General features: G+C 40.8%; 48 protein-coding genes and 2 long non-coding RNA genes across 96 annotated transcripts; 21 read left to right on the top strand and 29 right to left on the bottom strand.

The window, feature by feature from the left end:
- Positions 1-6139: 6139 nt before the first annotated feature.
- On the bottom strand, positions 6140-7683 carry LOC128261276 (uridine diphosphate glucose pyrophosphatase NUDT14). Its single transcript, XM_052994892.1, has 2 exons — positions 7219-7683; positions 6140-6646 (listed from the first exon to the last, which is right to left on the bottom strand). The coding sequence occupies exons 1-2, from the start codon at positions 7620-7622 to the stop codon at positions 6412-6414; spliced, it is 639 nt and encodes a 212-aa protein (XP_052850852.1). The 5' UTR covers positions 7623-7683; the 3' UTR covers positions 6140-6411.
- Positions 7684-8168: 485 nt separating this feature from the next.
- On the bottom strand, positions 8169-8954 carry LOC128261286 (uridine diphosphate glucose pyrophosphatase NUDT14). The gene has a single exon (XM_052994905.1). It carries the CDS (start codon positions 8889-8891, stop codon positions 8178-8180), a length of 714 nt encoding a protein of 237 aa, XP_052850865.1. The 5' UTR covers positions 8892-8954; the 3' UTR covers positions 8169-8177.
- Positions 8955-9213: 259 nt separating this feature from the next.
- Positions 9214-13128, top strand: LOC128261267 (pyruvate dehydrogenase E1 component subunit beta, mitochondrial). 2 transcript variants are annotated; one of them, XM_052994870.1, is made up of 6 exons: positions 9214-9330; positions 9402-9642; positions 10475-10636; positions 11613-12024; positions 12095-12214; positions 12661-13128. In XM_052994870.1, exons 2-6 carry the CDS (start codon positions 9451-9453, stop codon positions 12870-12872), a joined length of 1098 nt encoding a protein of 365 aa, XP_052850830.1. In that variant the 5' UTR covers positions 9214-9330; positions 9402-9450; the 3' UTR covers positions 12873-13128. The 2 variants fall into 2 exon arrangements, with proteins under 2 accessions (XP_052850830.1, XP_052850840.1); XM_052994880.1 differs by lacking the exons at positions 11613-12024; positions 12095-12214; positions 12661-13128 and adding an exon at positions 10908-11434.
- Positions 13129-13400: 272 nt separating this feature from the next.
- Positions 13401-15620, top strand: LOC128254345 (beclin 1-associated autophagy-related key regulator). Its single transcript, XM_052983393.1, has 3 exons — positions 13401-13820; positions 13892-14943; positions 15169-15620. The coding sequence occupies exons 1-3, from the start codon at positions 13510-13512 to the stop codon at positions 15321-15323; spliced, it is 1518 nt and encodes a 505-aa protein (XP_052839353.1). The 5' UTR covers positions 13401-13509; the 3' UTR covers positions 15324-15620.
- LOC128254338 (yemanuclein) lies at positions 15535-20414 on the bottom strand. Its single transcript, XM_052983380.1, has 6 exons — positions 19433-20414; positions 19158-19379; positions 18056-18902; positions 17774-17921; positions 17476-17715; positions 15535-17417 (listed from the first exon to the last, which is right to left on the bottom strand). The coding sequence occupies exons 1-6, from the start codon at positions 19673-19675 to the stop codon at positions 16088-16090; spliced, it is 3030 nt and encodes a 1009-aa protein (XP_052839340.1). The 5' UTR covers positions 19676-20414; the 3' UTR covers positions 15535-16087.
- A 1001-nt stretch (positions 20415-21415) lies between these two features.
- LOC128261969 (choline transporter-like 2) lies at positions 21416-26891 on the top strand. The gene is made up of 4 exons (XM_052995963.1): positions 21416-21525; positions 21795-22098; positions 23886-24218; positions 24411-26891. Exons 3-4 carry the CDS (start codon positions 23895-23897, stop codon positions 26481-26483), a joined length of 2397 nt encoding a protein of 798 aa, XP_052851923.1. The 5' UTR covers positions 21416-21525; positions 21795-22098; positions 23886-23894; the 3' UTR covers positions 26484-26891.
- A 1381-nt stretch (positions 26892-28272) lies between these two features.
- Positions 28273-30786, bottom strand: LOC128266259 (augmin complex subunit dgt6). Of its 2 annotated transcripts, none has more exons than XM_053002653.1 (4): positions 29836-30786; positions 29340-29774; positions 28760-29280; positions 28273-28563 (listed from the first exon to the last, which is right to left on the bottom strand). In XM_053002653.1, the coding sequence occupies exons 1-4, from the start codon at positions 30683-30685 to the stop codon at positions 28423-28425; spliced, it is 1947 nt and encodes a 648-aa protein (XP_052858613.1). In that variant the 5' UTR covers positions 30686-30786; the 3' UTR covers positions 28273-28422. The 2 variants fall into 2 exon arrangements, with proteins under 2 accessions (XP_052858613.1, XP_052858614.1); XM_053002654.1 differs by having other exon boundaries at positions 28273-28560.
- A 223-nt stretch (positions 30787-31009) lies between these two features.
- Positions 31010-38238, top strand: LOC128252723 (V-type proton ATPase 116 kDa subunit a 1). Of its 4 annotated transcripts, XM_052980680.1 has the most exons (12): positions 31010-31109; positions 31524-31663; positions 32093-32269; positions 32443-32571; positions 33976-34076; positions 34767-34808; positions 35268-35394; positions 35647-36802; positions 36862-37079; positions 37490-37700; positions 37763-37934; positions 37993-38238. In XM_052980680.1, the coding sequence occupies exons 2-12, from the start codon at positions 31547-31549 to the stop codon at positions 38093-38095; spliced, it is 2553 nt and encodes an 850-aa protein (XP_052836640.1). In that variant the 5' UTR covers positions 31010-31109; positions 31524-31546; the 3' UTR covers positions 38096-38238. The 4 variants fall into 4 exon arrangements, with proteins under 4 accessions (XP_052836640.1, XP_052836641.1, XP_052836642.1 ...); XM_052980681.1 differs by lacking the exon at positions 34767-34808; XM_052980682.1 differs by lacking the exons at positions 33976-34076; positions 34767-34808 and adding an exon at positions 33478-33569.
- A 68-nt stretch (positions 38239-38306) lies between these two features.
- On the bottom strand, positions 38307-39018 carry LOC128252725 (UDP-N-acetylglucosamine transferase subunit ALG13 homolog). Its single transcript, XM_052980685.1, has one exon. It carries the CDS (start codon positions 38943-38945, stop codon positions 38430-38432), a length of 516 nt encoding a protein of 171 aa, XP_052836645.1. The 5' UTR covers positions 38946-39018; the 3' UTR covers positions 38307-38429.
- Positions 39019-39057: 39 nt separating this feature from the next.
- Positions 39058-46112, top strand: LOC128252722 (aminopeptidase N). Of its 3 annotated transcripts, none has more exons than XM_052980677.1 (8): positions 39058-39195; positions 42485-43181; positions 43249-43404; positions 43465-44181; positions 44238-44901; positions 44962-45167; positions 45230-45538; positions 45597-46112. In XM_052980677.1, exons 1-8 carry the CDS (start codon positions 39174-39176, stop codon positions 45820-45822), a joined length of 2997 nt encoding a protein of 998 aa, XP_052836637.1. In that variant the 5' UTR covers positions 39058-39173; the 3' UTR covers positions 45823-46112. The 3 variants fall into 3 exon arrangements, with proteins under 3 accessions (XP_052836637.1, XP_052836636.1, XP_052836638.1); XM_052980676.1 differs by having other exon boundaries at positions 39062-39103; XM_052980678.1 differs by lacking the exon at positions 39058-39195 and adding an exon at positions 39279-39557.
- Positions 45983-47227, bottom strand: LOC128252724 (UDP-xylose and UDP-N-acetylglucosamine transporter). The gene has a single exon (XM_052980684.1). It carries the CDS (start codon positions 47112-47114, stop codon positions 46125-46127), a length of 990 nt encoding a protein of 329 aa, XP_052836644.1. The 5' UTR covers positions 47115-47227; the 3' UTR covers positions 45983-46124.
- A 165-nt stretch (positions 47228-47392) lies between these two features.
- Positions 47393-48489, bottom strand: LOC128259432 (uncharacterized). Its single transcript, XM_052991791.1, has 2 exons — positions 48267-48489; positions 47393-48196 (listed from the first exon to the last, which is right to left on the bottom strand). Exons 1-2 carry the CDS (start codon positions 48368-48370, stop codon positions 47515-47517), a joined length of 786 nt encoding a protein of 261 aa, XP_052847751.1. The 5' UTR covers positions 48371-48489; the 3' UTR covers positions 47393-47514.
- A 313-nt stretch (positions 48490-48802) lies between these two features.
- On the top strand, positions 48803-50812 carry LOC128259436 (phosphoglycerate mutase 2). Its single transcript, XM_052991806.1, has 3 exons — positions 48803-49025; positions 49577-50074; positions 50477-50812. Exons 1-3 carry the CDS (start codon positions 48923-48925, stop codon positions 50641-50643), a joined length of 768 nt encoding a protein of 255 aa, XP_052847766.1. The 5' UTR covers positions 48803-48922; the 3' UTR covers positions 50644-50812.
- On the bottom strand, positions 50780-52724 carry LOC128259420 (eukaryotic translation initiation factor 2D). The gene is made up of 2 exons (XM_052991780.1): positions 52199-52724; positions 50780-52140 (listed from the first exon to the last, which is right to left on the bottom strand). Exons 1-2 carry the CDS (start codon positions 52596-52598, stop codon positions 50843-50845), a joined length of 1698 nt encoding a protein of 565 aa, XP_052847740.1. The 5' UTR covers positions 52599-52724; the 3' UTR covers positions 50780-50842.
- Positions 52725-53056: 332 nt separating this feature from the next.
- On the bottom strand, positions 53057-54481 carry LOC128255362 (histone RNA hairpin-binding protein). Its single transcript, XM_052984919.1, has 2 exons — positions 53993-54481; positions 53057-53928 (listed from the first exon to the last, which is right to left on the bottom strand). Exons 1-2 carry the CDS (start codon positions 54395-54397, stop codon positions 53248-53250), a joined length of 1086 nt encoding a protein of 361 aa, XP_052840879.1. The 5' UTR covers positions 54398-54481; the 3' UTR covers positions 53057-53247.
- Positions 54482-54950: 469 nt separating this feature from the next.
- On the top strand, positions 54951-58840 carry LOC128255355 (26S proteasome non-ATPase regulatory subunit 1). The gene is made up of 4 exons (XM_052984906.1): positions 54951-55056; positions 55144-56121; positions 56184-57491; positions 57863-58840. Exons 2-4 carry the CDS (start codon positions 55179-55181, stop codon positions 58684-58686), a joined length of 3075 nt encoding a protein of 1024 aa, XP_052840866.1. The 5' UTR covers positions 54951-55056; positions 55144-55178; the 3' UTR covers positions 58687-58840.
- A 1077-nt stretch (positions 58841-59917) lies between these two features.
- Positions 59918-66933, top strand: LOC128257903 (ATP-binding cassette sub-family C member 4). 2 transcript variants are annotated; one of them, XM_052989154.1, is made up of 7 exons: positions 59918-60131; positions 60278-60474; positions 62051-62281; positions 62341-64326; positions 64391-64944; positions 65172-66120; positions 66183-66933. In XM_052989154.1, exons 2-7 carry the CDS (start codon positions 60395-60397, stop codon positions 66505-66507), a joined length of 4125 nt encoding a protein of 1374 aa, XP_052845114.1. In that variant the 5' UTR covers positions 59918-60131; positions 60278-60394; the 3' UTR covers positions 66508-66933. The 2 variants fall into 2 exon arrangements, with proteins under 2 accessions (XP_052845114.1, XP_052845123.1); XM_052989163.1 differs by having other exon boundaries at positions 59918-60474.
- Positions 66934-67438: 505 nt separating this feature from the next.
- On the top strand, positions 67439-73767 carry LOC128257590 (probable multidrug resistance-associated protein lethal(2)03659). Its single transcript, XM_052988665.1, has 6 exons — positions 67439-67839; positions 68172-68402; positions 68910-70820; positions 71329-71795; positions 71851-72805; positions 73443-73767. Exons 1-6 carry the CDS (start codon positions 67766-67768, stop codon positions 73765-73767), a joined length of 3963 nt encoding a protein of 1320 aa, XP_052844625.1. The 5' UTR covers positions 67439-67765.
- A 2105-nt stretch (positions 73768-75872) lies between these two features.
- On the bottom strand, positions 75873-98751 carry LOC128257705 (uncharacterized). Of its 9 annotated transcripts, none has more exons than XM_052988843.1 (8): positions 98611-98751; positions 85069-85848; positions 82289-82441; positions 80816-80956; positions 80608-80722; positions 79700-79896; positions 77866-78360; positions 76432-76570 (listed from the first exon to the last, which is right to left on the bottom strand). In XM_052988843.1, exons 2-7 carry the CDS (start codon positions 85706-85708, stop codon positions 77975-77977), a joined length of 1632 nt encoding a protein of 543 aa, XP_052844803.1. In that variant the 5' UTR covers positions 85709-85848; positions 98611-98751; the 3' UTR covers positions 76432-76570; positions 77866-77974. The 9 variants fall into 9 exon arrangements, with proteins under 9 accessions (XP_052844830.1, XP_052844839.1, XP_052844803.1 ...); XM_052988862.1 differs by having other exon boundaries at positions 79709-79896; XM_052988853.1 differs by lacking the exon at positions 98611-98751 and adding an exon at positions 95234-95730.
- A 2869-nt stretch (positions 98752-101620) lies between these two features.
- Positions 101621-103789, top strand: LOC128257806 (putative defense protein 3). Its single transcript, XM_052989008.1, has 2 exons — positions 101621-102151; positions 103648-103789. The coding sequence occupies exons 1-2, from the start codon at positions 101718-101720 to the stop codon at positions 103718-103720; spliced, it is 507 nt and encodes a 168-aa protein (XP_052844968.1). The 5' UTR covers positions 101621-101717; the 3' UTR covers positions 103721-103789.
- Positions 103790-104783: 994 nt separating this feature from the next.
- Positions 104784-106124, bottom strand: LOC128257843 (uncharacterized). The gene is made up of 3 exons (XR_008267913.1): positions 105964-106124; positions 104927-105563; positions 104784-104867 (listed from the first exon to the last, which is right to left on the bottom strand). It is a non-coding gene; the product is annotated as an uncharacterized LOC128257843 (long non-coding RNA).
- Positions 105375-107154, top strand: LOC128257776 (probable phosphoserine aminotransferase). Its single transcript, XM_052988974.1, has 3 exons — positions 105375-105506; positions 106032-106708; positions 106766-107154. Exons 1-3 carry the CDS (start codon positions 105462-105464, stop codon positions 107136-107138), a joined length of 1095 nt encoding a protein of 364 aa, XP_052844934.1. The 5' UTR covers positions 105375-105461; the 3' UTR covers positions 107139-107154.
- On the bottom strand, positions 107136-107910 carry LOC128257795 (guanosine-3',5'-bis(diphosphate) 3'-pyrophosphohydrolase MESH1). Its single transcript, XM_052988999.1, has 3 exons — positions 107751-107910; positions 107345-107689; positions 107136-107288 (listed from the first exon to the last, which is right to left on the bottom strand). The coding sequence occupies exons 1-3, from the start codon at positions 107826-107828 to the stop codon at positions 107172-107174; spliced, it is 540 nt and encodes a 179-aa protein (XP_052844959.1). The 5' UTR covers positions 107829-107910; the 3' UTR covers positions 107136-107171.
- Positions 107911-108013: 103 nt separating this feature from the next.
- Positions 108014-109467, bottom strand: LOC128257786 (cytochrome c1, heme protein, mitochondrial). The gene is made up of 2 exons (XM_052988986.1): positions 109353-109467; positions 108014-109246 (listed from the first exon to the last, which is right to left on the bottom strand). The coding sequence occupies exon 2, from the start codon at positions 109091-109093 to the stop codon at positions 108062-108064; it is 1032 nt and encodes a 343-aa protein (XP_052844946.1). The 5' UTR covers positions 109094-109246; positions 109353-109467; the 3' UTR covers positions 108014-108061.
- Positions 109468-118020: 8553 nt separating this feature from the next.
- LOC128257851 (uncharacterized) lies at positions 118021-119043 on the bottom strand. The gene is made up of 3 exons (XR_008267914.1): positions 118909-119043; positions 118450-118540; positions 118021-118385 (listed from the first exon to the last, which is right to left on the bottom strand). It is a non-coding gene; the product is annotated as an uncharacterized LOC128257851 (long non-coding RNA).
- Positions 119044-127482: 8439 nt separating this feature from the next.
- LOC128257750 (elongation factor 1-gamma) lies at positions 127483-129391 on the top strand. Its single transcript, XM_052988940.1, has 3 exons — positions 127483-127609; positions 127742-127891; positions 127961-129391. Exons 1-3 carry the CDS (start codon positions 127598-127600, stop codon positions 129098-129100), a joined length of 1302 nt encoding a protein of 433 aa, XP_052844900.1. The 5' UTR covers positions 127483-127597; the 3' UTR covers positions 129101-129391.
- Positions 129392-129763: 372 nt separating this feature from the next.
- LOC128257827 (CDGSH iron-sulfur domain-containing protein 2 homolog) lies at positions 129764-131578 on the bottom strand. The gene is made up of 3 exons (XM_052989040.1): positions 131399-131578; positions 130681-130898; positions 129764-130057 (listed from the first exon to the last, which is right to left on the bottom strand). Exons 1-3 carry the CDS (start codon positions 131493-131495, stop codon positions 129977-129979), a joined length of 396 nt encoding a protein of 131 aa, XP_052845000.1. The 5' UTR covers positions 131496-131578; the 3' UTR covers positions 129764-129976.
- A 95-nt stretch (positions 131579-131673) lies between these two features.
- LOC128257687 (bromodomain-containing protein 8) lies at positions 131674-134702 on the top strand. Its single transcript, XM_052988808.1, has 2 exons — positions 131674-134503; positions 134566-134702. The coding sequence occupies exon 1, from the start codon at positions 131757-131759 to the stop codon at positions 134433-134435; it is 2679 nt and encodes an 892-aa protein (XP_052844768.1). The 5' UTR covers positions 131674-131756; the 3' UTR covers positions 134436-134503; positions 134566-134702.
- On the bottom strand, positions 134608-136733 carry LOC128257768 (uncharacterized). Its single transcript, XM_052988963.1, has 2 exons — positions 135835-136733; positions 134608-135277 (listed from the first exon to the last, which is right to left on the bottom strand). The coding sequence occupies exons 1-2, from the start codon at positions 136284-136286 to the stop codon at positions 134608-134610; spliced, it is 1122 nt and encodes a 373-aa protein (XP_052844923.1). The 5' UTR covers positions 136287-136733.
- A 1324-nt stretch (positions 136734-138057) lies between these two features.
- LOC128257600 (ubiquitin carboxyl-terminal hydrolase 1) lies at positions 138058-144440 on the top strand. 2 transcript variants are annotated; one of them, XM_052988684.1, is made up of 5 exons: positions 138058-138235; positions 139204-139785; positions 140210-141230; positions 141295-141946; positions 142007-144440. In XM_052988684.1, the coding sequence occupies exons 2-5, from the start codon at positions 139215-139217 to the stop codon at positions 143111-143113; spliced, it is 3351 nt and encodes a 1116-aa protein (XP_052844644.1). In that variant the 5' UTR covers positions 138058-138235; positions 139204-139214; the 3' UTR covers positions 143114-144440. The 2 variants fall into 2 exon arrangements, with proteins under 2 accessions (XP_052844644.1, XP_052844637.1); XM_052988677.1 differs by having other exon boundaries at positions 138058-138448.
- Positions 144441-144725: 285 nt separating this feature from the next.
- Positions 144726-148295, bottom strand: LOC128257638 (aminopeptidase Ey-like). The gene is made up of 7 exons (XM_052988733.1): positions 148194-148295; positions 147347-147817; positions 147137-147292; positions 146220-147077; positions 145611-146160; positions 145036-145556; positions 144726-144972 (listed from the first exon to the last, which is right to left on the bottom strand). The coding sequence occupies exons 2-7, from the start codon at positions 147808-147810 to the stop codon at positions 144726-144728; spliced, it is 2796 nt and encodes a 931-aa protein (XP_052844693.1). The 5' UTR covers positions 147811-147817; positions 148194-148295.
- Positions 148296-148759: 464 nt separating this feature from the next.
- LOC128257676 (aminopeptidase Ey-like) lies at positions 148760-152853 on the bottom strand. The gene is made up of 7 exons (XM_052988797.1): positions 152536-152853; positions 151491-151957; positions 151274-151429; positions 150357-151214; positions 149749-150298; positions 149178-149698; positions 148760-149121 (listed from the first exon to the last, which is right to left on the bottom strand). The coding sequence occupies exons 2-7, from the start codon at positions 151952-151954 to the stop codon at positions 148893-148895; spliced, it is 2778 nt and encodes a 925-aa protein (XP_052844757.1). The 5' UTR covers positions 151955-151957; positions 152536-152853; the 3' UTR covers positions 148760-148892.
- A 344-nt stretch (positions 152854-153197) lies between these two features.
- On the bottom strand, positions 153198-156979 carry LOC128257658 (aminopeptidase N-like). Of its 4 annotated transcripts, none has more exons than XM_052988757.1 (7): positions 156899-156979; positions 155959-156430; positions 155742-155897; positions 154824-155681; positions 154215-154764; positions 153635-154155; positions 153198-153562 (listed from the first exon to the last, which is right to left on the bottom strand). In XM_052988757.1, the coding sequence occupies exons 2-7, from the start codon at positions 156420-156422 to the stop codon at positions 153334-153336; spliced, it is 2778 nt and encodes a 925-aa protein (XP_052844717.1). In that variant the 5' UTR covers positions 156423-156430; positions 156899-156979; the 3' UTR covers positions 153198-153333. The 4 variants fall into 4 exon arrangements, with proteins under 4 accessions (XP_052844717.1, XP_052844746.1, XP_052844725.1 ...); XM_052988786.1 differs by having other exon boundaries at positions 156923-156950; XM_052988765.1 differs by having other exon boundaries at positions 156895-156942.
- Positions 156980-157333: 354 nt separating this feature from the next.
- LOC128257617 (aminopeptidase Ey-like) lies at positions 157334-161659 on the bottom strand. 4 transcript variants are annotated; one of them, XM_052988695.1, is made up of 7 exons: positions 161422-161659; positions 160062-160527; positions 159846-160001; positions 158933-159790; positions 158317-158866; positions 157738-158258; positions 157334-157680 (listed from the first exon to the last, which is right to left on the bottom strand). In XM_052988695.1, exons 1-7 carry the CDS (start codon positions 161516-161518, stop codon positions 157452-157454), a joined length of 2877 nt encoding a protein of 958 aa, XP_052844655.1. In that variant the 5' UTR covers positions 161519-161659; the 3' UTR covers positions 157334-157451. The 4 variants fall into 4 exon arrangements, with proteins under 4 accessions (XP_052844655.1, XP_052844681.1, XP_052844672.1 ...); XM_052988721.1 differs by lacking the exon at positions 161422-161659 and adding an exon at positions 161247-161363; XM_052988712.1 differs by lacking the exon at positions 161422-161659 and adding an exon at positions 161145-161261.
- A 143-nt stretch (positions 161660-161802) lies between these two features.
- Positions 161803-308988, bottom strand: LOC128257648 (aminopeptidase Ey-like). The gene is made up of 8 exons (XM_052988746.1): positions 308985-308988; positions 167712-167766; positions 165017-165494; positions 164800-164955; positions 163838-164695; positions 163228-163777; positions 162225-162745; positions 161803-162158 (listed from the first exon to the last, which is right to left on the bottom strand). The coding sequence occupies exons 3-8, from the start codon at positions 165484-165486 to the stop codon at positions 161930-161932; spliced, it is 2784 nt and encodes a 927-aa protein (XP_052844706.1). The 5' UTR covers positions 165487-165494; positions 167712-167766; positions 308985-308988; the 3' UTR covers positions 161803-161929.
- On the bottom strand, positions 169526-173225 carry LOC128257742 (M-phase inducer phosphatase). The gene is made up of 2 exons (XM_052988927.1): positions 172360-173225; positions 169526-171502 (listed from the first exon to the last, which is right to left on the bottom strand). Exons 1-2 carry the CDS (start codon positions 172413-172415, stop codon positions 170104-170106), a joined length of 1455 nt encoding a protein of 484 aa, XP_052844887.1. The 5' UTR covers positions 172416-173225; the 3' UTR covers positions 169526-170103.
- On the top strand, positions 174204-174422 carry LOC128257835 (uncharacterized). The gene has a single exon (XM_052989053.1). The coding sequence runs from the start codon at positions 174204-174206 to the stop codon at positions 174420-174422; it is 219 nt and encodes a 72-aa protein (XP_052845013.1).
- On the bottom strand, positions 214570-219481 carry LOC128257759 (uncharacterized). The gene is made up of 5 exons (XM_052988952.1): positions 219242-219481; positions 217505-219180; positions 216624-217420; positions 216082-216561; positions 214570-214962 (listed from the first exon to the last, which is right to left on the bottom strand). The coding sequence occupies exons 1-2, from the start codon at positions 219441-219443 to the stop codon at positions 218141-218143; spliced, it is 1242 nt and encodes a 413-aa protein (XP_052844912.1). The 5' UTR covers positions 219444-219481; the 3' UTR covers positions 214570-214962; positions 216082-216561; positions 216624-217420; positions 217505-218140.
- On the bottom strand, positions 240041-244768 carry LOC128257696 (calnexin). 2 transcript variants are annotated; one of them, XM_052988832.1, is made up of 9 exons: positions 244386-244768; positions 243105-243443; positions 242922-242993; positions 242682-242815; positions 241673-242261; positions 241473-241613; positions 241258-241383; positions 240679-240906; positions 240041-240607 (listed from the first exon to the last, which is right to left on the bottom strand). In XM_052988832.1, exons 1-9 carry the CDS (start codon positions 244527-244529, stop codon positions 240563-240565), a joined length of 1818 nt encoding a protein of 605 aa, XP_052844792.1. In that variant the 5' UTR covers positions 244530-244768; the 3' UTR covers positions 240041-240562. The 2 variants fall into 2 exon arrangements, with proteins under 2 accessions (XP_052844792.1, XP_052844782.1); XM_052988822.1 differs by lacking the exon at positions 241258-241383 and adding an exon at positions 240983-241111.
- On the top strand, positions 300903-304541 carry LOC128257814 (uncharacterized). Of its 2 annotated transcripts, none has more exons than XM_052989020.1 (3): positions 300903-301212; positions 303918-304073; positions 304135-304541. In XM_052989020.1, the coding sequence occupies exons 1-3, from the start codon at positions 300909-300911 to the stop codon at positions 304164-304166; spliced, it is 492 nt and encodes a 163-aa protein (XP_052844980.1). In that variant the 5' UTR covers positions 300903-300908; the 3' UTR covers positions 304167-304541. The 2 variants fall into 2 exon arrangements, with proteins under 2 accessions (XP_052844980.1, XP_052844989.1); XM_052989029.1 differs by having other exon boundaries at positions 303918-304081.
- A 1433-nt stretch (positions 308989-310421) lies between the features above and the next one.
- Positions 310422-426517, top strand: LOC128252486 (tyrosine-protein phosphatase 99A). Of its 7 annotated transcripts, none has more exons than XM_052980246.1 (19): positions 310422-310558; positions 315677-316092; positions 349682-349851; positions 352432-352558; positions 353113-353236; positions 357949-358130; positions 360692-360879; positions 365518-365632; positions 410692-410895; positions 412553-412833; positions 414317-414433; positions 416173-416312; positions 421949-422238; positions 422362-422702; positions 422767-422933; positions 423093-423648; positions 423805-424073; positions 424381-424655; positions 425358-426517. In XM_052980246.1, exons 2-19 carry the CDS (start codon positions 315978-315980, stop codon positions 425393-425395), a joined length of 3699 nt encoding a protein of 1232 aa, XP_052836206.1. In that variant the 5' UTR covers positions 310422-310558; positions 315677-315977; the 3' UTR covers positions 425396-426517. The 7 variants fall into 7 exon arrangements, with proteins under 7 accessions (XP_052836206.1, XP_052836204.1, XP_052836203.1 ...); XM_052980244.1 differs by having other exon boundaries at positions 424866-426517; XM_052980243.1 differs by having other exon boundaries at positions 424381-426517.
- LOC128252488 (uncharacterized) lies at positions 387051-430267 on the bottom strand. Of its 3 annotated transcripts, XM_052980250.1 has the most exons (5): positions 429314-430267; positions 428621-429253; positions 428234-428563; positions 428064-428175; positions 426629-427231 (listed from the first exon to the last, which is right to left on the bottom strand). In XM_052980250.1, the coding sequence occupies exons 1-4, from the start codon at positions 430181-430183 to the stop codon at positions 428065-428067; spliced, it is 1944 nt and encodes a 647-aa protein (XP_052836210.1). In that variant the 5' UTR covers positions 430184-430267; the 3' UTR covers positions 426629-427231; position 428064. The 3 variants fall into 3 exon arrangements, with proteins under 3 accessions (XP_052836212.1, XP_052836210.1, XP_052836211.1); XM_052980252.1 differs by lacking the exons at positions 426629-427231; positions 428064-428175 and adding an exon at positions 387051-387395; XM_052980251.1 differs by lacking the exon at positions 428064-428175.
- Positions 430268-430766: 499 nt separating this feature from the next.
- LOC128266502 (tRNA-uridine aminocarboxypropyltransferase 1) lies at positions 430767-431887 on the top strand. Its single transcript, XM_053003073.1, has one exon. It carries the CDS (start codon positions 430855-430857, stop codon positions 431830-431832), a length of 978 nt encoding a protein of 325 aa, XP_052859033.1. The 5' UTR covers positions 430767-430854; the 3' UTR covers positions 431833-431887.
- Positions 431828-432411, bottom strand: LOC128266503 (signal peptidase complex subunit 1). The gene is made up of 3 exons (XM_053003074.1): positions 432271-432411; positions 432070-432216; positions 431828-432012 (listed from the first exon to the last, which is right to left on the bottom strand). Exons 1-3 carry the CDS (start codon positions 432292-432294, stop codon positions 431890-431892), a joined length of 294 nt encoding a protein of 97 aa, XP_052859034.1. The 5' UTR covers positions 432295-432411; the 3' UTR covers positions 431828-431889.
- Positions 432412-432994: 583 nt separating this feature from the next.
- LOC128266426 (uncharacterized) lies at positions 432995-435819 on the bottom strand. Of its 7 annotated transcripts, none has more exons than XM_053002931.1 (4): positions 435753-435819; positions 434276-434633; positions 433658-433725; positions 432995-433596 (listed from the first exon to the last, which is right to left on the bottom strand). In XM_053002931.1, exons 2-4 carry the CDS (start codon positions 434599-434601, stop codon positions 433235-433237), a joined length of 756 nt encoding a protein of 251 aa, XP_052858891.1. In that variant the 5' UTR covers positions 434602-434633; positions 435753-435819; the 3' UTR covers positions 432995-433234. The 7 variants fall into 7 exon arrangements, with proteins under 7 accessions (XP_052858891.1, XP_052858888.1, XP_052858892.1 ...); XM_053002928.1 differs by having other exon boundaries at positions 435679-435818; XM_053002932.1 differs by having other exon boundaries at positions 435722-435818.
- Positions 435820-436942: 1123 nt separating this feature from the next.
- LOC128252897 (F-box/LRR-repeat protein fbxl-1) lies at positions 436943-441954 on the top strand. Of its 5 annotated transcripts, XM_052981100.1 has the most exons (8): positions 436994-437083; positions 437212-437416; positions 437912-438174; positions 439978-440302; positions 440365-440983; positions 441045-441212; positions 441282-441485; positions 441545-441954. In XM_052981100.1, the coding sequence occupies exons 3-8, from the start codon at positions 438091-438093 to the stop codon at positions 441678-441680; spliced, it is 1536 nt and encodes a 511-aa protein (XP_052837060.1). In that variant the 5' UTR covers positions 436994-437083; positions 437212-437416; positions 437912-438090; the 3' UTR covers positions 441681-441954. The 5 variants fall into 5 exon arrangements, with proteins under 5 accessions (XP_052837079.1, XP_052837060.1, XP_052837051.1 ...); XM_052981119.1 differs by lacking the exon at positions 437212-437416 and having other exon boundaries at positions 436943-437083; positions 437957-438174; XM_052981091.1 differs by lacking the exon at positions 437212-437416 and having other exon boundaries at positions 436998-437083.
- LOC128252887 (protein TRC8 homolog) lies at positions 441893-448138 on the bottom strand. Of its 2 annotated transcripts, none has more exons than XM_052981060.1 (7): positions 447086-448138; positions 445739-446309; positions 445011-445551; positions 444218-444392; positions 443813-444009; positions 443539-443739; positions 441893-442976 (listed from the first exon to the last, which is right to left on the bottom strand). In XM_052981060.1, exons 1-7 carry the CDS (start codon positions 447519-447521, stop codon positions 442638-442640), a joined length of 2460 nt encoding a protein of 819 aa, XP_052837020.1. In that variant the 5' UTR covers positions 447522-448138; the 3' UTR covers positions 441893-442637. The 2 variants fall into 2 exon arrangements, with proteins under 2 accessions (XP_052837020.1, XP_052837029.1); XM_052981069.1 differs by having other exon boundaries at positions 443813-443994.
- A 482-nt stretch (positions 448139-448620) lies between these two features.
- LOC128262404 (uncharacterized) lies at positions 448621-449851 on the top strand. 3 transcript variants are annotated; one of them, XM_052996654.1, is made up of 3 exons: positions 448621-448879; positions 448936-449114; positions 449167-449851. In XM_052996654.1, exons 1-3 carry the CDS (start codon positions 448824-448826, stop codon positions 449706-449708), a joined length of 777 nt encoding a protein of 258 aa, XP_052852614.1. In that variant the 5' UTR covers positions 448621-448823; the 3' UTR covers positions 449709-449851. The 3 variants fall into 3 exon arrangements, with proteins under 3 accessions (XP_052852614.1, XP_052852623.1, XP_052852606.1); XM_052996663.1 differs by having other exon boundaries at positions 448932-449114; XM_052996646.1 differs by having other exon boundaries at positions 448621-449114.
- A 5749-nt stretch (positions 449852-455600) lies between these two features.
- On the bottom strand, positions 455601-456639 carry LOC128263797 (fibrinogen-like protein 1). Its single transcript, XM_052999036.1, has 2 exons — positions 455923-456639; positions 455601-455861 (listed from the first exon to the last, which is right to left on the bottom strand). The coding sequence occupies exons 1-2, from the start codon at positions 456627-456629 to the stop codon at positions 455720-455722; spliced, it is 849 nt and encodes a 282-aa protein (XP_052854996.1). The 5' UTR covers positions 456630-456639; the 3' UTR covers positions 455601-455719.
- A 9548-nt stretch (positions 456640-466187) lies between these two features.
- LOC128257558 (NADH-quinone oxidoreductase subunit B 2) lies at positions 466188-467054 on the top strand. Its single transcript, XM_052988621.1, has 2 exons — positions 466188-466286; positions 466353-467054. Exon 2 carries the CDS (start codon positions 466354-466356, stop codon positions 466990-466992), a length of 639 nt encoding a protein of 212 aa, XP_052844581.1. The 5' UTR covers positions 466188-466286; position 466353; the 3' UTR covers positions 466993-467054.
- The last annotated feature ends 1834 nt before the right edge of the window (positions 467055-468888 follow it).

The following is a 468888-nucleotide window of genomic DNA, read 5'->3' as shown; positions in this document are numbered from 1 at the left end:
CCTTGTTAATTTAAACCCACTCATTGTTGATTAACTCTCCCATTTTGGACCACACAGGAGGCTGTTCAATGAGTCACATCTTCCACGGGCAGTTTACCTTAAATGTACTAATTAAACCCCAATGGCAAAGTAAATTCGTATCGCCCCATTTTGGCACTTTCTTTGTGGATTTCTAGCGGTCTGTGGTTTGTGCTTTGTGGTTTCTCGATTTCCGCTCCAAGGGGGCGGAGCACACATATCTATGTCGGCTCTAACGAGTGCTTAAGAGAGGGCCGCCGGCGAAAGAGATGTTCAGTTTAAGAGCAGGAAAAGAGAAACCGAGAAAATTGAACTCCAAAGTGAAGAGAATTCCAATTGGGAGTCCGAAATGTGCGCGTAATTAAAGCGAGTGCAGCCAAAGGCAAAAGCCCGCAAATCAATCAGTTGGGCAGGTGCAGCAGTTTGGGAGCCACTGGACGACGGGTTTCCTTCCACGGAGGTTGTTCGTGCTATGTTGTGCGCTATGTTGTGTGCTATGTGCTATGTCGGGCTGTCATAAATCAAGGCAAAGAGTGTGAAATTTTTTCGCCATCTGGCCCGACTTGGCCCGGCTTCATTAGTATTTGCTAGCCATGTCCAATGTGCCGCGCTTGGTCGGCATTTTTAGCCATTTATGACTTAATTTCAATTATACGCATTTGGCCAAAAATATTTGTTGCCACTTTGCAGGCAATTAAAATGGCAACACGTGCAAAACAGTTAACAGCATTGCCGAACTTTTCCGATACCCGATGATATGGAGTCTGGGAAATGGATCAATATTTAAAGGTTAATGGCCAATGTATTGGTTTCAGGGTTAAGCTTTTGTTAAACAATAAAATTTATAACCAATTAAGAAATAAAAATTAGCAAATTTTTGTAAAGCTGAATTTAAAAACCCCTTAACAATAAAAAAAATTAATTTTCAAATCACAGTCTTCATCTAAAATTTATAAATAGTATGATATATGTTTAATCAAAAGACTTAGAACACAAACTTACCCTGCTTGTATACAGCTAAAACTTTAAAGCCAAGCAATTAAAGTTTGTAATTTATTTCAATGTTAATTATAAAATTGCTTTTTGTTCGATGAACAAAATACTTACCACTCTAACTTAGATTGCCTAACCTATTTATTGGCTAATTTTACGACCAAATTCAAATAGCAAACTGCGCCTTCCCAACTGCTGTGCAAACTGAGTTTGATTAATTACATATTCTAAACTGAATCGTGGCTAATAACCATAATTATGTCCGCTCGCTGTTGCCATTGTATGGCCACTTGACACACATTTATGACCGTTCTTGTGCCCAATCTGTCGGATGGATGCCACACCTTGCGGAGCACATATCTCCGGATCGGAGCCCCAGACAGCAAGGTGCAGGAACAACGCCCCAAGAAGCCCTCGACCCCGAAGTCGGTGGCATCGATTTTAGAAAGTCCGTCGACTCGAGTCGCGTCGAGCATTAAAACGGTAAAGCCGCAGTCAAAGCCTTTTCCTTTTGGCCAGTGCCGCGTCAGGAGCGGAAAAGCAAAAACCCCAGACCGAAATCCCAAATCCGAAATCCGAAATCCGAAGCCTATATATAACTCGATGGCAAAGGCAGCCGCATAAATTTCATTGCAGACATTTGGCCTTTTATTAATTGTTTGACGGCGCCCGTGCCCATGAAGCGGGACATCCCCTCCTCCAGCACTTTGAAGGCCTCCACAAATGCCTCCTGCCCACCTCCCACCTCCCACCGACCACCTGCCTCCCGAATCGAGGACCAACCCAAGTGAAGCGGCAGCTTCGGGAGCACTGCAGCCACTGCAACTGCATTTTCCTCTCTCTGGGCGTGATGAGAAATTTAATATTGGCAAACGGATAAAACCGCCAGATAATTATACATTTTGAGTGGCCAAAGCAGCGGACTTGGACTGCAGTTCGGAGTCTTTGGTTTTGGTTTTGGCTTTAGCTTCGGCTTCAGCTTCAGCTTCAGCTTCAGCTTCAGCTTCAGCTTCAGCTTCAGCTTCAGCTTCAGCTGCGGCTTTACAGTTCATGCGCCTCATGATAGTATAAGATTTCATTTCATTAAAGTGCATCACGACGGACAACGGCCAATGGACGGCAGGCGGAATCAATGAGCAGCGGCTACATAGTTCCCCTCCAAATCTTCGCGGACTTCCAACCCAATACCATTCCCTGCTAGGCAGCTACCAGCAAGAAACACTGCAAGAAAATGGTAGGTTCTTGCTTGACTGTTTAGCTTCTTGAGTAAAAGGGAACTGCCATTTGATAGGATATAACAAGAACATGTTAAAAACTTTAAGATTATTAAATCTGAATCAAAATTAGAGGATAAATATTGACTGATGAAAAGAAACCTGGTGCAATGTATAATTCCAATTAATAAAGAATTTTTATTTTAGGTACATTTGGGTACAAACAAAAATTCTATAATTCTCCGATAATATTTTTCTGGTTCTTTATTGTTTTTATTTCATAAAAGAATAATAATAATTTACTGATAACAATATCTTACGAACTCTGTTCATTAATTAAATAATATTTGAATAAAACAAACAAATTAAATGTCAATACTGGCCTTAAAATCCTTAGCAATATTAAAAAACTGGTCAGTTTTGATATGTTTTTCAAGTTTAAAAGAAATGTATGCAAAATAAGATGTTTCACAAAGAGAAAATTAAATTGGGTGTGCAAAAATTAATTTTAAAACACATGACTTTTTTAAGATATAAGTTTTTTACCATAAAAAATTTGTAAATAATATTTATTATTATTGAATAAAAGTGAAAAAAGCTACTTCAACTTTTTCCCAGTGCACCTACCTCGCTTACTTTTCTTCTTATTGGCAGATTACGACGGCGGGGTGGCCGGGACGTAGCCCGGGCAACTTATAATCAAATCCGATAAAAAATTTCATTATTGCTCCACAGCAGCAGCAACAACAAAACCATAACTGTTTTACAGGTAATTTTGCTGTTGTTGTTATGATTGTTGCTGGCTGCACTTAATTTTCGCATGCGCACTGGAAACCGAGCTCATGATCGCGATTTCTTGATCTTCCGTCTTCCCATCCCAGAATTGGAAACTCCCCCCAGCCGCAGATCCAACTAGCCCCCGATCTCGGACAGAAACTTTTCGCTCCCGTTCGTGTGCGGACGCCATTTTGCGATTGGGATTGGATTCTCAGAGGCCAGAGCTCGGAGTTATAGCCACTGAGCCACAGAGCCACTGAGCCACAGAGCCACGGAGCCATTGAGCCACTGGAGGTCAGTTGGGTCCGCAGGAATAGAAAGAAGCTTTGATTCGAAATGGCAATCTCTGGCCTATCGCCGCCGCCGCCGCTGCTCCGGCAGCACATAAATTGGGACGTGATTATGAAATAATTGCAATTCTGTACTTTGGACTTGCGCAACTGAGCCAAGCCAAAAGGTAAAGCCACACGGCAAAGAACTGCGATGAATTCGAACAAAACAAACTTATAATTTATTTAAAAAAGGAATCATTTTGGTCATCTGCGTTGAAAGCAACATTTTTGTAGTGTAAAAAAACACATGATAAATGGCAGGTATATATTTTGCTATTATATTTTATGGAGGCACTCCTTGAGACAATATATTTTTGAGATCCTGACCTTAGGCAAAACAAAATATATTGGAAAAAATATTTAGTTTACAGCACTTAGTTTTAAAATGTTTACCAGAAATGTACCATTAATGTTGAATGTTCTGCTCTCAAATATAATTTTTGTAAAACTCTAAATGGCTTAAATATACTTTAGAAATCGAAATAAAATGGATATAATTTCTCTGTGTGGAAAGGCAAAAAGGCAATCAGTTGGCTTCGTTGGATTCGATTTGCACCTTGGGGAGCAACAGCCACCACTTCAAATGGGAGCAGGTGACAGGCGACAGATGGGTTTCAGTGTGATGAGGAAGCAACTCCAACTGCAATTGCTGCTGCGAAACTGTCGCCACACAAATCAAAAGAAATCGCTCTGGAATACTCAACTGTCATTAAATTAACGCAAAAGCAAACCGCTTTCATTCATTAGAGGTTTCAAGGGAACTGTAACCACAATCAATTCATGTTTTTCACAGTTGGCTTGCTAAAATATCTTCTTGACTTCAGATTAGAAAGTCATAAGGAACATACAGCAACACAACATAAGAATGATATTAAAATTGCCCATTGTTATGCATCGGTAAGCAAAATGAAGTTCCAAAAAAGTTATACAAAAGTTATTTTGTATAAACTTATTGATTGATAGTTTCGACAACCCAATCTTTTTAATATTATAAATTAAAAAAGTTCAATTTTCCCTTCCCAAAACGCTTATTTTCAAAGCTTGTTATTATAGACCTATGGAAAATAAAAAAAAGTAAAAATCTACAAATTAAAAATGATAATGTAAAATCAAAATCGCATAATAATTATGGAATATTGTGAATTAACAAGCTTAAGTTTAAGTTTAAAAACTTTGTTTTAAAAACATTTTTACATTTAAGACAATTATCTTATGTATTTTAAACATATTACGCATTGTTCAAGTGATTATAAAAAGGGAAATGTATTATTTCCATAACGTTATGCCTTGAATAGCATTTTTTTTTGTTTTCATAGTCCTACCATAACCATTTAGAAAACTACTGAGAGCCACTGTTTCCGTGACAAATCCCTCTTGTCGACATTACACCTGATCCACGTGGAACTCCCCCAACTCATTTGCATCCTTGAGTCCCTCAAGGGGGGCCTTCTGGACAGCCTACTCAGTCCGCTCAGACGTCCGCCAACATATGCAAATTAAATATAATTTCAACACTCGCATTTTTGTTGACTCTGCTGCCGACGGCTCCTCCGCCTCGGGTCCATAATTTACATGAGGTTAACACGCAAGCGAACAGCAGACAACAACAAAGAACCGGCCTTGATTATCAGCGGCAAATCGAATGCACGCACATGCGAAGGATGCGGGGTTGGATCTGGAAGAGGGGGGATTTTGGGAGCAGGAGCAGGAGCAGGAGCAGGGGCATTCGCCGAAAAGGAAGTCAAGTTTGAAAAGGCTGAAAGAAATTCTATTACAATGTTGAAATATTGCCAAATCATGGCTTTGGGGTAAATAAATTTCCACGCCACCACTCGCCATGACCGCTGAACCTGGATGGATGGCAATGGAGGATGGATCGGAAAACTAGAGGATGGATAGAGATGCAGGTACACGGAAAATAATTTCATGATATATAACAAATTTAGTTTACCAATTTTCGCAGCTAGATTATACCATTATAGTACAAAATTAAAAATAAAACCATACAAGAAATTTTATGTTATTAAAACATTGACTTTTAAAGATGTTTTCGAAAGAATTTATAGATATATGTTTTTTTTTATAAGTATCGGCATGGATTGCAAATATGTCTTTGTTATTAAGAGTTAACTTAATATTAGTTCTAATCTGATAGATTTTCTTTTGATAATTATAAAACGATGTTTTACACATAGTGTTAAACCAAAATGGACTATACAGCTGCAATTTTTATAAAAGATTTCAAATAGTATATATTATCAATTATTTATTGAAATAAAATTAAAACCAGTTGGAAATGGTAAGCGTAATATGTGGTCTTATTAAAATTGCAATTTACAATTTAAAAAGGCTAGAGAATAAAATATAGAATTAACATATGTTGGTATGACCCCAAAAATGATATTTCTTTCTCTGTGATCGGGCGGACCAGGAGCGGGCATGGAAGCTAAAGTCCCTGGCCGTGTATAAATAAGTAACCTGATCCCAGCAACACGCTGCCTGACAGGGGCCCAAAAACGGCACACAGCCTCGGTTTGGATGGTTCGGGAATTGGGATGGGATGGGATGCAATGGGGTCCCAAGTCCCAGGTCCCATCGCATCGCATCGGATGGGATGGGATGGGATGGGATGGGATCGGATCGGAGAAAAGCGGAACCCGTTTGGAGCTTCTGCAGCAGCAGCGTCTTGCGGCATTTTGATTTATAGGCGATTTATGCACTTGGCTGCCGCGGTGGGAGTGGAAATGGAAATGGAAGTGGAGTGTAGTGGCCGTTAAAGTGGAAGTGGGAGACGTCTTGACCGAATTCATGAGCGGACAGCTGGCCAGGGTTTATTACATATTACATAGTGCATATCATTTCATATCATATCATATCATAAGGTAAGCCTCGACAGGCACGGGAATTTCGGTATTATCGTATGCGCTGGGCGCACTCACATTGTTCTCGGTTGGAAAGCATTTGAATTCTTGTTTGGCGAATACGAGTTAGTAAGGCACCGCTCATTTTATCATCTTATCATCTTATCACGGCCGCCGCTTATCTCAGTATCTCTGAATCACCGGCAGCGATTACCACTATGTGCTGGCACTGGGTGCCCTGTTGGCGAAGAACCACATCAGGCCCATGAGGCAGCTGGGCGGGCTGTTGTTCACCGCTCCCTGCTGGATCATCCGCTTCGCCTCCTCCAGGGACAGCTCCACCACCTCGATGATCTCGTCCTCCACGCCGCCGCCACTGGTGGCCTTGTCCGCATCGGTCACCTCGCAGTAGTACATGATTTGCTTGGCACCCGATGAGCCAACGCCAGATCTGTAAGGAATGATTGGTAATAATATAGAGTTATTAGGGGATAAGATATAGATACGTGTATATATAGCATAGCGATAACATAATAAAGCCTACATTAAGTAAATAGTTATATGTCACCCTTTTTTATTGTTAGCCTACCTAATCTTGCTGTAATGCTGATGGGTGCTATTTTAAATTAAACTTATTTTCAATTAACCATTTATTTAAGTAACTTCTTCGATAGTATAGCAAATTAAGTGTTTTAATAATAAATTATAGGTTTCTTAAACCAACGAATTTTTACCTAACTTACAATTTATTAGCGTATAAAAAAGCTGTTTGGTCTGTTGTTAAGAAGGTAGTGGAAAAATCAATTAACTAGCTGCAAAGAATTCACTGCTAAGGCTTTATTACTAAAGAGTTAAAAGTGATATAGAATTTTAATATTTTACAGCCTTAAATAATAAAACCTTGTAAAAGAAAAAAAAACAAAAATTGGCTAACAACAACAGACTTGGTATAATGCTATCATAGTTTTTTTTTTTAAGTTTTTTAATTCTCGAACGTATGGTAACCAATCTGAACCCACTCACCGGTAGACCATGACCTCCTCGATGCGTTCCACTGGGACGTCGTAGCCACACTCCTCAACCACCTCCTCGCGGGCGATCTCCACCCAGCTCTTGGACTTGTCCACGATCCCGGCACACAGCTCCAAGGTGATCCCGATGGCGGGCGGGAACTCTTCGAGGTTCACCTTATCGAAGTTGCCCTGTGCACTGGAGATGATCCCGTGGTAGACGGCGGGTCGGAACTGGCGGACCAGCACCAGCTTCTGGCGCGACGTGTTGTACAGTATGATGGCTACGCTGTCGTGGACCTTCAGCAGATCCCAGTTCTTCTCAACGCCATTCTGGACGTAGTACAGCCGGAATGGCTTCACATAGGGCGAGTCCGCGGGCAGGGGTCCCAGCCAGATCTTGGATACGTTTTCCATGCTGAAAAGTCGTCGTGGGGCACTGACAACAGCTGACTGGGAAAGCTCCAGCCGGCGATGGGGAAGCAGAATCAGATGGTAGCTTTTGTTGTCAATGAAGCTTTTTCGACGTTTATAGCCATTCAGCCAACGGGCACACATTTCGAATTCGAAAAAGTTCGTTATAAGTTACTATTGACAAGCTCATGAAATCAGTATTTTTTTAATTCCTTTTACATAAATGATTTCTTTTAATAGAAGCCAAATTAGAAACAATCAAAAATTGTATATGTTCTGAGGTCCGCAATAACAGTTTTACTTTGGCTAAAAATCCGATAATTAAATTGAAATGGATATACAGTTTGTCCAAACAACTACGCCTTGTGGGTCGCTACACTTTCTTTTATATTTCAAACTGATTGTTTTGCTGAAAAAAAAAATTGAAATGTTTATTATTATACAATGCTGATGTACTTAGGCAAATATAATATTTAATCCATATTTATTTTTAATTATTTTATTATAAATTCGTAAAAACATTGAATAAAATAATCACAATAGAAGAAACCACTAAGTTTAAGTACTGGGAGCCTTGTTAAGAAAAAACCAGAGTAATCCCATCAGACAGGAGGGTCCGCCGTTTGAGATGGCTCCTGCCTGGACCAGCTGCCTTGACTCCTCCACAGACAGCTCCACCACCTGGATTTCCTCGCCTTCCACGCCACCTCCTTCCGAGACTTTCAGACCATCGCATACCTCGCAGTAAAACAAAGTCATGGCATTGCTAGAGGTTCCAATACCCGACCTGTAATCTAATACGCGCTCCAGGGATTCCGTAGGCACCTCATAGCCACACTCCTCCAGCACTTCCTCTTTGGCTATTTCCGCCACACTTTTGTCCTTATCAACGGCACCACCGCAAAGTTCCAGAGTAACTCCTATTTCAGGGGGAAACTTCTCCAGATCAGCCTCTCCCTTGGACATTTCTAAATTTCGACCAGAATAAATTCCCTGGTAAACCGCTCCCCTGAACTGGCGCACAAATATCAGTTTGTCCCGGGATTGGTTAAACAATATCACTACCACACCATCGATAGTCTTTATAATGTCCGTATGTTTTTGAACATCATTTTCAATGTAGTGTAGGCGTCCTGGTTTAATCCAATTAGAGTCCTTGGGTAGAGGCCCAAACCAAATCCGCGATATACAGCTCGGGGTGTTCATAAAACCCATTTTGGTAGTCGAACTCGAACTCCAGAAACGACCCAGGCCGCCAAGGATTTTAAACATGTTTTGTGGTTCTGAAAAACATTTTGAAAATATTTTAGATCGATATTTCAAGGGTATGTGTAATTTTTCTTTTAAAAGTTGCGCGAAATTTTCTTTTTCCACATTTTTACAATTAACAATTTTAAACAACGTAAGTTGGTTCTTAAATCAATAAAATATTTGTATAAATTTTGTTTCTTAGTCTATTCTTCTTTCATGGAAATTACATTTTATACAAATGATTTTTTTTTAAGTTTAAATTTTAATTTAACATTTTAGCTTCTGGTTGTAAAGGTTATAAATATATATATTTTAATCAATTATTTTTAAAAAGTATAAATTTTTTCCAGTGTGACCACAGCTAGATTGGTATATTAAAGAGCTGAACGACTGTATATTTTTATCGCGCCAAACTGGTCACACCACACATTTTCACATCAAAATTTCGGGACGGAAGTCGGTGCGTAAAGCCATAATAGCCCATTTAAGTTAGATAATAGCTCTTAAAGCCCCGCAATCCCGCATCTGCAGCTGGATACGAAACCGACAGCCCCCTAGGAAAGCGAATTACGAGACAACGATGCTCCGATCCCGACTCATCCAGGCGGCCAGCTCCGCCCAGCGAGCGTTCTCCACCAGCCAGAAGGCGCTGGCGGCCAAGCAGATGACCGTGCGGGATGCATTGAACAGTGCCCTGGACGAGGAGTTGGCCCGCGACGACCGGGTCTTCATCCTGGGCGAGGAGGTGGCCCAGTACGACGGTGCCTACAAGGTGAGACTAAGCGGCGGTACCATTTTTCCCGTCCCCTGATTACGTAAACACCAGCAGGCGGTTGTCTGCGATGACAGCTGATGCAGGAGGATAGAATGAGGGGGAAATCGGGGGTGTGCGGCGATATATGCGTGCTATATGTAACTACTGATAATGATTCCGAATAGGATAGTGTATGAATTGTGAATGCGTGATCGAAACTGACAAGGTCACGTAGAATGTGTGTGACTGTCCGCTGATTACACGGGAATTGTCCCATAAAATCACGATTTGTTTACCCTTATGTAGGCGGTTTAGGTGCCGGTAGATACATTTTAGCAACAATATGAAAGCTATTCGTGTTTAATTGTCTTAATCTTATTAAATTTGGATCTATACATAGTTAGGGTTATACATTCATCAGCTATTTTGAAATTTAATATTGATTTTAATTATTTGTTTTATATCAATTCAATTGGTATATTAGGGACTTAAATACAATTTTAATGGCGACAATAATACAAGAGGTGTGTGGCGCATTTTTAAATTGTATTTGTATCTGAAAATATTTAAATTTATATAACTGTAATGTTCTCAAAAAACGTTTGTTATGTTTCACTTATTTAATCTGTAATACAATCCTGTAAAATATATTCCTGTATACATGTAATACAAAAGACCTTTTATTAATCATGAGTTGTCAAAATAGTTCTTACATCCTTAATGACATTACCATTTATAATTAACAAAAGAGGGAAAGATACAGCTCACATCCACCTCCATGGTCCATTCAAGCTGATATAAAAACCATATCATTCAACACCGAATTTAATTTGCTCCCTTTCCGTTTCAGATCTCCCGCGGTCTGTGGAAGAAGTACGGCGACAAGCGCGTCATCGACACGCCAATCACAGAGATGGGCTTCGCCGGCATCGCCGTTGGAGCCGCGATGGCCGGTCTGCGTCCAGTGTGCGAGTTCATGACCTGGAACTTTTCCATGCAGGCCATCGATCACGTGAGTGCCTTCATCCTCTTCCTCAGAACCACTTCCCGCACTCCAGCAGTAGGCTTACCACTCATATTATCTCATTGCCAAAGAAAAAAGTGAGAAATTACACGAATATCCAATCCAAATGCCCCGAAACTCCACTAGCTAGTTAATAGACCAATTCAAGTGCAAGATCGGATCGCGGCGCTTAATGGGATAATATGGGTGGATTAGCTGCTGCCCCCAGACATAGATCGGACCTCACTAATCCCCACCCATATTATCCGATTATGTGCAGGCAAAGATCCTTAATAGTGTTAGACCGCCGGTCGGGGATCGCCCGCTGCCCCTGAGCCACATTATCGAGAGTCCTCGTTCCACCTGGCTCAACGAGATCAACGACATCCTGCACAGAGACCGTGTGGGCGAGGTGATTGCCCCGCCGCTGGACAAGAGCAAGCCGGACAAGATGGAGGCGGCTCGCCTCATCGTCATCCGGCGGCGCAAGATGAAGAAGCACAAGCTGAAGAAGCTGCGCCGCAAGATGAAGTTCGAGTGGGCCAAGGTGCGCCAACGCCGCGAGATGCGCAAGGAGAAGGCCTTCCAGGGCAAGCTGATGGCCCAGATCAAGCAGGCGGAGTCGTTCAGCGCAGAGCAGCACGTGGCCGAGATCCTGAGGCAGGCCAATGAGACACCATTGCCGCGGTTCTGGAAAGGACGACGCCTGCCAGCATTTATCATTAAGCAGAAACTAGGCATTAAGTGAAGATCGAGACGGAAGAAGAGCGGAGATAAAAAATAAAGTGCGACTTGTATTAACTTGAATTGCGGAATTGACTTGAACTAGCAGGAACTAACTTACCAGATCTGTTACTGACTTTAGGAAAAAGATAAGATCATTTTTATCTTCATAGCAATGACACATCATTTATTAACAAGATCATTTACTTATAATTTTTATCTTCATAACAATGAAACTTTATTTTATTATCCCCGAAATTAGATCATCAACTCGGCAGCCAAGACATTCTACATGTCCGCCGGTGCCGTGAACGTGCCCATTGTGTTTCGTGGTCCCAATGGAGCTGCATCCGGAGTGGCCGCCCAGCACTCGCAGTGCTTCGCCGCCTGGTACGCCCACTGCCCCGGCCTGAAGGTCATCTCGCCCTACGACTCCGAGGATGCCCGTGGCCTGCTGAAGGCCGCCATCCGTGATCCCGACCCGGTGGTGTTCCTGGAGAACGAGCTGGTCTACGGCACCGCTTTCCCCGTAGCCGACAACGTGGCCGACAAGGACTTCGTGGTGCCCATCGGCAAGGCGAAGATCATGCGGCCGGGCAAGGACATCACCCTTGTGGCGCATTCCAAGGCGGTGGAGACATCGCTGCTGGCAGCGGCCGAGCTGGCCAAGAAGGGTAGGATTTCCTGTTGCTTTAAATGACTTTGAAAGCTAATCTTTTGTTTTGTTATTTTTTAACCAATCAGGCATCGAAGCCGAGGTGATCAACCTGCGCTCCATTCGTCCCCTGGACGTCGCGACCATCTTCGCTTCCGTTCGAAAGACCCACCACCTGGTCACCGTGGAGAACGGCTGGCCCCAGCATGGTAAGTGATCAGAAAATATCAATTGAAATGTTGGTCATAAAAATGATAAGTTATAAGGTTGTCAAAGACATTTTTACTTAAAATCACTTTGGGATTAATTCTTGGTATCTCCCATTGACTATTGTTTTTGAATAAAGTTGTTATCCCAAAATTTGCGCTATATTTTAAAATAATCCAGAAATTCTTGTTAAATTTTCTAACTTTTACGGAATTTTAATTATGCTATAAATATTTTTTTTTTATAATTATGGTTGTTTAAATTATGTTGTATTTCCAAATTGTGATAAATTTTTTTTTTAATCCAAGTAATAATTATTGTTTATTTACTAAAGATTTTTATAATCGTTATGTTTTTATTTCGCTGTTGTTCTGAATTTGTTAATTATTTCTGTTACTTATTATAAATATATTTATTATAACATCATTTAATTTTGTTTTACTTATAGGTGTTGGAGCTGAGATCTGTGCCCGCATTATGGAGGACCAGACCTTCTTTGAGCTGGACGCCCCCGTCTGGCGCTGTGCCGGTGTGGATGTGCCCATGCCCTACGCCAAGACGCTGGAGGCGCACGCCCTGCCCCGCGTGCAGGATGTGGTGGATGCGACCCTTAAGGTTCTGGGCGGAAAGGCGGGCAAGGCCGTGGCCGCCGCCAAGTAGGGATCCTCGTCCGGCCGCACGATCAGTACCCCAAGCTAATTAAATTTATTGTCCTCGTCGAACCGCTGCCTCTGGTCTAACCGAGCTGCCCCCCCCAAATTAGTGCACCGCACTGGAATCCGAAAACCGGAAATTGAATGTTTTGGAAATTAAACGGCACCGATAATGGGTTTTGTTTCTTTTTCGAACGTTCTAGTTTAATTATTTGGTTATAGAAATCTCTTGTGAAAATAAACGAAAACATTTAAATACGCTAGTCATTTGTTTCAACTATTTTATTACAGTTCAAAACGGAAGAAATTTATATTGACTTACAAATATGTATATAGCAATTTAATTTTGATATATTTTAAAAATTATGTTATTTTCTGTTAATAACTGATCATCAAACTTTAATTTGATTTAAAATAACACTTTCTAAATCTTTGGTTAGAAAGCTTAAGCTCTTATCTTTTGTGTTTCAACTTTGAAATTTGCGCGCACTGCTGGTGCAGCCCTGGAAACCCCCGCTATCCAGCACTGCCCCTCACCCACACTCCTCCGAGCGCTGCCCAACACTGACGACATCTACGCAGAGGAAAAAGTGGAAATCTGGGAAAACAATAACAATAGATATAAACGCAATGCTCTGTCTGTAATGGCCAGTAGCTCCAGCTCCGATGAAAGCTGCAAGGCGCCCGATAACTTCCGCATCTCGACTGCCTTCACGAACGGCGAGGACGAGGAGGCCAGCGATGACGCAGGATACACAACAAAGCGCAGGCCATTGGCCAAGGAGCTGCTGCTTCTGAAGGATGCGAGCGCCAAGGATGCAGGCGCCACCGCGGGACTGGGTGTTCATCATATGCGGTGCCCGCTGTGCCACAGCTGCAGCGCCAGCCGATTCCACTGTCGCAATTGCGTCAGAAACGGAAACATTACTCACAGTCAGGCGGAAAGGCCCGAAAGGTTTGCTAACAACCACCGACCACCTTATCGGAAAAACACATGTAATCTGGATCGATCTTTCTGCATTTCAGTCTGACGGAGAAGCAGCAGCGCTATATCAACCTGCAGGCGGGGCTGAAAACCTTCAGCACGCGCTATGAACGCCTCATCGAGCAGCACCGCTCCAACGAGGATCGCCTGATGGCCATCAAGGCCAAGCGGAAGCAGCTGGAGCTGCTGCAGCAACTAATCACAGGTTCGGGCCAGAGATTGCGCGTCCTGGGCGAACGGCGCGATGAACTGCGTCGGGCCAATGCCGAGAAGAGAAAGAACCTGCCCAAATACCCGGACAAGGTTAAAATGCTCGAGGATTACGTACTGGACAGAGTGGAGAAGATAGAGAAACTAAAAGAAACCCATCTGGGATTGCTGGACAGCATCAAACAGGCAGCGCGGCGAGGCATTCAGCAACTGGTCACCTTTGTGTTCCCCATTGCCGAGGTGGTCCTCAAGGAGGAACAGCAGCGCAGGGCCAGCGTGGAGCGCAGCGAGGAGGCGGAAACCATAGCGGCACTTGCCGATGCCAAGAACACCTCGTACATACGCGGCAAATGGGTTTTCCATGGCAGTGGGATCAGTGAGGTCCAGTACAGGATAGTGGGTCCTTCGCTTCCCGCCAACGGCGACTATACCGCCTACCTAGACTGGCTGGCAGACAACAAGGACGACGTTCCGAAGGCGACGGCCAACGAGATTACGCCCAGTAGATTCGAGGCCTACCGCATCGTGGGCGCTCTCACCTACACGGCGCAGCTGACGCAGTTGCTCAGTTTCTACCTGAATGTGCGGCTGCCGCATAAGATAGCCTACGGAGACTTCTGTCGCAAGCTGCTCAACGAGGAACAGTTCCGGCGCAAAATCTCGCGGCTGAACTCCAACATCATGTATCTGGCCTACACGCAGCAGGTCAAGTTGCGCGCCCTCAACGAGCATCATACACTGGAGAACTTGCTGGCCATCCTGGATCTGGAGCGCAGTGATTTGGGCCGCTTCGGACATCTGGACGTCACGAATGCCCCGCTCATGAAGTCCGTGGATTCCCTACTAATCGGCATCGAAACGGCCACGGAATCAGAGTCAGAGGGTGAGTTGGTCCAACCATAAACATAAACCTTATCTATTAAAATCAAGGTTAAGCCTTAAACTTAAATCCCTGATGGTTAGCTAAAGCTAAAATTTGACTTATAATATAATAATATGCTTATCGTTTAACTTCAGTTAAGTGACATTTAATATATAGCTTAATCGATCGATTAAATATTTGATAAGGTGCACTACGATCTAACAACCTCCTCTCATGCTTTTCCAGATGAGAACTCCCTGCGCATGGACTGGGAAGCGGTGCCCAGTCTCACTCCGCAGCCGGAGCTGGCGGATCCCAGCCTGATGCCAGCGGCCAACCAGCAGTCCACCATCGCCTTCGTGCGCATGGCGGCCACGTCGGTTCTGCGCTGGATCAAGTGAGTCCCAGCTCAATCCCCCGATCCTCCGGCGATATCATTATCAGGCACGTGTGTTATCTTTTACAAATTAGGCTAAGCTATCGTTTCTGTGACAGCGTGCCGGAGTTTGTCGGCAGTCGCTGATTTTAGCGTTATCTTTTGGTTTACAGAACTAATTTTGTATCGATTCTATATACATTTATCTGCTGTGTGTAAAGAAGGAGCGCCTCTGATTTACTTTTATTACATAACTTATTCGCCTTTATTTAATAAACATGGTTCTCTATAAATAAATATATATAAAAATTTGCTTTATTAATGTTTGCAAAGTACACTGACTTAGTAGGTAAACGACTCAATGAGAAAACAAAAATGAAACTGGTGCAAAATGATTGGAAGGCAGACACAGCTGCGAATGAAACCTACCTAGAACCAGCCCTAAAATCTTAGATTAGAATCGCAGGGGAGCGAGCTGAGTGACCCTAGCTAAATGAACTTTGTGGGCAGTTGTTGCGTGGGCGGGTGAGCAGCTCCAGCAGTGGTGGTCATTAGCTCGTCGGCAGCGCTGGGTTGCGGCAGGCTGGGCTTAACAAATACTTGTGGCAGTGTGTTGGCAGGAGCTCCCACCTGGGCGGCCGACACGGACACGGATCCGTTTGCCAGCAGGTCGTAGCGCGGCGAGGCGTGGCTCATCGTCGAGAGAACTATGGCGGCGGCCATCGCCTCTGGGTTGTAGAAGGCCGTCACAGCAGCCGGCAGGGGCTGCTGTGCGACCGGACCCGATTGTCATTGGCGCGAGGGCGTACTCGGTGCGGAGGATCCCATTCCGCCGCTTGATCCCTTGACGGCGCTGGGCGAGAAGGCCGAATGAATCTGCTTCTCGAACTCCTTCAGATTCTTCATTATGTGCGCTTTGGAGGTGAGATCATACACGGGTCCCATGGATCTGGAGTTGTTGTAGATGTACATGTTATTGGCGTTAAAGCCCAGGGATCCATTGACCTGTCCCACGGCTCCCAACGAGGATCTTCCTTTGTTTTGAGTCTTGTTCTTGGGTTTCGGCAGGACTTTCCGTTGGGGCTTTGAGGCAGGGAAAACGCCCACGATCTCCACGCCATCCGACTCGCTGCTGCTCTCCCTGGCAACCGGCGTAGTCTGGGCGGCCTTGGAGGTGGATGTGATGACGGATGTGGTGGCAGCCAGCTGCTTGGACGTCTGTAGTATTTCGCTGGTACATTGGTAGTCATCCAAGTTGATTACATGCGGCGAGGGGCGCGCTCCCACGATCACCTTGGCCTGGCAGTCATTGGGATGTGGACTGGGGTTCCCGCTGGCCGCCAGGGTGGCCGCTGTTATCAGATTATAGAAGTTGCTACTGCTGTTAAGGTCCATTTTTCGGCTGGGCGATGCCAGGTCAAGAACTGTACTGGCGGCTGCCACGGCAGCAGCATTCAGGGCTGCTGCCTGGGCCGAGGTGCTTGGCATGGAGAGCAGTGTATCCAGGTGGGGCAGGTGGTTGTGGTTGTTGTTGTTGTTGTTGTTGTTGCTAATGGCTGGCACACTGACCGCCGCCGTGGCAGCCGGTGCCAGCTGGAATTGCGGCTGTTGTGGTAACTGCTTGGCCACCTTCTTCTTTGGCGGCTTGTTGCTCTGCTTAGGCACATCCGCAAGCTTGCGCTTCAGACTGTTGGATGAGGCACTTGTAGCTGAATCCGTGTCAGAGTTGCCCCGAGATCGAGGCTCCTCCACTGGCTTCAGGTAGCCGCTTGCCTGAGGCATTTGCTCGGGGGCAGGAACAGGTGCAACAGACTTCGGCGATGCAGACACTGTCGGCGCCTTTGACTTCTCCTTGGCCTTGAGTCTGGCGTTCTTATATCGCGTTATTTCCCGCTGCAGCTCATCCAGGCGCATCCAGCCGGACGGCCAGATATCCACCACCTTTTCCTTGAGATATACGTTGATGAACTCCTCCAGCGAGTCTTTGCGCTTCGCCAAAAAGGGGAAGGATGTCCAGCGCGCCTGGTAAACATCGTACAGCGCCTGGCGCAAGTCACTGGTCCACTGGAATTTCTTGCGTGGCATCTTCGGTGGCAATTCCGCATTCACGTCCGCCGCTCTGAAAAGGTTAAGAATGGATAAATTAAAATATACACTTATTTCATTCTATGTCTTACGCCTGTTCCGCAAAAGTGCGCAGTTCCGTCTCATAGTTGGCTATCGCTTTGGGCATGACCACAGCTACAGCTCGCCGCAGTTTCTCCACCATAATGGTGGACTTGTTCTTCTCCTCCTTGGCGCGCACTTGCTTTCCCTTGCGCAGCATGTAGTACTTGGGCAGTTGCAACTGGTACTCGATGTGGGAAAATACCATGTTGCGCTCGTTGCGATCAGTGCACAGCACCGCCTCGTAGACCCTGGTTGAGATTAAGGGATTACAGGTCTATCAATTTATAATAACTGAGGGAAACTCACCGGAGCAGCAGGGGCGTGAGCTTGGCATCCAGGTGGAACTTCTTGCCGCACATGTCTCGACTCCTAACATCTTCTTTGAAGTTGCTTACTGCGGTCATAATATCCGCATCCAGCGTGGTGGGCAGCACAGTGTCAGCGGTACGTAGATCTTAAAGATAGAATCGTTAAATATAATAAATGTTGAGCCTTGAAAATATAATCAAATGGAAGTGACTAGTCTTCTACTATATATTCTGAATAAATATCCAAAATAGTTAATTAATTTTCTTATTAGTAACTCACTTTCCTGTGCCTCCTTGCCTTGTTGGCCGCCCAGTTTGTCTATCCTGCCCTGCTCCGTGGCCGATTCCATGTCGCTGCTGTCGGTGCTGGACATGTCCGTGGAGATGCACTTCAGCTCGCCGTTGACGACGCCCTTGACAGCTGCCGTGCCGCTTTGCGACTTGAGGAAGCTGTCCCGCTTGGCTTTCAGCATGTCCTTAACCGTAGTTGTTTTAACCACCTTCTTCAAGGCTTGAGCCTGGGCCTGAGCTTGAGTCTGGGGCTGGGGCAGGGCTGGAAACTGGTTTTGTGGCTGAATCTGAATCTGGGACTGCACCGGGCCTGGCCGTTCTTCCGTATCTGAAATCTCCACAATAGAAGGCCGTGGCGAATTCGAGGATGAGGAGGTGGTGATCGGCTTAACCGGTGGCTTCTTGCCGCCTGCCGTAGAACTGGAGCTTGGCTTGGACTTGCTCGTAACGATGACTTTTGGCCGCTTGGCCAGATGATTGTCTTTGTACTTGCTGCTGGATTTTGCCGTGGCAGCAGAGTCCTCGTCCTCAAGGCTTTCGCTTTCGGAATCGTCCTCGGAATCGCTTTCGTCCTCCTCGTCATCGTCCTCCGAATCGCTTTCCTCCTCTTCTTCGTTGTTGTCATCATCGTTTTCATCGTCATCGTCGGATGACGAAGATGAGCTATCCGAGCTGGTCGAGACCAAGCGCTTGCGCGATCGCTCCGGCATTTTGATAATGGCATCCGTTCGTGTGGTGTAGGACTTCTTGGCGAGGTTCTTGAACTCTAGGGCGCCGCAGTTGATGTAGAAGCCGCCCTCAAGGGTCTCCGCCTCCTCCGGGATGATCTCGTCGTACTAAAAAGGAGAGACGAGTCAAAAGTAGAAGGTAAATTATCTAAATTTATTTATATTGTCTTAGTGCACATAGTGAGCATGAGACAACATCTGCAGTTGTATACTTATAGTAGAAATCAATATCGTAAATATTGATTTTAATTTAAATTTTCACATTTAAATTTTAATTGCCTATCTATTAGAATTAGGTCAGCACCGCGAAAACTATCATTAATTTTAGATCAGAAAATAATAGTAAATACGAATTATACTAACAGCATCCGTGTTGTCGATGAAGGAGTCGGATTCATCGTATCCCATTCCAATGTCCCGGTAGTCGTCCTTTTTGCTCTTGCCCCTGCCAGTGGCATAGGAGTTGCCATACTTTGCCTCCAGCTCCTTGACGATCCGTGCCACATCGTCATCGTTGTCGGCAAAGGGATCTGCGCCGGCGGAACCGTTGCATGTGGTCACCTGCTTAAGCTTTTTGGCCTTTTTCTGTGGGTTTGGGTAGTTAAGATCGAGTTTCCTCTTCGGATTCAATAACTCACCTTCTCCAAGTACACAAGCCGGGTGTAATTAAACTCGGGGTACTTGTTCGAATCAGTCTCGAAAAGATCAAGCTTGATGCGGATGCACTTGGCGGGTTTGCTTGGGGGTTTGGCGGTGTTAGTGGATCCGGCGGATAGAGGGACATCAGGCTCCAGGATGTTGCTACCAAAACGCGAGAAACCCGCATCGCCCTGGATGATCGAGGTGAGGGTGACACGCTTGTGCTCGCCCACCCTCGACATTTCCGGCGGGCAGAGTTACGGATTATTATTGGGTTTATTCGAACCAAAGGGCCTTCCCGCCCTTTTTTTATAAAGAGCCGCGTGTTCTGCTTTGCTCTCTCCCTCCGTCTCTCTCTTGCTGCCAAACAAAAACAACAGAGAAGTCGACGTCGGTGCTCCTCCTCCTCCTCCTGCCAACTCTTCTTCTTCTTCTGGGGATGTCTGTTTTAGGTTTTCTGCACGTACACCAAGCAACCACCTAATAACCGTGGCAATTTCACTTTTAACTGCACTTAGTTGGCCCACAAATAATGTTTATCAACATAAACAAATAGAGGACCTGCGCCGATTGCACTTAATTTCGTCACTCTTTATCTGCCCGCTTTGCAGCTGCATCCGCCTACCACGGCCACGAATAATTGTCACTTTTCTGGGGGAAAGAAAAAGTGGAAACTTTTTTTGGGGGGGTTTCCGAATTGCTGAGCTCTGCCGGCACGAAAACAACACAATCTTTATCGGCAGGACACAGGGGACTTCACACACTCGATCGACGCGATCAACGAGGACATTTGGACAATTAGGCGCTTGGCTTTTCGCACGGCCAAAAGCGCGATTCTTAAATTGTTTCTTATTAAAATCCGTCCTCAACGCTACATTCTCTCCGCTCCACCCCTCTCACCCGATCCGACCCTGCTTTTGGCTTTCGCAGCCACGTTGCCTAGCACTGGTCGCGGTTTTCGCAAATTATATGGAGACGTTCACACTATGCGCAGTAAAAGAAGTCACTTGGTGCTGTCTGCTGCAACAATTCAATAACAACAATGCAACAAAAACAAAATTTTTATTTTATGTCTCCATACTCTGCGGAAATTCTCTGAAGTGGAATTCTTACCGTTCAATAAACGTGTCTAATATACCAAAATAGTATTTAACACCAAACTTGTAAATTAAATAAAAACTAAATTGTTTAACTCACTCTGGATGTTGCTTTGAACTCTCATAAGAGAATAACTGTTCTACCAAGTTGTAGGATAAGTCTTACAACGAAGTCCTTGTTAATATGATCGTGAATTAATTTATGAAATGAGCTTTAAATAAAATTTGGAACTTAGAAATTTGTATTTGAATCATGTTCAAATTTATTTTATTTATCATATTAATAGTACTATTTATAAGGTGGTTAGATGTCTACACAGCAGTCGTAAGTAAATATGCATAACAAGAATTCATGCAAAACAAAGTGTTATTAAATTCAAAATTGAAATCAAATAAAGAACAGTCTGCAACTGTAAAAATAAGTAGGACAATATAGAAATCCAATAATATTGTTTTTTTTATTTTTATAGCCGCGAAACTGTATTTACAGCTTAACCCTATGCCCACAAGAAATTGATATAAAGGTTTGAGAAAATTTGAGAAAGTTTGAAGTACTGTATTTCAATCAAAATTAAGGTTTCAAATTAAGGTTTTAGATTTTGTACTTGATTTTGCTGTCACAATTTTAAAAACTATTTCTACCTTGTATAGCTGCTTCTTTTATATAAATTTGTTTTTGGTTTATGCACTGGTGTTTCGACAGTGCAAACGCCATATAATTTGCAGAAATCTGCAAACTTTCCAAAAACTAGCCATATCTAGCTCGAAAGTCGCCAACAATCAGCACCAGCTGCAATGCATCCCTGTGCAGTGCGCATACATTTTAGGTTTGTTTTGACCAAATCGCGACTCTGTGCAACACTGTTCGGCACAGCTGCTCGGTATTTGGGGGCCGCGGTGGGGGGGCTATTATTTTTGGGGCGATTCAGTATTATTTCGTTTGTGGAGCTGTTTACTTCTCTGCGGGGAAATCGAGTGCCCGCCGTTTAATTAACGTAAGTGCAAGTGAGTCGGAGTACGTGAGCTGGGGGGTGCTATGCGCCTGCCTGGCCCAGCAAAAAAAAGAGTTTGCATGCACAGAAATTCGGTCGAAACTGCAAGCTGTTATTATAACGGGAATGGCCAGTGCTCGTTATCGGGTGAAAACGATTAGGATTGTGCAATTAACAAAAGTGTGCCGTGCTTCTCTTTTCTTTTTTTACAATCCAATCCCCAAGTGGTGCACACTCATACAGTAACACTTATGCTGCTTTTATGATTACAGCCCCCACTTTAAGGTTTTATATATATATATATGTATATATTTATCCAATCCATCGAGTGCAAGTGACCGACGTCCGAAGAGCAACGTACGGAGCTCAGACAAAGGCTTCCGCTTTTAGTGGTCCGGTGACTTTCGCCGGAGAAGCAACTCCGTCCCAGGAATCGAGCTCAACAAAAGACCCCCACCCACACGAAAAGGGTCATGAGACAATAAAGGAACATAAAGAAATAAAATTGCAAGCGAAGAGAAGAGTGGAGCTCCTTTGTCGCATCTCTGGAAGAATCGCTTTGCTCTGAAAGCGCAGGTGAGTAATACCCATTTCCCATTAGTTTATTACTGGTGCCTTGTAGCTCGAAAACTACAAGGGGAAATCGTTCAAATAAGATACAAGAGACTACCATTATGCGATAAGAACTGGTAGTGCTTTCTTTTATCTAAGGTGACGTAGCCCAAGGCAACTACAGTGCACACTTTATACAGTGACAGCCTTAGGGTGTTTAAAATATAAATAGATAATGAGAATTCAAATTTTTTATTACTGAGGTTACAAAACTATTATATTTATTGATAGAAAAATGACCTCAACTTAAATTGACGATTTAACAATAACAAAAAATATGTATTAATTATTATTAAGGAAGAACATATACCCCTCGTATTCATCATTATTTATAACAAAGCAGGGTTTAGGCTTTTCTATATTAGATTAATATAAAGAATGTTTATGTAAGAGAGGGATCACACTTCAGAGCGCTCACTGTATGAATGGTGAAATGATAAACTCCCAGACATTGAAATTCCCAAAACCTCATACCGAAATGGAGTTACGACAATCGACCTTGAAACATGTGGCCCGAACTGCCTTGCCAGCCAAAATTGGTTTTCAATTTTCCTATGAAAGGCAGTGTTTTTTTTTTTTTTGGAAACACATCCATTAAAGGCGGCAGCGGGTTTTCCATTTGAATTGAACAGAAGCCGCAAACAAAAATACAGCGATACACATAAACAAACAAATGGCAGCAACAAGTGAGCGTACAAAATTTAATTTGCTTTTAATGCGTCATTATTGCCAATTTGTGACATGCTCGAGCTGCTTTTCTGCTACGGTTTTTGCTCTTTTTTCGCATCCCCAACAGATTCGCACTGTTCACGATCGTTATCAGAGATCGGAGACAGGAAAGCTATTAAACTGATATTCATTTATATACACTTTTATAAGCGATAACCTTTTTATGGCAAGTGAGTTTATTTCTCATTTTTTTTTCATGACATCAATTCCTCATTACCTCAAGTAAATTAAATAAATAAATATAAAGTTTAAACACAAGTATTATTCCAATTTGAAAAGCAATGGGGCTACATACATACATATGTAGATAAACAAAGTAGTCACTGCAATGGGTTTTCAGTTAATTGGGAAACACACTTTTAAAGATTATACATTTCTTTAGAATTGATTCATCCGCTTTTGAACAGTTTCGTCTCTTAGTTCATGATCGTAATAACCTAAGCTATTTATTTATTATCTTTCTTCAGACAATAGACACAAAATAATTGACATAATATATACATATAAGCCAAAAACAATGTGTGCACGTACATCCGTACATACAATTCACTTCTGAAAGGTCTACGAATTGTTGAGCTACGAACATTGTCTGAATTATATAAATGATGAATGCATTTGTTATACTCGTGTTCGCTAAAAATGTTTTCGACAAGAAAAGACAAAAAAAAGGACAAACTTATTTTGAAATTTCCCAATGACGAATTTTGATAAGAATAAGGAGATCATTGGCTGCACTTAGATAAGATTAAACCACATTTTATGACTGACATATTCATTTTCCAAAAATGTGTATTTTCCCCTTTTAAAAATCGAGTACAAAAAGTTGTGCTGGTAGTTGCCCTTACCACCAACACGACCACCCAACAATACCTATATATTTGTGGTTCGTTTTTAAAACAATGACGCATCTACGGAAATAAATTACATGAACTATGCCTGACAGCACAGACTCTTTCCCTCGAGACGACAACCATCGATATCAGTGTTATATAAATCATTCGATTCTTCTTTGATTTTTTCAGTAAAGAGCGATGACGGAAAGTGTGGAGCTGATGAACAAGTACGGCGAACCACTGCGTTACGACCGGAACTTTACGGGACCGCGGCAGCGGGATCGCAGCTGCACGGATGTACCTTGCCTGCTGCTCTTCGTCCTCTTCCTGGCGGGATGGGGCTTTATTGCCCATTACGCCATCAAGACAGGCGATCTCAACAAACTTTTGGTGCCGACGGACTCCTTCAACCGGAAATGCGGCATGGATTCCGGAGTGCTGAACAAGGAGAACCTGTTCTTCTTCGACCTGAATCAGTGCATAGATCCAATCGTACCCCTCACTGGATGTCCCACCCCGCAGGTAAATCAGAAATTCAGATCATAAACATTTTTTTTAATTTAAAAACGCTTTACTCACTTTATTGCTTTTGAAAAAATTGGTTTAATTTCAAATTTAAAAAACAGATACAGAAAATCATACGGATCATACACATAGTCTAACAATTATGTTACATTTTTCATGTGTTTTTAATACTACAAACTATTTCAACAGGTGTGTGTGGAGACCTGTCCAAGACAGACGTTTGTCTGGGACACGATGAAAGACAAACTCAGCTTCGCCGAGCTGCACAATCTCCTCATCTGCCTTACTGAAGAGCACAAGGCTCAGATTCGCACCAAAGCGGACATCGAGAATGCCATTAAGCAGAACAAATGTGCCCGCTGGTACATCAAGAGTGCTCCATTCCTAAAACGCTGCCTCTTCGAGTTTTCGCAGGGAGTATGTGATTACATTCCTTCGTTCCTGCTGCAAGGTGGAAGATCACGACGGGAGCTTCAACTGCTCCCAGGGAATGCCACCTCGGAAGCCCAACTCCAGGCCCAGGTGTTGGCCATTAGCATGGCGCAGGCCCAGGCTCTAGTTGTGCCACAGGCCAATAACAAACAGGTGCCGGTGGAGGAGGAACCGATCATACAGTGCAAACGCAGACTCAACGAGGCCGTCATCAAGGAGAAAATGATGCAGACGGACACGCGGCTAGCCAAGCTGGTGGGCAACATGGTGGCCCACTTCTACAATGGAACCCACGACGCCCAGCGTTTAGGGGAGGAAATAGTCGAGGACCTGATCAACTCCTGGTCGATCGTCCTGGTGGCCTGCTTCTGCACACTGGTCGCCTCACTGATTTACATAGCTCTGATGCGCTGGCTCTCAGCTCCGATTTTGTGGTTCTCCATCTTCGGCGTACTGATCGGCCTCCTGGCGGCCATCTACTATACCGTGAAACAGTACATATTCTGGGAGAAGACTCCGACGGTGCCGATTCACGGCTTGAACCTGCATTCTACGGTTAAGAACGTGCTGCAGAACCAGAACACATGGCTCTATCTGTCCATCTTCGTGGGCGTGTGCTTCGTGGTTATCCTGCTGCTGGTGATTGTGCTGAGGAAGCGCATCCGGATAGCGATTGCCCTAACCAAGGAGGGAAGCAAGGCGGTGAGCAGTGTGATAAGCACCGTGTTCTTTCCAATCTTCTCCTGGATACTCTTCATAGCCGCTATTGCGTTTGCTATTGGCGTGGGATTGTATCTGGGCTCGATCGGAGATGACTCGTTTAGAATGGTGCGTCAGTTGACGGAAAACGGAGAAGTGACCACCGAGGACTGCTTCTGCGAGGGACCAGCCATCAACTACACAGTTGGTGGAGCCTGTGTTCCGAAAGTGTTTCAGCAGAATTGCTTCGTTCGTCAGACAGTGTTTTTCCAGCCATCACAGCGCGTGGGCTGCTCGCAAACCACCTGCAGCTTTGACACGATTAACAACCCGCCTCTGATTAAGTGGGCCATCTTTTACAACGTCTTCGGATTCCTTTGGCTGAGCTTCTTCATCTCAGCCTTCAGCTACATGGTGCTGGCTTCCACGTTCGCCCGCTGGTACTGGACCTTTAAAAAGCGTGATGTTCCATACTTCACCCTTACGAGGGCGTTCTGCCAAACCGCTTTCTACCACTTGGGAACCATTGCCTTCGGTTCGCTAATCCTTGCCATCGTCCGGCTGATCCGTCTGGTGCTCGAGTACATCCATGAGAAGCTGAAGAAGTATGACAATGCGGTGACACGGGCTATTCTGTGCTGCATGCGCTGCTTTTTCTGGCTGCTGGAGACCTTCCTTAAGTTCCTCAATCGGAATGCTTACATCATGTGCGCCATTCACGGCAAGAACTTCTGCAGCAGTGCCGCGGACTCGTTTAACCTGATTATGAGGAACTTTCTGCGCGTGGTGACGCTAGACCAGGTCACGGACTTTTTGTTCTTTTTGTCGAAACTGCTGCTGACCGCGGGAGCGGGGGTGTCCACCTACTACTTCCTGGCTAATAATCCGGCCATTATTCAGCTACATTACAATGCGGTGCCCACCACGGTGGTAGTAATTGCCGCCTTCCTCATATCGAGCGTGTTCTTTGGTGTCTACTCGACGGCCGTGGACACACTGTTCCTGTGCTTCCTGGAGGACTGCGAGCGAAACGACGGCTCGCCGGAAAAGCCCTTCTTCATGTCCAAGCAGCTGATGAAGATCCTCGGCAAGAAGAACAACCTTCCACCGCGTCAGCGTCGCGGGAAGTAGGAGATTGCGACGGGAAACGGCAGTGCAAATTATCAATTAACTACTTACAAAATATATATATGTTTGTATTTAATCTAACCCGAAATTGAAAGGGTTGTGAGCGATTGCTCAACCGGCTGCAATAGGGTGTGCATAAAATGCAGACTTCTTTGCCAATACTCTTAATCTTTAATCTAATGTATATAATACGCCAGTATCCATATGTAAAAGTTTTTTGTGCGGCAAGACGTGCGATCGGACATGTGATAGGCGCGGACCATAAAGACCAAAAGCAATACAAAACAATACAATAATATGTATACAGACACACAAACGAACATATCTCACATTCATACAGCTTAGGTTAACGATAAAATTATATCAGTTTGATTATAATTTTCGAATTTAATAAAAATGAATTTCATTGAATCATATTTTCCTCTTTTTGATTTTAATTATATTTTACTTTCATCATTCAGCATTCTGAATTTCAAAAGTATTCATCAGTATAGTCATTTCGAGTGAAGTTCTTTTAATTACAGTTTTCATTTTCAACTATTGTTGTACTTTAAATTAAGCAATGCTCAAGACATTCATTTCAGAAAGTCTAATAATGCAAGAGAGTAAAGACCGGAGAAGCCGTAATAATGAACAGTAGCTATATCATTTTATGACTTTAAAAAAAAGTGTGTAATAAAAATTAATACTGCCTAAAAGGTTGTTTATTTAAATACATACATTCGTCCCAACTAAGAGTAACTCTTTAGTTAAAAGCGACGGTGTAAGCTTGTCTACTTTTAGCTGTTTTCTTATATAAGCATACTTATGGGCCGAACATAGCAATACCACCACTTAACCTTAATCTTTAATCTGAACTGCGTTTTAAATGTTCACTTTTAAGAGCAAACAGTTGTGTTTTGGATATTACACTTCTAGTTTAAGTTAAAAAATCTAAAATCTTAGATACAATGTAAGTATTTTACAGAAATTAAAATTTTTAAAAGTTTGCAGTTAGGATCTCCGATCCTTCTTCTTTGGTTTTAGTAATTTGTAAAAAATTACATTTGAAACTAAAGGGTTTTTTTCGAACTAATCTCATTGCCTTCAAATTGGGTTAAAAAAATTTGTTTAATCTTATAATTTTGAACTTTTGTTTAAAAAATATTTGCGGTGGAAATAATCGTAGACAGTGTACAGTCCCAAATTACAGACGTTTTACCTTTAGACATTATCTTTATTGTTGTTTAAACAAAAAAAAGGGGTAAAATTTGAAATAGGTTCATATTTTTAAAATTTTGTTTATTCGATTTCTGTGAATAAGACCAAATACTACTTACAGCAAACAAGCTAGTTTCCAAAGTCTGCTTCAGTCAGTATCTTATTAAAAACACTTTACTTTTCTTGGAACTCATGAATCGTTAAGAGTATATTTTAAAAACAACAAATAGTAAGGTTTCATGCTTTTTTCTTAACATATAAAGCCAATTAGTAACTTAAAGGGAGTTTAATCTAAAAAATGAATTTATTTACTTGAAACACTGATAAAATTTATTCAAGCGCGATTATGGCAAGGCATTCCGCTACGACCGGAGTTTTAAGGGACCACGATGTGCTTTCTGCTTCCTGGCGAGATAGGGGCTTCATCGCCTCAGCAAGCTTCTTTCTGGCCTATAATTCAAACCTTATTCAACTGCGTCACAATGGTAGCACTTGCCGTTTTTCTCATGTCCAAACAGTTAAAAAAGATCCTCCAGGGCAAGAGATGGGTACTTCCTACCCAAAATCTTTGCCAATAAGATTATCTTTACTATGATGTTGTGAAGAAAATTTTTAAAATTTTATTCGGTGCTTAGCTATTTATCTCAATTCAGATTTTGCAAGGGGATATTTAGCGGAGAAGCTGCAATATAAAATAATATATTTGACTTTACCAATTTTGGCGATCTTTGTTTGCCTTCGACTAGAAGATAATATCTTTAAGCACACTATCGCTGATGTTTTGCAGGTCATCATCATCACCTCCGATCTGATCGAAATCGAACTTATGCGAGACGTTTAGTGCATTCCGGTTGTTTTCCGTATTCAACAACAGTGAGTCCTGCTAAAGAAATGGTCAAATATTTTCTTAATGCAGAGTTCTAGATCAAACTTTTGCAGATGAATTTATCAAGTTAGCACGCATAAGCGAAAAGTTTTAAACTATTTAAATTGAATTGCTCAAATTGTCTTAAGCCAAATAAATTTGGGGGAAACAAAAATGCCGAATAACTAAGATATATGGTTACAATCTCACTTACATTAATGGTTCTGTCGTTAAGCTGAAATCTAGGCGTATCCCCCTGGTGGGTGTCGGTGGAAGGTAACAAGGCGTCCAACCGTCCGGATGGCGAGGTGCTAAGGTTGAGGACATTCCGAGAGACCTCCATAACCTTCATCACCGCTGCGTTCATGGCGACCTGCGAGCTGTTGTTTTCGGAAGTGCGGGGAATACGTTCGATGCGTGTGCAATCGCTGACGCTTAAGGGCGTGAAAGGATCGCTGGGATCAGCGGGTGAAGCCAGCGGGGAAATCACATTTGTTCCCGGCACTGGTGCCTCATCAAAACCGAAAGAGGCCTGCATTTCCTTCCACTTGCTGCCCAGAGCAGAAAGATTTGGCTGCGGCGCCGAATTCTTGACCTTGGACGTGTTCTTGTGGATGGTGCGCAACATTTGCATGGGATCGTTGATCTTGGATCGGTTTAAGGTGCCATTGAGATCAGCTCCCGCCGACTGGTCGATGATTTTTAGCTTGCGAGCCGATCGTGGCGGGGCAGGTGCTGAAAAGGGAAGAGCATTAGGTTGGGGATTAGCAAAAATATCAACCACTTATCCTTACCAAGTAAACTGTTGCTTAAAGCATCGAGCTGCTTGCCATTAAAGTCGTCCTGGAGAGCAAGACGCACTGGCGCGTTGCGGCCACTGCCGCCCGCCAAATCGATCTTAATGGGAGGAGTGGACACAAACTTGGAGGTGATGAGAGATTCAAAGCGAGGCGTGGCCGGCTCATTTAGCTGTCCTTGAGCGGAGGCACTTCCGTTGGCACTTCCCTTTTCCTTCTTGGACGGCTCATTTAGTTTCTTTAGCAAATCCTTGAGCTGGACTTCGGATTGAGTCAGTTCGTCGCGCATGGCCCGCAAATCAGTGGTGACGAACGCGGTGGACTCATTGTAGTGGTCGTTGGCATCCAGTTGCTCCGCAATTGTGCCGCTCACGTGATTGAAGGCGTCTACGAGGGCTTCCAACTTTGAGCCGCCCAGCTGGTCCAAGAAACCTGGGGAGAAATGAAAATAATTATAGGGACACAAAGTGCAAGAGAAGCGAAGGTATCCCACCATCTTCTGTGATTGGATCGCAGTCGAGTAACACTCGCATGCCCCGCAAAGCCTTGTCCACGGCCTCTTTGTTTTGATTGTGCTCCGCCTGCTTGGACTGGAACAGTTCTATGACCTCTTTGAGGCCGCACAGCGATTCCTCCAGATCTAATCTCCTTTCGGTGGGCTGAGTGAACACCCGCTCGACGCCTGATGAGACGTGGGCTTCGAATATGTCCAAAAAGTTATCGTCCACCAGTTGCTCCACGGGCACTCCCATATCCGCAGATAGATTAGCCATTAGGTGATTGATCTTCTGGGTTTTGTGACGCAGCAGGGCAGTATTCTCCTCCAGATTGACAATGTACGCTGAGGCATACTCCTTCATCACGGCATTTTGTCGGGACATGACCTTAGCACTTACATCCGGTGTTCCACCGTCCTGTTTGCGCTGTTTGATCAGCTCCTGGATGACAAAGCTCACGAATTCCAGCATGAAGTTGATGAACCTCATGCCACCGGGCATGACCACCAGATAGGATGTGATGTTGGCCCAGTGCAACTGGTGTTTCTCGTTGAGATACTTCAGATACTCCACTGTGCTTGATCGGAAGTTGGCCTCCGACTTCTTGTCCGTAATGGGCCAAAAGAAGCGGCGCTTAAATTCGGCCGGATCCAGCATGCGGAAGAGGTAGTGCATCACGTGGACAAAGGCCACCTGGTTGGGTTTGAGAAACATGTCCCAGGCGATCAGTTTTCGCAACTCATCCGGCATAGGATGCACCAGGGCCAGTCCCTGCAACTTCCTGTGCAGCTTCTCGCTCTGCTCCTTTTCCTCGGCCTTCCTGGGCGCGATGGTTGTGCGATCCATATTTACAGTTCAATAAATATTAAATTCATTAAATTAAAGCAATGAGAAAGATGGCGGTTTTGTTTCAATTTTTTTCCCTCGGCGTTTTTGATTGGTGCTGCGCAGTGTTACCAGGTGCTCAAAGTAAGTTCACACCAAAAAACATTTCTAAAATAAGCCACCCTTAATACGTATTAATATCAACATATTTTCTTTAAATAAAGGTTCTGCTAGTTTTTTTCGAAAACAATAAACAATTCACAAAAAATTGTAGAATATATGAAAAATATTAATAATAAAACAAAAAGGAAACTTTTTTTTGAGTGTACCAAGTGGTATATTTCAGTCGAAGAGCCACGGTCACACTTCATAGTTTTCTTTTGTCGGGAATTCGTCGGGTTTCTGGAATATATTGGACGAATTTATATTTATTTTTAAGCAATTGGTAATTAATTATTCAGTGCTAATAGCGAAAAGAACCTTTGACCAACTTAAGGAGTTCGTCATAAAGCAAAACACCAGTGATTTGTTGACCTTTTAAAAGCCATAAACCTTGACATCCGGGTCCAACGCAGCACTTTCTTTTCGTCTGCAGCGGAGAAAAATCAATATATGTATGGGGTATAGAAATCGAATCTCCGCATATAGTATAGATTACAGATATCGCGGCGAGGACAAGTGGACGCCCACCAAACGATAATCAAATCAGCGTGAAAATATGTATACGACTGAGCCGCCAATCTTTCAAAGAAACGCAGATTGCAGTCGCGGTATTGTGACCGTGAATCATTCAATTGAACGGGGAGCTGTATAATGGGAATACATATGTTCTGATTCAGTGTACCGTCTGTATTCGCAGATATCGGGGACCAGGCTGCCACAATGGGTTCCCTGTTCCGGAGCGAGGAGATGGCGCTATGCCAGCTCTTCCTGCAGAGTGAAGCGGCGTACGCCTGCGTATCTGAGTTGGGCGAACTGGGATTGGTCCAGTTCCGAGATGTGAGTGGATGGATTACATAAAACTGCGGTCCAAATAATAGCACATGGAATAGGTTACCTAAGACCCCCACCTCAAAACCTCCAAAATTAGATTCTCTATATAGATTTAACATTCCGTCATTCGTTTCCTCTTAATGTAAAATATTGTTTATTTTAAGACTTACTTGTGGGTGGTGTCCCACAAAACATTAAAATCTCGTAAAATTATCTACATTCATGCAAATGTAAAATTTAATTGGAGGTACTAAAATGTAGTATGCAAATTTAAAATGATTCATATAGTATACGGTGCTTTAAAATAAACACGACATAATAAACAATATATAAAAAGTACTTAAAGAACTCAAATTCCAGTGCTATTATTTAGCCTCAATAAGTGCAATATACTCAGAAATTCCTAATATTCAAGAATTTTTCCCAATTCCGCAGCTCAATCCTGATGTGAACGCATTCCAGAGGAAGTTCGTCAATGAGGTGCGTCGCTGCGATGAAATGGAACGCAAGTTGCGTTACTTGGAGAAGGAGATCAAGAAGGATGGCATTCCCATGTTGGACACCGGTGAAAGTCCCGAGGCCCCACAGCCCCGTGAGATGATTGACTTGGAAGTGAGTGCAAATGCAGAGAAAATTGTTAAAATATTTAAATTATTAAACAGTATTGAATTGACTAAAATTTGATAAAAGTGTACTGCCAATATGCATCTCATATTGTTTTTTTTGTTGTCTCCCATTTTGCTAACCGCTGATTAACCTGCATGGCTTTTTTTCATGCCGTTTAGGCTACCTTCGAGAAACTGGAGAACGAGCTTAGGGAGGTGAATCAGAATGCCGAGGCACTGAAGCGCAACTTTCTGGAGCTGACAGAGCTGAAGCACATTCTTCGCAAAACTCAGGTGTTCTTCGACGAGGTAAGCAGCTGCATGGGCAACAACTAATGGGTATCAGCTTACAAATAACGATCGGTAACCGATTTCCAATTAACATAAGCCGACCGGAGAAACGGTCGATAACTAACCAACTTTTCTAAGCAATAACCAATTTCCCAACCGACAACACAAGTGTGGCAGCCACGGCTTCTAGTTACATAAGCAATCTCTCCCAGAATCACACACTAAAATGATTTAACCCGACCACCCTGCACGAATCTCCACTTCCTCCTTCTCCGTTTCCAAAGGCAAACGATGTGTGCTTTACCCCTCAGTTTGAGTTTGTACAAATTCCCTAATTGTGCGTTTGATATCAGTTGATGGTTATTGTTTCTAGCAGATGTGTTCCTGAGTACTCCACAAATCTTAAGGCCTCAGTTGGCTTAATTGGCTATATAATTATATATTATTTCCAAACAAGAAAAAACAACTTTTTTGGGCTAAAAATGATTTTGATGATGTAAATATTATTTTATAGCCATCTAAAGAGTTTTCAGAACACATATGTACATATGTATATTACTTTTTCAATTGCTTTGTTTTTTCCACACTATTTTTATATATACCTACATAGATGTTTGTACCAGCTTATTGTTTAGTATTAATTATTAGAAATTTTCGGTTATTTTATTATTCGTTTTCTACATTTTGTTTTTCCATATCAATCAATACACAATCAAACAATCAATCAACCAAACACTCCCCGACCAAAAATCAAAAACCGAAAAAAATACACAAAACCGCACACACCACGAACACAACGCCCAATCAAAAAAAAACACCACCCAATGCCACGCCCACTGCCGGTTGTGCTGCCAAAAGTCGGTGCCCACGGTGTATAAGTCGAGTGGCGCATACTCATCCAGCAAATATCGGCGCTATCCGCAGATGGCCGACAACCAGAACGAGGACGAGCAGGCGCAGCTGCTGGGCGAGGAGGGTGTCCGGGCCAGCCAGCCGGGCCAGAATTTGAAGCTTGGGTAAATATTGATGCGGATCTGGGACAACGGACAGGGGAAAACTAAACTCAGGCCAAGACCCACTCGCTCTCGCCCTCCTGCTCCTCTCACTTTATGCTGTTGTGTTATACGCGTCCATATGTCCCATGTACAATTGATGAGTGTTCCATGTTCCCCGTGATAGGCTGTCGAATTGATTTCAAACATAAAGCACATACTCTACTTGTTTCCTCTGGTGTCGGTTTCCAAACTCTATATCCAATCCAAACCAATCCAATCCAATCCAATACCATAAGCCACAACCAAACCCCAAAAACCAATTGATTCGGAGGCGGTTTTACTAACCTTTCCCTAAGTGTTAACCCCAAGCTAACCGCATAAGTAAGTCGAGTCGAAATGATCTTTGCCCACCATTCACAATTTTTAGCAAGAAGGCGGCGTAAACCAAACGACCGAGTCGATGACCCGCGCCTTGATCACGGACGAGGCGCGCACTACCGGTGCCTCCATGGGTCCCGTACAGCTCGGGTACGTATCCAGCAACAAGCATCTAAGATTGGGCAGGCGCACACTCGGTCAAGGAAATTGCTCCTTAGACAGCAAAATATTCCTTGGACAAAGAAATTGCATACTTAAAATTATATTTCATTTAACGGATATGTCATGTTCAAGTCTTCTATAATAATGCAATTTAACTGTTTTATATGATAACAAATTAAGTCTTACCTGTAAACTACAATGAAATCTGTTATTTCTGTGTTTAGGAACACCTCATAGGGATTTTACTTATTTTTTTTTGGGTTATACGATGATGATAAAAGTTTCATTTAAGTTTTTAATATTTAATTCGAATTGTTTACTTATTATTTGTTTAAACTATTAAGCTTAGACCGCTCTTTCCGCCCAAGGAAACTTTTGCTGTACCTAATCTTTTTTAGCTCTTAACCAACGAAATGCCACACAAAATTATTGCTTATTGCCGCCAACGCCAAACTAACCAAAAGTCAAAGCAGCTGCGCCGCCAATGATAAAGAATAACCGAACCATGACCATTCATTTCGACCAGCTTGGAGTCTCGGAGTTTCGAGCAATAATTTTCTGTGAAAGATCCCACATCAAAAAAAAAACAACTAAATTAAACGTCGTTCTCTTCTTATGCTCCTATCTTTCCCGCTCAAAAAATTTCCAACCGTATAAAATAATGTTAAAAATATTTAGTTACATGGAGAAATCGAACGAACGTGAGGATTATCTTCCATGGTTGGTACCCTGCCCCTTCAAAAACACAAGACTAGACCAAACAATCAGTCAAACTCGAATCCATTTGCCAACGAACTACTGCGCTCATCAATCGTATTTGTATCCGTATTCGTATTCGTATTCGTATCGATCGGTCAATCAGCTGTATATAGAGACATGTCATTAGCTTCGCTCGCCTCGCCTCGCCTTGCCCCCCAACAGCGCCCCGCATCCCATCCAGATTTCAGAGTGCCACCTAGAGTGCTAACCTCTCACCTGCCCATTCCCACCCATCTAAGCGATCCACCCACCCAGTCAGTGTCTCATTCATCCCGATCCCTGCTCTCGCCTCGCGCGTCCATTGGTAACTTGTGCTTGAGAGTTTAGTTTTCCTTGTTTGTCGTAAATAACCGGAATGACTCTGTTGGATAGCCCATAGCGAAAACGTGCCACTAATCGCTGGTTCCCAATCTCCTCTAGCTTCGTGGCTGGCGTCATTCTTAGGGAGCGGCTGCCGGCCTTCGAGCGGATGCTGTGGCGCGCCTGCAGGGGCAACGTCTTTCTGCGCCAGGCGATGATCGAGACGCCGCTGGAGGATCCCACCAATGTAAGTCCTAAGCAGAAAATTAAACTTAAGTATCCATATTTTAATACTTTGCTTTGGAGTAACAGTTTAATAAATCATATAGTCTTCAAACTTTGTTGTCCAAAAATTACTAATTTAATCAACACTTTCAGTTATGCGAGTTTATTCAATGATTCAATTTGGAACCTCTCTTCGTTAAAAAGAGAATTGTATCTTTATTAATACCTAATTACTTGCTCAGTAACCTAATCCTCGTGTCCATCTAATTTCCAGGGCGATCAGGTGCACAAGTCGGTGTTCATCATCTTCTTCCAGGGCGACCAGCTGAAGACGCGCGTCAAGAAGATCTGTGAGGGCTTCCGTGCTACGCTCTATCCCTGCCCGGAGGCTCCTGCCGACCGCCGCGAGATGGCCATGGGTGTAATGACCCGCATCGAGGATCTGAACACCGTGCTCGGCCAGACGCAGGACCATCGCCATCGGGTCCTTGTGGCTGCGGCTAAGAACCTGAAGAACTGGTTCGTCAAGGTGCGCAAAATCAAGGCCATCTATCACACGTTGAATCTCTTCAATCTGGACGTGACCCAAAAGTGTCTGATCGCCGAGTGCTGGGTGCCGCTTCTGGACTTCGAAACCATCCAGCTGGCCTTGCGCCGCGGAACTGAGAGATCGGGCTCGTCGGTGCCGCCGATTCTCAACCGGATGCAGACGTTCGAGAATCCGCCCACCTACAACCGAACAAACAAGTTCACCAAGGCCTTCCAGGCGCTGATCGATGCCTATGGCGTGGCCAGCTACCGGGAGATGAATCCGGCTCCCTACACCATCATCACCTTCCCCTTCCTGTTTGCCGTGATGTTTGGCGATTTGGGCCATGGCGCCATCATGGCCCTCTTTGGTCTGTGGATGATTCGAAAGGAGAAAGGACTGGCGGCTCAGAAAACGGACAACGAGATCTGGAACATTTTCTTCGGCGGACGGTACATCATATTCCTCATGGGCGTCTTTTCCATGTACACTGGCCTCATATACAATGACATATTCTCCAAGTCTCTGAATATCTTTGGATCCCACTGGCACATGTCGTACAACAAGTCGACGGTGATGGATAACAAGTTTCTGCAGTTAAGCCCCAAAGTCGACTACGAGGGAGCTCCGTATCCGTTTGGCATGGATCCCATTTGGCAAGTGGCTTCGGCCAACAAGATCATCTTCCACAACGCCTATAAAATGAAGATCTCGATTATTTTCGGAGTAATCCACATGATCTTCGGCGTGGTGATGAGCTGGCACAACCACACGTATTTCCGCAATAGGATATCCCTGATCTACGAGTTTATCCCCCAGCTGGTCTTCCTGCTGCTGCTGTTCTTCTACATGGTATTGCTAATGTTCATCAAGTGGATTAAGTTCGCGGCCACCAATAACAGTGAGTACAATTGAAGCACTTCCTGAACTTAGCTAATTGCACATATGTCTGGTTTTTAGAGCCCTACTCCGAAGCCTGTGCTCCTTCCATTCTGATCACCTTTATTGACATGGTGTTGTTCAACACGCCCAAACCACCGCCAGAAAATTGTGAGACCTACATGTTCTTTGGCCAGCACTACATCCAGGTGCTCTTCGTGCTGGTGGCCGTCGGCTGCATTCCCGTGATGCTTCTGGCCAAGCCGCTGCTCATCATGCAGGCTCGCAAACAAGCTAATGTAAGTAGTATCTCGATCCATGCACTCCATCACTATCCATAGAAAAGCCGTCCATCCACATCACAACATATCAACGCACATCGCACTCCCAGCTCTCCACATTATACTAACTGCTTCTCGTTTGTTTGTGTTCCCAATTAACAAAACTAAAACCCCCCAAACCAAATCCACACCGAAAAAACTAAAACACTCCAACCACAACCCATAGGAAGAGGTTAGTCGTGTCGTTTTGTGTTCCATGTTTAGTCGAACTTTTCTAATTCGAAATTATCCCATTTTTTTATTTTTATTTACCTGGAACATAAGTGTACTTTAAGGTTTATTTGATGGGATTTTCTTTAGAGAAGTTCGACTTTAGTTCCCCTGGAGATACCTCTTTTAAGTCAGTCACTAAGCCAGATTGTTTTCAGGTTCAGCCCATTGCCGGGGCCACTTCGGATGCGGAAACTGGCGGCGTGTCCAATGGCGGATCTCATGGTGGTGGCGGTGGACATGAGGAGGAAGAGGAGCTTTCGGAGATCTTCATTCACCAGAGCATCCACACCATCGAGTATGTGCTGGGTTCGGTTTCTCACACCGCTTCGTATCTCCGATTGTGGGCGCTTTCCCTAGCGCATGCCCGTAAGTGATCAAATGAATAATAATTACTAGACACTCTAATTCAAACTAATCTTCTCTGGCAGAGCTAGCTGAGGTGCTATGGACCATGGTCCTCTCGATTGGCCTAAAGCAGGAGGGCCCCGTGGGCGGCATTGTGTTGACCTGCGTGTTTGCCTTCTGGGCCATTCTCACAGTTGGCATTCTGGTGCTCATGGAGGGCTTGTCCGCCTTCCTGCACACACTGCGTCTTCATTGGTGAGTCACTAGTACCTATAATTACCTTGAATCCTCTCTAAAAACCTGTCTTTTATAGGGTTGAGTTCCAGAGCAAGTTTTACAAGGGTCAGGGATACGCTTTCCAACCCTTCTCGTTCGATGCCATCATAGAAAATGGAGCAGCCGCCGCTGAGGAGTAAATGGAGCGGGATTTGACGAGGGGCTAGGGGAGCTACAACCAAAGCATGTAGAGAGTCTCATTGCGTTATATGAAATTAACTATCCAAACAAGTGGAATTTACCAGTTACAGTAACAAATAAATATTAACGCTTTAATGTTCAATTGTGAATTTATCTATATATATATGTCATATAGCCCATGCAAGAGTTAGATTGCTAATAATATTAATGTTCTTTGTAGACGTTCTCGTGTTTATTAACTATACTTGTAAAATCATAAATAAATAGCAAAAGCTAGCCCTACTGGGGGTTGGCTAGAAAAAATGGTATGTTTTTCTGGGAGTTTTTATTTGTTTAGTGGGACATCAGTTCATTAATGGCAGAAACGAATTTTTTAAGATTTTCTGGTTGGGGCTCGTAAGGTTTCAGGGCTTTAAAGTCCAGAGAGCCGATTTGGGCATCCAAATCCTTAACTTTGCAGTAGTACAGATAGTTCTCGGAAGCCAATTGTTTGGCCAATTCCATTTGATGGTTATCCATTAGTGTATCATTTATAACAATAAGTCCATGTTTTTGGTTATTTAGGATGTCCATACATGTGCCGGCTCCTGCATGTCCAATAATTAGGTCCGCAGATTTGATATCCTCTATGTTTGGCCGGAATTTGTATTGTTCTATCTGGATTCCGTAGATTTGTCTTATCAGTTGGCAATCGCCTTCCGTCAAAGGTTGGGAGTTTCCGTGTTGTATGACGAGTTTAGTGCATTTTCGATTCTGCAGAGCCTTAAGAGTTGCTTCCGAAGTTACAGCTAATATGAGGGCATCGAATTTGGTTGTGCCCACGGTAATATAAACATTGTTTAAATGCATTATTTATTGTTAAGAAATTAAAACACAAGTCACAGCTGTTTTAAGTCCTGCTTCTTCTTCACTTTTGCCATTCAGTCTGCTTCAGTAAACGCCTTTCAGTTAAATGCCAGCCCTGAAAGCTCAAAACGCCGGCAATAACCGTTACTTTTGCAACAAATGTGAGTGTAAAGTGCTGAAATAAATTATAATCTTAAGGAAACATCAATTAATATTTTTGCTTTAAGCAAAATGCTTAACTTTAATTTTAAATGTGAGTATTCCTCCCGCCTTATTTCTCTCGCGCCGCAAGAGAATGCAAATAATTTCTCAGCCCGATCTCTGCTCTCGCCATTTCGCTCATTATGCTTCCGCAACTTGTTTGTAACGGTTGTGCGCGCTTCTCGTCGGAAAAATAAATAAAAACTGTGTGCGCCGTTTAGTGATAGTCCCTTGGCAAATTGTATTTTGATTAGTTTGACAACTTTAGTACATTTCATTTGTTTACATTTAATTAAATTAATTTGGCGCCTGCAAAGCCCCCACTGTGTTTGTGTGGCTGACCGCAATTTGGTGTCGTAGCCAGCGTAAGGTGTGAAAGAGTCCGACAAACGGTTCCAGGACGGAGGTGAAACGGTAAATTAAATTATTCCCACGTTTTTAAGTCTACGCGTGTGTGGGTGACTTGGGCGTGTGCGTCCACTCAAAAAAAAAAATATATAGATTTCGACCACATAGCTAAATCAAAATTAAATATGTAACATATTTTAATAAAATTTACATTTTTTGAATTGTTTTACCAAAAGGTAAAAAATATACAACATCCCTTTTGTTTTCACAAAACGAATGCCCTACGCTATCATCCCATATTATGAAAAATGTAAATGTCTACTTAAGCTGCACGTTTTGATTTGATATTTTTTTTTTACTGTGTGGGGGTGCCGGCTGCTGTTGATAATTGTTGGTAATTGACTAATCAACACTTCATTTAATTTCGTTTTTATTTCTGCACCCTCGCCGTTTGTTTATTTTGCAAACAGTTTTCAAGTTTGCCTGGCATCTGCTTTCGATTAAAATACAAAAAAACAAACAGTTTTCCAACACGAAATGCTTTATATTATGGGAAGCTCACGCAGGACCCATAAATATTTGCTGGTCTGAAACTTTCCTCCCCTTATGATCGTCAATTTATTATGGTTATCTCTCGCTTATTTACTATCCAAATTTGTAGAAATCATCTGGTACTGCCCCAAAATTCAATTAGAGCAGCCGTGCAAATTATCTGGAGCCCCCACCGATCGTTTATATTATTTTTTTTTTTATCGGAAAAAGTATACGCACCCACACTCGCACACACGGGCCATCACTCAACGGTCAATAAATTGCCGCTCTCTTGTTTCTTTGACGGGAGAGCAAAAAGCAGACGATTAAAATTTAATGTCTTAATCGTGGATGTGTGAAGAGCCAATATTTACATGTCTACTCCCCCTCGCATTTTGTCCAATGATTTGTCAATATTCGCTTTCTCACTAGCAGACACCAATGTCCTTGCCTTTATTAGTTGTTTACACTTAAAGAAAAATTGGGGAAATTAATTTTAAAATTTGATCGTAGACTATATATTGTAGATTATAAAATTATATTATAAAATGCGTGGTTTGAAGTGTACAAACTTTGTCCATTGCCATATGCTGACACATTGCCAGCGGTTTACACGCAGTTTATCAATGAAATATGGCTATAAATTGGATCCCCAACGAGCGACCCAGGGACCCCCAGGGGGAGGAGGGGGCGGATGGTGGCATCGTATCATTTGCAGCCATATTTTAATGAAGGTCATCGTGCCAGCGTCGGGGTTGACTTCTATACATAGTTGTCGGCGTTTAATTGCAGCAATTTGCAAAAACAGCAGCAGCCGAAGGAGAAAGAGGTGGGAGCACCAACTGGAGGCTATGGCAGAAACTGATCAAATTAATGTCATAACTCAATTAGCCGGCGGACGTATTTGCATGTACATATATATATAAGTTGATTTACGACAATGTTGTTGCCCGCTCAATTTGCGCTTAAACTTTTGCCAATTGATAATAACGCTGCTCTATGGAGACCCACAGTCGGTCTTTACAGTTGAGCTTCTCTCTGGCAGACTCTGGTAAAAGAAATTAACTTTTAGTAGAGCTAGTAGAACGGGTCCCCAGGCCATTGACATTTTGATAAGAACATCTTCAATGAAACACAAGCGGTGAAAATAATTGTAGGTATAGAATTCAAGGGTCTCTAAATGAATGGATTACATTCTAATAACTCTGATTTTAGTTATTGTATTCACACCATTATTACTATCCCAACTAATTAGCATGTATTTCTTTAACTCTGGTATAATTCTTTAGTTATAATGTTTAAAAAATAGTTTTCATTCGAGTTCCTTTCAAGTAGTAGAACACAAAGCATATGCGAAACCATTATTATTGTGACCGCTTTTGTGATCGTGTTTAAATTCATAGTATAAAGCCTCGCCTTACTTTGATTTGATGGCATCGAATAACCGACGCAGTCTTCGGCAACCAGATACTGGCTCCGAACACAACTTTTAAATGGGAAATATAGCGAATTTAAATACATTATTTTCGATGACACTGAGTCTGTGGGAAACACCCCTTCCCATTAAACCAGATGCAAGTATATCTCCAATGAAGCTTTAAAAAAACCCGCCAGGTGACTTAAGCGTGCTTTACAAAAGCTAGTTATCAAGTTAACGCGTAAATCAGCCATTAATTAGTTCCCGTCTCTATGCCCATCAATTTTTTTAGGTACATTTCCATTGTGGCAGTGTATGTATCAAAGATTAGTAAATAAATTACACAAAAATACAATTTAGATTGATTTAAAAGAGGAGCCTCTAAATTTTTGTAGCTTTACATACTAAAACGAAACGATTTGAAAGAGTGTAGCAATGTCTTCATTGGAAAATATTACTAACACCTAATATCGTAATGGATAATATGTCATTTTGGTCATTACGTGAACAATAATTTTTTGCTGCTCGCTGTTAGCCATACATTACTTTTTTCTACATATGATGAGCTAATGTCTACGTTCTTGACGACCCCTTAATTAGTAAACTAAACGATTTCCCTCTTGAAAACTCTTTTCGCAAACCCCTTCCTGTGGCTTCCCCAGACAATCGCAAGGACATGGCTCATGCACAATTTACGCAATTTAATCGGAACACAAGGCAACCAAAGGGGTTGGCTCCGTGGCCAGAGAAACCACTTAAGTGGAGACCCGAGATTGCAAACTGAGCAACCTGCAGTTGGGTATCATATTACTGAGCTTTATATTATATGCATATGCCATTGCGGAAGTGGATGTGGAAGTGGTGTGCTCAGATCCTTGGTTAACCGATAACTGCTTCCTGTTTGAAGGATCGGTTTTACATTTAAGAAAAAACAATTACCCTGATAGGCAATGATTTTAAGTTCCTTTTGTATTATAGGTTCCGGTTTTTTTGACTTATAGTTACTATTTTTTAAAAATTACATTTTTTTTTTATTAATCTGCAGCCATGGTCGTCAAAGAGATTCCACTCCATGAGAATCTAAACATGGAGAACCGTCCCAGCAACGCTGCAACGCCGACGACAACCACCACGTTCTCGCGAGTTGGGCGACGCTATAGTCTGTCCCTGACCACTGCCATCCTACTGGCCTCCTTCTTCGCCTGCACCCTGCTGGCGGTGGGCTTCATCGTCTACAACTTTGCCACGTGTGCTGAACTGGAACCGTCACCCGACGAGGATATCGTCTGCACCAGTGTTCATCTAAGAAAGCTTAAGGCTGGACAGGATGGACCACCCAAATATGATCGAGATGTCCGTTTGCCACGCTCTATACGTCCGCTTAAGTATAATATAACGCTAGAGCCGCAGCTCAGTGGCAACTTCTCCTTCGCGGGCACTGTCCAGATCCGGATACGGGTGCTGGAGGATTGCTATAACATCACCATGCATGCTGAGGAGCTAAACATCTCACGCAGCGACGCCACTGTCCGCCGGGTGCTGCCGGGTGGTGAACTGGATGGAGATAGTTTGCGGATTCACAAACAGTATCTGGTGGGAGCCAAACAGTTTTTTGTAATTGAGCTGTACGACAAGCTGCTTAAGGGCGTTGAGTATGTGGTGCATTTGAGATTTGACGGGATTATTGAGGACTATCTGCAGGGATTTTATCGAAGCTCCTACGAGGTGCACAATGAGACCAGGTTAGTTATACCTTTTAAAACTAACTAACTAAAAAAACCTACTTTAATTTAATAAATTGTCTTTCAGGTGGGTAGCTTCTACTCAATTCCAAGCCACAGATGCGCGACGCGCTTTTCCCTGCTTCGATGAGCCTGCTTTGAAGGCCAATTTCACCCTGCACATTGCTCGTCCGCGCAACATGACCACAATCTCCAACATGCCTATTGTGTCCAGCAACGACCAGTGAGTATTCCACTTGATCTGCCAAATCATCTGCCCTAAGCACTATTCTTAAACTTTTAGCGCCACCATTCCCAGCTATGTGTGGGATCATTTTGCTGAATCGCTCCCTATGTCCACCTACTTGGTGGCCTATGCCATATCCGACTTCACGCACATCTCATCCGGCAACTTCTCCGTGTGGGCTCGAGCAGATGCCATCAAATCAGCCGAGTATGCACTGTCTGTCGGTCCCAGGATTCTGACCTTCCTGCAAGACTTCTTCAATGTGACGTTTCCCTTGCCGAAAATCGATATGATTGCTTTGCCAGAGTTTCAAGCGGGTGCCATGGAGAACTGGGGTCTCATTACATTCAGGGAGACCGCAATGCTCTACGATCCTGGAGTAGCCACTGCCAACAATAAACAACGTGTGGCATCTGTTGTGGGCCACGAGTTGGCCCATCAGTGGTTTGGCAACCTGGTGACGCCCAGTTGGTGGTCGGATATATGGCTGAACGAGGGATTCGCCAGCTACATGGAGTACCTGACAGCCGATGCAGTTGCGCCGGAGTGGAAACAGTTGGACCAGTTCGTTGTCAATGAGCTGCAAACAGTGTTCCAGCTGGACGCCCTGTCCACGTCTCACAAGATCTCCCACGAAGTGTTCAATCCTCAGGAGATTACCGAGATCTTTGATAGAATTTCCTATGCCAAGGGATCTACCATTATTCGCATGATGGCCCACTTCCTCACGAATGCAGTGTTCCGCCGGGGTCTCAGCAAATACTTGCAGGAGATGTAAGTTCTTAATTTCTTTGTGATTTATGTATATATTTTAATAAATTTATTTATAGGGCTTATAATTCCGCAACGCAGGACGATTTGTGGCGTTTCCTAACGAACGAGGCAAAGTCCTCTGGATTGCTGGACCACAGCAGAAGTGTCAAGGAGATCATGGATACGTGGACACTGCAAACGGGCTACCCGGTGGTCAAGGTATCGAGGCACCCAAACTCGAATGTGATTCGCCTGGAGCAGGTTCGCTTTGTCTACGCCAACACCACCAGAGAGGATGAAAGTCTGCTCTGGTGGATACCCATTACTTTTACCACTGCTTCGGAGTTGAACTTTGCCAACACACGACCTACTACATGGATGCCTCGCACTAAGCTGTATGAGCTGGAGAACAGAGAACTCACCACGGCCAAGTGGTTTATCTTCAATGTCCAACAGACGGGCTACTATCGGGTGAACTATGATCTGGATAACTGGCGGGCAATCACGGGGCATCTGATGGATGTCCAGCACTTTGAGGATATTGCTCCGGCGAATCGTGCCCAATTGATCGATGATGTGATGAATCTGGCCAGGGGATCCTATCTCTCCTACGAAACTGCCATGAACCTGACCCGCTATCTGGGTCATGAATTAGGTCATGTGCCATGGAAGGCGGCCAGCAGCAACTTTATTTTCATCGATTCTATGTTCGTCAACTCCGGCGACTATGATCTCCTAAAGGTTTGTCTTGAGTTACTCTGAAATTTTTCCAGTTAGTCCCAATTTAATCGTTCCTTACAGAACTATCTGCTAAAGAAGCTGCAGAAGGTATACGAACAGGTCGGATTCGAGGACTCGCAGGGTGAGTCCGGGGATATCCTGCTAAAGTTAAAGCGTGCCGATGTCCTAGGCATGGTCTGCCATTTGGGTCACCAGGAGTGCATCTCCGAGGCCAGTCGCCACTTTCAGAACTGGGTTCAGACCCCAAATCCTGATTCAAACAATCCGTAAGAAAACCGTGTAATTTAAAATTAAATTTAGATTTGATCAAGGAATTTTTTCAAAACAGTATTGTACCCAATCTCCGCGGGGTCGTATACTGCTCGGCGATACAATACGGCACTGAGTACGAATGGGACTTTGCCTTCGAGCGTTACCTGAAGACGAATGTGCCTGGCGAGAAGGACCTGCTGCTGAGCGCCCTCGGCTGCTCCAAGGAGCCTTGGTTGCTCTATCGCTACTTGCGTCGCAGCATTGCCGGCCAACATATACGTAAACAGGATTTGTTCCGGGTATTCGCAGCCGTTTCCAGCACAGTAATCGGTCAACAGATATCCTTTGATTTCCTACGGAACAATTGGCAAGAGATCAAGACCTAGTAAGTCGCAATCTAACACGCTTGGTCCAGCAAAACTTTAATACTATATTACTTTCAGTATGGGCTCGCAGATGTCAAACATTCACACGCTGTTCAAGTTTGCCACAAAGCGCTTTAACTCAAAATTCCAGTTGGGCGAATTCGAGAACTTTGTGAAGGACGCCCACTGGGACTACGACAGGCCCGTCCAGCAGATCGTGGAACAGATCGAGACCAGCGTCGACTGGATGAACAAGAACTACAAGTCTATCGTCAAGTGGCTGCAGAACGAGGCGCGGGCGTAAGGAAAGGACCCTGCGGCTTGGCTGGATCAAGGCTGCAGCAGTATTAGATTCCGAAGCTGCAACTGCATCGGTTGGGCCACCAATGCATTTATGTCTAGTATTTATGTCGCGTGTTTTACCGATTGTGTGTCGCCAAAGAGAAAAAGCCCTTGGCAGATCGTCCAGAGCATCAAGTTTTTTATTACCTTAAATGTATGCCTTCTTTTCATAACAATTATGAGAGTCTTGTAATTTTAATTTGTACTTAAATGTAAATGTAAATGGAATTAAAACATTGTTCGTCACAAAAAGTCTTATAAAGTCTAATCCTGTTTCACAATCCGAGTTCTGGGAACTCTGATCACATCTGCAAACATTAAGGTGCCCACAAAGACCAACACTGTGCCCAGCCAGTGGTACAAAGTGAACGGATTTTGGAAGTAAATGATGGAAAAGACCAGCGAGATGAACTTCCGAAGCGTTAGAATCAGAGTTACCGTCAGCGAGCTGCATTCCGTGGTGAGAGTGTAAACGGAGTTGATGCACAGATGTTGGGCCAGCACGTTGCCCAATAAATAAAGCACGATCAGGGGCACTGCCACGCCCAAAAGAGGCAACTGGTATGACTCGCCCGTGAAGGCCAGGAGCCAGTGCGTCCGTATGTTATCCTGCATCAGGAGAAAGGCGGGCAGTGGCAACAGGTGGGTGTAGTACAAAGCTTCCCTCGCACACTTGCCATGACGTCGGTACAGCAACTCCTGGGTGATGCCCATGTAGGAGGAGACAAAGAGAGCCAGCACCAGGAGCAGAACGCCCACCAGCCACCAGAAAATATCCGCCTCGGTGGTACCACCAAGATTCTCCTTCTTACCCCCGAAATCCCGACTGGAGAAGTAGGTGCATATGAAAATCCCCACGCTGATCATGACCACCGAGATGTACTGACTCGCCCGGTAGCTCCTCTTTAGAATCCAAGTGCCCAGGCACATATTCGATATGAGGGAACCGCCGCGTATGATCATGTGCAGCGTCATCGGTACATTGAACTCGAACACGTAGTTGTTGCACACGCTGGTCAAGAAGAACATGGCCACCAGGAGCGCATAGTCCCGCAGGCTGATCACCCGCTGGGCCAAACCAAACCGCGAGGTAAAGATGAAGCCCTCCAAGGCAATAAAGACAAACTGGGCTGCGGTTATTAAGTTGCCAGCGCCTGGATCCAGTTTTACGAGCAGCTCCAGGAAAAACACGCCACTGCAGCAGCCCAAAAAGACGCCGCCAATGGCCAAAACAGATCGGGTGGATAAATTCATGGGCTTGGATAGCGAATAGCCACGATTTCCACCAACTTTAACCTGTGATCTGGCCCATGACGAGCTTTCAGGCCAACTTTCTTTTTGGCCATGCAAAACGTAAACAAAGCCAACAGGTGGTTATCGATAAGTGTAATCGCCAGCACAGCAGATTGCGGCCTATCGAAAGAGATGGGTATTCAAATGTAAGCAAATACATTTGAAGATAAATAAAAGAATAACGAAGTATTTAAAAACAATGTATTTAATTAAATTTACAAAACATTCGAAAACAAAACTTAAAGAACAAATTTCGTATAATCACATTCGAAACAGTCGCACCAGCAGTCTTTTGGAACAATTACAAATTACAATGATGAATGATACATTTTATATTTAAGTGAGAACATTTTTCGAATTATTATTTCTGTTTTTCAAGCAGAGCGATTATTTTGTCAAGTTTTTCCGTCTGTTGCGCCTCAAAATTGTCCAGTCTCTTGGCCACTAATTGAGTAAGCTTTTCGAATCTCATGTCTATGTGCTCTTTGAGAATTGAGACATCGGTGATAGGATCAGTTTCCTGGGACTTAACCGCCATCTGCGGGGAACAACCCTTCATCAGGGACATGAACTGCTGGAACTTCGCATCCTGCTCCTCTTTTTTGGATAGATTGCTTCCACCCTTTTGCAGCAGTTCCTGGATTCTTTCCAAATCCATTGGTCTTGGCAGCTGGGTAGTTATGCCATTGGGATTCGGGGCTGTCTGCAGCATGGCTCCGTAAACACAGATTTCGGTGGCCGATGTGAGCATCTTGAGATTAATATCATTTATTCCGGAACGGTCTATTTCCATGTCGTAGCGATAGGGTCGCACCGGAACCTCGCCATCCTCCTCTTCAATGCACACCCCGTAGACGGTTTCGCAGTACTCCTGGGAGGGCCCAATAAAAAGCTCCACCTTAGGGGCACTGCAAACCAGGGTGAGGGCTGCGATTTTAAAGCGGGTCGGGATCTGAAATCTGAGCTCACAGGGCGGCGGGGGATTTTCCGTATTTGCAAACAGCACAGCGCGTTCTTCGTTTACAACATCGTCCAAATCGGGCCTGCATACAAAAGAGATTGTGAAATAACTTGATAAAAACGAGTTTCAGGGCGTGGAATCCTTTGTCTCACTTCACAAATACGTCTTCGTCGGACAAACAGGTGGCCACTAGCTGACCCAACTCGTTACCCCCGATTTGGGGCCAATTACAGCGGGCGGTGACCTTTTCGCACATGTTTTAATTGACAAAGAAGCTGAATTTTGTAGAGTTAATTTAAAAAAGATTTCGTGCAACAGAACAGCAAAAATCAAAACACACAACTAGTGATGGCAAAAGCGAGCGATAACAGCTGCGAGGAATGCTAACCTGTTGCAATTGTGGGAGGATGCAAACCTATCGAAAATCAAATCTATCAGACAAAAAATCTGATAAGTTTTATTGTTTAATGTACCAATAAAGCTAATACGCTACATTTATTTTAAAAGCACCATGACAGAAGACGTTTAACGACCAATTTTTTTATTTTTTTTTTTGCTTAAATAGAAGTATTACTGCACTAAGCCAAAGTCCGCCAACCCAGCTACTTGCTATTAGTAGATTCTAATAAGACCATATAGTGTGCCTGTATTTTATTTTCCGCCGGAATGGCAATATCGCGAATTGACAGCTGCGACCTTGGACAGCTCCCTTGTAGGTCAAATTTCAGCAGAATTTCCCACATATCGCAGTTAAAGGCGGTCGGCTAAAGAGTACACAATTCTTCGCAAACTAATTAATTCAACTAACATGGGCGGCAAGTACAAGATTGTTATGGTGCGCCACGGCGAGTCCGAGTGGAACCAGAAGAATCAGTTCTGTGGATGGTACGACGCCAATCTCAGCGAGAAAGGTGAGGTGATTACATCAATTACAGTCCCACCTCTGTAATTTGTACTATCTTTGGTGAAAAATCTTATCTCAGCATCTTACATTTTATTTATTTTCTTATCACAAACTTTAAATTCTCTTTAAACTTCTTTAAAAAAGTTGTTTGGCAAGCAACAATTTTTAAGACAAAAAAAAACAACAAAATATTTAAAAGATAATACATTTTGGAAAATCAATAAAATGATCAAAATACAACAACTTTTCACATTCAAAATTGTCTTATCGCAAATTTCTCTATAGTTCAAAGAAAGCTTATAAACCACAACGAAATTAATTTTAAAGGTCATTGATTACTTTAAACCGAAAAGAAAGTTGTTATTTAATAAATATTTGTTGAAAAATGTAAATTTTAAAGATAACAATAATTTTCTAAGAACTTAAAATAATAACCCACAAAAACTTAAAAAAAAATTTAAACTAGGTTAAAACTTGTTAAAATCAATTTGATCTATAGAAGTCCAACTGTAATTATCCAACAAGCCGTATACTTAATGCAATATATTTTTTCAACAGGCCAAGAGGAGGCTCTAGCCGCCGGCAAGGCCGTCAAAGAAGCCGGTCTGGAGTTCGATGTGGCCCACACCTCGGTGCTGACCCGCGCCCAGGTGACTCTGGCTAGCATCCTGAAGGCCAGTGGCCACAAGGAGATCCCCATCCAGAAGACCTGGCGCCTGAACGAGCGCCACTACGGTGGACTGACTGGCCTGAACAAGGCTGAGACCGCCGCCAAGTACGGCGAGGAGCAGGTTCAGATCTGGCGTCGCAGCTTCGACACCCCACCGCCACCAATGGAGCCCGGCCATCCCTACTACGACAACATCGTCAAGGATGCCCGCTACGCCGACGGTCCCAAGCCCGAGGAGTTCCCCCAGTTCGAGTCTCTCAAGCTGACCATTGCGCGCACACTGCCGTACTGGAACGATGTGATTATTCCCCAGATGAAGGAGGGCAAGCGCATCCTGATCGCCGCCCACGGCAACAGCCTCCGCGGCATCGTCAAGCATTTAGACAGTGAGTACTCTGGATTAGGAATATTAAAAAAAATCTTAGAAAAAGTATAAAAGTATATAATGAAGATCTAAACTGTTTCCGATCACTTTGGTCAGTGAATAATATAGTACCCATTTAATTGCAGCTATTTGTATATAGATTTGGAATTTATAGAAGCTGCATAACATTTTAAATTCTTAAACTTTTTCATGTTGGTCTTAAAATAATTTTGTCTTGGCCTACAGACATGTTATAGATATTTTAATATATATGATTTCAAATAGATCTACACAAAATAGAAATAGAAATGAATTCGGGTACTCATAAGTTTTAAAAAGCAAATGATTTTTTTTTGTTTTAAAAAGAGAAGGCGTACATTTTAGCTTTAATTTTAAATTTACTATAACCGCCTTTCCTTTGCAGATCTCTCTGAGGACGCCATCATGGCCCTGAACCTGCCCACTGGCATTCCGTTCGTCTATGAGCTGGACGAGAACTTCAAGCCGGTGGTGTCCATGCAGTTCCTCGGCGACGAGGAGACCGTGAAGAAGGCCATCGAGGCTGTGGCTGCCCAGGGCAAAGCCAAGTAAACAAAGAGGCTGGCTCAAATGAGAGTCCCACACAAATCCGGCACAAATCAGAACACTCTGATTACGCTTCTGTTCAAGAAATAGCCAATCCCATTCGTTGTTGTTGTTCGCGTAGCAGTAATTGGTTCATCCCCACTACAGTTATTAAATAATTTATTATTACACTCGAGGACAGGCATTGATTTGTTTATTATGTGGTTTATTTTTTCTTGTTCTTCTTGCCGTCCTTGGCCAGTTCCAGGCCGAGGATGCACTTGGGCGGCACCTTGTAGGTCTCCGTCAGCAGGGTGTGGACGAACCTCACTTGGTTGCCTTGGATCTGCAGCTGCTCGTGCTTCTGGTGGGGCAGTTTGACCACACTGGTGCTGGCGGCGGCTCCCTGCTTGCACAGCTTGATGAACTCGGCCAAGATGATGCCGTACGCCTCGATATTGCTCACCAGCGTCACCTTTTTATTACCGGAGCGGGTGGCGAGCGACATTTGGATGAGGGGCTTGCCGCTCGTGTCCTTCCCGCTGCACATCTGGTAGGAGTGCTCCATCTTGCTGGTGATCAGGGAGCACATCTCGCTCAGCGAGGCCTCCCTGTTGCCGTACAGCTCGATCAGCGTTTCATCCGGGCGGACCAGCTTGGTCAGCGGATGCAGCAGGCCATGCTTGCTCACATACTCCCGCACAATCTTCTTGATCTGACCCGCCGGGATTCCCTCGCCGCGCTTAAAGTTCAGCTTGGTAAAAAAGGCCGCCGTCACATCGGTCACTATGTACATCTCCTTCAGCTCGGAGTGGAAGAGAGGCGTCTCGGACGCCGCTCCATTCGCCTCGTTTGCCTTGACATCGGTTATGAAGTTCACCACTTCGGGGTGCTCCAGATCCACCGATATGATCTTATCCACTCCCTTGCTCTCCTCCCGCACCACTATGAATCCCTGATCCACCATCTCGGCCAGGAAGTTGGAGAGCTTCTTGTAGCGGGTCTTCTTCAGGTCAATTTGCTCTGTGGCTTCGGTGACCACATAGAGCCTGTAAAAATTGCTGGTCAGGAGTGGCAGAGGCAGCTTTTTTCCATTGTTTTTCAAGGCGGAAAGGAAGGCGTTCTTGAGAATCACTTCCGGTGAGGCTTCCCCCCCACCTTCTTCTTCGGATTCGGGGCTTTCCTGGTTCTCTAAAGTAAGGGCAGCAGTTTCTGTTTCCAGTTCCTCTGTTTGAGCCACAGAAGCGAAGGTTACAGGAGCTGGAGCTAGAGCTGCTGGATTGGCTGCCTTCCTCCTTTCCGTCTCAGATCCCAGGGCAGGAAAATCATCGCCAGACAAAGCCTTGGGTTTGACCAGCGGAATCTGCTGCACCAGACTGGGTTCATGGGACCAGAGCTTGTCGCCGAAGAGGTGGAGCATCTTGATGGCCACGCCGTGACCGCCACACATGTACAAATCATCGCTGGAGCGAGCCAACTGTCCCAAACCCACCGCTGATTTGTTGTTTGTGAGGTTCACAGCCACTAAAAGAGATTATGGGTTGTTAATTTCGCTCTCAAGCCATCCAAACTAGATACTTACTCAACTGCCCCTTCTTGTAGTGCCCGTACATGTTCAATCCCACGCCCAAGGGCACCACTCCCGGCAGCATGAGATCTGCCCCGTTCGTCAGCTTGGGCAGCACGCCCTCGTGGGTGGTGAAATAGGGCAGGATGTCCGGAACGGACCACAGGGTGTACAGTGTGGGTACCAGCTGGCCTCCATCCAGTTCGAAGAACAGGGGCAGCTTGTCCACGCAGTAGACCATGCTCTGGACGCCGCCGTGGGTGAGGATCTTCACCTGGGTCACCGCCGCCTTCGCCGGCACCAGCTGATCCACGGACACATGGGGAAACGCCGCCTCCACGCGCTGCCGGAACTTCTTGCTATCGGATCCCTTCAGGGCAGCACTGCTTTTCGGTCTGTACGGTTTGAGAAACATCGGTCCGCCGTTCCGGTTTTGTGTTCTTAAGAAAATAGAAAATTAAAAAACAATGTTTTTTGATTGGCACATGCCACAGTGGAAACAAACAACTGGAAAGTGGAGGTGCCTGTTTGGCTATTTTCCAGCCAGTTTTGGCTACGTGCAAATATTGATGGGATTCCGTTAGGAACAATGATAGCAGTTCATTGTAGTGAATACTGTGAACATTTTTCTAGAAATAACTTAACCATATCTTCTCTCATAGAAATCTGATGCAAAAAGGCACACATTTAACCACACAGTTTTAGCAATAGTGCGTGTCTTTGAATTTAAATTACCTCTTCCCAACCCATATTTGGAAATTTATAGATCCACGCAACAAGCGCATTGACAACGCTGTGGAATTTTCGCCGGTTTTTTCCTCTCCGAAATGCAAGAGGGCCTTTTCAGGTAGCAAAAGGTAGGAAACCCAAGGATCTTGTAAGACGCCATTTTATTCAACAAAACATCTGTGGTAACAATTCTCTGCATGACCTTGTAACTTGGAAATGCGTTTTCTTCATTGTTATAGTTAGCTCAAATTTGTACTTGGACTGATAATAAGTTGGTAAAGTAAACCCCCTAATTTAGATAATTGAAAAACGTAGCCCGGCCCGATGACAATATTCTAATCCGAATCCGTGTCGGTATTGCTGTCGTTAGCGGTGGCGTTAGCCTGAGTGGGTGGGTCGTAGAAGTGAAGGCTCTTGCGCCAGATCTTGACGAGACCATCGAAGGCCCGGCGGCTGTACTTTCCGTACTTATTCGGGGTGCGTGGATGCTCGCGGGCCCGCTCAGTCTTTGGCACCATTTCCACGTAACGCTCGTAGGCAGCCGTGTTCTTGCCATAATCGATTTGCTTTTGACGACGGGATAGGACGGCGGGATCGGCTTCGGTGTAGGAAGAGGAGGACGAGGTGGAGGATGTGTAGCTGTTGTGGCGCACCCGCTTCTCCTCCTTGTGGCCACGGAAGCTGGTGGATTTGTTGTGGTTCCTTACGGAACGGGGATTGTTGCCACTCCTGGTGGCAGATGCATCCCCGTTGGCCGAGGAGTTGCTGCTGTTTGGGCTGTTCGAGCGACTGTTCTCGTTGCTGGGCGGTGTATGCGAATGACGACGCTTGTATGGCGTCTTAAGCTTCTCCTCCTTCACCAATCGCTCGAATTTCTCCTCGTTGACGTTGTCCAGAAACTCAAAGGCCATCTCTCGACCCGTCTCGTCATCAATGGGCTCCAGCTTAATTTCCTCCGGTTCCTTTTTGACCAGAGAAGCGCAGCTAGCGGCGCTGCTATTAAGCGAACTGGAGGCCTATACACAAGAGTAATGTGTTTAATAGGGTTAACACTGGTAGCACTGACCATTCCCCACTTACCTCATCACTCTGCCCCAACTCCGCCCGGACCTCCTGGGCCCAGCTCTGCATCGTGGGCTTCACATCAATCGATATGGAAGATGCCGAGGAATTTAGGCTGCCGGAGCCCTTCTGCGGGGTGTTGTCCACGGACATGTGTTGATCCTCGAAGAGCATGTTTGTGCGCTTGTGTTTCGAGTGTTTGCTGTGGTGCGAAGGATGCGTTCCGTTGCTGGCGAGGATGTTACCACGGCGATGTTTTGGCTTTTCTGCCCGACAACCTTCGCGCGTTTTTTGTTGTGATGCTCGCGAATCTGCGCAATGTGCCCAGGTGAAGAGTGGGTAAATTACCAGCACAACTACAAGCAATATTAAATACGCGATTTGGTCACTTAAAAAGTTTTGAAATTTGTTTATTGTTATCATTAGATCTTTTGGAGTAAGTTATAAGTTTTCTATACAAATATTTTTAATATTCAGAAATAAATATGGTTCAGTAGTAGTTCCAGTTCTTCGCCAAGTTTATTGACAGGAAAGAAGACTGACATTTTATTCATGGCCTTTTTTCTCATTTATCATACCACTTTAAAAATGACACATACTTCCCGGAGGAAGTTAATACGTAATAAGCGCTTTATAATGATCTTAAAAGCCTAACCTTTAACCTTTATTTCGATTCCGCCAGCATCAAAATCTTTATTGTTTGGAAACATGACTGGTCACAAGATCTCAGTTTTGCAAATAAATTATATTCTGTGTAGCATTAAGAGTGTAATCGCAGCGTTAAATAAATTGTTTTTAAATTTAAAAAAATAATTGTAAAATAGAAACAAACAAAAATATTTAATATTAAGTTAAATATTAAAAACTTCTTGGTAAGCTTATGATATAGACAAATTTAGCTATTAAAAGTTTTCAATCTAGCTATCTGTAACGTACCTAACCTGTTGGTCCATCACTTTTCAACACTACTCCCAAGGTATTTCAGTGCTTCGCCAGCAAGGTCACACTGTCTGCTTATTCGAGTGATTTAGCATTTTTTTCGGCCACAAAGAAAATTGAAAATTGAATCGGTGCTATTGGTGGTTAGTACGCAGAATATTTATTTATTTTCGCTACATTTAAAAAGCTTTTCAACCCGAGTAAAACATATGTCAATTTCAAATTCGTAGAACATACATTTGACTGGAAACAACGCAGCTGAAAAATGAGTCTTACGTCCGCCGCGGGGATAATTTCCCTACTCGATGAGCCGATGCCGGATCTCAAAGTGTTCGCCCTCAAGAAACTGGACAACATCGTGGACGAGTTCTGGCCGGAGATCTCGGAGTCCATCGAGAAGATCGAGATGCTGCACGAGGACCGCAGCTTCCCCGAAAACAAGCTGGCTGGCATGGTGGCCTCCAAGGTGTTCTATCACCTGGGATCCTTCGAGGACGCCCTCACCTACGCTCTGGGCGCAGGCGATCTCTTTGACGTGAATGCCCGGAACGAGTACACGGAGACCATTATTGCCAAGTGCATCGATTTCTACATTGCCCAGCGGGTGGAGTTCATCGAGAATCCCAAGGAAGCGAGCACCGTGGACGAGCGGCTGGAGGGGATTGTGAATAGGATGATCCAGCGCTGTCTGGACGACAACCAGTTCCGCCAGGCCTTGGGCATTGCCCTGGAGACCCGACGAATGGACATCTTTGAGGCGGCCATTATGAAGTCGGACGATGTGCGTGGCATGCTTGCCTACGCTTACAACGTGACCATGTCGCTGATTCAGAACCGCGGATTCCGCAACCAGGTGCTGCGCTGCCTGGTGGGTCTGTATCGGGATCTCGGTGTGCCCGACTACGTCAACATGTGCCAGTGCCTGATCTTCCTCGAGGATCCGTTCGCCGTGGCCGAGATGCTGGACACCCTCACACGCTCCTCTGTGGAGACAAACAATCTGATGGCCTATCAGATTGCTTTTGATTTGTACGAGTCGGCCACGCAGGAGTTCCTGGGCAATGTGCTGCAGGCCCTGAAAAACACCGCTCCCATTCCGACCGCCCTGCCAAGCACATTTAAGCCACAGGGCACAAGTTCCGAGGATGGGGCCAAGTCGGAGGGGGAAAAATCTAAATCGGACGAAGATATTCCAGAGGAAAAGCAAGGTAAGCTGCATTTTGTAACCCAATCTTTGAGAAAACGTTTTAATCATGTAATAATCCTCTAGCTGATGCTAAAGTAGAGCGAACAATCGATTCGCTTAACGAAGTTGAAAAGCTGCATCAGAAGAACATTGAAAAGCTTATATCGATCCTCTCCGGCGAGGTTTCCATCGATCTGCAGCTTCAGTTCCTCATCCGCAGCAACCACGCTGACTTGCAGGTTTTGCGAGGCACAAAGGAAGCGGTCCGAGTTTCGATCTGCCACACAGCCACTGTCATTGCCAACGCCTTCATGCACAGCGGCACCACCTCCGACCAGTTCCTGCGCGACAACCTCGACTGGCTGGCCAGGGCAACGAATTGGGCCAAGCTGACGGCAACCGCCTCGCTTGGCGTCATCCATCGAGGCCATGAGAAGGACTCACTGGCGCTTATGCAGAGTTACCTACCGAAGGAGGCTGGTCCGAGTTCTGGTTACTCAGAGGGTGGTGCCCTGTACGCGTTGGGCTTGATCCACGCAAATCATGGAGCCAACATAATAGACTACCTGCTGCAACAGCTGAAGGATGCCCAGAACGAGAATGTGCGTCATGGTGGCTGTCTGGGATTGGGTCTCGCTGGCATGGGCACCCATCGGCAGGACCTGTACGAGCAGCTGAAGTTCAATCTGTACCAGGACGACGCGGTTACCGGGGAGGCGGCGGGAATCGCCATGGGCATGGTTATGCTGGGCTCCAAGAACGCTCAGGCCATCGAGGACATGGTGTCGTATGCGCAGGAAACGCAGCACGAGAAGATCCTTCGCGGCCTGGCCGTGGGCATCTCCCTTACAATGTTCTCGCGGTTGGAGGAGGCTGATCCTTTGGTGACCAGCCTGTCCACCGATAAGGACCCCGTCTTGCGTCGCTCGGGAATGTATACCATCGCCATGGCCTACAATGGAACTGGTAGCAACAAGGCTATCCGTAAGCTGCTCCACGTGGCCGTTTCCGACGTGAATGATGATGTACGACGCGCTGCCGTCACCGCCATCGGTTTCATCCTGTTCCGCACGCCGGAGCAGTGTCCCTCGGTGGTGAGTCTGCTTGCCGAGTCCTACAACCCACACGTTCGTTACGGAGCCGCGATGGCGCTTGGTATCGCCTGTGCCGGCACAGGATTGCGCGAGGCCATCGCCCTGCTGGAACCGATGGTGAAGTTTGATCCGGTCAACTTTGTGCGCCAGGGAGCTCTGATCGCCTCGGCCATGATCTTGATTCAGCACACCGACCAGAGCTGTCCCAAGTCGACTTTCTTCCGCCAGCTGTATGCCGAGGTCATTAGCAACAAACACGAAGATGTGATGGCCAAGTATGGCGCTATTCTGGCTCAGGGTAAGCACCAAGAAAATTATTGTATTATTTTGAAAACAATTTCCCTAAATCATTTTAAAACCCCACATATAAAAATAATTCAGTTAGACACTGCGTCATTACTTTCATTACCTAATTTTTTTTTTTTTGACTACAAATATATACATTTTAAATTAATGTAAGCCTTAAGTAAAGAAAACAGCCCCTTTTGCACAAAACTTTGCGAATTTTATGTTGTTTTACAGGTGTGACGTGTTACCGCTTAAATTTATGATAATACACATTATTATTGAGAATCCCTAACCATTAGTATTTTTAACAAAGAGTCGAATCAATAAGAATATTGCCCTTATATAAATAACCATTAAATCAAACGCAACATTTTTTTGTAGGAATTATTGATGCTGGTGGTCGGAATGCCACTCTGTCCCTGCAGTCTCGCACTGGACACACCAACCTGCAGGCGGTGGTGGGCATGTTGGCCTTTACCCAGTACTGGTACTGGTTCCCCCTGGCCCACACACTGTCGCTGGCCTTCACGCCCACCTGCGTAATTGGCCTGAACTCCGACCTGAAGATGCCCAAGATGGAGTACAAGTCGGCGGCCAAGCCCTCGCTGTATGCCTATCCTGCTCCTTTAGAGGAGAAGAAGAGCGAGGAGCGCGAAAAGGTGGCCACCGCAGTCTTATCGATTGCCGCCCGCCAGAAGAGACGCGAAAATGCGGACAAAAAGGAGGACGAGAAGATGGATGTGGATGAGGACAGCAAGGAGGGCGCTGCGGTCAAGAAGGAGGAGGAAGCCAAGACCGAGGAGAAGCCAGCGACGGAGGAGAAGCCCAAAAAGAAGGAGGAGAAGGAAAAGAAGAAGGAGGAGGACAAGGACAAGGAGGTGGCTGGCACGAGCAGCGACAAGGATAAGGAAAAGGAGAAGGAAAAAGAAAAGGAAAAGAAGGAGAAGAAGGAGCCAGAGCCCACATCCGAAATCCTGCAGAATCCCGCCCGCGTGCTCCGCCAGCAACTGAAAGTCCTTAGCGTTATCGATGGGCAATCGTATGAGCCCCTGAAGGATGTCACCATCGGCGGAATCATTGTGTTCCAGCACACTGGCAAAGCGGAGGACCAGGAGCTTGTGGAACCAGTAGCTGCCTTTGGGCCCATGAACGACGAGGAAAAGGAGCCGGAGCCACCAGAGCCCTTCGAGTACATCGAGGACTAAATGGGCATGCTGTTTGTCATTATCTAAGTAAACCTGTTCGATTTTCAGCCTTGCATACTTTTTACGAGAGAGGTACTAATCATCAAAAAAAAAAACACGAAATGCTAATCCCTAATTATAACACAATAAAAATGTTCATCGTATAAGATGTAAATTTTGTGTGCTTTGCTATATGGATCCCCCAATCTGTATGATTACCTGTGAAGCTTCTGCGGCAGGCGCCAATCTCAGTGTAATCTTTCAAGAGCTTTCGATCAGTAAGATGGTTTCGCCACCCGTTGAAAGCATCTCCTCGCAAACATACATAAATAATTAAGCGATTTCACAACGCAAGGCAATTGTTCGTTCTCAAATTAGTATTATGTTTTGTTCTCAGAGTTTCTTTCAATTTGTAGTTTCGCTCTTTTGACAAGGGCGTAGTAATGGGGAGAAGGGGAGCTTTTGGGCCCAAAAGTAAACAATTTATATTGTTTTGATTTAAAAAGGCTTACGAGTTTTATAGTTGAACGAATTCGGTAGCTAAAGTCATAACATTAGCATGAAATGTACAAATATTACAATTATTTTTCTGTTAAATTGTATTTTAACAAAAAATCAAGACTTAAAAATTATTTGTAGTCCCCTTTTGTCACGCCCTTGTTTGTTGCCATGGAGCTCGATGCTTGAAAATACTCATTCAACAAGTAAAATATCATACATGCTTACTTCTTTGTGACTGCTTTCTTATAATTATATTGCTCATGTTACCGGAGGATTTTAAAAACAAACAATAATTTAACATTAAAGTTATTCGCCCTGGGCAAACAATAACAGAAATGACCCTTATACCCTCTGGCGCCGACTTTGGGATACCCAGTAATAATTGTATTCCACAACTGAATAAAATCGATTGCTGGGTTGGCCTCATAACTGGGTTGCTTTAATATGGAGCTGTCTTTTTTAGGATAGTCTGATTTAAAACATTTATGGTTTTAAATATGTAGGTTTATGAACTTACTATCTTCTATCTTTTTATATTTTAGAGTATTGTAGAATCTGAGATCCTTAAGCTTAAGCGAAAATGCTTTGATCGACTCGACTCAAGAATGTGTATATTTTACGAGTAAATATCCCTGTTACAAACATTATAGGAGGTATGGTATACCCTACACCAAAAAAATTACAGGGTATAAAAATGCGACTGGGTGGCAACGTTCGACTTCTCTCGAGTATAAATGCTGAGCGACTTCTCTCTCCCAGCTCAGTAGGTTTTTTTTTGTTATTCCGTGCGGGTGCTCTATCCGCGTAATATTAGTGTAAATTCCCTTAGCCCCCTAGTGTTGACAAAATTGTGAATATTGTGCCAGACGACTGTTAATTAGAATATAGAACACTTACCAAATACTTTAACCAAAAATCCGACGCAGTTGCCAGTTCTTTGTTACGGCTGCTGGCGCAAACCAACGGTAAATGTGGATAACGGTGGATAAATCACTGCTGACCTCGACCTAGACAACATATACATACTTGTATTCGTTGTATAAAACGAAATCGACCGACCGATTTATTGTTACCGGCTATGCATTATTGATTTTCACTACCATTTTGGCAGAGAAAAGAGAGGAGCGGAGGAAGGAGAAAACGAACGCCCCTCGCCCGCGTGCGAGAGAATCACTGTCGTAACGGTAAACCCCGGGCCCCAGAAAACCCCGAAACCAATCCCAAAGTTATGAACCGCACCAGAAGGAAGGTCGTGCGTCCAAAGAATCCCTACACCAAAGCCAACTTTTTCTCACAATGGAGCTTCTGGTAAGTTAAACCCGATTAAAGAGGAATTATAGGAATTCGAATGGCCAGACATTAGTCAATTTTTACGGTAAATTATAAGTTTGTGCGTTCCAAATAGCACGTGTTCTGACCATATTGTAGTATCAAGTTTTAATACCTATCGTATAATTAGTTTAGTTGTATTAGCTTGTTTGGGGCGATAAGTTCGGTGGACAAGATAAGGCCGGGTCCAATGTAATGAAAAATAGAATGAACATGCATTAAATTGGATGGCAAAGTTTTATTAAATGTCATTGTTGGACACAAGGTTACATCTTTATCTGGCGTACACAATGAACGCTTGCCAATTGCAACCAGATGGGCCTGGCACCCGCAATTATTACGATTCCCTCTAATAAACTATGAACGTCATAGTTGAGCTGATAACGTAAAAACTTGAATGCATATTTTCTACAATGTCACATTTACCACAAAGATTCGTATGCCTCCCATCGGCAGACAGTTATGAAAACAATAAGGCTGAATTGTAATTTACAGGCGGCTCTCTCACATGAGCACGATTTTAATTTAAGATCGCTGAGTTCTGTTACTAGATTTCTCATGAATTTACAGTAGGCACTTGGAAGAAGGAATTTCTATGGAATTAAACGAACTGTGTATACCCGTTTATTGTTTCTTCAATGTTCAATGATCAAGTATTGTCTCAAGATATTTGATTCGGATTTAATAATTTTTACGACATCCCCTTTACTCTCGGCTTGCCAGAAGTTTGAATCAGTGTTAAGTTTATTCAAATAGAAAAATCGTTTAATTATCCATTCTATTATCACCAATCAATTAACGCTTATTTGATTAACTATTTAGCAACTTTTATGTTTTATAAAAATTAAAATATAATTTGACGTTATGAAAAACTAATACTTTTTAGTGTTTATAACATAATTTGACTTTTGAATGTATATGCCATTTAACCAGTATTTTTTTTATTTTTAATTTTAACCAGTATTTACTGTATATGCAAGTGAACAGCCAACTACAATTGTTTGATTAATACATAATCAAACAACGTCTGGGGTGTTTTGCAGATGTCGAAATTGGCAGTAATATTTCTTTGTTTGCAATTCTTGTCTGTCTATGTTCCACAAGAGAGTTTCTTATATCAACAAACAATGCCCACGATATCTTAATTGAAGTCATCATTACTTAGACTTTGCTTAATTAAATACTAATAAAACGAAGGAAACCATATAAAATCTTTACAACAAAAATCTAACCTTGTCTCCCTCACAATCAGCACATTTAAAGGTCTTCAGTGAAACTATTATAGTGGAATCGTAAACCATTACGTATTAAGGAGCTCTAGTTGTATTGCAAATTAGAAAAACAACATTTATTTCGTATGGGAACTCGTAGAAATAATTAAATTCACCGAAATTGCTAATGATTAGCAGACACTCACAAATATAAGTTAAGTGGATTTTTGTGATTCAAGAGAGGTAACCAAGTGAAAAGTTGTAGATATATCTTTTGACTTAAAGTTTTAAGGTTTGATTACCTTGGGTTTGAATCTTTGACGTAATTCCTATTTATTTTTTAGGTGGATGCGGGATCTGTTCAAGCGAGGGCTTCAGGGTCCGCTGACGGACGAAGAGCTGTATCAGCACAGAAAGACTCTAGATAGTGAACGGGTTACGAATAAGTTCGCAGAGCTATGGGACGATGAGCTCAAGCGAAGTGATCCCAGCGTGGTGAGGATGATTCTTCGGGCGTACGGCAAGATTTTCCTGCCCATGGGTCTGGCCTTCTCCATAAGCGAAACGGTTTGCAAGTAGGTAGAGCCTTTTTTGGGTGCAACGGCTTAGCTAATCCTATTAACTTCCCTTTCAGATCTCTAATGCCACTTTTTCTGGGTGGCTTGGTCGGTTATTTCGCCACCAACCAGACGGATATCAGTGAGCAAACAGCTTATCTGTACGCCATGGGCATTGTGATTTGCATGCTGATACCTGTGATAACATTCCACCCCTTCATCTTCTACATCTTCCAAGTGGGCACCAAGCTGCGGCTGGCCCTCTCGGGACTCATCTACCGCAAATGTCTGCAGGTCTCGAAGAGCAGCAGCAACGATGGCCTCCGAGGGAGAGCCATCAATATTATGTCCAACGATCTCGGTCGTTTTGATGTGGCGCTGTGTTTCCTCCACGACACGTGGAAGGGTCCGATGGAGTCGATACTGATTGGCTTCCTCATGTACCGCGAGATTGGAATATCTGCTGTGATCGGTGTATCCTTCATGCTCAGCTTTATCCCACTGCAAGCGTGGGCGGCCAAGAAAGCAGCCTACTATCGCCAAATGACGGCAGAGCGAACGGATATGCGTGTAAAGCTTATGAACGAGATCATTCAGGGCATCCAGGTGATCAAGATGTATGCGTGGGAGAAAAGCTTTGCCCGGGTCATTGCCGAGGTTCGCCTTAAGGAGGTGAAGGCCATCCGGGGCACTGCCTACATTCATGCTGCCCTCGGTTGCACCTCCATGATATCGCCGCTATCGGTATTCCTCGCCCTGTGCTCCTACGTTTACCTGGGTGATCCCCTTACTGCCCAAAAGGTGTACACAGTGTCATCCTATTTCAACATGCTCAACGATTCAATGGTAACTTTCTGGCCCATGTCGATTACCTTTATTGCCGAGGCTATGGTTTCGGCAAAACGTTGTAAGGATTTCCTGCTAGACGGCGACAGAGCCGAGGTGCCCATTAACCTGGAGGCCAATCAGCAAGCGGGCAAGAATAAACGCAAAATCACCAAGGAGGACAAACAGAAAAACGTGGAATTGAACGGCTCACTGCTGTCCAACGGTCACTTGCAGCACAATCGTCTGAGAGATTACGATCCAGAAGCAAAGAAAAAGTGTGTGGTGCTCAAAAATGTATCTGCCTCGTGGGACGCCAGTGATGGCCATGCGAACTCTGCCATCGAGGACTTTAGCACAGATATACAGGATAATACCCTGGCCGCTGTCGTTGGACCTGTGGGTGCTGGCAAGTCCAGCTTCCTGAATGTCCTGCTGGGCGAAGTGGGCATCGACAAGGGCGAGGCCATGGTTCACGGCAAGATTTCATATGCCTCCCAAGAATGCTGGGTCTTCGAGGGAACGATTCGCGATAACATCGTCTTTGTGGAGGATTACAACGAGAGGCGGTACAAGAAGGTTGTGAAGGCCTGTGGCTTGGAGCGAGATATGGAGCTGCTGCCTCGGGGCGATTTGACAGTGGTTGGAGAGCGCGGTGTGAGTCTCAGTGGTGGGCAGAAGGCCCGAGTGAGTTTAGCTCGTGCTGTCTACCGCAAGGCGGATATATACCTTCTCGACGACCCTCTTTCTGCTGTGGACACCCACGTGGGCAAGCACATCTTCGACCGCTGCATACGCGACTTTCTGTCCAATAAGATACGAATTCTGGTCACACATCAGGTGCAATATCTGTTCGATGTCGAGCACCTGCTGCTGATGGGCTCTGGAAAGATTATGGCCCAGGGCAGCTACCAGGACCTCCAGCGCTCTCGCCAGTTCCAGTTCCTAGAGCAGACGCAGCACGACGAGAGTGGCATCGACACCCACAGTGTGAGCAGCTTTTTGTCGCGCAGTGACTCCGAGAAGAGCATGGACCACCAGCACAACCAGCTCCTTCGGCCGGGCGAGCAGGTGGAGGAGCTCAACCAGGAGCAGCAGACGGTGGGCGCCATCAAGATGCACGTCTACGCCTCGTACATCAAGGCTTTGGACAGCACCTTCTTGCTTTGCATAATTATCTCCTTGTTCGTCTGCGCCAGGGTCATGCTCACTGGAGTGGATTACTTCTTGTCCAGATGGTAAAACATTTTCTTATCAATATTATTACAGAATACTAATAATACTAATTATATATATGTTTAGGGTTATTTGGGAAGAGCAAATATCAGCTAATAGCACTACCACCCTGCTAAAGGAAAATGATGCGATGCCCGTCAATGACACGCTGCCTCTTAATGCCACGGAAACCTCTATCGAGCCTTTAATGGCTGGCGACACTCAGGCAGGCATCCGTCAGGAGCTTGTCCTCTTCTATGCCACCATACTGGGCGCCACGCTGATTGTCTATCTCATTCGAACTTTTGGCTTTTTTAAAATGTGCCTGCGCATCTCGCTGCACCTGCACGACCGACTTTTCAGGGGAATCACCCGGGCCAGCATGTACTTCTTCAACACGAACTCCTCTGGCCGAATTTTGAATCGCTTCTCCAAGGATATACGCACAGTGGACACGGATCTGCCGCACACGCTGCTGGATTGCCTGGCTTTCATCATCGATGTCTCTGGCGTAGTGATTATCGTGGCCATTGCTAACTATTGGCTCCTGGTTCCCGCTGCTATCATCGGTGTGATTCTGGGCATGATACGTTACCTCTATGTCAATACCAGTCGCAGCATCAAGCGATTGGAGTCCATATGTAAGTACAAATAATGAGTGACTAATATCAGTCCAAGGGTCTTAAACAAAAGTCCCACACATATTGTGTTTTTTATCGAGATTTTTTGAACGTGACTTTCACACAATTTCATTATTTACCAGCCATCGCCATGTTTACAAAATCACTAGAGCTAAATGTTAGTCAGAAGTAGAAACGTGTTTCAAGAATATATTTATATTTATTTTTAAATGTCTCTCTTTTTGCAGCTCGAAGTCCAGTTTTCTCGCTGACCAACCAAACCTTCCAGGGTCTCACCACCATTCGCGCTTTGCAGGCCCAAAGCGCCCTGGAGCAGGAGTTCCATGAGTACCAGAACACCAACACCTCCGCCTGGTTCCTCTTTCTGTCCTGCACTCGTGCCTTTGCCCTCTGGTCGGACGTGCTGTGCATCGTCTACATGACGGCAGTGACCTTCAGTTTCCTACTTCTTAAGAATGAGTTCGATAGCGGCGATGTCGGATTGGCCATCCTACACTCGACCACGATGACGGGCATGTGTCAGTGGGGCATGAGGCAGACGGCTGAGTTGGAGAATCAAATGACCAGTGTGGAACGAGTGCTGGAGTACACGGAACAGCCGTCAGAGGCTCCACTGGAGACGCCGGAGAAGTTCAAGCCAAAGACCGAGTGGCCCAGCAAGGGACGCATCGAGTTCATCAACTTTAAGCTGCGCTACTCGCCCAAAGAAGCACCTGTGCTAAGGGATCTCAACTTCACCATCGAGTCGCGCGAGAAGATTGGCATTGTGGGCCGCACAGGCGCCGGTAAATCGTCCATTATTCAGTCCATCTTCAGACTGGCCTGCAACGAGGGCATGATCCGCATCGATGATGTGGACATTGAGCATATTGGGTTGCACGATCTGCGCAGTCAGGTTTCTATTATACCTCAGGATCCGGTTCTGTTTTCTGGTACTTTGCGTTACAATCTGGATCCCATGGACGAGCGTTCGGATGAGGAGATGTGGAAGGCTCTGGGCGATGTGGAGCTCCGCTCCTATGTGTCAACTTTAATTGGTGGACTCAATTGCCGCATGTACGATGGCGGGTCCAACTTTAGTGTGGGCCAAAGACAGCTCGTGTGCCTGGCGAGGGCCATTCTGAGGCACAATAAGATACTGATCATGGACGAGGCCACCGCCAACGTGGATCCAGAGTAAGTTCGATAATTACCCACTGTTAACTTCACATATTAACACAGAACTAAATGTATTTCAGAACCGACAAGCTTATACAGCAAACCATCCGCACAAAGTTTGCACACTGCACTGTTTTGACAATAGCCCATCGTTTGCACACCGTAATGGACAGTGACCGGGTGCTGGTCATGGATGCCGGCGAGGTTCGCGAGCTGGGACATCCTTACGAGCTGCTGCAGCGATCCGGCGGATACCTGCGCCAACTGGTGGACAACACGGGAGCGGCCACCTCATTTGCCCTGCAGCAGGCGGCGGAGCAGAGCTACAGCAAACAGGTTCTGGGTGATGACACGGCCGCCGAGGATCTGAACATTACATTAGCCATGGAGGAAAGGGCCCAGTGATGGAGACGGCACAACAACACACCTACTTCTAAACTTGCTTAAGGGTTAGATCATAAGAACTAAAAGTATTATGTACATAGCAGAGTTGTACTTAGAGCAACGAATAACCTATTGCCTTGTACTTACGAAATATTTGTAAGCTTGTTTACCGCCACGAATTTATGTATGTATATGTTCCATAGTGTACCGAGTACTGTTCGTATCACCTATGTTTTGTACGTCATGTGTTCAATTGGCCAACCAATCGAAAGCAATTCGCAAACGCAGTGCACAAATCAGAGCAAGTTCAATCAAACGAAGACAAATAGTTTATTTAGGTACTTTTTTAAAATATGTAGCTAATGTAGGATTACAACATCGTACTTATAGATACGTACAATCTCAATAAAGTGCCTGAGAATTATTACTTACAAATGAAAAAAATGCCTTTGATCTTCAATAAGTGATAATCGTTGCATTAACCCTTTTATGACTATCGGTAAGCTGAACTGGCTTTGTAATTATATTGTTCAATTCCAAAAAAGAGTAAAGGTATTTAATTTTGTTTTTATTTTGTTAACGACAAAACCTTTACACTATTTGTATGATATAATTTACATTTTTTAAAGTAGTTGTTTAAACACACTTAATGTTCAAAAGAAAGAAACAATTTTATTTAAGTACAGAATATTCAATGCCTTCTTAGTATCTTGGCCGTGACTGTCAAGATCCGTGTGAATCATATGTGGATCGATAAGGATGAACCTTTCGGAGTTCCAATTAAAATTGTCAATTGCTGAAAAGTGTAATCAAAGTAAGTCAACACGGTAGCTGTGATTCCGATAAGATACTGAGGGCCCGGAGAGGTGTCCAGTGCGGCCCACTGCTAGCCGGGATGCCCCGTCCGCGGGCCGAAACTCTCGCAAACAACAGCGAAACCCAGCGAAAAGCCGAAATATCGTGGCCCGGAGTTGCTGCAGCGTCTGCTCCGATGTCGGCTGATGGGTGGCTGTCAGCGGGCATTAAGATAAAACTGGGCTGCCGCTGGCCGATAGGGCGGATCATTGATTTATAGCGATGATTCCCGACCACGGCGCTGTGGCTAGTGGTTAGTTAAAATTGAAATGCCCAGGTGGCTAGCAGTCAGTGGCGAGTGGATCGGCGCAAGAATCGCACGCGAGTTCCTTGAATCGTGTCAAGGATCTAACATATATGTGATATTTATTCGCGATATTGCTAACTCCAACTACATATTTATGGTGTTAAAGTGTATAAAATAATGAGTGCGGTCCATGAGCAGCGCAAGCCGAATCCGGTGACAAAGGCCAATTTCCTTTCAAAATGGTTCTTTATGTGAGTGAAAAAACGTGTGCCAGCCCTGCGTATACGTAATATTCAAAGCGTATACGTAATGTTGCTAAAACTACGAACTCTTGAGAAGTGCTCCATTCGATTCAAGCAACTCTTGAAGTCCTGCTGATAAGATAGAGCTGTCCAGCTGACGAACTGCCCACCCTCAGATTTATGGCCTCAGCACCATGGCCGTCACTCGGAACTTACGGCGCGAGTTTCAATTCGTTTGATTCCTTAAAAGCGCGATAAAAGAATCCGCGACAGCCCGGCGACACCAGTCATGTCCGTCAATAACCCGAACAACTGCCCCTGGGCTATCTCTATCCTTCCAGCTGGACGCGCGAGATTATCGTCAAGGGAATGCGCCGGAGTCTGGATCCGTCGGATCTCTACGCCCCCGAGCCGAGTCTCGAGAGCACCAAGGTGTCCGCCTTCCTGCTCGGCCACTGGGAGCAGGAGCTGAAGCGCCCCAAGCCCAACGTCCTGCGCATGATATTCAAAGCCTACGGCTGGAGTTTTGTGCCCGCGAGCATAGTCTACTCCATCATGGCCATAGCAGTGCAGTAAGTGCTTTATGGCTGGCAAACTTAGCTTAATTCGAAATAAAACCGGTACATTTAAAAATTTAGTTTGTATAAATACTGAAAACTAAATGAAACTTTTTTGTTAATTTAACCCTTTGTCCGCTAACCCTTTGCTAATTTTTAATAACACAGGCATGTTTGAATTAAATTTTTAGTAAACAACAAACAACAAAATGCCGACGGATAAATTCTTTCACAAAAATCAAACTCTTGTGTTGTTTTATTTTTGTAAAGAAATTATTTGGTTTAAGCTAAATTTGTTAATTATCCTAAAGTATATATGATTTTAATATTAAACATTGATTTTTGATAGGTTTAACAAGAACAGTGAACAAACAAATTACGACAAATAAATACTTTCAGACAAAATCGAATTTTTTAGCTGTTGAATAATTATAAAGAAATTATTAATATATAAATCAACTATTAATATTTAAATATACATACTTATTTCGCTAATCCCTAACTTTTTTAATCATCCAACAGCACAACGCAGCCTTTGATGCTGGGCGGCTTAGTGTCCTTTTTCTCGGAGAGCACTGGAAATATCACGAAACACTCGGCCTACCTCTACGCCATGGGAGTGGTTCTCTGCTCCCTGATCTCGGGACTCTCCTTCCATCCGTTCATGAAGTACCTGTTCCGAGTGGGCTCCCGCGTCCGGCTGGCCTGTGCCGGCCTGGTCTACCGCAAGTTCCTGCGGGTCTCGGTGGCGGCGGACAACAGTGGAGTGAGTGGCTATGCCATATCCTTGATGGCCACCGATCTACCCACCTTCAACGAGTCCTTCTACTGTTTCCACGAGCTGTGGCGGGGACCGCTGGAGGGAGCGGTCTTTGTCTACATCATATACCAACTGATTGGCTGGCCGGCGCTTGTGGGTTTGGGCAGCATCTTGGCCTTTATACCGCTCCAAGCTTGGGCGGCACGGGCCATAGCCCGATACAAAAGGAGCTCTGCGGATGTGGGAGACGAGAGAGTGAAGCTGATGAACGAGATCATCGCCGCCATGCAGCTAATCAAGATGTATGCCTGGGAGAAGTCCTTTGCCAAGCTGATTGGCAAGGTGAGAAGGGAGGAGATGGACTCCATAAAGGGTTCCACCTACATCTACGCGGGATTGCAGTGCACGGGCATGATCTCCAAGCTCTCCCTGTTCCTCTCCCTGGTGACCTATGTCTTCACTGGTGACATTGTCACCTCGCAGAAGGTGTTTATTGTTGCCAGCTACTATGATCACCTAAACGATTCTCTGTTGCACTCCTGGCCCCTGGCCATTAACATGTGGGTGGAGACCTTCGTGGTGGCCAACCGCGTGAAGGAGTTCCTCTTCCAACACGAGAATCCTGCTGACGGTGGAGTGCACAACTTCAAGGAGGCGGAGGACAATCCAGAACATGGCAATTTCTTTGGTCGCACTCACAGACCCAAGGCCGAGGTCAAGAGTATTACGGTCCACAAGCTCACCGCCAGTTGGGATCAGGCCAAGCAGGAGAAGCGTCATCGCCACATCGAGGATGTGAGTTTCCAGGCCACGGACCAGCAGTTCGTGGGCATCGTGGGAACAGTGGGTGCTGGCAAGAGCACGCTACTTCAGGTGATCCTGGGCGAACTGGACATCATTGGTGGCAGTGTAGACCTCAATGGAGTGCTGAGCTACGCTCCCCAGGAACCCTGGCTACTCCGGGGTACCCTGCGCGAGAACATCCTCTTTACGGAACCCTACGATGAGCAACGCTATCTGGAGGTCCTGCGTGTTTGTCACCTGGACATGGATGTGGAACAGCTGCCATCTGGTGATAATACTCGAGTGGGTGAGGGTGGTGCCAGTCTGAGTGGCGGACAAAAAGCCAGGGTTAGCTTGGCCCGGGCTGTCTACCGGAAAGCGGATATCTACCTCCTGGACGATCCACTATCCGCCGTTGACTCCCATGTGAGCAAAATGCTACTGGATCGCTGTCTCAACGAGTTTCTGTCCAAAAAAATCCGTATCCTGGTCACACATCGTGTGCAGCTGCTCAGACATGTGGATCATTTGGTCCTGCTGGAAGGTGGACGCATCTCTGTCCAGGGACACTACGATAACCTAAAGAAGCTCATCAGATTCAGGATGTCGGTGGCCAACGATGTCGAGGTGGCCAAGTTGCGGGCCATGCGAACGGACAGTGTTTACGAGGAACCAGAGCCACGGAAATCTCTGTCCCAGGAGGAGCACCTCGATCGGGACCAGATCGAGCAGCAGTTCAAGGAGCAACAGCAGCGGGGATCCGTGAAACTGAATACCTACAAGGAGTACTTCAAAGTTCTGGGCCATCCTCTGGTTGTGGTCCTGATCCTGCTGATGTTCGTTGTAGCCCGTGCCTCGGAGGCCACCATGGATATCTTTCTTTCCAAGTGGTGAGTGAAATAAATTAGTTAGTATAATTACTAACAATACAAATTGCCAAAAAATATATCAAGAGAATTTAAATTTTTATACTCAAGATAACAACCCTTTGGATGTTTCCCAAAAAAATCCAAAGTCATTTCAGTTTTTTTAGGCTTTAAGTGACTAGCCTCGAACTAAGATGAGTCAGTTTGATTTATAGATTGCGACATGTTTATTAACACAACCTATTGATAAAAACATGTTCCAGTTGTTGATTGCAATAAATATTGCCCGCATTTCCGGACAGATGGATCAGATTTGCTATCTCGACGCCACATGTTTTATGGGTGTTCCAGTATCAGAAGGTCAAAATAGAAAGTCATGGGCGTACAATATAGTACAAATTGATTTCGTTGTTAAGTGTTATTTGATTAGGTGAAAAAAATAATTGAATTTTTAATTTCACACTTCACTCTTTAGTTATTAAAATGTCATAAAATCTTATTAATGTCTTTTTTTTATTTATTTTTTTTTCAGGGCAACTTGGGAGGAGACGGAACCCAACCAACACGAACCCATTCCGGAGTATCACCGAACGCGCTTGCGTATGATGATCCTATACACATTCCTCATCCTGTGCACCCTCATCTTCTATGTGCTCCGCACTTTTGGCTTCTTTATGATGACTCTACGGATATCGCTGCGCATCCATAACCAACTTTTCCAAGGGGTTATCCGAGCCTTCATGCACTTCTTTACCCTGGCCACCTCTGGTCGGATTTTGAATCGTTTTTCCAGCGATATCCTGGCCATAGATGTGAATCTGCCCCAGGCACTGATGGACTCCATTGAGTTTGTTGTGAATGCCTTGGCTGTGCTGGCGGTGGTCAGTACGGCCAACACCTGGCTGCTTCTGCCGGCCATCGTGGTGGTGGCTTTACTGTACGGCTGTCGGTGTCTTTATATAGGAGCCAGTCGGAGCCTCAAGCGCATCGAAACCATATGTGAGTGGGTTGTTTATTTAATACACGTACAAAGTGTTAATCCCATATCCTCCAGCTCGCAGTCCCATTTACTCCCACACGAATGACACTTTCAAGGGCCTGGCCACCATCCGTGCTCTGAATGGCACCAAGCACATGGAGCGGGACTTCCATTACTACCAGAACGAGAACACCTCGGCCCTGTTCCTGCACGTGAGCATAAACCGGGCCTTCGCCTTCTGGACCGATCTCATCTGCGTGCTGTACATCCTGGCAGTGACGTTCAGCTTCCTGCTCTTCGACCGCCATCGCGGATACTACAGCGGGGATGTGGGTCTGGCCATCACGCAGTCCATGAAACTGGTGCTGATGTGCCAGGCGGGGATGCGGCAAACAGTGGAGCTGGAGAACATGATGACCAGCGTGGAGCGGGTGATGGAGTATGTGAATATACCATCGGAGCCTGCCTACGAAACGAAGGAGTCGGTCAATCTGCCCCAGCATTGGCCCACTGGAGGGCAGCTGGACTTCCGGGATCTCCGCCTGCGCTACAGTGATCACGGCCCGTATATCCTCAAGGGTCTCAACTTTACGATACGTGGCGAGGAGAAGATCGGCATAGTGGGTCACACGGCGGCGGGGAAGTCCTCCATTGTCCAGGCCCTCTTTCGGTTGGCTCACATCGACGGACACATAGCCATCGATGGCTTCGAGACATCCGACTTAGGGCTGCACGATCTGAGGCGCAGGATCTCAATCATTCCGCAGGATCCGGTGCTCTTCTCCGGCTCTCTCCGCTTCAACCTCGATCCCTTCGAGGAGAAGACGGATGAGGAACTGTGGATGGCCTTGGAGGCCGTCAAGCTCAAGGAGTTCGTGTCCAACCTGAAGGAGGGCATCTGCTGTCGCCTCCATGACTGCGGGTCCAACTTCAGCATGGGCCAGAGGCAGCTGGTCTGCCTGGCCAGAGCCATCCTGCGCCAGAACAAAATACTCATCATGGACGAGGCCACGGCCAACGTGGATCCCGAGTGAGTTTGTGTTTAGAAATGTTATGGTGGAAGTTCTTCTAAGGGGAAAATCTTTTCCCCAAAAAAATATAGTAAATCTAAATCCCAGACAAACCAAAGTGCTCAAAAGAGCTCAAAATCAGCTGTCTGACAAAAGAAATTTAGTTAAAACTCAATCAAAAAAATTGATTGATTTAATAATGCCCTGGGTTTGTTTAGGTTTGACAAGAAAAATCAAAAGAATCACTTTGGCTTAGAAATCAGCTGATGTTGATCATTATAATTTGTCAATGAATTCTACAATTTACTTCGAACAATGGCTAGGAAATTATCAAACTTTTCCTATTATATTATTCTTGAGGGTTACAAACGTGAAAATAAATTATATGCTGCTTAAAGTAATACAAATAAGGTAACATTTTGATTGTATTATAGGACTTATCTTAAATAATTATATACAATGAAAAAAAAAAAACGTCCAAACTTAAATACTTTTCTTAAACAAGTTTTATATGAATTGAGTAGCTATTAAGCATTCTGATAAATACCTTTTAAACAGCAGATAACAAGTAACAGTGATGAACATCTTTCAATAGCTGTAGCTCTTTTTATTTTATCCAAATTATGTCTTAAATAATGTCTTGTTCTATCCCCACAGGACCGACAATCTCATCCAGGAGGCGATCCACACCAAGTTCGCCCACTGCACCGTCCTGACCATCGCCCACCGCCTGCACACCGTGATGGACAACGACCGGGTGATGGTGGTGGACATGGGCCGCGTGGTGGAGCTGGGGCATCCGCACGAGCTGCTGCACAATAGGCACGGGTATCTGCACCGGTTCGTGGAGAAGACGGGCGTGGGCACCGCCCAGCACCTGAGGCACCTGGCGGAGCAGAGCTACCGCAAGAGGGTGCTGGGCAGGAGGTCAGAGGATCAAGGATCGGTGCTCGAGCTGGGGTACAAGAGCACGACCCTGTGAAAGACTGCGGGGGGTATTTGTATTCATTGAGACAATCAATTGTTCTGTTAGGTATGGTAATATAGACTTTATTATAGTGAACTGATCTTTAAATATAATTATATATGTATATATATTATATGTACTTCATTATATACTCGTACTTAGTTGTTTCAACTCGACCGTTTGCCTTCTTGAATTTGAAAAAAGCAATTTATCTTGTAGGTTACCATCGTCTATATTTTGCTACTCGTACTGTCTGGCTTTGATTCGCTCTCTATAACTACGATCCACTCTAGTTTCATTTTGGTTTTTGTGGTTTTGGTTTTTGGGTTCTTTGTAGTTACAAGTCACATGAAAAATCGAAATGTCGAACTCTATAAGTTGTTTCTCCCCTAGGCTTAAAGATTTAGGTTTGTCTCTTCATTACGTTAGTTTTTTTTTGTTCAGTTTTGTATGGCTTAGATGTGCGATAATGGCATTTGATTCTAGATGTATAATATTAGCATTACAAGATTTTGCTTCGTATATAAAATTGTTGTTTTCTTTAGGTAGAGTGTAAATGAATTTATCGCATTCGGTTTGGTAGCAGTTATTCACGAAACTTTAATACAAGTTCATATAATAGTTGTATGTAGTTGTTGTGTATAATGTAAATATTAAAGTAAATAAAGCATATTCATGTATGTATATAATTGGTTTTAAAATATTCTCTTCTTATGCTGATCATTGGTTTAGCTTATTTAAAATTCGCTTAAAGTCTGCCTTCAACAATATTTGATGTAAATAGAAAAATCAGTGATTCATTTATTTGTATTCTCTTTTATAATTAGTTGTAATATACTCTTAATCTTTGGTGCTTAGATGTAAGTGTCTTGCGGTTGTTAAAAAACAAAGTTAAACCTTGAAATTCTTCCCCAAATTCCAAAGTCTAAATTGTTTTATTGAATGCCCTTTTGAATGTAAATAAGTGACTAGATTTGGTTGTCCTAGAAATAAGATTGTTTGTTTGCTCATATTGTTTTTAAGAAAAATTCGATGCTTTAATAAAATTGTTTTCGTTTTCGTTTTGGTTTTTTTTTGTTTTTTGCTTTTGTTTTTTTTTTTTGTTTTCTGGTTGATGTTATTCTAATTGTAATTTTTTAGCTAGAAGTTCTCAAGCAACTTTAAGATTTTTTCGCTCTACGTTTATTTGTATCATGTATTCATTGGTAATCTCACAGTTAAGCTTCTTTGATTGAGCACAAAAGCAAATGAGAATCGTCTGTTTTGGGGGCAACAACTAAACCTTATCAATATCGATTTATATTTCTACTATGGCTATAAGTTGGAGACCCGTTGCCCGAGTTCGATTCGAGCCTCGCATTGGACAGATCCGGAAATCTTCCCCTATTCCCGACTAGCCCAATACACTGTCCGAAAATAGTCGGCCCGATCCGCGGTGTGCTGTGTGTGAGATTGTAAAGGCTGTCGAACGCAAAAATCAGCATAAAGTATAGGGTTATTCGAACTGAAGTCAAACGGTATCATTCAACTGGAAGTCAATATAGATTTTGGACTCTTGGCGAGCTTGTTTAATCATTATCCTTAATATCATGTTGTGAGTGTTCCCTAATATTTGCTCAGCTAGTTGTTAAAAATCTAGGTACTCCTTTTCCGTATCCCCTACACCCGAACCTACATCTGTTCGAGAACGAAAAGCAAATACCAAAACGAGAATAATGTGAACGTGCGTGCTTCGCAATGAAACGCATATTTTGATTATAAAATATGGTCCCGAGGTTGTTAAATATTTCTTCAACTTGGTTTGTCATCGATTCTGGGTTATAACATCCATATGTGGGAGCTAGAGCGGCAATTGGATCTATAATATAGGTATAGATAAGGCGTTGTGTCAGCGGTTTGCATTTGGTTTCTGCCAATTTATCGCATCCTTGGCCACGATGCAGTGCCTCCAATGGCTGGCTACAGAACACTAAGATTGAGATCATGCTCTAGGTTTCCTCTACGCTGTGTTTTTTTTTTTTGTTCTCGTTTGTTTATCCTTAAAGCCTTTAACCCAAAGCTTAGTTATTTAACTGCATTACAATATGTTATTTAAATTAATAAAGTTTTCCGCCTTCGGCTTTATCATTTTTTTTTTTTTTTGGTTGAAAAAAAGAGTAGTATGAATTTGTTATGCAAGGTTTTTTTTTCAATTATTTTTTACGGTGTAGTCGTACGTAAGTAATTCATTTAGCATTGTTTTGGGTGTATGTGTGTGTGAGTTTTCTTTATATGCTCCGTATTTATATAATAAGTATATAATTGGTTTGGTTAAAAAATTTCCATTAATTGCAAAAATTGTCTTTGTCAAAAAGAGTCGAACAATGGCCTCATGTTTTTGTTTTTTTTTTTGTTCTTTGTGTGTTGGTTGCCGGGGCCACGCCCCTTTTGCGAGCGGGCCCGCCTTATTATCGCGTGCATATATCGTGACTATATGTTTCGTATTACGTGTCCAGTGTTCGTGTGTCAGAGAGTTAGCCAGTTAATCTTGCCTATACCATTTTTCGTATTATACCTTAAATCCCAATCTACTTTTGTCCCGGTTCGATGATCTCCACGGTGACGCTCTCGGCCACCGGATTGGTGGTGATGTTGGTGATCAGCGACTGATCCTGCGGCGACTGCGGCTGCTCCTTCGGATGTGGGTGGCCATGTGGGTGGTGCTGGCGATGGGCGGATCCGTGGCGCTCGTGGTGGACAACCTTGCCGGGAGCCACCGAATTACTGCGATTGGAGCGCACCGAGGCGGCCGATGCATTGCTGCCATGCGACTCGGAACCTGAGGAGGAGATGTTCAGCCAAATCCGGGATTAGTATGTGGGGGCCAAGTGTCTCAGCTAATCTCTACGGATAACCGGTTGAAGGGCAGTTATCGTTGGCATCACAGGACAACAGCAATGTGGTCAACGGGAACCCGACTTCGAGTCCCTTTTTCTACGTGGATTATTCTATGTACAGTAGCCGATCAAAGGAGTTATGGAAAACTTACTAATTATTATTACGAGTTTCAGAGATCATCACTTTCAACTTTAATTTCAATATCCTTAGATCGCTTATTGTACTACAAAATTATATGTCTGAACGAAGCCAGATAAAGAAACTATATATAGGTAGCCGTGCTAGAAAGGAAAGAAACTAAAGCGGTTAAAGGAACTCAAAAAGGATGCTGCAATGGATCAGAGTAGGATAGAAAATTAGAGAGAGAGCGAGAGAGATATATATATCGATGTGGTTTTGTGGTAAGAGTATCTACGTTCGTATATCTTTGTATCTGTGGTCTGCATCTGTGTCTGAATTTGTATCTTTGGGTGTTTTCTAGGGAGCTTAATAGTGGCAGTGGCAGGAGTAGTGGAAGTTGGAGTAGTATTATTACGTACAGGTTTAACCGCAACTCTCGACTACAGCTTAAGACTAGGGTAACAACACTTCGAGCCAACAAGAACAACAACGAGAACAACGACTACAAGTACACTGGGGAAAAGGCGTTCTCAAATCAGGTAAATGTTTCCGAAATTTAAGGCCCTCTTAACTAACTTCGAACTTATTTTAGATCAGTATAATGAAAAAAGATTTTGTAGAAGAGAATGAAGTTATATTCTTTATTTTTTATTTAATTTTGTTTAAAATTAATTTTATACCTATGTATACTTAGTATAAGTATAAATATGTTTGCTAGTTTTTAAAAAAAATTATAAGTCTTTTAACATAAACGTTATTTGAATTTCGTTGATAATAAATAATTTTTAAATTATTAGATATTTAAAAATATAAAAACTGCACTTTATTTAGATAAAAAATACGAGGGACTTTAAAAGTGTTTTGTCAACCAAAATATATTAATTTGAACAACCATTAAAGTACTTTCAAACTTATTTTCGATTGAACACAATTTCTGATTTAAGCTTACGCAATTTCTCCGAGTGTGCGAATACGGATACGGGTACGAGTACAATTGTTTGGGCAAAACTTTCGCTAGACGAGACAACAACTTTACGAGTACACTACGCAGACTGTCAACGATTTTTGGGTTGGGCTTTTTGGGAGTGGGTTGCGTTTGCTTTCAGGTCTGCCTACCTCTTTGGGCCCTGATATGGATGCGTTTGTCTTTTGCGTTTGAGTGTGATACGTTTGCGGACACATATATGTATGTATCTAGATCTTTGTGATCTAGAGCTCTAGAGCTCTAGAACTTGTTGGTCCGACCACAGGCTGGTGCCGCCCCCGCTGGGGACACATAGGTGGTGGTGGTGGTGGTGGTGGTGGTGGTGTTGGTGCTGGTGGCATTGGCGGTATTGGTGATGCTACTGGCATTGCCCGGTGGCTGAAGACCCGCCGAGAGCGGGGGCGTGGGCGTTGGCGAGGGCGTGGCCGAGGCAGCGTACGTTGCAGTGACATTGGTGGCCGTAAATGTGCTGGCCGTGGTCGTTGGCACGTAGGGCAGGAAGTGGCTATGGACCAGGTTGTGCTGACTGGCGGCACTCGGATGCTCCAGCAATCTCGAGCAGGTGGACACATCGCTGACCCGCGAATCACTCGACCGTGTATTGCTCTTCGACCGTGTCATTCGTCCTTTTTTCGGTGTTCGTGGTTCGTGGTTCGGTTTTTGGGTTTATTTGTGTTTTCGGTTTCAGTTGTTTGTTGTTCGAGTTTTGTTGTTTTGGGTGTTTGGTTTTTATGTTGTTGTTATTGTTGTGAAGGGAATGAGCGGTTGGATACGTTTAATATTTCGCCTTTAGCTGAGCACGCGACATCGAGTCGGTGGGTTTTATTGGTCGCTTTTGGGTTGATTTGGGGGGAGTGGTGGCACAAACTCAAATAAGAATATAAATAACCCAAAAAAAGGTAATTTCAAACAACTGTCCGCTGGGCTTAGCACACCAACAATTATCGCCGTAATGGCGTTGAGTAAAACGGTTCTTAAACTGTCAGTCAAATTGATTGAGCCCCCCAAAGAGTTGTTGTTCCTGTTTTGCCGGTCTTTAGCGTACCGCCATCGAAGTCGGGATAAGGTGGCGAATATGGCCAGATAGTCGTCACTATGCTGCCCAGCGCACTAGTTGCGGGTCAAAACAAAAAAAAAATCAATGGGTACTAAAGTCAGTTATGTTTTTTTTCCGAAAATATACATCAATAAATATAGGGTGCAAGTGGCTCAATTAATATTATTATTTATTTAAATATAATCTTTATCATGATATATTTTGTAAGCCGAAAAAGAAATATATATTTTAATTTTGAAATTCAAAAAAATATAATTAAATGGTTTTAAGTAATGACCGATTTGTATAGTGACTCATGAAATGCTTACTGTATGACATATCTTAAACTGTTTATGGAATAAAATGATTGGAACCATTGCTGACTTGAAAAGGACTTAAAGTTTAAAATTTTTTTGTAAGAGCAATATTGCAAGACTCTCGAACATTTAATTTTGTAGTCCTTTATAGCTATTTTTCATATCCATAGACTAATCATATGTATATTACTGTACTCCGTAATGGCTAGTTACACTTGCTATAATATTGAATATCATTTGGGCTTTGCCTCTCTTCATTTGGGTACTTCCACACCCCAGAGTTTAGTTTACTTGGGTGATTTTGTAGGTTTTTAGTTTGGTGACTGATTGATCAATTGGCAAACGTTGACTGACTGACTGACTGACTGACTGACTGACTGACTGGTTGATTGATTGGGTAAGTATTGAGGGGTTTCTCACTCTGTTCGTATAGTTTTGGGCTGTAAAAAGAAAGTTCTGCAAGTTGTTGAGACGAGACAAACAAAACAAAAGCAAAAACGGGAAGAAGGAATGGTATAACAGGAACCAAAAATGCAATCGCGGAAGACGAGGGACCAGAAAACCAGAGACTGGAGGAGGTGGACCATCGACTGGGGGGCATGGAATACAAACCTGTCTTACCTAGCGACGGATTGGGGGAGTGGGGTCTCAGGGAGGCCATGCTGGGCTGCCGGGAGGGGGCCCGCACCGACATCCTGGATCCCCGGCGCTCCTGGCCATGGAGCAACTTGCTGTCCCGCAGCAGCGAGACGTTCATCAGACGCGGATTCGGCGTATTGAAGATGGTCCGGTTATCATGCCAGCGGGCTCTGAAAATTACGGCCAAGAATTAGTAACATTTCGTGGCTCGACGGGTTGGAAAACAAGCGGGCGTGTGGTTGTGGACAGATATTGGGGGCCATGGTTACTCTGACTTAATGCCAATTAATGCAGAAATGCTGTTAATTAGACTGGAAATTAATTGGTGCTCGAATTATGTACCACAAATTAATGGAGTTCCATCAAAGCATCGACAGCCCAATTGACCCAGTTTATTGGCAAGCTAACGGATGAGCTGGTTGAACTTAAGATTAAGGCTCTTTGATGTGCACTGAAAAAATGGCTTATAAGTAGTCAAATTATGAAATGTATGTTATATAACAAAATAATACAAAAGAAAATATAATGCACACGTGTTTTACAGGTTTCACAAAATCATTTCAAAGGGCAAATGCTTAAATAGAAAATTCATATTCTTAATGAAAGTAAAGAATTTATAATAAATTTAATAATGTAACCGTTTGTTTATCAATGGCTTACTTTTAAAAAGTCATCAATAAACCATTAATAAACGGACCAAGAAAAATTTTGCTCTTTACTATTCTCTATAACATTTCCAAATAAATAATATAAATCCATTATGTGTGCAGTCAAGCGATAGTATATGTTAAATGGTTTGTGAGTGTTAGCCTAGATTTAATGCTTAAACTATTTGCATGGGCGTGGGGGCGATGAAGATGTTTGCATTGCAATTTACTCACTGGCTAAACAATCGCAGGACGACACAAATAATAATAAACATCAATGCCATTCCTACCAGCACGCCAATCATGGCCGGATCGATGTAGGTCTCGGGTCCCCTCTTGTCCTGGCGCCCTGCAAACAGCAAACAGCCAAACGGCAAACAACACAGCCCCATTAACCATAAGCAGTGCCAGCTTAACGTCTACTATGCTCCTGACCACCGACCTTTGCACTCCACGGATCCGTCCTTGGCCCAAATGGGCGACATCTCGAACCGGCAGATGCACCGCCCGTCCCGGCACTCCGTCTGGAAGTATCGCATCTCGCACTGCTCGTTGAAGAAGCAGGACTCGTTCACGGAGGCCTCTGTGGGTGGATTAAGGGACACAGAAAAACGGTGAGAAAGGACACAAAAAGGAATCAGTTGAGCTGACAAAATGGTTGTTATTCATACAGAGAAGAAAAATAATCAATGAACATTCAGTTCAGAACTAATGAATTTATAAAACAGATTTTTTTTTATGGTGTAGCTTTGTTATTATAGTTTATGTATATTAAATAAAATTGCTTTTTAGGTTCATTTTTTTTATTTAATTTTATCTCCGAAACTGCTTTTTAAGTGGAGTAAGAAAAAGAATTAATTAACACTCAGCTAAGAACTAATTTATTTATAAAACAGATTTGAGATTTACAATTGGTGGGTGGTTTTTTTAATTGTAGCTTTATTATTATAGTTCATGTATATTAAATAAGGTATATATATTATACTTCATTTAATCTTCAAAAATCCTTTTTATGTGGAATATACAACTAGCAGCATTGTAGACTGCATAAAAAAATTGAATAGGAATTTATTTTTAGGAATCAATGTTATGTTAAGAATATTTTTTAAAAACAATAGATTCTTTAGTAGGAGTTGCAAATTTCTAAGTGCTTTTAAAATTTTAGTGAGTATCTTTGTTTGAATTCAATAACAATAGTTTTTCATTGAACCAGGAATTTGTCATTATTACATAATAATCAAATTTAAAACCATTTTCAGATAGTAGATTCATGTTAAAACCCTTTTTTCCAGTGCACTGTAAGCAAGCAACAACAGGCGAGGGCCCATATCAAGAAAAATATTTCCCGGCTGTCGTGGCAGGTTGCGGATTGATTTAATGGCTGATTGAAGTGCGATATGGCTGGGGCGGATTGACTTTCCACTCCGGTGACAAATACTATCGTGGAACGACTACGGCCCCTACCGGTCGTAGGGGATTACGTCCGTTATGCGGGAGGCAGATACTTGGCCAAGGAGCCGAGACATCTGACTGACTGGCTGTCAGCCACGTCGATGATCAATGGCTGGGAGATAATTGGCCGGGAATTGTTAATTAAGTCACACCCATAGAAATAGATCTTCGCCTGTCAGCGACTTTTGTCCCACTCCCCAGCCATAAATACGCATTCAGAATACAGCACCGCCCGTGTGCCACGGAGGAATATCTATTATAATTATGTCAATTCTGCATTAGTTGCATTTTCTACCCTCCTACTGCGGCTGCCAAGTTTCTATTTTAATTTACACAACTTGTGGCTACGCCCCGCAATCAGGACCATCGGGCTTGGGGGATTTCACTTTGCTGCCAGTGCAGCTTTCTTGACTCTTATTTAATGAAAACTTGGCAGGGTGACAGCGCCCGGTAATGGCCTTACCTTTGCCACATTTGTCAATGTGGTTGGTGACGGGCAGATCCTCGGTGCACTGGCAGGACTTCTTCTTGGGATCGCAGATGGAGCCGGGGAAACCGCATTCCAGGGTATTATCGCACTTGTCCCCGAACTTCTTCTGCCCACGGCTGGCATAATCTGTGGTGGAGGAAGGTATAAGGGATTAGGTTGTGCTTGTGACGTCAACGTGACTAATCCCAGGCGTAAAATTTGTAATGAAACCGCCACAAAACTTTCGATTCACCACTGTGCATATCAATAAAAAATAAAAGCTGGCAAGCAACTTTTTTGCGAAATGTTTTCCAAATCCCCCAACGACTTCGGGGCAGATTAAAATGTAAATTCTTTAGCAGCCTTCGAGGTGTTTGTGTGTGCTACTGGGTGTTTTTTTCCCATTTTTTCTTTTTTCTTTTTCCTTTTTTGATTTTTTTTTTGTTTTTCACTCGTTTAAAAGGGGCAATGTGTGTTTTTGTTTTTTCCCCGAGCATTCTACTGTGCACTTGAGCTGGCCCGGCTAGAAATCCTTCATTAACTTTGAATGGAATGAAAACACTCGAGTCGGCAGTGAGTTGCGTTTGCGGCCCTTCACATCTTAATTAAGCTCTTGGGAGCAACTCTCCGGCCCGTGAATTCCGGGGATTCCCCGCCTAGCAATGTGTGTAAAATCTCAGCCAATGGTTGAGCCGCCATATTCCACCTCTAATTCTGTTTATACTTTGGCCATAATTACCGGGGCCAAGAGGCAAGCTAAAACCAAAGCCAAGACCAAGACCATAAACCAGCGGATGCGCCGACATTTAAGCCAACGGAAGCGAAAAGACAAAACAAAATGGCTGCTCATGCACAAACGGGTGCGCCATTTTCCAGCTCATGCGAGTATTAGTGGGTTCTTATGTACGAGGTCTATTTGCTAGCGGTTTATTTTTAAATGCACCGCCTGGCTATGAATAGGCTTCTAGCTGGCAAGGGTCGGCGAAAAATGAATGCTAATACGAATAATGGTGGCCAGAATGCTAAACTGCCGCATACCAAACTATAAATAGTCAACTTTATTTGAGAGCATATATGGCTATAATTACATCTGATTTTTTATAGGCCTGCAACCTTGTTGGTTGGCTTAAAAGAAAACTATGAGAATCATCTAATATTTGGCAACGAAAATCTTCTTCTTTTAATTACAATCGAAATAGTCAAATTAAATCAATAGTTTAAAATATTAAACTAAAAATGGTATATATTATTATATACATTATTTTTTGTATGTATAAGGTGTTTTACTAATCATTGTTAAATATATACTCAGTGTAGGAAATTTACTTTTTGCTATTAATTTAATGAAGAAAGTAAGTGTAGGAAACTAAAAGAAATAGTGATTTCGTTCAATAGCTATAATTTGAATATATGCATTTTATTTTTATTGGTGTTATTTACTTCCTGTCTTTCAATAAAATGTTATTAGGAAATCAAATAAAAAGACTATCAGAAAAATTGATTATTGGCCAAAATGTTATTCGATTTATTCTATGTAAATATTAAATGCTTCTCCCCTTTCATGTTTCCTTTGGAATTCAAGTACTTAAGCTTGAGATGGTCAAATAAATTGCGAACGGTGGCTATCACTTATGCATTTAAAGCGAACCCACATCAATCCACCCAGTCGTACCCTCGACTTGCAATTTGCAAAAAGGAAACCCAGCTGCCGCAGCATCAGCAGTCCACAAAGCTTTGCTTACATTTTTCCACAGCTGAGTTTTATTTGGTTTTGGTTTCCGGTGCGCTACTGCAGTGGCGAGGAAATTCTGTGAAAGTGTTGACAAAGTGGCTGCCTGGGGGCTCTGCTGTGGACCATGTCCGTGACCCGAGGCCAACCTTTGATAGCCTCACCAAAAAGCGATTACCCAACGGCCAGACCTGGGCCATATTTCACCCGAAGAACGGGCCTAAGATCGGACTACAAATTGCACATGTCAAGCGAGCCGAGAGCCCACATTAAACAGGCAGAGCTGCAACAGAGCCGGCATTTATAATTAACCGAACTGGGCCGAGCCATTAAAGCCAACTTTGCTTATTTCGGCACTATCATTAGGCCTCCCCGACATACTGGGGAAAAAAAAAAAAAAAAAACAAAGCGGGTACATGGAAAACTTTTCACATTCTGACTAGAACACATTGCAGACAGGCCATTTAAGTTTCGGATGAGAAAACTACTCTAATTTTGGGAGGTATGAGAACGTATAACGAAACCATGCACTGTGGCTTAAAAGCTTTCAGCAAATGAGCTACACAAAGGCAAAGAAATCGTATGAAGAAAACCATCAAAGCAGTATGAAAATTACTTTAGAGAAGGTTTGTTAAAGTCGTACAGAATACAAAAAATAAAAGGAACTTTTAAAAATTAAATTTTAACAAACAGTAAATATCTTTAATAAATAGAACATATTATAGGTAAAAGTTCAACGATTTATCTAGTTCAAAAAATTATTTGAAGATGTGCGTACGTATCTTTCTATACAGAAAGTTCGGAATAATGTAAACTTTAACTTGAAGGAGAAAAAAGGCAATGAAATTTAATGTCCCTGTAGAACTAATGCAATTGCAGTGGAATTTCCGCCAGCCAAGAGGACAAAAGACTGTCAAGGCAGCCGCATATACATATGACACCTCGATGACGCCATTGCGGAGCTTTTGCATTCTTAAATAGGACTAAGCCGGTGGTAATCTCACTGCCTGATGCAGCATTCTTATCTGTGCCATGAACTACTTACCAAACTCTGGCGTTGTCGTCTCCGGACCCGCACTAAAGGCATTCACGGCAAAGAAATTATCACCGTCATCGCCGAGCGTCAAAGGCGGCAGCAGGGCAATAACGGAAATCAGGCACAGGACCAGGCCGTTAAAGCGCTCCCATCCGCCCGCGCCCATCATCATCCTTTTGCCACTCTTCATCGGAAGTCGGAGGCCAAGGCTTTTCCGCTGATGTCCCACGTTGGGCGCCATTAATAGCCCCACGTTGGGCGCCATTAATAATGGCCTGGTATGCGTTTTCAGGGCGATGGCTACCAGGTTGCCTTTGCCTCCAGTTGTTTTCCTGGGCGTGGGTATTGCTGGTGCTGTTGTTGTTCTGGCTGAAAAAACACCCTCTGGTTTGAATACCAAGTTGGCTTGGCAATTGTTGCTGCTGCTACTTCTACTGCTGCTGCTGCTGCTTCTGCTGCTGCTGCTGCGGTTGGTGGTCAAACGCTCAGCGTCTGTGGCCTCGTCGTCTTCGTCAGCTGACTGCTGCTGCTGCTGTTGCTGCTGCTGTGTCTCACATGGTTCGCGGGTCTCGCGCCTCAGGGGCTGGCGGCCCATGAATGTGACAGCTCCGTGACGGGGCCGGGGCTCTACAGCCCCATCTAATCTCATATTATTCGATCGTCGTCGTGCTCCTCATCCATGCTGCTCCGACTATATCAATTTGCACACTATTGCCCTGTCACCTTTGTTTCCCTTGGTTCCTTCGATAGCGTTCGCCCCTTGTTTCCGGTTCACATCAAAGTCTGTCGCTGCAAGAAGAAGAAACGGAAAATGGTTTTTGGGTTAGTTTGGTGCTCGGTCTTTTGCTTTTTTGGATTCAATCAGGTGGATAAAAGCTGGGCTAATCACTTTGCGGCGTGTGAAATTACAAACCGTTGTTGAAACAATTTCCGAAAGTGCCACCAAAATTCTGTAACTGAAACCGAATTGACACATAGTTGGCCCCACCCTTGCCGCCCATTTTGGGCCAGCACGAAATTGTCACAGCTGTGGGTGGCGTTTTGGCCTTTTGGCACTGCACAACCAAATTGAGTGACGGCCAATTTGTGTGTCTATGACAGTTAATTGGATTAGGCGCACCCACAGTCGCCACCGATGGACGGATGTGGCCGGTCTAAATCCATTGTTAAGCCAAAATTATTACAGCATTTAATTAAAATCCATTTTTCATTATTTTATTTAATGGCATGACAATGTTTTGTCTGCTACAACTGCCCAGGACATGGCTGACGGATAAATAAATCATGCAGCTTAGAACATGCAACGCATGTTGGGCGACAAGTGGTGCTTGTTTAGTCGGCGATTATAAGCCATGTCAGGGTTTGTGGCCAAATGGTTGGCGTTCGTCTGCATATCTGGTCGAAACATGCACTCCAGGCTGGATAATCAGGTGAAGTAAGCTGGGAGCTACACAATTTATTGGACAAAATAAACATAGCTCTTCATCTTTTGTAGCAATCAAGTTCAGGCGAAGCATAAGTATAAAACTAGTTAATTCATAGTGAAATATGAATGTTTTATAAGTTGTAAATATATTATTATTTCTTTACCTTATTATGGTTAAATAAAAAACTGCTGCCTGGATAAAAAAATTTTAAAATTCGAGACCGAAACCACACACTGGCCTAAATAAGCACTGCTACTGAACATTTGTAACCATCAAATTAAATTGAAACTCGACCGCTTTTAAAGTCTTAAAATGTCCACACATCTATTTGTAAAGATTTGTCAAAAGAACGAAAGCCGCAAGTATTTTTAGAAATGTGTCTACGTAAAAAATACTTCCTTGTCCTTGACAAGGAAAATGTATTGTCTTGCGCAATTTATATATACTATGTAGTAGTGTTTGGTTTTATTAAAGAATCTCCAAATTGTTGTTGTCTAACCTCTTAAAAGCCTCATCGTTCTATTTTAAGGATAAAGCATGCTTAAATTGAAACCTTGGACGTACAAAAAGTACAAAAATAACCGCAGGACTATTTATAAAGATTTTCCAAAAGTAAGGGCTAATCGCAATTGTTTATGGAAACCTACACATATAGGAGCTGTCCTTGACAGGCAAATGCCTTTGTTTTTGGGCCTTGGTTACAATCCAAACGAGCCTGCTTAGGTGCTGATTTGAGAATAAAAGCTTTGGGGCATCCAAGAGAGACGTTGCCAGGATTTTCCAGCCAGGCAGACAGTGTAAATCCGCATTCGCTTGTAATTTATACTTGCTCGCATCGAAATTGTAACACGAGTTCATCGGTTTAAGCCTGTTTTGGCCTCGGCTTGGTGTTTCTGTTACGATTACGATTACGAATATATCCTGCGAGGAGAAACTCGTAAACGCGTGACGCGGTGAGGCGCAAATGATGTACGGGAAACATGTTGCATATTTATGCCAACATATCTCTGTGCATATGTTGTATGCCCGATCCGCACTCGGAAAACCCATGAATTGTTTTTCGTTTTTCATAAATTCATGCGTTGTCAATTGGACGATGAGTATTCATTACACGGCGTATACGCAATATATTCCATGTGACTGCCTTCAGTGGCCCAAACTGTGGGCAGCGGGACTTGGGGGCTTAAGAGGATGACAAAAGAGATTTTGGGGTTCTGGTATGGTGGTGATGTTAATGTTGATGGGACAAATGCCTGACACATGAAAGGCCACCACGAACAGGGAAATTACAACCATAATATCAGCCACAACAGCATCTACAGCAACGGATGTCGGCTCAACTTTGTCGGTACAGTGAAACTTCGCACATGGAGCACAAAAATCCCGCCAAGTTGTTCCGCTGCCACGAACACAAGTTCAATTTGCTCACTAATTACTAATTACTGGAGTAATGAAATCAAATTGGAGTTCATTCCATGGCACTTCTTTGTTCTATTGCCTCCTTTGTTCCGCGGTCGTTAGTCGTTAGTCGTTGGTCGTGGGTCGGTGGCAGTCACAAGCAGTTCACTGTACTCACAATACAAAGGGAAGTCAGACTCACAAACTATTTAAGAAATTAAATTAAATATTTTTTATTACTAAACAATTAAATTTGAGGACTTTATTTGGTTTTATTATAGCCCTAATGGGCTTTTTAAACAGTATTTAGACAGTATTAATAAATGACTTATTAAATTGTCGGTTAAATTGTTTTTCGGTGGAGCACTCAAACAAATAAATATTATATAAATTTTGATATAATAATCAATTTAAATTTGTATTCAAATATCTTTTGATAGGCTTAAATAAGTACAATTTATGCAACCTTTCCAAATTAATAAACCAGCATGGATAGCAAGCTTAATGTAATTCAGTTCGCAACTTAATTTCCGCTTCCTGTAATATCGAGTTTTGGCGTAAATAAGCATTCACTGTAGCACGTGCGCCGTGTTCGTTTAGCCGGCGGCTGTACCGAATATTTTCACATGCGACAACGTGTCGTATGCGCAACGAAGAGGCCCACAGCGGAGGAGCTAACCCTAATCAGGCCGAGATCGTGCTAATTAACATGACACAGGCATAAATCATAAGGCAGGTGGGCTGACCGACCCATCCGTCGCTCTTCAAGATGTGCGGCAACTGGTCCAATAAATTCTCGGAGCCCGAAATGGCCATTGTTTTAGCATAAGCATCAAGGACACGCGCTTAGGGGTGTAAAAATAAGAAAATAAAACTACAAACAGTCGCAAAGAGCCAATTCAGAAATTCGTGCAATAAATTCGGCAAACAATGGCAAAGGACACACATGTGCCCCTACGCCCAACGCCCACGTGTGCGAGTGTGCGTGTGTTCTGTGTTCGAGTATTTGCAGTAACAACAATGCATGGCCAAACATGGCAAAGCCAAACAATGGGCCTTTGCACATGGAAAAAACCGGCGGAGCGAGGGCAAACAGCGCCAGTCCAAGTGGGCTTGAGCTCCACAGACGCCGCCAAAACGAAACGCACTCTGGCTAAGCGCCAGCCGGGTGGATACTCGGCTGAGATACAGATACAGATACAGATATTTAAATGCCGATATAGATACAGGAGAAGTTCTTTATATAGAATCAAAGAAAAATTGTATGGTAAAAGCCGTTTTCGCCTTAATAATACAGTGTTTTGGCCATATAAATGCAATAAACAAACTAAATATTGAGTGCCTTAAATTATTAAACTGATGATAAAATTTGACCCATTATTTCCTAATGAAAACAGAATTTGGAAAATTTGGGATATTTTTTAAATCAGCCTAAAAATGATAATTTTTAATTAATAATTAAATTTTTAATTATGGAGAACCTTTTAAATAATAAATAAATTAAATCACAATTTTTAAAGAAAAGTGTTTCTTCGCCAAAAGTCTTAATCCACCCAAAAATTATGAATTATGTATGGTAAACACAACGTTACAAATGGTATTTAAAACTATTCGCATTAAGGAGGCCCAACTGTTCATGGTGCACGCTAAACTTTTATTGATTTCTGTTGGGAACAATCTAAGCGGAGAATCTAAAAAGCAGAGCCAAAATGCAGTTCAGTTCGCATATTTTAAGCGGCCCTCCATCGATTGAGGCCAGAATCTTTGCGAATGCGTGCCATTACAGCAATTATTTGCCAAGATTTATGTGCTCGGAGCAAATTGCTTGGCATTTGGCACACAACCAACGGCACCAAGAGACAAGAGGCAGTCTGTGACTCGAACAAAGGACCAAAGGACGAAGACGGATAACCACACCATTGCTCTTGGCCAACCAGAAAGACACCCACACAATGGCGCCTCAATGCGCCATTTAATGTGCCCCATACTAATGGAATCTGTTCTTATTTTATTTGATGAGCACACACTCGCATCACCAAAATAAATCCAGCTTGCGGCTACAATTCAATGATTAAATCAATATTTCAGTGTCCGAAATGAAGTCGAATCGATTTAGGACAATGAATTTTTTCTTGATAATATCGTGCAGATCAAATATATAGCATCAGTTTGGATAAAATCCTAGGACTCAATAATTAATTTACTCTTCAAAAAAAATTTATGGCATATAATCATCTCCTTAAGCTAGTATTTGCAATATTGTTAAGGCCATTAGATAATTTTACAATATAATGAAATATAACTTAATCTTTACAGATACAAAAAATAGGAACTCAATTATATTAGATTAGAATGGTATTTATGCATCATATAATATAATAGTTTTGACATTTAGAATTCGTATTTTAATTCCATTAAATCAACCAAGTAATTTTAATACCCATGCCGAAACAAATATACATAATGTCGTTTGGAGCAACAGCCACCCATTTAAACCAGTCCAAGCTTAAGCCTCAATAATTAAATCAATGTTCTACCTTCCAACGAGACCTCAATTTCAGGTCAGTGATTGAATTAAAATTTTAAAAATTAATTAAACCAAGTCAGATATGAAAATATGACGCCGAAGGGAAAAATGCTGAGAGCAATGAAATTTGCTAATTGGATTGCCCTCGACTCTTGCAAATTTCTGAGTGGCAAATTGAATGCGTTTGGGTACCGCGGGGAATCGCTCTGAATTTTCTTGCGAAAATTAAACCCAAATGAAATGGGCGGTTGAGCAATCAGCAGGGCGAGTACATCGATTCGAGTCGATTACAGGTCATCGGATGCCTTTCCTTTGTCCCGGTTTTCAAGTCTACAAGCGCTGATGCATTTTTGTGGCCACGCTCCATGAATCAGACCCCCGAGGTTAACTTCCCGTCGAGGTGGAGTAATAAAATTGAAAATAATGAACAATTTCCTGCCACTTTAATTGTTTTATGTCCCAAACCAGCAACCTTAGAGCTCTGTTATTTCTATTAAAAACTTGTTTGCCAGGCGAATTACATTTTAAATTAGTTTGCACGCTCCTTTGAGCTTCCTAATAGAATTACTAACAACGACAAAAAGTGTATGCATATTAATACAAATTCGCTTGTTAATTCGTGACTCATTCCATTTGGCTTCCCACCTAAAATCCGATCCATTTACCTTCGCTTACTTGGTGGCAGAGTGTGGGTAATGCTTATCGCATTCATGGCTAAATTACGTTACATTTAGTTTTATATTTCAAATGTTCCCTGTGTGTGTGTGTGTGTGTGTGTGAGTAAGTATATTAAAACTCAATTAAATATCGCATGTTGTCAAATGGGCCCATCGCAGTATGCAACAAAAAACAAACAACAAATACAAAGCTGGAAAAATTTCTAGCTGCTGTTGCTTCGCTGCGCCTCATTATGAATTAATTTGGGTTCGCATTTCATTTGGGCGGCGGGAAAGGCCCGGATTACTAAGTGGATTTACGAATGCCAGGCCAAATATGAATGAATTATGATCGCTGGAACGAGGCGAAACTGTTGAACTTCGAGGCACTTTTCGCAGACGCAGGTGGATGGAGGCTTCGCAGAATTTTTGGGACTCTTTTTGAGTCGCCCTGGTTCGCTTTTCGGTTGCCATGTGAAGGGCAATAAATAAAATGGCGAAAAATGCGAAATACAATAAAGTATTGCCAGCAACCAAACAAACAAAGGTTACAGAGTCACACTGAGGCAATGAAGATATCGAAAGGAAGTGCAGAGCTCTTGTTTGGGAAGCTAAGATGGGTGTTAAATATTTAAAACTAATTTAATTAGCAACTGTTTTATAAAGGAAAATAATCAAATTATTTTTCAAAGTTTACCAATTAAAAATTAATAGATTAGAAGTGATAAATAAGAGCTTATTATTGCTTTAGGGCATGTATTTCATAGGTTTAAAATAATTAAAGTCTTTTAAAGTATAGCGTCAAGCTGATTATACTTTATAAATTTTCTATATATTTTCATTAAATAAAATTGGGTTGTTTTACCATGTATTGAATTTAAGATTGTAACCTGAACTTAATTATTCAAAGCCCATTAAAATGTTATAAATAAACTTGTTCCTAAAAAAAAAACATGTATAAAAAAGCAAACAAAATTTGTATTACATTTGTAGAAGACAACTTTACAAAATAAAATATTTTCTGCACTTTCTCTTTAGGTTTTTTTTTCGAGTGCAGTGTGACGACGACAGCAAGGCGACTGGCGAGCGGAAATGGCGTGAGCTGTACACGTTGTTGGGGGGCGTGTGCCGGGGGCTTCCCCCGACTCTCTACTGCCATTCCCCCTCCCCATTTCATACTTCATCGTTGGGCCCCCCAAAAGCAAACGCATTGAATCAAAGGAAATCACGAAACATGGCGTGGCAAGCGGCGGTTCCTGCACACTGCCTTTGACTCCATACAAACAGGGTAGCTGGCCTGGAAACTTCGATGCCGACCCTTCGCCCCGCCCAATTAGCCCACCGGAGGCACGAGGGTCGTGTCTTAAATACTGAAAACCGTATAAAGCGCTGGCCAAGATCTGCTGCAGCTCGTCTTGCAAGTCGGATGTTCGTCCCATAACCTTTGATAATAAATAAACTCGGGCCTTTGTCGCCGGGCGGCGCTTGCCTTTTGCCGTTGTGCATTTCCGTTTCCGCTGGCAGAGGGCGGGGAAATGGGAAAACAGGGGAAAACGAGGGAAAAAGGAAGTGGATGTGGGGGCGAGTTCAATGTAAACGGATTTCCATCGAGTTGCCATTGCAATTGATTCCAGTGGCCGGAGCTGGCAGTCGATGGGCAACTTTTAACCTTTGCCGTTTGACACATTATAAATAAATGGTTTGACTTTGCGCTTGCAGCTGTCATTTATTTATATTTTGCAGTGCAAATGCCACATAACAATTGTTTGCAATATCACCCATACGCCCAGTGTGCAACGAACCAAAAACGAACTAAATTTGAGCCCTGTTAATGAGTTTCTAATGCACGCAACGAAACATTCAGGTGGCGATTGTACAAAACCAGATATGTCAGCATGTCACACACCATGGTAATACAATTTGTGATTCATCTGGCGCCCTTTGTCTTTGTGTCAAATTCGATGGGGAAATGAACGGATATCACACTGCGTTCGATCAATTGCGGCCCAGTTCTATTCTGGCTGCGTTGATTTGCGGGGGCAATTTGAACTCAATTTCCCGAACAAAAGAAATTTTAGCCATTAAATTCGCTTGCCATGCAAAAAGCCATCAACAATGCATCCAAAGTCGCATTTACGAAAAATGTTGCAGTTTCAACCACATTATAGTGTCAGCCAGACAGACAGATGGCTTAAGTCAAGGCTGGGTCTTAAATTCAAAGATACCTATTAAGATACCCATGAGTTATTTCGATGAATGGAAGTAACTTTTGTAGTTTTTTTTGGTCGAACTATTTTAGCTACAATTGTTAACATACCATTAAAAAAAGCAAACAAGTTTGCTTAAAAATGTTTAAACATTTACCTATTGATTAAAATTGTTTAATAATGTTGTATCCCCACTTTTAGTTTACATTCAAGATAAAAAACCAGGCCTTTGAGTGTGATGCATATTTTAACGGAATATACGTTTAAAGTTTCAGTACCTAAGTTATAGGCCCTCATATAAGAAATTCTGCAATTGAAATAAGTTTCTTAACTACATTTATATAGTAAAGCTGATTTGCACTTGAATCCTAATTAATGATATATTTAATCAATTAGGACTAATTCATGATCCATTAACCAACAGAACGTAGACCATAAATCTGGATATACCCACTAATACCCATCGATTGCTGAGCCCGGCGTGCATATCTTCCGCATTTTGCCCTAGTTCGCCGGATGCGATTGCGGATGTGGCAGTGCTGGGATGGCGCTTCCAGAAATCGCATGAAAGTGCTGCAATATTTAACGTCTGCGTCGTGTGCAGGACACGTGCGAAAAGTGGCAGTGGCAAAGTGGATGAGTGAGTGGGGCGTGTGCATATGGAAATAGGCTTTGCCCACATCCACTCACGTCGCTAATGCGATTTTCCCAGCCCAGCCCGGAGATCCAAAAGCACTGGAATTCATTTTGGGGGAGCGTGAAGTGGCGCTAAGCGGCTGCCGTTAGCTGGCCCTCGGTCACTTTAATTGCGCATAAAATAGCTGGAACGCACACTCAATTGATCACGCACGGAAAATATGTAGTATATGTGTATTATATTTAGAACACGGTCAAAAACAAAAGCAGTAAATAGAAAGGAAACACTCAGAGAAATAATTAAAATTATCATATAAAAAAAACATAAAATATATCTAAAAATAAAATGATAAGACCAAATATCTTTGAAACCTGAAAAAGATAGGTTTGTTTTAACTTAGTATCCGCACAAATATTATGCGAAAATAAAAAAAATGTTGTGCTTTACATTTTTATTAACGTATGCTTTTTGTAAAAATGTCTCTTTTTGAATTCTGGAGAGCCTCTCCTCTTGACTGCTCCGTTTCTCAAGAGTTGCATTTAAGATCGCAGATTGGATAGTTAACTGCTCCTGGAGCGTAGCCAGGTGATCAAAAAGGGGATGCAGTGCCGCATGACAAAATGACCCGCACTGTTGGGGGGCATCCTTAAGAATACAAACTGAATTTGTGTTATCCTCGGACATTGTTACGACAAACAGATTGCAGGTGACAAAGGCATATGTTAAATATGTTTTTGTGTTCAACATTTTGAAAGCGTAGAACCGGTAGAGTCGAAAGTTTCCAACGATCTAATGCCGGGGTTTCGAGGAACGTTGATAAGAGCGGAATACAAATTAACCTGAATTGTATATCCAAATGTCCACTGTTTTTTCTAGTGTAAGATTCTTCAATCGAAAAGCAAAAAGACGGGGGTGATAGACTGGCATATGCACTTGCCATGACATGGTTAATGTGACAACGACTGTTTGCACAGTTTGCTTAATATTCCACACGTGCAGTCCGGACATATATATACGTATATATATATATATATATATTGTACACACATGTACTGGGGTCATAATGAGGGGCACTTGGCGGTGTCAGAAGTTCAGCCGCTGGACTCCTCGGGTCTGTGTCATCAGCAAAACGGGGCCAGGCGACCGCTGGCAATTGTATTATTTATCCTGGAGGTGGGTCACACACACACACACCACACACACACACACCCGCCCCAGAGATGGTCACCCACACAAGCAGGCAGTTAGTTATCCTTTAGCTACTTATGCGACACACAAGGTCTAAATGACGGAAGGAGGCTGAACGCCATTTACAGACTCACCTCAGCCAAATTAATTAGTGCAATCAAGCTAACCGAGCCTGTGGGAGGAGCTGTCAACTGGCCTTAAGTATTTGTCCAAAAAATTAAGTATACGCAGTGGAAGCCATACTTTTCCACTTCACTGCCATTCATGCTGACCCACTACAGCAGCCATTTGCGAAGGGAAAATCCAGCCAAAACTTTCCAGCCCAAAGGATTCAAATGTCGAAGCAAAACGATTTTCCAGCCAGCGGCGGGCACAGACAATTTATCTTCACAGCCAAGGAGCTGGCCTATAAAAATGGCAATCATTATTATAGTCATGTACCAGGCAATGGGGCGTTACGGCAATCAACGCCATCGTCCCTAGCACAGCTCCATAAATAAGCGCACAATTTCAATTTTCAACAATGCCCCAAAGGAGCACACACTCAAGCCACAGCTCCAATTCAAAGTTGGGCCTAGAACCCACGAACCGGAGACAGACGCAGGCCGCATCACAGATTATATGGTGTATGGGGTATATTTAAATGCATATTTTAATAGCCATAAAGCGGCCAGCTCCTTGGGCAAAGCGCGAGAACCCCGAAATGCCATGGGCTCAGATACATCCGCATATACGGAGTCGAATTCGGATACGGATATGGATACGGATACTTGGCCAAGACAAGGCCAAATGCGCAACTAAAACAAGAGAAGGAATGTAATATATAAATTATAAACGCAAACTGTGCGACAAGGATTTCTAGTTGGTATTTCGGGTTTTCTATATTATTTGTCTTATTTATTTTTTATTTTCTGGTATTATTTCAACCGGTCGACATGCGATTTCGATGGCAAATGATTTTGCAGTTGCACGAAAAAGGGGGGCATGGGGAATTTCGGGCGACGGCAAATCGAAGCATAAGCGGGCACATGGCACATGGTGCAAGTCGAAGGTCAAGGGTCATGCCGGCAGTCGAATCTGCTCGAAATTTACTGCAACACTTGACGAAGCCGCCGCCGCCTCAAGGCATCTTTGTACAAAACGCTTTTACTATATTTATAGGCTGGATAGAAATTGATGACGTTTCCATCGAGCCATTAGCTGCCACGCCCCTCGCCTCCAATCGATGTCCTTAGCTCCTCGATGTCATGCCGCATGCAGATTGTCGTGCAGCAGTAAGCGAAGTAACTGCAACTGCTGACAATGCACTGAGAAATTAATCGTCCTGCATTGAGCTTGATAAAACTTTAAAATTTCGTTTTAAATTATAAATAATGAAAAAGGATTTTTGTCACAGCAATTTCATATAGTAGCTCCTTTATCTAGATTTTACACAACCTCTTAATTTTTTATAACAACTTTTAAAAACTTATTAATTTGTAGTATATATTTTTTGAAGATACATTTTGTTAGATGGAGTTTGGCCCTATTTTCCCTCAGTGTATGCGATGGCCACTGCCGCAAAGTCTGTGTTACCCGGAATCGATCCGAAGGAGGAGCAGCGGAACTCGAGTCCTTATAACTTCACCCCACTGTGCATGTGCACATTTGCGAATGTGTGTGTGTGTAGTAGTAGTAGTGAGTGTATTAGTGGAGGCCAGACCATGTCCTCTTGCCTATGGCGTATCCTTACGCCTATGAATATGCCACGCGATGTGATTGTGAGTGCGAAAATGTGGCGACGGCAAAGTAAAGTTTGAAGGAAGGCCCGGGGTTTCAGCTCAGCTCAGCTCAGTTCGCTTTGGTTTGGCTCGGTTTGGTTTGGTTTGGTTTGGCTGCTGGCATCAAAGCTTCTGGGCCAGGATGACGTAGTCCTCCGGCTAAAGTGTGTTAGTATGCCTGCCCTTCCGACTTGGGGTTGCACACTCACACTCACACCCAAACTCACACTCAAACACACACACAGGCGCACCGAGGGTGCGAAGGGGCATTAAATGGTTCGTGTTTTTCTTTTTCCTTTTTCTTTTTTTATATTTTTTTTTTATTTCTGCCTCATCTTGCTCGTTTGTCGCTCATATTGGGGTCGCCTGACGGTTCATACTTTAAAAGCGCCATTTAGTCCACAGCCAGCTGAATTATTAAAAGCAAATCCAACACAAGCACACAGTCAGTTCATTAAATTCAATGTATGCTAAATAGCGGCAACAAATGCGGCAAAAGGCAATCTCAAGCCACCCCGCCACCCACACTACCATCCAGCTGTTGTCATTTTAGAGGTACCAGCCCAAAAAAAAAAAAAATTTGGCAAGACAAGCTCATCATAATCATATGCTTCCTATGTGCACAGAGAAAAAAAAACAATCGAAAGCTGTCTAAAAATATAAGATTAATTGGTAATAGACAATATATTTCACGGTTGGCCTCGTAGAACGAGTATAGCAATACAATTTGTTATTTCGCCACAACTGCACAGTATTTCAGCTACCATATTTTTGAACATTCGATTCTTTTCTTTTAATACATATAACAAACTCAAAGTTATAGTTCTGCAAATCTATTTAAGATTCACTGCTATTAAAAGTAATCATGTTATATTTTTAACATATTTCTTGAAAATAATCATTATGTCTGAGCTATATATTCGTTTTTTATAAAACATGTTTTTTCGCTCAAAGTCCAATATATTTTATTTAACAAATTTTTATAACCACACGTTTTGTGATTTCATCATAATTTTACTAATACAAAATTCGTTGCCTATTTTCAGATATTTTTTTTATGCATTCAAATGTTAAACTTGGGAGTGTTTAGATTATATAGAACTGTAAATAAGAAATGTATTTTTAACAAATCCACCCACAGTAAGAAACTCGTACATATATTGTGTTTTTTCCTGTGTAGCAACTTTGCTGCGCAAATATGTTTCGCCAACTTCAATTTGTGCTCCAGGTAGTAAGCTTACAAGTGTGTGTGTGTGTGTTTAACGGGGCATGCCGCGTCCCTGTGTGTATGTGTGTGTGTGCGTTGGTTTTTTATGCGTCACGTGAGAATTTCCTTTATTATTATTTGACTTGGCTGGCTCTGTACATATCACGTATACGCAACGTATAGTTCGGCAGAAAAGGCATTGATTTTTTTGATTTGCTTTCGATTTCGCCAACCCCCTTCATTTATTACATTGATTGCTTTTCACTTTTTTTTTTTAGGCATGGATACTTTCTGTAGTTTGTGCTTTTCTTTGCCCTGCTCAAGCAGAAAAATATTTGCTCGCCAGCTATTTTTTTTTTTGTGTTTTCATTTTTTGTTTGTGCTTGTCACTTTTTGGCATTTCTTTTTTCTTGTTGCACGCTGTTCATCATCACAGTCACACACTCGCACTCACACTCACACTCAGACAGAGTAGAACGCACACACACTCACGAATACAGACGCGCGCGTAAAGAAATATACTACTAAAATAAAAATTGCTCACAATTTCCTTTGCTCTAGTTAGTTGTTGTTGTTGTTGTTGCTGCTGCTGCTGCTGCCTCGCACTGTTTGTTTTTGCTTTGATTTTTTCTCGGAAAATTTCACGACCACGCGCTACAACGTCTGACCACGTTCTGAATTGGATTTTCCTCAGCCTTGATGGAAAATGCGAATATCGTTGGTGAAAAGTCTTGGGTTCACCAGCAGGCGGCAGCCGTTTTTCCGCTCACAGGACCTGCGCATTCGGGACCTGCAGGTGACACACTTTTCCGCGCCAACCGTCGCCGATGAAGTGAATTTTCCGACTCGTTCTTCGTCCTGCATTCCCTTCGTCCACAAACTTTACTATTTACATGCTACATCGGTTTAAGGCGGCAGGCAATTTTCCTTCGTTTCCCTACTCTTTTTAGCACTTTAGTTTGGAGTGAATTTCGCATGCATTGCCCGAAGGATGAGTACATGGAAAAAAATTAAACCATTTAGCTATGGTTTGTTGTAGTAAAGCAGGAAAATAATTTAAAAGATGTGGTTTGATTTATATTATATTTTATATTATTTATTCATTCCTTTTCATAACATTTCTGTTTAATTCAAAATGTTACAATAATATGATTCGTGCTGTCGAAAAATTATTTTTAAATAATCCACTAATCTATTATATGTATATTTAACTAAAAATATACTTAAGGCTTTTATATTAATACATATTTTTATGGCCTTGCTTATAATATATTGTGAAGAAGAAAATATTTTCTTAAAACAATTAAAAAGAAATATAAAAAAGTAAAGGTACTAGTAAATTATTTTTAGATAAATATTAAATGAGCGAAAACGTAATAATATAAGGTTAATTAATTAATAATTTCTCATTTCTCTTTGTGTTTTTTTTTTACAGGACCTGGCCTGATGTGGCGCAAATGTCATTTTCAATGGCCGAATATTTTCGGGACGCTGCTGCCCAGTCCAGGGAGTCGAAAGTTCGCATTCGCCGCATCCATAATGAATGACATGTCCTTTCGGCCAGCCCCGTCTTTCGGTTAAGCTCCTCGAGTTAACTGACCTTTTGCAGTGCGGCTTACAAGAGATGCAAATAAAAGGCAATACCCAATTGTAGAGTTCAGCACTCTTTGTACTCTGGCAATCTGCAATCTAAAATTATATTTACCGCAGTTTTGAGCAAACACTTTTCCTAAAAAGTAAACAATTTAACTTTGCGCACACAAAAGTTGCTGATTTTGGCATTTTCAATTTAAATATTTAACCGAACATTTTAATTAATGAAACGAGTTGTAAATTGTGTTTGCTCAAAGTGTGTTTGCGTGTTTTCGAGGGGCAATATCTAAGCAATAATACCGTGTTTTGGCCAGAAACGGTTTTGGTTTATTTTTACAAATATAAAATTAAAATTTTGTATGCCATTTGGTAAGCTGTTTGAAGTGCATAAACAGGTAGGTAAACAAAAAACTTATTAAAGTGATAAGAAACGAATTGGTCTCTTTATCAAATATGTTGTTTAGTCTTCAAGCAGTATTAACGCTTATTGTTTGCTTAGTTATTTAAATTATAGATTATTATTATAGATTATTATAGATATTATTGATTATAGATAAGCAATTTAATTAGAATCAAACTTTATTTAATATAATACTATTATTTAAGCAACAAAAAATTATTTATTGCCAGTGTTAATATAAAATTGGTTTCATTTTCCTATTATTATATATTAATTGTTAAGTTGTAAGTCAAATTTATACGATAAAGATACATAACAAATAAAATGTAGATTATTCTAAAAACATTTCGCATTTTGTTTTGTCAAATAAATGATTTATGAATATTATCTAACCAGCTAAAAATAAATTAAGTCTGAAAAAAAAATAAGGAAAACCATTTTCCAGCGAGAAACAGCGTTGGTGGAGCCCAGAAAGGAAACCACCGCCTGCAACTGCGAAATGCGAAACGCAGCGGAATCAAAAGAGGAAAACGCAAGCCCCCAGAAACAAAAAACTGAGAAATAAACCCCAACGAAAACCAACTCAATTCAGCGAAATCAACGCCAACGGCGGCTGCCTGTCAATTAAAACATTAAAACGCGCTGAAAAATGCACTGAAAAGGCGCAAAATAAACAAACGACGAAACAGCACAACACAGGCAACATTTTCAGCGATTAGAAGCATAGAATTTCGCAATGGAGCACTTAGAGCTAGAGCTAAGGCTAGAGCTAGACTTCAACACCGAATCCGAATCGGCGACTCAGGGGAGGGACTAATGTGTGACCCAGTTTGGATCACGGTGCAGGAAAGGAACTATGTTTTGGCTATTTGCTTTTTGATCATTAAAAACTGGTTGCCCACAACTAGCTGAGCGCCGATGAACGTTTGCGGTTAGTTTAATAGCAGCAGCAGAACTGACCATAAATTAGTCGAAATAAATCATTAATGATTCACGACTTACGACCCACTAGCTAGCCAGCCATAGAGTAACTGCCATTGATGTATCTTCTTCATATATTTATTCTTTAAAAATAAACACACAAAAATGAGGAGTTTTAATTAAAGTAGATTGCAATTATATTCAACGATTTGTGCCCATAAAAAAATCAAAGATTCCATTCAACCCGGTTGTTTAATTAAATTAACTAAAGCCAAGGTTCAAAATTATTATTATTATTATTATTTTTATAATCAAAATAGTTGGGCTGGACTCAAGCTCAAAAATATTTTAACTAATCTTGATAACCATAAAAATTTTTTTTGGAAAGTATAAGAAACTTGTTTTTTCGAGGAGATGGTAGGCTAAAAAAAAGTTATAAGATTATATTCTTTCTTTTAAATTTAAATGAACACAAATTAAATTTATAAATAATACAATAAATTGTTTACTTTTGGTTAAATATATTTTTATCATTAGAAAGCTATTATTCTGTCCTCAACTGTGTTTATCTCTCAGTTTTGAACGCCCATGTCCATGTCTTTGGCGGCAGCGAAGCATTTGGCATTGCGGCGTGGCTTTATAAACGGCCGGCGATGGCGGCCGCGAGCCGAGTTTTGCCGTTAGATTAGCCGAGCGCGCGCGTATTTTCCCACGATCAGCAAATCGAAATTGCAGTCATGAAGGATCAATTGATGTGGATACCCCTACAGCTGCTCCTCCTGATGGGCACTGCCTGTGCCTTTCCGGATGGCGCTCCGGCGGACACGTGTGTGAAACAGAGGGCCAATCAACCGAACCATGGCAAGGCCAGGAGTCAGCCGGCTCACTCCAATCCCTTCGAGGTGGTGGCCGACACCCAGACATATCACCCCGGTCAGCAGATATCGGTTGTGATATATCCGCACTCGCACCAGAGCACCGTCTTCCGGGGATTCTTCCTGCAGGCACGGGATTCCAACTCGAACGAGTGGATCGGGGAGTGGGTGCAGAGCGAGAATACCAAGACCATTCCGGAGTGCTCGGCCATCACGCACTCGGACAATCGGGACAAGCTGGGCGCCAAGCTGATCTGGAAGGCTCCGCAGAACAAGAGGGGCAATGTATACTTCACGTAAGTCTAGAATTGAAAATAAAATGAAAACTAAAGCTTAAGTGTGGAAACTAAGCTACACCCTCTCTGTCAGCCATAAAAAGAGCTAAATTCTTTATTTGAAAGACCAAGTGTTGACCCAAAAAAAAGTATATTTGTTCATAATTTAATAAGGCTATTAAAATACTTTTTATTAACCCGCTCGTAGAATACCATGGTAATTTCTAATTTGCTTCATTTTATTAAAAATGTAAATCAAAAAAGGCTTAAAAACAATATTTAAAAAACTAATTAAGTTTCCTAGTTTAAATAAGTAATAACATATAATTCAAGAGTTGATTAATGTCCGCCTTAAAGCCATGTGAACTTCATCAAAACTCAAGGTACATTTTCAAGAGTAAGTTAATTTAATAAAATGGTGTTTAACACCCATTTTTTGGCAGTTTCAATGAAACACTTTATCAAAACTGGCTTCGTACAAATACAGTACGTGTCTTCTATCGCCCGTCACCATCATAATAACAATCATCATTATCATCAGAAGCGGCAGTAGAAGTAGTATAAGCCGTACTCCCATCACCGTGGGTCGTGAAGGGATTCATTAATCATACGCCACGTTGACCCACATAATGTAATGTGCGCATAATTGTCAGGCCGACAAAAACTTGCCGGATAATCGCACAAAAAAGGCATTATGTAATTGATTATTTGGAAAGAGCCAGGCGAAAAGAGTCTCCCAATCATTCGTCCACAAAAAAAGGCATCAAACAGCAAAAGACGCCACGCACTGACAACGTCAAAGAGTCGAAGAAAAGTTGTCAATGCTTTTTGTGCGGCAACAGCAACATTGTCAGCAGTTAACACTGGCCAACAAAAAGGAGTGCCAACTGTGAATTAAGCCACACAGAAGTTTCAGTTCGGACACTTGTACCATTTATCATTTTACCAAACGAAAGTATGCAAATATGAGAATTAATCAAAAACAGACAATGAAAGTTGGGAAACTTATTTTGCATAAACTTTAGTTCCTGAACATAAATCAATATTTTTCTTAAGGAAAGTCAGACTATGTTAAACACTTTAAAGGAATTATAGTTGGTAATTAAAAATAGAAATTTTAACTGTGAAAATTGTTAAGCAAGGGTTTAGCATACATAAATTAACGTATTTTTAAAAATGTAATAGTATTGTCTTGCTAATCGTAAATAAAAAGTTCAGTTGAAGGAACCTAACGAATAAAATTATTACTCAAATATCTAAACAACTTTTTTATGTGGAAAATTCAAATTACTGTCATAAAAACACTTCTTTTTGAAATCCCCTCAATCAACATTTAACTTATGCAGTCCAGTGTTGTCTTACCTAAAATATCATCTCCTGAAATTGCCGAATCATTAATTATTACCTATTTATAGCCGCAGCTACACATCGCATGCAATCTTGCCGTATAAATTAAAAACAATCATGACTTGCCTAATGGCGGATTTTACATTTACATTTTCATTTTTCTTTTGCAGGGGCACTGTGCTACAGGAGTACGGAACCTTTTGGAGCGACATCGTTAACAAAGTGCAGGCGGAGCCGCAATAACAGAAATTATGTACTTATTTATAAGGCAGCTGTACCCAACGCCGGGCAAATAAATCTTAAAAACCCTAATTAGTCAAAACGAAATTGTTGTTTGAAGATTTCTCAAATAGCATTCGGACGTCTTGGAGCCGAAAGCGCCCCATTGAGCTGTGCAATCAACATTACAGGGCAAAATTATTGACTTTTTGGCTTAACGTTTATGAATGACCAGCCCACATCCGAGCAAGCGAACCAGTTCCCACCGCCCAGCGTTATACTCAGTACCCCACAAACACCCACAAGCATCTAAAACACACACAAAAACCCACCAACACCCACCAACACCCACTTACACCCCGGCAACACCCACAACCGCCCACTCTTAGACCAAAATCAAACGCACGAGCCGAGCACGTTTGGGTTTCCAGACACGTTGTCCAGCTTCTCATTGGAAATTCGTTTTGGGCGTTCGAGTAAATTGGAAACTTTAAGCACCTTTCATGCCGGCTGTGCAAGGCAGCGGAAGCGGCGGTGGTTATAAAGTAATTAGACGGTCACCGAATTTGGCCAAGACGTAGGCCAAGATAAGAATTCGTAGCATAGGTCTGAGCACTTCTGATTGCCCTGTTACAATCGCTTCTAATCGGACGAAGGGGATAAGGAATCAAAAGCAGATATGGGCAGTTATAAATGTGTTCTCAGAATTCTAGATTGGTAGAGGTTTTGGATTTAAGACAATATTTTCCAGTTGTGAAAACTTGTTTGAGAGCCGCAACAGAAATTTAAATTTAGGGATAATTATAGAAGTTTTTTTTTTGTTACCCAGTCAAACCAAAAAAATATTAGAACTATTATTGAATTTTATGAAATTAATCGAAAATAATATTTTTTTAAAGAAAATTGAATATAGATGAGGACTAAAAACTTGTCCACTTTTTATATTAAGAGTTTAGAATGATAATTTTTAAAAATTGTACATTAAACATATTATTGACTTTTATGTTTTTTGAAGTCTAAAAATATTTTGGGAACATAAATAACTTATTATTTATTTTGTTATATATTTTAATATAGACATCCTAACATTCTTACCAAATATAAGTTATTTCCACAAATGCTTGTTGATAAGTTGATAAGTGTAATGTTAGGCCAAAACTTCTCTTGAAATCTGAAAAAAAAAAGAAAATTTTAGCACATGTTGGGGCTTGACTGTACAAATGCACTCACATATTTTGCTTGAAGCTTGTTTACTCGGTCGTCAACTCAGTCGTTCGGTTGTTATTGTCATGCCATCGAAAAGTGCATGGCAACCCACGCAGATTGGGGAAAAAGGGGTAAAACGGGGGGCTTGGGTAGCATTTTGTTTTCGTGCGTATATGTACATAAGTACATTTGTATATTTGCGAATATAGTCGCCCTGCGGTTTGCCGACTTGTTTTGATCGAATTCGCCGCACCGCCGGTCTTTGTCTGGCTTCGTTGGTGGTTCAGGAGCGGATTCCACAGTCGGGGGCTTGAGGTGAGATGCCCTCTTTGGGAGTCTTCCGCTCCTGAGCGAAGCAAGTTCGTTGTCCAGTCGGGCGAGTTTCAGTATGTTTTTCAGCATGCGTTTTGTTTACCGCCCAGCGACTTGTTGCTGTTCTTTCCGCTGCCTTCGTCTCGTTTATCAGCGATTGCGAATACACTGGCTGCTCAACACTTTAGTTAACACTTAGCGGCTTCCCGGAGAGGTTCACAGATCGCAGACGCTCCACAACATCAACATGGTTATCAATTTCGCCGCCGGTCCAGCCAAGTTGCCCGAAGAGGTCAGTAAAATTAGTTGGATTACTGCAACACTTTGAATTAACACGTGACGTGCCCATCTGTAATATTAGAATACATTTTTATTAATTATTCTGAATAATAGAAGGTTATTACAGTAACTTGTTCGCTATTATATGTACATGCACAATTTTCAATTGCTTGCATATTGCTTTTATTTTAATGAGAGAGCTTTTGGGACAACATAAAATATACAAATTTGATCACCATGCATCCATTGTCGAGATATCAACGATACAAAAGTTAATGCTTACTATTTTTATAAATGTGCAAAATAAATACTTTTTACTTTTGTCCCTGTTTTAATCACTATATATTGCAAAGGCAATAACATCCTTATACAAAAATCTTACTTTTACAATTATAATCGAAGTGCTGATCAAATATTTGTCTATTTTTTTTTAAAGCCTGTATATAGAGCTATTATTTCAGATCTATTACCTTAGTTCTATAGTTGATTGACCCTCTATATAATATGTACTCATGTTAACCATCTCCAACATTTGCAGGTCCTTAAAGAAGTGCAGGATAACCTGCTCAATTGCAATGGCAGCGGCATCTCGGTCATGGAGATGTCCCATCGTTCCAGCAACTATGCCAAAATCCAGGAGGCGGCCATCAACGATCTTCGAGACCTCCTGAACGTGCCCAGCAACTACAAGATCCTGCTGATGCAAGGCGGTGGCACAGGACAGTTTGCAGCGGTGGCAATGAATTTAATTGGGAAAACTGGCACTGCCGATTATGTAATCACCGGTTCCTGGTCCTCCAAGGCGGCCAAGGAGGCGGCTCAGTATGGCAATGTGAACACTGTGTTCCCAAAGCTGGCCAAATATACATCCGTTCCGCGTCAGGACACTTGGAAACTGGATCCCAAGGCCTCGTATGTCTACTATTGCGACAATGAAACCGTAGAGGGTGTGGAGTTTGACTTTGTGCCCGAGGTCCCAGCGGGTGTTCCACTGGTGGCTGATATGTCCTCCAATTTCCTGTCGCGACCCGTGGATGTCTCCAAGTTTGGCGTGATCTATGCGGGAGCCCAGAAGAATGTTGGACCAGCCGGCGTCACGGTGATCATTGTCAGGGAGGACTTGATAGGCAAACATCTCAAGATCACGCCCTCCATCCTGAACTTTGAGCTGATGGACAAGAACAGCTCGCTGCTGAACACTCCGCCGACTTTTGGGTGGGTACAAATAGCTTCGAATTTTGAAAAACCCTTGTTAAATGTTCTTTCCTGCAGCATCTATGTAATGGGCTTGGTCTTCAAGTGGATCAAGCGAAATGGAGGCGTCGCTGGCATGGCCAAGCTGGCTGCGGCCAAGTCAAAGCTTATTTACGATACCATTGAGCAGTCAAATGGTTTCTTCTACTGCCCATTGACTGCAAATGTGCGTTCGAGGATGAATGTGCCCTTTCGGATTGGCAGTGCCAGCGGGGATGATGCGCTGGAGAAGGAGTTCCTGACCAAGGCCGAGGCGGAGGGCATGATTCAGTTGAAGGGTCATCGCTCGGTTGGCGGCATTCGTGCATCCCTCTACAATGCGGTTACGCTGGAGGAGACCCAGCAGTTGGCCAATCTCATGCTGGCCTTTTACAAAAACAATAAAAACTAAGATTGTTCCTTTGTAATTGGTTGGGTTTTGAGTTTACAAGAGACCTCGCTGGCGGAATATGTCGTCTAGATTAAGTTCCAAATTAGCATTCGTACCGCGCAGATTGTCCACCACCTGTTTGGCCCAAATGAAGTACTGCTCGCGACGTTCCTGAAAAGAAGGGGGATAGGTTTTAGAGAAGACTTTTAAGCGGTATGTCAACCCACCTCTGTCCATCCTGTTGGCGTGTTGATCTGCAGATCCCTCAGGTTATCTAGCTTGTCGGCCAGTTTTATTAGTTTTGCCCTGCAGCTGCTTGTAGCCGCTTTAACTATTTGTAGACGCTTGCGTTCCTGTTTCTCCAATGACTTATCGTCGGTAATCTCGCGAACTAAGCCACAAACATCCGGTCCAAATAGTTTCTCCACATCCTCAAACGTTGCATCCGTATCCTCGACCACATCGTGCAGAAGGGCAGCCATAAGAATTGCCTCATCCGTGATGCCGGCCTCCACGGAAAGAATAGTGCTCACATTTATCACATGATTTACATAGGGGGTTTCCTTGGGATCCTTAAAAAAAAGGAAACCAATCAGATAGTTTTGCCTTTTAATTGGGTAAAATTGGGCTTACCTTGCGTCGCTGTTCGCGGTGTTTAAAAGCCGCATACTGCAGACACTCCATAAATTTCCGTGATGGACAAGTTGCCATTACAAACAAGCTAAATAATTAATTATTTGTAATTTACGCCGCGTTAACTTTGTTTACGCATTTAATAGAACAGCTGTTTTTACATAACAGACCGGCAATAACAGAACATATGTTATTTGTTTATAGTACTGCTACTGCAGCTCTGAACCACATATCGATAACATAACGATAACAATAGAGCGCGATTAATTTGTAAATTCAAAAGCCTTTATTTGGGTCTACACCAAAGATTATTACTTCTTTTCGTTCTGGTTCTCGCACTTGTTGCACTCCTGCTCCTTGGCCTTGGACAAGGCTTCGGCGGCCTGCTCCGCTTCCTTCTTGGCCTGAGCCTCCAGTTCGGGAATAAAGAAGATCTTGCGAGACTTTAGCGAGGACCACTTGAAACGCTTGATGTAGTAGGAAATGCCGATCAAGAAGGCCGAAATGAGCGTAACCTTGATGAGCAGCAGGCGGCGTTCATCCGACTCCGGTTCCGAAGTCCACTTGAGGAAGACGCACACATCCTTGGCGATCTGGGCAGCCGAGGCCGGCACATCGGCATCCTCGAAGGTGATCACCTCATTGTCCACCGCTTTGGCCATGGCAATGGCTCCGCCGGAGAAGTACGGATTGAAGTACAGCCCCTCGCGCAGAGCAAAGCCCGCCGGAGGATCACAATATCCGGTGAGCAGGGCAAACACATAATCCTCGCCACCCTTGCGAGCCGACACTATATAGCTGAGATCCGGCGGATAGGAGCCATTGTTGGCCGAACGGGCTGCCTCCTCGTTGGCATAGGGAGCCGGAAAATGATCGGATAGCTTGCCCGGACGATCGAAGTACTCGCCCTCATCATTCGGCCCATCTCGCACGGTTATGGCCTCCGCCTCCGCCTTGGCCTCCGATTCCGTCATACAGACGCCGACCAGATTGCGATAGGCCATGTACTGCAAGGAATGACAGGAGGCGCACACCTCCTTGTACACAAAGTATCCGCGACGCACGCTCTCCTTGTCCAAGGCGGCCAGCAGGCCAGTGTGGTTCCAGTGCTGATGCGGCGGATGCACACAGTCCGAGGAGGCATCCACACTGCTCTCCAGGGCGTAAATCAAGAGTCCAGCAGCTCCAGTTAGGGCTCCCAGGGCCCCCAGCCACTTGGAAGAATGTCGACCGGAAAAGCCGCCGCCCGGAAAACTCATCCGCGGACGCACCGATGTCCGGTTGAAGCTGCCATGGGCCAGCTGGAACAGTTTGCCGCTCAGATTCCGGAATTTATTAGCCATTTCGGTCGGATATTTCTCTAAGCTTTTTTTTTTCCAAATGACAAGTATCACTTTCCTATGAAAATGTCAGCGTAATCAGTGTTGCAAAAGTTCAATGACCAGGGTTGTCACCACGTGGCGTATATACTGGCGAAATTACATAAATACAATTACCTGAAATAAATAATAACAAAAATAGATGTAGAATACAGCATAGAATTGTAATAAAAACAAAGATGGACTACGGCTGCGAAAAGTCCACAGAACCATTGCTACTCACTTATGGCAAAACAGTTGACTTGGTCTTTTGATGGTGAAAAATCATCATTTCGGGAAAAATATGTAAATGTTAGGGAAATATTGAAATGTGTAAAAGATTTTTAAGTGACATATTCTACAAAGTATACCAGAGCAAAAATCAATCTTACAAAAAATAATTAATAATTAGATTGTGCATTTAAGGTGCCTTTTGGAATAAGTATTGCTTTAGAAGACAAAAATCGTCGTTCGGATCTTAATAGCTAGTTTTACAATCTTAGAAATAAATCACTGGCATAAGAACTACATACGTTGGCCGGAGTTCAAAGCGCCCAGGATGCCTTTAAATCTTAAGCCCGACTTTCTTCCACGTTAAGACCAGATCAGTCAGTTCCTTATCTACCATCTTTCCCCATAAAGCATATGTAAACCAAAACCCACCCAAAATGCTGTTATTCTTTACAGCTAAAAGGTTGAGTCAACGTTTTTCTTTCTATTGTTGTAACCATCGCCTCCTTCTTGGTTTTTTTTTTCCTGCCCAACGAGCGGAGCAACTGAAAAAAAAACCGAAAAAAAAAATCAAATGCCAGGGCACTTTCATTTGTTATCTGGCGCAGTAATCTGTAAATCTGTAACAGCCCACCAAACAACGGTGCATACAATATTTCCTAGCCATTCTTCACACTGTGTGACCACGAAATCGTCAAAGTCAGGCCCAAGCCAGCTTTTCCATAGCCAAGAAACATGGGCGTGAACTTCGTAGTATTTCAAGGGGATCACAAAACATGGTAAATAATGGTAATAGAAAATTATACCTTTAATTACATCTTTTTATTGCACAAATTATGTTTATAATGCGCACAGCCCTAAAAGATACTCTATACTTTGATTACCTCTGATTAGTTTAGAGTTCTAACTGATATATTAAAAAAAAAAAAAAACTAAATTTAAACTAGATATAAGATTCTAATGTTATTTTATATTTTATATATTAATAGAATTTGGTAGAAATAAATCTTTTTTTTATAAAAACTTTGTTAAATATATCTGGTTGGCTAAAGTGCGTAAAAGTTGAATAGATCTGTTTAATGTAACTTATAGCTAGAACATATATAGTAAATCCCCCTCTGTACGCCCATGGCAACCAATAATGATAATGCAACGGCCGACGTCGGCAGAGTAGGCGATGTAAACTTTTTTTTTCTGTTTTTGGTGAAAATTTGTACCTGATTTTATATTTCCCTTTTTTGTTACAATGTTTTCTGCTGCTGCTGCTATTGCTGTTGCTTTTTTTCAGTTATTACGTATTTCCATGTTTACCATATTTTACACGCGCTTACAGACACACAGATACAGATACAAATACAGATACAAAAATACAAAAATACCCTCGGATTTTTTCCTATGTGCGTTTTTAGAGTTCTGCTTCTGCGCAGCGATGCATAATTCCCACTTTTGAAATTTGTGTGCGGCTGTTGTTGCTTTAGTTGTTAGTTGATGTTGTTGTTGCTTATGTTGTTGTTGTTGTTGCTTATGTTGTTGTTGTCTTCTGCGGTGGTGGCTGATGTTGTTTTTGTTGTTCCAGTTGCCGCTGCGCAATTAATAATTCTTTTCGACTGGCGTGAAATTTTCATAAGCAAGAAAAAGCAGCAACAGCCAACCGCACCAACTTTCCATGAAAATCTCCGGCCATTAGTAGCAATCGCAGCGCTTTTCACCGTGGAAAACCGCAGAGATTGTGCTGTGCTGCGACCCCATAGAAATGGGCTCACGTCATGAATTTTATTCAAATTACAAACTCATTAATAAATGGCGTTGTTTACATTTAAGTAGAAAACAAACCAGCGATGATTGCTCAATTTCTGTAGTGTTAAAAAGCCTGGACAGGAAAATGATTAAAAAACATATAAATGTCCATAAACAATTTCACATTATTACTTTTGGGTACATATCAATTTTTCAAAGACGGCTCTTATTAAATTGAATACAATTTTTAAAAGTCCAAAAAAAAAAGGAGGCTTATATTCTTGCAGAGTTGTTATAATCCAAGATTAATATTATTTTCAAATTGCTATCTAAACGATAGTGTCAAATTTTTGCATGCATAATATAAAATATTTGATAATATGGATGGAACAAAAGTTAACTTTTGTATTATATTTTTATGTATACTGAAAGGTATCTAAAATACATATTTTCGACTTCAGCGTTAAATACAAAGCCAAAGCCCATCTTTGTCTAAATCAGATGAAAAATGCAAGAGATATGACTTATCATCAACTGAATAATTATTCGTGAAAAAGATGGGCCTGCAAATAAAAATACCTGAATACGGCACAAAAAAAGTGTGCATAATTTAGCAATAAATGTAAATATTACTGGTCCGCTTCCTTTGGGAGACAAAGCGCCATGCTGCTGCAGTTTCCTGTGGCCTCTTCTACCAGTAAAGATGATGATGATGATGATGATGATGGTGATGCCAGAGGATCGTAATAACGATGAGGCTGTGCTGTGCTTTGCTGTGCTGTGCTGTGCTGGCCATGTCCCACTCCTTATCTTGGCAGCACGAAAACCAGAAACAAGAATTATAGACCAAAAGCCAGTTGCAACGCGAATGCATCTTGCATCTTTGCCACCGATGCCACGTAGGTGTGTGTTGCATTTGTGTGTGTGTGTGTGAGTGCGGGGGCACTGCATCGGTGTGTGTGTTGGCCATAGTATCTGTGTGAGTTGCGCCTTTTGACCAGAAGTGAATGCAATTGCAGTTGCATCTGCCGCAGTGCTGGTCAACGCTCGTGAGGCCTGGCTTAGATTTAGCAAACGGAAACGATTATGCGAGTTATGTATGCTACAATTAAAATAATTTAAGTTCAATATAATTTAATTTAAGTTCAATATAACCGTAATAAAAGCGTCTTGTAGATCCACGAAATGAAAAAATACACAGCTTAAAACAAATATTTTTCTAAAAATAAAACAATAAATAAAAACTTAACATTTACATCGTCGAGGTTGTAGACAGGAGTAAAGATTGTTATTAAAAGCATAGATTGAGGCGCTAAAAATGTCTCCTTTTTTTACCAAGTCTGCTATCGAATAAACCTTACGCTGCTTCATTAAGTTAAAAAAAATAATCTGATATTCAACAGACGAGTGCATTGAATGACCGAATCTCTTTGTTCATGATGAACATCTTTATTTTATGACGTATCTGAAAGATCGTTTTAACGCGTGCGCAGCTACCGTTGAACGCATACAAAAATCGCATGCGAGAGAGGAAGTCCCAGTCTCTCTCTCCGAGTCTATCAGGTTCTCATTCTCGCTGCCCATTTACCACTCAATTTTGCAAAAACAAAAAAAAAAAGCTATGCTCCCCTTATATACAACAACATCACGATTCGTGAGCGTGTATGGGTAAGGTGTATCTGTGTGTGCGGTCATGTTGTGTTTATGTGTAGCATGCGGTTTTGTTGTGGATTTTGTAAACTTTTTCGCAGTCGTCAGTCACCAAGAGTAAAGGCATGGGGAAAGATACAGATAGCTGGTGGGTATATGGGGAGAAAGACAAGGGGAGTGAGGAGATGCCAACATCATTATGAGGTTGTAACTGTCTTTTCAATTTCTCGTTCTGCCCGATTCGCTTTGCCAAATGGAGCCTAGAAGATGGATCCCTGTCTCCTCTCGGTTCTCCTCTTGATTCTTCTTCTCATACCTTCTCCTTCTCCCCCCTTGTCTTTGCCTTTCTTCTCTCCCCAAACCCACATACACACAATCGCGTCAATTGACGGCTTTGCGTGTGTGTGCCCGTTGATGTTGATGAGTTTTGTTTTAATTCTGCTTCTTGACTTCAATTTCTTATAAAGACTGTTTATGTGCACGTAATACAGTGGAGCCCCCTTAAGTCGGACTCTAAAAACTAGAGCTCCTTAAGGGGTTTAAAATACTTTGTAAATATTTTTTTAAATTCGTTCTTTTAAATTTGTCACTAAAGTGAGCCTAATTTTGGAATTAATTTTGAACTTCAAAAATTATCCATCCTTAATGTACTCATTAATAAATTCATCTAAGGAACACATTATTTTAAAGTAAGATATTAGACATGCTAGTGTAATTGTATCCACAGAGGAATAACCATTTTTTTGGTAGGCAAAGAATTAGTTTACATCCAAAATTTGGAGCTAAGTAATACAAGACACAAAGTTCAGTCAGTAAAAATTTTTAAAAAATATTTAAGCTTTTAAGTTTTACACGAGATTAAAAAAAAACTACTAAAATCCCCAGTAAAGAAACGCCCCTTAGAATCTGTAGTGCAGATAATGTATTCGAATCTGTGCGATGGAGGCCACACTGTCTTTGTTGTTGCTGTGATTTGGTGAATCGCGCGTAGCCGATTGTAATTATTGTAATCGAGTCTCGAACCGATCCAATCCGATACGATACGATCGCAATAGCACACAGCCATCGCCATCGTTGTTCGGTAAGATCAGTCCGCTATAGCTAAAGCCATCGTCTTGGTCTTTGCCTGGTTTGATTCTGTTATAGCTGCTTTGCTGCTTTGATCATTTCGTAATAGTTTTCTCAGTGCTCTGCTTAAATCATCTTGGTCAAGACCGATCTGACCGATCTTACCCATCCAATACCAACCAATCCGCGGCTCGTGATCGTTTCGCTTGAGCCGAGCCCGCGCTTTTCTCTTTGAAGCCAACGTCATCGTCATCGACAGTCCCAGTCATAAGCGCACAACTACAGCACTACAGCACTACAGCTACAGCACCAGTCATCATTGTTGTTGCCATAGTTGTCTTGGCCGGTGCTGTTTACTAAAAGTTGATTGACTGTCTGTTCATTTAGCCGCTTGTCCATGGCTCGCTCCGTTTGTTGGCTTTGTATGCTCTCTGTGCTACATAGAGAAAAACTATAAATCTGAATAATAAATTGAATTTTTATAGTTCAAAGTAATGGTCTCTTTTGGATTATTTTTATACTTGTATTAACGTCTGAGACCTTACAATAAAGGGGGTAAATTGTACTCATATGAGGACATAAACCACTTTTTTCATAAAACGCATTAGGTAACAAAATTCAATACATATAATGCTCATGTATTAACCATGTTTATGACCAATAAAACTGAAATTGACTTAGAGAAACGGTGACTTGGGACATCGATCATACATAGCGCATATATAATAATACATAACATATGTTATTTATAACTGTGCCCCAAGGACAATTTTGTAAATTAAAGTTGATTCCGAAATTGGCTTTAAATCGGAGCAAGCCTAAAAAAAAATTTTAATTACAAAAATTTAAAAATCTTAAGTTACTTCACGTTAATAATACTAATTCTTAATATTTAAATTATTTATGAATTTATTTAAACTTGTAATATAATGATTATATCAGTTTATTTAAATACTTATTTATACATATTGCACTTATTTCTCCCAGTGCATTTTCGTTACCCCCTACCCGTTCCAAGCTTCGGTTGCGGCTTCTCTTGCACATTTCGTTGTAGGCCATTATAGTTTTGAACATGTTCAAGTGCCATTCTCACGATTGTTTATAGTCTTTTAATTTCAGCCGGAGCACAAGAAATAAACAGTGAAATTTAGCAGCAGGCGATTTGAGTTGTTCGTAGGCCTAATGTTCTGGAAACGAAACGAAACCAAGTCAACGCGAAGTCGAATCTCGGTTTCGGGTGCAGTTTCGGTTTACAGCTGAGGATTGGGCTTGGGTTTGGATTTGTGTTTGGGTTTCGGTTTATGCTCCATCTGGAGAAATAGCCGAATCGCCAGCAGAATGGCCCAACTCCAGCTGGCAGCGGTGAAAGGCCTCAAGTGGTCAATAAGTACCAGGGAGCTCGATGCTCCACGGAACTCGAGTACTCCGAAATGTTTGCCTATTAAACAGTCATCAATGATTGTTACATTCTACAAATAGAAAATGGTGGAGCCATCAAGCTGGCAGGGCAGAGAATGTTTTTTGAGCGCTGAAAGAGATCAGGCCGGCGATCGTTTACCAGATTTATGAGTCATGATCCGCAGAATGGCTTAAGCGATCAAAAAGATATTTGGAAAACTAGCGCAAACTATTATTGAGAGATAATTCTAGTGTGTTGGGCTCTTAACGATCACATCGTGAAGTACTTGGCCATCAACAAGGTATTGATCTTTAAGCTAACGATCTGTTTTTACAACACTAATTTAAGATAGGTGTGACCTAAATTAGAGAAGATCATAAAATAAATGGTCAAATGATTTAATGAGTGCTAGTTTTAAATAGTTATAAATAAATTAAACTAGTACAGCTATCAAAGAAATAAATATTTAAAAAAAGTTTTTAAAATAATAGGCAACATATTATTATTGATTCGTTAAAAGTAAAATATAAAGACACACACTATCAAGAAATGCAAAATATTATATATGTGGCATCGCAGGCGAACCCATGTATTTTTGTGCACTCGAAATGCCATCAATTAAGCAACCGTCGATCGCTGAAAAATCATTCCCAAACAAGCATCTCGATCGGTCGATCGTTAATTAACTCCCATCGAACTGCCACCAAATTGACATTCCCAGTCCAAAAGTTTACCATTTCCACGGCGGACGTTAACGTGGAACGTGGACGTCCCAGCGCTTTTGTCCATCGAATTGGGCCCCAGATCGTGGGTATCACGATCATCTTGGGCAATTTTCGCGCATGGAACTTTCAACTCCAAAACGGACTGACAATTGATTTGTGCCATAGCCATAGCTTAAGCCAGAGCAGAGTGCAAGCGAAAAGGAAAAACGAAAAACGAAAACAAAACAAAGCCAGGCTGCAATTTAAATTAAAAGCGCAATTGAACTGGAAAATTCGTCTAAATTGTTTTCACAATTACCCATACACACACGGGGAAGGGGGAAAACCTGAGGAGATCAGGGTGACAGCCGGGGAAAAGCGAATGCGAATGCGAATGCGAATGAGTTCAAGAGTTTTTTTTCCACCATTTCCACCATGGTCACAATCAAATCCAATCCTCGGCAATGGCTGCCTCTAACAACATGCAATAGAGCCGGGTCCACAATACATACAAATTTCAAAACTAATGATGCTGAGGAGGAGAGCCAGGATAGAAAAAAAAAAATAAAAAAATAGACAAAAAAAAAAAGCAGACCAGTGGAGCTGCTTTCGTTCACAATTTATGCATGAGAAGAAAGATCTTTGGCAGAAGAAATGGTCCGCTTTGTTTTTTTTTTGTTTTTGTGGGAGTTCTGCGGCGCACTCTTTTTGGCCTGGCTTTATTTTTTTGCGCTCTGAGCTGCGCGACACGATAAAGATCGGAAAAGCCCGAAGTTTAGAAAGGCAATAGCAAGAGCAGCATCCGAGCTGAGTATCTATGTATCTGCAATACATAAATTGTATGTATCTATACGGTCTACAATGTATCTCTTTGGGCTGCAGAGTGACCATGTGTGTGTGTGTGTGTGTGGCTGTGTGTGTATCTATGTAATGAGCATGTAACTAAACTTCTGTGTAGCCAAAACTCCTACAACAGAGACACAAAAACAAAAAGCACCAGTACTCTATGGCTCTGTAAACTCTGCAACTCCCTCAATACCAATACCCGTTTGCCTTTGCCTTCGTTTTGCCTTCACTTTGCTTTGCCTTAACTTACCACAACTTCAATTCAAGTGAACTGTACTGGCTGCTCTTCGGGCTCTCCACTTTTCAGTTTTCAGTTTTCAGTTTTTCTGGCCATGCTCTATCTGATGATGGCCGTTAACGTTAAAGTTAAGGCCTGAAGAGCGCCCGACCCGACCTGCTGCCCTGGCTTCCCTGGCTTCCCCTTAAGACCCCCATTCCCCATTCTCCATTCTCCAATCCCGACTCCCAATTCTTCTGCCAGTGACTCGTAAAAATGAGCTACGTTCTTGCCCCATTCCCCCTGCTTTCGGCCGGGTTTTGTCTTTTCCCCCGCCGCGACTTGACTTCATTTGTTTGGCTTTTTTGGGAGACAAAACTGGTTATTGCTCTCGTCTTTTCTTCGGCTCGCTTACTCCGCTGTTTTGTATTTTTTTTTTTTTTAATTTTTTTCTTTGGCTTTTTCGGTTAGGTGAGCGGTGGTCTCCGCTCCGTTCTTCGTATATTTCGGGGGCCCCAGTGGCGTACATGTATGCAAAGGGGCTTGTTGGCCACGTAGAGGCGCACCAGAGGTCCCGGCGACCACGTCGCTGCACAAGCCACGCAGCTTCCACAGCCTCCTAGGCTCCTAGCCAGCAGCTACCACATACAGGGGGTGATGCTTAAACGGGATCCCCAAAAAGTGGCAACACCCAATTACCAATATCCACGTAAATAGATCATCCAAAACAAGAAATCACCTAAATTAAGACACTTAATGTCGCTTAAGCAAGTATTTTAAAGATTTGCATGCTTGAACAAAATTCAGATTTAAAATGATCTCAATCTGGCCTAAATAAGTTCATAGCTTCCGATTTTAATTTAGGAATTAATAAGCGAAAACCAAAATATAAGACTTTTTTGGCAACTGAATAATACTATTTTGAATCACTTTATTGGTTTGGTGTTTTAAAAAAGTTCTTAAAACTTAAAAACAATATTTCCAATAATATATTTATTAACATAATTTTTTATTGTAAATCAAAATGTTAATATTTTTTTTGAGAACATGTGTCCTGCTTTTCAAATATACCTTAGTTAAAACAAGATAAGATATATAAATATGTGCTATTCTTTGTAGTCAATAGCCACTGTAGTCAGCTTGGCAAGCGATTGAAGCGGGGCACGGGCACCAAACGACAACCAAATCTCGGTGGTGCAGCTTCTAAGTGGAGGCTTCGTCGGCATGGGCAGCGTGCAGCCACAAGTAGGAAGTGGGCGCTAGGCATAGGCTTGGCCTGGACTTGGTCTAAAACCGAGATCGAGACTGGCCACCTCCTCCTCCTCCTCCTCCTTCTCCTCCTCCTCCTTCTCCTCCTCATCCTTCTCCACCGCCCGTTGGGCAACTTTTTTCCGCGCAACTCCTTTGTTACATTTTGCGAGCGAGCTAGCGAGGTAAACGATCGTTAGAAAGGTTTTATATGAAGCCATGGCTTCAGATTTGCGCTCACGTCTATTTATTGGAGTTGCAGTTGCCGGAGCCAAACTGAAGCTGTAGCCATAGCTGAATCTGAAGTTGGGCTGGATCTGTGTGTGCTTGAGCTATCGTTTGTTGCACAGCAGAAAATTTGATCAATTTTATAAAAATAAATAATAAATTATGTGGCATTACTTGTGGAGGTAATTGGATCTTAACAGTTTTAAACCTCCTGTCATTACTGTTTCCGTTCAAAACTCAGTTTAAATTAGTCTTTCAAGTTTTAAAAACTTTCTACTAAATTATTTTATTTACTTATTTAACTAAATGGCTTTTGTGAATAGTGAAAAGATTTTACTGGCAAAATAAAAATGATTTTAAATAATACTTTACAGTTTTTTGATAGCCTATACAAATTTTATGATAACTATTTTTCTACTCATGTTATCCTATTTAATTTTAAGCCATTTTTTTGGGTGTATGGTCATGTTACCACCGCCTGTCGTTTAAGATGGCTCTTGGCTTGCTGTTTGTTTTGTTTTGGCCTGCACAGTTTTTTATCCATTTTGGTGGCCTGTCCTCTATCCTCCATCCTCCATCCTGCATCCTCCAAGCTTGAAGATCTTCGAGCTCCCGACTCCCAAACACCCAACGCCGAACTACCAAACTCCCTGCTCCATCCTCAATAGTCCATCCAGCCTCAACTTCAATGGAAGTGGAAGTGGCATGAAATGCTGTTAACCTCGTTTGAACTTTGCCATTTGTTTGAGCCATTGGATAGGCCGATCTTTCTTCTTGGCAATGTTTTATTTTTTTTTTTTTATTTTTACGTATTTCTTTCAGCGCTCCTCTCTCTGTTTTTGGACTGTTTAGACAGGCCGGCCAAGCAATTTAAATATATTGCAAACAAAAGGAGTGTATGTAATTTAATGTGAGTGGACGTTGGACATCGGACATCGGACGTGGATGGGGCCTAGAAATGGGATTGGAATTGTTTTGGCTTTGGTTTTCGTTTTGGGCTAGCATGGGGGTTGGATGATGGGAATGGAAATGAAGATGGGGATGGGGATGGGGACCATGGACCATGCACCGTAGCAGTTGGGCAATGGCTAAAAAACACAACTGACATTTACAATGCGAGAGATACGGGTCCGAGCACCAGCTGGAGATTGCCCGGGTCAGCCACAGTCACAGCCACAGTCACAGCCAATCCTCATCCGCACCTCTTCGTCGATAAGTTCCTCGAGAGCCCCCCTTGAAACCCCCCTTCGAAAACCCCTCAAACACCTCTGTCAATGCTGCTCCTGCCTACACACCTCGAAATTTTCGCAATGACAAGTAGCCCAGGCGTGTGTGATTTTTTTGTAATCTACCCAAGAGCTGGTGTTGCTCCAATCTTGCTTCAAGCTGGTCTTCCACTAAGGCTGGGCTTTGAACTGGGTTAGACCAACTGTGGGAAGAACCGAGCGTTTAATTGGGCCAGCGAAAAATTGGGGGAGGGAGTCTCTATACACAGTTAGAAATCTAAGAGTTCAAAACTTATTTGCTTCTATAGTTTAGCCTTATAATTGATATAAGCTGATAAATAGCCTTAAGAACCTTAAATCATTAAAAATGTTTAAGAGTTCAAAAATATTATAATGATGAATTTAGTTGTCATAAGAGTTCTATGGAGCTGGATAAATTACTATGGCTATAACTTATATATTGAAGCCTAAAATTAAATTCTCAGAAGTATTATAATAACAAAAAAGACTGATATACATCGATATAATGACAAATACTTGTAACAAACGTAAATAATACAAAATTATTTGTTTATTTTTTCTTAGATTCTAACTTATATTTATTTCAAAGTGTTTTCAGCTGTAAACATTATTAGTTTTAGAAGTTACCATCTCCCAATTTCCATTCTGGCTTCTTTAAGGCCCAGTTTTTCCCAGTGCACAGTGAGTATTCAAGAGCAGCGACCATAAAGACGTTCTAGTCTGTCAGATGAACCGAGATTAGTTTATGTTTTTGGGGGAAGAACGGTGGCGAACAAACGGTAGCGTATGACCTGATCCAAGACCATTATTGTGGCCCGTTTTAGCCCGCTTCCAAGACCAACCAATTAGCACTATCTTAAGTGGAGTGCTGAGCAGGGTTTTCATTGGGACTTTTTATGGGAACTGGGGGACACTTTATGCCCCCCACAGAAGATATTCCCGGGAGATATTTGCATTTACATATATGTACATACATACGCCCACGCAGTGGACAATTAAAGACACGTCGCCGAATTTCAATTACAGGAAGCGGAAAATGAATGAAAATACGCGTATGCAAAATGCAACTTCTGCCAATTTCATTGAGAACGCAGAAAACTGTGTCACCTTGACTGAAAAAGCATAACACGATCGCAAGACAACAAAAAATAAGGTAAAATATAAGGAACTTCTTCAAGCTACTACATATATAATGAAGAAGAAGAAAAGAGGGAGCAACAGCTGCACAGGCGCTTTATAAAGAGGGTGGTAAACGTAAGGGAGGGGAAAGCCAAGACAGACAACAACCCTTCTTAGTTTTTGGCAAAGCCATTGACATACCAAAATAAAGGGAAACAAAACAAATTCCGCATGTATGAGTTGCTGTACACTATTTACTGCACAGAAAAAAAAAACGAATTGAAAAAATAAACTACTACTGGAAACTAGAGCATCTTTTAATTTTATCATATACCTGCGACTTATACATTTTTATCTGGCAAAGTGTTATAAAACGATCATAATACCATGACTTTAAAATATCCAAATGAAACTTATCAAATCGATTATCATATCAGTTTAATTTCAGTGCACCCGAAAGACATTTGATTGTCTGGAAAACCTTTCCACTTCCACTCCACTTCCAATCCTCAAGAAACCACCCCAAGAAGAGGGAAAAAACCAAAAAGGTGCGATCGCTCTCTCGCTCTCTCCGCTGTCGAAGAGTCGACGGCCGTTGTAATTATTTTAATAATTTTTTTCACTGCGTCATCATTATTTTTCTCTGCCTTTGATATATAATTCTTCTTTGTATCATTTGCACACACGATTGCACACATACAAAGGGCGGGAGAGGGGGAGAGAAATTCACGCTCAGCAATAAAAGTGTGTATGTGAGCAGAGTTCAATTACCAGGGCTTAAGGGTTGTCAACACAACAGAATAGAAATTAATGATACGAAATATATGATTAAATTATTTAATAAATTAACAAATTACTAAAAAGCCAAATTGGTATTAATGAACCATCCTGTTAATTTAACCCATAAAAAACATGCTTTAGCAGTGACCAGGATACGAGAGCCTTGGCAACCCTACGATCGTGGCGAGAGAGCGGCTTTGCTCTCCCGCTGCTCAAAACGAGCCGTTCGAACGCGCCGTGAGCCATATAAAAGGAAGAGCGTCGCTCGCGAGCAATTGTTGTTTCTGGCCCGGCTTCCACTCCACTTCCAATCCTTGCGCACTATTGACCGCCACACAAAACACTCACAGCGCTGCCAGATCGCCGTTGCGCCCGCGATTCGCGCTCCTTCTGAGATTTAAAAAAAACAAAGCCAGAACTTTGAAGAAAATTGCATAAACAAATAGTAAACTTAAAGAAACGCGTTTTTTCAGTGTGTGTGTGTCCCGTTTCAAACTTAAATTGCCGATGATTACAAGCCGAGCTCACCCACACACACGCACGCTCGAGACTTTGCCGATAAAAAATAAGCCAATGAGCGGATGCACGCAGCATTTACAGTTGAGTTCAAATGTGCCGTCTAATTAGAAATGATTTAATTTCAAAGCGATTTGATAAAAACGAATTTGCGAATAGAAACGACGCCGCGTGTGTATTTTGTATGTACATATATATTTGTGCATGTGCCTGTGTGTAATTCGCCATACTTCTTCAATTCAAAGAACAGACAGAAGAAGAACACAACAACAAGAGGGCAAGACATACTTGAAAAATAAAAAGGCAACAACAACTATTGCTATCTCTTTTTTCGCTCTCTCCCGCTCTTTACTGTTGCTGTGCGCGTGTGTAAGCTTCGCTTTGTTTGTGTGTATAGGTATGTATACAAGCGAGCGAAAAAAAAACCTATATATTACTCTCAATTTTCCCTATATTTTTTGCGCCTGCCAATAAGCGGTTCTTTGGTGGAGTTGCCACACCGCAGCGTCGATCGTGGAATTTTTAATTGGAATTGTGAAAGATCGTTGCGTACACTCACACATATGAATAAGTGTGTTTGTGTGTAGAACTGATAAGGCGCAGAGAAAGCAGAAAAAAAGAGACGCCGCTTATCAACGCCTCAAAAAAAGACTACAGAAATAAACGAACTAAATGGGTCGGCCACATTGTCATGTATTGTTTTTTGCACTATCGCTTAATAATTGAAATTAAAAAAGAGGCGAGGGAACCGGAGAACGCAAAAATCCCATTATAATGGAACGGAGAATGGAAATGGAATTCATACTACTGTTTTTAGTGGGTGGGGGTCCAGTGTTTCACATTGATTTTCTTAGCATTTGTGACTAGATCCACACTCATTAATAACGGTAGTTCAGTCATCAAGCACGTGTTTTCTGGATAGTATTCGTTTCCTCCGAAAAGAAAAGGGACAAACAGGTGGTGTTTAAATATAAAAGGCTAGGTAATTAGTCAACGTCTCTCACGCACACATCGTCATTCGGACGGAAAAGAGCACCTGTTCGAGTGCCCAAAAGAGAGTAAAAGAGAGGGCGAAGGAAGAGGAAGAGGGACTTAAAATTAATGCTAATTTAGGCCATTTTCGGGCAATGAAAAAGGCCCAGAAAACGATCCCCCAAATTCAAAATTAATTGTAGTCAACATGGGTAGAACTGGGAACATTGTTAGCCTAACAACAAAGGTTAAAAGTTCAACAACGATTGCCAGCTGAGTCACAGTGTCTCAGTGTGTGTACAGTTGCGGTCGGAATAATAGTGTTTTCTTGAAAAACAATGAAAGGAAAGAACAAGAAACTTTACAAAATTACTGCATTTCTAATTAATTTTTAATCATAGGAAGAAGTCAAATAAGATACAACAACATATAAACCAATAACAATCTTTAAAATTATTTGAACACGACTTGAAGTGAAAATCTACAACAAAAAAGGTAAAACAAAGTAATGTAATACTTATTTAACCAAAAAAATTTTGAACAAAAGGAAATATGCTTAAATTTTTTTAAATTGCCTTTTAAAATGTATTTTTTGGAAAATAGTTAGATTCATCTTTACTATTACATACGCCGCAACTGTGTGTTTTTCAGAATTTCTGTAGTTCCGCCTCTCTAACTACCTTTGACTTGTTCTTCTCTGGTTTCTACCGGAACAAATTGCTGAAAAACTAAATTCTGAGAAGACACTACTGTCGCATAGTTCAGATTAATAGCTATGTATGTATATACACCCCCGACTTGACAAACAAACAATAATTTCCGCCGAATCATGTGGTTGTTGTCACTATGTGTATCGGATTTTATCCAACTTTTGTTCTTCGTTTTTGTGCGCCGATCAGCAGAAACTGAAACTGCAACGACGCCACAATTCTTAAACAATTCTCAAAGACGACGACGTTGATTCTGTCGGCTTTTCGTCAGAGAAGAACTGGATGGGAAGAGAGCGCGGGGGCTGATATATATACATATATTATTGTATAAATCAGCAGAAAAAACAGCAAACAACGGACAGGCGAACAAAAAATAATAAACCTTAATTCGAAGCTTGGAGCTTGATTCATTCATATTACCCGGGGGATCAGAAAAGGGGGCGATACGCGGGAAACTGAAACTGACAGAGACTGCTGACGCTGACTGACCACCCAATTGAGCTATGAAAACCGATCAAACCAAACCGATCCCAATTGTTGCCAGGCACGAGAGCAATGACATGGCATGCAAAGCCGCCACCAGGAAAACTAAGCCCCAAAACGAAAACCAAACCAAACCAAACCCAATCACCAATCACAAAAATGCCACAGAAAGTCGTGCAGGGGCAATAATCATCATCCGCGAAAGGAAAAAAACTATAAGAAAAGCTGGTAAGGATGCTCTTTTCTGACTCTATTTTGTCGGCGAACATGGATCTAGTGCACGGTGGTTCATGATTAAGTTCGTGACTAGATTTCATGCTCGTCTATTAAGTTGGGTCAGCACAACGAAGAGAGTTTTCCCCGGGGGCCAGTTTTTCCACCACCCACCCCACCCCTCTTCCCTTCTCCGACTGAGTGGCCAATTAGCAGACGCATTAATTATGGGAAATGTATATTTGCCTGATTGACCCGTGACCCACATAGAGTGGCACACGCCCCGCAGAAATAACTCCAAAATGAGGGCGTGTTACAAATAAAAATAAATAAAAGAAAACAAAAAAAAAAAAAAAAAAAAAAAGAGTCAATGGCCTGCTGTCCCGCATGCTGTATATTGCTTACTCAAAAAGCAGTAGCCTTGCCGATTTGTGCGCCTTTATCTGCCAAATGGAGTGAGTAGTGAGTAGTGAGTGCCCTGCCAACAGTCGCAGAGTGTGGAAAACCAAAACCCGTGACAGCCACCACGGCCCACCAATTTATGGGTTGGTGACACGCGATTAAAAATCGAATTCAAACAGGCCCGTACGACCAGAAGACCAACCAGAAGGCACCGAAACCCATGCAACTGCAACTGCAATAGATTTCCGTGTGAAAAACTCTGCGAGGGTTGTTGTTTTTGCCACTACCGTGGCGCCTGCGGGTAAGTAACGGCTTTTTACCCGCCTTTTGTCACATGGTGAGAAAAAAAAAAACAAACTATTGGTTGGTTAATGTCCTCTAAAAGTTTACATGTCATATAAACGAGCTAGGTATCGGCTTACACAGCTGGAGTCTCGAAAATTTTTTTAATGTTTTTGAAATCAGTTATACAAAAGGAATTTGCAAAGTTTTTGGTCACCTAAGTATATATTTGCTCGTTTGTTACTGAAGAACGAACCACTAATACTCAGAGGTAATAAATCGGTAAGGTTGTCTTCCTGTACTTATCATTTAAAAAAAGTGTTTTACAATCATCTAAATTAAGTTGATCATTGCTAGTGATATTTTTCTCTGTGCACTTTGTTGCCAACGACAACAACGACAGACTGTTGCGTGGGCGTTTGAGTGTAACTGTAACACCTGCTGCCGCTATTAACACAACATTTCTCTGCTCTCCAATTTTAGTTTCAGCCCAAAGGAATGAAGCCGGAACACCTTTCAACCCTGCGAGCCATTGTTATACTATTATTGCTACCGTACCATAGGCGGGTACTATGGCTACTCCTCCTACACGATCGCATTCGCATTTGCTTCACGCTCATTTAAATGCCAACGCACCGGGGGAAAAGAGTGCACGGCGAACTAACAAAACATTGCCTGCTTATTTACATATTTTCTATATGAATGTGGCTACGAGTTTGCAACCCCGGCGGTGGCAAAGCCAAGAAGCGCATTCAGTTGCAACGGCGGCAGCTGCTGCTGTTGCTGTTGGCTTTCCCTGCACTGGATTTCTACTTCCTCCCGGTCGAAGTGGCAGCAACAGCAGCAAAATCAGCAATCAGGAACAACAGCAGCAACAAGAAGCCGTCGTCAAACGCCGCAACTAATTGATATAATAGTTAAAATAACAAACTAACGAGAAAAGAGGTTGTCGGCGAATGCGCTGCCGCGTTGGTGAAGTGCAAAACCTTTCCAATTTGAAAATAGTTTTCCTGCTATGTGTGCTCGTTCCCACAAGCAGCAGCAGCAATACCGCCACTAGATGAAGCAGCAACATTGGCAGCAACTGCAGCAACATCGGTTCAGAACAAGCACAAAACAGCATAGCCTGCACTTTGCCAAGAGGTGATTGGGAAAAGGGGCTGTAGCTGGAATTGGAGTTGGAGCTGGAGAAGATGACAATGCAGCGATTAGAGCAATGCAGAACTTGAACTCTACAACTCGACGGCATCATCATTATCATCATCTTCATTGGCGGCAGCTGGAAAAATGTTTGCCCCAATCCTCAGTCGAAGTCGCAGTCCCAATGCGCGGCATTTCCGTTTGGAAAAGAGGATGAAGCCGAAGCGGGATCGATTCGTTACTGATGCACTTTGCAAGAGGGGAAATAGTAATCACATTTATTAAATCTAAATAAAATATGTCTAGTGTTATTTATTTAAACGCTGCTGTCTTTGACTTTTTGGTTTGGGAAGGGTTTCAAGATTGCCATCTGAGATTTCTAGGAAATAACGCTTAGATAGGGGATATTTTTTGTCAAGTTGGAATAAAAATTAATAAACAAATCGTATGATCTTTCAAAACGCAAAAGAACTACATTTTTAAACTGAGCTTTTAAATTAAAATCTTTAAAACTTATAGAAAGGTTAGCATTGGAAATTAAATATCATAAGTAAACAGGCTTTTAGCTCTAAATATACAATATATTAATTTAATTTAACTTACAGCGCCTTTGTAACAGAATCCACAGCTGTTAGACACAACAGGGGCTGTTATGCGCAAATCGACTGCTTTACAACACTACCAATACTGAAGATCATTCGATAACAGGGCTATACAAAATAGTTCCATTCGATAGGACAATAACAAAGAATATAATAGACAACAGCAAATAAATAGCCAAATTGAAAGAACAATATTTTAGCCATGTAAATGCATCTCTTAAATCCGATTTTAGCAAGTAAAGACAGTGCAAAATAAAATAAATTTTAGTCCCATCTTGAAATGAAATTTATTTAAAAATCAAAGCACAAATTTTAAATGGGATTGCAAAATACACCATCGATTCAATTTGAAAATTAAAAATGTAACGGAATCTAGCTTGTGGTGGAAGATCTTGCGCTTTACAGCACGCTTGTATCGTAAACGCATTAATTTCGGACACAAACGAATCAAAAAAGAATAGTTATATTATTATTTTGATCACCAAAATATGATAATTAAGACATCGATATCAGAAATGACTTCCAAAAAAATCGACTTATCGATGTAGTATCGATGATTGCTGCAGCCCTGTTTCCGTCCCTTCTCTTCTTCGTTTCCGGTGAGTGCGTGTGCTCCGCGTTTTTTCACTGATTTTGCAAATATATTACACTTAATATTATATTTGTAGGCAGACGATTTAAACGGCGAAACCACCATGGTGCAAGGAGTACGTAAATGAAAGCGGTGTGCAAATTCGCCGAAAACAGCTGCTCGAGGCCATGTGAATTGGCGAATTTGCAAATGCCGGTTAGGAGGTGCCACGACATATACTAATTCAGATTGACTTGATTGTTTGCAGACTCTGTACACTTATCCCGAGAACTTCCGCGCGTACAAAGCGCTCATCGCGGCCCAGTACTCCGGAGCCCAGGTGAAAGTGGCCGATAACTTCAAGTTTGGCGAGACCAACAAGTCGGCTGAGTTCCTCAAGAAGTTCCCCAGTGGCAAGGTGAGTGGTGGTGGTGGAGTGGGGTGTGGTCATAATGCCATGTCATCATACATACTATATACCTTGTAGGTGCCCGCATTCGAGACCGCTGAGGGCCAGTACCTGAGCGAGTCCAATGCCATTGCCTATCTGCTGGCAAACGAGCAGCTGCGCGGTGGCAAGTGCCCCTTCGTCCAGGCCCAGGTCCAGCAGTGGATCTCGTTCGCCGACAATGAGATCGTTCCCGCCTCGTGTGCCTGGGTCTTCCCCCTGCTGGGCATCCTGCCGCAGCAGAAGAACAGCAATGCCAAGCAGGAGGCCGAGGCTGTGCTGCAGCAGCTCAACCAGAAGCTGCAGGACGCCACCTTCCTGGCCGGCGAGAGGATCACCCTGGCCGATATCGTCGTGTTCAGCAGCCTGCTGCATCTGTACGAATACGTTCTGGAGCCCAGTGTGCGCAGTGCCTACGGCAATGTGAACCGCTGGTTCGTCACCATCCTCAACCAGAAGCAGGTGCAGGCCGTCGTCAAGGACTACAAGCTGTGCGAGAAGGCTCTGGTCTTTGATCCCAAGAAGTACGCCGAATTCCAGGCCAAATCGGGTGCCGGCAAGCCCCAGCAGCAGGCTCAGCAGCAGCAGAAGCAGGAGAAGAAGCCCAAGGAGAAGAAGGAACCGGCGCCCAAGAAGGCTGCCGAGCCCGCCGAGGAGTTGGATGCCGCCGACGAAGCCCTGGCCGCCGAGCCCAAGTCCAAGGATCCCTTCGATTTGCTGCCCAAGGGCACCTTCAACTTCGATGACTTCAAGCGCGTGTACTCCAACGAGGAGGAGGCCAAGTCGATTCCCTACTTCTTCGAGAAGTTCGATGCCGAGAACTACTCGATCTGGATTGGCGAGTACAAGTACAACGAGGAGCTGTCCAAGGTGTTCATGTCGTGCAATCTCATCACCGGCATGTTCCAGCGCCTGGACAAGATGCGCAAGGCGGCCTTCGCTTCCGTGTGCCTGTTCGGCGAGGACGGCAACAGCACCATCTCCGGCATCTGGGTGTGGCGCGGACAGGATCTGGCCTTCACTCTGTCGCCCGATTGGCAGATCGACTACGAGGTCTACGACTGGAAGAAGCTCGACGCCAAGAGCGAGGAGACCAAGAAGCTGGTCACCCAGTACTTCTCCTGGACCGGCACCGATAAGGATGGTCGCAAGTTCAACCAGGGCAAGATCTTCAAGTAAACAGCTCAGCTCAATAACAACAACAACAACAGCAGTAACAATAAAGTTTGAGATTTGATATGCAGGATGCAAGCATGATGCCTTTATCTTAAGTTCCAACTGATAGTATCCTAAGGATATCCAATATCTGTTTTGCTGCCTCGAAGGTTTGGTATTGTGCGTTTTGCCTTCTGCATTTTCGTAACTGGAGAATTTCATTGTAACCGCCTACTACACCATGATATTGTCAACGGAACAGCCGCCTGCAGCCAGAACATAATTTATAAAAAATAAAAGGTTTTCTATTAATAACACCATGTTATACAATTTGTTGGGTTTAATAGGATGCTTTGAAAGTTCGATTTATAAACTTTTAGTTTGTGAACTTTTCAAACGATAAAGGGGGTCTCCTTTAAAATTTTTAATAGCTTTTCAAGAGTATGATAATTTTTATAATCAGACTTAATTTCAACCCAGATACTATATAAATAATAAACGTAATCTTAATTGATTACTATTATTAACTATGATTAAATAACAATTTCAATAGATTGCGGTAATGAAATGTATAAGGCTGTTTAAACTGATTCGAAAAATTTAACTACGTATTTAAGTTTATTTAATTAATATTAACAAGCAACTGATAGGCACTTGCATATGTGATAACTAAACCAAGCAAAGTGATTTCAATGTTTTTTGGGCAATTTTATTGGCTTCTTTAACTTAATCCATCAATATCATCAATTATTGCTTATGTTTACAAGGGGCTCTGACAGCGTAGAATTATTTCGAAGAAGTTCAACCATTTAACTTGGTTTTAAAGGCAAACAGAAAGTTCCAAGTGAATTTGAACAAGGAAATGCTAGAGGAGTTTCAATATCGATGCACGGCTGGAATTTACTTCTTTACCACAACTGGTCCAACATTGTCGCCAGTCAACTTGTTGTGCTCGCCATGGCTGCCATCGCAATAGGGCCACTGAAAAAGAGGATAAGATTGGGTTAAGATTGGCTGATTAGTTTAATCATTACCATTGTTAAAGCATTCCTAAAAATCCAATTATTAGAAATCCTGAGAAAACCTAATTCGTTACTTATTAAATTTATGTTTATAAGCTGATACCTTGACTCACAAAGTTTACAAATTGTAAGCTGATTATCATCTCAAATTTGAATTTTGATCGATACTCAATTTCAAATTGAAGAAGCTTTGGATACAAGGAATTTAAAAAGATATCAAGTTAATTCTTGTTGTCGTTTTAAATTCTTGTAATCTAATACTTGCTTAGTTTTGTAATCATATATATATTGGAAAGACATAATGATATGCTCCTTGTGATCAAAACAAAGTTTCAAATTGATCAAGAATTTTTTGACATAGTTATCATATCATCATAGTTATTTTTGTCATTTAAAATTACATTATAGAAATACTCTATTGAAATTGTGAACTATATTCAATACAAGAGATTAAAAGAAGCGGGATGACAGAGCTTAAATGATTGCTTGTTTAGTTTTGTAAACGAAATTATAGGTTTAAAACCATCATTTCCAACTAGAAGGGATTAACAAGGAAATCAAATTGAAATGAAGTCCACTCACGTTCTTGGTCTTCCAGCACCGGCAGAAGGCCGCCTTCTCCGCAATGTCCTCCACATCGATCATGTCCACCACCTTGGGCTCATGTTTCCGGATTTGGTTGTTGCAGCGTCCGTTGCTTTTGGCCTGGCACTTGGCCGCCGGACAGAAGGCCAGATATCCGGTGTAACCCAGTCCGGCCACCACAACGGTGGGTGGGATCAAGGCCAGCCAGTCCTTGACTGAAAATTAAGATGCGATTTAGCAGTTGTATTTTAAGGCACAAAACTAGATCTTTTAGCCAATCAGCCGCAACCGGCACAAGGTCGTTTTCTATATTCAGATTAGGTTATAAACGCACTAAGGGACCCGTATATAAGTGTATATATGTGGCCAATGAAGCGTCTACGCAAAATAGGTTTATCTAGTTCCCTATCACTTTGCAAGATAAACTGGCTCCAATTTATACATTTCTTGGCGGGCTCAACAAATGTTGCATAATCGCTGCAATTTCACTTTTACTTGTGTGCCTGGAAGTGCAGGCACTGCACTTATATTAAGTACATTTGTATTAAAACTAGATCACGCCATATTTTCGTCTAAACAGTTTCCTAAAATTATGGCACTAGATGCTGCTGTGTCATTATCGTAGCTTTTTAGGTTTACGTTTGTGGGTCGCCCTTTCGTAGGCAAACTCAAATTCCAACCATGACCACTTTTATGTCTATTCATATAAACTTACAGGAAAGCTTAAACCAGCCGCCGATGCTGTCCGGAATCGGTAGATTTGATAGATAATTGGGTAGAGTTGACTTTACTAATTGTGATATACCCTCCATTTCAAAACTTTTTGTATTTTACTGGGTTCAAAAGCGAGTCTGAAAAACCTGTTTTTGTTGTTGCTATCGGTTGGAGATGGCAATACATCGATGACTGGCTTCTATCGATATTGCCGGTTTTGCATTTTTATCGAGTGCCGCCACACCAATTTTATAAAAATACTAAGTACTGCAATCACGTGTCATCTCTAGCGGGCAGTGCCATCTCTAGCCTATTTCAGCATTGTTGCGATTTGTTTGCAATATCAATTGCATTTTATAATGTCTGCTGGAGTACAAGAGCGCCTGCAACTGAGCCGGACTCCGCTGGACACCTGGTCGAAGCGCGAGCAGCTCATCCTGGCGTCGGCGGTGTCCTGCAGCGGCGACCAGAACTGGATCTCGGTGAGTCGCACGCTGAGGGCAATTTGCGGCAATGGAAACGGCGGCGGCGGTCCCAGCAGCAACAACAACAGCAGCAATCGACCGGCGGATTGGTTCTCCCAGAAGAACTGTGCCGTCCAGTATGGCAATCTTCTGGAGAGCGTGGAGGCCACCAAGCGCAAGAAACGCAGCAGTGAGAGCAGCGCCGGAGTGTCCTCGCCGGCCACCGTGGAAACCCCCACAGAATTGCTGCTCCGCCGGCTGACGGAGGAGCGTCAGGCGGAGATCAAGGCGCAGATGCGCCACGATCAGGAGACCTACCGACGCATCCAGCGCGAGATCGATTCCCTGCAATCGGATGCAGTCACAGAGCAGGAACTGCAGGACATGTGGCTGGAGATCGAGAAGGAGCAGGAGACGCGGCGCATCGAGGAGATGAAGATGGAGAACCGCATGCGAGAGCGGGAGCAGCGCAAGAAGGACCTGGCGGGCAACTGGCGGAACAGCAGTCCCGCTGCAAGGCGCTCCAACCAAGCCACAGACACCACATCCGTGGACATGGACGTGGAGGATATCAATGGCAGTGGCAATGTCAACAAGCAGCAGGCTGCCGCTCCTTCGCCTCTTCTCACATCCCTGCTGAAATCCCCCACAGGCAATGCTCCTGTCACACCAATTAGTGGCGGTGGAGGAGCAGCTGCATCAGCAACTGGCAGCGTGGCCAGGGCTACGGCACCCACCATTACATCCTTGCTGACCAGCGGCCCCAGTTCGACCGTTTCTAATCAGCCAGCCATCACCATGAAGAGTCCCACGGACGCTGCCTTCATGTCGCGACCCATTAGTGGCCCTCCAGCCAGTGAGGCACTTGCGCCGAATACGCCCGCGTTGGAACGTCCGTCGCAGGCGGCACCTACGCTATCCATGCTGCTGGAGAAGAACAAGGCAGCTGCCAGGGCCAACGAAGGCGGAAGCTTAATAAAAACCGAGGGTGCGGAAGGCCAGGAGCAGACAGTTGTAAATGACACCACATCGGCGGCCACTGGAACAGCAGATTCCGATGAGGCTGATGCCAACGACGATCAGTTGCTGGAGGTATTTCCAAACATTGACGAAATAATCGATGACATCGACATAGACATGGCCAGTGTCATCGATGATGAGATCCTAAAAGATGTGGACGATGTGGTGGCCTCGCCTTCGAACGATAAAGCCGAAGTCATTGACTTCGAGGACAAATTGGATGCACTGAAGCGGGAGCAGAGTAAGAGTTCACCAGCCAGCGATAAACCGAAGTCTGTGGAATTGGTGATTGGTTCCAGTGACGACTCAAATGACAATATTCCCTTGGCTGCTGTGGCCTCGCAGGAGAGCAAAGATCGTGGCCAATCGGGAGGTGAATCTACTCGGGGCACAGATGATGCCGAGTCGGAACCTTTGACCAGCGAGGTGGCCGTGGAAGAGATTGGTGAGACCATAACCATCATCAGCACTTCCAGTGAGGACACTGCTGGATCGCCACCAACCAAAGTTGATGAGGAATTGGCCATAGATTCTCTTGCAAAGAAGGAGGAAGCCAAGGAGGAGCAATCCGAACAAGACATAAACTCGGAAAGCAAAGAAAAGGCTGGAGATGGAGCTCTAGAACCGAAAGCTATGGACCACCAAGCCACAGCAGAAGCACAAAGCAAAGCCAACAAGGAGAATGCTGAGAAACCTTTCACAAGCGAGGAGAAGGTTGCCACTCCCTCAACACCTGTATCCGCTCCTGTTCCCGGATCGCTACACGATACGGATGAGGAGTCTTCTTCGTTAACAGACAGCGGCAGGCAGGAGGAACAATCGAGGAGTGCAAAAGCTAAGCAGATAACAGCGAAGTCGGCTCCAGATGAATCCAAGTCGGAACTGGAGTTGAGTGGAACACCTCAACCTCCCTCAGCGCCAGCTCGTACTCCACTGCTACGCAAGCTTCCACATCGAGATCGTTCGGAAAGTCCAATGGTAGATGATGATGCCACTACGGCCAGCGATCATTCCACAGCAAGATCCACCCGTCGCAGATGTTCCTCCACGCCCGTAATCGACAGCATACCCAACTCACCCGCCTCCAGCGAACACACGGATGATCGGCGAGAAACGCGAGCCGCCTCCAAGAAGCTCTTTCTGTCTATTTATGCCATGTTGCAGGATAGTAAGCATGCAGCTCCATTTAAGCGTCCCTTTCATGACGAGCACGCCCAGCGGCACGCGGATCTTTGCCTGCGACCCATGGATTTCCCGACCATCAAGCGAAACATCGACTCCGGATTTATTCGCAGCTTAAGCGAGCTACACAGGGATGTCCTGCTAATGGCGCACAATGTTCTGGTGGCCTACAAACCCCACACAAATCAGCACAAGACGGCGCGTTTATTCGTGCAGGACTGTCAGGCGATCAAGGAATTCTCACAAATCCCAGACACGCAGGTGGTAGGAATCACAGCCACGCCGACGAGCAATGCTGGAAGCTCCCGAGCGGAGAAGTCAAGCGGAAGCAAGGCTAGGAGTGGTTCACGAAAGAGCCAAAGGCATCACTAGACTTAAGATCAAGTAACTTGATAAACTTAAAGGTTACAAGATTCCTCTAACCGCAGCACAATTTATAAGTATTTGTATATTTAATTGACTTATTCACAGGGTTTTCTACTAGCAAAAACATTTCATTTAGGTACTTTGTAACTAACTCACAAACTATCATCAACAATAAACATCAATCGAAGAATATGAGGTTCTGTAAGCGTCGAGATCTGGACGAGTGGCAGATGGAGCGTCGCTGGGGGCAGTAAAATTTCTTCAGGCACCTGGACAGTCGCAGGTCGCATTGGCAGAGGCGGGCGGCACACGAATCGGGGCCACCGAACTCACCATGGTCCACGGCACACAGCGGCTTACCCCGGTAGCATTTCCAGATGTAAGGCACAAAGTATTCCAGATAGGAGATGCAGTTGCTCTGGCCGTAACACTTGTCGTGGACACGACAACAGCGATCGATGCCATCGGCGGGAACTCCGTGGCCACCGAATCCACAATAACAGCCGTAGCCCTTGTAGATCAACGGATCGCAGCCCGTGGAGCACTTGATCATGGAGTAAAGCCGAGTGACATCCCTCTTCCCGCGATCGCCCTCTGGCTGCAGTTCCTGCTCCCGACTGCTGTCGTTGTTGAAGCTCCACTTCATGGAATAACCGAACGGATCGTTTACCCTTGCTATGTACACATTTTGACCATTCATCAGGTCCTCCACTTCCGCCGGTCTACCAGTTGTGGATGTTATCACGCGAATGTCCGTCACCCGGCCATCGAAATGGTGCTTCTTAAAGTCCAGATTTATTTCATCGCGTGGATACGAGTTCTGCCAACTGATCGGCGGGGGAGAGTCCCTGCGAATTAACTTAAAGCGTAAGCGTTATGTTGTTTTTCCTTGGATGGGTTTGTTAAGCATGAGTAACAAATTCGTATTAACATTAATATTTCAGGTAAATAAGCGCTCTTTACAGTAATTTTGAATTTCCAAAAAAAAATGAATTTAAATAAACAAATTTTAATCAAAAACCTAATTTTCAAAATTTTTGTATATATACTTGCTAAAGTGCAGCTTTTGAATTTATGATATTTTTACTAAGACTTTTACAAAAAAAAGACCATAAAATATTTACAAACATGTGTTCTTAATTTTATTTGCAGCTGTTTTTTTTTTTAAATAGCCAAGCAGTAAAAAATCTCAACTTTTGAGTTAATGATGCAGAAAGCCTAACGTGACTTTTTTAATGTACACAAGTGAAAATAATTGATTAAATCATGAAATAGAAGCGATATTTACCTAATTAATTAAGTTGATATATTTGTAGATGATGATTTTTAATTACAGATTTGCAAATTTATTTGGGTCAACATCTAGACCTAATTTTGTACCAAACACCATGGATGTCTTACGCACTTGTGGTTCTGCTCCAGCCAGGGAACTGGAGGCTTCAGCTCCCCCGTCCAACCATCCAGACCCATCTGCTGCCAGTCCAGTTGCGGTGAGATAGCCAGACTGGTCTTCACGCTCGTTTCCGGTGAAATTGTCGTGGGTGAATCAATGGCCGTGGCCAGTTGGCTGATATTGGGAAAGATTGGTTCCACGAAATCGGATCGCTGCATTGTTAACAGCTCGAAATTAGCCTCACCGACGATCGATTGTCTGGGCATTTTGAAGACAAACGAGGGATTCGCACTGCGCATGCTCGCCCCGTACATTTCCGGTATTATGTGATTCAGTAGCTCCGTGTCGTTGGTGACGCCTCTGAAGGCGCTCCTAATGTCTTCAATCACCGTGACATTTGCCACAGCATTGGCCTGGCCATCGAGCCGCATGGCGGCCATCACCAGCCCCATTATCCACAACATGTTGGAGTTTGAATCCAGGAACTGATGTTGCGTTACTTGGTCACCACTCCGCTCACACCACCGATCCCAACCGCTCGCCTCGAGTGGCTATCGAAAATTGAAGCTGGCATGACTTGGCTTGGCTTGGCTCCGCTCGGCTTGGGGAAATGCGGTAGTTGGAATTGGCCTGGACGGCCGACAGCGCCAAGTACACCGGTATAAATGGCTCAAAAGCGTGTTAATAGCAAAATAGCCGCTCAAAACGAACAGTAAGAGCAGCGAAAACAGCAACAATAACAATGACCAGGCAAGACAATTTTGGCAGAATTGGTGCAAATACACAAAGAACAATTATATTGCAAATATGTTAGGAATTATTTCAAGTTCAAATTTAGTTTAGAATTCTAGCTAGTAAAATAGCTTTTTAAAAAATATTTATAAGTAATTTTCTCACCCAAAAAATTGTTCTAACGTTTATTGTTATTTTGAAAGAGATTTCGCTAGCCTGATTTTAGAGTTGATTTTACAATTTTCACATTTTTTCATACAACATTGAAATAAATTTGGCTTTTTGTAAAATATTGAGCATGTTAAATTTGATGTTTTATTATTACTTTATAAATTGTTACAAACATTATTTTTAAATAAACTTAAACAAATAAGACAAACTACATATTATTTTAAATGTATTTATCATATTTGTTGAAAAATGTAGGTAGCATTTTCTTTGAGTGTCCTATTCCCAAAAATAAATCAATTAAGGTGGTACGGGGCTGGTGGGTGGTCAAACGGTGGCACAAATTCGATGCCACTTGAAGCGTGGTCATTTACCCATTTTGTAGACCGAGAGTTAAGGCGAAGGTCGAGCCCTAGAAGCCGTCGAATCCGGTGCAGTCGTAAGCAGTTCATGGTCAACTTTTAGGTAGCTTTAATTGTAACAATTTAGACTGCGTCTGCGTGACTTGACTGCTTTCCCACCTGCAAAATTGTGTGTGCAAAACAAAACCGACAATGTGGATAAAATATATCCACTCGTGTGCATGGAGATTGTATGGTCATGCGAAGTAACTAAGCCAACTAAACCACTGCCGACTGGCAATTGCACATCCACATGGGTAATTTATAGTGCCCGTACCCGCCTTCTTGTTACGTTGGCCCCACTGGGTGGTTTTCGGTGGTCCAGTGGCTCAGTGGTTCAGTGGGGCTCAGTGCGCGCGAAAGGAAAAGCCAAAGCAAACAAGTCAATTGCAGTTGTAAGCACTTGGAGCACATTTAGCGTTTAATTAATGCTGCCATTGTGGGTGAATTTAGGCACTCTAATCGCAGGCCCACGCAATTGCTCATTCATATTTATGAGTGGGCACTACTAATTATCACTTTTCTACTCTCGATAGAAGTGCATAATATTTAAATTATACATTTGCATATGCCCAATGTGGAGCCACGCCCATCTATGCCCTTATTTACGTTAACAGACATTACGGTACTGTATAATTATAATTATTTCAGATATGCATTGTAAAGCTTGTAAAAATAAAATTCAAAAGGCCTTTTTCTAAATTACATTTATTTTATTAAAAGTTATACCAAGAAATTCTACAAAAGCCCATCAGTGTCTTTATTTTGGATGCTCTGGAAATACAAATTTGATAGCTAATAAATATTAAAGCCCTTGTTTGGACTGTTATTTTTGGCCAAAAATGTATTTAAAAATGTACTCGATTTAATTCGTCGACCTTATTCGATTGGTGCTCGTTGGCAACTATCGATAGCGGAACCATCACTAGCACGACCGCCATCGATTATTTCTTTTGCATCCCTAGTCGTCCGCTCCAATATAATTTCACTCGACTTGTTAAATGAAAAAAACCACCTTAAGTTGGGACTAATTGGACAAGGAGAAGGCGCAAATTGGCCTAAAATACGGGCCAAAAGATAAAAACCGATAAATGGCTGAAAACCTGGCAGCTGTGCGTGGAAAAAAGTGAAAAGTGCTGCTAGCGAGTACCGTTTGTGTGTGTGTGCGTGCGTATGTGTGTGCGTGTCTTACGTTGCAAACAAAATTTCTTTACAATTTTTTTTGCATTTGATCGGCGGCTCAAGCGGCGTTCTATAACTTTTCCCCCGATCCGTGGCAGCATTGTAAAGCGCAGCATTGCCTACAAATGTTGCTCCCCCGATATGTGAGTGTTTTTTTTTTATCCGGGGGTCCAGACCCTAGAAATCAGCAAACTAATTAACCGACTTTAACCCACGGCCGTGCATAAATTTTCGACACATTTATAACTGTTTACCTAGTGCGACTTTCGGGGTCACCGATTTTAAAAATCTGTCATCCGTAATTCCCAGTGACCTTCATCCGAGCAGCAACAAAATCAATAATAATATAGTTTACTTTGCATTTGGGCTACCCACCACCCACCATCCACCACCCCCTTTGCGTTTTTACATAATTATGACCAAGTTCACGGGTTCATGTCTATATCAATTCAATTGGTTTTTGATTGGCTGCAGCAACGAGCTTGGGATTATGACATAAATAGTAACTTGGTTGATTGGATGACACCGCATGTGATCGGGCGAAAGGTGCTCCCCACGTATCGAAAAAAATCAGAGAAAACAGCTGACCGAGGCTGAATTGAAAAGCTTTTTGGGGGCAAGCTTTGAAAGTTATTAGCTGGAGAAGATGGCACAGATACTACTGATACTAAATCCCCCCTTGAACTTCGGTATTTACCTGGCTATGAATCACTACTTGGGCTCCCACATGTGTAGATTAGTAATTGATTCCTATCAATTGCGGGCCCCTTATCGCCGGGAACCTGTTCTGATTGTGGCCAGTTGCCTATGAGTGCTCAACTCGATTGTTTCAACACCTCCATATATGTAGTATCTCTACCAACATGTCTAATGTTATTGGCATATTTTTCCTTTGTAGGATAATGAAAGATGCACGAATATGACGTAAATGAGCGCAAAGAGGAACCAGCCAGTCTTCCACCAAATCAAAACGTCACCAGCAACGGCGAGGATAACCGGCAAGATCTGCAGGATTCACCCAGCAAGAACAGCCAACTCCTACAGAATCAGCCAAACCAGGAGCTGGAGCTACCAACTTCGCAACAGGAAAATAAAGAGCAACCAAATCGCCAGCAGGAGGTGCATCAGCAGGGTTCACACTGCCAGCCCCTTCAGGATCCGGCTGCAACTCAGCAACAGGATCAGCCAAACCAACAGCAGGAGGAGCACCTCCATCCACTGGTAGTTTTCAATCAGGTGCCTACCAGCCAGCCTATTCTAATTGAGGACTCGCCAAAGAGTTCGCCAGTAAAGAAGCGACAGCGTCGCGTTTATGTCGCCGACTCCTCGCGCTGCTCCAGTCTACGTTCTCGTCGAGAATCCACGACCAAGGATCCCGTCGAAGTTGTTGACCTGAAGCAACCGGAAGTCGTTCCAGCACCTGCGCCGGTTCAGGCGCCTTCGCCCACACCCACAGAGACCACTGAATACATACCACTAGGTAGGAATAAATAGTAGAACCAACTGAGAATCGCCAGACAGGTTCCACTTTGACCATGCCAGAGATCAGCACATGTTAACTACAAGTAATGTGATAAGTGAGGCTATTAAATTATATAACTCCACTGTGGTTACGTTTGCACAGATAACTCTTTTCATTATCAGAAAACTGATTAAACTAATCTGTTTTATGAACGCCACGATTTTCAATTCCAGTCTTTTTCTTGGAATTTAATTTGATAACATTTTTCTTTTTTAAATAACATACAAAATGTACAACTAAAATAACTTTGTTAAATTTTGTAAAATGTGTAATTTTAAATACAATTTAGCGTATAGTTATTTTATTTTACACCAACGATTCTCAGGTGTTTAAAATTAAACATATTGTGAGCCTTGCTAATAAAAAACATTCTTTCTTGCAGACCAATTTAAGGCGGAGTTTTGGAACTGTATTGAGGAGGTACTGGAGACAAAGCCCGCTGGCAGGAAGCGACGCGTCGCCGGAGGACCCAAACGGACGCGCGGTAACAAGCTCCTGAGAGAGATCGAGATCCAATCACCGGAAACGGCGGCCGCAATTGCGGCAGCGCAGGCTGAACTCAACGCCGTCGGAAAGTCGGGAGCAGCAGAATCGCGGGTCAGCCGCAAAAGAACCAACACGATGTCGCTGTACGATCGACGATTCCAGACGACCACTGATGAGCGTCGCGTTGCGAACGGATACGGTGGAAATGGTGGGCGATCGGGCTCCGGTTCCGCAACCAACGAGATCGAGTCCCAGGACCTGCAGAGCCACCAGTACTATGGGCCCAACGGAGGCAGCAATGCGACGGGATCGGGAGCGGGCATAAACGGCAGCGCGGCGGCCCTTAATCAGACCCCATCGATGGGCACGCTCTGCAACATTGGGAACAGCTGCTATCTGAATTCCGTGGTATACACCCTACGTTTTGCTCCGCACTTTTTGCACAGCCTGCACCATTTGATCCAGGACTTGAATGTGGTGCAGCAGACCATTGTGCGTCAGCAGACGGCTAGGTCAGCATCTTTGGGTCGAAATGTGAGCGCCGCCCAGTTGGAGCATGCGCGCAGCTGGAGCAGCAAGGATCTGGCCACTAGTGCGGATCAGTACAGTGGCTTGAACGGCGGAGTCAGTAGCGGAAGTGGCAGTGGCAGCACTTCCAGCAAGACGACGCATCAGTCGGTGACGGAGAAACTCCACGAGCTGTATAACAACCTGCACGGCAACGAGATGGCCGACTCTACGGAGCCCTACCATGCGGACACGCTGCTGCACGCCATCCAGGACGTGAATGCCACCTTTGAGGGAAACCAACAGCAAGACGCACACGAGTTCCTCATGTGCGTGCTGAACTGCATCCGCGAAACGAACCAGTCGCTGATCAAGGCCATTGGCGAGTGTCCCGAGGTCATTGCAAATGGGTGAGTGTCTCATTTGGAGTCCTGTTTTCTGAAATAAATGAAAATATTTTCTCTATCTCTACAGCTACATAGCCAATCCAGACGATGTTGAAACCGGGGAGGCCCAGGATCGAACCGATTCCGCTGCGTCACAAAACCTGAGCTCTGGCAATGGATCGCTGGCATCTAGTCAAATAACCACGACCAAAACGTCGTTCTTCTCTCGCAAATCAAAAAGAAAAGACGAGGTCAAGTCATCCAAATCGACGCGCGTTCAGTCGCCCCTGAAGGACAATAGTCCCACGGCGGGCGGGATATCCGGAGCGGGCACGGCCCACGCCACCGCCAACAGCCTGTTCTACCTGAACACAGTTGATCTCAGCGGCGCCAGCAGTAGCACCAGCGTAAGCGGAAGTGTCAGTGGCAGTGGTATTATACCCACCAGCGTTGCATTGCCAACTTTACCGGCGCCGCAGGCTACAAAGTACTCCAGCGACGACGAGATGAACTCCGCCACCATGCTGAAGGACAAGATGCGACTGGAGGAGCGGATACGTGAGCTGAACCTGAACTTCTTCAGCTCCGACTTCGAGGGCATTGTGGTGCTGACCACCAAGTGTCTTAGCTGCGAGACGATCACGCGGCAAAAGCAGGGCATGCTCGACATTTCTGTGCCGGTGCCGATCTCAGGGTACGACAATGCCGATCTGCAGGACAAACCCAGCACCTACATACAAGTGAGTTGGCTCAAAAAAACGAGTATGAAGCGACTTAACTCATTAACCTTGGAATTTCAGAACTCGTGCATCACCAAGGAGTATTTTCGCGGCGAGAACAAGTACAGCTGCAACCAGTGCACCGGCTACACCGAGGCCATTCGATCCATCTCGTACGAGGTGCTGCCCCGGCTGCTGGTCATCCAGCTGAATCGCTTTTCGGGTGGCATGGAGAAGGTGAGTACGTACGTGCCCACCACCTTCACCCTGCCCTGCTTCTGCGCCACCTGCTGTGAGCTAAGCGAGGGCAACAAACTGCACGTCTACAAGCTGTACAGCGTGATCACCCATGTGGGAGCCACCCTAACGGTGGGACACTACATCGCCTACACGTGCTTCTTGGATTTGGCCAGCGACTATGTGAATTGTCCGAAGGACAGGAGAAACACGATGACCAATTCGCAAACGATGGCTTCGCAGGCGGTGGCCTCAAATGAGAATGCAGCTCCAAACAACGGAAGCAGTTCCGTGGCCAGCACTCCAGTCATTGCAGCCGCCTCGGCATTGGCTTCGTCGGGAAACATTTTGATGAAGAAGATGAAGTTCGGACGCAGCAAGGCCTCTAGCAGCGGGGATATGAGCAAGAACGTTAAGCAGGTGAATGGGACCAGCAGCAAGAACATCACCAATGGGATCGGAAAGCTGAGCATGAACACCACCTGTCAGGGGGTGAACTGCTGTGCCATGAGGCTCTGCTGTAGCCAGCAGACGAGCAGCAGCAGCAACTCGGCCAGTTGCAGTGATTTTAGCGAGGAGTCCCTGCAAAACGGCAGCAACAGCAATCTCAGCTTTGGCGGATCGGGCAGCACCTCCTATCCCACGGGTTACGGGAGCACGGGACGCGGTGGTGTCAGAGCAAACTACGCGCACGGCGGCACAGATCCCATTTGGTACATGTGCGACGATGACAAGATCAAGGCCATGACCCAGCGGGAATTCGAGGAGCTGCTGTCTCCCACTCGGAAGATAACAATAACACCCTACTTGCTCTTCTACGCACGCTTCGATCTTCAGCCGCCGAAGGCCACGCCGCCGAAGCCGGGAACATCCTCAACCCCCCCGCCACCATCGTCGGCACAGAGCTCCTGGTCGAATGACAACGTGCCCAGCAGTTCGCACAAGATTTGAGGTTGTCCCAAGTCGCAGAGATGCAGTGGCAAACGAGGCAAGTGAAATTAGTTGACGGAAAGGTACTCTTGTCTGTCAATCCTCACTTCCCTCGCCTTTTATCGGCGTACTGATCGAATTGGAGATGTCTCTAGCCTAGCATAATAAGCAAAATAAGAAGTCTGTTTGTTAAACAATGTAATCGTAAGTGTATTTAAGACCGAAAGTAATGCAAAAATTGAATGCCAAGATCAAATGCATCGATTGGGCTCACTGTTCAACAGACTGTTTGATCGATGCAAATGATTTTGGCATTTAATTATTGTATTCTTGTCGTTATTAAATAAGGGCCAACTCCCTTTGGCTCCCTTTTTCCCATATTCGAAGATCATACATTTTTTTGTTTGTTTTAATTAGTAGCAATCAGTACAGTCTGTTTAATCGATGCATTTGATTTTGGCATTCAATAATTGTATCCTTATCGTTATTAAATAAACTTACCGGAAGCGTCACATTGAAAACACGAATTTAAAACGTTGAGATTGTTTGCTCCATTGAATGTAACTGACATCTATCCCGCATAACGTTTTCGATATACTCGTACATAAATTTAAAGCGAAAGCAATAAAATTAACAAATCTTTGATTCGAAATAGTCGAGTGCATGGCAGAGCAAGCGAGTGTTGTAATAATAGTTATTATTATTATTATTATTAGTAATGAATAATCACAAATATTCTCATAGGACATACAATCCCAGTTACAGTGGCAGTAGCGGTTGAAAATCTGTAATAATTACAGCAAATTACATCCGATATACAAATAGTAACTGGAATGGTTTATTGTAAACAATGAGCTATACCCACGCAAACACACAAATATATACGAAGTGTTGAATAGTTGTTAAACTCATGACACACCTCAAAAGTGAAATGTAATTGATTGAATCGAAAGTGGCGGACAACACACACTTCAAGCGAACAACTGAGAATTGTTATGAAATTGATTGCATAGTTTATAGAAACGTTTTCATATGACAAGCTGCGACATAACTTCATTCACTCACAAACACACACGATCGTAATGTAATATTGATAAATAATATCTGTAATAAAATTAAAATATCTGTAACAATTGTAATAGCACACAACTTACGCAATATTTTTTAGTGGATTAGCCTGAGTTTATCCATGCATTACTGACTCTAGTTAAGTTCTGTTCGATTTATTTTCCAAGAGCGCTGCTATAGTGATATTAACATTTACAGAGCAAAGATTTGTGTACATTGTAATGTGTAAAGTTTACATTTAACAATTAAAAATAACATTAACACTGAGCAACATAAAAACCGCAGTGCAGCAGTTCAATGCGACACATAAATTTGATTATGAAGCGGCTCCATCGAAGCGAGAACCGTTTGATTCCAATTATATTTATGTTTATTATTGATTAGCATTATAGAACATGCTTATCTAAATATACGATATATACAACATACACACATTCATATTGTAAACCTTAATCTAAACTGGCTGGCTCATATAGCTGGGGTATGTTTGACTACGAAATGGTTTGAACATGGCTGTATAAGATAATGATTATTTATCAAACCTTTCCTATATACAAAAATTTGTTTACTGACGAACAGGAACTTTTAATATTTGTTTGATGGCACCTGTGAATGAATGATAGTTTCGTTCCTTCCACTGCACATTGGTGAGCATTATCTCCAGGGTCTGTTGGATAGCCTGATCCATTCCCTTCAGTGACTCCTGCGAACTGGCAACAAAGTCCTTGAACTCATTGTATTCTCTGCGATTGGAGACCTGTTCGTAGAGTGGCGGCAAAAGTCGCGACATGGTCTTGGATAAAGGATAATAGCTGAAAAAAACATTAAAAATAAAAGTTAAAAACTCATTTCTAATCTTTTTAACCATTACTCACAACTTGTAGATAGTGTCGACGTTGTCCATGAAGTACTTCTTGGCCAGCAGGAAGCCTACCTCGTTGTAGGCCACCGACTGGAATGCCCACGCCGAATCGTGCTTCCGAACGTCCGCCCTTGGGTCGAAGACCATCTCCAGAGATCGCTGCAGCAGCCACACCTCCCGCGAACAAGCCAGAGCATCCATAATGGTCAGCTTTTCGGAAGCCACATTCGACTTCAGGTACCGCTCATACAGAAACTCCCAATCCCCATCGGATCCATGTTTAATTGCGGCGCAATAAACAGGGCTTCGAACATCAATGGGCACCGGGTTTTTCTCGTCAGGATTGGCCTCCGATCGCCAGTTGCGGAAGTAGGCCAAAGCCTGGGCCACACAATCGGACACATGGTAGCTGCATGCCCAAGTCGCCACCGTCGTCTTCAGCAGAATGTCATCCTGCTTTTGGATCGATGTATATGTGTCGTTAATGCCGTTCATATCCTCGTAAATCGGGGCGATCAGTTTCTTTATGAAGCGCTGCAGGCAAGGGAATTTTATAATTTTACAATTCTAATGCAAGAAATATTTCACCTTGAAAAACTGAAAGTTAGGTGTTGGCCGAATAATGCGACCCAAATGCGTTAAATGGTCGAAGGCCGATCTCCAAGGTAGGAGCTGCCTCTCTCCTTGCAGATAGTTGATCACTCGCAACGCGATCTCGTAATCCTGCTCACCAGTCCAGGCGAAATACAGGACATCGTCTACAAGCTGGGCCCTATTGACCACATGGATGCTCTGGAACTGCTCGCTGTTCAAAGTCTCTATCAAAAGCTTCCAGTTCTGGGCATCGTAGTTGACCTTGTAAGGCGACGATAGCTGGTTGTTAAAGATCACCCAATGATTGGGATCAGGCAGATCCTGAATAGTCGTCGGAAGGCTTTCGCCCGACTGGCTGCACTCCATCCACGCCTTGGGAAACGTGTTGTTGAAATCCTTCTCCTGCTGGGTGGTGTAGCTCAGTGGCACCCACCAACATCCGCCGCGGTGTACCCTAGAAATATCAGTATTGAGGAGGTAGCGCTCCTGACTAAGATTCGCCGTCCTGGTCGTATAGTCACGCGTTACAGTGATCACTGGGTAGCTGCAATATTAAAAGGTTGCTATCCTTGAAATTATATTGCTTTAGAAACTATAATTTACCCGGTTTGCAGAGTCCACGAGTCCATGATGGTCTTGATGTCAAAGTTCTTTGGCAGAGCTCCATTTTTGTGGGCATCTTGGGTAAGTGACTCCCACAGATTATCCTGTTCGGCGTTCTTATAAGCATACCTTTCTAGATAGGATTTCAAACCGGAGCGGAAAGATTCCTCCCCCAGGAACAAGTGCATCATGCGAAGCACAGATGATCCTTTCTCATAAGAAATTGCATCAAAGCTCTCAAATACCTGTGAAACCATTTCTATTGGTCTCGAAATGGGATGACTGCTTTCCAAGGAGTCCTTTCGAAAAATAGTTAGCAGGTTGGACAACGACTCTAGCTGCATGGAACGCCACTCTGAATGAATGTTTTCCACGCCCAGGCTGGCCACATAAGTGGCGAATCCCTCGTTCAGCCAGAGATCAGTCCACCACTTCATAGTCACTAAGTTGCCAAACCACTGGTGTGCCAACTCATGAGCTACTACGTTGGATAGGTGTTGTTTGTCCTCCAGCGAGGAAACCGCATCGGAGTACAGGAGTGCAGTCTCTCTGTACGTTACCAGACCCCAATTCTCCATAGCACCAGCGTTAAAGTCTGGAACTGCTATCTGATCGACCTTAGGAAGCGGAAACCTAATGCCGAACAACTGTTCGTAATATTGAAGTACTTTGGGTCCAAACTCTGCGGCATAGTCACACTGATCGATGGCATTGGGCCTAGCCCAGGTCCTGAAAACAGGGCCATTTGGCAGAGTAGAAGGCTTGTGGGAGAAATCGTTAACGGAATATGCAACCAGGTAAGTGGGCATTGGCAATGACTCTTGGAATTCCGTCCAAATGTATTCCGTCAGGTATTCACTATTAGATATTAGATTAAAGTTACGATAGTATAAGAGTTATAAAACTTTTTTACTTACTGTGGCTTTGTTTCCTTGGCGGGCATATTGCTGAGACCTGTGAACTTCTTGTGATATCCCAATGTGATCACGAATGGTGCCTTATAGCCGGGCTCATCGAAGCAGGGGAATGCCAATCGAGCCGAAGCTGGTTCAAATTGGGTAATGGAAATCCATCTAAAAGAGATCACAGTAAAAAAAAGGATACATTTCTTTATAAAATCTACCCACCTCGTCTCATTTGCTTCAGGATCCAAGTAGGAGCTTCTGTAATATCCCTCCAGTTGTCGGTTTAGTTTGGCGGAAAAGATCAAATTCAGCTCATAGGCATGGCCAGCTAAGAGTTCTTGGCAGGTGTTGAGAATATAGAAGTCGTGGGTGGGATTCACCTCGGTGGAGTTCACACAGTTATCAGAGTTTCTCTCTCCGCTGAGTTGACGAAGAGTTATCTGGGACTCATCGATCGCCAGATCCCTCGAGTGAAGTGTTATATTCTTGGTGTTCTGCAGGGCTTTAATTACGATTCTCACACTGCCACTGAATCGGAGATCCTTTGGATTTTCCAGACGCGTTAAGATGCTTAAGTCATACTTCTGGGGTCGAAGGGCAGTTGGCAGGCGATAATGGTTATAGTTGGAGCTAGCCTTTGCTAAACCTATGCCAAGGGTTACCAAAAACAACAGAAACCACTTCATGGTTTATCTGTGAAAAGAAAAAAAAAACTATATTCTAAAGAGGTGGGTTTTGAAAAGCCAAAGAAAAGTAATTCTTGATAAAGTAATTTAATATTTTATATGCAACCAAAAAATGTTTATCTTTATTTGACACTTTTTGTAAGTTATAATTCGAATTCCATATTGATTTAATTAAATTTGAGTGAGAATTGAATATTTAATTTATTTTATAAAACAAGTTTGTCTTAAGTTACCAAAAACTTTAAGAACACGAATATCATTAAACACGGGGGTGCGGTCACTGAACTTAACGGTTAGTATCTAAGGAAAATAAAAATTCTCAAAAACATGATCATTTAAATAAAGCTAGTCACTAAATGTAGATGATAATATTATGAACTTACAAAGTATCACAGTTTTATGATTAATACGATTTGTTATTTTTTTAAACAATTATTTAAGTATACCATACGTCTGAACTCAACGGAGGACGAAGTCCGAATGCAGCAAGTTCGACGATCAATGCGAGATTAATATTTTCTGAGAGCGTGGCTTGAAGAGAGAAAAAATAGATTAGCTCACAGTGAATCACAGCCCGGCACAGCACAGGTTCTCTGAATTAATTATAGGGATTACTTGGCGTATGCGTAATTTTTATTCTCTGCTTTAAGTATTAACACACATACAATTTAGGAAAAAGCTTTTATAAAACTAAATAAAATTACGCGAATATAATTAACGAATATTATTTTATACAATAATTTGGACTCATTTTTCTAAATCGCCATTTTAATAATTTCGATTAAATACAAAGTTGGCTACATTAAAATCTTAGTTTTAAGATTAATTTTAATTCCACCTCTGATTACCTAATACGTTAAGTTCAACGACCTCTTTGATAACCTAAATGTTAATAATTTTGCACATAACACGAACAAGTTTTTGCTATTCACCCAAGTCATATTTAAAAGCTACGATAAGTATGTAATTATTTTTTACATTTACGTTGATATGTATTTTATTCGAACTATTAAGTTTTGTAATCCATAAATACTAAAAGATACTCTTTTGTAAGACTCTGACCAATAGGTAGACTAGAAAATCTACAGAACTTGCTGAAGAGCACTGGTGAACTGGTCATAGTTTCGCTCCTTCCATTGCACATTGGTCAGCATTATTTCCAAGTTCTGATGGATTGCCTGATCCATATTCTTAAACTGTTCCTGTGAATTGGCGATAAAGCTCTTAAACTCATTGTAGTCTTTCCGGGAAAAGACTTGATCGGAAAGCGGCGGTAGAAGTTCAGACATAGTCTCAACCTGGGGATGATAGCTGGAAAAAAAATATATATTTACTAAAATTAATGATAAAACTAAACTTGAACTTACAATTTGGAGATGAAGTCCACGTTGTCCATAAGGTACTTCTTGGCCAGTAGAAAGCCTACCGGATTGGAGGCAATTGACTGGAAAACAGAAGCCGAATCCTGCTTTCGAATGTCTCCTTTAGAGTCGAATATCTTCTCCAGATAACGCTGCAGCACCCACACCTCCTGCGAACAGGCCAGAGCATCCATAATGGTCTGCTTTTCGGCCGCCACATTCGACTTCAGGTACCGCGCCCACAGAAACTCCCAGTCCTCATCGCTGCCATGTTCAATGGAAGTGCTGTACACAATGCTACGAACGCCAAGGGGAACTGGGTTGTCCTCATCGGGATTAGCCACAGATCGCCAGTTGCGGAAGTATGCCAAGGCCTGGGGTACACAGTCGGAAACCTCAAACCAGCAAGCCCAGTTTGCCACTGTCGTCTTTAGGAGAATATCATCCTGCTTTTGGTTTTGGCAATCTGTATTATTGATGCCCCTCAGTTGCTCATATACTGGGGTGATCAGCTTTGCTATCAAGGTCTGGAAATAAATGGTTTCATTTGAGTGAAAACACAATTTAATCAAATTACCTTAAAGAACTTAAAGTTCGAAGTCTGACGATAAATGACACTTAGAATCTGTAGATGCTCTAGGGCTGACCTCCAAGGCAGAAGCTCCCGCTCTCTCTGCAAATAGTTCATCATTTGCAGTGCAACGTGGTAGTTCTGATCTCCAGTCCATGCGAAGAACATGACATCGTCTAAAAGTTGAGCCCTATTGACCACGTGAATGGTCTGGAACTCTTCACTATTCAGAGTCTGAATGAGAAGTTTCCAGTTCTGGGCATCGTAGTTGACCTTATACGGTGATGACAGCTGGTTGTTGAAGATTACCCACTGATCGGGTCCTGGAAGGCCATGAATAGTCTTGGGCAGGCTTTCCCCATTGTCTCCGCACTCCATCCACGCCTTCGGGCTTGTGTTGTTAAAGTCCTTTTCCGCCTGGTTGGTATAGCTCAGTGGAACCCACCAACACTCACCGAGGTCAGCTCTGGATATATTGGTATTCAGGAGGTAGCGCTTTTGGCTGAGTTTCGCTGTCTTTGCCTCATAGTCACGGGTCACATTGATCACAGGATAGCTGAAAGATCAACAGTTGCTTAAATCGTAATTCTATTTCTATTGAAATTTTGACTTACCCGGTTTGCAGAGTCCACGAGTCCATTATAATCTTGATGTCGTAGTTCTTGGGCAAAGCATTATTTTTGTGGGCAGCTTGCGTAAGTGACTCCCAAAGATTATCCTGTTCGGCGTTCTTATAAGCATACATTTCTAGGTACGATTTCAGGCCAGAGCGGAATGAATCGTCTCCCAGGAACAAGTGCATCATGCGCAGCACTGAGGAGCCTTTCTCGTATGATATCTCATCGAAGCTTTCAGAAATCTGCGAAACCATTTCAATGGGTCTTGAAATAGGGTGACTGCTATACAGGGAGTCCTTTCGAAAAATCGTCAAAAGGTTGGAATGTGAATCCTTCTCTATTGAGCGCCACTCCGGATAAATGCTTTCCACGCCCAGGCTGGCCACATAAGTGGCGAATCCCTCGTTCAGCCAGAGATCAGTCCACCACTTCATAGTCACTAAGTTGCCAAACCACTGGTGTGCCAACTCATGAGCAACCACATTGGCGATTTCCTGTTTGTCCTCCAGCGCGGAGTAGTTAGCGGAATACAGAAGGGCACTCTCCGTGTAAACCACCAGACCCCAGTTCTCCATGGCACTCGCAATGAAGTCGGGCACAGCGATTTGATCGACCTTTAGAAGCGGGAACCTAATGCCAAACAACTGCTCATAGTACTTGAGTACTTTGGGTCCAAACTCTGCGGCATAGTCACACTGATCGATGGCATTGGGTCGTGCCCAAGTCCGGAAAAGAGTGCTGTTTTGCAGAGTAGAGGGTTTGTGGGAGAAATCGTTAACGGAAAATGCCACCAGGTAGGTGGACATTGGCAATGACTCTTGGAACTCGGTCCATACGTAATCAGCCAGATATTCACTATAGGAAATTACAGTAAAGTAATGATAGTATATATTTTTATATTCGCTTTTACTCACTGCGGCTTTGTTTCCTTGGCGGGCGTATTGCTGATACCTGTGAACATCTTGTGATATCCCAATGTGATCACGAATGGTGCCTTATAGCCGGGCTCATCGAAGCACGGGAAGGCCAAACGAGCCGAAGCTGGTTCAAAATGTGTAATGGAGATCCATCTGCATAAGGAAAACACTTCAAATAAACCACTGAACATTTTTTTAGGCGCATTTAGCCTACCTTGTCTCATTTGCCAGGGGATTCACGTAGGAGCTCAAATAGTAACCTTCAAGTTGGTCTGTTAACTTGGCGGAAAAGGTCAAATCCAGCTCATAGACTTGGCCAGCTAAGAGCTCTTCACAGGTGCTGAGAATATAAAAGTCGTGGGTGGTATTCAACTCCGTGGAGTTCACACAGTTATTAGACTTGCGATCACCGCTAATTTGTCGCAGAGTGATTTGAGTCTCATTGATCGTAAGTTTCTTCGAGTGAAGAGTTATGTTCTTCGTGTTCTGCTGAGCTTCAATTACGATTTTTACATGGCCGCTAAAGCGAAGATCATCGGGATTTTCCAGATGCGTTAAGATGCGCAAGTCGTACTTCTGTGGACGCAGAGCAGTCGGCAGTCGAAAATAGTCGTAGCTGGAACCGACCGATGTTAATCCTAGGCCAAGTGCCACCACAAATAACAGAAGCCTGTTCATTTCCTAATCCGGTTTTAAGATAATATGTTAATTACTTATTTAAATACAAATTTGTTTTAATTAGTAGAAATTTATCATCAATCCACTAAATGTTACCGTCAAACCTTTCTTTAGCTTAAAAAAAAGTAGCCTACAATCTTGGTGAAATAGAACATTAATATAAGCTGAGTTCAATAGAACTAGACGATAAGGCTAAGAAATGGATTCGAAGTGTTAAAAACTAAAGATTCCCTTTTATTTTAGCTTGCACTACATCATATAATTTCAAATTATTCTTATCACAAAGTAAACTTTAAAAATTGACAATTTGAGTGAAGTCAAATTAAATATTATAATGGCCATATAATTAGCATTTATTTTATTTCAATGAACTATGTCATTTAGTAAAAAATTAATTGTCTATCTCAGTTACTATAATAAATATAAATTATATAAATTATGTGGTAACATTTTTTACACCAAACACTTTTCTACAGAAATAGTTATAACTGCTTAACTCTGCTATTCACAAGCCAATTATTTTGTATTCCATGATGTTTTTTTTCCATATATTACAGCTCTAAAAAGTGTATTTCTCTTACCTCTAAACACTACGGAGAACGAAGACCGTATGCGGCAAAGTCGTCAATCGAACTGAATATAAAAGTGTTCTGAGCACGTCGTTTTTAGAGAGGAAAACACGAATGGAGATCAATTCAGAGTTTAGCGATTATTAAACAGCACCGAACCACTCGCCGACTGTCTGTCTACTTTGCGTATGCGCAATATTTAATCATCAATGAGGTGGTCAAAACATACTAATTATTTGGTGTTGCTGTAGAAATTAATTTAGATTGAAAAACAACACTCTATAAGTAAATTGAGCTCGTATTCTCTGAAATGGATTAAATACGTGCGTTGCTTAGAATAATCAACTGATAATATTCAGTTCCGTTTTACTCCCTAATAACTATATGAGTTCATAAGTTCAGCAACTTTGCTGATTGATAAGCTAAGTATTATTTGACATGATTTTGAACATAACGCATAAAAAATATATATTTTTATGGCTTTAAAATGCTGTTAGATGTTGTTTTAGTGATATTTCTTTTTAAGCAATTTATTTCACATTGGTAAGCATTACCTCCAGAGTCTGATTGTTAACCTGCTCCAAACCCTTCAAAAATTCTTGGTATAAATATAAAAAGATTGCAAATTTAGTTCAGAAACTTAAAATTTTATTGTATTATTGTATTGCATTTTTTAATATTTTTTCCTTTGTCCAAGCCCAACGTAGAATTACAAAAGAAACACAAAAATAATGTTTTCTGTTAAAAATTTAGATAGTCTGAGCTTGCACTTATTATTAAAAAGTCTTAAAAGATATTTAACTTTGTGTGTTATAGGATTCGTTTAATGGCACGGGTGAACTGTTCATAGTTTCGCTCCATCCACTGGACATTTGTCAACATAATCTCCAGGGTCTGTTGGATTGCCTCCTCCGAACCCTTAAAGGACTCTTTTGAATTCACAACAAATTCCTTGAACTCATTGTAATCTTTACGGACAAAGACCTGCAATCGAAGTGGCTCTAGGAGAGGAGCCATGCTTTTAGTAAGCTGATGGTAGCTACATAACAACAAATACAGGAAAATAGCAATCAATTAAGTTAAAAAATTATTCCTAATCCGGTGCACTTACAACTTGTAGATGAAGTCAACGTTGTCCATAAAGTACTTCTTGGCCAGCAGGAAGCCCACCTCGGTTTTGGCCACCGCCTGGAATGCCCACTTTGAGTCCTGCTTGCGAATATCCTCTTTGGGGTCAAAGATTAGCTCCAGGTAACGCTGCAGCAGCCACACCTCCTTGGAGCAACCTAAGGCAGTCAAAATGGTACGCTTTTCGGCCGCCACATTCGACTTCTTGTACCGCGTCCACAGGAACTCCCAATCGGCATCGGATCCATGGCTGATCGAGGTGCAATAGACCGTGTTGCGCACATTTATGGGCACTGGGTTGTTTTCGTCGGGATTGGCCTCCGATCTCCAGTTGCGGTAGTAAGCCAAAGCCTGAGGCACACAATCCGCCACCTGGTATTGGCAGGCCCATAAGACCACCATCGTTTTTAATAGAACTTGATCCTGCTGTTGAATCGATTTAAATGTGTCGTTGATGCCGTTCAGGTGCTCATAGATAGGTGTGATGAGTTTTTTCACGTAGCTCTGCAATTAACAAGATACAATATGTATGCAAATCCTTTAAGAATAAGTGTTTAGTCTACCTTAAAGAACTCGAAGCTGGGTGTCTGTCGCACAATGCGATTCAACAGCTTTAGATTGTCGAACGCCGATTTCCAAGGAAGAAGCTCTGTTTCTCTCTGTAGATAATTAATGACTTGTAGTGCGGTCTCGTAGTCCTGCTCTCCAGTCCAGGCGAAGTACAAGACATCATCTATAAGTTGAGCCCTATTGATCACGTGGATTGTTTGGTAATCCTCGCTGTTCAATGTCTCAATCAGAAGTTTCCAGTTCTGGGCATCGTAGTTGACCTTGTAGGGCGTGGACAACTGGTTGTTGAAGATTACCCACTGATCGGCACCAGGCAAATCCTGTATAGTTTTGTTAAGACTGTCGCCATTCGGCCTGCACTCCATCCATGCCTTGGGGGTCGTGTTGTTAAAGTCCCTTTCCGCTTGGGTGGTGTAGCTCAGTGGAATCCACCAACATCCACCGCTGTTCATCCTAGAAATATCAGTATTCAGGAGATAGCGCTCCTGACTGAGTTTCGCTGTCCTCGCTTTGTAATCACGGGTTACATCAAGTACGGGATAACTATAAAATCAGAAGACTATTAACATTAAAATTCTTTTTCATTCTAAAGTTTAACGAACCCAGTTTGCAAAGTCCACGAGTCCATGATTGTCTTGATATCATAGCTCTTTGGCAGAGCTCCATTTTTGTGGGCAGCTTGGGTAAGTGACTCCCACAGATTATCCTGTTCGGCGTTCTTATACGCATAGCTTTCTAGATAGGATTTCAGACCAGAGCGGAATGATTCCTCCCCCAGGAACAAGTGCATCATGCGCAGCACTGATGATCCTTTCTCGTACGAGATCTCGTCAAAGCTTTCGATAATCTGGGAAACCATTCCAATAGGCCTCGAAATGGGATGACTGCTCTCCAGGGAGTCCTTTCGAAAAATGGCTAGCAGGTTGGACAACGACTCCAGCTCCATGGAACGCCACTCCGGATGGATGTACTCCACGCCCAAGGTAGCCACATAGGTGGCAAAGCCCTCCTTAAGCCAGAGATCAGTCCACCATTGCATTGTGACCAGATTGCCGAACCACTGGTGGGCCAACTCATGAGCCACGATGTTGGAGAGTTCTTGTTTGTCCTTCAGCGAGGAAAACTCAGGGGAGTATAGCAGTGCAGTTTCTCTATAAGTGACAAGACCCCAGTTTTCCATGGCACCAATATTGAAGTCGGGCAATGCGATCTGATCGACCTTCGCCAGCGGCAACTTTACTCCGAATAACTGCTCATAGTATTGGATTACTTTTGGTCCAAACTCTGCGGCATAGTCACACTGATCGACGGCATTGGGCCTTGCCCAAGTCCGGAAAAGAGCTCCATTGGGCAGATTTGAAGGCTTGTGGGAGAAATCATTAACTGAATAGGCCACCAGGTAGGTGGACATTGGCAATGACTCTTGGAATTCGGTCCAAATGTAGTCGGGAAGAGTCTCACTAATGAAATGAAATGCTTTTAAAATAAATATTTTAAGTGGATTATAAATTAAGACTTACTGTGGCTTAGTTTCCTTGACGGGCATATTGCTGAGACCTGTGAATTTCTTGTGATAACCCAATGTGATCACAAAGGGTGCCTTATAGCCGGGCTCATCGAAGCAGGGAAAGGCCTTTCGAGCCGAAGCTGGTTCAAAATGGGTAATAGAGATCCATCTAGAAGAATAAAACTTTAGCCTAAAATTGCTTACCAAATGGATTAACTACATTTGTTTACCTTGTCTCGTTTGCCACACGATCGACGTATGAACTACGGTAGTACCCCTCCAGTTGGCGGTTCAACTCGGCCGAAAATGGCAAATTCAGCTCATAGACATGGCCAGAAATCAATTCTTGACAGGTGTTGAGAACATAAAAGTCGTGGGCAGGATTCACAGTCGTGGAAGTTACGCAGTTGTCCGTCTTCCCTTCACCACTTATTTGGCGAAGAGTGATTTGAGGCTCATCTATGATCAGATCTTTCGAGTGAAGCGTTATGTTCTTAGTGTTCTGCAGGGCTTCAATCACGATTTTCACATTGCCGCTAAAACGAAGATCTTCCGGGTTTTCCAGCTGCGTTAGGATGCGCAAGTGATACTTTTGGGGTCGCAGGGCCGTCGGCAGGCGATAATGGGTATAGCTGGAATCGGCCGTTGCCAAACCTATTCCAACGGTCACCACAAGCAATAAAAACCACTTCATCTTTGTTTCTGTATGTACAAAATTTTAAAATTATTAAATTTATATTTTAATTTAAGTTTTCAATCATTATCTCTAAAGTTCAAGAATGGTTTAACATTAATCTTACTATTAAATTCAGCAAAAACTTTAAATCCAATAAAAATTTGCAATTAAATTTATACTTTTTGTTGTTTATTTTTTTTAAATTGTATTATTTTCCAGAAATATCTGTATGTAAATTTGTTGTGTAGGTAAAGTGATAAACAGAATAACCACAAAATTCAATGAAACTGTTTGATTATATATGTGGGTAAATATGTATGTATGTGTATATTAAAAACGATGTGCGTTGCTGCTCTACACGTTTTATAATTCATTTTTTTTGCAATAAACAAATAGTTTTACTAAATGGTGAATTTTACAATGACGATTTTTTTTGCTCTAAGTTTTATTGCTTATTTTTATATTATCAAAACAAAATTAAAAATCGTACTAACCGCACTTTAAGCAGTTTGTCACACCACCGAACACAACGGAGTTCGAAGACCGAATGCGGTTTATTCGACAATCGAGACGAATATTTTGTCACTGTTTCTGAGCGAGTCGACTTCAAAGAGAAAAGAGAGAGATTTAAATAGAGAATTTAAAATCAATTTCCCAGAGCACTAAACAAAATGACGCCCATGTTAATCATGCGGTTAATCTTCTGTTTACCTTTTTGATAAGCAATTTAAAACTTTCAAAACTAGAAAATATTTTGTTTTAATGTTTTTGAAAAACGTTGGCTCAAATATGTATTGTGTTTAAGCAAAACAGGTATTCGACTTGGTTAATGTCTAGCTTATCCAAATGTTTTTTTAATTTTCCGGAAGGGATGGAAAACTATATTTATGCCTAAATACCACCAACAGAGAATATTAATTATGTATTTGAATCTACTTATATAATACTGTGGTATTATGTTATGTATTTATTTATTTTTTTAATTTTCTTTTTTCATTTTTTTTAGTATACTGAACAATCTACAGAATTGGATGTGAACTGAAAGAACTACAAATGCCGCTGGATTGCGCGCGAAAACTGGTGATTGTTTCGTTCCATCCACTGCACGTTGGTCAGCATTATCTCCAAAGACTGTTGAACCGCCTGATGAACGCTTCTCAGGAACTGTCTTGAATTTTCAACAAAAGCCTTGAATTCATTCAAATCGGTCGTGGTAATGACCTGCTCGGAAATCGCCGGCAAAAGTCGGGACATGATCTTGGTCTGGGGATAGAAGCTGAAAAGCAGGTAGTCATTTAAATCTGATTCCCTCTCGAAGAATATTTGAACTTACTACTTATGGATTAGTTCCACATTGTCTATCAGGTACTTCTTGGCCAGCAGGAAGCCAACCTGTCCGGATGCAACAGCTTGGAAACTTAGCATGGAATCCTGCTTGCGAATGAGACCCTTGGGATCGAAGGCTTTCTCCAGATATCGTTGCAAGATCCAAACTTTTTTCGAACAACCCATGGTACTCAGTATGGCCTGTTTCTCGGAGCCCACATTCGAATGCTTGTACCGCGACCACAGGAACTCCCAGTCCTCATCCGTGCCGTATAATATTCCGGCACAGTACACGGTGGTGCGGATGTTAAGTGGAACCGGATTGTTCTCGTCGGGATTAGGCTCGGATCTCCACCTGCGGAAATAGGCCTGTGCACGAGGTACACAATCCGCCACCTGGTACTGGCACGCCCAATTAGCCATCATGGTCTTCAAAAGGATCTCATCCTGGTCCTGCATCGAACTGAAAGTGTCGTTCATACCGTCCAGATACTTGTAGATCGGGGTGAGTAGATTTTGCATATAGCGCTGGAAATAAAGGATTACATTAGAGATCTAGTTCTTCATAAGAAGACACAAAACCTACTTTAAAGAACCCAAAGTTCGGCGTTTGTCGAAGAATGCGGTTCAACTGCTTTAGATTGTTAAAGGCCGATTTCCAAGGAAGGAGCTCTCGCTCCCTCTGCAGATAATTGGTGACTTGTAGTGCGGTCTCGTAGTCCTGATCTCCAGTCCAGGCGAAGTACAAGACATCATCTATGAGTTGAGCCCTATTGATCACGTGAATGGTCTGGTAGTCATCGCTGTTCAATGTCTCAATCAGAAGTTTCCAGTTCTGGGCATCGTAGTTGACCTTGTACGGCGATGCCAGCTGGACGTTGAAGATCACCCACTTATCGGAGTTAGGTAGATCCGATATAGTCTTGGAAGAACTCTCGCCAGTACTGCTGCACTCCATCCAGGCCTTGGGGGCCGTGTTCCTAAACTCCAATTCCTCCTGGGTGGTGTAACTCAACGGCAACCACCAACATCTTTCGCGAAAAGCTCGGGATATCTGGGTGTTGCGAAGGTAACGTTCCTGGCCGAGCTTTGCGGTGTTTGTCGTATAGTCACGGGTCACGTTGAGCACCGGATAACTGAAAGAAGAAAACAAGTAATTAAAAACGCTGCTAAAAGGACAAAGATCATAAGGATGCGCATACCCGGTTTGTAAAGTCCACGAGTCCATGATGGTCTTAATGTCGTAGTTCTTGGGCAGGGCACCATTTTTGTGGGCAGCTTGGGTAAGTGACTCCCACAGATTATCCTGTTCGGCATTCTTATAAGCGTACCGTTCTAGATACGATTTAAGACCGGAACGGAAGGCATCTTGGCCCATGAAAAAATGCATCATTCGCAGCACTGAAGATCCCTTCTGGTAGGAGATTGCATCAAAGTTTTCTTCGATCTCCGACACCATTTGGATGGGCCTTGAAATGGGATGACTGCTCACCAGAGCATCCAGGCGGAAGGAGGTCAACAGAGAGGACAACGATTCCCTGTCCTTCGAGTTCCACTCCGGATGGATGTCATACACACCCAAACTGGCCACATAAGTGGCGAATCCCTCGTTGAGCCAGAGGTCAGTCCACCATTTCATGGTCACCAGATTGCCAAACCACTGGTGGGCAAGCTCATGGGCTATTACTTCCGCCAGGTACTGTTTGTCGTTCAATGAAGCGTGACTGGCCGAGTAGAGAAGTGTGGACTCTCTGTAGACCACCAGACCCCAGTTCTCCATGGCACCAGCACTGAAATCGGGCACCGCAATCTGGTCAATCTTTGGAAGCGGGAACTTAATACCGAAGAACTTCTCGTAGTACTGGAGTACTTTGGGACCAAACTCCGCCGCATAATCACACTGATCGATGGCATTGGGCCTGGCCCAAGTACGGAAAAGGGCGCCATTCGGCAAAGTTGATGGCTTGTTGGAGAAATCGTTTACGGAATAGGCCACCAGGTAGGTGGACATGGGCACCGACTCTTGGAACTCGCACCAGACGTAATTGGGAAGGGTCTCACTGCAAACACGAAGTGCCTAATAGTTATTTCTTTACTCAAGTGAGAATAACATACTGTGGCTTGGTTAACTTTACGGGCATATTGCTGAGAGCGTTGTAGTTTTTATGGTAACCCAGAGTGACCACAAAGGAGGCTTTATAACCAGGCTCATCGAAGCAGGGAAAAGCCTTCCGAGCCGAAGCTGGTTCAAATTGGGTGGTAGACAGCCATCTGAAACAAGGTCAATGGTATTACAACGACGTAGATTTACACTTGAGGATCAGAACCCACCGCGTCACATTATCCACAGGATTCTTATAGGAGCTGCGATAGTAGCCTTTCAAAGGTCGACTTAATTCGGCGGCAAACGGCAGGCTAAGTTTGTAGACATTGCCGGCCACCAGTTCATCGCATGTGTTTAGGATATAAAAGTCATGGGTGGGATTGAGCGACGTCGAGGACACGCAGTTATCCTTCTTCCCCTCACCGCTAATTTGGCGAAGCCTAATCTGGGACTCATCGATGGTCAGATTCTTCGAGTGCAGCGTTATGTTCTGGGTGTTCTGCAGGACTTCAATCACGATTTGCACAGTGCCGGCAAAGCGAAGATCCTCCGGATTTTCCAGCAGTGTCAGGATACGCAAGTAATACTTTTGCGGTCGCAGAGCAGTGGGCAGTCGATAGTAGTTATAGTTGGCAGTGGCTAAGCCCAGGCCAATTGCCAACACGAAGAACAGAAAAATCTTCATAACCAAATCTGAGGAAAAAGGTAGATAACAATTATAGTTCAAGCATGCCGAATGATGTCATTACAATTATTTACTTTTGCAAATTATTTGCAGTTAATTTTGCCTGGAGACAACTGTTAACTGTTCATATTTTTTTTATAAATATCAAATATTAAACCGAACACCGAAAATATATAAGGGTTCAGTGATTATCTTGTAGGTGTTGGATATATATATAGTTTATGTAAAATGTTTAAATTTGAAATGGTCAATACATTTAATTAACTTGTCATTTTCTTTACTACATTTTTCATTCATTGCCTAATCAAATGAACCCTATCACAAACTAAAATCTGAACTCATAATCTTAAGCTCAAACCAGATTTGGTTAATGTTAGTCTGAACTTAATGTTATTGCTTCTTCGAAATGTAAATAAACGGGAATAACAAAACAAAAAGTGTAGAGTAAGGAGCATTACTGATGTTTGTTTTTGCTTTTTTTTCAGCCACTTTAACCGACATTTTCAACAGTTCGCACCAAACTGTGATATGGCAATGATTTAGATCAAAGTTCAGAAACGGCTACAGATCACACTAAACGAGTTTCTCCAAATGCACTTGATTCACTTTAAATGTTTGAGCTTACTTTTGAAACGTGTTTTTTGTGCATTGGTTAAACTCTAAGATTTCACGACTTATTTAGTTTTTTTTTAGAACACAACACCAAAAAAAAGTCGACTAAACTCACCAGCGGATGGTGACCGAATGTGGCTAGTTCGACGATCGAGCCGAGATTGAAATATTATGAGAGAATTGTTTTAGAGAGGCCGAGAATCGAGACTAGCTCGTAAAATTGAGAGATTGACTTTGGCAGCAACGTGAAGAATATTTATGTGCAGTAATAAAATAGAAGAAGGGCTTACCAGGCGTATACGCAATATTTCTTCTGCATAATGTTATTAAAATCAAAAAACGGTATGTAAAAATTAATGGAAATATATATAAAGCAGATAGTATCATAGTTTTGATTATTATTAGTTTATATATTTTATATAGTGAAATACTTTTAAATGCACACTGGGTTAGTCTTAACGATTAATACTTAAGTGCAACAAATGTAGTTATGGCAATTTCAATATTGGAAATTGTTTTTTTACGGTACATGAGCCAATGAAACTTGATTAGAAAACCATTTATTTTTATTTATTTATATTTTAGTGGATACTAGTTATATTTTCTTAAAAGTAAAACATTTTAAATTTTACAATTTCCCTCTCCCACTGAGAAATAAAAATTCATTGATCTTGAGAGACACGAATAATACTAGAGCATTAAATAGTTTATTTGAGGGACTTTAAACATTCATAATATTCCTGCTGAAATCAAGAGATTCATTTCTTAATGGGCTGATGAGAGACTGGACTGGGTAATCTAGAGAAGCTGCTGTATGGAGCGGGACATCTGGTGATAGTTTCGCTCCTTCCACTGCACATTGGTGAGCATGATCTCCAGGGTCTGTTGGATGGCCTGCTCCAGACCCTTGAGCGACTGCCTGGAGTTGTTGACGAAGTCCTTGAACTCATTGAAGTCGCTCAGTGTGATGACCTGTTCGGAAAGTGGTGACAGTAGCCGCGACATGTCCTTGGTGAGGGGATGGTAGCTGAAATGTAAGTATTCATACTCTCTGTAAATATTTCCTTAATAAATGGTGAATCTACAAACTTACAACTTGTAGATGAAGTCAACGTTGTCCATAAAGTACTTCTTGGCCAGCAGGAAGCCCACCTCGTTGAAGGCCACCGCCTGGAAGGCCCACATCGAGTCCTGCTTGCGAATGGCCTCCTTGGGGTCAAAGGTCAGCTCCAGATAACGCTGCAACAGCCACACCTCCCTCGAGCAACCCAGTGCCGTCAAAATGGTACGCTTTTCGGCCGCCACATTCGACTTCTTGTACCGCGTCCACAGGAACTCCCAATCGGCATCGGATCCATGTTTTATCGAGGTGCAGTAGACAGTGCTGCGCACATTGATGGGCACCGGGTTCTTCTCGTCGGGATTTGGCTCCGATCTCCAGTTGCGGTAGTAAGCCAAAGCCTGTGGCACACAATCCGCCACCTGGTATTGGCAGGCCCAATTGACCACCATTGTCTTCAAAAGGACTTGATCCTGCTGCTGGATCGAGCTAAATGTGTCGTTGATGCCGTTCAGGTGCTCGTAGATCGGGAAAATCAGCTTCTTCATGTAGCGCTGTGGGTAATGTATAAATAGAGTAACGTTAAAAATATCATTAAGACCTTTTAAAATATATTTATGTACAAATTAGAATAAGCTTATATACCCGGCACTCATCAATTATTATTAGAAAATAGGTTGCTTGATAAATTGATCTACTGGAACACATGAAAATTTTGATCATTATATGATCACTCTCTGATTTTGAATAGTTTTTTGTGCTATAAATAACAACAGATTCAGATGAATCAAAGTGCTGGGTATCTTAAAGTCGGTGGGCCCGACCATATCATTCTTACTGGTTTTTTACGACACTCTCAGACTTACGACAAAGAACAACTTTTCGTTGGTTACCCATGGCAAGTGTAGTGAATGGATGTGAGCAATTTTGAAAGGTTCGTTTCGAAATACAAATCAGAATGAGGTTATACCAAGGGTCAAATTGTATAAGTAAGTTTTTGGCACTTTTTTTTTTTAAAAAACACCAGGGGACCCACCTTGAAGAACTCAAAATCGGGCGTCTGACGGACAATGCGTCCCACTCGCTTCAGATTCTCGAAGGCCGACTTCCAGGGCAGATACTCCCGCTCCCGCTGCAGATACTCAATCAACCTCATGGCAATCTCGTAGTCCTGTTCCCCGGTCCAGGCCAAATACAAGGCATCATCGATCAGCTGCGCCCTGTTGATCACGTGGATGCGTTCGAAATCGCCATTGGTCAGAGTCTCGATCAGCAGCTTCCAGTTCTGGGCATCATAGTTAACCTTGTAGAGCGTCGACAGTTGGGTGTTGAAGATCACCCACTGATCGGGTCCTGGTAGGTCCTGAACGCTCTTGGGCAGACTCTCGCCATTCTTGCCGCACTCCATCCAGGCCTTGGGGGTGGTATTATTGAAGTCTTGGACCGCCTGAGTGGTGTAACTGAGCGGAACCCACCAGCAGCCACCACGATGAGCCCTGGATATCTGGGTATTCAGGAGGTAGCGCTCCTGGGTGAGTTTCGCAGTCCTGGCGGCATAATCTCGCGTAACATTGATCACGGGGTAGCTGTAATAAAGCACATGATCATAAGTTATTTGTCGTATTTGTATTATTTGTTTAACTTACCCAGTCTGCAGTGTCCACGAGTCCATGATGCTCTTAATGTCATAGCTCTTGGGCAGAGCGCGATATTTGTGTGCTGCCTGGGTAAGCGACTCCCAAAGATTATCCTGTTCGGCATTCTTGTAGGAGTACTGCTGCAAATACGACTGCAGTCCAGACCGGAAGGACTCTTCGCCCAGGAACAGGTGCATCATGCGCAGCACTGTTGAGCCCTTCTGGTAGGAGATCTGATCGAAACTCTCCGAAATCTCCGACACCATTTGAATGGGTCTCGAGATGGGATGACTGCTCTCCAAAGCGTCCCGACGGAAAATGGTCAGCAGATTGGACAGCGACTCCTGTTCCATCGAACGCCACTCCGGATTGATGTTCTCCACCCCCAAACTGGCCACGTACGTGGCGAATCCCTCGTTGAGCCACAGGTCAGTCCACCACTTCATGGTCACCAGATTGCCGAACCATTGGTGGGCCAACTCATGCGCCACCACACTGGCCACCCGTTGCTTATCCGCCAACGAGGAATGCGCCGCCGAGTAGAGAAGAGCGATCTCCCTGTAGGTCACCAGACCCCAGTTCTCCATGGCACCGGCACTGAAATCGGGCACAGCGATCTGGTCGATCTTCGGCAGTGGGAACTTGATGCCAAAGAACTGCTCGTAGTATTGCAACACTTTGGGTCCAAACTCCGCGGCATAGTCACACTGATCGATGGCATTGGGCCTGGCCCAAGTACGGAAAAGAGCGCTGTTTGGCAGAGTCGAGGGCTTGTGTGAGAAATCATTCACGGAATAGGCAATCAGGTAGGTGGACATCGGCACCGACTCCTGGAACTCGCACCATATGTAGTCGGCCAGGGTCTCACTGAAAGGGAAATGTAGTTGTAATGAAAATCCTAATGAGGGTTTCCCTTGTTCTGGATTCTCCGATCCTAAGATATTTTTATGTTATCTTAAGGTATAACTCACTGTGGCATGGTTTCCTTCACGGGCATGTTGCTAAGACCCGTGTACTTCTTGTGATAGCCCAAGGTAACCACGAATGGTGCCTTAAAGTCTGGCTCATCAAAGCAGGGGAAGGCCAATCGAGCCGAAGCCGGTTCGAACTGGGTAACAGACATCCATCTGAAACAAGATGTTACCGTCAGTTTCCTTCTGTTTTAATATGAATTGGATTAAGTTGTACTTTGTAGCATTGGCCACTGGATCCTTGTAGGAGCTGCGGTAATAACCCTCCAGCTGTCGGTTCAAATCGGCGGTAAAGGGCATAGACAGCTCGTAGACATTGCCGGCCACCAGCTCCTGACAGGTATTAAGGATGTAGAAGTCGTGGGTGGGATTAACCAGCGTCGAGGACACGCAGTTATCCTTCTTCCCCTCGCCGCTGACTTGGCGAAGAGTGATCTGCGACTCATCGATGGTCAGATTCTTCGAGTGCAGCGTTATGTTCCTCGTGTTTTCCAGGGCCTCAATCAGGATCTTAACAGAACCGATAAAGCGGAGGTCCTCCGGATTTTCCAGCAGTGTCAGGATGCGTAGGTGGTACTTTTGGGGGCGCAACGAAGTCGGCAAGCGATAGTAGTTATAGCTGGTTTCGGACTCGGCCGTGGCTAATCCCAGGCCAAGGGCCACCACGAACAACAAAAACCACTTCATGACCGATTCTGTGGAGAAGAAAAAAAACCATTAAGCAAAGCCAACTGAAGCAATTAAACGAATCACTTTAGCAAATCAATAAACAATGAAAATCGCTTAATAGTTACACAGTAAAATAAATCTAAATTAAATGGTGTATTAAATAAGTGAAATTCGACACACAAATACATTAAATAAAATGTATTTACAGATGAATAAGTGTACTTTCTCTTACGCAGTTAATAATTAACATATAATTTTTTTTACAAAAAATAACTAAAATCAATTATAAAGACAACAATGAGGGGGTGTAATGGTTGACTGATGTCTACTGTATAAATCAAAGCGAATTTTTTTGCTGTTTATGAGGTTTCTCTGATTTACTTCAAATTAATGCAAACTGTTTTATTTGTTATGTTTTCTTTGCCAGTGTTTATTTTTTGGCTCGTTATGCCGCGCACGTATTAAGGTCTGGGCCAATGAAACCCGATTGAGACTCTCCTCACAATTGGCATTATGCGCCGGCTACCTGATGTAGTTGAATATACCCTTGCCAGGAGTACTAAAAAATATAAGTTAATTATATGGACTGTTCTTTATAGTAGGAAGTTATACATATAATTATCTTTTTAAGTACTTACTTGACAAAAGTCTTTACAGCAAACATTTAATTTTCCCAAACAGCTTTTACTAGCATTTAACTGACATTTAATAATGTAGCTGTCATTACAAAAATAGCTTATCCCACCTATCAGTCAAATGCCCACGACTTCAGTTTTTTTTTATACATTAATTTTTAACGATGTGTGTTGAAATATTCTAATTTTCAAACTTTAAATAGGTAAGTTTTGAGTTATTTTAATTGGTTTTGTGTAAAGCAACAAACAAAGCAGCAAAATGAAGACACCATGTAGCATTCAAGTTGCTTGCAAAAGGAACCATAACCATAAATAAAAGTACTAGACTAGATCAAGACCTACCAGAACATCCCAAGAAAATAAAAAAAGAAAACTTGCATACATATTTTTTATACTGGACAAACCAGATTGCAACGCCCTACTAGTTTATTTTTTCTGCGCTTCTCTTTGTTTATGGTTTAATTATGCAAAAGTTGTTCTTTTGGTTCGGCTCCCTGAGTTCTTAGGTTGCATATGAATAAATGTAAATGCGGGGGAGGCCAATGAACTTCAAAGATTAGCATATAGGTATGATAACCGAATATTGATTGGGAATAGAAAATGGAGAAATTTTAGAAATTAACATTAATTACTTTCAAAGTTAACGGTTGTTAAACTTGGAATTCGTAAGTATATTGGTATTAAAATTACTTAATTAATAAAATAACATTTTGTTAAGCACAAATCGCTGCATTAATTAAAAATTGGAGTCAGGAAATTACTTTAAAAATGTGCAAATAAATTTCCTCATTGAATAACAATAAACGTGTCTCGTCGAAATTCAATTTAAAGCAGTTAATTACTTGTTATGATTTGTCTTAAATATCAAACACGTGCTGCTCTGACATTGACTTATCAATTGAACCCTTCGAAGCCAACTGGGAGTACTATACACACAATAGCGGTCAAAAGAATAGCACCTATGAATAGAGACCGGAATTGGATTATTAAGAAAAAAAATTCTTTTATTGCATTACTTTTAATTGGTGAACTGAGAAAGAATTAATAAGTTCGGAAGACAAATTTATAGCAATTAATAAAATCAATACATTTTATTTATCTTTGCTTTAATAAAAAAAAAGGTTGTTTGAAAAGTTTTTTTTGTTGACATCCATTGTAAAATTAAATATTTACTCTTTCCAATGGATTGTTTTTATCACTTTAATTTTGCTTTCTACACTGATTTTAGAAATACATTTATATTTTCGGTTTACAGAATTTGTTCTTGTTTATCCAAACAATAACTTGTGATTGCTGTGATTGGGTTTATCGTACTGCATTTGGAAAAAGTACATTTACATAATTAAAATTCGTTTACACCAAATCGTTTTGCCAAGTGATAATTTATGGTTCAGCACTTAGAACTTGTTTTCTCTTAATTTCAGTTATTTTTTTTGTTGGCGCTGTGTTCTTAACACACTTGTGTCACTTTATTCTTTTTCGGGTACGTGTTTTGTGTGTGTTGTTACTGTCTCGTGATTTCGGTGTTTTTTGGTTTTCGGTTTTTGTCTGATTCTTTTCAAGTTGCACTCTCGAGGTGCTTGACATAGAAAGATTCTAAAAACAAACCGTCTATGGAGCGCCAGAAAAGCAGGAATGCACACAGGAGGACGAGGACGAGGACGAGGACCGAATGCGACCTGTTCGACGGTCGACGCGAATCTAAAGTTTCCTGAGCGCGGCGCTTTTATCTTATAGCCCGTGGTTACACCGCTCACACATACAAGTGGAGGAAAAAACCGGAGAGAACTGAAACGTCGACGGCTTAGAGATTGAATCGCTGCTTTGGCGTCGGCGCATAGAATCCGAGATTCTTTTTTTATACCATCGAGCATAGAAAAAAGGAAGGTATGGCAAAATCAAAAAAAGAAATAAATAGCACCACACGAAAAAAACAGCGGGAGATTGCAATGAAATAATGGCAGGGATTACCCGGCGTATGCGCAATTTTGATTCACATTGCACACTCACACACACACACACACACACACACACATCGCAAAGAGATGTCACTACGTGTTTTTGACCTTAATTGCGCTGATTAACCCATTTCTTTCTATTTCGTATGCCAGCAGCACTTTAGCCACTCGACCCTAGAGTTCACCCACCCACTCAGCCACCCACCCACCGACCCCTCGTTTTGGGGAACCACCCGCTGCGGAAGCTCTGCAGATAAGGGGACACACAAACAGGCAAAAACAAACCATAACAAACCAAAGTGCAGACAGACAGGCACAGCGTGCTGGCTCACAGGAGGGGGCTTCAGGGGGTTAACCCTTTAAGCATTCAGTTCTGGACGCTATCTTAAAGTGCTTATGTCCTTGGTGATCAGAAAAAACACACATCTATTTAATTTAACAGTATTGAAATTGTTGTTGTTCCTCCACTACGCTTTTTCTTTTAATTTAAAAAAAAAAAAATATTAAACTTATATTGAAGATCAAACAAGAGTTCTTTAATAATGTTCTATGGTTAAGAGTCGATATTTATGGGGTTAAGTTGGCATGGAAATTGGTCTAAGCCCGAATATATTTTCATGACAAGGCGTTGCCTTTGGCTAATTGCCAGAAACCGCGCTTGGCTTTTATTTTCACTTTTTTTTGGGATTAATGCTCTAGTAGTTTTAAGAAGAAGAAGAGAAAGCTAATTGGGTGTGGACGCGAATCGAATATAGGAAAAAAAACAGAACATAATCAGCTTATTGGAATTAATAAATGGCAAAAGTGGGAAGGAAATCATCATAAGAGGATTACGAGAAAGTTTTAAAGCCTTTCATTAAAAAGAAAATATGTCATTAATTTTGAAAGTAACTTTTTAAAAATAAAAGCTTAAACAAAAGTTCAAGGAACTTAAGAAATTAAAATAATTAGAAAGAAATGCCCAAAAAAAAATTATTTATTAAGTCAAATTAATTTAAACAACATATTTGACATAATTTTAATAATGCACATTTATTTGAATTTATGTGCCTTTTAAATTTGTTCACGCGCTCATCTCTAATTTAAGCCAAACAAAAGTAAAAGACAACATGTTTGTATAACAGTCAGGCCAGAATTCGCCTCTGTTATACTCACTTTTTTACAGACAACAGCGCCCTCTGCCTCTCATAAAATTCAACTGACCGCTTTGAGCGCCAAATTCAAAGTCGAAATTCCGGGAAAACAATTTGACTCCCAAAATCCCGCCAATCTTGCGCTTTTTGCGCCCTTTGGAAGATAAAAATGCCAATAATTTCAGTTCGTTTAAGTCGTGTATTAAGTAAATTTAAAATTGATGGTCTTTGTTCAATAATATTGCCTTTTTTGATGCAAAAATAAGCTTTGCTTAAATAATAATCATTACATGGTAAAATATTTGTTTTTCTTGTATGCATTTGCGTTTCGGGTGCGTGTTCGGTTACGGATTACATAAAAATAAACAAATAATAAGCGTAAATTGTACCTATCAGAAGTTTTTAACTTTCAACTCTTAAATGATAGTTCTTAAACATATAAATGTGGATGTAATTGATGATGAGTGTGTTTTTGATATTTTTTGTGTTTTTTTTTAGCCATTTTGTTCTGCTTATCATCTACAAATGATTAAGGGGTCTGTTCGGGATCGGCCTCTTAAATTTTAATGACAGTGTTCCTCACGTTTTTAGATTATAATGCACATTTTTCATTTGCTTGTTCGATGGTTATCTTTAAAATTTGAACTAGAGTGCTTAAATAATTTAACTAAAGCCGAATCCATAAAAAACAATAATAACTAAACAAAAGCGTTAATTCCAAATGAAATTGTCTGTTTTGTATGAATGAGAGAGAGTGTTGGGTGTGTCAGCGAGTGCGAGAAACTTAGTCTACGGATTAACAAATGAAAATCAACAAAAATCAACTTAAAAGCAGCGTGAAATAAATACCCCTATACGTCTATATATACAATACGATAACACCCAAAATTTAGATAACGAACTGTTGGCCTACAGCATCAGTCGGGAGCGCGACTTCTTGAGCCGCCCGGTGGCACCGCCCAAGCCATCGCCGTTCCAGGACTTGGACTTGGCCCGGAAGTGGCGGTAGGCCTCGTTGTAGGCGGGGTCCAACATGGTGCGGTAGGCATGTGGCTCGCACAGCTCCACATGCGACTCGAAGAAGTCCTTGTAGCCGTTGTGCAGCAGATAGATCTCGGGATAGTGCAGCGCCGGGTAGGCATTGGTGTTCCTCTCCCGATCCAAGTTCCTCAGGAAGCGGGACATTTTCGGTCCACGCTCCGAGGAGAACTCGCAGTGGAAAATGATGATGTTGCGCTTCGGTCCCGACTCGGTGTTCTGTTGCTGCTGCAGCTCAGTCTGTTGGACGGTGAGGAACTCCTCGAGGATCTGCTCGGTGGTGTACAGATTCTTGGCGCCCTCGATGTGACCACCCTCGAACTCGTAGGGATAGCGGCAATCGATGATCCGGTAGCTGGCCACCTGATCGTTAAATTCACCCTTAAGCAGGCGGGCCACTGTTTGGCTGGAGATGCTCTTCAGATCCCGATGACGTCCCTCCATCAAGGGCAGGGCATAGGCTTTGCTGAAGTCGCCGATCAACTCGGGCTCGTTGCGGTTCTCGGAGCGGGCCAGGGCGGTCATGATCTCGGCGTCGTTCAGAGACATGCACTTCCTCAGCGGTGGGGGATGGCTGGTGGTCACCTGGGTAATTTGGCTGGGTGCAGGGCAGTTCTCCTTCTCAATGGCGGCGCAGCGGTGGCGTTTGCTCTGGATGGGCGAGCAGTTGGCCGATGCTGGCGGTTCCGGGCGCTTGAAGCAATCTCGGGCAGTCTCTGGGGTCTTTGGTGGTGGGGTGGTGGTGCTGGTATTGCTGGTATTGCTCTCCGTCATGCTGAGGCATCGCCTCACCGATGGACGGCGCATGGACAGGCCCGCTGGCGACTTGGCCGCTGGCTGCTCCTTGATCTGTCCACTGATCAGCGAGTTCAGGCCACTGGGGAAGCCCAGGGCGCTCTGTTGGCTCTGCGACTCCATCTCGAACAGCTCCATGTACTCATCGTCCATGGAGGACTCCATGGAGCAGGTGGAGGATAGGCTGTTGAAGATGCGGAAGCTGCGGGCCGGTGTGTGCGATGCGACATCGTTGCTGGCTCCTCCAACCGCTGGCAGGATCTTTGGCTGGCGGACGATCTGGAAGCGCTGGGGTGAACCCTCCGGCGAGAGCAGACCCATCAGTTCCGGACTGGCCGACCGCTGTTGATCCTGGGGCGCGGAGTCGTCGTCGTAGAACGACAGCTCCTCCTGGTCCATGCTCATCAGTTCCAGGGAACGGCGAGCACGACGAGATCCACTAATTTTGTTGATATTGCTAGAACTGCTGGTGTTACTGAAAGAGCAAATGAAGAGAGGGGGAGGATTAGTCAACTGTTTGGAAATGAGAAAGAGAGCTGCTTCTTGCTTCCCTAAACTCTCGAAAGAGCGGGTCATTAAACCCAGCTAAAAATACTGGCAGAGTGGTGGTGGTGGTGGCGGCGTTGGTGGTGTAAAAACAACAAGAATAACCGAAAAAAAATATACAGAGGGGTTGTTGTAAATGGGTGAAGGAAAATAAATTTAACAAGAATTGTGAAAATCAATTTGGGAGCTGTGTTTGTAAGTCCTATTTTGGAAATTACAAAGCTAGCTAGGTTTTTAAAGTGCTGCTACACACATTTAACTCTGAAGAATTACTAATTAGAGTCTGGGAACCCTATGCTTCTTAAAATTAGCGGTACTCTAAACGGAATTCCCTTTCGATGCATCTGCTTTTCAGCTTGACTTTTGGGTCACACGTCACGCAAGCGCAGCGATATTAAAAAAAAAAACAGCACAAAGAACCGCAAAGAACACGAGGGGAAAATAAGAAAAATACGAAAAGTGACTGACTGACGGACAAAACATTTTTGTGGGGCCTTTTGTATTTTTTTTTTTGTGGAGCCTCGCGGAAGCCGGTTTAATGAATGAAAAACGGCAAGCGAACAACAACAACAGCTGAGCGCCAACAAAAATCGGGCAAAAAGTAAACGTGCGGAACGTGATAAAAAAAATAAGAGCGTAAAAAACTCTTACTTTTGTTCGGCCACAACTTTTGTTTTTTTGTTTTGCTGTTGTTCTTGAACTTGCACTTTTCATCGCGTATAGTTAACTGGTATTCCTGGTGCAAAATAGTTTTTTGCTAATCCTTGGGCGGTTTGGTGTAATTACCTGATATTGCAATCCATGCTGCAGTTGGTCTCCTCCACAATTGTTTCCCACAGCATTTTGTTTAATATTTGTTCTGTGTTTTGGGGGGTTGTCGAAAAACTGAAGATTTTTGATTTCGTTTGCGAGTTTTTTGTTGTAGCCGAAAAATTGCTAAAACACAATATTTTCTTGGTCACACTTCACTCATTTACAGTTGTTTAGTTAAGAATTTTGGATGGTAGTGGTAGTCCTTTTGGTTTTTGGCTAATATTGCATTTTAGATGTTGATGGTTTTTTTTTGTTAATGTGTCCGTTTCAGCATGTTTTTTTTTTTTAGTTTGGTGTGTGGTTGTGCGAGGGTTTGTATGATGTTAATAACTGTGAACCGCACAAACTCAGGTCACCGAACGAGAAACCGAAAGGTAGAACAAGAAGAGCTGTTGACTCGACGACGAACTGAGAACGAATGTGGCTGCTCTCTCGCCACAGCTGGTTTTTATAACTGCAGCCCCGCCGAGGATCGTGGCAGAGAGAGCGGGAGAGCGGGCGCACAGCTGATGAAGCGAGAGAGAAATTAGTTAGTTCTTAGTTCCTTTTCGGTTCTTTGATTCCATATTCCTTCCCAAGAAATAGAAGTGAGAACGAGATGGGGCGAAAACCCAACACATAACGGCGAGTAAAACCCATGTGCCAAAGGAGGAGGGAAATCGGAAAACATAGGAAAACCGGGATAATAGGGTTTCGGAATCTCTGCCTTTTGGAGCGTTCTCTGCAACAGGTAGAATCCCAGCCCAAAAATCCTTTCCCCTACATTTCCCCTCGCTACGCAGCGAAAGAAAGCAAAGAATATCCCGAGAATCCAGAAAAGAAACAGGCGCCTTGGTGGTCACCAGTCCTATTGAGGCATCTGATTTTGGCGCGCGAGCTTTTATACTCAGACGCTTAGCTCCCGAAGTGGAGCCGAAGTCCCCAGAAGTGGAGCCGAAGCCCCGAACACATGTGCAGAAATAGTGGAGCCCTCCGAAGAAGAAGAGAGCGGGAACCGAAGAATCTCGGCGAATCTTTAAGCAGAATTCAAGGCGGCATCGATTGTGTCGTTTGCAGGTAATAATGTGAGATCCACGCATTCCTGGTGTGTCCCCCGTAACCCCCTGGCATGCTTCCCCACCTCCTTGCAAAAAAAATCAGCAGGTAGTGGCCGCAGTCATATGATCGCCGCATCGGCGGGATGGGGCGGCTGTGGACTGGGGGCGTGGCTCCTTTGTGTTCTGCAGACGTAGACGCCAATGTCGTTAAATGAGCAAAGCTTCCAGCCACGGATCCATTTACAGGGGAGACTAATTAAGATGAACGGATGAATGTAGTAATTGGGGTGCTGACAAAACTGAGTTTTTCTAAGAATTTTATTTTTGTCGCCGCAATGCTAATATGAAAATAATATTGTTTTAGAACTAGTCTAGGAAAAAATTTGTGTTTGTACAGTTTGGCGCACTATTCGTATAGGCAAGTAACACGTGCGTTTTAATATACATACATATGTACATATGTAATTCTCTTGACTACAAAGAATCAAAGCTCTCTTAAAGAAGTTCGTCTGTAGCTTTGTGTTTGTGTGGAATCGCGGCAAAGTTAAAGCAGAAATCGAGTTACATATGCGCCGAAGCCCTGCGGGAGTCATTTTGGTGGATCCAAGGGGCTCGTGAGGGGGACGAACACCCATGGGCTGCAGTCCGAGTGTGTTTTTGTAAAATCTTCAGCAAACAAATAAAACACAGACAAGGAAGACCAGCTGATATCATTCGCATTATCTCAAACTAAGCAATAAGCGAATGATTTTTTTTGAGAACCTTAGCCGAAACCTCCAAATGAGCTACGGTTTCATTCCACTGAATTCCTTTGGTGAGCTTTTGTTGTTGCTGCTGCAGGAAGAGCCGAGAGGATCATCTTTATGGAAAACAACCAACAAGGAGGGCAGCAAAAAACAACAAAAAGGACGCAGAAATCATAAAGTGGTTTTGAACAAGTTAAAAAAGCGCATAGGGGAAAAAAGAAATGAAAAAGCTCAGACTCAATCTCATTCATAGTAAGCGGTGCGAATACAGTGGTTCGAAATTCGTATTTTTGGCTAAAAACCAGATCCCACTGTAAGATAATGAATAATTTTATGACTGAAAACTGTGTGCTATCGTAATACCAATTTGGGAAATAACACTTATTTATTTTCTATTTAGGCTATATATCTGAATGCCACGTGCTTTATGTTTTGGTAGCGGAAGCAGATGGTATTCAAACTTATTTACCAGATCCGACTTTAAGTGTCAATTTAAAACCGAATGAGAAAGTGCCCAATGAGCAAATGTATTTCCATTCAGTTCTTATCTAGCAATTTACCCAGCTTTATAGTAGTTTTATAATTATTTCAGATACCACCGTGCTATCGGCAGCCTCCAGAATCGGAGAGCAGAAGAAAAGGGCAAAACGAAAAAATCAAAAACGTATGCAAAAAGCACACTCGCACACCACATATGTGTGTGGGTAAATTTGATAAAGAATGAGAATAGGCTGCAGAGAAAGAAATTGCAGCAACTATTTGAATGGGACTGGAGCACAACAATAGCGGGGGGACCTACAAAACATAAAAAAAATCAAGACAGGACCAACAAAATGTGAAGAGCTAAATTGTAAATCGAAATTCCAAGAAGTGGGTTTTGAGCATCGGTTTTTTTTTGCGGCTCGGTTCGTCTGTGTATTAAAAAGCCTGTGAAGTGTGCGAAAAAAAGCGTTTGAGATACTTTTACGCGCGCGCGCATTTCGCAAATTGCTGACGAAAAGGGTTAAGGGTGGGGCGGTGGGCAGGAATGGGTTAAAGGCTGGGCGGTCCCAGTTTGCCAATGTGTGTGTGTGGCAGATAATGCAATGCAATTAGAAGAAGGCGCAAAGAGGAGCCCAACAATTGGACGTCTAGGTGAGATAAATATGTATTGGTAACTTTTTAAAATCTAATTTTTTTAAAATTCTTTTTAAATAATATATGTACGTCGGAACCTACTATAAATAATATGTTTGCAAATAATACAATAGCATCATAATTCGTGCAATGGGCTTAACCACAATAAAAAGAATAAAATAATTTATTCTTTTAACTAAATACGAATATGGAAAAATGGTCCACATTCCTAAATACTTAAGTCTGTAGTTAATTTCTTAACCATGAAACCAATTATAATATCATTTTTTGCATTCCTCGGAATTGCCCCAAAAATTCTTTCTAGTTACATATTACCGCTAACCCAACAAATCTCAGGGGTAAAGGTGTGGACAGGGGAAATCTCTTAGTACATAAGGTGAGAAGAGACGAGTAGAACCGCACACAGATACTGATTAGAACAAATACCCATGGACACAGTACGAAGAAACAGTTAGACAGGGATAGCGGTGCCCTCTCTCATATGTTCGACCAGCTGATCAGCTAAGGTCCAGGACCGAAGGATATGAACAGCAGGGAGACCGAAATTGGTCTTGCTGCGTGAGTGTGAGTGAAGGGGAAAGGGAAGGGGGAAGGATAAGAAGGAGCGGACACAACGTGCGCGCGCAAATTCCTTAACACGAGCTGAGAAAAAGAGAGAGAGAGAGAGAGAAGGAAGGAGAGAAAATCGAGGGGGTGGGGGCAGGAGGAAGGACGAAGGAGGCGCGGCGCTGCGCAGAGATTTCTCGGGAGAAAGAGAAGTGCAGCGCTGGCGAGGAAGTAGGTGAAGAGCAGGGAATTGCCTTGGTTTTTTTTTTGCGCCAAAACCTTTTTGTGTGTTCGTGTGCAGGACTCGTTTCAGTGGGAAAGGGAGGGGGCGAAAGAGGAGTTCGATCTGTATTCTGTTTATCTTTCGCTGCCTTCTCCTTTGGCCGTGATTTCTTGCAGTCTTTGTCGCTCCTTGTTGTCTTTTTGCCTTTTTGTTATATTTATGTATTTTTTTAGTCGCGTTCTGTTCGTTTTTCTTCGTCTACAAACTGATTGTGAGAAATATTGTATCTTCGAGATACATTTCGTTACTTGACTTTCCGCTTCGTGTCGCGTTCTTCTTTCATTTTTCACTTCGCCTTTAGTGGTCTTGCCCCACTAATTGATTCTCTGCATAAATTTTATTTAAAGCTTTAATAAATGTCAAAATAAGCAATTCATTTCGATGTTAGAGAACGCACACCCATATACTATATGCTCACGTTGCGGTCCATTGTCCGTGGAATGAAGCTCTCTCCGGGACAATCAATTGCCGGGTTCAGAGTTTAAATGTGGAAGAAAGCTGAGAAAGAGGAAATCAATTGTCCATTAGTGCTGAATGGGCCGGGATCTCCATGGGTGGGTGTTGTGTCATCATGTGATTTGTGGGAAAGGAAGTTACCGTAATCAACAGGAAGACCTGTTGCCGTTCAAGCTTTGTATACATAGTAGAAGTATAGTCGCATTATTTGATGGGATAGCCATAAGCCCTGTATAAAAGAAAGCCCTTAAAGATCCATCATCTTTGTAACTCTATAAAAATAATGACAGCCTATTTATTCTTTTGAACTTCAACATTTTTGCAGACAAATCTGGCACATTAAATAATAGATCTGTTTAATTTCAAGTAAGAGTATCCAAGGAACATATGTAAGTTATGATCAACATAAAAAAGTTTGCCTTAAAAGTTTTGGGGATATGCCCGCCCTACACTGGTTTTCTGATAGGCTGAGTTTAAGTTTTTCCCCTGGCACCGCAAGTTCCGAGTGTTGCAGTTGTTTGTTGGCAGGGCACTATGCAAATGTTTGTTTTTTTTATAGCTTTGTCGAATGATATGGAAATACAGGCGCTCATATCTGAACTATACAGCAGCCTCAGGAAGTACTAATCAACGTTATTCCTCTGTGCGTACTCTCTGTTCCGTCACTCTTCAAACATATTTTTAACGGCCGGGAGGTACAACAAAAGTTTGTGTTGTGTGGCAACATGGGGAAGTGGGGGAATGCGGAGAGTTCCATATGTAGATCAACATACAGACGCAGTTCGCGCTCCTCTAATAAGCGAACAATGTTCTTGACACGCTTAGATATGGCACATGAATTCTTATTAACACTCTCGAGGGGTATTATAATTTCATAGTTTTTTTGAACTTTTATTTATAAAAAAAGTATTCAAATGTAACAGTAAATGGATGCTAAATCTCAACATATATGATCTAATTTGATCAAATACAAAAAAAAAACTGTTTTGAATAACTTTTTCTTAACCACACTTATATATTTCTAACATTATTCTAAGAATTAAAAGATTTAGAGGGTACATGTATAAATCAAATATAAATTAAAAAGGAAATTTTCCAACCTTTTTATTTTCTTGCATTTATGTTTTTTTTTTAGCCCAAGGGTATCCAAGCTTCGATCCCCAAAAGCATCCATACTTTTATGTTTATTTAAATATTTTTATGAGTTGTGCGCATTTCTATTCGATTTTGATATGCCTGTCGCACATATCGGGGTTTCCAGGCCAGTTCGGGGTGATGCGAAAATAAAGATTAGATTGGAATCCGAACAGGGCTCATCTGCCTGCCACATTGCTGCCAGGCGATAGAAAAGCGATGCGATGAGACCCCATCAAAGAGCACACGCTGAGTGCCACTTGAGTTTCCCAGGCCTTTTTGGTCTATAACTCCAATGTGATCGGTTTTGGATTGGCAAGGTTTCCCACAGCACCCCCCCCCGACTTGGGACAGTTCGATAGCTCCGCACTGTATTGGCAAACACAATTAGTTTGTGTTTTACTGGCAATTTTCTATATAATTTGAATAGTAGCAGCGGCCGGTCCTTTGTCCCGGTCAAGTGGATGGTCATTTATTCAGGACTCGGCACATGGTCGTTCCTTTCTTGCGACTCCGCACGGTTTTGTTTTCGCCAAATAGCAATTTGGGTCACAATGTGTGCAACAACACAACTAAAACAAGTGGCACACACAATGAAACAGTCTTGATCTCCTTTCCGTCCGTCCAATGTCTTCCGAAAACTGTCCGGCGGTCAGTGCAAAAATACTGTTGTTCTTGTCACATGCAATCGGACCGATTTGGTTCCCACACAGCAGGCAGTTGGAATCTTTCCTTTTTTTCGGTTTTTTACGAGCCTTGGATGACTTCTCAAGTGGTTCGACTTTTTGGCGCGCAAATCTTCGGCTGTGTGGCCCAGATTATATAGGGGTTCTTAAAATAGCATCCACAATAACCTTGTCGCCAAGCGGCAAGATAAGATATTTTAATAAATTATTATTGCCTTGAGGGAGCAGTGATGCAATCTTAATGTGTTTTTTGTTAAAATCAGGTTCCATTTGTAGGATTTATGCTAACTGTTGCCTGTGTTGTAGAAACAAAAATAGTGAAATAATTTTTAAAGTTTAAAAAAATAAATAAATGATATATTGACAATAAGCCCCTCTCCTTGATTTTTTGATTTTGAAATCCCTTGGTAGAACAATAAACCCACTGCGTGTGATCCATTGCTCACCCCTTTGATGATGGTCAATATTTTATTTGTATATTAATATCAGCCACGCGACTGGCCCACGAACTGACCAGTGGTCAAGCTAATTTCCCGGACCAAGCCAATTTCCCGGATGGCCTGGGGAAATGTCGGAAATTAATCAAGCAAAAGAAAAGAGGCAACCCTTCTATGGTGGCGAATCCTTTTTCCTTGATCCCTACATGTATGCACAGCATGTAATTAATTGATTAACGTTCTTAGGGATAACATTATATTCCCTAGATTGATGTGAGCCGATCTTATCGCGTTACAAACTCGAAAGCGGCGCAGTCTTCAACACATTTGGCCCAACCCTTTCATCGGCGATTTGTTTTCTTTTTTTTTTTTTGGCCTGTCCAGATCTGGGACAATGAATATGGGATAAGATGATGAGGGAGGGTTGGAGAAGTTCGGGCATCTCTGGACCCACTCTAGAAAGCTGATCTTGATCTTCATCTTCATGTTGCCTAATGCGCAGTTCTTGTGGTTCTCAGAAATAGTCGGACTTTTGACAAATTCCCCATGACACGAGGGGAAATCAGTCAAAAAATCATCTTAAGCATGTCCTGGTCCAGTGATTTTTCAATGTCTGGCCGAATTACACAGCACATTAGACGACTTAGATGTTGCATAATCAGAAAGCGTTATTTTCCTCAGGCAGCTGCACCCATTTCGCACCATTTCCATTCCCATTTTCATTCCCAGACAGGATAGTTTAGGATGGGTTGGGATAGGAGAGGTCCTGGGATCAGGACGAGCTCGTTCGCCTTGGAAGGGGCAAGAAGGCAAAAAAGCAGGAATGCCGGAGAGGAAGTCTCAGCGGCAGGACGGCCAATTGCATTGTTTTACTAACAACATCAAAGTTATGACAAGATTTTGTCTATCACGTCGTTCCCCACCCCAAAAATTCAGGCGGAGGGAGGGTTTCGAGATGCCAGCGATCGACGGACTGTCTGAGTTCCTGAATTTCCTTTCTCCGACTGACTGACAGCACCTTTCCCTTCCTCACCTTCAGATGCATTACGATTCGAATTTCAAATTTAATCGCATATACAAATTTTATTTATGTGACATGGGTGCATTTTACCCCGCTGCCGTGGGATGAGTTTCGGAAAACTTAAAGATCCCTGATCGCCCCGAAGACATCAGCAAATGGTCCATGTCAATTTGCAATTGCCTCCTGTCCCTATGCAGTTTCCAGTGGTTTTCGGGTTGGGTGGTGGTGCTGGGTTCGGTGAGGGGGTTGCATAAGAAAGTTGATCTTCTGGGAAGGAAAAGAGATCAATAGGGATTCTCCACTTTGGCTAGAGGTTCCGATTTTGGCCTGCTTTTCAAGGAGTCGATGGGAAAAGTACCCGAATCGATTAGGGGTCATTTTTCACCGGAGCTAAATTTTATAAGCAAAAAAAAATGAAATGATATATTTCCCACCATTTATATCAATATTTTGAGAGGGGCTATAAGTTTAACAAATCAAAATAATTTTCCGTAAAATTAAAACCATTCTTAAAGCTCTGGTTCTAGACTTCATACCAATTATTTGTTCAATGCTGATGTCTTGTCAACATTTTTGAACTAAAAATGTAATTTTCTTCTATCTTTAAGCAATCTGAATACAGAGTATAATTATGGTATACAATTGAATGAAATTGTAGTTATTCCATATACCTGAAACATTGTACAGAAATGTATCTCTTATTACAAATCGCCCATTATGAAGATAGATTCTTAACAGCTAATAACTAATGTATCTATTTAAAGATTTTGGAAAAACAGAAGATATTGATTGATCAATAACTGATATGGGAAATACCTTCCTTGAACCTCAGGATTATCCGCAGAGTGGGCAATCATATCTCAAAACGAAAACCGCCAGCATTACCACTGTGAATATCCATCCAGAATTGGAAGGCGTTACAAGTGCAATCACATGCTCATCGCATGGGTTGTTGGACTTCAATCTTTTGCCAGAATATCAGTAATTGCACACATTCAGCACATTGTGGCCCAGACAATGGGCACATGACGTTTATGAATTCTTCGACAAGTACACTCCATCGATCCATCAACTGATCCTAACCATCCTCGCCATATGTGTGCAATATTAATCTGCAAAACAGAAATTTGGGAGTTCGTCTTGTCATCTTTCTTTCTCTTTTTTTTTTAATACTTGTCAGCGCCTGCCGTTTGGCACACAAATGAAGTCATTGTCAGCAGTTGTCAATGCAGCCACGCCCAGGGCCGCCCCCCGCCCACGCACTATGTCGATGAAAATTCGAAAAATTTTTAAAAATAATTCCCAAATTATGGTTAAAAATGCTTGTGGCGGCAAAACAATCTGAGCTGCCACTGAGAGCGGGAAAAGGTTTTTTTTTTGTTTTTGAGGGCTTACAATCTTCTCAAAAGGAGTGTCCGCCGATCCAGCCCATAATTAACTATTCAAACAATGGGCACGCACAAAGGGATCAGCAATCAAATACACATACACACACTCGCTTTCGGAACTTGGTATTTCGAGTCACGTTTGCTGACACAAATCCTTCTTAGGAAAGGCAATATTTCCTAGTCATTGCCGATGATCAACTCAAACATCATCATCATCAGCAGCAACCTGAGCCACCTGAAGATGCGCACAGTGCTGTCAGGATGTGATTTTAAAAACTAGCCGATTCGAGCTGAATATAAATATTGAAAAAAAGGTGATTCAAAAATGGTTTTAATAGTTTTGATTAAACTTGTTCTTAGTTTTTGATAATAATTGTTGTAGTTTATAAATTAAATAGCTTTTCAATTTCAAATATTTCAACATTTTTTTGAAATATTTTTCATATTGAAAATTTGTTTTAGTAAAAGTTTTCACGAGCTATAAAATTTAAATCTATTAAATGTAGTATTTAATATCAGTGATAACTAAATCGAAATATATAGAAAAAAGGAAAGACCATTCAGATTTGGCTATAAAATACCCAAATTGGCATATCTGGATGGAAAACCTTATTGACTGGTCCCCCGGTCTGTGCATACCAAAGCAGATTGCGCAGATTTCAAAAATGTTAGAAACGAGAAGACAGCCACAATAACACCGCTGATTTTGGGTACGTGAGTTTGTCTACCTATTGTTCGGATCCCAGGGAACCGAGCTGCAACCTGTTCCGTGCATTCGGCGTAAGGTGTTCCCTTCCTCCCGCGATCACACCTATGTATACCCTATAGCCCGTTCTCGGATCCGATTCAATCGGATCCCAGCCGAGTTCCCAGCGTGTGTGTGTCGCTTGCCAAGCATCAGACCAAGTCAAGTCCAAGTCCAAGTCCACATAGCCTTGACAGCCCTGGCTCATAATTCACTCACTGCAGGTTTGAATTTCTACAAAAATAACTTCGTTTGCATGGCATGTCTGGGACTGAGACCCGCCTTTGGGCATGTCTTTGGCATCCGATATATAATATATTTTCACTTTGTATCTATAATCTGCAAAGAGTCATGTGTGCATAGTTTTGTGTCTTGATTGCTGGAGCGAAGGCTTTGGTGGGTATCGTATTTGAAAGGGTATATATGGGGTCTTAACTTGCTTGAGATGGCTACTAAAAAATGGATCTCTCAAAAATATAAACAAATTAAATTATCAATTAAAAACAAATATAAAATATAATTGTGTATTTACATTTGTTGCATTTCATTATGCCACACCCATGAAATCATTACTCAGCGTTTTCTTTTCTTTTTATATATTCATCGCAGTGTGCCTTAATGAGATTTTCTTGTAGGCACTTGAATTTCATTATTTTCTTTTATAAGGATAACATTTTATTTGATTGTTGCTATTTTTTATATTTGTTAGAATTAGAATTAAATACAAAGTGTTTGTTATTTATTTCTAAAATGGATTATTACGCTTTTTTTTCATTATTGAATCTTAATTAATAAATCTTCTTCCTTCCTATTTTGCCCGCTTAAAATGTCTCAATTTAAATACGTAATTTGCCACGTCTCGCCTCACGCCCACAAAAGTAAACAAACCCGTACAACGTGATCTGCATTTTCGTAGAATCCTTTCAATTTGGCACGTGTGCCGGATACAATTTTCATCGAAATTGCCATGGAAATCGGTGGGCACGTTCTACGCTGCATTTTCCTATGCAAGTCGTACTCTTCTGTTCGTCCCGCATGAAATGTATTTATTCTCGACAAAATATATTATTGTTAATATGCATCGCTCACAATAAGGTTTCTATTGTGAGCGAGGAGCGAAAGGATGTGCGATTGTATTTGCATTAAAGTGGCATTGTTAGAGGGCCGGCATCAGGATATCAAACTCAGAATGTGTAGAGGGTGTGTATGCGCCAGCAGATCCTTTTGTCAGCTGAAAATGCGCGAAAGTGTGGCGCAGGCGCAGCAGGATCTGGATTTGGATCAGCTTCAGATTCGGATTCAGCTTCAGAATCGAAATCAGGACCTAGCGCACGTGCGTTGGAAATGGGAAGCGTTCACCCCCGGGCTGGAAAATGAAAACAAGTGAACGCCATTTCCGCACGGCTCGAGTCCTTTAATTGATCCTGCATGGTGGTGGTGGCAATGCTAATGCTAATGGTGGTGCTGGTGGTACGGGTGGCAGTGATACTGCTGGTGGTGGTAGTGGTGGTGGTGGTGGTGGTGGTGGTGGTGGCGTCGTCGTTATCCTGGTACAGTGCGCAGGACCAGCGCCAGGATAATGCGCGTGTGAATCCAACGGCTGAGACTGCGCGAGAGGGTGGCAGGCGGTTCACTGAACGAAAAATCTTCTCAAAATCTCAACAGAGACATCTCGGAATTTCCTTTAAAAATTTAATATCTGACAATATACGATTTTAAGTGAGTTTAAATAGGCCTATTACTCTTTTTCTTAAAACATAAAAAAACTAAAATCACGTTTTCCAAAGGATAACTATACCATTTTTTATTAGATAGATTAAGTAGAAATGTACCCTGTCTAGGTATTTTGTGTCCAGCAACAATGGTTTTTCTAGAAGAGTTACTAAAATTTGTCTAAAAAAAGTAATGAATCTAAATTCATTGTAGAAAAACATTAAATAACTCATCAGATCGCATACAAAATTTCTTTCAGAGATTTTGTTGTTTAGAATCTCTAGGCTTTTGCACCAGATTTTCGGTTCAGTGTGCAATTGGTGGTGATGTTGCTTTTTGGGGTGGTTGCCAACCCCCAGGATATGGCACGTTCCCGTTGTAAGTTGTAAACAGGCAGGTGCAGTCTCATGCTGGCGGCAGTTGATGATAGTCCCGTAGTCCTGTTGTCCTGTTGTCCTGGCTCTGATTTCGATGAGCCATTTCACTCCACCGCTGGTGATGCTGCTCCTACGGGTGGCAGCTGCACTCGAGTCCTTGCGGAGTCAACGACCGTGTGCAGCTTAATCAGTGCGGTGATTACATGGGTGACATAAATCAGGGCGGTACATCAACGAAATTAGAGGCAGCTGCAAAAGCTCTCTAAAAAATCCCCTTCTATGCAAACTCAATATCGCAGCTGGGTACAGTCTGCGCTTTATGTAACTCAAGGCTGAGGATAATAGTCAGCTTTGTAAAAGCCACCGACCACAGATCAAGAGAAAAAGATAATCTATTAAATAAATATGTAACACTTGGGGACTTAATAAGCTTAATTTTTAGATAACTTTTTTTAAGACCTTATTACTATTTCGAAATTTTACATTAAGGCCAGATCCAAACAGATTTTTTACAGATAGTTAATAGTAAGGGTCATACAATTTAATAGTAATGAATAATTACTTATATAACCGAATAGATTCTTTCTTTTGTGTCGATATATTTAAGACCAACATTATTTTTCACTTCTTTGGTTAAAAATGAATTTCAAATTGAAACAATTACTTGAGCCCCAATAATAAAACCTTCAAAATATGTAAAAATATAATTGAGAAGTACTCATTTCCATCAAAATTGATCGGGACCCTCTTTTAAATATCGACAGCTGCAAAAGCTCTGTGGCCCCGTCCAAACAATCTTGAAATCGCAGCTGGGTAGAGTCCACTCTTTTCGGCATTCGCTGTGCCGGACAATAGTCAAATTTGTGCAATAGAACGGCAAGCGACTGACCACAGAAACGCAGGACATTGTCGGGCACACCGGGCCATCTATCCGTCTATCCACAAAAATAATCGGCACGAGGCAAGGAAACACTCTGGCGCAGCCTGCTGCCTCCGAAAATCATATAAATTACTGGCAGGACATTAGCTGCGCACAACGGTAATCATTGCGCAATGTCACCAAGAGCGGCTGTGTGTGCAAAAATCTTTTTGAGGAAGAAATGGAATCAAGAAATCAACAATGCATCGCACAATGGCCAGCCAAGGAAAATCAGTGCAGCACCGGGCTCCTGGCGCACATCTTGCAGTTCCCTTTCCGCCAGGACAAAAGGACCCAATGTTTATGCCATTATTCTTCCGGCGCACATCGGCCCATTGTGCGTTGGATATTCCTCGCATTCCCCGATTCTGCTTCTGCTTCTGCCGGGCAGCAGCTTCCATCCCCGAATCGCCGGCTTCTTCCGTCTCCAAAATGCAATCATTGTAATCGATTTTGCACAATTTCCAATGCTCAAGACAGTCGTCAAGACGTCACAGGGGTGGGTAGTGGTGCACTGAGAAAAAAGGGGGGAATATCTAAAATAGGTTAATGAAATGGAGGAAAAATTAAAAGAGAATAATTTATTACATCGCTGTTGGCTTTCAGTTTAGTAAGCAAAATAACTTTAATTTTAAAAATATATATATACATTTTAAATAATATAGTTAACAATGTAGAACATTTTATTATTTTTATTAAAATACTATTTTTAAAATACTCTGTTTAAAAATTATTATTTATCCCCTCCTTAAACTCTTAGCGGGTGAAAAAGGCTAATTTTAAAACTGAGCTTTGTTATTATTAATTAAATTTTTATTAACTAATAAAAACAGCATACAAAAATGAAACAGTAGTAAAGCCAAATAGTAGGAAAAGATATATAAATATATAAAAGCATTGGGAATTAAAGGTTCATTTCATAATGAAGATCCTACTGAGGTTTTTTTTTTATTCCTTAGAAAACAGGGTTTTCATTTTGGTTCAGTGTAGCTGGTCCTTGGCAGGACGAAGCTAGACGCCGCCACCTGGAGGAACGCAGCGTTTCATCCCCCTGAAGTCCACAGCTGATCGTAGCTCGTGCCAAAGTGCGCGGGGTTTTCGTCTTGAAGGAGGAGGCCAAACTGTAACACGGCCGGCCGAGCCAAGCGGATCGGGCAAATGCAGCGAATAATGAGGTCCTGGCAGCCGGCTTTGCCGCTCCTTCTTCCGACCACTCACCCTCACGACTCCTTCGATCCCACTCCTACTCCTTAGCGTCAGAGTCAGTCCGACACCTTCAATTTGTGTTTTCCTCGGCGCAAGCCATGAACCTTTCGGTTACCAAACATCTGTCCCATATTTTGTGCGGTTTTAATGTGCGGACTGATGTTTTCTAGGTGCCAGCGACCTTATCGCATGGCGACAAATTCGGTAAGTGATCCCTAGCTAAAAGGGGTCTCCAAAGTAATTCCAGCCAAGTATCCCCCCAGAAAATGCCTTAATGACCTACCAATGCTCCTCGGTTCTTGCTGCGCTTTGCTGGCTAATGAGTTCGATTGGGGGGTAGTATTGTATGCCAGAACTGGAATCGAAAACATCCACAGGGGTTGGATCCCCGCCAATTGAACTCTAGTTTAGCATAATTGTGCTTAATTTGGAATTATTGATCTGCTCCCCATGGCCCGATCCATTTTCATAAACAGTTAATGGACACAAGGTGAAAATAATGTTATCCTATGCAAATATGGGGCTTGCAGCAGCTTGCAGTTGGATTTTCCGTTAAGGAGCATAACCATAAATAAACATCTTACTTAAGCCCTGAAATTATCTACAATTACCTTGGGGATACCAAAGTTATAGGTTTGGAATTGTCTGAATAACTTTATGTATTATTTTCCCCTAATTCCCATATTGCCTGAACAACTTGATATGAATTGATATATGCATAAATATTTGTTTAATTTCTCTAAAAATATGTCGAAAATGTATTAGAGCTAAGAACCCACAAACAAAACCAAGTCTTTAATTCTTTTTTACCAATGGGCCACACAAAAAAGCGACATTTTTCTCGTCCGCACAAAAATGTAACAACGCAAACATTTACAAGATCCCCACCTAAAAAAATATTGCGGTCTATTAACCATTTCTTTGTACTGCTCCCCTTCCGTGGGATATCACAATCTAAATATAGTTCGGCATAGTATGACTAATCCTCTATTGCTTATCACGTGTAATAGATTTCTGGGAAGTTTGTGTCTGTTTTTTATATCGTCTATAGATAGGGGGTGTAAATGGCACGCTCTAAGGAAGTTCAACGAACTGTTTGCTTTGTAGTCCCTAACCTAAGACATTTGCAAGATAAGTGCCCCACATATGCGCTGCTCGGAATAATTACATTCCATTTCCACCCCGACTTCTCCGATCCACAACCACCCCCACTTCTCCCCGCGGAATTCTTCGCTCTAACGGAACCGCTGCATTTTCAGCAGCATATTAATTACATTTGGGGTCATTGTCACGCCGGCAGTTTCATTTATTTATGTAGCAGAGTCAACGCATAAATGTCGGCAACTGTTTTCTCCCCTCCGGTACTCCTCACCCACTACAATTTTTGGGACAACTGCACCATTTCAGTAGGTCTCCTCACCCACAAAATGCATAGTTTTGTTTTGGGTGAAAGCGACAAAGCAGAGAAAAAAATGTTTAAGAACCAAGGAAGTCTATGCTGACGAAAATAACATTAACATCAGATAAAAATGTTTATTAAACTAATTTAATATATAGGTTAAAATATTCATGGTGCAATTATAATGCCATGAAAGTATGAGCTTTTTGGTCCAAGTCTGTATAAAAATGTTAGCCTTAATACATATGAAAAAAACCTTTCAAATATTTTACATCCTATCAACATTTTTGGACAGCTCAAAGTTTATAGAGTACCACTATTTACAATACGGTGGTAAAAAAGCCTTTGTCTGAGGAGGATTACCATGAATAGCTAATTATGTCTCGGAAGACACTCATAGTCAAAGATTCCCTTTTGGACAGTCAGCCTCATCAATATTCCTGGGATTCCAGGGAAGTCTAGTCGATCGATTGGGTGGTTAAAGTAGTGGTGGTGGTGGTGCTGTGGCTGGTAGTTACTGGTACTGGTACTCGTACTGCTACTGGTACTGGTGGTGCTTTGCTGCTAATACGAGTACGAGTTCAAGACGAATCCCAGAATCAAGTTGAACCCTCCGCCCTGGCAAGGAACTGCCTTTGAGCAGCTGCTCCTTGTGGCTCTGACTTGGAGAGTTTTCCCTAAGACTGAGACTGGGACCGAGGCTGTTGCTGAGTCCCTGCTTTTGGCCCCTTGCCACGATTCATTAAATTTTTGCTTCATTTCAAATGCGATTGCATGGCCCTGTCTGTGTGCCCGTGTGTCCTTGCGACTGGCGTTGTGTGAGTGCAAGGAGCAGGATTACCGATGGGCGATCGAGGTGGCATATGCGTTTTCTTGGCGCGAGCTATGTGGCAAATGCACACGCAAGGAAGCGAGCACAGCCAGCCGAGCGAAGCGAGGAAGCAAAGGAGCCAGTAAGGAAGGAAGCAGAAAAGCAGGATGCACTGAAACAAAATTATACCTAATCTATTGGTTCCTGGAATCACAATTATTAATTTTAAGTTCCTTGCCAGCCTATTAATATTTTATGCAGTCTATTTATATTTTATGCAGGCCACTATTTAGTGGTATTTTAAATTTTTAGCATCCTGAAGTAGGAACTTCAAAAATGTAATTTTAACAATATTTTCTTCATGAAATACAATTTTGATTTAAATTCTACTCCTAATGTTGTTTAGAGTACTCGAAGAAAATTAAGTGGCCAATGTAAATACCTTGTAAATACAAATGAATATATTTAATAACTATTTCTATTAACTTCTTTTAAAATATTTAACCATTTGATGAATATTTTGAAAAAAGTTTTTAAGACGTACATTTCTGTTGTTAGGTTTTCCTCAGTGTTTATTTCGAAGGGCGGCAGTGAGGCACTCACGAAACTAGGGAGAAGGAGAAATGGCATAATGAAAAGTTTTGCCCATGGGGTGACGACGGCTTCTCCGCCTCCTGTTTCTGCTTTTTCCAGGAGCAGGAGCAGCAGCAGCAGCAGGAGCAGGACCTAAAGGATCAGTAGCAACGGCAAACGCAGCCGGTGGTGCTTTTTGTTCTTACAGTTTTTTTTTTGGTGTAGAAATGCGCGCAAAATGCAAAAATCTCAGACACATAAAAAAACCCAATCAAAAGTGCAAGGAATCCGAGTGTGTGAAAATATATGCAAAAATAATGCGCTTGATATAAACACAAGAAAACAAGCACACACACACACAACTTGGGACACAAATGAGTGAAACATTTCCCCCCCCCCCCCCAGACAATCGAGATCCTTGATTGCTCGAGGTCCTTGGCACTGCAGCTGCTGTGGATGTGGCTGCTAAATGTGAGGAAAATGAAATGAAAATGATGAAGCTGCAACAATGCTGGATGCCGGCTGGCTGTCACTTGGATAATCTAGAGGAATCCCCGACCGTTTGTCCCGTGCCAAGACATTCGCTCCTTTTCCCTGCAGTTCTGCCGGTTCCTCCAAGTTGGCCGACTTTCTTTTGGAGATTTATTTGCCAGCAGGCAGCGGGGCCGAGCATCCAATGGAGGGGCGTGTGTGGACATATTGTGACGTGTCACGCCCAGGGAGTTCGATTCCGGCATTATCAATAGGAGCTAATTATTTTGGCATTGTTCCATCGGGGGGTTTTCTTCCTTTTTTTTTTTTTTTTTTTGGCAAGCTGGGGGTTTCCTTTGTTGTGATCCTTTGAGGAAGTGGTCGCTCTGGCGGGAGATCCCAATTAAGAGAAAGTGTCAAGTCAGTTGAAAAATTGGTAGCCTGCTTCATTAGCAGGTTCTTACAAAAGTTTTCAGCTTGCCTCCTCTATTTATCAAAAGAAAGCCCACCCGCCAACTTCTCAACACCTTTAATGCAACAAAGAAATGCCTCTCATTTGCCTAATCAATGTTCAGAGAAAATAAAAACTCCCCTATGCAAATCTTATTTCGAAATGTGTGTAAAACTTCAAACCAATTAACTTGCTACCCGAAAAGAAAGCAACTTAAAACGCCTTGCGGCCAATTCGAGCACGACAGGATTTTCCATGAATTTAAATGTGAATGGAGGATCCCCTGGGGGGGGAAAATTTTGAAAATCGAAACTAAAGCTGGCACACGCACCTTTCAGCGCCAACGAAACGGAAAATTCCTGCCAAAGCCAAAGCTGGTGCAAAATGCAAATCGGGCTTTTCCTCTATGGGCTCATTAGGGTTTATTGATCCCAATCAAAATCACATTTCGCAACATTAACATGACAAAGCACTTTAGGCAGCCACTGGGATGTGCATTCGAGCGTTTCTAACCGATCGACCGATCGATCGTCGTTCGTTGATCGCTGACTGCATCGATCCTTTGGCAACTCCTCGGGAGTCCTTCGTCCCAAGCCAGCTGAAAATTCGTAAAAATCTTAGCGCGCGCGCGCTTAAAAAATGCAATTAAATCCCCTCACAGTCTGTCTAGTTTTTTTTTTTTTTTTTCGCCTACCCCTTCCCAGAGAAATTTGTAGCAAACGTCTTTGGTTTTTCGGTTTTTGGTTTTTAGCCGTTGCCATATCCATGTACCCCATTTCGCAACCCTTCCGGCTTTCTTACCCTTCTGCCTTTGTTCGCTTTTTCGGGAATCTCAGGGAGTGGCAAGGTGAGGCAAGGTAGGTCGAGTCGGGTACTTGCAAGGTGAAAGGAGTAGGGTTTGGTTTAAGGTAGGGTTTCCTCCTCTCGACAGCGCAATGTGTCATGGGGTTTTGTTTGTGTTTTTTTCGCAATTGATTTGCGGAGAAAGCATCGATTGTAGGGCAATTGTGCAAAAATTGGGAAAAGTCACAGGAGACATACGAGTTGGGAAATGTCAAATGGGGAGGATTCATCGAACACGTGATAAATCGAAGCTTGTGATGCATATGTGCAGCATTCGGAAATATAGATTTACTAAAAAACAAGTACAAGAACTTTATTCCTTTGAAATTTTGCCAATAGAACAATACAAATATTATTTCTAAGCATTTAGAAAAAGATTGATGTATATATAAATCCATTGTTTTAGATAATAAAAAAAGTTTTTCATTAAAATACAAGTCACATAAATAATTTAGTGTTAAAACAAGTATTGTAATTAATTAATACTTTTCGCTAACAACATGAAGTACATATTTTATAGCATTATCAATACAGTAACTATTTGGTAACCTTTCTTAGAAAAATGTTCTTATCCAACAGCTGTCTTATGGAAGCGTTGTCGATCAAAATAATATACAATCTATAACACTTTCACTTGAGGGTGGAATTAATAAAAACATTCATGTTGATCCACATAATGGAGCAATTGAAGGCTCAACTCGTTAAGATAAGACATGAAAACCAGCTCGTGTATTCTAATATGTTAAGTCCCAAGTCTATTTATCCTGCGCTACCCTAGCAACTGACCCAGTTACGCCTCAAATAACTTTCCCATCGCCATCGAAGAAATCCCACGACAAACCCGAGGAAAGTGAAATTGTGGCAGTCTATTGGGCATTGCTCAACCCTCTGCCCGAGGATCGACCCTTGGATTGATCAAAGCTGCACAGCTGCTATTTATTTAATTACCAAATATTTATTGAACATACATTACGGTTAATATCGTGCTGCTAGAGCCTCACTCCACAGTTCGCCTCTTGGGAAAGGGATTGCGATTTGGGTGCGTCTCGCATTTTCGCAATTTGCAAGGACTCAACAAGGATCCCTTTGCATTCTCAGCCCTTGCCCAAGATTAGGTAAACAGGGTGGCGAATGGGGTCTCGAGGGTGCCGATTCCCATCGATCGAAATTCGAATCGATCCGTGCAGAGTTCAATGAAGTTTTCAATATGCACTGCCAGGGATTTTCGTTTTTTTTCTTCCGTTTTATTCTTTTGCGAATAATTTATTGCGTTTCTTGAAATTGCCATTTTTGCAATTTGAATTTAAGGCGTTTGGGAGGGTTTGATCTGGGATTGTCTGAAAAGGGATAATTAGAAATTTCCACGGCAGATGGCAAATTTATTTCACTGATTTCCCTGCTACGCATTAAACCTTAATTAATATTTATTGCAAAAAAAAAAAAAAAAACCCGGAAAACTGTATTAAATTGAGTGTCATAAGCTCTTTCAGCCTTTGGCACTTTTGTTTACGTTTATTACACAAAAAACATGTAAAAAAATGTCCTTTATTGTACTTTTTTTGTGGATATTTTTTTCCCTTTTGAGACTTCTTGCGCCCGAACACGCTTCGGCCTGGCAAATAAAGCATTTTGTTAAGCTAATTTTTATCCCATTTCGAACAAAACATTTTCCCAAATTGAAAACGCTTTTTTCGTGTCTTTTTTTGTGCAATCCCTTCCCCTTGTCATGTAAAAGAAAGCACCGCCCCAGGTCCTGCCATTGATATGTCTTGGAAAAAGTATAACAAAAAACAGTCAAAATTATGTTATAAATTATAGGGAAAAAGGGGAAAATCCATGTTGAAAATTTCAAGTGTTTTGTAATAAGGCGCAATAGCGCAGCCCAGCCGAAGATCACAAAAAATGCATCAACCCTAAGAAGTTTTCAGTGAAAAAACCATTAATACAAAAGACGTCGGAAAAAAAAAACAAAAAAAATAAAGAATGAGGAAGAAAAGTTTGCTTGATTATATTTCTTGTTTATCGTTACATACCCTAACCTTAGGGGTATAAAATATATTTAAGTAATCTATGAACTTTTCAAAACTTTCCAATATTTATTTCTTTATATTTGATTTTTAGCAGTTGGTTTTTTTTTTTGCTTTAATTTAATAGCAAAAAAATTATATGTGAAAAAATTGATTTTATCTTTTATGAGATCTTGAAAACAGTATTTTGTATTTTAATAATTTCAATGTCTTTGTCAATGGTGATGTGGTTTATTCTTTTTATATTTTTTTCACTTAAATTTAAGCTAAGGTTTTCTAAACTTATTTTCTAGAAGAGTATTCGTGCTTCGTCTTTTTTGGTAAAACCTCAACCCTGATTCCTTGCGACCGCTTATTGTGCAGCACAGCACAGAATAGTGATTGAAATGATACCCTGCGACAGAAAGCAACCCAAAAGCAGAAAGCAAAACCCGAAACAAGTACAAATTGCCGTTACCCGCGAATGCAGCCAAGCAAAAGGCTGCAATCCTTGAGGAAAACATGGAAAAAAGCTGGCAAAGAGTTGGGCAGGAAACCAGAAGAAGCCGGAGGATGGTTGGATATGGAGTATCGGAGTAACCTTGCGCCAGTCACTCACCCAGGCCGGTCGGACCATGCCACCCCTCGCCGAAGTCGCAATCTCAGGCAGATCCGCAGGAGAAACAAAAAAAATAAAAAACTAAAGAAATCCTCACCCTACTGGATGTGCCAGAAATAGCATCGCTGCTCAGTCACCCAGTCCTGCACTGAGTAGCTCTAAGTAAACCCAAAGATTTCACACGCCATGCCGTCAAAGGCGTCAGGCTCATGTTTTTTTTCTGTTTTTTTTTTTTTTTTTCACTAACCCCCCTCTCTCTTTTCCGATCCTTCAGATAATTTTTCTGGGAGGGTCTGGCGGCGGGATGCTGGCAAATGCATTTTTTACTTGACGCCTTGGCACAAAGCTGCTGCTGCTGCATAATAATAATCAACTACGTGACCCTTATCAGGCGTTGAGAGTGCGAAAAATCGGGAGCCTGGAAAAACCTCATTTGAATATGGGAAATGTGTCTGGCGGCGGCACAAATTAATGAATATTTCCGAATACTTTATGAGCCCTGCCGAATGCATTACTAATTCAGCGATCATTTGCATTTTGGGGTGAAGGGAAACGAGTTTCACTCACATACTATATAAGTGTTCTCCTCTGTATCTAGCAGATACATTTCCTGCAGCACCGGCGATCTCCTCCCGAGTGAAGCCACCTGTGCCAATGGAGCTACTTAAAACGCAATTACAACCATGTGGCCGTGAGCAGCATCCTGGGAAAGTGCGCCAGATCCAGATAGCACAATGGCCCGGCCCTGTTGATTAATCGTCGGAAATGCTTGTCGCTATATAACGTGACGTCTAACCCATTTGTCGCAGCTCGTAAATAATCGATATGAGTTGGAGTCGAACCATAAACATGATTCAAGCTCGACAATCTTGAGTGCATAGCATTTAGCTATCGGATTTCTTAAGTGTTTGTTTCTTAAACAAAAAGTTTCGGCTCCCCCATACAAACGTTCTATCTAGTGCAGTCGGAAAAAATTTTGAGTAAAAAAAACTTTCGTTTATAAAAAAAATTTTATGAAGACAGATTAGTCATAGTCATAAATCTAAATTTATTATAGTTTGAGAAAATTTTTTTTTACAAGTTATGACCGAACATTTTTAAAACATGGAATTTTAGATTAAATAATAGTCACCGAATGCATTTTTTAAAATATTAAAAAAAAAATCCATTCCTATACACGTGTTATTAATTTTTAACTTTTTGTTTTCAGTGCAGGGGTAAACTTAGAACACTTGTATTTGGGCTTAGGGGATTTCAATGTTGTTGGATTTCTATGAATTCGTATTGTATGCGGGGGTTCGTTGTACTCTTTTGTGGCCTCATTTCGTGCCGGGATGTCGGATTCCTCTGTTTTGCACTGGCCTAGGCGTTATTAATTGAAATTTATGCTGGAGCATTTTTAATAGATTTCTCCATATTTAAATTTGTTTCGTTTTCTCAATGATTTAGTGTAATTCGACTGGGGGGAGCATTTCTTTAACGATTAAGATCTCCTTCAAGTGAATTGAGAGCGGGAAAGTGGGTTGATTGTGAGATCATCAATGGCATATGTTCCTCTAATTGAACAATCGTAGTATGTTCCTCGACTTCCCCCAATTTCCAAGGGCTTTCGAACTAATTGAGACATGGGAAACGGCCATAAAAGTTCTGTTTTCTGTTGAGATCTAATGAATGTGTTTGCCCGATGGGGGTAGTCCCCTGAAATTGACTTGTAACCGACCAAACGGAGTTTCGAGTTTTTAATTCTCTTGGTTCTTTTATTGAAATTTGTGTATCAAAAGTGTTTTCCTTTTTGTTGCTGTTTACTTTCGAATGAAAAGAGTAAGGATCACAATGGAAGCATCGCGCCTTCGGACAGCTTTATGTGGCATTTCATCTTAAAACACAAAAAGAAAGCTGTGACGACCTTTGTGATCCCATCTGGTTATGGTCTGACATGGGCCATCTGCAGAGGTGAGTGTAATTCCCATAAAGCAGCTTAAGACACTTTCCATTCTTTTTCGCTTTTCCGGCCCAAAAAAAGGGGCACTTAAAATTAAGCATAAAATTTTCTACTCCGTTTGAGCGCTAAACGAAATGATCAGCGAATGGGATGCTGAGTGGCAAGGGTAAAATCTCGAAATTTACATGATGAGCTGGCCCCTTTTTCCGCCCAAAAAACAGCCCAGAAACTGGACCAACTTCTATCCCAAACCCAAACAGAAAGTTGCTACATTTAATGGCCCGAGGTCGCGGAAAAAGGGGTGGAAAAGCTGCGATGGGAAAGTGCGGCGAACAGCATCTCGCGATTTTCAGGGTCTTTGGGATCTTAGGATCTCAGGATCTTAGGCATCTCGATCCCCGATGAGTGTCCGCCATAAGGTCACGGATGCGGCTAATGACCGTGCAGCTAGGAAAATATAATGCCCAGTTGCACAATTAGCCATACAATGCCACCAAATGGCCCCTTGGAGGAAAATTTGCATTCAAAATCAGCTCAACGCAGTTCGGATCTCTGTTTTTTTTTTATATTATTTTGGGATTGTTGCCCCTCTTGTGGACACTTTCTTTGGACAGTTTTATTTTCCTTTGTGATTTACTTGGTCATTGAGACGGGGCAAAAGGGTAAGGAGGATTATCTAGAGGGTTTTTTTTTCGTTCTTTATTTGGGATGCTGCGTCATCATTTATCGCTTGGCTTGACCTATTTTGCCAACTTGCTGCGGGCCTATAAATGTCAGTGGCGTCATTAAAGTTTCATAATTTATGAAAAGCCGAAAGCCGACTCGCCGAAAGAATCCCGGTTTCTTGTGGAAGCGGTCGTTGGCTGTTGTAATTAACAGAAATTAGTTTGATTTTCACTTCAAGTTTTCGAGCTACGTTCTCTGAAGTGGTTTCTTCGAGCACGCGCCAAAACCGGAAGTGGTTTCCTCATCCCCTGGCACCTTCTGCTCCATTTGGAGTATCTATAAATAGTGGAGGTCGTTGGGGGCGTTTTCTGTTTTGAGTTTTCGCTATTCAGTTTTGAGCTGTTTGTCAGCGCTGCGGAAAATTGGGGCGATCCTGCTGCATAATGCCCATCAACAGTCACTTATTTCGAGATTCCCGAGAGGATCGAGGGGTGATATGAGTCTCCCCATTGAGTGACAGCTGCACAGAACTCCTTGGCTTGTAATTTTCCTCTTGCGGCTTGACTTTTGTTAAATTTCATTTACCGAAATGCGTGCGGCATTTGCTGCCCCATTTGGGCTACCGTTAGTCCCAGCCTCTTCAGCCACCCAGTTTCACAAATTTAGGGCCTTCAAAACACCAGAACCGAAAGTATATATCCTTTTAGTCGCATTTTAAACTCAATTAGCGCTCATTAGTAAATAACTGGCGGCACAAAGTGAGCGAATCATTCACAAAACGCACTGCAAGTGTATGCACTGAAAGAAATTAACAATGATTAGTATTTACATTAAAAATACATTCATCATACAAATCAATGCTCTTTATTATGTACTATAAATGTAGTCTTAAGCTATTTGAACATTAGAAATCAGAGAGTTTTTTAAATTAATATGTTTATTTTTTTAAAATCCTTTCCTTTTAAGGTACATTAGAGTTTTTATTTTTTTTATTTTGGATTTGTTTTCTCTGTTTCGGCAGTGCCTTCCGTAAAAACTGAATCGCCCCAGAGCCTAACACGCAACTTCAACTTTAGAGGCTCGAATCGAAGCCTCTTCAGAAGCCGCCTCCTTCAGTCCTCATCCAGCTAAACGGAAACGAACATTGACAACGACAATTGCTCGTTATTTGCAAAGCGAATTCCACCGCTTCATCAAGTTCGAAAGGAAGCTTTATAGAGGGGCTTCCAGGGGGGAGACCCCGTCACACACACTTGTGGCCCTTCGTAATTATAATTATGAGATGGGATGGGTTTGGGATGGGTTGGGTTGTCTTTTCGCATGTGGTCCGAAGCGGAGTCGAAAAGAGAGCGCCTGGAGCTGAAGGACGGGTGAGGAGGAGGTGATGGGTAGCATCATTACCGCCAGTCGAGAACCGACTTGAGCTCATCATTGGCATGATTATCGGCCGAGAAACGACATCATCAACAGCCGCGCGATTTGGTGCGAGTCGCACTTTGACTTGGACAGAAAGAGGCTCCTTATACCCTTCTCGAAAACTAATTTCTGCATATTTTGGAACATACGAGTAAGTCGAAGAAGAAGATGGTAACTCATAATGGAATTTAAGTAAAAGATATACGAATTTAAAATCATGACAAGAATTTTGAAATATTAAGACTTGTTAAAACCAATATTTATTATCTTTTTTGAGGAAAAGCAATCTTTACACACACATGAAATGTAATCTTAATTTATCATAATTTCATAACTTTTTGTTAGTCCTAAATAATTTTTCTGATATTTAAGTATTATTAAAAACAAATTATCAGGACTTCAAGATTTATTGATTTATTTACACAATTACTAAAATCACATTAATATGTTTTCCACACAACATTCAAATCACACTTTTTCCACAGTTTTGCCCAGACTTTTAGACATTTCTTATGAATACTGCAATGAGATTATTAACTCTTCGACTTGGGCAGTTAAACCTGAGAGCCTGTCGGACTTTGTGTAGAGGGTTTAACTGGGGGAAACGGGGAAACGTAGTGCGTGGCATGTTGTGAGACTTTGCAACACGCTCTTGTGTCCCCCAGCATCTTCGTCACTTTACCAGCGAGAAACCAGCGGAGAATTCAGAGGCGAATCCAGAGGAGAATCCAGAGGAGAATCCCCAGAGGAGACATGGTTCTTGCTCTGGTTATTTTCTGTCCTGCTTGTTCTTGATTCCTTTGCCTTTGTTTGTAATGCAATTTTCAAAGCGCGAGAATTACAGCGAAACAAAACAATGAAAATCATCTGCAGCGCAGTTGGAGTTTCATATTGAGTTGAAGTCGAGGCTTTTGTTTGTGTTTGCAATGAGTCTGCGGTTGCCTTGAAGCCTGAGGTCTGGAGTCTGGAGACTGGAGGCCTGAGACCCACAAATCGGACAAAATATAGCCCCGGGGATCGGAAATCGGGGATCGGGCATGGGAGTTGGAGTTGTGGGGCCGGACTTCAATTTCAATTTAAATGAAAACAAACTGTAGTCACTTTGTATTTATGTATTTTGTGCCTGTGGTCGTCGTTCATTCAGCTTGTTTGCATCTTTAATGCTTCGTGACTCTTGAGTGTACTTAACGACACAGATGGATGGACTGCATGGAACGTGTAGGATGCAGTTGCAGATACAAAGTGCACTGGCAATTGCATTGCGAAAAAGGAGACTTGAGATCGTAGAAGAGATCTCGGAAGAGTGGAACTTTGATCTCGACTGCAAGTGTTAATTGGTTTATTATGAAAATGGTTAACATGATATATTCACCAAAGCAATCTAGCCGACCTTAATCGGGGTTGTTAAAAGGTCAGGCTGACAATTAAGGTAATAAAACAGTTCCTTTTGAACTTTGAAAGGCTTTAAATTTCAAGGCCTAGAAATATATTTCTAACTGTGTACACAGCTACATAATCAATTGAAATAACTTTAAACTTCCATAGAAAATTCTTTGCTGATATCGAAGAACAGTTTCCCGTTATTCAAAGTGACTAACAACCGACTTATCTGAAACACACATTCCATGTGGCCACCCAAGCATCCCGAGATCGCTGGGCACTAGCTTCACGCCTTACGAAAATAAACAGAAACATGAATGAAACTGAAAACTGAAAACAGAAAACTTGAACTCAAACCGAGAAGTGCGAACTGCGAGGAGTATGTGTGCGTGTGTGGGAAAGACCGGGGAAATCTGTGGAGGTAAAGGGGAGTCTGAGGAGGGTCGATAGCCCGGATACTAGCGCCTAGGCCAAGTGTGAAGAGCGTTTGACGCATTTTGCACGCCTTCTTCCAGTTAAAACAATTGTTTGTTTCCACATTTTCTGCGAATGCTTGCCTGGCCCGGAATTTCGTACCCCAAGCAGCGACAGCATCCTCAAATCTCGAGAACTCCAGACACCAGAGCCCACAGCTCAGAACTCAGAGCCCAGAAACCAGCTGACAAACGGAAACGCCGAGCGCCGTCTGTCATATTGCTCCAAAGTTATTTTGAATATGCAAAAAATTATGAAAATATATCTGACGAAAAAAATGGAGCTAAAAAAAAAAAAGAAGCAAAGAATGGAGCCAGGAAAAATGAACTTCGGCAAAGAGATTGGTCCATTATGGAGCACTCAATGCATGCAGAGCTGTGTGCACTTAGTATACTCTGCAAAAGAGTATTTTAAAATTAGATGAAAGATGAAAAGCATCGAAGGGATATAACAATCTTAATTATTTTGAGCGACTTGAAGACAAAGACTTGTTTATTTATTTTTTTTAAAGACTGGCATAGTTAAAAAATATATTATTGTATATAGATACATTTTGATAAAACTATGATAATGGCTTATAATGGCTTGAATAAATTTGGAAATTTAACTTCGTTTAGTACTTTTTTTTTTAAACTTATAAGCCTATATGTTAAACAGATCAAATTGTTTTATAAAATAAGTTTTTATTTCTACATTTTGTATTTAAAAATTGCATTGAAACTTTTAAGTAAAAGAGCGATACATATGTTGGAGGGCAAAAATATTAAAATCTTAAAAATAATATATATAAAACGATAATGATTGTTACTTTGTACTGCCGATCGGTGAGCAAGGGTATTCAAAGGTTCGAGGTTGGCCACTGTTTATTTTAGATTTTTTGTTTTTTTTTTGCATAACAGTCTCGTTATATATTTGCGATTGTTGTTATTGTTGTTGGCGGTGCTGCTGTCGCTGCCTGTTACTTTGTTGTAGAACATACAAAATCCAGATAGTGGCGACGCGGAGGGAATCCAGATATTCAGGCAGACGGGCGGACCTTCGGACGGACCGGCAGACAGTCCAAGGGCTCAACAAAGCCAACAAGTCGACGAGGGAGATGGGATCTGATGGGATGGTGGGTATGGATTGCTATAGTATGGTATGGTTTGGTGGGCATGGTATGGAGACATGCATATTTGAGGATCATAAAACAACGCCAGCAGCAGAAAGAGACGGCCTGCCAGTTGTTTCGCTTCGCAGGCGAGTGTGAAATTGTCAAGTTGTTTAAAGTTTACGCAGCGTATTAAATATTTGCCAATCGGCGTTTATAGATCTTGGCTGATCTGCTCTGAGCTCTGGGCTCTGTCCGGCGTTTTGGGTCCAGCCCCGCCTGTTTTTTTTTCGTTTTTATATCGCTTCTTATGTGTTTTCTCTAATTTTTACTGTAGCAAAAATCTTAAGTCGAGGGCGGAGGCTTCAATTTGCGTGGGAATATTCTAAGCGTTCGTTTTGGGTGATTTTATTTATTTGCTTTATTTTTTTTTCGATCCAGTTATCGATGAGCATGGTAATGATGATGTTTATTTGTGTTGACAACAATTTTTGGCGCGCAGCTGGGTGTGGGTGATTGTGTGTGTGCGAGAGTATCTGTGTGGGGTCTGATCTTCCCTTTGGAGCTGCTCTCCCATTCTATTTGTCCGTTACAAAATAGATGCTCTCTTGGGGCGCCATTTGATGGTATGGGTTAGGGTGGGTCATTTGATGGGATTTTTGGGGGAAAGTTTTGTGGTTAGGTTAGATGAATGAATACAAATCAAAAACCTTAAAAAAATACAGCTATATAGTGCCCCTTAAATAGTATATTCTTTATAAATATGTTGAACTTAATATTACAATAAAATATAGTTTAAGAGCGGTCAAAAAACTATTTACATATGAGGATAAACAAAGAAATTGAGTTTAAGATTTACTGTCTCGAGAATTGTTAACATTTTTATTTTTTTCAAAACATACCAAACCTTTTTATGCCACTACTGCTCGAAGTAGCTTAGAGATAACAAACCCCTGCCTTTGAATTTCTAGACGGACTGGTCGGTCCACTCTAATCTGTGTGTTTGTATGGGATGCAGGGCCTATGTAATACTTGAAGTCTCCACAATCTCCAGTGCCTTTTTATATGGTAGTTTGCTGTGTTTGCGAGGAGTTTCTTGAACCTTAGATAAACAGGGCGGGGGAGTGTGCAGAGCCGGGGCTTGTTTAATATAGCTCCACTTGTGAGGGGGCTGCTTTGCGTATAACTACAGGCAGCTTCATTGTAAACACACACATATACTCACAGGGACCCAGTATACCCACTATTACAGTATACAGTACACAATGAGCTGGAATGGATGCATTAACTAAATGCATTGACCTTTCGGCTCCAGTCTTTTTCAGCCCTCAGCCTCTCGGCTCACTTGGTGGCAGAAATACGAGTTTTCCGTGTATCTATCCCCATGGATGTAACGACCTAACTGCACGACTCGGGCTGTATATTTGTATCTTTGTATCTGTATCTGAGCTGGTATGTGGGGAGTGGTTCTTGAACTTGTCCTGCATCTTTTCTATGTATCGCACGCCTCTCACTCGCGTCCTCTTCGTGTTGGCGTCGATGGCCATGGGGGCATTTGATTTGCTCTTTTATATTTTTAGATGATCCCTGGAAAGAGCACACAACTTTACCATAAAAAAAGGGGAAAACTGTAACTTGGGGGAGCGTTTAGTTGGCCGAGTTGTAATTGCCTTAAATTAATGTTCATGATGAACTCTGTCCTGGGGGATATTTTATTAACTTGTGGGGAGGTCAGAAGTTATCCAGTGTAAACTATAAGCAGATCACATGAGCCTAACATTTTTTATGTAGATTTTGTTTTGAAAATACTCCTAGTCCTGTTTTCATAAGACTATGTAGACCTATAGTTATATTTTAATTCTTAGAAAGGAAGTGTAAAGCAATGGTATAAGTAATTCGAATAACATTATTCAACCATATTTGATCTTAAGCAATCCATTATATTTTTCTTGATAAGAAACTACAATTGTGAATGGTTTCATTTATGCCCATAACACATTTTTGCACACACTGATTTGGCATATGTCGCCGCCTTCTTCTCCGTTGTGTCCAGACTCTGATCGGAAGTAAAATGGCATGCCCGTCGCATATTAAGTATGGAGAGAAAAAATCAACCATACGAACCGATATTATTCCCACGGGACGCATGGACACAGGCGGACAAAGGCGAAAAAAGAAAACGGCGAGAAGAAATAAGAAACATACAATGCTCCGATATAGGGCCCTATTTGTCGGACCCTCAAATAAACGCGAATCGCGCTTAAAACGGGGCTCAATTTCTCTCGATAAGGAAACACAATGCGTTAGACGCATCTTTCATATATCCTATTCGCATAATTTGTTTGCTTTTCGCAGTGCAGAACAGGTACAAAAGTCCGAGCAGAGGACCACCTAATATACCGATCTTCGATCTTGCAGACCACCAGTCAACCACTAATTGCACGGAGATCTCTTTATTGGCCGATGAATCACTATAACAATCACAATCACAATCACAGGAAGCAAGTGCACAAAGCGGAAATCTCTCTATTCAGAGTTTCCCAAATTTTCTCAAATTTTCGCACAAAGGCCAAGGATGCACGGCTGCCGAAAATGGCAAATGAATGGAGCGTAGGTCCCGAAGATGATGACGTACAGGGTCCTAATCCCCGAGCACAACATTGTTGCTAATTTTCCCCGGGCTGACCGCAAATAATCGGACAGGAAGCTGCTAAAACCCCTCAGGAAAATAGACGGCAAGTGTGTGTGGGCTTTAATGTCGAACAATTTCATTAGCAAGTGTCTGCAGGATGCAAGGTATGATCGTATATTCGAGACGGTTTTTAGTGCGTGCTTCGTGAGCTTAAGTGGCTTTTAATGCCTCTATCTTGGCGCCCAATTAATTTCGTCCAATAAAACGAAAATTATATGCATAAAAGGGGTATATCCGACAACACACTCTCGCCGAGAAATATAAAAAAAATTGAAAATAAAAGTATCTGTGTGAGCGCGAAGGGCGTTTAAAGCGTGGCGTGGAAACGAAGAGATTTGCAGAAATTTTGGCGCCAAAATGCAAGTTGATAAACCAGTTGCGTTGCATATTTTGTGTTCAAATCTTTTTTGCGCCTTTTTCAACGTCTGCACGGTCATATGTACGTGTATATATGGTCGTATATGGTGTGTGAGAGTCGCTTATCGGTGCTCGTCATTGAGGCAGTCAGTGCGGTCTACATTTATAGCGAGCTTTCGCACACAAGCACAGCCCACTGCCTCAGATACTTGTGCGTTTGAAATAAAAAAGGGGGTTAACCAGAAAGAATTCCCAATACCCTTTCTTATTCCAGCAGCCCATTGAACCCAGGTTTCCCCAAAATTAGGGGATCTTATTTAAAGTCTCTCAACCTCCTGCGTGCTAGTAGACTATTAAATTTGTTCTAAAATATTTATGCATATAGGAATACAGGGATCACAGCTTTATTTCTGACTATAAATGTAAATTAAAGAATACATGTACAGAGTCTCTATAATTTAAATTATTTTAGTTTAGTATACCAAAACAAGGTCTCCTATATTTTTTTTATTAGTCATAATAACCTGCAATTTTCGGGCAGGATACCCCTCACTTCAAGACCTCCCTGATTAATCTAACAAACTAAGATAATTGATAGTCTTCAAAGTACTTCCACCCAGACGAGGGTATTAAATGCCCAGCCCAAAAAAAGGGATATCAGCAGACGAAAAGCAGCGGCGAAGGCGACGCATAATTTGTAATAAACCTCCAGGACTAATGTGTCTTTTTGCCGCCGCAGACCGACCATTGACCATCCATCGCCTCCCCCTCGCAAAAACAAAAAAAAAAATAAAAATACAGAGAACAGAAACCCAAGCCCGGCCGCCGAGTCATAAAAATCAACTGCCAAGAATGAACGAAAAATTTGAGCCTTTAAACTTTTCACTTAATGAATCTAAGCGGAGTGCGCGGAATGGTAGTGGACGTGATCGTCGTCGCCGTCATCAAACCTCCGCAGGTAGTAAGGTTGTGCAACATTTTTTCCCAGGAACTTCTGCCGGTGCCGTGGCTCCTTATTGAAGCATATCGAGAACTGGTGCCACAGCATTCCATGGGACATCCACCGAAAGCCAAGAGGAAAACCACTGAGAGGGCCAGGCAGAAAAGCAAAAAAACAAAGCAAAAACAAAAAACCAAAGCAAAAAACTACCAAAATGCAGGCTCACAAACACCGCGGACGTATCAAAGACCTAAGCAGCCAGCCATTGATCAGTGGTATTCGTTGTTGCACTGTCTGGTTAGAACTGCAAGTTTACCTGACCAAACCATTTAACGTGCCAGACACATTTTCGGCGAAATGTTTTTAACAGCCGAAAGTGCAGGGCCCCAGGATCGCCGTGGATCGAAACGGAAAGAAACGAATCGGCTTGGATTGGTATCGCATTGGTTCGAATCCGGACATGTGAAAGCTCAGAAATCTTTATAATCGGTATTAGTTGGGAATAATGCCCTACTGCTATTCCAAAACATAAGTTTTTTTGTAATAATATCTATCAAAAGCACATTGCATTACAAGGTTTATATTTATTACAATGTTATTTTTTTCTTTTATTTATGTAAGAAAAATTTTGAAAAAATTTTTTATAACATTTACTCTTCAAGGTTTATATTTTTTACAATTTTATATATGAATAGAAAAAATACAGAGAATATATATATATATATATATATATATATATATATATATATATATATATACATATTTATATATATATATATATATATATTGATCAAATTTTTAATAACTTAAATAAAATGTACTTAGGTGTCCAGAACTTTCTATTCATCAATGATAATTGACTGTTCCTTGACAAATAATCTTTTACACAAAGAAAGTTAATATGGAATAGTGGGTATATCTTAGCCGATAAACTTAAGTCCTGTCTTCCGAATTGATTGTTTTCCTTTTTGGTTGGTCGGCTTGTCGAAAGAATTCGCCAATGCGAGACTCTGCGTGATTAGAGAACCAAATTGTGCATTTCGCCGGGGTTTGGCTCCATTCTTGGCTCGATACTGGGCATTGCTACTTTGGTGTGAGTGAGATTTCGAATTGGTCTCCTCGTCTCACCCACAATCGCGACATCTTTCTCGTTTATTGAAAGCAGCAGGCAGGAGTACATGTCTGTTATCGCTGTTTGCGAAGATCGTTATGTGTGGTTTCCTAACCCCGCCATCGGGTACAGGGTATGGGGTATACCAAGTGATTTGGGACTGCTCATATATGGCGTGTGTTTGTGAAATACCGCCAAAGTGCAGTCCACAATCGCTTTCGGCGCTGTGTGACTCAATTTTTGGCGCGAAAAGTTGGCGTCTCTGGTTAGTGGGGCTGCTGTGGAGCAGGTTTAATGAGATACGAGAATCGCAGGGGAAAAGGAAACTCTGGAGTTTAGGCATTCGAATAGGTATGGCTCTTCCGTTTTCCTGTTCTCACTTTCACCGGAAGGAAATCCTGGCCAACTGACGGGACTTTTGGCAAACTTCTGGTGCTCTAGTCTTGGGTAATCCAACCTTGAGTTGTCCTAAGTAAATAAAGATACACCGCAGACATGACCACATCCTCAAGCCTCAGTTGAGAACTGTGTCGAACCGGAGATCTCGAATAGCCGTTAAGCAAAGTTCGATTGACCGCAAAAACCCCAGAGAGCAGAAGTAGAACCAAAGTGACATTTGCCTGTAATCCAATACGCTTGAAGAGGCTGCGAATGGTTTTTGGTCAGGTCTTAACTTACACAATCGTTAAATAAGACCGACCACTTGCAACGAAGAGGATTTCGAATCCTTCAAATCAGGAGTAAGTGGAGAGGCTGGGCGGAACGAGCAGGTTGCGAACTGCAGATTTGCCTTTGAAGTGTTTGCTTTAGCGGGAAACCCTCGAGATTTTCGGTGGGCGAGGCACCTGTGACTAACCGTTCTTATGCAATCCTGGTTTTCCCAATTTCGTGGAATCGAACCGCAAAGAGTCCATAGATTTTGCGGACCTCCGGTGACAGTTAAATGGGCGAGGAGATAGTACAAATGACATACGATACTCGGGGCAGGGAAAGTGATCGTTGGTTTTAAGGATGCGCCTATCGGCCGGACAAATCTAAGCGCAGTGCACTTGAATCCGTTGGACACTTGAGGCGAAAAGCAATTTTCTCATCATTGCCAATGCGTTGGGTCAATTAATGTGCTTAGAGATAGGACGGATCCTGGGCCAAAGGATCCTGGACAAATACGAGTATCCTGTTGTGCACTTCGCTTAGACGTTGACACTCCAAATAAAGTGCAACAACGGCAGAAAAGATTCGTTTTTTTTACGGCTAGTTAGAGATATCCCTTGTTGGACAGACAGTTTGACATTTTTGTGTTCCTGTCGCCGCCGTCCTGTGGTGTCCTGTTTTTGTAGTGTTGTTGTCCTGTTAGACAAACAGCAAGTGTTTGCCAGTGTGTGCGTTGAGCAGGATCTTGAGACGTGGGATCGTGGGGACACCACCAGCTATCAGCTGAGCCCGAGAAGTGCTGGGAAAATTTCTGTTCAATCAGCTGTTTGCTGGCAACACATAAACCCCTGGCCGTTAGAATTTTGTTGTTGGCGACAAGGTTATGGGAAAATTTGGTACGTAGTAGGGGTCTTGGCCGTTGGATTTTTTGGGATCTCGAATCTCGAATCTCGACTGACTTGTCCTGAAGTGTAGCTAAACCTGTTTGACTTTTGTTGTTACCACTGGCTTTGGTTTTTTCATAGCTGTGTGGGTAGCCCTAATGCTCTAACTTGTTGCTGCTTTGCTGGTTTTTAGCTGCCTTTGTCCTGATTTTTGGACTCAACAAAGGCTCAGCAAATCATCAAGTGCTGCCGTCCATGCTGATGATGATGATGATGGGAATCGAAGTCGGATTGCACCATCATTTTTCCAGCTGCACGAGCGTGGCGAGTGGGCGAAGAAATCGGGCAGGGATTGGGATTGGGATTCGAGGTCTTGGAATCAAGGATCGTACCTGCCGTGTGCTGATCTCACGCTCGCCAAACAATGCCAATGCCGAGTCAATGACAAAGTGCTCTGGGCTGGACAGGTTACAGGTTACTGGGTGTGTGGGGGTCTCTACCATATACTAGGACATTCCCATCACAAATAGACCCTAATAACGCTGTTTCCATTGCCATTGTCCTCTCCCCTCGAAGTGTTACAATTGCAGAATTATTGCCCTGGGAAGCGGCTCCACCTCCGTTTCGTAGGACCACCGAGCGGATTGCCAATCATTTGGGCCCCGTCAGTTAACCCACGCCTTGAACCATAAACTCTGACAGTCAACACACAAAAAAGAGGTCCCATAAAAACAAGACACCCGCTCAATGAGCGAAACGCTATGCAAACATTTAAATAAAAGGGGAACACTTGGAGTGGCTCAACAAATTCTTAATTTGTATACCCTGAAAAGAAGTTATAGTTAAGTCCGACTCAGTTTGTTTTAGGCGGTGAAAAATAATGTTTCTAGTATTTTAAGTTGGTTATTAATCCTAAGATTATATGAGAACTAGTTTTTACTTATTGAATATATTTAAATTAGTCTTTTTTAAAATGAATTACAAGAAAGTAATCGTAACATAAGCAATACTATCATATTAAGTTCTTTTTTTTAACTGGTCCTATTTATTGTCATTTTACAATATTACAAAAATTTGAAAAATAAAAAAAGGTTGGTTATCTAAAGCACTTGTATCTTTTGTTATGGTCTTTGTTAAATTTTGTTTTCAACCTTATTTGTTCTTAGTTTCCCATATAAGATCTTTAAAGCTTCGGTCTTTTAAGCTACCCTTTCTTAATTTCTTTTTCATTTCTATTCGCATTGAGCCAAAAGTGCATAAAAAATGAAATTTTGTCCGTTACAAAAATCTGCTGCTCGGCGACAGAGAAAGGGAGATTGAGAGAATCGGAGAAGAGGGAGAGGGAACGGGCGCGTGTTTGTGAGTGTGTGTTTATGTTTGATAAAATGCGATATGGGCACATTCCCCTTCCTTCCCACTTCCCACTGAAACTCCCCTCGCGAGAAAGAGTCTCCCTCGGAGAGAGACAGAGAGAGAGAGAGACAGAGAGAATGAGATAGGGAGAAAACGGAGAACGTGAGTCTCAACGCGCAACATTGAGCACTCTGCTCAGTGCCTCCGCATGTGTTCATGCCCCATCTCCAGAACTGGAGAATCGAATCCGAATCCGACTCGGAACGAGAATGAGACTCAGCCAACATAAACGGGAATAACGTATTTTTGCTGTCGGTGTGGCAAACACACACACTTAGACGGCGAGAAGGAGAGATAGAGATTGAGATATAACCCCCCTCTCCCAAACCCCATAGCCATAACTACAGAGAAAATTCTAGAAACTTTAATATATCGACAGGGGTTTTCAAAACAACCGACATCAAAATCTTTAGATAATTCCATGAAACCTTCAGTACGATACATTTGTCTTCGAAAATTTTTTTAATATTAAAAAAATATTAGTTTAGAAAGGTTTTACAAGCATTCTACTCCAAATATTTTGTTTTGTTATTATAAAAACAAGAAGGAAAGCAAACTTCGGCAAGCCGAAGTTCATATACCCTTGCAGCTATTGCATTAATTAAATACTTTTGAAAACATTTAAATTATGATTTACTTGAGTATGTGCTAAAAAAAAACATTGAAACTATGATTATTTGCAGCTCAATTATTAGATAGTTATTTTATATATTTTTATTATTTCTATGGGAGCTATATGCTATAGACGTCCGATTTTGATAAAATTTATACCATAATTCTGAAATAATTAAACATTGCTATATGTCGAAGAACTAAACAAAAAATTAAAAAACAGAAAAGTTATAATTTTTTTCATTTATTTTTCCGATTGTTCCTATGGGAGCTATATGCTATAGTCGTCCGATTTTGATGAAATTGAAACCGTAATTCTGAAATATTAAACCATTACTATATCTCGAAGAACTAAACAAAAAATTAAAAAACAGCAAAGTTATAATTTTTTTTCATTTATTTTTCCGATTGTTCCTATGGGAGCTATATGCTATAGTCGTCCGATTTTGATGAAATTTAAACCGTAAATCGGAAATATTTTACCATTACTATATGTCGAAGAACTAAACAAAAAATTAAAAAACAGCAAAGTTATAATTTTTTTTCATTTATTTTTCCGATTGTTCCTATGGGAGCTATATGCTATAGTCGTCCGATCCGGCTCGTTCCGACTTATATACTACCTGCAATAGAAAGACAACTTTTGGGAAAGTTTCATGCAGATAGCTTTAAAACTGAGAGACTAGTTTGCATATAAACGGACGGACAGACGGACAGACGGACAGACGGACATGGCTAGATCGACTCTCCTAGTGATGCTGATCAAGAATATATATACTTTATAGGGTCGGAAACGTCTCCTTCACTGCGTTGCAAACTTCTGACTGAAATTATAATACCCTCTGCAAGGGTATAATAAATATATTTGGAGCTCACAAATATGAAACTTTTTGATGTGGTAAAATACATCGACAGTTCACTTTTTTTGTGTGCACTCAACATAGAGTGTCAACTTTTCAGACTCGAAGTCAAGGCAATAAAACTGAAATAATTGAAAACCAGACAGAGCAAGATAGAGTTGGAGAAAATGGACTGGGCGGAGGGAGAGAAGGTCTGGCTCTCTATTTATGCCCAAAAATATCTGAAAGATTAGATGGCGGGCATTTGAGAACCCCTTTTCATGCTTCAAAATTTGGCTCCACTGCTGGCAGCCAGCCTCAATTTTTTTTTGGGGGGGCACAAGACGACGAAAGCAAGACACTTATGATTAATGTTCTGGCAAAATTGAAAATATATTTTTAACCCCACATGAACAACAACGGCGAACGGAAATGAGAAAGTCTTGGCTTGGTTTGGTTTGGTTTTGGTTTATGTTCTGCCAAAAAGAGTTGGGGTGGATCGGCTAAGCGTCGGGGTTTTTGGGGTATAGTATGCTTAACATACGGGGCAGATCACGATCACCATAAGTGAGATTAGGCGGGGGAGTGTATGTTCGTTCCAACCATTTCCATAAAGAGGAAGTTGGAGTTTATTGTAGATGAAATTCTCGGAAAGCGTCAATTGAATGGAAGGATGTAGTTTAAAAGGGTTCTATCAGATGGAGCTAAGCGGAATAAACACCAAATCAGATGGAGTTGGAAGCTGTGGATAAGTAAGATTTAGTTTTCGCAATAACTTAGTGATTAATTACACATTACATTTCTTAAGTCTTGTATATTTAGTATACAAACGTTGCACAGCAGTAAAATCACTTCGCCCATGAAAGTATGCAACAATTTTTGCACACTTTTTATAAATCACTGTTCATAAATGAAAGTAAAATATTTTTCTCAATTTTTATTCAAAATACATTATTTTTTTAAATTTTAAATATTTAGTAATAATAATAATTAACATTAAGCAATCCCTTATTATAGTTTATATAAAACGGAGAATATTTTTGATTTTATATTTATTTAAGTCAATTATTTGCCCATTGTGTTTAGGTTTACATTGTTCACCCACTTGATGTATCCCATGCTTCCATGAAGTTAATTAAAAATGCATGAGCAATTATCAATTCTACGAATCATTTCATGGCATTCGCATCTCGGACTGACCCATAAATCTCCCAACCTTCAAATCGAGTTCAATGCACGTGCGAATCCTAAATGTTTAAGAATGTTTAGAAAGGAACCCAAAATCCACCGGCAATACGAGAGCAAATTGCGCAGTCGGACGAGTGGACAACAAGATAAATGACCTGCTGACCCAGCCCATAAACGATGCTGTCACTGGGAAGATAGTTCCCAAAGTCAGCGAAAAGAATGGGTCGGGGCCCAAGTAATAATAGTAATAAAATAGACAGCAAACTGCGACAGACAGAAGAAAGAGTACTGTAGAATAAACACGCCAGGATATCAAGTGTACACGTCTCAGCTCGACTCTTTTCGGTTTGGATCGCATCGCATCGCATCGGATCGGATCGGATCGGATAGTGAAGAGCATGAGTTATGTTCGGACTGCGAAAGATCTCCAGTTTCTGGTTTCTGCACTTGCAACTGCAGTCGAAATTGCAGGCATTGTGCCCACATAGATGGCCCGAAAGAGAGTATCGTGGGAATGGGCATTGTGACAAAAATAAAAAAGGAAAAATTGTCTGTGGGCTTCAAGTGTCGCCAATGCCCGGGTCCGTTCGTTCGTGTTTTTTAGACAAATGTGTCCAATTTTTTTTTGTTGTAGTCGGTTGTTCTCCGATTTTCTTCCCACTGGCCACAAAGAAAGTGTAGTACGCGTTTACCATGCGACCGGGATGCCCGATCTCAAGTGGTCAACGCTGGGAAAGACAATCACAGACAGTCTAATTTGTGCGCGGGCCACTTGAGTCTGGGAAAGGAAAGGCAAGGAATGGAATGGAAAGGAAAGGTTGGGCGTGCACCTCTCCCTGGACAAAAGTGAAGGAGTATTCCGAAATGTCCTGGACCGAAGGCAGATGCATTTGGCGTGCGTGGGAGTCAATTTTGTTAGGTCCAACGTGGGCACGATGACGCAAGGGACAATATATTCCTTTAAAGCACTTTCTCACGACCCAAAGTAAGGTGTCAATTTTAGAGGAAGCAGAAAAAGAAGATTCTTCATAGCGAGGAGAAAGAAAAAACCTAAACAATGCTGTTATTTTATTAAATATTTATTATTCAATAAACGTACCACATGGAAGAAGGTTTTTAAATGATTTTTATACATAATGTCTTTTATTTGTATTTACATATGGTCTTTAGACTTCATAACATTAAAACATTTATTATACATTGCTGACAATTTTAAAAGCCAACTCATATAATATATGTGGCTTAAGTTTGCTTTGGTTATTTCATATAGTAAACACTAGAAAAAGAATATCTTAATAATTTTTACTGAGGATTATAAATCCACATGTTACTGCCCTGAACTATAACCTGTTGGTCAGAAATTAAGTATTATTTATGATTCCTAGCGACATTTTATGGCCATTAACACCGACTCTTCCGGTCGAAAAGGTCGCAACGTATCGTAAATCAATGAAATCCCGATCAAATAACTGCGATATATACTTAGCACAATGGTTCAGATACGAAGCAGATTGCATGAATGAAACGCGGCGAAGGAAGGAATCTCGATTTGGACACGGATGTGGCAACAATGTTGCTAAGTCTGTGCAAACATTTGAAAGTTTGCTGCTCGGCTATTTGCTGTGAGATAAGTGCCAGGCTGATCGATAAGCGTGGCATGGAGGAGCTCTGGACTCGGTCTTTTGAGAGCCGGGTCGATAGGGCATCTCGCTGATAAAAAGTAAGGGTATCAGCCCGAGGGCAGCAACAAAATCAGAAGAGAGAGTGTGATTCCTGATGTCCCAGGAAATCCGCGTTATTTCCTTCATTTTCGGGCTGGTGATAAAAACCTCTGCTGACTGCCAAGCCGTGTTTGTTCGATAAGTAAACATCAGATACGCAGATACGACACAGATGCAGCGCAGATACAGATATAGATACATTTGGTCGAAAGATACGAACTGGCCGACAGAAGTGTGCAAACATATTTGAACTTAGTTAAAAGCGCGTAAAAAGTCGATAAATGTCACTTATCTGTTTGTATAAATAATAATAAAAAGCCATCAGTGGTCAGGGGAGTGTGGTAGGATGACTTGCTAACAGAGGGCTGCACTGAGAATAATTTGTGTAACAAAAAAACATAATTGTATAATTATAATGGTCAATTTAATATCTATAAAGGTCTTTTTTATAGATTTTTGAAATGAAGCTGTAGTTTATCCCATTCTGATCCCATAAAATTATGCTTGAAATGATCAGCTTTTTTTTTTCTGTGTAAGTCCCAGAGGAAATGTGAGTCTGCGGGTTATGCAGAAACGGAAACTAAAGCGAGTGCACCAAATACAGTGAAACAAAAAAAAACAAATTAGCGCCAGCTGCACTCGAGTGACGTCACCAAAAAATCGTCAGAAAATACGCCCCCCGCTTTAACCCCCCACTGTCCGCTTAACCCGCATGTGTGCAGCACTGATAAACCGAGTTTTTATGAATGGAAGAAACGGATTTTTGATTGCTTTATAACTGCCGTTTCGTTATTTGCCGCCTCTTATCAATGGGACATAAAGCGAATACTGCGATGCCCCCGAATGGAGGCGCTTCTTTTGAAGGCCGACCTTGGGGGGACTGCCAAAAGATATATTCATATGACCAGATGATATACTCCCGAGACGAGAGTGTGCAAATAATGGGAAGCCACAACAACACATGTGTGTATCTGCAAATCATATTTTATCTCACTACGGAAATGACTGCGACGTGCTCACAGTGGAATTGCTCGTCTCCTCCAATTTCCCCGTTTCGTTCGTCAAACAATTCGCTACAATTCCAGTCGACAATTTATGCAGACTTATCACATACAGTGTACCATGCATATATGTATGTGCATACGTTTGTGCACATTTTATTTCATTTTATTTGATTTTCTGATTCTTTCAATATTTACTAAGCCTGGCGCGTGCTTTGGTTTCTGAATGAAACGAATTATGTGTTATATATATCTGAAAGTAAGCTTCAATTGACTTAATCATTAAGCTATTGAATACCCTTTTCAGCTCTCAATATTTTCTTCAACTGGTTTTTGCACCTTAATGTCATTGGACATAATTATAATATCTAATTTTTTAATTTTACCCGAAGCTAAGTTTAATATACATGTGTATTAACTTTTCTCTTTTCGTATTGCTCTTTTTGGAGGGCATCTAAATTTCTATATATAGTTTTTTTTATTTGATAACAGCATATTGTTTTGCTGACTTAACATATTTTTATACCCACATAAAGGAATTCATTGTCGATCATGTGTTTGCCTATAAATTCATTTTTATGTGAGAGTTGTTAGACATTTTATAATTTGAATTTTTTTTTTTTAAATGTTAAAATTTTATCCCATGCTTACACAAGTTATTTGGGGAAGAAACCTTGATCTCTGATAGAAAAACATTTTTTGAAAGCATTATATCTGTAGCATTTGCAAGGGTGTTTTAAAAGTCAATACCATAAAAGTTTAACCCTATATATTGCACCAAATCACACAGCTGCCCTGTGAATGTTGAGTATGTTTTGCGTATCGAAACAGTTATATAAAAAAAAGGTTAAGTACCCATGGAATATTCTTAGAAATAACCAAATGAATTTATAAATAAAAGTATAGGCGGCAACCGCATTCCGGCAAAGTCGGGTTTTATCGTTCTCGGGTCATCTCTGAATGGGATTTACTGGCCACTCCCTGCCATTGACCAGAATCATTTATTGAATGGCTGTTGCTCTATCTCTGAGATATATTCCTGGAACGCATTTAGGTGACACAGTGAGGGACGACGGAGTCGCGGCCTCTTCAAAAACCCTTCGAGCCCCCGCCTGGCTTTCTCAAGCACCGGAGGGTTTTCATTATACTCGACCATCGCGGACAAAGGTTAAGTGTGTTCGGTTGGATTCGAAACCTAGAAATTATGCCGGACAAAAGTGTTAAAATTGCGTAGAGAAATTGTTTGGAAAATATGAATTACAAGCCTCTCGAAGCGAGCCCAACTCCCCGAAGAGTTACCTGCCGCGCTCTGCACGGGCTTACCCTGTTATGCAAGGCATTGTAACAGGTTTCTCGACTCTGGTTATTGTTTTCGTTCATATTTTTTAAGTGCCTGCCGTAAAAAATCATCGTTCTGGTTCGCGAGATCCCTGAAGTAGGTGTTAAACAAACAGCAGCCAGATAGGAAGCTGTGCGGAAATCGACTTAAAGGGCAAAAAGTGTATCGGAAAAGGCGAGAGAATGGCATCCAAGGGGGTATTGGTGAAAGGAGAACTCGGACCAAGGAATCCTTTATGGGAAGTAACTTCTGTTTAATTTGAGAGGCGACTTGAAAGTACTACTCGAAGGTATCTTGTGGTTTTCTTAAGGTTTGGCCCTAAAATACTTGAATTTTAAACACTTCTGGTCATATTTCTAAGGGCTACTGCTGTTTTTCTTGGAGCGGTTTCATCTTGAGTACTTTGTGTGCTCAACCTTAGAAATATTTCCTTTGAGCACTCTCAAAATGATCATATTGCCAGTTATTATCTTATTTTTCACTAAGTACATACATTTATTTGGGACGATTTAAAAATCCGTTTACCCTTGAATGTGTTTTTTTGTTTTTAAAAAGATCCTAAAAACCTTTATCAAAGTGTGTTAATTGTTAAAAGTCCTTTTCTTTTTAAAAAGTTCACCTACAAACTGCCTTAAAAATGAAACAAATGAAACTCTTGTTACAATTACTAGATTTATTTGTCCCGCCTTAAAAAACATATGATATTACATACCTTGAATAAGACATGTTTTTACTATTCCCTTAATTGTGCGAATGCCCATTCATTTGCCTCAGAACAAAGGCCATTTAAAAACCCATTTCATACAATTAATAACAATAAAATTACACTAAAATTGCAACAACACCGCACACCCCCAACAAGGCGCAACACAAAGGACACAATGTCCTTTGTCGCAGGATCTGATCCACTTGCCAATGAGGCTATCGCTATTCAAAGTAACTCGTAACTCTGTTCGCTTCATTCAGTAAACTCACTATATGGTCGGCTATATGACAATGGGCGTGGCTCTGCACACTCGACTTCGAAATCCACAGATCCACAGGAACATTGCACGTGCGTGAGTGCAACAATTGTCCGGCGGCCTGCAATTGTGTCATGTCCTGATCTCCTGTTTGTCCTGCACTGTCCACCCATAGTGTGTATTTTTTTTTTCCATTTAAAATCAGCGATGTGAAAATTTCCCAAACGTGATTTTTATTTAGTTTTTCCTTAAAGAGTCGGTCATTGTTTGCGCAGTTCATTAGTTGCCAGGATTCGAGTTCATTTCGGTGGACACGTACATGTCGAAAAAATGCCGCCAAAATGGAAAGACGATTTTTCCTGCCAAGCTTTGCCGTCTCAGCTGCGGTCGAGTGTCTTTTTAGTTTTGTTTTTTTCCTTCCGAAGTTTGGTGTTCCGAACATTAAACTAATTTATCACCAATATATGCCAAGATCCTCTGGGCACAGGATGGGCTGGGAAAGGACACCCCTTTCGGTGGGAATCGCTCGTGTGTTGGGCTTTTGTGTCTACTTACCATAATGAAAACATTTTCAAATATTTTATGCAAAGTCCTGACATGACCTTTGCCGAACCTCAACTGCCGCGTCCCCCGTTGCGTTTGGTGTCCTGTACTGCGTCCTGCGTCCTGTGTCCCAAATGGGAACTGCAACCGAATAGATCCCATGCCATCCCTTACCGGTTCGTAATTTGCGATCTGAACTAGTTTTCGGGATGGCCCTGTCATTATGTAGATTTTCCAGGCTGTGCCAGTACTGCGAGTTTGCCCCAAAAAAAAAAAGGAAGGAGCAGGGGAAATGAGTACTTAGTGGAATGTTGTTGCTGTTAGTCGGGATGTTCGTTGCTCGGGTTTACGGGGGTCATCCTCAAGCCTGGGATTTGTTCTCACAGGATATATAGCGTATATGTGTGTGCTAGACCATAAACCTTGAAAGCACAAAGGGAACCAGATAACGATCCGGCCCAGAAATGTATCCACCGGCAAATGGGAAAAGGTAAACACAAAGCCGCAATTTGGCTGGTGAAAATCGAGGTCGATCCATTTGCAGGACCATATACCATATACCATATACCATCCAAGTCCGCCTTCGCCGCGATGACTGACTGCGGGGTTTGACTGTCTAAGCCGCAGGTACAGAGTGATTAACCGCCGAGCTATTGCCACCGCAATTAGGATCGGGATGCCCGAGATCCCAATAAAAGCCAAATTGAATCGGGAATCGGGGAACGGGAACTAGTGCAGCAGGACCTGTAAGGATGCAGCTGATAATGGCAAGGAATTGCGTCGTCACAGGTTCACAGAGATGGACAAAACTAGGGGTGCAAAAGGTTGAACAATTTTTTAACATCAAACGAATAAAGGTAGGTCGCCCATCTCACACGCACACTCATATTTACTTTGGAAAAGGGAGCTCCTGATTTGTTGCAAGATTTCTCCGTAAATGGCATAAAAAACCGCTCGAGAAACAAGGCGACAAGCCGTGGGATCGCTGCGGCTCGTTGTGGATCGTTGTTAAGATTGTTAATGGCACCCGACCAGTTCACGTCCACGTTCACAATGTTGGACAATTAACACGGCCAACAACAAGAAGAGTCGGCTTTTTGGAGGCACATCCTTGGGAATGTCGGGCAAAACAGAGGCTAAAAAGAAATCAAGGCCCACTTTTTTTTTCTCTTTTATCGCATTCCCTTGTCTCTTATGAATTGTTCATATTTTGTGGATCATTCAATGAGGATAATGCCGCCATCAGCTGATCCAGGGGATTAATTATGTTGACAGGTTGCTGCAATTGGAGTGCCTCCAGTCTGTAAGGGTCCAAGTGTGATCGAAAAGGGGAATTAACTTTATAATATTTTCTCATTTCGTTCGAACAAGTCCATTGATATGTTCTAGGAATCAGGTGCACATCCTTTGGGGTTTCCTTTAAAATGGATTGAGAGTCAAATGGTTATGATAGATACAATTTAGTGTTCAATTTTCGTTTGATAAAAAAATGCTCTGTATTTGCGATTTTAAAAGTAGAGTGACCATTCCTATTTTTTTTCTCCATAAATTTGATCCACATACTCCTTGATAGAAGGACGCTTAATCCTCTCATCGGGTAGAATATCGATATAGCACTTGCTCCTCCGATATGCCTCCACATTTGTATAGCAGTGATGCACGTAATTCTGACCCAAAGTGGACAAAATAACGGACCTTAGATCGGGTTTCACGGGTTCTGGGATGACTTTTTTGGGCAGGGGAACCAGGGGAGGTTTGAGAGGAGAAGGAAGTCCTGGTGGAACACGAGTAGGTCCTGGAGGATCACAATGGGTTCCGGCACTCTTCGGAGCACTCGATTTGGGAGATTTTGACGACGAAGTCCGTGCAGCAAGGAGAGTCTGTGCCGTCTGTGGAAGACCCTTTCCCATTACCCTCTGCTCGTCCAGGCTCAGATTCAACCTAGACAACTTGAAACTCCAGCGGGAGATGCCATCTTTTGTGGTCACTGCATATACAAAGTTCCTGTCTGATTTGCTGGGAGTCACTTGATTCTTTGCCTTGGACTCTACTTGTTTCTGAATTCGTTTCGACCTGCGAAGTGGCTTGGAAGTCCTATTCAGCTCCAGTTGGATACTTCTTTTGGGATCCTCTATCTTTTGCTGTCTAACAGTTGACTTAATCGGCGACTTTGGTTCGGGTTTCTTAGAGATTTCCCGTTTATTATCAAATAATCCAAAGGGCTGTTTGACTGATTTATTTTTATATCTTTCAGTGGCCTTGCGGCAGCTCAATTGGTGTCCCTTAATCACGTGCGAATTGGATTTGATGGCCTGTTCCATGCCGGCAGTGCGTTTAAAGAGGACCATGGCATAGTTTAAGTTATCCGTGCCATTCCTTACGCACACTCGCTCCAGATCCCCGAAGTTGCAGAAGTAGTTGAATACATCGCGATGAGTTATGGCTTGATTCAAATCGGGCACGTACATCCGCCGATCGTTCTCCGCCTCCGGAGGCAATTGTTTGGGAGGCTGGATGACCACTGTAGCGGGCTGGTACGGTAAGGCCTCCGCCTGCGACTGCAAGCGAGCTGGTATGGAAATTGAATTTAAACTAAACATATAATTTTCAGCAAGAAATTCGCCTCTAACCTGTCTTCATGTTATAGGCACTGGCCATTTCTTTGGGCATGGAAAAGTCCTTCATATAATCAGCTTTCCTGGGTTTCTTTGGCTTTGGACCTTCGGCCTTCGATATATTATCAATTCCCGGATAACCAGGTAAGTCCGCAGACACATTTGACACCACCAGAGATTCCAGCGAAGCCAGGGAGCTCCAATTCGAGTTCTCCATGCTTACAAGTTGTTTAAAAACTTTAGGCTTTTATATTTTAAACTCTCAACTTCACATTGAGATTTAGTTCATAGGCAACTTTGGTTTAATACTAATATGGAAACATTATTGCCAACTAGTAAAAAAGAAGTTACACAAATACTATTGTAATAATTCACCCCAATTAATTACCTTTATGTTTTTTATGCTTTCCTTTAGGGTTTCTCTTATTTCTTAAGGATCTGAAATTCAGATCTTTTCCTCTGCACATATTTTTTTTATTTTAATCGTATGAATGGGTGTTTTCACTATCAATTATATTTTCGCAGGCAGTCAAACCTTTTTTCGTTGAAAAAATGGCAAATTCCGTGTCATTAATTCCCCTAATTTCCCTGATTTTTACCCAGAATCTTGGCTTTTCCTCAGGGGTTTTCCTTCTCAAACCTTTTGCATTGCATAAATATAAATTGCACTTTCAGTACGCAGAGGCCTGGGAAAGTTTCTCATCCTTTTGCAGTCGGAAATGATTTGGCAAACTGGGCACAAATATTTTCGTTGGAAATTTATTAAATATTTTATGAAACCATAGAGCCAAATTCGAAGCCCCATTCAAGGTCCCCAGAGTGTGTGTGCCGCAATGAATGAATATTCGTAACGGTCGGTCCTTAGATTTCAATTCACAAAACTGTTGCTACCAAATCGTGGCCAAATGAAAGGAGCCAGTAAACCGAAACAGTGAAACGGTGAAACAGTGCAACGGCCACGGCCAAAAGCAAAAACTCAGCTGGAATGCGATGGCAGTTTGAATGTCGCCTCAGGTGACAAATTGCAAGGCTTGCGGCACAGGTTGCACAGGCTCTAAAAAGGACTCAATGACGCGGCAGGTTTCGTCAAAAAAACAAAAAAAAAACAAGAAGAATATATGTGCCATTTCGCACCTCCATAAAAACGTGTCCCGAATGGGTTTCCCTGCCATTTGCCATCAATGAATCTGACGGCCTTCAGTTTTGGTTGCATAATGTTTGACTGCTGGGCGGAAAGTTGCACATGGCTTCTAATGTGCGATTTGCATTTGCAATCGGTCAAGGGTAAACAGGATGTGAGTGCTGGTGCTGTATGATTGTGTTTACCCAACGCGCAGCAATCAGGGCACATCCTTTTCACGATCTCAGATTTTCAGATTTTCACAGCATTTTGCCACCCAAGTTACGTAAGCCATAAACAAGTGACTGGTCGTAATAGACTTGTTGCCAAGGCCGACGAGATCGCCTCCTTCTCACGCCTCGATTGCATCCGGGACTCATTGGTTTCCAGCTAAAAACGCGGCAATCCCTCAGATACTCAGATACTTTATGCGGACGTGAACTTATTCATTCGTTCGTTCATTCATACACCCGCAAACAATAAGGACACAACTAGCAAATCTCTCTCGAGCACTTCAATGAACAATGAGGAGCCCAAGCAAATTTCTGTACGAGGACATTCGGTGTTCTCACGTTTATTCCACTGATTTCCTTCGTTTTTGGGTGTTTTTTTTCGGCTCCTTTTTTTAATGTTGGCTTAAACCTCAAGTGACCGAGGATTTGATGATGATTACGATGGGCTCACAGGGAGTTTGCAAAAAAGAAAAAAAAAAAAAGCAATAAGGAAAAAAGGAAAGCGGATACTCAGCCACTCATTCACCCGGGTGTCCTGGCTGGCATCCTCATCATCCGCCGATCATCCCGGATATAGTTCGATATTTTTTGCGAGTTCGCCGCTCCTTTCACAACGCAATTCCCTGGAATGCCCCAAGAACACATAATCAACAGATAATGCCGTTGATTATCTCGGGAATGTCTATTCATGGCTGGCGCTGTGTCCTTCGAGTCCTGCCGCCTCGAATTTCCCCGCGCCGTGTGCGGCCTGCCAAAAAGTGAGAATTTATGAGGTTTTCAGTTCTGAGTGGTGACTGGAAAGGAGGGGGAGTTCCCTAGAAAGCGAGTGGAGCTGTTCGGTAACTGTGGGAAAACTGCATTTTCCGGCCTGACTTTGGCGTTTCCAAGGAATTTTGGGCTACTATCACAGATGCGATGTTGTCGCCTGTCGCTCATTGTTTGCACAAAACACAATTTAATTTGATTACAAATCAGAGAAACGAGACAGACATTTGCATTTAAGACTTTTTCCCAGCCACCCTAGAGCCCGCATCCCTGCGATTTGGTCAAGACATACATTATGCAGTCGCTTGATAAGCACGAACGAAGTTTGTAGCTGTGTCATTGTCGCCTGATGAAGATGAATGATGTAATAATTCCGTCATAAAAATAACGCATACTCAGCATGTTCGTATAGGCTATGCAGGGTGGATTTACCATTTACAATTTACCATATAGCTTTAATACGAACCGGACCAAATTAAAGCTAAGAACGGAGCATGGAAATTCTCGGCCAGCTGCCAGCTCAACAAGTTCTGCATGCTGTGTAGTATGTGTGTATACGTTTTCATTTAGAACTGGTTTACTCCGCCTAACCCCATCATATCCATTTACATTTATCGCATTTCCCGAGCAGCTTTGATGTTTTCGATGTTTTTTAATGTTTCCAAAAAGTATATGTCGGATCCTCGTCTTCGGGGCAAGAGAAGAAAATCCAAAAATCCATTAGCATGCTCAGCCGGGCAAATCCATCATAAGCCATGCCTAAAAAAGTACCCAAATCTCCGTTCGCCTTGACCCTGCCTTCGAGTATCTCATGGATGCGAGTCGTGCATCCTTTTTTTCAGAGCTGGATAGCTGGATACTTGTTTTATGTCTTCGTTTCATTGGCTTGTTGCCCTCGCCTCACCTTTGGTTTCGTTTCGTTTTCTACAACTTAGTTTTCAACGTGGGCCAGTGTTCGATGGATTTTGTTTTGATTGCGCTGTCCGTTGGTTTCAAAACCCCATTCCCCTACTCCATGTTCCCTATCCCGAAGACCCCATCCTAAACGCCTTCCCAAACCCCATTCCCATTCCCATTCCCAATCCCTTTTCCGATTCCTCTTTCTCGTTTGTAAAGTCAAAGTGTCGAATTGTAAAGATCAGTCACCTTTCGGTGGATCGCCTAGGCCTCTTACATACATAAATGGATGTGTGCATATGTAAGGCATCCCATAGATACATAAACATTTACATTCCTGCCCCCTTTCGTCGCCTTTTTTGAATCACTGAGAAAAATATTAACAATAAATAAAATTTCTATAGCTTCAAAAAGAGGGGTATAGTTAAGAATAAAATGTTAAGATTTTAATCTTGGAGGAACTTATGTACAATTTACTTATAAGAAGGTTCGTTAGGATTGCTTAAGACTTATCATCAGTTCTTATAATCGTAGTTAATAAATTAATTTTCAAAGAAAAACGTGTTCAAATAAGAAAAGAACAATATCAGTGTTTTTTTCTTAAGTTTTCCTCGCAGTGCCATGGAGCCCACCTAAACCCCTTTATTATGGCAGGCATGTCGCCTTCTTCCTCTGCGATTTTACTGTGCAATCACGGCCCAGTTCACTCCCTACCTCCCCAAAACTCCATTCCACCAGATGTGGCACTGTAGCATATCCCAGATCGCTTCAGTTCGCAGCTCTATGGCTGCACGCTTATTTGTTTGTTTGTGGGCTTCAGCTCCAGCTCCAAACTGGTACTGGCGTCCGTTCCAGGGCGTTCACTGTACAAGGGTACAGTCCTCTCTCTCTCTCTGTGTGGTCTTGGTGTTTTTCCTGATTTTTCTCCAAAGGGCGCACGTCCAACTGGTTTGTCTAGTAACGCGTACGTACGTGCAACGCTCCCCACCGCTTTTAATGCTTCTGTTGGATTCTTAGAACGCTGTTGTTTTCCTTTCGGCTCTATCTGAACGCCGATCGGGCCCCCTTTCGGTTGGGCTAGGAGTTAAGTTTACATACCTTGCCGCAGCTCTGTTTGCCAAGACTTTTAAGGGCGACGGCATAGAAACTCTGGCGGAAACTCTGGAGGAAATCGTTTCTATAAGCCGATTTGCTGCAAGCGAAGACGGAAGGAAGTTGACCAAATGATGATGCGTGGAAAATATTAAACAGCAGTCGCGGCAAAGACCTCCATCAGTTGTAAGATGGGTATATTTGGGGAATCATGAATTTTAATGTAGTTAAGACATGAAAATTGTCGGGAAATCAGGTTCTAAAGACAGACAAATTGGCTTTCATTTGTGGAAAGGTTGGAAAAGGGTCACATAAATGACCATTAGGATCATTAGATGCATATTAAGTTTTTTTTTGAGAAGCAAAGGAATTTAATCAATAGTCCACAAATTGTGATTCCCCATTGCTATTGTACTCTGCTCGAATGTCCCACATTTTTATTGCCCCTCGTAAAATTTTTAATATCCAACAATCGTTTAGAAAACCCCAGTCACGCCCATTTGGAATGTGGAGTGTTTCGCCCACGCAGTCGATGCCAAATTGAGATGTTGCATTTTATGGCTAATTGATTTTAATCTCGACTGCCTCCTTGGTGGTCACAAAAGCACACAAATCCCTATACATTACACTTAAATGCAGGAAGAGCAGCAAAAAAAAAGAGGCCTAAAGGTAAATACAGATATATCACGATAAGAAGGACATTTTGCGCATCATCATCTTAATTTTGGAGAGCAGGTTCCGACGAGATCTCCATTCCGGAGCAAATAATTATGGCAAACTCAGATTAGTTGCGGATGAATGGCTGCAGAGATCTATGGCCAGTTATCAATGGCACCCACAGTGAGGTCCATACTGCCATATCTGAAGTTTCGGATCTCCCAGATGATAAACGCTTCAATGAACCGGACTGTCAACAATGAAATAGATGTGTAGGGAGAGCTCGAGAAAAGGATTTCATTTAGTTTTATTTATTTTCTTTGCCAGTCGTCAGTTGACTGACCCGAGTTTCAGCCCACTTGAGGTCCAGCCGAACCCAAGATAATATCTGCTACGAGTATAACTCCATCTCCTATCCTCGTTGCATGGATTTTTCTATTTTCTACTTTTCATTTTCCATTTTTCTGAATTCTGTTATCTGGGGTAGAGCAAAACGGCCGAAGACAAAGACATTTTTTGGCGCTCTTTTTCTTGGGTTGGACTTGGTAAAGAAACGAATTTTACTGTGAAAGGATTTTTGGGCAACCTTTTAAGAAAAGGATTTGCCGCACTGCTGTTCATTTTTCGTTGGCCGCAGGACCAAAGCCAATAACTCTTAACAGTGTGTGCGCATTTCGTAGTTGCTATCTGCGAACTCACATCGTGAGTTGGTCCGGCTTAAGGCTTATATTTCCATTTCTCATTTACCATTTCCAGAATTTGCATGTGTAGGCTGAAACAATATTCCACCCACATAGGAAACCGGGTATATTCATTAAGGAAAGCCAAACAAAACCAAACAAAAACCCGGCCAAGTTAGTTATTCTCTTGATGCTTTGCTAGCAATATTTTCAAGTTAAAGCAGGCTTATCCCAGAACCAAATCCATATCCTGCTGGCCAGGTTCTATTGTAAATTGATTAACTATCCACAAAAGCAACCTGTAGCTGTTCAGTTACAGTTCGGCTAAGAGCTCGAGTTAGATCTGCATGTCTGGGATGGATCTGGAACCCGAGACCATCGTGGCCACACATGCTGGACATGCTAGACATGATAGACCAATGGACCAATAGACCAATGGACCGATGTCCATTCAGTCGGAAGTAAATGTGCGAAATTGCTTTGTTCCCATATGAGATCATCTGGTTTTTGTTGTGCAAAACTCGAGCTGGCAGATGCCAACTAGTTTTCCATATGCGGCATACCTATATGGCGAATATCGATCCATTGAGCAATCTGTCGTCAAACAGTTGCCGCCCTAAGTCCTCGGACAGGTTCGGCTCATATGCAAATTATGTCCAAATTGTTCAACTTCCTGGAAGCCTGCACTCGGCCAATAGCTCTGCGTAAGTATTCCAGATCGGGTTATTGTTTTTTGCACAAGTGCGTCCATACCACCGGAAGTTTTTATGATTTTTTCCCGGGAACTTGGAACAGTAGCTGACTTGCGTAATGTTTTGCCATGCTGAAGATTTTATTGTTTTTTGATTTTCAGTTTTACTGTTTCGCAGCCTCGGGAGAGGCGGCAAAGATATATGGGGAAAATGCATAATAGGTTTTCACACTCTGCCGCTAAAATCTAAAGGACGATGGATTTTGACTTGAATGTAAATTACGTTGATTGTTTAAACAGAGTGTTAAGAGCTGGGAAACACTTTTGTCTATAGGGATTTTATTTTCTGAAGGTGTTCTTTAAACGAATTTCAACAACATTCCTGGGGAATTGATATATGGCTTCAGTTCGAAGATTAGATAAGAAGTATTTTGTTTTTTTAAGTATTATCATATATGTTTATATTTTTAAGACTAGATAAACATAGCATTTATATCTAAGGTTATAAATATCAACTTTTTAGATGTTAGCAAACAAACAAGTGTCCGTCCATTTGACCGTTTTGTGCACTTAACCACAGAATACAACTTCAAAGATCTAACCGAAACGTTGCAAAACTCAGATATCTATGCAATTTTGCCATATCATTGGGGCATGCTAATTGCCTTTGGCCAGAGTCCCAAAGAAATGAGTTGTAAATGAGCAGAAATAACTTTGCTTGACAGTCATAATGTCCTAGGCTCCTCGAACCGCAGGAGTGATGCTGTCACAATGCTTTGAGGTGGCTAATATTCCGCCAGGAGATCATTAATAAACCTTTTTGCCAGGAGCCACAAATGGCACATGAAACACACCGCCTTTCCAACATTCTAACAAGAAGGAAAGCAAACTTCGGCAAGCCGAAGTTCATATACCCTTGCAGCTATTGCATTAATTAAATACTTTTGAAAACATTTAAATTATGATTTACTTGAGTATGTGCTAAAAAAAAACATTGAAACTATGATTATTTGCAGCTCAATTATTAGATAGTTATTTTATATATTTTTATTATTTCTATGGGAGCTATATGCTATAGACGTCCGATTTTGATAAAATTTATACCATAATTCTGAAATAATTAAACATTGCTATATGTCGAAGAACTAAACAAAAAATTAAAAAACAGAAAAGTTATAATTTTTTTCATTTATTTTTCCGATTGTTCCTATGGGAGCTATATGCTATAGTCGTCCGATTTTGATGAAATTGAAACCGTAATTCTGAAATATTAAACCATTACTATATCTCGAAGAACTAAACAAAAAATTAAAAAACAGCAAAGTTATAATTTTTTTTCATTTATTTTTCCGATTGTTCCTATGGGAGCTATATGCTATAGTCGTCCGATTTTGATGAAATTTAAACCGTAAATCGGAAATATTTTACCATTACTATATGTCGAAGAACTAAACAAAAAATTAAAAAACAGCAAAGTTATAATTTTTTTTCATTTATTTTTCCGATTGTTCCTATGGGAGCTATATGCTATAGTCGTCCGATCCGGCTCGTTCCGACTTATATACTACCTGCAATAGAAAGACAACTTTTGGGAAAGTTTCATGCAGATAGCTTTAAAACTGAGAGACTAGTTTGCATATAAACGGACGGACAGACGGACAGACGGACAGACGGACAGACGGACATGGCTAGATCGACTCTCCTAGTGATGCTGATCAAGAATATATATACTTTATAGGGTCGGAAACGTCTCCTTCACTGCGTTGCAAACTTCTGACTGAAATTATAATACCCTCTGCAAGGGTATAATGATAATATCATCAAAGGATTTTTAAACCATAACGGTAACCAATCGATTCGCCATCATGTAGATATATACATATATACATAAAGCCTATCTTTAGGTGGAAATCAAACAGTAAGCACACGCCCACGTCTACGACCACAACTAACAAGCCGTGAAATTATTTTTTATTTTTCGGGTATATGTATCTAATGGGCGATGCATAAATCGGTTGGTTATGAAAAGGCAATTAAGTGAGGGCAATCAGGGAGTGGAGGAGGATCCTTCTCAAAGTTGGTTGAATGACCGCCGAGATGATCGTGAGAATCCCCGGGTAACCCTTCGATCAAATGAGTTCTGAAGAGGTTACACTCTAAAAATTAGATGATTGCGTTTTACAGTGTGTCATTAAAATCGGACTATTTGTCTGCGATCTCTTTGGAGTGTTTCAAACGTATCCATCAAGTCCATTTCATTTTGTTATGTCTCACATACACCGCCTGGCTCAGCAGTTTTTCCGTTAAGGAATCAAAACATATAATTTTCCCCCTCCTTGAGCAAGGGAGAACGAACCGACAACAGGTATTATATGGGCTGTGAGGGAGAGGTGTAGAACTAAGAATCTCGGGGCATAGAAGAAAATCCAATACATACAGGTAGGCCTATGCATATAGGACCCGAACCGAACAATAGAACCTGTTTGACGGAGGGGAAAGTCCAACTGGAATCGAGCACTCTCATATAAGAAGACCTGCTGAGATTTCCTGCCTGCAAGGAAATGTGAAAAACAAACCCAAGTGCAGAAGGATGGGCAAAGGAAAAATGATAAATGCCAAGCAAACAGGTTGAGGACAGGTAGGGGTAGGGTATTTGTATTTCATGGGCGTTTTGGAGGGGGCAGGCAGAATCAGAGGACTATCTCCCGGTAGCTCCGGGGCCCAAGATCGAAGCGAGGCCTGCACGTGGATGCCCAGGACCCATCCAGCTAGATGATGAAGCCTTTTCTTCGCCATGTGTGTACTGCGCACTTCCAAACGTCAAAGACCCAATAACGAGTTTTGTATTCAAAACCCATCGACGAGATTTCTTGTAGGAAGGGGATAGAAAACGAGTTGAGGATCTTGTGGTTTTTATGGGGGTTTGGCTTTTTCACAGATTACCAAATTATTTTCCATTCTTCGCCGTTGCGCAGGCGTTCCAATGTAAATGACCAAACAAAGGAGCCACGGGAATGTGTGATGTGGCCCCTCAGTTGGCCTGGGAAAATCTGGAAAAATCTGGAAAAAAGGCTGCTGGAGTCCGGCTCTGGGACCCCAAACATAAAAAACTGATTTTTATATGTGCTTGGCCTGTATACTTGGGCACAAAAAAAATGTATGTCATATATGCATTATTCATAATGTCCAGTTTTTTGGTAAGTTTTAAAATTTCTGACCACAGTATAAACAATGAAAATCGATATGAAAATAATGTTTCATATTTGTATTCAATATTTTCCCTTGAATAATGACTTTATGAAATTACTTGTTAAAGTCCAGAGGTGATTCGATATTACAATTTATAAACATAAGTGGTAAAGTAAAGTAAAATTAAAAAACCAATGTTTTATCTATGAACTTGTTTCTTCGTTTTGTTTTCTTAATTTTTTTACCTTTTTAAAATGTTAAGTAAATCATTTAAGACTCGGAAATGTATGTATTGATTTACTGGACCTTCGACAGCAGACATAAACATTAGAATTCAGATGGCCCGACATCTCGGGAATGTTTTTATTTCATTGTCATGTAAATAAAAGTTTCAAACACATGTGGACAATGTTGCAGGACAACGGCGGCATAAACAAAACCCGATCGTCAGGGTTTAGGACTCAATAAATTGCCGCTGATCCTGGCAAGTCGCGACTTTTGACCCAAAGGCGAAGACAATTCACTGGTCGCTGCTAATGAGCAGTCAGAGCCAGAGGTTACTTGAGATCTTATCAAAACAGAGGAACACAGACTCCGAAATCTGGCAGGATAACGGTAGCGGCGATCGGTTTTCATTAGATCCTTTTTGGCGCTGCCGCCCGTTTTGTTTACTGCTACGTGTTTATTAGGGGCATCCAAAATTAAAGAAAAAAAGAGAGAATTACGAGCGGGTCTTGAAACTCGAGTCGCCAGTTCGGAATCCTTGAAGTGGTCAGTCCTTCAAAACCCGGCCATATGTCGTCGACATCCTTGTCTCCGTTGAAATATGCATGTTTTCATCCTTCCAATCCGTTTTTTTTTTGGTTCCCCATCTCAGGCTCCTTTTCATGTGTTGTTGATTGAGCAATTTGTGTGCTCCTACATGGTGTGTATGGTGTATGGTGTGTAGTGCTCATTGATTTGGAAGCTGTCAGCGTGGTTGCTCCAATTTCATGGCCGATTTGCTCAAGTGCATTCTAATTAATGATCGAATCGGATTCGGTTTAAAAACTATTTGGCCATGAAATTTGAGGACATCTGGCATCTTCTTAATTATGGATCAAGGTTGCTGAAAGGGTTCGACTCTTGTGCTTAACTGTTTGCTTAACGGGTCGATTAGGATATTGCATTTCTGAAAATGTTTATGGTTTAAATGTTGGTGAAAATTTGTGGAAGAGCTTTTTTCCCTAAGAAAAGGTTAATTATAAATAAAACAGGTAACGTAATTTTAAATTTTATAAGAATTATGTAACAATAAACTATACTATAAAAAATATGCAATGGTAAAAATTTCAAATTTTAAGTTTAAACGATGAGCAAAACCTTTTAGCCCTCATACCTTTGTCATGAGTTTCCCCGAATCAAGCAATTTACGATCGCAAACATTATCTAATATCTGTGCGGCCACCCAACAATTGGCGCTGTCTTGAAAAGATCATTAGCAGGAATAAGATCGTAAAAATTCGTGACACGCGAAAATAAAGCAAGTGCCGCCCACCGAAAGTGCGGTCAAGAAAAAAACTGGACAGGCATGAAATTGCAACATGAGGGAGTCGCTGCCATTAGATGGACCAATGGATGGATGGATGGATGGACCTCCCGGGAAATCAAAATGTTCAATTGCACACAATTGCGGGCTCGAGTGGCGTGCAAAGGACAAAGGACGACAGAAGGATGACCGAGGCAACAAATTTATAGGGACACAAACACGGGCCGACTGTCGGCGTCTTAGAATCAAATGCACTGCGTCATCGGCGACCTCAGCAACCAAAATATATCATAAATGCACACAGGTTCTTGAGTTGCCTTTTTATTTTCTGAGGTTTTGCCGCCCTTTTATGATTTTTTTTATTCTGTGGGGATGTGCTGGTGGTCGAGGCGATTCCTAGAAGCCAGCAAATACAAAGAGACTGGGCGAAAATATTATGAGAAAAAACAGTGGGAGTAATTGAAGAAGTCCCTGCCACTTGTTAATGTTTCCCCAGTGCTATTTACACTTTTTTAATATTTTTTGTTGGTTAATATTTATTTACTTGCCTGATGGATTTGTTTGAGTTTTGAGGGATTTTCTGTGCGGTGTGAAGGAGTTTGCAAGCCGATTATGATTTGCCACCACACAAGTCGAGGTCGAGGCTTGGTAACGCGGGTTTTATGGAGGATTTCGGCGCAGGACTTTGACTAACGTGTCAAATTGACAGCAGGACACTTTTGCGTAGCCCGATCCTGGTGCAATTTCGCACGGTCTGGTTGGAATACCTGCGCCTAGCCCACGCGGCGATCGCTGCTGGGACTCCTCTGTCCAGAGATCCTTGCCCGATCCTGGATATCCAGGCGATCCAGACACTCGGCTCATTAAGCGTTTGCCTAGATGGCGCCTATCCTGCAGCGTCCGCTCAGTTTGGTGGCTTTGCAATTAACTGCATTGTTTCTCGGCCCGGGCACACGCGCGACACAACGAGTGCCCTTTTCGAAAGGACTCTGCTGCGACACTCGCTGCGTATTTCACATTTTTCACTCCTTTGCAGGGAAATCTAATCGCGTTCTGCTCCTTTTTCTTCTTCCCTCCACCCGCTGCTTAATTGCTGGGCTTAGAGGAGTCAGGACGCACAGGACATCTACTCCAACATATGGCTGAGATTCTGCAGATCAAACGCCCCCCATTTAGTTGCCAAAAATCGTTGGCCAAAACATGTGCTGGACAAAGTGCTCCTGTGGAAACGCCCTAGATCCATAAATATTTTATTGATTTTCCAACCCATCAGAGAAGAGATTGCCAGGCCAAGAATCGGGAATAGATATCATCTACCTGCTAAAAGAACCATGCACTTGAACTAATTGACAATTGAAAGGTGAGAGATTGCAGTTAGCTGATAGGACCAACGGATTTCTGCCCTTCTTTGTGCCTCGAATTTATTGCGTTTGTCGAGAGGTTCGTCCTTTGTTTTCGCCAGAGGTTTCCCACTGATCGCACCAAAACAAAGTGCCAGTTTCTTGCTCCGACATGGACTATTAATTTGATTTTTATGTGCACTTGCTCTGCCCTCGCCGCCTTGCTCGTTTTATGGCAGTTTAATATTTTTTGCGCCTCGTCTTTGTTCGTAGGAAGCCACACAGGGACCTCCAAAGATCTACAGTATATGGTATATATGCCCCTCGGAGCGACCTACTTATAGAGGGTTACACACATACTATATATATATCGGTATCGGTACAACGATCGATGGTGTAACTCGATCGCTTTTTGGCAACTTTTCTGTCCCGAGCACATGTTGCTACGTGCCTCCAAAGCTGGAATCCCCTCAAGTGTCCATTGATGTGAGCTTCCTGCTGCTTCGCCAGCTACTGGGAGGATTAATGTGGGAATATTGTGATCAACACGAAAATTATGATTATCTCTGCTGCAGAGCACAAAATGTATCGAATTCAGTCAGGTTCCAGTGAATTTCGCCAAGGAAATGTCAACAAATTGGTAAATAGTGTGGTTGCTCTTGAAACTCTGGGTTCATTAACACAATCTCAGTGCATTGAAGATAATTACTTCGCATGATCGATAAACAAGCATTAAGTGGAACAAATCTTGTCAATTTATGTCAATGAAATTGATGATCCTCTTAAAAAGATCAGCTCAGAATCATTAGATCGAGTTAAACTTAATGGTTTTAGGAAGATATCCTTTCCTGATTGTCCTTGAAAATGTTTTTCCTTTAAATATCATTAATTTCTTCTCAAAATATATTTATTTAATAATTATTTAATTTTTTTAAAAATGAAGCATTGTATTTTGTTCATGGCAGTCAAGTACAAATTTAATTTTGTTCTTTAAACTACCTTGAGATTAAGTTTAGTTGATTAAAAAACAAAACAAATATTTTGTATAATTTTTTCTCGTTGTTACAGTATGCTTTAGCATATATATATATATATCAATTTGTTGAAGTACGACTGTGCTAAGCGGAAAGTTTTTGTACTGCCAGAAATTTTCTTTATGTTGACCGTTTGAATCCACTTGTAGTTCCCACATCTGGAATTCAAAGTAATAGATCATTGCCAAGCCAAGCTCACCCAGCTGGCGATCGATTCCACTCAAAGGAGTCAAACTTTCCGGTCCTTGTGCAGCGGGCGGAACTTCCCACCGAGCTGGTTCCACTTGAAGAGGTTGCCATATGGCGCCGCCTACGATGCCGGGCCACTACATAGAGCCTGCCACCCATGTCCTGGCCTGTTTCCGAAATTAATAATTGCAACATTTCGCACTAAGTGAAACCAAAAGTACGCAGTTCGAGTCACACATGGAGACCAGGAGTCAGTTGGTCAGTTTTATGGGTGAATTACCAGATCGGCAGGGGCTCGAAGGACCAAAGCGCACAAAGCAAACACCCACCCATGTGTGGGCCAGATGAGAGGTCCTTGCGTGCGTGACCGTTACAAACTAGCCGCCCGATGACTCAGTGCTATCTACGGTAAAGTCTACGGCCAGGATCAAAACGCGGGTGCGCAGGCGCGCGTCAGTTGGTCTGAAAGTCCTAACCCTTAAATGCAGCCGGCGAACTCGGAACTCAGAACTCAGGGCTCTCAAAACTAAAACTCCCTCGCCCAGTAAACCACCCTGTGTTCTAGTTTAAAACGCTGCCCAAAAACCTACACCTCCTATCTGAAAGTATAAATGTATGTAGAACCAGCCGCTGCTGACGCGCCCACATTGCCCAAAGTTGTTATCCTAGAATATTTTTATTTTAATTGTTATGCTGATGTTGGCACGAGCCAACATATGTCCTGAAAAACATCCGTGTGGAGTGTCATTGACTGGCGCTGCTGTTCATTTTTTGGCGCCCAATTCTGGAAGGAAAACTCCCTGCGATCGGGGGTTGTCGCTCAAGGAAAACTGTTAGTTCTGCCACCGCACCACCATCCACATCCACATCCACATTATATCACCACCACCACCATCACCGAATGCACGGCACCACCGATCAACGGAGCGCAACCAAATTATGCTCAAGTTGCTGCAGCGCTTCGCTGACCCTGTCTTTTCCGTTTGCGTTTGCATTTGGACCTTCAACTTCGACTTCCAGCTCGACTTCAACTTGGCCGGCGACCTTTTGGGCCGCGTTTTTGTGGAGTGGGAATGGGCCAAGAGCACGCGCTTCCACAACCATTTCCTCAACGTCCTCGAGTGCACCCGAAATGTAATGAGTCGGCTATGTCAGGTGCATGTGCCTGATGTATTGACAGAAAAACACCTTACAATATCCTTTAATTGTATATCAAAAAATAGAGACATCTGAGAAATATATTTTAGTGCATTTTTTACAATCTCGTATTCTAAGTATTATCTTCTAAATAGTGTCTTTATTAAAGTCAGTTCATTTTTGCCTTTCAATAAATTAAATTAACAGTAAAATAAGGGAAAGAAGGCATACAATTTATTTTGAAATTCTTAAAAAAATAATCAATTTTTTTGATATTTAATTTTTGCTTTTAATAACATTTTCTTACAAACATTTTTTTTTGTGTATAATCGAAATGACCCCGACCGCGACCCAAAACCCCAACCCCATCCCTCAATGGGCCATGAATTTTCTTGGTCTTCTGGCTATCTCGCTCTCTCCACCACCGCTTAGACGCCCCGTCTCTTTCTCGTGCGCGTAATTACAGCGGCCAAGTCGAAGTTTTTCCTTATGGGCCAGGTCAAAGAGCCATTGGCACTGCCAGTTTTAAGGCTCGGCGACATCGTCGATCGACTGCCGACTCTAGAGCGGTGCTCATTAGACCAAAGCATTTCCAGGCCGCATAGAGGGTGCATAGCATAGACATCTGTACGTAGCACGAGCTATGTCCTTATGTTTAGCGCATTTCGTTGTAATAATTTGAAATTTTGATCAGGTGTTTCTTTTTATGCATTTTGGCTTTCTTCCGCCGGGGAAGGGGCGGGGATCAAAGGGGAACTAGGAGCGTTGAGCTCGTCGGACCGTGTAACGCCACTGCAAGTGGCTGACTTTCTTGGCTCAAAATGCTCAAAAACGGGCAGGAAACCCGAGGAAAAAGCGCGCAATTTCGGGTGGTTCTTGAGCTGGGCTATTTAGCATTTGAACCGTGTCGTGGGGTCTACTCGAGGGTATGGCCAAAGTCTGATTTCGCAAAGAAACAGGTGTGGACAGGCTAGCTGCAAATGTTTCAACGGTAACTCAACAACCCAGAAATAAAACGATCACATGTTTAATTGCTAATATTTTTCTAGCATTTTCTATACTATTTCTTACTAACTTCTTTAAACTTCCCTCAATTCGGAAATTAAAATTCTCCTATGAAGCTAGGATGGTTTTAAAGTGAGATTTAAAAATGTATCTGTATTTATGTTGATTCGATTCATTACTATTAGCTCCTAAACACAATAGTAATCAAATTTATAACTGTCAGTTATGTTATGATATATTAAAATACAAATGTTGAATATCAAACCTTATTTATTAAATAACAAAATCCTGAAACACACTAATTCTACTAGTTTTTGTTTTGAATAAGAAACCTTTAGGTTAGTCATTAAAACAAAACAATATTTCTCTGGGCAAGCACTTCCTGTAGCTGCAGACACATTCCAAAGACAATGCCCACACTACACCCATTTTATTCAGCTCGATCTGCATCGCCCACTCTCGAAGATGTGGGCACTCCTAGTCGATTCCCTTGGCAAAACACGCCAACCTGATCCGAGGCTCCTTCGTCGGCATGGCTGTGAACTTATTGAGCAATTTTATTTTTCGGGCGGCAGACATTGCATAAATATATCGTTTGCATGGGGAGTCTGTGTGTGCAGACGATGAGTGCAATGCGAGTACTAATGAGTGCCAGATCAAAGTCAATTTCGGGGCCCACGTAAAGTCACGCAATATTGTGTGGAGGCAGGATGCCAGGATCCAGTCAGAATGGGGAGCGTCTGCAAGTTGTATTGCAAGTTGCCCTTACAGAGGGTACTTAAGCTTAAAGAAATAACTTTTAATTGTACATATGTTAAAAACAAGAAACAATTAAACATATTAAACTGTTAAACAGTGGTTTTGGCTCAAGCCAAAAGTGAAATAAAAAACTACTTATCAAGACAGAATTAATATTATTATTATTAAAGTGTAAAGTGTAAAGCAAAACATATTAATATATTTTTAAAAAATTTAGATTATGTGTATTTTTTATAAATTTTGTAGGGTATCTCAATCATCGACCTTTTGCATTTAAATTTATTTTTAATTTCTTATTGCAATTGTAGCAAGTTCTTTTTTTTGTGGCGAAGGAGAGAAAAGTGTGCAGCGCACGTACCTACAAAATTATGATCCCGGCAAATTGAGTTCTGGCTGAATGGGTTTTTGGGAGTGCTCACGAAAATTGCCGAAAAATGAGCGAAAACGTGCGATCCAATCGAGCACATGCAAATCGAAATTCAAGCTCGTGCAAGGGTCTGTGGTCGCAGCTCGATTTGAAACTGATCCGCTTAAATTTCCTGACCGGAAAGTGCATTAAAAGCTGACCAGCGGACAATGGCTTGGAATTTAGGAAAGGTTAAGCGGTCCAGTCCGGTAAAACAAACAACTCGAAGGCAAATAACAATGGAAAACCCAGTGCAGGCTTTTCTAATGCAATTAAAAATTTCTTGTGTCGTAAGTCAAATGCGAATCGAAGCGTAACCCGTTGGTCAAGCCAAGTGTTTGTTTAGTTGCGGTCAGTTGCGTTTGCTCAAAGGATCAGCGATGGGATATTGTGTAACTGATCCAGCTCCTTTTCCAATTTTCCAAAAAGGGGTCAGCAAATCGCGTTAGGGCATCGAAATGTTGAAATTAAGCGTTAAATGGAAAAACAAAAGCTTAATCTCAAGAACAAGGCAATGAAAAGACAAACTAAGCGGCGCACAAAGAAGGCATAATTGCGAAGGGGTCACTCATGCATTCGCGGCCACATCCATGCAGGGGTTGCAATGGGTTAAGATAATGGGTGGGTCCGGTAGGAATCAAGCAGGGATTCGGACCTCGATGGGGTGGACACTTGAACTCCGAGCTGGTCAACGGCGACGGCGCATTTATGATAGCCACCGTTCGTTACTTGCAACCGGTTTTGTCACATTTCTCAAGCTGCGGTTATTTGCCGAGTTTTGACGCTGGCCGCGTAATGAAGATAAACGATTTACAATAAAATTTTATTGTCTTTGCACCACCGCATTGCCAGTTTCGAGGAGTCGGTCAAGGATATTAATGATTGGCTGACCACCGCCAAGAACGAAAACGATGGCCATGCGGGACAGGACCCGTCTAATGAAATGCATTCAGAAAGGTGTCTAATGCGCAAATCCTGTTTAGATAGGGCAGCCAGCATGAAGTCGATAAGGCATGGAACCTTTTCAACTGTCAACGATACAATTGTGATTTTTCTTCCGCGTTTTATTTACCGAGTTTGAGTTAAAACTGATATATAATAACGTTTAAAATCATTTTAAAATGTAGTCGATTTCTTAGCACAGTGTCGCCACATTTGAGCTACCGATTCACGTCTGATTTAAGAACTATGATTGAATAGGAACTTCCTCTTAATTTGTTGTAGTAACTATTTGGAAATGCCTACTATTTCTTACAAAAGTTTATGTATAATCATGCAATACTTGTGAAACGAGCCTCATTAAATGAAGTTTATTTGTGTTTTATAAACCAACTAAATTTAAATTTTTGCAACTTCAACTTTCAACAGACTTTTTAAGTGGTCACCTTAATTGTAAGTAAAGCCCTTACACGTTTTTTGAGGTCATGTAAAATTGGCGTAAAATGGATGGTACTGTAGAATAACGGTAGAGGTCCTTTTGAAAAATGGTTTAAAAATCGGCTATACCAATTTATAAAATGTTAGTAATGCTTATACATATTTATAAAATAACATTGTGTGCAAAAAAAAAAATTTATATATAAACATTTTTTTCAAGTTTTCCATCCACTTTTCTGCTTAGTTTTTTATCCAAAATGGATTGTCCTATTTCAAGTAACATACAAAAACTATCTGCTTAAGTTACTTATGATGGGCCGCAAATATCTTAAAGTTCTTTGTTTTCTATGTCCTTTGTATCGAATAAAAAAATGTTTTCCAAAATTGTCATCTGAAATATAGTGATTGAATGGGAACGATTATATACTGGAACTATCAGAATGTTTATATTTGTTAATTTAACATTTAAAGTGAAATTGGCGTAAGGGTTTAAGAAGCTTTCAGAAAATTATTAGTTTAATTTATTTAGAAGACCCTATCCCAGGGATAAATTTGTAACACATTACAAATAAATACATTTTATTTTTCAGTTTGTGCACATATGTTTTTGATTGTTTTGTTTTATTTAATCAAGGGCACTAAATTGTAAAAAAAACTAGTTATGACAAACATCTGTCAAGAATCTGGCTCTTGAACTTACATCGATATTTTTTTCCATGGAATAATTTAATGACAAAGTTATATTATCATCTTCTTAAAGAAATATTGTTAGTGGTGCTTATTCCATAATTAAAGTGCTACTCAGCTCCTACTTTTATACAGCTCCTGGCATTTTGCTGCCCTCAAATAATGCAAACATATATTTTACAGAAACCTGCAAGGACCTCTTTATGCCTGATTATTTTGCGACGTTTTATTTCCAAATAAAAATAAACAAATTTTAAAAACAACACACTTAGTACAATGAAATATATCGTCTTTAAGTTCGAGGAGAACTATGGGAAGATTATTGCCGCCAGAAATCAATAACATAAATCTCAAAATCTAATTTGATGAATTTTTATCTGCGCACGTAATCTTTATGATGAAATTGAGCTTGCAATGCTCGGCAATTAATGGTTGAACCAAGGGGGAAACTCGTGCCCGGGGCATACCGCGATTTCATCGGATAATGGCCGGCTTAATTGCAAGGAAACTGGCCAAAATGGCGGGAAATGGGGGAAGTCTCATGCATACGAACGACTGGATATTGTCGTCCTCAGGGGTCACCCCAAAATTGCAATTTTTCTTTGGGGTTGATGGGGTCTGGTTTCTGCTGAAACCCCACATATGGCGTGTTATTTTGCTTACGCATCGATTAGCATCTAACTTCAATAAGGTCCCCCAAACATTTGGGCAACTCCCTGGGGTATCCACTGCTGACCCATGCCCACAAAAAAAAAGAAGACTTTTAAATAATTCTGTTCATTCGGAAACCCGGAACACTTAAAAGCCCCTACTCCTGTGAATTGGGGGAATATATGTAGTCTGGGTTCTCAGATCCTTCAACCGTCGTATTGTTGTCTGCTCGAAGGGTTCAGAAGGCCACACTGCTGCCTTTGACAAACGAAAACGTAAATATTTTTATTAAAATTAAAATGCTTACGCAGAACGAGGCAACGGCTTGGTTTTGTGGTTTTATTTTTTTTCGCTTGCAATGGCAACCCTTTTGGAGCCTTTGTCTATGCATGAATTATGGGGAATACCCGGCTGCTGCTTCCTTACCATTTTATATGTATTTAATATGCGGCGCAGTCTAGCCGCAAAATATTAATCCTTTTAAGTGAGACCAGCCAAAGGGCCAGACATCCACGAATCGTTTAATCTTTTTATTGAATGGCCCGCCAGTTTTTGGCAATCGAAGGGATTCGCGGAGTCAAGTTCGCATCTGTTTGGCGGACATAAATCCAATTTGCAATGGCCTGTGTGACTCCCTCGTCTCCGGCGTGTATGCAAATCGTCATATCGGCTTACTGTTGTCATAACAATTCCATTAACAAGAACTGCCCGGTCTGGTTTGGCATATTTATGAGCTTAGGAAATTGAATTGAATTATTCAGAGCGGCAAAAAGGAGGCCTCTCTAATGCACATGTCGATTGTATCGTTCCCCAAAATGAATTGGATTGGCAAGGGTTTCCTTCCATTTCCATTTACGCCGGCCTTCTTTCTTGGTTTGCAAATTGTTGTTGAATGTATTTTATTCGAAGCGGCCGTCATATCAACCAATCAGCTAAATAATGAAAACATTTTTGGGGAAATGCCCCAAAACCGCACAAATGCAATGTGTCTAGTCTGGTCGACGCCACACGCACCATCGAGCATAATAAATCCGATTCGAATCTGATCTATCCCAACATCAGGGGTTGACATTTAAATTAACACCCAAATGGAAATGTGGAGTTGCCTTTTTGGGGGTGAAAACAGGTCCTGTCGACTGGATACTCCTTAGTCCTTTGGCATTGCTGCTGGGAGCTGGTCGCAATAAAAAGTTGTTGCTTTGGTTTTCGTTTTGACATTTAGTTTTATTTTTTTCGCTGTAAATTTTCATCGATACAAATGAAAATGGAAACTTGAGTATAACTATCATACTATTCAATTTCGTTTAAATTACATAATATTAAACTAGATTTTTGCCATTAAATTTCTCTGCTTTAGTTCCCTCTTTGTATGCTTGCTGTTTTTTGTTTTGTTTTTGTTTCCCTCAATTGTCTAGTTGGTGTCTTTTATTTTTACACAAAATCAAAAGGTCTCTCTGGGGTTGAGAATTAAGCACTTCAACTAAACAATATAAAGCAAGTTGATTCTGGGGGAAAGGGAATACAGGAGATATAGAAGGTGACAGAGGGTCGAACACGACAGAAATGCAACGATAGTACATCAAAGTACGTATAGAGTTGACTAAACCGAACCGTGTAAACAATTAAATTAAATTATAGACTTCACTAAAATCTGTATGTTTACAGTGTGAGAGTGTGTGTTTATTTCTCCATATGTGTGGGTGTTTCTCCGTATGTGAGTTTGTGTGGATGTTTTGTTTGAGGGAGATGTGTGTCGGCTGCCATGGCGAAAATTCAACATATTTAAAATGTATGCTAGATTGATTCGATGTTTCTGCAGCCGCTGGCATTTGGAATTGGATTAAGTTTGTTTTAGATTTTTAGTATTTGTTTTGGATTCGGCTTCTGAGGATGCCCGCTTTACTCCTTGCGCGCCTGACGCTTGCGTGTTTTTGTGGTAGTTTCCTATACAAAAAGAATATGTAAAACATTAATTTAGCTTAGAGTGTTAGGCCATTTAGCAGTTCTTAGCCCACCTCAGTCTGTGCGGGCTCTTCTTGATTCTCCGCCGCCTTGGTCTCCTCCTCGTTATCATCTAAATCAGACTTTTGGTTCTTCTTGGGACTAGCGGACAGTGGCGTGCTCTCCTTGCTGGAATCCCCAGCGGCCCGATCGCTTTCCTCCTCCTCAGCCTCGGGCTCATCATCCGGTTGCGGTTCGTCGGACTTCTTGGCCTCGGCAGCAGCCTTTTTGGCAGCCGAGTCCTGTTAATTTAAAACAATATTAGATAATCAAGTCAGAAATACGACTTAAATCAAAGCCGGAAACAAGCCACTTTACCTGACTCTTAGCGGAACCAAATCTACAGTACATGGTGATGGCAACCAGCGCCACAATGGCCACCAGGCCAATGCCCCAGATCGAGGGATAGGTCTTGGCTAGCTCGACTACCTTATTGACGAATGAGTCCTACGAAATGAAAACGCGAAAAGTAGCAGTAGCAGTAACAGTTACAAGTGCAGGGTGCAAAGGCCAAGATGAGAGTGCTCATGTGGGTGTATCGTACGAGTTTCTAATTTCTAATTTAAGAGCGAAAGATAAGCCCGAGGGCTAACCTCTTTGGCGCGTCGGTAGAGATATAACACATAGAAACTGGCCGGAATGAGCAGGTACACGAAGTACAGGGCCCACCAGCCGGGCTTGTAGTTCATGCGGCGCATCAGGCGGTGCCAGAAGGTTTTCTTCGGATCGAATAGAACGGTCACTCGATTATGTTTCTCTGTCTCTTTTTGTGGGGGGAGAAAAGGAAGAGGCTTAGACATTAACTTACCGATTCGCGATCAATGTAGCGACGCTTGATGTCGAAACTGTTGGCGGCAAAGTCACGAGCCACCTCCACATCGTCCGTGATGATCAGATTGTCGAAGAGGATGTCGCTGGACATGGACCACAGTTCCAGACCCACAGCGCTCTGTTTAGAGTAAATACAACTATAGTAAGGCAAATGATTTTCCACAAACAACCACTTACAATGGGCGTCATTTGGAAAGGCTTGAGATCTTCGAAGAAGTCAGGATTGGCGATCTTCCTGGGAGCCCACTTGCCCTGGTAGTTGGGGTTCTCGATCATCGGTGCACGCCACTTGCCCTTGTAGTTGGGATTGGGGATGAGCGGAGCCTTCCACTTGCCACAGCCGGCGGCCTTTTCACACACGGGATTGTCCACCAACGGTGCCTCCCACTCGCCATCGATTTCGGCATCCCAATCCTCGGGTTTGCTGGCCGTCGGATCGAAAATCATGTCGGGCTCCTCCTCCAGCCAACCGTCGGGCATGACGGCATTGGTGTCGGGCAGCTGTGGTGGAGCATCCTCGTCCCAATCCTCGGGCTTGTGGGCCGTGGGGTCTGGGATCTTCTCGCGCTCGTCCCACGCTTCCGGTTTGCGGTCATTGGGGTCGTCGATCTCCGCCGACGGGTTAACCGGGGGCTTGAAGTCGGTCAGCAGGGATCCCTCGTTGATAATCTTGTGGTCCACGCGAATCTCGAAGCTGTTGTCGGGACGCACCACCAGCTGGTAGAGATGCGGTAGTTTGTCCTTGAATGGCTCCTCCAAACGGTTCCTAAAAGCAAATGGAAGAGAAACAATTAACCATCGAGAGGGCTATAGATCATCAACTCATTTATTGGAAAAAAAGTTGGTAACGACAAGAAACAAACAAGGTGATAAAGGTCTCAAAAGCAACTGGTATCAAATTTGGCGAAATGAGAATTTATGAAATACATATGTATTATAAATCAAGTTTGCAATTTGCCATTTAAGCATTATTTTTGCATCGTTGCATAAATTTGATATTTGAACAAGCAGCTAATTAAATCAACTTCCAACATTTAAAGGAAGATTTATGTGTTTTGTAATGGTTCATTTGGTAGAACGTGAAATGCTGTTTTCATCACATATAGAAAAAACTATAACGCTTGACTGAGCATTCGTCCCTTGATTTCCCATCTCTCGAAGAGTGGTCTTTATTTAATGGACTCACTTTGGCTTGTTGCAGTGCTTCTCGCTGATGGTGCCATTAATTGGATTGACGTGCCGGAATATGAAGTGCATTTTCACATCGTTGCCGCACTTGTCCGGTCCAAACATGATGGTATAGGGTGTCTTGTCATTAAACTACGAATAAACAGATTGCGATTCGGGGGTTGTTTATGGTTTATGGTCTTTGGGGTTCGAAGTTCGGGCAGCAATGAGCTATGAGGGCATTGCCTCGCGAACTTACGGCTTTGAGTTGTTCCGTGTCTTTTCCGGCGGACAGAAGCTTCAGATACGAGCCACCGCACTCCTGACCCTCCTAAAAAAAAAAAAAAACGTGGGTAGAAAGAGAATTGGGTCAGTAAGCGGGTATTAATTGGATTTGCCCAGCGGCTGATGCAATCCCAGAGCTTTTTAGTGGGTGACGAACCTGCAACGTGACCTCGTACTGCACCACCAGCGGTTTGTCTTGCTTGAACTCGAAGGGCTGGCGCAGGGGGGCGGATATGGCCGCATGCTTGGCCTTCGACTTGAGCACCAGGCCCAGGTCATTCGCCCAAACGATGCGCTGGGGCGACTCCCAGTTCCAGATGCCATCGTATTTGGAGATCTCCTCGGCAATGTCGTCCTTCTTGGCCTGCGACAGGACCCACTTCTTCCTGGAGGCCTCCACGTCATCGAAGTGATCCGCAAAGTGGAACTTCTTGGGATCGATCACCGGGCTCTCGTAGACCAACTTCTCATCGCCTTCAGCGGCAGCTGGCTCCTCCTAAAAGAGAGACATTGTAAAACGTTAGATAAGGTGCGATAAAATCCGTAACACGCGGTTGTCAGTCAGGGAAAGTGATAAAGAGAGAGAAAAGTGGGTGGCGTGGCTTTAATTCGAGAGCGCTACACCTGAGGACAGAATTATTGAAACAATCGGATATACATTTATTTACTAAATCCAAAGTGGAACATATCCAAAGCCTTATTTTGATCAAATTGACTTACTCCAGTTGATGTACCCTAATTTATAAGATATGTTGTTACTATAGAGTTTTAAAGATTGGCAGAAGAATTAAAATTGATTATTTTGCCACTTTTATTTTGACATTACAAATTTCATTGATATCATAAACTGAATTATGTGACTTATAAGTAGGTAACTAAAAGAAATTTACATGAGAACCACACCCAACTGTTGACTGCTGTTAGTGGTAATTGTAAATAATGATATTGATAATGCAGTGTTATCAGAGTGCTATCTTCCTAACCTCGTCTGTAGATAAGCCCATTAAGATCTTGAAGGTTTTTATCAAATTGTGTAGATCATGAGATGCTCCCAGAATTAATGAGAATGATGAATGAATTGCTTTGGAAACTCGCTCGACTAACGTATATTTTAACTCATATAACTATAACTGTCTCTCTCCTTTTGTGATGTAACCTGTGGAATACCAGATTTGTGCATTTTTAGGGCTGCCATAAAGATGCCAAAGGGCGCTATCTGCTTGACCTCGTCTGTAGATAAATAATTTCCCTCGCATTCGACGGTGGAAACCCCGAAACACACTCACATGCTAATTGTGGGTCATCAAGTGAAAAAAGCCGGCCGCACCACCCCCCCCGTTCCCCTCTCCAGCAACCGAAAACCATGCTTTTCTAGTAGCTTCCACTGACGTGTACTTTTTACACTCTTTTATCTTTCGGATCGCAGCGCCGCACTCACCTGAACATCTTCCACATATCCATCCTCGAAGTCATCCGATTCCGGACCCGAATCGGCGGCTTTAGCCGTACTTATAAACAGCAATCCGCAGGCGAAGAGCAACGCCAGCGTTGCACCCCGCTTTCCGCCCATTTTCCTCGGCATTTTCACCCACTTTTTTCCTCGTTCGTTGGGGGACTTTCTTCAATCCGCGGCGATTGGAAAACCAGGCAACAACGACTTCAACGAGTTCCTCCTCTGCTTTTCACCTGTTTTCCCTAACTTCGGACTGTTGTGGAATAACGAGAATCGAGATCTGGCACGACGAACTATTTGTAATTAAATTAAAAATTATACATTCTGCTTTTTCGCTGCCTACTTTGGAGGTTGGAGGTGGGGAAACATCGATACCAACATCGATATCATTGAGATATTCAAAACATCGGCTATGTATGGCGGGTATCAGCTATGTTTTCACATCTCTAACGAAAACTGAGCCATTATTCTTGGTTTTGAACTCCGATGAAAATAAAGCAGTGACTCAAACCACTTACTTTGCCTAAATGTTGCATACTTTTTACTGTTCCGCAATTAGAAACGGTTTTTTTTTTCTAAGCGTGATAATTTTATAGAATTAATGATGTTTTGAAAACGTCTATTTATTAAGTAGATAAACTTATGTTTTAATCATGTGATCAGGTGATGGTAACTAAAATGTGTTATTATTTATACATTCAATAAATGCTTAAATATATAGATTTAGATGTATGTTGTTGTCTTTTGGCTAGTTTTAAACAAACTTTTTTAAAAATTAAAATTTTGCCAAAGTTACAAATAACATACTTCTGTACATTTATATATTTAACAGTGAGCTGCCTAGATTCCATAAACTTCAAATATTCTTCAAATATTCTAAGAAATGTTTGAAGTTTTTACAGTCAACTAAAATGAAAAGCACCCAAATAATAGTATTTCCCCGATGCCCATTTAAAATGAATACTTTTCCGAAGTGCTATTCTATTGAAATATTGTCATTCATTTGTATTGCCATCGGACATATCAGATTTAAGCTCACCGCGGTTTATAAAAGTAAACTTGCATGTTGGTAATTATTTTAAAAGCCCGGCGGCTCAATTAATGAATTCCCCACCACGGAAATTGCTAAGCCGCGCAATAAACTTGATAGCTCGCAAAAGTCTATCTTTTTTCTGTCTGTTGCTGTGTAAAATAAAGTGGCGTGCATTTGAGCATAAAATTATAATAAAAATTTCTGGCTTATTGAGTGGGCTTGTGGGTGGAAGTCATTGAATGCACCGCCTTTTTCTACACAGAGAAAACGTTGAACTAAATTTAACAACAATTTTTATAGTTATTTGACCAGTCTATTTAAAAAATAAATGGTAAGGGCTCTAAGCCAAAAATAAATGTAGTTAATAATCCAAGAAGAAAGAAAAAATTAAAAATAATTTATACTAGTATTATTCTTGAAATGGGAAAATAATATTTTTAAGTGCACATCCTTTAAATGTGGCAAATTATCTACGACACGCGTATCTTTGCTTCTTCTTCTATCGCTCCCACTAAAAGTTTTTTTTGTTTTTTTGTTTGAAACTGCATACAAAAAGCTTTTTGTTTAATGGAATATTTAACACAATTTAAAAAGTTTTTTTCTAAAGACAAACAAAGACTCCGAAGCACACATGTGGGTGGTATATGTAGGGGGGCTCAGTATGAAGATGGGGCAACTTTTGTTGAGGCCCCAGGACTGGAGAAAACTAAACGCGAGCACACAAACATTTCTTTTTTTTATGGAAATTGTGTAATGACAGTTAATGAGCGTACTACATAAACAGACACGGGCACACATCCTACAAACTCCTTATTGAAACACCCCCACCTGTGCATATACATCCAGTGTTGTCAAGTGTTCTATTAACAACGAGGCCAGCTTACCAACACTTCAACCGGATTTCTGCTGACGATGCCCACTGTGGAGAAAGTGGAAAATTAGGCTCTATTTTAAAGGACATTTTTGAAAAAATTAAATGAAGAAAGATTAAAGCTTGTTGTATAGCGGAGAGAAACGCAACTTATTGTAAACATATTGCAGCTAAATGAATGCAGCTTCTCTAAAACATTATTATCTTTATAATCGAAAAACATAAGCCAAAGTGCCAAAACTAGTTTGCAGCATGAGCATGGCTAAACCGTTGCTAATTACGAATATTAAAAACACACTTTTTAGATTTCCGAAAGCTTTTCACTCTGAGTTTCAAACTTTTGGGTAATTTATAATAACATTTACCAAGCACATAAATATTCCTCGCCTGGCAAAGAAATTATGGGCGAGAGGTGCAGCCAGCTCCCATTGTGCTCCTCTTTTAAAACAGCAGCTCTTGTCTACACGAATTACTCAAAAACAAAAAACATACTTAACACACTCACCCTCTCAAAAGGCATTAATGGAGGGGGCGGAGGAAAAGCGGGAGGGGCGGTGGAAAAGTGCGAGGCGGTGGAAGAGGTGCTGCGACTACAGGACATCAATGTTGATGGCATACCAGAAAAGTTTTGTTCTAAGCTTTGGACAGCGCCAGCAGAATCTCAAACATTTTCACCTGCAAGCAAATAGCGGAAGGGAGGTGTTTTCCGGGGATCGCAGAGTGTGGAAAGCGAAGAGCGAGTGGCCGTGGGTTTTTCCGGGGTAAGAGGGTAAGGTATCCATGTGTGCGAGAGTATCAAAACATAAGAAGGAAGCGCCGCTACAAGCGCACGAGTTCAACTTAGTGTGTACTTAACTTCCGTTACATGGCCACCACTACACCTACACACCTCACCCACACATATCCATTCACACGCATGGCCAGCGTCTCACATACACGTACACGCAGAATAAAATTGAAATATTTTTCCTGACTGTTTTCAGGAGCATTTCCAGGAAAGATCATAAATGATTTTTTAAGTATTACAATTTTTTTTAGGTTTTGTTTTCAATTGGTAGTAGTATGAGTATTGTGAACATTGTGCCATTTATTTGTATATAAAACAAACTTCGTTTGTTTTTATAAAAATAATAAAAAAACCTATTTTTTCCCAGTGAACATGTTTGTTTGTTTATGCCAAAAGTGTTGTAAAGTGCGGCGCTTTGTCGGCAGGAAACGCTGAAAATTTATTACCGGACAATTTTGCCGGGGGGGCATAAAAAAGAGAGCCCACTGAAAAAGGGGCGGGTCAATGGGCGCCCAGGGGGCGGAAGAGCCTAGTCTCCTCCCCGCCAACGTACACACATCCATATGCATAGTTTGCTGGCCGTAAGTGTATGCAAACATGCCTAAAAAAATCTGGAACAGTCGGGGGGAAAGGAATTGCGGAGCGGGGGCGGAATCGGTGAAAATGTGTAAGCAGGCGGGCCATTTTCCATTAAAAATTCAAAATGCCTGACGCCCAGTCCGCCATTAACACCCAGCCAGATGTGTGTGTGTGTGTGTGTGAGAGGGTATCTGTGTGTTCAGGGGAAAACCTCTTCAGCTTCTCTTTACCCCGCTTTCCCCAGCTTTTCCTTTTCTTCGCTTTCAACACCTCGTTTTCTCACCTTTCGAATGGGCCTCTGTTCGCCTTTCACTGTGTGTATGTTGAGGAATTTGCAGCGCCGTTAAAACTGAATTGATTTGTTATTCATGTTTTCTGACTTATGGCCAACACTTTTGGCTTTCCGCCTACCATTCAATTGACGTGGCCAATGGCGCCGACTTTTCCCCAACTCCACACTCTACTGGAAATAGTGAAAATTTAATGCAGGCACTGAATTCAGTAGCGGATTTCAGAGGGTTCAGGGCAAACCGGCAGTGTATGTATGTATGTACGTTTATTTATAGGGCTTTGCATATAATAAATAAATATAAAACTTAGTATTTAACTTTGTTTAAATAAAGTTAAATATGAATAATAATTAAATATATTTTCCCTTATAAAGTAAAACACCCCTGTACTCCTTCATTTTATATTTATTAAATTGTCGCAAGGGGAGCATTTAGCACAAACACATACAAGGCATAAAATTGGGCTTGGTGACTACTTTAACTTTTGGTATACACCAACAATTAATGTTCAGGGCATTCTATAAAATATAAATAAAATATCTTAAACAGATTTAATATTGCTTATGTGGAAAATAAAACGTAAATCCGTTTTCTTAAATGGCCATTAATGTCTTAATGACCCTTTTTGGCATTTTTATTTTTCAAAAATTAAGTAAACAGTTGTACTAGCAATTCTTTTTGAAGTTTTTAATTAAAAGGGGACTCGGGTCACAAGTGGTAAAAAGCAAATAGAAGCTGTGGTTTCCTGTTCAATATTATTTTTTTGCTGGAAAAAACAACATTTTAATAAAGCAGCGGCCTGAAATGTGCACAACAAGTGTATAATTGCAGTTTAGAGCATGATGAAGGTTCTTCAATTATGCAATCCATTCAGAGACGAAAAGGATTAATTCCGTGAAGTGGTCTTTCAGCTAATTCGCAGTGTATTCAGATTTTGGGTCATTAAGTGCCTTTCATATTAATTTCGAGATTGTACCTGCGGCGCTATGCCGCATTAAAGAGTTATTCATTGTGGTAACTTTTGCCAGGCAACTAATTTGCATACCGCGTAAGCTCGTACCTTTCCCTTTTCATGTTCCATTTTTGAGCTGACAATTCTTTTTTGAGTTGGGGCCTGGGAATGTCTAAATTTTAATCACCTCAGTTGACAAGTCAAGACAAATAAAAGCGGTTCGCAATTCGGGCGTGAAACCGAGTTGGGGGAAGAATTCCTACATTTTGAAATAATAAATCAGGGCATAGGCGAAAATATTTAAATTTAAATGTTTCGGGGCCGAAACGTAAACAGGAGCAAAACTCCCGGGGCTGCAGTCACTTTCATTATTGGAAATATAAATCACTTTCCTTGCCGGCAAAACAAAGTCGGCCTATACACCCTTTGAGGCTAATGGGTGGGCTGAAGGATGAGTTGTGGGTGCTGGGCGGTCGCTGCTTGTTTGCTCTTCATTCTTTTTCTTGTTTTTCTCTGCGGTGAGAGGGCTGCACGATAAAAACAAACAAATTCATAGCTAATAAAATTGCTAATAAATAAACGAGAATGGCGTAAGCGCAAAAAAAGGGACACACGAAGCGAAAACAAAGCAGCCGCAAACAAAATATACCAACAAAGAGTACGAAAAAAATCATCATCAGGCCACACACTCACCTGAAAGGGTGGCAAATTTGGGGGCGAAGGAAAAATAATGTAAGGCTAAACCGACGCCAACCTGGTGGCCGCATTGACCAGCAGCCAGCGGCCATTTTTGGTGGGTGGTTGGGTGGCTGGGTGGCTGGGCGCACAGGTTAGCAGACATTGCATTAAACAGGTATTGGGTTAGCGGGGCGGAGGGTGAGGGGCGTGGCCCCTGGAGTCGCGTGCGCCTCTGCCAACAATTGATGCACGCTGAAAAAATATGTACAAAAACTCTATAAACTTGATTCATACCGCATTTACATATATATTTGACTAAATTGTTTATTACAAAACAAAAACAACATTTTTTTAATACACACAAATAATAATAAATTTTATACCACTAAGATTATTTTCAAATAATTAATTTTATAGAAAAATAAATAAATAAATTTTTTATTGGATGTATGCATATTCAAATATATCCGAAACTTAGTTTTAAATGTATTGGAAACCCTTTACTACGAAATTACTAAATACATCTTTAAAAGTTAAACCCACGTTTTTAAGAATATTTTAGGGAGAACTGCTTAAAGATCTATCACATTAAATATAGATAAAATATAAATGAGGTTTTTAGTATGTTTAACTTAATATTTTTCCCTGTGTGGTAATTTTCGTTTTCCTTTTTTAAGGTTTTTTTGTTTTTGTTTTTGCTTTTTTTGCCCTCTGGCCTTGTTGCTGTTGTTATTTGCGGCGCTGGTTTTTGAAAATTTATTACCAAAAACCGCACATGCTTTTTTAACTTTTCCTCACAGCGGTTACCTTAGTTGCACTCCCACATTTTTTGGCTGGAAATTTTTAATCAAAAGAATGCTGGCCACACTCATCCAATTACATTCTGATAAGAAATGCTTAGCCAATGACGACATTTGTTCTTATGCAAATCAGGCCAGTTTATTAGCCCTTTATGGTGTTTTCTCCAGCTTAATGGTTATTTTTCCGCTTACACTTTTTTTTGTTAGTCCACCGCAGGTGGCGGAGCTTGAAAAGTGTCCAGGCTGCAAAAGTAGCAGATCAGAATGTCAGGCAACGAGGGTCGGGTCATCATTCCCTGTCCCGGCTCATAAATCTTTGGGATAAAAATTCGCTGAGGGCAGCGAAAGTTGCCAGCCACTTTGTGACCCACTTACAGACCGCTTTTCAGTACCGCCAACCGACTAACTGGTCAACTGGCTGACTGACTTGCGGACTGACTCATAGAGGTCATAATTCCCGTGCAATTTCAGCTTTTGTCCCCGTTTAATGACTGACAGGAAGCCTTAGTGCCCGTCTCCTAACAATTTGCATTTTTATGGATTTGAGACATTTGACGAGCTCGAAAGACGCCCGTAGATTGGATATGAGCCAGAAATTAATGTGCAGCATAAAGATTGCTCCGCCCAGATTGCAGATCAACTTTTGATGACAACTTGGTGAGGACAAGTTGCCTTATTCTTTTTTATATGCAAATAATATAAAGGGAGTGGTAAGTAGACAGAATACCATTTTCAAGATTAAATATTTCAGTCCAAAGGAACGCCTTTTACTTCTTATTTTTTCTTTTACCTGTTAAAAAAAAATATAAGGCTTCCTTTTCATTTCTTGTTCAAAGTCAACTTAAAAGTCAAATGTTTCAAGTTGCTTTAGATTATAATTACTATTATTTTCTTCTTATTTTCTCAAATTAATATTGTGTGTTATTGACATATCCCGGTATTAGAAACCCAGAAGAGCTTTGTGTTATTATAAAACGATTTACAGAGACAATCTCGATTTCCTACTTAAAGCTTACGAACGACCCCAGTGAGCTGTAAATAAAAGAAGGGAAACCCCAGCTTTAATGCGAAATTAATAAACCAAAATCAGCTGCTAAGCAATAAACTAAACTAACAGAGCCGACTTTGCCTTAACCCAAAAGGCGACCTAAATAAACACAAATACATACACACACACACACACACACACACACACACCAGCGAACATCCAAGGTCGTTTTAGGCGCGTAAATAAACCAAGGGGGCGTGGCGGGGGGCGGAAGGAGGTAAAGGCGGCGGGGAACCGAGAAAACCGCAAGAGCAGAACGGCAAACGAAATGTGAAGGAGCCGACAAAACAAACCAAAGACAAAACAAAACATAGAGTCAAAGGAATAAACCAAGCAAATAATCCTTTAGCTTAAAAAAACCAAAGAGACAGCACTAGGGATAAAATGAAACTGAACTCGCGAGTCTTACGACTATCAAATGCCCCTTACTGAGATTCGATTTAAAAAAGTTCATTGTATAATGACAAAATACAATTATAAAATTTGATAAACAATTATATTCATTTATTTTTTACATAAACTATTGCGTAAAGTCAGTAATTCAATAAAACCAAGCAAATAATACTTTTGCTTGAAATCTAATGGCTCAAAACTGGGGACAAAATAATTTTGTGCTTTCGAGTTCTGAGCTCGGTAGTCAGATAATTTTCAAAAAAGCTCGTTATAGAAACTAAAAATAATTATATGTTAATTTGGTGAAACAACTTTTCAGTCTCTGTTTTTTTTAAAGGTTTCTTGTCAAAAAGTCTGAACCTTAAACTTTGAGTTACAGCATACACCCTAAATGATGAGCATTTTCAGGACTTAAAAAACTCCAGTGACAAGAAAAGCTAGGCGAGCTATCGAAAGAGTGAGAATAGAAAAAAAGGGAAAATTGGGAAGGGATAGCGGCCGCCTCTATTTTGCTTTTCTTTGTTATGTCAGCTCTCTCTCGGTATTTATTTCGTTTATTTTTTTGTCGCTGCCCTGTCTATCTATCTTAAAAAAAAATTGAGCAAAGGAAAATCCACACGGCCGCATTATCCTTTGCTTATCGCGATGTTCCCGCGACCCTTGAGGTCGGGGGCGCTGAAAAACGAGGGGGCGTGGCCCCCGTTTTGAGACTGCGTGTCGTCGCCAACGCTTTGAACTGTGTCTTTTGATTTCGATTTTGATTCGGCCGGATCCTTCCGCCCGTCTGTACATATTTTTGGCATTAATTTGCCTAAGTGTCGTCCTTGTTCGCAGCGTTAAGATTTCTGCTGACGATAGGCGAGCTAATTTTGTGTAATGAAATAAATTAAAAGTCCGTAATAAACACAAAATGTCAGCAACAACAATCAGTAAGCGACGTCATGGCAAATGATTCGTGTGTGGGGGACAGAGACAGCTAGAGGGAGGGAAAGAGAAAGAGGAATACTGGCCAGGCAAATTGGCTTGTTAATGAAACATTACGCATACGTCACGTTGTGCATGACAAATGACAAAAGGCGGCGGGCAATCGTTGATCCAAAAAAATGTAATGAGTGCGTATGACTTGCAAGAATGGTTTTTTATACCTAACATTTCTCTTAATGGATTCGAAGGAGTGTACTATGGGGTTGTGTTTTTCTATGAAATCGAAATAAAATTACCTAAAAGTATGGTAAATTGTAAGCTACATATATAGCCATCCGCTATTATTCGTTTGCCTTTTTGCAAATTGGAATGTTGCCTTGTTCCCTCATAGAAAGATATCAGAAAAGAATACCTGTAGTTTAAGAATTATATTTTTAAAAGAAAATTTTCCCTAATGGTTTTAATCAAACAAATCCATCCACCCTGTTAGTTAACCCAGTTGCAGAACCAAAGATTTCCATATGAGGGTGCAAACTTGGAATCAGCTTAAAGTCTCAAGAACAACGAGAATGAAGTGGAAAATTTAGATGAAAGGCGGCAGCAAAGATAAACACAAAGTCTGCTTCCAGCTATAACTCCATATATCTCCATTTCCCGACTTCCCTTCTCGCTCTCGCAATGCGTTTCCCTCTTTTTCACACATATGCATGGACGCTTTTGTGCACACAATTTGTTCAAATTGGGTTCGGCCTTGCTGTCGAATGTTTAGCCAGCGAAAAGAAATGGCCGCCATCTGCATTTCCGGCTGTATTCCCCGGATTCCTCTATTCCGGACACTCACACACACACACACACACACACACACTGCCACAAACGTGCTCGTATGCTAATTCAAAGCCAAACTATAAATTTGCGAGCTGGCCGCATATTAAAACGTTTAATTCAATATGGAAGGCGTTCTGCTATTCAAACTTTGGCCATCGCTCGTTCACAGTTTCCAACCGTCCATCCGGCGGTTTATCCGACTCTGTTTGTTTAGGCAAAGCTTAGTCAGAGACACATATGCTTAACCATTCTAGCAACAGTCGTAAAAGATAGTATTTTGACTTCACCAGGTGTTGGAAGTGTACCAAACAATTTGAGGAAATGTGCACAATGAGGATCATAAACTTCAACCATTGGGAAAAATGATTATTTTTATGAGTAATTCAAAAAAACATGAAAATGAGATCAAGATTTTAAATTGACCTTTAAACCTTTCAAATTATATTAATTTATTTAATTTACTTTTTTTTGCCTTAGGTATTTTTAAAAATAATTTTTAAGATCTGCTCAAGGCAGGTTTTATGTTTAGCACTTAAGGTTATTATTAATGTATTTTCTAGAATTTTCTTAAGCCAGGAACTAGTGGAAAATACTTTAATGAATCCTGCGTTGAATACTATTATAAATCACTGTTTTAGCTCCGCTGCTCAAGTGGCATCCACTTGTCTTGCCCTTGGGCTGTGCCAGCAACTGCGAACGTGCCGTGCCGCCCCTTGCCCGCTTATAATCTCATCTGTGACACTCGTTGAACTTGTCGCCATTTAGTTAAATCAACAAAAATAATTTTGTCCAGAGGAGGTCCTTCTGGCCACCCAACCAGCACCACTTCGGCCGACTATCTCGTCCACACACATGCCCTCACATTCACTACTTTCCGGCAAAGGCGCACGTACTCCCGTCCGGACGGACGGATGGACGGACGGAAGTCGGAAGTCGGGTATATCTTGTCCGTCGCTCCTGCCACATTAACGTGACTTTTGCAGCGCCCAGTTTTATCAGCATAATTTAGTTTGAGTCCGGACCCTGGACTACGGACCCGTTCAGCTGTGGCCTGCGGTCCACTGCATTAGTTAGAGCGTCCTTTGTGCTAACTTAACTTACGGGGTTAGGCGGTTGAGGATATTACATCGGCCCAGAAGGGCTTTAATTAAGCTGCCGCTGCTGTCACAAGTGAAATATTAAAGCTCTGCACGCTAGGTGCGAAGAATAAAATATTAACAAATTTCTCTACATGCACAATTCTGTAATTCATTTCCGTTGGCAGCAAAGAGTCGATTGGCTCGACCGCCTGCTGAGTTTTGCTAAGGAGTTGTATGAATACACAGAAAGAAAATGAGAAAAAATACTAAAACTAAATGAAAAATGCATATACTCAATGATTAGAAGTATTTTTATTTTTTCCCCTGTGCTGTTGGCCTTGTGAGCCACTAGCAACAGGCAATCAGCGGTTGGTAACTTTGCATTTTTGAAGTAGTTAATAAGTCCACCTGGCTGGTGAAGTGGATTTTGGGGGCGGCAGCCATAAAGACGCTTGCCATGGCAACTGCAAGTGCAGTTGGCCAAAAGGAAAAGTGCTAAAAGGAATTTCGCTAAATATGCCAAGTTATGAACTCAACTGGCGGCCTCTTTGGCAGTCGAGGAGTGCGCCAAAGTTGGTTAATAAAATCACAGCAGAGTGTTAATAGGGATTTTCATAATGGGGAAAAGTCCGAGACAATGGGTGGGGAGCAAAAAAGGCAGTGACAACTATGATGAGATGGAAATGCGGCGCTTCTTTGCTTTGCAATCAAGTTGGAGGAAAAGTCCTTATTTCCCCGAGAATCTGGGTACTTGTCGAAGCGCAGTCGAAGTTGAAGACTTGGCTCTGCACTTGGCAGTGGCGACCTCATAACGGCCCTGCTTATTAAACGTTTGTCCTGCGGCTAAATCTTAGCAAGTCTCTGGCTGCAGCCACCCGACCATTTTCCTCATTTTCCTACCATTTTCCACCCGATTTTACGGCTCTGTCCGCAACATGTTGGCAAGGCTAAAGCCAAAACTGTTGCGGATCGGCTTTCGCGTAATTAAAAATTGTGGCTAGCGTTGGCCAGCCGACCGTGCAACCGGCCCCAACTCTTAACGTTTTTCCACTTTCCCGCAGGAAAGGCAGGAAAATGCCTGGGACTGAAACGGGGGATCCTCCTGCGGTGGGTCCTTTTCTGCTGGCGCAGCCCTTAAATGCGCTTTTTAGTTTAGACCAACGTAAGAGGTTTTAGCTTGCAGCGAGCTGCCACGCCCCCCTTGTCCTAACGCCCCCCCCACCTCCGGGTGGCAGCCACGTTGAATAATTTGCTTGCACACAGCAAACTAACTAAAAAAAAAAAACTAGGGGAACAAGAATAAAAAGAATATTTCAAATTAATTAACGCTAATGAAAATGTTTAAAACTCGAAAGTTGCAGTCACTCGAGTGTGAGAGGATGAGGGGGCGGGGGAACGAGAGGGGGAAGGGTGGTCAGTTGGCCAAGGGGTAAGGACTGCAACTAACTTGGCTGTTTGTTTGCGCCTCAGACAACTCGGCGAAACTTGGAACAGAAAACAAGTTTCCGCTTCCGATGTTCCTCCTGCACTAGAGAAAAATGTTGGTTCAAAATATAATGATTATGAAAATAAAATTTAAGACATTGGAAATAACATCAAAATATACTTAAAAGATAAAAAAGAATTTTTTTAAGCCCTCATTAACTAAATTAAATTTCTTTGTCACAGTTTCAAATAAAATAAGCTTAGATAGTGCCAAGTAAAACAAGAAGTTTTTTATTACACATGTTACTAATTAGCTATATAATTAATTTTACCCTTGACAACATTAATTTTTGCTAGTGCATACCACTTCGACTGCTTATTTCCCATCCACAAACTGATAGTTTTCATTGGCGGAGGGGCAAATGCAAACAAAGCCCTGTGGCAAACTTATTTGTTTCTACACGAGTAGAAAACGTTGCGGCGGCCCAACTGTTGCGCAATCGAACACAAAGCAATTTTAATAAATTTTATGGCACATTTATTTGCATGGCACCTGGGACACTTTGTTCTCCCCGCCCCGTGGCCCTCGAATTATTTGTCGAGTATATTCCACATTGCATTTCCTTTATTAGAAAATGCTATAATAATTCTTGGCAAAGTTAAGTTCGCATTGTTGTACAAACTGGGGAAACAAAAGAAGCTTTGCGCGAAAGTTTTCCATTTTTTGCCGGAGGAGAAGTGAGAGGAAAGGACAGTGCACAGGGGTCATAAATACAATGAGCAGAGTTGATGTATATTGTATATACGCAATTTTCGCCTACAAGTACTGAGCTAAGAACTCTTTTGACCAGAAACTGATACCAGCAAGTTTTCCTCGTTTCAAGAGACTTCAAATAATTGGGCACATCAATAAAAAACTTAATAAAATAAAAACAGCCAATCTATAAGAAATTGTACTGTTTATTTTTTTTTTAAATAGTATTTATTTTGAATAACAATTTTTAACCACATGTCAATGCCAGTAGACTTAGGCAATAATAAATAAAAGTTAAAGTTAAGCTAATTCCAAAGGTCTCACTTTTATGGCACATTGTATGTCATGGCGTTGGACAAAGTGTTTTGGCTCATATATCAAAATTGCAGCTTACAAGAATAGCTATTCAGACATCAAAAGGCAACCCAATCCTTCAAGTTCAGCCAAGAAACAGGACGTGAAGTGCGTGCTGGTTTTGCTGCCCAGTTGCAGTCAGTTTGCCAAGCTGCTGGTTTCGTTTGGCTGAAATGTCTGAGGTCTGATGCCTGTGGTGGTGACAGTTAAAGTGGCGTCCCGGCAGCTCAGAAAACCAAATAAATAAAACCATTGTGCAACAACTACAGCTATCCGTGCACAATGGCCACATTAATTGTCAAATCATGGATCTTAATTTAAAAAATCCCGGAATCCTTATCAAAATATTGGATGTCATTTTTTTATATTCAAATGTTTTATTTGACAACAATTACCTCTTAGAAATCTTCAAAAAATATATCCTTTAAAATTAAAAAAAGACTTTTTTCATATTTAAGTTATTCAAACATTGAAAATAAATACTGTTGTCAAAATAAAAAGATGTATTATTATTATTGTTATTATTTTTATTGTAAAAATACTTAAAAAACACAAAAATAAACTTAAAACAAAGTTCCGCCGGAAAAAAAACGTAAAAATTTGAAAGGTTATGTTTCAATGAAGATTTTATTAATAATTGGACAGTTCAGAATTACGCTTTTAATTTCATTAAAATCTGAAAACGATATCATATAGCTGCCATAGGAACTATCAAATAATTTAGCTGCAAATCATCATAGCTTCATATACGCAAGTTAATCATAATTTTAATGTTTTCAAGAATATTTAATTTTTGCAGATAGCTGCAACGGTATATGAACTTCGGCTTGCCGAATTTTGTTTTATTTTGCTTTACAAAATATATACTCACTTTTGTTTTACTATAAATAGCCACTGTGCATCGTCGGTTTTTGGGTAAACAATGCACTTTGGGCATTGGGACAGTGGGACAGTGGGCTTGTCACTGTCCGCCGGAGGCTGCCAGCTGTTTTCATATTTTTCAACGGACAAATGCATACACCAGGCAACGGCACGGCACCATAATCAAGTAGTTGTTGGCGGTGCACTTGCCCGGCGAATATCGCGCATACGCCGCGTGATACCGCGCTGGAAATAAAGGATCCGGGATTAGGCTTTATTTCTTGCTAGCTGGTCGTTCGGTTGATTTAGTGCCCCCGCTTAGAGGGCCCAACAATTGTGAGCGACGCAACCGCTGACACTTAACTGTGAAAAATTGTGAATTATTATGGCAGTTTCCCCAAGCCCCCGGTTTTCCTTTTCGCATTTTTGTAGGCAGGCGCCAGTCGGTGTTCTTTAGGATTTCCTTTGGCTGTTTATGGCTGCGATTTGTTACGCACAATGGTGCGTGTTGGCCACAAGCGTTTCATCGGCTACGAGGAAACCACAACAATCACAAGTGAAAGAAGCATCTTCAATAGGTCGCAGATTCCTATACCCTAAAGGAGACATACGATTTATTTCAAGATAATAGAGTGCAGTAAAAATTAATTGAGAGAAACCACAGCCTTCAATCACTTATTTAGATTAAATACTATTTTATCTAGTGTAGCGATTTCAGTTGAAACAGGCAAATTAATACGAACAAAAGTGGTTTTTCATACTTTGCTTTAAAGGCAAAAAACTTTTTTATTGTAAATGTAAAATTTATTTTTATTCCGATTCAAGTAATATCTGTTTGGAACCTAAATTTAGTCTCTCTTGAAGCTTTTTATTGTAAATGTATAATTTATTTGTATTCCCAAAAGATTAAATGAGACTTGTATCCTATTGACATTTTAAGTAATATTTTCAGTAAGAAGTTCAAAAAGTAAAGCCTTAAGAGTTTCTGTCAACATTTTTAAGACCTTTTTAAGAGTCATCAATTTATTACTTTATGTCGTGTCAACTTGGCAAGATTTGCAAACTAATCGAGGATAAAGTTTTCTAAAATTGGAAAGGGTCAGGAATCTTGCATCGATGCTTAAGTTTTTTATATGCAAACAATAATTTTTCCGCCATGACTAGCCAACTTCTGGCAAAAATTAAATAACCCTCAGCAAGGGAATACCGTTCTAATGAGAGAGAGGGGCGCTGACTGGTAACTTGTAACTGGCAAATGGTAACTGGCAGTCAGGTGGGTTGAAAGGCCAGCAGGCAGTCCCCGGGTAAACAAATAATTCAAAGTCATTTGTGCCATGACTTGGCCCCAGTCGCCAGCTGCTCCGCTTTTGCTAAGCCGGGACGTCCTGCAGTTAGCTGGCCAAGTGTGAAAAAAGTGTCAACGCTTTTTGCCATGTCGAGGAGATTATGACACTAAAAAGGGGCTCTGATCTCGGGAAGGACTCTAAGCAATTGTCCAGGTCGTGTGTTTTGACTGCTTTGCAGCTCTGTTTGTGTCTCTGCAGTTGGTAGTCGCATTCGTTTGTGGTTGTAACGAAAAATAAACGGATTTATTTGGCCTATTTGGCCACTCGGTTTGTGATACTTTACTGCCGCTGATTGGAGAGCTAAGCCAAAAATAAGGGCCCTTTTGGACTATCTATCAAAATTCATAGCTGCTTGACTTGCAAAAAATCTCAACAAGTCATTTTAAACTGCCGACAATTATAGCTTACAAGTATTGATGGCTTTTAAAAGTTGTATATCTATAACTTAAATCAATATATTGTTGTTATTCACATGAATGTGAAAGTAAGCAATGTATAGATTTATTTTTAAACCATTTAAACCATTTAAACCATATCTCTTCAAATAGACCTCATTAGAAAATTTTATATTTTTTAAGCTTTTCTAAGCCAAGTAATAAATTTTAAATTTCCTTGCCCGTTTAAAATAGACGTCCTCGCTGCACTGGCACACCCATTGGCACCGTTTTAGACATAAACAGTGTTTACCTAAAAAAAATTGTTGAAGCCACCTTTCGTGTTTTAGCTTCCTTGGCACCTCGTCTCCGAGTCCTTTATCCCTTCCTCGTCCTTCCTCCCCTTTTCCTTCACTCTATTTCCTTTTCGTTTTCTAGGCGCCTTCGTATGCTGTTGGCCTGGGCAAACAAAAAATCTCATTAATCCATTAAGTATAAGCGAAGAAAAAGTTCAAAGCGTCTGCTCACACATACACACACACACACACACACACATTCTCAAGCCGGCAAGGACACTTCTCAGCTACCGTATGTATTATAGTAATGCGAGTGGGTGAGTGGGCGAGTGTGGGCGTAAGTTTGCGTTCAGTGTGAAAGAAAGCCTTTTGGGAGCACTAATGAGTTTGACATTGTTTCCTCCTAACAAGCAGCAAAGTTGGCCCGAAAAGAGGAGGTGTTTTGGGGGGGTGGAGGTCGATGGAGTCCAAAATCAACGGAAGCCCACTGCATCGCCAGACATTTTACCTTGGCATCTTTTCGGCGTTTCAATTACGATTTTCGAGGCGGAGAAGCTGCGAAGTCCCCCAAATGAATTTCATTCCATTTTCTACTTACGCTTTTTTCACTAATTAAAACCGTGTTGAACGCCGTTTTCAATTTGGCTTCTGGCTAAAGCTTTAAGTCCATTGGTCTTGGTAATAGTTGGTTTAATTCCTAAGAATCAAGCTTATTCACTGTTTTGCTCATAAGTTTTAGAAACTTTTTTTTCATGCTGTTTTTCCAAAACTTTTATTAAGAAAACAATAAACCCTGTTTAATTTAAAATAAAATATATAAAGTAAGGTTAATTTTCAGTCAAAGGTAATAAATACAGCTTGGAGACAAAAAGTATCATTTTCGGAAGAATAATAATTTTGATAAAACAATTTTATTATTTTGAGAACTTTTGTTTGAAGTTAAAGCTAGCTAGTTAGCAAGACATTTTCAATTGGGCCTTTAATGAAAATTTAAAGCTTCTAGGGGAACCGATTTCGCATCCGTTTACGGTTTACTTTTTTCACTTTTCCCGGCATGAGTAATGTCTCCCTTTTGACTCATTTGGTTACACATATAGACACACTCGCACTCCGGCACCGACTCATGCATGCATAAATATCCGGGATGGAAACTACGCCGGGGTCTCCTTTTCCGGATTCTCCGACTTCTGCTGTGCATATTTTGGCTCTGCCGGCGTCGATTGTAAATTACGCCCTAATGCGCCCATTTGTATGCTGCAAAAATTGCCGCTTATTGAATATTTAGCGGGCTACCTGACACAAACTTCCCGACTTCCTTCGCCTAATGAACTCATTTGGGATTTCGCATGCGTGCTTTAGACTGCAAAAATCGCGTATAAAGAAAACCGAAACTTTTTGCATTTTAAATAATTAAACAACAAAAGCCAGTCGGGTTGACACGCCCCCGCAGCTGTTTGTTTTCCCTTTCCTATCCTTTCCTTTCTATTTTTTTAGCTTTTTGTTTGGGCCGGATTTTGCGTATCACTTTCGGTTGCCAGGCCAATGAAGAGTGACTGACTGACTGACTGACAGGCGAAATTAGAGGGGATTACAGACAAGATAAGCGCTAAACAAGCAAATGGAGCTCGAAATTCGCCCAGGGCCAGGTGGCATTGATGGTAGTTTGGCCATTTTCCAGGCAAACTTATTTTCTAGACAATAATCGAATGTTTTTGCTGAGTAATCTGTCCTGTTGTATTTTTAATTTGTATTAAAGTATTTAAATTATAGCTGCCAATCAGAAAAGTTTAAAAATGAAACATTTTTATATTGGTTCTATTTAAGATTATAATTATAATTAAATTCTGTAATACAATTCTTTAAAAAATTTTAAGATGCTTTAATTTTGGAGTTATTGTTTTTATGATTATAATATAATTCTATAACACAAAATATCAGCCAATTTATAAAATATGCCTTTTTAACCACATGCTGCCATCTCTAACATTTAAACCATTTAGTTAGTGCTGGCAGTCCGATTGAATGCCCTAGGAATTTGATTAGTTTTGAGCACTTTTCGGAGAATGCCGGTCCGTACAGCGAAACCCTTGCTTGTGGCAGGACAAAATTAGAGCGCCTCTTTGCATTCAGTGGCGCCATTGTGCCCTTCCAGGGAAATGTCATTTAAAAATATCCTCCGCCACCTACAAGCCCACACACTCTGTGCCCGTCTGGCAATCGATACTTCATTAAGATATCGTGCTCTGGTGCCTAGACGCTTTCCGTTTACGTTTCCCTGATTACTTTGCATAGTTCCTCCGTACGCCTTCGCTTTGACTTTCCTTCTTATCGGCCTGCCGGGATTCTGAACTTGGCTCTTTGTCTTTTTTGCCCGCCTTGGCTTGTCTCGGCTCGGCTGGCAAATAAATCGCAAAATCGTATTAGAGGCCCGAAAATTATTTGCCACCGGATGTTTGCCCATCGTCGGAAGTCGAGCCCGTTGGTCTGATGGTCTGATGGCCTGAGATCCCGGTTCCAGTTCCACTCTTGGTGTTAGTTTCGTTCACAGTTCCAGTCAAAGATCCTGGTTCGTGGGTCGAGGCCTGTGTTTATCACATGAACACAATCAAATTAGCGCACATCGAGTGCAAATAAGCAGAGATAGGCCCAGCTGGTACCGAGCAGTCTGTTGGTATAGCGAATACGTACAATGGCGAGAGCACTTGGAAAAAAACTTATTAGTAAAATCAAGAAAAATGTATTTTCGTCACTAGCGCATTAAAAAATAAGCTATACTTGTAGAGCAAAGATGTCAAAGAAATTAATCTAATATATATATATATCTTTGAAGCTCAGAGAAAATAATGAAGAATTTTAGAAATTGATAAAAAAAGAATTTTAATTTTATTACTTGTTTAAATTGAAGTCATAATAGTTGAGGCGTTTTGTTATTTTTAGATTGAATTAATAAATTAAATGGTCTTTCACTCATAAAAATTTATTTTAGTAGTATATTAATATAGATGCCAAGAAAGATACTTTTTTCATATTCTAATATGTTTTTTAACTCTTTGCTTTACTTTATTCATACCCATTTGGGATTATTTAATACTTAAAATATTTATTGAACAATAACACAGTTCCTATGATGTTTTAGAACTTAAGAGTCTTAGTTTTGGTAAAAGCAAGTATAATCTATTTTTGTTTTGTTGTTGTGTAGAGTGGCTTCTACTCGAGTTGCCAAGTGGCTTATTTGGCAAGTTTGTTGGGGGATCGTCTTTGAGGTGGCCCGCCTGGGGTCTGGGGATGTCTTCAGCGGCAGCTCCCCGGAATCCTGCTGACTCCCCTCCTGCCTAATGAACTTCGACATGGCTGGGGGGTCTGGCTTTTGGTCCTGGAACTGTCTGACTTTGTTGCCACTGGTTCTGCGGCTCCTGCTGGCGGTGATGTCAGGACTTTTGTTGGCTGCTGTCAACGGACAACTTCGGTCTGTTGCAGCTTGCAGTTGCATTTGCTGTCGCCTGACAGCTCGACAGAAAATATGAGCTGGCAAAGGGCTTGGGGACCGAGTGGAAGTGGAGCTGGGGATATGTGGAGTTCACTGAGTGCGCCTCGCCATCCTCATCCACATTCACATCCACATTTACTCCGCTTGTCGCCTGTCACATTGTTGTCATGTGGCTGGCGTCGTGCAAGATGGCCTGGCCTTCGTTTAATCAACATTACTTGTGCTTAAATCAATTAAAAACTAATTACGTTGCATGCCCTGTTGAGCGCAACTTTGTGGCATTCCACTTTCCACGGGAATTTCGCACGGGCTGCGAAAACAAGCCTTTGAGTCTGGGCGCCCAGGGGCCTTAATAGAAGCCATTGCCTCCTGGCCAAAAGCCTGTTAAGGCCAAAAGCCAGTGCATCGGTGCATTTGGGGAATTGCAGCTGGCTGCTGCGAAGTGCAAAAATTAGACGACAAAGGTGCGAATCCTTGGGTTTATGAGTGCGAAATTCCAGCTGCTCCGCACACATGCATGTTTTAGTGGAGAAAACTAATTACAAATACTGTTTTTGGGATGGTGCTTTTGCGGTTTTGCGTTTGTTATATTTCGCATTTTAGAGAGCACTGACAGCGTTGCACAAAACAAGATCAAAATAAATGAGACTTTGCAAAATTTATATACAATCAATAAATGAATTTCAATTAATCATTTCTTTGAGCAACCTAAGCCACAGCACAAACGAAAAATGTTTATCAGATTTAGAAAACTAAATTTAGTTTTAGTTTTTTCTAAAACATCAAATTTCTTGGCAATTATTGTTATTATAAAATAAACTAACTACTTTGTTATATTTATCTAGACTTTAGCAAATTGTTTACTAAATCATTTACATTTTTAATATAATTTATCACAATGGAGCTGTAAAAATAATACTAATTTAAAGACTTCCGATTGATTAAATAGTTTGCATGAGAAATTTATAGCTGGCAAATTTCCAGAGTAGCGGCCCTTTAACATTTCGCTAGTCCGCGCAATTTAGCCTGTCATTTCCACGTGCCACGCCCACCAAACATAATTATAGCCCTTCAATAGCTCCAAAACCAAATGCCCCTCCCAAAACCAACCTATCTAAACTGCAGCTAATCACAAGCTGCAAGCTGAGTAGCTCATAAATATGCATTTACACTTTTGTCCCGAGGAGTTGACGTATTAATTTTTAATATGCCGCTGCCACAGCCAGTGCGACTGCCGTTTGCAAGTTGGCAAGTGGACAAAGAGCGCCGGCTAATTAGCCATTTCGCTCAATGGCCAATTGCCACGCAAAATCAGCCAAGGGTAGCGACAACTACGGCGAACAAGGGTTCCCAGTCCACAGTGTCCGGACTAAACACAGCGTTTAAAGCCAAAAAATAAACAACAATTTAGTGCAGATTAGCGCCGAACACACAGGTGAAGTGATGGCAGAGGGTTTTCGGATAGAATCGAGTGAGCGAGGGGAGCGGGGAGGGGGGAAGGGGGTGGGGTAGGCCGAGATGGGCAGACGCCTTTTGTTTATACGTTGTTGTACGTGTGTCGACGTGGTGCCATTGTTTCAACGATTTGCCCAGTTCAGGTGGAACCCACCAGGTGGGCAGAGTGGCACGGGCTGGTGACATTAGGCTCGGCTTTGAATGGAACTCAGGCTGCTTACACGCTTTGACTGTGACTACGGCTGCACGCAGCAAAAAAAGTTTAGTATTTTACATCAAAAATGTATATAACAACATATAAATAAATTATTATAGTTTTTAGACAAATTCTTGTAATTTTTTGGCTTATTAATTTATTAATTAATATTAATGAAACAATTTAATGATTACTTATCTCTCTCTATTTATTTTGAAATTTGACAAAACTTACGAATGTATCAAAATCCAATTCTTGGCACACTTTGTGTAAAATCTCTTTTAACCCAACTGGAATGGAGGGAGGGATTAAAACAGAAACAGGCTTAGAAAACTCTGAGCCAAAAACTTAGAAATACCAAAAAATCAAAATTTTTAACTTCTAACATATTTTTAAAAGTGAACAACACAAAACCACTTCTTAAATTATATTTAAGGAAATTAATATCGAAAACACTGAGTATTACTCACATATAAATATCTTTGGGCAAGAGATTTTTATTACTGCCAAATTAATATTGATTAAATATATCCAGATAACATAATAACTAAAATATTAATCAAGAAAATCAAAATAGTCCGAGCCATGCCATTAGAACTTTTTAACTGATCTCTCTTAAATTGTTGCTTCCGATTTGGAAATGTTAACAAATGTCGATGTTTTTTTCTCTCAGTGGAAGAACCGAAACAAGATGGGCCAAAAGGCAGGGGGAATCTGCCTTTAGTTTAGCTAATTGCTTGAAGAGCACACAACAATGGCAAACGGCGATGGTGATGAAGGCAATGGCGGTGGCAATGGCAAAATGGCAATGGCGATGGCGATGGCGACGACGACGGCAATGGCGATAGCAAACATCCGTTTCCGCTCGCGCTATTGTTGCTGTGCAGCTGCGTTAAGCTGGCAAACTAATTAGATTCGTGCGCCTCATTGGGCCACTTTTGATTTGCGCTGTGCCCCACTGGCGTTTGCCACTCCGAAGTAGCAACTTTCTCTGAGCAGCTGTGCCAGAAACTCAGAAAAGAGTTGCATATTTGGTTCAAGTTCGTCCGGAGGATTTCGAAACCGATTTTTCATCAAATGAAATGCACAAGAAAACTGCGCCAAAACAACAAATAAAAGCAAATGCGACATGTGGCTGGCAGGAAAACAAGAAGCGCCAAAAAACCACAAAAGAAAGTTGAAGCCAAGCCGCAAAAACAAAAAACTTTGTGCCCCCAAAAAGCGGTAAGAGCAACAAACAGAAAAAAATTATGCGAAATTTAATTTGACTTTTGTTGTGCTTGCAGCCCCATACCCCATGTTCTGTTTCTTGTTGTTGGCAGCCACTTTTGCGCTTTCCATTTTAGTTTCCTGCCAGCTGGCAAATGCAGCAAGCTGCGCCCAGGGATCGCGTTTCCCATTTCCCATTTTCCATTCTCCGCCCAACTCCCCCCCAAAACTCGTAATTTGCCAGCTTGGCTTGTACACACTTAGTTTGTATTATTTAGTTGCAGTCGAGGGGGGCGGGGGGAGCGGCCAAGAAGGGGTGCACTTCATGTGAGCAAGAAATATGATTATCTTATGCATGCTCTGCACTGCAGTGGGGGACTTAATAAGCCAAAGGGCAATGCCAAAATGATGGCCCTAAAACGATTTGCAGTGCCCATTAGGCGGGACTGCTCATAACTCTATACGACAGCAAAGTGCACACTTGCACACTGACCAGGAATCTTGAGAAACTAAAAGAATAACTACCACTGACCAAGAAACTTTAGAAATTGAAAGAATAAATGTGTAGTACTCTGAGAAATTAACTCCTTGAGATAATTATAAGCGGAGACAAACTGAAAGTTGAGCTTTAACAAGTGTGTCTTACAAGAATTAAATTAATAATAAATGGTATTACCTCTATACTTTTAAATTTAATTTATATACGGAATAGTCTAAAACTACAGTTTTAAAACCTCGTAAGTTTTATTTCGTGATATTAATTTAATACTCATCTTATTGTTACATTTTTCATACCCAAAACCTTACAATTCATGTAAGAATAGTATATTTAGTCTGACAACTTATTTATTGGGTATAGTATTTCTATGTGATTTAAATAATTAGAAGAACCTAAATTTCCATAGTTATTTCTTTTAATTTTATTTCAATACTTTCAGAAATATGTCCCCAAAAATGAGTAGAAAAGATTGCAAAATATGTAGTTGAATACAGTTATAAATATTTTATCTCAATTTGTTAAACCTAATCTTGCAAATGGTGTTTCAGATAAGTAAAACTGTTCTCTGCCAATTTCGGTTCGCAACTGCAATTCTTTAAAGTGGCAAAGTGGTTTTGTGTGTTCCTCGTAAATGGCGAATGCATACGCCAGTTTCGGTTACATTCTCGAGTGATTGGCGTTGAAAAGTTCTGTGTTTAGCTTTGATTTCAATATATATTGACAATTGCATTGCCAATAAACGTGTTTGCTGACGCGATTGTTCCCTCAAACCGTTTACTCGACTATTTTAGGGAAACAAAACCGCTTTTGCCTTGGATTCACATACACTTCTGCCCACTTTTGTTTCTTAAGTAGAGCAATCTGTGGAGGTCAATTAATAATTTATAAGGGTGGAATGGGGAGGCGGATGGGTGGTGGTTTCATGCAATATGCATAATGTGTGCCCTTTGATTTTTCGCTTTGGCATGCACATTTATTTATATTTCATGTTGGCGCTGCTGTCCCTTTCGGTTTTCTTTTGCTGCTTAGCATTTCCTATTTATGTCGAGGACCTGGCTAAGCATTTCGAAAACAGGATCTGCTGGGTTAAGGGTGCTGAAGAAGCAGAGGGGTGGCTTTCCAACACTATGTGTGCTGCTGCCGGGGGTCATTTTGTTTTCGTTTTTGCGGCCAGAGACGGTGCGAGTGTAAAAACTAAAAACAAGCAGCGTCAGCATCAACGTTTTATATTAAAAACAACAACCGCAACGGTGCACTTAGAGAAAACAGTTGAGGCTCTTAATTCTTCTATCTTTTGGGCAGAGAAAATATGAACAGCAAATGGAGGTTCTTTAGAAATATTTTTCAAAATAATTCGTTATGCAAGCAACTTTGTTTCAAAATAATTGCTAAATTATATATTTCACAAAATTTTGTTGTGATTTGGAACAAGATTTTAAGTCTATAGAACAATTTTAGAATCTTCATAAGCAGGTAATAAAATATTCGTTAAAAAAAGAAATGGCTTTCTTTAAATTCGTTCTAGAAATCATTTGTGCAATTCTCGCTAAATTGTATAAAAAATATTAGTTATATTATATAACTGGAGTAAAATGTCATAGAAATTTTTTCTCTGTTCAGCAACAACTTGATTCTCGAATTGGTGAAGTGCAACAACAAAGTTGGCGGAGGATAGCAAAAAAAAAAAACAAAGTATTTGCACTCGCTTTTAGTGGGTCCCATTCCCCGATCCCCATTTTTCCACCCACTTTGGGGCATGTTTTCTAATTTTTGTGTACGCTACTGTTGCTACAGTTGCACGTTGTTGCATTTTATTTTTATGTCGCACTCATACGCTTTTGACTTTTAAACTTCTCTGTTTAAGTGTATTTAACATTTTCTCTAATGATACTCAGACCGAGTAGCATTCTGTGTCCTGCCGCCATTTCACCCCTTGTACCTGTCTCTTTCTGTCCCCCTGTCCGTCTGCACCTGTCTCTTTCCCTTCCTCTGTCGCAATAAGCCGCTCTGCTCAGTTGGTAAGTGGCAGAGGTTCCCGTTAGCTGCGGTTGGCAGTTGTCAAAGTGACCTCAAAGAACAGGGAAAGATGAAATCGCATGTGAGTTCATCTGTAAGTGTGTCGTCATATCCCATGTCTCCCTCTCCCTCTCCCCGACTAACCACGTCTCTTTCTCTAAAGAGCTTTGAGCCTGCATATATGAACGAACGCCGAGCCACCCAAAAATGCATTTGCTTTTGTCTGTTTATTCATCTGCTCTAATGAGCCCTGCCCCCAAGGCCGGACTGTGTTTGACATTTCGGGGAAAATGCCCTTTTATTTTTCATTCCAATGTCGTCTTTGTCGTTTCTTATTCGTGTGAGGCAGAAATTAATTACGTTTTGATAGCGTTGGTAAGGGGCACTTAAAGTGATTTCACAAAGCTCATTAAATCCGTTTTGTTTGATGTGTTTGTTGGGGCTCTTAGTTATGTGAATAAAATTAGTTAATTTTTCGAAAATGTTTTAAAGTTAGTTTGAGTTGATATTCTCCAACACAAGTCTTTTAAACTTTTTACATTTTTAAAGCTTAATAGTTTTATAAAATAAACTAGATAAAGGAACAAATTTTTAGAACTGTGAAGTTCATTTTTGTTATATTTTTAAAATAAACCTTTGTACGATAAGTAAAATTTGGGTTTAAAAACTTATAATAAACCACTGCTTCCATTTTAGGACTTTTGCATTTGTTAAATGGGCTTATAGATTTAAAAGCTCATTGAAACGAAATGCGTTGGGACCTCGAATCCACCAATCGCTTTGTTTCTTGAAAACGAGAAGAGATTATTACAATTTTGACCGAAAATTTGGTATCTAGGGGAATATCCCCGTCAGCATAAAGGCCCTCGACGAAATCGAGCAATCACAAATGGAAATGTCGCCAATTGCAGGTAACGTTGTTGCATGGCAACAGATACCAGAAAACAGCGACTGGAGATGCATGTGAATGGCGGAGGGGTGGGAGAATGGGTGGCAGGTAACAGAACAAGGACGAATAAGGACCAGCTGGAGGAGGTGGAGGCAACTGCACGGCTGCACGGACAGGCTCGCGTTGATGAAGTACGCACTTACAGCAACTCGGCAACGGCAACTCATTTGATTTACTTTTCATTTCCGGCTGCTTTGCAAGTTGCAGCAACACCTCCACACCTATACAATGCACATGTGTCGTTGTCACACACAGATACACGAACACACACATACACCAGCACACTTGAGTCCTCGAAGCTGAGCGTTATGCAATTATAACTTTTGTCATTAGCAACTTAAAATGCAAATTGCTGCAATGAAGCGTCGTCAACGTTGTCGTTGTCGTTGCCTTTTTGGGCACTACCCAGTACTTCACTCTCAACTGATTCGGTATTCGGGATTCGGGGGCTCCCAGTAGTGCCCTTTGTGGTGGTGCACTACAAAAAATTTAGTTTGTTTAGAACAAAAACGTACAATATCCATCAATGCTATGTGCAAGATGCAGACATTAATTAAAAAGAGTTTGGTGGGTTATTAGCTCTTGTGCTGACCTGTTTTTTATAGCAAGCCATTCTAACTGACTTTAAAAATAAATAATATATAAAAAAAATTCTATAATTTGTTATGTTATTTAAAAGATTAACATTAAACTCTTTATGAAAAAAATCCTTAATTGTCAAAAATATCAAAAAGGCACAGAACAAAAGCCATACATAAAGATCCAATTTTTTAAAAAGCGTTTTATTATAAATATTTTCCTTTAATACACATAATACAAAACCAAAAACGCAATGCAATTATTAAGAAATAATTTTTTATTAGTGAATTCAAATCTTTTAGTTTTTTTTACAACAAAATTTACTTATATTTAAAAGTGCTTTAGTCTTAAGTATTTTTCCAAGCGTATTTCTGGCGGCGGGGCGTGGCACATGCCGTTACTTAAAGTGTTATGACTTAAGTTGCTGTCGTTGGCTTTTAAACGTTATCTAAGTAGCCCGGCAGTCCCATATCAGCCATATGGTGGTGACATGACGTCCAAAAGTCAACTGCCGCTTTACATACTGCACGTTTCTTTGGGGAAATGGCAAAAAAGGGGTCTTTCCCAATTAGCCATCTTCGTAGCTGGTTAATTTGTAAGAGTTGCGCGCTTTTTGTGCAACTGCCATAAAGCTACCATTTCGGGTTTCTCTTTTTTTTCATTCCCAGCCAGCTTTTGCTTTGTTTTTTTTTTCTTGGCGCTGCGATGGCAACATGCAACATTGTTGGGTTAAAGCGGAAAAACTATGCGCAAGTTAAACAAAAAGTAACCATAAAAGTGCTGAGTGCACCTTTGCCTCAGGCTGGGCTAGTTCAGTGAAAGTCGAGCATCCTTATTCTTTGGCCCTTGGCTTCATTTTTGCAATCCCTGGCCAAAGTCACGTCGAGGAAATTAAACAGGAAGTACGCAGATTTTATGCAACTCTTTAGCAGGGCACTTGAATCATTAGGAAGTGGTCCCCAGCCTATAAATAATTCGGTGTTTGGCCCATAAAAATGGGGCCAAGAAGATTGCTTTACGAGCCGTTTGTATGCCGCAAATTGAGCTGTTTTTGCTGGTTTTATTCTCGCTCCCCCGAGACTTTAGTTCATAATCGACTGACAATCCCTCATGTCTCGCCAAAAAACACTCATCATTCCTCACAGATCATTGACGGCTCAATCGGCCTTCTCTTCTCATCCACAGTCATTCAGGTCATTGGTTTCATTCCGAGTCTTTGGGACCCATTGTGCGATTTCCCAACCCATACGGAAATGGGTCAGGGGGCAACTAGTGTCGAAAGCTGTTGTTGAGTTGATTAAATTGGTGTTAAAAAGTTTAAGTGGCTGTCGGTACAATGTAGGACAGTAAAATTTCATAGCCTACTTTGCCGCATCTCCAGTTCGGTTTTCTTTTTTTGTTTCCCTCCCCCTCCCCGTTTTTGCCTTTGTCCTTGCTGTTTTGGCCGTAAAAGCATGCCGCTAACGGTAACGTGTGTAGTTCAAGTGCGCACTTTTGGACTACTTAAAGGGAGGTGTTTTGTCCCATTCCCGGCGAGTCCTTGTCTTTGGCCCACCCCCACGATTTCCCCCGCATTCTGCCGAGTTGACGGTTAACGGCTAACGGCTAACGGTTGTAAGCTCACGGATATCCTCAATCGTCAGGCTCCCTTGAACTCCAGCAGATAAATTACACTGTCAAGCAAGGGCAAAGGTTTTGTTTCGGGGTTTCATCTTGATTGGAGTAATTGCAGCATACAAAAAGTTGTAGGCAATACATTGAAAATAACAATTATACAAAAATTGGGTTAGGAAAGGGTATCTTTCTATTTAACTATTAAATATTTTAAAAATTTGAGGCAATGATAAAAATGTATGAAAAACTTTAAAAATATTAATGAAAATAAAAAATTAACATCTTAATTAAATATCTGAGAAAATGAGAAAAGAATAAAAGATATGTATGTAGTGTCTTGTATAGATACATTTATCCACTGATATCAATTGACTCATTTACAAAATAAAACTAATATTAAGTGCATTTGACCATTCACATCTGGTTTTCAATAGCTTTACATTCAGAATCCGCTTATAAAGTACTAATCAAAATCATGTAACTTTGATCCCATTATTCATCAACGAAATCGTGCTGTTCAGTGTTGGGCAAAGCTGACTGCGGATATAAGCTTACGACACGTGTCTGGGCTGTCTAATTGGCAAAACGAATGAATCTATTTGGCAGGAGCGTTTCTCGCAGCTGACCACTGCAGCTCCGCCCCCTGTCCGCCCCCTTTTCGCCCAAAATCCCCCATATCAATCCCCCCATCCTTCTCCCCCTCCCCCAAGCTTTCCGCTCCCCAGTCGAGCATTTTCAATTAGAGGGCGAGCGCGCTTTCGATTTGCGTATTATTTATGGCGTCCGCAAATCGTGCACATTATTCATAAGCCCTAGGAGAGAGGGTGCCGGCTTAATGGGCAAACTAAAGGGGGGAAGTTGGTCCATAAGGGGTGGCTATAACCATGCAACTACCCTTCATTGTCGAGGGCTAAACAATCTTGAAGAGCAGGATAAGTAAGCCGATCCTATTCCACTCCTGTTGATTCTGCACGCAAAAAATTGCATCTAACTATAAACCTGTTTTTAATTGATGAACATTTAAGAGTTGTAACAAAGATATTTTTTCTATCTAATGAATTTTTGCTATTAAGTTCCTAAGCGGACAACAAATTTGCTGTATTTTAAAAAGCTGTTATTAAGATGTTTATTAAGTTGGCAGTGAAATTATAGCTGATAAATTTTAAATTTAAAAAAAAATCTTAAGGCTGTTTAAATTAAATTAACAATTCTTAAAAGCCTCAGCAAGTTCAAGAATTTTTTTTGTTTTCAAGCATTTAGAATTCTTGGTAATGCTATTTGCAACTTACTTGGTTAAATAAAGCCAACCAATGGGGTTTAGTTTATTAAAAGACATCGGGATCGCTTTGTTGAATGAAGCAAGTCGCTTGCTTCATGGATCAGTCGGCTTTCAAATTAAGCGACTTTAATCAGACGCGTGTTCCTTGCGGTCGAGTGCAACTCACCTGCAATCCAGCGCAGGTGCGCGTTTATCTCTGCCGCAGGTTCAGTCACGAATCCACAGACAGAACCATGATATGCGGAGTTGCAACTGTTTGGTGGCCGAAGGCATTCATTTCCACGACCATCATTAGGGATGTGCGTGAGTTCCCTGTTTCTATGTTGTTCGAGACTCAATCTACAGCTGTGGCATATTAATTGAACTAGCTTCGATTTCGTTACGGGAGTATTAGAGTTCTTTCAATCACTGCTGAAATAATACAGATCTAAATGGACTACGTTCTAGTAACAAGGGGGCCTTTATATTTATACACTAATTAAACAGAAATGATTTGTATAAAACTATCAACATTTTGAGTACATTGCCTATTAAAAAGGATTGCCATGTGATTTGATCTTTATTTAAGGTATAAAAATATAGTTTAACTAATAGCAGCGACCTTTTTATAGGTTTCTAATTAAACTTAACATAAAAATCAACAACAAAGAGTAATTTTAACTCCTTTTATTGCAGATAAGCCAAAGGCGATAGCTATTTAAAAATGTATTTAATTACAGCAACGTTTTCCAATCGACCACCTCTAGCTGCGTAAACAACAGGTTGACAGGAGCGAATAGGTTGTTCCTTGCTTCTGCCACAGCCATTCATTTGGGTGGAGGGGGGCGCTTCTCTCCCATCAAAGCACTTAAGGCAACCACATAGCCCAACCAAATGTCAGCACACAAATCCACCTAAGTCAGCAGGATATATGGATGCGTAGGGAAGCCTTCGCCTTGGGTTATGTTGGCGATATGGCTGGCGATTCGGGCTGCAACTGACAACTGGTCTTTAGGAACTACAGTGGGCTTACTTCTAGAACTTTGACTGAAATTATATCCATTACGGGATCTTAATATTTGAGATATGCAATTCGGGCGATGGGGGAAGTCCTGTTTCATTTCCAAATTGTTCTTAACAGTTCTAGTTGCTGTTCCTCTGGTACTGTTATTTTAACAGCTTTGCGATTGCGCAATTCCAAATTTTGTGCTCTTAAATGTTAAAATAACTTATAGTTAACAGGGATTGGTTCCGATTCCACTTCATTCCGCTTGGCTTGGAAAGTAGTGCACTAGGTAATGGTTCGCATGCCAAGTTCACATTTCGTCCGGAGATAAAATATGTGTTTCTCACGGCGCCTTAAAAGAGTTTCCACCACCACCACCCACATTCGCATATCTTAGCCCCATTTTTTGGCAGCCATAAGGTTGCATGTTCGGCCACAATTTTCCGGGCCTCGAAGAGCCCCTCAAATAACCGTATATATATGTATGGATGCGATGCCCAGGCACTTGATAAAACCTGTTGAAAGAGGGGTCGTTGATTTATTGACTTGGTCGGGGGACTTTCGACAATATTTTAATTAAAAACTCTTTTTCATATTGCCCCAAAGTTTTGGCCGTGATTGCACTGGGTTTGGTTTTATCATTATTTTTTAGACTCGTCGTCCTCGGCTCTCGTATTCCCTGAAGTAATTTTTGGCCAAAGATGAAGCATATCGGCCGAGAGATGCAGACACCTAATAAAACTTTTGCGACAAGTGCTGGTTTCGAGTGTAACGAAAACAAAAACAATAATTTTTGGAGTTTTCCACAAAGAGCTGATAAGGGGGATGGGCGAGGTAGCTGGCTGAACCTGAACTGGACCGTCCCACATTCAAGGATTCTCCGTCTGTCACTGGGACATTTGCAGTTTTCTATTTGCCATCTTGGGTTATTTCTGTTGTTGCTGCTGCTGCTGCTGCTGCTGGAAAACTATTTGCCATCTCGACAATTTCCCGCACGTGCAGGGCATCGCAAAGCGAATTTTTTCGATTGCCGGAGATGGAAAAGCGGAAAAGTGGGCGGGCTGGCAGGTGCAATATTTCAATAAAATATATTTACGTAAAGTAAGAGAAGAAACTTTCGATGATTTCATATTTTTCCAACCATTGAAACTAAATTGGCTGACTAAAGGAATCCCCAATGCGATTTTGTTTGCCTCGATGCGAGCGTTTTATTTGGCATATAGAATCGGCATCGGCATCGGCAATTAATAACAATTAGAACCGTCTAATTGTGGATAATACACAACTCTCTATCCGCGAATATGTGTGTGTCTGTATCTGGTTTCTCGTACTTTGCGAAATAATTTATACCGAAAGCGTAATTAAATTAATTAGGATTAACTTTGGCTGTGCACGCATTAAACTAGCTTTGATTAGCTTATGTTTCTGCATACATTTGACAACTTAGACATGCAGATACAAATGTATCTGTGTGTGCCTGTCTGTGTCCGTCTGTCTATGTAGTATCTATGTATGTGTGTATCGCACATGTCGCATGCTGTTTAATCTGAATGTTGGCTTTGGGTCGCTTCGGTAATCATAAAGATGGAATAAGCGATGAGCTGTCTGCATGTGCCAATTTGGTTTAGTTATGCTCACGTATTGTTGTTGCCTTCGTCCTTGTTCTCCTCGACATTGTTGTTTTTGTTTTTGTGTTTGTTGTTGTTTTGCCCGCTACGTGGCTAAGCGTTAAAGAGAATTGGCCCTAGTTTAATTTGGGTCCTTAAAGTCAGACTACCAGCGGTTTTCATGCACTAGAAAACTAAATAATTACAAAATTGCATAAGATCTATAAACGAAAAACCATGTTTCAATGAGGAGTGTATTTCCAGCTATTAATATACAAATATAGAATATTTTTGCAAAAGAAGTTCACTTCCATAAAGACAATTTGTATTCATCTAGAAGAGGATTACTTTTCTAATCTCATCTGTCTTGTATTTTACATTTTGAATATTTACCATAAACAAGATGAATATTTTGTCAATTTGTGGCTAGAAAAGGCTTTCATACTGGCCAGGATTTAGTTGGTTTATTGGTCATAATTCTTAGGCCACATTCAGTAGTTACATGGTTACGATGACTTATCAGATTTTTAATGAACTTGCCACTTGCAAGTGTAAATGTGTGGCAGCATTAACGATTTATTTCCCCTTTTTGTGGCAGTTGGTCACTGGCAGTGGCTAGCTTTTTCTAGTTTGCAGTCGTCTAATTTATGTCACGAATAAATGTGTCGCAAATCATTACGCGGGAAATATTTCTATTTTTGTCCCATTCTTTTGTTTTGCCATGTGATTGTTGGAGTGTCAGGGCGCTTTATTTAATGGCTTGGAAATGAAAAAAAATAAACAAACAAACACATAGAGGGAAATGGGCTGGGGGAGTGGCTGCGTTGACGAGGCATTCGAGTTGGAGGACATCAGACGAACGAGCCACCTAAATATAGACACAAATCACAAAAACTCGGCAGGCAAAAGGAGAAACAACAAAACAGCACCCATTGTTGATGTTTTCGTTGTTGTTGTTGTTGCTGTTGGTTTTTGTTTTTGTTTTTGTCTTTGGCGGTGGCAGAGAATGAGCACATTAAATCAAAAGTGGTGCATAAAGCAGAAACAAGAGCAGAGGTCACTGGGTGGGTGGGGCAGAGGGTGGCAGATGGGGCAGAGGGGTGGTTTACATGGGGCAAAGAGCATCGAGTTGAAAACACAAGGATTAAAGGCGGCAAAGGACGACGAAAACGAGGCAAACGTTTAACGCCTGCAGGATATTTATGATCATGAATTTTCTTATTGTGCTTCTAGCTGATGCCACTGCACTAAAACACAGAAATGGGTATGCTTTTGAAAATACTTAAAGCCAATTGGAGGTTCATGTTGAAGTGCTTCAAAGTCAAGAACTCATCTTAACATATAAGACTTTTAAATTTACGACTCTACAGTATGTAACAAAATTATATATTTTTTGACACCGACTATTAAAGAAATAAATTAGTTTGCTTACGAATAAAATTTTGTATTTTGCTTTATTTATAATAGTCTATTTGAAGGAATAAAGATTGAATCTTTTTAAAATAAAAATCCTTAACATAAGCCAATAAAAACCTTACGATTTTTGCTAGGTCTTAGGGTGACTTTTAGAAAAAAAAAATCTTTACAATTTTCTTGCATTTTTTTTCAGTGCCCTGCTGTTGGCCTTGTCTGCCTGCCTGCCTGCCTGTCTGCCTGTCCCTCCGGCCCAGAAGTCTAAACGATTTATTAAAATGTGCAGCAGAAGGAGCCGCCTGCGAAAGGAAAGAGGACAGGTCCTGCGGAGCGTCGAGCGGACAGCTGAAGGAGCCGAGTCCTGAAGTCTCCTCAGTAGCCTCGACCTCCTTTGCAGCTATATTTGGTCTTCAGCTGAGTTCGACGGCATCGATGGAACGCCGCGCCCACCAATCGACAGAAATGAGTTATAAAACTTCAATAATCTGAGCGAAATATTTATTCATGTTTAGCACGCAGACGAGGGCGAGACGCCGATATGTGGTATGCAAAGGAGGTGGCAGAGCAGCCTTGGAGCGGCCATTACTTTATTTACATCATATCCTGCAGGATGTGCTTCGCACACCGTGCTCACGACTGTATGGCGCACTTACAGCGAATCAATAACAAAATAAATCGTTTTACAACCGCAGGACATTGTATTGTGTTACACAAAAGATTGCCAGCGCGGCGAGCCACCCAAAGGATTCGATGGATTCGAAGAGGTGGCCCGGATCCTCCAGCTGCAAGGAGCAGGGATAAAGAAGAAATGAGAAAGGAGAAAGGAAGCACGGACTCCTGGCAGGGCCAATGAAAGCGAAAGAAACGAATCGAGTCGAATCGAATCGAAACGGAGCGAATCGAAACGAGTAAGTACACAGCGAAATAATCTTAAATTCTAAATACAGTGCTTAACAATCGGGGATAACTTTATTTAATGAAAAGTACTTATTTTTATGACCTAAATTCACTCTCTGTCGCGTTCTAGCTTCTACTTTATTTGATTGGTAAAAAGTTCTCTGCATTTTTAATACACCATTTTGATAAAAAGTAGATCCAAAATGGATCCTCTTTTAAGATACTATATAGTTCTGACTCTTTAGGTGTTTGAAACTTAAAAATAAAACAATTAAATTGTTAAAATAGTGTCAGAACTGCATTCTGATTTGAAATATCGGTGGCCAAAGATGTTTTTCACAAGTGCAGGAGTTGAGCAACAACAAGAAACAATGCCAGGCCACTCGGCAGGGAAAACAAGCAATGAAAGGATATTATAGTAAAAGTATTTATACAGCGAAAGGGACAATGGAGCAATGCAGGAACGAACAGAACTGCGAGGACCAAGGACCAAGCACCTCAAACACTGAGGTAGTAGATGCACTACGACGATAAAGTGAAAGGAAGTAGAAAGTATAAATCGTTGCAATCAATTTTCGCTATGTGCTAGGAATTGATAAACTGCTCCAGCTGCAGCAAAACTCCATCATGCCCATCCAGCGATTGAGGATACTCCAGATCCAAATCCAGGAGTCGGAATCGGGTTTGCCTGTCAGTTGCAAGTTGCCAGTTGCAAGTTGCCAGGTTCTATTTGGGTTACCCACATACCACAGAAAAGTGAGAACTTATGGGTCACAATGGGGTGGCTGGTTTGTTTATGGGCTGCCCCATCCAGAGGCTGCCGACTAAACAAGCTGGGACTAATTCCAGCTTCGATTTTGATGAATTCCCCCCAGGCTTATGACGTACGCTGAATACGAAAAGTCGATTTCTCCCACACAGATGTTTTACTGACCTCGGAATGAAAGCTGAAAGTATGAGTTTAAATTGTGACTTAAAGGAGCTTTACTTGTGTATGGTACATATCAAACAATTTTATTTTAAAATGATCGTGCCTAAAATGTAAAATTTAATTATAGTTTTTTTGGTAATCAATGGAACTTAAAATAAATATAAGTACAACTTTATAGTAGAGATTAAAATAGGTATCATAAGAAAACGAATATTAAATAAATAAAGAGAGGTCAACATTTGAAATATCGTGTCCAACAAGAAACTTGGTTCGATTAAACAATAACTTAAATTTAAGATGTTAAGGTTGAAAACTAAAGTTTTGCACTTTTTCGAAAAAAAAAACACATGAGAAACTCACACTTGGAACAAGGTGAGAAGAAGGTGATGGCAAAATATTATGTATACGCCGCGTAGTACGCACAATAAAACCTAAATTTATATGTGTAACACAGCCGGCAGCATCAACAACAGCAACAGCAACAGCACCAGCATCTGAAATGCGACTGATGAATAAATATTTTATAATTTAATCAACATAAAAGCAACAAAGCAGCGACAAAGGGCGCGACTGTTCAGCCGACGCGGCGGTTAAGTTAAGGAGACAATAAAAGCCAAGTCGCAGCTACATACGTCGCGCGATAATGTTTAATGATAAGCGGAAGTCGCCGGGGAGTGAGAGATATAGAAATACGAAATACGGAATACTGGCGGCAATAGGCCAAGATGTTTATCACACGAGTGAGACAATAAAAGCGGAGGCAGCTCTCATTTTCCCATCGCATTTGCCACAACCATTTCCCACATTTCCCATTTCCCATTTCCCTGGCTGGAGGTCGTCGACTGGCGCTGACAAATGGACAATGTCTGACAGACGACAGGCCCGTGAGCGCTTCGAGTTGGACAAGTTTATATTTGCATTTATTTCTATTAGGCGCACATTTGTCAAAAGCTGTTTACGAGTATGTGGTGCTCATGCCCTTGCTCACGAAAAAAATGAGATCAAATCTCGCAGAAGTCTTTAACTTCCTTCGTTTTTATTTGGGGCACAGATAATACTTAAAGTTTTCCGCCCCCTCACAGAGTTCGATTTGTTGTTGTTGCTGCTTTAGACAAACGAACTCATCAAAGTAATAAAATATTTATTTGGTATTGTTGTGCACTTTTATTTGACATCATAAACAAAACCCACAGAAGTGTAAACAAAGCTCGGAAAACGTGTTCCTCAGCAGAGGTTGCTGGCGCAGTGGCTGCTCTTGTTGTCATCCTGTGACTCCTGTTGTTGACTTATTTAAGACATAAAGTGCTCACGAACACACAAACTCACACACAAACTAACACACACGAGCAGAGTATCGGCGTTCCCAAAATTTAACGCCTTTGTACCGGAGGAAATACGAAAAAATAAGGAAGGCAAAACAAAACAAAACAAAACCAAACAAGGAACCAAGTCAAAAACGCATAAATTGTTGCCCCACCAACTGCTGGCGTTGTGTGTAAATGGTTCTTGACATTGCTCTAACTTGGCCGGGATGTTTTTCCGGCTCTGGCTACGGCTCTGGCTCCGGCTCCGCTTTTGTTTTTGTTTGGGTTTCGATCGGTATTCGGATTTGGATTCCATTGACCTCGTTGGCGGGAATCTGACTGATTCTACAAGTGCTGTTGAGGATTTTACGGGAAACTAGGGCCTACAGCATTTAAACTTTAAATTTCTAACTGATTGAGTAGGGTTCGGAGACTTTTATTAGCCATAAAATATGGTACCCAATAAGAGCCTAAAATATCTTACTGTGCCTTCGAAGATACATATATATATAATTCTTTCATGTTAAGAAAAGCAAAGGTTACTTAGTTGGAAATGTGTTTGTGTTCCTATTAAATATAGCCAAAACATTCTATCGGAAGTGTTTTAGGCAAATGCTAATCTGAGGCACTCAGCACCGCTGGCATATCATTAGCTCATCCGTTTTTGCCGCTCAATCGGAAGTGGTGCAAACCGCAATTTGTACCGTAGTTGTGTATGCGTATCCGCATACTTATGCGCTGGTTTAAATGTCCCTATCTACTCGCCCATTCCTACTGTCCCTATCTACTCAGCTCACTCCCTTGCATTGTAATCCGCCAGCTAAGCTCCATATGCTTTTGGATGGATGGAGAGATGGGGGAAAGGGAATAGCTAGCGGGCTCTAGACGCATTTTTTGTTTACGTTTGCCCCAGAGGCTGTGGTGCCACCTTGATTCTCCTTCTGGTCCTCCAGATCCTGTTCGTTCTTTCTATGGCAGCACTGTTTCTGCAGGCGCTACTGATTCTGCTGCCGGGCGCTTACGTGCCACGCATATAAATTATTGTATCTCGAGCGTATTAAAAATGTACGAGTGCTCATCTTGTTATCCTGTTGTGTAAGCGGATTATGTCAGGCATAAATGTCATGCGTTGGAGGACGCCACAAACCAAGTTCACTCCCCTCCTGCATTTACCTACCTCGCCGTTGCTGCTGCCTTTTGTTTTCCATTTCGTTTCAGGGGGGTTTCCCGGCTGCTTCTTTATTTTGATCCGCCGATTTGTTCAACAGTGTTGTTCAGCCATTTTGTATTACATGTGGTGTTCTACCACAACCCCGCGAGCACTATTCACGCTGCCTCCCCCCCCCCCATTTCGAATTCACTTTTATTGAAATTTAAAACCGCCGCCAATCGACACACGATGGGCCATAACTTGCGCTTAAAAGCCGTAAGCCGTTCATTTTGGTCGAGGCGAGCGGGCCATTTGGCAGTTTCCTGCTTCGAATTTCAGCAATTTCGGTCAATAAACCCGAGTGGCGAGTGGGTGAGTGAGCAAAAAACGTATGCAAATATTAACCCGTATTCGCATGCTGGCATTTGTTTTTGCATTAGCTCAGTTTTTATTGTCCGCCCAGAAACGCAAACGTGGCCCAGAGTGTTCGGTGTCGTGGCGGCTTATCGCTGCCAAATACAAAACCCGAAAACCCAAAGGCCCTAATGAGAGCTGGTATATCTGACGATTTGTGGGCGTTGAAAACTCAGCGAACTCGAATCGGGCGAATTAATTGGTACAAATGAATTCGAGAACTCGCTGCCTGTTTTTGTTTGCTTTCCATTTGCCCGAATATAATTATTCGCATTCTGATTGGATTACCTGATCGACTCGACTCAGGAGCAGGAGCAGCTACATGTTAATGCTTGACAAAGCGGAAGCGGAAAATAATTCCATAATTAACAGGGCTTGCAAAAAGGGCGGCAAGTGAACCGAAAATGTGGCCATAATGAGACAGAAATCACAGGTCGTCTGCAGCAAGGCAACAACGATTCTGGACAATGACACAAGAGTACACTGAAGGAAATTCTAGAATTAATGCTCTTTAAGTTTCATCTAAAACACATTAAGCAAATATATATAAACTTTGGCTTTTGCTGAAGTATATTTGTCAGTGCAGGCTTCTTGAATAAAATAAGTCGTAAAAGAAGCATATTTGTTGGTGCATTTGCAAAATGTTTTCTCTACGTTTCATTCTGTTTTGCTATCAATAACAAAATACAAAAGGACATTCGTTTAGTCAAAAAAAGTGAAGGAATTTAAATTCAGGTTTGTTATACAAAACAAATTTATATTTATATAAAAAGTTTGCAAAAATCAGAAGTACAATAAAATGCAGAAAAATGTTTAAAAATGTATCAGACTAAAAAAAATTTTGTTTTTGGCAACTGATATTTGAAGCCAATCCTTTTCAAGTCCTGGACATATTTAAATTTTTTCAATGCCTGCTGCTGTGATCACTCAGTTCTTATGAACAGCCATGTCCACTTGAAAATGGAAGAGCAGAACAATCTGCGGCCATACAGATATGGCAAGGATAGGGCATAAAGCCCTAACTCGCACACACATTCAGTCGCACAGACAACAAAATCGGAGGCACTTGGCCGGGACAAGTTGGTGTTGTGGCTGCTGTTTGCGTGTTTTTGAAGCGCCTCTGAAATTGGCGCTATCGTCGCCCCTCACAAAACTCACACTGACTCACAAATTATTTGCAGCTTATCAGCGCGTTGGCCGTTGTCCATTTTTATGGCCATTTTGTTTTGTTTTCGTTTGCTTTAGTTACTTAGGCGGAGGGAAAAACAGGGGAACGGGGGGAATTTGACGCGTATGGAAGATGGACCACAAAGTGCTTACACACAACCATGGATACAAAGAAAAACAAAAAAAAAAAAGGAGAGAGGGTCTGATGGACCCACCCACTTATCGTTTTCAGTACACCGAGACAAGGACATCACTTGAAAATTGCCTAAGTAGTTTGGTCCCCCTTAGTTTTTGGCCTTGTTTTGCGCTTCGTTTTATTCAGTTTCTGTTTCAGTTTCTTTTTCTGTTTGTTGGCTGCTTTTGACCTCCGCTCCCTTCTGCTTTGTCTTACGATGGCCCAAAACATTTCGACAGGGCCCGAAATTGATTGTTCGGCACATGTCTCCGGCAAAACTTTGGCCACAGAAAACTATCAGCAGTTAACCACAAATATGTTTACCCCAAAATGCTCAGATGTCATATGTAGATTGATAAACTCCAAATGTGCTTTGTCAATAAAGTTTTCAAGTCATCTAGTTGCGGAATTTCGATTTCAATCTTGTTCTCTGATTACACTGGCCCAAAAATAAAATTGACTCTTAACGTATGTCCTAAACTGATATAATGAAATCTCAAAAATCAACAAATTTAATAGAACATTACAAATATGTTCCAAAAGAGAAATTATCTTTTGAAAATATAATATAAATTTAATTTATATGAACTTTAATCTAATTTATATACATAAAAAATGTGTGTTTAAAAGAGAAAACAAATTTTGAAAGTGCAATTCAATAATAAGTTGAATTAACTTTATTTATATTTATTTAGTTTTGTTTAGATTAAACTAGGAGAATATCTTCTTCTTTTCGGCTTTGCTATCTAGTTTTCCAGAAGCATTTGTCAAATAGTGTGCATTATTTATGAACCAATTGAGATGCTGATTTCGTGGTTGCGTTACTGTTGATTGAAACCCTAAGACGGTGGCCAGGTCATGGGTCAATGAGGTTGATCATCAATAAATCGCTCGCTGATTGCCGTCCTTGAATGTCCTTGCTGCCGACTCCTTACACCCGAGTCCTTGGACCATGAATCCCCATTAAGTGTCGCCGCAGGGGTGGACAATTGCGGAAACCCTCCTTGGCAATTAATAACGATCGATTGTGGCGGCCAACAACGGTGCGTATGCGCAACGTTGACCATCGCAAACTCAGCTGCGGAACGGCGCAATAATTAAATGCATCGAGTATGAATGCAAATGCTTTAGCATCTCATTATGCGGCACTTTAAGTTCTTAACTTTTTAATAATCTCAGCGTATATGTAATCTGCTTAATGTTGTCGGAATAAAACGAAATACAATGCTGAACAGGAAAAAAATAAAAAGCGTTGGACGAGCAAGCCGGTGGCAAATAAGTTAAAAAGCATTTAATGCAGCGCAAGCATTTAAAATAAATAAAAAAATATGAAAATCCTCACGAACCTGTCTCGGAGAGAAGGTCGGGGAGGGGAGGGGAATGAAAAGCGGCAGAGACAGCAGGCATTCATAAATTATTTGTATTTAAATGAGGCTGCCACTAGGCTGTGGGTTTGTCAACGCGCCTGTCCGCAGCGCTGTCTGCGGCGGCTTTAATTAAATTAAATAAAATAACGCCCCGGCTGCAATCTCTCGAAGACTATTGCCGTAACTATCTTTGGGAGTTGTGTGCCATTTGCGAGATCCTTGCTAGCTTTTTAACTGCCGCAACGTGAGCGTTTGCCACAGAGAGCGATTACCAGTACCTTCCAGTTACTAAGACAGTTGCGCGGAGTGCGAACAGGCAAACAGCCCCGCAGCTGCTACCTCTTTGATAAGTAGCTGAGTTTTGATTTTACATTTACATATGCTAATTAACCCGCCGAAGAGCTCGTTGTTCGGGCAACTGCAAGATACAGGGATACAGGGACAAAAAAGGCACACAGATACACAGATTCCCGCACAAGATGCCGAGTGGCTTACGAATATCATATTAATTAAGTGCAGATCACACACCAAGGTAAACAACACTCTAGAAATGTGGAAAAGTGGATGGGGATGGTTGGTTTTCCCTCCTCTTGTGGCTTTTCCCAGATAACGAAGGATGTGGTGGCGTTGAAGGGGTGGATTGAGGTCGTGTCGAGGATTCTTGGCGGTCGTGTCGCATTATTATTTTTTTCGGGGCTATTTACTCAAAGTAATAGCTAATTACGTTTGCAGAGGTAACTCACAATATATTTATGGGCTAATGGAAAATGTACTTGTGTCACGAAGCTGATTATTATGCTGACAATAATGTGATGGCTGATAGCTGATGGCCAAAGGCCTCAAAATCGCGAATAACAAGTTGTCAATCTCACTCGAATTAAGCCCCAATCAACAACTGTTATTCGCCTGTCTCCAATGCTATTAAAATCGGTAAAATCTCTTCAAAGTGCTGTCGGCGTTTTTTGTTCGCTGTCCATCAATTTTTAAATACTAATAATTTGACTGTGTCGGAGATTTCTGTTGAAAAAAGCCTTCGATATATGATGTACAAAAAAAAAAACCCTCGAAAACCAAGCGTCAAAAGCAGAGTTTACAATTTGCAGTAACTACTTTTTGTGTAACACTTGACACTTTGTTTGTTTTTTTTAGCATTTTCACTGGCGAATCAATATTAAAGTGTTGAAAGCTAAAGAGATTATTCAAAGACGGATATTTCTGGTGTCTTTGGCACAAACTTTCTGGTCAGCAAACACAAACAATTGACAAAGTTACGGACTCAAGTGGTAAATAATACAATAAATAACTTTCCCAAATGAATTAGATGTGGCCCAGAAAGAAAGCCAGCTGGAAAATTGTGGCTGGGATTGTGTACGTGCCCAGGAGGAAACTTCGGTCTGGAACTTCATAAATTTCTTATTTCGCTTTAAAGAGCGACAGTTTGCCGAGTTGGCCCCTCAGTTTCCACGGTGTTCATTGACCGCAAAACGATTTTATGGCCTCAAAATGGACGGAGAATCTGCGGATGTTGCCATAAATGCCACACTTTCACATAAGACGGAGCTATGCTGATTTGTGGCAGAGGCAATTAAATTCTGAATTCGAGGCTAATGCATCCTGTTTTCGGAAACCAGTCGGTTGTGTGGGAGCCGTAAAGTTTTTGGGTGTCCGGCATGATCCTGTGATCACAGAAAGAAATGTTTTCCTTTCTTGGGCAAACGAAAACTTTTCCAGCAACTGGAAAACTGTTTACTCATCTGACTGTTGTTAGGCTGCCGAAAGTTTGGCCAACAAATCTGGACAGTTGAACCAGTTTGACAATCAAATTCAAGGCAAAACAAATTTTCCAAGGTGCAGTTCGCATTGTGTGATACTTTATCTGGGTCTATTTCTTCTGCAGACCAAATTACTGGCACAAAAAGAGCAACTTCAACCATGTTTCCTTGCTGTCGTTACATATTTGCATGACCGAGAGTTCCGACAACTTTGGTCCTCAGAAAATGGCAAATTAAATGTGCTGCAAATTGAATTTACAATATATTTGCTAAGAAAACACAATAATATTAGTTTAGCCCAGAGGGTAACTAGGGATTTATTTAAAAAAGCATTGAGAGATTTCATTTACTTAATTAACAGCTTGCATTTCAGTTAGCTGAGGTGGGCAAATCCCAATTCGAAGCCAAGCTTAAGCATAATTAATATTTGCTTTGAGTTAGGACTGTGGAACCTAAGGGCCTTTTTTCCTGCACTCCCATGAATTTGTAACCATTCATTAACATTCAAGCACACCCTGAAAAGTCGTGTGTGGAAGTGCAGCTACAAATAGGGCCAGGAATAAATATATATTTTCCTGGCAGGGCCCTAGGAAAAACCCTTTCTGCGCTTCAGCTTAGGGCTATAAATATGAACAACAATGCGACATTTTCAAGGACATTTTCCTTGCCCAGCTGGCCAGTGCCACTTTGGAATTCGGTTTGTTTTTTTTTTGCCCCCCTTCCCCCGCATTTTGGCTGGGGGAAATTTATACGACTTGCTAAAATTGCACATAAATTAAATTTATGTTTTATGAGCGTTGTCCTTGCCGCTGTCTTATGTTGTGTTGTTTGTTGTATTGTTTTGTTTTGTTTTGGTTAAGTTTCGGCCAGCTTTTCTTGTTTTTCAGCCTCTCTTTTTTTGTTCCGAAGGGCCTAGTCCTGGCTCTAAGTTTGCTTCACGTGCCGGAAAATCGCATTTATTTAATACGCACAGTAAATTTTCAGCACTTGGAACTAAATAGACGCACATTTAGTGCCGCCCCGATAGGTTTTCCCCCGTCCGCCCCCGACTTTCCCTATTGTCCAAGTCTGTCTGAGCCCCTACATGACATTAATAATTCACTTTGCGCAGTCAATTTGGCCAAATCGCTTTGGCTATTCTGGCTCGGCCTTTTTTCTCTGTTCCGACGGTTGATGTTCATTATTTTTAAACGCTGCTGACAGCTGTAAATCTGTCAGGCTTATTAACCGTTAAATGTCACTTAACTGTCATTCGTTGGCCATAACAATTCGACGAAGTGAAATGGAGTCCGGCGAACAAAAAATATGTGCATAATTCTGCACCAAAAGTTGTACATAAATTGTATGGATAATAGAGGTCTGGCGGCATTAAGTAATGAATGCCTGGACTTCAGCCCCAGCTACACCCAGCTGTAATTATTTTCCACGTCTTTATTACATTTAAATGCCAATTTATTGCCTTCGATTAAATTATGCCCACCTCCCCACCCCCCCAGACGAAAATCGGGCCATATATATAGATATATTATGGAAATGATTTACTGTTTCTCCGCAGGAACCTACACAGAGTTTTATGGGCTTACCAAGGGATAAAGTCAAGGCCTGATCAAATGTGGAATACATTTGTGTGTCGAATAACAATCGAACTGGTTAATAAATACAGGGCACAAAGAGTTTCGCTTTCTGTCCATTCTATGCCACTGAATCGGGGCTTAAAAGTCCCTTTGTGTTTGTAACAGCTGACTTTTCCTGACTTTCTCGAACCTTTCCGGTGGGCGGGTAGTTGTTTCATTAAAAGCCCGACAAATGGCATATGAAGACAAATAAATACCATTTGCCTACGCTCTGCAGAGAGGGCAGGCAGCAAACACAAATGCATTTTCATAAATCTGGCAGCACTTTAATAATTTCCGTTTATCTCTCTGGTCTTTGGTAGTTGCAGTAGCGGCTGCTCCTGCAGTTCGGCTTGTTGTTTTTATCTGGCCACGACTTTTCCATTTTATAAATCGCTTGACACAGCAACAAGGATCGGCCAAAGTACAAAACTAAACAATGCAGGCTCAGCCTGGAAATCAGATTCAGAGGCGGAGGCTACTTTGTAGCCATGTCTGTGGCAGAAGAGTCAAAAAAAAAAAAATAACAAAAATAGAAAGGCAAGAAGGAAGGATACGTATAGTATATATAGGAATATGAAACATGGCAATAAATATTGTGCAGGCATTAAACGCTGCCTTATTTCACTTGCAAGCCAGTGAGGAAGCATCGAACTGGCGGCTTGTATCTGCTAGATTGTTCGAGTGGCAGCAGCAGCTTTTCCTCGCCAGGCATTTCCACACCATTAAATTGACAATGCAATAAAATAGCCAGGGGCCAGATGCGTTGCATACTGGCAGGACTTTCAGGACTCTTAGGCAGGGGCATTAATAACACAAACAAACATTCATCTCCTGGCGGCGAGCGGGCATTCCACCCTCAAACCGCAGCACTTTACACGCCAAATTAAGTAAACAAAATGGTTACAAATAGCTGACCACGCCCTGCTTTCCACCGCCTCCTTAAACTCTTTTGCACACAGAAAAATAGGATAATCGTTTGAGATATATTTTTTTTTTATTATTTATATTTAAAATATATGTAATGGCAAAAACCTTTAAAAATATTGTTAATTTTACTTTTACCAACAATTTTTGTTTTATATCCTAAGACAATATCAAAACATATAATTCAACAAAACCGTATTCCTATCGATAGGAAGTAATATTTTCTTAAAACTATTATTTTTAAATTTTGAAAATGATTTTTTGTTTGATGAGTTGTTATTTTTAGGCGTTTTTCTCACTGCTTTATCAATGACGCACATTTGTATGCAAAGCCAGTGCAGTATTTCAAAAAGCGATTCAAGCGTCGGCTGCCAACTCATTGCCAGATATCTCTTAATTCTTAAGTGAAGCGGAGCAATGGAAACCGAGTGCGAGTGCGAGTACCTCAAAGGGAGCAGGACCTCCGACTCCAGACTGCTTAAATATTTCAGCACACGAAACAAGCAAATCGTTTAGTGCGCCCAACTTCCGTTTGGTGAAAGGCAACGGAAACGCTGCCAGCCGGCACTCACACACATGCATAGATAGACAGGACAGCCAGGATAGCCAGGACATGCAATCACTGCATGTGTGTGTGCTGCACATAATCGCAGCTCACTGCCCATTGAGGCACTTGCAATATGTCAGCCCACAGGACGACGACGACTGGCTGACCAAGCTGGCCAAGATACCGAAACGAAAACGAGTCCGGGCACCACTTTCATGGGCCTTGGGAGCGACCATCGTCCATCCACCATCGACCAACGACCAACGACCATCGCCAATCCACCATCCACCATCGACCATCCGACGTCCGATGGCCAACACTTTCGACAGCTTTTGTCGGCCTGGCCGACAGCAGCAACAACGGCCAGTACAAAAGGAGCCGGCAAGATGAAGCCAAGCAACTTTACATGCAGGCACAAGAGGTGTTGAAAGCAATTGGCGTTAGAAAAATGTATTCAGTCCGTCTCACACTCCAACACCGAGCGAAAACCTTTCCTTAAATATAAAAATAAATTTTCTTAAATAAGATATTATTGTTGTAATAAAATATAAGAATATATACCAAAGCAACTTAAGTTACATAAAATTATATTAAACATCTGCTTTCAATTTATACAAATAAGTATTTAAATGTTTTTAGTAAAATTTGTTAAGTACAATTTTTATAAAATTTAAGTAAACAATTTTGTATGCATATTGCATATATTTTAATGTTGCTAACCAAATGTAAATATTAAGTTTTTTATTAAATATGATTAAAAACCATAATGCAAAAAAATGAACATTTTATAAAATGTAACAAACATTTCTTAGTGAAATGCTAAATTTACAAGTGGTTAACCTTTTAAATTGGCTAAGAATGTACCCTTATCTACTTTTCATTCCTACCCTTATCAGATATCCCATCTAAATTGCTATTTTTCTCGCAGTGCACTCGCATGCAGAGGCAGAGGCCATAAACGCATCGAGGCGTTGACAGCGCTGACGAGTTTGGGGGCAATAAGAGGAGGTGCAGGGCCATACCAAACGTGCCTAAAAATGCAGAAATTTTCTAGCTTGCAAAGCGTGAAAAGATAGTTTGCCATCAGCACTAAAGACCAGCCCCCTCCCCCTGGAAAAACAGCCCCGCTCCACTGATTTTCCGCATTCCCAAGTCAATCTCTTAGCCCCTGCTCACCTCTGGTTCTAAGCCAACACTTTCACCGCCTTGTGGGCGTGGCTTGGTAACGCGAAAAAAGGTAATTTCTCTTTGAAGAGCTTGACAAGGGGGAAGGGGGGTTGAAAATGAATTGCTAGGGGCTGGTTAGCAAGGAGCTTACTCTGTGTGTGCGTGCGTGTGTGTGTGTGTGTGTGTAATGATTTTCCATACACAATTTGTGTGGCTCCAATATGCAAAATAGTAGACCATAAAAGTCAGCCGCCTCCCAGAGGTGTTAATTTAAAGGGACGTCGGGAAGGATCAAGTTGGGGGACTAGAGCAAAACTTTCGAGGGTTTGCCATGTTGACAGTTTATAACACAGAAGAAAAATGATTTATTATGACTAAATGCTTGACATTGGTACCTCTTTTGAGATAATAAGACAATACACATTTAAGTGCTTTCAAAGGTTTTTTAATAGGTATCTTAAGGAATTTTTTAGGAATTTGAAATAATTTCTGCAATAGTATAACAAATATACAAAAGTAATTTGAGCTTACAAATAATCCATTTTTTTCTAAGTGTAATAAATACTTGGTGACTTTCAATGGGTGCAGCCAACGAAAAAAAGGATAAGGCGAAAGTTATTCGTGGAAGTGCTTGACTTATGCTGTTATGGCAACCATTTTTAGGCAGCTTGTTAGTGGCCCGAAAACACAATTCCCGGGATTGTTAGGACCAGCTTGATTGAACACACGAGATGATTGGGGCCGGACTGATTATTTCTCAGGGCCATTTAAGTGGCAGTCAAACAGTGCTCCATCCAGCTATCCATCATCTCGGCAAGAACGGAAATTGCTCCCCATACAGCGTTTGCCGCCGAAAAGTTAACTATTCGCCATAATCGAAATGGCAGGAAAACATATTTCGCTTTCTATTTGGAGGCCTACACAGCCTAGGCAGCCGGGGGCATGCCCTCAGGTATCGTTGTCAAAAATAACAACATCAACTCAACTAACTGCCAGAAAAAAACGAGCGAAAACGAAAAGATCAACAAACACTGGAGAGGGAAGAAGCCTGGGAGTAAATTACAAATTAAATCATAAAACGGAAGTGACAGCGTGCACAGCACAGAGCACAGATTTGGATTTATTACGTGACCAGAAACATTAAACGTTTTGCCATTAACACACGCGCTTTGGGCCAGGACTTGAAGTTGGCCCAGGAAAGGCGGCGAAATGGGATATAGTCAGCAAGGACATGCCGTGTATCTGTATCTGTATCTGTATCTCCTTTTAAGCTAGCTGACCATGCAAACTCATTTAGTCGCTTGGCCGCGATAATTGTTTTTGGCCAGTGTATAAAAAAATTGTAAAATTATTATAGAATTCGGATTGAACTTAACTTGATTAGCAATTTTATAGCTAATAAAATATTTGCAAAGAAATTGAAGTACCAATGTAAGGTTATTAAAATTATAATCTTTTCCAAGTTAGTTGTACTATTTGTTTTTCATTTAATCCCTTTACTCCTTTAAGGCAGCCTTTTATTTGCCTGCCAATTAATTCCAGCACGGAAATTACCTTAAGAAATTCATGAGTTAATGAATTATCCATTTGGACAAACACTTTTCGGAGCCTTGAACTTTGCTTTGCGGTTGTCCATGACAACTTGCACAATACGCGGTGGGGAAGCCAATTATTTTGGACTTCTTTATCGGAATTTGGGAATCCATTCGCCCAGCCGCTCATTATTCACTTTATGCATCAGTTAATTCCTGCCATAAAACACGATTGTCTGCCCGTGTGATTTGTCAAGCACAAAAGAGCACTGGCCAAGGTATAAAGTAATTTCCATTTAATTGACATAATTGCGCACACTTCACATATTTAATCAATTGTCAAAGCAACACGCACACACACTACTTAAGCGACACACTCACACACACTCGAGTGTGTACCCACACTAGCGCAATTGTCTGTTGCTCACTTTGCCGTTAAGCTGACAATGACAGAAATGGCAATTTTATTGGCAGGCTCTGGCTAAATGGCCACTGGCATAGATAAATATTGGTTGGCTTGCCAAAGCGCGCTCCACTCACACTCATACTCACATACGCACACCCCACACACACAGCAACACGTTCACTTTGCTGAGCCAAAGCTTTCACTCAAATGTCACTTATCGCCTCACCGACACCACACACACGCACACACACGTTCAGCACTCGAACTTCAACATCTGTTTACCATACATCCCAATATGTATGCGATTACCCACTGAGCGAAAAAAAGTCATCAAAATACTAATTATGTTTCTCCTCTTTAAAAAACTGAAGCGGATTTTAAAATGGAAAACTATTAAAGCCTAATGCTTAAATAGCTAGTTAATTATTCACCAAATCGAACTTATGGTTTAAATCTAATACTCACATACACACTATAATTCTCAATGCTGCCATTACAATATTAAAGAAATCTTAAATCTTAAATAATAATTGATATATTTTTAAATATTATAGGTTTAAAACAAAGCTCTATGCAGCCATTACGAAAAGAAAGAATTGTAAATGGTTTTGTATTGGATCTCAAATATATTTAATTGAAATAGTTTTAAGAAATTTATGACCATAAATTCAGTATACCTATTCTAAACAAGTTAAGTATATTATGCTTTAAGAATGTTAGTCATTAATATTTTAAAGATGAAATAGTTTCAAGAAATTTATGAGCATAAATTCAGAATACCTATTTTAAACAAGGTAAGTATCTAATACTTTTAATTTTTTCGCCACTAATATTTTAAACATGAAATCTTTGCATACCATTTAGAACCCATTTTTTCCCAGTGTGAATTTGTTTTTAGACTTTGTCGCTTGGAGCATTGAGATCCACACCGCAATGACAGACAATCCGGATCTGGATGGATCTGGTGACTGCTCAAATACATTACGCAAGGACTCCCGATTATGGCGTTTGAAGCGGATATGTCTATGGAACACAGGCCCACTTTGCTGTTAATTACCCGGAGTAAGTGCATAAATATGGCTCAAGTCGAAACAAAAAGACTCTGCGCACACAACTCCAGGACTGCGGCGTAATTCGTTTCGAAACTCAAATGGCCAAGCGCGGCGGATTGCAATAATTATGCATTACGGTTCATTATCGCGACGGTTGCGGCCACAAAAGGCGGTGCGGCCATTTAAGGCTCAATCAGCGTAGACCACAACAAAAGTGGCTGCCCAGAAGGCGAAAGAAAATCACTTTAATTACGATTAATTAACAGTGCTTTAAGTGGCCAGTGCAGCGTAGGTCGTTGCAATTTATTTGCCATAATGAGAGGCAGATCGGTAAGTAGTGTGTGTGTGTGTGTGTGTGTGCGGTAATATCTGCAGATATCCAGGGCCTCTCTGTCACTTGGCATATGCAAAGTGCAAAACTTCGCTTCACAAAAGTGTCCGAAGCAGGCGCTCAAGTCGTCATGACCCTTTGAAACTAACCGAAAACTAAATTTCAAGGCTCATTGCGTGCACATAATGTGGCCAATGTGGGTGGTGTGTCCCGCCAGGACCTCCTTAGCCCCCCAAAGACCCGCAAAACCCGTTGTGATGTGCAGTGAACCTCACTAATGGAACGGTCACACACACGAACCCACTGCCAAAAAGTTTGACTTTGTTTGGACGGACGTCTGATGGCCGGTCTTCAAGGATCAAGCAAAGATGAGAGGACTAGGCGAATTTGCATATGAAATACAAAAACGTTAATGATGCGTAAAATGATTCTGTTAGCTTGTAAAATTTGTGGCATCGTTTTCCTCTCACCCCCACCCACAAATGTCGGGTCATAAATGAGTGAGCAAATTTTTTGGCCCGACCGACGTGTAAGTCACTTGTTAACCTGTTGATAAATTTATGTCCCAAAATTTTAACGATGTGAATTTCACACGCGTTTGATTATCGATTGAAAGAAAAACTCCCCCTCAAAAAAAAAAAAAAAATCGGGGAAAGCATTAAAAAAATCCAGCGCAAATCACATGCAAAATTATGAAAAACGAGCTTCAGACAACAGGTCCCAAAGGCGTTGGCCCGACAGCTAAAACAGGTAAAGCAGGTAAAACAGGTAAAACGAATGCGAATGAGTCTGGCGGGAAGCATAAATCATTCAAATGCGAAAATCAGTTAAAGCATAATGCGGCCATTAGAATGTCTATCTGTTTGCGTTGGAAAAACAATCAAATAAAAGGCTGTGCAGTGAACAAAAGGATATTAACTCCAGGCAAAAATGTATGAATATATACTTTTAATTTCCAAAAAACTTGATTTAAAAAAAAAACACAAGTTTGAATTAAATGGATTTTTTAAATTTTGTTTTTTAAATTAATTTTAATAAGTGCATCTTGAAATCTTGAAATATTGATGTATACGTACTTCTTGACTACAAAATAAAATTTCTATACAGGAATTTTAAACTATAGTCTAAAGCCTTATTTTTAAGCCTCATAAGTTTAGTTTCAATGAAAAAATTTATTTTGGGCATACCAAAAAGCTGAAGATGTTTTCTTCATGTGCACAATTGTTTAACCCAACATTGGCTTACTGAAAATTGAAAATTATTTCATTGGCTTCTTATCCTTGAATTTTAATTGCCACCTATCAATGATAATTCCAAGAAACGTAAACAAATAGTTCCGTTTCTAATTTAGCCATGACTTAATGGCTTTGAATGACTTCATTATTCATGGCTTAAACATTATCAACTTACTAAAATACCTATTTAGTGGCCTTGATTTTGGACGCGACTCAGCATACGACAGCGACTACATGAATAATTTAAGTGAAAGTTACAACTTTTGAGAACAAATCCACTGACTAATTAAAGCCAACGTCGGATTTATGTGTCAAGCGTTTGTCAAGCCAGGCAGCGGACTGACTGTCACGGCTGGTAGCCAAAAAGTTGGCACTAACTTTTCCCCTTTCCCGCTTTCCCAGCGCTTTTCCATCCCACCCCCTCTGCCCAGTCCTTTGCCATGCCGCACACGCTACTGAAATGCAGCTGTGCGATTAAATTAATAACTGCAAAGGATTAAAAAACTAACAGCCATGGCAAGGACATGGCGCCAAGCCAGCTGCTCCTCTCTTGGGTAAAAAAAAAAAGTAACTTTCGCTGCAGCTTAGCTTGCGCAGCCTGAGTTTGCCCCTTGTTGTCAAAAGAAGGGCTGTGGGAAGGCCCCCAGGCTCTCATTTGCATAATATTTACTTATGAGCCGCCTTGATGCCCCCTCCCCCTTGGTCACCACCAAGCAGCAGCATGGAAGAAAATAATTTGCTAAATTATGTCTTAAATAGTTAACAAAGTTTGCACGAAAATGTGCGGACCTTTCTTGGCCAGCAGATTTCTCAGCGATGAGGTAAGCAAAACGTCTTGCACGCTCCCTGAACTTGCTGTTGCACGCAAAGAAAAGATATTGTTTAACAAGCAACCAAAACATATATTTAAGCATTGCAAATAGAGAATATAATTAGACTTATCAAAAACCAAATTTTCCTTTTAAATCCATTGTATTTAAATTCGCAACTTATTAGTAGTGAAATGTAAGATTTAAATTTCTAGTTCATTATTCCACGTATACCTGATATTTAATAAATATGCATATTAATGATTAATTTTTATTTATGTTTGTATATAAATCGAATTGGGTATTTATTTAATAATTTAATATAATGTAACTTAGAACTATACTTGTGTTTACATTCATTGATTGACTTAAATTTGACTTTAAAATGCTATATATTCAAAGGCCTAACTCTTTAAATCTTTGAGCTTCTATATTCTAATCAGTTGTTTTATTTCCTTTTCTAATACCAATTCCGTTCAGTGCAATCTTACCCTCGGCGGAAGATGCAGCTAAGCCCTTGTCAATTTACTCCTTCTGCCCATTACCGCCGGAGGACAAACAATGGCTTTGATGGAGCAGCAGTTCTGGCCAATGCAAACAAAGATCAGCACTGCAAACGACGTGACAAACAGTTCGCCTTCGATGGCTCGCAGACGAAAACTTAAACTAATTCGCTTTAAGCGAGCTTCAGATGCAGTCGAAACTCCATTCCCCAATCACCCTGCAATGTTCCAGCTTATCTTCACATGACGCCGGTGGGGTTGGCGGGGGTGGTGGGAAATCCTCACGTAGACCGACCCCCAATCGTAAATTTTGCCTCGAAAACTTTCCATTAAGAAGCTCAAAAACAGATACGCAAAGTTCCGAGTGCTCATCGCGGGGGCGCGACATTGGCCGTGCAACAAATCACGGCCCGAAAACCCAATCCTCCAATCCTCGAATCCCCGCAATCCCAATTCCGAATACCAGACCAGGCATAATGGAAATCCCGTTGAACCTGCCGCGCTGTCCGGCGGAAAATTCGGGGCAAAATGGGGAAAAGGAAAAGGCGGGGGGGCCGTCGCAAAAAGAAAGAAGGAAAAATAGACGTTGCAGGAAGTGCACGCAGTCTGTTAGTCGGGAAACGAATATCATAATTTACTTTGTCACCCGCTGCGAATTAGCGTGCCAGCCATGTGTGTTTGTCGGCACTATATATATATATCTATATATATTAACGCGACTGGCCACGCCTCTTTGGTGGGCAGGAGGCCGACTCAGCGTGGCGCTTAAAAAGCCGGAACATTTTAAACAAAAGCCAAGCTGAAGGCTCTCGAACTCCAACTCTCGAAAACTTTCGGAAAAAGCACTTAAAAATTTTGTGTGCGCTGACTTTAACATACGATAAAGAGTCTGTCGCAGGGGAGGATAGGGAGGGGGTGGTTTCCGGGGGAAAGGCACTGGGTGGTCGGGGGGCGGGCCAGAAGACGAGCAGCCATTTTGGCAGCTTCAGCCAGACAAATAAGCCACGTTGCAGGCTCAGATTGCAGTCGCTGAACGAGATGGCGGCGGCTCTTCTAGCGCTGCACAGGGAGAAAAACTTGGTAAGCGAGTTAATTCTCTAAGAATGCAAAAAAAAAAAAGAATTTGAGCTTAATAAATAAAAAAACTTTAGTTTTAAGGAAAAATAAAACATTGCTTTAGGTTACTTGTAATTTATATTTCAAGATCAGTTGTTTAAATTCTATCACTTTGGTTGATGGACTTTTAAATTTTTTAATATTTTATTGTTAGTATTTTTTTTGATGTTGAACTATCTTGCAATTATTCATTTTTTTTACTGCTTATTGACCACTTAGCGTTGGGGCAATGTAAAAAAAAAGAAATATATTGCCTATTCCTTTAATTATATTCAATGAAATTAGTAATTTATTCTTATATTTGACTTGAACATCCTTTGCTTTTTAAAACAAATTGGGTAGTCAGTACTTTATTTAATTTTAAAAACAGATATCTTATTGACATAAGTCTGATCTGTAAATGTTAAATATAAATTTAAACTCAATATATATACGCACATTAAAAGCCATGTGTCAAGGACAATTCATTCATAAGATTAGACGAGAAGTAAACCGTTCAGTGCACTTCCTTCTGCCCAAGCCATTTGTGTGTGTGTGTTAGTCTGCGAGTTGGCCACAATGCAAATTAATAAAAAAGCATTTGAGGCTGAACATTTTTACCAGCTTGGCTAATAAATAACGCGACGGCGACAGCTTCATTTGTTTAAGTGCCTGACAGAGTGTAACCGAAAAAAGCACGCATAAAAAACCAAAAAGCCGAGCAGGAAAAGTAACGAAAGTGGAGAGAGAGTGTCGGGCGGCGTTTTAATCGCTCCATCAGCTCGGCTCATGCATATTCATTCAAACGCCTAAAAATACGCCGTCAAGTATATCTTAATTTTGGTTGGCAACTTAAGTGCACTATTTTGGTCTGCCCCAGAGTTATGAAACCCATTTGTGTGGCCATAATTAATGTATACACTTCGTTCGGGATTCAAGGTTACAGGAAGGGGAGTTGGCTTGGCATTAGTAGACAACAAATTATCCCTGATCGAATCGAAACGAAGCACTAATGCGAATAAAGCATCCAATACTTTTTATGATGTTAGCCTTCGATATGATTACGATACAAGCCACACACACCCACACAATCGCATTGAGGAATGTACAAACCATTTGCAAAGTCATCACGTATACGACACCGCTTACAGTGTCGAAGGATGAGAGCAGATGAAAAAGGATGAGCTGGGCAGCTTTGCTCACTCACTCACATGCATTTAGATTGCTTCGCCGCCTGATTTCATTTTTATTCTTCCATGGGGCCATTATTCCCGTTGCTATTTGCCATTATGACAATTCAGTTAGTCAAATTCCGTTACGGGCTTAAAACTAATTTGAGATTAAGTTCCGAGATTCAGCCACCATTGGGGATTTTCTGCAAGCATTTTTGTGCATCAGCACACCCGGCCGCCTAAGGAAGTCGCAAGAAGTCGAAGGAAGTCGAAGGAAGCAAACGGAAAGCGAAAATGTAATAAGTGATTTACATGACTCGAAGGAATTCCACCGCAGGGCACATGAAATCGAGAAATTGTCGATGCCAGAAATCGATACTTCATTAAGATACAACCGAAAGGCAGAGTAGTCGCAGTCTGGAACTGGTAGAGTGCGGAAAGCAGGGCCTAACGACCACGCATCGTTGGCTTCATGGCCTATCTAAATGGTTAGATGACTGATATGGCAGACGGAATCACGCCGTTCCAGCACTCCACCACTCCACCACTCTAGCTCCATTTTGCTCCTCCCTCTTCCAAAATCCTATCCCTAACCTCTCTTAAAGTCGTTCCTCCGTCGAGCGTTTTCGAACCACTTTATTGACCCTCAATATTTTGGACCTGCCAGAGTGACAAACCCAATGAATGCCGTTGACAGGATGGCGGCTGTAAAAAGGCTTATGCACCCAGAAAAATGGCTAACAGGATTGTAGAAATATGCTTTAATTTTTCATACACTTTTACATAGTCTATTTACTAAGCCACACAATAAACATTTGTAAACGGCACTTTAAACACACTGAATTTATATAAATATATAAACATAAAATGGATTACGCAAAGGATTATGACTAGAATTAGTCCTTTAAAAACATTTAAAATCTTTGTCTTTAGCCTAACAGTAAGATATTTAACAATTTATATAAAACTAAATATTGTAATGCCATTTTTCTCAATGTGCACTTATATCAATGCTGCTGGCGGTTATAATTCACATGGGACGACAATATCAGGGATTTATCTAACTGAATTTTTCATGCGCAAATTTCGGTCGCGTATCAAACGCTTGTCGGGCCAAATTGAAAATTTGTGGCCTTTTTTAATGCCGTTGTCATATATTATGAAAATGTTATGTCGGTGCTGGTCAGTCTGGGTTGCGATCGCCTGACTGCAACTAAATTAGAATGTTAATGGGCGATGACCTTAAAAGCAGCCCAACATTTGCCCATTCCGAACATACGTGCATATAGTACATGCAGAATTTTAATTATTTAAGCTGGTGACAAAAGACAACAATCGAGAGGCGGGAGACCCACAAATAATTGCAGCGGAAATTGAAATTATGTTTTGCTTGGTCTAATTTTCATTCGGCTTTGGGTTTGGGTTTTCCATTTTCGCTTGGTTAGTTGCAAATTAAATGTTGAGCCCTGTATTAAAGTTGCATTTTTGGGATGTGGACAAATATATTGAGGCCATTGCATATGGCTAAAGCCGATTAGTTGGGTACATAAATTTAAGCTCCTTACACAAAAGACTACTGGTTAACAATTTGGGAATAAAAAATTACTTGTTTAAGTACTCCTTACTGTTTATACTCTAAACTAGAAAGATGTACTAACAGTTTTCTGTTTAAAATTTAATATGCAATGCCGTAACACGCTTATTAAATCTTTATTTCACATATAAGTATTTCATTTGAACTTGTTGCTGCTATTTTATTTAACAGGTCGTAAACAGAACCACAACTGTTTGAATTTAAAACTCTTTTGCTGGAAAACAAGCGATACTTGTGACGTGCAGTTGCATATACAGAGTGTATATTTTTTTAGGTTTATATTTTCATAGCGAATTGCCTTAATACTAAAATTAGTTATGCACGTGATTAGAGTTTAATATTTATGGCAATTTTCTGGTAACTCTGCTTAGTTTTCAAGCAACCTTTGATCATGGCACATTGTCAACTGTATATTTTGGCATTTGTTTTGGTTACTGTGATGTGGACAGTTCACCCGGTTGAAGGATATTTTCCAGAGCTTCTGGGATTTTTTCTTCACTGTTCCAACGATGAAATAGGTTCGTTTTGTGCGGAATGTGAAAGAGCCTGTGGACAACGGGAAACCATTGACTGTGTGAAGACTTGCCGCTTTGGATGCATTTGCAAAACGGGCAGGATTCGGAAGTTCGGTATCTGTATTCCAATTGCCCAATGTGACGAGAGGACTCCTTTAACCAATGAGTACACATCAACAGGTATTTCGTCGTAATTACGTCGTGCTAAAACTCAATTAAGAAAATTTACCCTGGATGAACGAAATCAAATTTCGCAACTCCCGCAGCGTTAATTGAAGATTCCCCAATAAAAACGAATGGAAAATGAAAAGGGGGAAAATGCAAACTCGTTAACCCATTAAACCAGCGCGGGACTCGTGTTTGATCCCTGCTCTTATTTATTTTATTTTTTTTTTTGCTTTGTGTGGCGCTGGAAAGGGAAAAGAAAGACGCACATCCAGCGAAAAGCTATTAAGACATAAAACATTCCCAACACCTTCCCGGCCACGCCTCCGAAAATGGAAAAATGTGGCTGGGGCGGACAACTCACACACGGAGAAAGAAATAGGAAGTAGCAGCAAAAGGAAATGTTTCTAATTCAACGAAACGCATTTCGCATTTCAACGTAATGAAAATGGGGAAAAGGGCCGACAGACAGCCACGCCCCTCGTGCCGTTGACATTTTTGTCGAATCTGCCGCTGAGTGACAGCTGCAAAAGTCAGGGGGTGCGGGTGGGGTGGGGAGGTGAAACGGTCAAAATGGGAATATGGGGCGGCGTGTGGGCGGAAGTGGGCGGAGTCCAAGGACATGCGTTTCCTTGCCTTCCATCATTGGCCTGCTCGCAACACTTTCCGCTTTTATTTTGCAGTATGAACAATTTCATCCATTCAACATCCATTCGAATCGCTGCCACTTTGGTGAGAAATGCACTTCAAAACTTTTCAATTTGAGGAAAGGAGCTTCTCGGATTCATCGCTCGCTGTTGTTGTTGTTGTTGCTGTTGTTGTTGTTGTTGTTGTGTCGTTCTTGTCGCTAATGACAATACACTTGTACTTCGTGTGCATGTGTGTGTGTGTGCCCCTGTATCTGTGAGCGCGCATTTACCCTCTTTACTTATTTGATTTACGTCTCATTTCCGGCTGCCATATGCTGCCTCGCATACGAATTCAGTCAAGGAAGCAGCGTTTAGCTGCATCTCTACAGAGAAACAGAAAAATGTTGAAAAAAAAACTAAACAGATTGAGAACATTTTTAAAACTATACAAAATTATTAAACGGAACGAAACAATAACAGATAGTTAATTTGAGAAATTTAAAGACAACTAAAATTGCATCAATGGATTATTAGGCAAAAATTAAGTTAGTTATATTTATCATTTTTTGAAAATGATTAACTCATTGTTTATATCGCAGGTAGCTTTCAATTTATCAGATTCCATGAGCAGAAGTTTCAAAAATAATAGTGGGATACCAACAAACAAGCTTTTGAAAACCAAAAAAAAACCAAATGAAATGAATGAAATTTGAAATTTATAATGTTAATTATTTCTTGATAACTACATGTCATTGAGAAGTCTTAAAAAACGTTGATAGACATATAGGTACTTTCATCATGTGAAATAAAATAAATTAATTAATAAGAGAGTCCAGTAAGAAAACTTTATTGATTAAGTAGTCTGAAGAATGCAATTTTTTGCAGTGCATCTTTAAGTGTGGTGCACGATGTTTAAGAGTGTGAGTCTTAAGGAGACACATACTAAAAGCCAGGACCCGTTATCCTGCTATCCACATACACACACGACGTTAAGCAATTATAACTTTTGTCGTTAGCAACTTTAAGCAACTTTAAACGTAAATTGCCGCCGTGAAGTAGCTTTTGGCGCACGCTCTCAAGCGCCGCCATTTACCCACACTAACTAATACAAATGCAGTGCCAAACACACAAACGGCTCACACACACACACACACACACACACGGCTCACACACACACACAACGTTATAGTTTGTTGTCGGCTTTGGAGCACTGTGTGTGAAAGGTGTTTTATTGAATTAAGTGGGTTTAACGGGATTTCTATAATGCCAGCGACAGTCGGCAGTCCTGCATATGTATTTATTGTAACTACAGTTGCTAGTTTTCCACCCACTCGCCACCCACGCTTTGGCTTTCACTGGGAAATGCCTGTGAGCTTGCTAGCACGGAAACTGTGGCACTTTTGGGTTCAACTTTCCCTACGTAATGCATATTTCATTTAATTTTTTTCATGAGTTACCAAACCGAAAAATGTGCAAATGATGAGGAGCCGAGGACGAGAGTTGTAAATTGTTTGGCAACAGTCAAGTGGCACGGGAATAATTATGCAAATTAAGTTGGCGAAAACGAAAACGAAGGTGTTGCCAAATTCCTACAATAGATATGAAACTTATTAGCTAATCAGCTAAGTTAGTTAGAGTTCAGCCAACCTGACCACAGCTACACTTCCGACCATAAATGTGTGGGCATTGCAGCTATAATTAATGTGGAATGTTTTTCTTTTTTTTTGCTTTTCCCTCCAAAGTCGAGCGTGATGCATGCAAAACCCATTTCCACTCGAAAGCCTGCTCCACTGCATTTATTTCTCATGTTTTATCCGGCTTTTCCGCTCTTGATTGCTCTTTGGCTTTTCCCGGGACATGCAAAGGTGCGATGCTTGCAATAGGCCCAGTTACATTTCTCTGTCGTGTTTCTATTTTGTATTTAGTGCGGGCCACCTGCTTTCCCCCTTCTTAAATGTCTTTTAAATATTAATCAGCCATTTAACTGCCACAACACGTTGATGCATGGGGCTCAATTAGGCTGCAAATAGCTCGAAATTGTTTGCTTAATAAACGTCATTCATCAAATCGACACGTACTTTTTTTTTCCAGGTTTCCAGGGGGTTCGACAGCCAGCAAACACGCAAAGTTCGTGTCGACTTAGCCCCAAAGACCCTGCCGGAAATGCAGGTCAAGAGGGGGGCGTGGCAGGGGGCCGTGACAGCTGGCCGCCGCCCTGCAGGAGAAACACTTTCGGGAAGTGTAGTGGCAGCTAAGTGAATTAATATTGGTTTATTTCTTGCATAATTTTCATTATTGATATTTGCAGTCATCGTGATCGTGCATCAAAAGGCAACCTAATTTGCCACATGCCGCGGATCTGTCGTCGACCCTGCCATCCAATATTCTCGCCTTTGTTTGCAGTGGCACTTTAGCGACGCAATTGACGTCCCGTCTGCACTACACCCTTGCCGGCATAAAAAACAATATAAATATTAATGCTATTTGCGTAACAATTCAATTCGGTCGAGAGGGTTCGGCACGGGGGATTCAGGACTCGGGATTCCGTATTCGGGAAACACTTGGCCGCTTCACATGAACACTCCATTCAGACACCAGGCCAACGGGGTGTTGCATATTAATCACAGACACTGGCCGAGGTAGGAATGCCTTATGTATCAGCCGCCATAAATTCACATGACAAGGCACTGAGAAAAATATTGGGTATATTTTGGAAGGAGGATTTTTTTATTTCAGTCAATTCTAAACAGATCATTCAAATAGAAATCAACATGATTAAGGTTTATTATAGATATATCAATATTATTTTAAATAATTTTTCCTGTTATGATTGAAAAGAAAATATTTAGTTTCCATAAATAACAAAGGCAAATTGAAAGTTTATTTCTTTAACCAGTAGAAAACCATTAATTGTGGTTTTAAATATTGTTTGTTTTTAAAAATTAAAAAAAAAATGCACTTTCTCTCCGTGCATTAAGATAGGAAAAAGTGCGTTTGTCGGCCGGAGGAAGCCTGGAGTGCAGCTCACTGGGCGGCAAAACTGCCGGGGGTTGCACTCGTTTTAGGTTGTAAGCCGCTGAAAATACTTTAATCCACTTCACAGTGACACTGAAATTAAAACATACAATCGGGCCTCGTAAGCAACCCCGAAAATGTGGCAAAACGGGAAGGAATCGCAGCTGAACGGGAGTGGGGGTACCATTCAAATTGGCTGCTATCGCAATTATTCATACGGCGGCAACATTCATAAAATGTACCCGCGATGCAGGCAGTTCCCGTTAGGCCAGACACACAAACACAGATGCAAATACAGACGCAGATACAGATACAGATATAGATACAGATACAGACATCGACTCGCAAAGGACTTCGCTGGACTGACGTCACTTTGACAGTTGAAACACAAATGCAATTATCACTTTATTTTAAACGATTTATGTGCAGCACGGCAAGAACACACACACGAACACACACGCACACATTCGAGCTGAACACAGGACGCAGGACATGTAGACATGACAACGACGACAGCGGCAAACGGAAGCGGAAATGACAACAAGCGCAGCCACCAAACGAACGGCCCGATGTCCGCCGCCTGGGGAATGCGGTCAGAAAAGGTGTGTGTGCCGGCATAAAAATACCTGGGATAAAAACACAAAACAGTGGAAAATAGTGCAAAATAGTGGAAAACACTGCGATCGATGGCGGGGAAGGCGGGAAAGGCAAGTTCTCACTATGTTTCGCGGTTTGTCACTTCAGCGCAATTTCAAGTTATAGTTGTCAACCCAAAAGTGCTTTAATTAATAGGATAATTTATTCAATACCCGTTTTTAGTAAGCATGACTTCTGTAAATAAACTCAGCTGAAAAAAATACCCAAGCAAAGCTAATAAATTAATATATTAAGCTTTTTTAAAATGATTTTTAAGCTTGTATGAATGGAATGTTTAAAGATCAAGAAAAAGCTATTATATGTCTTATAATAATATATTTATAACTGAAATGAAAATAAAATTAAACTTCAAAGTATAGAAATATTGCTTATTCATGCTTGAAGTTTAAGAGCTTTTTTAAATGAAACAAAACATGAAGTTTAGATTCGAAAGAGAGATATGCTTTATTGGAATAATCGAAACGGAATTGCTGAGACCAAAGCTACCGTTTTCCATCATTTGAAAATGGAAATTCTACGCTTCACTTGTCTCGAGTTTCAACAGCCCATCGAGTGCAGAATTTCGAGTTAAAATTTTTTGTACATTAACAATGACCATTTATATCCCTTGTGGGTTTGGCCAGCGATGCGAGTGTAATTTAGGGCATACATGTCCCTCTGACAGGCTCTCTCTCGTATCGGTCACTTGGATTGCTGCTTATCAATATTGTATTAGATCTGGACTCTGATACTGCTCTGCAATTGCTGCAGATTTCCATGAATGGTATTTTTTTTTGCGACGCTGACTTATTGAAATTGACAGAAGGTTAATGGCGTTGAATGACGCCGAAAATTGAGGCAGCAGCTCCGGCAATTTAACACCCCGCTGGGCAGTCGAAAGGGGCGGGAAGCGGTAAGCGGTAGGCAGTATGCGGTGGGCGGTATGAGGACTAGGGGGCGGGGCAGGACCTCACCACATGACAGCGATTCGCAACAGCCGCTTAGAGTTCTGATGTGGAGAGCGGGGAGATTTGCGATAAAAAATGATTGCACATGCGAGCGTTTTGGCTCGAAATTGCAGCATTTGCGGCATGGAAATATATCTAAACATATATATATATATGGATAGATAAATCGGAATCTAAGGGTGAGTCTGGTGAGACAATCGGGCACCCTATGCCCTGGATTTGCACTTGCCTCTCGGCTTTGGATTTGGTTTTGGCGGGTTATCAGTGGCCCGGGCCATAAATCACTGTCAAGTGTCATTCGCCCTCGAAGTATCCTTTATCCCAGCCAAGAAGGAAACTTTTCCACACACACACACACAGATCCGTCGCTGTAATATATATATATATAGATCCATAGAGAGCGGTATTAACTTACCACGAACATGTGTCCGGGAAAAATAAGGTGCAGCGCCGGAAGCTGCAGCAGCCTAGGACATGGAAAACGACTGGGGATTGTATGGAAAAATCGAAAAAAGTTGCTAATTAAAGTTTGTGTTTTGCCGCCCTGAACTTCCGGTCTCCAGCGAATGTGTTATCCCCCAATTTCATCTGCAATTGTATCATCTACTTCTTAAAGTGTACAGAAAAAAATAAATTAAATTAGCATGGGTGTAGAACATATTTAATATGTTTGTATTTGTTATTATGTTGCTATTATTTATATTATAAATTTCCAAAATAAAAACTACTTAATTAATTGAATTGGTTTTTTTTTGGCAAACAATGTTAGTTATAAAAAGAAGTATATTTTTGTCAAAATATTTTTAAACACATATTTTATACTTTTATTTAAATTATGGGGTTTTTTTACAATGCCTAAGCTTACTCTTGATATTTTCAAAGTGTCTTTATATAAAAAACTAGCTTGAATACCTTTGACCCAAGAATCAACTTAAATATTCTATTAAAATGTATCCATTTTAAGTTGATTTAATGCACAAATTTGTTTTCCAGTGTACTTCTCCGCATTTGGTAGACACAGTTGCATTCGTCACGCATTGGTTGGCATTTCGCTGCGCTGTCAGTTGGCGAAAAACCGCAGAGCGAATGACTTTGCCCGCCCTTCCCTTATTCCGATGCCATGGCTAATTTCCGCTATTGTTCATAATTTTTATTGCGCTTGTTGCCAATTAGTTTCGGTTTCGCCCGATGCTCGATGCCAGATCGCGACCCCTTATCACTGTTGCAATTTTTTGCAATTTAAACTGTGTTATAAATCGTGGCTGGTTTCGTTTAGGGGTTGATCCTTAATGTTCCCTTTTCTCCTCTTTAAAGGCGTTGACAACGACAACGGCAACAACATGAAGAGCCTGCGATTACAGGATTGCGAACACGATTGCACTGCTGACTTCCTGAGGGTGGGTTTTCTGCTCCGTTTTCGGAACTCCAGTTGCATCAGGATGTTGTTGTTGGTGTGGGGTGGATACATATACCATTGGAATTGCTATTAAATTGTGGGCAATCGACCGGCTCAAGGGGGCGTGGCCATCGTTTAGGGGCAGGTGCCTGGGGCACTAGGATAATTGCGGAAGTTGTGTGCTGATCAGCACAACAAATTATTGGGTTTGATTGGGAGTACCGTCAGATATGGCAATAGGTATTAGTTTTGAGATACATTTAAGCGAGTTGCTAAAATGCATAGTTAACTACCACAAATATTTATTTGCATAAATGGGTATGCGCCATTACATACATAGACCAACATTTCAGATGCTGTTCACTGCAACATTTTTCTGAAATGTATTCTTTTCAGATAATGTTGTTTGTGCATTTTGAAAGGACAATGCTATGTAATTGAAAACAGCCGAATATTTATGTAATGTAGAAAACATAACATAAACCAAAGTAAGTTCTCCTTTGAGCAAATGTTGTAGATGGAAAAATAACAATGCAGAATGGTGGTGTCTGTAATGTTACTATTGTTGCCTGTTTTGGGATTTAAGCCCTGTCATAAATCAAGCATTAACATTCCTGCCTAATTTTCTGTTTAGAAATCTTGGAAAAGTTTTTAAAATTATATTTTCAACGACAAGTTGATTCAAATAATACAACGGTTAATGCCTATTAAGGATTTATAAATCGTATAATGTGTGCTTTTTATTTTCGAAGAACTTATCTTTTTCAAGCTCTTGCCTTCATACTGACTCTAATGAAACGGATATGTAAAACCAATAGCAGAGGCTAGTAGTTTAACATTATTTAAAAACCAGACCAGGGGAAGCAAAAGCATTCGAAGAAAAACAGAAGACTTTAGCAGCCAAAGAAATTGTCTACCCCAGTCTGATTTTAACAATGCCAACATATACTTAACATTCAGACATGGCCCTCTGTTTCCTAGACAGTCGAAGTCAAGAACAGAGCCAGGACTCGATTCGAAGTTTCAACAGGTCACGAAACATAACATTCGCTAAGAACCAAGGGGAAGTTCCTGTTATTAAGGGTACATTTTTAAAATGTTAGAGGCTTATATGTTTACAGTTGCAAAGACAGAACACAAATCCGAATGCGACTTCGAACAAACTCTCCTGCGGTTCAATGCTTTGTAAAATGATGTTAAGGGACAACTGTTTACAAAACTAGAGTTCATTATTACAGCTGTAAAAAATTGAGGGGTTTTGTGTTTTGGCAAAAACGCTTACATTGCCGCTGTTATAGGTAGACACAAATAAGGTTTTGTGCCTGTTGGGCTCGAATCATTGAAAACATTTCGAATATAGCCTCGCTGTAGTGAACGGTATCTGTTAAACGAAGCATGTTACATTTACAACCAAGGTTTGTCAATTCCGTTAATTGTTATTTGATTTTTGTATTTAGAGCCAAATTTAATGAACATTCAAATAAGATTAGATTTTATAGATAACAACTGGGAGAAGAAAAACAAATTCACCTGAATTTTAGTATAGTAAGAAAATATAAAATAAAAAATCGGTGAGCAAATGTTCATTTATTGGCATTTTGAAAATCCGATGACAGGCATTCTAAATCTAAACACTTTTAAATTATAACTTATGTGCTACAATGCTTTATTAGTTAAAGATTAATAATTTTAAATAAAAATAAATAAAATAAATTAATTTGGAAGTAAAAAAACATTTATCAATTAAAGACTTGGTTATAAAGAAAATTTAAAATTAAATTAAATTAAGAATTAGATTCATTAAAGGATGATAAAATACGCCAGCCTAAGTTAACTACCAACTACTAACTACTGCCAAGCCATGGCTTTCTGGTGCTGCCCCATAATTGCTTTAAACACTTGCCGGTCCAGTTCGGTTCGTTCGTATCAGGACGCTCGTCACCTGAGCGATTTGAGAAGGTCGTGTCCGCCAAAGAGCGCTTCTCTTATCAGTGATAAGGCCACCGTAATTCGGAGTTGCATAGTGGTGAGTTTCGGAGTTGAAATTGGAACGCGCTCTCCCGCTCTCTATCTCTCTCTCTCTCTCTCTCTCTCTCTGGGAGAGTCCTTTCGCTCTCGGGAGGAGAAAAGCCGAAGTGTCCACCCGCGCACAAATCTAGGCAACAGACATTCGGAGGTTCGGCTGTGGCTATCAGCCGTGTGTGGTGAAAGCCGCCAGAAAGACGAAGCCGGCCACGAAGCAGCGACCTTTTAGGGGGGTTTATGGGGTGGTGGTGCGACGGCGGCCTCTGACTTTCAGCTGGGAATTTATTTGCGCAAAAACGAAGCGGCTCAGTTTCGTGTTTGTTGTGCGCTCGTAAGGATGTGTCCGCTGGCGCTGCCGGACTTCGTGCGTTCGCGTCGCGTGTGTGCGCGTTTATCCTGACGCTGAACGGAACGTCTCTCAGCCCAAGAGGCCAACAAGGCCCGAAAAGTGTTTCAAGCCAGCCGAAAAAATATATCTCGAGTGAATGCCAGAATAATAATAATGCCTATTTAGCAAAGATAAGAAAAATCCGAAAATAAAATGCGGCAGTCGGTGTCAAGTTCGGTGTTAAGTTTTTATTTGTGTTCGTGTGCTTGGCGGGCACCAAGTTCCAAACTAACGACGATCTCGAGGAATAACCAGTAACTGAGCGAAGGTCGTTTGTGCTGCAGAATATAAAACACAGCTAAAGGTGGTTATCCCCAGATTTTGTTTCGGTCTGACCCGAAAGCATAACTAAACGATTTATAATCGAGGCAGCTAGGAAATAAAATTCCAAGCTCGTACTGCAGCATATTTTGCATTTTCCGGAGGATGGTGCGGCTTTCTACTTTTGTTGACCCACTTTGCGGAGCGTTTTCCCTTTCAATTTGCGTCTTGAAGCGAGTTGGCCAAGACATTTTGGCCAACTTATCCCGCTCGGCCATCTCAGTTAATTAGTTTAATTAGTGAGTGTCGTGGGCGGTTGGCTAGTCGGCTTGCTGGCCCAGAAATTGGTTTGGCATTTCGGGGAAAAGTAAAGACCCTTTATAGCAAAGTTTTACTTTAAACTGCTGACCCAGGATTCGTTCGGTCATGCCCTGCCGCTAATAGCCGACATTATTGTTTAGGGCAAGTTGGGGATTTTACCAGGGGGTGTGGGGGGTGGCGACCAAACAAAGGGCCACCCGATCGACTGTATGTGCCATTGAACAAACACCAAGCAGCGAACCCTTTTTGCGCCATTTTTCTTAATTCCATGGCCGCCATTTGTTGGGGCCATAAAAGCCAGCCATCCAGCCATCCAGCCAGCGACTTGAGACATTTCGTCGTCAAGAAAAAATAAAAAAATAAAATATAAAATAAACAACAATGGCTGGCAAAACTAAAATAAATTTATTTGCTTTGCCACTAAATTTGCGCTGATTTCGGCAGTGGCTCTTATTGCGATTACCACACTTTCGCATTATGTTTGTGGGGCCAAGCCACCCAATAAATGTTTGTCAACAAAGGCAGCGAAGCGCAAAAATGGTTCTTGGACGCCCGAAACGAGAGTGTTTGTGTGCTTAACCTTTTGGAGGAGAAGGATTTTTGGCTCGAGTGTGTGGCACACGTTCAACTATTTTCGAATTTGCGGCACGTGCCCAAATTGCAAACATCAGCAAATAATAAAATAAATTCCGGCTGCAGCCTGAACGCAAACCGAATTAGTCGAGTGTCCTTTTGAGTTTTCAGTAATGCTTACACGATGATTAGGCGTATGTGGCTGGCATGTGATAAATTCCGTTTCGTTATGTGTAATAATTTCATTGTTGCTGCCTGCGATTTATAAAGCGGCGCTTTCATGGCGGCAACAACTGCAGTTGTTGCACTTGCAACAAAGGCAACTTGTTGGTGGGTGGATGGGTGAATGTTTTGTGTTTTGGATTCACCATCCGCGCTTTTTGTGGCAGCAGCAGCACTTGAGTCGCACAGAAACTGTAGCTGCACTTAAGCTGCTGCAGTTGTTATTTCTATTTTTCTCTCTATTTTTCGCACACCCATTGTGAACCGTCTGGCATTATAATCTCCATCTATATGTGCCGGCAAGTGGCGACAGCGGTACAAATGTAGAGACAAGTCCTCCTGATATTGCACTCACTTGACTCGTGTTTTTGTTTGCTTTTCCTTCACAATTTAAGCCGGCTCAATCTATATTAAAGGACATTCCCCAACACCTCTGGCCGTGCTAATTAAGCAAGTTGCAGCATTCCCAGTCAGTTAACTGACTGCTTTTCTATCATGTCAAAGCATTTAATTACACTCTGGCATTTACCTGCTCCAGCTTGTGCTCCACTCTTTCACATTTCTCTGTTGGACTTTGCCTGATTTATTTATGCATTTACCTTTTGCGAGCTGTGAGTTGTGAGTTGCCCTGGGAGGAAGATGCTGTCATGCTGCTGCTTCGTTGTCTTAATTCATTTTTTATTCCAACGTAAATAAGCTGTAAATTACAACTTTTGTTGCTGTTGCTGTTTCTGGTGCTGTTTCTGGTGCTGTTGCTGTTGCATCTGTCCCTTGCATATTTTGTATGGTTCTACTCCGACAATTCCCGGGCTGCTTGTTGTCCTGCCTCGTGGCTCATGGCAAATGCAGTGCCATATTTTTTCGCTCTTCACTGCCGCTCAGTTTTGTGTTTATGCACATAAAAAAATGTGCAACGATTCAGCTTCAGAGTTTTTGAAAGAAATTTTTACCACTATTTTATTATGATATATTAAAAGCTTTTTATTAAAGTGACAATAGACTGATAAGTATTTCGTTGCTTTTGAAAAGAGCATTATTAGCACAAAACATTTAATAAACAAATTGGAAGCATTAAAAATCTGTAAACATTGTGATTTCACAAAATAAATGGTGTTTCAATCAAGTTAAAAAAATTTGCATGCAAAGTATTTAGTAATTTGTATATAAAAACAAAACAGCACATTTATAACTTTAATTAGTTTTTTTTTTTTTTTTTTTTTGATAATAACATATTTTCTGTATTATTTTACAAAAATGTTTTTTCTTCCAAAGTTTTCACATTATTTTCAAAGGCAAGTACAAATGCTTTTTAAGTGAAAGCTTACACGTCGCATAATTTATAGATGAAAGATAAATAATATCCGTACAAACAAATATGAAAATGCAAATGCATTTTTTCTTGATATTTGACCAATTTGAGTGATACTTTTTCTCTGTGCAAATCACATCTCCCGCTGGTTTTCGACTGGCTACTGTTTAATTTAAAGTTTGCCCCCAAACGGGAGGCACTGCACTTGGAAGTGGTGTTGTCATAACTGCAATCGGCCACTGACATCCAGCTACTTAACGCTCCTCACTGTCTTCCGCTCGCTGTTTGGAGCATTGGGGCATGAAAGCGGCTCGGAACTGTCTGCGGACCCAAAGGGGTCTTATGGCCAAGAATGGTCGACGGAACGGGAGCACCGCGTTCGGAATAATGTGGAAAATTGAGAAAATGTTGCTCAACCACCAACTACCAGTGCCGAGGCACTTTAATTGCCCCGGGCACATTGCGCCACTCTGCAATCCACAACCGGTCATTACGAACTGGATTTGGGTGGTTCTCAGTTTTCTATTTTCCTAACGGCTTGGGTTTGGGCTTGGGTGGGTGTAACTTGTTGAGTGACGGACCACTGACGGACCGCCACCGGAGATGAAAATGTTTTTCCAGGGGGCAATTGTCGTTAAGGTGCTTAGCGTAAGGCGTTGACTATTTGAGGTCGTCTAGCCGCGACTATTAATGGGCTTCTCGGGCCCATGTCTTCATTAGGCGTCCACTTTTCGAGGAATTACACAAGTCTTTGGGAAATAATAATAGTGATTAATGGTGTATCAGCAACAGCAATGTTGTTCCAATTAAACAGTTAAACTTTCCAACCGCCTGGCACTAAATTTAGGGACCTAGTTTGTTTGTCTTCAAATAATGATCTATTCATTGTCAAAGACGGACTAATATTTTTACTAATTTTCCATTAATCAAACATAAATAATATCGCTGTCATAGCTGTGCAGGAAAAAACTCTTTTTCTGGCCAATTTATATGGAAAATGTATTTTTCTTCAACAGATTATAAAGTTCCGTCATGAATAAATCCGCAGTTCTTGTGGAATGGTCTGATGCTTAAGCAAAGGCAATATTTATATTCAAAAAAAATTCAACGTTTTAATACGGTTTTTTGTTTACCGATAACTCAAACAAACTTACGTTAATGTTGTATCCTGGCCACGGCCAAAACCAAACAACAACAGCCACCCCTTCATGAAAAACTTATTTGCACTCACTGAGTTTTTATGTTCCAAAACTCGGCCAGACACACATTGTCGTGTCTGTGAAAAAAGTCAACGTGTTTTTCCCCACATGAAAGCCAAGGGTTTGTAATATGGAAAATAACTTCAATTATCAGCTGCCGCAGTTATAATAAATTGCCAGCACTTCTTTGGTTTTTTTTTATGAATCAAACATGTGTGTGAATATTGTCGAAAAAATAACATAACATCAGAAGGGAGTTGGTGCGAATTTACAAATTCAAAAGTGGTTGTGTTAAAGCAAAAAAAAAACAATAATAAGTGTATTCGCCGGAGGATCAAAAAGATTTTTCATCTGCACATCGCTCTGTTTTCATTGCAACTTCCACGTGAAGGTTACAAATTTGAACTTTAAATTTTAACGTCAACACAAGGGGGTCGCTGGGGGTTTAACAAAAAATAAACTTGCAGCCTGCAGCAAACACATTAAAACAAAGTTTTTAAAAGCAACCACAACATTTACGTCATGTGCAATGTGCGTCGGGTAGCGCGTTGTTGTCAGTGTTTGTAGTTGTAGTTGTTGGTGTTGCTGTTGCTGTTGTTTTTCATTGTTTGTGTTGTTTCGCCTGCACGAGCTGCTGCCAAAGCTGGTGAAGGGGGCGTGGCAGCTTTAAGGCCAACTCACTCGCTCGCCATTTTTATAGTCAAAAGCCAAGTTGTTTGGGCCAACAGCAATCGCCATTTGCTGCCACATGTTGTAACTGTTGCCGCATTAAATGTGCATCCCGCCTCCGGCGCATTTCACTTTTACTATGGAGCCCGCTTTTATAACCCACCCACCCAGTTGCACCACCCACCCACTGCACCAGCCACTGCACCACCCACTATGCTCCTTTTTGGCCACATTAGTTGACTGCACACACCACCAGCAGAGATTTCACTCCATTTTATGCTGTCAGACTTCCGAGAGCGCCGCTGTTCTCGCTTGTTGTAAAAATGCCAAATTCATTTTCAGCATATAAACTTTAGCACACACACACACACACACACACACACAAGCACACACACTCTGACACACACGGTTTTTATGCTTCCCGCTGTTCGGGACTGACATCTTTAGTTAATTTCGCAGCCGCAAAAACTAAAACGAAAGGGATAGTTTCTAGGGGGGCTTTAGAAGACCGTAAAAGTCCCTTTAATTGAAAAGTGAAAAAAGTACACAACCTGTTAAAAAATAAATATAAAATTGTCGCAAAATGAAAAGTTAAATCAGCATAAAATTTATGTTAAACGACCGAAAATAATATTTAATTCAGACTTCTGTTCTTAAAGGGTCACATTTATTCTTAATATCAAAAAATAAAAAAAAGTATTGAAGAAAATAGTTCTAGACCAAGTAGATTTTAATGACTCAAAAAATAAGGTTTATTATGAAAGTTTAATTGTTTGAATGCAAAAATATATTAAAACTGCAACCAAATCAAATGTGATCCTATTTATACAAAATTTAATTTTCCCTTTTTTCGCTTTACTATTTGCAGCTCATTCGAAATGATCACCTAAAGCAAAAATCGGTGCAAACATAAAACTAAACCGTACCAAACTAAAATAACTAAAAACGCTGCAGCTCATACTCGCAAACATAGTTTAATTGGCACTGGAAATATACAAAAAATACATGTAAATTGATTTCGGCAAGCCTAAGGGCAGTAGTGAAAAAAAATCCAACCCAAATCCACAAAAAATCGTAACGCAAACCACCGCAAAATTTGCTTTAGATAAAAGAGAAAGTAATACAAGAAAAAACCAACTAAAAGCCACTCCCTAATCGCATCAAACAAAATGACGCTGCGCATATCGGCCGAATACGGAAATCATCGAGGGCTCATCATTCCTGGCTGTGTGCTGCTCCTGATTTTGGCCATCTTGCCTGCTTCGCGGGCAGGACGCATCTTCGGTAAGTCCCGCGAAAATATATATTTATAAGGGGGTGTGATCAAAATTTCTATCAGTTGTTTGCGGCACTCATTAACGCGGGCAGTTTGCAGCTAATGGAATTTTTAATGCCGCGAAAGACGCACTTAGTGAGGTTCTTCTGTCGTAGTTCCTTATCCCACCCTTTGCCCCAGGACTTTCTTCTGTTTTCTGCATTGGTTTCGGGTCAACTGAGCTCATTGACTCGGCAAATGGGGGACAGAGAGCTCATGTTCTTTTCGTATTAATTATAATTATAGAAGGTCGCCCTTTTATGCCAGCCAACCTCGTTTACATTAATGAGGGACGTCAATGTCAAAAATAAACAAAAGCCTCGCACTCGGACTTTTTGTATTGGAAATGCCAGCGTAGTGTTTTTTATTTAGCATTGTTTTATTTTGCTTGAGTGTACATTTTTATTTTGTGTGTGTGTGAGAGTGTGTTTGTCTGCATTGTTGATGTAATGACAATAATTACATTTCTTGTACGTGGTTTGTAATGCCCACAGAACAGGAAAAGTCACCAGATTCTGGGGCACATTCCGAACTAATTAACTGGCAAATAAATAAGTAAACATGAGCACAGTTTTGTACACATGGCAATAATTTACATTTAATTATTTCAGCATAACTAGTTTCGCGCAACTGTCAAAAAAGGGTTGTATGGTTGTATACCCAACTTCCTCTGGGGTCTCTAATTGCAGGCAGGTTTTGTCTGCCCGACTTTTCCGACTTTCCCTCCAGTGCCATTAGATTCGGTCACAGAGCAGCAGCAATAGTGGCAACAACGACACTGGAGAGCAGTGAAAGCGGACACAATTCGCTTGAAAACCGAAACTTTTGTTGACACACATTTTTTCACGGCCCCAAAAAGTGTGCTTCGAAAATATACACGCAAATGAGCGCAGTTCGCTCGTCATCAAGAGATGCAATAAAAAAAAACTTTTCAAAAAACAAAAAGTAGTTATGTACAGTTGGTTGTATTTATGCCAAAGTCTCCGACTATTTAGCTAAATCCTAGGCTTAAAGAAACTATCAACGTTTTCAGAAAATCCTTCTAATAAGAAGATTTTCGCAAACGAAACAAAGATAAAAAATGTCTAGATGAATTTGTTTTATTTATATATTATTTATAAGCTAACAAAATTATTTTGCCATATATTCTTCATGTTTAATATTTATTTATTTTAGTTTTTGTCGATAAGGTTAGTTTAGACTAAGTTATTGTAGTTCAGCTATTGCAAGCAATTTCTTATTTAAGAAAACTTATTAAAAATGTTTTAAAAGAATACAAATCTATGAAAATTTAATAAATATTAAAAACATCACTGGCACACGCACACAGACCCGCAAAGTTATCGCGATTACATATGCGAGTGTGTGCGTGTGTGCATTGGCATTAGGCTGCCAGTTGGCGGCTCTTTTTGTCAGGCATTTTAATGTCTGCCTTCGGCCGCAGCCGCAACAGAAGAGCAATAAAACTGCAGGCCACACACACAAATACGCACACAACACATACACACACACACACACACACACATACAATCACAGCCACACATTCATATATAGATATTTCCGACCATGAAAGCGAAAAGTTTACGCGCTTGTTTGCTATAATTTCGATTGTTTTCACTGCAGCGGCAGCAGAACCAAAAGCAACAACAATGGCACCAACCTGCCACGCCCTTCAGCCACCCCCACACACACACACACAGACACACAAAACACAGAGATTCGAACGCCTTTCAGTTCCCAGGACAATTGTGCACCATTCTGCAGCAATTTTCGTTTTATTGATGTGCATTGCTGGCAATGCAGCGAAGTTTGATGCTGCAACTGCCACTGCAGCTCGCACACAGCAAAAGCTCTATAAGTGGCACACACTTTTACTTTACTTTTGTTTGCGTTACGTACTTTCGGTTAAGTGCGAGATATTTATGAAAAACTTTTGAAAATGTTTTCGCAATTAAAGTCGCGGCGACACAAACAAAGGCGGTCGTCGAACAAAACGGAGTGGGGTACTTGGTCTACTTTCCCCTACCATCATCTAACGCTTTTTCACACAACTGGCTTAAGTGGCCGTGTAACTGCAGCTGGATGCAGCTAATTGTTGGCATAAACGATGCCACCCAGATTGTTTCAGATGCGGAAACAAAGGGGCTTCCTGTCTGAATGCTATCTGTACGGGGGAAAAATCACCCAAATTGGTCATCTAGGAAGTTTTTATCTCGAAATAACTCTTTGCTAAGGCATTCAAAGCATGCTCTATTTAATTATTATAAATGTTTAAGAATTTGTACTTTTAATAATTAAGAAACCCCAATTTGTTTTTCTAAGTCTCTTGGTTTTATTATAATTATAAACATTATTATTATTATTATTATAAACATTTATAGTTGTATGTCAATTAACTGAAATTTTCATGTTTAGATAAATAGTTTATTTAATTTTCATGACCACTTCAGGTTGTTTTTAACAAATATAGGGTATACAAACTCAAGACTGATGTTAAGAAATCTCCCTTTTTAAATTGCATCACTTACATTTTCTCCGAGTGGCTAGCAACAAGATCCACTCCCTAATCGAACATATGTGAAAAGCTGTCGCCTTAAAACAATATAACGTTAATGGGTAACCCATAAAAACAATGGTTGCAGAAGCCCCCATGAATATCACCATCTCGGGCATACGAATAAGTTGAGTCGGCAATTTTTGCCATCAGGACTTATTTATTGGAGCTACAACATGGCCACGTGTGCTTGACTTACCTGCTTTCTTTTCCCCCCGGGGGCCAAACACATTGTCTTTTGGCCATTTAGGAATAGTCGAGCATTAAGCGCAAATTGGTGAATTGAATGCTTGAATGGCGGCTGCCATTGTTTGCGGCTATTAGCCCGGCTAGAATGTCCTTCTTTTTTGGTCGATCCTTTTCACACATCTGCAATTACATCGGCAAAGTGTATTGGGCGCACGTCGCAAATCGTTTCGCCTTTGTTTTTAAATTATTCATGCTACGGTTAAGAGCAAACAGCGATTTAGGACTCCCCCGATTCGAGCACGCACTTTATATTCAGCTCATTACAACGGTGCCGAACCATCGGCGACATCGTGGGGTAAAAATGCCGAGATTTTATTTAGTGTTGGCGACGTCCTTGGCGGCCATCCTCCTGTCTGGAGTAATTTCTTTATTAGATTCATTCGGGCCCTCTAGGAAATTCTCACTTGCCCCGGGGCAAAGGCAAAAGCCGAGGGAAGTGAACGAGCGAGAGCAACAGTGGCTAGAAACAATTTTCTAAATTAGTTTTTGCTATCCTAGCTCCTGCTGGATAGCGTTGCTGCAAAATAGCAGAAGAAATTGTTTAAGAATTACATTGAGTGGCCAGGGGATAAAATAAAGTTTTGCACATCCTTTCAATAACTTTTAAAGCACCGGAGAGCTTAAATTCCAGCTTATTCCCACAATTTTTACAGTCGCGCATAAATCAACAATCGATGCTTTACGGTTATGAAATATTCAATAAAAAATAAATAAAAAAAACTACAAAATGTATGGCGATTGGAATTTTTTGAGAGATTCGCGAGCGCGGCTTTATGACAACAAATTTTAATCGTTATAAAATATACAGGAGAGCGAAATTTCTTTGCTTGCCCAAAAAAATACGTGCAATCAAAAAATGCAACGAGTTTTCAGCTGCTTCCAATATGCAATACAAACACCGCAAATGTCTGAATTTATTTTTTCATTTACACACATTTTAATTAGTTTGTAATGAAGTAAAGAAAACCAGCATGTAGCGTGTAATTTGGAAAATGTATTTACAAATAAATAAAGCGGCAGAGTATTTTAAAATTGTAAGTTTAAAAACCTAAAATATTAACTACAGAATTGGTCCTCTTTAAGCCATAATTTTTAAATGCATGTAAATGCTTTTTGTCCAAATCCGGTTTGTTTATTTACTGTAAGTAATTACATTAAAGTTTTTCAAATAATTACATCACAACTGCACCTCGGGCAACTTCAGTTTTTATTTACATTTTCTCTCTATGTGCTAAAATAACTTTGAAATTTGCTTTGCACATCGCAAGCAAACAGAAATGGCAAATCCATTCGCATTGACCAACTAAAAGTGCAAACAAGAACTGCTTTGACATTTGTTTGGTTTGCCACAGCAACGAGAACATGGTAAATAATGCGGGATATTTGACTTTTCAAAAAAGAAATAGAGGGAACCCGAAATAGAAAATAGTTCCCCCGACACGGACATGCCATGCATGTCATCAAAATATGGCCTTTTCATAATGTATGCGAACAGGGCACCCACGAAATAACACAATGCCCAAAGAGGAGCCCGGGATTTTGGGGCACAATATGGCTGGCAATTTGATGCTGCTTTGTTGCACGGCCGCCTGGCTATTGGCATTTTCAATTAATGGAAAAATGCCAACGGGGCTTCTGGCCGACAGCGAATAATAATGGCCGAAACTGCAGCGAAGCCCATGGAAAACGACACATGCATATCAATTAGCAGGTTGCTAGGTTCAAAAATCTGTTTATACTAATCAAATTTGATTATTTGCCACGGTTCATTGCAGGGAAAAATCAAAAGAGAACTAACCAAGCGATCACCGTACTTGACATCCGATATTACGTATACGCCGAGTGGACTTGATTTCTGCTTGTTTGAATCTCCATTTATTGAATCTACGGCTGGCCGGTCAACTATGCCAGTAAATTCAATTAAAAATCAAAATAGCAAAGTCAGAATACCCATATATATCGTGCATGTTTGAATGATTTGTAGATGAAAAAAAAAAACAAATGTGAATGTACAAAATATTGGCAAATAATAATGCAGTAAAAACCAATGAAAACTATTTCAGCAATGCGAAAATTAAACAATTTCCATTTGCAAAAAGTAAACCAAATTTGTATTCCAAAGGAAAGGAAAGAGAGAATATTCTTTGTTATGTTTTTGGCCCTACAGTTTCGCAGGCGAAAATTGCAAATAATATTTTCCGCTTTTTACACAAATTTTCTGCCACGCTGGCTTTTGTCGATGTTTGTTGTTGCCTTTGTTGTTGCATTTTCTGTTCTCGGCAGTGTCGTCATCGCCGTCGCCGTGGCTTGTGCCCTGCATATCGAAATAATTCAGTTGCAAGTTTAATTAAATTTTACGAGCAGTGGCCAAAGCACTATGTTTTTCGGCAAGCCAGGGATAGTTTTAGGAGTACGTTTAGTAAAGAATATCGTTGTCAACAGCACACAGTCACTTGAAATTAAAATGGCATCTAACATATGTATACATACAGTGTAAATTTCACAGATTTCATCAGTTTGAGGCAGTTAAAAGAATTCTATTACGGCAAAAACGGAAATTAAATTTTCATTACAATTGTCCTGGGCAAAGAGACAATTAGGCGATTGGGAAATTATGAAATTTATGCAGGTCGTAAATCTTTAACAAAGTTTTGGGACATTTGCCGCTCGAAAAAGCAAATATAATTCCCTCAATGTGGGTCATTAAGCATTTTAATTGCATTTAATGTTTATTTTAGCAACATTCCCAAACGAATGACAGCAAGTTGAGTAAACAACAATAATTGATTAGACAATCAAAATTACATCTGCATATATTGATAATTACAAATGCCATCGAATGAATGGAAAAAGTAATACAAATTATATATAATTTAAGGATAGCTTTATTTTTATGCGACTTAAAGAGCAAAAAGCAAACTAGCCCCAGTGAATAGGGAGTCTGGTCTTCTTTGTTATTCCTTGGGCATCATGCGCCCATTATAATCCCGACTAAGCTGCAGCGATTATTGTCTAAAAAATTCATGTATTTCATTATTAGCCAGGTTGCCGACGGCCCAGCATTTCCGGCCAGCTCGTCCGCCCCACCTGCGGCTGTTCATTTGCTGTCATAATTTAATTTTTGCCACCAGTCCGGACCAAAACTCACAGCCAGAAGCTGCGAGAAAGGACGAGAAGGGAAGGGAAGGGAAGGAGGTGCACATCCTGTGATGATGCCGGGCTCGTCCTTTGGCTCCGGCTCCTGCAGCATTGTCTGCAGAAAGTCAACATAATCCACCGAGTCCCAGGCTCCGAAAATCCCAATGTGGTCGCCGCTGTGGCTCATTAATCCATGCAGCCGAATGGTAGCCCTCCACATGGCTTGTTTAGGCTTTGGTTTTTTGCCTTCTCACTCCTACTTTTACTAGGCTACACTTTAAAATATTAAGTCTCATTAATCTGGTCATTGAACTGCGGTTATAAAGCCCCCTTATAAATAATTGTTATGTGTTTGATTATTCAAAATGTTTTAATTTAGCCATTTCTTTTGAGTTTCGTATTGCATATTAAGATTTTGTTGTAATGCCTCTAAAAGTCACCACTGTTTTCTTCGAGTGCTGTATACTCAGCCATCTGTGAGACCCATAAATCAGCTGCCGCGGCAGTTCATCATCATCATCATTATCGCGGTAGCCGCCAAATGAGCGATTCCCCATCTGGACTCTGAAATTAGTTGCGTTGCGCGCATGAATGTCACCCATTTCTGTCGCTCAATTTGCTACGCAAATTATAAACACCGAATGGAAATTGTAATAAAAAATGTGACAGAATCACGGACCCAGTGTCGTATATCCTGTCCAAGGATCCTTGCAATCGCCCCAGGGACGCAAAATGTGGGCGGGCAAACTTAAACTTTGCCGAAATTGAAATGCCGCTGGCTTATTTAAGCATTTATTTCGGCGACGAACGTCGAGGAGGAAAGTCAATAATGAATAAACTTCCCCCAAGCAGCCGCACAGCTTTAAGAGTCAGCGGCTAACTGTAATGAAATTCGCATAAAAATCATTTTGCCACTAGCACAAACAAAAAAAGTTGACCGACTTCAAGCTGCAAAACGGGACAATGGGAAAAATATATTTAAAAAAGGAAAAAAGTTGCAGTGCGCTTAAATTTGCCTGTGGGTTATTATCGAAAAATGTTTAGCCAACGCAATTTTTTATTTGCGCAAATGTATTTTTGATTTTTAAAATGCCTTTCATTGCCTACTTTAAATCGCAAAATTTGTGGCTTTTTTTTCTCTGTGCATTCGTAAATCTAGAATAAATTGCTCCAAATGTCAGTCGTTTTTCCTAGTTTTGGACCACTGTGCAGAGCCATTGCCATTGCAGCCGGTTGGCAAGTGGCCCAGTCTTGGTTTTTGCAGACAGCTAGAGCTGGCTTGGCCAAGAGCAGTTCGTGATGTCGCGCCTATCACAACCAATTTACTAACGAAGCAGATAAATCCAATTTCTGGCCGGATAGCGAGCTATACTTTCTGGCTGCTGCAGCAAAAGCAAATAATAAATAGAAAAAAAGCACTTCTTTTTGCTGGGGACAATTTTCGCTTCCGGTTGACCGGCGACTTCGAATTTTGCGGGGGTGGTGTTTGGCTTATTAAGTTCATCGCCGAGTTTATTAGGCTCTTAAAGCGTTTAGCACTAGTCGCTGATTTTCGAGAAGCGGCGGTTTTCTTTGACTCCTTTGTGTGATGACAACTTTGATCCGACTTTAAATTAATTAATCGAAGTAATTACAAAGTGCGCCAAGGCAAAGGAAGCACTCCGGCAGATTGGAGTGCGGTTGCCAAGACGAATCCAGCTCGACTTCAAAACACCTTTGGCAGGAAACTGAAGCCAACAAAGAGAAGTTGCAATTTTTTCCATCCACCACAGCCGCAGGGAGCTGCAAAATGCCAGGATATCCAAGGAATCCGTTCTATTTGCAGTTCATTGCTGAGAATTTTAATCAATTGCTGCCGGCAGCAAGGGCTGGGCAACGGAGAGCTCCTTGACCGGGATCCCATTGCCTGTGAAGACATTTTAATTTCTGCTACAGTCATTCATTATTGTTTGCCATTGGATGCCCAGTGAGTTATTATGCAAGTTGCAAAACAATTTGATACTACAGTAAGTAAAAACAAAGCGGAGTAGCCGAGCAACACATGGCCTGGTCATGGCACATTTATTTTTGGGCCCTGGATGGAAAGGAAAGTTTTAAATTAAATTTCATCTAGGACTGTGCGTGCGAAGGCCAAGATGCACCAGCTGCAGTCTGACCCAAATACCGGGCGAACTTCCCTTTTTGCTGTCGGCTCTTTTTACAAGCCGCACTCGATGGATAGATAGATATACAATTTTTGAAACTTTGCCAAGTGCTTGGCTCTTCACTGCGTCCATTTTAACCCTATAAAGGCTCTAGGGACAATAGAGGTCCCGTTAAATAAAAATATTTTTAAGTAACTACTAATCTTATATTGATAGTTTGTAAGAATTAACAGTTTTCGGTTTCAAAAGAATACAAAGCATTACGTAACTTCGTTTCAAATCTTTGTAATTAGTGTAACCTATAGAAAAAGATACATATTTCTATATTCTGGCAGCCAGTTTACATACTTCTTTAAATTAATGCAACTTTATGTTTTTAAATTTCCCAGCGGCTGTATAATGAATATATCGAGAAACTAAATCGAAATCGCCTCTGGGCGCAGACTTTCATCATAATACAATTTTTATAATTTAATCAAGCTGAGAGCTGGCTGCATGGCATCATCGCCCGATGTGCAAATAAAAATAAGTGCGACAATAAAACAAAAGCCAAACAGAAGCGATGCCGTGAGTGGAGATTAACAATGGAGGCGTCGCAGTTTTTACGAGTGTCGAGAATGAGGATGCCATGGCATGTGGCATCCGTGGCACGCATTTGTCATACACTTTTCGGGCAATAAAAGCGTCCCGACGAAGGGTTCCCCGGCGGCGGAGAATGTTGCTTTTGTTGTTCGCATTTACGGCCGTCGCCCGTCAAAGGGAATCCCTCAGATACAGATCCAGATACAGATACAGATACGAATACAGATGCAGATGCAGAGTACTCACTGGCTGACAGGCGTTTTTAAAGCGCTCTTTTGAGCTTTGGCGGGTCATAAATCTATTAATTTTCATTACGCAATTACCAGCGAGCTGTCAGAAGGTCAGCGTGTGTGTGCTAATTACACGACAGCTCCCTCGATCAATCAAATTCCGGGGATATAACCGGGCCAGCGAGCCCATGAATGTTGTGATTAATTGCCCATGGATATGTAGAAATTTATCATAAAATATTAAAGTAGAGCCCATGGTTTTTTAGGGGTTACGAGCACGTGTGTTCAATCACACAAAACCATATTGACAGTTAGTCGGCTTAAATCCCCCTTAATATATATATGTATTTGTTTGTATCAAACATTTGAAACCCATGAATATTTTAAAAGCATTTCGAAAATTGCTAACAAAACAGAAAAAGAACACTAGCGGAAATAAATGCAATACATTTGAATAAACAGGCTTACACATACTTAAACAAATGCACATGTTACAGGGCGAGTGGGTGGTTATCTGTGTATGTGTATGTGTATGTATCTGTGTATGTGTGTGTGAGGCATGTCAACCACTTGTTATTTCCAGGATGAGAAGGATGTTCGTTGCTGTGCGTACAATTTATATCCGATTTTAATATTGAATTTCTACTAAGTTAAATCCAAATGAACTTTGTTGTTTGGCTAAGAGGAATTGGCAAAAGGATTTTGCCCAAATAGGTTGCCAGGCAACTGCAAACAGGGATTATCTGAAAGTGTAAGCTCAGAGTAAAAGCACTAAAAAAAATGTTTATCATTTTGATATTCGAGCATAAAAACCATTTGGGTTTGGCACAAACAATTTTAAAAGACTTCGAAGCATCTAAAAACAAATTCGATAGCATTGAAATTTAAATCAAACAAATTGGTTTTGTATCCAAGAAATGTCACAAAAATAACTTCTTATGAGAAATATAAATTTTCTTCTGTGTGGCTTTTCCGGCCGCTGTCGTCGTAGGGAAATCGCAATCGGATATGATTTATAAAACATTTATTCACATGCACGACAATGGCCTAACAAGCTCAATCATTGTGCCTATTTACCAGCGATATATCTAAATCGGCTCGATAATGTTCACATGGGCAACTCAGTCGCGTTGCCAACGAAATTTGACTAATTAAAGCGGCATAGGCCTATGAATGGGCGAGACGAAGTAGTGTGCCTTTCAAAGGAGCAACTTGCTCACGTAATTGCCGGGGAAATCTAATCAGACTTTCTGATGTTGTTGCCATTAGGGGCATGTGTGTGCCCTCGGTTTTTTCCGGGGTAAACTTCTCGCATGTTTCGGGGCCCACGCACAAATGGAAATGCATAAATCAAATTGTTAGAGATTGGTAACCAAGCAGAGATAAACGCGTATTATTATGCCGTCAGATGGGTTGGGGCCGGGGCTCGAGGAATATTTCTGGCCTTACCCGCTGATTCATGTTTCTTATCATCCATCAATCAATCGGCGAACGAGGATATTGTGCCATTATTAATAGTCCCAGCCTATGGGCGGGATGTGGTGCTAGTATTTAAGCAGCTCGGAGGCCCCAGGCTTTTGCCTCTGCTGAAAACTTGCGAAACAATTTATCGAGCGGAACACAAACACACAAATATGTGGGCAAAATAAACGTACTGTATGGAGAAGTGCATTTGCACTAGGGTGTTCGATATCATACATTTAAAAGCTTTAAGTTGATGTGAATATTGAATTAATTTATTTTGAATATTTTTGCCATTTCTAGCTTATTATTTCCATATTTCAGACAATAATTGAATTTTTAAAGCGAGAATCAAACTGCTTGATTTTATAAATATATATTTTTAAACCTATTAAAATTGACAAAAAATATAATATAATATTTTGTGCTAAATGTTGATTGAGTGACAGGCAAATAAACGACAAAAATTTATATATCTGTTTTAAATAAAACCCATTTGACCACCTTATGATTGCCGAACTGCATCACATAAAATTAAGCAAACATCAGAGACTCACCCTAATGTACACAGATGCAAATTGATGTCGACAGGCAGCCCAAAAGGCGTTGTGTTGGCACAAGTGGAAAAACTTTTCCCGGGCATCAGAAATGCCGAGTGCCAGGCCCAGATTCAAATGGATCGAGAGCGGGGAAAGCGGAAAAGTGGCGAAAACCTCACAGACAGGCCGACCAGGACCAAGTGCAAGTATTGTCCTGGTGGCCAGGCCACTTGGCGCATTCCAGACAAGTGAAAACTTGACAAACTGGGTCAGCCCGAAAGGGGTTGCTGTTGCTTCGAGGAGGGAACGGTGGCCCCCTGCTTATGCATGAAAATCAATCTAAATGCAGGCCACAAAGCTGTGCCAGCTTGGCTTCTAATTAATGCATTAGGAGGAGCTTACCGAAACGGCTTAGATATGGAGTGCATTGGCTGGCCGTTAAATTGCCGACTAGGTGTGACCTGAGAGTGTTTACCGCGGTGTCGTCGATTTGACTAGAATCGGTCAAGCGCTATCGGTAACCACAATCAATTGATATCAACCAAAAGCGCTTAAACTGACTTAGTTGGTCAAGAAAATCTGTAAATTACAAAAAGCTTTAATGAAAAGGAACTTCATCGAACCACTTGTACATAGTATACTTGTCTATAAGCTTAGAATATGGGATTGTTAATCTTGACCAATAAACGAATATTTAAAAATGTAACTAAAGACTTCACCTACATAAATAACTGGCTGCAGGTTATTTTTGTAATCCGTTGTGGTTAAAATAATTATATAAATTTAACTTTCATAAATGAAGAAATCTGTTTATATTTTTTTCTACCAAATAAAATAATAACTGAAACTAAAAATAATATTTTGTGTGTGTATGTATTTATGTAAAACAGTTCCTCAAATAAATCAATAATTGTTTTAAAATTGTATTGTTGGTTATTTCATTGCATTTTATTTTTAATTAGAATTTTCCAGAGTGCATTATTGTTGGGGGTCATGCAAATAAGCCTGTGGCGTATTGCAGACCGAAATATAATACAGTTTGCACTTCTACCGCAATGAGCTTCCCTCCGCTTTCCTCTTTCTTCTTTCTCCTTTCTCTGCTTTCCTGGTGGGCGTTTTGGCCAAGTCAAAGGCAGCTGGTGGCCCGCAGTAAACGTTGACCGCATGATTTGTATCTCAAATGGGCCACAAATGGCCACAGCACACACTGCCAAACACACTGGCTGACACACTCAAACACACAGAAGCTCATAGAGTGGCCAGTGCAAACATTTATTGCTAATTGCCGAAAGGACATTTGCATAAACTTAACAAAACCCAAAGTTTTCCATGTAGGCAAACAAACAAACGACAACTTGACCACACAAATGCACTGCCCACCACCGGGCTTCTTCGAGAAGGTGGGCGTTTTGGTCGCCCTGGGCGTGGCACGTGCAATTTGCCAGCCAATCGAGGCGAACACCTCCTCGCAGCCACAGCTGCATAGAAACATGATTCAATTTGCGAGCAGCACAAACTTTTGCAGGTACCTCAATTACCAGTTTATAATTGATTTCCCGCAGCAGTTTGGCAGTGAGCTCTTTTAAAACGTTTAAAATGCCCAAAATGTTTTCTCTTATTCGAAAACCAATTGCGATCCAATAAATGTTATAGAATTTGAAGCATTTGACAGCCGAATTTGGTGAATTGGCAATAGCTTTTTCCCCTTCTTAACAGCTCAGTAGTTGCGTAATTATAGACGAGTGCAGCGGCACTTGTGCATTCTATTGGCTTTAATTGCCGGCGTCACACGCAGCGTATGAGTAATGGGAATTTAGAGGCGCCTCACACGAACGTACGCAACACACACTCCAACTATTTGTTATGCAACGAACGCTCGGCCTAAATAGATGCTGAATGATTGTGCAGAGAACAAAAATACACGGCCATACACGGCTTAAACATTTTTTTTAAATTTTCATAAAAAAAATAAAAATGTTATATAAAATATTTAAAGTACCATATTGACATTGATATACTCGGAGCCATTGTATGAAAACCAACTTGGTGACTTATCTCAATGACATTTCTCTCAGTGGTGCTGGCGCTTAAAGGAGAAACTCCATCCAAAGCCTGTCCATTTTTCCTTTTATCGCACACGCACATAAATTGACCAAATTAATGCGAAAACTGAACACGCGCCGGGAATGAATGGAATGGATAGGAAAGGTTTGCCCTGGCATGCGTTTTAATGAAGAGCTCGACACAGGCCCCTTACTCAGACTTTCCCTTACGACTTTGACTTTCGCCTAACGATGACATCAATGGAGGCTTTCTCCTGACAAAAGATTTGGCTAAGTGCCCTTATCAAAGTGACAACAGGCGCAACATCGTTTTGCCCTTCTGTCTTTCTTATATTAAGCTTTAGTGTAAGATACAGTGCATATTGGCAACAGGCGCAACGCTTACAAATTGTTTTTTTTTTTTATTGGTTTCTCAACTTCCGAAAACATTAAATACTACCAAACAACTTAATCTATCTGCCATTCTCTACAAATCGTTCAGTGTCTTTAAAAGTAAAACTTGTCTGTACAAGGAGTACGCACTGTGCCGCTTAACCTTATTTCCTCTTGCTTTATTCCGGTCTTTTCTCATCTTTCGACAGCCTGGAGCCATGCAATTTCATTTCCCATTCGATTGTATCTTGCATTTCAGCACGCACTATGCATCTTGAGTTATTGATAAAAAATTCTGGGCTGTTGGCCCACCCACAGCAATTAAAGGGCCGGCAACAATTTGTTTGTGTGGCAATAGGCCAACCGAAAAGCGAAGAACAAAAAACTATTAGCATAAAATGCGGCACCAACAACGGAAAAGGACCTTTAGACTTCGCTATATTGCAATGTCAGTCTGGATTGCTCCACATAAAGCACAGGAAATTGTATTTTTATAGAGATAGAGAGATAAGTTGGGAGGGGAAATGAAAATCTGTTTATGAAGACATTCTGTGCCGCCAATGGGGCTATCAAAACCACCAATGTTGCTGCTGCAGTTGCAACGGCAAGATTCCCGGCCTGCTTTTAGCTGGTTTTATTTCCGCCGAAATTCCTGGCACAGCTTTCTCCGGCTTCTATTTGCCATTTAAATGGAAAATTTCGAGTGGCATTTGCAAACAAAACGTGGCCGAAAACGAGGCGAAATGTGGGTGAAAATAAGCCACGACGTCTGGCCGGGAAACTCGAAAACTACATCGGGGGAAAAGCGCGGGGAAAAGGGCTCTCTGCTCTGCCCTCTGCAGTTTTTGCAATTACAAGCCGGCAATTTTCATTGTTATGGCCGTAATGAAAATGGCTGCAACCATTTTTGGCTTAGCCCGAGCATTTTATATTAATTAATATTAAACATAAGCAGTGGGGCGAGGGCGGGGAAATGAAATTTGCATTTTGACGCTGCAATTTGATTGATGAAAAATGTAATTAGTTGCCTGACAAAGTGTGGGTGTGAGTAGTGTGTGTGTGTGTGTGGGAGTGGGAATGAAAAGCAAACGGAAAATTGTGAAAATTTCTCGCGTAGCTATATGCTGAGCTGGAGAGTTCCAAAAAATTAATGACAAGTCCGCCAGCTGGCTGAGTGAACTGTCAGCATTTGTCTTGGCCACAAGTTGCCGCATTTCATTTGCAGAGTCGCAAGTTTAGTGGCACTGACCGCAGGAACTTGTCCTAGACCAGACTCTCGGGCACTTAAAGTGCGGAATTTTCTCCGCTCCGCTCCATATTGACATTGACTACCCGGGGTAGCCAACTAAAAAGTCAAGGCAAATGAAATTTCAGCTTTTTTGTGGTCCTTTCATTATCGAGCTGCAGCTGCAATCAAACCGAATGCAACAAAATAGTTTAACACCCCGTCGCCTGAGTGAATTGCCACGGGAAAATGGCTACAAAGCCACTCGGCTTGGCTTTGTCCTGTTTAATGCTGTTAGCAGGGAGCTGCAGCATTTGTTTACTTCAATGTCATTCAGGCTGACAGCCGAGAAGGATGGTGCACTGAGAAAAAATGTCTACAAAGTGGGTTCCTATGAAAAGTATGATAATGTGGAGGTTCGGAAATCAACATAAACGGAACTTTCTATAAGAAAACAATAATTTACCTTTTAATCTGTATTATATTTAAATTTAAAAGAATTAAAAGAGTAAAGTTATCATAAGTTTGCATTTGTTATTATGAAACTGAAGGGACACTTAAAAAGGCAACTAGACATAAATAAATTTAAAATTGAAATATTTGTTTGATACCAGAAAGTACTTATATAGCAATCGTTAGAGGGGAATCTGGAGTACCTGAATTGAATTCGTTTTCTTGCCGTGTAGTGGCCAATCAGTTGACTTGGCTTCTTCTCTGCTGGCGAATAAACAAGCCAAAATCACAAAAAACGACAGCGCGTCGACAGACGCAAACATTTTTGGACTGCAAACTTTTTCACTTTTCGCCTCGCCTTGTTTTGTATTTCACGCTGGTTTATTTTTTATCGCCATCCGCATTTCATTTTGATAAATGGCCACAGCCCCCGCGGCCTTGTTGAGTGGGCGTGTCAGCCGAATGCCAGCCCATTAAGCCAACATGACTGCAGCTCGTGTTCATCTGCCTGGACTGCCTCAGCTGACCCAAATGATTTCGGTTCGAACAACTCCGGTCACTGCAATTTAATTACTGTTTATGCATAATGATCGTTAGTTTTGCCTAATTAAGCACCAATCGCCAGGCAACGATAACATTTTTGGGGACTTTGGGGCCAGAAAGGCCTGTCAGTTGTCGTCGGGCAACACCTCAAATTGAAATGGAATGCAATTGCATTGGGTGGATGGGATAATAAATTATGCAAATCAAGCAATTACCTGGGTGGCTTCGCTTTTCGTTTTTCGAGAGACCGCTCCAGGACTCTCCATTAGTCGGACTTTGTCACCTGTCAGCCCATTCGGACGGGCAGTGCAAAAACATTTACCAATTTGCATAAAATTTGTATGCTCATTTGCTAAATTCACAAATTAATTGCCGTCACACTTGCACACTTGCACACATTGCGCATACGTCGCGTGGCCGGGCAGTAAATTTACCACTGCCTAATGAGGCAGTGACCAAGCCAACCGCACATGGCGATGGTTATTGAAAGTTATAGAGCAAAACGATGCAATCGGTAGCCAAACTTGAGTGCCGCCACTCGGGAATTAAATTTCGATCGAATCGCAATGCATAGAGTTGAAATCTGCACACGGAAAGGATTTTAAAGGATTTCAATAATAATAATAGCAACTATTAATTATCACATGATTTTTTGTTATTACACTTAAAAACCACAAATTTCTATCAAATTATCAAAATGGCTCCTCAAATTGTACTATCAACTTACTTACCTATTCATATTTGTGATTCCTATAATTTTGATTTAAACTGCTGTGGCTATGACTATTTTGTTAGTCAACGAGTTGAGTAAGTCACCCTTTAACACACAAGTGGTTAGTTATCTCGCCTGTGTGCCACAAACTCGGGCTCAAGTTTAATCCACTACTAAGCTGGTGCTCAAATATAAAGTAAATACCTCCAATTAATTGGAGCAGCAGTGATTTTAAGCTGGCTGTCACCTGCTGGGCGTGCCATTGAAGAACCGCCTCGAAATGTAATTTCCTGAATTGCAGTTTTGAATACACAATTCGCCCATTCAATGTGGCTGCTCCATGGCAGACGACGACGTGCTTATTGGAGTGACTATGGAGGACCCTCCTCGGGCACATACACACTCACAACCAGAAAAGGACTCTGAATGCTCGAGTGGACAGGTAATGGAAGCTGTCAGAAACTGCGACATCACCGCTGTCAGTGGCTTGTTTTTTTGTGATATTCCGGGGCAAACAAAGAGCGAAAAGGAAAAATATGAAATGCGTGGAAGAAAGGAAGAAACTTATTTGGCCAGCCGTATGCAAATTTATTCACTTGGACGCAAATAATACAATTTCAATGGCATTAATGAAAACAATTTTCATAAATGAATGAAACCAACAAAAAGCGAGAGACATTCAACGAGCCGCATCAAATTTGGCTGCATGCGAAAGTAGCTTAATATTTAAATTACAGACACTTTATTTTTATATTTCCATTTTATTTTGTTCAATTTGTGTTTCGTTTTGCAATTCTACTCGGTGGCAGATGCTAAGGATATACATTTATCAAAATTAGTTCAGCATTGCCTTCTGAATCTTTGGGTAATTGTTTAGTTATATAACGAAATCATTTCATATTTGGTTAATATCTAATATATATATTTCAAAAGAAATGCATGGACTTATTTACCGACTTGACTTATAATGATTGGAAGAATTTATTGTATTTCTTTAATATATAAACCTTGTTATTCATCATAAAAAGTTTTATTCGATTTTAATAAGCCTGCACATAAGGAAAAATTCGATATGAAAAAACCTATAAATCGATTAAAAGATATTTCTCCATGTGTTCTTAGTTTTCGGTTGGTGATGGACAAAGTTGGACACTTAAAATTTTTTCAGTACTCGATGCGGCGGCAAAGTTTACAGACGAATATCGAACGGCGGCCAGATTAGAAGTGGGCGGAAAACTGCAGCTCATTGGGGCGTTTATGGGTGCTTTGGCGTAATTTCTATTATTTTCCATGGCCGGCTCTGGCGCACTAAAAAAGCAAACAATTAAATGTCCAGACTGCGCCCGTGGGCATGCTGTGAACAGAACAAATTTAGGTCAGAACGGGTGAAACAGTTGGAAGGCAGCAACGCCAGAGTGGAAAACCCAAACAACAGTTAAAAGAAAATTGGCTACCACAAAATGAAGTCGACTGGGAGCTGGAGACCTCAAGGCTGTAGCTGATGCTGATGCTGTAGCTGAAGCAAAAGCCGAACAGAGAGCAATGGGAAGCTGGAAAAGCAGAAAACTGGGACCTGGCCATGGCCACACGCCAAACACTTGTATTTTGGGGTCATAAAAGCAGGGGAAAATTGTGCTAATTAACCCTAAAAGAAAGCTTTTCCCAGGCGGGCGTGTGTGTGCTGGTGCTTTTCCGCATTTTCCTCTTCACTCCGGCGAGTGCATTTAAAATTATTTTGCACATTATTGCCGCTCATTGTTTTTATAACCCAATTATTATACAACAAACTGTGCGGCTGCTTAGAGGCCTCGTCTGTTGGCAATGCGAAAATAGCTTTTATTATTATGCTTGCGCTGTCAAGTGGCCATAACACGCATACGACACGTTGCCCCGACCAAAAACAGTCCAAATATGAGTAATTAGCCGTAAAAATACAAACAGTATAATATTTAGCATGTGATTACAGGTTGCTATCGTTATGATAGCCATGCAACAACAATGAATCACAAGCAAATTTGCCGACTAACAACTTTTAATGTGTGTTGGCAGCAACAAAATAAAACCACACACTTCCGCACAAACAAAGGCCCTCACAAAAATAAACAAAGGTCCTATGCAAAACCCAAAGCAAACGAAATTCCGGAAAAGAAACCGTACACCCGAGCAAAACACCTAAACAAACAGCACGTGGTCGCTGGCAGCCCCTGATATTGTTTTTCGCCAGGGAAAACAGGAAAACTCTGGAGTCCACGAGGGGTTTAATAATTTGGGTTGATAGTTCTTCAGGGGAGGCAAGGAACTAGGTGATAAAAAAAAATATATATATAAAAGTGCTTATGCCAGGTATTACTATCAAAAAGGCATTAAGCAGCCATATGCGGCAACGATAAATGCGAGCAACTAAATTTAAATTTAAGCGGTTGCCAGGCACCAGCGACCAAACAGTGGGAGGGTAAAAGCGGAGGTGGCAGTAGCACTTTTATTACACCTCAAAAAAGTTGTTTGAAAAGTTCGATATTATATTTAGGAGAAATTGGTACGATTATTGAGTACTTTTACTTTAAACTTTAGTCCATTTTAAACAGCAGTAGTTAAAGCATAAATGGTTCAATAAATTTTCATTGATTTCTTTTATAATTAAATGTTGTGAGCAATTTATGTTTTTCTCCGTGTGTTTCTACATAGGTAGATAGGTAAGACATACATGTGCACTCACAGCGGATGTGCGTGTTTTGGGAACTGACTGGCTGCCAACTCAACACTCCTCGCCGCCCAACTTTCCAACTTTTCCTAATGCCGCAAAGTCATTTGGCGGCTTATGTTGCGCCTTTCGCAACCGACCGACAAACAAACAGTATTGAGTTAAGGTGAAAAATATGCAAAAGGCAAACAGCAACGCCGAAAACAAAACCAAAAAACGGATACGGAAGTGGGGGCAACAAAAAAGAGGCGGCAAATCGCACGCACAACGCAACTCGCCGCTGATCATTTATAATGCGTTTGCGTTGGCACAACACGGCGTATGGGTAACACTATTTTTCCCCTTACTAGCCCATAAGTTGTATTTGGTGTTGGCTGTGTTTGGTGTTTGTTGTCACTGCTGCGTGCGTGGTTGCCATTAGCAGAGGTTCGTTTAACGCCATATCCTGCAGACAGGTGAACGCCCGACTTTCTGAATTCTCGGAATGAAATAAGAAAGGCGTCTGACTTGCTTCAAACATTGTTCAGAAAAAATTGAATCATTGAATACAGTGTCTACATAGTCTCCTGTCTGCATCAATGGCTTAATGGTATTTTAAGCTGGAAAAAGTAAAACAATTTAAAACAGTTTAAAACCAATATAATTAATTGCTGCTTTTGTCCATTAAGTAAATATTTAAGCAACTAAGGAAACTGCAATTATATCCCAATTTAAATTTTCATTTTCGTCGATTACCACTTGTTTATGTTATGTAAAGACTTTTTTTTGCTAAGCTAGGATATATATAAATTTATTTTTTAAATACGTAAAAAAAATTAAAAATAGATTTCATTTAATTAAAAGTTTGTATAATTATATTATTTAAAATTAGATTGTCTATTTAAAGGCAAAAAATAAACTGTTAGACTTATTTAATCTTTAAAAAAACTGAGCCTGTCAGCCTCTTAACTTACTCTTTTCTGGTTATTTATTTTTCCTCTGACTTTTCTCCTTGCAGAGCTCGTAAATAGACCTCCTCGCTTTTCACCCATCTGGGTCACCCACGCACTCGCGCTTTTCCTCGTCACTGCTCCGACACTTCGAGAAGATGATAAATTAATTGGTTTTTTATTTATGACGGACGCCCATGGATGCGGGGGTATCAACACTCGGCATCCATGGCTTCTGAGTATTTTGGCAAATTGTCGCAACGCAATGCTGCTGATGTGTGAAAGGCTCCCTGCCATCGTCCTTTTGTCCCGCGTTCGATTCATTGCCTGCTAATTGATTTACGCACAGACGCTGGCTGTCATCGATTGATTGGGAGCAATAAACTGCTGACCTGGTCCAGGGTTCAGGGCCAGATTTAAGACAGCCGGCTGCGGCAGCTGCCACTGACAATTTATTAGCAAATGTAATGAGCAGAGTTTATTAGTCGCCCGGCTCGTGTTTGCATCTAATTGAAATTTACATGCACACCGGACATTCGAGCATATCCTGCCGACCACTCCCCAGTGTGCGTTTGTATGTTTGCGTTGGGCAGTGCAAACAATTGTCATCATTAAAATAACGGGCAGAATGCAAACACACCCATATAGTCAAGATGACACACCAGTTCATGTGCATCTGCCGAACAATAAATAAAGACAATTTGCAGCTGCAATTATTATGAGAACCGATAAGCCAGCTAAGCAGTTCTACATGTGCTTCACATGCGGCTAAAGTAGCAGTCGATACACACATAAAGACACCCCATCCACGCACAAATCTGGGTCAGTGTGTGCTCGGAAATGTTTTCTTTGGATAAACACGCTAAGAATGTGTGCAAAATTTGTAAAGGGCTCTTATTAATTTTAAATTTACGAATTAAGGTACACCCTGAATCCCGGAATTTTCTCTTTCCACACTTGAGCAATCAGCATGATGGAACTGCAGCTTTAAGCTGTCACCATTGACAGCACACTAGATTCGAATGAACAAACAGGCTGCGTTCAACTTCAAAGTGCCTCGAATTAGTCGGCAGATGGACAATTATTTAAGGCTTGTCTGGGAGAAATGCTAAGTGCTCTGTGGTCCGAGATGGAGAACTTTGAATGCCACAGTCTGGTGTGTCCCGAGTTGCAGGCGAGTTTGGCATTGGCCCGAGAACTTGTGGCCTTTGCCTGTGGCCGACCAATTTCGAAAACCAATTTGGCCAAAACGAGGGGAATGTCTTTGAAAATGCCAGTAGAAGCAGAAGCAGCAGCAGCAGTGGCAGCAGCAGCACATATGAGCATTCAGTGTCATTAGCCCAGAGCTAAAGCTGGACACAAAAATTAGACTAATGAAAACAAATGGATATCTAGATTAGTCCAATACTGTCGCCTTATTTATAGACACAGAGGAAAAAGAACTCCGAAAAAATGGCCTTGTCACTGCGACCCACTTGTGGGGATTATTTTTACAAGGGCAAACCACTTCATTAGCAAAGCCACAAAATGTGCACATAATCGTTTGGGGGCCGAAGCAAAAGCGAAATCAATACAAAAGTGGTGTCATTAGTGGGGCGATTTTTTTTTCGCTTATGCACCACCATCACGCGAGCTCACTCCTATTTAATGATGAACTGTAGCGAGCTCTCAGCACTAACACTTCGCCAGCTGAGCTTATAAACAAATAACCATGGCGAATTTTAATGAGCAAACCAAGCGCTTAATAGTTAATGTTAACGTTGCGATGATGTTGCTGCTGTGCAGCAGCAACTATTGCCATTGCCTCATCTTTCTGGCAGCCGCCACAGCACGCGCAGGCAAACAAACTCCAGATGAGTGGCAGACAAGAGCCATTTGCATCTGAAGGCATTTAAGTTTTGCATGCTCTGTAATTAAAATAATAAACACGCGCAAAATGCATTAGAAAATTTAGCCGAGAGCTTAACAGCCACGCCCCCCATTGTGCGCATCTACAATCAGCGGCAATAACAACAGTTGCTATTGCCTGGCGGCTAAAAAGCTAGACAGCGGCTCACGTTGCGTATACGCAACGCTTGACATTTGTTTGCTCTGCTAAAACGAGAAACATCCTCCTGTTGTCCCGTTTATTTGCGCAGCAAGAGCGTGCTATTTGTGTTGGCGGTTTCACTTAGAGCACGCTTCCAACCCGGCCTCAGGTGCACCGTTCCATGTCCCCTTTGACCCCTTCGAATGGAGCAAAAACAGCAGCCACAATGCGACGAATGGAAGGTTGAACGGTTGGGTGGTTGGGTGGTTGCAAGGGCCCATTGTGGTGGCATGCACCACACACTTGACCTGTAAAAATTTTTACAATGGCAGGTGCACAGCGACAAAATAAAAAACAAAAGATTTGCCACTACAGACATATTAGGTCGGTACTTAATAATATTAATTTTATTATATGTAATTTTCATAAGTGACACACTTATAAAAGTATAACAGGAAGATTACACTTGTGATCATTTTAAGTAATAGTAGTAATTTTAATAATTAATGAACATTTGTTGTTATTGTAAATAAAACACTGATCACACCTAAATTTAACTTAATCACATTTAAAAAGTGTTACCAAGCAGCTATATAAAATTAACCGTATTATTACATATGATAGTTATCATACCATAAATTGTATAAAACTTTGAAAACAACTATTTATAATAAGAAGCTACTTTTTATAGCTTTTACCCAATTTATCATTAATTTTCTTTACATTTCTTTCCGTGTGAAAGAAAAAAAAATCAGTCCAAGAGCTGAAAATGCGGGAGAAATCAAGCCAAATCAAGCAAGTCGTTCTTCTTACTCTTCGATGTTTGTTTGCTACAATTTGCCACAAAATTCAATTCTCGCAAGTGGTGCAAGCGAAAGTCGTGCGGCCCGAAACTGGCATCTCCACTCCTTTCTATTTACCCTCAACAATTTCCGCATTTAAATGTTTCCAAGTACTTAGCAAAAATGTTGCTGCCAGGCCAAAAAAACCCGAGGGCAACACAATGAGACACTTTTGCATTTCCGTCAGTCTCACGCAAACGCACACATACAAAAACCAGTGCTTTGCTAAACACTGTGACGAAACAAAATATAAAAAATTACAACAAGTGGGTGGCAGAAAGGGCGTGGCCGAGGTTGACTGAGTGGTTAGCTGCCTGCAATGGGGCATTACATCTGTAGACGTCAACTGTGTCAGCTAGCTGATGTTGTAGCTGTAGCTGTTGTTGCTGCTGCAGATGTTGCTGCTGCCGCGTTGAGTGCGCCTGTCGACGCTCGAGTGTATCAAACACAACGCAACATCAGCTGCATACTTTCGCAGCAAGTGTGTGGGTGCACTTAAGAGTCACTGTGTCAGTAAACAACTGACCCACTTCGTGATGAACAGGCTGCACCACCAGCAACACCATCACTCTCACTACCACCACCACCAAAGACCAGCAACAGCAGCCGCCGCACACTCTATTTATCATATTGCACGCTGCGTAGAACCCACAAAGCGTAGCATACTTTTTTGGGCAACAAAAAGAAGCGAAATGTGGCGCCAGATGGAAATAGGAGGAATACAAATAAGAGGGCTGCCAACAGCTATCTAAGATGTATTAAAATTTAATTCCTCAAATTAAATTGCAACTTATACATGTATAAATTAGCGTACTATGTAGCTTTGAATGTTAGTATATTATTATGCCAATTAAACTCTTATTACTGACTTAAGTTTAAAAAATTAATATTAAAGTAATACCATTTTACTTACAAAACGATACAACATTTGTAATAAAAATGTGGTTAAGAAAAAATTTTATGAGTTACCTTTTCGTCAGTTGAAAAATATACTACATAAAATATAATAAAACGTAATACTACATAAAATATAATAAATAGATATTTTTCTTTTAAATATAGCTTTGTATTCGTCAAAAGTTGCAGCACTGATGAAAAACCAAGCGGGGGGAGAAGATGGATGAAGTATGCGGCATTTAAATAGCGCAAAAATATCTATGAAAATATTTTTGCTGGCCAGACAACCCGTTCCGCAGCCAGTGTTTGCATTGTTTTCATTATTTTCATTCGTGGCAAAATAAATACGTTTTCCATTATTTTCTCTCCGTGCGACTGTGTTTATGTGTGTGTGTGTGTGTGAGGGTGTATTAGTGGGCTGTAGGAAATTTTTGAATTTTCGCTTTTCCGAGATAACGTGAAAAGTGGAAAGCCAGACTAACTGCTCTGATCCTGAGCGAACATTTTCCTTTTGGCATTTTGGCAATTTGTCAGCGCTAATTTCACGTTGATTATCCTACACACACAATACACATTTATACATACATACATATTTATATATATTTATATACATTTATATGGGTGTATTGTGTATTGTATAATCATGACTGCTCCACTTTGGCTGTTTTCTTTGGTTTTTGCTTTGGCAAGCATTTTGCCGCTGACAATTAAATGAAAGTAAGATAAATTGTCGCATTTGTTTACAGTTCAACTTGTCGTTTGTGTTTAATTTAAGCGAAATTTGTTGGGTGTGTTTTGGCTGCTCAGCGGGAGAATCGGTTAAGGCGCAGGAACAGGGCCAATCGACAAAATATAGTGAGGCCAAGCTGAGCTGCCAGTTAGCCGCCTTAATTTATGAGACAAGACGGGTTCGCGGCATTTGCCTTGCCGCAAATATTTCGGCAACGATGAATTCCCCAGAGTCGTGCAATTTGTTGTTCACTTCGTCCAATGCCGATGGGCGGTTGCCGTGGGCGTGGCAATTGGCTAAGTATGAATGTATGTCCTTCTAAGTTTCGCTGCCAAACTTTTGTTTTAGTTGTCGAGCAAAAAGTTTTGTCTTCTATCATTGTTTTGCCCGTTTGTTTTACACCAAAAATGAATGTTTATATTTTGATTGGTATTAAAAATTGTTATAAAAATAAATTTATAGTTGTTCTTTATGAAGCTTCAAATGGTAATAGCATATAATGGGAAACCCTTGTACAATAGATTTTCAAATTAGTGGCCAGAAAAAGGGAATTCCTTTCAAGTAGATATGCGTCGCTAGTTAACCCGCATTTTAAAATCCAAATACAGAAGCATGCGGGCATCCATTAGCATGTACTTTAAGGACATCCGCAAAAGCAGGGTGACACGTGAACCGAGGTGCGGAAAGATTTTTAATGTCCTGCGGCGGCAGCAACACTTGCAGCGAATCGCGGAATAGCCAGCGGGCCATGCTCTTTAATGACGACCGGGAGTTAAGTAATTTTCCTTGTACTTTCCGGCGGCGGACACACGCCAGCGCCTTTGGCTTAATGCGCTTGTACCTGTTCAAGATCCTGTTTCTGATTCTGTTTCAGATACCCCGACAGCTGCAGCCCGCACATTGCTCCAGCTGTTGCTCCTTCGGCGGCTGCCAATGGCCTTCGGTGTCATTTGACTCGCAATTACCACCCACTGGAGCCAGCACCACCTCCTCGAAGCGCCACCTCTAAGTGGCCCACTCCCAGTCTCACTCCCACCGCCGCTTCTTCGTTTTCTACTTGAGCACAATGTAAATTTGATTATCGCTCGGGCAAATATTTGTCAGCCACTCACCAAGTGGGTGGAGTGGGATTCTTAGCCAGAGATGGAGGCGGCTGGATTGGCTGCCAGCTTTGTTGCTGACATATTTATCTAGACGTTTGCCATTGACATTTTTGTTCACTGCCAGCCGAGCATTTGCCCTATATCTACACAGAAAACAAATTCTGCATTTTTAATAATATAACTTTTATGTTACTACTTTTTTAAATGTGCTAAATTGTATTTCTTATATACCTTTTCTTATAATTTATTAATTACCATTATAAATTTAAAACTATGGAAAAGTTAACTATAACAGTAATAAAATAGAAAAAACTTTTAAAAAAAGTATTAAACTTAAAATTTAACTGTAAGAAAAAAACCTTTAAAATACGAGTTTAAATAGATTTTGATTGCAAAAGGACTAGCTCAAATCCTATAATAATATATAACCTTATATTATAAAACACAAAAAATTTATTTTTATACTGTATGAACAATATATTGTATATTTTATTTCTCAAAACTTATAACTTTTAATTTCCTGTGTAATAGAACCGACTTTTGTTTAGCTCGTCATGATTAATTAAAACTTGCTCCTTATTTTCGCATGTTGTTGTTTTTATTTGTATTTGTTGTTGTTTATCCTGTCGTTGTTGTATTGGTGTTTGTTTTGTTGTACCAAACTGTCCAGTGTGAACAAGTTGCTATTTTTACCACGCAGCTTTTCAACAAATTACGGCAAGGCCTCGCTTGTCAACTGGCGAGAAAGAGATGCAAGAAGTGGGCGGAAAATGGGGCAGATAAAGGCTGTGAAAAAATGGGCGGGCAAGGCATATCGTATCCCAAACAGGGGCGTGGCAACAAAGGTTGCGGGCAACGGATTTTGGACTCATTAGGCTCGCTCACTGCTGGTGTGAAAATTCAGCAAATATGTATACAAGAGTGTAGGATGTGTATTAATGTATGGGTGTGGGGGCGTATACTTGTGTGTATGTGTGTGTGAGTGGGCGTGTGTCTATGTGTAAACACAGGGCTTAATGAGAAAAGAACTTACTCTGCTGTTTGAGTTTGGTTCCTGTTCCTCTGTTTCCGCTTTTTCTGTCGCTTTTCGTATTCGGTGATGTCGGTGGGTTTTATTTTAGTTTACACAGGTGAGGTGTTCATGTACATTTGCATATATAGTATATATATGTGTGTAAGAGAGGTGTTTCTGTGTGCGTGTTTCAGGTGACAGACATGCAAACACAGTATTGTAATTTCTTTTCGATTTTTGCTCTCTCCTCACTGCGGTTTCAAATTAAAATCCAATTCATTTCCATTGCAAATAGCACAGCGAAAGATAATTTCAAAGATAAAACGTTTCTGGCTGAAAGAGCATTTACCTTTAAGCTTAAAATTATGGCGAGTTGAGAAAACAATAAAAGCTTACCGCCGGAAAAGCATTAAAAACAATGGTCAATCCATAAAGAAAATAACTGGCGATTTAAATTAATTACCTTGAACTCGACGTAAATCACAATTTTTTAATTGCCCCCAATAAAAAAAACAAAATAAAACTGAGCTTATTTTTGGGTAGATGATTTTGTTTTAATAGAAATTACGAAACAATCGAAGCATGGCTTATGGTGAAAATCTAACAGAAAGCTTAAAATCATAAAATAATTAGGATTATAACACAGTTCAAAGAATTAATTATGCAGGATTTTCTGTGTTAAAATCAAATTGATCACATTGAAATAGAATAAAATAGTAAATGTAAAGCTTTGGCAAGCAAAGTATCAAACAAACAAAAAAAACTAATAAAAGGAAACGTGTCTTTGTATATTTTAGAATTATTTTCACGGTATGATCATCACACTTGGGCATATTTTAAAGTTATATTAATATTAAACTTCTAAAAGTTTTTCTGGCTTTCCCACAAAAGAAAAGTAATAAATTATGCAGGAAGTATATATTTTTTGGACTCGTTTTCATTTTATTTACAAACTCATATAGATCATGTTTAAAAGCGGGGCGTAAGAGGAAATAACGAGCAGCATCAACATTGCTAATTACTTTCTCATTATGCAGGCTATTTAGCTTTAATTACACTAAGCTCCTAGCAACGTCACACACACACACACACTGAAAGAAAGACAGGATATTCCCAAACACACACTTTCAAATTCAGGGACACATGGAGAGCTCTTCTAAACTAGCAAAAAAGCGCTCAAATGCTCAAATTCGCCAGGCAAAGTGGCAACAGCATTTGAGCCTTTCACTTTTCACCTGCCTCGGCTTACGGCCCTCGGCTTTAGCCGCTGGCAATTCCAATTTACAGCGCAAAATGTGCAGAATTTTCCATTTGAATTTTCGGGCAGGGAAATCCGGGGGGAAATGCTGGCCGTGTGGCTCGAAAGGAAAGCGCTCTTGTACGCCAAATTGCCGGCTCTTGGCTGCGGAATATAAGGAATAAGCCTGCAACACTGGGCGCGAAAAGTATGCAGCCGTAATGAGGCGAGCTGGTTGAAACTAGTGTATTCTTTACGATCAATTTTCAGGCTTTCAATCCGGTTTCAGTTCGCCGTGGCACGGTTAATTATATCAATTTAACAAAGAACTCTGGCAGAGAGATTTTCCACACAAAACTGGCTGCGGCGAACTCTTTAAACTTCAATACACAAGGAATAATAACTTAAACAAATATTGTTTTAAAATGTCCTTTATTTCCTCAATTATTTTTTAAGCTGTTAAGTACTTGGCCGAATTTGATTTATGGAATAACAACTTTAAAAAATTGTAGTCTCATAAAATAAATATAAATTATATGCTTAAAAATGTGATAAAAGTGTAATACTCACCAAAAAGCTTTAAAAACGTTACAATTACTCTTACAATAGCTAAGTCTGAGGTTATTTGAGTAATTTGAATTTTTACAAAAAATAATTGAACAAGCAACCTTATTCATGTAATTTTAAAATAATAGGTATGTAAATTTTGAGCTGCTGACCAATTTTGTTTACTTTTTCGCGGTGCATGTGTAAGTTGCTCCCTTGGTTTATTTGCATTTTAATATGCCTTGTATTTTATGGGGCTTTTATATTGTTGAAGGTATTTATAATATATATTTTACCCCTTAAGCCGCATTTGTGTAATGAAACGGAATGGATTACCGCTGGCCGCCGACTGCCGGTTGCCCCCGCAACCCACCAATCCTCAATCCGCAATCCTTGGGCCTTTTGACCCGTGAACCACCCACATATCGCCAAAAAAACCCACATGAAACCCTTAACCCTCTGCCATCCTTACGCCCATCCGAAGTTTAACGAAATTGAAAGACATTTGCCTGACAGTTGCCATCAGCTTGGCTTCCATTTGATGTCAGCATTATTGACTGATCCTGGGGGCCCAATGGCAGAGGCTGGGCTTCTGTTCCGTCTGGATCTCGCATATACATATGTTTACCCAAGGCCGAAACACTTCAAGATGCCTAGTTAAAGTTAAGTGTTCGTAGGAGCAGGCTGAAACGGGGCGTGGCCCTGCTCAATCATATTTCACATTCGCCACTTGTCAGCTTTTATCTCGTTTTCGTCATCCCAAGAAGTGCCCATCTTATTTCAGAGTCCCCCGCCTGCTGCCGCTTGTCATAATTTCATTATTTGCTGCGTTCAGGCATAAAAAAGGGATATTGTCTGGCAGCCTGATGTGCGCAAGTGTATGTGAGTGTATGTGCGTGTGTGTATGTGTGTGTGGTCGGGTTGTCATGAGCACGGTGATGCTCGCTTGTCCTTTACGTCGATGTCTGCACACGCATTTATTTCTCAGCTTCTGTGGCAGTTGGCGGCCATCGCAGAATGACGGCGAATGTCTATACAAACAGCAGACAGGACGACAGACAGACAGATAGATGGGCAGCCAAACGCAGATACGCATCCACACGGTTAGAAAAATGTTATACATAAAGCTGTGAAATTCAAATTTTATTTTTAAATCCATCCTTGTCAGAAATCTAATGATATCTTCAATTTAAAATTAAGTGTACAATTCTTTTTTAAAATTATCATTTTTATTTGCATTTTTAAGAATACTTGTTAGGATTTAAAATGTAAAAAAGAATATACATTAAAATAAAACATAACATTAAAGTGAATAACATTTTTTAAATAGAGGAGACCCATCAGAATAACTGGAGAATTTTATTTTTATTGAAAAACCCCAAATAAGAAGGGAATGTGTTTTTCTTTTCGAGTGCACACATGATTGTCTGGCCTTTTTCACTCAGTTGACTGACTGACGCGTTTGCCACGTGCCTCAAGTTATGAGACTCGACGGCCAGGGAGTTGCAAGCCAGTGTCCACTGCCCGACCGAAACTTCAATTTTAATTGGATAATTACTCATCCAATCCAGGATTTAATCCCGCCTGAAATTGATGCACCGCACCGGGGTGGTTATTGTGGGAAATTGGGGGAGGTTAACCGCGGGTAGCCTCATTCAATGCTCCCTTTGAACCTGCAAGGTCTGCGGCTCAAGAGGCTGACTGGCATTTTCCCCCCTTTTCCAGTTTCCCTCGGAACACTGCATCGCTATGGTTTCCAAATAGATACACTTCAAAGTGCAGGCCATAAGAGATTGCAACTTGTTGGTGGTGGCACACGCACAAAACCGCTTCCACAGACCATTTACCAAATGCCCGAGATGTACGGAATGTGCTGAAATTGAAAGCCAAATACGGCAAAGTAGTTGCCAAAAGGGTTAACTGGCGACCGACTGCCAAATGGTTTTGCCATTCACCAGTCTCAGGCATTAAATGTTCTACAAATCGATGCAGTTGCATGCAAATGATCCTTCAATACGAGTAGTTTTTCGAGCATCGAAAGGGGAATATTATGGGGGAGACTCACCCACTCGCAGTGCTTTTCCAACTTTATGGTAGTTGAGTTCCTCAACCAAGCTCAGCCATGTTCCACAACATCAGAGAGTGTTTTTTTCAGACAATTGGCATGACAACGGGTCAAAAGGAGCTCACAAGATCCCAGGACAAACAATCAGACGCGGATAAGTGCTGTAATATTTGTACTGTCGAGTTACACAGAGGGAAATATTAAGTTGTTTACCAATAAGATATATATTTGTGATACTTTAAAATATTATAATAGTGTTTTACTGTTATTACTACTTACTTATTGTATTATTAAAATATTATAATAGTGTTTTACTATTATTACTACTTACTTATTGTATTCAGTACTTTAAACTTATTTTAAGGCATTGTTTTTGATTTCCAATTAAGTGTAGTTTGCTCTAAGCAATAAATGCACACTCCTTATTAAAAATACCATTAAATATACATAAATTTTTAATTACCTAAGCTGTCTTCTTGATTCGTATCTAAGCTATTAATTTAGTTTTTTACTACTTTTAAGGGACTATTTCGCAGTGCATTGTCCTGAAGGGACGGATGGCAAATGTTTCCGTTGAAGCTGCGAGCACCGAAGCATGAATTCAATATTTGCATCTTTCGTGCGCTCCGGCGAGTTTTCTGCGAGGATTTCAAAGGCACGGATACTTCGCCATGGCAACCTGCGAATCCCCGTCTAAGTCCCACTGTCTATGCGTCCCTTGATTAGAATCAACATTAATAAAATTAATTGTTGCCGCTTGGCTCGTCGTCGGGGGTTGCATTCAATTTGATTATTAGCTCAATCCAAAATAAACCGGAAACCGAGGGTGGTCCGACTACTTGTTTCGATTTTGTCGTTGGCTAATTTTCCTGTGGTCGAAGACCGAATCCCTTGGGCACTCGCTTGAATGGCACAAAATATATATAATTTATTTACAGCGCCCGTCTGTATGTCTTTCTGCCTGTCTGTCTGTCTGCCTGTCTGGATGAAAGTTTGAATGTCGCTCTGTTTGCTGCTTAATTGCCAACTTCTACTGCGAAAACGTTTTCGGGGAGTCGTCAGAAAAGCCCCGTCATAAATTTTGTGCAATTGTTTCCTGAGCTCGGGGCCGTTGCATCAGGAAATTAAACTGCGATTCGCCCTCTGTTTCTGACTGTCCGACTCATCTGCATGCGCCTGGCGAAATATGCAAAAATGCAACGCCTCCCACAATGACACTGGAAAAAAATGAGCAAAATAATTTTATTTAATGTAAAGATATCTATAAAAGTTTAAGTTTTGTAAGCACAGCAACTTTTTTAACTTTAAGTAAAGCTTAAAAACGTGTGTGATGTAAATGTTGTATTCAATTTGTGGTATTTGTCTTGTTTTTTTCTGTGCACCCATTCAAAGTCCTGAGGCTTCCAGGCCGCAGTCCAAAATCATAAATTACACATAAACTGACCCCAACAGCGAATGTCGTTTTTGGTATTATGCAAACATCCAGCTACAAAATTCGGGACTGAAATTAAATTTCTGAAGAGAGAGCGCACAAGACAATGAATCGATTATGTATAAAGACTCCGATGATCGTGAACAAAAGCAGCACTCACTCAATAATCGTAATCACCAAGGGGCAAGGGGTTCAAAAATGCATAAAACCGAGCAACGAAAACCGAAAACCGAGAACCAAACCCATTTGCTAAACAGCGCAAGTGGTGGCCTGGCCCCACTCGAAATGCAGTCGTCGTTGTGGCAACCAGTTGAGTTGCAACTGCCACTACCACTGCCACTGCCACTGCCACTGCCAATGCCATGGCTAATGGGTGGGTTTTTGGCTTTGGCATTGCCAATCGCTTGGCAGTAGAATCGTTTGGGTTTGCAGCATGATTTCTCAATTGATTGCAAGTGGCTGGCCAGAATCGGACCCGAAACTGGAGCCAAAGCTGGAGCTCGAGTTGCAGCCATGTCATGCCTAATGCTTATTACCAACACTCGGACGCTTGGCAATTTGTGCAGAGGCAAATGCAAATGCAAATGCAGATGCAGCTGCAGCTGGCAAAGCTGCTTACTTTTCGGTTCCTCGGGATCTTGGCCAACTGCCCAGTGGCAGTCGATTTGTTGTTCCTATAATTTTAATTGGAGCTCCGTTCGCAGAAGCAGCCAGGGCATTTTTGGCAATTTCCAAAACAAATATTACTCGAAGGGATCTGCTCTGGCATGCATGAAGTGACCAACCACCTCCGGTTGCTCTGGTTCAGGTGACCAGCTGGGCCACCAACCAAATAGTTTAGGCCATAAAATTGCTTTCAACACCGGCAACTGACACACAGCGCATGGGGATTTTATTATATGGGAGTACATGGGCGTACTTGGGGGCGGGGCAGTGAAGAGAGAGCCCAAACTGTGAGCACTGCTCCGTAAACATGTTATGTAATTAAAATGCCTTGCAGATATTTTGCCCAAACATTTTGCGGCTGCTTTTCGCTTTTGTGTGCCAAAAATATTCCTTTCCAAATAACTTGAGCTCCTCTTTTATGAGCGGCCACCGCCGCTCGCAGCCCGAACTTTCTCAATGGAATGCCCCAAATTCTGGCAAGCTTTCACCACTTTTACTTATTCTTGGTACATGCACTCGTACAGGCAGAAAAAAATGCAGTATCTATGCATTATATATTTATATTGCCTACTTCAACAAGAAGCTTACTTTCGAGTTCCGAATATTAACATAAATCCATTTCCAATCACCAACAACTCCAACGTGTAATTTATGTGTTAAAGAGCTGAATTTTAATTGCAGCAGAAATTTTAAAAGCTGAAACCGAGTTCAGAAAATCATTCAAATAAATCAAATTTCAATAAGTAATTTTCAAATTAAAGAACAGAATTTATATTACACGATTAAAGTTAATTGCAATTGAAATTAAAGAGTTCCATATTAGTTGTGACAGGAATATGAAAGAACAATTAGTTTGTATTTGATTTCATTGCAAAACCCTGTTAAAGTCTCATCGCCAATAGCACATATTAATATAACACAATTAGTTTAATAATACCAAGTGTATTATTACTTTACTTTTTTAATATAAATATTCTAGCTGGCTCTTATGTCTGCTTTAAGAACCTTTTTATTAAAAAAATTGTAGTTTTCAGTTTTCGGGTTGATTTTTTTTGCACATGTGCACCTGACACTAACATTTAATGTATTATTTATTTCTTGCAGACGTCACAAATCTCGACTACGTAAAGGTGAATGCCGAGGCGGGCAAAAACGTGACCATTCCGTGTCCGGGGGTCAACGAGCACTCGCTGGTGGACACGCTCGTGTGGAAAACGGCGTCCACGACAATCGCGCAGTTTGCCAATCGGATACCTCTGCTCCACAGTCCAAGGGTAAGTCACAAATGACTTTATGTACTGACAAAAATTACAAGCAAAGCGATAAACAAATGCTAGGAAAATAAACTTTTATCTGCATTAAAATAATTTATATTGCAAATAATAATCAATTTATGACTTATTTCTAAAATTGAATGAATGCTATAACTCAAATATTATAAATTCATTTTGCTTTCAAAAATATTTATTTTAATGTTTTTTTCGTTACATTAAATTTGGTTCGATAAATCAAGTCAAAACAAATTTTACAACAAACCACGTCTAGCTACAATTAAAATAAAATACTTGCATTACGAAAATCCAACGTAGTGTATAATCAATAATTTAAAAAATATTATTATTTTGTAATCTTCTTACTTATATAAATTTTGCTAATAAATTATTGTTTATTTGCACACCTTTTCTAATTAAATTTCTTTCAAAAATAAAATTTTTTATGTACAAGATGTGCAATTCAATTTATTTATTCAAGACTTAAGATTTATTCTCCTTCCTGCCGCTTTCCCGCAGAAATGGCCCTCCAGTGTCATATCAGAATTCATTTCGACACTTTAGCACTGCTCCCCGCGGACGGGTGAACACGCCTAATGTGTAGGGCCCTTCCTTGGCGCAAAAACGAAGCTGTTAAAATAATTGATGGCCGGTTGCCGGGCGGCTGTTTGAACTTTGCCCTCCGCCGTCGACGACGGCGATGAGTGCAAGAAAGTGCAGCGAAAGTCCCGACAACTAAGTGGCCATCAGCGGTGGACAGAGGGGAGGGTGCGGGGTCACCAAATGCAGTGCAGCCGGCGCGGCTAATATATTTTAAATGTTTGATAGTTGCACTAAAACAAAAGCGACATGGCGCAAAAAAATGTTCAAGTGGCTGCCAGATGGCAGAAAAAAGGATGAGCAAGAGGAACACGGCGGGCCGAAAGTGATTGCAATGGCCTTAAACGCACTCGGGGGGCCATTGAGGCGGCGCAAACAGAATGATGAAGTTGCCCCTTCGTTGGGAACAATATGATGGAGAATCCTGAGATGTCTGCACTCTGAGAAAAAATCACAGTCGGATATATAAGAGAGCAATCAAGATTAACTATTGTTTTCTTGTGTTTTTTTCTTGTTTTTATTTTAGGGAAGGACACTTTACAAATTATATAATTTTTAAATATTTTTAGAATCTTTATAAAACCCTTTTTAAAACACCGAGTAACATAATCAGCCATCAAGATTGCACGGCCTTAAATTGATAGCCTTTAGGTTTACAATTATTTTCAGACCACTTCCTTTGTTTCATTTTTTTTATGACTTTTTTTCAGTGCATAAATAAGATTGTAGTCTAGGTGCAGGAGAAGCTAGCCCGGCTATGTGTTAAACGGCAGACTGGGACACTTGAGCTGCAGCCAAAGTTGGTCCAAAACTGGCTTCGGCGCTCGGTTCGCATTTCTTGGCCCGAAGTTTCCTGCAAGTGCGGCGGCTGCTTCTTGGCCCGGCTATTATGTGTATTAAAAGTTTTTCACCTTGGCACAGTAGCTGCTTCATTTTATTACAGCTGACACATGAACCCTAGCATACACACACAAACACACACTGGCTCACACAGAGGACCCTGTTGAGCTATTAACTTTTGTTTTATGGCCGAGACTAGAAATGATTCATGTTTGCCCAGGCCAAGCGGACTAAGAAGATCCACTTGCCCAAAGGACTGGGGATTTGCCTCCGCAAGTTTCTATTACATTTCCCCTTTTTTTCTCCGGATTTTCTAGTCATGTAAGGCCATCAGGGCGGTGAATGTAATTTGAGTTTACTGGAAAATCGCATTCCACATGGTGAATTTCTGGCAAATGTTTTTTAGGCCCTGTCCAATAATGCCTGTCGACCAACAGTTCAGCAGAATGCAATCGGCTGTATAGAAACTAAGGCTGTAATTGGAGACCAAGCAGGCGGCGGCATGAGAAACGAAAATATATAACCGGGTCAGGCATGCGAGAATAAGCCAGATACTCTCTTGCAAGATGGATTGCTGGCCATGTGGATGAAATAATTAAGTTTTGCTATTCGAAACAAACATAAATTCACCCGAAATGCATTTGCTGTATCGCAGTAATCTGTGATGAAAATCCTTATTAAATTCCGACCAGTTATCCCAAAATGGCAGGTACTCCTGCAGTTGGATGGAACCTATTTTCGGCTTCATGCTTTGTTCAAATTTTCTGCAAATCAGGATAGAAAAACAAACAAATCTTGAAAGAATTCACTGTCAATGCAACTGGCTTTATGCTCATGTTCGCAAAGACACATAGTTCAATTATGGGCAAGAGAGCTGCATTTGTGGGCAAAACAAATTTGCCTGATACAGGAAAAACTTTACGGCTGGGTCGATGACAGAGTTGGTGTACTTTGTTTTTGTTGGGCGGACATACATATGTATATAGTATCTGTGTTGGTTTTCCACTTATTTAAAAGTTTTCCATGCCGAAAGTGGAAACTCATGTCGGTCGCCATGTGCGTTGTCAGGTCCTGAATATCTAGATTTTGAATATTTAGATCGGACAAACGGAGTTCTAATTAAGTTCCCCCTTCTCGTTGCAGATACAACTTTTATCGGACAATTTCGGCCTGCAGTTTTCGCCTTCCTTAGCGAGTGATACGTCGGAATATATATGCCTCGTTAACGATCGCCATATACCAGAGGCCATAGTAGATTTATTGGTCCAAGGTAAGTTTTTTACAAAACTAAAATAAAACAATCTTATGATTGATATTCAATTGTCCCAAAAATTCTTAGAATGTCACAGCATATTTGTAAAATTAAATCTTATTGTGGAATCGTTACGCTAATGTTTATTTTTAAAAATAATTTGTTTTTGGCGAGGGCTAGCTTGATACATATGTAATCAACACAGAATTTTCCATGATCTACTATAAAAAAAGATTTTTATTGTTTCTTGTAATGAAACCAAATCTTGTTTCATTCTTTTTAATTTATTTTCTTAAGGAAATACAATTGCTTGTATTTAAATTATCCCACGCGTTCATTCGCTCGCTGTCTTAATGAAACGCTTAACTACTTTAATGATTTTTCCGGTTTACTTGGCCATCATCCGGTGGCCCCAGATTTCATTTACCGATATGTCTTCGCTCCCTGACGTCCTCCCAGTTATTTTTCCTTCGATTCCACACTCTTGTTTTCATTGTTGTCGCCCTCGCTTTGACATGATTTCCATTTGCATTCCACTGATAGCTGGCATTTTTCTCGTTTCTTCCCTGCAGATGTGCCCGATCCGCCGGAGCGACCATTGTTGATAAGTTTCACATCACGCTCGGTGAATTTATCCTGGGCGCACTCGCAGCACCCGCGGAATGCGCCCGTCACGCATTTTATTATTGAAACGCGGTAAGTGTTGCCACGCGAAGATTAAAGTATAAGTAGAGGTGCCAAATATAGATCACAAAAAAAGCCAATTCTCAATAAGAAAAAACAAAATAAAGTTGTTAAATGAAAAGATTCAAAAGTTTTAAAGTCTTCATTAAAAAAAAAATGAAAATTTTCACGTAAATCGGAATAATATAGGATCGATTACATAAAAAATAATTAAAATATTACATCCTTATAATTATTTTAGCATAGTGTGAATGCTACTTTATAAGTTCTAAGCAAATAAAAAATATATTTATAAATAAAAACACTAGTTTAAAAAAACAGTCCAGAAAAATATTCAAATAGTGAATCTTTAAAGTAGATATTTAGAGCTAGCTAATTGGCCAGCACTTTTCCACCAGAGTGGGTTCTTTTAAGCTGATGAAGTACCCGTGGGTGGCGTGTTGGATGGATGAGTGGCTGAATGGATGGGTGGTCCAGTGGGTGGCGAAGGGCGCTGAAGAGCCATCTGTGGAGATGATGGACGCGCGGCCATGATTGACACATGCAAAAGCGCTTCGCCAAAGGATGTAAACAGCGGCTGACCCCATTGCGCTAATGAATTAGCGAGCAAAGCGAAACGTTGGATGCACACCATCGCCATAATGCGCCCATCAGCGTCATTGGGAAGATAAGCAGCTGGCCACGCCCAAACCTTCCACTTGGAACCGCCCACCTGATTTGCACGTCTGCAGACCAAACATATTCAAATTAATTCATGCATTTACTGGCTTAAATGCACAAAAGTTAATTTTACAAAACTTGTTGTTAAACCTTAAAGATAAGATTGTAAGACTTGACGATAAGACTTCTATTTGGCATCACGATGCTAGTATTGTGGCTGCCACTGTAAGTCTGGGACCGCAAATTCCGTTCTTTGGCCAGGCAGTACTTTAATTAATATGTAAAAGGATGACGACGACGACATGCATGACTACGGCGATACGCACTTCACTTGTGCTCCATTTAAATAGAAAAGAAAACACAGGCACGCGTATAAAGCCATCTGTGCGTCAGTGAGTGTGTATGAGGAGGTGGAGTGGGGGGATTCCCCGGTTAAGTCGAGCACATACACCCATGCACAACCTCATACGCCAGCCATTGTGCGGCACTGGCTATTTTCCGAATAACTTGAACTCAATGCGGGGCATGAAATAAAAAGCGAGCGCCGTCAACGCGGTACAAAGGCCAAGCGAAAATGTGGAAAAAATACCAAAAAGCGAAACTTTTTCAATAAATTTCCATCAACTGCAGTAGCACCAGGGGAAAGGGGCGGTGGCGACGAGGGCGGCGAGGGCGTGTCCTCGACAAGACACTGGGTTCCCGGCACAATCGATGACAGCCAACTGGAAAGCAGAGCCTGCGGTGCATTTATGCAAAATAAGAAATAACTGTACCCACACAAACACTGAAGGAAATGTGAGCACGAGCCGCCGCCTGCCAAGTCTACGTACACTTAAAAAAAATGTTGTTTTTATATTAAGTGAATTAAGAAATCAAATTTATAAATGTGTGGTCCTAGAGCTAAAAAAAATATATTATATGTAGAACTACACTCCAGTTTAAATTATATGTTTATTTGCATTCCTCAAAATAATTTTGATCAACTTAGCCTAAGTGCGAGTATGGATGGACCCAAATACTATGATATTTATGTTTTTAAAGGAGCAAACACCCGAACAATATTAAAGTAATTTAACCAAAGAAGGAGAAACTTATTCGTTTTGTAGTTCATCTCAGTGTGTGAGCAGCTCATACGCATTATAGCATACTTTTTTGGGCAACGCGTACACAAAATGAAGCTGCCCCAGCGCCATCTCATTCTGCAGTGAGGTGGAGCTGCAGACTGCATTTTATGCAAATTCCCATCGACATGGGAGTGAGTCGAGTTCTTGATGCTGTCGAGGACCCCTCCGCACCCCTCTGCCTTTATTCACAACGCCTGTTATTTACATTTTCGCTTGATTCGGTTTATTTGCGCATATGGATAAGGGGGTGGTGTGGACGAGGCTTCAATATGCACATGAGCTCCCATCGAAATTGAAAGACGCCAACGTCGATGAGATAATGATGATGATGATCATGATGATGGGGACATCCTCACGCTGGATTTGCCGGCTCGCCCCGATGCAATTGAAATGGGCTGAGTTGCCCTGCCAAGCGTTAAGTCTATCTATCCATAAATTGCTGCCCCTCAACTGTTGCACAGCCAGCAGGCAGGATAATGTCATCAGTTGGCGGATGTGTGTGCACAAGCTCGTGCATACTCGTATGCATTGATGTTTTGTATTTGGCATATTTCACTGGCATAACTTTCGGTCAACCGAAAACTGGGCCAAACTCTGTGGCTTACCACTCCACAGCCACAGCAATCTCCACATGTTTATCAACTGCTGTGGATAGTGATTCTCAATTCCATTCACCAAAACCCAAATAGTCGCTGAAAAATTGTCCATATCATTATGCGATGCCCGCTGGTGATTCAGATATTTCTTTTGGCCCCGCCACTCACTCGACTGCATTTTCCGTCACTTGATTTTGACATGTTTATTCCGTTTCTTTTTGCAGCACACCGAATAAAATTAATTAAATCTTGCGCTTACGAAAACATTTTCATTTTCTGGTTATTTGTTGTTTACTTTTCACATTTTGTAATATACGTTTGAAGTCATAATAAACTACGAAAAGTTTATAAAAACACTTAGAATTGAAAGAAGTGAAAAATACATTGCTTAAAGTAATATACAGTGCGGTTTGCAACAAGCTTTTATTAAAAGTGCTCATTAACTTTCTGGTGACTTTAAATTTCAAAAAAAATACTAATAAGAAAAATATAATGTAAATTGCCAATAAAAACAATGGTTCGAAAGCTCTAGTTATTTGTTAAACTCTCCTAAATTTAAAATACCACCTTTGCAGTATCCCAATAAAAATTGAAACATATCTACCATTTGTTTGTATATATATTTGTTTATAAACATAAATTGTATGAGTTTTTTACCATGTTCCTGACTTATCTGCCGAAAGCTTGGCCACTATTTGTCCATTATCTTAAAGGACTCGTGCCGCAAGTAAATTGTCCTGTTTCAACAACTCGTGCATGAACCTTGGCCCATAGCCATCGGACATATAGAAACGATAGCCATGTAAAGCAAACACAAACTCTCCCAGATGCATAAATAACTCATATTCATTTGCTTAATATGGAAAAAAGTGAGCAAACATTTTTAAGGCAGCTTACCAATGGGGAAAACCAACGACAGTGCAATAACAGCAAAAAGCATCCAATACATGTCCGTGGAAAGGCCGCAAATTTATTTGCCATTGTGGTTACTTTGCCCACGCCGGCGGAGAATCTCTCTTCCTCTCGGATTTTTTCGGACCACGGTTTCAGGGTATCAGGTCCGGGGCCAAAACATTTTTCATATGTTTTTCAATTGGGCCAGATGAAGGGCGGGCGCTCGCTGCCATGCTTCATAAAGTCGCCAAACAATTTTTTACCACCACATGCAACGTGTCCGGAGGCCCGATGTCCCGATGCCGCCGATACTGCAATATATATATATATGTATATATCCACTATATGTACTCACTAAATGCCCATTGCCAGAGCAAACAGATGGGCCCCACTCAACGCGGAAGCTGCTCTCACGCATTTATTAATTTTAATCATTTTTTTGACACAATTTTCGATGGCCGTTTTTTTGGGGTCCTTTTATTGGTTGTGTCGCCATTCATAAAATGTTGAACATTTTTCATCGGCTCATATTTAAACAATTTTTAATCACACCATAAAAGCCGCAATGAATCGGTAAGCCCCATTAAAATCAAACTTTAGATGGGACGGCCGAACGCGAAATTTATGCAGGACCTCCCAAAACAGAATGTGCCAAAAAATATGCTAAAATTATGTGAGTTTAAACCAAAATTTAGTACACTTTGAAATGTGCCATGAAAAATGTTCATTGTGAGAGCGGCTGCGAGTAATTTATATGCGCACCAACAACAATATCGGCGGAATACAAATATTCCCTTTTTCGTAACGTAGGTGGGTGTGTATGTATGTGTATTTTTGTACGGCAGAATGTCGCATAAATATTTTAGTGCCTATGCGCGGCACACATTTCACGAACGGATCCCAAAAGGACCCAGCCACCCGCAAGTGTCATGCAAATCCGCATCCGTTTTATATAAATTTTCATAATGCATTTTATGCCCCATGGTTTATGTATATTGGAACCGATCTGTCCCATTTTCCCATCGCCAGCAGATTGCAGACGTAAAATATAGATTTTTGAGTTTATTTATACGGACGTGCTTGTGTGGCGGCAATTGAGCTGGTAATTGCAATATAAATGCACAATAATGAAATGATTCATTCAAATAATTTGGCCGAATCAAAATGTTTTGTTTGCACGCGTTCTGTTTGCTCGATTAATTGTTCATTGAATTTTCCCTCTGAATGAGTCATCAACATACACTTAAAATTTATGAGGTCAATAATACTTTAAAGCTTAAGATTAATATAAAGTATAAAGTTGTAGTAATTATATCTGAAATAAAGTTTACACAGTCCTGTAAATATTAAAAATATTCTAGTAAATATATAATATATTAATAATAGTGTAAATACATATAAAGTCCATTCATCAAGATTTCTTATTTGGCTATTACATTATCCTTTTCAGGGAGGGCGAGGACGGCATTTGGGAGCAGCTGGCCAGGATCTACACCAAAACCAATGCGACGTCATACCAGGTGACTGGGCTGACGCCCTTCACCGTCTACAGCTTTCGTCTCCTGGCGGTGAACAAGCTGGGAATCAGTCCACCGTCCAAGGAGTCCTACTACATAGTCACGCTGCGTGAGGGTGAGTCAATTTCCAACGTCCTTTGTGCTTACACACTTTATTGGCGGCCCGATCATAAACTATTCGCGTAGGCGGTTCACATAACATAACGTAACATATAGCCCAGGGTAAAGTTACGCGACACACGACATAACAATTTTTACAATCGCATTAATTTTTCATTTCAATTCCAACGACTTGGCCTGACTTTTAAGTGCCGTCAATGAAAAGTTGTCACAGGCTCGCCTGCTTTTTTCCCCCACACCTAGTTTTTCCCGCAACTGGCAGCAATTACGGCCCCATAAAACCGAAGTCTCCTCACGTTGTATACGTTTAATTATTTTTACGCTGACGGTAGGCCATCCCAAGCCCGGTTACGCCAAGCCTGTCGTCATTTTATGGAGCTCCTCCGGTCCTCCACCTGGGCAACTCCTCCCGCATCGCATCCTCCTGCTGGCAATGACATTAAATGCGTCCGTTCGCAACCCAAAGAAAACTACAACTGCGGTCACAAAAATAGTTAAGCGTTTGTTGGATTAATTATCTCATGAAGATATGATGCAATCTTTGTTAACTTAAGAAGCGCTTAAAAGTCAATCAAATATTTTTAATTAAATGTTATTTAAGGTCATCTGATTAGAAAATTAGTTAGAATTGATAACATAACATACTAGACCCGTCAACACATTAAATAACGTAACTATAGTGTCATGGCAAAACTATAAAATATAAGAAATTTAAAAAAAATATGATAAAATTTTATTTCAGCTTAGTTTTCTCAATTATTTTCTTTTAAAATGATATATTTCATTCTCGAAAATCCATATTTGGCCACAACCATTTTTTTGATCGCAATTGTCTAAGTGTGCATGCCATAAACACTCACATTTTAGAGAACGCTTTCATTCCATTAACATGCGATGACAAAGCCGAGAACTTTACCTCCAGAAAGTTAAAGGAACTGTAATCAAACTATGGGTACAGCTTTCTGTTGTGTTCAGCTGGATGCACTAATTTTGTACCGAATGCCTCAGCAGTCCGTGTCATTTGGCTGACATTTCACCTGCTGCTGCTGATTCTGCTGCTGCCCCAGACAATGATTAATCGTACGACGGTGCGTGTTCCAAATATAGTATATGCCCCCCACATATGTATAAATGGACTCCAAAAAGTTACAAAACTTTCCGTAGGCTTTAAGAGCGCGAGACACATTAATCAAAGGCAAAGTAGCAGTAGCTGCGGCAACAGCGACAAGCTATTAGCAACACATTTGTCTTACGAACATTGGAAATGACTTTGCCGCTACACGGAAGAAAATATCCCCAGTGCTTACAATACCTACAATTTGTAGGTATCAAATCACTAATTTTACTGACTTAAATATAATGGAATTTATAGATATAATTAAATTGGGAAAAGCAAAGCCTTTTATTTTTTGAAAACTAGTTATATGCTTTATAAAATTCAATGGATATTCTGTAGGTGTAGGTGATTTTCCCATGATTTTCCTCACTGCTGGGTGGTCGGTTGGGTGTGAAATTCCATTTGTGCCGAACGCACAATGGAATGCGACCCCTGCCGAAGCTGCAACACATGCGGTTACAAATTAGTCAATAGTGTGTTGCTATGTACTCGGCTCCTGAGCTCATTAAGGTCCTTTTGGACCTCCTGGAGAGCTATATATGTAAACGGGTGTTTGCCAATGCTGCGGTCGCCGGCCGAGTTGCCAATTTGTATAAATTAAGATTGCGACATGCATAAATTAACCAACGACACACACACCGTCACTTTCGGCTATGAAACGGATGCTGGGCGGATCTTTTAAATCTAAGCAGCTGAAAAGCGAAAAGTTTTCAATTTGCTGAGCAAACTTTGGACGCGGCATCAATGTCAAGTCGAAAGACACAAAATATCTTTTAATTTATTTATAAATTCATTGAGGTATGCGAAGTACTTCGCCCTCCTTTCGGGGCTGGCAAACTGCCAGATCATCCTTAGCGGGGCACACCTGCTACACTGAGAAAAAGACTTGTGAAAGCCACTTCAAAACTTAAATAATACTCTTAAAACAAAATTTTTAACCAATAGCATACATTTTTCAGTAAACTTATCTTAGTTAACGTCATCTAGTTTTGAAACAAATAAAAAGAAGCAAAAAATAGGTCTATATATCAAAAGATTCCTTTAACGTTATATTTCTTAAATAAGCAACTTGTTCCTTGAGTGTATCTGCGCGACACACGCATCATTTAACCTGCGAGTAATTCCCATAGACAAGGCCAAAAAGGGGATGGTTGCGAATAGGAAAGACGTCCAAATACGTAGGCGCTGAGACCCCGAAGCCCAGTCCAAAAGCCGAAAAACAGGCCGTGGCACTCGCAACTTATGTTGCGTGACAGTGACAACTTGACAATGCCACAGACAACGTTCCGCTTTACATGACAGGTCAGAGTTTTTGGGTGAAACTTTTGCGCGGCGTTTTTAATTTCGAATTTTTGAGTTTCCCCACCGGAACTTTTGTGCGCTGGCCAAAGTTTTCTGGCCTAGATCGCTCATTCCTTAACCGACTTAATCTCTTGCAGCTCCCACAGGCAAGCCCATTCCGACAACGGCCCACAACACGTCCTCCACCTCGGTCTACATCTCGTGGAAGGCCCCTCCGCCGGATACCATATTGGGCGAGTTCCTCGGCTACCGCATCACATATCGGCCACGCGATCGGGACCCCAACGATACCAAGGAAATCTATATACGCGACAACACCGTGGAGGTGAGTAACGCTTCTATTCGTAGTCATATTTAGTTGTTCAGGCCAAAGATAATTGAATTTCACGATTTCTGACACTTCGCCATGTTGCAAACACATGACTCAAGTTGTAGTGCAGTGCAAAAAAATTATATACAATTTAAAAACAATTTTGGAGGATAAAGTTAATTTCAAAAAATAATATAAACACTTGACTTTTAGATATGCGTGTTAAGTTTAATCGCTTCTAAATTGTTATACAGCCAAAAACATGTTATATACGTTTTAAAGAATATGTATTTATTTTTTTTAGGTTTTTTAATTACAAGGCTGTATTATTGCGACACACTTATTATAACGCATTTGTTATTTGCCTTCGAAAAAGCACTAAAGCCTTATGTGTACAATAATTTTCAATAACTGTATTTTCACAGAAAAAGAAATCTTTAGAATTATGTTTTTTTTTAAAGCCAACGAATTTTTTTGCAGTGCCGCAATAGAGGGCAACATTCCGTGTTCCGCTTGCAGCGTCATTCAATTTCGCTTTGGTTAAGGTTCGTGTCTGGATGCCTTGCCACGTGCATATCATTTTCCTTGCCACAAAAACTCGAGGATTTCCATTTCGATACCGAATGCCAAAGTGTCGGCTTAAAGTTGGTCTAAAAATGTGTGTGTTTCCACACTGTCATTCGCAGGCTTAAAGCCACATCAGCGGCGTATTAAAAAGTAATTTACACCTGGCAACAAGCAAAACATTTCCCACACATCTTGATGGGGGGTTACAAGTGTTTTTCGTTGGCCACCTGTCAAGGTGTTACCATATCTCGTTTGGGGACCCCGCTATCAGTGGCAATTTGTTAACGATTAGTCCTCAGCTGGGGCCAGTTTTGCTACTCTTGTCTAGGCCAAAACAGTGGGTGTGTTTTTCCATCTCCACGGGTCTCTTTTGTGTGCGGATAGTTGGACACGCAAGTTGGCTAATGAAGTAAGCAGGTGGGGGAATGTTGGAAAATGGGGCGAGCCCAGAACAAATAACTAGGGAATACCTTTCAATAAAACAGAAGTTTGGCTAAAAGCAAACCGAACGCTTAATAAAAAAGTTTTATAAATTATACAGTAGCTATCAGACCATTTGTTGAGACCTTTTTTGGTCATTGTTGATTTGCTTTAACTTAAGACAGCTTTTGTTGATATTTCTGCTCAATTTTATATACATATATATTTGTATTATTATTTATACATTTTATATATATATATATATATATATATATATATATATATATATATATATATATATATATATATATCCATTAAAAAAATACAATTACCAATTTTCCAAAGTTATTAGGAACAATTTCACTTAAAATAAAATGTTCTGGAAAAATTGTTAAAAGCATACTGTATGTGCTTAGCTTCTGTCGACCTGATTTTGAATAGATTTCAGTCGACCGCCGGGAATTAGTAGAACCGCTGACCATCACGGCGCTCTTTGAGCCAAATACTGAAGCCGAGCGAAGGGACCTGCATATGCAAAAATTATTAGCGATAATGCTCACGTACGACTATGTCACTCGGCGCGGCGGAGTATTCAAAACAAAAAGTAAAAAATAGAAATGGGCCACTGGAGGTGGGATCCAAAATTGGAGGACGCTTGATTGCCACGAGCGTGGCACGCTTTTGTGCTCGAGTGCATATTTTGTCCTTATCTAGACGCAGCTACCCGTCTCTGTCTCTGTCTCCATGTCCTCTTTTTTTCTCTCTTTTGCATGTCGCTGGCATGTTGAAATATTATCCTTGCAGGCAGAAACGTGCGACTTTAGTTACTTCTTTTTTTGGCAAGACAAGGGCACAGAGAAAAAATTTCTATATTTACAGTAGGGACTAAACATTTTGAATTAATAAAAAATACTTATTAACAAAACTAAAATTCTAGGTCTCTAGTCAGAAGTAATAATTTGGATTTAATCAATAATATTCTATGCACATTTTGAGTTTTAAGTCCATGTTTGGGCACACCTTCATAACCTAACCTATTAACCTAAAACAACATAAAAAAATGTATTCAGTAAACAATCACTGCAAAGAAAAAATGTAGCCCCTCGATAAAAATATATCTAAAACCTATATTAAACTTATACAAAGCAACAAATGATTATTAGGAATAAAATCTATAAGTTCATGACTTACAAAGGTCTTCTTATCCATTTTAAGTCAACACCCTCCGTTTTGATTCGCCCTTTTCTCAATGTGTAGGTGTTTTTTGTGCTCAAGTCACTTTGGCGGACTCCAGGACATGGCTTTCTGTTATTCCCATATCGCAGCATCAGCGTTCAGGAGCCTGCGGCTTTTGCCGACCCGCCACGCCCTTTTTGGGCCAACGCCTTTCTTGGCCAGCGGCATTCACATTGAGCTGTCACGTGTGAGGTGGAAAAGCGGGGGCGGTGGATTTTTTAGCTTCGCCTGCACGGCTAAATTTACCAATTTTCTAATTAAAATTTCTGCGCCGTAAAGCATAAATTTCGCAACTTTTACGCAGATAAAAGCCAGCAAGTCGAGTCACACGAAACCTCAAAGGAAGTTGGTTCCACAAAAAAAATGGAAGCGAAAAGGGTAGTCCGATACTGATATTGTTGAAGAACCAGTAAAAAATACAGTGTAGATAAACCAGCTAAGTGAGAAAAGTTGTCGAGTTTTTTTTAAAGGCATCGGCATTTGTTTGACAGTCGAAATGTACATCGGCTTGTAGCTCCATCCATTTTTTCGCTACCGGCTAGATCCAATTGAGCCATCAACTGCTGGCACTAATTAACGCAGCAAGGAGCGGAAATATTTAGATGCTTATCCCCCTGCTTCACACTTTACAAAGTTATGCAATATGGCTGGAAGTTGGGGCAACTTTATCAATTACATTAAATCAATTACGTAGCCCTCCCTAGGGCAGTACCAACTTTCAGCTGACCATAAAAATAAAAGCAGTTGTAAATTTTCGGCCTCATTTACTGGCGACTAAATAAAATGGAATTATATGACCGCCCACCATATAGAAACACTAAATTCAAGCGCTTAGTCTTGTCTATGTAGTTATAAATACAGCAGCGGTTAAGAAATAGTAGGGACTTAACGAAAAATACTTATTTAATTAGAATCTCAATTCATTTTAAAACAAAAACCAAATGTTTTAATAAATATTTCTGTGTAGCAATCCCATTAAATCTTTTTATATCTTGAAGACTCCGAAAATTTGGTCACTAAAATATTATTAAACGACTTTGTAACTACTCAGAGGCTATATTATTTTGACCGCATCTGTAAAAGGATGCCGGGCGAAAAAGATATCACGCTTCTGGTGGAAATAACTGCGATTGTGGCTGGCGCCGTCTGAAAAGCCCAAAGCAGCCACTTAAGCTGTTGGCATGGCAGTCAATCCGCTGCTAAGCACAGGCCGAATGTTCGCATAGTCGAAACCCGTTGGTTTTGCGGTGGGACCGCAGACGAACACAGATACACACGCACACACACAGCAGCAGGCAAATTCAGGAAGGCAGCGCTCTAATGTATGCTACATAATTTGCCCAAGGCAGCTGACCATTTGCAAGTGTGCCGAATGTGTGTGGTGCTTTAGGAAGAGCGAACCACTCTAAGTCTGCGGCTTGTTTTATGGTTTGGCACTGCTTTTAACCTTTGCTTAAACCTTAATCAGCCGCTCGCGAAATTCACTGACTAAGGCCAGTGAATGGACTCACTTATGGAAAGCCCTTAACCTACACGCACTAATAAATTACAAGGATACAAGCTTTAATGGTTTAAAGTTATAATATCCCTACAAACTAGTTAACAGATTTAGCTGTAGATTTAAATGTAACGTTTGTCAATTTATTTTAAATTCGAATTTCTTATGTAGTTTCAAGCCGTTAAATCAGAAATACATGTCGGGTCTGGTACAGTTTTCATTTTGGTTTCTGACTTTTTTTTCGGTGTGATGTGGCAATTAAAGCAAAGACTACTGCTCGTTGCCCAAGCAACTCAATTTCCTTTTGCACCGACATCGCAGCACTGCAAATCAATTTTAAGTGCTGCAATTTTCATATTTGCCAACGGCAACGCACAAAAGTATGCAACGCGCAATTTCCGCTCCAAGTATGCACAATGGAATGGAAAGGGGATTGGGCGGTTCGGGGGGTGTTTATGGGGGTACTTCAGGGGGTGGTGGTGCTGCTGCTGCGGAGAAGCACTTGCTGCAAGTGCTCCACTTTATTTTGTTATGCGCCTTCAACGACCAACAAATGAAAAGTCTTTTGGTGTATGTGCAGAGCGAAAAAAATACCGAAAGTTTGTATATAAGTAAGTTTTTTTTAAAATAAAATGCACAATTTTTGTTATTTCTATCAAATAATCTTTAATAATATTGAACTAATCGTATATAGAATCTTTTATGATAAAATATTGTTTATAGATATTATTATATCCTTAATGCTTTGCTGTTTCTTAAAAATGTAATAAATATTAGGGGTAACAGATTCCTCTAATTTTTTCTTTTATATTTTTGAATTTTTAGCTTTAATTAGTGCGAGCTACAATATTTTCCTGTCGTGTACGTCTTGTGTTTACATATTAAATAGGCAATAAAACTGATTCTTCGAAAATGTCACCTTTCTCTTGCAGAGCCATGAGATTCAGAATCTGCAGACGTACACGCAGTACAAGGTGACGGTGCAGGTGTTCAACCCCGAGGGTCTAGGACCGGAGACCACCATTCTGGTGATGACCGACGAAGGAGGTAAGTGCCATTCTGCCATTTGCTGAAGAAACGCAATGCAAATTCCCCGGATTCCCCACATAATCAATAATGCATGCCACATAGTGCTTGCCCCAGGGAATTCAGGCTGTCAGGCATCCAAACGATGGCCCCAAGTCAATAAGTCGATCGAGAAACTATTTTCCACATATCTCGGAACCGCAAAATTCCAAATATTACGGCTTATTGACATGCTAGACAACTGACCAACCCCCGAATGCCAGAAAAAGAAAGTTATGTAGTATATCGTATATCGCAAATCATATGCATTACAAGATCCAGATGCAGCAGCGTCAGAAACAAATTCGCCTTTGTGTGCACTTTTAGTTTTTCCCCCTTCGAGTTTTCATGGATGCGAAGGCACAGCAAGGCAAAGCAACTTTGATATTCGCTCAACCGCAAAATGCCTCCACCATGCAATGAAGCAAACAAATAAAAGTTTAACTCCAGACCAGAGGCTAAGGAAAATATGTTGCAATTTTTCATATTTCTTACCCATTCCCCGGTATTTTCAAGCTTTTCTCGGCAGCTCGGAATCCGCTGCAGACCGCAGTCGGTCTACGAACCGTATTGAAATGGAAGAATACTCGCCCAAACAAATAGAAATACAAAATAAATATTGCTTACTTAAACTTTTGCCATATGCTGCTCAGTCAGCAAAAAAAACTGCCCAGGCATGTCGTTTCTATTTCGGGTTTTTTCCCTTCTCATACCCCTTACTTTGTGAGGTGTTTTTGGGGTATATTGCAATAAAGAAAATGCATTTATATTCTCTAGCTATGACAAATATTTTTGATTTAATATTTATGGACAGGTTAAATTTTTGATTTTGACTATGGCTAAACATATTAAATTTCATGTATATGGATATTTATAATGTTCGTAACAATAAAACAAAATAAAATATATTGAGAAGATATTAAGAAATAATTTCAATAATTTTTCTTTTAACTGAAACATTTTTTAAATGGCTAACATTTAATTTCCAAAAAAAGAAACAATAATATGCTCTTAAGCTATAACTTTCTTTTAATGGCTTAAACCTTATCCAATGATGTGATAAAAATAATTGGCCTCTAAAGCTAAAAAAAAAATCTGATAGACGGGTATCAAATCGTTGAAATGTCCGCCAAATGGCGCACCCTGTTGTGTCCTTCCCTTTTTGTTAGTCCATTGTTATATCCCCCAATTGCTTCGACTCCTGGACCGCCTCGTGGATTTCCGCTGGCAGCGTTTCACTTGGTATCACCAGACGCCGCCGCTGGCGGAAGTGTTGATTCCATAGACGCCGGCCGGCTGAAATTCTGCGGAACGTAAATTATAAGCAGTTGGCCATAAATAAATCGGGGCGGATATAAAATTCCAACGTGTGCGAATTTATCGGAATAGCGGGTTGGCGAGATGGCGGGATACCGGAACGGGGGATTTAATTTCCTGCAGTCAGCTCAAATCTGTTTGCATAAGCGCGCGCCGAGATGTCTTGGCCAAATATGGCGCTCAGCTTGGGAAGTTTTTTAAGCGCGCTAAGACTCGAAACTCTTTTGAAAGTTGCCCAAGAGCTTAGCGGCATAATTAGCATAAAATTCAGCGGAAAATCCTTTGCCAGCGTGAGTGAGCCGAGGGAGTGGCCGGAAACCGAATAAAATCAGATTCGATAAAAAGGAAAATAAGACGGCACTCCCGTATGGATTTGTCTCCCGTGGAGTGAGTATAAGCTGCTTTGGGCGAGAGCAAAAATATAACTCTGAGTCTCTGCGACAGCTGGCATAACTCAGTAATTTCCGAATTTTCCACGTTCTTTTCCATTTTTGTTTGGGATGTGGATGTGCCAAGGTAACCTGGCAGGTGCAGACGGACGTGGCTTTCTGGGGATTTGCAGCGGCTTAGGCAGCAACTTTAACCAAGGCCAAAACCCAGCTCCCAGCTGCTCCAGCTCTGGGCCTAATATATTTCAGTCAATTTCGGGTGGGCGTGGACGATGCGCGTGGCAGTTGATTAATTACCCTCGAATATTTGCCGCACAACAACCGCAAATAGCTGGCAAAACCAAAGACCAAATTTCTGCACTTAAAACAGCGAAAAGCTTTCGATAAGTTGTTAAAAATAATTTTAAAAAAATATATTTAAAAAGGTTTTGAAAAATATATTTAATCCAGAGATACTTAGAAAATATTAATTAAATAATTATTATAATAATAATCTTTTAAAGATTCTCAGACTGTAGATGAATTGAATTTTCAGGCCAAGAGAAAGTAACCAAAGAACTCCGCAACACGACCACATGCGGTGAAAATTATGAAGCCTTGCAGTACGGCTTAGCAGCGGGTCAGGGATCCATAAAATCCGGCAGTTCCTTTGGAGGAGGGCGCTGCTCCATGGATAATGTCCCCAAAAGGAACTCAACGATTGCAAAACAATTCTAGGGCTTCGCCGGGGCTTTGCACTCCGAAGCTCGACAGGCCGTCTTTGATTAGATATTTTCCACTTTCCTCCTTCGGCCGGCCGGCCGGCCGGCCTTTGTTATTGCGTTTTAACTTCTGACATTGGCCCGGGCTTAGAGGGCCCTGAATTGTCTTGTCTTGCTCGCCTCTGCCGGCACGCACTTGGATTTCGTTTTGGCCAAGACTGGGGGCTTGTGGCCGAGAGTGGAGTAGAGTTCTTTCCCTCGTTTTTCCACTGCAGTGCAGACAGCTCAAGGGGCATGTTCTCCTGCCAGACCCCCAAACACTTGTCGCTTTCGAGAAATACAGACGGACAGGCGGACAAACGTAATGGCTTTGTGCCCTGTTTCTTGATAACTTCGTTTCGTTTCGTTTCATTTGTGTGGACATGGCAACACTTGATGGTCTTGGCAACTTTTGACTTTAACGCGTCCTGTTACCTAGAGCCTTGCTCCTCTGACACGGCCTTTGGCACCTTGAGCAGCAGGTCATGTCCTTCGGATCATCGGATGAAGTGAACTGGTTAAGACTGGAGCAAGTCGAGCTGTGTGCAATTTAATTTGACTGCTTCTCAAGGGCGTCTGGCGACTGGCTTCTTAAAATCAAATTTATAATTCAAACAACCTGCAGCTCATAGAAAAACACTTTTAAGCGCCATTTTTACTCTCCCGGCGAATATGTAAAATCAACGCAGCCAAAACAAACGCTCTATTAAACTCGTTGATAGGGATAACTGAAGCAGAAAAGCATCCACACTTAGAAAAATCCAAGCAATCTTTTGAAAAGGGTGTAGATCTAGATATTAGAACACTACATAACTGTTGCGACCCTAAAATAACACTCTTTTAAGATCTTTGCAGCATTAAATTGATAATGTTATAAATTAAAAATATTTTTTAGAGGTACCAACAAACAAATACAATAGAAAATAAATACCAATTATTCCTCAAAACTTAACTTTGGTTAAATAATAATGTTTACTTGGTTTCAAGTTGCATATATATTTAGAGTTTACCAATTTTAATGTGCAGTGCACTTGCAGCTAGTATATCCTTGAAACCCCCTTAGCAATTTATCACCGCCCGTTTGTCACAGTTCTAGGGGGCGTGGCACATGCTGCTGCAGCTAAGAAAATTAATAGACACACGTTCAGATCCACCTGGTACAACAACAACAAAAAAAACTAGCACTTGCATTTGAGGAAATGTTGCCACTCATTTTGAGTGGGGAAACTAAAGTAAATGGAAAATGGGAAATCCATTTGCTGAGATCGCTGACTGTCAAAAGCTTGTGGCCGTCTAACCAGAATCCAGTATCCAGAATCCACCGGCGACTAAGTTTTCCTCAACTTGCAGCTACAAAATTAATTACCTTTGGCTACTTTCAACTAGCTGCGGTTCGGGTTCAGCCGTTTGCATGCACTGAAAACCCTCGCGGAAAACGGTCCCGCCCCCTTTTTTGAAAAACACCGCCCACATCTAAAAGATGGTTCAGTGCATCCGCTGACTGCTTTTAAAGCGCCAGCCGCAAAGCACGGAAAAAAACACAGATAGTGGAGTATAACCCAAAACTCTGGGCACAAGTTTCCTTCGTAGAAAACTGCGGGCGGCTGGCTGGCGGAAGTGACAAGCTGCACTTTTGGGTGGGTGGCAAACTGGGGGTGGGTGGGAAAATTCAGCCACTGCAACAACAACAACGAGAGCAGATAAAACACTGGGGAACAAACTTTCCTTGGCCACAATGAATAGTTAATACACTCGCAGGTAAAATGTGGAGTCTAATTGAGGAGGAAATTGATAGAATATGGCATGTGCTATTTAATGAAACTGGTTCACATCATACTCCTGTTGAATTTTATTGATTACTGAATTTATTGACTCTTTAAATAAACCAAAAAGTTGGGCTTTTTAGATAAATACAATAACAGTCAATGAATGAAAAATAAACTTTAAAAGCAATCAAGCAATCGCATCTTAACACTTCAAATGTAACCAAAGACATTCTGGCTTAAGTCAGTTAAGAAAATCGATGAGAAACATTAAAGCCTTAAGGCTTGTACATATTCCAAAATAAAGCACACACAAAATACTTGTTCACATCTAAAGTTTAAATATTTGGCAAAAAGGCAATGAAAACAATTGTGATTTATTAAGATACAAATACTGAAACAAAGTAAATAAAAAGTGAAAAGTTGCGAGGTGCATTCGTTTAATTATTGCCAACCTATATTCAAATTAAACAATATAAAAAAACCAAAATCCTTACATTAATATAAGAAAAAATTAATATTTAAGTTACAAAATGTAGTATTCTTCCTTAATTAACAAGTAATAATGCTACAAGAAATTGTTAAGCCGATAAATAGTTCAAAAATATAATAGTAGAAGAAAAATGTAAAATTGTTTAATATGCAAATTCAAGCGTCAACCCATTGAGACCAACCTTTATTAGGGTAAGGGTAGAAAGAAGCCCGCAGCAAACAGCGGTAAGACAGTCGGGAGTACTAGAGAAAGGGGCGGGAAAAGGAAGGGGCGGAAAGAACCAGAAGGACGAACCAGCAGCAGGATAAGGTACAACGTGAAAAGTATGTTTTAATAAAAGCGGAAATGAAGCAGCGTTACCGTTATTTCCTGTTTGCGCACAGTTTTGTTTGCGGCAGAAATGAAAACAAAAAAAAAACTGAGTGAAAAAGTAGAAGGAAAAGCGCACTAAGGCCAGCTGCATTTTCACTCCCTGCAAAACCAAAAATGATAAACCGCAAACCACTTAAAAAAGTTCCAGGCATCAGCAACGCAGGCAGCAAAAACTTTTCCTAAATAGACGAAATTAATGAGCAGCAACACTGGGGCTAAGGAAAACCCTGCCACCGGCTCAGATCAGATTCTCAGGTTTCCCAGGAACTTGCACCAAGCAGCATGGGTCACCCAAAAGTCCTTCAGGATGAGATTTTGCAGAATTATCGATTCCGCTTCGGACTTTGGTAACTTTTTAAGGGATAGGATGGGATCGGATTAAAGTCTTTCGACTTTACTGGTTAATATTTGAATTTTGTCTATTTATCATACATTTTAAAAGCACAGAAATAAGAATTTAAATTACAATTTGCATTTGATGAACATAAATGTTTTGAACAATCTTGATAAAACAATTCTTTGAATAGGCGGAGTATGACTTTGATTGTTAGGCCCTTAACCTCATATGGGAATTGGATTCCTGCTCACAATCCCATCTCACCTTTGTGTTTTCCTTATCCTGCTCCACATCTCGGTCTCATAATGTGCACACATATCATTCCAAAAGTGGGTTTCCCTTTCGCCAAATCCGGCTAATAAAACATTTGCAAGCAATCAGAAAGTTTCAGCGCTTTCTGCGATGGATGTCATTGCATGTCTGGGCCGCTCCTCCTTCCACTATACATCGTTCTCGTCTTTCGGCCGCGGGCAGGCGAGCAGTAATGCAAAATGAAAGCCCCGAGATGCTTTCCCCACACTCTGCCCGCTTTCCATTTGCCGAGTTTCGGGGCACTCGAAGACCGGCAGGTCGCCTGCCAAAATGAAATCGAAATGAAATGTTCGGAAAGTTGTTGAAAATGGCATGCGGCGTTGACAAATAATTTCATATCATGTCTGCGCTTTTTGGCAAAGGACGCCCCATCCTGTGCCGCCTTTGATTTTCCTTCTTTCCGCTTTGTCTGCGTAGGATCAATTTCATTTGATTTCGTGCGCCTTTTGCGGGACATGAGACTATGCAACCCATGAGTCTATTAAAGGGACCACCTCAGTCTCAGTCTCAGCTCTTTTCTGAGTATACTCTTCACTGCGAGAAAAGTGTCGTATCATATATATTCAAAATAAACTCATTTCAATGGCATCGCAACATCTAAATACTAAAATTTCCACCTAAAATGTTAATTTAAATTTCATAAATTTAGAATCATGTCTTGGCAACTTTTTTTACTCATGGTTGGTTTTAGTTGTACTAACTTAATTCGATCACAGATTGTTAGTGATCAATTAAGCAACTATCAATTTTAATTGAAAGCTTAAAAACTCAATTTACTTTAACGTATGTACATTTTTTAATGAAAATTCTTAATTTAGTTTTTTTCTCACTGTAATTCACCTGTTTTCTCCCTTTTCCGACGAATCATCCTTGGAAAGTTTTTTTTTGACAAATTCCCAGCTCTCGTTGCGACACACGCTCAATCACTTTTGCCCGGGGCGGATTTTAAAGTCTTTAACTTTTCTTTTGACTTTTTGTATTTTGATCCGGTGAAGGGGAACAATCTTTTTTCCTGTTCGATTTCTTTCCACTTTTTTTGTGTGCAGTTCATAGTCAAAAGAATTGCAATAACAACAAAAGCAAACAGGCAGCCGGCAATCTTTTTGATGGCACCTCAGTATCGCTGCGTGAGTGTGTGTGTGGGCGGTGTGGTATCTGTGTTAGTGTGGGCGTGGCAGCACTCAGGCGTGCGTGTCTGTCACCGTTCATGTTACCCTGCGTGTGTGTGCGTTTTGGCCTGCGGGCTTTTGCCGCTTTTGGCTTCGGCAAAAGTGCAGAAAATTTGTGCAAGTTACGTGCTTGATTACATTTTTCCAAACTTTTTTTCCCTTCCATTTTCCTCCATTCCATTTCGGCCACTGACGGGTGTTCGATAAGGTTAAGGTTCGCATAGTTTGGCTATCACATGTGCAAACACTTTCAAAAAACATGGCCATTAAATTTTGACTACGGTTTATTGGATTTAATTTTTGGTAATTTAAAAGCAAATATTTGCTAGGAGTGTACATAAAATAAAATAAACGATTTTTGTGAAATTTATTTAAAACCAAATTAAAAAAGGCTTAAATTTACATGCTTAGGTGAAATTGTTTGATAAAACATTTTCATTTGGTTGAATATTCCACAAAAAATGTTCTTAAATTAAACCGTTAAATTAAACAAAATAACAAATATTTTAAAACAAGTATTTTTAATTTTTCTGGTTTAAATCACATAAAACATAATAAAAAACAGTCGGAAACTCATGGCTTCCTCTTACAAGTGTACTTCTCAATCCATTTTGCATGCCGAATCCAATGACATATCGATTAATGGATAATAGACCTGACACCTGGGCATCACACAATCGCACACGGAAAGCTTTTAACAAATTGTGGTCGTGTATAATCGGCTTAAATTAAACAAATCTAAGCAATTAAGTGCCTGACAGCCTTAAATCCCTAAAAACGAACGGAAAATGCAAAGCACAAAGCCCGCAATCAAATGGCAAACAAAGTAATCAACCTAGGGCCAAGATTGCATGGCATTGTGCCAGGGATCGGCTTAAATCACATTTTCGAGTTTCGGACAAATTGGGATTGAACGACCAGTCAATAGTTCTCTTCGAGCCGTATCTTTGAATTGAAGTTGTAGAATTGTTGCCTAATTGAAGGTTCTCTGATGATAAACTGACTTGGCCACAGGTTCGATTGGTTAATCAACTCGGAAATGAGTTAAGTTCGTAGTTGCAAGTGGAAGCCGTACCACAGGGCGTATGATCTATTTCGTCTGGCAACTTGTCTCTGTGTTTTGTCCACAGGACACACAACATGTTGCAGTCACGGCTGTCTCCTCATCCACGTCCTTCTGTTCACTCTGTAAAATTAGTTTTGCACTTTGTACATTGTCAGTGGCATTCTTTACATTTCTTGTTTGCCCCGAGCTTGGTCTGCCTGCTGCTCAGTTCCCCGCCCCGATCCTTCGTCCTCCGTCCTGAACTTTCGGCAGCTCTAACTCAGTTAGCCTGCCCAGCTGCGGTCCATGTGTGTCTGTCTTTATATCCGGATTTGTATCTGTGTCTGTGTCGGTCCATCGTCCTGCCGCCACATCTGTGTGGGTGTGAGCCACTCAACTTCAGCCTGTCATGTTGCACATCGTTTCGCTCGGTGCACTGCAAAATATTAGCCCTTAAATCAGAAAATATGTATCTTGTCAATTATAATGTTAAAATGATTAATTAAAAGGTCTAAGAATCATTTATATTGTTGTTATTTATAACAACTCGTAATGTAATTATTATCCGGTTGAAGTTCTATTTAAAATTATTAAAAGCCTAATTATATAACCTTACTTTAAAAAAATTATATTTAAATCCCAATATTTCTTGGTATTTATTCATCAATACATTTATTGTATATACTTAGAACCTAGCTGTAAGTTAAAACAACAATATTTTTGTTGTAGTGTTTTCGAGAGCTTCACGCGACTCTGTATTAGTTTCTGCTGGCGACTTTCACGTGGTTAGTTTGCTTCCGCAGACAAAACTATACACATTTAACGCTAAATGTGCCGACTGCCACAACCCCATTGCCAACGCCCTCACCGCCCGCCCCGCCATTTTGTAAATCAGCTCTGGCCAAAGCTTTGAAATTTATTTAAATGCCCAAAAGCTCGTAATAAAAGAGACGCAGATTTATGCAGCCAGCTGGCATATGGCAAGTGCCAAGTGAGGCCCAAGTAGGCAAAACATTTTGGCCAGGCTCAAAAGCCTTAGCCCATGTGTGTCTGGCACTGATTGCCGCAGATATACACACACATGCATGTGTACACACTTTCATTTGCAGTTTTGGCCCACTCCCCACGCACTTAGCCAAATTGCAGTCGGCTTGGCATCGCTTGGCAAATATCTTCGCGCAGTCGCCATCGCAAAAGCGTTAAAACCGCATTTGCAAACTAACACCAGCGGGACCACACATGCAGAATATTATCCCTTTTACCACGAATTTTCCTCCATTTTTCCCCAGAATTTTCCTTGGCTGCTGCAGCTTTTTGTGCGTTTTTAAAATGTAAATCCTCGGAAATTTTATGCACATTTTCGTTGTTGTTGTTGTTGCTGTTGTTGCTGTTGTTGGTACCGTCCCTGTCTGCTGGCTTATATAAAATTTTGTAAAATTGCATTTACACCACAAACACATTTGCATTTGAAATGCGCATTGTTGTTGTTTTTGTTGTTGCTCGAATTACAACTACAAGAGCACCGATTGCAGGACACCGGAAATGTCCAAGCACAAGAAAAACAGTGGAGCAAAACTCTCTACTCAAAAAAAATTGAAATATATATATCTAGTTTAGTTTTAAAAATAAAGAATTATTAATCATGACTTAAAAAAAGATCTTTCTAAACCAGATTTTCAAACAAGCCTGGTTCCGGAAAATAATAAAAAATGTCATTCACATTTTCAACCAAAACTCAATACAATAATTAAGCATTAAATCAAAACTTGGTCATATCCTAAAAAAAAACAATTTTTTAGCATAACTATATGCTTGCTTTTACCCAAAACTGAACGAAAAGTCTTTTGGAAACGCAAATTTATTTTGGCATAGCAAATGTTTGTCGTATTCCAGTTTTCAAGTAAAACATGGACTAGCAAATAAATACACTGAACAAATGTTTCCCCTTTAGTTCCACCGTTTATCTGCTGAGCTTGTAGTTTTTTGCATTTGTTTAGTCTGCTGCATTTTGTTGTAAATGCCTTGTTGCCTGGAAATCCTGTTTGGCCACATCCTTGGCACACAACATGTCCAGTTCCGCATCTGCAGACGGCTCAGGGCTTGGGCCCCACGAATTTGCAGTCAAAGAGGCATTAATTGAATCACGTTCATTTGTGGGAAAATTATATTGCCGCTTTTGATGTAGCTAAAGACAGAAAACCTTTGACGCACTCCAAAAGGCGAATGGTAATGGGGCTTAGCAACCGACAACTGAGAAACTGTGATTACAGCTTAGGACGCAATTTAATTATAAATAGCGCCAATTAATCAGGGCTTTCTGGCTTGTTGGCCGGCATTAAGCCGGCACAGTGACAATCTGCAATAGCCAAGAATCCTGGTCATTGTCTTCACCTATTTCTCTGGGCGATTCTCCTTCCCCTGCTCGGCCAGTTATCCTGATTTGCAGCCATTGTAGGGACCACGCCCAGCGTTTTGCATAACTAAAGCGCTTGCCAACGGGTTGTTTCTTGTGCTGTAAGTCTCCGCCTGCGTTTCCTGCGTTAATTTGGTTACAGAATTATGGCATGCGGTTGCCCAGCGACATCCTTTGGCGTAAGGTCCGATTATCGCGCTTTTGGTACGTTGTGCTGGAAAAATGTAAGCAAAAATCAAATTCTTTAACTCAGGAATCATTTTAAAGCTACCCAAATAACTCGCTACAAGACACAACTAATCCCGGTGGGAAATTGACCTAAGCTTTGACCTAAATACTGAAAACAAACTATAGTGCACTCTAATTTAATAAAAACCATAAATTCGTGTGCTGGCTGTGTGCTTTCCCATCTGCACCTTGTTATGCATTTAGCCTACAATACCGAAACCCGAAACCGCTGTCAACTCTTTCGAAAAACATCGCCAAAAAGAAAACATTTCGCAGTGAGCAAACATCAAACGACCTTCGCACATATTTCAAACCCAAAATTCTGACAGTAGGGGGTGGCGATGTGGAACGGGGATTTCCGACCGCCAATATATACGAAAAGTTTGTGTTTTTTGCTGCTCCGCTTTTGGGACCGTGCGGGTTTTCCTATGCGGTTCCACCTACGGCGCGTTGAACGCATAAATTTTATTCAATTTCTGTCATTTCACGAAATGAATAAACACATCACGGCGCCTACAACCGAGTGCCACGCCCCGCAGAACCGCACACCGCACCTGAGCCGAGCATCGAACCAAAACCAGACTGGAACCGAAAACCAAACCAAACCAAACCAGACCAAAGACCAAACCAAACCAAACCAGAACAGAACAGAACAGGCTTTCCTGCCTGCATTGTACATTTGCGGTTCTGTGGGAATTTTTGTGCCTGACAAACAGTCAAGTTAATTTTAATAGAGCACCTAAATGTACTTTAAAAAAGATTAACACACAATGTTATTGTAAGCTCTAAATTGTATTTATAGTTACTGCAAAAATTGGTTTTAAAATTTATCAAAACAAGACTGACATTTAAAGTTTAGTTGACCGAAGGCAACTACAATTTAAACTAAATGAAAATATTTTGACGAAATGACTCTAAGTTAAATTTGAAATATAAAAATCACCTTTAAGCCATTCATTGCTGTTATGTTGACCTTAACTGTGACATCGTATGCGTATGTGTATGTGACCGTTTAACCTGAGCGTTACGTATACGCCGCTTGTGCCGCATGGTCAAAAAGCACGCGCCCTAAATAATATTTTCATTTTTCTGCCACTCGAGCAGCGGAAAAGTATTTTTCGCTTAAAGAAGCGCCAGGAAGCGACAACGGATGTGGCCCAAGGAATGCAAATAAAGCAGGAATAAAATAAGGAAAACAGGGTCTTGAGCCGGGCACAAAGAATATGGCCAAGAAGCTGCCAGCAGCCAGTCAAAGCCACAGGACCTGGGGTAGGATGAAAGACATCGGAGCAAGGAAGCCGAGCTAAGTAAATTTTCAAAACATTTTGCTCGTCGTTGCGCTTTTGTCGCATTAGCGTACGTGATAACGTCGTGGAACAACGGTCCCAACAATAGCGGAAAAAACAAGCAGCTAAGGCAACCCATAAGTATGCTAGGATCCAGAACAGCCAAGCACGCATATGTGTGTATAGGTGTACACAGAAAACAAATACATTAAAAATCGACTATGGCACTGCTCAATATAACGATACAATTAAATGGCGAGCAGCGACTGTTTTTACTTATCAATCCGATGAAAGATTTTTTAAGTATATAAGTTTTTGATAATACAAGACTTGTCTTAAATAACTTAAACAACTCATCATTTTGATATTTAAATAGAAAAGCGATATAAATATTATTTTTTTGTCGTTAAAGTAAAAAATTAGATATTACTTCTAGACTTAACTTAAATACTTTACTTGGATAAATTATAATTAGCATTTGATGATAGATACAAGATACATTTTATATATAATTACTTTTTGTCATAAGTGATTGTAATTTGATGCTCCCTGAATTACTTTAACTTTTTACAATCAACAAAGATTTGTTCTTGTAATTGAACTGATATTTATTATGTGGTTCCTACTATAAAAAAGTAATCAATCTATAAAATGTAAAAGCAGATACTTTTTTCTGTGTTTATTTGCATCTTCTTTTTTGCAGACACAGTTCTATTCTTTTTTTTTTTTTTTCCATCTTCGCTGAACGTATTGAATTTGTTTTTATAGTAAAAATAGAACGCCTTCGTGAATAAGAAGAAAAAATACACACTCACCCCGAGGAGCTAAGAAATCCCGATATTATCGGCACAAACATAAACTTGAACGCAAAAGTTTTAAAGTTGGTGGAAAAAAATATTTTCGATTGCTGCAAGTGAAGCTAAAATGCTGCACAAATTTCAGCGAAAATTCCCCATAATTGATGGCTTTGGTTAAGCTGAAAACCCATCGATGCCCCACTTTGAACCACTTGACTGAAGCATTAGAAGAAAGTTTTCAATACGTATATACGTTTATACGAATATACGAAAATATATATCGACAGTCGACGTTCCGCCACAAATCAATGTAAATGGCATGCATACATTACTCATACGCAGTGTGGGGTGCGACGAAGGATTCGAAAACTTGCAGCTAATGATGCTTCAATTGCTGCTTCTTATGAGTTGCAAAACGTTGAATGAATGAGCGCCATTGCATTCAATGGCCCACAAGAGTGTGTATTTTGGGGCGAGTGGTAAGTGTGGAGCCAAAGGAACCCAGGATCTTCAAGTGCAGCAGTCTAAGTAAAAGCCAGCAGTCGAGTCGGAAAAGTGGGTGGGATGAAGACGGTGACGACAACAACAACAACGACGACGACGACGTTGCTGATAATGATGCATGCGGCAAATCAATTTTGTTGTATTATGCCAAAAGTGTGCACAAGTGCAGTACCGGGGAAAAGCGGTTGGGGAAAATGCGGTGGAGAAAATTCTATGCGGGGTGAGCCACATTAGCAATGAAGTTCCACCCAGACGCTCAGCTTTTATGTTGTGCCCTCTGCTCGCTGAATGATTTTCAGCTATTTTTTGTGTGTGTTTTGTTTGGTTTGCTGGCGGGTTTTCCTCTCCCACTGGGTTGCTTTTGTATGTGTAACGCTCCGCAGCCATGCCATTTTTGTGTCCTAATACTTCGGGGGCATGTGGAAAGCTCCGACATCCCTCTACTCCCGTTTTTTTTTTTTTTTCACTCTAAGGCCCTTAAGCGACGCCTCATTCAAGGAGCTACTCCATTGGATGTGTAACAAATGTTGCACTTTCTATAGCTACAGTTTTTACTTGCATTTTCGCTGCTGGCGAATCAGTTACAATGGGTCAAGGAAAAGAAAAATATATACCAGTTATGGGAAAAAAATTTTCGTTGATTCGCAATCCTTGAAACAAATTAATAACATTCCACATTCGTTTGGGATTTATAGCTTTATGTAAGCTAAGATCGATTGGTAGCTCTAAAATGTGATATATTGAACATTTATTTTGTTTGTTCTGGGCTGATGGTTTTCCGCAAAACATAGTGAAACAAAAACTAAATGCATTTACATTTTAATTATTTAAGCAGAAAGCTTAAAATCCCATTTATCGCCAATGCAATCGGTATATTCAAAACATGATTTAATAAATATTCCCGCCATCAATATTTTAACGACCTGTGCTCAAAACTTTTGACAGTAAGTAATAAAGCATTTCATTGAATTTAATATAAATTCCATTAGTTTAGTATAATTAAATTGATTTTTTAACTTCGAATATAGTTTAAACTGGAAGCAATTCAAACAATTCAGTCGTAATTAAAACAAGTTATCAGAACCACATATTAAAACTGTTGTTATTTGTTTATAAAAAATGTATGTTGACAGAACAAAAGTGCAAACAAAAAGATTAACCTTTGTTTAAGGGCAGACAAAATATGTAAAAGCACATACAAATTACAAGATGAAAAATTAAATTTTTATAAAATGAAAAATGAATTGATGTCGTTTGACTTTGAGTTTCATGACTCTTAAACGACTTTATAATCGAAAATTTTTAGACATTGCCAAACTGTTACAACATTTTCATTTTAATCTTATTAAAATGTTACACGCTCCCCCTTCGAAAGCCTCTTTCCTTTTCACTCTATCACTCACTCTGTTGGGCACAATTTGGTATTGAAATAAGTTTTTAAATTAATTTTTTGTTAGCTAAAGTTGGCCAAAGTGAGCTGAACTGGACCCGGCATTCCCCTTCGCAGTTTCCTTCCTCCTTATTTATTATTTTTTGGAAGGAGACTTTTTGGGGGAAATGGGCGTGTGAATAGACCAATTGTGTCCCGTATTGATTGAATCGAGGGGACAGTGCCTGCTTGCCTGCGTGCCTGTGTGTATAAACAGCAATTGTTGGCTATTTGTTGCTGCAAAATTGAAAAACTTTTGCTTTTGCCCAGAAGCCTGCCTGCCGCTGATTGATAGAAATGTTACAGCCAGAAAAAATTGCAATTAAATTATAATTGTTGCCTGACTGCCTCATCGACCCGATTTATTTCGCAAAATAAAATGTAGTACGCCCCTCAAAAAAGTATCTTACGGAAATTCCGAATGCCACAATTGCGTGTTTATTTATAAAAATGCTAGTAGCGCTACCCTAGTGCAACAAAAAATGGCAGAAAAACCCCATTTGCTATTTCCACTCCTCCAGTTTGTCTGTTTGAATTTCGTGTGCATTTCATTTGCCACATTGTTGAAGAGCTTTTAACTGAAACTCCCAACTTTTCTTCCCTTTTGCGCACTACTGCATAAATCACATAAACAACGTTCTCTGATTTCTCGCATATGATATTTGTGATTTCCGTAGATGGAGATGGATAACCATGCAGAGGGTTTCCCAAATAAAACACAACAAAATAACCAAAAGAAGCATTCTGCAAACAAACAGAGTAAAACAAATAAAAGATCCAGATACCAAACGAAACTCATCGTGATGAGCAATAAAAATCAAAATACAATGAGACGAAAGCTGAGTTATAACATTGCCCTTTTGGCCATGATTTGTTATGATTTCTCCTGAGCACTTGCAACATTGCAATGCATTTTATGCTGCCATTAAAATATATTTTTTTCGGGCTTGCTTCCGCATGCTTGTTTCAGGCGTTTCCCTCGTCGAATGCATCTTGATTTTTGCCGTTGATAAAGTTGCCAGGAAAATAATTTAGAACCCTCGACATGTCAGCCCACACACAAGTTAGTTTCGTGTAATCCAGGAGCTCATTGCTTATATCTCTCTGGCCATTTGCCATTTTTATTTCACTTGCCACACTTTTGCCTCCGCCCAGTAAGCTACATTTTTCAATTTACTTGGGGACAGACTCAGACCTAGACCCGCAGAAAAAAAGTCCCGAAAAAAAAAAACAGAGACTGAAAACCCAGGCAGCCGGCAAAACTTCTGAGCTCCCTTCGACGTAAATTTACACATTTTTCTGCCACATTAAGCGGCCCAAGCCGGGCTGGTTCCATTCCAATTGGGTTGAGTTGGGTCGTGTTTCTGCTGGGCAACTCCCTAAAGTGCAATAAACATGCGCGCTACAGTCCCACACATTCGTATATCGACACTTTCGATGGCCTACTTAAATTCTTAAAAGACAAAAACAGAACTAGACTGTATGCGGACAGTTGTCTTAAAGCGTAATTTTAAACTTCAAATATGGCCTGGCTTGCATCATTAAAAAATAGGTTTTTGCCTTTGAAAGGGTCAATATTATATACGAGATATGTTTCATTTAAACCTTGCGCTTTTAATGACCACTTTAAAGAAAATAAAATATATATATATATATATATATATATATAGATGTATATATATATATAGATGTATATATATATATAGATGTATATATATATATATAGATGTATATATATATATATATATATATATATATATATAAATATAGATGTATTGCAGCGAACATACAGGCTTCGTCTTGTTAAACACTTGACGGTTAAGGGCTGCACAAATATTTATTGTGTCATTGATTTTGCAGCTAAGCCGTCGACGGGCTCCAGTTCCCTCGACTTTACTTCGGGTCCATGGCCTTTCCTTTTTCCTTTTCCGTATTTATCCAGAGCACTGCAGTCGGAAGGCAGTGAGAAAGTGGCAGGGCAAATATTAAATATCACCCAGAGGGGATAAGACAGGACACACAGAAAAGTCTGGAGGGCTTGCCAGCTGATTGGATGTGAAATTTAATTCCACACAACAAAATTGAATGGCACACTATCTTTAATTTGGATAATGTTCGATTAGTTTATCTCGTGTTTAATATTTAAATATTATAACATGTTAAAATACATTAAAAATGTACATTTAAGCAGCTAGTAGTATGTATGACTTACAACAAAAAACCATTAAAGATATAATTGAGACCGATTTAAAAACAGACATCGCATTGAAATAAGTTGCTGACTATATTGAGTTGCACTTTTGGCATACCACTAAATTATTTGATTTAATTTTATTGAAATACCAACACTCTTGACTCGTAATTAATTAAAATATACTTTCTCTCTTTCACTTGCAGGTAAGTCGATGCGTGCTGCAGTTTATGCCCGGGTATGTCAATATATCCAGCCAATAATTTGCGTATGACTTGTCAGTGGTTTAATTAAAATGAACTGCAGCATGATGAGTGCACATAGTGCATAGATATAGTACACACCCATAGTATTGAGGGCAATCAAATGTGTAGAGTTTCACCGGACAGCCAATGGCGTGTAAATAAAACTAATCCCGAGTTGAGCGACCGCATAAATCAGCCGCAGATCGAATCGGGAACGGGCAGCCGATCCAGTCAGGCGAATGTAATTATAAATCATCGGTGCTCAGCCACACAAATGCAATATAAAAAGTAGCTGCAGGCCTAATTGGCTTGCCACGAGTGAGAATACACAATTTGCATCAATAATTCATGAAATTAAATAGCTTCCCTTGCCGTTTCGACGGCATGGCACACACAAGGCGGTTGAGGCAGTTGATAGACTCCGCTCTTTTGACAGGTTCATATCACGTCACTCATACGCCCCGTTGCTGCAGCTGTCACATAAAGAGCAGACGACAATTAACATATTTATCCACGTATTTGTTTAGACACATACACGGCAGCCTGACGAGCTGACAACTTCATAATAATAAATTAAAATATTAGCGCTTAATTAAAATTATCAATACACCCAAGCCACGGCGCGATTTGTCATTGAGTTAGCCGAGTTTGAGGGTCCCATCAGCGACATTTACACCCATGTTTCCCACACCCCATGCTTGGCGCATATAACATAACTCAGTTCGCCTTCTGACAGCATTTCGCGTGTTTTTGCGGCCTGGCTTAAAAATAATAAATATTATCTACTAAATCCATATTTATTTAATGGCATTCCCGGGCCGCAAAACACAATTAATTAAGTGCGGGGCTTTATTGTTTATTTAACGCTTCGGCTTCGCGGCCAGCCCGCGGCCTTGTCTCATATGGGATTTTAAAATCGTGACAGGGGCTTTAGCCAGGCAAAATATTTGTACACATTCCATTTCATTGGGAGCGGAAAACTGGCGCATAATTAAACATGAAAGTGAAGTTCAGCGAGCTGTATTTAGAAATGCTTAAAATGATTTACGGGAATGCAAACATCAATCATATTTAATATATTAAATATCACTTTTCAATATAGTAAATCTCCGAGCAGCAATGCCAAACGATTTTCCAAAAGTTTATTCTTCATAACAAGTTTTTACATTTCTTGTATATAGTTTATGACCAACAATCATTTGGAATGCTAAGGAAAGAGCTTTCACAAATGTCAAGAATGAAATTCATATTTCCAGAGATTTTTAATCTCAAAGATTGCCCAACTACTACGCAGGTGTAAAATCACACAAAGTGGAAACGAACTTCCCTGGGCATTTGCCAGCTCATGTTTCACCTTAGTTAACTAACTGCAAACAGGATACGATTGCAGGGCTCCTGGCATATAGGTATATACGTGAGTATAAATCAATCAAGCTCCGTGCAGTTCAGTTGCCTCGTCCTCCGTCCTCCGTTGACTTCCAGTCGTTCGAGTCGCAGGACTAATCACAATCCTGGCAACTGGATATGGAGTGGTGACGTTGTAATGAGTGCCAAGGATCGATTTCCGTTTGCAATAACTCAACTTCAAAATGCGAAATCCAATCTATAGCACACCCCCCGAAAGTTATACCTTTTGCCAATCTGCAGCGCAAGTGTTTACAGTTATTAATCTGATTATATTTAACGAGCAGAGCCGGTGGCAGAAGGAGTTATCTACAAATACAGAATTTCCACGTTATCTATGTGAGCAGATTTAGTACCCCTCTTCTCTGTTTTCCCACTTCCCATTTCCCACCCACTGGCGCACATTTCACTCGAAACTTTTCAAGTGCCCATATAAGTAATGACATATCAGTCTGACGACATCGCCTGTTCTTGGATGTGAATGGGCGGAGGGCGGTGGGCGGGGTTGAAGGTTGAGGGCTCCAAGAAGCTGGCTTCTTGTCAGTCGTTTTGCCAATTGACAGCATGACAAGTGAGCAGCAGGAGAATTCCACTCATACATACGGAAATATGTAAAGTTAAAACAACGCTAAAAACACAAGCCAGCCAGCCAGCCAGCCAGCCAGTCAGTCAGTTAGTCAGCCAGTGAGAGCCAAAAAATGTTTGCTATAAAAAGTTTTCAGCTGCGACAACTTTTGCTTAACTTTTGCCAGCAAAATGTGCAACTCTCAGTCTGTTCACATATCTGAATCTGTACGTATTGCATGGAAAAAAAATCATTATAATTTATTAATTTTAATATCAGCAGAAGTTGTTAATTCAAAATAAAATAGTTAAGGATTGATTCTATCTATCGCTTATCAAGCTGAAATCATTATCACTGTGACAAGGGAAGCAATAAATACATAAAAATTGTTAGTATGATTTTAATAAATCCGAGTAAAATAATCACATTTTTTGTTGGTTACTATTAATAGTACTTTGAGGATTTCAAAATAAATAAATAGCTTGGATTCTTCAAGCAGCCCTCAATCGATATTGGCAAGCAGATTCATGGGTATAATCTGCTTAGCACTTTCTCAATCTAGCAGAAGATTCGCCATCATCTTGGTCATAAAATCGAGACCCGATCCCTCCTGCTTTTCTCCCGATACGTAGAACTTTATGCTTATCCAGTGGGATTTTGGTTTCAAATGGGAATGTCAGGCAATTTGAATTTCGAGTCACTTGAAAAACTTGTCGCCGAGCTCTTCGTTTTGTTAATCGGCGCACAAAAAAAATTGGTTAATAGGTTTCATAAATAATAACTCTTAGGTATTAGAATTATTGCTATTAAACAAAGCTATTCATCCTGATATATCTCATATAAATTTGACCTACATTAGATGGATTTACCCTCTTTTTTCTCTGTGCACATATATTTTATATGTAAACGTTTTGTGCTTTGTTTCATACTGCGTGTCCTGCTCAATCTTGCCAGCCAGATTTAATTAATCAATTATAACGATAGCAAACTTTTTTCGTCCAGCTGGGGACATGACAGTCGAGAAAGGAAGCCGGAAACCACAGATAAATCCAAATGTCACAAAAACTCTTTAACAATTTAAACTAAAAAGGCATAGACACACATTTTTCGGGGCGTGGCATTTTGCTAATTGATGCATTCCAAAAACGAAGCGAGTTAAACGTAATAAATATGCAGACAACATTATTTATGTGACAGTTTTGATTCTTTTTCGGATCTGGCCTCTAATACACTTGGGCTGCATAAATCCAAATTAGAGACAGTTGCCAAACGCATTTATCAATTAATGGAGCGGGCGATTGAGAGCTCTGTGGTTTGGCCACAAAGGCTTTATTTAACTGACTTTGGTTACTGGCCAGGCTAAACCTTTTAGTTGATCAATCTCAACGCAATCCCCTTGACAATTCATTGAAAAATGGTTGGCTTGTCGGAAAACCTCAAAACTATTGAGAATGCAGCTCTCTGGCGTCCCCTCGTCATTTGTGGTGTGTTGCATAAAATATGCCAATGTTCTCGGCTCTCTGAGGGTTTCCAACGACAACGACGCATTCATCACCATTTGCTTAAAGTGACGCCTCAACACCCTCACATGCACTGCAAAAAAATAATTGAAAAACGGAGAAGCAGATATAGTGTATCACACGCAAAGCCCAGAGCAACTTGGGTTCATCCGGAGTGAGCATTTTTTAACACCCATACGCCCCTTTGGCCATGCAGCTGCAAACACTCCGATATGCATTCCCCCTCTACTATCTCCCTCTCTCTTTTATATCCTTTCTATATTTTGTCATATTCCCGGTTGCAACTGCTATTGTTGTTTTTGTTGTCCTTTAAGGTTCATCAAAGCTTCAACATTGTTTGGTCACAGTTGTTGGCCAACATCTCACCCCCTTTCCACTTCCCAAATCCCATTTTGCAGCCCGGTGCCGCTCTCGTTCGTCATACTTCCGTAGCTGTCTTGTGAAATTTTTCCTGTGGGAGTTAAAATATGCACAAACTGATTCCCTTTGCCAGTTTCGCCTTGTTCCTCGGTAAACTCCGTTACTCCTCTGTTGGCCTGACTTTTTCACTCCGGCCCTAGAAGTTACGAAAACACACTCGAAAAAATAATATGAAAACTTTGTGTTCTGTATCAATTTACATTAACTTTAGAATTTTGTATTCTACAAGTTAAACATTAAAGCACCACAGAACATTATTTTGAATTTTGTTATATACAAGGACCATGCTTAAAAATACAATATATTTTTTTAAGAGCTGGTCAAAATATTTCGATGAAGTCTTCAAAAATTTGTAAAAAAAATTAAATGACACTAACATTTGTCCTTTGATTTTTATTTCTATTTCTAAAATTAAGTCTATTATGGATAGATATATTGGTTATCTGAGTTTGTACATTTTTTACCAAACATTGTGTTGTGTTTTTAACTAGTTGACTTAAAGAAATTCTTACTTCTTTAGTTTTAAAAATTATCCTTAGAACAAAAGGCACTGTTTGCCTAGGTGTATTTGGCCTGGCAGCTCGGTGCAACCCAGTAGTTATGCTCCAGTGCATGTGCAACTTGTCTGTTGTTTATGACGCCCTTCGCTGCCACTCCCCCTTGTACCTTAGCGCCCCTTTTTGGCCCATGTGAGATGGTATGCGTGTGTCATCATCATCATCAACATCATCATACGTCTCGGTTTCGTGATGAAATCGCTGGGATATCATCTACACACACACATACACACTCACAGCAAATGAGACCTGGGAAAGGAAAAACGAAAAAGGATAAAGGATATATGGTAGAGAAAGCAGATCTCAACACTTGGCTGGCACATCAAATAAAAACCAGTTTGGCTGGCTTTGCCACTTTGCAGATTTAAAATTTAACCTTTAATTTTCATCCCTTTGCACCTAGAATACTTAAAAAGAAACCTTTTTATTTGCACATTTTATCTGACTAAACTTTAAAACTCCACACTCTTTTTATTTACATTGCTTTTTGAAGTTTTTTGAGCTGCTTTTATGGCTTCTCCGTTGCCATAAAACTTGGTCACACCTGCTAATCAAGTTTGACTTCATAATATGATTTTCCTCTTAAGATTTTCTTTTTCTTTACTTTTATGAAGTTAAAAAGTAAAAGAGTAAAAAATTAATGCTGGATATAGCAAAAAGTCAAAAGCCCTTCAGTAAAAAATGTGAAAAATAGAAACCCATTTAAGATTCTAATTAAATCAAATAGAGTATGTGTGATCGTATTCTCCTTTTCAACTATTTATCTCTGTCTGCTCATTTTGTGCTTTTGCAAGAACCAAGAAAACGCCAGTGAAGGCAGCCCGAAAAGAGAGCAGCAAATATTTTTCAATAAAATTGCATTTTTCTATGGAATTTATTGGGGAGTGCAGCAGTGCACTGGAGAAAAGAAGGGCTGGCAGTGGCAGACCCACATTGTGCCAAGATTATTTACTGTGAGTAATGGCCCAGACAAATGGCAACCAGCTCGACAGAGTCTGTGCTACCCGATTTAGGGCTGGTGATTCCATTGTGAGGACGTTGGCATGCAGATCATTGCAGCGACAGAAATATTATTATGCCAGCATTATGTTCACAATGTTGTCTGCCATTTAGTCAGCTCTTTGGACAACTGCTCTTTCGACATTGTGAGCAGAAGGCCAGCCCCATGTTGTCACATGTGAGTGTCGAGCAGGCGGCACCATAATGGAAATCATAATTTTCAAAGTCTGTCCCCGAGTCCGTCTGCAATTGATATGTCTCAGTACACGGTTTGATCATGTGACAGTGGATGGAGAAGCCAACGAACAGGTGGTCCAAAAGCCATACTTCTGTGGTCATGTCTTCAAGCAAATTACTCTGTGCTGCAAAGCAATATCAAGTGCTATTTTCAAGAGAGATAGCTGAGATTTATACTTGTTAAATGGTTGGTTTTTGAGAGAAACTTTTGTTTCGTTTAAACGTTTCATAAATTAAAAAAATTTGCTTAAGTAAAAATACCTAAATAAATTATTGAATGTATATACACATATAAAAATATTTGTGTTAGCCGAAGTGTAAGGAAATTGATGCTACTGCCACTAAGACACTATAAAGCAGCTCTTTTATTTCATAGCTCATACTTTAATGCGCAATAAAGTTCTTGTTATTATCAGAGAACCCGCTGGCTGAGCATAAAATCCAGGGAAAATCATTAAAAATTACCCAAAAACTTAGACGACGATGAAATGCAATATTTTTCACTCATTGCGTCAGGACCGGGCGGGATAATTTCCGCTGCTTTGTAACGCCAACCAGCAAATTGCGATGAGTGTGTGAGCATGAAATGAAATTCCGTGCAAACAACAATAACCCTTTGAGGCAGCTAGAAGCTTCAGTGGCAGGATCATCATTTTCATCGCCACACCAGTAATAACAGAAACATTTACGAGGGCGCAGCGGTGCAGGGGGTTTCTGGGTGAAAGAGAGCCGCTGGCCAAAAAAGGGATGGATGCCAAATAAATTGAATCGAATTTAATGTCAAAAGTGCAGCATATAATTGGCTTAATGCTAAGGGTGGCTGTCACACAGCGACGCACGCGTTACTACGAATAAACTGCAACTGTGGCGCACTAATACTAACACAAACTGTAGTACACAAAGAAAAAAATATCAAAATATAAAAATAAAAAAACCATTGAAAAAATTATTTTATTATAAGAAAAGTAGGACACAAATACTCTCTATTAACTATTAGATTATTGTAAAATATTTTCTTGGGTTTCTTAATACTCATATGTTTTATTATTAATACCGAAAAAAATGTGTATTAATATCGTTAAGAGCTTAACAATATGTTAGTCAAACAAGCATAAATTATGGTTTTTCATACATGATTAAAAATCGATTGATCTGTCATACAAAGTTTAGATGTTTATATTCTTCATTTTTTTTTGTTTTAAACCATTAAATTAATATAAAATAATTTCAATGAGATAGAATTGAGGATAAAAAACTACATGACTGTGTGTAGATATTGCAACCCATTTTTTCCAAGTGCACACCTGCATTCGGTGACCTGTCCTTCCGTTTTTGCCACCGCTCCCTCGTTTTAAGTTGTTTCCTTTGTGCGTTTGGCGTTAAAAGCGCAAAATTCAATTTCGTTTTATTGTTCGTTAGTTAAACAACGGGGGTCGAGGTCGAGGGGCCCGAGTGGGTCGAGTAGAGTTGGGCGTGGTAATTGTATTTTGCCCACCTGTGACGCCTGGAATCCTTTTGGCACATCAGCCAAATGAACGTGGGGCGTATGAGCAATGTTTATACGCAGGCAGCGCCCACAAAGCATGTTCGCAGCACACACTGCCGCCCGAGGGCAGCTGCAAGCAAATCATAAAACAATAATTAACCCATTACCCCGGGTACCACGAATCGAATAAAGGCCAAAACCGCTCTGGTTTCCCTTTGCACCGGACCAAAGGAGCGTCAGCAACCGACATTTGGATCGAATTCTCCTGCAGGAGATTGACAACCTAATTGACCCATATAGTTGGGAGCAAAGAGCTTCGTGGTGCTATTAATGTGCATGGGATCCGTCCCCGATTGACTCGAAAGTTTGACTTGGACTTAAACTTGGACTTGGCACTTAAGTGGCACTGACATAGGGTGGTGATAGGCACAATTGTTACCAGGAAGATTCTGTTTCCAAATCGGCATTTTCACAAAAAAGGTTTGCTATTGGAGAAACTATCTACTTCTCCTATATTGCCATCTAAATTTAAATTAGATTTTTGTTTCTAAAAAAAAGGACTAATTAATAATCATGGCTAGCAATTATTGCTGTCATCTTAAATGGTATTCATTACATGTTTTTATAGAATAAATAGAAACATTACCACAGATAATAATTTGATATTGAAGAAGCTATTTATTCTTACCCTCTTATCACTTAAATTCGAACGCAATAAGATAAAACTGTTAAAAAATAAAGCCAAAAATTATTTCTAGGAATTACTGCTACCATTTAAAAATTCCATTTAAACCATTTATCAGTGTTCAACAAAGTTCCTTTTTTAGAATCACCCGGCTATAATGTATTCATGTCTAAATACAAATAGCAAACCCTCACAATGTACATTCTCTGGTAACTTGTTTATCCCCCAGTTTGGCACAAAGAAGCTGATGAAGAACCTGGGCCTCCATTTCGTATTTATCGCCTTTCAGGGGGAATCTCTTATTCATATGCTCGTGCTCACCTTTTCGGAGCGCTTAGCACATACATTTTCCAGCGTTTTTGTCACAATTTCTTATCTCGTAAGCATAAAATTAACAACCAACCAAAATGGCGACAAAATCAACGTGAGAAGGCGAGAGGGGGGGATTTTTTGGGGTACTGAGCGTTATTTAAAATCGACGCCTGCGGCGCAGCTATAAAAATTTGTGCGCGATAAAACGGAATTATGGGGGCGCCAAAGACGGAAGGACGACAGCAAGGACAATGACGTGGGTGCGAGAGAGCGACACGTGTTCTTATTAATTTTAATGCATATTAAAAATCGCACCCCTAAGGGCGTTCCTTAAAACGAGAGCGAACCGTATCAATAAAGACCCGAAAAGAAGGCAACAATATGGGCCCCGAACTCGTAAAACATCACCAACCACACAAGCAAAGAGGAAAATGTAAACACAACATACACACACTTATATTGTTGAGAACAGACTTATGTTTATTAGATTTTATAGCGCTCATCTCGGCTAAGCTCGATGGTCTTGCGGTTATGTCTCTTGGCCCACGTTTTTGTTTCTCTGTTAAAATATCTTAATAGAAAACAGATAATTCATGAAATATTTACTAAGTGGCTAACACACACACACACACACACACATATAGACTTAGGTACAATGGTCTCTAAATAAGTCGCAGTGAGGAGGGGAAAATGCCCAAGGCAATGTAGGCCGATGTAAAATGAACCGAGTTTTTGCCACAGTTGTGGTTATGATTTTTATAACCACCATACCATGCCCTCTCTCTTTTAGGGCAAAAAAGGCATGCTGGATTTTTGAACATTTCATGCGAGCATTTTAAAAATACTAATATATTGTACACTAATCGTAAAAATGGTTTCTCAAAAAAAATATTTTGATAAGTTCAGCTTCAGCTTTTTTTAAATAAATAAAATAATAATAAAAATAATAAATAATTGTCGGCAACCTAAAAAATCCACCTCTATTTGAGGTTTAACAAATGTAGAAAAAGCATGGAGTTTTACTTTTAGATAGTGAGATATAATGTAATTTGAGTAATAAAAGCTTGAAAACTCTAGAGAATTTCGCATTCGACTTACTCACAGCAACGGATTGTTTCGTCTTGTTCTCACTGCTGCTCACACTTTTACACTCAGCATATAAATAATGCACAAAAGTTGTTCATTTAACTTTGCTTGTTTGTTTCATTTCATTTGCTCTGCTAGCTGCGTTGTCTGGTTCGCCGTCCGTTCCTTCTGGTTTGCGATTCGGATTTGGCCTACCATGTGCCGCGAATAAATCTCGAAGGACGGGCAGAGCGGAGAAAAAAGGGCAAAACAAAAAAAAAAAAAGAAAATAAGTTAAGAAAACTCATTCACATAATTTTCCAGTTTATTGTGAGATGCTGCTACTGGCTCAATATACAAACACACCTGGTCAAAACGGAGTGCGGCATAAACCTGCTCTAATTACCAGGACCCCGGAAAACGGCAAAACAAAAAACCATAAAATATAAATAAAAATCATTCATTTTGTGCACGTTGCCGTAGCCCGGGGGCAACACTCTCTGCTCCTTCTGCCTGCCCTCCGTGGATCCTTGTCCCCCGAATCCTTAGGCTCCATCTCCGGACGACTCCTTCTGTGCGTTAAATTTTTATAGCCTACACTTGGGCGCCCGACCAAGTTACTGCCACTTAATGAATTAACATTATTTTGATGGGTTTTATGTTTTTTTCATACTTTGGCAGCCATACTTCGCCTCTTTTGCGCCACAGCAGCTGCGGTTGCCATTGGCTATTGGTCATGCCCGGCAACACCTCGCCTGCCGCCCGGCTTTTAACTTTTTAATAAGCCACAAATAATAACGAAGCAAAAAAAACATTATATTCGAGCAAAGGCATAATTCAAATCATTTCATTAACATTTTTGGGCGCCGCGCATCCCTTTTTTACTGGCACGGCGAGGCAAATTTCTTTTTAAGTACTTAGCTTCAATGCAAGCGGCCAAACTTTTCATGCTGCAGTTAAGTTAAAAACACTGAGGGACACAGCCACTTAAAAACTTGCAAAAAATAATCTTTTTTTTTTCAAAATGTATACATCATTTTGAAATCTACATGCAATATTTAATGACCTTCTCAACTTTTTCAGACATGTATTTCCTTTTTTAAAGCTAAATTGCAACATTTTTTAAACGAATTTTTTAGGTATGTTTAATCAGCTTGAAACTAATTTTAAATAATTTAAATGAAATTTTATCATCTACATTTTCTAAATTGCAATACACTTTCTTAGATTGCATAAACTTACAAATAAATAGTCTGAAAATAAAATTTTATTAAAAATTATCCACAAATCGAACCACGCTGGATTTTAATAGAAAGAAACTATTTTCTATTGGGATGTATTAATCAATAAATAATATTATTTCACAAAAAAAATAATTTTTTCTCAGTGAAAAAAAAAGAATCCGAATTAAATGAAGTACAAGCGCCAAAGTGAAAGTTTTTATTAAATGCATAAAATGAGTCAAAGTCCTGGACTGCCAAAGGCTATATGCCACAAACCTTTATAAATATATATATACGCAAAGGACTAAGACGCGTGTGTGTGTGTGTGTGTCGGGTGTGGGCGTATTTTGGCTATGTGTGCGTGTAGGGCCATAAATCTAAGTGCTTTAACGCCTTTGGGGCGACTTGGCAACGCCTACTTTTGCGGCTGATGTAACTGCCAGTTACCAAAGTCTGTGTCTGTGAGTTTGGCTGGGTGAGTGGCTGAGTGGGTGGATGTGTGCTGGTTACCCGCTACCGTTATAATGAGTTTTCAAGTGGTTCCCTGCATAGGCAGGTAATTTCATTCTAATGCCTAATGATGTATCTTCCGTGGAAGGAAACTTGCACAATGAAAAGGGGCGGTCGGGCAGAAAGTGCTGTTTTCCCATCCTAACTACTTTAGTTAAACGGGTTTTGAGTGCATTGTTCGGTAAAGTTATGATTGCACATTTTAAACTAAATTTTAAGCTTAAGAGCATTTGTATGCTTAGCCCAACTTATCATTGCACAATTTATAATAATTGCTTAAAAAATGTAAAAAAATATTTTTGGGATATAATATATGTTTAGGCAATTAATAAAGAGATAATACTGTTCCTATACTTTAATAAAGTATAAGCACGTGAATTTTTCCAATTTCGCCTCATGTATGACGTTGTTTACAATCAGAGTTACCAGGACCGAACTACTGCAAATTAATTACAGTAGATAAACGCAATCAGGACTATCAAACCCAGAGATAGTGGCGAAAAAACCCAATTAGATCTTGTAGTTGCCTGCCGGCTGCAATAAAAACAGCGATAAGCAAAATATTTCAATTAGATAAATCCAATCAGTTGATAATTAAAAAAATAGGGCGAATTCAAATTGCGCGCCAAAGCGAGGGATTTTCTCGTTTGGAAGGTAAAATTTCCCCTAACACTCGCTGGGACTAAAAATTAAGCGAGTTCTTGGCACACACCCTCTCTTCTTCGCTCGAAAGCGAGAGAGCTCTCTTTTACTCTCCGAGCGAAGCAGCTGCCGCAATTCGACGGCGAATCCATCTGCACGCCGCAAACGCGGCGAATGTATCTGTCTCTTTCCCTGTCATCATCATCAGTCGCCGTCGTCGTCTCGTCGCTGTGGTTTTTATTCCGATTGTGGCCATGCAAAAAGAGGCAAATATCTAGGAAAATTACTTCAAATCCTTAGTGAAACCATCCAAAACTTGAGTTAAATAGTGTCTGAAATAAACCTTTTGAAAAACACCCACAGAAAACAGTGAAAATCCGTTGGAAAACCAGGTGTCTTGCTGGTGGTTAGAAAAAAGAACAGGCAGCGCTGTGCGCAGCAGCCGCCTTTTTTCCCGAACGAAAAACCTATAGGCAATCCATCAGATACTTTTGTATCTCGCAAGAAAATATACTTTGAAAAACAGTGTTTGTGTTAAATCAAGAAAATTACGGCAAAACGAATGTCGGCCAAAAAACCAAACAATAAAACCAACATTTGTGTCACAAAATAGGCTCGAAAGAAATACTTGAAAAAGCCCAAATAATCCCATATGAATAAAAAATATAGTTCCAAATGTTGTTAGCTGCTGCTTCTTCTTCTTCTTCAGCTTCTTGTTTTTGTTGCTCCCTTTGTTCGCCTTTGTTGTTGTTGTTGTTGCGAATAGCATTTTGTGTACCTTTCAAGAAATCAATAAAAAAAAGAACCCACAACTCGCAGAAACGAGTATCTCTCCCTCTCTTTCGCTCTCTTCGAGAATTCACTGAGACTCTCTCTGTTTCGCTGTGTTTTGTTGACATTTTACCGCTTTGTCTGCGGCGAATGAAGCTCAACTTGGAAAATTATTTTACCAGGCAAATTATGTCAATAATTTAGCATATTGAGCAGATGGCAAAAAAAAAAAAGAAAAGCAGAAAACAAACCGCCGGATGGTGGGTAAAAAACAAAGAAGCCCTCTGAAAAATACAAAAATTATAAACTGCGCAAATTTGCTGACAGTTAAATGACACAATTCCGCCTCAGAATTTATTGTTTTTTTTTTTTTTGGGGCTGGGTCGCACATTTTCTGCAGCGAATTCGCAGCCCCCACATTTTCGCATCCGTTTTTCGTATCCGTATTCGTAGCACGTGCACTGCGACTCCGGCTCTATTGATTTTTCGCACATCCCGTTGCGGCGCCCATTTTCCCGTTTTCCCCATTTCCCATTTCCCGGTTCTGGGACTCTACGTTCTAGCTGCATATGCGCATGTTCATTTCAAGCATTTTCATCTATTTTCGCAATCCCAGTGCACTGACCTTAGCCCATGACAGTCAACATTTTCGGACACACTGTCGGAAATTGTGCAGTCCAATAAGCAAAACTATCTATCAAATTAATACGATCGATACACTATTTATGTATTTAATAAACGCCCACAAAGAATAAACCATTCAATGATTATTAATATTAAAAAAAAGGATACTTTGAATTGTTTTTCTAACAAAATATAAAATTAAAAAAAGAGGTTTTTTTATTTATCAGCTATTTACTTAATAAATGCATTTAATTCGTTGGAAATTCAAAAATATTCAGAAGAGAAATATATTATAAATATAAATTATCATAAGTATTATCATCAATAAAGATAAAGTGTAATCGGAACATTTGCAGTTTAAAACTTAATTAAATATTTCTAGTTAAACGTTAAAGTACCAAACATTAAATTCTTGATAAGCAGCTGCTAAATTAATTTTGTATTCAATCTGAGTACCCATTGAAAAGGTTTCGAATTTGTTCCCTGTGCATACCGATTCGCCAGATACTTTTCACTCTCTTGACTGCATTTAGGTACACATTTGTTTGGCTTACAAATTAACGCCATTCGAAGTGTTGGCTGGATAAACAAACAAGTGATTTTATTTCATAGCATTCACAATGTGGGCCATTCATAAGAGGCGATTGGGGGCTCCGTTGGGTAAACAAGCTGCTGGTACTACATGCCCCACCAGCTGGCTCTGAATCCGAGTCCCAAACAGAAACAGATACCCAAGTGGGGCGTTTGCTCCGCCGTGGATGTGGGCTATCAAACAATCTCACGCTCATTACGAGGTGGGAGAAGTATGGACTCCGGAGTTTTGATTTGTTTGGATTGAGGTAGTGCGATTGCAGCACGCGAGTGCTTCCAGGAAAATCCATTTAATTCCTAGGGGGTTGACTAAAATTGTTAAAAAAAAGGCTTGAGCTAATAATAGTTTAGAAAGATAACTCTACTCTAGATATGAGATTTTAGTTTTTCCATTTTTATTGTTATTTTTAAATTGCCGGTTGTTATTCCCTTGCAACTTTCGAATGGCATATATTTATGATTAAAGGAGAAATGTAATCGACAAGATATAAATACATATCTAATGAGTAACAAAAAGCTACCTCTGTCCCCAACTGTTGAGCCCTCTATCTCTACCTATTAAAATGTGTCATTCGTATAGAAACACACATTTTCAACCCACTCTTTCGAAGGTAAATCGTTTTATTTCTCAGTCTATGGGCATCTTACACCGCAATAAGCCATACTTCCGTTATCTCTCAGTTCTTCCGGTTACCTAAGAAGTTACTTCCCATTCCAGACATTTTCACTTTTTGTCCAAAACTGAGACAGACAAATTGTCTATTATTTGAATATTTGTGTATCAACTGGCACTGAATAATGGATTCATTCGGGGACCCATGTTGTCACGAATGAATATGTCAATGTGTCCAGACCTCAGGAACACAAATTCAACAAAACCCTCTGCAAAGTCGGAAAAGGCGACATCCCACTGGTTTTGGCCTGCAGTTGTCAGGCAATTTGCCCTCTGCCAATTGATTTTCATTCAGCCCGTTGTATTTTTAGTGATTTTCAATTGCCATGTCAGTTGTTGTCACAGGCGGGTCAGCGGCCAATGCTAATCAGGGAACTGTGCAACCGGGGAATCCGTGCTGTCCACTTAGAAGTCTCTGACCCGTTTAGCGTTATTATGCACTTACTGGCCACAAATGGCCGACAATTGTCGCTTGATTGGCCAATTTCCACGGTCGGATCAGCTTAGCGACTTTGGACGCGACTTCGACCCGTTTAACCATTTCATTTTATGGTTTCCCCCTTTTCTGAATGGCCCCTTTTTTCTCGGCGCATATTCAATAATCTTTTGTGATTCTATTTTTACAAGAAACCATCTTACTTGTGGCACTAATACTACCAGCACATCTGAGTTTGGATTGCACAGCGAAAAATTGGAATATCAATATCATTATCAGGTCCCACGTGCTAGAAATAAAATCGTATTAGTCAGCCAAATTTTCTACGATAAAAAAGTTAATTAAAGAAATGAACCAAAGCAAATCTGATTTTATTCTGATGATTCCATAACTAATAATTAGTTAACGATATTGGTTATTTGTCTATGAATAAAACACCTTTATAGGATCTCAAAATGTTATCTTCATTTTTTGAGTATAGTAATATAATCTTCTTTAAAAATATTTTATTGCCCATGAGCACCCATTAGTTTTCCTGAATTTTTTCTAGTGTATAGCTAAAGACTTCAATCGAAGCTCCGGCTCGTTGGCTTACTTTTTGCATGCGACCATTTGATGAGCTGCTAATTACCAGCTGGGCCGACTGCGACTGCGACTGCGGTTGTGGTTGCGGTTAGCCGGCCAAACACCAGCTCGTATAGTACGCTTCGCCCGACTTTGAGACCCCGAGAATATACATGGCGTGCCGAGGCCAATTCTGAATGAATCAGCACGAGCTCCCTATAATTTGCACTTTGTTCGACTCTGAGTGCAATGCAATTGGAAGAACAAAGAGGAACGGAAAAGTGATGGAATGTTTCACTTATCCGGTGTCGTTGAGGTTCCGTGCATGGGAGAACTCAGCGGGAAATTGTAGTGCTTAGGCAGCTTATGGATCGAGATCGATTAGCTGGCGATATGTTTAGGTCTAGAGATCGCCCTTTATGCAAGCACTTTTGCATAATTTTTAGCTACTCACAAAAAAGTTTTGTGCAGCATATGTGTATTAAAATTTTAAAGACATATTTTTCAGGATAAACAGTCTGTTTCCTTATACTCACCAATGAGCACTTAAACCTTTTAAAACTGTTCATAGTTAAATAAAAAATCAGAATTGGTTTCTCAAAATTAATATTTAACAATTAGATCTTGTTAAAAACTTAAAAATTACAATTTTCTTCTCTGCATTTTCCTTATCGTTGAATTTTCATTTAGAGAACATTCGATGATCGCCTCTGGCGTAATCTCTACGCCCAATCATTAATTTTACGCAATTTTTTTTTTTGGGTCTTCTGTCCGCCCCTTCGCCCCTCCCACCTTAACCCCCTGCCAGCCCAGCGGCTCATCTTAACCCACAGATGGCGCACACATGTCGTCAGAAAGTCGTTTGTGGGCATTGCCAATTTGTTGGCAAGCTCATCATATCGTGTATATATGGGCATGCGCTTATTTATATACGCCATGTAAGTGTGAGCACACTTATGGCGGAGAGTGTATTTTTAATGCGGCTGCATCTTCGTCGGCGGATGAACCCCATTGAACTCTTTTCGTTCCGAGGGATACGAAAAAACAATAAAGCGCAGAAAAGTGTGAAGAAAATGCGAAAAAAGCGGCAAAGAACACAGAAAGAGAGAGAAGGAGAACTGAAACAATGGCAGAGGAGTATTGAAAAAATGCAATAAATTATCATAAATAAAAGTAAAACAAAAAGAAAAGAGAGCTTTTGCTTGATGGGGTTCAACACGGGTTCACATTTTTTTTTTTTTGGGTTGGCCCGCTTCGAAAAATGTGTTACACAAGACAATAACAACAGCAACAATAGCGGTTTTTACACCACGGATTGGTTGTAAAAAAAAAGTAAATCATCGGAGACAAACACAACATAGATGACTGTGCTTAGTCAATTTGCATTTATTTTGGTCTATTTAGTGTTTGTAATAAAACCATGAACACGAAAAAATTCGAGTAAATTCGAAATAATAAAAAAAAGAGACACCAAAACAACAGAAATATAAAAATCCGTACTTCTAGGTTTTTTAAATCTTTAGAGATTTTAAGAAATAATCAAGTGAACTACTTGAACTTTTTAATCAACATTCCTAAATAACGTTTTAAAAAACTTCTGATAACCTCAGCAGATTTAATTTTTAATACCTCAATGAAAATAATACAATCTCAGCCTAGGTAAAATTAAATTTCTTGAATGTCACAAAATACATAAACATTATCTGAGTTCGATTTTTGTTTTAACTTACACCCAAAAATTTATTGTGTATGTTTAGTGCCAAAATGGAAATAATTTAAACCGAATCTATTAAGAGCAAATTATAATAAATAATAAAAACAAGCACAAACTATAAAACAACGCACAAAATGTTGTAAGCAAACGAAGAAAGACTACAAAAAATATCAAGTCCTACTAAACAGTGGGACGAAAGCGCACAAAAAGTGAATAAAAATTAAAAAGACGCACAAAACGAGAAACTACAAAACGAAATCTTCCAATCTTCATCGAATCAAGATGCCACGCCCCCAGCACCACGCCCTCCTGAGAGCAATGCTGAAGCTGTTCCTCTTCGCCAGCATTGCGGAGCACTGTGCCACCGCCCTGCCCACCAACTCCTCCAAATCGCCATCCTCCCCATCGCCCTTCACCGCTGCACCACTGACCACCACTGCATCCACATCCTCATCACCGGTGGCCATCACTTCCGATCGCAATCTGACCGATCTAGTCAATCCGGAGGCCGAAACAACCGGATCCGGTTGGGAAACACTTGAGACTGACTTCAATCCGGGCACCACCGCTGGCACCACCACCCAGAGACCAGCAGTGAAGGAGGCACAGCCACTGAGCACGGCAGCCACCTCCATCGAGCAGCAGGATCAGCCACCGGATGTGCCCGCCACCACGTTGGCCTTCGCAAATGCGTTTCCGGTTCCGGTGGCCGGTGAAATGGCAAACGGAAATGGCAACGGAGTGGGAGGCGGCAGTTATAACGATGCCACGCCCCCCTATGCAGCAGTCGACGACAATTATGGTAAATAGTTGCTCAATTTATCTGATTCTAAAAAAAATTTGGCATAAATAAATAAAAATATCAAATGTCAAGTAATATATTTGGTATCTAGCCATTTATCAATTGAACTGGCTTTACAATTTTATAAAAATAATATAAATTAGCAAGAAAATTATTAGGGCACTAGCCATTTATCAATTGAATTGGCATTATAATTTTATAAAAATAATTCAATCTGTTTGCAATATATTTTGTAACCATTAGATGATCAGACATCACGTAAAAGTTTTGCAAAACATAAAAATATTATCATTTTTTAAAAACTATTAAAAAAGAAACTTTCAGACGGGCTACTCGCTTAAGAGTGCGTGCTTAGTAATAACTTTATACCCATTAATCAAGTGACATTAAATCACAAATAACGCATATAAGCCCGAACTAAACTTATTACAACAACCTACCAACCATACCCTTTTCCACTTATTTTTAATAATTTAAGCAACGAACAAGATGGCCCTAGGTCTGTCCCCAAAAAACTCACGGTATCGACGACAAGCTTAAGCAAAAAGTTCGATGGGCTTTCGACAAGAATTGGCAATTATAGTTACCCAACTAGGTTCATTGACACCGCACTTTTCCGAACTTTCTCAACCCCCGAAACCTTAACCCCTGACCGCCGCCCTTTTAACCCGCTCAGCCCCTTTGGCGAAGAAGAACTTGTAGTTACTCGGTTATTATCTGCTGAAGAAACAACAATAAAATACACAGATAAATCCAACACAACAATAGCAACAACTACAACGGCAATTGCATACTTCAAGGCAATTAAGAGAGTTTTCATTTCCGGTTTAGCACGCAGCCCCCTTTTTTTTGGGGGGGGGGGCGGAATAGGGGGCGTGGCAACGTCAACAACTGCCTGCCTTCGGGTAATATGGCAACATTCTCACGCAAAACTTTCAGCTTTGGCCAAATGAATTATTTAACATTGTTTTTTTGCTGGGGAAAGTTTTTGCACAGAGAAAAAATTCTATATTGCTTTTAAGATCAATTTAATTTGAAAACAAAAATATATTGTTGCTTTGACAATTTTATTTGGTTATGATACGCAATAATCAAAATATTTAATTTGTTTTTTTGTGTTTTAGTTGTTTAATATCAGGATCATCCAAGAATTGCATTATTATAAGTTCAGTTTAGTTCAGTTCAGTTTTTCAAAATTTTTTTTCCCTTCGGCAACTATTTCTTGTTGCTATTTTTATAAAAATTTGTTTTGGCCTGGCTCATGAAATATAAGCGGGCATTGACAAGCAGCTGTCTGTCTGCTCGTTAAAACTTGGCCAGCGGGTGCCAAACAGCAACAATTCATTGGAAGTGAGCCATGTTCACAAACCCTCTACCAGAATTTTCCTCTCTTTCCCCGCTTTCCACGTTTTCAACACAGCGGGACACGCGATGCGCACAGGACACAAAACAATTAACAACTTAACTTTTATGGCCCACAAGTATTTGGTATCTTATTGTTAAGCTGCAGCCAACTATTTTTATGGGCATGTCATTAAATTGGAGCATTCAGGAGCTTATAAAGGTCTTTCAAAATTTCGCTTAGATGAATTTGCATGCCACCTTCGATTTTACCTTTCCCGGGCCATTTGCGTGCTTTTAAGCTGGACAAACTGACAGATGGCAAATTGCAAGACTATGTTTTCAAGACTAGCTAAAGGCTACCTGATTTGCTGGCCACACGCTAAACTTGTATTAAGTTGCATTTTGGGGCAGGTGCTGCAGCCACGCCCCCTTAAATAAACATGAAAATATGGAACATAAAAGGTGTGCAAAAATTAAGGGCAAAAGTAGTTACTCAGCGTAACTGGCTCAAGGTTTTGTGATTTATTATATTTTAGGGGTAACTAATTGTGTGAAGGGAATAAAAAAATATTCAACTAAAATGTTTACATTTGGCTTAAAAACTTTGAAATGTAAATGCACAATAAAATACAATGTTTTGTTTACTCAAAACAACGTAAACTAAATCACTCTATTTAAATTTGATTTAAAGCGCAAAGGGGTAAACAAGTCCCACAGTTTTTTAAATTATGAAAAATAAGCTAACAGCCAATTAGCTTGTCCAGTCGAATAGATCAGTTGAAAAGTGTATTGTGCCGGTCGAGCGAAAATTATATAAATTTTATATAAATTGCCGGACAGCATCGTCATTTGAATGCCTCGCTGCCCGTCAGTAATTACTGTTTCAGTCAAACGAATTCATTAGTTTTTTCTCAGAAAATATTTAGAATTTGTGCATTCGTTATAGCAAATAATAAACGGGAATGGCTGGAAACTTTAAATAAATGAACTTTTGAATGCCACAATAAACAAAGCAATCGATTGCGAAGAAGTGTGAAGTTACTTAATTTTAACTGTAATTACACTCTCAGTTCAGTTTTTGTTAACTCATCTTTGGCGAAACACTTTAATTGATAGACCTGCTGAATCAAGTTTTCCACCAGTCATTTTTTCGGACCACCCTTCCGTGAGATTTCCACCGAGTCATTAGCTTAATTAATTATTTGGCCCAACTTTTGTGCAGCCAAATGCCACGAGCAGGCTCCTGCTGTTTTTCCCATATTTCGTCGGGTGTCGAGTTAATTTTTCGTAAGTTCATTTTCACTTCCGAGGCGCAGCTGAGAGCTGTCACAATTTTTGGAGTAACATTTTCGTTCTCGTGGCCGTGATGAAAAGTGCAGTTCATCAAATGCTGCCGCCACCCGCGAACCATAATTTCATGTGGTTTGGGGCGTTTCACAAGTGTCAGTACTTGTGCTTTTTTAAGAGGCATGAAATTGTAATTGGTTGAAGGAAAAATAAAAAGGAAAGATGTAAGAGTACCCCAAGCCGTTTTCAAGTGTGTTTGCGAATAGTATCTGTCAGATACTTGCAGCTCACAGGCAGAGTGCTTCCGGCATTTTGACAAACAACTGTTTACAAACAATTTTGATAGTCAAAAACTTGCGACAAAAATTCGAAATTAATGTGCAGATGAAATAAATGGGCTTGAATTTCAGTTGTTATCAATTCTATATATAGAAGTATATAGTAATGCATATAGTAAACAGCCATGAAATGTAAAAATACATCATTTTAAATTCCTTATACTTATACAAAGGAACTTGTAGAGTAACTGTCACTACAAATCACCACAGCAAATCAAGCACCTGTGACATTCAAAGAACAGTGAATGATTATTTTACTGACGCATTTCGTTCGAAAAGAACTTCGATTGGATAGTATTAATAGTGTTTAATGTGGTTTTACTGGTCCAAAACCACAACACAAGCAACTTGAACTTAAATATTCCACTCGCAACTTGAACTTTTAGCAAAGTGCTTGCCACATAAACTGGCCCCTGTCCATGATCTTTTGCTGTGTTATAGTATATGCCATAGCAGCACCAGCACTCAAAGTCCAAAGTCCGACATGTCGCAGGCGAAAGGAAGTTTCTAATACAAATTGGCACAACTTTCGGCTTGTCAACGGCAAACAGGCAGCAACTTTGCTGCTTACTCTGTATTTTGACAAATGATTTGCTTCTCTGCAGATAAAACCCAAAAAAAAAAAAGAAAAATAAAAAAAGTCTTGACGAAAATAACTACGTAAAACCGAGAGCAGCAAAGGAAACTTTGATTTTGAACTTTATCCAGTGAAAACTTTCTCTCCATCGACCCATAGAAATTTCACAGGACACTGAGTTATGAACATGACTTGTCAAAAAATACATTAAAAGTGCAAAGTAGTGGAGCATCCAGCTTGTGAGGATGAAAACAATCATTTAGTAGCCAGCAAATTTGGCCCAACTGAAAAGCATAAATCATTGAACTTTGTGCCAGCTTCTTCTACATGCTTTTCTCAAAAAACAGCCATCAATCATTTAGCTGGCTTTGCGGCTGTCTTGATTTTAATTTGCAACATGGCTCAAACACACGCTCTCGAGGACTTTCAGGACTTTTGTTGCACAACCAAAAGGCGTGAATCGTGCTCAAGGCGCCGTTTGTGCTCCTCAAAAATGATAAGCCAGTTGACTAGACTTCCCAAGGACTTTGTTTCCCCTGGGAAGAATGGGCAAAATAATGGAGGAGGTTGATTCACTTCGAGTTGCGCTTTTCACGGCCTGTCACAAGAGCATTTTCTCTGCGGTTTCCACACTCCCTTATGTAAAGAAAAAACAGATATGCTGCCTACTTATCGGCTGCAATGTGCTGCCGCTAATTTATGAACTCCCTTAAGGACTTTAGGTAACAAAAAACAAGGAAAAACCAAACGTATAAAACAAAAAATGGTACTTGTTCCCCATGAAATTTGTATACTCTTTTTTTATTTTTAAAAGATATGTAAGGTATAACGAGCTTCAAGTTTCTAAAAATTGTAGGCGATTTAAGAATTCTTAATGCGAGCACATATTTATTTTGCTCACCTATTTCTTTCCAATTAACATTTATATTTCATTTAGACTAAAAAAGACAAAACCTAAATAACAAATTCCTTAAACAGGTAAAAAGTAATTTATATTTTGTATAAATCCAAAATGTAAAGTTTTTCAAGGTCTACTTCGCCAAAGAATAATGCCCTCTTTTGCTGAACGAAAACATTTTGATAGATGCCCTCCGTAATAGCGACAAACAAAGCTTACAAAAAAAGACGAAATCAAAATAAAGAACATAGATAAGCCCTTTTTTCTAGGAAAATTCTCTGTTTTTTATCGCTCAACCACGTGCCAACCCGCATTTAGACACGCCCACTCCAACAGGGTTGGTGGGCGGTGGGAGGGAGATAGAAAAATGTTGCTTTGGCGACAACTTCCGCCTAACTGCACTTCAACATGTCAATTTTTCTTGTCCCCGGCAAACAGATGGATGGATACAGAAGGAAAAAAAACCAACCCCTCGGCTGAAACGCCTACGAAAATGCCATTCGAGAGGAAAACTCACAACTCAACTTGCATGAGTGTGTGAGCTGGAATTTATCCATTTTTTTTTTTTGCCGCACTCAAAGTCACTTGTCATGGAGGCCTTTTGTCTGCCAAAAAACCCCAGCCCCGAGTTGAGCGGCGCTTTAAATCATAAACACCTTGTTAGTGCAACAACTCGACACTTTGAACGTGACATTGATGCCTGTTTTTGTGCCGGGGCCGAAGTCCAAAACAGTTTCCGTGTCTCAAGCATCGAAAAACAAGCGAACTCTGGCCGGAAGGTTGGATTTTGTGGCTGTGGTGAGCCCGAGGTGACGGTGCTTCCATGTGCAACTTCCTGCCGATAACCCTTTGCACACACACACACACGCACACACACAGGCCACACAAGCCGTCGCCGTTGTTGGCCTTATCGCTCCACTCTTGGCCATGAAGAGCAGGCGAATGCAGCCATCAGCAACCATGACACCACGGACCAGACACTCGCCCTTAATTAGCCAACATATTCCGGAGGAGCGGGCAAAGTTCGGCTTGAAGTTGCGGCAGACATGGAGGAAAATATAGAAGTCTCTGCAAAATTTCTACATTTTAAGTTAGGTTTTTACGACTAAGTAGCTTATACAAAAAAGTTTGATTAATATAAGAAATGTTTCCAAACTGTAAGACCTTCAAACGAATAACTGGTGGGGAATTTATTTTATTTTTCTCAGATTTAACGTTGCAAGAAAATGTTTAGATTATAAAAATGTTTCTTCAAAATATATAATTTTTCAACAGTTGTAAATGTACAAAAGAATAAAATATCTTTATAAGATATAATATTTATATAATTAAGAATAATGTATTTTTTTTACATTTTTAAATATATTTTTAAATTATTCTCTACTTAGAGATTATGTTATCTATTAACCATTATATATCTCACAGTGACAGAAATATTTTATAAATCTAGCCCTTTAGGGCAACATACGAGTTCGCTGCCTTTAACCCAAGCAAGACACATGTCAAAGGTGTTCAAACGTTGCAAATTAATGAACATAAGAGCTCCAAAAAAATCACAAGCAAAAGGTTCATCGGTAGATTTTAGGCTGACAGGTTGAGTGACGGAAGCACTTTGAAACAAATACATTTTCTCGTTTGTCCATTTGTCCTTTGGTCAGAGTTAGTGTGTGAATGCGATTGTGTTGGCTCATTTGATGTGTGTCAGTTGTGTTTTGGCCCTTTGTTTGTGCATTTGACATTGCTTTGAGTTTAAATAGGGCCGCAGGCTTAATGGCAAAATTCCTGTCCAAGGACTAGCCATTACAGAAATTACAGCAATTTAGTCAAAATGTCTGTACGAATAATATAAATTATAAGTCATTTTCAATTTTTCAAGTCAAGTTCAATGGACTTGGCAAAACAAAACTGTTGCAGAGCTATTCATTATGAAAAATTAATTCCTTACGTTTTATTACTGTCCTTAAAATAATACTAAAACTTTATGTGTAATAGGGGGCTTTTGAGGGGCTTTAAAACATATTATTTATTTTATTTACGACAACTAATATACCGAAACTGTTTCATTTAAAGTCGTTCTTAGTCTCGTGTCTCAGCAATCAAAGTGCAAAAAGGGTCGCTGACACACACAAACCCTCGCACACTCAGACTCATACATATGTGCATTCAAAATGGCCGCCACGTTACTTCCGCTAAGTGCCGGAGCCTTTTGGACCATTCACTGTTTGCTCTTGGCCATCAAAGCTTTGGAGGGAAAAAAAAAACTTTTTAGCTTTTATTTTTTTGCAGCGTGTTGTCGCTGCTGTTTTTTCTGTTTTTCTCTTCGTTTTCGGGCTTTATTTCGCATAATTTCTGCGCCTTTGTGCGAACTCTCGGGGCGGTAGAGCCTTTGACGCCTTTTGAAACCCAGTCACCTGGCTTTTCTACCTCCCTTTTTATTTGGCGTGTGTGTATTCTCTAATTGTTTGTTCGCTCGCTCTTTCTTATTTACTCACCTTCCGTCGCCTTTTGTTTAGTTTTTACGTCTGGCCAAATCCGTAAAGCAGCTCCTAAAGTTAAGCAACAACAATAAAGCACGAAGAGCAACAACTAAATAAGGCATATGGCCAACAACAATGGCGTCCCACTCTTAACTTGTTGTTATATATCTTCATGTTCGGGCTTAGTTTTTTTGCTTGCTCCTTGCTCTTCAAGCTGTTTGTTGTTGTTGTTGTTGTTGTTGTTGTTATATATATATATTTTTTTTTGAGGCTCAGACAACTTAATGCTATTTGCTCCACACACACAAACAAACACACAGAAGCACACCTTAAACACCACCCCCGAAACCCCCTTAAGTGTCCTTGAGCTGCTGCCTGCTTTTGTTTGCAGTTTTTAACAACTTAAGCACGTCGTCGGTATTGGTTTTTCCAGTCGCCACACTCTTTTCCTCCGATTTTCCTCTGACTACACATTCCTAGTTATATTTTTTCTACTTCCTGCCTTTGCCTTTGTGAAAATAATCACGCGCGCTTTGAGTGTACACCCCCTAGTTTTCCCAGGCTTTTCGGATTTTCCTTTGCTTTTTCACACTTGGTTACTTCCGGCGCGATGCCTGAGCAAATAGTGAGGAAAGCGCAGCCATTGTTTTCTTTTCATTTGCCCAGACATGTCAAATGTGAGGATACTTTTCCTTGAGTTAAGTAGGAAGGCTTTGAAATCGGATTTCTTGTGCAGATCGGTTTAATTGTCAAAACGGCTCCAAATTTATAAGAAAATCTGTATTAATTAAAAAATATCATGTGGACAAAGGTTTTCTATGTAAGTTGTGTTTAAAGCTTTTTGGTAATTCTTGTATATTAAACTGTTTTTTTTTTTTTAAATTCAATACTATTTGCTTTAGTATTTGCAACTATTCATCAATAATGTTTCGCAAAAAAAGCTTGATGTTATTAGCCTTCAAATTATTCGGCAGTTGATTGATTTGCGTTATCAAACCGGTTACTCGTGGTTGCTCGATCAATTCTTTATGTTATATTTGCCAAACAAAACCCAATCAGGAGCACTAAGTGCCCACACAGTAACCTGCCGGTGAGAAGGTGAGTTGCCAGCTGTCTTCTGCGAGTGGCAAACCTATTAACTTTTCTTTCCCTTTTTCCATTTTCCCGACCTGCGGGGACATTTATCGCTTGTGTGTGTGTGGGGGGCACTTTGTTGCTTAATTGATTTTAATACAAGTACCCCACTTCTTTTTCGCCATCGGTCCTCAAGTGAGTCGTTTGCTTTCATAGTTCGAGTTCGAGTCTATAAATTGGCTTTTTCCTTTCCCCTTTTGCAGATGCAGCAGCTGCCTGTCCATTTCCCATTTCCATTTCCGTTTGCAATTGCAGAGAGCACAGACCAAGGATGAAGTACAAGAGAAATTGGAGTAGAACGGGCCGAGAAATGGGAGTGAAAGAAGCAAAAGGACAGAGGCAGTGGCAAAGGCAAAGAAAGTAGAAATGCCATTTATTGAATTGTATAAATTTCTATACATTGACAGCGACTGTTTATTCTGCCCAACCAACTGTTCATGTGTGGGCTCCTCTTTTTCTTACTTTCTTGCACTGAGAGCAATTCCAAGTAACAAAGTACCTTTTTCAATTGAAATAAAAACCATTTTGTCGTTTTTAAACAATACTTTGGCTACTGAAAAGTGTTCCATGAAATATGAATCCTTGACACAAAATTTAAATGTTTTATTCCATATTTAATGAGACATAAGTAAACCCTAAAATATACATTTACCAATATTTAATTTCAAGCAATTTCAAAAGTGATTAAAAACCCAAATCGTTTCGTTTAGAATCATCGAATAATTGGAAGACAAAATAACATTTTATTTATTTCACTATTTAAATTTACCTTTTTAATTCTGCTAAGCCAATGTCCCTTATTTTTCTCTCAGTGTTAAAAAAGGGAAACAGAGTATGTGTGTTTTGTTAAGCTTTATCGCATTTGCATGGCAAAAGTCTCGGGCGGAGTAGGGTCAAGTGCCCGTTGCCGCCCTCGGGTCACTCATTTGTTCTTTTGATTGCGGAGCGTTTTTGCTCGATGCCCGGGCTTTTGTTGTATTAGTAAAATAAATTACCATTTAGTGCTTTTTGCCACTTGCACACACACACAAAGGCAGGCAACACAAGGAACCCAGAATACACACTCCCACACACAACAACCCTTTGGCTGTCACACATGGTCGAGTGTTGTCCTTTGGCTTGCAAATGAAATTATTGCCAGGGCTTTTGCATCCGCTGGTTTGCTGGATTATAAGCCACCATCTGCAGCTGTATGGGTGTGTATCTGCATCTGTATGTGCCCCATCTGTGTGTATGCGTATGTGTATGTGTATGTGTAGTTGTTACCCCAATGGCAAGTGCAGGCCATAATAAATTGCTAGCAATCGCATTTCCGTTTCTTTATGCGCTTCGATTACGTTGCGCTTTACTTGCGCCAATTCTTTTCTTCTTTTCCCCCTCTCGTAATTGAATATATAATTTTTTTGTTCCCTCTCGCACACACACACACACACAAACACTCACAATCACCAACACACATGATTCGCCTGCCATTTGAATATAAATTGTTTTATCTGCTTCTGCAAAATATTCATTTCAATTTATTTTACTTTTCTTCATTCGTTGCGATTGCTTCGACTTCCTCTGCCCCTTTTACGGTTTTATTTTCTTCTGTTCTTTTTTTTGTTATTAAATAAATTATTTATGCAATGTCATTTGGCGTCATCCGACTTACCATTTTCTATGTGCACACGCCGCTAAGTATGCAAACATTTTTTATTTACAAATTTGGGATTACTTTGGAGGAAGTTGTGGTGGGGTTGGGCGAATTTGTATACATTAAACAGCTGCGACGACTTTGATAACCCAAGAGTTGGGAATTAACTTTTAGAGCCGCAAATTACACAAATCAAGGGTATATTGTTGAATTTTTTATAAAGAACATATGCGGAAATAAAAATAAAACATTTTTAGTCGTTAAGGAGAGGGTTTAATGTCTTAAATATTTTAGATTTGTAATTTTTAAGTATTTCTTTGGGATGATTGCTGAACAACAGCCAACAAAAAATCATCAAAGTGGTCTCTTAGATTCCACACCCTAAATAAATTTCAACTGACTTGTTTGTTCAACTTTGTGGTTCTAAGCCGAAGAGTATGCAACATGGCCTAAGTACATGAACATATTTAACTTTTGACTTTTATACTCATCCCTATGTTCTGTTTACTTTTCTTTGCAGTGCCAAGCAAACCCCAGAATCTCACCATCCTGGATGTTTCGGCCAACAGTATTACTATGTCTTGGCATCCGCCAAAGAATCAAAACGGAGCCATCGCCGGTTACCATGTGTTCCACATACACGACAACCAAACTGGCGTGGAAATCGTGAAAAACTCTCGCAATTCGGTCGAAACACTCATTCACTTTGAGTTGCAGAATCTTCGTAAGTTTAATAATAAATACAGCATTTGATAAATAGGGCCCCATAAGAAATTATGTTTAATATATTGCATATTTTGTCTTTTTTTCTTTGGTTCATTTAATTAAATATTTCTAGGATCTAACATATTATTCTTTATATACAATTTTTTGTATAATACTAATATTAGTAAGCATTTTGTCAGCTTAAGCTGACAACTCTTTAAAGTTTTAAAAATCCAAAACACTTTATGTTTTTCAAATAAATATGCTTAAATAAGTTGTTGTAGTCGCGAACACAATTGGCTCAATTTTATCAAATTAAATGTATTCACTCTTTCGATCGATATATTTTTAAAACTTTGAAAGTCCAGGCCGATCAAAAGGATTTGCAAATTGTGCCCGTCGATTCGACCCCCATCAACTTTAGAACTCGACATCAAACTGTCAACAGTCAAACGCCCACGCTGCGAAAAGCCGCGCATACTTTATAGCCTACTCCGCCAATGGAAAACCCCTTGAACCTTCCCTATTATTACCACTAATTGAAGCTCCAGTCAAATTGTTTGCCAGCTGCTTTGTAATTAAATAGTTTCAAGTGCCCGCTGCCACTCGCTTGCCACTTTCTGATTGCCAACAACTTTTGACGCTTATAATTGTACACCCCAAAGTCGTCTTATTTACCTGATTAAGGAGCGAGGTGGCCTTTTGGGCATGGGAACACCATTTGCGAGCTACACCGCATCAGAAGCTACTTAGAAATCCTTTTGGAGCTTCTCAAATTTTTTGGAGGTTTTTAGAGGCGCCCTCGAGCCATGCAATTAACTTGCTACAAAGTTATGCGATGCATTCCACATTCTCATGCACCCACATTGTTTAATTTAATTACACGACTCAGGTGAGCACCTGCACCTGCACCTGCACCCGCAGAATGTACCTTCAGATGCAGCTTACTTCTGCATGGAAATTGCAAAAGGAGTTACATTCTGCGGCATGCTGGCTTTTTGCTCCGAGCCGCCATGGCAACGTTTAATTATTTCCAAATTTAATCCAAGTAGATGTCAGCAGTTTCTCTTGTTAATTAAATCCCATTTAAGCTGACAGCTTCGCCTGAGGTACTGGTGCTGGTTTTTGTATTTTTTATTTGCTTTCCTTTCGCATAAAAAATCAATTCATTGTTGTTGCTGCCGCTGTCCCCTGCATTTTCACCGAGTAAAATTTAATTATAAAGCGCGCTCCTGTTTTCCGTTCTTTGCATTCAGTGACATGCGGTGCTCATAATGAGCAGGAAAAAGATGCCCGATCCTCAATTTATGGTGGCAGGTGTTCTATATATTTTCGGATACATAATATACGTAAATGCAACTGACATTCGTTGGCAGTATTTACGACCAATAAAAGCCTCAACTGTCGCATCAAAACATACTCAAACGGCAATAAAGCTTATTAAAGGCTCACAAAAAATGGTGAAGATAAAAGAGCTAACGGCTTTTATTACAGAAGATGTGTCGTTTATTTTAATACGATTCTCACAAAAATAGTTAATCGTACTCGATAAATTTTATTTGAGTCAATTAGATATATACCTATAGGGTACCAATAAACTTTACCTAAATAATTCATACATGTACTATTATCTAGCCTTCATAAATAACCAATTATATATTAAATTTTGTTTTTAGGACCCTACACCGATTATCGTGTGATAGTAAAGGCATTTACCACCAAAAATGAAGGAGAACCCTCCGATCAGATTGCCCAGAGAACAGATGTTGGAGGTCCCAGTGCTCCGGCTATTGTAAACCTCACCTGCCACTCCCAGGAATCGATCACAATTCGCTGGCGAAGACCCTATGAGTTCTATAACACCATTGATTTTTACATAATCAAGACGCGATTGGCTGGACAGGATACACATCGGGATATAAGGATAAATGCATCCGCCAAAGAGCTGGAAACTGCGGTAAGTTTTTACTTTTCAAACTACTTCTTAAAAGACGCAACTCAAATAATAATTAAAGTAAACAAAAAAAATAATATTAAAAACTACAAACTCTTTATAATAATTATTAATTACAAGTAAATAATTTGTATTTTGCGTTTTTAAAGGTTAACAATTTCAAGCTAAATTTGTATTTAAAATCTCAAAACGAATAGAAAATTGATTGATCCCTTTGGAGTCTGGCAGTAATAATTCAAACGCAGGTTTTGCGGAAAAAAATATATATTCTGCCGCGCTGTTAGCAAGCATTTTATTGGCCTGTCAAGTTGGCAACATTGTTGTCCGACTTGTGATATGTCAATCGAGTCGGTTTATCGCGACTATTTGGCCCGGCCCGCGCCACATAAAAAACGAAAAGTTCTATGATAAACTGCCTAATACAGACCGATATGCAGGGATGTAAATAAAAAATAGAGGGCGGACAATAAAAAACCGGCAGTAATAATTGCATTTTTATGCAGCAAACAACAAACGGAATACGAAAAAACTCACCTGCCGCGTCGCCCCTAAATATTTTATAGAAATTTCTATACCGAAAAGTTTACACACATGGGTAGCATACTTTTCCAATGCACCGTAACCATCGCACACGTATGAAAACCCGCCCACACCTGCGAAAATAAATTAAATTTATGTTGTTTTTCCTGTCCTTTGTGCCGGCTCTACCCTTTTTATTTGGCGCCCGAAATAGACGCAAAAAAATGACAAAAAGTAAATAAATAGAAAGTTTGTCGCGGGGAATGCGGCGAGGCAAACAAATTTCACAACAATAAAATGTTATCATGACTTTTTCCATATCTGAAACTAGTTCAGTTCTTGTTTCGTCCTGTTATTATATTTTATTTTTTAGTCTGTTTCCCTCTGAAATTCTCTATCTTTTTCTGATTCCTCTGTCGCCCTGCTTTTGTTTTGACCAGTTGAGAATATTTTTGTAATTGAAATATTTTGCAGCGGCAAACAAGCTTTTTGTTGAACAACTAAACAACAGAAATGGCAATAATTTTACCTTTATTTTTTCATATTTAGTTTGCGAGTATGAATGCCAAATATTTAGTTTTTTCATTTGAAAAAGACAGAATTTGGCCAAAGTTAAATGGAAACTAAATTAGAAAATATTTCCTATCTCAAAAGAGAATTTTTGCTCAGCTAATAAAGTTCAACAATGGGTATTTTAGTAGATTTTAGGTATTGTTTAACTGAAAACAAACAAAAAATTTCAATTTACAATATCAAAATGTAAGAAAAAAGAAACATTTTTTTTTTGTCGTTTGATAATTGCTCAAGAAGAACAAAGAAATAAACTTTTCAACACAACAACTGCAACTATAACTATTAAGAAATTTACTTACATAACAATTAGATTTACTTAAGGATATCCTTGTATTGATTTTTCAGTAATGTTTTTTAAAACGCTATTTTCTTTATATTTTGTATTACCTTGCAGATGATTCTACAAAATCTGACAACCAACTCGTACTACGAGGTCAAAGTGGCAGCGGCAACGTTCAGTGTCATAAATCCAAAGAAAATTGTGTTGGGCAAATTTTCGGAGTCAAGGATCGTAAGTAGCACATAAAGATATCAAAGGCAACCAACAAACAGACCAACACCTGCCACATAGCGGAAAAACTTGGCATTTTGTTTTGGGGCGGGCCAAAATGCAGGGCGTAGATATAAGGCAAGGGGGCGTGGCACGCCATAAAGTTGGCAGCCTTGGCGTTGTCAGTTTCCATATCAGATTACATGTCCAAAAGGGTAGCAGGCTGTTCGTTTTTGCGGGGAACTCACAGGAAAGTTATTTAGTGGGAAAAATTCTATCCTGACTTGGCGAAAATATTCGAAGTATTTTACTGTACTAGGGAAATAACTTTACTTTCTTATGCGCCTTCACCTTTTGTGTCTATGCATTATTGAGTCTTTACCTAGTGGACCCCGTGGCGTATGCGTAATGAGAGGCTTATGAGCATTTAATGGGCCCCAAACAACAATGAATGGTCTTGCCCACTCAACTGTGCCTGCACAGGAAAAATAATAAGCACTGAATTTGGTATTCATAGAGCTTATACTTAAATACCATCATGTTTGTACACTTTGTCGCTTAATTGACTTGAAGAATACCATTTACTTATCCTTTAGGAATGCCTGAATTAATTATTAACATTACCTATTCCACTTCTGACTTGTCTTTCTTAAATTGTATATTTGTTTTCAACTTGAATGTAGCCATTACAAATTCGATTGGTGTCTTTTTTTAACCAAAAGGAATTGCTGGATATTTTAAACCACATTTACCTCGTTTATAACAACTACAGTTACAACTTAAACACTTAAATTTGACTGTGAATGTATTTGGGCTTACAATAAGAAATCTAAGGTTTTGTTCCTGTGCACCTGCGTTTATTGACATTTAGGACCCGCACAGCAACTCCTTCAACCTGTCATAACAACATCCTTAATGACATTCCACACAAACGTACACACACACACACACACCGCAAACTTTGTTGCATGCATAAAATATAATCCAAACTTGTGGCAGAAATATAGCAATTTAGTTGACCTCAAGTTTTTAGGGAAGGGGGTGGGGTCGTGGGAGGGGGAGGGGGAGAGGCGGAGGGGAAACCGCAGTGACACGCCCTCATAAGTATGCAGCAATATTTTTTAGTGGCTCTTGTTTTCTCTCTCTTTCTCTCCCCCTCTCACTCTACCTCGCTCATTCATAATTCATTGGCATTGTTGTTGCTGTTGGATTGCCTGAATTTCAAGTGGCCTGCACCTTTTGGCCGCATTTACATGGCCCGCTGCCATTTTCCGCTCGGCGCACACAAACGTTCCCTTCTCCCGCCAAATGGCGCTCATTTAAATCCTTTCTTTTTTTCGGGTGGCAGCAGAAATCGTATGCAAAAAGCGGAAATAAACAAGCGCAAATAAAGAGTGCGCGAAAAGCAAACAAAGAAGCAAAAATCAACAAAAATAATGCTCGCATATAATGATAACAGAGTTACACATATTTGTAGCTCACACATTTCTGCACGTGTACAGAGGACAAAATGTTGCCCGCTCTATTTTTTGTACTGCTCCAAATGATCCAAAGTTTACTGTATAGCTTATATAAAAATCAACGTTATAAATTCACAGTCCTCATCAATAAGGTATTTTGGTGGTAATTTATGTTATCACAAAGTAAAAAGTAAATAAGGGTGTATGGTGAACATATGTTCTAGGCATGTATCGGTTGAATATTATCGTAATTATTAAATTTGAACTCACCTCACAAATGATTATTTTTCCGCCAAACAGATTCAACTGCAACCGAATTGCGAAAAACTGCAACCTCTGCTGCGTCAATCGCATAATGACTACAACCTGGCCGTTTTGGTGGGCATTATCTTCAGCTGCTTCGGAATCATTCTGATCATCATGGCCTTCTTCCTGTGGAGGTAAGTGGCGCTCTTTTGCCATTAAATTCTAAAATAAGAATATATTTAGAAACAAGTGCAGATGTAGCCGCTAAAAGAAGCAGCTGCTTTTCCTTAAACAGTCGCGTGCAGTCGTAAATAAAACTGTGAAAAGTGTTGTCAAAGTGTTGAGTGCAAAGCGCTGTCCTCCCACTCCCTTCGATAGAATTTAAAAATAAACTCAAAAAGCAAATTAAGTCGATCCGTTGCAGCTATAGAAAGTGGCTATTTTTATTTTTCAACTTTTAGTAGTGAAACATTTAGAATTCTTGGAATATTTCCAGAAGAATTTAAATCGCTTGTCGTTATTAATTTCAACATTCACAACATATAAACTCAAATGATAATTTTAAGCTTCGTAAGAGAGAATACTTAATCAATTAGTAAGCTTCCAAGCCAAGATTAATTACACAAACAAAATTACAAAAGATCCTTTCGCATTGGCTTCTCAAAGCAATCCACAATTAAGGAATAAACCATTTCTATCTGTTTTTTTTTTCTGTAACCAGCAGAAACCACAAACTTAAAAAGGGAGGTGGGCTATTCTCATATTTCCTAAGAATGTTAATTAAAATTCAAATCGCAAAAAAAACAAGAGTCCGAAGCGAAGCCAAAGACAAAGACAAGCAAAACAATTTTAAGTTACTTAAAATCTTTATTAAATGTAAAAGTGGTTAACCCATTGCCCAGACCCCGGGAATCGTACTCCGTATCCGGATTCGCATTTGCCGGAGGCAACGGCAAACATTTTAAACGACAAAATGTGTTGGGGAAAATGAAAAGCGTTTTTATACCCACCCAACTTCAGTGGAAAGAACTTTGCATATTTTCTGTCGAAGCGATTTTTTATGCTGCCGCGAATATGCCAAATGAAAGTTACCCAAACCACTTTTTACCCCTTCTCGGGTCCCCTAACAAATTAATGCCATTTTATTTATTTTTTACAAATACCCTGCGAGCAGAGCAGAACGCATAAGAGCGTGAGGAGATGGAAAAGCAGAAGGTTGGAGTGTGGCCATCCCATTTTTCAAGTTACCCAAGTTTTAGAGCGGAAAAAATTATATTTTATTAAGCAAACAAAGGCGAATTTCTACAATTTCCTTTTCAATGCAAACAAATATAAAGTGAGGAGTGGGTTGGAGAAGCCAGAACAAAAGTCAGTCAGAAATTCAGAAAGAAAACCGAGAAAAACCAAGAGAAACAAGAAAAAAGGGTTTTGCGTTTTATGTGAGGGCGAGAAAAAATCTTGCAGAACTCAATTCGCGGCTCTTGGGCAAAATCATTTACATTTACATTTACTCTTACTAGTACATTTGCAGAGCACTAATCAACGTTTAGTGGCCGCCACTGGAGGCCTGAATGGCAAAAAGTCAAGGGGTGTGGAAATTATTTTAATAACTGCTGCGGCTTGTGGCAGGTTAACTAAGTACTAACCACACACTAGAAAACTAGCAGCTTGTGCGCCAAGTGGAAATACTTTTGCAATTTCTTGTGGCAACAATTTGCTGCCAACAGCGATAACCATCTTTCTAACTTGCTCTACCAACGTTATTTAGAGCTGGAAAAATAGTTATGCGTTACACGTCATACAATATATTTCTTTGGGATTTTGTATGTAAGGGATCTTGGTTAATCTACCTATTTTATCTTTACGTTTCCTTTGTATAATCAAACCATAACAATTACAACTGACAATTTATGAAATTGAATTAAAAATGCCAGTTCTTTAAATTATGGTAATGCATTTTCTTGTTTTAAACATTGTAATGATGCAATAGTCAGGAAATATTTTGAATCACCAGATCAGAATCTTCAATGAAGGGTATCTTAGGTTCCGTTTCCTATAAATTAAATTTAATATTATTATTTGCATTGCGACACCGAAATAGCAAAAGAAGGAGAACACTTTTACCCTCTATCTGGGTCTCATCGTATGTCGACTTTTGTGTTACTTTTTCATATCTGATGCAGTTGCGAACATTGTTTTTGTGTCGACGGCTTTATTTGCCAGCCAATGTGTGTGCGCGTGTCTGGCTTTTTCGTATAGAACTTTTCCCTATGCCAAAAATAGAATAGCAGAGTCAGACAAGAAATTGTCTTTGGGCAACGTATTGGTTACTTCTGCCAAAAAAGTTCCATTTCATGACAACAATGGAAATAGACGAAATTTGGGTGGGGTTATGAGAGTGTGCAGTTTTACCCATTTCTCTCCCTTTGCTCCGACTTGACCACTAGTATCGATGAACTAAACACTAGCGTTACCAACTTTCCAAAGGTAAATTTCTCTCAATGCAACTTGTATTGCGGAAGTTTTCTGGCGCAATTAAACGATTTACAAATATCGATTCCCAATAGTGCAGCGTGTGCTGAACATTGCGTTTTTTAATTGATTAATTGATGAGCTAGCTGGGCAGCAACAATAGCAAACAACAGTAGACTTAATTAAGCAAACACGGTAGAAAAAAAGCATTTACATTTTTATATTTTTATATATATAACTGAAAAGGTTAAATTAATGTCATATGTAGATAAGATATACAGCAGGATTATATAGCATTTTTACTGGGATTGGCACAGTTGAAACTGCTTAGCAGCTATGAAAAAAAATTGAACTCTAAAATTTGTAATTTAAATTCTTTGCACAGTCTTTTAATATTTTCATTAGCATACTATTGTTATTTTTGGCAATTTTAACCCTAGATTTTTATTTCTTTGCTTAACTTAAGTCACTCAGCGGGAAAACAATTTTGTAATATTAAATAAAATGGTTAATTCTTATTTTAAAGTTTTCATTATACCATTAAGAACAAAATTAATACAAATTCTATTAACACCTTTAGACTTTTGGAAGCGTTTAGGCCTAACCAATATTTACTGTGGTAAAGAAGGCAGGGCAAACTGGCTTTTTACGACAGCTTATAAAAACGTGTTGGCTGTTATCAAACAGCTGATGCAAAGCCCAAAAAGCTCGCTCTTCTATATCTCTCGTTCACGACAAAGATCGGGGGAGCTAAGGAAAAGCTCTGGCAGCGCGCCGATCGCTAATTGACAAGGGTTCAGTTGTCCAGAGCACGCGCGTTCATAAGCACGAAAACTACAGATTTTTCTGCGCCGACGAGAGACCGACATAAAAAATCCAATAACAATAAACCTTATCAATAAACAACGCTGAAAAAGAAACCAGCGATAACTGGCAAGCGACACCTGATAGTATTTGTTTTGTTTTTTTGTTATTGGTACTTCTTATTTTTTTAAAACGTCACAGCCACAGCCTCATTAAATAATTTATGCGGCAGTGTGTGCCCGCAGTTATTGCGTACTATTTTTGCAAGTGAACTGGCGACACATTGCATTGCCAATATGACGTAATTTGTGTAAATATGTAAAGGCAGAAATCGCGAATATACAACACACAAAGCAAAAAAGGCGATGCAATTCTAGCGAAGCGACACATTATGTCAGGTGGCAGGGAAAAGCGCTGCAGCAGCCCCATGCTACCAGCAACATCAGAAATTGCAAGTGCAACAGCAACAGCCAAACAAGCGACAGCAGCAACACCAAGGTTGTTGCGCCGTAAATCGCAACGTGGAAATTGGTTTACGTAAGTTTTTCGCAGCTGCACCCACGAGAAAACGATCACGTGTTTGCCAAACAAAAATCATATAGTAACTAATATCCACAGTCAGGTTGCATATTAAATAGACAGTAACTTTGAGCGGAAGTTGACAAAAATAAATAAATAAATACATTTTTCGGTGCGTAATAGAGCCGCAAGAAAAACAAAAGTCTTTGATAAACAACAACAGAAGTGGGAAGACGATTGGGAATCAAGCGAAACATATGTAAATATATGTGCATACATCGGATGTAATTTTTTATTTTCTAGTTCGTTTTTTTCCCCAATTTAGCTATTTATTTACCATTTTTTTTTTGGTCGACAGCAAAAGTAAACAATTCGAATTTTTGTCTCCCGTTGATAAGAATTGTTGAAACAATTATCAAAGTTCCCGATGCCCCAGCAACTTTTGTTTATGCTGCGAAACTTCGCAGAGTAAACAAGAAATCTGTGAACAATTCCGCGGAAATGCTTACAACGACAGATCAGTATCGCTTTCAATATATAAAGAGCCAATATTGAGACATAAACTTTTTATCAGTACTTGGAAGTAGCCTAAGAACTGGGAAAGCCGATAATGGGAATATTGACCGATAAAAAAAGGTTATTTATTATTTATTGGTTTTTTATATCGCATCGCTTTGTGCAATTTTTTATTCTACAAATATTTGTAGCATATTTTTGCAACTCAAATTTAACATTTTAAAAATAAATGTTTATGTATTTATTAAATGCATATTTTCTTATTATAATAGCTAACATAAATTAAAACTTATGTTAAGTTTAAGTTTAGTATTTTGGGAAACATTTCCATTTCTAAAATAACTAAGCTTCCCTTTAAATCGGTTTAAATTTTACCAAATCTGAACCAAATTCAATGTCTGCTGTTGTAAGCATTTGGAAATCGATTTGGTTTCAATGCAGATCCTTAATTCTGCAATAATTCTTTCCCAAGTGCAACGAGACACTGCCACAATACAAGACAGAATGAAAAGTTGGCAGTACAGTCTGGACCACTCGATTGCCATTATGTCGTGCACTTTCTCCCAAGGCTGCAATATCCCGCAATAGAAGCGGATACAGCGAGTGGAAAAGTTTGCTGGGAAGTTGCCAAGTTTCGTTGGGCAGTCGAGTGCGCTTGCAGGCGAAACTTGGTGCAAAGTTCTGCGCTCCTTGTAATCGCTTAAGCCAATTACAAAACTTAACCTCAATTTGTGTATAGAAATTGAACTGGCAATAACGACCACCTTTTGTCATTATTGTCACTCATTTAAAGCAGCTTTGCACAAACATTTGCACAGTCCTGCAAGTTTCCTGCCAAAGGATCCTTATGTCTGACTGCAGCTGAATGCCATTAGCACTGACCACCCACTTCCTGAAATCTATCTACCCTTGCTTATTTATGCATTTTGATTTTGTTAAGAGCTTGTCGGCCACGTCCATCTGACACTTTTCGCTGATTTCGCACTAACTGATTGCAGCTGCTTCATAATTTCCACACTTCACAACCTCTGCAAAGAGAATTATTCTCTGTCTCTTAAATAGAATTTAGACTTTTTCCAAAGTAGCCAGTAAGAAAGTAGAGAAAAGGATACTTTTATGACTGGTCGGCAAGACTTCCGCTCTAGTTGCTGCTACTCTTAATAGGATTGTATTTAAAAAGGGGAAAAGGAAACACCTAGTGCAAGAGAGCAATTTTTATTAGATATATTCAGGTTAATAAGGGTTTTAAAAACTTTGAATTTGGCTCTAAGAATCTTAGAAGACGCTAGGCATTTTAATAAAAGTAAGATTGAATAGAAAGGGAAAACAAAAAGGGTAAATAGATATAGATTTGTCAAATAATAAATGAAAAGTTAATATACAAAACATTATGTAAATAAATTAATTTTGAACTTTCTCAAACCTAGTTGCAAGTAAAATTCTTTATATATATATAAACATATTCCATTAAACCATCACATCCTGTTTAACACTTGGTATTTCCTTTAACTCCTTTCAGCAGAAAGTGCTTCCATGCGGCCTACTATTATCTGGATGATCCGCCGCACCACCCGAATGCCCCGCAAGTCGATTGGGAGGTACCCGTAAAGATTGGCGATGAGATCCGGGCAGCTGTTCCCGTAAATGAATTCGCCAAGCACGTGGCCTCCCTGCATGCAGATGGAGATATTGGATTCAGTCGGGAATACGAGGCCATCCAGAACGAGTGCATCAGCGATGATCTGCCATGTGAGCACTCCCAGCATCCCGAGAACAAACGCAAAAATCGCTATCTGAACATCACAGCCTGTAAGTTAATGAGATAGTAATCGAAGCTCCTCAAGATAATTGTCTTTTTATGACAACGAACTTTTGTAGTTTATGACAAATAATTATAGCTTACTAATTTTGTGTTCATTTCTAAAAACGCAGATGATCACAGTCGAGTGCATTTGCATCCCACACCGGGACAAAAGAAGAACCTGGACTACATCAATGCCAATTTCATCGATGGCTACCAAAAGGGACATGCCTTTATTGGCACCCAAGGACCTTTGCCCGACACCTTCGACTGTTTCTGGCGGATGATTTGGGAGCAGAGGGTGGCCATCATAGTGATGATCACCAATCTCGTGGAGCGTGGACGGCGCAAGTGCGACATGTACTGGCCGAAGGATGGCGTTGAGACCTATGGCGTGATTCAGGTCAAACTTATCGAGGAGGAAGTCATGTCCACTTACACTGTTCGCACTCTGCAGATCAAGCACTTGAAGGTGGGATTCACTTGATACATTTCATTAGTTAGTCCTTTTTAATTTGATGTGTTTTTGATTGTAGCTTAAGAAGAAGAAGCAGTGCAATACAGAGAAGCTGGTCTACCAATATCACTATACCAACTGGCCCGATCATGGAACTCCCGATCATCCGCTTCCTGTTCTGAACTTTGTCAAGAAATCATCGGCCGCCAATCCGGCAGAGGCTGGTCCTATAGTAGTGCACTGCAGGTGGGTTAAACAATAGTATACATATAATAACGAAATGGTAAATAAAACTCAAATATAGATAATAAATCAATAAAGTCACATGCTACCGCTTCATCGTTTACAACCAGCCTTAGGCCTTGATACCCTACTATATCTTATCAATATTCTCCCCATTTTTAGCGCTGGCGTTGGTCGCACTGGCACCTACATCGTTCTGGATGCGATGCTGAAGCAAATCCAGCAGAAATCGATTGTGAATGTCTTCGGCTTCCTGCGTCACATTCGAGCCCAGAGGAACTTCCTGGTCCAGACCGAGGAGCAGTACATATTCCTGCACGATGCTCTGGTCGAGGCCATTGCCTCGGGGGAGACAAATCTGATGGCCGAGCAGGTCGAGGAGCTTAAGAACTGCACTCCCTACTTGGAGCAGCAGTACAAGAACATCATCCAGTTCCAGCCGAAGGACATTCACATTGCATCCGCCATGAAGCAGGTGAACTCGATCAAGAACCGCGGAGCCATCTTCCCCATCGAGGGCAGTCGGGTGCACTTGACACCCAAGCCGGGCGAGGATGGTAGCGATTACATCAACGCCTCGTGGCTTCACGGCTTCCGGAGACTAAGGGACTTCATCGTCACCCAACATCCCATGGCGCACACGATAAAGGACTTCTGGCAGATGGTCTGGGACCACAATGCACAGACAGTCGTGCTGCTCTCATCCTTGGATGACATAGTAAGTATCTGGAAAGGGCTCGAAATATCTCAATTGGTTTAAGGGTTTTTGAACCGTTTATTATACTGCATATATTCATAAAAGAAACACTTTTCTATCAGTTTTTCTACATGTTTTTCTTCTGAAAAATGTAACTAATTTATGTTTTCCTTCCAGAACTTTGCCCAGTTTTGGCCGGATGAGGCCACGCCCATCGAGAGCGATCACTATCGCGTCAAGTATCTAAACAAGACCAACAAAAGCGACTATGTGAGCCGCGACTTTGTTATCCAGTCGATACAGGACGACTACGAGCTGACGGTCAAAATGCTGCACTGTCCCAGTTGGCCGGAGATGTCCAATCCCAACAGCATCTACGACTTTATCGTGGATGTGCACGAGCGCTGCAATGACTACCGCAATGGTCCAATTGTCATTGTGGATAGGTAAGCAACAAAAGAGGTTTTTTGGAAAATTTAGACAAAGATAGTGTGAACCTTTTTTGAAACTATAAAACTGTGGGTTATTTTTAATTGCCTACGAAATTTTATATAGCAAAAAGAAAAATTCTGAGCTCCTAGATACCTTTTCTTCTGGGATCAAGAACTATTGAGTGTGTTCTGCACTACTACCAATAGCTTAGAATATTTAACTTGAATGAATAAATGAAAGAATGAAGTTCCATTGAAATAGTTTTAGTTAAGGCTTTTATAATTGATTTTTTCTAATATAATTTACCAATTCGCTTTATAGATATGGTGGCGCCCAGGCGTGCACCTTCTGTGCGATCTCATCGCTGGCCATCGAGATGGAGTACTGCAGCACAGCCAACGTGTACCAGTATGCGAAGCTGTACCACAACAAGCGACCCGGGGTGTGGACCTCCAGCGAGGACATTCGCGTCATCTACAATATACTTTCATTTTTGCCTGGCAATTTGAACCTGCTGAAGCGCACGGCGCTTCGGACTGAATTCGAGGATGTGACAACGGCCACGCCGGATCTCTATAGCAAAATATGCAGCAATGGTAATGTTCCACAGCATGTCATACTGCAGCAGCAGCAGCTGCACATGCTGCAGTTGCAGCAGCAGCACCTAGAGACACAGCAGCAGCAGCTACAACAGCAGCAGCAGCAGCAACAACAACAACAGACAGCACTCCATGAGACAGTCAGCACACCAACAACCGATACTAATCCAAGCCTCTTGCCCATTCTGTCATTGTTACCGCCCACAGTCGCTCCAATGTCCTTCAACTCATCCACACCAACACCACCACCACAACCAAGTTCTCCAACACCATCCCCACAAGCCATCCAAATGCCATCGCCATCCGACCTGTCCTACCAGATCTCACCCACAGTCGCCAATGCAACATCTCCGGCAACACCAGCAACTGTAACTGCAACTGCAACACCAACGACTCCAACGACACCAACTACAGTCCTACCCATAACACCAACAATACCACTCGCATCCCCGAACAGTTTAACCCTTACTAATGCCAATTTCCATACTGTTACTAATAACGCTGCTGATCTGATGGAACACCAACAACAACAAATGCTGGCCTTGATGCAACAACAAACGCAACTTCAACAACAATACAACACGCATCAACATCACAACAATGTTGGTGATTTACTGATGAACAATGCGGATAATTCACCAACCACTTCACCAACGATCATCAACAATAATAATAACAACAACAACGTCACAAATGCAGCAGCGACAGATGCTCAAAACTTAGATATTGTAGGCTAAACTAAAGATAAATTTACAGAGAGAAATTAAATCATTTTATAAATGTTTAAATATAAATATTTAAATTTAAACACCGTACATTTACGTATACATAGCGATGTATTTATTAACGTTTAAGTCGTTTAAGTGAGAACAAAGCGTCTAGCGCCTTGTCCATAAATTATTCAGTTGCCGTGTAAGCTCATGTTTTATTTTAATTTATTCCCTCAGTTGTTCTATTTAATTCTATCTAAATTATTTAGTCTTTCCCTAAGTTTTTTATAACGTATGCATAAGTTTTTAATATTCATACTTTACCTACATTTAGTCACAAGGGAAAAGAAAAAGTCAAAAACCGCAGTAAAGAACAAAAATAATCGCAAATCTAAAAGTGGAAACGTAGCAAAATGCACAAATTGAACAAGTAGAATTAAATAAAAAAAAACATATTTGTCTAATCATTTATATACGCTGGAGTACATATAAATAACGTTAATGCAGGTTAATTCTGCACACACTTGTGCCATGATTTTTTAAGCTCCTACAAACTCCTATTAAATAATAATTATTAGTTGAATTACCGAGTTAACTTAGTAACTGATTGAGCACTTTTTGCATTTCGAATCGATTCAGTGTCCGTCCTAGTATCTGTTATTGTTTTTTGTCTGCTTTTAAATTTGTTCCACTTTAATGCACTAAAAACAAAAAAATCAAACTCAAGAAAAACTTAGCTACAAATTAATTGCGAATTTAGTAGGCAGAGAAGCGAATTATTGTCAAATATTCCGAGTTACCGAGCACTTTACACGGAGCACATCACCGCCACTTTCACCACCACACATCACTGTAAATCCCAAAGTAAAATAACTAAATCACAAAATTTCAGCACCAAGCACAAGAGCATCACGAAAAAAAAATGTAAATAAAAGCGTAGGCCAGAAAACCAGACTCTTCATTCTGAAGAAGCTGAAAAATACTGTAAAAAAAAAGCTTAGGCAAGAAAAACCTAAGACTCATCATTCTGAACAAGCTAAGACTATTGTAAAAACTAAAATAAGTCTAAAAGTAATCGCAAGCAAAGTATTATTAAAATATACAATTCATGTGAAAAGTGAGATAAAAAGAAAATCCCAATGAAAAACCGATGTTTACGTTTTGTTTTTCTCTTATCGATGCACAGGGTGTTTCCATATTAAGCAGACGCCGATAAACGGCGTAATATTAATCTGTACAGTTCTTAAAATTAGCCTCGGATGTGGATAAAAATTAAAATTAAAGTTAGCACTCTGAATTGCCATAGCTTTGCCTGTGTGTGAAGTTAGCTAAGGAGATGTATAGTTTGGAATTGTCCAGATTTAGTCAGATATATATAGCGCAAATAATTTAGTGAATATTTTTACATTTTATATGTAAAATATAAATGAAAAAAAAAAAACATTAACGATAAACAAACATGTTTTAAAGACTGGTTTTTTGTACACTTTAACTTGAATAAGCATGTATACTGATTATGTAATCGAACGAATGTCAAAGGTCCTTCAGTTTCCTCTTAGATTTATCCCGTGTCCACCCAATCGAATGTAGTCAGACTACTTGAGCATATAGACGGTAGATGGGTTTGATTGGGTTGCGAGCACCCTTCAATCTTGATCGTATCAAAGCGAGAGCATTTCAATCCAATCCAATCATTTGACAGCTGATACCAAATAGGCGGCTCTACATATTAACCAACTAATGACCAATTTTTGTGAGATTTTGTTTCTTAGGCACTAACCCGACTTAGGCTAAGACTACTTATACGCTAGAAAGGCTTGTAAATTCTCATACTGACACCGGCAATGGTAACAAATGCTTCATCTGTAATATAAACAACAAGAATCATATTATTTCTATAAAATATTGAGAAAAACTATGCATTTTAACTGTTAAACACATAAATAGTAGCATGTACGATGAAACTATAGGTGGATATTTCTATACATTATGTACATAATGTTGTAAGTGTGATTTGCGTCACAGCCAAAGAAAAGCTTAATCAACAGCATTGCAAAGGAGCAATGATTACACAGAGTTCTACAGAAATCCCCCAATTCAAAACTGCACACACTTTTCGAGCAAATGGAAACCTTTCCACGACTAAACTACCTTCACACATTAACTAAAGTAAATGAAAATGATACAAAACAACAGATACAACAGATTATCTACTTGACGGTGTTATGCAATTTATAAATGTGATGAATGTCAAAGTTAAGCGTAAACAATTAAAAAGAAAATACAGAAAATATTAAAAAAAAAAAGGAATATTAAAAAAAATTCGTAAGAAAGAGCTGAATGTAGCGAGAACTTAAGTAAGCATGCCCACGATTTTAGAGCTAAGCAAATAGATGAAGTAAAATATCCCAGAGGCAGACCATAGATTTTAAAGAACAAAGGATTTGCCCCTTTGCAGACCCAGAAAGTAGGGACTTTCCCGCAGCTTGTAGAGGCCATTGAAGCAAGAGGATCCGGTATCAAAGTCGGACAAAGTCTCGCGGTAAACAAAATTAATGATATATAAAGATATGTATGTATATGTATGTACACCTAAGCTACTCGTAAGCCAATGAAAAGTTGAAATGGACTAAAGATAAATGGAACAGACAAAATTGAAAGCGTCAAAATAAAGAACATCAAATTGCAAAATTACCCTAGCTGGGCGCTCGTGTCTCTACAGTGAACTCCACGTGCATCAGCCCGAAATGGCTGCGGGGTAGCACATCGGGGGTCCAGGTCAACAGAACTCCGTTGCCGGATTGGTTCTTTAAAGAGGTGGGTATTATCATTATACAATTGTAGGCATTTTAGGTATCAACTCACCTTTGGCGGCGTTTCGAAGATGATCTTAACCATATAGAGCTTGAGTCTGGCGTAGACAACACGCTTCTTAGCCTGACCCGGAACATGCGGCTCAATTGCTGGACGCACATAGGGCACAAAATGACCTTCTGCGTGCCGCTCGAAGGCGCGTTCCAAGTGCAGTTCAATATTTGAGGTACTAAAGATGCGTTTTACGGTGTGCGAAGACGAAAAATGCCAAGTGTACCTATTGAGTCCTTTATATTTGCCCGATTCTATCACAGTGAACTTGTCTAAGGGTCGTCGTTTCAGTCCCGCACTGAAACTCTTACAGAAGTGCGAAAAAGTTTCCTGTAAAATTTGATTTAAGAGATTAAGTTGTAGTTTTGTGGGTAAATAATAGCTTACCTTGTGCACATGGAAGTTTTGTTGAACTAAACGTATTGTTAGACCAGCATTGGGAGTTTCTAATGGCTCGAGTCCTTCGTTTAGAAGCTCTATTACATGATCCAGCCATGCTACGTAGGACAATGCCGGTTGAACTGAAGCATCCAAGCACAGATTGTCTATAACTGGAGTTACTTTAGCTGAATTGTTGACTATCAAGTCCCTTTTGGCTGGCAAGGGAGGCTGCTTTCGAGACTTGACTTCCGTCACAATCTCTGAGACCTTGACGGGTGCCTTTTTAACCATCGATATAGTGGCCAATTCAATGGGCAGTTGATCGGTGACCACTGCGGGAGTGCCCTCCGCAAAAATGGGCGGAGCAGCGAGGATATTATACGGCTCACTGATCAGCGGCAATTCAATGTCCTCGCTGCAAATGTCAATGTGATCCGTGGGCTGAAACTGATCCATCAGTTCGATATTGCAGTCGGTTAGCTCAATGGGCTCTGCATAGACATCGCAATTGGACAAGAGCTGCGAATCGTTCGCATAATGGATGAAGGCATCGTTGGTATTTGATGTGTTGTGACTAGAGGTTGATGCCTGCATGTTGTCCAGATTGAAGACGCCATCGGTGAGATCCGGTAAAGGAAGCTGAGGGTGCATACCACAGATGAATGTTAAGAGGAATTTAAGAAGTGGGTAGTTACTCACATCCAGCTGATCCCCGAAGACGAGTATGTCCACCTGGGAATCGAAATCATCCTCCATGCACATACTGAGTCGCAAATCCTCGGTTTCCAGTTCTCCCAGTGGAGTTTCCAGCTGCGAGGGCATCCAAAAGTTCTGCAAACCACTGGTGAAGTTGCCATAAACCCGTTTTCCCTGCGGCGAGCTTAGGATTCCCGCCAAAACGAGCAGCAGATGGTCGCAGATCTCATCCTGCATCACCAGAGAGTTATCCGGTTCCACTATGATCTTAAGTTTCCTGCAGGCACAGGCGTAGCTGCCCTTCTTCTTGGACGGACCATTGGCCAGCACGGTGACATGAAGACGAGCAGCTGGAAAGGATTCAGACCTATCGCATTTCACAGCGAATGTGGTGTGATTCAAGCGCTGGACTCCGGGAAGATACTCCTTTTCCTCGGCATATTTGTAGATATGCCATAGATGCTGCTTCTGCTCCTGACTTATATTAAGGTTCCACAGAACCTCTCGGGACACCCGGTAGACCTGGGCCTTCGGGTACTCTGTGCCCAGCTCTCTACAAGCCTTAACATGGACACAGTCCAAGGATTCCCCCGCTGCCTTGTTGCAGGACTCCACGTAGCACTCGGCTTTGCTGGACACCACAGCAGCATCTGGTTGCAGGGACAGAGTGACATCCTGTATGACAACAAAGTTCCGGGGCTGTTGCTCCTTTTCCTTGGCCCTCAAGGAGTAGACAGTGGAACCTGGCCGCAAAGAAACCAACTGGACGGCGTCAAGGACATTTCTGCGCTGCGGACAATCGGAATTCCGGCAGAACTGAGCGCGATTTCCGTTCACGGTCCCACAGTGTGCACACTTTCGAACGCCACGCATAGTTTTTTGGCATTTCCTTAACCGAAAAACATCTGTTTATATATTTTCTGCAAAATTTGCCGGCTTTTGTTTTGTTTGGAACAGTGTGACCGTCGGTGGAGTGCTAAAACTTACCGCCGAGCAAAGTAATCGATTAATTAAGGGCTGGGCTATGATGTTTTGAGGTTGATTAACTATTTGTAACGGTTTTTTGGAAAACTTTACATTACAAATTTTATTAAAAAAATGAAATGAAAATCATATTGATGCTTTTATTTTTCTTAGTAAGACAACATTTTATTCTAAATGATTATTATTCAGTGATTGTCTTGCCTTCGCTTTTAAATTTACACTTTTCTGTTAAAAGGAAAAGTTCATTTTGAGATATGTGATTGTTTTTCTGCTTCTGGCACTGCTATATGCAAATACATCTTATAATTTGAAGTTCCAAGCCAGTCTGTTTCGCTGAAGAATATGCATTTTACTTAAAGCTATTTTTACACAACGTATTTTTAACATACATCTTACATGATTTTTACTTCGCAATTGGGATATTCCAGCGCACATGTTTTTTGTGCAGTCGCCATCCCTGGCTAGCCTCAGCTGATTGTTATCGATAACTTTATTGGCCATTTCCACAACAAAATAGTTTTTCCTATTGTTTTGAATATTTAAAAGGATCTTTGCGGAAAATGTCGCATCCTTTGGAGCCGCAGCAGCGCACCCGCAAATATCCCTTTGTAAATATGCGGATTTCGGATCACACAATACTGGATTCCATTGAGGGCCGCCACAATTGCAAATTGTGCAATCGTTCACGCAAGTTCTTCTGCTACAGTTGCTATATACCGGTGGGAGAATTGGAGGAAGTCCTGCCACGCATTGCGTTACCACTCAAAATAGACATAATCAAGCACAAGAAGGAAATAGACGGCAAAAGTACGGCTGTGCATGCGGCTGTTTTGGCGCCGGAACACGTGAGGATTCACACCTATCCAGATATACCCGATTATCGGGAGGAACCCGGAGTGGTTCTAATATTTCCCAGTGCCACTGCCCTGACGGTTCCTCAGCTCTTCGAGCGCAATGTCCAGCTGCAGATAGGAGATAACTATGGCCTGCCAAAGGGTCACCACATGGGAACCATGCTGCGGAGAAGAATGGATGAGGTCGAGGTGCAGGAGCCCCATTCGAAAGATCAGGAATCGCCGAAGAAAAAATGGAATCTGGAGAACCTGCCCATTCGCAGAGCTGTCTTCATAGACAGCACGTGGAACCAGAGTCGCGGAATATACGCAGACGAGAGGATTCGCAACCTAAGAACCGTAGTCCTACAGAATAGATTATCACAGTTTTGGCGCCATCAGCGGGGAAGTCCACGTTGGTATCTGGCCACGATCGAAGCTGTTCACCAGTTCCTCCTCGAAGTGCACATAAATGCCTGGGGATTGAACTCTTCGTACAGAGGACTGGACAATCTTGAGATTACCGAAGGCTTCCATCAACTGGCAGCACCTTTAAAGATTGAAACTCACATGGAGGATATAGATAGGATGTCTCCCTACAATGGACAATATGACAATCTTCTGTTCTTTTTCGCCAATATGTATGATCTCATTCACAAGTACTATGACCATAACGATCTAATATCCTATCGACGTCCGATTTAGTTTTCTATGTATATATTATATTGGATAGTGAGAAATACACATTACTGTTGGCTAAGACTATTTCTTCTTCTTTTTGCCCTCATCACCGGACTCGGAACTGGAGGATTTGGCATCCGTGTCGATGGGTTTTTGCCATTTCAGAGCATTACGGCGATACAAGGGCCAGGGTGGAATGGTGATCTAAAACCAGTTTATCGGGTGTTATAAATGAAGACGTTAAAACGACGAGAAACTTACCAAGGAGGAGAGCACGAATCCGACTCCAAGGATATAGACAGTTTGCGAAAATTGCTGCACAAATGCTCCGTAGATCAAGCCGATTACTCCAAAAAATGTTATGATAAAGCGAGACCAACGCTCAGCTTTTCCCTGGCCAGCAAAGTCCTGCGATTAAAAGGTTACCTAAATATCTAAGGAATCAGGATTAACACGACGTACCATATGTGTCTGTATGTCCAGCATTTTGTTTGAGGTTTTTCCTTTAAATCAGCTAGTTTTCACGTAAACAATTCCTGTGCGGCACGTCAGCATATAAACAGTATGACCGTGTGTATAAAAAATACCTAAGTAAGGCTATTCAAAATATACTAGAATACCGTTACTGTACCTAGCTAGGTAATTTCGTAGGTACACTTTTAAAGGGCTTCTTTTCCTTTCAAATTAAATGGAGACGTTTACTACAAAATCCATTGTTAGTTTTGTTGTATTTAATACGACTTATGACCCAACAATTTTTTAACAACTTATTTTGCTTAAAAAAATGTATTGATATTTTGAATATTCTGCTAACAAATTTTTCGTGATTAAATCCGAATAAATACAAAGCCTGAAATAATTATTCATAAATACGTGTATTTTTTAGGGATGAATTGAATGACGTTAATGGCACCCTTATTTGCGTAGTCCTTATCTAAAGGTAAGGTACACATCCGTTTTAAATCTATGTTTTTAAAAATTCTAAATATAACCGAAAACTAAAAGTTGATTAAAATTTGTGGAAAATTTTAATTAAAAAGTATAATTTTTAGATATTCAATAGGGGTAAAATTAATTTTGAGATGTGGGTACATTTTCTAACAATTAAAATCCAAACTGTCCTATAGTCGTCGTGATAACTAAAGTATTGTAATTTGTTGGTCCGTTATCAAATAAAAAACGAGAATTAAGAATTATATCGTGATTTAATTAATCGTTCGTTGTTCATACATTTTTTTGTACAATGTGTTTTGATGGCGGTTTGAACCGTGGACGTAATTGTGTGATTACTAATAAATAAGTGGCGCTTCGTAAGGCTACGATTAAATATAAGGCGAATGTGCGTGTGGGGAATTTCTTAATGTATGCATTCCAATTGAATGTGGGCAGGATTTTCCAGCTTCTGTTAATCCAATGCCTGGCATAATCAAACTCTAGCGGCTTTTGTGCGTCGCAGGTTGAAGATATTAATCACACAAATGAGCAACCAGGCGAACAGAGCTATCCAGGCAAAAACCAGAGTGAAATATAGGCATGCCGCGGTGTTAATACGTCCATAACGCCTTCTTTCGTAGGATACACTCTCCACCAAATAGTCCATAAAATCGAAGACAGCAGCACAGGACAATCGTCCTTTGATCACGGGCACTATGTTGCCCACGCCCTGGATTTCCTTCAAAAGCGATTCCCTGTACTGTTTGCAGGTCACCTCGAAACCGTCCGTAAATATGGCAGAGTAAATCAGTTGGTATATGGCCATGATAACTGAGATTACGGTGGCAGGGAGCCCTAAAATTATAATATGATATTAGGAATTATATCGAACAACCTTTAATCTTGACAAACTCACAATAGTAAGGAGATAGGCCATCGGGAGTTAGTTCAGACTCGGTGGTCACCACCATCATGTCTCCAGAACTATTGGAAACAAATGAGAAAAAACGTATTATTAATTAAATTGATTTCAATCAATAATGTCTATAATGTATAATACATATATATATATATATAGTTACTTAGCCATCATTCATTTAAACCGAAACGGAACTCAGCAAAACTCAAAACCCAAAGGTCATAATGTCTTAATTTATATCAATGTTAAATTCAATTAAAAATGTCTATTAGGTTTGATTCATAGTAATTAAGCAATCATTTTTGTAATATAATAATTAAAACGGATCTCAGCTAAGCTGTTATTAAAATAAATATTATCATAAAGCACACGATTATTTCTTTTAACAACATTTCCTTCCTTAGCTAAGTTGTCTTAAGACATTTTTTGTTAAAAATTTCGCCGGTTTTAAATTGTTTTATTGGGGCCTGGCACATATTGCTGCGTTACTCATCCGCAGAGTGGTCATCATTAGCATAAGGCCAAACCAGACGCCCCATGTTGGCGAGCAAACAAATGTGGCAAGCCGATTAACCCACTTGACCCCAGACACCCGATCGGAATTAGAAGTCTCACCGCTGCCGGATGGTGGCTGTGCCGGACTTGGGCTTGCCACGCCCGATGCACATCCGATATCCATGATAGATGCCCAGCACCACGGCGAAGATCAGCGGCAGCAGGAGTCCATAGGTGGCGTAGTGGCAATAGGCGATGTTCCCGCCCTCGAAGCTGTTGTAGGTGCTCCTGCTGTGGAGCACACATCCGCAATTGGTGTCCGGACAGGCATTCAGGACGTACCGCCAGTGCGTCCAGGCCACCGCCGATGTGATGCAGCAGATTAGCGAGGACACGATCGCCAAAGGATACAGAAAGGATAATGCTCGCTCCGCTGCGTATGACATCTTGGCAACTAGATTATCGGTTGGTTTAGTGCCTGAAAAAAATAAGCAATATTAATTATTTTTTAATAGACAGCCATAACTAACTAGGGTCAATCTTTCAGTAGTTTAAACTTTATTCAAATCAGTATACAATTTAAAACGATCTAAAAATTTTAAAAAATTAATTGCTATCAAGCGTAACCTTTTTTTAAACATATTAAAACTTATGTCAAGCAACACAAATATGGAACAACATGTATAAATCTTTAAGATCTCTGTGGTCTTGTGCGGTAGGCAGTCAATTGGGTTAGACCTAATTAATTGGGCACTTTTGGAGCACTCTAATTCCGCATAATTGTAACTACACCTAATTTGTTTACTGCAATTGCTTAAGGGGAATTCGTGGGTGGTCAGAAACTCGCTTTGCATTTCCTTTAAGGGGGAAGAACATTTCATTATTTATTATTATTTCAGACAGCGAATAAATGCATTAAAATCGTACATTTTTAAAATCTTTCTAATTCTTTTAGAAGGGGATTCTAATTTTTTCTTAAAGGGTGAAGAACATTTTATTATTTATTTATTTGTTTGTTCAAAACAATGTTATATAAAAAACCACACATATTCAAAACTTTATAATCCAAAAACAAGAAAAGATTTTGTATATTTACCAAACTAATATATATTATTAAGATTTTTTTATAATAACTGCTTTGAAATGATAACACTTTTGACATGTGATCACCCTTAACAACATAAAACTGAAGGTTGATGGGCTTACAACGCAGTCAATCGTACATAATATATCTTTACATTATTTTAAGATGCGACAATATGTTATTTTGTATGGATTCTTGCTTAAAGCATTTGTTTTGAATAAAAAGTTTACAACTTCGATAGTTTTTACAACAACTCTTTGGGCGTCTCTCTTCAAAACACACACACATCCACAAAACTGCTTGCAACGCGCACTGTACCAAATATAAACAAACTTTGTTATTTCATTTGGTATTATCGATTTCCTGCTGGCCAGCTAACTTTCGTTTAGCAAAAGCTGATTATTGTTTATAAAGTTGACTTTTATATTACAGTTCTTACAGAATTAACAAATAAACAACATAACTCCACTGCTGACACATACACGCACACAGGCGCACTGCAGGCACACCTACGTTTATCGATATCACTGCGAGAGGTAATAAGAGAGCAGCGCAGAGAGAGAGACAACTGAACGGTTGAGAGGCAAGCAAACGAATGAAAAAAAAACGTTGTTATGGCAATGGTTTCTGATCAGAACAGGGCTGCCATTGTAAAAAAAATGAAAATACAGTCTGGTAACGCCTGTTCGTTTGAATTTAAATTTGTTTTCAGTTAACTGCGATTAGAATTATTATTTTATGTGTCTTTAAAGTGACCCTTGATAGTTTTCTTCTTTTGTATGCAAATTAAATAATCGATTAGTGAATTTTTAAAAAAAAAATATATATTTTTTTTGTTATTTCTTATGCACTAGTTTACACAATTGTTCTTAGTACCGAATTTAATTTTCACTGCTTGCGATATTCAAGTTGTCGACCGATCAATTCGGATTCAAAAACGGACTCCTGACTTTGGTTCAATAATCCATAATCAAACCTCGGCTTAAGAGATTGATCTCAAAAATCTGATTAAGAGAATTATCCAAAAGAGTCGGAAAATAGGATGATGAAATTTGTCAATTAAATTTGAAATTGAAATTTTGCAGAATTGAAATTCTGCCGGAAATCGATGTTTATTTTAGCGGACTTGGGGCTCCCTTTTTGGGGCTCTGGTGATTACAATATCGGCTTGGATGTTTACAGAATCCGTTTGGAGGCTTTGTTTAAAGAATGGAAAAAAGCTCTTGGCTCAAAGTTGTTTATAAATTGGACAAGGGCCCCTTAGTAATGTGTCATATAACTTGCACGCAGATTTTTAAAACTTCAAAGCTCACTACTTATAGTAATTTTATTTTTTTTATAGTTATAAATGTTTTGATTTTTATCACAGAAATCGTGCATAATGGCAAATGGATTGAAAGATTTCTGGAGAAATAAAATGTTATCAAATCATAATCTATAAAATTGTAATGTTTTCGTTCCTTTTGAGTATTTGACTGTGCTAACCAATTAATTAAGCACGCTAATTTGGATGTAAAAAAAATTGATATTACTATATTTGTTTCCTAATGATCGGGATGTGATCCTCTGTTGGCCGGGCGCCATGGGAAAAACATATGCATGCCATGTCTGCCGACTGCGCCAAATGACGCCTGCACTCGCTCTTTGTACAGAGATCGTCCCCCAATAACCCCTCCATTTCCACCCATATAATACGAGCAACTAGCCGAGTGGATTTTGGCATAAACCATTTTCCGCGGACGCCTGGTTTTCTCAGTTGCCAGAGAGTTGTGGAGCCGTCAAGTACGCGGAAAATTACGCCAATTGCGGAAGATTTTCGCCGGATTCTTGCCACCAATTTGCCAGTAATTTGCCATTGAAGAAGTGAAAGCTTGAGTGCAATTTGCCAAGTATTTCGAACACCCAACATTGTTCTGTGAAAGTTACGAAATTGCATTTCCTTTTAATTTATTTTTTTTTGGTGATTTTCAAGCGTTGCAACCTCACAAATTTGCGACCAGATCCATACGAGTACGACTAAAAATAACCTAGGCAAAGGGTGAACAGAATTTTGATGTGTACTCGCAAATCAAAAGATCACAACAACGATGTTCACTAAATTTTGCATAATTTGCCTGTGCTATTGTTGTAAATCGGCTATTTTAATTTACTGACTGCAATTCGAGGCAAGGCAACAAGTAATTAATTAATTACTTTTGTTCTCGTGTTCATTTATTTGTAGAGTGTCTAACAAATTTTGTTAAATCAATTAATCAAATGGGTAATTATGTGCTTTTTGTGTCGCTTTTAACCACATTTTATACTTAACTAATTAAGGAATGGCTTGTGGCTTGATTTATGCATGAAGCTCTTTTACATAAAGTTTATATAAATATTTTTATCTGGATGTAACTCTAATTTACAAAACCAGAATCATTGCCTACACAAAAAAATGGTTTTCAAAAATGGTTTGATTTTAATATTTGCTGGATGTCTTTTAAGGTGTAACCTTTGCCAAATTATTAATGTTAACAATCGGTAAAATATCATTTTTGGTAGTTCGTAAAATTTAAAACAAATTTTCCAATCTTGTAAAAAATTTGAAAATTTGCTTAAAAACAGGCAAACACTGTGACTAATCAGAAAAGCCCCTTAGAATTTTGCTTATTTTGTGATTGTTGTGCTCCTCATAGACGTCGTCTGCAAAATACAATCACTAAGACACAATTCGGCGCCAGCGTGTATATTTCCCCTAGATAGAAGCATAATTACACGGATCCAGAGAAACTATATATTATACAACAGCACACACAGACCATTTCCCGGCTGATCCGATCCAAAAGTTAGCCAGTGCCAGTGCCCAGTGCCCACGATGGATAATTGGAATGTTTTGGCAGCGCAAACCTCTTCGCAGGCCATCGGACTTCACGATTCTGGGACGGTGAAGACGCGACTGGTAAGTACTTTGTCTATGTACCGATCTATGTACCTATAGTAAACAAAACAAACCCAGCCGACCGATCTGCATGTATATAGAAATCTTGGCAACAAACAACATGCGTTTATACATTTTATTTGCACTGAGAAATAAGTGGTACGGCTTTTCGAAGGAAAATTATCATCAGAAAAAAAAAGGCTTAAGGAATATTTTTCATTTCGGTTATCATAGCAACTATTCACTGTAAGAAATAAATCATTCTGAATTTCGAAACATAAAATTCTTAAATCATTTTTCAAAATCTATCACACCTTTTAAATCAATTTAATTTAATCAATCTTTTTAAAAATGCTAAAAGTTTTTTACTCTTTAAGAAATAAATTAATTGCACTGATTGCTATTATAAAGCTTTAAACTTTCTAGACTTGCAACGAATTCCGATATAATAACAGCATAAAATAAAATGGAACCGTATATTCTACAAAATATTTAAGAACTTTAAAGTAAAGGATCATAGTACATAGTTTACGATAGTTTTTATAACATTTTAAGAGTGAGGTATACAATAACATACAACACTCATACTTTAGTAAACTTTAAAAAAGAATCGATTTAAAAAAAAACGCAGCTTTAACTATTGATAAGCTTTAGAGGGCAATAACACTCGATTTGATGATGAGGTGATATTTCTTTTCGTGCACCACCGGGTGGGTGGCTTGGGTGGTGGTTCGGTGGTTCTGGGAGAGTGCGTGAGTGGTGCGGGTCCCATGAACAAACAGCTGATGCATCCGAGACAGATCTGCCACTGCTCTCGTTACTAGCGCTCGTCTATAAATAGTGGCCTGGTTCTCTTGAGTCTATTGCCTGGCGGTTCTTTTGGAGATTCCGATGGCGACGTCGATGGGATGCCCACTCGCAGTAGCGCGAAAGTAGCTCAGACCGACGGATATTCAGCTGGCAGGCCCGACCACGCGTAGTTTATCTCGGTTCCTACCTATATTTTTTATATAAGCAAGTGCTTTCGAATCAATACTATATACCATATACCGTATACCATATACCATACAGCCGAGTGGCCTGAGACATGGACATTTCCACGGACATCTGGGGTCAGCTGGCCGTCGAGGCTTCGCAGGTTTACCTGTCCGATGGCACAGTTCGCAGTCCCTTCGCCGATACGGTACAGCGAGTTTTCAATATTACTTTGAGTCCCCACTCAGCACCTTACCAAAAAAAAAAAAGCTAGGAGAGAATATCCCTCTGAGAAAAAGAGAAACCCAAAAAATACACTCAAACTGAAAACATATAAAAACCAGATGGATATGTGAGCAACTATATCGAACATGAGAATAAAAGCATTTGGTGGAAAGTGTTCTTTAACTTCTTATTCAAATAAATAATCTAATCAAATAAATAAATAATCCTAAAATCAAGTGTCCATTCTTCCTTGACTTTTTTGTTTTACAAAACAAATTTAAAATCAATATCAAAACTAATTACTAGGATTTTTATCTAAAAAGTAAATTTTCTTTTAAATAAAGCCAGCTAAAATTGGAATAATTGTTCAAAGTACTACCTAATATTCTCTATTTGGGTTGTTTATTTCTAAAATAAGGAAAAAGAAAAGTTTATCAAAATAAATTTTTACAACAAGTGAACATCACTTATTATTAATATTTATTAATTTAAATCTAATAATTGTGGTATAATTCGCTCAAATTAAAAAAAAAATGGGATTATTATTTTTTTTTATTTACCAAAATAGATATATGGTTTTAATTTGATTTCTGTGTATCTAAAATATTTCTTCACAACCCGTAGACCATCGAGAAGCTGCCCGACAAGGTGCTGCTGCACATCTTCTCGTATCTGTCGCACCGCGAGATCTGTCGTCTGGCCCGGATTTGTCGACGGTGGCGCCAGATTGCCTACGACACGCGTCTCTGGAAGAATGTTTCCCTGCGGCCGGAGGTGTCTGGACTGCATGTGGGCTCCCTGGAGATGCTGCTGCAGCTAATCTCGGTGAGATTTGGTCCCACGCTCCGGTACATCGAACTACCCATCGAGCTGATCACGCACACGGTGCTCCACGAACTGTCTGCCAAGTGTCCCAATCTCACCCACATGCTGCTGGATTTCTCCACAGGTTGGTTCACCATTTAATTGTTAATAAATTTTTTTATTTAATTAACTACTGGTATTCATTAGCCATGCAGCTGCATGATTTCAGCGAGATGCAGGCCTTTCCCACCAAACTGCGGTACATGTGCGTCTGCCTGTCCGAAGTGATCTTCATGGAGGGCTTCATGCGCAAGATCTACAACTTCATCAACGGACTGGAGGTGCTCCACTTGATAGGCACCTACGAGAAGTGCGAGGAGGAGGAGGAGGAGATCTACGAGGTCATCAATGTGCACAAACTCAAGTCGGCCACGCCCAATTTGCGGGTGATCAATCTGTATGGCATCAACTTCATCGACGACTCCCACATCGATGCCTTCAGCTCCAACTGCATCCAGCTGGAGTGTCTGGCCGTTAACTTCTGCAACAAGGTCACCGGTTCCACTCTGAAGACCCTCATCCAGCGATCGAAGCGCCTGACTTGCCTGCTGATGAACGGCACCAGCCTGAAGTCCGAGTTCGTGATGCAGGCCGAGTGGGACAAGTGCGCTCTGCAAGAGCTGGACATCACGGCCACGGATCTTTCGCCCGAGTGCCTGGTGGACATGCTGACCAGGATACCCAGCTTAAAGTTCCTATCTGCCGGGCAAATCAATGGTTTTAATGACAGCGTTCTGAAGCAATGGATGGAGTCTGGAACTACCAGGTGGGCTAAAACTCATACTTATAATTACATTTATAATACTGTGAAAATCATTACCCTTTAGATCGCTTATTTCCCTGGATCTGGACTCCTCAGACAACATCACGGATGAGGGTCTCCTTAAGTTTGTCCAGCGGCAGGGTCACCAGCTAAGTGCCTGTTGCCTCTCCGGGATGCCGCATATCACAGATCAATTGTGGATGAGCATTCTTCCATTGCTGGGCAACTGCAAGTAAGATAAGATATTCAATATATATATAATATTATAACTTTAATGTTTTATATAAAATTACCACGAAAGGATCATTGTGATGGGCACTGCTGAGAAACTGGGAGTCAACATCCATGTGGACCAGCTGATGGACACCATCGCCTCCAATTGCGGCAACTTGGAGCGCCTGGAGTTGCGCTGGGATCCGGATAACCTGCGATTCTCGGACAAAAGCCAGAAGGCCATCGATATACTGCGTGTCAAATGCCTCAAGTTACGCTGCATGGTTCTCAGGTGAGTTTGGGTTGATTTTTAATTTTGAATACCTTTTTGTAACACTATTTTGTCCACAGCGATGGTCGCTATTATGAGACGGTTAAGGCCAATTTCGAACGTGCCGATCGTATCACTGTGGTCCGTACTACCACCTGTTGCCGCGTGTCTCCATATCATCTGCTCCGCAACTACAATGATTTGATTTTCAACTGAAGAACAAATGTTGCCGCGTTCATTCAGTGCGTTTCAAAGCTAAATGACACAAAAAAAGGCTAAGAAAATGGGTATATTCCGGTATATCATAAACTAGCTCTGAAACGCACTGTAGTTCATGTTAATATTATTGTTTACCGATGTCTGAAACACCCATATATCTAGTCAAAAGTCAACACAATTGTTTCTGTGTGTTTTCTCTTACATTAGACTGTTTTTTGATGTTTTCTGTATTTTCCGCTTCTTTCGTTTAATTACATTAAATCTAAATAAACGTACATAGGTAATTTAAATAAAAAAACAAAACAAGGATTTCTCTTATTCAAGTTATTTTTACATTACAAAATTATACAACGCAATTTCTCGTTTTGCTCTCATTTTTTATCTATTCTGATTTCGTGTTATGTTTTTAACTAGATTTACTTGGTAACTTGATTAAATCATTTTCAGACTTCACCACATAAAATGTTTATCGTTTTTGTGTTTTACTTATCCGCCGATGGTTTTTTTTTTACACTGTTTTTATCCGCTGCAAACTTAGGGCTACATTTTTTTGTGTGTGTTTCAACATTTTTGGATCAACTTTTACCGTAAACTTAACGTACATACATAGATCTCTGGTTCAATTATCGTCTCATTATCGTTCAGCGCGCTATTATATGCATGGTATATAATTTAATTAAGCATGGCTGCGTGTGTGTTGTATATATATACGTAAATGTCTGTGCCTATGAGGATCGAAGGTGTGTGTGTGTGGGTGTGTTTTGTGTGTTAGGGGGTGTGTCCTCGTGTGGTAGGGTCAGATTGCTCTTGAAAGGAATAGATTCGCATTTTTTTTTACATAAGTACACTAACACACAGAACATTTCCAAGTGGTAAGATATAGAAGATAAACAAGGTACGCCGAGCGCTCCCGTTCCGTTCCGTTCCGCTCCGATCAGATCAGATCAGATCCGTTTACTGCTGGTCCTGGGACATCCGGAACATGTGCGTCGTATTGCTGGCCGCCGCCGTGGCCACAGCGGCAGCCGAAGTGGCCGTCGGCGGCGGAGGTTGGGCGGATGCTGTCATGAAGCTGCTGTCGCTGCTCCCACTGGCGCTGATTCGCTGGCTGGCACTGCTGGCCACGTTGGCCAAAGATCTCGCCTCGCCAACAGCCGCTGCCGAGTCCACAATGGCCGCAGCTGCCTCCGCTCCGATCATCGCTGCCGCATTGGACGAGGTGGTGGCCGCCTCTGGCATCTCGTTTGGAACACGCTCTGGGGTGCGTCGCGGCGCACCAGCGTTGTTTCCGTCCTAAAATATAAAAGGTAAACATTTATCAATATATGTACAAGTTTCATACTTCACAATAATAGGTGCAAACGCTTTGATATTGACATGTTTTAATTTTTCTCCCTGATCTCAAGCTGTCTTAAGCACATTGTCAAAATCTAAAAGGTTGCCGAAAACCGCATATTTATTATAAATTTGAAATATTTTAACTTTATATAAGGTCTCTGTCAACGCCTGTTGCTTTGGAAAACATTTTTAGAATTTCAAACATGTTAAAAGAAGTATTAATGTAATTATTGATTTCCAGACCTTCTAAAAATAATATAACAAATTAATAATATTTAATAAATTGTGAACAATAATAAATATTTAACAAATTGATTGACGCTACTTTAATAGGATTTTAAGGTTTATTGTAATAACTGGTTAATTGTAGGTTAAGGGCTTGATTTAAATAAAAAAGAATGCTAATTTGACAACGGATATTAGTTTCTTAAAAGGGAATTCTCTTGTAGCTTGGCTATGAACGTTCTAATATACACTTCTAATATAACTAAAAGAAACCCCTTCGTGTTGTACTCACGTCTCGCGGGTAAATACGAAGTGGCTGTTCGGCCTGGACAGCCGCCGCTGGCTCCGCTTCCTGTGCGTTCTCCTCCGCCTTGTCCGTGTACATCATGATCTCATGGCACAGGGGACAACGGTCCTGGACATACAGCCACTTGCGCAGGCAGACGCCATGGAAGAAGTGACGACACCGCGTGATCTTGGCCGAGTACATTTCCTGAATTAAATAAGTTAAAGAAAAACATAGGGGGTAAGTATATAAAAATCTGAAAAAAAAGACAAACACCCACCTGATAGCAAATGGCGCACACATCGTCGAATGCCTGCAGTTGGGCAGGAGTTGCCTCTGGCAGGGCAGAGATCTTGTGGACCGCCGAACGCCGCTTCATGAATACCGACCATCCCGCCCGGGCCTCGCACCAGATGTTGAAGTAGGCATGGATGCACATCATTATCGCTCTGATGGCGCCGCCTGTAGCATTTTGGGCTATCAAGTTATAGTTATCGGTACACCAAATCAACCAAATAAAAATATTACATGCACACACAGAACAGAAAAGCTGGACACGGAACGATGAGGATTCGAGGTTCGATACCCGGATCCGATGAACAAATAGGCCAATCGATTGCGGCAATGGGTTTGCCTACTCATGTGTTAATGTAACCAGGACGAGGGACGCTGAACACCAACTTACCCGATTCGAAGATCAGGATCCAAGCACCGTTGATAAACAGCAGGATTCCGAAGCAGAATTCCACCGAGTTGCCGAAGGCACGCACATAGTACAGGTAGTCGTCCAGCTTCTCCCAGAAGAACTGGCGCCGGGCGTCCAGCAGAAAGAGTGTGTAGGTGGCCAGTGAAACGAGCACCTGGGGGAGAATATGTAATTAGTTATGTGTAGCAGGACTTTAAACTACCTTCAATAATAAGAACACTATTGTTAAAGTTTTATAGGTAAGAGACTAGATTGACGTGGCTAAATGGACTCTGTTGTTGATGCAGATCAAGAATATGTGTAGCAATTTATTGCTTATAATGCACTGAAATTATAAAAACCTCTGAATATATATAACATTCAGCTACGGCTAGCTAAGGGCAAACATTGGGCTGATTTTGCAAAAATGAACGTAGTGCGTAGTTTTTTTTACTAATCAAGTAATGGTAACATAATAATATTTAATTAAAAGATTACGTACTAATCTATTTATATTTAATAAGTAGATTAGCTCCCGATTGGCTGATTAAACTTCTAAGAACAAATATGTATATATTAATTATTAAATTAATGGCCGGCAATCGACGTCATTGAGGTAACTTTTTTAAGTCTAAGGTAAATCTTTAATATTTAAATAAATCTATATAACTTCTTAAATTGGATTGATGTGTTAATAAAATCCACTGTATTTGTGGAACCTTTTTCCTGATTTGGTTTTCGCATTTAAACCCAATTGTTATTTTTCTTGAAATCATAAAAATAAGATACGCACCTTTACGATCACCTCGACGGAGAAGGCGGTAACCGCCAGCAGCCAGGTGGAGATGGATCGCTGTGACCAGAGGTAGTAGAGCAGGGAGACGGGCATCACCACAAGGAAGGCGCAGACGGTGAGGGCGCGCACGTGTCGTTTCCGCGAGGGATTCCGTGCCGCACTCAGCGACATCAAAATGGGCGAGACGATGTTGTGCAGGAAGTGCAGGAGAGCGGTCATCAGCAGGCAGAGATTGCGACACAGCCTAATGAAGCGTTTGTCCGGCGACAGGGAGGTCAAGCCCGTCTGCAGGGCCAAAATGTAGAAAAGCACTGCTGAGACAGTGCCCAGCGACTTCTCCTCGTCGTTGTCGTAGGTGAGCAGGTACCACTGGAAGCCGCGTCCGATGTAGTGGCAGATCATCGAGATGACGCCCGTCATTCCCAAAACCGCAGTCAGGGTTTCACAGCCATCGACGAGGAGCTTTTGTGTAGCCGGCATCAGTTCCAGTGGCTCCTCGGACTCCGTCGTGGCCAAAGCGTAGCCGCCTTGAATGATCCTATAACATTTGAAATTTTATTAGTTTATTAAGTCCTTGTCACAGAGGTACTGGTTTCTCAGGCCATTAATGACTAACTCGAAAACAAGGTGATTAGTGGCCATGTTCCACTGACACATTAGCGCTCTAAGTGCAAAAATTAGAATGTGCCATGTGCATAATTAACATAAATTATAGAAATATATACCTGATGGTCCAAAAAACCCGCAGCACATTGGGCACATTCAGGCGCTGCCATTCGTTTTCGATGAGCGCCGACAGTCCAAAGTTGGACACAAAGTTCATGGCATACTGATACCCATTGTAGACCGTTCGACTGGCCTCCATGGCGCTGTGCAACAGCGTGATCTTGGTGAGGATGATGGGCGTGAATGCGGCCACAACGGGCAGGTGTTGCACCACTTTCGGCGGCAGTGGAAGCATGGCCACCAGGATTGGACTAGCGAAGATGATGGGCATTGATTTCTGGAGCAGCTCCAGTCTTGGGCCCAGGTGGATGTAGGCGAACAGCATGCCCATGAACCACTGGGCCATCAAATGCGGCGCCAGTGACATGACCACCCCGCCCGAATCCAGTAATCTCGTGGTGTTCAGCGACATCAGGTCCTCCAGTATGCTGGGACTCCTCTCCATCAGCGCCAGGGCACTCACGTTGGACCAGTAGGACAGGAAGGTGAGGCCGAGCGAGGTGAGGAACATGTACACCATCACCAGGTGACGGGTCCACAGCATGAAGATGCAAGCGGCGGACAGGAAACCTGCAACAAAACGATAATATTGAGTCAAGCATTTACGTTTTAGTGCTGTTCAAAGTACGCCCGATAAGCGGCCCTTGGAATTTTAGATGGTTTCGTCAGCAGGTCGAAAACAGTGAACTTTAAGCAATTTCATTGACTGTGTTTACGTTTTGGGCTGTAATCAAAATAAAGCTTGCATTTTGTGATATGTTAAAGCTTACAATCATTAACATTTCATGCCTTCTTTTTAGGTAATATTAAATTACTATCCGCTTGGCACTCGTTTTTAATTAAATATTTCATTCTATTTTGCGAAAATTATAATTCAGAGTGATATTATTTATTGAGTTAAATGATAATTATTTTTCTCCCTATCTATAATTTAATTTATTTTAATCACATAATTCGCTAAAACAAAACAATTTCTTAGTGACTAGTGGTTAAGTAAAAAGGGTGTGGGTAATAATGATTTGGCTAAAACAAGGAAAATGTTTTTGCCCTGATATACAGGTGTGGTCAAAAGTATTTACACAATTAATAGTCCAAAAATATGTTAATATATCACTGACATTCTCTTGGTACACAAAGTTAATCGTATTACCCTAATAAAAAAACATATATTGGATTGCAGCGTGTCTTTTAATAATATGACGTGTATGTTACTGACCATGGTTATATTATTGGAACCCAAAACTGTATCTTTGGTTAATGCACCTTAAGAAACAAGAGCCCGGTTTCTTATAATAGTATTCCAAGTGCCCTAGGTAAGGGAAAGTGTACCATTTGAGATGACTTACCGAACAGGCAGATGACGAACTTGACCGTGGTGATGCTGAGCACATCCGCCAGCGTTTCGTCGTGAGACAGTTCGTCCATCAGCGAGTTGAATCCGGAGCTGAGCATGCCGTGCGATTGCGCCGATCTGGAGGCATTTTCGATGGTCTGTTCCAGGGCAGATTGAGCGGCACCCACGGCGGCTGAGGTCATTGGCGGGATGCTGTCTCCGCCGCCGAGACCAAAGAACTCCTTGATGCTGGCGAAGGGATCTTGGTTGGACTCTGGTGGGGATTCCGTGGGCGGGCTTTCGATGGCGGGTATTTCTCCGGGACTCTTTTCCGGATAGAGTCGCGTTGGCAGGCCCATTCCGATCTTCAGGATCTCATCGATGACCATCACCGGCGGCACGCGCATCATCACGTCCACCAAACCCAGAACCTTTGTCCTCACGGACATGGTTGTTGTTCGTTTTGTTTTCTTGCTTTGTTTTGGCGGTATTTACCCAAAACTATAGTCTATATGGGCTATAGTTTGCTGATCCCTCGTGACTCGGCAGTAATCGTACACCAATCAAGCTCCAATCTGCATTTGTTGTGGCCTTCGTCTTGGATTTCGCAAAAAAAAAAAGGGGGAATGACGATTGTGGGTTTGTGTGGGTGAGAGCTCTAGCTGAGTGCGTGCTAGCAGGTGCAAAATTCTCGTTTGTAGTCCTAAAATCCTAGTGTTAAAAGGTAGTTCTCGGCAGGTGGTGGTTGGGGGGAAATCCCTTTTGAATTTTCCTTAAATTTTACACTTTTTTCACAATTGGTTTTGTGTTTCTCCTCCTCCTTCTTCTTCGACCCAGCTATCGATAGTCCCCGTCCCCGCCTATCGGTGTGGCCCAGTATTGGCCAACGTCTTCTCGCACTGCTATCGATAGACCGAACCAGCTGTTTGTTTGGCGCCCAGCCTGTTTCATTTCAAATTCGGCTTGCATTCAGCGGGTTTTTGTGAGTGTCGGGTGGGAGTACTGGAAATTTAAATTAAAAGATTTAAACAATTACTTTGGAAAGGGTCTGGCATAGCCTTCTGTTTGATAAGTAGTTTTAAGTAGTTGCTACCATGTTTTGTTCTCATGATCATAAAAGTGTGAAACAAAAGTGAACTCAATAAACTCTATTGATTATGGAAACCCACGAATTTTTCGCTTGAATACTTCTGTGAAGTCCCTGAATAATTATTTAATTTTTTATGGGGTTTAAAATTCTTTTTTTTTTAATTAAAGCTTGGATTAAAATTAATTTAGGTGAGAAAATGTATCTCTCATATTTTATATCTGTGTAGAAGTAGTGTTGCCCTAACAAAGAAATACGATAGGAAACATTTGCAAATGAGTTTTGTATAATGATAGTGATCACCCTTAAGAGAGTTTAAATTAGCCTGTGGCGAAAAAATGCTTTAAATGCTCTAGTATATGCACCTCATCTGATTAGATTACAAAACTGTTATCAATCGCTAAAACTTATATCTACAACTGCAGAGAACCTTAGCAGTTGTTTCTATAAATTGTAACCAATTGGTCATGAGCTTGGGGCTGCAGATTTGCAAATATGAGCGCCACAACAATATTAAAGCTGAACCATTATTGTTTGTACGAGACATTTCGACAGATCAAAGCTAATTGCGAGTTGAACAGACGTTCTCCTGAGAAATATTGGGATCTGATTAATTTCTTTATCAGCTGTGAGAGATTCGTCAACGTTTTTAAAGAGTGGAACTATGACCTATACAAGGAGCTTCATATCGATTTTGCCTTTTTACAAGCGAAAAATATGGTAACAATCGATTTGGCCAGGGTATACGAATCACTAAAAAGCGTTTCCAAAGCTAGCAAAGAACTATATTGGAAATTGTATGTTAATGCGGTTAAGGAGAACAAACAAATGAATGGAATGAGCATAACTTTTAAACCATCCCGATACAACCCCGAACATTTGGATAGATTTGAGGTCCTGATAAATGCCATTAAAAACAAGATCAGTCTTCAAACACTCTTTATAGACGTTCCAGGTGAGTTGCTCTAAAAAGAGTTCATAAATTAAAGATAACTTCGATTTTACAGGGTATAGCCTTCAAAATGTGCCGCCGCTCGGCCTATTGAGAATAATCTATCTCAATGTTCGAATGAATGCAGAGGACTTGGTGCAGTTGGTCCGAGCAAATCGGTTTTTAAACTCTCTAACATTCGCCAATACCGAATTATATGGAAGTTTTGCGGATATTGTGCCATACTGTAAGCATCTGGAAGTTCTTGATTTGACTATGAAGCCCGGCATCGATGCCACAAAATATGCCCCTCAGGCAAATTTGCCTTTACTTGAGATATTAAGACTTAGAGGATACCATCAAAGCGGAACTCTGGTTAAGTTATTTCAAAATCTTAAGGGAAGGGGTATTCAGAGACTAGATATTCCGGACATTTTGCTCAGCAAACAGGAGGCGCAGGCGATGTTACAATTAAACACATTATCCCACATTTTAAATGGTTTTAGTGACAAACAGATCGTCGCTGATATGACACATCTCAAGAATCTAAAATTCGTCTATTTATATGCCCGGCGGGGTCAACTTGTTTTATTGGTTGAGTTGATGGGATTGGCATAAAAGTCTACAATAGAAATTAATATCAAGTATCGTCATTTAATGATCAGTATGTCGAATGAACTTGGGGAATTAAAAGTGTCATTTTACAATGATGGTGATGATGAACTAGTCGATGTGGATGTTGATGATTTCTATATGTTAGCGGACCAATGTCATCATTTAAAGAATTAATTTTTAATAAGAACATTTAATCGCAAATTCATCCGGCTGGATGGTATAATTAAATAAATGATTATTCATGTTAGTTTCGTTAATGTTTTGGTATTTTACTTCTTTTCTTTTTTCAATGGCAGAATAAAGACTTAAGGAGATAATTATTCTATTAATTATATAATCAATGATGTATACAGTTGAGGGGCCTTAATCTTTTAAAGCCCCTTATGTAGTTGCTTTTTGCGCAACTGTTTTAAAAAAATTCTAAAATAAATCTAAAAAAACTGCTTGAAATAAAAGCCAATATGCCGTTACATTCCAAAAATTTATTAAAAATATGATACTATAAAATGTAATTAACAGAAATGTTGACGCATCGTAAATTTCCAGTGTTGGCTAGTGCTGCATATTATGCTGTTAAGTTGGCGCGTTGCCTGCAAAATTGAAGCCTGACAAATTTTATGTAAAAATTATTCTTAATTTAAATTATGGTGGATTTATTTGTTTTTATTTTTTAACTTAATATATATTTATTATAATTTTAACTAAGTAGCCGACCAAACTGAACCTTTAACAATTGTATTGAGTATCTAAGAAACTTTTAATAACTTGATTTTTTAATACTTCTATGTACTTTATATAGATTACATTTAACATTTAATATTCCTCTATTTATAAGGGCTCTTTTGCGATTTGAAATTGAATTGCCTTCGGTAAGTGTTTCCGTTTCTCATATTGTTTGAAATGCCCGCAGTTCCTAGTTCTGAAAACGATTCCCGGTTAAATATTTCCTGCATTCTTTCGAATGTGCTCAATTCTAATCCGTATCCGCAGGCCCCCGAAGTCATTTACGTGAATTTCCTCAATTGTTCGGTCATTAACTTTTGCCATTTCGGACCTTAATTGTTGTTCTTTCTTGTTTGTGCCACGAAAACCCCAACCCTTCTCTTATGCAAATGCACAAATTGAGGCAACGGCAATGCATTGCAGTCTGCATTTTGGTTTCGTTTTGGTTTCGTCCCCAACGCAACGCTCGTAATTATGCGCAATTGTTTAGCGTTTAGCTCAGAAAGTTAAACTAACATAATTGATTTTTCATGCCGCGCCACAAGAATTTAAAACAAACTGCACAGGTCATAACAAACAGCCCGGTTCCTAAGTCGAAGAATGCATGTTTGTCGATTTTTTTCTAGACTAGGGTATTTGGGGTAGCTTAGTTATGTTTATAGGTGGCATTTCAAATTGTTTGGCTTTAATATAAAAAAAAAACATTTTTTGACCGGATTTGAATTTTGTAATTTAAATCCTGACAAAAACAAGTTTATCGTTTTCAACAATAATATTTGAATATAATGAAATAACTTGATTCATTCTTAAAACCTTCGGTAGACAAAATTTAAATAACTAACTAAATTTAAAAAATATTGTGTATTGGTATATATTAACAGGATAAATCACAGAAAAGGATATTACAGATTTAGAGTGTGTAGAGTCCAATCTGCGTAATCCTACTTTTAAAACCCCTTCTATCGTCTTTAAGGCCTAGCTAATTTGCATAGTTTTCATGAGTTTTGGGCCAACGGACTGCGTTGCATACTTGGAGGAGCTGCAAATTGCACAAATTACGCTTGACTGCGATTTTCAATTTTCTTCTTTAGAGGACATGCGAACAGTTAACACTCCCAGAGGCACCTGGCTCCCAATATGGGCCTCATATATTTAATGTAATCAGTGTAATTGTCATTGCGATGAGCCGGGGGAATCGGGAGCCGGGTCCCCGATAAATATATATATATATATATATGGAGTTGGAGTCCAATGGAGTCCGATCCTCTCTCTTTGCGGGTCTCACGCATGGCAATTGTATAATTTATCGCTCCAGTTCTAATCGGCAGCTGTCAGGAAGACAGCTGACCAGGTTGGCCGATCTCGGGGGAACGATTTAATTCGCTGGCCATATAAGTCGAAAATTTGTACGTTGATTAACGCGCCAATCGTTTTACACAACAACGTACAAAGTGTCGATGGTCTCCATGTCGTAAAGCCCCGCACTTTGCCTCGTTTTCCTCGCCTTTCCAGCGGCTCCAATCGCAGTTTCATTTTCTCCGTCTCTGTGTGATTTCATTACACTCCAAGCTACACTTAACCAGTTTTTTGGTATAAAAGTGTATAGATATTATAATATATGGTTTATTTCATTTTGTTAAATTTTTAATGTGCATAAAAGTTTTTAAGATTTAAAATGTCTTTTTTTGGGGAAACTTATTATGTTAAAATAATTATAGCAGCGTATTGATTTTTCCCTGTGCATCCGATTGAACAGGAACAGGACCTATATGCGATCATGTGAACCCAGTGCAATGCGTTCCCAGCATGATTACCACTTGCAGATAATATATAGAAATAGGCAGCTGGAAACCTGCTGGGACGCCAAATGAATTAGCTGCCGTTCAAACTGCCGATTGCAATAAAAATAAAGTATGTGAATAAAGATAACCTGGAATATCAATTTCTCGGTTCTATAAAATAGCTTTCAATACATAAAAGAGGTTTGCTTGTGTATAGTTTATAGTTTATTTAATCTATCTAAAATAAGTATAATTTTAAAGCAAGACAAACTTTTAAATTAACATTCTGTATGACAGGACAAAATTTGTAAGTATCAATTTTATACAAAATTATTTATTTTTAGGCATCCCCTAAAACAACACACCCAATAAAAATATCTGAAGGGTATTAGAAATTGGCGAAAGGAAACTTTATATTCGTATAGATAAAATCACATAACTGGAAATGTCGATGTACAAGATATCACTGTAATAAAGTTTTTAATAATATCAAATAATTACTGACAATAAGGAAAATACATGATACTTCATTTTATTTCCACAACAGTTTGTTACAAATTGTATAATGTAATTTGATAAAGACGATCTCATTTTGATTACCAATTAAAAAAACACTATTTCACTATTGACTTTTTAAATGGAAGCGTCCAAATTATATTGCAGTAGATAAAATATTAAAAATTGAAAAAAATGTTAGTACATTTGCTTAAAAATTTTTAAGTAAATTGATATACAAAGGTTAACTAACATGGTTTTTATTTAAAAATCAAAAGAATACCCATATTTTCGGCTACTGTTTAATATTCTTTCCATCTCAACGCATATGTCACCGGATAATCTTCTGCTTATCCCCACTTCGTTTATTTATTCCCTTTGATTTAATTGGATGCCACTTGCTGCAGCAGGACCCCATCAGATTTTTGAGTTTGTCATAATTGCCTTTGCCTCCCTGCAGAAACCTCATCGTTTGTTATATTGAAATGGCTTTTGCCCAAAATCCAGTAGGTAGTTGGTAGGCAGAAGGCCCCAAAAACGACGGCCCAATTATCTTTTGCATTCGGCGAATAATTAGGAGCTTGATTGACATGCGGATAAGGAGACATACACTTGGAATGCCATAGCAAATTATCGAACGGCTACTGTGCTGGTCCTGATCCACAAAAATCAAAGGCCGTAACGACAGCGACAGGAGGCTGGAGCTCTGGAGTTCTGGAATGGTGGAGAGATAAAGAGATGGAGAGGATCGGGATGCGGATCGGGATGCGGATCGGGATGCCGTTGAGGACGACAACGACGCCTTCCATTTATTGGCTGATGATGCTGCGCCTTTGTCTGCACATAGAGTGGTAATCTGATGCTGGGACCGATACAGAAGCCACTCCAAAACAATGACCAGACCGAGTCGGGATGGAAACCCGTTTCTGGCATCGCAGCAATTACAATATGTTTAACTACGTCAGCGCCTTATCTGCGGCTCCAAGGACTTGCACTTGGAGAAATATGTATAATAGGGTTACTTAATCATTAATTTAATATTTTATTCGAGTTTTTAAATTTATAACACTAAATGACTGTCCTTGTGAAAGTATTTTTAATTGATAGATTAGAAATATGGAATTTCATATATTTTCGCTTAGAATGTCAAACAAATTTGAGTTTCTATAATTTGCCTAATTGTTATTTATAGTAATTTGAAAAAATTTTAATTTTACATAAGGCATTTTTTTGTAATCCCTTTAAAAAACACTTTTATATGTTCCTATTATACATTTATATTTTTTAATAAATTAAGCTTATCATTAACAATATATAATTAAGTTAACAACGGCCTATATTACATTTCTGAAAGATATAAGTTATAATTACACCCCTATAAATTTAATGAAAATAATATTAGATATTAAAAAATCTTAGGATTCGGGATTTTATAATGTAATTTTAAAATATGCAGTCTTGTGTTTAATAATTTAGTTCTTGTTTATGAATGAAATTAGTAATATCTCGTGTACTGATAATGTATTAAATACAATGCTTTTTGAAATGTTCTCGTTTAGTTTTAAAACCAAAACGCATAATATTTTCAAGGTGTAAGCCTGGACATTTTGGGACCCACTCCCCCTTCCGTCCAGAATTTTCCCCCGGCCATGTCAGCGATTAATCCAGCCGACTGGCTGCTCCATCAAACCGCTTGTTAGCCTGGATTCGGGTTCGGAATGGTCTTGGGAGCCGCCTCATCATCGATTGTGTTATCGATGGCGTTGCCGGCTTCAGCTCCAGCCTCCGCTTTTGCTTTTGGGACTCGAACTGGCACTGGCACTGGCACTGGCCCGGAATCTCATTTGCGATTAAGTTCTTATGGCCACTGTGCGCATTTCGTGGAAAGTTGGCCAGCAGATCTTTATTGTTCGATTGGTTTATTTATAATAATTAGGTGCGCTGTCCCAGCGACTTTGTTTTGCCTGCACGATGCGAGGAGCTCGTTTACTGGCTACGCTTTTGCTTTTTTTATTTTATTTTATTTTATTTTTATTTTGGTTTATTTTATTTATTTTTCTTGGCTTATCGACCGGTGGCTGGCCCATAAATTCTTTAAGCTCGCACCTTTTTATTGTGCGCACTCACACACGCTGGCTATTTTCTGCCGGCTTCGGCTTCGGCTTCCTTCTTCTGCGCAGATTGCAATCGGCGGCTGCGCATGCGCGAGGACCACAGAAAATGCAGAGGAATACAGAGAAATACGGCCACAGAAACAGAAACAGAAACAGGAACCTGCACCACCGGGTGGAGCGCGTTCCTTTGGTAAATTGCTCACATTAGCAGGTTGTACGACTTATTAAGTAAGCACAATTTGCGTGGCCGCCGCCCAAAAACAAAAAAAAAAGCAACAAAAAAGAGGAAAAAACAAACCAGTAACAAGAGGCATCGGATACTGGATACTGGAAATAATGGGCAGCCGTTAAAGGTGGCGACCAGGAGCCGCCTATCCCGACAAGTGATTGTTTTATAATTGCAATCGCAATTGCAGCTTGCAGTTCGCAGTTCGATCCGCTAAATTGGCCCCGAGTTGTATCGCATCGCATCGTATGGTATCGCATCGTATCCTCTGTTGTTGTGGGCTGGTCGGCGAAATTGATTGCTCAATTACGAGTAGAGCCACCGCCGAAGCGCCTAACGAGTCACACTTGCTGGGCGGAAAATTGTTTTCGAAATTTGTCTGGCTGCGGTCAGCATGGGTGCAGGTAAAACTTAATTGGAGCGGGCTGCAAGAACTCGTCGACTCAAATGAATGCATTATTCTATGTCTGCTAAGTAAGCACAGCGGATTTTAGCAATTTAAGAGTGTTCATATTTAAATAGGTTAAAGTATTGTACATGAACCGAAACAAATTTTATAGTTAAACTAGTTTGGCATATAATATTGTAAGCAACAAAATTTGAAATCTGACAATGTCATCGATTTTTGGTGAATTCTTTTAATTATTTCTTTGAGTGTTTTAATTTGAACTTTACTCAAAACGACTTGGGTCTAATCATCATTTCAGCAAATGCAAGGGAGATCTCAAAATCGTAGTCTTTCCAGGTAGCCCATACAATTCCGTAGCTTTGGCCATCTTCTCTTTTGCCTTTTTTATAGAAATATCCATTAAGCGAGCTGTAAGTTAAATGGTTGTAGTTTATAAAATTGTCATAAGTTTTTGATTCAGTTTTTTAACCTCTGAGCGCAGCTACTAAACCACCAGCCACCGGAGTGAGTTTCAGCGCAATTATCTTCCCCGGAGTCATTGTCCCGATCGAATGTGGAAAACTTCTTTCCCAAGTGAATATCCAGAGAATCTCCGGCGGTACCAGAAAATTTACCCAAAGTTTTCAACTCATACGACTCCTCTTCACTGCCGATTCCAAAATTATCGTAATGAGCATAGCGATGGGTTCCATTAACATCCCGAAGATTAATGTAAAGTTCATGAGGACGTGCTTCAGTCATTTTGTGCAACTTTTCCAGTCCTATAAAAAACTCTTTTTTCACGTCTCCAAAACCATTCTTGTAGTCCTCCCAGCTGCGAGTAAAGTTTTCCGATCCGTCAACACGCCTCTGAATTACCGACCATCCAGAAACAGACGACACACAAGGCACTTTAAATGGTTCCATACCCCGTAACTTTATTTGGTAAATTCCATTTTTACTGCCACTGGGACAGGAATCAGGAAAATTTTCTTCAGTTTCCATGGACTTGATTTGATTCTTTAGATTAATTATTTCTTCCTTTTGTCTTTGTATTTGTTCGTCTTTAAGTATTATGAGATCAAATATGGTTTTAGTTTCGTTTAGGCTTGAATTTGCAAGAGATATGGGTACCTCCACCAAAAGCAAAGAGGAAAGAAATATTATTAACAACCGCGATTTCATTATGCTGAACATCCGAACTGTTCCACTGATCTCTCCCAAATAAACTGAATTTAAGAAGATTAATTTGTATAGACTTGGAAGGCCTAGACATTTGTGAGATAAGGGCTCGTTGCTTCTCAGAATTGAGATCTGCACGAGTTGATCTTAGAATGCCTTTGGAACCATAGGTCATGGAATCATCCAGAAACAGTTTAATTATTAAATTTAGCACTCATTATTCGAACATAATCTGCCAAGTATTTATGGTCAGGCATATGTATAGAACATCTTTCGGACTAAGACTATTATTATTTATTGAGTAACCAAGCAAATTCTTAAGCTAATACTCGAGTACATTGGTAAATAATTCAGAGCAGCTATGTATTCCTTATCAGACTATGACAATTCATAATTTTGGTGCAAGGCAAACCAATCTTTTAGACTTTATACTGGGATTCTCTTTAATCCAGTTAAAATTTAACAATCGCTTATTTTGTTTTTTTTTTTTCTAAAAGAAAACGACATATCCAAACCATTTTGTGAAGATGTTGTTATTTAAATACAAGCTGTAAATAATATAATATTGCATTATAATGAATAAAATCTAATTAAATTAGATTGCCAGTTTATTTGAACTATAATATAAACATTTATTTTCCGCTCATTCAGAGATAGGGGCATATTTGAATTGACAATTGCGACACGAGGCAGCGCAGCAAATTAAATACGAAATATTTGCGGATCGGGCGATTTAGGCACCCAGATTAGCCAAAGCCAGAAAAGCGCGACAAAAATGGCGCTAAGCCCGCAGAGAGACAATAAGAGCCACAAGTTATAGTCACAGTAGTAGCTGCCTGGCATTAGGGTGAAATCGAGAAATGAAACTGGACCAGTTTGAGCGGAAGCAACCGCAACCGATGGCTTGTGATGAGGATGGAGCTCTGGATCTTGGGAGTTGGAGCTAAACTGAAGCTGAAGCTGAATCTTGGATCTGCTACTTCGACTGAGGCCGCTGTCTGCGGGCACGTAAGAAATTTCATACTAATTGGCATAAATACCAAGTGTTGGGGAGAGAGACGTTGCTCGCTTTGGCCCGGCGACACTGACAAACTGACGAACTGACAAACTGACGGACTGACATTGAGCCGGGGCAAAAAAAAATATTTTTACAGTCCAACTTCCCAAGTCAAATATTTTTTAACAATTTAATAATCGAGTGTTTAAAATATAAATTTTTCTAAACTAAAACTATCTATTACATTAAAAAAAATTTGTTTTTAATAATTATAAATTAGTTTTATACATTTGTAAAAAAAATATAATTTATAAGCCAGTCAACAATTTTGAAGTTTCAATTATCATGGGAAAGTGGTTTAGGTTTAAATAAATTAATACCTTCTCGTGTATTTTTATTTAAAATATAAGTTTTACTTTAAAGCTCTCAACTTAAATGTAATGTTTAAATTTCATAATGTTTTATACAATTATGTGTACAATTTTTTGATTCAGAAATAATTAATCATGCCTTGCAAATTCAGTGAATTTTAAAATTAATTGAGTGGGGCATATACTTCTTAGCGACGCTCGACTGTAAATAAAAACAAAGAGCGAGAGGCAAGCGCTTGTCGATGAGATCTTCACCTTGGCAATCATTAATCGTCTGCCAGCGACATAATATCGATGATGGAGCTGTGTCTCCAGCGTCTCTCGTCTAAGCCAGTTTTGGTTTTTTATTTTATTTGGCTTGGTTTGGTTTGGTTTTATTTGTACTTCTTTCGATCGCTCCGCTCGTTGGCCGCGTGCAATGCTGGAATGCTCATCGAACCAATTGAAATTGCTGTGACAACAATAAAAATTCAACTTTGGGGCCTCTTTTTGCTGCAATGTTGCCGTGGATGTTGTTGCGGGGCAGCAACAGTTGCTGCTGCCATTGCTCATTGCCCATTGCCATTGCTGCCGTTGCCGTTGTTGTCGACGGTTTACCGTCTGCTTGACTGACTGACAATTAGACGTTGCTAAAATGTTGACTGATCAAGCGATTTGTAGCTGTAAATTCATCTCTATTTCGCTCGCCAGCGAGATTTCATGTCTGCTGCCTGGGAATGCTGCTGGTTTTTCTTTACTTTTGAAAACCTCCCAACACTCTTTTTTATTGGCTTTGTCTGGTGGTGTTCATTGGTTCAATGGTTGTCCTGCCTGGCGGCTACTTGTCGCTGTTAAAATCCAATTAATCGAACAATTTACTTTGGTGCGTCTAGCGATGGTGTTGCTATTGCCCGGTTATCTGAGCACGGGCACGGGCTTAGATGAGGGATAATGGGTAGGCGTTTGGTATCCATACAGCCGGATAACTTCCAGAATTAAGCACACTCTTAAGCATAATGTTACTTATTCCTATTGGATAGTTGCATATTTATATGCTTAAAATATAATTGAAATATTTAAATTTGAACGTTTTAGTCGAAATCTATTTAAACGTCATATTTAAATGATTGAAAATATTTTTTTCAAAACTCTTAGTTTACAGTTTGCCTTCTTATACAACTCTGTGTTTACGTATATGATGTTATTAAAAATGTCTTGTGTAGAATATTTATATAAGGAAAAGCATTTTACTAGAGCTTGCCATACATTTATTTCTGTATCCATATTCTAATTAAGTAAAATAATAAAAACTTATAGACCCATTCACTTTTATATTCAGCTCCCAAATCACTAACATGTGTTCACATTTATTAGCTAATTACGCCGCATTGTAGGCGATCACTTTCCAGCGAGTCCCGAGTTACTTTCCCGACCTGACCCTTTCCATTTGCTAACGATCTGTAAGTGTTAAGACATAAATTACGAACCGTCTGCAACATGACAGGGCTACAAAATGTGGACTCTTTCGACCCGGCCCCCAAAACAAATGGTCGGCCACCCCTTTGGCTGGCATCCAAGCATGATTAGTGTCAATTTTTGTCACTTTAATAGCCTCGTTTATGCCCCTCAAGCCTTGGCTAAAGCCGTTCGCTTTGGGCTTTGGGCCTCGTTTCTTGCGACTGCATTAAAAAAGGAAGTGTGCCCTATAAAATAGGCCAAAAAAGGCCGCCTCACTGCAGCGCAACGTTTTCATTAATAGACGCTCGAATATCAAAGTGAAAAACTTCAGAGTCGAGCCGCTACGCCCGCCCCATTAAACCACAAAATTTATTGCGCCAACTAAAACGAAATCTCGGCATATCTGACAACCGAAACGGCGCGGGGAATAATGTGAAGTTGGAGTTCGGGAGCCAAATCCGCGATCCTTTGGACCGGGAACAACTTAATTCAAGTGTTGTCACTTTGTCGTGTCCCACAAAACGCTGAAAACGCTGATCATTAATTTTCAAGTGTAACTTTTATTAGGTATTTAAATGCGTGTGAGCATCAGGCCAATGGCAACATGCCGCATCCCATAAATTCGTCGGGCGGTGCATCTTTTTATGCCACTCCACATATATAGCATTTGGCCACATGTTGCAGTAGTCGCCCCAGCCAGCGTGTCGCACATACTTGAGATTGCATTAGTCCGTTTACACCCCCCAAAAAATAAATATGGGGGAAAATCTCTGGAGGGGGACAACACTTCAGGGGAGCGGAGAGTGATCAATGCCGCCTCATCTGCCCGTTCACAACCCATTGCATTAATAATCCATAACGCTGGGATCGGAGACTAGAGATGACAACGTGATTTTTGGGTAAAATATTTTAAAATATATATTATCATGACATTAGTAGCCATTTATTCAAATTTAAAATAATACTAAGGGTACAGGAAATCTTTCTTAAGCTGACCAAAAATTTAAATTTTTGGCTAATAACTCGACAAAAAATTAGGTATGTCAAACCTAATATTATTTATTTTTTATATGATCAAGTATGTTAGCAAATTTACAATTTTATTTTTTAATCGTTTAATGTTTACCTTAATATTTGATATACTTATATTGAACAAATTTAAAATTACATAAAAGAAAATCACACATCTAGTTCATCTCTAGTTGCCACCCACGGAAGCTGGGCATCCAAACTATACGCCTAATGTCGATAAATCAAGACTGCGAGTGGATGGAAGCAAACGAGATGCGACACCTCCACTTCACTTCGGAATATGTGGAGTCCCTACTTGAAAATCGGGTGAAATATTGTCGCTGCTAATGCTGTTAATGAAACAACGTAATTATGTATTAGGAGGGGACGCACGGATATATGGAGCACCCTACTTAGGGGAAGAGTCCGGGTCGCGAAGCACATTAATTATCCGCCCAGGGAGCGGAGGAAAAGTGAAAGTGCGGTCGAAAAGAAAATAATACAGACCGAAAACAAACAAACGAAAAACAAAGACAAATACAAATGTTCGGGGTAAGTGATGTGAATGTGACATTGTGTATTAAAATGATTTTGTGTTTTTTACATAATAACCGCAACATGAGCTTCAAAGAAAGCCGACTTTGTTGTTTTTTAAAGGTTTTCGGGAAAAAATAATACAGTATTTATTCCCATTAGGTGAAAGTTGCATTGCTACAATATGTGTATTTGCAAATATTAAAAAAAAAAGATTAGGAAATCTTTGAAAAATTTAGAATACAATCATAAGGAACCAATTGTCAACACTTTATGGTAATTAAGGAATTTAAATATATCTACTGTATAATTACCCCCAAGATGAAGCTGTTGATCAAATTATTCGCAAATTAAGCAGAATGTTAGCTGAAATCAGCAGGCGGTCGCCACGCCCATAAAAAGGCGGAGGTGTTATGCTTGAACTCATCTGAACTCAAGCGAAAAGTCGACGAGTGGAGTATTCCGTCTGTTTAGTTGTTGCTTTTGCCCCGCGGCGTTTGTCATGCGCTTAGATAACATTGTCATTAATCGTTCGTAATTAATTATCGGCTTTGGACTTGGCTTTATTTTAAAGTAGTTATTATTATAACGAACTGTCAACACCTACTTAAACAGAGCGGTGGAGCTGCAGCCCCTCCCATTCGTCTTGCTGCCTCCTTTTTAGTGTTGTCCATTTAGCTATTATTTAGCATATTCTGGATTGTTATTTAAAATGTTAAAAAATTGTATTATTTTTAAACTTATAATGATTGGCATTGAATTTTGTCTTATCTTTATTAATTTATCGTTTTGCATTCAAGATTGTCGTATATATTTTTAGTTAAGGCCTTACTTTATTTATTTTATTAAGAATTCTAAATGTATATACAAAAAAAATATTATTTCAGCTGTATTGAGCTTTGAGTACTTTTTCGTAAACTTATCGTTTATTGTTATTAAAATCTTTAAAGTACTATTTTTCAATTCCACATTAAAATTGAGGAATCATTTTGAATATTTAATATTAGTTAATCTTATAAGATTTCAAATTAGAAATCGCATGTAAATAAGAATCTTTTTCAGAATATTTGGTTTCTATTGATACATTTTGTTAAGTTTTTTTAGCTATATTTTCCCAAACCGACACCGCAGCTTCCCCACCTCCCATTTGGGTGGTCGGACACTCTGACTGACGGTGGCCCGCCTCGAAAAGTCGAAAACTCGTTTGTCCCGCTCTCCGTTCCCGGCATGTGTAAATGTATGTTAATTTGCCGATCGTTAAATACGAAAATTTGTTGGTTTTATTGTCAGCTGGGCTTTGGTTTTTTTGTCTTTTGCATCTTTAATTGGTTAACCATATGGTTTCGATCTGATTTGTTTGCGTTAACCTGTAACTTTGGTTTGGCTTCTTGTGTGGGGTTGTTAAATTAGCGTTTATCTGGCGAACATTAAGGCTTAATTGCGGCTTATCGTTGGCTGTAGCAAGTTGGGCGATCGGAAATTAAGAAATAACTATACCATATATCAGGTTTATAGAATTTAAGTTTGTTTGACTGCATTACAACTTCTGTCTCAATGGGGAGAAAGACAACAGCAATTGCACAACATTCTTGCTGAAAACTATCATCTTAAAGAACACTCAGCATTTGTTTTGGCTTCTCCTTCCCCTTCTTAAGAAAACATTGGCACAATTGGAATTTAATGGAGTCAATTTGGTGTTTGGTGATGCATAAACTGGCCAAAACCAATGGTTTGGTGTGAGTTCTGTTGAATGCAAAGAGCTCCAGAAGTCACAATGAAAACGGAAAGCTGGCAGTGTTGTTGCACAAAGAAAAACATTTGAATTTTCTTAAAGAATGTTTGTTGGTTTATTTGTACAATTACATTTCGGATATTTTAGGTAGAACAAATCTAATAATGAAGGTTAAGATACAATAATATTTTTCATGAACAAGTAAAAAAGAAATAAATATAAAAATTTTATATTTTTGCTTAGGCTTAAAATTGTATTAAAAAATATATGTTAATTTTAATATTGGAGATGAGGTGTTTATCTCTGTTGATCTATCAGATATCAAGTATATTTATATAAAAATCTACAAATATTTCTGATCATTTTTCCCTCTGTGATCTTGTCAATGTTGCTCCTGTTGTTGATGTTGCTCCTGTGGATGTTGCTGCTGCTGCCCGCTAACAATGCAGATCAAGAGATGAGCGCGTCCATTTCGGTCTGCGGATCGGCCATTGTTCCACTTGGCATGTTGTTTTAGGAGTTCACTAAAAAGACAAATGTGGTGTGTGGATGCGGGGGCTGAGTTTCGGTTAGTAAGCCAGAAAGCCTGCCAGCCAGCGCGTGTTAGTTCCACTCGTTAAGGATTTACGAGCAATTTTTATCACTTTGAGGATCGCTGACAAATCCGGCAACAACAGCAGCCTGCTAGCAGCAACAATGCAATGCAACATGCGCATAATAATGGCAAGTTGTCCGGCACACACAGCTATATGTATATGTATATATATAATGATGTATGTATAGTCCATATCGTGGATATATGCTATATGCTATGAGCCATGAGACAGGAAGCGCGCTCGGCTGTCTCATCGTTGTCGCTGATGTGGCCAAAAGTGGCCAATAAAACCCCAGCGACGATGTCACCAAACAGCAGCAGCAACAATTGCAGCAACTGTTGCTGTTGCTATTGCAGTTGCGCCAACGATGACGACGAATTATAGCAAAGTAATCGCAGTGGACTCTGCAGTTGCAACTGCAGCTTTTGTCCATTTTTATCATACCCTTACACAGGACATTCCTAGTTTTACTCTGGCTTAAAAGTTGCAAACACAAACAGTAAAACAAAATAATAAGAAGTAGGTAACTTAAAATTGTATTCCTTTATAAAAGTAACTCTTGCAAAAGTGTGAGAGTGTATCTAAAAATGTTTAATTTTTTTAAGCATTTCAATTCTCCAAAAAACCAATACCAAAAATGATTATTAAATTTGCAAATTGTTTTAAATTTAAAGTGCTTCGATTATATTAAATTCACCAAGAGAAAAATCCCTTAGTAAAATTAAACATTGAAATATTTGAATGTAACATTGTTTTCAAAATAGAAACTTAATTTAAATAAACTAAAAACATGATAATGTTATTAATAATATATCTAATTTAAAACTAGGTTGTTTCAAAACTTAAAATTTTAAATAAAAGTTTAACACACCAGTTTTAATTTTTAATAATAATTGTTCATTAAAGAACACCAAGGAACATTTTTCTTTTTATTAATATTTTTTAACTTTGGCATTAATTTATCACATATTAAATCTTCAAGGGTATTCAAAATGTTCCTATCATTTCATCATTTTGTCCTTGCCTTTATTTATTTATTTCGCATCTCTCTTTTCGTTTTTCATACATTTTCCTTGGCCAATATCGTTGGCGGCTTTTGGCGTTGATTTCCCTTCCAATTTATGTGACATATTGATTTTAAATTGATGATAGTCTATTTTGCGTTGGCCAGCCATCGGAGGAGCGAACAAAGCCGAACGAAACCAATTTATTTTAGCCATTTTAAATTGGCATTTTTGCTGCGTACCCGCTGCATTTGGCCAATGCGTTCGAGCCGGGCTTATATGACTTCATCAGCGGTTTATTGTCGAGGCAGACGAGCTGGCTGGATGGTTAGCTGGCTAGCTGGCTAACTGGATGGCTGGCTGGCTGGGAAAAACGCTGCTGTGCAGAATTCCCTGCTCCATTCATAGGTGCGCATTTAAATGCAAATTTAATTCAATTAATGATGCATCAAATGCAGCCAATGCCTAATTGCCATGCGATGATCGTCGTCAGTGGCTGTTGCCTGTCTGCCGTCTCCTGTTTGTATTCTCTTTTTGTATATTTTTTTCTATTGCTCATCCTGAAGGATTCTTGGACAGTCTGCAAAACCAGCAGCTGCTGCTTGACAATATTGATGATTTAGTAGTTGCTGCCGTTTTGTTGTCGTGCCAGTGGCACCATAGGCGTAATTAGACAAGCATTGTGCAAAAGCGTTAATTAAAAACCGCAAAAAGACACAGCAGCCGCAGTGGCAGTTGCCATTTTTCCACCGAGTATTGACTGCCAGCTGCGCCAGCGCCATGCTTGCAATCTCACACTTGGAAATATATTTCTACAAGTCTTAAGCTAAACGTGATTAAATCAATTGAAATCACTTATTTTTTTCCTAACAAATTTTGGAACCAAATATGACCAAAATATGAACAAAACAAATTATAACTTTTAAAAGGTTAAAAAGATATTAAATATAATATTGCATCAATTTGTAACCAATTTATCCAAACTCATAGTTTGAAGAAACTGTTTTTAAATGTCTTTAATTTGTCAGATAATTTAGTTATATTTCAGTAAAATTTCTGTTAAAATCGCAGAATATTCTCAAAATTTGTTCGTCTATTATTTCTACAAGTGCATCTTCCTTATTGTCGCCTCTGTAATGAGCCCGAGCAGCGATTGCGTAAGCTCTCCGCGGATGCATCTGCTCCAAGGCCCCTTTTTCCTGTTCCCTGGCCCAAGTGCCAAGTCCCAGATTGCATGTCTCCAGGTCCTCGGGTCCCATTAAATACCCAAGTACAGCAGCGGGGGCTGGCGCTGCTGCAATCAGCTAATAATTTCCTTTTAAATGATCTCTACTCGAACCTCGATGAATGGAGGCCCCATCTTCATGCGTATTTATGAGCCCGTCGATTCCTGTTCGCTGTCCGCCCAGCGTTTAAGTGTCTAGGTTTTTCGATTGATTTTGACGCCAAGCGGTGGCGTTAAGGGAAGCCAAATGGGATTTAGAGCTGAATAATATATATATATATACAACTTTAAAAGGGGTCGGGCTAAGGTGTAAAATTGTATCGTAAATTATTAATCGTCTATTTTATAATATGTCTAAAAAGGCCATAACTATAAAGAGCGCAGTTAGGAAAAGAATAAACTGAGATTTGTAAATATTTATTATACTAGGAAAGCAATTATTATTATATGCACTTAGTTTTGGCATGAATGGCATCCAAAATATCTTTAAAAATAGTAACAAATCATACGCTGGTAGTTTTATTTGCTCTAATAGATCCAGAATTTTCATTACAAAGCTATTAAATTTGTTATATTATAAACTAATTTTAATGATTTTTCGTTTAAAATATTTAAATTTAATTTAAATATTTCCACTTAGTCTTAATACAAAAGTATTTTCCTTTCGAAGCTATTTAGCCTGCAAACTTATTTTTATGTATGTTTACTTTCGTTGTAAAATATGTCAAATACAGACGGTCATTAACAATATCTCAAAATAAGCAAGTAAGTTTTCATATTTTCATTCATTGCTTGAACAGAAAAAAATTGAGATACCTTAAATCTTGTTAGGATGATAAGTTCCCTGTTCTTATCCAAGAATGCTGGCAAGCTGCTGCTTTCCCGTGGCTCAGCAATCCAATCCCAGTGGATTCGTGCTCAGAAGACCATGCCGGTGTACGATTACTCCTGCCAGAACCCTCCAAAGTGGGGCTACTCGCCTTTTGGGAGGGATCAGAAATCCTGGGGCGAGTGGACCTGTGCCAGGTTGGACGATCTGCTGAACTGGGGTCGCAAGGGATCGCTGTGGCCTGTGACCTTTGGCCTGGCCTGTTGTGCCGTGGAAATGATGCACATTGCAGCTCCTCGATATGACATGGATCGTTTTGGCGTGGTTTTTCGGGCCTCTCCTCGCCAGGGAGACGTCCTGATTGTGGCCGGCACTTTGACCAACAAAATGGCACCAGCTTTTCGGAAGATATACGACCAGATGCCGGAACCCAGGTGGGTCATCTCGATGGGAAGTTGCGCCAACGGCGGTGGCTACTACCACTACTCGTACTCGGTGGTTCGCGGCTGCGATCGAATTGTTCCGGTGGATATCTACGTGCCCGGATGTCCACCCACCGCTGAGGCCTTAATGTACGGTATTCTGCAGCTGCAGAAGAAAGTCAAGCGGATGAGGACACTGCAGATGTGGTACCGGAAGTAAGCCATAACATGAAAAAGAGTTAAGGAAGTAAACGGCCAAAGAGTGGCGATTCCAATTAATAAATTATAATAATAATTGAGTAACTATAGTTTGAGATCTCTTGGTTGTTTACCTATTTTTACCTGTTAACATAGTCAATAGGGTAGGGAAATGAATTAAAACGACAGAGTTTAATAAGACTTATTATTTTTCAGCAAGTATTAAACTACAGTTCCTTTAAGAAAATTTTGGTTATTTCAAAAATATAGGAACCCGTAATACTATGATTTGTGTTTTTTTTTTTTGAGTGATTTAGAGTAGGTTCCACTTGATCCTACTATAAGCTGATCTGCCTTACCCAAAACAGAGTCAAAGAGTTAAGCGCATCAGTTCCAGCACCTCCAGAAAATTCTTAGTTCAAAAAGTCGCTTAGTCAGCGAAAAAGGGCTCGTGCTCACCTGCACCTGAATGACGTTGAGGATCAATTTTAGGTTCAAAAAAACTATCTGCGGAGAGAGTCCTGCAGACAATGTCCAGAGACAATAAACACTTATGGCGGCACTGACTCTCAAGTGCCGATGAAATATGAAGGGTTCTTGAAACATATGAAAGGATTTCGTTGTTTGCCTCCCGAACAAAATCCCTAAAATCCTTTTTGCGAATCTGCCGACACCGAGCACTTGAACTTGGTGGGAACATCATTAAATCCTCGCTCGAGTGCGGTGAGTGCATTAAATTGTAGGACAACTATCGCATTAGTGTAATCCATGTGCGACACACCCACAAAACTGGGAGATCGGGGCTGAATGGAAACTCTCGAACCTGAAAGACATGAATGAAGGACCTCATTCATTGAGCCCGGAGAAAAGGACCTGCACTCAAAGGTCCGAGACAAAAGCGCAGCAGGCAGCCCGCTGATCCTCGGGGATCCTGGGAATCCGTTCGTGACTCGGACAATTCCAGCGAATAATTATGGCTGCGAGGAAAAATTAACTTGTCTCAATCGCACAGCAATAAAATTAATAACAAAGCCACTGGCAACATGATTGCCTCCATTGTGAAGGCATTAAATAAATTTAACAGCTCAATGACTTGTCGAAAGGTGCAGGGAGAATCAGGAGAATCGGAATCAGTGGAGCGTTCGCGGCCAGGCAACCATATCTTAATTAGCGGACCACGGCCTACATTAACCTTAATTTTTGCTCTTTTTTATTTTACCAATTTCTGCTTAATTGCGGCGCCGAGGCGCCAACGAAAAAGCTTCACAGATGTACTGAGAAAATATTTCTGTTTACTAAAATAACCAAAAAAAAAATATTAAATATATGTTTTGAGTTAAGCTAATTGAAAATTAAGTTCCCTTTTAAATTTGCTGAAATAAACTTCTTTAATATTTAATTTTTGTTATATATTTACCATTAACCGCTTTAAAATATTATCAATTACTTAAACTCATAAAAAGAATTTTAAAATATTTAACGAATTTGTATATTCCTAAATTTATTGGGTTATAATTTTCTCTCCCATTTGTGTTTAGCTTTGGTGAGTTATATTTCTCTATAAACACTTTTTGTACACTCACATAATTTATTAGGTAATATCTTCTCTTAGATATTTAAATAATTTTAAGCCTTGATAATACTTTTTTTCAGTGAACTTTCAGTGGCTCTTTCGCAACAATTTTCAGTGGAGTGTCCAGCGGCGCATGCTCAGGAATTGCACTTGAGTGAAAATCTGGTAATCTGGGGCCGGGGTTACGACCACCGAGGTGGGTCCTACCTGCAGATCCATAGCTCGTCAGCGATTGTAACCCCCTTTTCTACCCTATGGATATGGGTATGGGTACGGGCAATCTTCCACGGGTCATAAATTACGTCAGACAACTTCGGGCAGATATGCCCAACGAATTGTGTGTTT

The sequence above is a fragment of the Drosophila gunungcola genome, chromosome 3R (assembly GCF_025200985.1).
Source record: "Drosophila gunungcola strain Sukarami chromosome 3R, Dgunungcola_SK_2, whole genome shotgun sequence".
Classification (NCBI taxonomy): domain Eukaryota; kingdom Metazoa; phylum Arthropoda; class Insecta; order Diptera; family Drosophilidae; genus Drosophila; species Drosophila gunungcola.
The sequence above is the reverse complement of the archived record's forward strand: the minus strand, read 5'-3'. Positions and strand labels throughout refer to the sequence as shown.

Excerpts from the sequence above, each read along its gene's own strand:
- LOC128261276 (XM_052994892.1), bottom strand. The coding sequence starts at position 7,622 with ATGGAAAACGTATCCAAGATCTGGCTGGGACCCCTGCCCGCGGACTCG. Across the intron at positions 6,647-7,218 it reads GAGGAGGTCATGGTCTACCG|ATCTGGCGTTGGCTCATCGG; the intron begins GTGAGTGGGTTC and ends CATTCCTTACAG.
- LOC128261286 (XM_052994905.1), bottom strand. The coding sequence starts at position 8,891 with ATGTTTAAAATCCTTGGCGGCCTGGGTCGTTTCTGGAGTTCGAGTTCG.
- LOC128261267 (XM_052994870.1), top strand. The coding sequence starts at position 9,451 with ATGCTCCGATCCCGACTCATCCAGGCGGCCAGCTCCGCCCAGCGAGCG. Across the intron at positions 9,643-10,474 it reads AGTACGACGGTGCCTACAAG|ATCTCCCGCGGTCTGTGGAA; the intron begins GTGAGACTAAGC and ends TTTCCGTTTCAG. Across the intron at positions 12,215-12,660 it reads GAACGGCTGGCCCCAGCATG|GTGTTGGAGCTGAGATCTGT; the intron begins GTAAGTGATCAG and ends TTTTACTTATAG.
- LOC128254345 (XM_052983393.1), top strand. The coding sequence starts at position 13,510 with ATGGCCAGTAGCTCCAGCTCCGATGAAAGCTGCAAGGCGCCCGATAAC. Across the intron at positions 13,821-13,891 it reads CAGGCGGAAAGGCCCGAAAG|TCTGACGGAGAAGCAGCAGC; the intron begins GTTTGCTAACAA and ends TCTGCATTTCAG. Across the intron at positions 14,944-15,168 it reads CACGGAATCAGAGTCAGAGG|ATGAGAACTCCCTGCGCATG; the intron begins GTGAGTTGGTCC and ends ATGCTTTTCCAG.
- LOC128254338 (XM_052983380.1), bottom strand. The coding sequence starts at position 19,675 with ATGTCGAGGGTGGGCGAGCACAAGCGTGTCACCCTCACCTCGATCATC. Across the intron at positions 18,903-19,157 it reads TCATCGACAACACGGATGCT|TACGACGAGATCATCCCGGA; the intron begins GTTAGTATAATT and ends TCTCCTTTTTAG. Across the intron at positions 17,922-18,055 it reads AGGCAAGGAGGCACAGGAAA|ATCTACGTACCGCTGACACT; the intron begins GTGAGTTACTAA and ends TCTATCTTTAAG.
- LOC128261969 (XM_052995963.1), top strand. The coding sequence starts at position 23,895 with ATGACGGAAAGTGTGGAGCTGATGAACAAGTACGGCGAACCACTGCGT. Across the intron at positions 24,219-24,410 it reads CTGGATGTCCCACCCCGCAG|GTGTGTGTGGAGACCTGTCC; the intron begins GTAAATCAGAAA and ends CTATTTCAACAG.
- LOC128266259 (XM_053002653.1), bottom strand. The coding sequence starts at position 30,685 with ATGGATCGCACAACCATCGCGCCCAGGAAGGCCGAGGAAAAGGAGCAG. Across the intron at positions 29,775-29,835 it reads CGATCCAATCACAGAAGATG|GTTTCTTGGACCAGCTGGGC; the intron begins GTGGGATACCTT and ends ATTTCTCCCCAG. Across the intron at positions 28,564-28,759 it reads TTAACGACAGAACCATTAAT|CAGGACTCACTGTTGTTGAA; the intron begins GTAAGTGAGATT and ends CCATTTCTTTAG.
- LOC128252723 (XM_052980679.1), top strand. The coding sequence starts at position 31,547 with ATGGGTTCCCTGTTCCGGAGCGAGGAGATGGCGCTATGCCAGCTCTTC. Across the intron at positions 35,395-35,646 it reads CGCTGGAGGATCCCACCAAT|GGCGATCAGGTGCACAAGTC; the intron begins GTAAGTCCTAAG and ends TCTAATTTCCAG. Across the intron at positions 37,935-37,992 it reads CACACACTGCGTCTTCATTG|GGTTGAGTTCCAGAGCAAGT; the intron begins GTGAGTCACTAG and ends TGTCTTTTATAG.
- LOC128252725 (XM_052980685.1), bottom strand. The coding sequence starts at position 38,945 with ATGCATTTAAACAATGTTTATATTACCGTGGGCACAACCAAATTCGAT.
- LOC128252722 (XM_052980677.1), top strand. The coding sequence starts at position 39,174 with ATGCTTAACTTTAATTTTAAAT. Across the intron at positions 43,405-43,464 it reads ATTGTGTCCAGCAACGACCA|CGCCACCATTCCCAGCTATG; the intron begins GTGAGTATTCCA and ends TTAAACTTTTAG. Across the intron at positions 45,539-45,596 it reads TGGCAAGAGATCAAGACCTA|TATGGGCTCGCAGATGTCAA; the intron begins GTAAGTCGCAAT and ends TATTACTTTCAG.
- LOC128252724 (XM_052980684.1), bottom strand. The coding sequence starts at position 47,114 with ATGAATTTATCCACCCGATCTGTTTTGGCCATTGGCGGCGTCTTTTTG.
- LOC128259432 (XM_052991791.1), bottom strand. The coding sequence starts at position 48,370 with ATGTGCGAAAAGGTCACCGCCCGCTGTAATTGGCCCCAAATCGGGGGT. Across the intron at positions 48,197-48,266 it reads GACGAAGACGTATTTGTGAA|GCCCGATTTGGACGATGTTG; the intron begins GTGAGACAAAGG and ends TTTTGTATGCAG.
- LOC128259436 (XM_052991806.1), top strand. The coding sequence starts at position 48,923 with ATGGGCGGCAAGTACAAGATTGTTATGGTGCGCCACGGCGAGTCCGAG. Across the intron at positions 49,026-49,576 it reads CGCCAATCTCAGCGAGAAAG|GCCAAGAGGAGGCTCTAGCC; the intron begins GTGAGGTGATTA and ends TTTTTTCAACAG. Across the intron at positions 50,075-50,476 it reads CATCGTCAAGCATTTAGACA|ATCTCTCTGAGGACGCCATC; the intron begins GTGAGTACTCTG and ends TTTCCTTTGCAG.
- LOC128259420 (XM_052991780.1), bottom strand. The coding sequence starts at position 52,598 with ATGTTTCTCAAACCGTACAGACCGAAAAGCAGTGCTGCCCTGAAGGGA. Across the intron at positions 52,141-52,198 it reads CTACAAGAAGGGGCAGTTGA|TGGCTGTGAACCTCACAAAC; the intron begins GTAAGTATCTAG and ends AATCTCTTTTAG.
- LOC128255362 (XM_052984919.1), bottom strand. The coding sequence starts at position 54,397 with ATGATAACAATAAACAAATTTCAAAACTTTTTAAGTGACCAAATCGCG. Across the intron at positions 53,929-53,992 it reads AGTTGGGGCAGAGTGATGAG|GCCTCCAGTTCGCTTAATAG; the intron begins GTAAGTGGGGAA and ends TCTTGTGTATAG.
- LOC128255355 (XM_052984906.1), top strand. The coding sequence starts at position 55,179 with ATGAGTCTTACGTCCGCCGCGGGGATAATTTCCCTACTCGATGAGCCG. Across the intron at positions 56,122-56,183 it reads TATTCCAGAGGAAAAGCAAG|CTGATGCTAAAGTAGAGCGA; the intron begins GTAAGCTGCATT and ends ATAATCCTCTAG. Across the intron at positions 57,492-57,862 it reads TGGCGCTATTCTGGCTCAGG|GAATTATTGATGCTGGTGGT; the intron begins GTAAGCACCAAG and ends ATTTTTTTGTAG.
- LOC128257903 (XM_052989154.1), top strand. The coding sequence starts at position 60,395 with ATGAACCGCACCAGAAGGAAGGTCGTGCGTCCAAAGAATCCCTACACC. Across the intron at positions 60,475-62,050 it reads TTCTCACAATGGAGCTTCTG|GTGGATGCGGGATCTGTTCA; the intron begins GTAAGTTAAACC and ends TTTATTTTTTAG. Across the intron at positions 64,945-65,171 it reads CAAGCGATTGGAGTCCATAT|CTCGAAGTCCAGTTTTCTCG; the intron begins GTAAGTACAAAT and ends CTCTTTTTGCAG.
- LOC128257590 (XM_052988665.1), top strand. The coding sequence starts at position 67,766 with ATGAGTGCGGTCCATGAGCAGCGCAAGCCGAATCCGGTGACAAAGGCC. Across the intron at positions 67,840-68,171 it reads CTTTCAAAATGGTTCTTTAT|CTGGACGCGCGAGATTATCG; the intron begins GTGAGTGAAAAA and ends CTATCCTTCCAG. Across the intron at positions 70,821-71,328 it reads GATATCTTTCTTTCCAAGTG|GGCAACTTGGGAGGAGACGG; the intron begins GTGAGTGAAATA and ends TTTTTTTTTCAG.
- LOC128257705 (XM_052988843.1), bottom strand. The coding sequence starts at position 85,708 with ATGAGATTAGATGGGGCTGTAGAGCCCCGGCCCCGTCACGGAGCTGTC. Across the intron at positions 80,957-82,288 it reads CATTGACAAATGTGGCAAAG|AGGCCTCCGTGAACGAGTCC; the intron begins GTAAGGCCATTA and ends ATCCACCCACAG. Across the intron at positions 80,723-80,815 it reads CGGATCCGTGGAGTGCAAAG|GGCGCCAGGACAAGAGGGGA; the intron begins GTCGGTGGTCAG and ends TGCTGTTTGCAG.
- LOC128257806 (XM_052989008.1), top strand. The coding sequence starts at position 101,718 with ATGAAGGATCAATTGATGTGGATACCCCTACAGCTGCTCCTCCTGATG. Across the intron at positions 102,152-103,647 it reads AGGGGCAATGTATACTTCAC|GGGCACTGTGCTACAGGAGT; the intron begins GTAAGTCTAGAA and ends TTTCTTTTGCAG.
- LOC128257776 (XM_052988974.1), top strand. The coding sequence starts at position 105,462 with ATGGTTATCAATTTCGCCGCCGGTCCAGCCAAGTTGCCCGAAGAG. Across the intron at positions 105,507-106,031 it reads CAGCCAAGTTGCCCGAAGAG|GTCCTTAAAGAAGTGCAGGA; the intron begins GTCAGTAAAATT and ends CAACATTTGCAG. Across the intron at positions 106,709-106,765 it reads AACACTCCGCCGACTTTTGG|CATCTATGTAATGGGCTTGG; the intron begins GTGGGTACAAAT and ends TCTTTCCTGCAG.
- LOC128257795 (XM_052988999.1), bottom strand. The coding sequence starts at position 107,828 with ATGGCAACTTGTCCATCACGGAAATTTATGGAGTGTCTGCAGTATGCG. Across the intron at positions 107,690-107,750 it reads ACCGCGAACAGCGACGCAAG|GATCCCAAGGAAACCCCCTA; the intron begins GTAAGCCCAATT and ends CTTTTTTTTAAG. Across the intron at positions 107,289-107,344 it reads CGCCAACAGGATGGACAGAG|GAACGTCGCGAGCAGTACTT; the intron begins GTGGGTTGACAT and ends CCTTCTTTTCAG.
- LOC128257786 (XM_052988986.1), bottom strand. The coding sequence starts at position 109,093 with ATGGCTAATAAATTCCGGAATCTGAGCGGCAAACTGTTCCAGCTGGCC.
- LOC128257750 (XM_052988940.1), top strand. Across the intron at positions 127,892-127,960 it reads AGAAGTTCCCCAGTGGCAAG|GTGCCCGCATTCGAGACCGC; the intron begins GTGAGTGGTGGT and ends TATACCTTGTAG.
- LOC128257827 (XM_052989040.1), bottom strand. The coding sequence starts at position 131,495 with ATGGAGGGTATATCACAATTAGTAAAGTCAACTCTACCCAATTATCTA. Across the intron at positions 130,899-131,398 it reads CGGCTGGTTTAAGCTTTCCT|TCAAGGACTGGCTGGCCTTG; the intron begins GTAAGTTTATAT and ends CTTAATTTTCAG. Across the intron at positions 130,058-130,680 it reads GGTGCTGGAAGACCAAGAAC|TGGCCCTATTGCGATGGCAG; the intron begins GTGAGTGGACTT and ends CCTCTTTTTCAG.
- LOC128257687 (XM_052988808.1), top strand. The coding sequence starts at position 131,757 with ATGTCTGCTGGAGTACAAGAGCGCCTGCAACTGAGCCGGACTCCGCTG.
- LOC128257768 (XM_052988963.1), bottom strand. The coding sequence starts at position 136,286 with ATGTTGTGGATAATGGGGCTGGTGATGGCCGCCATGCGGCTCGATGGC. Across the intron at positions 135,278-135,834 it reads TGGCTGGAGCAGAACCACAA|GGACTCTCCCCCGCCGATCA; the intron begins GTGCGTAAGACA and ends GTTAATTCGCAG.
- LOC128257600 (XM_052988684.1), top strand. The coding sequence starts at position 139,215 with ATGCACGAATATGACGTAAATGAGCGCAAAGAGGAACCAGCCAGTCTT. Across the intron at positions 139,786-140,209 it reads CACTGAATACATACCACTAG|ACCAATTTAAGGCGGAGTTT; the intron begins GTAGGAATAAAT and ends TCTTTCTTGCAG. Across the intron at positions 141,947-142,006 it reads AACCCAGCACCTACATACAA|AACTCGTGCATCACCAAGGA; the intron begins GTGAGTTGGCTC and ends TTGGAATTTCAG.
- LOC128257638 (XM_052988733.1), bottom strand. The coding sequence starts at position 147,810 with ATGAAGTGGTTTCTGTTGTTTTTGGTAACCCTTGGCATAGGTTTAGCA. Across the intron at positions 147,293-147,346 it reads CCTGAAGCAAATGAGACGAG|ATGGATTTCCATTACCCAAT; the intron begins GTGGGTAGATTT and ends GATCTCTTTTAG. Across the intron at positions 146,161-146,219 it reads TCGTGGACTCTGCAAACCGG|CTACCCAGTGATCACTGTAA; the intron begins GTAAATTATAGT and ends TTAATATTGCAG.
- LOC128257676 (XM_052988797.1), bottom strand. The coding sequence starts at position 151,954 with ATGAACAGGCTTCTGTTATTTGTGGTGGCACTTGGCCTAGGATTAACA. Across the intron at positions 151,215-151,273 it reads GCCAAGGAAACAAAGCCGCA|TGAATATCTGGCTGATTACG; the intron begins GTGAGTAAAAGC and ends AATTTCCTATAG. Across the intron at positions 150,299-150,356 it reads TCGTGGACTCTGCAAACCGG|CTATCCTGTGATCAATGTGA; the intron begins GTAAGTCAAAAT and ends TTGATCTTTCAG.
- LOC128257658 (XM_052988757.1), bottom strand. The coding sequence starts at position 156,422 with ATGAAGTGGTTTTTATTGCTTGTGGTGACCGTTGGAATAGGTTTGGCA. Across the intron at positions 155,898-155,958 it reads CGTGTGGCAAACGAGACAAG|ATGGATCTCTATTACCCATT; the intron begins GTAAACAAATGT and ends TTATTCTTCTAG. Across the intron at positions 155,682-155,741 it reads GTCAAGGAAACTAAGCCACA|TGAGACTCTTCCCGACTACA; the intron begins GTAAGTCTTAAT and ends TCATTTCATTAG.
- LOC128257617 (XM_052988695.1), bottom strand. The coding sequence starts at position 161,518 with ATGATACTATCTGCTTTATATATATTTCCATTAATTTTTACATACCGT. Across the intron at positions 158,259-158,316 it reads CGAACTTTGGGTTCTTTAAA|CGCTATATGCAAAATCTACT; the intron begins GTAGGTTTTGTG and ends CTTTATTTCCAG. Across the intron at positions 157,681-157,737 it reads GTGGAACTAATCCATAAGTA|CTTCTATCCCCAGACCAAGA; the intron begins GTAAGTTCAAAT and ends CCTGCTTTTCAG.
- LOC128257648 (XM_052988746.1), bottom strand. The coding sequence starts at position 165,486 with ATGAAGTGGTTTTTGTTGTTCGTGGTGGCCCTTGGCCTGGGATTAGCC. Across the intron at positions 164,956-165,016 it reads CCAGTGGCCAATGCTACAAA|ATGGATGTCTGTTACCCAGT; the intron begins GTACAACTTAAT and ends ATCTTGTTTCAG. Across the intron at positions 162,159-162,224 it reads GTTGACTTCATCTACAAGTT|CTACCATCCCCTCACCAAGG; the intron begins GTAAGTTTGTAG and ends CTTACATTTCAG.
- LOC128257742 (XM_052988927.1), bottom strand. The coding sequence starts at position 172,415 with ATGCTGTGGGAAACAATTGTGGAGGAGACCAACTGCAGCATGGATTGC. Across the intron at positions 171,503-172,359 it reads AGCATGGATTGCAATATCAG|TAACACCAGCAGTTCTAGCA; the intron begins GTAATTACACCA and ends TTGCTCTTTCAG.
- LOC128257835 (XM_052989053.1), top strand. The coding sequence starts at position 174,204 with ATGAGCTACGGTTTCATTCCACTGAATTCCTTTGGTGAGCTTTTGTTG.
- LOC128257759 (XM_052988952.1), bottom strand. The coding sequence starts at position 219,443 with ATGGAGAACTCGAATTGGAGCTCCCTGGCTTCGCTGGAATCTCTGGTG. Across the intron at positions 219,181-219,241 it reads TGCCTATAACATGAAGACAG|CTCGCTTGCAGTCGCAGGCG; the intron begins GTTAGAGGCGAA and ends TTTCCATACCAG.
- LOC128257696 (XM_052988822.1), bottom strand. The coding sequence starts at position 244,529 with ATGCCGAGGAAAATGGGCGGAAAGCGGGGTGCAACGCTGGCGTTGCTC. Across the intron at positions 242,262-242,681 it reads AAGCACTGCAACAAGCCAAA|GAACCGTTTGGAGGAGCCAT; the intron begins GTGAGTCCATTA and ends ATTTGCTTTTAG. Across the intron at positions 240,907-240,982 it reads TTGGTTCCGCTAAGAGTCAG|GACTCGGCTGCCAAAAAGGC; the intron begins GTAAAGTGGCTT and ends TTAAATTAACAG.
- LOC128257814 (XM_052989020.1), top strand. The coding sequence starts at position 300,909 with ATGGCACATTGTCAACTGTATATTTTGGCATTTGTTTTGGTTACTGTG. Across the intron at positions 301,213-303,917 it reads CAATGAGTACACATCAACAG|GTTTCCAGGGGGTTCGACAG; the intron begins GTATTTCGTCGT and ends TTTTTTTTCCAG. Across the intron at positions 304,074-304,134 it reads CACTTTCGGGAAGTGTAGTG|TCATCGTGATCGTGCATCAA; the intron begins GCAGCTAAGTGA and ends TGATATTTGCAG.
- LOC128252486 (XM_052980243.1), top strand. The coding sequence starts at position 315,978 with ATGACGCTGCGCATATCGGCCGAATACGGAAATCATCGAGGGCTCATC. Across the intron at positions 353,237-357,948 it reads CATTTTATTATTGAAACGCG|GGAGGGCGAGGACGGCATTT; the intron begins GTAAGTGTTGCC and ends TATCCTTTTCAG. Across the intron at positions 423,649-423,804 it reads TCTCATCCTTGGATGACATA|AACTTTGCCCAGTTTTGGCC; the intron begins GTAAGTATCTGG and ends TTTTCCTTCCAG.
- LOC128252488 (XM_052980250.1), bottom strand. The coding sequence starts at position 430,183 with ATGCGTGGCGTTCGAAAGTGTGCACACTGTGGGACCGTGAACGGAAAT. Across the intron at positions 429,254-429,313 it reads TCTTCGGGGATCAGCTGGAT|CTTCCTTTACCGGATCTCAC; the intron begins GTGAGTAACTAC and ends ATGCACCCTCAG. Across the intron at positions 428,564-428,620 it reads AAAACTTCCATGTGCACAAG|GAAACTTTTTCGCACTTCTG; the intron begins GTAAGCTATTAT and ends CAAATTTTACAG.
- LOC128266502 (XM_053003073.1), top strand. The coding sequence starts at position 430,855 with ATGTCGCATCCTTTGGAGCCGCAGCAGCGCACCCGCAAATATCCCTTT.
- LOC128266503 (XM_053003074.1), bottom strand. The coding sequence starts at position 432,294 with ATGCTGGACATACAGACACATATG. Across the intron at positions 432,217-432,270 it reads TGGACATACAGACACATATG|GACTTTGCTGGCCAGGGAAA; the intron begins GTACGTCGTGTT and ends TTTTAATCGCAG. Across the intron at positions 432,013-432,069 it reads GATTCGTGCTCTCCTCCTTG|ATCACCATTCCACCCTGGCC; the intron begins GTAAGTTTCTCG and ends AACTGGTTTTAG.
- LOC128266426 (XM_053002931.1), bottom strand. The coding sequence starts at position 434,601 with ATGTCATACGCAGCGGAGCGAGCATTATCCTTTCTGTATCCTTTGGCG. Across the intron at positions 433,726-434,275 it reads ACAGCCACCATCCGGCAGCG|TTCTGGAGACATGATGGTGG; the intron begins GTGAGACTTCTA and ends TGTTTCCAATAG. Across the intron at positions 433,597-433,657 it reads TGGCCTATCTCCTTACTATT|GGCTCCCTGCCACCGTAATC; the intron begins GTGAGTTTGTCA and ends TTATAATTTTAG.
- LOC128252897 (XM_052981082.1), top strand. The coding sequence starts at position 439,241 with ATGGACATTTCCACGGACATCTGGGGTCAGCTGGCCGTCGAGGCTTCG. Across the intron at positions 439,337-439,977 it reads GCAGTCCCTTCGCCGATACG|ACCATCGAGAAGCTGCCCGA; the intron begins GTACAGCGAGTT and ends CACAACCCGTAG. Across the intron at positions 440,984-441,044 it reads ATGGAGTCTGGAACTACCAG|ATCGCTTATTTCCCTGGATC; the intron begins GTGGGCTAAAAC and ends ATTACCCTTTAG.
- LOC128252887 (XM_052981060.1), bottom strand. The coding sequence starts at position 447,521 with ATGTCCGTGAGGACAAAGGTTCTGGGTTTGGTGGACGTGATGATGCGC. Across the intron at positions 445,552-445,738 it reads CGGGTTTTTTGGACCATCAG|GATCATTCAAGGCGGCTACG; the intron begins GTATATATTTCT and ends CAAATGTTATAG. Across the intron at positions 444,393-445,010 it reads CCGTCGAGGTGATCGTAAAG|GTGCTCGTTTCACTGGCCAC; the intron begins GTGCGTATCTTA and ends ATTCTCCCCCAG.
- LOC128262404 (XM_052996646.1), top strand. The coding sequence starts at position 448,655 with ATGAGCGCCACAACAATATTAAAGCTGAACCATTATTGTTTGTACGAG. Across the intron at positions 449,115-449,166 it reads ACTCTTTATAGACGTTCCAG|GGTATAGCCTTCAAAATGTG; the intron begins GTGAGTTGCTCT and ends TCGATTTTACAG.
- LOC128263797 (XM_052999036.1), bottom strand. The coding sequence starts at position 456,629 with ATGTTCAGCATAATGAAATCGCGGTTGTTAATAATATTTCTTTCCTCT. Across the intron at positions 455,862-455,922 it reads TTTAGTAGCTGCGCTCAGAG|CTCGCTTAATGGATATTTCT; the intron begins GTTAAAAAACTG and ends TTTAACTTACAG.
- LOC128257558 (XM_052988621.1), top strand. The coding sequence starts at position 466,354 with ATGATAAGTTCCCTGTTCTTATCCAAGAATGCTGGCAAGCTGCTGCTT.